The sequence below is a fragment of the Lissotriton vulgaris genome, chromosome 1_1 (assembly GCF_964263255.1).
Source record: "Lissotriton vulgaris chromosome 1_1, aLisVul1.2, whole genome shotgun sequence".
Taxonomy (NCBI): Eukaryota; Metazoa; Chordata; class Amphibia; order Caudata; family Salamandridae; genus Lissotriton; species Lissotriton vulgaris.
In genome coordinates this window covers 1,534,833,367-1,535,410,082 of record NC_141685.1, presented here as the reverse complement: position 1 = coordinate 1,535,410,082, position 576,716 = coordinate 1,534,833,367, and the positions used below count along the sequence as shown (strand labels likewise).

General features: G+C 44.1%; 1 long non-coding RNA gene across 2 annotated transcripts; it reads right to left on the bottom strand.

The window, feature by feature from the left end:
* Positions 1–196,856: 196,856 nt before the first annotated feature.
* Positions 196,857–444,910, bottom strand: LOC147750782 (uncharacterized). 2 transcript variants are annotated; one of them, XR_015299859.1, is made up of 4 exons: positions 444,582–444,910; positions 401,367–401,545; positions 356,739–356,792; positions 196,857–197,642 (listed from the first exon to the last, which is right to left on the bottom strand). It is a non-coding gene; the product is annotated as an uncharacterized LOC147750782 (long non-coding RNA). The 2 variants fall into 2 exon arrangements; XR_015299861.1 differs by lacking the exon at positions 196,857–197,642 and adding an exon at positions 282,708–282,756.
* Between the last annotated feature and the right edge of the window lie 131,806 nt (positions 444,911–576,716).

Sequence of the window (576,716 nt, the reverse complement as noted above, 5' to 3'; positions counted from 1 at the left end):
AACCACGCCGCTCGGAGGAGGGGGCGTGGTCAGTGGCAGCGAGGCAGTTAGGCAGGGCAGAGGGGCACACGCAGCAGCTGGTGGCCGTGCGGCGCGGGGGTGTCCCACAAGTGGGTCACACTCACCTGCGTCGCACGGTCGCCATATAAGGCCAAGTGCGCGGGTGGGCAGAGCAGCTGGGAGGCGGGAGCGGGGAGGGTACAGAAGGGAAAAAGGGGCGGGGCAGACGGCGGTGGCGGGAAGCGGGGAGGGAGTGCGGAGGTCGGCGAGGTAGGCGGGCAAACAGGAAGGAGAACACAGGTTATACAAAAAAAAAAAGATTACAACAAATTACAAATAACACAGGCACATATGGAGGCAAAACAAGATCAGAAGGCTAAAAAGAAAAAGCAAGCCGGCAGGCGCGCACGAACCACGCCGCTCGGAGGAGGGGGCGTGGTCAGCGGCAGCGAGGCAGTTAGGCAGGGCAGAGGGGCACACGCAGCAGCTGGTGGCCGTGCGGCGCGGGGGTGTCCCACAAGTGGGTCACACTCACCTGCGTCGCACGGTCGCCATATAAGGCCAAGTGCGCGGGTGGGCAGAGCAGCTGGGAGGCGGGAGCGGGGAGGGTACAGTAGGGAAAAAGGGGCGGGGCAAACGGCGGTGGCGGGAAGCGGGGAGGGAGTGCGGAGGTCGGCGAGGTAGGCGGGCAAACAGGAAGGAGAACACAGGTTATACAAAAAAAGATTACAACAAATTACCAATAACACAGGCACAAATGGAGGCAAAACAAGATCAGAAGGCTAAAAAGAAAAAGCAAGCCGGCAGGCGCGCACGAACCACGCCGCTCGGAGGAGGGGGCGTGGTCAGCGGCAGCGAGGCAGTTAGGCAGGGCAGAGGGGCACACGCAGCAGCTGGTGGCCGTGCGGCGCGGGGGTGTCCCACAAGTGGGTCATCATTTCACATATACTTTTTCTTTTACATACTTCTGCAAAGTTTTATAGCGCAAGGTAGACTAAGAGGGATCAGAGCACGTTCATTGAAGACTATTACCTGTGCATTACCTTCTCTCTCTCTCATGTACCCTCATTCTATCCCTCAGGCACATCCACGCTTTCTCAGAATCAATATATCTTTCTATACATCTATCCATCTATCTATTTATCTATCTATCTATCTATCTATCTATCTATCTATCTATCTATCTATCTATCTATCTATCTATCTATCTATCTATCTATCTATCTATCTATCTATCTATCTATCTATCTATCTATCTATCTATCTATCTATCTATCTATCTATCTATCTATCTATCTATCTATCTATCTATCTATCTATCTATCTACCTATCTATCTATCTATCTATCTATCTATCTATCTATCTATCTATCTATCTGTCCGTCCGTCCGTCTGTCTGTCTGTTTGTCTGTCTGTCTGTCTGTCTGTCTGTCGATCAATCTAGTTAGAAATTTTAGCACCCACTATACCAATCAGTCTATTATCTTATGTCACACCTCTCCTAAGCAAATCGACAGAGAGAAACTGGTGAAGTTCCTGACATGTGCAAGTCTTTACATCACTTCTGTAGATGTCATCCATATCAAAACATATATTGTTGTTATAGATGCTACCCATCCTATGGTCTCTGAGGTAAGCAGAAACAGCTTTATTGATATTCTTTCTAGCTTTCTCAATCTGTGGACAGAATTGGTTTGACCACTTCCATTTCTGTCTTTGCTGTGCATTAGAGTATAAACAGACAGTTTGAGGGAAAAGCAACATCAATTGTGCAAAGGTATCCTTCATTAGCATTTCCAGATCTACCCCAGTCAATGTGCCTAAGTCATTGCCATCACAGTGCACATTCATGAGGTCATTGGTTTGGGGATGTAAAAAGATTTTAGCAAACGGCATCAATTGGCGCCATTTTAATCCTCTCTGTGCAATCCATTTAATATCCACATTTTGCAAAGCTAGGTCTTTGTCAATACGTTTGTGTTCAGCATACCCTTTGCACCAGAAAACAAACATAGCTGTGTCCTACAATCCATACTGTTAGCATCTTCAAGGGATGTCTGGAAATAATGAAAAGATGTGTGTAGCTGATGTAGTCAGTTGGTAGAATGAGAGGTATCTAAAATGGTGGAGAAGGTGCTGTTTTTGAAAAAGCCAATAAGGTATTGGCTGTTCATGAACATTGTACACTCAAAAATAGTTTATTTCCTAAAGAAGTATGCTTCTGATTGGTTATTAAAAAAATTTTGAAATGTACAGTAGATAGGATAAGGTCATATTTTGCAAAACCGAACCACACCTGCTGTTTGAATTTGTAAGCTTGTGTGCTGAACTTGAAAATATGATGAACTTGTGATCTGCCAGTGCAGTTGAATGTTGCAGAAAGTGTTACTATGGAAACTCGGATTCAACAGAATGGGGGAAGGGTTGAAACTTTAAAGTAGATTTAAAAAGTGAAAAAGAAACTTGAAATTTAAGTGAAATGTTAGTAAATTACGGTTTTCTAAGTCATTTGTAAGTGTAGAACTAATGTGTTTTTTAAAAAGTATACCAGTATCATTAGGAATAGTTTTTTTGAACTCCAGTAAGGGTTCGCAGCTTCATCACAACTCTACACTGTGGCACAGCAGTGGAGTTGTGACTCCAGAAAATTACACAACTAGTTTGGGCACTTTTAGGAGACACTTAGGAAAGGTTATTGTCTCTAATAGAAACGTGTTTCACAATTTGAAATAATGTAGAAAGCAATGTGATTTGCTACTTACATTTATCTGTATGCAGAAAAAGAGGGAAAGTTTAGCATTACTGGTTTCACCTTGCTGAGAGTGCGGCATGACATTTATTGCGTGTAAAAAGAAAATCTTTATTGTATTCGTGATACTTGATATTCTGCAAAACTATTTCAGAGGTGAGTAAGAAATGTATATGGTGTGTTATGTATTATGATGCAGTGCTTCTCTTTTTGTAGTGTTATGTTTGAAATATGTTATCAAATATACAGATTTCTATTGTAGTTTGTTTTATTGTAATGAAATGATATTTGAAATAGTTTGTGCAGAGCAACATGTGTAGATTGGCAGATGGATTAGTGATTATGGTAGGTTGTTTGAGTGTGTGGAAAGGTGCAGATGTAGTAGGCTGCATAATTGAAAGTGCATTATGGTGTAGTGACTGAGGTATAATTGTACTTTCACTTGTATTTTCACATGTGTAGCTCGTTTTGGTCTAGGAAATGTACAGGTCAACTACGCCGCATAATTTTAGGTATCTCTTTAGAATGGAAAGTGCAGTCTGTCACGGTTAAGGGATTTTGCAGTCTAATGACTTAAGTATGTGTCTGCTTGCACATGTACTGTCACATGTGTTATACCTATAAAGATGGTAGAGGTGTAAAACACTGTATACATGTATTTGTATGCTTCTGTTGCATATTATGCCACTAGGAAAAGGTACAGACACATGTTGGCATGGTTTTAGGAGTATACAGAGCCTTTTAACAGACACTTTAAAAACTTGCTGCTTTGCATTTGGTAGGCACAGCACTCTCAGTAGTTGCTGAATAGTGTATAGGAATGGGCGGAAAATCCGTTCCGCTCGCGGATTTCGCAGATTTTCGGTAAATTTGCAATCCGCAAGATTCAGGAATTTCCCGCAAAATCCGCGAGCGGAACGGATTTGGTCAAAAACAGACTACTGACTTTTGTAAGTCTTTTAGAATGGCGCCGACAAGCTGCCAGAGCCATTCTAAAATAGTTACAAAAGTCAGCTTCAACAGGAAGCTCTAATAGATAAAGTAAAGCAGGTGCTGCTCAAATTCAGTTACATAATCATTAATCACCCCAAACTTGGGGTGATTAATGATTGTGTAACTTAATTTGACCTTCAACTGGAGCACCTGCTTTACTTTATCTATTAGTGCTTCCTGTTGAAGCTATTTCTAGCTACTTTAGAATGGCGCTGGCAGCTTGCCGGCGCCAATCTAAGTGGGGCTGAGGGCAGAAGGGCACAAAAGTGGGACAGAGGGCAGAAGGGGACACAAAATTAGTGGGGCAGAGGGCAGAAGGGCACAGAAACGAGTGGTACAGAGGGCAGATGGGCATAAAAAACGAGAGGGTGGCAGTGATTAAGCAGGCAAAAAAAAAACCTCGCGAAATTGCAAAGCGCCTCGCGAACACCCGTGAACACGCAAAAACAAAAATATCCGCAAATTCACGCGAATTCACGAATTTTGCGGATTGCGAATTTGCAAATCCGCAAAATCGTGAATTGCGAATTCGCAAAATTCACCCATGCTTAATAGTGTAGCTGCAGCACAAAAGTGAGGCTTAAGGCTTGTTGGTAGAAGGATTAGTGATTATGTTAGCTCATATTGGCCTATGGAAATGTACACTTCTAATACACAGCATAATTTTAGGTGTCTCTATGAAATGGAAAGTGCAGTCTGTCAAGGTTAGGGGACTTTATAGTCTTATAACTCAAGTATGTGTCTGCTTGCACATGCATTCTCACATGTCTTATAACCATAAAGATGGTAGAGGTATAAAACACTGGTTTACATGTATTTGTATGTTTCTTTTGCATATGATGCCACTAGGAAACAGTAGAGACACACGCATGCTTGCTTTTAGGAGTATAGTAAGACTTTTAACAGGCACTTTGAAAATCTTTCTGATTTGCATTTGGCTAGATCCAACACCCTCACTGATTGCTGACTAGTGAAGCTGTAGCACAAAAGTGAAATTTCAGACTTGTTGGTGGAAGGATTAGTGATTAGGTTAGCTTATATTGGTCTATTGAAATGTACACTTTAAATACACAGCAACATTTTAGGTATCTCTTTGAAATGGAAAGAGTAGTCTGTCAAGGTTAAGGGTCTTTTTAGTCTTATGACTCACGTATGTGTCTGCTTTCACATATATTCTCACATGTCTTATACCTATAAAGATGTTAGAGGTGTAAAACACTGGTATACATGTATTTGTATGTTTCTTTTACAAATGATGCTATTAGAAAAAGGTACAGACACATGCATGATTGCTTTCTGGAATATAGTGAGAATTACATCTCTATACTCAAGCACTAGGTGTGCACTGATGAAAATAGGCACATATCACTCTGAGACTCATTAATTCAGTTAGTCATTCTTATTCAGTTATGTAATCAAGAAGGCACTACCTATACACACTTCTAATCACTCATATATGAACTATATATTCTTATACTCAACCAGACACTACTATTCCACTCAAACATTCACTCAGGCAGTACCTATGCACTTATGTATTTACTCAGACACAACTGATGCACTCATGCAATGGTCCAAGGATTACCCTAACACTCATACGTTCTCTTAGGTATTTCCCATACACTCATACAATATTCCAGTTAAAACCTCTGCAGTGATAGAATCACACAGACAGTATCCATTCACTAATCCATTATCTCAAGCTCTACTCATGCAACAAACTATGCTTTAGTCTGGAACTCAAAGTTTCTCTCATGTATTTTCCATGACCTGATCCAATCTCCCAGACAGTATCCCTGCACTCAGTGAATCATCCAGGCACTACTCTGTCACTGAACTATTCCCCTAGGCAGTACCCATCCAGTCATCCATTCTGTCAGGCAGCACATATGCACTCATCCAAGGACCCTACTATTATTCCTATATTTATGCTTTTACTCATGGACTACCCATGCAGTCATACAGTTAAAGGAGAAACTGCCTATACATACCTTCAACAAATCAGGTATTACCTACACAATTTTGCAATCACCCAGGTACTACTTTTGGACTCAAAGATTTACTGCGGCAATATCTATGCACTCATCCATTTTCTCAGGTACTCTTGTTGCACTCATACAATGAACTACAGATTACATTGTGAGTCATCCTTGTACTCAAGTACTAGCTATGGAATGAACTAAGTAGACAGATATTACTCTTGCACTCATGAATTCACATTTGTACTACCAATGCACCTACCCACTTATCCAGTTAGCAACCTTGCATTCATGGAATCACCCACATACTACTCCTGTATTCATGAAATCACTGACATACTCCCCGTAAACTTATACAATAACTCAAGCTCAACTGTTGCACTAAACTATTCTCTTAGGTAGTACCTATGCAGTCATCCAATTACCCAGGCATTATTCTTACAGTGATGGTTTTACTCAGGCAATACCTATGCATTGATGTAATCATATAGACATTATTCTTGAAAGTCTTTCTACACTTCTCTTGTCTTTCTGCACCCCTGTTTCTCCACTTCTGTTGCCTTTTTCTACATTCCTGTTGCTTCTTTCTGCACTTCCCTTGACTCTTTTTGCATTCCTCTTGTCTCCTTCTGCACTTCTCTTGTCTCTTCCAGTAAGTCTGTTGCTTCTTTCTGCACTTCTCTATCTTCTTGTTGTACCCTCCTTACTTCTTTTTCAACTCCTCTTGCCTCGTCCTACACCCCTTTTACTCATTTCTGTACCTCACTTGCCTCTTTCTACACCTTTCTTCCTCTTTGTGCACTTCTTTTGCCTCTTTCTGCATATCTGTTGCTTCTTTCTTCATTTCTTACATTTTTCAGTAGCTGTGTTCTTTGAGTATTTCGTTTTTCTGTTTCTAAACCTTTCATTTTTTCTTGTCTCTATTTTTCTGTGTGACAACATTTTCTTCTGTATTTGCAGTTCTTTTGCTTATTTTTACACTTTTCTCTTTTTATGTGTTATTGTACTTTTGTGCTTAGTTGTTATTTTCAAAATTGAAATGTTATTAATTTTGAATGTTTAATTGATGTAACAAACTAATCAGACTAATATTTATTTTTTAGAAAAATATTTTGATTGGATTATAAATAGAAGATGACAAGAAAATATGAAATGAGAAGAGAACAAAGAAAACAAAAGTACTTAATGAAAACTAAAAAGAGTGGAGTAGAAAAACACCAAAATGTTGCTTAGGAGAAAGTGTCTTCTGGTAAGAGAACTAAACATTTCAAAGACATACGTGTGCGTATGTTTTGGACTAGAGCAATTCAAAATGTATTAAAATAGTGTAATACGTATAAAAAAAGATCAGCAGCATATAAGAAGAAGCAACTGATTGATAGTGTAGCAGATACTGCTTTTGATTTCAAATAAAAATTATTTATATTGGTATTGAAGAGAATGAAAACATTGAATAATCCATATATGAAGGAAAAAAGCAAAATAAAAAGACTGGTTTATAGAAGTAGCTTTTGCTAAACTTTTTCTTGCTAATGGAAGTACACTTCTAGTACTGAGCTTTTCTTTAATGAAGAAAGCTATTTTCAACAAAATACATTAGTTCATGCAGTTGATACCAGTGGTCGTTGTTATCATTTAAAAGATGGTTGTCCAATTGGAAAAGAAAATATGGTTCCTAGAAATGTGGAAGAAGTGATAGCTGAAGAAGTTCAAGGGAGACGTACGTAAGCTCCAGTGTGTACGTGGGATTGTAGTAGTATTTGATGTATTTAACAGGATTCTATTGATATGTTACGAGTTTGTTTACGAGAATATGCCCAAAAAAGTGTTAAACAGAAGATTACATTGTTGCAAGGACTATATCTCTGGCTTGTCTTTCTAGAAAAGTGTGTTGAAGTACTTTTCATCATTTAAGAATGTTAGCTGTCGGTCACTCAGAAATGCGAAAGTTAGAAAGGAGATGTACTGAGTAAAAAGTCCTGCAATATCTTTAAGTGAAATAAACACAGCTCTTTTGCATGCTTCAGTATGGGATGTAAAAAATAGTTTTTGATGATGTAGAGTTTTGTTTCTTTGGTTCACAGGAGGAGTGCAGAGAAAGTTACAACTTGATAAATGTAGGTGTTGAAGAACAGCTAGAAGATATTAGTACTAATAAGTTTGTAGGAGAAATTAGAAAGTTTTAAGATAGTTTCATCTGAAAAAACAAATTATGTTTGTATTTGTTGTTGATGTACTCACTATAGGAGTCAAACTAGGAATGTTGATGTATATTTAAAAAGAGAACAGGAAAACAATGATTAGTGGCAGCACTTTGGTGCTTATTTGTTGATGGAAGGTTGTTTGAGTTGGGTACTGATCAACGCATTTGTAAATATTGTTACAATAAGTTAAAAGAGAACAAAATGCCAGCTAGAGTTGTACATAACAACTTGAAATTGGTAGCTATACCTATGAAATTGTCGGATTTAAATGCATGTGAGTCCATTCTCATTCAATCAATGCACCCGTTTCAGGCCATAGTTCGTATGGAGCTTAAAACAGGTAAGCTTCCGCCAACAGATTTACAAAGAGGTCTGAAAGGAAGAGCTGTGTACTTACCTTTAGATTTTTGGAAAAATATTGAAACTGTTGCTATAGAGAGAGAAGAAAGTGAGCCTGTAGTTATTCGTGTTAATGGTGTATCAACAAAGAGTTGAACAATATGGCAAGAGTTAGTAGATGTAACCAAACTTCAAAAGGCTACATTATATCCTGTACAGAATAATATTTATTATAATACTGTAAATGTGGAAGAGTAGGGAATATGTTTAGAAGAATAAAACAAACATTAAAAGGGGACAAATAGAAAAAGTGGGCAAGTGCAGGAGTAAAGCAATTGACGAACATCACAGTATACATCCTCTAGATTCAAAACAAGTGATAGGAAACAGTATTGAAATATTTCAAATGAAGAAAGCAAAGGGAACTCCAATGAGTGAATGAGAAAAAAGTTTAGAAGCTCATTGTTTTCCAGAAGGAAGATGGTGGACTAGAGCCGCCACGTCTCAGGACCCCACTGGCTTCTCAGTTCCCATCTGATCTCGCCTGAACCGAAAGGGCAGATTACATGCCGAAATAGCCGAAATAGGAAAGCGAAGCTTACTTACAATCCGCCTATAGCAATTCTTTTGATGCCGTCTTGCTTTGCTCACGTACTCGGAAGATTGTAGATGCTCATTGGGAGCAGCAGAATTTGGCAGGCTGTGAGGAGAGCCTGATGGAGAACCACATACCCTGGTAGCAACTTTTCCTGGTCCTGGATCTATTAGCTAAGTCTGGACATGGCACCACCGAAAAACGCTGGGAAAGTGAATCGGGCTGCTCACCTCGCGGGGCTCCAATCCTCCGTGCAGCCTGAAGACAACGTAGAAAGAGGGGCTAAAACCGCATTTGCCAAGATTTGCAAGACGGCTGTGTGGCTTTTGGAGGCAGGTAAGGCAGCGGAGTTATTAGAGGAGGGTGAGCTCTGGGCTGCAACTGCGGACACTATTACTCTTACGGAGTTGCTTTGTAGCCCCCGCATGAAGAATGCAGCAGTGATTAATGGGAAGGTAGAATGCTGGTAAAGGCTATTGTAGGGAGAGAGGAATGGCCCTTGACAGAGCAAGAACTTTCATCAAGCCTGATGCAAAAGGGGGGGTCGGACATACGAAGTGGAGCAGAGCAGGATAACGATGGTGAACGATTGGTCTCTAGCCTGCCTAATAGTAACCACAACAGTAATAATGAAAGCAATTGTATCAACCCTCGAGACATAAATCAATCCTGTGAGGTTTTTAGCCCTGAAAACCACCAACCATGCTTGCCTAGCAATGCTATACAAATAGATCAAGCTGATCAAGGAGGTCCAAGTAGTGCTGCTGAGCGACCCCAGAAGACAGCCGATAAAGGACAGACAGACGCCAAGATGTCCCGTCCAGAGGGGGGCTCACAACAACAGAGAAACAGCAAGGGGGGCCTTATGATACTCAGAGCATATCAACATCTCACCGCAGGAAATCTAGCGATTTACAAGGGGGGGCCGTGCATGCCAGCATGGGTTCTTGACGAGGGATGGAAAATATTCCATTAAGGAAATAGGTACAGGCCAAGGGGGAAGTTAAAGCTATGATCTCACAGCTTTCTGCTACTAGTCTAACTAAGTCTTACAGCCTAGCAAGTATGAATACTGCTGAAAACAGGGCAGTTAGGGTGGATGCCGGGGAACAAGCTACCCTAGACCACACAGTGATAATATGTATGGAGGAGGCTAGCAATGCTCAGTCAATTTCAGGCATGGAGGAAATAGAGCCAAATGGAGATTTGAGCACAGGGAGGGAGCCTTCACTAGCCACAATACTACAAGCAGTGCAAGAACAACGTGGAGAGGCACAAGTACACCATGCACAGGTTGGGGCGGACTATCTAAACATTAAGGTGTCATTGGATGAAGTTACAAATATGGTTGCTAATGTTGCTAAAGATGTGATGGAGCTGCAAAGAAGAGTCGTGGAGGCGGAGGAGACGGTTACAGCAGTAGTGCAGACTGTTCAGTCGCATGAACAACAACTTAACACCATCGATGCTAGTGTTATTTTCCTCCTCTGCTGATATTTCATGAATACCATTGTTTTCATGACGAGCTCAGCTCGTCATGAGTGTATGGAGGTGTACCTCATGACGAGCTGAGCTCGTCATGAGCGTCGAAGGTGTTAAAACTTGCGCAGCTAAGATTGAGGACCTAAAAAACAGACAGAGATGTAATAACTTGAGGCTGTTTGGGGTACCAGAACGAAAGGAAGAGTCCAACCCCCGAGGCTTTGTCATTCATCTATTGCAGAAAGCCTTTCTGGATCTATCAGATTGGGACTGGGACTGCCAATTTCAGAGAGCACTTAGGCTCCCTCTTACCATACAAAGAGGTAACGCCCAATATCCTTGTCCTATTTTGTTTTTTTGGGGGATTTTTTTGTTGAGACAAGCACTGTCTTTTAAGGTGCGCCCTAATGCACCAGTGGCAGTGGACTCTCTATTTTTTAGGTCAGATCTAAGCCAGGCAACTATAGAAAGAAGGTGGAAGCTGAGGCAACTAATCATTCAGTTTAAAGCTGCTGGAGCCCAGGCGTTTCTTCAAGAACCTGTTAAACTGAAAGTAGTAAAAGATGGAAAGCCACTCTTTTTTGTGTCTGATGTAGTGGCTAAAATGGCTCTGACAAAGTGGCAGACTGTCAAACCACTTAACTGTTAACAGCGCTGAACACCAGGAGAATGTATTTGGTGCTTCGACTTCATAGCTTGGGTGGTTGGGGGTTGAATCATTGGATATCACTGCTGTTGAACTATTGGTGGTTCCTCCTTGTTTTTTTTTGGGGGGGTGGGGTGTAATAGGGCTATTAGCAAGGTGTGAACCTATAGATATTTTTTCTTGTATTGTTATGGTGAATCAGCTGGGGGCTGGGCTTGTGGCCGGTGAGACGCTGGCTGCCATTTTCAGCAGCAGCTATTATGGGGGGATGATTCCTTCTGTGGGAAACAGGGAGGATAACCTTGAGTAAGGCAGAGGTGGGTGTTGCAGGGGGGTGGGGTATTCAAAAAGAGGGGAAAAAGTAAAAAAGAAGAGGGGTTGGTATGTTCAAGGTAGTGGGAGAACAAATGAGATCACAATGTTTTTATTATGTTTTTGAAAGATAACATTAAACAGATATGGCATTAATTAGATGTTTAGCTTGGAATGTAGCCGGTTGAAATAGAAGGTCCAAAAGGCAACTAGTTCGAGATGAGATTAAGGCATATAAACCACATTTAGCACTTTTGACGGAAACGCACTTAGCCTATCAGGATCGGCTCTTTCGTGAACAGCTTGGGCTTCAGGTGATTGTATGCACTTCCCAAAATGTGGTGATTAGGGGGGCCGCTATCGTAGTGTCAAAAACACTTAAGTGTCAAGTTCCAAAAGTTCTAGCAGATCTGTCACGGTTTTGGTGCCTTGGACTCCATGTCCCAGAATGCCTGTATGTTTGTCCGTTCTTTGTGTCTGGCATGTTGTTCCCCCTCCCCTTCCTATAATTGCCTCACTTCCAGTGCACTCGGGCTTGCCACTTGGAGTGTTAGCCTTTTCCGAGTTCTCGAGTGTTAGAAATCGTGTGCCCGTGATTCAGGCTTGGAACTTGTATCCGCTGGTAGCAGAGAAAGTCGTTTGCTACTATTGCGGTGTCCCTGACTTTTGGATTATGATTGCAATGCGCCGGGAGGAGCCGCGCTGGGAGTCTGAGGAGACGCTTTCAGAGTAGCGCGGTGTGCCTAACCTTTGACCTGTTGTGCCGTGCTGGAGCAGGAAGAAACGCGCTGAGCAAGTCGCGCTGAGAGCGGAATGAAACGCTTTCAGATTTCCTTTTTGTTTTGTGAACCGTGAGCCGTGACCTTTCCTTGGATTAACAGTTCCCGGATTTTGTTTGTTTACCTTCTTGTGCTCATTCGAATCTTCAACCTTGCAGTAGGGTAGACCTCCGAGCTGTGGGTCAGCTCAGGATTGGAACTTTGAAAAACTCTAAGGAGGCAAGTGATTTGCTTTCAGGACGAACACTGGACCTATGAAGGTATTTCACTTCTCTGGAAGCACCAGTAGCTTATGAGTTAACAGCCCTCTGCTTTTTTGTGCTTTCCTGTTAGACTCTCACTCTTCAAGACTGTGAAGTGCTGCTGGTTCGTTTTTCATTTTTTTTAACTTTATTTTTGCTACACCTGTGTTGATATGGATGTTTGTGGCAGCTTCTATCAGTGAGTGTCATTTTAAGCTACATATATAGTGTATGTCGAGACCAGGAAGGGGGGGGGGTGTACTTACAGTGTTTCTTGTGTATTTCTGCAGGTACACAGATCATAGACCCGATGTGAGGGTTCCCACTGTCCTTCTGTGCTATAGATGATTTCTGGCTGCCAGTCCTTTATATTTTATTTCTCCATTTTTCCCCTTCCCTGGGCGGGGTTCTCTTGGTGGTGTGTTATCTTTATCACTCACTTGGAGTGCCTTCCCTAGGGAGGAGTGAATCTAGCATCTGTTTCGCTCCCGCCGTGTCTGGATCCACAGGTGGGTCAATCTGTTCCGAAGTGTGACAAGATAAAAGGGGAAGATGGGCTATTGCTCAAATAAAAATGAATTGTGTTAGATATGTCTTCTGTGTTTTATATGACCCAAATATTGATGATTCAATTACATTTGATAATATCTGTATAGAATTAGAGGGGTGGCAGGGGGAGATGGTATTAGTGGAAGATTTTAATTGTGTTATTTCCTATGGGGTAGACTCCACTAGTCAACCGCTGGTCCCAAGAATGACGAAGGTGAGAGATTCTATCTTGGAATTAGCAAGATTCTATTCTTTGCTGGATGCATGGCAGACTCTATATTTAAACAAGCTTGGCTATACGTTTTATTCAGTGCCACATCGCCAATATTTAAAAATCGATATAGCCTGGGTTTCAGACACTTTATTGGCATCAGCAGACATGGAGATTTGCCCCAAGATCACTTCTGATCATAACCCCATAGTTTATTCTTTTCAAGCTAAACCTGCTATCAAATCCACTCGATTATTTACGTTTCCTAGGCATTTGGTAACAAACACAGAATTTGGGATCTTTATTGGTAAATAAATCTCTGATTATCTCACAAACAATATGGGATCAAATTCGCTTTTGATGGTATGGGATCCTAAGAAAGAATATATTAGGGGAGCTATTTTACAGTTCATCTATCGACAGAATAGGGAACGTAACGGTCAAGTTAAAGATGCTTTTCAAAAGCTTGTTATTTGCGAATTACAGCACACTGATGCAATTCGCTACAAAAAGACAGATCAAGATAATTTGTATCGGCTACTCCTGGAGCAGAATGCTATTATTAGTAGTGTCTTAATGGAAAAAATAGCAGCCTGTTTCAGTAAACATAAGACACTGCAATATAAGTATGGGGATAGGATCAGGAAAGTCTTGGCTTATCAACGTAGGGATGAACGGCTTAAAACAAAGATCAAGGCTTTAAAAGGGGAGGGGGTACCTATTACATGTGTCTCGCGGAGATAGCTAATCAATTTTCCATTTTTTATGAGCAATTATATTCTCTGGAGACAGGGCTGGACACGACTGATATGCTGAGCTCCCTGCATCAGAGGAACTTACCGACTTTGACGGAGAAGGACTCACTTTATTTAGAACAGGAGACTACAGTAGAGGAGGTTTAAGGCGCAATAAAAGGGCTATCATTAGGGAAAGCGGCAGGTGATGATGCTCTCCCTGCGGAGATTTATAAGCATTTTGAAAACCTCCTTGCCCCAGTATTCCGGGATGTTATTGTTCAAATTGGTAGGATAGGACAGGTACCTGATTCATGGAACATCAGTAATATAATCTTTTTTCTAAAGAAAGATAAAGATCTGGAAGAAAGGGCTTCGAACTGTCCAATTTCTTTAATTCATGCGGATGCAAAAGAGTTTGCCAAGATATTGGCCACCCGGTTAGCTCTGATGATGGCCAGCTTGGTTTATCCCCAGCAGCATGGGTTCATTTCTGAGAGAGACACAACTGCCCATGTTAACACAGCAATACCTACCTTTGATGCTGCGCGGAAATTAAAAATTCAACTTAGCATGTTACTACTGGATGCAGAAAAAGCATTTGACCGGGTGGCCTGGGATAATTTTTGGGCAACACTTAAAGCATTTGGGATTAGGAAAAATTTCCAAAAACTGGTTGCAGCTATGTATAGGGATCCGAGGGCCAAGCTACTTTATTCTAATGTTTTAACTACTCCCTTTCCTATTCGACGCAGCACATGACAGGGCTAAACCCTCTCTCCTCTTTTATTTGCTCTTTACGTAGAGCCATTCTTTAGAGCACTCCTGGCTAATAATGCGATCTCTCGCTGAATATTCAGCACCGTTTTCTTAAGCTGGCGGCATATGCCGATGATATAGCCATTTTTACGGAGAAACCAAAGGTAGCTATAGAACATGTAGATAAAGAGGCAAAACAATTTGGGTGTTTCTCCAGATATAAGCTAAATTGAAATAAAACCCAAGTTTTGCTTAATTTGCAGCCGGCAGAGATAGTCAAAGGGGTGTGCGAGAGGGCTACATATTTGGGTGTACACATTTCTCCAAGAATTGCGCTAATACCCCTTTAAATTATAGAATAAAGTTGCTAAACAATTGAAGACGTGGCATAAACTTCCACTGAGTATTCTGGGTAGATGTAACGTCATAAAAATGAAGATACTTCCAACATTTCTTTATCTTTTTGGGTCTATCTCACTGCGCATTCCGAATGTTTTTTTTAGGAAATTGGACGGTATTTTCAGTAGGTTTATATGGGGGTATGGGAGGGAAAGAAGGGCCGTTGGATCAATGAAACTTCCATATAATCAGGGAGGGTTAGACCTTTCAGATTTTAAACTTTATTTTATTTCTGCTTTTGTTGGCGGTTTACGGAGCCTTTTGAATCCTGAGTTAACGGAGGCTTGGCAATGGTTGGTTCTGGCTATAAAGAGTCTATCCCCTTGATCTAAATTCACAATTTAGTACACTAGTAAACAATAATAAGTAGCAAAAGGTTTAGAAAACAGCTGTATTATTTATTCAATTAATTTTTTTTTACAATTCATAAAAAACACAATATAATACACATCAGAGAAAAATTATTTAAACGAATTAGACAATAAATGCAATAAAGTTAAACTGATATGAAATCGATTATGAACCGCATAATCAAAAAAACACAGACATAAACATGTAAGACATGAAAAATTTTTCAATACAGTTAGTACATCCAATTGCCAATGATGACACTTTCTTTTGTACAATGATTAAATTTGTGTTCCAACAGAAGTGCCCGGATCATGGATTGTACAGGAAAAGTGCGTTGACTCGTTTCAATGGATACGTTAAATTACACCATCTTTCTCAAGACTTAATCTTATTTTAAAACATATATGTAATTAGTATATCATAGTGATGATAAAACAGATACTACAAGATTTCTAATCGAAGGCCTATATACAGTATTAAAACAAGCATAATCATAATTAACACTCTATGTCAGATATACATTCTAACCTGTGTGTAGATATGCCAATGCACTATTGATATCCTTTAATGCACGAAAGAACTACATATTGCCCTGTAATTTCCTAATGAGGTTGATTCATATTTCATTTAATCGCCTCTTTACCCAAGCTACTATGCCAAATAATTCAACCAAATCGATTTGCATAATCCACAGTGTTGCTTAATAAGGACATTATATGCAGATGATATACAAACAGGACTACCAGTTCAATTTAACTAGGTTTCCACATGGCCATTAAACACACTTGTGATCTTGCCCTTGCTATCACTAGACTGTAGTTGAAAGTAGGCAGGTCTAAGTCTGTTCTATCAGTGGTTGTTTGCTTAAGGCTGCAGTTTTTTTCTGCCCATCCAAGATATCACACCTTGTGTTCTGTAAAAGTTATGTGATCGTATATTACTTTCTCCCCTGTCTCCCTGGGATAAATGTAAGCTATTTTTAGTCAAGCGACAAATAAAACCACGTACCTATGTGGATAAAGTGTGATGGAACATAAGTATTCTACTCGTATCTATGAAAAACGTTGTCCTCAACTAGCGGACTTTTTAAGCATAAATTGTGGGAAAGGGGTGTCCTCTATTATGGGACTTCGGAGAGTGGGTCCGTGCTTGTTGCGGATCTGCAAGGGAGGAAATAAGATGGCATCTCTCTATTACATTCTAACAGCATATCCCTTAAAGCACTGTTAGCGCGCCAAAAGGGTTATCACATAATTACCTGTGACAGAAATCTTGTCACATTGAAGTCTTTGTAAACTTAGGCTTCGGTGTAAGGGATCACGATAGATCACTCCAAACGGACAAGGTTACTGCAGATAAAAGGGAGACAGGCAGCAAAGATGCACTGTTTTGAAGAATTAGTCCTGTTATGGACGTCAAAGAACTTCAAATGTCCCAGAAGCAAATCCCTAAAGGTTACCTGCTAAAATCTTGTGTCCCGTCACTTCAGGGGTTCCGCGTTGAATTGCAACTCCAAGAGCCACTGGGAAGGTTTTTAACCTGTTTCTCCTCTGATATAATTGGCTGGCTCACAGAGAACATGCTCCACTCCCTGTGCTTGGTGGTAATGCTTAATGCAAATACCCGTGTTCTAAGGGAAATCCCATCTCATTGGTTAAAGGCCTAATGCGGAAGCGGCCGGGATATGTGTCCCTTCGGGTCCGCATCTGCTATGCTGTTATTGGTTGGTTTGCAGGAAAATCAAGCCAATCCATACGCGGACTATGTAACTTAGGTGGAAGTGCCCGTGTTGATCGGAAACACCACCCCCTTGGTTAGATTGCTAAAAGCAGAAGAGAAAGGGAAATGTTCTGGAGTATTGTTGCTACACGGCTAATGATAGCTAGAGCCTGGATCTCCCCTAAACCTTCTACGGAGATGGAATGGTGGCTAATTCTTAAGGAAACTGGGGAAAGAGAGAGGGTGCCGTCTAAAGTCAGGGGAGTTCAGGCTTTATGGAAATATGGATCTGTCTGGGGGGTTTTAGACTAGAAGAGTTTTTTTTAGGTATTTTGCCTTCAAGCAAAGAAACTGCATAATGTATTTATGGATTTACTTGTCAGAAAGGAAGCTCAGTAAGGCATTTTTTTTAGTATTGACTATATGGCTATGCATGTTATATTTATGTTATATATGTTATATAGGTGTATTGTTGCAAGGATACCGCTCACACACAGAACTGTGCACAGAGACCTAGGGCATCAGTGAATTTTGGTGTATCAGAAACTCACCTCAGTACCTAGAAAAACCCCAACCAGCTAGCATCAGTGTCACATTAGCTCTTTATCCTATAGCAAAGTAACCAATGATTAGACAACCTAGAACATGCAACTTAGTACGAACTCAGGAATGGTGGGAAGTAAGAACACTCTTTCATTATACTCTCATACCAGTCCACAACAGGAGTAAATTAGAGACACGGTAAGGTTAAAAGATGTATTTTAACAACGTGTTCTCATGTGCAGTATCTTACCCAACATAAGCAGACATATGATTAGAAATAATATGGTCAGCATGGTTACAATTCCATAAAATACAAAAGGAGAAATCATATTACAATGATGGTGAAAACAGGTCCTATAGCTCCTAGTTGAACACCCTCACAATATAGGAACTATGTGTTATAAACTAAAGAAGGTCTCTTAGGCTTGCTTGGGGGACCCCATTTCTTTTCCGCTCAGTAAGAGTGAATGACATCCGGATCATCCCTGGAAACTGAAAATCTTCCAAGTGTGTAAATCATGGCAAGTGTGTGATAATAAGGACGCCAGAATCGTAGTTGGCTCACAGCTGCCAAATTGTTGTGTCTAGAAAGCGTTACTCGAACATGTCAAAAAACAGCTAACATGTTTTGATAACCTTGACGGCTTCAGCACTCACTGTGCAGACTAAGTGCACGATGTAAGTCTAGAGATGTCAAAAACAAAACCTTTTCTCATGTGTAGACCTCCGTGAAGGCTAACTTACAAAAACAGCTATGCAGTGTCGTGTGCAAAAGCAGCAAAAAGTAAAATGGCGTTTAAACTTCTAACAAGACATGCTAACATTACATGCGCGCAAAGCAGGCCTTAGGCCATGCTACACCCTCCCTTGATCGGTGAAAGCACAATAAAGGGGGCAAGATTCATAGAAGACAGAGTTTAAGTTCGAATGAGACAGAGCTAAGTTCAGGAATTTTACCAAACTTGATAATTGGGAGTAACAATCCAAATGAAAAAGTAACCAAGTCAGTGAAAATAACAAGGGCGGCCATGGTGTGAAAAAAGACCTCAAAATTCAAGTAAAACATAAAGGCATCAGAGATTTTTGTTTTCATCAGATCAATAAGCGTCTATGAAGCAGAAAAAGTCAAACTTCAATCCAACAACGTATATGCACTGTACATTGCAACCGCCTCCAATAAGAAGTCGTTGTCATCATCCATGAACGTTTCAGCCATCCAATTAGGTAACGGAAATGAGCATATATGTTCTTCTACAACTGGAGCTTCTAGCACCATCAGAGGACAACTCAGGATTTCTTCAAGATAACTGGGTGCCAGAAAGTCATTGACCGCAGTCCATATGTTCCAATTGCCTAGAACCCCATGAGCCCCTGCGCAGGCCATAATCCGGAAACCAGAACATTCTATTTCATGAGCAACTAAGGGACTCATCAGTAGATTAAAATCCAGGTCAGGAGACACCGTGTTGAAGACACAAATCCAGGGTCTATTAAAATACACAATCCAGGCAATGGAAAACAGGCTGCATGCAGGTAAAGTATGAGAATCAGAAAGATAAACCATACGCCACACTCAGAGTTGCCAGAGGCAGCGATCCATAGTATTCTAGCATCCGGTTACGAAGCTGGAGCAGCCAGGACAGATTGTCGTGGGGCACAGACTGAGCATCCATTCTGAAGTAAACAAATTAACAGTAGCACTCCCGCTCCTAATGCAAGAATTAACAGGAAACCGCCGAAGACACTCGAAAAAATGCTGGGATCACAGCAAATATAGTTTGGAATGAGGCCAGAACTTACTACTTTAAAAAAGTGTGCCAGGCCTGTGGTTGACGAGGCATTAAAGATTGTGTGAATCAAAGCACCAAAATGCAGGGGCAGGTCTGTGTTTAATAAGGCATTCACCTCAGTACGAGTATTTGCAACGTGAAGGATGAATGTCTCACATGCAGATGTAAAGGGGCCTTCCTTCTGGGACAAAAGAGCTCTTATTCGACTCATCTTGTTGAACTCTGCTTTCAAGGTCGGAATAAAAGGCCAGATGGAAACATCGAGCCTCCCATGTGGAGGTGGAAACAGGACATTCTTACAGCAAACTACACGTTGGGAAACTGTAACAATATACGGAATACCGGCAAGCATACCACAGCAATCTTCATTATTTAATAACTAATAACTACAGTTTGCAAGCAATGTGAAAGTTGGAGTAAAGGCAGGGTTGGGGGTGCCTTTCAAAACACACACAAGATTTGGTGCTGTGACATTACAAGAACCGTGCAATTGCAGGTTTCTACAGACTAAAGAGTGATCTGGTGTGGACGTGCAATCTTCACCTTTTTAATAAACCTCTTTTCCCTCTCTCAAGGACCTATATGTGAACAGGAGATTCCACACTTCATGTGAAAAGGCGCTGCCTAAAGGTTCATATCTGCCTATGGCATAGTGTTTCATGCCTGACTCAAATTGAAACAGGGGGAGAGGTAGAGCTATTAACCCATGGATGAACCAAACTGCAGAATTTGACTCGGCAACTGAAAACGGTAACGGTTCTAGTTTTTCAATGTGCAGCAGTGAAAACGAGGCATCTTTCATTGACATGAACTGTTGTTTAACTGTCAAATTAAAAGGCAAAAATAACGATGTTGTGTTCATGTAATTCCAGGGCACTTTTCCAGATTTTAACGTTTGAAGAGTCCATGCAAACTGCATTATAGAACGCAATTGATTTTGTCCATGGTACAGAACTGCAACATCATCTTGTACAATATCAACAACAGATGAAACAATATTATCTAATGTATAAATGCGGGAAGAAAGGGTGTTAATGCTATTATCTACATCAGGAAGCACTTTTTCTAAATTGGCCTGATCAATAGCTCTAAGCGTAAAAGCAGCTTTAATCAGGGACAGTTTCCAAACTTCATTGTAGGCAGCTTATATCCATCTTTTTGATCTGCCCACTGCAGGACCTTCAACAAAATCATTCAAATCAACTGCGTCAGTCAGTTTGGACAAATGCAATTTAACTGACGCTGAGGTCAAGTGTCTGAGCCCATTCTGGCACAATTTGCCTACAGATTAGGTAGTGACTGAATGTTGACCCTGAAACCGGGGATCTTCTCTAACCTCTGTTTAGCCAGGGGTCAGACCCAGAAAACCGTGCTGGCAGGAATCTGCACTTCTTTGCCATAGCAACCAGCCTTCGGGATCAATGCTGGAAACATTAAAAGTGGAATTACTCAATAGGGCGTGTAAATCACTAAGGGAAGTACTGGTGTAATTATTCCAATGGGGTTATTCACCCAAATCAGGAACTAAAGGACCGCTTAACTTTTTAGAAGTAGTCAATCCAAAGCTGGAGGTTTTTTGAAATAGTAGCATTCAGAAACAACATATGGTTCGGGAAGAGACATGCAAGATGCAAAGCCTCAGTGCCTTGAACTTGCCAACTTTTAGAACCCCAAACAGATTTAAGATAAACAGTATCTTTCCACAGCTCATAGACCTCAACAGCCAACTGGTCAATAAAAGACTTTGAATACAGTAAATTTGTGTGGGCAAGTCTAACCTTGGAAGAGAACTTCTCAGTCATCCTAAAATAAAATGCATTCGGATTTGATTGATTAAAATCAGTAAAATAAGAAAACTTTTTCAAAAGATTTTTGGAGCTGACTTCAACAGGTGCAGGACAATGTTCCCACTGCGTGTAGTTAACCACATTTCGAAATGAATTTGTCTTATGTAGAAAGTGTTTGCCAAAATGCTGGTAGCAGTGCAAATCACCATAATTTGCAGATTCTAAATATAAATCTTCAGCATCGAAGGCAGGATAATATTTAAAATCAGAAAATAAAGCCTCTACGGCTTGGACATCCCAATCATCAGAGCAAATATTCTGTTTAACCACATCCCCCATAGAAACAAGGAGTACATTGGGAACATTAATAACCTCTGTGGGACCATGTATATGGAACTTTACCGCATCCCACACAATCCCATCTAAAACAGGCCAAGCAGTTATACTCACAAAAGTCTGGTCCCTCTTCATTTTGTGCGAAGAGGAGTGGGGGGCCAAAGTTCCATCAATCAGTCTAATTGAAGTTCTTTCTTGAACGTAGTGTCCATTAATAAAATTAAGAAAATACACCACAAATCTGATGGACATGAATAAAAATTTTTTAAAAAGCACCAGCCAAATATAAGTCCAAGGTGGAATCAAAAAATGTTTTTTAAATCAGGTAGCAAATATCGAAACTTTTGAAGGGGCCTTAGATGTTGTAGAGCCAGTGTCAAATGTAAAAGGGATTGATTAGCCACACGGGCCTCCAAGTCAGGTGTAGACAAGTCTGTGGGGTAAGTATATTTAGTATCATTAACAGGATCACCAGCAGCTGAATTCAATAAAGGATTCACAACTGTATTAATTTCAATGACAACATCAGTCCCGATGGCAGGATCCAGAACCAAAACAGATTGTCGCACCATTGCTGGACACGAAACGGCAGGAGTCATACTATGGAGAATCGGCTACTCTGTGTAGTTTGACATTGTAAATGGAGATGTACCTGTTCCCCTTTCGCCCGGGAAGAGGAGGTAACATGACTGTTCTTGTACCCTGCACAGGAACTGGAGCTCGATAGGAGGGACCGAATTCCATCTTGTTCTCGATCTTCTCTCGGACCAGTTCTCCAACTTGGAGTAGCCAGTTGACTACCTGAATCTGCAATGTAGTATCAGATGTGGAGGGCAAGTTTTTTCTTTTGCAAGACGATCTCTGGTCTTTTGTAGGTTCTGTAAAACATTAGAATGTTCATCTACCTCACAGCATGCTGCTGCCGCTGCCATGTCTAGACCATCAATGTCCGGGACAAACATTTTGATGCCAAAGAGCATTTCGTATGGGGTCTGCCCAACCAGAGACCTTCTAGGGAGATTATTTAGCAATGCTGAAAGCTACTGAGGTGGTTAAGTCAGTCTCGGCCAGAACCTAATACCTTAGCTGTCAAGAATTGCTTTAAGTCACGGTTCATCCGCTCCACAACACTATTACCCTCAGGTCGGTATGGAGATGAAAATTTGACCTGGATCCCCAATGAAGCCATGGCATCCTTATACGCCTTAGAGGCAAACGCTGGACCCTGGTCCGAATGGAAGGTACCACACGCAATATTTCCCACAAAGACACACAAATCCCTTACAACAGTTCTGGAATCAGCACTCCTTTGAGGCCACAACCACACAAAACGCGTGCAAGAGTCAACTGCTACTAAGATGTACTTATACGCAGTATCAGAGGAGAATGGATCGCAGTGATGTAAATAAACACATGCAAGTGGTTTATTGGATATGTAAAACCTAGTTTGGGGCGGGCGTGCAGCAGTAGAAGGTTTAATTTGCTGACATATGCCACATTGAAGGACATAATCAAGTGTCTGTTTGTACAAATCCCACCACCAATCATTGCTGGAGAAGAAAAACAGTAGCTTACACACCGGCATGCGATGAGGCCACCCCAGCATGTGCTGCAGTAATAATGAAATATTGTTAATGGCGGCTCCTAGCAGTACGCTGTTACATTCACCGCTATACTCCGTAGACTTTGAAGAAAGTCCAACACTAAATTCAGGCTGCACGGCAACACGCGGTTGTGACCACCGCTGTGCTCCGCTTGCCGAAATAAGCCTCCACTTTGAAATCACCCAGGACACGGCAATACGCGGAATTAAAGCTCCCGCTGTATTCCGCTCCACTCCTTTTTAGAAGCGATATCCCACAACCCTTGAGGTACTCACAGGCGCCAATGTAGGAACTGAAGAAAAGAATTCCAGCCAAACGGGAGTCTCTTGACGACATCCTCCTCTCAGCCGAGAGGAGCCAACACCACAGGAACAGTATTACTCGCAATTTCTGGTGTGTGTTCATTCATCATAAATCCTCAATGCGCTGACAAGCATTCTGGGTAATGTAGTACCAGAACGCTCAGTAGGCGCAAACTGGCCCGATCCTGACAGTAGGTCCCCCTTTCCTAGCACCTCCTAAGCCCCGGCTTCAGAGGGAAACGTCGGTGAAATGAACTAACAGCTGCAGGTGCGTGCACATTTTGAAAGAGTTCCCAGGAATCATCCTCCACATTGTACCCCTTACACGAGACCAGATACCACAGCCTCCCACTTTTCAATTTGGAATCCTTGATGCTACGGACCTCATACTCCATGCCCCCATCACAGACCACTGGAGGCGGAGATCTCCTGAGCCCCCCCCCCCCCCACAGCTGGCTTTTAAAAGGTTGCAGAAAAACACAGGGTGTATCCTTAAAGTACCAGGTAGTTTCAGCTTGTAAGTGACAGGGTTCAGCTTTCTCAGAATGGTATAAGGGCCAATAAATCTGGGATGAAATATGCTGCGTAGTTTGAAACGAATGTTCTTGGTAGACAACCACACTTTGTCGCCAACCTGATACTGAGGCCCTTCACGCCTGTGACGGTCCTCCCACATTTTGTGTGTCCTTTTGGCCTTAATCAAATGACTCTTGACCTTACGCTGTAAAGCATGAATTTTGGGTACTCTTGACAATGCCATAGGTTGGTTGACTACTTCAGGCGGAATGTTTATAGCGAGTATCCTAGCATCATACCCAAAATTGGCACGGATAGGAGACAAACCAACAGAACTATGCCACACATTGTTATATGCCAATTCAGCCATCCATAACATATCTACCCATGACTCCTGGGTTTCCTGTGCATAGCACCGAAGGTATTTTTCAAAGTTTGATTCAACCTTTCAGTCCGACTGTCAGTCTAGGGATGAAAGCTTGTTTACAGTGATTGCTCAATGTGCAAGGCCTTGCACCACATCTTCCAGAACCTGGCGATAAACTGGGGACCCCTGTCGGAAACAATGATTTCTGACATTCCATGTATTTGAATCACATTGGCCAACAATAGTTGAGCTGTTTGGCTGGCAGTGGGAAGATTCCCACAAGGAATAAAATGCCCCATCTTAGTGAAACTATCTATTACTACTAAGACAGATGAACAGCCCTCCTCCAAAGGTAAACCAGTGATGAAGTCCAAACTGATGCTTTGACGTGGACCTTGTGGTGTGGGAAAAGGTATAAGCTTACCCTTTTTGCCAATAGTTTCATTCTTGGCCCTTGCACATTCCTCCGATGTGGATACCCAAGCAATCCCATCAGTATTGATTTTTGGCCACCGGAAATATAACGTTTAACTAGCGGTTGTGTTTTTCTTATTCCAGGACGACCTGCTAATGGGGACACATTGCACCATAGAAAAGCCTTCCTTTGTAAGTGAATAGAAAGTAAGAGACAGCTTTTCTCCTCGAAATGGCAGCCCAATGTGCGGCCATTCCCCTCAGCTGCCCACGCCTCCCAAGTTTGAATAGTACGGATTTTCCTAATTTCATCAACAAAGTTTTCCACTCTGACCACACACAACACCTTTGCAGGTTTGATAAAAGTCTCTGGTTTGGAGACATGAGGAGGGATTTCATTAGATTCCAATCAAGACAAAGAATCTGCTTTACGGTTTTCTACTCCAGGTCTAAAGGTTACCACAAAATCATATTCCGCAAAAAATAACATCCATCTCATTTGCCATTGAGATAGATGTCGAGCAGATTTCATATATTGCAGGTTTCTGTGATCAGTATTCACTGTGATGGGATGGCATGCCCCCCACAAGTAATGTCTCCATTCTTCAAATGCTTTTTTGATTTCCAACAACTCCTTCTCATCTATGGTATAGTTCCTCTCTGCTGAATTCAGTTTTCTTGATAGATATGCCACAGGATGTATTTGACCTGTACCAGGATTTCTTTGGGACAAAATGGCCCCAATGGCTTCATCAAAAGCATCAGCCTCTACGATAAAAGGGTTTTCAGGGTGAGGGTGAGCCAACACAGGAGTTGCTGTGAATGCCCTTTTTAGGTATACAAAGGCTTCCTCCGCCTCTATGGTCCAATGAAAAGTACTCCATTTCCTAAGTAACCTGGTGATTGGGACAGCTACCTGGGAGAACTGGAGAATGAACAACCAGAATCGTAGTTGGCTCACAGCTGCCAAATTGTTGTGTCTAGGAAGCGTTACTCGAACATGTCGAAAAACAGCTAACATGTTTTGATAACCTTGACGGCTTCAGCACTCACTGTGCAGACTAAGGGCACGATGTTAGTCTAGAGGTTTCAAAAACAAAACATTTTCTCATGTGTAGACCTTCGTGAAGGCTAACGTACGAAAACAGCTATGCAGTTGTTAATGTGCAAAAGCAGCAAAAAGTAAAATGGCATTTAAATTTCTAACAAGCAATGCTAACATAACATGGGTGCAAAGCAGGCCTTAGGCCATACTACAGTATGCTATATGATTTAATCAATGAAACGATGTTCTCTCTCCTATATTATTATTTATATTTTCATTCTATTTTTCTTTTTATGTATTTTGCCTGAGTGTATGACTGTAAATATTGACTTACCTCTTCTTTTTTTGGCAATAAAAAATGTTCTAAAACAAATAGAAGCTCATTGTTTTCTACAGCTATTCTTCACTGGAGAAGGTGGACGATATGATGAACGATAAGTACAGATTCCAGCTTCAGAATACCGCTCGATATGATTGTACTCATAAGATCCAAGATTTCGACAGTGCATCCATATATATTTCATCTTCTGTTTGAAAGTGACTTGTCTGCACTTTTATATGCAGGGAGCCACATATTAAAAACAGGAGTTAATCTTACACATGTTTCTGCAAATGAATTCATGGACAAAGTTCAACAAAGAGATAATCATTTAGAAACTCAGTTAATTAATTTGATGACGTGTCAACGAGGTTCAAATGAGTATTGGTATCATTGTCATGGAGAACTTAAATGTATGTTAAGAAACTTAGTTATCCCTACATGGTCTGTAAATCTTAGCTGTACTGAATATACTTGGGACAAGTTACTTTATTTCTACAAGAAGCAAATTTGAATGGAAAAAATATCGAACTGAAGACAGCTGTAGACGTCTTTTCCTCGGAACCTGTGATCCTGCAGATCCTGCAGATATTTTAACCATAGGTTTCAAGCGATGATGTATTTTATCTGCAATAAAAAAATCCACATCTTGGAGAAGTTACTCATTTCTTTTGGAGAAAGGAGCGCCAAGCCAGATGTGCTCCTCATATACACATGCTATTATGGATCAAGAATACACCAACATTTGGAACTGATACTGATGAAAGTGTTTTGTCGTTTATCGAACAGTATGTTACCTGTGCCATTCCAAAAGGAGGAGAAAACAGCTTGAAACAATAAGTTTTACATTTTCAAAATCATCGATATGGAAAATATTGTTGATGAAAATACAAGTCAAAGGGAAACTTTTATATAAAATTTTGTTTTGGATTCCCCCGTCTAATAATTTTTAAAGGAAGAGTAAATAGTTTTATGTCAACAGTAAGGCATAAAATAACTCAAAAATCTCTGAAGAATGCACACAACTTAAAAAGAACCAAAGATTCAAAGTATATTAATGACTACAATCCAGTGATTTTGACAATGTGGAGTGCAAATATTGATATTCAATATGTTGTGGATAATTCAATTGCTGTTGCTCGCTATGTTACGTTATATATAACCAAATCAGAAAGGGCAGAGTTGAAAAATGTGGGAAGAAATTTCCCAGGAAAAGAGTTTTAGCAAGAAATTGTACAGCTTTAACTTGAAAATGCTTTTCCATCGAGCGATTGGATCCTATGAATGTTCGGATCAGTTGATCTCTGCCAGTTTATATTCAAAGTGGAATCATTTGGGTAAGTCTAGGTCTTGCTGCCACACAAAATATAGTATTGAAATCACTACAAGAAATTGAATACTTAGCATTGAATGAGCCAGAAAGTACAGATATGTTAAAACTAATGTGTTAGATACGTCCTATCCCAAAAGGAGTCCACATCTGGAAAACCTATGTCTCTATGAAATACTTCAACATTACAGCTTTAAAAGAAATGTGACAGAAAATATAAATGAAGAAAAATATGCAGTAATTGGATGTGATGGATGTTTGATAAAACAAGTCAAAGGAAATCTTATTAACCACCCAAAAATCAGTTGTGAAAGTCCAGATAAGAGGAAATTTTTACTATTTAGCACTTCTGCAACTGTTAAAACCTTGGTGTAGTGAAGCGGAATTACTTGGAGATTTTGACTGCTATGAAGATTCTTTTACTGCATGTAAAGATAACATTCAATGCACAATCGTCCCAACTTATTTATAAATGTTAAATGATGAGATTGAACAAGAAACTACTGTTGCAGCTGAAATAGCTAGAGACAGTTCTCAACACAGTCAAATTGCGGGTCCACTGAGTCAAGATCCACTAGGACAACCAATTATTGAAAATAGAGCAGCATTAGCCAATAATGAAGTAGAAACGGCAATGCAACAAGAACAAAAGGATATTATTCAGTTAAAAAAGTTAGAAGACCTAAACATTGAACATTAAGAAATATATCTACAAGTGACAGAACAGATACAACTTGGTTTGCTATACGCTTCACTTTTATTATTGCCAACTCAATGAGTAGTGATAATGTTAGTGTAAATATACTGAATAGGAACTGCTTGCTTGTTAAATGATGAGTAGACGTAGGGGCCATGGAATTGTGGGAACACTCGATTAATTTCTAACCAGAGCCACATCTGTTTTGGAACATGAAATAGAGAGCACACAAGAACGATTATCCCTGGAGCCGCTCCCCTTAACAAACTCCACCAGCAGGGTTGAGCTACCTCCCCTTACCTTAATACAACACTCACCACAAACTCAGAGGGAGGACGTAGAAGGTGAAGGAGAAGGAGGATACGGCCTAACCAAACGGCACTGGCAAGAAAGACCAGAAAGACCAGAACATCCACCAGGGGCGCTGGGGGAAAAAATACCAGTGGAAGCATCTCAGAAAAAACAGGGAAGAGAAAAAGAGGGGGAGGCCCACAGAACCAAAAACCTGCAAAGGCACCCAGGCAAGCTAAAGATAAAGATAAACTAAGAGGGAACCGCGATGAGGAGCAGACTGTCCGAAATATCCAGGAAGAAGAACTTATTCCAGTAGCTCCTATATTGACTGGCCCTTTGACAAATGAGGATATGTGGCATAGACTGGAGACTATAGTAGCCACGATGTTGAATCCTAATATAGCTACATTGAGAAGGATAGAAGGGAAGTTACTGGTCCTAGAATCACAGATGGAAACAATTAACAGCTACTAGGGACAATGGTGTTCATAGGGAAGGGGACAATGGGGAAGGAGTTAAGTGCAAGAAGAAGATCAGATCAAGAGACTCAACCTCAAAGCACCCCAAGTAGTATAGATGTGAGGGGGAGCGCCCACCTTCTAATTACAGTAATGCTCCACCCTGATCTTCAAAGCAGTACGCCAGCGCTGCCTCGAGTAAAACTAGCAATAGCCAAGCATGTCAGAAACAGGCAAGTGGTATGCGCATTGTAATAAACTACCCACTACCACCGCCCAACACAGCTACCACATCCTGAGGAGGAATGAACTCTGGCATAGAGATGGGACCAGACAATCAAATTGATCGCCAAAGAAATGAAATGGCGAATGTCGGTCAACCACAAAGTCAATCACAGACCCTACATCTCCTCCAATAGCTGCACCCCTGGTATTGGTTCTAGGAACACACCTTTGATGAATGAGGGTCAACCGAAATCTACAAGACAACTGATGCATGAAGCATTACACCTGTTGACAGAAGAACTGAGGGGGGAGTCGGGAATCTTGCAGGTGAGCTGATTATGGCCAGAAGGGCAGCATGGGTGGGCCCGGCAAAAAAGGAAATGGCAGGAGATTGTGGTGTTTTAACCCCTTGGGCGCGGCCGCGATTCTGCACCTGTGCGGCAGAATCGCGAGTGGGCGGGTTTATGACGGCCCCCAGCCGTCATCAGCACACGCCCACCGTAGTGCATGACGGCTGCGGGCTGCCATCAGCATCGAAGGTGTTAAATTTTAATAATTAATTCATAGTCAGATACATATGGGAACACCTGGGTAATTGCACCAAATTAAATTCGGATATTGTTGTGCTACTGCTAGGTTATTTTTATAAACCTTGCTATCTGCCACTCCAAAGGACCAATTTAATCCAAAGAGAGAATTGCCCGTGGAAGGCTGCAGGGGACCCCTCTAGGATGCAAAGTATAACTCTTGAAAATTGATTTACCCCATTAACTGACCTGGAAGCGTGCGATTGACCACACCGACCCCCACAAATCTCTCAAACTAACTCTGAAAGTCAGGGGCTCAGGATGTGTCCCATTGAAATAACTCAGTGTTTAACTGAGCCACAAAAGGGACCCATTAAAACATTCCTAACAATAGCCTCATGGAATGTGGCGGGCATTTCCCAAAAATTGAGCGAGGTGAATTGGCTGAAAATATGGCAAGACCATGATCTTGTATGCTTCCAGGAGACATGGTCCATTGATCCAATTTATTTAAATGGATATTGCTCTTATCAAACCTCAGCTAAATCCTCATCTTCAGGAAGGGCTAAGGGGGGTATTCTGACTTTAATCCCGAACAATTTTCTAGGGAAACAAATAAAATTTGAATCCTTGAGTGAAAACTCCCATATTCGTACACTGGAGATACACCAAGAAGGCAGATGGCTTTTCATCAATACTTACAATGAGACCAGCCCAAACAAACATGCTATTGTGGAAGAGGTTGATAAGGCTGTAGAACATGCCATAGACAATAGCAGAAATTGTGTTTTTAATCTTGTATGGGTGGGAGATTTTATCATATATCACTTCAAATACAATACAGCTCCTATTTTTGGTGCAGAGGATTTGGGGAGTGACATTTAAAATCATTTTGTGCACAATGAATATGGCAACTGTTTAAATCGGATGTTAACAGCGAGAAACATGGTATTGACAGGTGAGCTAGAACCATCATCAGGGAATATGGAAGGAACCTTTCAAAGAAATGATTTAGAGTCAACTATTGACTATTTGCTAGTAACTGCCCCATTAGCTTAAGAGCCACTAGGTGGGTAAATCAATTTACAATTTTTAGTGACCATGCCATCTTATCACTACAGATAAAGGTATCTACAGGGGAACCCTTAAAAACTCAAAATGTTGATACTCCAATAGTGGCAAGAAGGAATGGCATACAACTAAAATGGGCTCATGTCAATCAATCTAAACTGATTGCAAAAAATATATCCACTGCACTTATCAATATAGCAATTTGTCTAGATCCACAGACCGAAGCAGGAGAAATGGTAAAGGCCTTCTGTGATCTCCTAGAGCAGGCAAAACTGGCTCTTACACGTACTAAAGAAATTAATAGGAGACCCGAAAGGGGATGGTTTGAATCCCTTGCTCAGCAGCAAGGAGAGCGTTGATGCATGCTCTGAAAAGCAGACCCAGAAACCCAGATGAAATCAGGAGATTGGGGGCTATATATAAACTCAATAGAAGAAATAGAGAGAAGGCAATAAAAGAAGAAACATGGGAGGATCTTAAAAAGGCAGCAAAAATGGGTAATACCTGTGACTTCTGGAGGATAATAAATACACAGCACTTTAAAAACTCTGTAGATCCTACATTAGATAATAATGTAGATGAGGAAGAATGGGTTGCCCATTTTGAGAGCATCTTTGCCTCAACACCCCAACCCCCATTTGTTAACAGGGAACAAGGCCAAATGGCTCCCTTTTCCTTCTCACTCATGGAAGTAAGGAATGTTTGATGTCGTGCAGCTCAGGCAAGGCCCCTGTACCGAATGGTGTGCCTATAGATCTTTTTCATGGAACACCAGACCTATGGGCACCATTATTAACAAACGTGATGAATAGCATAATCCGAGTCGGTCCCCCTTAATCTTGGTCTGCAGGTGTTATAGTCCCTATTTATAAAAAAGGGGATAGGGCCGACCCAAAAAAATACAGCCAATCTCCCTTCTGGAAACAGCAGCAAAAGTTATGGGCCGGCTCCTCCTTTTTAAGTTAGAGGGACGGGCCAAGGAAAACAATAACCTAATCCAGGCCCAATATGGATTCCAGCAGGGATGGGGCACTGTAGATCAGTGCTTGAACTTGGCACTCATCAAAGAAAAATACACCAGTTTGAAGGAGGGGAAGATAAACATAGCTTTCATGGACCTGTCAGCAGCGTTCGACTGTGTGGTCCATGAAATGATGTGGACTATCATGAGCGAGTTGAGAGTCGATCAATCAATATTACATTGTATCAGACAGTTGTACTCTAATGCTACGGCCTTGGTACGTTACACTAAAAATGGAGGCTACACACGCTTATTCAAAATCGCCAGAGGAGTAAGGCAGGGATGCGTCCTAGCTCCATTTCTCTTTTCTATTTATACAAATGGAGTCGAAAAAGCCCTAACCAAGACTATAAAAGATGTCCCAATATTTAACTCGCAATTCCTACTTATCCTGGCATATGCAGATGGTGTGGTGTTCATTGCCAGGATGGGGTAGGGCCTTCAACATCTGATATCCACATATGCATCTTTCATGGACTCATTTGATCTGAGGGTAAACCGCACTACGTTCTTTGCAGTGATAGTGGGAGCTAGAAAAAGAGATAGAACACCATATCTCCATGTTGAGAAAGAGAGGATAGAGGTGGTGGACTCGTTCCCATATTTGGGGATCCTCATTGATAAGGACTTGTCATGGACAAGGTTAGTGGAAGGATGAAGAGGTGTAATGGAGAGAACCCTTGTGCTGTAAAAACATTTCCTATAAAACTGGGTGATATACCGCTATTTCAAATATGAAATATTTACCTGGCCAAAGTTGTGGTAGCAGTAACATATGGTGCTGGAGTGTGGGGCACTGTAGAAACGTGCACCCTCCAAACTATCGGAAATACGTTTTTCAAATCTCTAGTTGGTCTACCCGTCTCGACCTCTAATTATATCTTACACTTAGAACTGGGACTCCCCTACATCATAGATACAATACAATTGGCCCCTGCCTTTTTGTGGCACTCCATCTGGTGAAGGGACACAGTCCCGCTGACGCAAACAATAATAAATAATTATTTAAATATGGATAAATGTAGGAGGTCCAGATGGTTGTGCTATGTAGAGACACTCTTGAATAACATTGGCCGATCAAAACAGTTTAAGGACCCAACCGAATGCAGAAAGGTCTCAAAGGAAAAGATCAAAAATATGTTTCTGACGAGGGTGGAGTACGAGATAAAGGAACACCAAAGACAGAAGCATGCAGTGGTAAGCCTGAGAACAATCCCTCGAGTGACAGAGAGAGGACATTTCTTTTATGTGGCAGATGTCACAAATGCACAACAGATTCATATTGTTGAGGTTTCTGTTGAATATGATCCCACTTATGTTAGGTTATCCTGGTAAAATATATACCCATTCAGATTTAATCTTGTGCCGATGTGACAAACTGTCAAAACAAACTGATTTGCACTTGGTCTTATTTTTCAAACTATATAAGAAGGAAAGGAACGATCACCTAAAACCGCTACTTCAGAAAACATATTTTAAACAATGTCGGGTGGCCGTATATTTCCGAAAAAGTTTATCTGATCCCATGACTTGGTTTACGTTAGCCTCCTTCCTACGGGCCTGTATGAAAAAAGAAAAAAGACAGTGATAGCGGTAGCCACTGGATGAAAATTATTTTTATGAGATCTGACAGGGTAACGGTTGGTTTTATAGCTTGGAAAATTCTTGAGAGTTTTTCCCAATTTTTAATTTTTAACCATGGATAAAATGAATTATTGTATTTTAATGCCAAAAATGAAATTGAATATTGGAAATTGGTTTTTCTATTATGTACTTTTATGATCATTTTGTATTTGATCAAATAAAGAATTTGACTCTGACTATCAACTAGATTAGCAGCACACAACATTAAAAGGATTACTGTACATTGATTACTCATGCTACCCGCTGAACATGAAAATAAATTGAAATTTCACAAGCTATCTGGAGAAGCTTGCTATGAAGTCTCAAGAATACTGAAGAAAATGAAACTTCTAATTGTTGATGAGGTGAGCATGGTCTTAAACTTAATCCTTGCCTTTGTACACTTGAGAATGCAACAGATTTTTAAAACAGATTACGATGTTTTGTTTGGAGGAAAACATGTAATTGAATTCAGACATCTACTGCAACTTACTCCTGTAAAGGGGCAATTGGTTTTAAAACACTTGTGCATGAAGATACTAGAACATCTTTGCTCTTCGGGGAGGCCAAAATGTTATGGACCCCTGATTGGTGGCCGTCAGATCTAGGCCCGGTTCCCGAACACAAACAGGTGGTAAAGAACCTGGGGGTATGATTGGATCAGGAGCTATCCCTAAAGCAGCATGGAAACAACATAGTGGGATCTTGTTTTCATGTCATAGGTCTCCTCCGTAAAGTGTTCCCCCTACTCCCTGATTTCACGAGAAAAACCTTGATGCAGGCCCTGGTGCTTAGTTGTCTCGACTATTGCAACGGGCTGTTAGCAGCGGCCAACGACGGAGTATTAGGTAAACTACAAGTGGTACAGAACACCGCCGCTAGGCTGGTCCTAAATGCACCTCCTAGATCCCCCACAAAACCCCTCTTAGATAATCTGCACTGGCTCTCAGTTCGTCAAAGGGTAAAGTTTAAGACCTATTGCGTAATCCATAAGAGTTTACACGGACTAGGACGTTCATATTTGGCAGAAAAACTCATGCCATACAATCCCGTCCGTACCCTTAGGTCTAGCAATCAGCTCCTCCTCCGAGTGCCTACTGTAATAAAGACAAAACAGGGCGGTAAAGCCCTGTCAGTGGTTGGTCCTGTACTATGGAATAAACTTCCTCTTCTGCTTAGGCAGTATTCAGAACATCTGACTTTCAGGAAAAGGCTGAAAACTTTCCTGTTCCAGAATTAGCACACTACTGAATTCCAACCTTGGACTGATCGCTCCCCTCCATCTGCTACTGGTGTTTGTGCGCAGAGATACAAGCGCGGTTTAAACCCATAAATAAATAAATAAATGAGTATTGGAAATGTGAACATTTGGTTGCATTTTGAATATAAAGAACTTATTAATAATATGCAACAAGCAATTGATGAACATTATGGAAATATTCTTCAAGATATAAGTATTGGTGTCTTGACAAAAGATGGTACACACGTTTTAGAAAGTCGGCTACTGAGGAATGTGTTTACAACTGGAAACACAGCAGATGAAATAATATAAAATAAGCTTGGAGAAAAGAAGCCTATAGTTTGCCTAATGCCTACACTGCAAGAGTGTTCTACATTTAATCAAGAACTTTTAAAACTGGAAAAATAACAAATAGTGGAGATTGAAGCTATTGATAAAATTGAACATTTAGGAGTGACTATTCTTCTCACAGATAAACTACAGTTAAAATTGGATTCTTTGGAAAAGTCTGAATCTAAGACTGCAGGCTTAGAAAAAACATTACATGTATGTATAAACTGTTTGGTAATTTTACAGCAGCATTTGAATGAAGAAGAAGGTTTAGTAAATGGACCAATGGGAAAAGTTGTTGATTTTGTAAATTTTCAGAGCAGAGATGAAATAGAATATTTGAAGATACACTTTGATCAGAAGAAAGAGGTAAGACAGATTGGGCATTGTGTTGTACATTTTTTGTTTGTAAAAGACTTGTTTGATCGCAGAAAACAGTTTGCATTGTCTTTAGCATATGCAGTAACTATTGAAAAATCTCAAGGTTTAAGTATAGACAGTGCTTTTGTAATTATTGGAAGTACAGTGTTCAAAGAGGGAATGGCATGTGTTGCATTGTCTCGAGTAAGAACAATAATTGGTATGTATTTGATTGGTTTTGATGAGAAAAAGGTTAGTGGAGATGCAAATTGTGTAAGATAGTACATTCGTTTAAAAATGCTTTCTACTCCTCATTTAGGTGAATATCCCATATATAAAAAACGTGGAAATATGTCAAGCTTTCAATTGAGCTTCAAAAAAAGAAAACCATTAAAGAGAATCATGAAGGTGTAAATAAAATGGAAATGGAAACTGTTGATGAAATTGTAGGATACCAGTTGGATAACAGTTCAGGTATCAACTGCTATGCTAATGTGATATTTAGTGCTGCATTTATTCTAGAATAGCTTCACTGTGAAATTATGGGTAATCATGAAAAAAAATATTGTTTATTGCATCATGTATTTAAACAATTAGTAAGTGACATATTTAAAATCCATACTTATTCTGATGTTTGACATCTTTTGGATATATGTACTGTTTCTTTGACATTTACTCTTAATGTTCAACAAGATGCTCAAGAATGTCTAATGTTTATGCTTGGAGTATTAGAACATGAAGGAATACAGATTGAATACTTATTTGGAGAAAGTTACAGATGGGATCATAAATGTGAAGAGTGTTCATTTACTTTCAGCACTGCAATAGACGATTCATATTCTTGACGATACCAGACTGCATCAGTACCTTTTAACAAATTAGTGAAAGCAGCCAATCAGGATATGAAATGTTTGCATTGTAAATCAGAGTTGTTGTCAACATTACATAAATAAAGATCTGGAAAACATCTATTTTTAATGTTTCAATGTTGCAGAGCAAATGAAAGAAAAATGTGGACCAAAAATATTTAGGGGTAGCAAGTTAAATATCTATTTCAGGAAGAACTTGTATAGCAGTGGCTATTATTTTACATGATGGACCTACTACTGTGTATTTAAAGTGTAATAAAGGATGAACACATTGCAATGATGACTACATGGAATTTAAAGCGAGATTACCTTATGAATTACAAAATTAATATTTGTTATTTTTTAAGCCAAAATTTTGAATACATTATTCGGCCTATTGGGAAGATGCGAACACGAATTGACAAATTTATATTGAATTTTTAACAAGCTAAAATTTTGAATACATTATTTGGCCTATTGGGAAGATGTGAACAGAAAGTGGACAGGATTGAAACAATCAGTATTTGTAGTTAGTGTTTAAGTTATTATTTGTGCTAATTGATAGTGGATTTGAAAAATTGTGTTTAAAAATAGCAGTTTATATATTTGTTGTTTACATTGTACCAGATATAAATGAGAATATACAGTTTAGCAAATGTACTACAGAGTAATAAAAGACTTAGGGGGCGATTATGATCGCGGACGGACCTGCGTCCGTCCGCGATTACTGAGGAGGAGGGGACGTCCGCATGGGCTGCGGAGTCCCCTCCTGTGCGATTAGGATGTGACCGCCCCCCTGGCGGTCACATCCTCTATTTTTAACATTGCGGAAGGTGTGACTTCAAGCTGCACCCGCGGCAATGTTAAAAATGCAGTCATTGCATTTGCATGCAGAAAGAGGCAGGCACAGTGCGGAGCCTGACGCTTTCTGCAAACAAATGCAGGGGGGTACCATAGGTACCCCCCATTTGCACCCCCCACCCCCCCCTTCACCTAGGGGGCCCGCAACGGGCCCCCACAGTGAAGATCCGTATGCTTTTCCACGGCCGAAAACCCGCCGCGGAAAAGCATATTTGACAGCCCATCCTAATATGGCCGACGGTGTCTGAGAGACACCGTCACCATATTAGAGCTTTTCCGCCGCCGGTGTAAGCCAACTGCGGCGGAAAAGCTGCGGACAGAAACCAGGACCCACCAGCCATCCTAATGTGGCGGTGGGTCTTTGGTCAGTTCGCTGCGGTTTTTCCGCATCCTCTGGGCCAGCGGTGGCTTCCGCCGGCCCCGAGGATGCGGAAAAACCGCAATCCTAATCAGCCCCTTAATGTATAAGTTGTACATAATTTTAGAAACTGTAGAAAGGTAAACATATAGGTAAACATATAGGGAATAATGCTTTCTGGTAATAAGGTTTTTTTCACAACCTATTTGATTGTTTTTTTCCCTGCTGTTTTATGATGATACTATGTTGAAATCACTGTGTACGGTGAAGTAAAGTAGAACAGCAAAAAAGGGAAGCTGAAAATATTATGTAATTCTAAAAGTATTTTGTGCTCTTAAAAGTGTAATATTTTACATTCTGTAATACATTACATTATATGATTTTTTTTCTTCTTTACTGTAGGTAATGGTGAAGTTTGAAGTGTGTTTTACACAATACTATTGTAAAATAGTTCAACAGATTTATGTATCTAAATTACTATAAAAAGGTAAGAAACCATAACATAATATGCATGATAACATTCATTATGTTATTTATTTCTAATTAAAATTATGTTGAATCTTTACACTATTTAAAAACTTTCAGATATCATTAGGCAGGTACTATCCCTGCACTCATGCAATCAGCCAAGCACTACACATGCACTCATCCAATCATTCAGACTCTACTCCTGCACTCATGCAATCACCCAGGCACTTCTGTTGCACTCATTCATTCCCTCAAACACTATCTATGCACTCATCCGTACGCTCAGACACTATCCATGCACTGCCCCAATCATCTAGGCAGTACTTCTGTACACCTGCAATCAGGCAGAGACTACCCATGCACTCATGCTATCATTTGAACACTATGGTTGCACTCATCCATTCCATCAAACACTACCTATGAACTCATCCATGCACTCAGGGTCTATGCATGCAGTGGTGCATGTACCCAGGCACTACCCATGAAATCATGCAATCATTTCAACACTAAAGCTGCACACATCTATTCCCTCAAACACTACCCATGCACTCATCCATATATACAGGCACTATCCATGCACTGCTCCTATCACCCAGGCGGTACCCCTGCACTCATGCAATCAGCCAGGCACTATGCATGCACTCCTCCATTCACACAGGCAGTTCTATTGCACTCATCCATTCCCTCAAACAGTATCCATGCACTCATCAACACACTCAGGCTCTACCCAAGCAATGTTCTCTGCACCCTGGCACTATCCATGCACTCATGCAATCACTCAAGCACTACTGCTGCATTCCGGCATTCCCTCAAACACTACCAATGCACTCATCCACCCACTCAGACAGTACCCATGCACTGCTCTTATCATCTAGGCACTACCTCTGTACTCCTGCAATGAGGCAGACACTACCCATGCGCTCATGCTATAATTTAGACACTACTGTTGCACTCATTCTTACCTTTAAACACTACCCATGAACTCATCCAGGCACTCAGGCACTATCTATCACTTCTCCAATTTCCGGGACACTACCCCTACACTCATCCAATGAGCCAAGCACTATTCAATCAATCATACAATCACTTAAACATTCCCTCAAATACTACCTATGCACTCATCCATGCACTCAGGATATACCCATGCACTGATGCATGTACCCTAGCATTACCCATGCAGTCATGCAATCATTCATACACTACATATGTACTCATCTATTCCCTTAAACACTACCCATGAGCTCATCCATACACTCAGGTACTACATATGTACTGCTCCAATCACCCAGGCACTGCCCCTGCACTCATGTTATGTTATGTTATGTTAAATGTTTTGTAAGCGCAACAGCTGCCCCAGCAAAGAGGCATCCCGGCACTGCTAGATCCAAAAGTACTGAAACAACTAAAGGCTAGCCGACCATGGTTGCGAATCCCTATGCTGGAGGAAACAGAAAGGTTTTAATGGCTTTCCGGAAAGCAAGCAAATTCTCCATTCCGCAGATGCTGACCGGCAAGGAGTTCCAAAGCTTGGCTGCCAAAACCCAGAAGGAGCGGCCACCAATGCAGCATAATTTAGTCCGCGGTACAATCACCTGATGTTGTCCTAGTGAACGCAGACTACGCTGTGGAACATATGGGGTTAAAAGTGGGCATAGTAGGACTGGGTTACCGAATTTAAGGATAAACCGCCCGATTCATGAACCTAAATTGCGCTCGCAAGGGGCCGGATTCTGAGAATCCGGCCCTTTGCGAGAGCGATTTTTGCATTTGGGATTCAGCATCCCAAATGCAAAAATCGCTAATTGCGATGTCGCAAATGTGCGAGGAATTACATTTAAGGAATCTCTATTAGAGATTCCTTAAATGCAATTCAACATCCAATTTAAATTTGCGAATTCGCAATTTCTTGCCGCAATTTACAGCGAGGTCAGACCTCGCGGTAAATTGCGAAAACTCAGAAAAATGCATTTAAATGCATTTTTCTGAGTTGCATGTTACACACACACATGTCCTTTGGACATGTGTGTGTGCAACACCTGTGTGAAATTTCATTTGAGGGGTGCTACAGGGTGTCCTGTGGACACCCCTGGCACCCTTCAAATCGCAATCTTATTTGCGATTAGCTAATTGCTAATCGCAAATAAGGAATACTCCCCATTCATTCCTATGGGCCTTTTGGCCCATAGGAATGAATGGCAAGTTATTCCTTATTTGGGATTAGCAATTTGCTAATCGCAAATAAGGAATCAGTAGGAATCGTATTTTATTATGCGATTCCTACATGATTTCCGTTTTGCGAGTCCTTAATAGCGAATCGCTATGATTCGCTATTAGGGGCTCGCAAAACGGCCCGTTGATGAATCAGGCTGAAAGAGCTTTAAACTGGATTCTGGAGTTAATCGGAAGCCAGTGCAGCCTTCTGATCGTAGCTCTGGCTGAACACCTACGGGGAAGTCCTACCAAGGTTCTCGCTGCTGAGTTTTGGACTCGCTGGAGTCGCGCTATCTCAGCTTTATTTGTGCCCAAGAACAGCACACTGGCATTGTCGAAGCGTGATAGAATAGTGGCTTGGACAATAAGCTGACGCACTTTTGAGTAAAAAAACTTCAGAATAGGGTTAAGGCCTCTTAGCAGACCCACAGAAGTAGCTGCCACTCTCTTGGTGTGAGTCTGATAGCTAAGCGAGGAGTCCATCCAGACTCCCAGGTTCTTAACTAGAGATTTAGGCGCTGGCATAATGTCCAGAGAGGCCGGCCACCAGTGCTCATTCCAGAGGGTGATGTTCTTCCCTACAAGCAGAAATTCAGTTTTGCCTGCATTAAGCTGCAGACAATTGTCAGTCATCCATTAGACAAATGCTGCCATCCCGTCTCTGAACCTCATAGCCGAAGCAGATGGCCCTTCAGCTAAGGTGATAACCAGCTGGGTATTGTCAGCATATAATACCAGCATTAGGTCCCACTCTTTAGCCACTGCCGCATGCAGCTGTACATAAAGATTAAATAGAGACGGGCTGAGTGCAGAACCTTGAGGAACCCCCTTTCCAATGGAATGGGACTGGGAAAGGTATGGTGGTGCCGATACCCGGAATGATCTATCTTTCAGAAATGATCAAAACCATTCTAAAGTGAGTCCAGTAATCCCAACTGCCTCCAGACCATATAGAAGGATGTTGTGAGACACCGTGTCAAAGGCAGCGCTGAGATCTAACAAAATCAGCGCTGCACTCTGACCAGCATCAGAGTGCAGCCAGGCACTACACATGCACTCCTCCAATTACTCAGGCAGCTCTATTGCACTCTTCTATTCCCTCAAACACTACCCATGTACACATCCATGTACTCAGGCTCTACACAAACACTGTTCCATGCACAGGCCATTCACGAGTGCCACCACCACTTCGGTATCCTCATGTAGCTGATACCGAAGTGGTGGTGGCAACAAGGCTGTCACATTCCACTCCTCCATTTGCTCCTTCCAGATAAAATCAAACCTTTCGGCATCTTGCACTGAAGGACACCTTCCACTGTCCCCCGAAACCCTCCGCAACATACCCCTCGGACTTTGATGGTGAACCGCTCAAGTCGCATGGTCCATCCGACTGCAACACAAGTCACGTCCCGTGGCTGGGTGCCTGTGCCGGCCTCAGTGCAACCGGGGCCACTAACTCTGTGCTGGGTCATGTCCGGGACCCTTCTCCTGAGACATTGTATGGGCCCTGAAGTGTAGGCCTTGGGGTCATCAATGCCATTTCTGCATGGCCTTGCTTTGTACGCAGACTCCGGGCTCGAATTCTTCACACCACGGCTCGCACACCAAAGCGAGTCCAGACCGGCCCGGACGACGCATCACCACAGGAGGCACACGCTATCATCGCAAGGACCACCTCCAACTGCCATCTGCCTGAGTTGAAACGGTGGTCCCGACAGACTTAAGGAGTAGCTGAGACCTGTCGTAGATGCCATCATCGGCCTGATGCCCTGCTCTCCAGGTGCCATTGACTCAGTGCACCGCAGGCCATTGCCCGTTGCTGATTGTGTTTTGTGCTGTGGAGCGGTTGGGCAGGTATGTCACCTCAAACAGTGTGTGGGCACTGAGAGGTTGATGGGGAAGATGATTCAGGTCTAACACACCCCAAGACATTTTCTTCACATGAGTGCGCTCGTCTCTAGTGTCCAAACCCCAGTGCACTGCAACTAACGGACACAACTGTTTGCATGTCGGCTGTCCTTTGGACTTTCTCTGGCTCACTCCATGTTGCTCAGCAGTTGACTCTGTATTACATGTGTTTTCTATTTCTATTGCATTGATGTCCAATGTTCCAGTGGTTGCCAGCCCCAGACATTCCGTACAGAATGTCTTACACTCACCCCACACACAACCAGCACTGGCGTCACTGTACATGTGGCCCTGCCAATAAAGGGGCTGGGCGCATGTGCCTGTAGCCAGTCCAACATGATATCTGCGTGTGTCCCTGTGGTCTTCTGGTATGCATGTGGGCCCAGAGCCCTACGACATTACTTTCTGCTGTGTACATTGGATGTAGACATATTACCGCAGGCAGCGGTTTTGAGCTTGGACATGTAACTCTGTCGTCACCCACTCAAATCGTAATGGGAGTGTCCAGGGCCGTCATATGCATAGCCAACATGGGTGCGTGACTGCTATTTGAGCACCCCTGGGCGTGGTTATGTGCTGTGCATCAGCATCTGCATGTGTCTCTATGGCAGTGTGGGTCTCCTTAGTTGAGTGTGGATGGGCCCTGAAGGAAGATAGACCACTATGTATGTGTCCTTGTTTCCATTCCATGGGTCCGGCCCCACCCACACCTGTTGGGCCACCTCCTTTTGGCTTGCTGACACATGGCATTGGGGTGCCAGGTATGGGTGGGTGAAGTGTTGTAAGACAGATCTGCTTGCAGTGCTTCCTGCTGTGTGGTCTGTTCCAGACTCGGTATTCTCCTCTGAGTAGCTTGGCTGGCCAGGTCCTTTTGGGGGGTTGCGTGGGATATCCATGGGCTGCTGCAGGGCATCGGTGTCAACTGTGTGGTGGTCCTCTCCGGCATCAAAGATGTGTTGTGTTCTGTTTTCTACTGAAGGTGTTGTGTGCCCCTCTGCAATGTGAAGTGGAGGTGCTCACAGGCAGGTCGCTCCCCACGCTGCTGCAAGGCTCTTTCTGCATTGTTCTTGCCTACTCTTGTATTTTTCCCCTGTGCCTAACTTGCTTCCTTGCCCAGCCTCAATTCATTCCCCTGTGCTTGCTTTCTTTATTGACAAGACTTATTTTTTATTCCCCTGTACGTGTACCTGATTTCTTGCCCAGACTTGTTTTTATTCCCCTGTGCCTAACTTGCTTTCTTGCCCCGGCTTGTTTCTATTCCCCTCTGCACCTACCTGCTTTCTTGCCCAGAGTTATTTTTATTTCCCTGTGCATAACTTGCTTTCTTGCCCAGACTTGTGTTTATTCCTGTGCCTGTACTTGCTTTCTTGCCCAGACTTGTTTTTAATCCTCTGTGCCAGTACTTGTTTTCTTGCCTAAACTTGTTTTTTGTTCCTGTGGCCAGTTCTCCCATGGCCCGCCCTATTTTTCTGCCGCTGCGTCCCTGCAGCCCCGCCTCCCTGCAATCCCATTTGCCTCCCTGCTCCTGCCTCCCAGCTGCTCCTCCCTCCCACATCCCCTCATATGGAGACCATGCAGTGGCCGCGCAGCGGGCGTGCTGCTGGCGAGCCGAAGGCAAGCCTAAGGCAAGCCCATCTGCACCCGTCCATGACTAGACCGCGCAGAGCACCAGGACCCCTGGACCCCGCGAACGCCACGACACCCAACACCGCTACGATGCCAAAACCCTCCACGCACTCAACCCCAGATGATCACACACCTGCTTCCTGGCCACCCGAAGTGCACCCACAAAGCTTTCACCTGCCAGGAACTGCAGCTTCACAAGCATCCACCCCACCATGCTGTCGACCAGGAAGGAACCCAACCACCTCAGATGCATCCTTCTCAACACCCACTCTGCCCACAAACAGGTCATTGAACTCTGGGACCTACTCGACTCAACCTCCCCAGATGTCAGCTTCCTGATTGAGACCTGGCTGAACCCCGCTTCGGCACCCAACATAGCCATAGCCGTCCCAGAAGGCTACAAGATCACCCCCAGGGACCGCACCAACGGAGCAGGAGGAGGAATTGCCATCGTCCACAGGAACACTCTCAGAGACTCGACCAACACCGCACCCTCAGCACCGCCGAACACCTGCACTTCCAGATACACAATGACCCCAACACCACCCTCAGAGAAACCTTCATCCACAGACCCCTGGACCCTGTTCGCTGACCCACAGTTCAGCGACTCCATTGCCGACTTCGTCAGCACACACACCCTCATCTCCACAGACTACATCCTCCTTGGGGACCTGAACTTCCACCTCGAGAACAACAACAGCACCAACTCCACCATCCAACCTAGCCAACCTCGGTCTCAGACAACTTGTCACAACACCCACCCACTCCGCCGGTCACACGCTTAACCCCATCTTCTCCGCAAGCCCCCATGTCTCCTTCAACCACACCACCGAACTCCATTGGACCGACCATCGTTGCATCCACATCACCTTCAAGAAACCCACCACGCACCACCGCACCCAACAGATGCCTCGCCACTGCTGGAGCAAAGTCACTGAAGACCAGCTAACCACCACCCCCGCCCAGAGCCCTCCAGCTGACCCTACCGACCCGACACCGCCGCCCGCAACCTCAGACAGTGGATCAACGACTGCGCCAACACCCTTGCACCGATCAAGAAACCCTGCAACAGTCACACCAACAAGAAAGCCAGCTGTTTCACTGAAGACTTCCAAGCCTTCAAGCAAACCTGCCAAAATCGGGAGAAGATCTGGCTCCGTGAACGAACACCGGATAGCCACGTAGCCCACAAGAACGCCACCCGCAGACACCAGCACCTGATCAAATCTGCCAAAAGGGCCTCCTTCAAAGACCGCCTAGACAACAACATCACAACAGCAAAGAGGTCTTCAACATCGTGAAGGAACTCTCCAAGCCCAGCTCCAATACCAATGACATCCCACCCTCGCAAGACCTATGCAACAGGTTTGCCACCTTCTTCCACTACAAGATCGCAGACATCCACACTGCTTCAACGCCACAACCACCCGACAACAACTGAGACCTCCACCCCCACGACCACCATCCGTCCCAACCACCTGCTCTCCTGGACCAACACCAACGACAACGACACCATCAAGATCATGAACACCATCCACTCCGTATTTCCGTCAGACCCATGCCCACACCACATCTTCAACAAAGCCAGCACATCCATCGCACCCCATCTCCTGAAAGTCATAAACACCTCCTTCAAGACAGCAACCTTCTCGGAGAGCTAGTAGCACGCCAAGATCAACGCTTTACTCAAGAAGCCCAAGGCAGACCCCAAGTACCTCAAGAACTTCTGGCCCAACTCCCTGCTCCCGTTCCCGGCAAAGGTCATCGAGAAGATCATCAATGAACAACTGACCCGCTACCTCGAGGAGAACAACATCCTGGACCCTTCCCAGTCTGGGTTCCACAGCAACCACAGCACCAAGACTGCCCTCATCGCCACCACCAATGGCATCAAGTCCCTGCTGGACAATGGAGAAACTGCGGCCCTCATCCTCCTTTGACACGGTCTGCCACCACACACTACGAACACACCTCCACAACGCTGGGATCCAAGAAAAGGCTCTGGACTGGACCACCTCCTTCCTTTCTGGCAGAACACAGACCTTCCGCCTTCCTCCCTTCCCCTCCAAAGCCCCCAAGATCATCTGCGGTGTACGCCAGGGCTCATCCCTCAGCCCAACTCTGTTTAACATCTACATGACACTGCTCGCCCACGTCACCCGTCTGCACAACTTCAACATCATCTCCTACGCCGATGACATCCAGCTGATCCTCTCCCTCACCAAGGGCCCCCACACCGCTAAAACCAACCTTCAGGAAGGAATGAAGGCCGTCGCTGAATGGCTGAGGAACAGTCGACTAAAGCTGAATTTGAACAAGACGGAGGTCCTCATCCTCGGATCCACCCCTTCGGCCTGGGATGACTCCTGGTGGCCGACCGCACTGGTAACCACTCCAACACCCACCGACCATGCACGCAACCTAGGGTTCATCCTCAACTCCAACCTCTCCATGACTAAACAGGTCAACGCTGTCTCCTCCTCCTGCTTCAAAACCCTCTGCATGCCTCTTCGACATCCCTCACAGCAACCACATCACACCCCACCTGAGAGACCTGCACTGGTTCCCGGTCAACAAGAGAATAACCTTCAAGCTCCTCACCCACGCACACAAGGCACTCCACAACACCGGACCAACGTACCTCAACAGATGACTCATCTTATACACCCCCACCCACCAGCTCCTCTCCGCCGACCTCGCCCATGCCACAGTCCCCCGCTTCCTAAGAGCAACCTCCGGCATCAGATCATTCTCCCACCTCATCACCAAGACCTGGAACACCCTCCCTATCCACGTATGGCAGACCCAAGACCTGCTGAACTTCAGAAATCTCCTCAAGGCCTGGCTTTTAAAGCAGTAGCAGCATTCCCCACCCCAGCGCCTTGAGACCCTCATGGGTGAGTAGTGCGCTTTACAAATGATATGATTGATTGACTGATTGATTGTTGACTTTGTGTTGACATATATGTTGGTGCATTGTGCTGGTTTGCATGCAGGCTGTTAGGCACTGTACATTGTGACTGTTTGGAGGGTGCTGGTTTCTCCTGCGGGTAAGTGTGCATTTGGACTACATGACGGATGTGAGGTTGCACTTGTACATTTCCATTTCGCTGTTTCCGGCTCTGTCAGATGTGGTGGGCATGTTTCTGTGCATGTGTGGAGCAAGTTGTGTCCTCTGTTTTGCAGTTTCAGCTATGCGTGTTGCCACGTTGTGGTCAGTGTGGGTGTACTGTTTGTGCTATGTGTGTGCTGCAGTGTGCCAAGGGGATCTGGGACATGGTCCAGGGTATTTGTGGGTGTGCAGTGTGCTACAGCTCATTGTGCATGTATGCCATTTTGCCCATCTCCCCCCAACCCGTCAGTCCCTGTTCATTGCACTCCCTGTTGACGTTGTGTCAGGTCCTCTCAAGCTGTGTCCGTACTCCCTATTCCTTGCACCGTCTTCACACTGATGACTGTGGCCTGGGTTTCCTCCTGCTACTCCGGTGGCCCTGGACTGCCACCTCCTGTCACCATTGCTGCCTTCCTGTTGGCAGCGAGTTGGTGCCTGGTTTAGACAGTAACGTTATGCTATCGCCTATTGGCCTCCTGGATTGGCCTCCTCGGCATTCCGGCTGCAATCCAGGTGGTCTGCTATTGGGTCAGTTGCTGGTAGTGTTCTGTCACCTCTGTGATGCTGGTCTTGTTTTCCTGTGGTCTGCACCCCGTCTTCCTCTCCCTCTTCTCCTTGACCTTCCTCAATCCTGTTGTTCCTTGCTGGTAGTCTGTGGGGGTTGTGGGGTTCAAGTTGGCCTCTGCGCTGGATCAGGGTGCATCCATGTTGCTACATGCTTTGTCTTGCTTCTGGTGTATTTTTTCTGTGGTTTGTATGGTGCATTGTCCCATCAGACGCGTGGGATTTGTGGGTCTGTGGCTGATTTTCGCAACTTTTTGTACCGCGTTTGGCCTCATTGCATGGAATCTACCCCTAAGTATATTAATTAACAAGCAAACTAATACAAAATGATAGGATAAATTAAAAAACAAATATAACTAACAAATAATTTTCTCTGCATAACTTCTACAAACATCCTCATACCACAAAACCAACGAAATAAACGTAATCAACAGAAAATAGTATGTATTGTTTTTCTCAAATAAATATTTGTAGAAACTAAATAAAGAAAATAATAAAATTAAATGTAACACTTTAATAAAAATAAAATGTTTCTTTTAAACCAACAGTAAAAGAATGAAAGAAGTGAATAAACCATGACCACTGAGAAAATATTCATCAAGAAAATTAAAGCAAGAAACAATGTTTATTTTCAAATATATTAGTTATACAAACATGTTTACTGTTAAAAATCGTAATTTAATACACATATCAAGCCCATTGGAAATGTAGTAAATATTACTCCAATTCATGCTATGAGAGAACCACTACAGTGGAAATAAACGTAGTCAATGTCAGAAAACACAACCACCCCCAATGTGACTGAAATCGAGGTCAGAGATGCTCTAGAAACAGTCACAGAAGCAAGTACCAGCTCCCAACAGACCAGTACACAAATACTAAAAATATGTTAACAAGATTTCCTGAACATGCCACAGGACAACTATCATCCATCTCCACTTTAAAAAGATTAATTGCCAAAACTAAAAGAGCTAGAGCTCCAATACCCCCACCTCCAAAACTTGGCAGAAATAGAAATGTTACCAGAATACACCATCACCTACAAAGATGAAAAATTCCTTCTTCATGACAATAACAGTCATGAAAAATGAATGAATTATCATCTTTGCAACTAATGACAACTTACAAAAAAGTAAAAACTGAGAAACGTGGATGATGGATGGAATATTCAAAGTTTTCCCCAAACCTTTTTACCAACTAGACACTAACATCACCTTCAAATACGCACTACTCCCTAATAGGCAAAACACCACCTACAATGAGCTCCTTACAATACTAAAACAATACACCGACAACTACTTTCCACAGAACATAATCATTGACTTTGAACAAGCAATGATTCAGTCAATTTTAATAATATACCCACACACTCTAATACAATATTACTATTACCACTTCAACCAAACTATCTGGAGACACTTACACAAATCTACTCTAAGTTTAGATCACACCACCAATAGCAACTTTGCCTACCAAATTACAAAATGTAATTTCCCTGGCCTATGTACCAACACCTGAAGCAGCCAACCATTATAACATTCTTCTTGAAACTCTTTCTATCAAGCAAATGAAACTAAACAGACTCCCTACTAGACAATTTTGAAGACACTTGGGTGGGAAGGCTACGTAGGTCAGGGCACCGTGGACAACCAAAGATCCAAATTCCCTGTCATTTAAAATTTGAAAACGAACACAAAAATATATGACATAATATAAATATTAAAATAAAAAGGAAGCAAACCAATTTAACCAAATACATTTCCCAACCATAATAATAAAAAATAACAGTTATGTAGCAGTAGGTGATCCTCAAAAACGAAAAAATCCATAGAAGATTAATCGAAAGACAAATCCATTTAAAAAGAATGACCCAAAAAAATTAAAAACTACAACTGTAGAGAAAAGGGTCTAATGTAGCAATCCTCTCAATAACAAAACCCCCAAAAACCCGAAAATTAGCCTACAAAAACATGCAAAAATTGAACTGTTGAAAAAAGGCTCCAACAATGCAATCCTCTCAATAACAAAACCCCCACAAACCCGCAGAGTGTGCTCCAACAATTATGAAAAAGAAAAGCAAATGTAAAGTAACTTGTTTAAAAAAACAAAATACATTTTAATTTGAAAAAAAAAAATAAACGCGATGTTATCACCAATCATTCACAAAACGGAAAACCTGTAAAAAATAAAAGAACACCCTCCCACAATAATATTAACAAACCCAAATACATTAATATGAACATTAAATACAAGATAACAGAATTAAACAATACATAACTTCCCCTACATAACACCCTACTTCTATCCAACACTACGTTATACACATTAAACACTAAACTACCAAAACAACACCTAACTACACCAAGATCAACAAATAACGTAGTAACAAATCAAATTACACTACTGCTACCTCGCCCCACCATAAAACCAGCAGCGGCCCGTGGAGGGAGTTCCGGTGGGGCAGGCAGGCGGGGCGGGCGAGGGGCAGGATGGGGGGTGATAAACACCGGAATATGGATGATTGCAGGTAAGTAACCAATTAAATTAATAAAACGAATTTCGTTCCATGCCCTGCATCACAAAAGGCGATGCAAGCCACAGAGCAAAATTTGTTTTATTAATTAAATGGGTTACTTACTTGCAGTCATCCATATTCCGGTGTTTATCACCCCCCCCCACCCTGCTCCTCCACCGCCCCGCCTGCCTGCCCCACTGGAACTCCCTCCACGGGCCGCGGCTGCCTAAAACTACCTTAAAAATAAATTAAACTAAACTTGGAACAGAACTCCTAACTTGGATGTTCAAAATGACCTGAAAACAAAACAGATAGACAGAAGAGTGAGGAAATGGGACAGAAATGGCTGTGTAATAAAAATTCAAAAAGACTGACTCCCCATAGACAAGAATAGAGAAGAATTAAAAAATACAACACATTCAATGTTTATTTTTATTTATTGTAAAAAAATTGTAAAATATACATTTAATTTTGCAATAGTAGATGAAAAATGTATGTTAAAAATATATTACACTTTATAATAAATTATGAATAGCACTAACATTTGTGAATCATGTTTATAATATTGTGAAAAATAGTATAAGAAAACCAAATAAAACAATTTAATTGTAAACCCAAAAAAACATGTGTTTGAAAATGAAAAACTAACATGTCTCCCTTCTTATTTCAATGTACATATACACTCTAAAAAAAATACATAATAAACAATTAAAAAATTATTAATCCTAACTCCAAAACCAACTAAACTCAGGGAAAGTGCTGGATAATAAACTCCAAAAAATTACTATTCCAACTCCAAAACCATCTAAACTCAGAGAAAGTGTTGGATAATAAACCACCAACATTCTTTTATTCCAACTCCACAACCAACTAAACTTGGGAAAGTTCTGGATAATAAACCATAATAAATTACTATTCCAACTCCAAAACCAACTAAACTCAGGGAAAGTGCTGCATAATAAACCCTCAAAAATTATTATTGCAACTCCAAAACCAACACAACTCAGGGAAAGTGCTGGATAATAAACCCCCAAAAAATGACTATTACAACTCCAAAACTAACTAAACTCAGGGAAAATTCTAGAAAATAAACCATAATAAAATACTATTCCAACTCCAAAACCAACTAAACTAAGGGAAAGTGCTAGATAATAAATCATAACAAATTACTATTCCAATTCCGAAACCAACTAAACTCAGGGAAAGTGCTGGAAAAAAAAACATAATAAGTTACTATTCCATCTCCAAAATAATAATATTTAAATTACATTTTAAAATAATGAACAAATCTTTTTTTATTCGTTTAATTAAAAAAATCTAAAATACATCACACAATTTATATCAAATTAATAACACCCCAAAGAAATTGAGTTTTTTTATATTTTAAAAATGTAGATTGTTTTTTAGAAAATTATTTATATAATTAAAAAAAGAAATAATTGTTTTACCCAACATTTTTAAATTACTTCCCACCCTTATCCCCTATAAACCCCACATTCTGCTAGTAAATTTCTACATCAAATAAAAAAAATAACACATTTAAAATAAATATTTTTAAATTGCACCCCACCCTTATCCACTGTAACCACTATAAACCCAAAATCACACTCCCAAAATTTTGCAAAAATTTGAAAAGTATTTACATTTCACACAAAACAAATGTAATTACTCCCCACCCGTATCGCTTATAAACCCAACATCCCGCTCATATTTTAACATACAAAAATAAATAAAAAATATAACATCACTTATACCAAATTAATAAAAAAATACATTGAACAAAAACAAAAATACATCGATATTTACAACTATATGCCATAGATATTTAAAAAATCAATATTTCTACATTATACAAAAATCGATATTTTTAACAATGAAAACACTTACCTCAATATTTTATTCATGACTCAAAATTTATGCAATTCGATATTTCAGCGTCAATATTATGTCCCTGCACGAAGAATGGCATTGCATATGTTTGTGAGCTGCCACTGACCGTGTTTGATAGCCGAATAAAGATTTTGATGAAGATGATGATGATGATTCCTGATACTTATTGGACATATTTTTTTATGGAAAGTCATTGCATGTTTTCCTTTTATGCTCTATTCAAACACTTTAAGAGCATCGTTATCAGTTGCTCGTCATTTTGTGCTGGTATAATGAATTTTGGAAAACAGATCACAGCGTCAGGTATTTGTATACCTTATAATTCTGGGCGTGAAAAATCAAGAATCTTTAAGATGCCTAGAAGGCTTCTATCCCGCAACCCTGCAACCTCCTCCCGAGAGGTACCCATTTGAGCAAATCACAATGAGGCCCTTTATATTTTACAAGCAGACATTGCCGCCATACTTAACTGTATTTAGAATGCGCTCAATTTCCTGTTACGACTGTTGCAGCAATACTGTAAATACTACTAATATAAAACTTGTAGTTGTGGGTCAACTGCATGCCAAAAAAATTTATTTTGTTAAAATGGCAATGCAGTTTCAAAGGCTCCCAGGCTGAATTATTCTGGAAATTGGCTTAGCTCTTCTGATAAATGGATGATGCTAAATGAGAAATGTAAGGCAAATGATGCCTTAACATTTGGTACAGCTTGAGCATTTGCAATATTTAGTGTACTGTGAATAGGTTTAGCAATCAAAATCTACAGTTCCATCGTCTGTGTAATATGGCTCAGAGTAGGGTCTTGCAAAATGTAGATTAATGGGTAACCATTTGCAATTAAGTCTTCAGACCTCTTTTGATGTAGCCATGCTCTCTTCAATTGTAAGTGGCATAATGGAAAAAAGTATATGTAATAATGGCAGTATAAAAACTTTGCAATCAATGTTGCAATTACTGTTTTTTAATTGGCACAGGAACATATTTAAATATGTATTCTTCGTAAAAGGGTAGCGTTTACCCTGCTTTTGACATGTGGGAAGCATATGTTCCTTCTTGAACTTCCTCCCTTCGGGGAGGATCCTCATACTCTAACATACAAACAAAAACATTTGCATTTAAGTAATCTGAGCTTTAATGTGTTGGACATTTACATAATAGACACTTGAGAAAAGAAGAACAGAGTGATGTACAGGAGTGGATGTGGAAATGGAGAGAGTGAGTTCAGTGGAATGATTAAGTGATTCTAAACAGTATCACCTGGGGGATTTACACAGTGTGTTCTTAATAAGTTCCGGCAATGAGATTTAGGTCTGACCTGACCCTGGTTTAATGTTGAATAGGAACATTAGTTGGAGCTGTTCTTTGAAGAGCTGTTCTGAGGTTCTTCCTGATTTGCCAGAACAGTGTGAGCTTAGAGAGATGGGGTGCGCAGTGCTTATTAAAGCATATTGAGAATAAGTGATTTTAAGTGTTTATACCACATGTAATGCTCAAATATGATAGTGCCGTGACTTCTGGAATTAAATAGACTTCTGAAAAAATCCAGGTTCCCTTACAAGCCACCCCACCATCTCCCAATTAGTTCATCAAATCCTGTTATCCACGCAGTAAATTAATTTGCCCATTCGTTTCTTTCCTTTTTTTTTTACAAAGGGGAGTAATATTTCTGTGATATGGCCCCTTGTACCTTGCATTAGGTACTTATCTGACTTTCTGCTTGCAGTTCAGCATTGCAGGCAACTCGGTATCATTTTTGCTTCGCAAAAAAAGTAAACATTTCAGTGGCTAAGAATCTAAGTCAATCAGTTGAACAAAAGAGAAGTCTGATGGAAAAATATATTTTTTTATCAACATTTTGCTGGCAGCCTAATAAAGTTTTGAAGTAAGCTGTTTTGAAGCAGTGTGACAGAAAGGGAGAACCGTGAGATGGCAATCTGAGGAAATGAATTCTGTTGACGGTGGCAATATCAGCTGCACATCTGTTGGCTGATCCGTGTGAAATGAGCAACACAGCACAAAGCCAGAAACAAAAAATAAAGAGAAAAATAAAGCTGAAAAACAGGAATGTTCGTGCTTTACATGAAAAAAACTAAAATGTACATCCATCTTTTTTTAAATAAGATTTCATGATGGTGTTATTTAATTTAATTCACTAGATTAAATGCACAGCTTTTTAATGTAATCATCTAAATTACAGGCTAACTTTTTATGACGCAAATGTGTGATCAAATAAACTCTGCAGTTTAGGAATTGTGTTTCCGTCCATGCCAAAACTGTTTACCTTCAAACAAGGTAAATAAATCCAGAGTAATTACATTGGTTAAGAGTAAAATCTGTTATTTAAGGCACCTAGAAAGGGCAAAAACGGGAGAACCTACTGCTATATGAAGACAAGTTGCTATTATGATTAATATTATTAGGGGTATTATCAGACAACTACGATATTACTAACTTCATTATTATTATCTTATTGTAACTGCTTAAAAATAAAGGTGCATTTTGCCAAACTAATATGCAGCGATGCTTAATAGTATTCTGCGCAAATAAAGAATATGATAACCAGAGATGCTTACATCACATAAAACCATCAGAAAAGTATGCGCAGTAGCAGCCACTACTACTAGTTGTAAATGAGGGTGTGTTCAAGGCAACGGACCCCAAATTCAAAATATCTGTAATAAAAAGCTGTGTTAAGTAGAAAATCAAGGAAGGGCAATAAACGGGCAATGTAAATGAAACAACAAGCCTACAAAAAAAATAGGGTAGACTGGAGGAAGACCAGCCTTAAAGTCAGTCGCACTACTCAGAACCGCTATTTGTAGGGACTGTAATGAAACTGCACACAAGCAAACGGTTGCAGGGAATGAAAAAAGATAGACATATGAAGCCAAATAAAAACCAGACTCACCATAGTGACAACCCATTCACACATTATGTTCAAAATACTAATTAAATACACTAGACTTTCAAAAACGGAATCAGATAACAGAGTAACTGAAAAAAAATAACATTCACTGTGAATCACAACTAAAACATGTAGCATGACATATGAATGTAGAAAACATGGGGCACATTAACATACATAATAACTCTGCAAAACAGATTCACAGAAAACAGATATTTTAACTAAAGGCATGTGTAAAAATATTCACAATTACATATTAGTGCGGCTCATAAAGGACAGCTCTTCGATCCCTATCCCCCTCTACAGCTGCTACTCATCAACCCACCAACCAATCACATTCTTGGAAGCACCATATGTAGATATGCTATAGGCACATTAAGTTCCAAAATTGCAGGGATAGAGTATTTGTTGTGCTGCCCCTGAGGAACAACTACTTTCCGTGTCTGGGGGAGAGATGTTGGAGCGATTAAACAGTATTTAGGCATGGTTTCAGAATGGGAAAAAGGTTTAACTTTACCCAATCCCTGCTCCCTTGCATCCCATGCTAAGTTGTTAATTTCATATGTGGCCACTGGTTAATTTCTGAGGACTAGGTAAATTATTTCACAATAGCAGAAAAAGAATGGTTGTAGTTCAATCACTTAAGACCGTGGAAAAAGGGAATTTCCGTTCCACTGTTCAGCTTGGTTTAATATTTAGCCAGCAAACCAAAGTGCAGAGATTACAAACTGTGCCTGACTTCCTATGTACTTCATTCCACACACCCAAATAGTGCTTATATTAAAAACCATCCATCCATCTTTTTTTTTTCACAACTGATTTTATTGATTGATTAGGCAAAGCATAAACACAGTTCTCCAAAATCAGGAGGGTACTGCCAAGTAGCAAGACAAGTCTCAATATTCTTACAACCTAATCAATTGAAAGGAACAGCCCTCCCGTCCCCCCTCCACTACCCCCGCTACCCAACGTCCCAATTACCCACCCCTTATCCCACCCTAACCCGATGCACGTGATCACAATAAGCCTCAAAGTTTGAATATATTACAGCAATCGTCGAGTGCCTTCCTAGGCCTGAAGGTCCTCCATCGTGGGTAACCCATCATCTGGGTCTGCTGGAAGCTCTAGAGTCAAACCCCTGTAATCCGCCCACCGTTTCCAGATCTTATAATGTTTCCGGGGGCATCCTCTGGCCTCAAACACAGGTTGCTCCAACCCCATGAGGTAATCTAGGCCTGCCTTCCAGGCGCCCAGTCATCCATCCATCTTTAAGAAGGTAGGCACTTTGAATAATGTCAGGTAGCTCCATGTTGAGCAAAATATTAAATGCAACGAGCACACAAGCTTAACCCACACACTCAATAGTGGCATGATCAAACACTCCCGTCTTCCTTAAATAATATAGAAGCTGTCGCAACATGCCTAACAGCTCCACAGCTTTGAGACACAAACCCCCTTTGCTTACTGGCACCATGCCACAGCCTACTTGATGTGTGTTCTAGGCCTGGGCGGTGAACTTTGCTCCATTTGCGGAATTTGCTGAGTTTTCTGCACTCCACGGAGCTCGTGGAGTGCCGAAAATCCACTTCGCAATGTGCAGCAGAGTTTTTTCCCTCCTCGCGATCGCGAAAGGTAAATTCATGATCGCGAACACTAAGTTTGCGAGCGCGAGCTGTCGCTCGGGTAGAATTCCCATCTGAGCTGTAGGAAGGCCAGCACAAACTGCAGGATGTTTTTTGTAACTTCCGCGTAGAAAAACAAAGTGAACTACTCCCAGGCCTGGTGTGTGCATAAAAGAGGTCATTAGTTGTTGGTATATACAAATGGCGGTGGGAGGAAAATCCCCAGTGCGTGGAGTGTTGAGAGGATCCTAAGTTGGAGTATAACCTCCCATGTCAAGACATTGAACCACACAAAATACTCCAATAGACCAACATGTGGTCAGAGAAAAGAATACCTAACTAGGCAACCATCCTCATACATGATACTTCCTTCGTCAAAGTTAGGTATTCTTTTCTATGACCACATGTTGGTCTATTGGAGTATTTTGTGTGGTTCATTAGTTGTTCGTGACATTTAAATGGCTGGAGCTACAACACTATTAAGTCACATGGGAATCAGACATGACCTGCATAGCATGAAAAATTCAGCCATTTTGAAATGTCCAGCCTCTAATTTCAACACTACTTGGTGGTGATTGGTGGAAATAGTCAAAATAAAGCCAGTAGCCACACTCGATTGATCCACTGTACTTAGCCCGAGTCAAAATGTTAGTTTACATCATCCACATTAGGAATACAGCCTTCTTTGATACACATCTAATAGCAGGAGTATTGTATTGACATCACCCTAGTCACGGGAAGAGAACACACTACATTATAATGGTTACATGAAACATTTAACTATTGTATGAATATCAACAAGAGCAAAATAAGCCGCTATGCCTCTATTGCAGTTTTATTAGCACATCAGACATCTTAGGTGTCGGAAAACATTGGCCATTTTTAAAAGGTCAGCATGCCAATTTGAACAATACTTATTTATTTTGACTAGTCAAAAGAAAACCAAAATCCGCTGCACTAAGACCGAGTCCAAGATGTAGTTTCATATCATCCAAATTAGGAATACATCCTTCCGAGGTGCGTCTAAGTGGTAGACATGAAACAATAAAATACTGCAAGCCTATCATTAACAGCAAAGTAAGCCGTCATACCAATATTACAGTTTCATTGGTACATCAGACACCATAGGTGTCCATGCTATTAACACATCCACACTCACAGTCTAGGGAAGATACATCAGCTAAACATGCAACTAAATCCGGAAATACAGCCAATCAGTGTCACTTGACACAGAGCAGTACATAGACCTAACAGGAACTTTCCATAACACTGATGATTAAAAGCAGGTTAAATAGAATAGGACGTATTACAATTATCAACAGCACACTCTTGCTGTACATTGTGTGGCATATCACAGAGACATTCTGATGCAGTGAGCTCACTGTTGAAATCATATGGTTGGAACAAACTCAGATGACCTTTTTCCAATGATAGTTAAAGGATAAATTACAGGATACGTTGGGAAAGTTCCCAGAGCGTACTCATTTACTGGACGCCTGTTTCAAGTTCTCCTGTTTGGACATAGATTTAAGGAGAATGGAAAAACAGAAAAAACAGAGTTTCACTTCTACTCCTGTTCCTCACATTTTTAGGCATACTTGACAAACTACTGAGCATATTAATCCTTTGAACAGCTACAAACTTAGGGGTCTCCAAAGGGATCCAAAAGTGATCCGCTACTCAAAGTAACCTTATCAACAATACAAGGGTACGATGACAGTGACACTCACAGACCAGATCACAAGATGTGAAGAACCAATAACGTGAGTCACCCCTGGTTTAGGATTCCCATCAAAGGTCTTGTCATGATCAATGTTATCATTTGGTAATCCTTATCGGGTATTGTGTCTCTAGATCATTGAGACCGGCATACCCAGATAACCAGATTCGGGGTAGCGACCCACAATCACTCGGTACTACCACATGATGTTGATGTGATGGGAAGTGCAGTGTAAAAATATATGTAAGTGGTGGTCTAAAAAAGGATAGGGAGCTCAACCAAGGTAAATTTAATAATTGTTGGCCCCTTCCCTAATAAAAACAAGAACAGTATAGTATCATCATCGCAGTCCACACAAATAGCTGCGAGGTCTCCTAACTTATTGTCTCTACTGTGCAAGACTAAGAGCCTAATTATAATCTTGGTGGATGGGATCCTTTGTCACAAACATGTCAAATATTCTGTCTGCCATGTTACAAGTTTCATAGGATACAATGGACTTGTAATATGGCCGATGGGATATCCATCACATTTGTGACAGAGTAACCCAGTCCACCAAGATCGTAATCAGGTCCTTAGTAACCTGCTTGAAGACTGTATTGTTTGACTTTCCAGGCTGTGGGAACAACCCAGATTATGTCCTTTGTAAAGAAAAGAAAAGGGTGGAAGATTCAACTCTCTCTACATTTTTCAACTCCTTCAGTGGGTCAGGTGCATGCTTGTCCATATTTAGTTTAATTATTCGAGTCCATCCCAGCAAGCCCATCTCTGTTACAGCCTTGTTGGATTCTGGTGCCTCTGGAATGTATATGGAGTTGTATTGTGCCCAGAGATTCCAATTTCTGGTCAAGAAGAAGTTGTCTCCGAATCATATACAAACTATCAACAGAACTTCTCTTATGGTCTTTGAAGAAACATGAAGAGATGGTTGGCATCGATCTAATCATGTCTCTGAACTATGACATTGTGCTTCGTATACCCTGGTTGGAACAATGCAAGCCCTACATCAATTGGGAGACCAGGGGCCATCTCTTTTTCCTCCACACTGTTTTAGAGACAATTGTTATCTGGGGGAGAGTTAATGGGCTCCAGTAGTACAACAACTTTCTGAAGAAAAGTCTCACACCACTATAGCCTTAAAGTCACACCATACATTTGGTTTATCAAGAGATTCTTTCCATCTTTAAAAAGACTAGTTTTTTAGCACTCCCACCAAATTGGGATTTTGATTGTGCCACCTTGACAGTAGCTAAAATTCTTCATGGTAGAAAGTACTCTCTTTCACAGCACAAGAAGCATGTTCTATAGCAATATGTGGATGAAAGTCTTCATAAAGGTCTTATTGTCTGGTCAACATCCCTCACTGGAGCTCCTCTGTTCACTGTCCCAAAGAAGTCCAAAGAGCTGAGAACAAGTATAAATTACTGTTCATTGAATAGGGTCACCATTTAGGGCTGTTATCCTCTTACCATATGCTCTACATAGTGAAGGGCGATAACTGGAAGATGGCCTTTTGGGCACCCTTTGAGCACTATGAACATCGGGTCATCCTCTTTGCTCCAGCATTTTTCCATGGATTAATAATAGCACATTCTCTTAAGTTTAAACCAGTTTCTTGTGCTCTACCTGGAAAACATCCAGATTTTCTCTGTTTCCCTTACTAAACCTCAAATCCATGTTGTCCTTTCCTTCGACATCTTAAGGAAAACCATCTATCCTGTAAAGTAGAAAAGTGCAAATTTGAAACAACAGAAGTCGAGTACCTGAGGTACAGCCTTTCTAAGACAGGATTATCTATATATGCTATGAAGATCCCTGCATCTTGGTCTGGCCAACCCCTGAGTCCATCGAGAAGACCTAGAGTTTTTTAAGACTAACTAACATTTATAGATAGTTCATCAAGATCTTTGCCGGCATGAGTACCTACATATTAGCAACATTGAAAAAGGAGAACCTAACCAAAGATTATTCTTGGGTCCCCAACCCCCATGACGTCTTTGTCGATTTCAAAAAGCCTTTCACTCAAGGTGCTATACTCTGACATCCAGATCATTATATTTTGCTGCTGGATCAGTGCTACATCAGCTCCAGGAGGAGGACAACCTAGAGAATTATATTTGTTAGCTCTCCCACATCCTAAATTCATATAAATAATGGTATTGGGTTCTGGAATACACGCCCTCGGCCTTCAAACATGCTTGTATTGAGTAACCACATTTTGTAAGGGATCAGTCAAACATTTTGGGGTCGGACAGACTTTGAAAACCTCCAATTTCCACAGAAGATGCAATGTAGAAACAACAGAGCGGCTCACTGGACCTATTTCTTCTCTCTGTATGATTTCCATTTTACATCCTTTGCACACTGAACATTATTGCTGATGCCTCGTCTACAGGGGATTTCCCTTATTGAGAAAGTATCAAATGATAAAATACAAGAGTCAATACAAAAATGATATTTTATTTAAATTTTGAATTGCAAATTCATAGAGTTTAGCAATAGTAGATAGTACATTAGTCATACTGCCTTGATAACAATAAATGGTGAGATATAAACAAAAAACCTAAACAAACAGATCAAGCATTTACATTACATACAATCTCCAAAAGGTAGCCAGGCATGCAAGGCATGAACCCCTCACTGACTGGAGCCCACAGATTTCTCAATTTTCACATGTTGAGATTATGCTGGAAGATCGTACATTTAAATCCACAGGCAAGAATGATTTCCTACCAACTTGCCGTTGCATCTTTGTAACCATGCTCTAGCAATGTCTAATCTTGCAACTATCACTGCCTAAAAATAGATCCCAGACAGATTCTGAGGTATTATGCTTTAATAACCACAACATAAATGGCTTCGGATCAAAATGGGCATGATACTTTAGCATAATATTTAATTTATTTAAAAGGGTAGCCTAAAATGTTAAAAGGATTGGGAAAGTTGCAAAGATATGGGTAGTGTCTGCACTATGGGCCAGATGTAGGTAAGTTAATTTTACCGATTCATAAATACAGAATTATACCTATTCGGTATTTGTGAATCGGTAAATTAGAAGGGGGGAGATGTAGAAAGAATCGGTAATTGAATTACCGATTCTGTAAGAATCGGTATTTACCGAATCGGTAAATACCGATTCGGTAATGCCCATTGATTCCTATGGGCATTGAAGCCCATAGGAATCACTGGGCATTACCGAATCGGTATTTACCGATTCGGTAAATACCGAGTTTTGCAAGGGTGCAGGGGGTGTCACTTTGACACCCTCTAGCACCCCGATTTAAGGCATGTGTGACATGTGGCACACAGACATGCCCTAAGGGCATGTCCGTCTGTCACATGCCACATACCGATTCGGTAAATTTACCGATTCGGTAAATTTACCGAATCAGTAAAATAGGCCACCTACATTTAGAATAGACATTTACCGGTCGGTAACGGCTGAATCGGCCGTTACCGGTCGGTAAATGTCTACCTACATCTGGCCCCTAGTTCCCTACAACAGAATGCATTCAGAGGTTGCTCTAAAGCACATTCCAAAACAACCTGGACATTTTATAATACATTTCATATACAATTCTGAAAAAATGAGTTTTTAAGTGTAATACATTAGGTGTACTTTGACCAAGCTGGATACTAAATATATTATCATTGTAAGACACAGACAAGGCTAAAATCGTTGTCCATTTAGTCACCAACTGGTGAAAGTGTAGTTCATTAGAACAGCACCTAACAAGAATCGAATGCAAGGCACTGATATCATGACGTTTAGGCATGGAAAAGGAATCAAGACATTTATTATGAACTATTAAGATTTCATTACCAGCGAGTTGGGCAATGCAGTCTCTAATCTGGAAGTACCTGAAAAAGCTCTGCTGATGTGTGCCACACAGATTTTGTAATGACCTGAATGAAATGAAAGCCCCGTTGGAAAACAAGTGACTTTGCTGTTTTATACCTGGTGCTAGAACTCTACAGCCCACATGTAATTGCAGCAGCATGTTTGGGTTTGAACCGAGGCATGTGTACTTGTGAAGTCCAAGATATTACGATGTATATAAACAAATCTTGTGATAGACAAAAAGCATCTTAAACCTATGGGCATATCTACAAGCTTATTTGACTGACAGTGTTCTTGTCTTTTTCCAAAGCATGGGATGTTCAGCCGCACCCTATCACATTTGCAGGGCCTAATCGATACAATTTATTTCAAACGCATTAGAGGGCTGTTGTTAGCTTCTTCTGAAGAGGGACTCAACTCACAATCAAGAGCAGTATACAATTCCTGAATGTGGCTAAAATATCCACAGGATCTGCCCTGATCTGAGAGGCCGAAATGTGAATATTAGTGATTATATTCTTATACTTTCTATCTCTAATCTGAAATGACAACAGTAGACTAATGTCTTCACTTTTTTCAAAACATAAGGCCAGTTTAGTGCCCCATTGCTGGTAGGCTCTGTCCCAAATCTTTCTCTGTAATGCCATGCATGCAATAGTTAATTGCACGAATATTTTTTCTACTTTATGTAAGTGACCTTCATAGAAACATTTAGGATATTCTACCTACAGAATAAGGATATCAGCGCAGGACTCTCTAGCTAAGGTTTTTTCACTTTTATCATGCTGAATAGATTAGCTGTGAGTCTGACCATGTACTACAGCTTTCATCGCATCCCATACAGTTAATGATGAGACTGAATTTTGATTAGAGAGAAAGTATTCTTTCAGGCAGTCCATCATATAGTTTAAATACCATTTATTTGATGATAATGTTCAATCGAAGGTCAACATTGAAGGAGAAACAATAAGGGAACTTGCACTTATTTTAATATATACTAATCAAGCATTATAGTCTGAGATAACGAGGATTCAATTTGAGTTTGAGAGCAGCTACAATAATGCTGCTTGCTAAAAACAATATCAATCCATATGTGTGGCGGAACAAAATGTCTGGCTACGCTCAAACCCCAACATATCTGACATACATCAATAAGAGCATGAGAATGGCTATTCTCAAAGCATAGTGAAATGAGAATCAAGATTTTATTAAAGGCACGTAGGTTAACATTATGCACAACATCTTTTATTGCCACTCCTGGGGCACCTTCATAGACATTGCAATAGATAATACACTAGAACTGGAACACACAAGTCCATAAATAATCCTTCCACCCAACATTCATCCTCTTTTAATGCAGAAAACTGAAACTCGTATAAACTTCTTCTTGTCAACCACATCCTCTTGAAACACAGCATCCATTATTCTGTATATAATAACATTAAAATATCAACATCAAGACTTATACTTAACACTTCTAACCATTAAATAACAGCATTACAACATTAGGTGCAACCTGCAACCTTATCCCACACTCCTAACCATAGGGTTGCAGAGGGAGGGACACTGTTATCCTCTGTGTCCCTCATGAAATCTTGATTCCCATTTCAATATGCTTGGAGAATCGTCATTTCAATACAAGACCGGAGGCTACCATTATGCATGTTCAAAGCCTCTAAAAACAAAGTTTGAAACATGTCTAAGGGGTCTAAAATAATGTTAAGCAAAAGTGCCTGAATTAGACCAATCTGCTGATTTAAGAATTTCCTCAAAACAAGCACATGACCAGTAAATGTTACTTGCCATAGCACCACGCAATGAATGTGAATTATACGCTCTCACATGTATTCCACATTCAGACATAACATTCTTCATCCATCTAGAGATAGTAGCAGTGCTTACCATACAAAAGGGTTTAACATAAGAGATCAAAAGTTGGTTATCACCATCCCATCTGTTCTCCAAAACCCTGTTTTCATACTCTTGACTACAATCAGCTACACACAACTTCTTTTCTTCTGCATAAATAGGACACAAAACCGAAGTGGACATAGTATTTGTTCTCTTATAAATCTAAAAAAATAATCCATCTGGACCCTCTATCTTCTTATCTATCTCCAAAGCCTTCACATCTGACATCCTTTTACATGACACAAGGCATAACAAACACGCTAGCTTCTCACTACTTCTTTTAATATCCAACTATCTATTACCTGGCCATTGCAAAAACATAGACAACATAATATTTACATCTCATAAGATCCTATAACAAGCCTTAGGTGGTTTTTTAATTCTCATACTCTACAAAATTCTATACACCATCACATTTCTCCCCTTGGACTTGCCTTTTAATTGAGAATGTCCTGTAGAAATTGCTGACCTATAACAACTAATCGTCCTATACTCCAAACCTTCATGAAACTTCTCTGTTAAAAAATGTACCACCTCCACTACAGGAGCTTCCATGGAATCCAAACTCCTTGCGAGGCACCAACTAGCCCAAACACTCCAAATTCCTCTGTATCTTCTTTTGGTTCCTGGTGCCCATGAATTTTTGAATAATTCTGAAGCCTTTTCCGAAAGTCCTTTGACTCAGAAGGATCTCCTGACACTTTCCAGGTACGAAGATTCAAAACCCCACTGGATGCTCCTTTTCCTCCATGTCTCTGAGGAGACCTACCTAGGCAGGCATCAACAAGGGTTCTGCACAAGCTAGTTCCATTACAGATGGGAACCATGCCTGAGACACCCAAAACGGTATCAAATGACTCTTCTCCTGTCTCAACTTCAACAAAACCCTCTCTATCCTCGTTAAAGACGGAAATGCATAGACCTTCTTCCCTTGCCACTTCTGTTGAAATGCATCTATCGCAGTCGCCTTCGGATCTGCTCTCCAACTGTAGTACACCTCCGATTGAGTTGCTAACTGAATCGCAAAAAGATCCATCTCTAATGTACCCCAAACATGGTTTATTTTGCCAAAACAACTCACATCCAACTTTCAATCGCTGTACTCCTTCAAATTCCTTGAATTCCAATCTGCATTCACATTCAACTCCCCTGGTAAATATTCAGATTTCACTCCCACCTTGTGCTCCAAACACAAATTCCCAAAATCCTATGCTATTTCTACTAAATTCCTTGAGTTCGTTCCTCCCAACTTGTTTATATAAGAAACCGCAGATACATTGTCCATCCTGCCCTTTTATATTCTCTTTTATTTTATTTATTTTTTATATACTTTTTATTGAGCAGAGCAAAGGGGTCTAAAATACATAGTAATCACGATAATCAACAGGCGTTCTAACTAACATTTTCCAATCAATACATCTTATTTAATATTCAAATGGAACCAGAATGAATTAAATACCAATAAATAAACTGAAAAACTATGGCAACAGCAATCTGACTGTATCTTACATTATTTGTACGTAAACAGATCTTACTCATTTACATTCTAAAGTGCTGAAATATGATATCTACGAGAGATAATCGCATCAAAATTATCTGTGACCCGATACAATTAAGCAAAACCATCATAAAAACAAGAATAGTAAGACTCGTAGTCCACCTATATTTCGCCTGTATCCTTAATTTTGGACCACTGCTTAAAGCAGAGTCTTAAACATTCACAAATGTGCAAAAAATGATACCTGCAGAAATACTGCAGTGTAAATGTGCTGTTGTGCGTCTTTTCTTCCTTTTTTAAAATTCATTTCAAGTGGGTCAGAAAAAGTGCTATGTGCTATAATGCTCCCCTGTATTAAAGTGCAATATCTATAAATTTATATTCCCATCATAGTTTTGGAAATTTCAAAAAACTTCCAGCCAGCAGTACATTCTTCTAGGTGCACCTACCCTCCTAGCATATGCTTCTTCAAACTTCAAGGTGCATTTAATCTTGTTAAACCATTTAAAATAGGAAGGTACATCTTCAAACCTCCAGTTCTGAAGAATTAGATACTGAGCAACAAGAGAACAAATCCGCGTAAAGGTCTCTTATGATTTTGTCAAATCAGTCCTTGCTCTAGAAATGCCAAAAAGTGCTACCTCAGGCTTTGGGTCGAGCCTCTTCTGAATAGCTTGGCTTATAGCCGAGAATATCTCAACCCAGAATACCTCCAGTTATGGGCAAGTGAAGAATGTATGGAGCCAAGCCCCTTCCCCTTCTGCTTGACATCTAAAACATTTATTATCCACTTCCGGATGTCTTTTACTAAGTGTTTTGGGGGTTTAGTATGCCAATCGCTGAGATAGAAAAGCCATCCATTTAAAATTGGCTGTTCTTAATGCCTTACTTCCTAGCTGTGCTATGGACTGCCATTCCTGGTGAGAGAAAGAGCAGTTAGTTTCCTGTGTTACTTTTACCAAGAATTCTTCAACCAAGGGAGGTTTGTTATATTTTCTCAACTGTGAGTACAAGTTTCCAATCCCCCCCCTTAATTTGTCTCCATATAATGTGCTAACCTGCTTTGTTGGAGTACCGCTTTCTGACATATTATATCAATTGATAACGTTTACAGTCTGTAGATACTCCAAAGAACCAAGTTTATTGTGATCGCCGTATCTATTTTGGAGCACTTGCCAGGAAATTACTTTATTGTTGATAAGAAAGTGCCCCAATTCTTCCAGACCACAATCCTTCCATATTTTCAGCCAACTAGTGTATATTTAGAGACCTAGAGCTTTACATTTCATCAACTTTAAATAGAGGAATCCGGAAGAACCAGCTTGTTTAAAGAAGGATTGCAATCTGGAGGTAAAGTCTTGTACCGTCTTGTGTCTGGACTTCTTCGGCAATTTTGATGTTTTGAAAAATATCGGAATTTGCCAACCATATTTCTGCACCATTATAACAAAAAGAACATTATCTAATAGACCTTTTGTAAGATCCAGAATTTCTGCCTCATAATACTTTCAAATTTTCGGCAGTGCTAAAACACCCTGATTGATTTCTAGCTGTAGTATTGGTAGCTTGACCCTAGACGTCTTCTTACTCCCAACAAATTCTCGGAACATTGACTCCAGCTCTTTAAAATACCTAGCATTAATTTCAAAGGTACATTAGCAAAAAGGAACACTAATAGGGGAAGAATAGACTCTTTTTTTAGAGCTACACAACCTATTAGTGTTAGGGGTAAAAAAAAAACACTTATCGAGCAATATTTTGATTTTATTCCACATTGCTAAATAGTTTAAACTAAATAGCTGTTCATAATAGTTAGAAACATATATATCCAGGTATCGAATTGGTTCCGCTTTCAAAGCCTAGGATTTAAAATTGGAGGGGAGAAAATGACAGTCGACATTCAGTGTTAAAATCTTGGTTTTATTTAGTTTTTTTTAGATCCCCTATTAATTCAAATTGACTGAATTCAATCAATGTCTGATCCAAGTTTAGGCTCTCGGGCCTGAATATAGAAGAATATCATCTTCTAAGAGTTTAATTTTGCCATCCCTATTATTGGAGCTTTAATATCTGGGTTTTCATAAATTCCTATGACAGGGGGTTTGATAAAAAAGGTGAATAGTAAGGGGGAAATCGGGCAACCTTGTTTGGTCCCCCGATTGATTTTCACTGTCGCTATTTGCTTGGCATTTATTACCACCTGGACTTGCGCGCCCTCATAGATGTTCCTCAACATGTTCGTGACGTGGACAAAGATACCAAATTTGTCCAAACCAAAGAAAAGTGCGTCCTAGTTAATCAGGTCAAACACCTTTTAGGCGTCCACCATCATGATGAGCTTTGGAGTTTTATTATTCATAAAATAGTCAAGAGCCTGAATTAAAAATCCAGTGTTTGAGGATATAGACCTCCCCACTACAAACCCGGACTGATCACTTTGTATCAATTCCTGGGCTATGGGGTGAAGTGTGGGGCCCAGACTTCCATTAGAATCTTATAGTCAGTGTTGAGGAGACCAATCGGTGTATGAAAAAATTAACCTCTTTGTGGTTTTTACCCTTCTTCACAAAGCTGACCAATATAGATTATTTAAAAGTGGATGGGACACATCCTCCTGCATTAATATTATTAAATAATTTTACCAGGAAGGGAGTCCATTCCTCAGAAAATGTTTTGTAGAATTCAATCGGGAACCCGTCAATTCCACAGGCCTTTCCCCCAGCAATGGGTTTTAGCACATTTACGACTTCTGTTTCTGATGTATCAAGTTGGATTTGTTCCACTAGCAACTCTGACAAACTCGGAATATTTACAGTCTCAAAATATTCCTGAATTAAGTCAGATCTTGTCTCATATCTAGTGGCGTGTAGCTGAAAATAGTGTTCCATAAAGACTTTGGCTATACGGTCTCTATCAGTTATCGTATCCCTGGTCCTAGGGTCTAATATTTCAGATATCAATTCTGCTTCCTGTTTTGGTTTGGTTTCCCCAGCAGCCATTTGGCTGCCCTCATACACATGTTGTTGGTACGTTCTAGAGCTGTTTATTTCTTTGATTAAAAAGAATTCCCTCAATGCCTGTTTAGCCCTTTCAAGTTGGCTCCTTGCTTCCCAAGCCGCTTGAGACGGGATATTGCTCGAGCGAAGGACATTATCCATAGCCTGTCGAAGTTTGGCTATTTTTTCCCACCGTTGATTGGACTGGACGGCTGAGAAAGCAATCATCTGCCCATGTGGGGCTGCTTTAAACCCCCCCAGACTGAGAAAACGTCTGCTGTGTCTTCATTGATCATGAAATATTCTACAATCCATTCTTTTGTATCATTTACTCATTGGGTATCCTGAAGGAGGAGATGATCCATCTGCCACCTGGATCTTGTTCTTGTTCCCTCCTCAATACCCAACTCTAATTTGACAAGAGAGTGATCAGAAAATTAATTTGCCCCTACTTTAATACCTATATGTGTCAGAGATCGTGATATCAAAATAAATCAATACGGGAAGCTTTATGAAATTGATGAGAATAACATGTACATTTACAATTAGTCGGATCGGCCAAGCATCAGGGATCTAGCAAAAGATGCTCGTGTTTTAGAGCATCTAGGACTTTTTGGGTTTTAGGCTTTAGCTGCTTCTTATTCTTGTTAGAGGTGTCTTTCTTCAAATCTTGAATGAAGTTGAAATGACCACCCAGAATTATTTTCCCGGGTGTCCCCCTGAGTAACTCACTGATTTCCAATAGTGGTGAGGAATCATCGATAACTGTGCAGTAATAATTTTCAAAATTCAACGTTATACCATTTAGTTTGACCTTGACCCAGATCCACCTTCCAAAGGGGTCTCTCCGGACTTGACCAAATTCCCATGGGAGACCTCTACAAAAATAGATTGCAACCCCTCTATTGACCAGCCATGCTGATGCATAAAAAGCATGTTAAAATACTCTGGGGAGAAAAAGCTTTGGGGGGTTAGTTTTAAGATGAGTTTCTTGAAGAAATAACACCTGCGGCAAAAAAAAAGCTAACCACCCGATGAGTCCTCTATATTTTTGTTTGTTTAGTATTCCGTTTACATTAACTGAAATTATACAGCACTTATTTATTATTTCTGTAGAGTTTAAGGCTACAAAAAAAATTCCACAATCCTGTTTAGCTTTCGCCAATTACCCCTGTAACTGCTCTTTTCAATGCTATAACCTTCCCTAGACTACCCCCTCCTGAAATGTTGACACCCACACTAACAACATCTTTCCCCCCCTACTTTACTGCTAGGTGTTATGGACCTACATCCTGGGTGACCAGCTTCCCCCGGCAACAGTGAGCTTCACAAACACATTGTTGGGCACTTCAATTTACTTTGAAGAAGAGATCTCTTTGAGAAGGCCCTGGGCATCTTCTAAGTTTGAAAACATATGAAGCTTCCGCCTCACAAGAACACTTAATTTGAATTGTTGGGCTATTGACGCCTGTGCGCCTTGAGCTTTAAAGAGGAGGAGAAGTTTAACAAATTCTTTCTGCCTTCGTGCAGCTGACATTTCTTAGAATATACGGCAATTCAAAGATTCATTAACTGAGAATTGTCCTTGTTGTATGGCCTTCATCAAAATCCTTTCCTTGATATGGTAGTCAGCAAAATTTACCTGGATAGTGCGTGGATTGTTGGAGTTGGGCAACAGATGCGAGGGGACTCTATGGGTCCTTGTAATAGTTAGGTCTCCATTGTGCTCTAGCAGTACCCTTTGCTTGATGAAAGAGTCCACCCATGGCAGTACCTTGGAGCCATAATCAGGTTATTGAACCAGACTTGAAAAACCTTTACAGTGAGCAATTAACATTCGCGTTTAAAAGATCAAGAAACCTAAAGGAGATCCTCACTTCTAAAAAAGTAATCAAAACTCAACACAAGGGAATGCAGAAATGCCTCAACTGCATACACTGTAATAACGCAATACCTGGAAACATCTTTATGCATCCTTCGAAAGGTCACAAAATTGATCTTCAATACACTGGTTCTTGTGCCACTAAAAATGTGATTTACGCGATCAAATGCCCGTGCGGCAAAATATATGTCGGTCAGACAGAAAGGAAGACCAAAATAAGAATATCAGAACACAAAAGTAACATTCGCACTAAGAACATGAAATCAGCGGTGGCCACCCATTGGCTAGAATGCAATCACCAAATCTCACAGCTGAAATTTACCATACTGGAGATACTCCCACAACGATATGACACAGACCCTATCAAACAACGTTTACAGGCAGAATTTTACTGGATCAAAAAACTGAATTCCCTCCAACCAACAGGGATTAATGATAGAATTGAATACTCATGTTTTCTGTGACCTTACGCACAACACTTGGTACTACGAGAGACTCTCCGCTCCTCTAGCATATTATAACACAATACATGTGTTGAACTACAGATTGTTACTTTTTGCATGTTGGTTAATTCATTTATCCCAGCTATACACTTTCTTAACCGTATGTCATATACCTGATTACTTTAAGTATTTTGCTCATATACACATGATAATTTTTTGACTCACTATCATTTTTACGCATTTTCTTTTACTTTGCCCACACATTTGTCCTCTACCATTCACTTCACTGATTGGTCCATTTGACCCAAATCCCAGCCATATTTTCTTCTCCTATTCCGTCTTTAAATGTTTGTTTACTACCGGACGGCACACACGTGATCGACTGTCACCCAATCCTCGAGCGTGTTGTACTCTCCTTACGGTTCATTTCACCGTGCGGTAAAAATTTTGTACACTTGTATTCCAATCTTTACATTGTGTTATATACTGCACACAGATGAGATCACTTAGGGGCCCATTAGGATGATGGTGATTGGGACCGCCAGCCATAATGGCGGGGGTCCCGTGGGGGCTATTAGGATGTGCCCGCCACAGTGGCAGGCACATCCTGTAGTTGTAGCATTGTGGCGGGCGGTGCACTCTGCACCGCCCGCCACAATGCAAAAACATGCATTTTCACATTTGCATATGCAAAGCGGCAGGCACCGCGCGGTGCCTGCCGCTTTGTATATGCAAATGAAGGGGGGTACCATAGGTACCCCCCCATGCACCCCCTCCTCTGCCTTCAACATGGGGGCCCACAGGGGCCCCCAATGGCAATGACCGCCTGCCTTTCCGTGGCGGGATCGCCGCCGCGGAAAGGCACCTATAGCCACACATGCAAATATGGCTGGCGGTGTCTGATAGACACCGCCACCATATGAACCCTTTTCCGAACCCCGCCGCAAAGCGACCGGGGTGGAAAAGGGGCGGGCGGTGTTTGCCACCGCTGCGGTCCCCCCACCATAGTAATGTGGCGGGGGAAAAGTGTGGCGGGCGGGCATTTCTGTCGGGCGGATCGCCACCACCACCACCATGGCGGTGGCGATCCGCCCGACATCATAATGGTCGCCTTAGTTTGCCGTTTACGAACCCTTTTTGCTCATATTTTTTTCGCATTCCCTTGATCACGTGACCATCCCTTAGACCTATAACACGCCACCTGATTGGCTCATACTCAATGCGGCCAGTTCCTTGTTCGGAACACAGTGAGCATTGCGCGTTTCCTTCCCAGTAAGTCAGTTTCAGTTCCCCTGCACTCCGTTCTTTTCCGTTTCGCCATACGTATCCTTGCAATTTGAGCCACTTTGATCGGCTAAAGCACAGAATAGGAATGCCGTATGTGTACTCACCCCATGGCCAACTTTTGACATTCACTCATGTATGTTTTCCTTACATATACCTTTTGCTTGTTAACCTGTAGGCTCATTGTGTTATTTTTCTAAATGACAGCCTAGCATTATTTTGATATGGTTGATTAATGTACTCAGACTTTGAATGTAATGTAATCATTTCACTATGCACTAGTTATGTTTAATGCATAAGGTTCTCATGCTGAACGCTAAGGTCCTGTATGCTTTCATTTTTTAGGCCCCTGACGAAGGGTTACTTTGTTTAACCCGAAATCCAATGGGTGGGCATGAATGAAATGAATTTCTGCTAATTCGCTAAAGAAGATTTATTTGGAAATGAATAAATACACATGATGATCTCAAGAATGATGTGATTGTTTCATTTGAAAAGACAACTAAACATCACGAAACTTACGGAGAAATCAACTGGTTTCATGTAAAATAAGCGTGCCTTTCAGTGATACTCTTATCACAGTTTGTATCGAGTACCTTGGAGCCCTCACTCCCCTCGGGAACCCCTACTATTCGTAGGTTTGATCGTCGCGAGAGGTTTTCAAGTTCTTCAAGTTTGTTCTCTGATATATTTTTATCCTTGGTGGCTTTGACTCTCAGGAGCATGGAGCTCATTTGGTTCTCTACCTGGGAGATCCTTAATTCAGCTTCTTTAATTTTTATGGGGAGGCAGGCCACTGTGTTTTCGATTTTTCCGAGCGGCTGGTGGAGAGAGGCTATTTCATTTTCTTGAGACCGCTTAATTTCCCTTATCTCCTCAAGGATCAGATATTGCAAGGTCTTGATACCCATCTGTTTAGTGGGGGCTGAGTCCGACGAAGGATTCACAGAGGCTTTTACAGGTTCAGGAATCAGAAATTTCCTTCCCCCCCTCTGACACCCGGGGACTGACCTGGAGATCCCACATTATCGTAATTGGAAAAAAGAAGCAAGGTCTGTTGCTGTGCCAGAGCCCCTGCACGGGGTTTAATTGATTATATTGCCGGAATCTGAATAAGCTGAATATAAGGTAGTGGAATTGCCTCTGAAGAGGAAGGTGCTACCTGAGCATCACTACTTTGGCTATGATCTTGTACTGTTATGTTGGGTGGAAGAGCAGTCTGGGCTGGTAATATTACAGATGTACATGAAGATGGTCGCTGACTGTTGTGCATATATTCTGTCCCATCTGCCCCTTCCATTGTTAGCCATAATGGTTGGGATGTGAATTTGGGGGGGGCAACTGGGACATCTTTTTCTGAAGTAATGGGATGTCTTTCATGTTTTTAGCCTCATCTGTGCCTGTGCCTGTGCCTGTGCCTGCGTCTGCTGTAGGGTCCACAGCCTGATTTTTCACAGTAATATCAATAATACCAGGGTCCTCCATTTGGATTACAGGGACCCCAATTTTCAAAAGCAGCCCAACAATATCCGCGGTCTCAGCAGGCTCCTCTTCCAAACTTTCAGAACTGGTGCTGGGGCCAGGATGGTTAGCCTGATGAGCAGCTCTATCCGCTAAAGATAACGCTTTTGCCTGCACCAGGCGAGTCTTGGCTTTCAGCCCTGCTACATAATCAGCTTTGGCAGCAAGGTTAATCTGCTTGTGATGCTTCCCCATCTTTGTTTTTCCCCTTTTAATTCCACACAGCAGGGATTTCAAAATCCTACTAAAAGTTCAGCTTTTTTTTTTCATTTTCCACTCGCAAGCTGCAAACTGAAGGCTACTTGGTTATGTTCAGATATTAAAAAACGCTTAAAAAATGTGTTCTGCCCCTCAATTCATAGAGTCAGTCTTTGGGTTTTTAACTAACAAAAAAGGCCATGTCTCTTGGTGCAATTTTAACTCAAAATAAAGCGTCTTTCCCCAGCGAGCCAGCTCCCACTCCGACTAACTAACGCTGAGCACACATGGAAACACCGATCCTCCATTGCCAGGGGAGGAAACTATGATCACCTGTGGCTACCCGGAGGCGTAGTTCTCAAATCGCCCTATTATATTCTCCTTGAAACTCTGTAAGGCATATAACCCAGCCTTCAATTCCAGGCAATAGATGTGATTCGACCTCTCTTCCTTTGACCAAGCACCACCTGTTTCTAACTGTACCAAACATGCTCCCCAGCCAGTCATACATGCATCTGACTCTATCACATAGTCGGGGATTAATCCAAAAATCTATCTCCCATTCCATGCCTAAATGTTTTCTACCCACCAGCAAAGTCCCTTCCTTGCTTCTACTTCCCAAGCTATCTTGTCTCCATACCATAAACTATTCCTTAGAGCATTCCCTTTCATTCTCTGTAAACCACGATAATGTAGTGGACCTGAAAAGATAGCTTGGACTGAAGATGACAAGAGCCCTATAATCCTTGCAAATTCCCTTTAACTAAACTAAATCCTTCTTTAAACACTGACGAATTTCTTTCCTGATCATTCTTATCTTTTTGCCTGGCAGACTCAATTGACATAACTTTGTGTCTACCATAAAACCTAAAAACTCTATCATTTGTGATGGAACCAAACAATACTTCTCCCTGTTCATAATGAAACCTAATTCTTCCAACAAATTTACCACTTCCATCATAATTTTCCTCATCTCTATTTGATATTGCAACAAAACCAAAATATCGTTTGAATAAATAATCATCCTTATACCTCTGTCGAAATAAGCATCTACTACCCTCATCCCCTTTGTGAAACACCAAGGTGTTGAATATAGACCACATGGCAAACATTTGAATTGGTGAAGTCTTCCTTTCCATCTGAATTGTAAATATTTTTGACTTGCCTCTGCAATAGGAATTGTAAAGCATGCCTCCTTGAGATCCAACTTTACCATCCAATCTTTCTCCATTAACAAATCTCTCAGACAATGTATCCCTTCCATCTTGAAATGTCAATACACTAACAAGTTGTTCAGCCCTTTGAGATTCATCACTGCTCGCCATCCTTTGTCCTTCTTCTCTATCAAAAACAAATTGCTTACAAAACACATTTCCTGTTCTTCCACTTCCTTTATGCATTTTTTTCCACTAGTGATAATATCTCTTTGTCTACTATATCTTCCTGATCTACAGACATCTGTATCTCTCTTGGTTCCATATCCAAGGTAATACTCATAAAATCTATTACAAAACATTGAATTGCTTGCAGGACCCAAGGATCTCTTATAACCTTTTCCCATTACTCCTTGAACAACTTTAGACGTCCTCCTACTCCTTCTTGGGAAGAACCAAATGTAATCTCCACACCGTCCTTGTCCTCCACCACTGGGTAATCCTTGACCTTTCGAATATCTCCGTCCTCGTCCTGTCCTTCCTATGGATGAATAAAAACTTGCATTTTGTTAATAGCCTCTGCCTCTGTTCTGCCAACAATATTACAGCTTGTATTGTGAACCATATTGGGACCTCGGCATGCCACAGTCAGTAAAGGGTCCCCTTCTACTGGCTCTTTCAGAAAACTCCAAAAATCTTGCGCTATTACCCTGCACCTTATTCAAAGCAGTAAATGTCCCTTAACTAATCCATCTCCAAATCACCTTTAGAATCCCAATTTGGGATTTATCTTCATCAAGATTGCTTTCACCCTCTCTTGCAGTAATCCTGCATTTGCGAACAACTGCCCTTTGGCTCCAACCCCTCAAAGCTCTAAATATATTTGTTCCTCAGTTGCATAGGCATCATCGGCCACATCCAGAATTCTACCAAAAGGTCCCAAAACATCCAGCAACTTGTCTTGGCATTTTTAAGGGATCTTTCCAGACCCTTTCTTGAGTCCCTTCCAAGCCTGATCAGATAACTAATAAGGTCTGGATGCAAACTAGGAGAAGCGCAGACCATCTCCTCAATTGTAGGCCTCGAGCATTCCACTCTCATCAGCCTTCTCTTTTTTTTATCCAAAGGCTTTTTAAATACTTTTTTTATAAATTTCACAATGTGGTCCATTGGCCACACTTTTCCACTTCTAGGATGCTTAATTTTTACTGGACTAAACATATCACCTCCAAAAGGAACTTTTATACTTTCACTGGATGCCTCAATCTCCATATTTTCACACTCTTCATAACCATAATTTTCCTCCAAAATTTAAAATATACTCATCAAAATTTCCCCAATCCTTCCCGGACAAATTTGGCATTCCTTCTTCAAAATTCTCATCCTCCTGTGTGCTGCTAAGGACACCTTTCTTATTTGTGCCGCCATGGACACCTTTCTTTGCAGTTGAATTTTGACCAAACTTATCTTTATATGCCATTTCCACCTCTTCAATGTGTCTGGTTTTCTTTGATCTTTTTCTCCCAACATCTGAACTCATTCCTTCACCCACTGACAATGAATAACATTCTATCCCAGAATCCTTACCTCTCTTTTTCTTAATTTTCATAAATTCCTCCATAGATTCTTGTTCCTTTTTCTTCATTTCAAACTCAATAAACCTTTTTCACAATTTCTTCATGAATACTACTCCCTGTAACCTCTACATCTCTCTCCAGATTACTCTCCATTTTTATCACTTTCTATTTTTTCTACCAATCAACTAAATAAATAGCAAACTCCATTTTCCAAATTCCTTATAATTCCTGAAATAAAACGCCTTAATAAGCAAATTCTCAAATTAATCTCCTCCAATCCCCTCACAAGCACAAAAACAGCTGATTTTCTCTACATGCAAAACAGATTGCAAAACAATGGTTTAACCAATTCCTGCATTCGTGTACAGCCAGTATATTAAATGCCTATTTACCAAAACTAAAATAGAGACTATCTTAGGAGATCATGCACGAAGCAACATGCCTCTACGTGTCTCTCGCGAGTCTCTGCATTCAATCGTCACGCGTCAGTCATACTGATCAGGAAAGAATTTCAAGTCTGGAGACCGCGTGGGTGAGATTCTGCCCCAACGCGTGCTGAACCTCGCAATTTAGGTATAATGCGCCTTAGCTTCAACATCTTACAGGGCAAACGAACAAATTGGATCAGCTGCAATGCATGCAGATCCTCGTGCCTCAGTCAAGCAAAAAACGTCAAAGGCATCTTTTGAAAAAACGATTTCTTAACAATTACCATGCAAGATTAATTTAAATACTCTCAGCTACAAAATCTTCAGAATACGAACAGTCTTTCATCTAAAACATATATTTATCTTGAAATCCTTTTTTTTTTAACATTCAAAGACCAGATTCCTCAGACAAACAAAATTTCAACTATTAAAAAGAAAATTCAATAGAGCATGCTTCGTTAAATTTGAAGCTAGATCAGACATTACATTACATAACCTTCTCATAATCACATTATGCTTTCAACAAACTTTCACACTAAAAACGAGAAGAATATAACTTATCTGTTTCAGGAGCAGCAATTAAAAGAGGAAGAATTTTGGGTGGGAGGAATATTTATGGACTTCTGTGTTCCAGTTCTAGTGTTTTATCTATTTTGATGTCTTTGAAGGTGCTGCAGGAGTGGCAATAAAAGATGTTATGCATGTTATGCCTCGGGTCTTGTAATGAAATTAGTACCTGTCCAAATGTGATGCAAGTCTTCCTCATTCAAATCTCAGCTGTCAGTGAGCCTAAAGTAGGGCCAGAATGTGCAACAAGTGACAAGTTAACATCCCTGCAGACAAACATAGGGGCACACTATTGACTCAATTCCAAAAATAGAAACTTGAAGAGCAATGTTTGATCCTTGTTTTATACATAAAGCAGCAAAATGTCAATTGTACATTAAACTTCACTAAGCGCATGATAATCCACCTACTCAATTTATATGTTTTGACCTAATGTACCTAATATCCTGGCTACCACTATGAACAGTATTGCCACTATATAAATGTCAAGATCACAAAATTCTGTAGGAGAATGCCTTTAATCACAGACTTAGATACTTTCTTTTTTTCTACTGCCAGCATAACAACTGCAAAAAGGATTCCATTGAGACCACCAGAAAGTGACTCCTTACCCATGACATGAACCCTGACCCCCCCATTTCTCCCTCATCCCCACGCACCACCCCAGCACAAACACCTATCTTGGTTTTCTGCAGGAAATGCAGAACTTCTGTGCCCCACACATCATCACCCACAATGCCATTTTCAGATTTTGAATAGTCGCTTATCAGTAACCATACACAGAGGAATCCCCATCTTTCCCCACCAAAGCATTTCTAGAAAAACTACAGCAACAGGCTGGAGGAGGGATAGGAGTGGTCTTATAGCAGTCATAGAACATTTCAAAATGTGTTACCATTGGGCCAGAGAGCTCCAAGGAAATATATATCATCTTTAGTCCTGAGTACATAAGAAAAAAAGTGTTTGGCCCTGATAGAGGATTCTCAGTTCCCACAGCTGCCATCTACATATGACTGTGTCATGACAGAAATCATATCTAACAAAGAAATCCACCTGACAAGATTTAAATGACTGTAAGGGTGAACGAGCTGGTACAGCAATTGATGACAAATATAGTTGCCCACGTAAATCAAAATTGCCGGTTAGTACTTTGAGGCACTGCCCTTGGAAGGCTTATGAAAAGGACATAGATGTATGCTCTAACCTGCCAATCAATATCCTAATATTTTATTTGGAGTAAGGACTGACTAAATAAATGAACAGTGTATCTTCTGGCTTTATTGCCCTCCTTTTCCTCAGGAATGCCAAACATGCATAAGTTATAACAGCACTAGTGATTTGCCATGTCCTCCATCTTGTGGGAAAACCCTCTTCTCTGAGCCATATTTCATGATCCACTACATGAACCTGCAACTAATTGGAGCGATTCTCCAGGTCATTTAATCTCCCATGAAGGGTGTCAATATTTTTTTACATTTTGTGCAAGGCTACCTGTGTTTTAAAATGTGCTGCCTTCAGACACATGAAAGTGTTGTGATATTTTTCCCTATGTATTTGTAAAACCTCGACATTGCTGACAGAGAGGGAGTAGAATGTGCTGCAGCCAAATCTTCCCTGTCCTCAGGCTGCCCTTGATTAATTGGACCCCAAGAGTGGCTAAATCAAACAATCAGGATTCATAAAGCACGGCTAATTACCCAATAGGGTATCTGTGCACTTGCAGGCCCTGGAGGCATATTCCAATGGTCAGGACTAGAGGGACTAATCAAAAGAGGCAACAGTGGTACAGCAGTTGCACATCTCTATCTTTAAAGCAGTATAAGATAAGTAAAACGACAGCAGTGCTCTGGACGCTATAACACACCTGTTGCAACAATGTGTGTTTCTGGAATAGAGAAATTAGTTCTCAACCCAGGCATGAACAAAACTAGGAATAGCGGAGCACTCCTCACATCGACTCCTCACATGTATCAGATATTAGTTATGTTGGTCTAGGTTAATTGGTGCAATTATTTATATATTTCAAATGAAGTAAACATTTTCCATTAAGCCACATACACAATTAAGTCAATGCTTTTAATGTTGAGTTAAATGATATTTTTACTTGGTCCCAGTATTATTAAGAAGCAAACAATGTTGAAACTATGATTACAATGTGTTCAACAGTAACTACAGAAATGATGGTGGAGGGCCTTCATAGATGCTTTAAGCCAACAAGTGTTTCGTCCCTGATTGGGACTTTTTCAAGGCTGATCATTAATACATGGAAAGAAGAAAACATAATTAGGGAAACATTTTTGTTCAAGAATAATTTAAAAGGTTTCAAATTAGTGTATGCCCTTACATGGCACCACTTGGTGCACAGCTTATTTCACCACTTAACCTCCTAGTATTTTGTGGACATTAAAAAAGTAACAAAGACAAAGAGCCCATGCACTGAGTGAACCAACCGTCTCGTTGACAAGATTTACTGATGTGATAAAGGGAAAAAGAGAAATGATCCAAAAGAGTGAAAACAGTGACCATAACCGAAGTCAGAGTTAAGGAATCAATTGCGCCAAAGGAGACTGTAAAATTGTTGGAAGACAGGTCTACCAAAAGAAGCCAAACAGTGAATCAACTCACTAGATGCACTAGGTTGAGAAGTAAACAATGCTGGTCATAGATCTTAGTAATGAGAAAGAAGTGAGGTACATCTAATTTACCTATATCCAAAAGAAATATATGAAAAGTAGAGTTGTGTGCATAGAATTCAAAGTATTAATACAAGACAAATAGGATCATATAAGTGACTAAAAAAGATATATGAAATGATATTGACATTAGTTCAGGTAACCCCAAATATAGTCATAGTGGTCAGGGGTAATCTCAAATGACAGTAACTGACCACAGATGTAAACAATTCAGAGAGAAAGAAGCTGTTGAAGCCAATTAACGCATATATAAATGCTGTTCTTATCCAGTAAGGCATATATAACTGTATTTCGTTCCTTTCACGACAAACTGCACAAAAGCACCAGTACAAAGAAGTAACTGTCAAATTCAAAAAGTAGGACATGTATGCAAAAGAAGATAAAGCATTCAAATAGACATGCATGCTACTCTACCAGTAATCGTTGCAGTGAGGTAATCGATGAAAGGTCCATATAATGGCCCCACCAATATTTTCAGACAGTATAGTTTTAAAGAAAACAAAGTAGCTACACAAGGGACACTAAAGACCATTGCTACTCCATAAATAATGTGATTGTGTCAAATAATGGAACCATTGAATTTGATAGACCTGAGGTACTGAACTGCAGTACATTTATTATTAAGCTTTTGAAGTATGACACCCACTTGGGTGTTTGAGGGCTCAAACGTCCAATAAGAAAGATCCCCCCAATCACTAGATTTTGCAACAACACCAAAGTCTATCTCTCTTTTGATATGAACAGCTATCCTCTATTTGTATAGGAACCCTGTTTTACATAATCCAAGATAGCCATAAGAAACCTTTTGGCTTCCTGAAGCCTTTGCTTAGCCCTCATTCATCCATGGCAAATTATTTCTACCAATTTTATTGTGGACTCTAAAATGGCTCAGTGTTCTGGAGGCTGTTACCTGCCTGCAGGAAGGCAAATACATTTCTGACTGTTATATTCTGCTACATCCCCAACACCATGATCACAAACGTGGGTTCTTTGTACATTTATAGGTTCTGGCATTCAATTTGTGCTATCTTGGGAATCCATCAAGCTCTGTCCTCATGTTACCAGTTGAAATCTAATGGACAGACCGAGAGGGTCAAGCAGAGATGTGAATGGTATCTGAGGCGTTACTGCAATGCATCTCAAAACAGCTGGGCAGAATTCTTACCCTTAGTAGTGTTCTCATATAACAACTCTGTCCTCTCTGCTTCTAAGGTTTCCCCATTCTATAATATCCAAGGGTTCCATCCTTTCTATCTTTTCTGTTGTACACTCCTCTTGTACATGCTGCTGTCGATTTCCTGGAGAGATTTGACTCTGAGAGAAAAGCGATTTCCCAGAATTTACAAGAGTCTAAAACTGTTACAAAGGCTAAAACTGACAGATTAGCAAGACAGACCTCAAACATTAAGCCCAGAGAGAAAATCTCACTGTCTCTCAGGTTTGCCCACTCGAAGATTTCCAGCCTGGTTTTGTCCTCTATTTTATGGTCCCTTTGTAATACCCAAACAAATCAATCCTGCTACTGTTAGAATCAGTCTTCCTAATACTTGGAAGATTCACCGTACTTTTCATGTCTCAAGGTTGAAAGTTTTTTTTCTCGCATTTATCTTTTAAGTTTCTACTTCTTCAGTTGTGGTTCATGGGGAACCAAAATACAAAGTTAGCAAGATCTGTAATTCCTGAATTTTTGGAGGTTGGTGTGGTTTTCATTCACTGGGAAGAATATCCTGGTAGTGAGCATAGCTGACTCTTATTTCCATGCCCTCAAATTGGTTTGTCATATTTTTGGCCTTCCTGAGAACCATGGGGCCTCAGGAGGAAAGTTTACTGTTGCTATTGAAGTATCTCCACTAAATGCATGCCTGAGAACTACCTGACCGAGCATGGTACACTGTTCCAGGGGCTCAGACGATGCCACATTAGGCCAGAAGCTGCAGGTTGTGATTTTCACTCACCAGTTCCTTCCTTGCCTTATGCTACTGTGTTACCATCTACTGCTCCTTCTCGTCCAGCTCCAAAATGACAATGACCTGTCTAAGGGTTTGCAGCTGCCTGTGAAAGCTGCTCCACAGCTAGTTCACTTCACAGTTTTTCCTATTTTCTTTTACATCATGACTGTTTCTTCCTTGATTCCTTCTGGGTTTCCCAATCCCTTGTGTTTCTGGTCTTGTGATGTTTCATGTCATTTTATTTTCTTGTCCTTTTACTATATAAAGCCTTAATTCAGCCTGCCTGGAAGACAGAGGTTCACAGTACATTTCTAGGGTCTGGCATTCAATTTGTGCTATCCTGGGTAACCATCAAGCTCTGACCTCATGTTACCAGCCAAAATCTTATGGATAGACTGAGAGGGTCAAGCATAATCTTGATCAGTATCTGAGGTGTTACTGTAATGCCTCTCAAAACAACTGGGCAGAATTCTTACCCTCATCAGAGTTCTCATATTGTTACTCTGTTCACTTTGCTTCCAAGGATTCCCCATTCTATTATATCCAGGGATCCCATCCTTTCTGTCTATGCTGTTGTACACTCCTCATGTACTTGCTGCTGATTTCCAAGAGAGATTTGACTCTGAAAGAATAGCAATTTCTCAAAATTTAGAAGGTTCTAAAACTGCTACGAAGGACTAGAACCGACAGATTAAGAAGACTGGTCCCAAACTTTAAGCTGGGATAGACGATTTAGCTGTGAGCCAGGTTTTGCCTACTCGAATATTGCCAGTCTGGTTTGGTCCTCTATTTTTTGGTCTGTCTGTTTTTCTACACTCATTTCCTTTCTCTGTCTACTTGCTGATCCTGACTCCTCTCTCCTGAAGAATTCAACTACTAAATTCCAGGTTCCAGGGTTTCTACAATCATCTGAAGTCTTTATCCAGCAAGCAGGTTTTCTTAAGCATTTAGCTTGTTTCGCCTCAGCAGGCTGCAGTTTCTCGATGGCACCTGTCTACCACTAATTCCAGTGTGTGGTGACATTTTGGCTTCCGGAAACAGTCCCTGGCACACCAGACAGCATGAAACCAAGACTAGATTTTGGGTAAGCGGCTCTTCTGAAATCTGATAAAACTTTGATTTGACCTAGCTAATGTTCAATAGGGTTTTCCAATTCATATGACCAGGCGGCCATCTTGAAAATGGTAGCTATATAAACCACGCCCTTTCCACATGTCAGGCTTTCCGAATTCTTGAAAAGAGAAGATCTGTTATGGTAACTTTTCCTCTGAACTTTGATTTCCTCGACCATCCAATCCAGCCAATTTGAGACCCTGCAAAAGAAGAAAACAAACTGAAATGTTGTATATCAAATCAAAGTTAAATCAAAGACTAATTTAAGATGATTTTCAGGAAATTAAAAAAGCTCAAGAGTCAATCTGTGATGAAAAAAAGAATCGATCTGCTTCAGTGATTGATGAAGAGTGTTTGTCTGTTTTCAATCAAGGAACACGAACTGTGAGTTGATTCTCTTGATTAAAATAAATAATAGGAGCTTATGGTTAAAACTCAAAAAGCAAGAAACTTGCCCAAAGCAGAGATTGCTCTGTGAGCCTTTCCTTGCCAAAGAGAACTGTGTTAAAAGAGATCGAACGGAATTTTAACTGTAAGTCATCATGATTTAATGTTGGTTTGTCCATAAAGATTTTCTTTTGGGATGCTCAAAGTTAGTTAATCTGCAATTTACCTTTGGTTTTCTCATACAGAAACGATCACTGGTAATCAAAACCTATTTGGTACCAGAGCGAGAGAAGTACATATGAGAAAAGACTAGAGCATAGATTTACCAACATTTTGCCTTAGGGTTGTGTCACTCTTTGGTGCAGTCAGACATAAAATGTATGTCGGGATTTACTAAGCCATGCAAAGCACGATATGCGTAACTTTCTACGCCTTTGTAAAAAAAAAAAAGAAGGGAACGCAGTGCATACCTACCTTGCTTTGTGGAGGCCCCTATCCGAGACTGGCGTAATAAGAATAAAAATGTTTATATCTCCTTACTATTTGAACTTTGCATGTGTGCTGCATTCCAATGCACTTCTTGGTTGTGGTGTCTTCCCTCTCAAAGTGTGCGGTCGGCCGATGCATGCCTTTTGTCAGTTCCTAGGGTTTGCTGCACACAGATTACACACATTACATTTGTCACATCCAGTCCAACATTTGAAATTTGCACCTGTCACTTCTCTTTGTGCGACTGATAATCACAATTTGAGAATGGGTATACAGAATTTGAGACAATTAACTTGCAAATTGGTGAGTGTGGCAATTAGTACATATGGATTTACAAATATCAAGTTGTAGAAATATTTTTTTGTTCCAATTCTGTAATCTAAAATTCACAGTTTAGTACTTTTGGCTTATCATTTTCATTATGGGAAGAGAGAAGTACCATATTCACTAGTAAGATCATACTTGGTTGGCAGTCTGTTTAGCAATTGAGCAGAATTCAAGACACAAGTTGGTGAAGCAGGTGGGTGGCCACATAGGCGGGGAGCCAACTGAACCGATACTTGGTGAGTTTTTACAGGCTGCAAAACATACACCCTTTATGGCACAGCTCCCAGAAGAAAGTATTTTGGCTGTTGCGCAACCACCTTGCCTAAGAGAATTGTATGTGCGTACAGGTGCTGCCGATACTGAGCAGACCCATGAATCTCTGCAGGGCAGTGGGTGGGTGCGGGTCTCAGAGGCACTTTGCCATGTCCTGTGTCTGCTGCTTTCTGCGGTATTTGACTGCAACATGGCACAGCAGGTTACGACCTATTTTTCCTCTATGAACTATGGGTTCTGCCTGGAGTAGGATGGAATCACATGTTTGTGTGAAGAGTGTGTGTGCTGCCTTGATTCATTTGAGTCATTTTGCATGAATGCTGCCATTCTGGTGCTTCGTGCCAAGTCAACGCCAACTCCGTTGGCAATGTAACAAAAACCTAATTTCTATATTTCGTGGGCTTTCCATAAAAAATGCAATAGATTTTTTTTCTATTTATCCGCTCATCAATGCCTGGAAGCTTTTAGTGCCTTTGGAACAATTTTGCCAGTAGGATTCTAATCATAACTTTTCATAGCTGTAATTAATTGCTCTCAAAACATCCTTTCATAGTAACCATTTTTTCTGTTTGCGAAAAAGCTGTAATTCTATGCTGCTGCTATGTCTTTAGGTTTTTTTGGCCCAAAACTGCACGGTTACATCACTGCACAAGTAACGCAATGTCATTTTGCAAACTGGTTTTCTTTAAAAAGCAAGGCGCTTGTTCCAACATACCATTTATGATTTCTAATTTGCTATACGTTCGGGCTTTTTAACCTAAAAATAGCACACTGTTAAACATGCTATAAAAGGGGAGACTTCATAATCCTTTTTTGCATAAGGGCTATTCAGCATAGATGCATTTAAAAAAAATGAAAACTACACTAAACATTTGATGAAAGAAATGCATTCCATCTTTGTATCTCCGCGATGGCAGCAGATCAACCATCCAATCACTTTTGAGTATTGCTGGAGCCCTACTACCACTGTAGTACCTGGCTATACCAAGTCACAGGTCACTCTAACAATGGTACCGCCAGAAGCATGGTGCGGCATTGCATTTGATAAAGTCCAATGCAAACTACAGTGTCAAGTATGGTTCTAATAACTATACCCGGTCCCTTTCCAAGTCTGAGAGAACAGTTTGAATCGCTTATTTTCGTTTAGCGAGAAATCTCTTCATGGTTTGGCACAGTATCAATTATTAACGATTTGTAGATTCATGAAATGAAACCTATAAAGTGCGAAGTTTCCCCCCAAAAATCAACAAGTGAGAAATTGCTTATGTACTAGTTCAAAATGTTTAAATTGGCCACGAATAAATAGTTTGGTCAGGTGTACCAATTTGACTATATTTCATGTGCAGTGTGCAGCTTTGGGGATTTCAAAGAGTAAACATTGATTGTCCGGAATAGGGAGCAAATAATCCAAATGAGGTATATTTGCCAAGAGGAAAGAGTACCGCTCAGGTTTTGCAAAGATCAAACAGTACCTCAAATACCCTTTAAAAAAAAATACTTGGGATGCTGGATTTGAGAACAAATCTACTCAACTCACTGGGATCTGTCATAGACGACTTTGTTGCTGTATAAGAGATAATGGTTATGTGAGGTTTGATAAAACTTTCAAAATAGGAAGCTCGTATTGATTAGGGGTGACCCATATTGATTAGGGGTGAGCGAAATTGTCGATACTCCGATGTAAATTAACACATTTTACATTATTTTTGTCATGTGAAATTTACCAAAATTGCACTATTAGACCCACACGCGTAATTTCGAGGAATTTTTAGGGGTGGGTGATAAATTTTGCTCTACTAGTAGAGTTGGCGGAGTAGTTACAGCCACATTTTATCTCACACACAGCTTGCCAATGGTTAGTTGTCAAGTGCAAATGAGATTGGGTATCTCCAAGCACATTTTTTGGTCGCTTGCAGGGCGCCTGTTGCGATTTTCCCCATGTGGGTAGTCTACTTGAGAGGCAGCAAAATCAACTCAAAAAGCCGTGCTCTCAGGCACACCGGGTGGTGCTGTTCGCTCTGATTTTTCAGTGCAAAACAAACTCCCAGTGCTAAAAATCAGTACGAGCAGTGCAACATGTCTTATTCCGCCCTAGTAATTATGTTCAAAAAATCCTACTGCTGAAGCATGGTAATACCAACACAAGAGGGTGCAAACAGCTGGTGGTGGCTGCTGTTCATATTCTGTTGCATTAGATTTTATTTTATCAGTGCAAAATGCAACTGTGAGTCCACTTTATACACACTGGTGCATTTTGCAGGGAGAAACTAGTGCTAAAGGCCAGATTATATCATAACATATAATAACGTGTATTTGTAAAGCGCACGTTCACCCGGAGGTATCTTGGCGCTGGATAACAGATGTTTCCTGTTACCCAACTCAATGGTACTCATTTTATTGACCTCAGATGGATGAAAGGCTGAGTTGACCCGCCGGGATTCGAACCTGTGACCATGAGGTCGAACACAGGCCCCTGTAGTGGAAGCATTAGTCTACGGAGCCACCAGACCCGGATCAGTGGGAGTAAGACCGCTGACCATCGGCTACTGTTCTGCTCTCTCCCCAGCAGCTTCGCTCTACTGTCTACCGCCGCTGTGCCCTCCAACCCCTCCTGCGAGGAGTTCTAGGCCACTGTACACCTCATGCGTTGCCCGTTGCTGCCTCCTGCCTGTCCCCATCTCCCCGTGCCTGACTGTTCATTATTGGTAATTGCTCTGGTTTCTTTTGCCCTTGTACTGTTATTTTTCTTGTGCTCCTGTGTATTTTGCCCCTTGTACTGTTATTTTGCTCCTGTGCCCGTTTTCCTCATGCTTCCATCTTCCCACCGCTGCTGCTCCTGCAGCCCCTTCCCCTGTTTTCGCCCGCTCCGGCCTCCCTGCTGATCCTCCCTCCCCTACTTAATGGCAGCCACTGCGCAGTTGCCTGCAGCGGGCACGCAGCTGGCACGCTGAAGGCAAGCCTGTCTGTGCCCATCCGCGCAGCCGCGTAGCTAGGGGGGGGCGGGGGGGCGGTCCGCCCCAGGCGGCACCACTTTTGAGGCGGCTGAGGCTGCCGCTGCGCGGCCGCGGCCGCACGGGCGGGCCGGCACTGGAGGAGGGCCGGCCGACGAGGCCCGTGCATGTGAGCTGTGATAGGGCGGCGCGGTGCCCCGTGGCCGGTGGCGCAGGACTGCGCCTGATTTACACATAAAAATCAGATCTCATCATCAGGCACAGTCAGTAGCGCACGCACACACCATGATGCATTTAAATGTACAACACCTGTTGGTTAACTTTCACTTCCGATTATTTAGCAGCACAAAGTCATCAACAGGGCCCCCACCCCACCTCCCAGCCTCGCTCACAGAGGATCTGGGCCGTCAATCAGGTAGCGTATGCGCGGTGCGCACAGCCGCAACCAATGACGGCCCTGTACCATTTTGGGCCAGCCATCTCGCCGTCGCGCCAGTGTGACCTGTGACGCGTTGCGCCGCCCTGAGGCTGCGCGCTCACTGCCCCAGCCCCTCCCGTGACCTGTTGTGTCCAGGAGGAGTGCGCGTGGACTGTGGAGAGAGACGACGACGACCACTGACCACCACCATTCTTCTTGCCTGGCCTGGCCGGGGCCCTGCTGCCCTCAGCCCTGCCCTGTTCAGCTACAGTACTCTGTGTCACCCTGTGCTGTGGCCTGTGGGCTGTCACTGTGTGGCTGCGGGCGGGCGGCACTCTGCGCGACACGACACACACCAAAAATTGAGGTGAGACTAGAGAGAGAGAGTCGGTCGCAGCGGGGGACGGGGGGGGAGCGGGGAGTCGGGTCGAGTCCAGAGAATGCCTTTGAAGTATATTCCAGAAATACTTTTGTGACAAGTTGTGCCCATCAGCTTTTTAGAACAGCCAGGTTTGTAATTGTTTCTTGAAAACAGCTTCGGACAAGTGTAGGCAGTGATGGTTCCAGAGTTCTGGGGCCAGATATTCGAAGGAGCGTCCCCATTTGTCTGAGCTGCTCCACGCTCAAGGCGACGCCAGGTGAAGAATTCTTAGATCGACGTGTAGTAGTGGCGGCATAAGGATGAATCAAGTGCTGGATACATCCTTGGCTAGAGCCTGTTTTTTGTAGCTCGTGCTAACTCTTTTCTAACAGTGTGGTTTATTTTCTACCTGAAACCAGAAGGCAATATGGATTACATTACTGACTTCTTGTTTTCACGGGTGTTGAGATGGGGGCAGACATACCAGGGTGGTGGGGCTTGATTTTATAGCTGAGTTTCAAATCGCTATGTGTGACTGTGACATCTTCATAATTTCAGTGTAATTATGAGTGACATTTCAACTACTATGAGTGACACTGTCTTGCAAGCATAGCTGCCAAGGTTTCAGATTGCTATGTGTGACACTGTCATAATTTTAGAGCAATTATGAGTGACATTACGAGGACTAAGAGTGACACATTATTGCGAGCAAAATCAAGCAATGAGGACAAGGAAAACATTTAAATATCAGATATTATCCTCATTTGAACAACGAGAAACTCTATGATCATCTTAAAACTTAGGTAAAACACCAGAAATGGAAGGGCACTAAACAGACATAGACTGTGTGGCTACCGTATCAGAGGTCAGGCAGGCACAGCAGCTGTTAATAAGATGATATCATTGATCTGCTCATTCATGACCTGCGCTAGCCTAAAAAAGAGAAATTAATAGCATAGCAAGTGCAACTAGGTTGGTTATACCATCACTCATTCTCAGGCATTATTGGTTGCTAGTGCAATAAGATCAAAAAGAATGCTGGGAAGTGTCAGCGCACAACCCGGTGGTGTTTTGCTCTTAACAAGCGATCGTGCAAATAAATGAATAAATACAAATTGCACTATCACAAAGGTGTAAAGTGAAGTCCGAAAAAAAGTTACAAGTGTAACTTTCATGATCGAGATAACTGTTAGCAGCAATACTACGTGTCTCTCCTCGTAGACTCGGACATCTTTCAAGTGCTCACCGTCCTTTTTCCCCAACAGCCGCCCCCCCACCTTCCCCCCCCTGCCCAAGGGGCGGCACTCTGAGGGGTAGCCCCGGGCGCCACGAGCTCTAGCTACGCCCCTGCATCCGCGACCAAAATGTGACCCAATACGACCCGAAGTCAACCAGTGCCAGAGACCCTGCATCTCCGACCACCCACCACTACAGCACAACCACCCTCCATGCATTGAACCCAGGAAGACTCAGAGACTGTGAACCGGCCTCGCCAAACACACCCATTTCTCCTGCCTCCAGTGCCTCCAGATCTTCACCACCATCCCAGCCTCCAGCACAGCTGATGCCAACACCAGCGACACCCTCAGATGCATCCTCGTCAACATGTGCTCCATACACAAACATGCAGTGGAAATCTGGTACCTACTTGACTCTCTCTCGCAGAACATCGGCTTCCTCACGGAGACCTGGACCAACGCAGCCTCTGACCCGACAAAAAACACCGCCATCTTGGACGGAAACAAGATCCAGAGAAAATACCGCTCCAGCCGCCTGGGAGGCGGCCTCGCCATCGCTCACAAGAACACCCTCTGCCTCATCACCTCCAGCGAAACCTTCCCCACCACTGAATACCTGCACTTCCAGATATTGACCGTCCCCAACGCCACACTCTGCGGAACCCTCGTATACAGACCTTCCGGCCTACAGACCCCTTTCACCGCCACCATCACCGAGCTCATCACGCTCCACACCTTCACCTCAACAAACTACTTACTCGTCGGAGTCCTGAACTTCCACATCGACAACCCCAGCAACCCCGATACCACCACCCTGTGTGACAACCTTGCCAATATCAGACTCATACAACTTGTCTCCACTCCGACCCACAGGGCAGGACACACCCTTGACCCCATCTTCGCTGCAGGAAACAGCGTTCACTTCAGTCACACAACCCATCCCACATGGACTGACCACCACTGCGTACACTTCACCGCCGACAAACCCAAGGCCAGCCCCACGCCCAACATGGAAGAACTGGAGCAAGGTCACTGACGAGCAACTCAACTCCATCCTCACCCTAAAATAACCACAGTTCGGCCTCCGACGCCAACACCGCAGCCAGGAAACTCCACACCTGGATCTCCAACTGCTCAGACGAGCTGGCCCGCTACGCAAGCCCAAAAGACAGCGCCCCAGGAAAGCTGCCTGGTTCACTACCAGTCTCCAAGAAGCCATATGCACCTGCAGAAGAAATGGAGAAACACCAAGACACCCGAAAACTACACCACCTATATCGACACCATGACGGAACCACCAATTCGACCTTTATCCACAACAAAATGCTTGCGAACTCCACCAACCCCAAGCAACTATTCAGGGTAATTCAGGAATTCACCAACTCCTGCAGTGAAGCCACAGACATCTCCCCATCCCAAGTTCTCTGCGATGAGCTTGGAACCTACTTCCACCTCAAGATCATAAAACTCTACGACTAGCCGGCTCGCCCCCCCTGACACTCCAGCCAGCCCATCATCTCTACCTGGACACAGATCACGGCCGAAGACACCGCCTCGACCATGATAGGCATCCACTCAGGGGCCCCCAATGACCCCTACCCTCCACACATCTTCCACAGAACACCTCAGCCATCCCCCCCCAACTACAATGCACCATCAACACCACCTTCGAGACAGGCACCTTCCCAGATGACTGGAAATGCGCAGAAGTCAGGCCCCTGCTCAAGAAGCCGACAGCCAACACCACCGACCTCAAGAACTGCCGGCCCTTCTCAGTCATCCCTTTCGCAGCCAAAGTCACAGAGAGCGCAGTCAACAAGGAACTGACACGATTCATCGAAGACAATGCCATCCTCAACCTGACCCAATCTGAATTCCGAAGCAACCACAGCACCAAGACTGCCCTACTCGCCGCCACAGACAACATCCACACCCACCTGGACCAAGGCCACTCTGCAGCCCTTATCCTACTCAACCTGTCAGCAGCCTTTGACACCTTCTCCCACCACACACTCATAACCAGACTACATGAAGCGGGCATACAAGGGACAGCCCTAGCTTGGATCCCATCATTCCTCACCGGAAGAGGCCAGAGAATCAGACTACCATTTTTCCTCTCCGATCCCACGAATCACCTGCGGTGTCCCAGAGAGGTCATCACTGAGCCCGACCCTCTTCAACATCTACCTGATCCCCATCACCTCTATCGTCCTACAACACGGACTCAACATGGTATCCTAGGCGGACGACACCCATCTCATCCTCTCCCTAACCAAAGACCCCACCACCGCCAGACTCAACTTCCAGAAAGAAATGCAAGACGTTGCAGTCTGGATGACCAACAGCTGCCTGAAACTCAATGCCAAGAAGACAGAAGTCGTTGTCCTTGAAACCACTCATTCATCATGGGACAACACCCGCAGGCCAACCGTCCTTGGAAACCCACCCACCCCAGCGTACCATCCCAAAAACCTCAGCATCCTACTTGACTCATCCCTCACCATGAAAAGACAGGTCAACGCCATCACCTCCAGCTGCTTCAACACCCTCTGCATCCTCTGCAAGACTGTCAAATGGATCCACCCCGGATCAAGAAAGACAGTCACCCATGCACTCATCTCCAGCAGACTGGACTACGGAAACGCACACTATGGAAGCTTAAACAAGTCCCTACCCTACAAACAACAGACAATACAGAACACTGCTGCCAGACTCGCCCTTTGCATCCCCAGGCAAGTACACATCAGCCAACACCTATGAAGGCTCCATTGGCTCCCCGTGGAGAAAAGAGTCACCTTCAAAATCCTCACCCATGCCTACAAATGCCTACACAACACCGGACCCAAATACCTCAACAACAGAATCAACTTCCACAAACCCAAATGAAACCTCAGATCTTCCAACCCATCAGTGGCCAAACCCCGCCCTCGCATCCACAGAGCCAGAGTAGGTGGAAGATCCTCCTCCTACATAGCAGCCAAGACCTGGAACGAGCTTCAGGCAGACATCAGAAGCGCCCCCTCCCTGAACACCTTCAGGAAAACTCTCAAAATATGGCTGTTCGGCTGAGCAGAGCTGCTTCTCCCTCCTCCCTCAGAGACTTGAGACCCACACGGGTGAGTAGCACGCTTATATTCTCCTGATTGATTGATTGGCCAAATCTTGGTGAAACAACCCTAAGAACAGTTCTTGATGATATTGATAAATTGTCTATAAATAATATTTTTTATTACAAAGCTGACATTATCCTTTTCCTTTTTACTATGTTTGCTGCCCAACAAGAAAAACCTAACAGAAAAAAATAAAATTCAAATAAGTTGAAAACCATGGAAGTCAACTCACCAAAGTGCTGGGTAATGAAAGTAACATGAAATCCATCTCCACTCAACGGGTGCGCCCTCCCCCTCAACAGCCTCCTAGTTGCTGTGGAGGGGAAAAAGTGTTGCAGCTACTGGGGTAAAATGGATTCAAAGAGCGTAGTAGCTTACTTTCTTTTTCTATTGTCGCTTCTTGATCCCTTCAAGCCAGATGCAAAAACAGTACTGCTATACCCACGTATTTTTTGCACTTTAGCTTTTGAGTCAGAGAGGATCCATCACATCTCAAATTTTGTACTAGGTTATGTCAAAATTGTAAATACAAATAACGCCAAAAGTTTCACTAACTACAGTCTTCCCCTTTTAAACAAATGGGCCAGCCTTTTCCAAGCGATATGTGTGTATTCTTGACATCCAAAGAAGGCATTGTGCTGCTTTAGTAACAGAAAGATTTTTTACTGAGTCTCTTACCATACTCCTTTTTGTTGTATTGCACATTTCACACACGAATAACCTATTGCATTCTCTCATTAATGGGGAAGTATGGTTATTAGATGAGTGGAATACATTGTGTTGGTTGTTTTATTGAGGATTCGGTTCAGTATTGTTCATGCATTATTTATCAATAGAGATTAGAGAGTTTTTATATCCCTATAAACTGAAAGCCTAGCATTTAATAGGATTACACAGTCAGTTTTGTTCCTGTGATTGCTATGTTTAAAATTTCTGCTGGAATATATGAATAATACAGAGAGTTTTAGTATTATCATTCCGCTGCAGTATATTCTCCTCTTGCTATAAATAGTGCATGAGTATTTTATAATTTACCATGAACGATCAGAGGTCATGTCTGGCATTGTTCTGTGGTTTGCAGTAAGAAAGCAGTTCCAGGCGCTTTGATATTGTGTTTTATTTTCATTGATTTAGTCAAAACTCATCCTTTTAAAATATGTAAAGATGTATTTATCTAAGCACTCTTTAAAGTACACTAATATCAAACAAACCTATTCATTAGATCAAATATTATTTTACTAAACTAGTGGGAAACACTTTTTGTGATAACTAATGGCATTGAAGGCAAGCTGTGAGGTAATAAACCTGAAGGGGCATACATACAACACTTTTTGGAAGTCTCAAATTGGCTGAATCGCATAATCAGCCCGTTTGTGACCTCAAAAAAACATATTGTAATCTACAAATGCCAAATTGTGATTCAGGAACTTGAGGGGCGTGTTTAGGTCATGCCTTCCATCTACCGAATGACAGTAGTATGTTGTAATAAAGTGGGTTGTTGTTTGACTCACTTGTGAGACGTGGTCAAGCAGCAACAAAAGTCCTTGTCAGGGAAAGGCACAAGCAAACCCCAAATTAACTTTTGCTCCACCTCTTCGTAGCTTGGCACAAAGCAGTCATCTTTACCTTAGAGGCAGTATTTGTAAAACACTTCAAAGAGCAAAAGGGGTGAAACCGTAACACAAAAAGATTCCATGCCGGATTAGAAAAATAGATATTAGTTTAATAAATAAAACAAGACCAACACAACAAAAAACCAATTACTATACCCGTAGATATTGAATTGTTTTGTGAAAATAGCACCAAAAGATGGAAAGCGACATTTATGGATATGTGGTCACGCTGGACTGAGACAAATTTACAATTTCAGGCCTACCACATTGGGGCATGGGCTGGCTACATGGACCCAGGAAGAGGCGCTGCAAAAATGCCTTCAATACTGGCTTGCTGAGCGTTGCTTGGATCCAAGTCGAAGATACTTTGAGCAGCTGAAACAGTGCAACAGTTCCCAGATGAGGCATAGGCTATGGTGTGAGGGCCTATGTGAGCCTTGAGGATCCAGTCAACAGGACTTGTGATGTGTCGAGGATGCTGTGCACAGCTAGGGCAATGTGTCGATTCCGAAGAGCAGTGAGATGGTGATGCGGCATTCAGCATCATTGCTGAGGCTGTTGTCAGTGAGAGACACGAGGGCCTACACCAAGGAAGCGTCATACAGCGGCAGTTCCTAAAGGTTATACGAGCTGCAGTGGTGACGCGAGTCTTTGTGACATGTCCAATCCGCGCTAGTTCTGCTCGGGGTTGTGCCACATAGCAGTGGAGATCCTGTGGTTCTGCTGGGTCTTCAGAGGCTGGCCATGGTCCTTAAGCCCACTTCTGAGGGACTTTCGTGGCACCTCATTGCAGTGTAGACTAACACATGGCAGAGTTCAAGTGCAAGGTTGTTGGAAGCCTGTTATGTCCCTGAGACTTTGGATCAGGAGGCCACATAACTAGCCCTTGGAGTCACTGTGGGATTTAGGTACATGAAATGCAGGTCCATTCCTTCTCACCCAGCTAAGAGGGCAGCAGGTCAACACAACAAAGCTGGAGTCCAGCAGCATGTAGCACAGAAGAGTGGCAGCCCTTCAGCAGCACATCAGTCCTTCTTCCTGGCACAACATCCACACGTCCAGAAGTGTACTAAAGAGTTGGTGTCGCAAATCCAATATTTATACCCAGTTATGCCTTTAGAATGGCGGAGAAGTGTCTAAAGGTTTCCCTTTGAAGTCTCCAGGCATCCTTCCTTCCCTGCCCTGGCTTCAAACTAACTACAGGGGTTACGCATTGCTTTGTGCATAGGCAGGACACAACCTATTTAGGTATAGGTGGGAGCAGTTCCTTGCTCCCGTTCTCCCAGGGATGACCCATCCAGGCACACCTACTCTCTCTATTGTAAGTGGCTGTCTAAGAGGAATATACAAGGCTCAACTGTTGGGTACACACATTCATTTAACCAGAGTAAGGCTGCAGGCACTTAATGGCTAGGACAAGAAAATGCCAATTTTCTCAAAGCGCCATTTTCAGAATCGTAATTTAAAATGTGACTTCACTATGAGTAAGGATGCTCAATTGTGATTCCAGAAACAGCAAACATGAAATGGTTATCCCTTCCCATTTGGAAAATATACTTATAAAATGTAATACAGCAACTCCACCATTATTCTGTGGGAGAGATAGGTCTTGCAGTAGTGAAAAATGAATTGAAGAGCTTTTCACCACCAAGACATGTAAAACATCAAAGTAAAAATATATTGCACCCTGTCCTCTTGGCTTTACCGGCTTTACCCTGGGTGTGACTAATATGTGTTGGAAACAAAGGTTTGAGACTAGCGTTTATTTGCCAGGTCAAACTGGCAGCTTAAAACTGCACACACAGGCTCTGCAAAGGCAGGCCTGAGACAAGTTTAAAGGACTACTTAAGTGGTTGCATAATCACTGCTGCAGACCCACAAGTAGAAATTAATTTACAGGTCCTGGGTACACGTAGTCCCACTTTACTAGGGACTTATAAGCAAATTATATAAGCCAATTAGGGATAAGACAATATTACCATGTTTAGAGGAGAGATACCAAGTACTTGAGCAATGGTTAGCAGAGGTAAAGTGCACAGAGCCATAAGGCTAGCAAAAATAAGATCAGCAGAAACATTGAGGAAAAAAGCAAAAATTTGGGGTTGGAGACCACCCTACAGGTTTAACATATGGAACTTTTGTGACCAAATTACGGTCACAAAATAATAATTATGTGCCAACTACCAAAACGTAGTGCTAGCCAATTGCAAATGGGAAGGGGTCTCCAATTGCTCTCTTCTCCTTTGAGAATGTAAACAAAAATATTTTTTAGGAGCAAACCAACTCTTATGAAACTTAAAGGTTTCATTTTCTATTTTTCAAACACATTCTATTTTCCTTAAAAAAAAAAGCTTGCCTAATTTAAAAGCAAATACACACACGGTGGTCTGCTGACCCCAGCAGGACACATCTCTTTGATGGCTATCATTCCTAATGGGTCCAAAACTATGACCGTCCACATTAATATTCATGAGGTAGGTTGATTTGAGACTCACTCAGAATCGCTATCCAAAATAAATAAGTTTTCTTTAATTGGAAATTTAAATTTGCTAATGGGGATTTGGTAAGAATCACAATTTGGAAATTGCAATTCTTGTTTTTTGTACATATGGGTCGGAGTTCAGAGTATGCATACTGTTTGACTTGGCCCTTTTTGCAGGGTCATCCCTGAGCTTTGTGCCTTCCTCCTATATTTTTTCTGACCTGTTGTTGGCTATTCTATGACTCTGGGCACTTTACCAGTGCTGATCAGTGCTAACGTGCATATGCTCTCTCTATTGTAAATTAATGCATGTATTAATTGGCGATTTCATGATTGACTATTTGGTTTACTTGTCAGACCCTAGTACAGTGCACTGAATGTGCTCAGGGCGTGTAAATACAAATGCTGCTGGTGGGCTTGCAGCACTGGTTGTGCCACCCACAGATGCGGCCTGGTAAAATGTGTCTAAGGTCTGCCATTGCAGAGCCTGCGTGCAGTCTGGTACTGTCATGCTGCCACTTGCCAGTTCCTGAACATTCCCTTGTCTTCATATCAGACACCCCTATGGTAGGCCCAAGGGCAGGGTGCATTGTAAGTATAAGGTAGGACAAGCCCTGATGTGTGTGGCATGTCCTAATAGTGAATTGCAGCCATTTTTGTTTATCACTATTGCAAGGCTATCTGTTCCCCATAGGCCAGAATGGGCTGTTAGATTATTACATGTTTATAATCCTAACAGACTCAGAGAACATGGTAGAAATTGGAGTTTAGTATGCCTGGACTGGAATAATAAAATAGATCTTTTAGTGAGGTTTATTTTAATATTCTGTGTTTGCAATACCACTTTTGGAAAGTAGGTATTTGCTTGCCTAACTTTGTCCTGGTGCCGTCACTGAGCCGTTGCCTGCACCGCGACTTGGGGACACCGTGACGTGCAAGTCTCGCTACACCAACTCGTATTGGTCTGACCGAGTCCTGCGAATGCACCAGGGTTGGGCACCGCCTCGTGCGCTTTGCAATGCACCGCCCGACTCGCATCGCTGTCTGGACTGATTGACGCCTGCTCCCGAACTCCGGCTCTGTCGCCGCACCGCAAGCTGCAAGCCCCGCATCGAAGCACCGTCTCGCCCTGCAACGCACACCTTGGATCCACCGATTCTGTCAACGAGCCACTGCCTGCACCACATCGAGGGACAACACGTCCTGAAACGCTTTCTTTTTTGCACCGCGACGAACACCAGAACCAGCTCGCACATCCGTGCCAGCCGCCTCAAGTAAAAGGTACTGTGACTGAGTCTGTCAACTTTTGAGTGGTCCCGTACCGACGCGGTCCGCTGGATTTGTTAGACTCTGTGTTATTTCAATAACGCTGTAGCTGGACCGGGCTACTGACTCACATAGAACCTTTATTTAAGACTTTTTAACCCGAACTCTTGAAATCTAATAGTACTGTAGATTCTTTTTGTCGGTTATTGGTCTTGTGGTAACTCTATATAAAATATACTTATTATTGATATACAACCTTGTGTGGTGTCCATTTGTAATGTTGTCACTGGGTTACTCTGTGTGGTCACAAATGCTTAACTTACAACGCCTCTGTGATAAAGCCTTACTGCTTGTGCCAAGCTACCAAGGGGGTGAGCAGGGGTTATTTTAGGAGTGTAATCCCCTTATCCTGACTAGAGGAGAGGGTCCCTATTTGTAACAAGTACCTACCTGTGCCAACTAGAGACCCCCGAGTCTAACACATACATCATCACTTAAATTTGTGAGAGCATGTAAAATGAAATATGGACAAGTACCAATAACATATTTGTTTCCAGGGAGGAACTACGAGTGACCTTATAAAGGGTGACAAGGAGACTTGAACTGTTTAAGTTGTCACTCAAAGGCTAGAGGGGAGTGTGGTTTTGTTCCTATCAATTTATAAGACTTACACATTGTTTAGACAACTTAAACTAAGGGCTTGGTGTGAAGACTGATTCCAGACACCACCACCGGATATGTTGGCCTATAGACCAACTAGCTCACAGTACCACCATAAGCCCCCTCCTACATACCGGGGGGCGAATAGTTTCTGGCAACCAATAAACTCTGGCCCCTAAGGGATCGTGGAAACGGGTACAGAACTTTTTCTCATTCACTCCTGCTTACTTATTCTCAGAGAAATATACAGAGGGACATTTTGCAATAATATGCATTGAACCAATTTTATTCTTGCATAAAATATAAAAAGTGAAGACCGCATGCCTTTCCGTGGCATCTAAAGAAGCCCATGTTAATATGGATGACGGTGTCGGATAGACACCGCCACCAAATTGAACCTTTTCCACCCCGGTCGCCTTGCGATTCAGGCAGAAAAGCGGCGGACGATCTTTCCGTCTGCTGCGGTGCCCCCGCCATCCTAATATGGCGGGGTCATTTAGGTGAGGGTGGCGGGCAGATTGCCCCCGCCAGGCCAGCGGTGGCTACCGCCAGCCTGGCGGGGGCAATCCGCCTGCCATCTAATGACCCTCTAAGTGTCTAAAGTTTATTTAGGTGTACAACCAAGAATCCCCTCAAGGGATGATCCAACCCCATTAACTGATGGGATAGAGTGAAGGACCCCGTCTTGGTCGCAAACTGGACACCCCTCACAGGATGTCATACACCTGCTTGGTTATTTCTCAGCATGCAAGGACCCTCAGTGTCAGCTGAAGTACTTCCTCTACTAATCAATTGGGATGCTCATCTTTTATAATAGAAAGTAGCTATGCGATGTGCGCATAGATCAGTTCCATTATGGATATATAGATAGCCCTGTCTCCCCTTGGATGACTACCGTGATGACATGTGTATGTAGTGCTAAACAAGACCTTCTACATGAAGTTCAGGCTGTTGTGTAATATTGTGTGAAGCTACATGTAAAAACAAGTTTGTTCCAGAGAACCTAATCCGACATTGTTGTGCGTGCAAATGTGTGCAGAAGGTCACAGTTGGAAATGTTATTTTGTGAAGACAATGTAAGAAATAAGTGGCTTCGGTACATTGGCTATCTCTGGAATATAACAATCCCTCCTCATACTAAGAGTCAATATCTAAAAAGCCAGCAGAACATTTTAAAAATGTAAAAAACTATGCTTAAAAATGTCTTAAAGTGGGCTTCCCATTAGAAATATGTATTAAAATGTCACTATATTATTTGCGATCCCAAGCACTCAGAAATCCATGGTGCAGAGAAAAAGCAGTTTTGGTACATTTTAATAAAGAAAATGAGAGACCAAAATGTTCCCACAAGGAAAAGGCCATTTGTTTATGTGTTCCAAGTGGAACAATTATTTTGCCCACATCTGCAGACCTTCCCAGAGGCTCCCTCAAGCATGTTTATGGAGCAAAAATTATTCCGTGCAGTTCCCACAGCAGCCTCTGAGGGAGGTGTTGTATTCCATAAGTTGTCCGAAGATCCGACATTCACATCACTAAGAGCTGATGCATCCCAGGGCGGCTCCGGAAATGCATTCATCATCACTGGAATATGCTGGGGGAGCAATACACATGGGCCTTTAAGGGGTCCATCAGTACTAATGTCTGGTGTCGCAACCAATTCTGATCTGAGATATATATCCAGAATGCATTCATGGCTGCAAAGCAGGCAGAGGAAGACAGGTTTTATGTAGTCAAGCCTGACCGGCCTGAATGACAAGGACAGGTGCTCATTTCGTTCTTAAAGCCAAGATGTGTTGAAGCAGTGTATCATGCGCTCACGGGAACGCAGCACTAACTGTCCTGTCTCCATTTCAAGTTGAACTGAGACATCGATTATGGAGCAGATAGAATAAAATCAGTATTCCTGCCACAAGTAGCAGGACAAGTGAGAGCCCTCCAAAAAACGCTTCTCAACATGGAGTGTATGAAAGACGGTATAGCTCCAAATATCATCTGAAAAGTGCTAACCGAACCAGGGTGATACATTTAAAAAGCTGCACTATTCTTTTTGTATCAGACATGTTAAAGACACGATGGACCAGCTCCCCAAAATGAAATGGGAAGTTAGTATGAAGTAGTGTCTGTATCTCGGACAAGAACCTTGCGAACCTGGAGATCCTATGTCTCTTTGGCTGAAGTTAAGGCTACATCATTTTGCAAAAGCATGGCTTTCAGTTTGCTTAGGGAATCAAATTCTATGTTGGAAACATTTATTGAAGGCCATAGTGCTGTCTTCCTAACTGTGCAGGCAGGTGGAAACAAAATGAACTGTCATCTGGTAAGCGATGTCTGGTCCCATTAATCAGCAACCTTGATCATTCAGCATCAACTAGCTCTCATTCAAGAGCAGCCTGAATACAAGATGAATTACAGCAGCTGAGGAACCCTTCAGATAACAAGACAAGTTCACAGTTGAAGCATTGCTTGCCCCCTGGAGAGAAATGTCCTTGCAAACTAAGGAACAGCTTAAACCATCTTCACAGTCAGAGCCACTAAGAAAAATGTCTGTGTCCCATTTCTGCATCTAAACCTGAATAGTAATTCCCAATACTCATGCACATTTCCTTTCCCTAGTGCTTCATATCTGCGTATCTGTTGGTATTGAAGACCGTAGGAGAGTAGGATTTGCTCTTATGGTTACCCCCACTTTTTGCTGATGTTTCACTGTTTTTCGACATTAGTCTGGCTGGGGCCTTGCTATCAGGACCCCAGCCTAGCTGCTTCCTCTCTTAATTGATTCCAAGTATTTAAAAACACTCCAGTTTGGTTACTGAGGTCCCCTTATGAGTCCTTAGTATATGTTACCCTGGGTACCTAGGGCATAGGTACCCCAGAGGCCTACCAGGGGCTGCAGCATGTATTATGCTACCCCTGGGAAGCCTTCCGAAATGACACTAGAGGACTGCTACTGAAGCCTGGGTATGGTGGTGCATGCACCCCTTACTTGGATATAGATTACCTATATCTACCTTAAATCACTACACATATAAACCTATCAGTCACCCCTATGGCAGGCCTTATCAACCCTGAAGGCAGAGTGCTGGGTTTCGTGTGAGAGGGTGCCCATGCATAAGCAGGGCCCCTCTGCAGTCTTCAGAATCTATTCTCTGTGGCTGTTCTGTGATGCAGCCAGACCATATACTCTTTAGTGCATTAAAACCTTGTGGTAAATGCTAACTTTTGAATGGCTGCACGGAAACATGTTGTGCTTAGTGTCAAACACTTTGGAATCATACCCCCCGCCAGTCCTGGCGGTGGGGGTAGGATTCCACCCTTCTAGAAGGAGAGACATGTGCACACCGGTATACCCAGTACCAGTGAAAAGAGACCTGGCATCACAGAATAGATGCTGCAGCCACAGACACGAGTCTGGCCTCCTGCTGCTGGATGAAACTCCGGCAGGGGAGGCCTGGACAATAGGTTTCCTGTCACAGACACGTGTAACCACCACCCTGACAGGCTTTAGTGTATTGGGCTGGGTGGGTATACTCTGAGAGGGCTTTAAAGTCTGCACTGGGGACACATTTGGGTGTCGATTCCGATACTGGAAAATAAAAGTCCGTCCGATTCGTATTCGGAGCCCGCTCCGTACGAATTGTACAAGTCCGTACGATTAGCGTAGTACGATTCGTACTGAGCAAATACGTACGAATCTGTGCGATCCGTAGGAGAAGCTGGAGCAAATGCGTACAAACCGTACACCCACGGTTTTCCGTACGAATCGTAGAGATGCTGTACGACCCGACAAGTACGATCCGGACCGGGGTACGCGGACGCGATTCGTACGGACCATGTCAGGTAAGGCGATTCGTACGGAAAAGTGCACATTCACACCGTACGGTTCGTACCCCCGATGATCGCAGGGGTACGTACCATACCCCTGCGATCATGGGGTTACGCACCACACACCCCAGCGTACATGGGGTACGCACCGTACACCCACCGTACATGGGGTACGGTGTGTACCCCATGTACGCTGGGGTGTGCGGTACGTACCCCCATGATCGCAGGGGCACGCACCGTACCTCTGCGATCATCGGTGGTACACACCGTACCCGTGGGGTGCTGTTCCTAAGCATGGGCGAATTTTGCGAATCTGGCGTTCGCGAATTTGGCGAATTTGCGAACTCGCAATCCGCAAAATCCGCAAATTCTCGCGAATTTGCAGATTTTTTTTTTGTGTTCGCAAGGATTTCTGCCAGTTCGCAAGGATTTCTGACAGTTCGCGAGGATTTTGTAACAGTTCGCAATCGCAAACTTACATGTCGGCTCGCAACGGTCATGATTATGTTGTTTCTACGTCTGGTTCATCGTCATAGGTTCCCAGCACCCTTTGTTTCACCCCTGCCACCCTCTGTTTTACCCATGCCACCCTCTGGTACATCAATGCCTTATGCCACCCTCTGGTTCATCATCACTGTAGATTATGGGGGGAAAAAGCAAGCACACCTGCCTGCTTCAACTGACATGAATTAATTTGGGGTTGATTTATTAATGTGTCACTGTTTTAAAATTCCAGTCTGGCACCTGCATCCTTATCTGTAATTTGCTTTCTGTTGCAGTGCATTTTTTTTTTCCAGGACCTTTGTGGCCTACTTGTAGCTATTCTATGAGCCTGCTGTGAGGGTCAGAGCAGGGTCATACAATTGTTGCAACTAGCAACTGAACTCTGGAGGGGCCCTTGTCAGGAAGCACTAAGGGAACGGTTACTAATGATGAGTTTGAACTTTTGAACCTGCTTTCACTTTTGCAAAACTCGTTTTTCTGCAGAGCAGCATTACAGCAACTTTAATGCCCCACCAAGCTTATATGAGAAAGTTGATTTCTAATCCAAAAGTTATCCAAAGAAAATCAAAAGGCCTCAAATCTAAAAAAGTACAGGCAAATGTCAACCTGAGGAGTTATTCTGATGAAAATAATCATTTTCAGAAGGTCTATGCTGCTTGCTAGTAGATTTCTTGTGCGGAATTGCAATTTTTTGTAATTTCGCGAGTGCGAGATTGTTGCTGCCCGCCGCACCTACATGTTCGCAATTGCGAACTTACACCGCAAAGAAAAAAAATCCGCTGCGTGCGAATTTGCGGATTTTGCGGGAAATTCGCGAATCTCGCGGATTGCGAATTTACCGAAAATTCGCAAAATCCGCCAGCGTAACGGATTTCCGCCCATGCTTAGCTGTTCCGTACCTGTTTCGGGGCAAACTCTGCTTTTACGGCAGTTTCCAGCTCCCGTAGAAAAAGGGTCGTACGGAGCGTACCCAACACGGATCGTACTTGCCGGGTCGTAAAAAGCAGCTGCGAACCTTACAAATGTCGCGTACAGCGGGTTCCGAGGGCGATTCATACGGGAATTCTATTTGTACGGTCCCTGGTACAATTCGAACAGATAGCTGCATTGGGTGTGGATCGTACTATGTCGTTCGTACCGGGATGGTTACGGGTACGATTCGTACAGAAAAAAACGCTCCGTACGACGATTCGGAGCGCTTTTTCCAGGATCGGAATCGACCCCTTGGTTTCCCTGTCCATAACCCAGTTCAAACCAGTCGTAGGGGCTACCAGCCCCTGCTCTGGCACAAACCTGGACAAAGGAAATGGGTGTAGCTACCCCTCTTTTCAAACCCTCCCATAGGTGGGTCCCCAGAGTATATCCAACCCCTTCCTTGGGTATAAGAATGGAACCCCAACCTACAGGACTTTAAATTACACCTGGCCAAAACTCTGCTATAGATATCCTGGAACTATGACAATCTATACAACTGGATAATTGAAGAATCTCCCTTGGAGTAAAGGAGTTACTCCCCTGCTTGGCAGGCACCAAAGACGCATCTGACCGGTCTGCATCTCTGATGCTCCCGATGGACTCCAAAGTAATTGCAGCCCAGGAGGTGGATTTACAGACTTCTCCGAGGCCGACCTGAGTCCACAGCAAAGCTGAGACCCGCAGCCCTTGTGAGTACCGTGGAACCGGAACCCCTGGACATCGTACACATTTGCAAGTGTATTAGCTGCTCATGTTCCTTGAGGCTGTGCATTGGGTTACTTGTAGCCCAGACCCCGAGCACCATTTCCACTGAAGATTGTTGGCCTACACTCCACAAGGGTTCCGTGAGCTGGCCCTTTGTGTTTTTGCTTGAGGTACCTTTGCGATCCCTGGTCCGTTGGCTGATGCGTCCCTGAGAAGGCAACTTTGACTTGCCGTGAGTTTCCCTGGCTACTCCAGATGTGTCCGTACTCTCCACCACTTGTGAGTCCCCCGGACCTTGCTGGTCGGCACCAAAGCATTTCTTCTTTCTGCATGGGTTGCTGTTGCCAAGGCTTGTTGGGTCCGATCCGGTCACCAACACCGCAGCATTTGACATCCTTTAGGCAACAGCTCAAATCTAGCTCCTGGTTGTCATAGAGGCCTCCTGGTCCTCATGGCTGCAGAGTCAAGCTTCACCTCTTCAACCTGAAATTACCCGACATCGGTGGGCATGTGTCTATCGTGCCGCTGGTCAATGGCAAGTGACCCAGACTCTGTCCCCTCTGCTTTCAGGTTATTCTCATCTTTGATCCAGGCTTGGATCCACCCGGACACTTTCCACTTCGAGGGCAGCGGCGCTTTCCAGCAGATTGCCATTGAAATCAACGACGATTCCCGACACCAAAAGACACCTATGCACCCGGCTGCCCTGGGTGAGGTAACTCGAGTACACCAGGGATCCCGTGGGCGTTGGCCCTAGAACCCCTTAAGTCTAAAGGGGTTTGCTCAAAGTCCTCTCCTAAGTGTCCTTAATCTTTAAATTTCCAAACGTGACTTTCCCCATAGAAATTAACAGCGTCTCGCGGCTATGTTCTCACACTGCATGTGTTCCCAGTGGGTCCCCTGTGTCACTACCTTGGGTGGTTCCATGTGGTCCCAGTGATTCTACAGGCTCTAGGCCATGTGTATAGTCAAGTGGTATGGTTCTCATACCACTTTCTTCATATATGGTTTGGTACGCCCCTCAGGCTCAACAAATATTGTGCTAATATACTGTGATATATTAAGTGTAACATATGTGCTTTGACCTCTAGCCTCATAAAGAGACTAGTAGGGTGTGTTTAGAATAAATACATATTTTTATGTATATATACCTGGTGTGGTTCTACTTTCATTTGGCCATTCAAGAGATTATAGACTGGTAAAACAAGCTGCTCTACATTCCTTCAAGACTTAACCTGAAGGCTGCTCTCCATTGCTACCACTAGGATAACTTTCAAATAAGGTTGTCTTTAACCTATAACCTCTAAGGGGTTGTTTGGACTGTTGCAAGGTGCCCACTAGAACTAGTGGACAGCATATACTAGGCCAACTTCTCAAATTGGTGTGCAGCGGTGGGATTCAAGCTTGCCAATTTTTTTACCAGATAATCTCAAGTGAGTGACTAACTGAACACCACTAAAGGTACATGAGGTACATATAATACAAGCTTAAACTACAGTAAGTTCCACTAAACTTAGAGTTGTATGTCAAGGGCTTAGCACACCCTTTCTTTAACTCAAGAGAATTTAGTAGGCCACACTAGAGTAGGTACGTGCATACACCACACCACACTAGTGATGTCTTCAAGGCCCGAAACCAGTGGGTCCCTGCCAGATGTCTGTGTATAACTGGCATCCAAGTATGACAAGCTCCCATTCTTGGAATTGAGGGCATTATGTACTACTAGGAGATTGAAGACAGGCAAAAGTGAAAAAAACACAACACCTCATAGAGATACTACTGTTGGATGATCTCAGAAAGGCCTCAGGGCTTGGAGGGGTAGACAGAGTAGGTGGGGCAGCAGAGGAGGAAAGGCCCAGGGTTGGAAATGACCAGGTCTTGACCTCTGAAGCTGATCAGGAAGTTGACAATGACCTTAAACTAGAAAATGCAGCTCCTCCTGGAAAAGAGGAAGAAGGCCATGATGGCCCTCTCTTTGTTCCACGAGGGAGAGTTGGAGGTGTGCCTAGAAGATTCAGATCTCCTTCCAAGGAGTCTGGCCATTCTGACACATCTGTAAGGACCTCTTTCTCTTCTCACAGGAGAAAATCCTCCCAGGAGAAGAGAGAAAGGCTGCTGAGGTATGAGGAAGCTCAAGCTCAAGTTAGAATCAGAAGACAGCAGCTAGCCTTAGAAAGAGAGGCACTAAACCTTCCAAGAGATAGAAAGAAGATAGGGCTAGAGCTCAATGGTCACAGCTACATCCCTAGTGGTATTGAGAAATCTCATGACCATAGGAACTTAAGCAAGATTGTCCCTCCTTGTCAGAGCGGGGATGACATCCACATATGGATTACTGTACTGGAAAGGGTCTGTAAAGTTCAGAGGGTCCCTCAGGAGCAGTGGGCAGCAATCGTGTGGCTCTCCTTTGCAGACAAAGGTAGAGAAAAGTTTCTCACTGTTAGAGAAGAGGATGCTGATGATTATACAGTCCTGAAGAGTGCTCTGATTGAAGGGTTTGGCCTAACCACTGAATAACACAGGATAAAGTTCAGAGATACCCATAAAACTCAGACACAGGACTGGGTTGACTTTGTTGATTGTGCTACTAAGGCTCTGGAGGGCTGGTTACTTGGCAGTAAGGTGTGTGATTTCAAAGGATTGTAAAACCTAATTATGGGGGAGCAGATCCTTAATAATTGTCAAAATCAGCTATTGCATCAGTACCTGGGGGACTCTGATCTGACCTCTCCCCATGAATTGGGAAAGAAGGCAGACAAATGGGTCAGAACCATGGTGTAAAATCTGTAAACAGAAAACACATTGGACTAGTGAATGTAATAAGTCTAAAGACTTAACTCCAGCCACCAGTGCCCCTAAGGCAACTGTTCCCCCTAGTTCAGCTCCAATTGGTGGTACTCAGAATAAGGATGTAGTAGGGTTAACCCTGAGTTCTGAAATGGACTCTGGCCCAGTCAGAGTTTCAACTCAGGCTGTACTGATGTGTGATGGAGGCATGGATATGTCCTCCTTTGTGAGTCCGAGTAATCTGGCTAAATACAGACAGAAGCCTTTGATTAATGGAAAAGAGGCTTTGTCATTCAGGGACACAGGGGCAAGTGTCATAATGGTGACACAAGACCTTGTGGCTCCTGAAGAGATCATACATGGTGAAATGTACCAAGTGACCAATGCTAGCAATGCCAGGACTGGCCCTGCCCTGGTAGTTGTTAATTTCTCCTGGGGAGGGGTAACTGGCCTCAAGAAGGTTGTGGTAAGGGCAGACTAGCCCTGTTGAATGCTTGCTTGGCAATGATTTAGCGACTTGACCTTGGGCTGAAGTGGAGCTCAGGACCCAGGCAGAAATGTTAGGAACCCCTGCACATGTGTTTGCTGTGACTAGGTCACAGGCCAAAGTGTCAAAAACCTAAGAGGCCCTGGATTCTGGAAGAATGAACCAGGTGCATTCCAAGAAGAGGAGTAGTAGGGTTAAGGCAGTGCCTTCCTCTGACTCAGAATACAGATCAGTCTCTTGAGGGAGATGCTCTTAGCCATGAAGAAGGAACTGCCCAGGATGAGCCTGAGCCTGGTCAGGTTGAGTTCCTGGGGACAGGGGGCCTTCCAGGACAGATCTGAGCCTGGAGCAGATGAGTTGTCCCTCTCTCGAAACCCTCAGACAGCAGGCTGCTACCGAGGCTGCTGGGAATGCTAGTGGTACCCATAGGATCTATTGGGATGGTGGACTCCTATACTCAGAGAGTAGAGACCCGAACCCTGGTACATCCAGGAGGTTGGTTATACCTCTGAAGTTTAGGGGCTTCCTAATAATACTAGCCCATGATATTCCCTTAGCAGGTCACCTGGGCCAAAACAAGACTTGGGACAGGATTGGGTACACAGACAAAATATCGATTTTTAAATATCGATATACAAAAATATCGAAGTTTAAATATCGATGGGACAAAATATCGAAGGTAAGTAATATCGACAGTCTTAATATCGATATTGGTATGATATCAGTAATATCGAAGTTGTAAATATCGATGTCAATAATATCGAAATTAATAACTTCGATGTTACTAATATCTATTTTTAAATAAATTTAGTGTATATTATATTGTATTTATTATGTTTTATTATTTATTTTTAATGTAATTTAATTAAATATTGTCTTTTACTACTGTAGCGGGTTGTGGGTTTATAGGGGAATACGGTGGGAAGTAATTTAATTATGTTAAATTAATTTTTAATTAGTAGGAATTATTAATTAATTAATTGAGAAATAATTTGTAATTATTTTTAATTAATTGATTAATTGATAAATATGTTCTGTAGCGGGTTATGGGTTTATAGGGGAATAGGGTGGGAAGTAATTTAATAATAATTAATTAATTGATATATGTTTGTACATATTTTAATTAATAATTAATTGGTAATTAATTTCTATTAATTAGTTAAATAATTAATATAATTTTGTACATATTTATAATTATTAATTAGTTGGTAATTAATTAATAATAATTATTTAATTACATTAATTATAGTATTTTTTTATATATAATTTATTGTTATTAATAATTAATTAATTGGGGAAAATATTAATTATTAAATTAAATTAATTACAGCAAATGTGCTAATATATTTACTTTATTGTTATTGTTAATTAATATTTAATTGGTAATTAAATAATATTAATAAATTTTGGGTAAAGGAGTATTTTTAGGGTTCAGGGTCAGTTTTCAGTTTTTGGGTAAAGGGGTATTTTTAGGGTTCTGGGTCAGTTTTCAGTTTTTGGGTAAAGTGGTATTTTTAGGGTTCAGGGTCAGTTTTCAGTTCAGGGGTAAAGGGGTATTTTTAGGGTTCAGGGTCAGTTTTCAGTTTTTGGGTAAAGGGGTATTTTTAGGGTTCAGGGTCAGTTTTCAGTTTTTGGGTAAAGGGGTATTTTTAGGGTTCTGGGTCAGTTTTCAGTTTTGGGGTAAAGGGGTATTTTTAGGGTTCTGGGTCAGTTTTCAGTTCATGGGTAAAGGGGTATTTTTAGGGTTCAGGGTCAGTTTTCAGTTTTTGGGTAAAGGGGTATTTTTAGGGATAAGGGTCAGTTTTCAGTTTTTGGGTAAAGGGGTATTTTTAGGTTTCAGGGTCAGTTTTGGGTTTTTGGGGTACAGGGATATTTTTAGGGTTCAGGGTCAGTTTTGGGTTTTTGGGGTACAGGCGTACAGGGTAAAAACAAAAAAAATTACATTAAATCAAATAAATTACATGATAAAAATTAAAATTACATTAAATTATTAAGTGTTTTATTTATTTTAAATGTATATGTATTAGTTTTAATTTTGTTTTAATATTTTTATTTAATATTTGTAAAATTATATGTATTTTAAATTTATTTTTACATTATTATTAATACATTTAAAAAAACGATATTTTTGATTCCGATATTTTTGTACTACGATATTATTTTTTCGATATTTTTGTACTTACCTTAATGAAGATAGGATTCCGATATTTTTGCTGTCGATATTTTTGCTCCGATATTTTTGCATTTCGATATTCTGTCTGTCGATATTATGTCAGACATTCACAGGATTGTCCCTCAATTTCATTGGACCCATATGTCTGAAGCCATCAAGGAGTTTTGTCGCTCCTGAGTCACCTGTCAAGCCAGTGGTAAGGCAGGTGGTACAACAAAGGCCCTCCTGATACCACTACCTGTGGTGGGGGTTCCCTTTGAAAGAGTGGGGATTGACATAGTTGATCCCATGGATCCTCAGACAGCCTCTGGGCACAGATGTATCCTGGTGGTGGACCATGCCACTAAGTACCAAGAAGCTATTCCACTTAGGACGACCACAGCTCCTGTGGTGGCAAGGGCCCCCTCGGGAGTGTTCTCACTAGTGGGTTTTCCTAAGGAGATTGTATCAGACAGAGTTACTAACTTCATGTCTAGTTGCTTGACAGCCATGTGGATGGAGTGTGGAGTAAGGGTGAGCGGAAAATCCCTTCCGCTCGCAGATTTCGCGGATGTTCGGTAAATCCGCGAACCGCGAACTCCCGCGAATTTACTGAAAATCCGCGAGATCCGCGAGCGGCTGATTTGGGGGGCAAAAGTTCAACTTTTGCCCCCCGTTGAACTTTTAACTATTTTAGGATGGCGCCGGCATGCTGCCAGCGCCATCCTAAAATAGTTACTAAGTTAGCTTCAACAGGAAGCTCGAGCACCTGCTTTATTTTATCTATTAGTGCTTCCTGATGAAGCTAATTTAGTAACTATTTTAGGATGGCGCCGGCAAGCTGCCAGCGCCATCCTAAAACAGTTACTAAAATAGTTACAGGATGATGTCTTTGATGTGTGTTTTGTCGAGGCTGGGTAGGTGTGCGTTCTCCCCATATCTATCGTCGAAAATTAGCTATGATGCTTGATGGAGGCCTTTGCATAATTGACTTTCACGAGCTCCATCCCTGTGCAGTTCATGTGACCACGAGCTTCTCTGATCCGTGCCTGTCCTTTTATACACACAAGAGGCATGTAAACTCGCATATAAGCCCCGTCCGTTTGGCCCCTCCCCACACACTAGTGGTGTGTGCACCGTCTTCGCGCCCTTTACCCACTTGATGGACAGCTCACTCGAGGGACCCCGGCGCTCTTTGGTGTGATGGCAAAGTTAATCAGCCCCCCCAAAAATGTGTGTTTTGTCGAGGCTGGGTAGGTGTGCGCTCTCCCCATATCTATTGTCGAAAATGAGCTATGATGCTTGATGGAGGCCTTTGCATAATTGACTTTCACAAGCTCAATCACTGTGCAGTTCCTGTGACCACGAGCTTCTCTGACCCGTGCCTGACCTTTTATACACACAAGAGGCATGTGAACTCGCATATAAGCCCCGTCCGTTTGGCCCCTCCCCCCACACTAGTGGTGTGTGCACCATCTTCGCGCCCTTTACCCACTTGATGGACAGCTCACTCGAGGGACCCCGGCGCTCTTTGGTGTGATGGCAAAGTTAATCAGCCCCCCAAAAATGTGTGTTTTGTCGAGGCTGGGTAGGTGTGCGCTCTCCCCATATCTATCGTCGAAAATTAGCTATGATGCTTGATGGAGGCCTTTGCATAATTGACTTTCACGAGCTCAATCCCTGTGCAGTTCCTGTGACCACGAGCTTCTCTGATCCGTGCCTGTCCTTTTATACACACAAGAGGCATGTGAACTCGCATATAAGACCCGTCCGTTTGGCCCCTCCCCACACACTAGTGGTGTGTGCACCGTCTTCGCGCTCTTTACCCACTTGATGGACAGCTCACTCGAGGGACCCCGGCGCTCTTTGGTGTGATGGCAAAGTTAATCAGCCCCCCCAAAAATGAGGGTTTTGTCGAGGCTGGGCAGGTGTGCATTCTCCCCATATCTATTGTCGAAAAATAGCTATGATGCTTGATGGAGGCCATTGCATATTGACTTTCATGAGCTCAATGCCTGTGCAGTTCCTGTGACCACGAGCTTCTCTGATCCGTGCCTGTCCTTTTATGCACACAAGAGGCATGTGAACTCGCATATAAGCCTCACCCGTTTGGCCCTGCCCCTCACACTAGCGATGTGCACCGTTTTCCCACCCGGCCATCACCCACACAATCCGCAAAATCCGCGAATCCGCAAATTCGCGGATTTTGCGGATCGCAAATTCGCAAATTGCGAATTCGCAAAATTTGACCATGCCTAGTGTGGAGTGAATTACACATTCACTACACCCTATCACCAACAATGCCTTAAAGGGCATAATTAAAGGTCTACCAGAAAAGCTTAGGCGCAGATGGGACATCCTTTTCCCCTGCCTTTTGTTTGCATACAGGGAGGTTCCTCGGAAGGGGGTTGGTTAAAGCCCTTTTAAACTTCTGTTTGGGCATCCTGTAAGAGGTCCATTGTGACTGGTGAAGGAGGGATGGGAGTTACCTCTCAAACCCCTAAACAGGACATAGTGGACAATGTACTTGGTCTGCGCTTCAGGATGGTAGAGTACATGAAAAAGACAATCAAAAACGTTGAGGCTAGCCAGGAATTGCAAAAGGCCTGGAATGACCAAAAGGCTATGCTGACTGTTTACCAGCCAGGGCAGAAGGTGTGGGTGTTGGAGCCAGTGGCCCCAGCAGCCCCCCCAGGACAAGTGTCCTACAATTGTTGAACAGAAGTGAGAGGTTACGTATTTGGTAGACAGTGGAACTCCCAGAAGCCCCCATAGGGTGCTTCATGTCAACAGACTGAAACCATATCTTGACAGGGCAGACATGGGCTTGCTCATGACTACTGATGAGGGACAGGAGGAAGAGAGTGATCCAATCCCTGACCTGCTCTCACAGAACCCCGATGATGGATCAGTGAATGGTGTAGCCTTGGCAGGCAGCCTCACTGCCCAGCAGGAAGCTGATTGCAGACAAGTGCTCAATCAGTACAGACATGTTCTCTCTGACTCCACATCAGGTTACTTGGTGCACTCTTGAAGTAGACACAGGGGACGGTCTGCCTGTTAAAAATGAGATTTACAGGCAACCTGACCATGCCAGGGACTGTATTAGGACTGAAGTCCAGAAGATGTTGGATTTGGGAGTTATTGAACCCTCAGATAGTCCTTGGGCTAATCCAGTAGTCTTGGTGCCTAAACCTCACACCCAGGGCGGTAAGAGAGAGATGAGGTTTTGTATAGACTACTGGGATCTCAATGCAGTCACTAGGACTGACGCCCATCTGATACCACGCGCAGATGAGCTTATAGATACTTTGGCCTCAGCCAAGTTTCTGAGCACATTTGATCTGACAGCTGGCTACTGGCAGATCAGACTAGCTGATGATGCAAAGCCTAAGACAGCATTTTCTACCCCTAGTGGGCACTACCAATTTGTGGTGATGCCCTTTGGTTTGAAGAAAGCACCTGACACTTTTCAAAGGTTGGTGAATCAAGTCTTAACAGGCCTGGAATACTAAAGTGCAGCCGCGGTCGGTAGGGGAGTACCTGCCGGGCAGTGACGTGGGGAGGGGGAGAGGCATGGCGCGGCTGCTAAAGTATAGCATATCTAGATGATATTGCTGTCTTTAGCTCTACATGGGAGGATCACCTGGTCCACCTAAGAAATGTTTTGGAGGCCCTGCAGAAAGCAGGCCTAACTATCAAGGATACTAAGTGTCAACTCAGGGCTTTCTTGGGCCTAACTGTGTACTACAGAAGATTTGTTAAGGGGTATGGGTCCATTGTGACACCCCTGAATGACTTAACTTCCAAGAGAATTCCTAAGAAAGTTCAGTCGGCAATTAGCTGTCAAAAGGCATTTGATGACCTGGCCATGTGCACTGCTCCCATTCTGCAAAGTCCTAACTACTCCAAAGAATTCATTGTCCAAACAGATGCATCTGAGTGGGGGTAGGGGCTGTGTTATCACAATTGAATGATGAAGGTCAGGACAAGCCAGTAGCTTTTATAAGCAGAAGGCTGACTCCCAGAGAGAAACGTTGGTCAGCTATTGAGAGGGAGGCCTTTACTGTGGTTTGAGCTCTGAAGAAGAAGTTGAAGCCATACTTGTTTGGCTCTCACTTCACTGTTCAGACAGACCATAAGCTCCTCCTATGGCTAAAACAGTTGAAGGGTAAAAGCCCAAACTTTTGAGGTGCTCCATTTCCCTACAGGGGATGGACTATACAGTGTTACATAGACCTGGGAGTAACCTTGCCAATGCAGATGGACTCTCCAGATATTTCCACTTAGAACATGAAGACTCAACTGGTCAAGGTTAGTTTAATGTCCCTCCGTTTGGGAGGGGGTTGTGCAGGAGAGTAGGACCTGCTCTTATGGTTACCCCCACGTTTTGCTGATGTTTCACTGTTTTTCAATTGTAGTCTGGCTGGGGACCTGCTATCCAGGCTACTTCCTCTCTAAATTTATTCCAACTACTTTAGGTATACTCCAGTTTGGTTACTGGTGTCCCCTTACGAGTCCCTAGTATATGGTACTTTAGGTACCTAAGGCATTGGTACCTCAGAGGCCTACCAGGGGCTGCAGCATGTATTATGCCACCCCTGGGAAGCCTTCCAAAATGACACCACAGGCCTGCTACTGCAGCCTGGGTAAGGTGGTGCTCGCACCCCTTACTTAGATATAGGTCACCTATATATACCTCAAATCACTACAATCAGGCACCCCTATGTCAGGCCTTATCAATCCTGAAGGCAGGGTACTGGGTTTTGTGTGAGAGGGTGCCCATGCATGAGCAGGGTCCCTCTGCAGCCTTTGGAATCTATTCTCTGTGGCTGGTCTGTGATGCAGCCAGACCATATACTCTTAAGTGCATTATAACCTCGCAGTAAATGATAACTTTGGAATGGCTGCACAGAAACATGTTATGTTTGGTGTCAAACACTTTGGAATCATATCCTCATCAGTCCTGTCGGTGGGGGTATGATTTCACCCTTCTAGAGGGAGAGTCATGTACAGACCTGAATACCGGGTACCAGTTTGAAAGAGACATGGCATCACAAAATGGATGCTGCAGCCACAGACATGAGTCTGGCCTCCTGCTGCTGGACGAAACTCCGGCAGGGGAGGCCTGGACAATAGGTTTCCTGTCACAGGGAGGTATAACCACCTCCCAGACAGGGTCTAGGGTATTGGGGCTGGGTGGATGCACTCTGAGAGTGCTTTGAAGTCTGCACTGTGGGTACATTTGGTGTCCCTGTGCATTGCCAGTTCAAACCAGTTGCAGGGGCTACCAGCCCCTGCTCTGGCATGAAACTGGACAAAGGAAATGGTTGTTGTCATCCCTCTTTCCAAACCCTCCAATTGGTTTGTCCCAAGAGTATGTCCAACCCCTTCCTTGGGTATGAGAAAGGAACCCCTGACTACAGGAATTTAGATTACACCTGGACAAAACTTTGCTACAGATATCCTGGAACTGTGATGATCTACCCGACTAGATGACTGAATACTCCCCTGCTTGGCAGGCACCAAAGACGCATCTGACCGTTCTGCATCTCCGAAGCTCCCGACAGACTCCGAAGTAATTTCAGCCCAGGAGGTGGATTTCCAGATTTCTCTGAGGTCGACCTGAGTCCCCAGCAAAGCTGAGACCAGCAGTCCTCGTGAGTACCGTGGAACCGGATCCCCTCGACACCGTACACATTTGCACGTGCATTAGCTTCCATGAGACTGTTAATTGGGTTACTTATAACCAAGACCCCGAGCACCTTTTCCACCAATGATTGCTGGCCTACAGTCCTCGAGTGTTCCGTGAGCCGGCCCTTTGTGTTTTTGCTTGAGGTGCCTTCGCTATCTCTAATCCATTGGCTTGTGGCTCCCTGAGAAGGCAACTTTGACTTTCTGTGGCTTTCCCTGGTTGCTCCAGATCTGCCCTGACTCTCCAACACTTGATGAGTCCCCGGGTCAGCATTTCTTCTCTTTCTGTGTGGGTCACTGTTGCCAAGGCTTGTTCGGTCCAATCCGGTCACCAACACTGCAGCACTCAACACCCTTTGTGGGACAGCCCGAAAACATGTCCTGGTTGTCGTTGACAGCTCCCGGTCCTCGTGGCTGCAGAGTCAAGCTTCACCTCTTCAACCTGAAATCACTGGAGATCGGTGGGCATTCATCTATCGTGCCCCTGGTCACTGGCAAGTGACCCAGACTATGTCCCAGTCAGCAGACTGGACTACAGCAATGCTCTCTATGCAGGAACCGCAGCCAAACTCCAGAAATGACTACAACACATACAGAACACCTCTGCATGCCTCATCCTCGACGTCGGGAGCGATCTCGTACCGGTCGTGTCCGTCGACTTATTCCGATTTTCGACCGCGGCCACGTGCGCCACCTGCGGAGAAATAGAAGGCACGTTCGCTGTCCCAGCGCCCCTTTCTGCCTGAGCTGCTCGATACTCTGCCTAGCTTCTTCGGCTGGGTCTTCCACCGCCGCGGATCCCCCTGCTCCCTTCTTCAACCAAGGTAACACATCCGCCAACTGAATCGTTAGTTCGGGAGGCATTTGGTCGTCATCCAGGGGTGTGATAACCACAGGGATTGGCAATCCCCCATCTGGTGTGGGTACCGGGCTGGATGCTGGTGCTACTGGGACCTCCATCGGGACTGGGGCCTCGCTAGGACCCGCTTTCCCCTTCCTCTTTTTCCCCTTATCCCCCCCTGGGGTAATGTTTGGCAAAGCAGGCCCCACAATCCTCTTAGGTCGACCTGAGGGCCCTGCTTGGGCCTCCACTTGTTTCCGGAGGGCCGCTAAGCCGCAACCCAGCTGGTCTACTCTACCGAATTCCCTGTCCATCGCTGACACTTGGTTCACCAGTGTGCGCAGCATTCGTTCCATCTCGGAGCTCTTCCCACTCTTCTTACCAAGCATATCTGCGTTCTGTTTTATCTCTGCCTGTTTTCCAGTAGTGACTCGGACTCCAGCTACGCCTTGACGACTGAAAGAGAAAAACAAGGATTCCAAGTTCAAAAACTGCAGCTTGTTCCCTTGAGGGCTAACGAGCGACGAGTGGTGCAGCCTTCAGAGCGCAGAGGGAAGGTGGGGCAGCATCCCCATCCCGCCCAGAGGTGCACGGACTTCTGGGCGGGTGTTAGGACAACCCTTTTTGGCGGCGGGGCGTGCTCCAACCTCACCACTATGGGCATACCGGCCGGGACACGCCTCCCGCCCGCAAAGATTTCCCGGGGGATCGGGGCACCCAGCCATACGTTTGGGGGTGACCGAGAGGTCTCCCCTTTCTACACGCAGCTGTACAGAGCCCAAGGTGTTGGCCCCCGGCACACACTGGAGGAGTTTCTGGACTCTGTTGTGTTGCCCACGGTCTCGGAGGAACACAAGGGGGAACTTAATGCGCCTCTCTCCCTGGACGAGGTCGGGGAGGAGATTCAGTCCTTGGCATCTGGAAAGACCCCGTGGCCAGACGGCTTACCCGCGGAATATTATAAAGCAGAAATACTGACACCACTGCTACACAAGTTATACATCACAGCAATAGAAGATGGATCGCTGCCCCCCTCAATGAGAGAGGTGTTCCTGGTGTCTCTACCCAAACCGGACAGGGACCCCACAGTCCTGGGCTTATAAAGGGCTCTGGCGATGCTCAATGAGGAATACAAGGTCTTTGCTAAGGTGCTGGTGGAGAGGCTGGCACCCGTAGTCCCTCACCTGGTGTATGCTGACCAGAACGGGTTTGTCCCAGCGCTGTCTACATTGCTAAACCTCCAGGGGTACTTTAGAGTGGCAGCTGAGGCCATACGGGAGTGGCCTAGGGCTGGATGCCTGATTTTAGACCTGGAAAAGGCATTTGACTGCCTGGAATGGGGATATCTCTCGGTAGTGCTGCAGCGCTATGGATTGGAGGTGGACTTCCTCCAAATGATAGCCTTACTGTACAGAAATCCTATAGTCCGAGTGCGATTGGGCCCTTACATCTCGGAGGAGGTGGCGGTGGGCAGAGGCACCAGACAGAGGTGCCCTTTGTCCCCGCTGCTATTCGCACTGGCAATTGAGCCTCTGGCTGCAGCCATACGACAGTCACTAGGAGATGGTATCCCGCTGGGAGATGCTATACATCAGGTATCGCTTTATGCTTACGACCTGTTGGTATTTGTAAGGGATGTGAGATGCAACGGGAGACAGCTGCCCCAGCTGCTGCGCACGTTTGCTGGCATCTCGGGGCTCCGATTGAACGCATGTAAATCCTGGCTTTATGCCTTCCATGAAGAGACCGGGGACCGCGGGTATTACCTTGAGGGCACATGAATTCAATGGAAGGCGGACATCTTTAGGTATCTGGGGATACAGATATACCGCCGCCCAGCTGACTAACTCGATGGGAATCTTGGGAGGGCGGTTGTAGTGCTCAGATCCCAGATACGTTTTTGGAACACGCTCCCGCTAAAAACCACAGGCAGAGTGGCACTCGCTAAAATGGCCATGCTTCCCCGTCTCCTGTACTATTTTGTTAATTTACCACTATTTATTCCGGCCTCCTTCTTCACTATGCTAAATAGAATGCTGCGGGACTTCGTCTGGGGTACCTCTAGGCACAGGCTGGTGCTGGCTAAGCTCTTTCTGCCAATAGACCGCGGGGGCTTAGCCGCCCCTTGATTTGAGCACTACTACCTAGCCGCTCAGTTACAATGGGTTGCTCGCTGGTTGGTGGATAGAAGGAGGGAGGACACAGCCACGGTGCTGCCACCAAACTCACTAGAGCGTATAACTAAGCTTTTCCACACCATAGCAGTGACCCAGTGCCTAACACCGCTTCTTCTGGCCATGGCATACAAGTGACCGGAGAGCCTTATACCTCACATGCAGCACGACACATTATGCGCCTGCAATACTGTTGGAGGATTCACCTAGCGGCATTGGTGTACTCACATCCTCCATGCTCGCAGAGTGGCGAGAGGCTGATGTACACACGTTGGGGGACCTGTATAGAGAAGGGGAGCTTACAACATATGAGACACTAGTAGCAGAGGAGGGACTTCCACCTGGGGGCTTCTTAATGCACCACTCACTGATAGCGAAGCTGACCGCCCAATGGGGAGATGTAACGACGGAACCCAGACAGCACCTAACTATGCAATACCTCCATGTCATGGGGAGGAGCAGGCATTTGGTCCGCTGGTTTGCGCCTCATTAAGGGACCACACAGCGATTAGTCTAGATCCCCTTAGAGGCAAGTGGGAGATTGATCTAGGGCGGTCCTTAACAGACAAAGAATGGGAAAGGGTCCTTAAAAGTCTGGTGCGCATCCCCAGAAACATGCGATTTTGCCAGATACAACTTTTCATCATTCATAAGGCCCATTTTACACCTGAGTTGATCAATAAATACAACCGCTGTGATGATGCGCGCTGCCCCAGGTGTGCCAAATTAGGGGCGGGACTCCTGCACATGCTGTGGAGCTGCCCTGGGCTGGGCACTTACTGGCAAATGATTAGTGAGCTGCTGCGGAACTGCACAGGTCAAACCATACCCTTTGACTGGCCTGAGTATATCCTACACCACTTCAGCAGAGCCCCCAAACACAAGGTGACATTCCACTTCCTGGACCTGGGGATAGTGGTGGCCCAGCGATTCCTTACGAGAAGATGGAAGGCAACATGTGCTCGAGAGTGGATCTCCTCATTTCAGGCATGGGCCTGGGTGGAAGGGACTGCCATACGTAGGGAGGAGACGGTGGGGCTTTGAAAGGAACCCATTGCGGCACTTTGGGAGCAAATGCTTGACACATTACAACAGGCAGGCAGGGAGGGAGCAGCAGGCAGTAACACAGAGGTGGGAGGTGCACAAGAGGGCAGGTGCATACCATGGGCTGTTCTCCTGCCAGGGTAGTCTGGTGTGTTCACCTCCTGGTCCAAGAGGGCGCTTAGATACTCATATCACAGCAGCCATAGCCGAGGAGCGCGTGCAATAGGGTGGAGGGGGCAGGAGTTGGGGCCGGGGGAGGGGAAAGGAGGGGGGAGACAGTTAATGAATGAGAGCTGGTCCCTCCGAGGGGGAATCTTGTTGTGTCAGTTCATGTTTTATTCTTCTCTTTGTTTCAAATGTCACTCATCTGTTTGCAAGCTCAAGTTGGAGGATCCGCCCTGAATTGCACAGGTTATTGAGAAGCCAGTGCATGACCCCCCTGGACAATTTCGGAGTCTGACTCTGCATAAGGGTAGGAGCGCTACAATCCAAGCAACTCTGGGCATGCCTTAGCTATTGTAATGGGTGAATGCTGGTAATTTGATGTACTAATGTGATAACACATTTATGGCAGGCGTACTTTTGCCAACAAGCTTCTCCAATGATGTTTACAATGTAAAGTGCAACTTTCTTAAAATGCTATTAAAAACAGATTTGATAAAAAATAGGACCGCGAGCAAGCAAAAAATTACTGCTACACTACACTACGCTACGCGTGTTTGCACTGTCCTACCTGCAATTCGCGTAGTGCGAAGTAGCGCAAATTTCGCAAACTATGCGAGCCTAGCGTAGTACTTTGCTCAGGGTTAGTCATTTTGCCGTATTTTATTTGAATGTATTTATGATTCATAAAAACAGGCTTATTTGCACAATAATATGTAGCACTGAAAGCTTACTTGCACAAATTATTTATTGCCTCCAAAGCCACCCATTGTCTCGCAATTTGTGACAATATACAATTTGTTCGCAATTTTGAATCATTTTAATAAGGTTCAGTAACATTTGTGTATTTGCACATTTCCATTTCAACACTGCCTGCTTATTTGCCCAACTGTTTTGATATTCAGAATGTCTGGTAGTGCTATATTTATGAAAAGCATATGATTAGAAGTGATACTTCTTCTATGTCTATCAGTATCACTTACACATGGTATCACAACGACTGCTCCTAAAAATTACCCCAGGCCCTGGAGGGTGGGTCAGTGTTACGGGAAAGGAGCCCCCGTATTGCAATCAAAACACCACATCCCTTTTCTGAAGAGATGCACACCAACACCTGCTATAAGCTGTTTCAAACACTTTAATTCACGTGGAAAACTACACACAGGTAAAAGAACCCCCAACGCGTTTATCCTCTTCCAGAGGCTTGATCATGTTTACCTGTGATCAAGACTCGGGAAGAGGATAAATGCATTGGGTTTTCTTTCAGCTGTATATATATATATATTCACTGAAAAAGCCATAGGTTTCACACCAGTTATAGTTAGGTGGAAATTTTACTCCCATAAAACCATTGAAATTCCCACGTTATAGTTAGTTGGACTCACTATAACTTGCGCGTGCAATGCACTGCTGATGACGTCACATATTACATCACTCATGACATGGTCAGTGGCATCACTCACTGATGACATCTCAAATGACATCACTGATGACAACATCCTTTTGACAAAGTGGCAGACCTCCTATCAGCATAAAATAACCTTTGACACACACATTCAAAAATAGAAACTAACATTTTCTTAAAAAAGGAAAAACCAATACCAATTACAACAACTTATAAGGTAATTCCAACATCTACATACACATCCACTCATTCACCAACAGTTCTATATAGTCACTCATGCATGTACTTACTCATCATATGTACTCATACACCTATACATCCTGTTACACACTAATACTCATCCATATAGTTACTCACACACAAATTCACACATGCAAATAAACTATCAAAAAACCATTTACTTGATTATACTGCTATATACACACCACTACACATACGTCTACAGAAACGGAAACATATTTACTCTCTTAAACAATCAATTATAAAAACACATACTCACTAACCCACCCAGTGGAGAAGTGTGGCTCACTGGTTAGAGGAGGCAGACCTGGAAGCAGAGGTCAGCCCGGGACCAGGGTTCAATTCCCGGCTCGGCGGGGTCTTGAGTCCTAAAATGTCCATGGACTTGACAATTCTCGCTCCGGTGCCTACTCTATTCACGGGTTCACACTCTGCGACTCTGGGCAATAGCTTGCTTAATCCCCACAACGGCCCCTCGTGGCGGGATGCCTGGCTTTCACCTTGCGGATACTCTGCCGGGGTTATCTTACAGGTGAATACCAGGACGGGTTCCCTAAGCAAGCGCTTAGAGACCGGTTGGTGATTTGCGCTATATAAATTCCTGTACATTTACATTACATTTACACCCGTACACACAATCATCCACCCATCCAGTCTTGCACACATGCTGTCTTCAAAATACAAACAAATAGTGAGTCACTCATTCATGCATCTGTGCTCTAAGTAATATCCCCCATCGAACCATACAGACACTGATACTCAAAAAAACAACTAATAACCCATATACACACTCATGTAGCTACTCACCAACCCATGCAGCCACTTATACATAAAGTGAGACACATATACAGATATTTAAATATTTAAACATTACTCGCTAATATATGTATTCACTAAGATACATTTAATAAGTCAGTTAACCAATCAATTTTACACAAAAAAAATCCATTTAGACATTTATTTACCCATTTATTCTTCCATCAACCTTTAGATATACATATATAAAAAATATTTTTCAGAAAGATACACATTCACTGGATGATGTCATCAGTGATGTCATTTGAGATGTCATCAGTGATGTCATGAGTGATGTCACTGACCATGTCATGAGTCTCCCAAGATGGCCACCAGAGACAAAAGAGCCCAAATGTAGCCCAAATATCAGCCAGATGTAGCCCAACTATAGCCCAATGACAGAATGTCCCAGAGTGTTCTAAAGAACAACTAGAACGCTAACAGTCTTACTTATGACAAAAGTATGGCACACCTGATATATATATTCACTGAAAAAAACCATTGGTTTCACACCAGTTATAGTTAGGAATTAGCATTTAAAAAACCTATTAAATTTACTGAAAAAAACATAGGTTTCACACCAGTTATAGTTAGCTGGAAATTTTACTAACATAAAACCATTGAAATTCCCACGTTATAGTTAGTTGGACTCACTATAACTTGCGCGCCTGCAATGCACTGCAGATGACGTCACATATTACATCACTCATGACATGGTCAGTGGGCGCGTCGAGTAAGCGCGTCGGGTCAAGTGACCTGAAAATAACACTTTTAATTGGTGCAGAACAGTTTTGGTTTCATAATGATGAAATCCCTAGTCTTGTGACCTGAAAATAACACTTCTCATTGGTTCAGGACATTTTTTTTTCCAAATGATGAAAGACCCCACCTTTTTTCCTAAATAGAGGTTTATCTTTTTGTCCAGAAGCCCATTTCAACTATCCACAAACTAAAATTGACCTATATAAGTTTGTGAGGAAACTCAAATTGGCAAAAATTCATGCAAACAAAGTGGTATCTTACAACGCAACCGAGATGACGGAACAAGCAGTGGAAGAGGAATGTATAGCTACAATTGAACAACTGCCTGACCTAAGAGAAATTTTTGAAACAATGTACAACCCCGAGGGTGATATTGTAACGGACACACAAATGCTACAACAAATGAACATTCCAACAAATCAAAGTAAAAGCACTGGATTAAAGAAAAAATCTCGCTACTGCCCAGTCTTGTCACCAGGCAATAAAATTGATTTGTTCGCAGATGCCATGTCAGAAGAAATTGATAAATTGGTAAAAGTCAAAGACAACAAACGACAAAATTTATCGATGAAAGAAAGGAAGGCCATACAAAATCTGATGAACAATGCCAACATAACAATAAAGGCCGCCAACAAAGGGGAAATATTGTTATTCAAGACACGAGTGATTACATATTGGAGGCGGAACGACAGCTGAATGTATCTCAACATTATAGCAAATTGAAATCAAATCCAATAGTGAAAATGATGTCCGACTTAAATGAACAACTAACAACCTGGCGCACCAAAGGTTTAATAAATGAGGAAGAGATGAGATACATGACCACGGAATTTCCCATCACTCCGTGTGTCTACTTCCTGCCGAAGATTCACAAAACACTGATCAATCCACCAGGCAGACCCATCGTGTCCTCCTGTGACTCATTGTACGAAAAGGTCTCTAGGTATGTTGATACTTTCCTTGCCCCCATTGCCCAGAGTATGCCATCATATCTGAAGGACACCGGAGATTTTCTGAGAATTCTAATGGACATTTCATGGAACCCAGGCTATCTTCTAGTGACAATAGATGTTGTGTCTTTGGACACATCTATAAGACATGATGTAGGGTTAAAAGCATGTAAATATTTCTTACAACAACGAAGCATAAAAGAAATGGAACACACATCTATGCTTCTACAAATGATAAAACTATGTCTTACAAACAATGTGTTTCTTTTCAATAACAATCTGTACAGACAAGAATGTGGCACAGCCTGGGGATTTCATTTTCTCCCAATTATGCAAATATCACCATGGGATACTGGGAAAAAATGATAGCATGGAATAAAACTGACCAAGAAGAATTAGATCGTATAATTTTATGGGTCAGATATATCGACGACCTCTTTCTGATCTGGAATGGCACCAACGAACAGTTCCAGAAATTCTTTGTTACTCTCAATCAGAATGAGGAAGGTCTCCAATTCACATGCTCAACTAACAGCAAGGAGATAGACTTTTTAGACACCAAGGTCTATGTCTCAGATGGCAAATTGGAAACAACACTGTTTAGGAAGAAAACTGCAACTAACAGTGTACTCCATGGTAACAGTTTTCATCCAAAATCGCTACTTAAAAGCATCCCATATGGGGAATATGTACGATTGAAAAGAAACTGCTCAAAACCCGAAGATGCCGAAAATAAGATACTTGAAAGCAAAGCAAGATTCCAAGCAAGGGGATATAAGGACTATGTGCTAAAAGACTGCAAAAAGAAGGCAGACAAAATCAGCAGAGTAGAAACGTTGGTCGAAAAACAAAAACCCCCACAAGACAAAGATCCACCGAGATTCATAACGACATATAACAAAGAAACCGGGATCATAGCCAAAAAAATGAAGAAATATTGGCATCTGATAAGCAGTGATCCGGATGTGGGACCATTGGCTGGAAAACACCCCTCCATCACTTATAAGAAAAACACATCTCTTCAGAACCTATTAGTCAAAAGCTACTTCCAAACCAAAGAACAACCAAAATGGTGGACGGAACAAAATGTAGGCTTTAAGCCATGTACTACGTGCAAAGCATGCAAAATAGGAAAAAAAATGAAGACTGTGTTGGAACCGGATGGAAAATACGTGCCTATTAAACAGTACATCACCTGTACATCAAAAATTGTGGCGTATGTGATAGAGTGCAAATGTGGAATGCAATATATAGGATCTACCACATGCATGTTAAAGAAAACAATATTGGAACACATTTGAGCTGTAAAGAATCTGAACATGTTATATGCAACAGCAAAACATCTGAGCACTTGCCAAAATTGGGACTGGCGAGCTATGAATTTCTATGGCTTAAAGATGCTGACCAAATCAGAGAGAGGAGGTGACACAGTCCGTCTTCTTCGACAAATGGAATCACGCTTCATTGTCCGATTTCGCACCAAACAGCCCAGAGACATGAACTTTGGAGAAGATCTCCACATACATCTGGAGTAAACATGAACTCAGCTAATTAATAATATATGAACTTGGGTACTATACCCGATACTTGAAAAACGAACAATCATTAAAACTAATGCAATAAGATATGCCCTTGAGTGAACACAACTTGGGACGTTAAGTACTATACTTATAATTTGAACACACTAGTCCTTTGTCTGTCATTTATATAATTTGTAACAAATTTTGCTTTAAAAACTACGTATCCCACAATGCCACTTAAAGGCTCAAGTGGGGCAGTATTTAAGAGGAAAGCAAAAAAGGACTCACTGACCGTGAGAAAAGCCGTGAGGCTGAAACGCGTCGGTGGAGTGTTGGTGAAATAAAGAACTTCTAACTAGTACCCGGTTGTGCCGCCCTCTTTGTGTTCCAAAATATATATACATATATATATATATATATATATATATATATATATATATATATATATATATATATATATATATATATATATATATAAACGCTCCTGGCTCCAGGTGTCACCAATCGTGTCACTCTCGGGCGGGTGCTCTTTGTGGTGATGTACATTTGCGCCCTCACTCCTTATCTGCTCACCAGGAAAAGAGTATAGGCACTCATGGGGAGATTTTCAAGATCCATTTATTTAACAACAAAACAGATGCGTTTTCGTTGCCTTCGTCTGTGTTTACCGTCGACACTGCGAGGGGCCATTTTAACTGTGTTTCGTCATAGTTCAAAAGACATTGAAAGGAGACTTGCTGCCGACATTGAATGTTGCGCCATTTGTAAACATGTGCAATTTATTTTTAAAAGCCCCACTTTTACAGGCCCCACTTATCACATTAAAAAAAGCCAGATCACTATCGGGCCGGCTGGACTGCTGATGTAGTCACATATTACATCACTCATGACATGGTCAGTGACATCACTGATGACATCTCAAATGACATCACTGATGACTGATGTGCAGCAGGTTGGGTGCTCAGGGCCGGGCAGGCAGACACCTCTGGGCAGTGGGAGTGGATGGGGTGGGGCAGCCTGGGTGTGCAGGGTCGTGCACACACCTCTGGGTGGTGGGAGTGGATGGGGAGAAGCAGCCTGGGTGCGCAGGGGCAGGACAGCGATGAAGGAGTGTCTGCCATTACTGATTCTATACTATGTTTCAGATGGGTGAGCTTGAGGGCTGCAGTATTACCTGGCTTGTGGTTGGAGACACATCAGTGGTGGAAAGGTGAGCTGTGAGGGTTTTGTCTGCAGTGTCAGCACTCACTCTCCCTCTCTGTCTCTTCCTTTCTCTCTCTCTCACACTCTTTCTCTCTTTCTCTCTCTCTTCCTCTCTCACTCACTCTTTCCTTCTTTCTCTCTCTCTTCCTCTCTCTATCTCACTCTTTCTCTCTGTCTTCCTCTCTCTCTCTCTCTTTCTCTCTTTCTCTCTCTCTTCCTCTCTCTCTCAATCTTTCTCTCTTCCTCTCTCTCTCTCACTCTTTCTCTTTTCCTCTCTTTCTCGCTTTGTCCTTTGATGGGCGCATGATGCACAATCTTTTCTTGCTTTTTGTCTTTCAGGCTGTGAGTCATAGATTGTCAAGGGATGACACGCCATTGTGGTACATACTTTTTTTTGTTGTTTTTGTTTAAATAAAATGTTTTATATGTAAATCCATAGATGACTGTGATTCTCATTTGTCCAACCTCACATGCATCTTGATTGTTGTACTTGTGCGAAATCAGCTGATTTGTTACGTTCCAGTTTTCGGAAGGTTGCTGTCACATTTGTTTGTCTGGGGTCAGGGAGGATGACGGACAAGGGGGTGGTGACGGGGGTGTCGGGGCACTGTTAGTTGTCCGAGCTGCATGATCGTTGGCTCTATGGCATCTGTTGTCGTTCAGGTGTGGCTGTGGGCTGGGCTCCCTTTAATGTTGCAGGTTGTAGTCCGACATTACACCAGGTCAGAGCAAGTGTAAACTTACTGTTGCTAATGCACCTTATCGCCTGTTTTGTTTTCTCTTCGCCGATCTTGCTGGTCATTGAGAATGTTGCGAAGAGGTGTGTTCACTGCTTTTTGCATGGAATTGCCTACTCTGCATCTCATTAGCAATATTTGCGGGGGTCATCCGTGATGATGTTTTTCGAGGCTGCTATCGCTGGAACACTGGTGATATAGGCTGTTTGCACCAGCTTGTGAATGGGGGTTACATTTATCACCATTTTGGCTGCTATAAAGTGCTGTTAGCTTGGCGATGTGTCCTTGAGAATATGCCCCTCTGTGTTTTAAAGACCTGAGAAGTACGTGAGTGCCACTCTGAGAGCTGCGCACCAGGTGTGTTCACACTTGGGGGCCATGCTGAGAGCCGCGCACCATTCGTATTCACACTAGGGGGCCGTGCTGTGAACCGCGCCTCCTTTGTGTTCACACTAGGGGCTGCGCTAGGGTCGCGACTCCAAACTTAAGAAAAAAAAACTTTCACTTTTATTAATTTACATTTGCCTCTGGGACCCCATCCCCCGAGACATGCCCACATCTACATATTTTCTTTTTTTTTAAAGGGGAGTGGGGCTGCGTGGCCTCTCTCCCAGGCCACTTCTGGCCCCGCGGACCCCATTCCCGGAACCTTGCCTCTCTGTTGGGGACCGTGGGGGGAGCCCCAATGATCCCACCGTCCTGCTGGGTCCTCGCCTCCTGCAGGAGCCGGCATTGCTTTCGGACAATGGGAGCTGCAAACATGCAGCTTCCCTTGCCCAAAAGCAATTCTCCTTTTGTTTGTTGAAGCAAGAGGAGGTCCTCCCCATGACCCCCACCCCCCTCTACCACCAAGGCAGTGCAGAACAAGACAGCAAACTTTCCAAAAACAGCATGGCCCCTCAGCCACACAATAGCTGAATATTGGGACAGGTGTAAACACACTATATGTGAAGGAAGCAATTCACCCATGAATAACAATGCACACAATCCAAAGTGTATTAGTGATGTGCTGGACACATCTCACTATGCAGAACACACACCTCTCCATGTGCACAAATACTATTGGTGCTTGTAGTGTTGTGGTCAGTGGACCCAACCATGTTACGTCAAAAACTAGGGAAGTTCCCCTCTGTAAGCATAAGCGTAACCGGAGTGAGCTGGTCTGACGAACGCCACTTCAGCATAGGAGTGTGAATAAATAGGCCAGAGCTCTGGGCGTGGTTAACTTGAGGGAAGGCCAAAGCGTCTGCTAGGGTGGTGCCCCTCACCCTGCCATGAGGCCACCAGTGTGACCGCCAGCCTCCTCAGCCGATCGCTGGCTTCTGCCACACAGGCCCCCAGTGGCACAGCACCACAGACTTATGTCTGTTCAAACTACTGCCTTGGATATACACTGCAAACAGCAAGGCTCACAATTCAGATTGAGTTGCGATTGCAGGTGCAGTCCAGTAGGCAACAGACATTGCTCAAGTCAACAACATGTGGCTGTGGGCCCTTCTGACTGCTGCCTATGGCCTACACTGCGGTGAGTAGGGTTCACAATTCAGATCGACTTGTGATTCAAGATGATGCAGTCAAGTAGGCAACATACATTGTTTAAGTTAACAGGATGTGGGTGTGGGCCCTTCCTGACCGCTTCCTCTGGTCTACACTGCGGTGAGTAGGGCTCACAATTCAGATTGAGTCACGATTCAAGATGACACAGTCCAGTAGGAAACAGACATTGCTTAATTCAACACGACGTGGCTGTGTGCCCTTCCTGATCGCTGCCTCCGACCTACACTGTGGTGCAAAGGGGTCACAATTCAGAGCGATTGCAGATGACGCAGTCCAGTAGGAAACAGACATTGTTACCAGTACAGCTTGCCTGGACGACGCATTATCAGCACAGTAGATCCCACATGTGCAACTATGTCCTGAATCCTGAATGGCAGTGATCCCAAATCCGTGGCAGCGAGCATAGCACCAGACTCCCTTCGAGTCGAGACGTATTTCCATAGTGAAGAACGGCGACACGTGGTGACTAACCCTGTATAACGTAAGCCGCAACACATGGTGCCACTAACCCTGTTCAACACAAGCCAGCGACATGTGATGCCACTAACCCTGTTCAACTCAAGCCGCAACACGTGGTACCATTAGCCTTGTTCAAAAGAAGACAGTGACAGGCGATGCCTATTCAATACAAGCTGATCCCACATGCCGAACTGTGTCCTGAGTCCTGAATGGCAGTGGCCTCAAGTCTGTGCCATTGACCACTGTTGGGATTTAGAACGGGTTGCGCCCAGTCCTCTCTCTGTGCACATGCTGTCGATTTCACCCCTCCCATTTGACCCATGTGATCGTATTTAAGGACACGAAACTGGGCAGTCAGTGCTTGGTTTAGTTACCGGTCACGTTGTTTTCTCTGGTGACCGAGCTACGTGGAATTAACGGCTGTGTTCGAGTTGGCTTACTGGGAGATACTTTGCGTGCTGAGCGAGGCTTCGCTCAGTAAAGGATACCTCCTGTATCTGGATTGGGAGTACGAACTTGTTTGGGTAAATTACCTGATTTAGGCATTGGAGTTTGTACGTGGCTGCGTGCGGACATCTTTAAACGCCAGTGCACCTATCCAAGACAGAAGGGGTTTTTTATGTCGGAAGACTTTTTCCCCTTCTGTGTATAAAGAATCCCGGAAGCTATAATAGAGTGGAGTTAACTCTAGACGACTTCAATACTAAGGAAGAGGCACGACGTCTCCTGTCCGGCGATACTGACACCTTCAGCGGGTATGAGAAAGAGGGGTTGTTGTGGTTCCGAAACCCTGGATGTGCATAGAGAGAGTACAGGGGGGTGTGAATTCTCATGTGTATTCTTTCTGTTTATCTCTCCTCTGCAGGGTGTGTTTCTTTCTGTATCCCAAGAGAGCCGTATGAACTGGAGACGTACTGGGTCCTCTGAAGTCTTCCTCTTCCCCGGGACGGGTTCTTTTCTATCCTGCCCCATCTCCTGGCGCAGGCTGTAGGGTTCAGTGTCATACTTATTGGGCGCTGCAGTCTGTGTAGGGATAGAGGGCTGGGGATATCGTCGCTCCTGCAGCGTGGTTCCGAGTGGGAGACAATCTGCCAACCACATCACCAGACTCCCTTCGATCAGTGTGGCATATTTCCATATGCATGGCCAGCGACACGTGATACCACTAACCCTGTTCAACACAAGCTGATCCCACATGTGGAATTGTGTCCTGAGTCCTGAATTGCAGTGACCCCAACTTTGTGGCACTTACCACAGCACCAGACTCCCTTCGATTAATGAGGCGTATTTGCATATGGAAGGCCGGCGACATGTGGTGCCACTGAACCGGAACTGCACAGGCCGGTGGGGCCACCAACCTATGCATGTGGCTGTGGGCCCTTGCTTACTGCTTCCTACACTACGGTCAGCAGGGCTCCCAATTCTGATAGAGTCGCGATTGCAGATGACGCAATCCAGTAGACAAGAGACATTGCTCCAGTGTGCCCCGTCCCCATCAAGCATCATCACAGGCTCATACACTCTCAATGCTTCTAGTGCCACTAACTGTGCACCTCAACTCAACGCCACATGGCTATGGGCCCTTGCTGACCACTACCTCTGGCCTACACTGCGGTCATCAGGGCTCACAATTAAAATTAAGTCTTGATTGATTAATTGCAGAGTCCAGTAGTCAACTAACTTTCACAGTCCTAAACCCTACATAATATCCTTTTAGTATCCTTGCTTCAAGAACTTTTTTACATCAGTCATAGCTTTAGTACAATGACCAAATTAATCTTCAAGTACAAACAAACACTCAAAAGCAGTCTACACTGCGGGCAGGAGAGCTCGCAATTTGAATTTTAAATGCTAATTTCTAACAACATGATTGTACTCAGAAAATACAACACTTTGACAGTGTATTCTATACATATTTCATCTTTTCATGATTCGCCTACACTGCGGTCAGTAGGGCTCATAATTAAAATTAAGTCTTGATTCATTAATTACCACTAGGCAAGTAACTATCACAGGCCTAAAACCTATATAACATCCTTTTAGTATCCTTGCTTCAAGAACTTTTTATATCAAATATAGCTTTAGCACAATCACCAAATTCATCTTCAAGTGCAAATGAACACTCAATACCAGTCTACACTGCGGGCAGCAGTGCTTCCAATTCGAATTTTGGGCACGTTGTGCCACTAACCCTGTTCAACACAAGCCGCAACACATGGTGCCACTAACCCTGTTCAACACAAGCCGATCCCACATGTGGAATTGTGTCCTGAGTCCTGAATGGCAGTTACCCCAAGTCTGTGGCAGCGATCACAGCACCAGTCTCCCTTCGATCCGTGGGGCATATTTCCATATGCAAGGCCAGCGACACATGGTGCCACCAACCCTGTTCAACACAAAACGCGACATGTGGTGCCACTAACCCTGTTCAACACAATCCGATCCCATGTGGAACTGTGTCCTGAGTCCTGGAGGGCAGTGACCACAACTTAGTGGCAGCGACCACAGCACCAGACTCCCTTCGATTAGTGAGGCGTATTTCCATATGGAAGTCATCAATGTATTGCAGACGGAAATATAAGTCAAAGGATACATTTTACACAAAATGTCGATGTGGATTTCCATGTCCAGTAATTTCCAAAGGAAAAGGGAACAGTTTTATGTCAGCAGTGCGGCATACCATCCCTCGAAAATCACCCAAAAATACTTATAATTTAAAAAGAACAGAAGAATTGAAGTACATTAATGATTACAATCTGGTGATTTTGAAGGTGTGAATTGCAAATATGGATATATAATATGTTGCAGATAACTCAATTGCTGTTACTTGTTAAGTCAAGTCATATATTACCAACTCTGAGAAGACAGAATTGAAAGAAATGGGAGAGGAAGTTTTGCAGGAGAGGACACTTAGCAAAAAATTGTACAGTTTCAGCTTGAAGATGCTTTCACATTGAGAAATTGGATCCTACGAATGTTTGGATCGATTGGCATCTGCAAGTTTATATTTAAAGTTAAGAGGGATCATCTGGATAAGTCTTGGTCTTTCTGTAGCAGGCAATCGAGTTTTGAAATCTGCACAAGAAATTGAATACTTGGCACTGAATGAACCGGAAAGTACAGATATTCTGTAAACAAATATGTTGGATACGTACTATCCAAATAGAAGTCCATACCTGGAAAACATATGTCTATATGAAATACTGCAACATTATAGTTTTGACAAAAAATGTAAGAGAAAATATAAATGAAGGAAAATATGCTGTAATTGGATCTGAAGGATGTTTGGTGAAGCATGACAAAGGAAATCTGATTAATCACAGGAAATTAAGTTGTGATACTCCAGATGAAAGAGAGTTTTTTAATTCAGGTCTTCTGCAACTCTACAAACGTTGGCGGACTGAAATGGAATTACTTGGACTTTGTGACTGTTATGAGGATTCTTTCAAGCATTGAATGTACAAATTTTCCAAATTATCTCCAAATTTTGAAAGAAGAGATTAATCAAGAAAGAACTATTGCAGCTGAAATAACTAGAGATAGTTCTCAAGATAGTCGAAGTTCACATGAGTCATGACACATGACACACAATCTTATCTTGCTTTTTATCTAACAGGCTGTGAATCACGAATCAACATTCACTCCCCAACAGCACCAGAGCTGAATGTGTGAAAAATCTGCGATGATGTGTGGCCATCCTGACAATTAACACCCAATCTGAATTGTGAGTTCAGCTGGACTGCGTGTATGCAACGACTGAGGAGGTTGCTTCGGCCCATGGTGGATCCTCTAACATACATGCTGGTGGTGGAAGGTGAGCAGAGACTTCTTTCTGCAGCAGCGGGCAGTCACCTCTGAGTGGTGGGAGTAGATAGTGTGCAGCATTCTGTGCGCATAAGAGGGCATAGACACCTCCAAGCAGCGGGAATGGATGGGTTGCACCACCCATATTGCGCATTACAGAAAAAGTAGAATTAAGAGTGTGCAGTTGTATGCACTCTGCAATTACTAATTCTATACTATCTTTCAGATCACTAAACTTGAGGGCTGCACTATCTCCTGGGACGTGGTTGGGGACACACTGGTTGCACAAGATCTTCTCCAGTCTCAACATTCCCTCTCCATCTCTTCCTTTCTCTCTCTCACAATGTCTCTATTTCTCAGTCTCATTCTTTCTTTCTCTTCTCCGCTCTCTCACTCTTCATCTCTCTCTCTTCCTATCTCTCACACTGTTTCTCTCGTTATCTCTCTCTTCCTGTCTCTCACACTGTTTCTCTCATTGTCTTCCTGTCTGTATCACTGTTTCTCTCTTTGGCTGTCTTCCTCTCTCTCTCACTCTTTCACTCTTCCTCTCTCACTCTCTCTTTCTCTCTCTTCCTCTCTCTCATTCTTTCTCTCTCTCTTTATCTCTCTCACTCTTTCTCTCTTCCTCTCTCACTCTTTCTCTCTCTCTCTTCCTCTCTCTCTCTTTCTCTCTCTCGTCCTCTCTCTCACTCTTTCCCTCTCTCTTCCTCTCTCTCACTTTCTCTTTCTTCCTCTTTCACACTGATTCGATCTTTCTCTCTTCCTCATGTCTCATTCTTTCCCTCTCTTTCCCTGTCTTCCTCTCTCTCACACTGTTTCTCTCTTCCTTGTAGCTCACTCTTTCTCTCTCTCTCTCTTTCTCTCTCTGTCTTCCTCTCTCGCACACTGTTTCTCTTTCTCTCTTCCATGTATCTAACTCGTTCTCACTCTCACTTTATCTTTCAGATCACTAAACTTGAGGTCTGCAATATCTCCCGGCATGTGGTTGGAGACACACCAGTGGCACAAAGGTGAGCTACAAAGATTTTTCCAGTCTTAACACTCACTCTCCATCTGTTCCATTATCTCTCTCACACGTTTTCCTTTTCTCTGTTTCGTTCTTTCTTTCTCTCCTCCTCTCTCTCACTCTTTATCACACTCTCTTCCTCTCTCTCACACTGTTCCTCTCTTTATCTCTCTTTTCCTGTCTCTCAGACTGTTTCTCTCATTGTCTTCCTCTCTGTCTCACTCTTTCTTTCTTTGGCTGGCATCCTCTCTCTCACTCTTTCTCTCTTCCTCTCTCACTCTCTCTATCTCCTTCCCTCTCACTCTTTCCTCTATTCCTCTCTCTCACTCTTTCGCTCTTCCTCTCTCTCACTCTTCCTCTCTCTCACTCTTTCTCTCTCTCTTCCTCTTCCACTCTCTCACTCTTTCTCTCTTTCTTCCTCTCTCTCTCACCCTTTCTCTTCCTCTCTCTCACACTGATTCTCTGTCTCTCTTCCTCGTGTCTCATTCTTTCTCTCGTTCTCTCTCTTTCTCTCTCTTCCTCTCTCACACTGTTCCTCTCTTCCTTGTAGCACACTCTTTCTCTCTTCTTCTCCTCTACTCTTTCTCTCTCTGTGTTCCTCTCTCTCACACTGTTTCTCATCCTCTCTTCCTTGTATCTTACTCTTTGTCTCTCTCACTCTTTCTCTCTTCCTCTCCCTCTTTCTCACTCTTTCTCTCTCTCTCTATCTCTTTTTCTGGTCTCATGACGCACCATCTTATTTTTCTTTTTGTTTTGCAGGCTGTGATTCACAAATGGACCAGCGATGACACGCCACAGCTGTACATATTTTTATTTGTTGTTGTTTTGTTTAAATAAAATGCTTTATATGTAAGTCTATACGTGACTAAGATTCTTATTTGTCCAACTGCACCGGGACACTTCCGGGTCCAAGAAGGTTGTTGGGGGTATGCTGGTGATATGGGAAGAGGCTGTGTTACCTGCTAATGTGGGGAGATGCAGCTTGAAAGGGATATCTATCAGAGAAAGATCTCTGGTATGTTTTCAGAAATGCCTCGGACAGATGCCAGCTGACGGACTTAATCACAACATGGCTTTTCAATACTCATGTAGTGTGACTTATGAACAGTTCGCTCCCAGGCTCGCAGAGGGACAGCTGCGGCCCGGTGACTCGACTCGCAGAGGGAGAACTACGGGCTGTCCGCTCCCAAAGGAACAGCAGCATGGTAGCTCGCAGAGGTAGAGGCACAGCAGCGTAGTAGCTCGAAAAGGTAGAGCGCTGCTAGCCAACGCACTGGCTTCTAAAGGCATAGCTGAGAAGTGGTGATGTTGGGCAAAGGGAGCGTGAAGAGGGAATCTCGCAGAGAGAGACCTGTGGTATATTTCCAGTCTTGACTTCACAGATACAATTGCAGCCCCTAGAAGTCCTACCGGAACAGCTGCGAGCCCACGACTAGTTCGCAGAGGCAGACCCGTGGACCCAATAATGGTTTTGGGGGTATGCTGGTGATATGGGAACACTGTGCGTTACCTACTCAATGGGGGGATGCAGCTTGAAAGGGGTATCTCTCACAGACATAGCTCCGGTATGTTTTCAGAGTTGCCTCGAAATGATGCGAGCTGATGATTTAATCACAAAATGGCTTTTCAATGATCATATAGTGTGACTTATCAGCAGTTCACACCAAGTCTTGCAAAGGGACTCCTGCGCCCCACAGCAACGTACTAGCTTGCAAATGTAAAAAGGTACGAGCAGACGAACGGGCATCTAAAGCCATACCAGCAAGCTAGTGATATGAGGAGAGGCAGTCTGAAAGGCATATCTCACACAGATGCCAGTGTTACATCTCAAAGGTAAAACTGCAGACCCAATGGCTTCTACACAGAGACCTGTGGGCTAATGGAATAAATCACAAAATGGCTGCCAACACTTCCTGGTTTTAACAGTTCACAGCCAATGAGCCACACAGGAACATGGGTGGGAGCACACCGGTTCACCTCCCCACAAGGTTCACCCCTGGCATTATGGTAAATGCAGTTTCAGTTACTTGCTTGCTTCAAGAGTGTTTGAGTGTTTCGCCATAGTTGGCGCAGATAGTGCTGATCTCTAGACACATGTTTCTGGTTCTTTATCCGTCATTAGTAGAGATTACAGTCTTTCAAATTTGGGGTTTGTGGAGCAGGCCGCCAACATCTTTCTCAGGTCAGGTACCTCTCACAGGCATGTGGGTGCTTCATCCACGAGCTAACCAGCTCAATGACTCACGGGAGTACTATTAAACAGGAACAGGGGTGGGAGCACACCGCTTCACCTCTCAGCAAGGTTCACCCCTGGTATTATGGTAAATGCAGTTTCAGTTACTTGCTTGCTTCAAGAGTGCTTGAGTGTTTCGCCACAGTTGGCGCAGATAGTGCTCATTTCTAGACATGTGTTTCTGGTTCTTTAATCGCCATCAGTAGAGATTACAGTCTTTCAAATTTGGGATTTGTGGAGCAGGCCACCAACATCTTTCTCAGGTTAGGTACCTCTCACAGGCATGCGGGTCCTTGATCCACGAGCTAATCAGCTCAATGACTCATGGGAGTACTATTAAACAGGAACATTGGGTGGGAGCACACCGCTTCACCTCTCAGCAAGGTTCGCCCCTGGCATTATGGAAAATGCAGTTCAAGTTACTTGCTTGCTTCAAGAGTGTTTTAGTGTTTCGCCACAGTTGGAGCAGATAGTGCTGATTTCTAGACATGTGTTTCTGGTTCTTTAACCGCCATCAGTAGAGATTACATTCTTTCAAATTTGGGGTTTGTTGAGCAGGCCGACAACATCTTTCTCAGGTCAGGTACCTCTCACAGGCATGCGGGTGCTTCATCCACGAGCTAATCAGCTCAATGACTCACGGAGTACTATTAAACAGGAATAGGGGTGGGAGCACACCGCTTCACCTATAAGCAAGGTTCGCCCCTGGCATTATGGTAAATGCAGTTTCAGTTACTTGCTTACTCCAAGAGCGTTTGAGTGTTTCGCCACAGTTGGCGCAGATAGTGCTGATTTCTAGACACGTGTTTCTGATTCTTTAACCGTCATCAATAGAGATTACAGTCTTTCAAATTTGGGGTTTGCGGAGCAGGCCGCCAACATCTTTCTCAGAGCAGGTACCTCTCACAGGCATGCGGGTGCATCATACTCAAGCTTGTCAGCTCAATGACTTACGGGAGTATGATTAAACAGCCAATGAGCCACACGCTTGTGCTTGTAAGCCCTCAGCCAATCACATGTCAGAATTCTCAAATATCGAGATCTTTAAAGTTTGATATTTCTTAAAAACTACTGAACAGATTTCCACCATTTAAACAAAAGCATGGTTTCTGGACCATCACCTTTCTCCATGGCATTGCCGTAATTCCATTCAGCAGTTTCACCTGTAGTCTTCTGTAAACTTTCGTATCAAAACCGCATGGAGAAAACACATTTTGGGACCCCCTTTTTTCTCAGTCCCTCCTACACCATTCACCCCCAAACTTTCAATATAGGACCTAATCAAAAAAAGAGAAACGTTTGGGATACTTTCATAAAGATTTGTCAAACAACGCCAAAGTTATAAGCACATACAGGCCTCCAGGAGGAGGGCCGTGCAACCCAGCTCCCAACATGACTAAAGCCCCGGGCTGGGCGAACCCCAGTGGGCCACCGCAATCCCTACGAGCCCCCGCTATTTTTTTTTAAGAATTGTCCCCAGAACCTAGCTAACCCAAGGGTCTCATTAAATTAAAACATGCGACCCGCCAATGTTTAAAAAAAAAAAGAATACTTTTTTGGGCCTTGTGGGTCCTTCTAGGACCCCCTGAGCAGGCCTAGGGGGTCAGGGTGTTTCTACCCTGCCCCCTTCCCTTGTTTTATACCTTTGTTTCTCCATTTTCGGGTGACTCGCTTCTACCCAGCCACAAGATGGCTGCCAACACTACCTGGTTTGGACTACTGGCAGTCAATAACAATGAAGCTCGCGCACACGACTTAGGTTCCGCCCAGATATCGAATCTTTTATTTTTCAAATTTCTCAGCAACTACTGAACAGATTTACACCATTTAGAAAAAGGTCGCTTTCTGACCCACAAACTTCCTTTGTGCCAAATTTGGCATAATTCCGTTCATTAGTTTCAGCTGTAGCCTTGCACAAAGTTTTCCTCTGGGAAAATTATTTTTTGACTCACATTTTTAGAATTTCTCAAAAACTACTAAATGGATTTACAACATTTAAAAAAAAGTTTGCTTTCTGAACTAAGCTCTGACAAATTTGGGGTAATTCGGTTCAGCAGTTCGGGCTGTAGCTCGTCGCAAAATTTCATATGGAAATTATCATGGGGAATACCTGTTTTGTAACCCCCCTTTTTTCTCACCTCCACTGGACGAATCACCCCAAATTTTCAGGTTAGCAGCTGACCTGGATAGACTTTTTTTTTAAAGGAATTTTGCAAAGATTTGTCAAACGACACCAAAGTTATGTTATTAGCAAATTAAAAAATGCTTTTCCTATGGAAACTAGGTTTTAACTATAACTACCTACTGGAGACCTCCAGTAGGTATTATATATATATATATATATATATATATATATATATTACCTACTGGCTATCGCCAGTAGGTATATATAGTTAGGATTATTTGTCTATGGAACTTTTGAAAATTCTATGTCTAATAACTTTGGCGTTTGTGGACGGAATCGGCTGAAATTTTCAGGAAAATGGCACATTTTGTTTCTGAGCAGCCCTTGAAAATTTGGGGGGGTTTCCTCAAGGGGGGGCCGAGAAAAAAGGGGGGTCCCAAAACGCGTTTTTCCCATGTTAATTTCCATAGGGCGGTTGGACTCACTTTTAGCTCGAACGGCTGAATGGATTTGCACGAAACTTGGCAAAATTGTAGGGACTGTTAGCCCGATGTGCCTTTGCTAGGTCTCAATATATGTGCTCCAGTAGTTTTTGAGAAATTAACGTTCAAAACAAGATATATATCTGTAACAGCGCTCCGGGCTGCGCTCCGGTTCGCTTACTTTTCGCGAAACGGAACTTGGCGCGCAGAAAGCTGATTGGCTCCCCGGTGTCTGTCAACATTCTAAACAGTCCGGAGCGGCCGCCATCTTATCTCTCGGTAGGATCGAGAGAGAAGAAGAGGTGAAAAACGAAGGGGGAATTTAATGAAAGGGGGCAAGGTATACCCCTCTTGACCCCCTAGGAATGTTGTTGGGGTTATTAAAGGGTCCCGTGAGGAAAATAAAAAAAAATGATTTTTCACGGTAGAAGCGCTTCACGGGCCGCGAACTGGGCCGCAAACTGGTAGCGAAACGGGAATTCGCCATTTTGTGCTTCGTTTTAATTAAATTACTAGGTATAAGGGGGTGCGGGAGACGTATCCTAATCCCCTATGTTTCATGAGGGTGGCTGAGGAGGCTCATATATGTTGATACATCTCTTCCAGCGGCTGTGCGTGAGCTTTTTATTTTTTTTGCTGCGTGACGTCTGTTAACGTTCGATTCGATGGAAATCAGGAAGTGTTGACCGCCAATTTGTCACTGCGATAAAATATTTTGTTATAAATGAATCCTTATTGATAAACATTGTCTGCGCCATCTTGCCTTTTTTCCAATGCCACAATTTTGTCATGCACGGCAGCCATTTTAGATGCCAGGCTGGTCCCAGGCTATCACCTACCCCTGTGGATGTAGTTTATGGCCCCAGCTGTAGAGAATCCAGACATGCCAACCCTCCCGATTCAGGCGTGAGACTACTGATTTCAGTGCTAGTCTCCCGCCTCCCGATTTCTGCAAGCAAAAACCCGGGGGCATATTACCAACAACTAGCGATAATTTTTGTCTCTAACTTGTTTAGAGACAAAAATTATCGCCGCACATCGGCGATTTTTAACGCAGATAAACCTTGCTATTAGCAAGGTTTATCGCAAATGCGATAAAAAACGGCCGCAATGCATGAATATCGCTGAAAAGTCAGCGATATTCATGTATTATCGAGCAAATGCTCTTAGCCATGTTATCCACCTCCCATTGGATAACATGGCTAAGAACTGCTCAGGGCACTATCACTGACATGCAAAGCGGGGCCCACGATGGTCGCTATCTCCTTTTAGCTGTCACTAACTGGTGTTAGCGACAGCTTGGTAATAGGGAGATAATTTTATCTCCGCTTTCTTGGCTTTTAAAGCCAAAAAAGCGGAGATAAACCCCCTTGATAATATGCCCCATGATTCCTCGGGGGTTTCAGCTGACAGGGCTTGGTATTGTGTTACGTGGTAATTCTTCCAGGAAACGTCAGAGGGTCGATGCAGGGGTTCTAGAAGGGGTGATAAACCATTTAAGCCTCATAAACAAGCGTATGGTCTTTTAAAGATCTGTGAAGTACTCGGGGCGGCGGTGTGTGTGTGTCCTCTTTCAGGAGCGGGCGGGGGGGGGGGGAATGCCAGCAACTTCCAGGCTAGGCAGTGTTCAACACTTGCATCACCCTTTCTCTGCCTGCTATTGCGCTCCATGCTTCGGAAAGGTAAGAAAAAGAACGTGCATTTGAGTTTGAAATGTCCGATCCTGTAGCAGTACACTTGCAAAGCCCACACATGACAATAACCCGATTCAAGGCCCCATTCACCCGTTTTAAAAAAAATATATAGCACTCAAACAAAGTGGGATTATAAAACTTTATTAACTTTTAAATATAACAAACGGAACAAAAACTGTAAAAACATTTAAACATTTTTCACCAAAAAAAGCAACAATTGTCAGAAGCTGTCTTTTGTGCGAATAGTCCCAAGGCAGCACAACGTGCTGAGTTCTGGACGGCACCCAGGTGATGTCGCCTGGGTGCCGCACTGGTTTTGGTATCCTACAATGCTGCTCCAAAAATTGGCGTGGGGCGTCCCGGGTGGTGCGGGGGGAGGCCTCGTCAGTAGCGGTCTGTTGTGCGAATAGTCCCAAGGCAACAGAACGCGCTGAGATGTTGATGGCACCCAGGTGATGTCCAGTAAACTGCCGCACTGGTTTTGGTATCCTACAATGCTGCTCCGAAAATTGGCGTGGGGCGGCCCGGGGGGGGGGGGGGGGGGGCGTGGGGGAGGCGGCGTGAACGGGCCTCCCCAGGTGGCGGCCATCCAGCTGAGTTGCGCCCGCTCTTGCGGCTACAGCGTCTCGCTCACCATGTTGTTGAGTTGCTCCCACTCTTGCAGTGCAGCGATAGGCGGCTGCCATGTGACTCTTAAAATGGCGGACGGCTCTTCGGTTTTGGGCCTGGTCCACTAAAATGGCCCTGGGACACCTTGGAACTCGGACGCTTGCCTGCTAGGGCTTGGGCTCCATTCTCGAAAAGCGTCCCCTCAGCCGTGAAGATTCTACAAAAGTCTTGGGGGCCCTCGACTCCCGCAGGCTTCCGGTGGGGAGCGGCTGCCATGATTGCTCGCGGAATGACCACGACGGAGCCACGAGATGGTGGTGCTCTCATGCTGACGCCAGCTTCAGTCTGAAACATCCAGAAACAAGGTGGGGCTTTCATCGTTTGGGAAAAAAAAATGTTCTAAACCAATGAAAAGTGTTATTTTTAGGTCATATGACCAAGCCTTCCATCTTTAGGAAACCAAAAGTAAAATGAACCAATGAAAAGTTTTATAAACAAGTCACATGACCTGTTATGCGGCATAGGGCTACAAAAAGCGTAGAAAATCCGTTGGCACGGGAGGCGGCGTCAGTAGCGGACCGATGTGCGAATAGGCCGAAGGCAGCACAACGCGCTGAGATCCGGATGGCAACGAGGTAGTGTCCAGCAAATTGCCGCACTGGTGTGGCCATCCTACAATGCTGCGCCGAAAGTCGGCGTGGGGCGCCCCGTTGGCCTGTGAGGTCGCGTCAGTCAGTGGGGGCTGTGCGTCTCCCCCAAGATGGAGGCTCCTCGGCTGCAGTGCGGCGCCCCTTAGCGTTTCACTCGCCGTCAAACTGAGTTGCGTCCGCACTTGCGGCTACAGTAGGCCGAAGGCAGCACAACGCACCGATATCCGGATGGCACCGAGGTGGTGTCCAGCAAATTGCCGCACTGGTGTGGCCATCCTACAATGCTGCGCCAAAAGACGGCGTGTCCAGCTGAGTTGCGGTCACTCTTGCGGTACAGTGACTCGAACGCGCCGAGATCCGGATGGCACCGAGGTGGTGTCCAGCAAGTTGCCGCACTGGTGTGGCCATCCTACAATGCTGCGCCGAAAGTCGGCGTGGGGTGCCCCGTTGGCTTATGAGGTGATGTCAGTAGTGGACCGATGTGTGAATAGGTCGGAACCAGCACAAGGCGCCAAGATCCGAATGGCAAGTCCTGGATGTTGAGTGCCATAGTTGAGAGTTCTGAGCAGTGCTTGTAAGACTGTCTGAAGCTTATTTGCACCTGCTGCAGCTTCACTATTGCCCTGGTGTGGCCAAAGGTCGCACATGACATAGGCGGCCGGCTCCCGAGGTCCGGTGGAACTTTTTTCCTTTTCTTTTCTGCTTCTTGTCCTTCAATCCGTTTCATCTGAAAACACGACCAGGTCCCTGAATGTGTGCAGGGGGACGCTATTGAGTGAATGAAAATGGCGGCTTGACACAAAGCTGACTCACGCGTTGCTGTTGATGCTATACAGACAAAAATTGGTTTTCAGTTTGTACATTCTTCAGGATTTTTTTTCCATCCAAGGCTGATTGAGAGTTTGTAGAAAAATGGCTTCAGATTTTCCACATACTACTCTTCAACATTCTTCCTAAATGTAACAATGTGAAACTCACTAGGAGAACGGCTGTTTATGTTTCCTTTCAAAATGCTGCCAATAATATTTTCTGAATGGAAGACACCATCTTGTAGCATAAAGGGCCGAAACGGGTTCTGGTCTGGCCGATGGTTGGTGGAGACATTTTGACTATATCTTGGACCTGCCCGGCCTCGCCCAAAATGGCGCCGGTATAAATGGGACTCGTAACTCCTTGTTGTGTACTGGTTGAACAACCTTGATATCACGAGATATGAATGCAGTTTTGATGCTCATGGCGGGCGGGGACGAGAATTGATTGAATATTTCGACATCCCTATTGATATTAAGTTCTGATGTGTTATTGATTACTGTACTATTGAAAGTTCGAATTAACTTCACCCATGGTACTTGCACGCAAATGTATATCTAGATAACTTTTTTGTAAGTGGCGCTGTCGTATTTTAATTACAAAATGTACGTCCACCGATTCCGCAACTGTTAGACACCTTAGTTCTTGCAACCTAATGGCTCGTTCGTTACGTTCCTCCATAATGTAAATGTCTCCTCATCATATACGATTCCAGTTTGCTCCGTGGCCGGCCCACGTGGTTATAGGCCCGTATTTGTATACTGACATTTTCACAATAAAGGTTTTTAAAACAAAACATGGTAGTAGTATTTACATTGGTAAAGTTTTTACTTTTAGTCACTGTTTTCGAATCAGTAAAAGGCAAGTGAAATAAAGCAGTCCAATTACATGACGGATAAAAGGTATAATATATAGGAACGCAGTAAAGATAAATGGTCAAGGGCAGTTGTGTTTTTCATTTCTGCAACATAAAGTGATCGATAAGAATCTGATAATCAGGCGTATCGGCGACTAAGACAGCAGGCCGAGTCTCTTTTACTCAACGGCTCCGTCATGGAACGAAGAAACGCCCTTTTTCTCGAAAAAGGAATATATTTTACTTGCAGGACAGTTGTAAATTTTCCGGGAAAGTACATTAGCCTGGAATATTATAACATATGTTTAAAAAAAAATAATGTTCGAAAACAATAAAAAGCGTAATTTTTAGGTCATATGACCAAGCTTTCCATCATTAAAATAACAAAAGTAAAATGAACCAATGAAAAGTTTTATTAACAAGTCACATGACCTGTTATGCTTACGTTACGCGCTGCGCGCCGCGCCTCGGATCACTTCCGGGTGCGCTAACGCGGCGTGTCATATAACGCATTACGCGACAACGTAGGTCAAGAATATAGTCAAAATGTCTCCACCAACCAGTGTTCGGAACACAACCCCTTTCAGCAGTCCAAAAAGTTCTGTTAAATGACAACAGAGGGGACAGGCAACAAGAACCATCAGTCAAAGAGGGGAGGGCAAGTTCTTCTCTTCCGGGTCATGTTGGGGCGCTACCGGAACTGATCGAATTGGTAGTCTACAGTGTTTCTGGATGTTTCAGACTAAAGCTGGCGTCAGCATGAGAGCACTACCATCTCGTAGCTCCGTCGTGGCCATTCCACGAGCAGACATGGCAGCCGCTCCCCACCAGAAGCTTGCGGGAGTCGGGGGCCCCCAAGACTTTTGTAGAATCTTCACGGCTGAGGGGACGCTTTCGAGAATGGGACCCAAGCCCTATCAGGGAAGCGTCCGAGTTCAAAGGTGTCCCAGGGCCATTTTAGTGGACCAGGCCCAAAACCGAAGAGCCGGCCGCCATTTTGAGAGTCCTGTGGCAGCCGCCTATCGCTGCACCGCAAGAGCGGGAGCAACTCAACTACATGGTGAGCGAGACGCTGTAGTTGCAAGAGCGGGCGGTAAACAGCTGAATGGCGGAAGAGGCACAGTGTAGCAAAAGCGGGCGGAATGGCAACTGAAACAGTAAAGGGGCGCCCCACTACAGCGTGTCTTCAGGTCAAACGAATTGTGGGACAAGGTCCAGAATAGAAGAGTCATCAAAAGGCAAAAAGTTCCGCCGGACCCCGAGAGCCGGCCGCCTATGTCGGGGGCGATCTCAGGCTACACCGGTGCTATAAGTCTTGGGGAGGGGGTCGGAGCCAAGTGTCTTCTCCGAGTCCATGGCCATCACACCGCCCCTCGGGGGCCTCCGTCAAGCTGTTTAGGAAGGTTTCATATCACATTGTTTTCAAATGCAGTCAGGTCCACAAACGACACTCACTTACTTTGAGAATAGTGAAGCTGCAGTAGGTGGAAATAAGCTTCAGACAGTGTTACAAGCGCTGCTCAGAACTCTGAACTATGGCACCCAACATCCAGAACTTATGCCATTTGAGAATGGCAGTGACATTGAAGCAACTCAGGGACCAAAACCATTAACGTACTTTCACGTATGAAAATCTTACTTGGGGAGGGGGCAGGAGCGAAGCGCCCCCTCCCAGTCCGCGCCACCACACCGTATGTTGAAAATCTGAAGCCATCGTTCTACAAAGTCAACCAACCTTGGATTGAAAAATCTAGAAAAATGTACAAACTGAAAACCAGTTTTGGTCTGCATAGCATCAGTAGCAACGCTTGCTATCAGAGTGCATGAGTTTCATGCTCGATCGATTGAGCTAGCCGGATCGGGCAATAAAAAGTATAAAATAGTTATGTAAATAGTTATTTAATAAAATGTTTTACCCTGTTTCTTTGCTGGTGTGTTGTCTATATTTTTAATATTTGCATAGGGTTTGTCGTTATTTTGGGCGGGGTGGGTGACGGAGTCGAGCTGTCTTGCAGCTCTCATGGTGTGGAGCTCAGTTCATCTCACTATTTTCGTATTTCTCATGAAGGGTTGTTCCTAATATTTCTATTTTAGCGAGGTCAAAAAGAGATCCAATTAGTGGCCTACTGATTTTGCTCGATTACTTTTATTTTTTTACACGATTTTTCACTATCTGCAAAGACTAAACAGAGTATTGCGACTTTGTGCTTGTTTGTAAATAGAGAATGATCCAAAGAGAACCAATTCTAAAACAGTAAATGCTTGGATAACAATCAATCAAATGGAGAGACAAGCAGGTACGACGGATTACAACGGGGGTAAAGGTCTGCGTTAACTACCGTTCACTATCTGCAAAGAGAGAGTACTACTAAGAGAAAAGAGGGGAGGGGGGGTGCAGCGTTCAAAGCACATCAGCGTGCATAAATACGAAAATGTTTTTATCTATCACGTACTTGACATTTTAAAGCTTTTCATATTTGCTATTAAAAAACCATTGAAATTCACTGAAAAAACCATAGGTTATAGTCGATATATAGTTAGGAATTAGCATTTACAAAACCTTGAAAATTCAATGAAAAAACCATTGGTTTTAGGCCATATATAGTTAGGGATTTGCATTTACAAAACCTTATTTTATTCGCATAAAACCATTGAAATTCCATATATAGTTAGATGCGCTAACTATATATCGCGCACCCGCAATCCACTGCTGATGATGTCACATATTACATCATTCATGACATGGTCAGTGACATCACTGATGACATCACTGAACGCAATCGCTGACCCACTTCACCATTTTCCATATGACACACCCACCACTGGGAGGCTCAGATGAGACTGTGTATTATGTGAAGTGTAGTGTGGAGAGCACACAATCAAGTCCTGTATGGACCCTGCAAAGGGGCCCGTCCTCGATCCTGTATACGGCTGCTGTTTTGACTTTCGTGACCCCCAAGAATTACGGGGTTGTGCATACTCCGCGGCTGGACGGCCGCGTGTTAATTATCGCTCCAAAAGTTGTCCACCTTTCGGTAGCACACGACCAGCAGCTTGATTTATATTTAGGTAAGGACGGGGATCCGCTTGTAGATGCCGCTCCGTAATGGATCTGCCTGATGTGTTTCGAAGCTCCATATGCTTCTCTTCAGAGGCTTTAACGGAAGCGGTGTGCGCAATTACTGACCCACTTCACCATTCCGTGATGGACCCCCCAGCCCCGGGGACCACCACCCCCGGGGCTTTTAACTGTTGGAAGGGGGCCGAGCCGCCCCCCTCCTGGAGCCCTTGATGGGGTGGCGGTCCCCAGGGCCGGCTCCTGCAGTGTCCCAAGGTGCCTACCCCCGGGACACTGCTGTTTGCTATGGTAGGGGGGAGCCTCGCCTTACCATAGCAAACTGCTTTGGTTTTTGAAAGAGAGAACAGGAAACCTGCTCTCTCTTTCAAAAATCAAAGCGGATTGCTTTTTTGCATGGGGCGCATAATGTTAGCTGCTCTCCAAGCACAAAAGCAATGGTGGCTCCAGCAGGATGCGAAGAGCTGGCAGAGACCGTGGGGGCATGGGGATCCCCAAACGGCCCGCAATGAGGAGGGCCAGGCCCCTGGGGATAGGGTCCCTGGGGCCAGAAGTGGCCCGGGAGGGGGGCCATGTGGCCCCTTCCCCCAAAAATAAAAAAAAATGGCAGGCCCCGGGATGGGGTCCCTGGGGCAGAGTATGGCCTTGGAAGGGGGCCACGCGGCCCCCTTCCTGATTTATTGATTTTTTTAATTAAAAATTGGGGGCAGGACCTGGGGGATGGGGTCCCCAGGGCCAAAAAAAAGATAAAGAAGGGGGGCTACATAGCCCCCCTTCTTAAAAGAATATTTTTTTAAAAACGGGATTGGGAGGAGGCCACGCCACCTCCCTGGACCTCTCTGCAAATGCACCCCTAGCTCGTTTACCGAGGGGGAACTAATTCCCCTTGCATACTGGGGGTCCCTGGGGGCCAACTAGCCCACCAGGAGCCTCCAGTATGGGCCAGGGGGCTGCGTTGCAGAGGTGTAAAAAGGGGCGTGGCCTCAGAACACCTGTCTGCAACACCTCTCACCTGTTATCATGACAGACATCAGTGCTGCTGCATCTTTCAGCCCACTACTGATCCTGAAAACGAATTCTAACCATACTTACAGTAACTTGAATGTCCTTCCATAGGCTAACATTGACTGGTTTCATTTCTAAATTCTTTTAAGTGTGGGGTTTTGGAACTTTAAAAAAATTCCTCTAAAATCAGCCTAACTACGAATTCCGATTTACTCACCTGTTATCAGGAGAGACCTCAGTGCTGCATCTTCCAACCCACTATGATCCTGAAAAGTCATTCTAACCATACTTACAATAGCTTGAATGTCCTTCCATAGGCTAACATTGACTGGTTTCACTTGGAAATTCTTCTAAGTGTGGAGTTTTGGAACTTTAAAAAGTTCCTCTAAAATCAGCTGAACTACGAATTCTGATTTACTCACCTTTTATCAGGAGAGACCTCAGTGCTGCATCTTTTAGCCCACTACTGATCCTGAAAAGTAATTCTAACCATACTTACAGTAACTTGAATTTCCTTCCATAGGCTAACATTGACTGGTTTCACTTGGAAATTCTTCTAAGTGTGGAGTTTTGGAACTTTAAAAAGTTTCTCTAAAATCAGCTGAACTACGAATTCTGAGTTACTCACCTTTTATCAGGAGAGACCTCGGTGCTGTATTTTTCAGCCCACTACTGATCCTGAAAAGTAATTCTAACCATACTTACAGTAACTTGAATTTCCTTCCATAGGCTAACATTGACTGGTTTCACTTGGAAATTCTTCTAAGTGTGGAGTTTTGGAACTTTAAAAAATTCCTCTAAAATCAGTCGAACTATGAATTCGATTTACTCACCTGTTATCAGTAGAGAGCTCAATGCTGCATCTTTCAGCTCACTACTGATCCTGAAATGTAATTCTAACCATACTTAGTGTAACTTGAATGTCCTTCCATAGGCTAACATTGACTGGTTTCACTTGGAAATTCTTCTACGTGTGGAGTTTTGGAAGTTTAAAAAATTGCTCTAAAATCAGCCGAACTACGAATTCCGATTTACTCACCTGTTATCAGGAGAGGCCTCAGTGCTGCATCTTTCAGCTCAATACTGTTCCTGAAAAGTAATTTTAACCGTACTTACCAGTAACTTGAATTTCCTTCCATAGGATATCATTGACTGCTATACAAAATATATATAAATTAAAAAAATATCAAATAAAAAAATATATATTACAATTTTAATATTTTTAAAAACATTTTTTTTTCAATTTATTTTAAAAAATATGTAATATAATTTAAAAAATAAAATATCTAGAAATAAATACTTTAAAATAATGTAGTAAATCAGTATAAAAAATATAACAATTAATATATTTTAAAATTATGATTTACAAAACCTTTGAAATTCACTGAAAAAATTATAGGTTTCAGCCACGTTATAGTTAGGAATTAGCATTTAAAAAACTTTAGAAATTCACTGAAAAAACCATAGGTTTCAACCACGTTATAGTTAGGAATTAGCATTTAAAAAACCTTAGAAATTCACTGAAAATAACAGGTTTCAAGCATGTTATAGTTAGCTGGACATTTCACTCATACTAAACCATTGAATAGTTAGTTCAGCTAACTATAACTTGCGTGCCCGCAATGCCCTGCTGATGACGTCACATATTACATCACTCATGACATGGTCAGTGACATCACTCATGACATCACTGATGACATCTCAAATGACATCACTGATGACATCATCCTTGTGAAAGAGTGGCAGACCTCTTCTCAGTGTAATATAACCTTTGATACGCACATTCAAAAATAGAAACTAAAATTTTCAAAACAATGGAGATACCATAACCAGTTACAACAACCTATTTGGTAATTCCAAAATCTACATGCACAACCACTCATTCGCCAACAGTTCTATATAGTCACTCATACATGTTCTCACTCATCATATGCACTCATGCACCTATACATCCTGTTACACACCGATACGCATTCATAGAATTACTCACACACATACTCACACATGCAAATAAACTATCAAACATCCATTTACTTGCATATACAGCTATACACACACCACTACACTTACTTCTACAGAAACGTACACATACTTACTCTCTTAAACAATCACTTATAGAAACACATACTTATTTGTACAGGAACTCTTCCATTCTCTCACTCGCACTATACTCACTTATATGCATCAATACTCACATATACTAGTTTAAAACATGTGTACTTACTCATAAAAACAGTATTGAGACAGTCATTCACTCACTAACACACGCATACACACACTCATCCTCCCAGACAGTCCTGCACACATGCTGTCTTCAAAACACATACAAACAGTGAGTCACTCATTCATGCATCTATACGCTAAGTAATATCCCCCACCGAGCCATACAGACACTCATACTGATACTCAAAAAACAAACTAGTAACCCATATACACACTCATGTAGCTACTCACCAACCCATGCAGCCACTTATACACAAAGTGAGACACTGATACAGATATTTTAATATTTAAACATTACTCGTTAATACATGTATTCACTAAGATACACTTAATAAGTCAGTTATAGAATTAATTTTACAAAAAAACATCCATTTAGACACTTATTTACCCATTTATTCTTCTATTGACCTTTAGATATACATATATAAAAAATATTTATTTTTCAGGAAGACACACATTCACTGGATGATGTCATCAGTGATGTCATCAGTGATATCTTTTGAGATGTCATCAGTGATGTCATGAGTGATGTCACTGACCATGTCATGAGTGATGTAATATGTGACGTCATCAGCAGCACATTGCGGGCGCGTGAGTTATAATTAGTTGAACTAACTATAACGGGGGAATTTTAATGGTTTTGTATGAGTGAAATGTCCAGCTAACTATAACATGTGTGAAACCTATTTTTTTCTGTGATTTTTTAAGGTTTTTTAAATGCTAATTCCTAACTATAACTTGGCTGAAACCTATGGTTTTTACAGTGAATATATATATATATATATATATATATAGAGAGAGAGAGAGAGAGAGAGAGAGAGAGAAATGTATAAATGTATACATATATACACAAACACACACAGACACACATTTATTACAGTGCAAATGTCAAATTCACTATTACCACTATGTAGCATCATTTACATAAGGAAAAAACCTGCTGCTCAGATTAATTATTACATTGACATTGCACAGGGATACAATTCCGCTCAAGGCCTCAAAGGCTCATCAATGTGATTTTACATCACTGATTGAATGTAACCCCTTTTATTCCAGTTGTAGCTAAGTATCCTTTTTAAACAGATATACATGAAAAAAGCTGGATTCACAGATAGTAATGTTTGATTATTACCGCTGTCAAGAGGAGGGACTTCATACTCGCGAGCAGCATTGGAAACGCTACATGCTGAAAGCGACAAGGGAGAACATGGCACCTTATAAAAAAGTGAAAACCACAGACATTTGCAGCAATATAACTATTGGGGAATGTGGAGGGTCGTAGGGGCACCCCTTGACAAATCTCATTGTACACTTTTAAACATCCTGATACTTCATTCATAGCGCACAGCAGCTTCACTTGCACCTTAACTCTCGACGTTTCCCTATTTTCTCGGGATGGCACTCTAAGTAGACAACCGAGTTATGCCTTTTTCTGACAGGTGTCTGAACTACCTCAGGCGCAGATAACTTGTCACAGAGCTGAAAATCAGCCGCAGACTTCTCCTGCTATCATCCGCTGAAGCGCACTGGCACTAATGGCAGACTTTCCTGCACTTTCCACTTTCCTATCTCAGATCTGCAAGATGGGGAGGGTTAATTATTTTTCGCCAGTCCTGCTAAGGTAGTGTATTTTTATATCGTATTCTTTCAAGCTGCGTTCGCGGTGCTGATTTCGAAGCTGGCAGAGAAATGTGGGTTTGAGAAATATATGTACACCCTTCTCATCTTTCTCTTGGATTGAAATTGTCAACAATTTGAGGATGTCCGCGCTTCGCTGTTTGCAGCCTGGGTTTTCTTGGCAATGCCTAAATTGGTTGCTTGCAGCTGACATCCTATTAGAAGCCTGGCTGGACCACATCTGATTGCCTCTGCAGTGCTGACCTATTGCTGAAAAGAGCAGAGGAAAGGTCACCCTGATATTTTGGTTTCCAAGCTGTCTACTCAGCTTCACTGCACTTGAAGTTCCTTACAAAAATAAAACTATCATACAACTATTGTAGTCTAGGTCAGACAATCTGTAGAAAGTATGAGTTCACTACAGTGTGGATAATACATCGCCGTTTGGAAGATGTGATCATTGTTTGCTCCTGGTATATATCTTTTGTGAGCTTATCAATCTATGTATGCACAATCATAATTTATACTCATGACATGACTTTTCTAGTTCAGATCTTGCTGAAGTGCATTCTGGGAGTTGTAGACTCATTTTGGTTTAATCAGACTAATTGGAGTAAAAATCTTCATTCGTAAAAGTAAAATCTATAACTGTACAGATATTGCCTCAATGGTCTGTAGCATTAGGGTGATTTTTTGGTACCTCAAAATTATCAGAGACATTTCTATGCCAATACTACTTTGATCTGAATAGTACTCTGCATGACTGTTGTCGGTTTCTCTAACTATGTACATTGATGTTGTCCATTGTTAATTCTGAAGGGCTGAACTCAAGCCACATTTTAAGGATAACAATATCATAACAAATATTATGCTGTGAATTTAATTTGCATAGACAATGTTATCCTGAATACCTGCCATAGTTCCAACCCTCCTTGTCTTACTTTGGACACCACCGATGTTTGGCCTACTAGAATTCACATTTTGCTTAGTGACCTAGCTTTACTATATCACTCCATGACAGTTGGATATTTTACTTACAAAATCAGCGCATTTAGAGAGCATTTGGAATAACAAACCTGAAAAGAAGCCAATAGGTTTGGCTATTTTCTAAGTGAACGTATTTATTCACCGATTGTTAAGTTTGTGTGTGATTGATCAGTAAGCTTGAGAACAATTCAATGGTTGAATGAATAACTAAGGGGCATATTACCAAGCAATAGCGATAATTATCGCTATTGCTTGGTTAGAGACAAAAATTTACTGCTGAGCTGCGGCGATTTTTACCGCAAATAAACCTTGGTATTACCAAGGTTTATCGCAAATGCGATAAAAATCGCCACAATGCATAAATATCGCTGAAAAGTCAGCGATATTCATGCATTACCGAGCTAATGCTCTTAGCCATGTTATCCACCTCCCATTGGATAACATGGCTAAGAACTGCTCAGTTATGTTCTAAACAAAGTTGGAGAGCAAAGGGATTTTATTCACCTTGGTGGACGGAAGGGTACTCCCGATCCCCAGGTTAGGTAACTGTATAACAAAATAAGGAGTACCACCAAAGATGAGGCTAGAAGCCGATATCGGTGGGATGAGACTCTAATGTAGAAAAATAAGAAGTCCTTCTTTGTTTTTAAGGAACCCCTCACTCACCGACCTGGTCGGTGACATGCTTCATCATCGGGCCACCTTGACAGCTGAGTGCCGTCAAGGTGTGCTGCAACACCTGAGATACAGTGGAGCGGGTATGTGAGTGATGAATGTAAAGAAAAAAAGTCAGTGAGTTAAAAATTGTCCTGGTATGACTTATCCAAAGATTATTTATTCTAAGACTACAGGACAATGCTAAAAACAGTGTTTGTACCTAACACATATCATAGATACATTTGGTCCTAATTAAGCCTTCATTGTATCGACATACACTGTTTTTAGCATTGTCCAGTAGTCTTAGAATAAATAATCTTTGGATAAGTCATACCAGGACAATTTTTAACTCACTGACTTTTTTTCTTTACATTCATCACTCACATACCCGCTCCACTGTATCTCAGGTGTTGCAGCACACCTTGACGGCACTCGGCTGTCAAGGTGGCCCCGATGATGAAGCATGTCACCGACCAGGTCGGTGAGTGAGGGGTTCCTTAAAAACAAAGAAGGACTTCTTATTTTTCTACATTAGAGTCTCATCCCACCGATATCAGCTTCTAGCCTCATCTTTGGTGGTACTCCTTATTTTGTTATACAGTTAAGAACTGCTCAGGGCAGGTGTTAGCTTTTGGAGATATTCGCGCTTAGCGCGAATATCTCCAAAAGTTGGTAATAGGAGATAGCGATGTTAGCGACTGTTTTCAGTCGCTAACATCTTGGCACGCCCACTTTGCATGTCATTAGTGATAAATATCACTGACATGCAAAGTGGGGCCCAAGATGGTCGCTATCTCCTACTAGCTGTCGCTAACTGGTGTTAGCGACAGCTAGTTAATAGGGAGATAATTTTATCTCCGCTTTCTTGGCTTTTAAAGCCAAAAAAGCGGAGATAAACCCCCTTGATAATATGCCCCTAAGTGCCTAAAAGAGTGAGTGATCAAGTACATGGGTTTTTAATGTGTGAGTGCTGCGTTCTTTTGTTCTTTTAAGCTAGCAATGGCGTGTGGCCGCAGATTGACCATGCAGGATACTTTATGAGAACAAATAATAAAAGCATAAACGTCGACAAATAATGAGCAGATTTAGATTAATGGTCATTGGCAGTATAAGAAAACAAGCTTGGAAATCTAAGTTAGACAGATTTGCAGCAATTTAACATTGGTTTCTAGAAAGTGAAACACTCTCTCTTATCCTTTCTTTCTAAAGATAAAACAACAAGCAGACACTACATAATTAATTTTGCAATGGAAATAGTAGACTTTTAGAAAGTGCTGATCATTAATTACAAATGGTGCATGGTGAAAAAATAATAGGCAACCAAAAACACAGAAGTGTACAACAATACACAATAATGAATCAGCTTCAACCCTTTTTTAGTGTTTATTTTGTAAATCATATCTAACATATACACAAAAGAAATAGTGCAAAAAAAACCTAAACAATACGTTCATACCTGCTCACCCAGGCATGGTTATAACACTGAGTATACTTTTTGCTTAGCTGAAAAATTGCCCAGCAAGCAATGATGCCCAGACAATGGAGAAAGTAAATGAAGTGGGTAGCTGAATCAATTAATTGGATATTTAGGGAAGAGAGAGGGGCGTGGGGGCTAGAATGCCAGATTTCTTGTGTTAATCCTTATATGAGAGATAAGGCCACCAATTATACAGCAGTGGGCGTTAATATGAGTCTGTAAAAACTCATAGGCCTGCAGAAATGTTGAATACTTTCAGGAGCGAAGCACTTCATGCAAATTACAGATAATACACAATAATGAACCAATCGTATTCCTTTTTAGTGCTTACTGGGTAAATGATACCTTGAAAATATGTAAACCAAATGCAGTAAACTTCAAGCATTGGAAATAAATCTTCATCCAATCTTGTGTAGCAGTTTTGTGCTGAAAGTTAATCAGGAAAAGATGTCAGGTGACACAAGGCCCACAAGTAGCAGGATTGTTTTACTACTGTTACTAAAATGCAACCATAATTTTAGGATGCAGAAAAGTCTTAGGCCTAGATTTACTAATTTTTCAGCACAAATGCAAGAGGAAGTAATGAGGAGAAATGAAGATAGCTTGCTTCATTAATGTCTACCTCATACACATTGATCTGGAATGTAACTAATAATGTAATGAAAGTTTAGATCCGATCATGATCACTATGGTGTAAATTCTGATGTTATAAAAGCACTATACCACATTGACTTAATGTTGGTGTGACAGGTATAGGACGGTCTAGCGGAAGATTGACTTCGGAGACTTTTGGAAAGGGGCGACCACTCGGTCCCCCCGAACTTATGGCAGAGTACCTCGATCCCCCCGGGAAGCCATTTTGGGCGGGAGGCGCGTCTCGGCTGGTATGCCCGAAGCGGCGTAGCCAGGGCGCGCTCTTTCCCGCCCTGGAGTGGGCTGGCCTAGACACTGACGCAGCTGGCCATGCCCCCGGGGCAGGCAGGGGCGGGTTTACGCCCGCCCTGAAGACGGATAAAAAGGGACGCAAGACCGGAAGACATCCTCTTGTTCCTGTGCTCTGAAGCTGCACCTCCTCGCTGCACGTGAGCTCGAGACGGAACGAAGAGCCAATTTTGAGCGTTTTAATCTTTCTTTTTGTTTTCTAGATACTTGGTCGGAAAATGCCCAAAAAAGGCGCGAAGAGAATGACGACGGATCAGATGGTTCGGGTCCTCATGAAAGAGATGTCCGAACTGAGAAAACAGGTGGCGAAGCGAGATGGGGAGGGGGGATCGGGGCGTCCATCGGCTGGAGCAAACCCTGGAGGGAGAGCCAAGAGGCCTAGAAGGGGACCAGCCGGGGGAGACGTCCCTGTTCCCTGTACCCCGCTCGAGGCGCCAACCCCGGTACCGGTGGAGGGGAATCCGATTCCCGTCGTGGTCACCCCGACATCCACTGAGGATATGCCCCCCGAGCTGGCGGCACAGCTAGCAGCGTGATTGGGCGACAGTAGCGAGGGCGCCACGGCTGCCGAGGCACAAGCGCTGATGAAACAGTTGCACGAGAAGCGAGATGCAGCCAAGGTGCCCGCGCCGGCAGCAGTGATAGACAAGCCGCAGGCCCCGGTTGCGACCACAGAAGCAACGTCCGGTGCAGGTAAGCGGCCATTGCCGATCGCGAGGGACGAGTCAGCACCCTCTCGTAGAGAAAAGTTGGGGCAACATGTTCCTTTGGCAATAAAGGAAAAGATTTGGGCAGGGGAATATGTGAACATTTTCTCCTTGCTTGTCGACCATTATGAGGTGGAGCATGTTAAAGGTCAGAAGGATCTTATGCATCCGAGTGTTTGGCGCGCAAAAATGGCCGCCTTTAAAGTAAATGAGAATATTGGCAATTGGGGCAATGCTTGGGGGATTTTTACGTCAATCTTAGGGGAACGTAGGCCTGAATTGCTTTCTGAGTTACCAATCTATCAGTCACGAATTATGGGGTACTCGACGTCTCACCAGGGTAACCATTGGATCTGTTATGATTATCTCTTTAGGAAAGCGAAGGAGCATAACAAAAGTTTAACCTGGGACTGTTATGATTCTTTGACATGGGATAAAATGAAAGAGTCAGGGATGTTGAAAATGCCGTTGGTGGGGAGCAATGTTGGCGAGTCCTCCCGCCAATATGCGGGGACGCCCTTTCGGTCAGGTACGAGTAACGACGATTACTCGAGATCTGCCAGTAATGCAGGGAAAAAGGGTTTCTGCTTCAATTTCAACAAAGGTAAATGTACTAGGCCACAGGGATCGTGTAAATTCAAGCACGAATGTAGTGGTTGCGGTTCGTCCCATCCTGAGTCCTCGTGCAGAGCCAGAACGGGTGAGAATGGGGGTAGGGGAGGCGCCAAACAGGTCTAACATAGTCCGAGGGGCGCCTTTACCAACCCCGATTGATACCTTGGCGATGATTCCCTGGCTCAGTGAATACCCAGATCGTACTTCTGCTGGATTGCTGCGAAACGGTTTTTCATATGGTTTCCGCATTCCGGTGGGGGACTTTCAGGGTGTCGGGATATGCAAAAATCAACTTTCCGTCCTGCAGCATACGACTGTAGTACAGTAGAAGATCCGGAAAGAGGTTATCCGAGGTCGTGTCGCCGGCCCGTTTACTGCACCCCCGGTACAGTATTTTGTTTGTTCCCCTTTAGGGGTGGTCCCCAAGAAGGACCCGGGTGAGTTTCGCTTGATTCATAATTTGTCAGCTCCACGTGGTCTTTCTGTGAACGATGCAATAGACCCAGAAGTGTGTTCGGTGCGGTACGCATCCTTCGATGAGGCCGTAGCCATTTTGAATCGCCTGGGGCCCGGGGCGCTGATGGCGAAGTCAGATATCGAGTCAGCGTTCCGGTTGCTCCCGGTACACCCGGACGATCAGCGTCTCCTAGGATTTAATTTTCAGGGTTGTTTTTACATGGATAAGTGTATGCCGATGGGGTGCTCTATATCTTGTGCCTATTTCGAGAAATTCAGTAGTTTTCTGCAATGGGTCTTCACAAAGAAGACGGGTTTCCAACATGTAATGCATTACCTGGATGATTTTCTGTTCCTTGGGGCAGCCGGGGATCTTGAATGTGGCCGGGCCTTGGCCGAATTTTGTTTATTAATGAAACAGTTTGGTGTGCCTTGGCACCAGGTAAGACGGTGGGTCCTGCGACTCGCCTCGAGTTTCTGGGGATCGAGTTAGACTCCAGAGAAGGTTGTTTTCGTTTGCCAGCTGACAAAGTGTTAAAGTTCAGGGCAACCCTGCAAGATTGTCTAAATGGGTCAAAAATTACGCTGCATCAGTTACAGCAGTTGGTGGGACAGTTGAATTTTGCCCTGAGAGTTGTACCAATGGCCCGCCCCTTTTCTCGTTCAATTGCACAAGCTATGGTCGGCCTAAAGGAGGGCCACCACCGCACGAGACTATCGGCTGAGGTCCGCCAGGACGTGCGTATTTGGTTAGCATTTCTGGCGGACTTTAATGGTCGAGTCATATGGAACAAACCAGCTGTATCCTCTGAAGAGCTGGGGCTATGGACAGATTCCGCAGGTAGCATAGGTTTTGGTGCCATCTTCGGCACAAAATGGTCAGCACAAAGGTGGCCGACGTGGTGGCACGACAATGGTCTGACAAGTAATATTGCTTTCTTGGAACTTTTTCCCATTTTTGTGGCCTTGAGAACCTGGCCAGAAGGGTTCAAGGATCACTCTGTGATATTTTGGTCCGACAATATGACTGTGGTTGAGTGCATCAATAGTCAGGCAGCACGATGTAAGCTGATTTTAAGACTACTCAAAGAGATTGTTTTGTTGTGCATGCAACTGAATGTGCTGTTCAGAGCAAAACATGTCCCAGGGGTACAGAATCAGGCGGCTGATGCACTGTCTCGTTTTCATATGCAGGCTTTCTCGGGCTTCCTTCCCTCAGCGGACCCAGAGCCGGCACCCTTCCCCGAAGCTCTCTGGTCTCTCGGTGCCCCGAACTTCGTCACCTCGTGGGAGAGAGTCTAGCACCACGGACGAGGAAGGCATATGAAGGGGCGTTTAGGTCCTATTTAGCCTTCTTGGGGACTGATAGAGAGAAGCTTTGGGGCCATGAGGAATGGGTGGTGAATTTCCTGATGTCCTTACGTAGGGTTGGGAAATCTGTGGCTACGGCTCAGAGGCATCGTGCTGCTATTTCCTTTGTTGCCAGGGCTCATAGTATCCAGGACCCGACAGCGTCTTTCGTTGTACAGAAAGCGCTGCGTGGGTGGCAACGCCTTGAGGGTCGCAGAGTAGATGAGAGGCGCCCGATAGGTTTGGATAGGTTGGCCCAGTTGCTGGCTACACTCCCTGCCACATGTTCATCTCCGTTTGAGGCGGTGTTGTTCCGAGCCGCTTTTACGCTAGCATTTCACGGGGCGATGCGAGTAAGCGAACTGGTGGCAAGGAACAAACAGGATGTGGCGGGGGGTTTGTGCCAAGAACACGTTCAGATCAGAGGAGAGGCAATGACGGTCTCCTTTGTCAAGTCCAAGACCGATCAAGATGGGATGGGTGACTGCATAATCATACGCAGGATTCCCGGGTCCTCCATATGCCCGGTAAAGTGTTTAGAAGATTACCTAGCACGAAGGGTGGCAGTATGGGGGGGGACCTTGTTGAGACACGCGGACGCCACCCCACTGACGAGGTTTCAGTTTCAGCGGGTGCTTGCGATGTCAATTGCCGCTGCGGGCTTGAACCCGGGCGAGTTTGGGACCCATTCCTTTCGGATAGGGGCTGCTACAGAAGCTACAGCCAGGGGTCTTAATGTTGAACAAGTGAAACGAGTGGGGCGTTGGTCCTCCAATTGTTATAAGAGGTATGTGCGGTTACACATGTTGTAAAGCTGTAATGATGTACTCACGCCTCTTGTTTTTGTTTGGTTTTCAGTTGCGCAAGCCTACGAGGCGGGGCGGACTTTGCAGTCGACCCAACACCGGGCCAGCGGTCAGACATCACCGGCTGTGAAAAAGGAGGTGTGGGTCGTGGGCCACTCATACGTGAGGCGTGCCGCGGACGTATTCAAAGCAGGTGACATGATTCACGTAGCTGGGGAATACGGGTACAGGGTCTCCTTCTACGGAAGAGGCGGTCTCTGTATTGACCAGTTTCAAGCATATTTTGAAGATTTGTTAGGGCGGACGAGGTCACCGCCGTCTATAGTCATAGTGCATCTAGGGGGCAATGATTTGGTCACCACCGGTAGACGACTTCTCCTCGAGGCAATGCTTTCCACTGTAAGTTGGTTGGCGAGGAGAGTTCCGGGGTGCACAATTACGTGGTCCCATATGATCCCACAAAAGGTGTGGCGGGGGGCTATTTCTATTACTGCTTTGAATCACTCTGTTAGGAAGCTTAATAACAAAGTGGGTAGGTTGTTCCGTTCCGGGACATTGCATTCTATTTCGCATGGATGTATTAATGATGACAGTATGTATTCGGGGGATGGTGTGCATTTGTCCCGGGTGGGGAATGAGTTACTCATAGGAGACTTCTTAGCATGGTTAAAAACGTTGAAGCATGACCTTTAGGTAGGAGCTTTGTGGGGGGTCCGGATAGCCGGTCAACTATCCGGACCTGTGGCGGTAAGGTCATGATCGGTGAGCAGTAATTGGAAGATCCCTATGAGTGGGCGTCACCCAACACGGATGGGAGCGCTCGGGAGAGGTGGCCATTGGCCCCTCAACGGGGAGGCGGTCCTGTCTAAGGAGAGGCCGCCGGAAGGAAAGGAAAGGCGGTCAAGGCCCCTTCCTGTGTAGGAGGGGTTACAGCCCCCTCTTGGGGAATTTCCCGGGGCCAGTGACGTCTGCGACGGCAGATGTGGTAAGTTGTGTGGGGTTTGGGGGGAGGTCTACGCTACCTTCTAGATACTCACACGAGTCCTCGAACGACCTTTAAGTGGCGTCGAGTTTATTGGGGCCCCCGACAAGTCAAAGGGAAATTGGTAGTTGCACGTGGGGTACGCCTCAGTGCTGTCGCCCCTCCCAAGTGGGGGGGGTATTTCTGGTTAGGGATCTTGACACCGGTTACGACCTTGCCGTTGGCCCTTAAACGTTAGGATGTACAATTTCATTATTTCAAGAAAATGTTTTGCAGGTTGGTAGTTCGGCTAGGAGAACCTCTGTATTAGAGAATCTGTTAAGGTTAGCCAAACATCGCAATGTGGTTATGAAATTGTACATTAATATGAACTGTTTAACGTTTAATTTTTGTTTTAATAAATACGGCCGGGGAGGGTCACTCCCTCCCTCTTCCAAAAACTTCAAGAACTGTTTCCGGTTTCCCTCCTTTTGGGGATTGTGTTGAGAGGGGGTGGCGGGTATCTCAGCCATATGGAAAGGGGCGACCACTCGGTCCCCCCGAACTTATGGCAGAGTACCTCGATCCCCCCGGGAAGCCATTTTGGGCGGGAGGCGCGTCTCGGCTGGTATGCCCGAAGCGGCGTAGCCGGGGCGCGCTCTTTCCCGCCCTGGAGTGGGCTGGCCTAGACACTGACGCAGCTGGCCACGCCCCCGGGGCAGGCAGGGGCGGGTTTACGCCCGCCCTGAAGACGGATAAAAAGGGACGCAAGACCGGAAGACATCCTCTTGTTCCTGTGCTCTGAAGCTGCACCTCCTCGCTGCACGTGAGCTCGAGACGGAACGAAGAGCCAATTTTGACCCACCCACCAGCCCCTGAGGACAGCTAGTTGTTTTAAGATGTTCGATAATTCTAATTTTTCGTTTACAGGTGGTGGTATTATCATGTTGATATTGAGTGTGTAATAAAGTTGGCCGTTTCTATGTATGTTCTGTGATTAAAGATATTCTGTTTTTGTCCGTTGGTATTATCATGTTGATATTGAGTGTGTAATAAAGTTGGACGAATTTTTGTATGTTCTGTGATTAGAGATATTCTGTTTTTGTGTCCGTTATAAGCATGCTTATTCGGGTCATAGTGGCCAATGGATTGTTGGTTTAGGTAGCATTGTCGTATTTATTTGGTAGGCGGTAAGGTCATGATCGGTGAGCAGTAATTGGAAGATCCCTATGAGTGGGCGTCACCCAACACGGATGGGAGCGCTCGGGAGAGGTGGCCATTGGCCCCTCAACGGGGAGGCGGTCCTGTCTAAGGAGAGGCCGCCGGAAGGAAAGGAAAGGCGGTCAAGGCCCCTTCCTGTGTAGGAGGGGTTACAGCCCCCTCTTGGGGAATTTCCCGGGGCCAGTGACGTCTGCGACGGCAGATGTGGTAAGTTGTGTGGGGTTTGGGGGGAGGTCTACGCTACCTTCTAGATACTCACACGAGTCCTCGAACGACCTTTAAGTGGCGTCGAGTTTATTGGGGCCCCCGACAAGTCAAAGGGAAATTGGTAGTTGCACGTGGGGTACGCCTCAGTGCTGTCGCCCCTCCCAAGTGGGGGGGGTATTTCTGGTTAGGGATCTTGACACCGGTTACGACCTTGCCGTTGGCCCTTAAACGTTAGGATGTACAATTTCATTATTTCAAGAAAATGTTTTGCAGGTTGGTAGTTCGGCTAGGAGAACCTCTGTATTAGAGAATCTGTTAAGGTTAGCCAAACATCGCAATGTGGTTATGAAATTGTACATTAATATGAACTGTTTAACGTTTAATTTTTGTTTTAATAAATACGGCCGGGGAGGGTCACTCCCTCCCTCTTCCAAAAACTTCAAGAACTGTTTCCGGTTTCCCTCCTTTTGGGGATTGTGTTGAGAGGGGGTGGCGGGTATCTCAGCCATATGGGGTACTAATCAGATTCTCCTCATAGATCTAGATTTTATTGCACGTCTAATGGGAAATACGGATTCATTTGAAGAGACTCACCAAATGAATTTGTAATTTCTATGCAAATCACATATCAGAAGATAGCGCTGCATGGGCCTTATTTATGAAGGCCTTGCGCCACCGGTGCGTCACTTTTTCCCATGTTAAAAGTGACGCACCGGTGGCGCAAGGCCTTCATAAATAAGGCCCCATGAATATTGAGTAGACAGTCACAAGTTATAAAATTTTATTTAGATATGGGAAATCCGGGATTGGAATGAAATTTACATAACGGAAATTCTGCTCTATATTGCAATTGTAAGGGAATCAATATTTTCCACTTTATATTTAATTGAGTTATGGGACACAGGAGCTGTTACACAATCAATGGGGTTGCTTTTGAAGGTGTAACTAATATCTATTGGCCTTACATACCAATATTGCAGTACTAACACTAGCTCAATATGGTGTATAAGTATGGTCACTTCAGGACGGTAGGACTTATTTATTTTAGTTCGTTTTTTATGCTACTTGACTGAAAGTAAAAATGGCGCCGAAATAGGACGCCAGTCTCAATACTAACCTGACTTGCGGATACAAGGTTCAGCCTTATCCCATTGCTGGTAAGAAACTTTTGATTTTAGTTCCAAATTTACTCGCTCCAACTATTGTACAAGCTTACAATAAAGTTTATGTAATTGAATACGGATCCTACCAGTTATAACTGGGGGTGCTAGGTGGCTGAGGTAGGTACCGTAGGCCAAATAGGGACCCTTGCTTCCATGTCAGGGAAAGGATGGACACCTTCTCAGATAGCCCCCGCTCACCCTTCTCGGTAGATTGGCACGAGCAACCAGGCTTAAATTCAAGGCAAGTGTGTAAAGTATTTGCAACCACGCTCTTAGTAACCCAATGATGGCACCACTAATGGACTCCACACGAGTTTCATAATAAAAAGTAAATATTTATATAAAAAGACGTACGATGAGACCACACAATATAAATCCAACATGTGCTCATTTGTAATATTCATCCTGGCCAGTAATTAGGCCAGCCAGCCCTTGTGGGTTTGGACAATATTATTGAGCAGTTCTAGTTTATCCACTGCTGTCCTAATGCTATGCAGTTCCTAATGCAAGAATCAGGCACTCCGCAATGTAAAAATAATGCAGTTTGTTATGCAACAATCAAGCAGTTTGTAATGCCAATATAATACAATGCGTAATGCAACAATCAGGCAGTTTGTTATGCAAGCTAATGCAATGCGTAATGCAACAATCAGGTAGTTCGTTATGCAACAATAGTGCAATGCGTAATGCAACAATCAGGCAGTTCGTAATGCAGAAATAATGCAATGCGTAATGCAACAATCAGGCAGTTTGTAAGGCAGAAATAATGCAATGCGTAATACACTAATCAGGTAGGCCTTAATGCTGAAATAATGCAATGCGAAATGCAACAATCAGGTAGTTCATAATGCAGAAATATTGCAATGCGTAATTCACTCCAGCACAGATCACGGTGCTTTAGACGGTCTTTCTGCCACTTGTACTGACTCGCAGTCAGCTTCCGACAACAGATGCAACCAACATGGGCATGGTGTAAACCAGAGTGCAGCTCTGCACTCCAGCCCTGGTACTGCCACTCCTTGGCAAGTACGGGCCGCAATACGAGCTGAAACAGAGTCTCACGCTGCGAGAATGGGAGAGGCCGAGAGCATCTCTCTCTGAGCCCGCACCCCGCTAAGGCGGTGACACACATTATCTGGGGGGTGCGAACTCGCTCTCCTCTCCTCTTCCCGTGACTAGGGCCTCTGATGCAACTTTGTAGATTCCAGGCAGTGGGACTCGGGCCGTTCGCCGACGGGGTTGGTTCGAGGTCCCGCTCTGGTAATAGCGTGCTCGGGCCAGCAGGACAGCTCTTCTGGAGATGCCGGTCTGGGCCGCTGGTGATAATGAAGATCTCAGGCTGCAACAGAGCACACGCACACAGCGTCACTGAGACTCACTTAAGTTCCGGGTGCACACGATCACAGGGCAATCCTCACGAATGTCTCAGGCTGCAAGAAACACGTGCACACAGCATCGCTGAGACTCACTTGGACTCTGGGTGTGCACAATACCAGGGCAATCCTCACGAAGGTCTCAGGCTGCAAACAGCACACGCACACATCATCGCTGAGACTCAATTGGACTCTGGGTGTGCACGATACCAGGGCAATCCTCACGAAGGTCTCAGGCTGCACAAAGCACATGCACACAGCATCACTGAGACTCACTTGGACTCCCGGTGTGCACGATAACGGGGCAATCCTCACGAAGGTCTCAGGCTGTACAAAGCACATGCACACAGCATCACTGAGACTCACTTGGACTCCGGGTGCACACGATCACAGTACAATCCTCACGAAGGAGTCAGGCTGCAAAAAGCACACACACACACAGTGTAGCTGAGACTTTCTTGGACTCCAGGTGCCCACAATCACAGGGCAATTCTTACGAGGGACTCAGGCTGCAAAAAGCACACACACACAGCGTCACTGAGACACACCTGAAACTTTTCTGTTCCTGAGTTTCCACAACAGGGAGCCAGCTCTCCTTGGAATCTTGGGTAGAAATTACTTCAGGACAGAGCACACAGCAAAGTATTTTCAAGCGGGGGTACACAGCACACAAAAAGACCCTTTACCTCTTCTTGGTTAGAGCAGTAACCTGCAGGCCAGCCCCAGAACACACAGCAAGGGTCAATCCTTTCCTTCAGTCTCTTCAGCTGTTTCTTCCTTGGCAGAGGTTCATCTTGACCGCGAAGTGGTTCAATCCTTTACAGTCATGATCACTCCATTTCTCCATTCCATTCCAAAGTCCAGAGGTTTCAGCTCTCATAGTTATACCCCTCAAAGTCTTTGAAGTCTTTCTGTTCAGGGGGGCACTGAACTCTGTCCAAACCAGTTCTGGGTGTCTCCCTGCCAGTGACACCTTCTTCCTTTGATAGTGGAGGTCTGAATCCTTAATCACTCAGCAGGAGATGGAGCCATTGTTTTATGTCAGCAACCCAGGCCTCTTCACCTCCAGGAGCTACTCCCTCCCCCCTATACTCCAGATGCAGGTCAGCCTGTTGCTGTCTCACCTCCTTCCCTGGGTCAAGACATTCCCCAGAGCCTATCACATTTACATCCAGACAGTGAATCCTCAACCAGGCAGAGACACACAGAAATGTTAGAGCACATAAATCCAGCCACTTCTAAAAGAGTGGTTTCTAAACACACAATGCAAAAACTACCTTCACAAAAAGATGTGTTATTGAATTGTGAGTTCAGGCACACTTAACTTGATCTTTGCATCTTAAACCTATGGGAAGGTAGGTTGGAAACATATTATACAGCCTCCCAATTCTGTCCTATGGGCAAGATGGCCTATCCATAGAGAAAAACGAAATGGACCATATCTCACTGTCAGGACAAGGTACACACCTCTGTCCATGTCCTGCCTTTCACATACACTGCACCCTGCCCAGGGGGGTAGCTTGGACCTACCATAGAGGTGTCTGATGTGCATATTAGGGAAGGGTAAGGCCTGGCGAGTGGGTGCACTTGTCAGGACCACATGGCAGTTTAACAAACTGCGCACAGGCACTGCAGTGGCAGGCCTGAGTTCTCTCTTTAGGGCTACTTGTGTGGGTGGCACAATTAGTGCTGCAGGCCCACTAGTAGCATTTGCATTACCAGCCCTGGCACGCATAGTGCATAGTGCACATAACAATCACGGACAACCAATTACCATTACACTTTACACAGGGAGCACTTGCACTTTGAGACTGATCAGCAGTGTCAAAGTGCCCAAAGCATCTAAGTTGGTAACACCATGTCAGAAAAAAGGTCCAGGAGGAAAGCAAAAGGTTTAGGTAACTTCAGCCAAAAAGGGCCAAGTCCAACATTACTGTTCACCTTTCAGGACACTGTGAGGAACACAAATAATTGCTAATCGTGCAGTGATTTCTCTTTCATAACAAGAGTGTCAGTTTTCCCCTCATGACAGGGTAACATAATATAGCAGCACTTTAGATGGACCGGGATGGAATTACAACCGGCCACAAGGTACATGTTTGGTTTTAATATTAGAGGTCCTCATACTACAACATATGTCTATTTATATGATTAGTCAACTTTAATATTTTTTTCTAGATTTAAGTGACTTTGAAGAGAGTAATATGTACATACTATATTCTTAGACCTGGGATCTATCTCAGGACACTGGTTTGACCTATTGGGGATCTACTGATAAAACAGACCCCTACTACCGAGCATAATTTTGCGGTGATATTACATAAAATAAAATAAAATAAAATAATATAACATATAACATGACACGATTAGCAAAGGGTATTAATTACTCATGCCTAATCATCATTTGTATGTTGAAGGACAATATTTATTTAAAAAATATGGTTTAACTCATGGAAATGTATTTGATTCGAACAAACCCTATGAATGTGCATGGGTTTGCTCTGAACAGTCATCGATTGTGTATAATCCAACCATACATTAATCTGCCACAGACATCTCCATGTTAAGAGTTTATCAGCAACATTATGAGATGTAATAAATTACATATGTGGCCTTTATCTGTATTCTTGCCCTGATGAGGTCATGGGTGTATCCCATAGAGCGAAGAAACACGTGTTGGCTCTGAAGCTAAGAGTTAAAGACATTTTAACATAAGAAAACTGAAAATAGAAGGAATTATGTGATATTGAACTGTGTCAAAATGATATTAAATATTACATGAAATATTGTGAGTGCTTGGGATAGAAGATTCATAGCTCTCCTCATGCACCGTCCTAGGGTAGACACACCATTTATGTGTAAATACAGGTTTGCTGACCTTAGTAAATCTGGGTTTGCATCAAAATACATGGGTGGATGCACAGGAACTCTCATATTCCACTGATGTAACCCAAGGCAATAAGATGTGCTTCCTTGGGTTACTTTGTGCAGGAAATGTGATGCAAAACACGCAAATCAAGATACCCATCCCAACTAGCATTTTGCATTTGGCTGCACCAAAGAAGTGGCGCACCCACAATGAAATTGTTTGTCAGTCTGGGCTCTAGTCATAGCAGTAACACTTCATATTTGAAAATCAGAGATATTCCCAACCAGAACTCCACCAAGTAAGGGAGTTTTGTAGTGTTTGTTCAAATTATTGTGAGCCAACTGTACATCACTTGGCAAGTTGTAATTTCAGCCTTTTAATTCAGCAGTAGTGGTAGGCCACAGAGCACCACCTGGAACCAGCTTGTGGTACTGCGTCCCTGATAAAAGACTGATGCTAATACCATTGATTATGTTTTCTGAAAAAAAGAAAAATTGCCCATCATACTGTAACTAATAGTACAAAGAAAAATGCAGTAGTCTAATTATCTAGTAGAACATGGAGAGGTAGGAAAGGAGAGCTAGAATGGCAGAACTGTTGTGAAAGTATGAAATGACAGAAAAGGCTACTGGATAACCAGTGGTGTGTAACATTATGAGACTCTCAGAAGTCCAGAGATCTACAAGAATTATGATTGACGTTAACTCTGACACCGGACAGGCCACAATGTGACACCAAGAGGCTGCGAGGAAAGGAGAGTAGCCACAACCATTACCTTTGAGCCTTCTGGCCTGTATCGGTTTTTAGAGTGTGGCTCTCATTGAGAAGGAGGCAGAAGTTACCCAGGGTAAATATGGTTGCCGACAGTTGGTGGCCGCGGAGTGTGCACCACAGATGGCCCACAAAGGTGGGTCAGTTAGTCCTGGGTGCATCCTGCAGTATGCCTAGTTGGCCCCACTCGCCATTGGTGCTTCATGACTCCAATGTAGTAGCCAGTCCTGCCAGTCTTCACTTCACCGGTGGTCATGTCCTGCACGCTGCACCCTGATCCCTGCACCCCCACCTGCACCAGCACCTACACCCGCACCTGCTCCAGTATCAGCATCAGCATTGGCATAATAATCAGCCCCTGGAGGCAGGAGGTAGGCGGAAGAATTGAAGGGGGAATTAGAGGGGGATTATCTAGCTCATACACAGTTGCTGCAACTTAAAATAGAAAATATTCATAAGATAGCTATGGTGTGTTGTGCCTGCCTATCCTCCCGTAACCCTTATCTACCTAATAGCCTAACAGCCTAACCCAGGGCAAGGCAGCAGTTCGCCCAGCTGAGGAGGTCGTAGTGTCTGTGTAGGTGCTGCCGTAGGTGCAGCGGAATTTGTATTGCATGTGTACTACACTTTTGCACTGTTGCTCCGCTTGCAATGCCAGTACCATTTCCGCTGTTGCAGGTATAAGAGGGCCGTGAGCCTATATCAAGCCTGCATTTAGTGTGCATCTAGCCTGCACCTAGCCTGTATAAATTTGGGAGCGTTCCGCAAGAAGGGCGGAGGAGACTTGGTTGACTGAGAGTGGAGGAGTTTTCTGCTTGTATAAGAGAGAGGAGTGGGGATGACAGGTTCAAACGTGCCCCTGGGGGAACCCATGTCCCTGGTGGTGTGGAAGCAGCCAGTACTGGGTTGGCGCAGCTTGTACCTCCTGAAACTGATATCAATTGCTTGGCTGTGAAGGAAAGCATTGCAGTGTGAAGGGTGAGAGCACCAGTAGCACAAGCGATATTGATGAATCACTAAGAAGGGCAGCTTTTTGGTGAATTAATAAGATGCCCTCCAGGTGCTTGCATTCTGGTCACTTAATAGCACCCTCAGGGTAATCAATAGGGTTGCCAGCATATGCCCCAGGTCTTATACACATAAGGGAGCTAAAGAGAAATATTTGATCAGGTCGCCTTCCATTCGAAACAACCAACAAAAACAAATAGACCTGATCAACACGGGCAAAAAATTAATTTACCTACCTGAGTAGGAGTGGGAGTTAATTTTCTACCCCAACAAAAACCCTTCATATTTCTTAGGTATTGTCCCTACTCATGCTGGCCCTATCTTCTTGATAACTGCAAAGAACCAACCTTTAACAGTTACTGTGTTCTACATCAATACCCTCCACTTCAACAGGTATATATAGAACACACAATTGTGAAAAAAATAGTGAAATTTGTGAAAAGGCAAGATAGCACCTCACATGTGCAACACCACAGTAGCTTAATGGTTAATCATCACTAGTTGTGCCCACGCTTTTCATCATCAGTCGCTATCTCGCAAACCAAAAAAAGTACATTGGTGTCCAGAAAACCAGTGAAAAATTAATATGGGAATGCTGATAGACCCTGTGAAGTTAAAATTGAGATAAGCCACACAGTCACCAAACAGCCACTTTTATTCTCAACTCGTGCGCTTATTCAAATTTAAGACAAACTGCATGCTTACAGATCACTTATTGATGGGCCAAAATGTTTCATTGCCTGTATATTGTAATGACAATTTATTCAGAGCATGGTGTCTTAATCCACCTTTTTAGACCCTTCTTTTGTAAAACACAGTGACAGGTAGTAGCCAAGGCCCCTCGTTCCAGCTATCCACCTCTTCACACAGGAAATCTATTGTATTATGAGCCCTGATTCATTGGAAGGAGACTTGTGTTGTCCCGCATCTGCCACCAGACGAGCATTGTACCTGTCACTGTGTTCACAAAACAAGGGACCATCTTTTTTTTGGTTTGCGAGATAGCAACAGATGATGAAAAACGTGGGCACAACTGGTGATGATTATCTAGTAAGCTCCTGTGGTGTTGCGCACATGAGGTGCAATCTCGCTTTTTCACAAATTATGCTCACATTTTTGTGTTCTATATATACCTGTTGAAGTGGAGGGGATTTGTGTGGAACACAGTGACTGTTAAAGGTTGATTCTTTGTAATTATCAAGAAGATAAGGTCACTATGAGTAGGAACAATATCTAAGAAATATGAAGGCTTGTTGTTTGGGTAGAAAATGAACTCCCACTCCCACTCAGGAAATTAAATGAATAATTTGCCCATGTTGATCAGGTCAATTTGTTGTTGTCTGCCCCAGGTCTAGCAAGACTTACCTTTAACCACTCTAGTCCTCCCAAACTGAAAAGGACTATCAGGTGGAAGAAGTCCAAGCTCACCTCCCCTACCTGAAATCCCATCCCTTCATGTTGACATGTTCTCAAAGGGTTTGAGGAGCACTGCATTAAAAAATAAAGAACCCGGAATGGCCCTAGGTGTGGTTGATGTGGATGTGGTAGGCATATGTACTGTTATCTCCAAGCTGACAGTTTAACATCACATTAAGTTGGCCAATCTGAACACACTGGAATCAACCCTCCAAACCCAGCCCTCTGATGAATGTACTTTATTTACAGAAGTCGGAAAAACTGAAATTGAAATGTATATGGATATGGATGATAATAAGGTTAAACTTGAGACAAATGCTTATAGTGTTAAGCCGCTGTCTCAACCTGTGTACAATGAAACACACAACCTCGACTGTTATAACTAGCCCCTTGAAAGTTGTAGAGCCATCACCAGGCCCCTTACCTCTTAAAGTGACCCCATGAGTGTCCCAGATTGATAATTGCAGTTTTGACCATGCAGATTGGGATGATTATGCACAGCTGTACCTTGCCACATATATAGAAAAAAATCAATAAATGGATGCAAAATTTAAAAATCTGGGTCTGCCGGGTGGCAGTGGGACTGCCACTGGACTATCCTGTTAATTGCCCTTGTATGCCAGTCTTTTACAGTAGCACCCCCTCTAGTGGTTCACTTGTGTGATCATTGGGATTATCAAATTTGGATGCGACCTCAAATAAGGGAGTACAAGATGTCTGGCACACATTGAATGTGAATGATAGTGTTAATGAGTAGGGGGAAGGAGGGGCCAATTTGGACATATTGTATGCATTAGAGATGATTAGTTCATTAATTTTAACTGTACTTGAGAAATGCACAGCTGATTCTGATCATGTGCTGGATGTACTATCTCCGAATATAATGGGTGTGCAGCAACTCAATTCTGCCAGCCCTTAAATATGAAAGGCAGAAAAGTGTAAAGATTTGAAATCTTAGGCAAGCCAGACTAGCATAGGGGTGATAGAAATGGGGACCCAGGTGGGGAATTGGGAAGGTCTGGGGCTACTTCCTCTGTGCTGCCCAGGGATAGCCCCATGTTCAAGAATGTGTCTTGTATCAACGGGATCATGAGACGGGAGATCATCCGCTTCTTATTACAGAGGAAAATATAAATACATAGAACCTAAGAATCCTCAGCTGGTTTATCCTATTTTTACAAAGGGAACACTAGGATGTCATATGATACAGATTTATCAACTGACACTTCAGTTACTAAACAGCCCAGGATCGATTTACATGTTGTTTCCCCTGGGAAGGGTGCCCCTCTGGCAGAAAATAATGGCCTAAAAGTAAGTCTGGGCAGTGAACTCAGCTCCGCTAGCAAAGTTTGCAGAGTTTTCCACCCTGTGAATTACGCTGAACTTGCAGAGTTCTGAAAAACTCCGCTCCGCGTAGCAGAGACAGGTTTTTTCCTCGCTTATGTTCGTCAATGTCAAGTTGGCAAGCGTGAGCGAGGAAAATCCACCTCCCAGTGAGATTTATCCCCCTTCGCGATCGTCAACATCAAGTGGGCGAGCACAAGCATGAAAAATCAACCTCCCAGCGTGATTTTTCAAAGCAAGTGGTCAGATTTCTCATTACAAGTGGTCGCGTCTGCCCGCAACCGCTCATGCTGTTGCTCGAATAACAATCTACTTGAGCAGCAGAAAGGAAGCAGTGCCCATTTGCACTGTGCATGGTGCTATTCGCGATGATTGCACAGTGTGGATAAGCACTGTGTGGAAAACCACAGCAAACTGCATTTATCTAATGCACTCCACTGCCTGCAGAGCTCCGCGTAGGGCGGCAGAGTTATTTTGCACTTTGTGGAGTTCAACCCTGCAAACTTCTCACAGGCTTAGTCAAAGTATGTTGGGTCCCTGGTTTGTCAGAATCTTAGGTATCTGGAGGTAAATCCTCTCCCTCCCCCTATCATGATAGATGAACCTGTAAGGGGGGTTTATGACTAGAAGAATAGCACAAGGTGTGGAAGGTAACTGGACTTAATGAGGGAGAATGTGAACTACATGAGAGTACCATAAAACATGGATAGACCAGGTTTCAGAGCTCCATAAAATAAAGATAAACCGGGACTCAGAGATTATAGCAGTAAATTCAAACGGTGCTCCGTCAGAGGTAGGGCAGGTTGGAGATGATTTTCCTTCAAATCTTTCTGGTAGGGATATTCTCGCTGTACGGTTAGAAACCAATCTTGGGAGGTTTTACAAAGGAGTGCCTATCTTTACTTCTCCTATAGGACAAATCTGAAAGATATTAAAATCTCGGTCAGTAGTACTTCCAGGAATAGAGGGAATATTATATTGGGACCCATGTCCAAAGTATCACTGAACCCAGGGGGGAGGATGAGGTGCCCCAGTGCAGTTGGGCAGCTGGCTCACTGAATACTCCCAGAGAAAATAAAGACATCCCCATGTTTCGGAGGTAGCCCTCTTAAAAAAGTTTGTCCTGGAACATGGCTGGGTTAGGAAATCTCATCTCTATGCTAGACTCCTTAATGATACATGATCCAATGATAATCTGCCTACAAAAAACATGGAGCTGTGCAGATTTTAATTTTGAGAATTTCTTTGTTTTCTGTTGTGCAGCAAAATATTCAGCAAAAGGGCATGCAAGTGGTGGCTAAGCTATCTTACATAGTTGCAGGATAAATTGAAATCCGCAGCTTTTTTTCCATCCGTCTTATGTTTGTATGGGCATGAAACTTACACTGGTAATGGTAGACTTGGTCAGCACCAGTCCCTTTTATTGGTAAAGGTATATATTGCTCCTGGGAGAGCATCTGATTCTCTGGTTGAATCCATTTTTTCATTTGTCCATAAAATTTGTATTTCAGAAGAATGCAATATGATATTGGTGTAAGGAGATTTTAATGCAAAAATTTCAAGCTGTTCCTCCTTGCCCTTCTTTAACCAGGAGATGGACGATGTTTGGACTATTCCAGAGTTAATGTTGCCCGGCCATATTCGATTAGGTAAGCAAGGGATACATTTTTTTAATTGTTTGAGAAAGAATGATCTTGTTATCTTAAATGGGAGATTCTTAGAGGACTCCCCAGCCTCCCTTACTTTCCACGCTTCTCGAGGGCAGTTACTAGACTATATTATGGTATCTTACTCTCTCTTTGATGCTTTGCACAGTTTAAGGTATTAGGACAAACTTGAGTGACCAGAGTATTTTATCAGTGGATGTCAGTTTGGAACTCATGTCCTTGGAGCCCTGGAATCCCAGAGATGATAGTATTAAGTAAAACTAAACAAATGGGTGCAGTTTTTGGTCCAATAAAGTAACATATGCTTAGGGGGGCTGATTGAAAATGCGAGCTTCATCCTATACAGGAAAATCCCATCTCCTGGTTTGAGAAAAATCTGATCTCACTTAGATCATACCAAAATAAAAAAGCTGATAGGTGGCACTAAGCAACCTGTGGTTAGTTTGTGGGAGGTAAAAAAGTTAGATCGGTGGATAAATACCCTAGTAAGGGGCCAATTTAAACGGTCTTCTTTGGTTAGGCAAAGGGAAATCAGCAGACTGAAGCAGGTAAGAAAAAGAATGCAGGTGTCTGAATGTAGAGGGGTGGAATACTCCAACTGGATTAAACTAAGAGAGGTTGCACAGTCTAGGAACTTCTGTAAATATTCAGCTTTAATATTGTGAAAGTAGAATTAAGGCAAAAGCCAATTTAAAATTGGATGCAGAGTGGACCCAATACATCTTACAGTTATATGCTCCAAATATAATGACCGGGTACAAGTTAGAGGTACTCAAGGAGTTTCGAGTGGGGAGTGATCACAGCCCCTCTTCTGGTAAGGAAATAGATAGATTTATTTAAGGGGCATGGTGCTTAGGTGTGATGGACCCTGATGCTCTTCCAATAGCTGTAATCAAACAAGATAGGTTTGCATGGGCTCAATTCCTTTGTCCTGTATTTTCCTATTGCTATGCACATGGCATTATTCCATCCTTTTGGAGAGGAAGCATTGTGGTTCCATTATATGAAAAGGGTCCCAGAACGTCTCCTGCCAGCTTTAGGCAGATCACACTGCTGGATGTGACCGGAAAATTGTTTGCTAAAAGACTCCTTCTTCACCTTCAAGATTGGGATTTTGGAAATGCAGAACAAGCAGGGTTCCGTAAGCACAGTGGTACATTAAATAATATAACTGCCTTGCAAACCTTGATTGAAAAATACTCAATGAGTAAGGGAATGGCCCTGTACACTGCATTTATATATTTCTCTATGGCTTTTGACCTGGTTGTCCGGGGGATGCTGTGGAGAAAATTGGTCGTAACTGGGATTCCCATGCATCTGCTCAGATTGATTATAGCATTGCACTCCTCAACTTGGACTCAGGTTTTAGTGCGAGGTAAATAGGGCCTGTTGAGTAAAGTAGAGACTCCTAATGGGTTGAAGCAAAAGTGCTTGTTAACACCTCTTCTTTTCTCTCTTCATATTAATGATTTGCCAAGAACTGGTGGGGCTAAGGGGATTCCCCAAAAGTAGCAACAATGAAATTGAGTTGTCTGCTCTATGCCGATGACACCATCTTGATGGATTTAACTCTGATAGGACTTTAAAGGTGTATTAATGAGTTAGCTCGCTATGCGAATCATCCATTTCTAAAAATAAATACCTCAAAAAGTAAAATCATGATTTTTAGATATCGGGATGTAGAGTTGGGAAAAATCTGCATTGGTTCCTGGGAATAGACAAACTTGATGTGGTGAAGTTGTACCCCAACCTAGGAAGAATTTTTACAAGTTGGTGTTCTAGCAGTGATCACACTGATCAGTGTAGAAGTAAGGCAATATCTCAGGCATGTGCAACTGTCAGATTTTATAAATGTTGCAGGCGAAGACACTTCACAGATGTTTTATCAGTATGCAAAATTAAAATCCCGCCTGTACTGAATTACGCTTGTGATCTAGTAGACAAACAGCAATGGATTTACTTTGAAAAGGTAGAAGGATGCATTTAGCATCAGATTTGAAATTTGAACCGAACAGCCCATATAGCTGCAATTTGGCTCAAATTCGGGCTCCTTTCGACCTATGTAATGCCAGACTGAACAGCGCTGAAACCCTCTACAGGCAGCGCTAAGACAGGAAATATTTGCAAGCCGGAAGGGGAAAGCATTATCTTCAAGAAATACGTGAAAGCTTCAAACTTATTTGAAATTGGGCATAGTGGCTTAGGTTCTTTAGCAGAACAAGTTTTGAAAATGCTAATTAAAAAGACAATTTATGAAGTCTGTCGTAAAAAAGATACTGCCTTGTGCTCAGGGCATTCCAGCAATGATATAGTAGATCGGAGCAGTATTTATAAACAACCTCAACTGTATGTTGTATGGACTGTCCCCCAGAACTATCCTGTTGTTACGGATGAAAATTCTGCCACCATGAAACATAACAGGGGTGGGGTGTGGATTAGCCAGGCAGGACAGACTTTGTCATCTATGTGGATGCTGGGTACAGGATTTAAATCACGTTTTATTTGCTTGTTGCCTATTACAACCATTACAACACCATTTGCTGAGACCCCTATATATAAAATACAACATCACAACAGACAAGGAGGCCCGAAATGTTCTCTTGCCCCCCCCCCCCACCCGCCGAACAAGTGTGTTTTAATATCGATTTTTTAAAGCATTTTTTAAACATATTTTAGAGAATAATTAATGTAATGTAATTGCTGTGGTACTCTGAACAGGGTCCCTTGTAGAGAATATTCATTGCATAATATAATTAAAATAGAAGGTTCTTCGTATTACATACTTGATGTTGTTATAGTATCTAATGGTACAGTCGGAGCCACACCATCCTAGTTGGATGGTTTCCTAATGAAATTGGTATAGTACTTGTGCACATGACATCATGCATGCTTCTATGTAGACTGCATTGCATATTGAACTCAGCATCTTTTAGGCCATTCGTTGTATTTCTGCTCGGGGTCCCGTTTTAGCAAAATTCATTTTATATTTTAAAAAGAATTTGTTACAGGATGTTTGAAACTAGTACTATACTTATGCATTTGCACCTTTAGTTATCTTGTATGCTGCTATAAATTTTGTACATACAATGAAACCTGTAACTGTTAGGTCTCTGCATATACCTTGCATAGGGCTATCGCTGGGCAAAATCTATGTTATATTATATGTAGAATTTTAGGATATTTGTATAGTGTAGTTAAAGCTATTGGAGCATTTAACTGTACATCACAATTTGCACTGTCTTATTTAGCACTGTATTTTTTATAGAATGTTGAAATTGGCCTAACATTTGTGCATTTGCAGTTCTATTTCTAGTATGCTGCTTGTATTTTGTACTGTCCCACAACATTGAGGAAGTTAATGTTTTTCATATAATTCTGTATGATAACCTATGTGCCTTTTATTTGTATAATTTTATGCGGAACTCTTTGGAGCTCCAAATCATAATAATAAATTGAATTGTTTTGAATTGGAAAGGAAAATCTGAATAAAAAAATCGTTACTCAATCTATAGATACTACACAATAATAAACTAGTTCCATTCCATTTTTTGCTGAATGTAGGAATGATATCCTTAAAAATATAAAAGAGACAAGTTGTAAACAACCACACTTTAGCAACCCAATTGGCTAGGTATGCCAATAAAAAATATTGTTTTCTTCGGTAACCCACAGAACGTATTAAGCAGCTGAACACCATCTGGTAACAAAACTGTGATACCACCCTTGATGTACAGCAGCATTGATTCCAGGATAAAAAACATAAATGCCACCTTGTAATAGCATGAGGTTCTGCACCCTTGCAATTAAGCTCTGATGTGTGGCAGAATGCCACCTAGTAAGGACATGTAGTAGTGCATCTTTGTAAACAACTATGTTGCAGAACACCAAATAGTTTTAGCCTGTTATAATGAATGCTTGAAATTCAGCAATTGTGGCAGATGGCAAAACGCCACCTTGTGATATTGTTTCCCAGATTATTCAGTGATGAATATGTGATTCAGTATGCTTTTCCTAGGCAGAAGGAATTCTGAGCATGGTCTAGTCAAAGCTCAGAGTGAATGAAACAGTACAGGCATTGCTGAAGGCAATACTGAGTGTCAGTGAAAGGCAGGGGTTGATAATGACAGTACTATTGTTTTTTGGGCATACCATTCTGGTTCAACAATTGTACTGACTGTAAAGAGGTGTTTGGCAGAATGCAAAGAAGAGAGGGTCTGAACATGTGCGGCTTAATTTCTGGGCAAGACCTGACCAGAGGCTGACGTTCTGTGAAGCAATGCTGACATTCTTCATAGAAGGCAATGCTTCTGTGTGTTAATTTGCATCAGTCACGGTGCAATCATTTATTAAAAGCAAAAAGCTAAATCATCTCACCATTTTGTATGAGTTAAATTGTACATTTTGTTTGTAAGAAATCTTCTGTACATCTTTTCGAATGTGTTGATTATTTAATTTAATGTCACTTGTTCATTTACTTTTAAAAAAAATGTCTTTGTTGATTTTCTAGAAATATTTCATGCGAGCGGACTCCACGTGTAAATACAATGTAGATCAAGGTGTGAACACAATACAATTATCAATGCAAGTGCAGAATGATTGGGCCTATTGTACCTTTTTGGCGGAGCAATAATGCGGCGGTGCAAACTGCCTGCCACCACTCTGCCAGAGGTCGCGCCTCTCACCCGCCAAATTCCAACTTTTAGTAGTCTGGCAGGAGGGCGTCATGGTGGTCCTATAGCGATGCATCTTTTGAAGGCGGCAGTGCCATGAAAAAAGGGACAACAATGAGACTGCACTACAAGGCTCCTGCAGAGCAGGAATCTATGTGCATGCACACAGGGGGGCAAATGTTATGCACACCACATTCAAGTCATTTAGATGGCAGATATGGATGGCCCTGAAGGATATATTCCCCAACTACCCAGAAATAGACGGATTGTTGGCAGAAAGCATAAAGCCGGAGGGGGGGCGTGACAGAATTCTTAGATAGAATGAGGGAATGATGGGTATAAGAGACAGAATAACCCTGAATTGAAAAGGGTCCCCAGGTTGCATTCTTCTACAACATCCTCAAAAAGGGACTGCCTGCTGTAAAACAGACCAGACTAGACAGTGAAGTAGGACTGGATACCAAACCTTGGCGGAAAATACAGGTTAGCCAATGGAAGCCCTATTTTAGTTCCAAAACAAGGCAACCCTCTGGTGCTGCAAGCCAGAGTTTCTGTGCACTTGGGATGCCGAGAAGACCCACAGAAATCCGTAATCCATGTACAAATTTGGCACCAAGTCAATAGGGAAATTCCATCTGGGGCATTCAGCCATTTAAGGCTGTTACTAACAGTAAAAAAAGTCCCAGCCGCACATCTGAGACTCATTGTAAGCAGGACCTTCTGCTTCCTACTTTCTCCTAATGCTTCCTAAAAACATCAAAAGTCTGCCCATCGGATCATGCCCCTACAGAGCAGCGGGAGTAGCGTTTCACCAGTAGGAAGTCTCAGACCCCCACCGAGGGTGGCAGACCCAAAGAATCCTGGATCCGAGGAGAGATGGAGTGACGGGAGGTGGGAGGTAGAGGGGTTCCATTGATGACCATCGCAGCCCTCTGCACATGTTGCATGGGGATGCTTGCTACCACACCTGGCTTGTCAAAATAACATACACAGGACCTCATGAATATATTCCAATGAAGCAATAAGTCTGATTCCATTCAGTGCCACATTTGAATCAAAGAGGCCACAGGTCAGCATCTCAACCCCCACTGGTATGCCACATTACAACTAGCTCCACATGATACCCAAGGAAGGTGCCCAGTGACCAGCCGGAAGAAGCTCAAAACTTGCCCAAAAACAGAGGGGCAGATTTACAAGCCCCTTGCGCCTCATTTACGCCGCCGTTGCGTCACTTTTTTGATGCAGCAGCATGCAAATCCTGCTCCATGGTGCGGGGGGGACTTACAATGTGACGTATCTGGGAGATGCGTCACGTTGTAATGCCCTGCGCCACATGTAGGCGTTCCTGTGCAGGGGGGGGGCGTTCCGGCGCAGGAACGCCTCCTAAAAGTGGCTGAGTGAAATCTACAAGTTTTCACTCAGTCACTTTTAGGCCCATGCTGCGTCAAAACCCTGCCCCTACCTGAAGCAGGTGTAAGGCTTGACACAGCATTAACTAGATAGGGCCCCCAGAGCATTGCTGCAGCTACGCCGTGCTTGCAACGCAACTCCAGCAATGCGTCCCTTTTACGGCACAGATGCGTGACGCATCTGTGCCGTTTTTTGCCCCATGGAGCGCCACATTATAAATGTGGCGCATCCATGATGGCGAAGCTGTGGCGCACAATAACTGGCGCATCCCTGCTGATTTGCAGGGATGCGCCAGTTATTGTAAATATGCCCCAGAAGCTTTCTGAAACAGGGCATAGTCAAAACACATAACTACATTCAGGAAAACATCATTACATGCCACGTGCAGAGACCGGAGGACATTATTCACTTCACCTCACATTGCACACAACCCATGCAAGTCAAAAGGATACCCGCACTGATAAAATAATAAACACATACATATGTTTAGCAGAAGTAGCCCATAGAGAAAAAACTACTCTCCCCGCAGCAGCAAGGAGAGGGGGGACCAAATAATGCTACCCAAATTCTGATAATTCCCTAAAAACCATCACCACCTCTTTCAGTACCTCACTAGAAAGTTTTGCACACAGTGAAAAGAGATAAAGTGTACCTCTAAAAAGAGGAACTCAGGACCTTTCGAAAACTGTCTAAAGATGGTTTATTTTCCCCAAGCTAATCTATAGCGCACAGCTGTGATTCGGGAAGTGCACATTCGGCATAGAGGGTCTGAAAGGGTTGAATAGGCCATCATTATATAGCCAATCCACTGTGTGTATGCCACCTTGGATCCAGGTCTGCCATGTACCTGGGTATAGTGACTCATGGACCCCAACAGTTTTTGCGAGTCTCTCCAAATCATCAATTTTTCGCTCACTTGAGGTGGGCAGGTACTCATGTCTGGGGATGTATTCACATAGATAGCTTCTAATCCAGGCGTTCCTCTGGCAAGTGATCTTTATAGTGTCCCGTTCAGCCTGGTTCTCCCCATCTGCCAGGAAGTATGATAAATATAAAAGGTGGTGGTTTAAGTAATACATATACATGTCGGGTAGTCTAAGTCTTCCCGTCCTCGTGTCTGCTAATAGCTTCACAGGTTTCCGGAAGCGTTACCATCCAGCCCAGATGAAGGTTGTTATGCAGTTGTTCAGTGAGCACAGTATCCTTTTGGAAATTGAAAGTGGTAGCATGCCAAGTACACAGTTTAAGTGGAGGCTGTGATCATTTTCACCACATGTACCAGTCCGAAAAGGGTAAGATGCAGGGTCAGTCCTCTGAGAAAATTATTATCAGTCTTGGACAGCAGTTGCTGCAGGGTGTCCATGGTCACATTCTCAAGCCCTTTGTTCACCAGCTTCAGCAAATATTTTAGTTTGTCGGTCTTCCATATAACAGCAAAGGCCTCATCTAACCGCATAATCACTCAGTTCATAATTGGAAGGGCCTTGCTGTTCCCCGGTTCATTTTCTACCCAGACAAAGCTGAGAATGCATCTATGAATAGCATTAGAGCCAGGACAGAATTACTCCGGTCAGAGAATGTAAGGAGGATATTGTCCGCATCCAATAGGATCTTCGTTTCCCCTGCTCGTGTAGTTATTCCCTAGATTCTGCAATATTGTCTGATGACCACCACTAAGGGGTTCAAGGCTGAAAGAAATAGAAGTACAGAAGTAGGCAACCCTGTCGGGACCCCTTGTGTATTTGAAAGGTTTGGGATATACATTTTACACAGTCAATTTGTGTGGTAGGGTTTAGGTACATCCAACAATGTTTAACCTCGAAACCCTGACCCAATCCCTTTCTCTCCAGCACACAGAATGGATAGTCCCATTCAACATGATTGAATGCCTTCTCACTGTACAGTGAGAGCAGTATCTTCTTGTCTCTTTTGTCATGGATGTGGCAAAGTATGTGCACTAACATATGCATTTGGTTTTTGCAAGGAGAAGACTGGAAGACATCCCACTTGTGAGTAGTGTATCAGGCTAAGCAGGACTTTCTTAGGCTGGGTTGCTGGCACCTTAGCCAAGAGTTTCATTGGCTAATATTATTAGGGAGTAATGTTGGGCAGTAGCTGGTGATGTGATTGGGTCTTTGCTTTCAGAATGAGGCAAATAATGGCCTTGTTGTATTCAGGTGGGGCTCCATCTCATTCTTCTGCTTCTTCTTTAAAGACCCTGCACAGAATCTAAGTCATGATTTGTTTGCTCTTTTTGTAGAACTCTGTGGGTAACTGGGGCTAACGGGCACTGCAAATCCGCCCTGGCAATTACGTCAGACTAATCTCAGGGGGGGATGCTGGTGGGAAACACATCTGCTGCACTTTTGTTACAGGGTGCTGATCTTGCAACATTGCTACAAAACCGGACCCCAGTGACAAAAACTCCCCCCACCTGTCCAAAACCGACCCCCACCCTTCTTGCTCACCTGAAAACGCCTGGTGCCAGCTATGGCCAGTCCAGCCCTATGGGCAGCCATCATCCTTGAAGTCTTGTTACATGGCATTTTTTAAATAGCTGCAGCTATATCTTCGGCTGTTGTATCCTCATCTAACTGTTGCCTGCCAGCCGGTGACAAAGTTGGGAAGCTGACACTGTTCAAGGACTCCAGTTTGACCCTTAGGTTATCCAGTGCCTCAGCACTGTATAGGGACCTCAGATAGTGGTAAAGGTATCTGCTATCTGCACTGGGTGCATGATCAAGTGACTAGCCACATCATGAACCTCCAGTATGATAAGGTGAGGGTTGTGCTCTTGAAGCTGCGCCGCCAGTATTCATCTTTTCACCCTGTTCGTAATTTTATATTTTCAAGAGCGGTAGGGCATCATAAGCCTTGAGTGTGAAGAATTAATTCAGATCCATTTTTACTAGTAATAGGACTGGGAGATAGTCATTCTGCATAGTGTCATCAGAACGTGCATATTTTGTTTGCAGCATTGTTACGGATCAGACATTTCCCTCTGACCGTTTTCAGATACTTGCATCAGATTGCCCCTTACAGCAGCTTTTCCAGCAGCCCAAAGTGTGAGGTCAGAAGACACCATAACCTTGTTCTCTGCCAGGTAGCTGCATAAGTCATCAGAGGTTTTTACAATAGGATCGGTTGAGATGAGATGACAGCGGTTCTCTGCCGGGTTGGCATGCCCTAAGTCCATGTCTAATAGCATCGGATGTGATCTACTATTCCCCCTGCCAGTTGTCAGGCTCCACCTTCTTGTTCCTTCAGGATTGTGCTGCAGTACCTATAACTTCCCCCTCACGACGTCCCCAAGAGTCTGGAGAAAATACACAGACTGCTAGGATAGTCAGGCGAGGGAAGGAAAGGAAGGGGACGGCAGGGAGGGAGACCTGAAATGACAAGAGCATACACTTAGAACTCACACTCTAATAACTACTAGTATAACACCATCAGGAACACTATGCTTCGGAACCCTGTACTATCCTAATCCCTACCTGTAAAGAAAAATATTGAAGCTGCAAATCAGGGGTGAAGAATGAGGTGAGACCAGAGATTCATTAACTGAAACAGAAGAACATATATCAGGTGTTGGAACTATCATAACCTTAGTACAAAATCAGTCCTGTCAACGTACTCACAACATACCTATATATACATGAGTTCATGGCTTGTAGTTAGATAAATCCCTCTGTATCTCCCCCAGTTCGTCACTCCTGTGCTAGGAAAATAAAGATGTACATCCATTGATGATTTAGAAAGTAACACAGCAGGCATAGGTTAATCAATTCTTAACATAGCCAGCTGTAGGTGAATAATCCTAAAATGCATCGAATTAGGACACTCCAGACCGTATTCCAAAGTTATGCTGCATGCAGGAAATATGAATATGGCTGGATTCCCAACCGAACATTGATCTACTCACTCAGGATCAGCACGTGTCCCCTTCTATGTTCCCCGCAAAGAAACAGCAGGATGACTGTTTCAGCGAACGGGGAACCGCTATGCTCACGCTCTCTCAGCCGAGAGAGCACAGTTAGGAAAAGTATCTCACACGAGGCTGCTCTACCTCACGTAACCAACAGTACGTGAACCCAATCCGAAACGGGGTTCCCAGATCTCTGCACCAGATACACGGTTTCAATCTTACCGGCAATCCCGTAAATACTAACCGCAGCCTCAGAGTTCACAAACAATTATTGGCCCGCCGTCTTCTTGGGAGCCGTATTTACTTCCGGGAACTTGCGTGCTTCACGTCAAGCACGAGACGTTCATCCCGAGCATGCCGGGAACTGTAGTTCGTGACACTGCCGATGCCGATCAGTGACCCCTTCGTTCAGTTCATGACAGTACACCCCCCTTCACAAGGGGCGCTGACCACCAGCAGGCTTGCCCAGAAACCTACGGTGGAACCTTACAACCAAACCAGGATCATGCAATTCATTGGCAGGCTCCCATGAGTTCTCTTCCGGACCGTAGCCCTTCCAGGAAAGTAGGTACATCAAGCGCCCCCTCACCCACTTAGAGTCAAGAACCCCCGAACCTTGTATTCCTTGTCCTGTTGGACCCAGATGGGCAGTGGAGCCCTACGGACTGGACAGTGAGAGGGTTTCAAGAGGGATACGTGGAAAACTGGATGGATCCGAAAGTGAGCAGGCAAATGCAGCCGCACAGCCACCGGATTGATGTGTTTTACTACCCTGTAAGCCCTATAATTCTAGGGTTGAACACACTGTGTTTTTTAAACCTAATGTGTTTCGTGGACAACCACACCAAGTCACCCTTCTTGTACCCTGGACAAGGCCTGCGCCTTTTGTCTGCCTGTGTTTTGTATCTGGCTTTAGCTTGTACAAGATTCTTGCGTGTGGCAAGGAGCACCTTACGACACGCAACAACCTTTCCTTGACCTCTGGCTATTTGTTGCTGGTATTCGGGACAGGGGGTTAAACCTGGGATGATGCCCATAGGAACTAAAAAAAGGGGAGTGACGCGTGGAGGAGTGTTGAGTGCTATTATAGGTTATTTCCGCTACCCACAACCATTTCACCCACGAATCTGTATTCTCTTGCACATAACAACGCAAGAACTGCTTAAGAGTCTGGTTCAGCCTCTCCGTCTGACCGTCTGTTTGTGGGTGAAAGGCGGTGGAGAGAGATGACGTGATTTGTAGCTCCGAGCATCAGGTTTTCCAAAACCGTGCAGTAAACTGGGCCCCTCTATTAGACACTATCACCCTCGGAAGCCCGTACAATCTGACTATGTGAGTCAAAAGGAGGTGAGCTAACTGACCCACTGTGGGGACTTGGTTACAGGCGATGAAGTGACCCATTTTTGTAAGGTAATCGATGACTACGATAATGGCAGTCTTCCCTTGGTCTTTGGGGAGGCCAACTATGAAATCCACTGAGAATCTCTCCCAAGGGTTTTCTGGCGTGGGCATAGGTTGTAACAGTCCCTGCGGTTGTTGACGATCTGACTTCATTCGGGCACACTGGGAACACTCTTTCACCCATCAACAAAGATCCGGACAAATGGTAGTCCACCAGAACTGTCTTAATGCCTTTTCAAGAGTCTTTGTATACTCCGTGTGACCTGCACAATGGGACTCATGACACCAAGAAAACACTGTTATCCTCAAAGCTTTCGTAGGCACGAGCACTTGTGTTCCCTTCATAGGCACCCCTTGCTTCACTTTCCATTCCCGGTGATGTCTCAGCCAGGTTCTCCATACACATGATTGCGCTCCAGCTTTCACACCCAACAAAAAATACCCTGTTATAGTGACACACAAGACTTTGGAGGAATCGATGATAGCCCTAACAGGTTTGTTGGTATGCATCTCTGAGTTTTCTTGTCTGGTCAGTGTGTCTGCCTTCTTATTCTGAACACCAGGTTTGTATGTAATGATGAACCATAATTCCTCAAAAAATAACATCCACCATAACTGACGAGGAGTCAAATGACGAGCCGCACGCATAAATTGCAGATTTCGGTGGTCAGTATATACCGTCACTTGTTGTTTTGCACCTAGTAGCCAATGTCTACATTCCAGGAACGCTTCCCGAATCGCCAGCAGTTCCTTTTCAGCGATCGTATAGTTAATTTCTGCTGGAGTCAGTTTCCGCGACAAAAAGGCAATCGGATGCAGTTGTCCAGTGGTCTCTTTTCGTTGAGACAGCACAGCCCCGATCGCAACTTCAGATGCGTCGGCTTCCACTGTGAACGGAAGTTCAGGATTGGCATGCATGAGGACCGGGGCTGTAGAGAAGGTGGCTTTCATCTGATCGAAAGCGTTTTGTGCTGCCTTATCCCATATGGACGGTACATCTTTCCGTGTGAGTTTGGTCAAAGGTGTTACCATAGCTGAGAAACCTTGAATGAAACGCCTGTAAAAATTGGCAAATCCCAACAGGCTCTGAATATCCTTGATTTTGCACGGGCGAGGCCACTCCATCACAGCTTTGACCTTCTTTTCAGCCATGATTTGCCCAGACGGCGTGAGCATCACACCCAGGAATTCTACTGTGGTGACGTGAAATTCACACTTTGTGATCTTACAATACAGATGGTTAGTCATCAATGCTTGTAACACCCGACTCACGTATTCTATGTGTTCTTCTGTGGTATCCAAATAAACTAAAATGTTGTCAATGTATACCACGACATATCGGTCGAGAAATTCCCTCAATACTTCATTTAAGAAGTATTGGAATGCGGCCGGGGTATTACAGAGCCCGAAGGGCATCACCAGATATGCAAAAAGCCCATACCGCGTTTTAAACGCCGTTTTCCATTCGTCCCCTTGGCGTATGCGAACGAGGTGGTAGGCGCCCCTTAGATCCAGCTTGGTATATATTCGGGCGTTTCGCACCTGCTCCAGCAATACTGGGATTAGCGGCAGCGGGTACTGGGTTCTTCACAGTGATAGTGTTGAGAGCCCTGTAATCGATGCAACACCTTTTCTCCCCGTTAGTTTTTGGTATAAAAAACTATGCAGCCGGGGATCTGGAGGGTCGTATGAATCCCAACGCTAGATATTTATCCACATAGGTACGCAAGATTTCGTTCTCGGGTATTGTGAGAGCATAAATTCTTCTGTTCGGGACCACTGCCCCCGGAACAAGGTCTATTCGGCAGTCGTACTCCGTATGTGGTGGGAGCGTCTCAGCCTGGGTATTACTGAACACCGCTTCGTACTCCAGATAACAAGACAGTAATGACACGTCTTTTTCAGCCGCAGTGACTACGTGTTGGATGGAGGCCAAAGCCCTCAAGGGTTTGTCAAACAGTGAAACGCAATGTTCAATACAAAATGCGGATGTGAACTGTACCGTTCCAGAGGACCAATGTATGGAGGGTTTGTGTTTTTTCAACCAAGGGAGTCCCAAGATGATACCGTATTGTGGTGCATTGATGATGTTAAAGGACAGGTTTTCCCTATGGGATGTATTACAAATGAGTTCGTATTCTGGGGTATGGTATTTGATGGGTCCGGATTCCAATTCTTTACCATCCACTGCATACACTGTTTCAGGATGTTTCTTGGTTATAAGCCTCACTCCCAGCCGTTCGGCTTCTGCGCAGTCCATGAAGCACCCTGTTGTGCCGGAATCCACCATGGCAATGATATTTGTTTCTTTAGATGTGATAACCATAATCAAATCAAGAAACATATGGCTCTTCTCCTGCACCCCACCTGGCGTTATGAAAGGGATAATTGTTCGCTTGAAGGCACCCCTTCCTCCACCCTCAAACTTGGTAGTTTTCCGCCCCCTTGTCGGTTGTTCCTGCAGCGGCTTGTCCGGCTCTGAATCTTCCTGTCTTAGGTTTTATCGGACAATCACGAAGGTAGTGTCCCTTTTTTCCGCAGTAAAGACAGAGGCCCTGTTTTCTTCGATAATCCCTCTCACTCACAGTCAAGGAAGCCCTTACTGCTCCAATGTCCATAGGTTCAGGTACCACAGATGATTTCTCCCCTGATCCTCCGCGATCCAAAGGCACCACAGCACGATCTTTTGTTTTATGGTCTCCTTTCCGCTCCTTCATCCTATGGTCCAGACATATTGTAAGTTCGATGAGAGCCGAACACGTACGGGGTTGTGGATCGATGTGTGCCAACACATCCTTCAATTCATCATTCAAGCCTTGATAAAAACAGAGCGGATTGTTTGGCTTCTGGCCAGTCAGTCTCTGCCACTAATCGGCGGAAATTGTTGAGGTATGTTACTAGGTCCACGTTGCCCTGTTTCAAGGATAGTAGCTCTCGATCCGCAGTAAAAGTCTCAGGTCTCCGGTCGAAGGTTTTCTCGAATGCAGATCGGAACTCATCTCAATCATATAACAGAGGGTCATCACGTAGAACCACAGGGACTGCCCACTGTGCTGCCTCACCCCCTAAGTAGGAAATCAAAAAAGCCACCGAGCCTGATTGGTGGAGAATATTTTAGGCTTGCACATAAAGTGCAACATTACTTGGGTCATAAACACTTGCACCTTCTTATTATCCCCATAAAACCTTTCAGGGGGGGGCCAAAGGCATTTTCGTGGGCATTTCCACGACTACAGAGGGGGCTGGAGTAGTGCTACCTCCCGCATCAAAAGGGTTTGATTGGATCCTGTCCATTCTAGCCTGTAATTGGGCGGTTTCTGCTCTCGAAGCAGCAACCTCCCTGTTAGAGGCCGCTAATTCTGTTTGAACCAATGCCAAGGCAGCAATAACGTCGTCTAAGGTAGCCATAGTTTGGCTCAGCACAACCAAGAAGAGAAATGTATTCATGGGCCGATAATTCTGTTAGGCTCCACCTTCTTGTTCCTTCGGGATTGTGCTGAAGTGCCTATAACTTCCCCCTCACGACGTCCCCAAGAGTCTGGAGAAAATACACAGACTGCTAGGATAGTCAGGCGAGGGAAGGAAAGGAAGGGGACGGCAGGGAGGGAGACCTGAAATGACAAGAGCATACACTTAGGGCCCCATTAGGACGGCGGGCGGATTGCCCCCGCCTGGCTGGCGGTAGCTACCGCCAGCCTGGTGGGGGAAATCCGCCCGCCATCCTTCCCTGTATTCCCCCCCGCCATATTAGAATGGCGGGGGGGATCACGGCGGTGCAAAACACCGCCCGCCACTTTTCCGCCCCGGTCGCCTTGCGGCCGGGGCGGAAAACGAGTTACATGCAGGCGGTGTCTGTCAGACACCGCCCGCAGTATTACTATAGGCATTTCACAATGCCTTTCCGTGGCGGCAATGCCGCCACGGAAAGGCATGCGGTGTTCACTCTGGGGGCCCCCTGTGGGCCCCCAGAATGAAGTACAGGTGGGGGGTGCACATGGGGGGGTACCTATGGTACCCCCCTTCATTTGCATATACAAAGCGGCAGGCACCGCGCGGTGCCTGCCGCTTTGTATATGCAAATGCTGAAAAGCATTTCTAGCATTGTGGCGGGCGGTGCTGATCGCTCAGCCCGCCACAATGCTAGACCGCCCGTCATCCTAATAGGCCCCTTAGTACTCACGCTCTAATAATTACTAGTATAACACCATCAAGAACACTATGCTTCGGAACACTGTACTATCCTAATCCCTACCTGTAAAGAAAAATATTGAAGCTGTAAATTAGGGGTGAAGAATGAGGTGAGTCCAGAGATTCATTAACTGAAACAGGAGAACATATATCAGGTGTTGGAACTCTCATAACCTTAGTAAAAAATCAGTCCTGTCAACGTACTCACAACATACCTATATATACATGAGCTCATGGCTTGTAGTTAGATAAATCCCTCTGTATCTCCCCCAGTTCCTCACTCCTGTGCTAGGAAAATAAAGATGTACATCAATTGATGATTTAGAAAGTAATACAGCAGGCATAGGTTAATCAATTCTTAACATAGCCAGCTGTAGGTGAATAATCCTAAAATTCATCGAATTAGGACACTCCAGACCATATTCCAAAGTTATGCTGCATGCAGGAAATATGAGTATGGCTGGATTCCCAACCGAACGTTGATCTACTCACTCACATTCAGCACGTGTCCCCTTCTATGTTCCCCCCAAAGAAACAGCAGGATGACTGTTTCAGCCAACGGGGAACCGCTATGCTCACGCTCTCTCAGCCGAGAGAGCACAGTTAGGAAAAGTATCTCACAGGAGGCAGCTCTACCTCATGTAATCAACAGTACCTGAACCCAAGACTGCAGGCCTACAATTGTAGTCTTACAAGGCAGTTTTAAGCGGATCACTGAAAAAATATAGAATACAAAAATATAGACGAAAAAAATATCGAAGTAAAAATATAGAAAGACAAAATATCGAAATCCTATCTGCAAACAGGTAAGTAAAATAATATTGAATCAAAAATATTGAAAATATATATATACTTAGTAAAAATATCGAATTTATTAAAATAACTTAAAAACAATTTAAAATTAATGAAATAATAACTATATTTAATTAAAACATACTTAAAAATACTTACATATTATTAAATAAGTAATTTAAGTAAACAAAATAAAAATACAACTTGATTTTTTAACACATATATATATATTAACATAATATTAATTAAAAATATACAATATTTTTACTGTAGCATAGCAAGAGGTTAAAATTTACTATTACCACTCCAGCAACTGCAGCAGTAAGGTAAACATTGCATAGCGTTGGGTAATAATTAATATTCCCACTCCAGAGAGTGCAAGAGTTTGGAAAGCTTTGGATAGTGTAGGGGTAAAAATTACTATTCCCACTCCAGAGGGTGCAAAAGTAGCGAAAGCGTTGGATATGTTAGGGGTAAAAAAATATTGAATAAAAAATATTGAAAATATATATATACTTAGTAAAAATATCGAATTTATTAAAATAACTTACAAATAATTTAAAATTAATGAAATAATAACTATATTTAATTAAAAAATACTTAAAAATACTATTAAATAAGTAATTTAGGTTAAAAAAATAAAAATACAACTTGATTTTTTAACACATATATATATATATTAACATAATATTAATTCAAAATATACAATATTTTTACTGTAGCATAGCAAGAGGTTAAAATATACTATTACCACTCCAGCAACTGCAGCAGTAAGGTAAACATTGGCTAGCCTAGGGTAAAAATTACTGTTCCCACTCCAGAGGGTGCAACAGTAGGGAAAGTGTTGGATAGGGTAGGGGTAAAAATTACTATTCCCACTCCAGAGGGTGCAACAGTAGGGAAAGTGTTGAATAGCGTAGGGGTACAAATTACTATTCCCACTCCAGAGGGTACAACAGTAGGGAACGAGTTGGATAGCGTAGGGGTAAATATTACTATTCCCACTCCAGAGGGTGAAACAGTTGGGAAAGCGTTGGATAGCGTAGGGGTAAAAATTACTATTCCAGCTCCAGAGGGTGCAACGGTAGGGAAAGCGTTGGATAGCGTAGGGGTAAAAATGACTATTCCCACTCCAGAGGGTGCAAAAGTAGCGACAGCATTGGATATCTTAGGGGTAAAAATTACTATTCCCACTCCAGAGAGTGCGACAGTAGGGAAAGCGTTGGATAGCGTGGGGGTAAAAATACAAATTATTTACCAATTAACAATTAATTAAACATAGATTAAAAATCAATACCAATAAATAAATAAAAATGATTAGTTTAATAACAATTGAATTACTTCCCACCCTATTCCCCAATAAACACACAACCCACTACAGAAAAAAATAATATTAAAATTAACATATTTATCAATTAACCAATGATTAAAAGATAATTACCAATTAAAAATTAATTAATTACCAATTAAAAATAAATTAACAATTAATTCTAAAAGAATACCAATAAATAAATTAACACATTTAATTAATTACAAATAAATTACTTCCCACCCTATTCCCCTATAAACCCACAACCCGCTACGGAAAATAAATTAATGAAATTAACATAATTATCAATTAATCAATTAAGAAAAATTAATTAACAATTAAAAAATAATTACCAATTAATAATTAATTAATCACAAATTAATAATTAATTAACAATTAATTCAAAATAGCTAACAATACTTAAATTAACACATTTAATTAATTACAATTAAATTAATTCCTACCCTATTCCCCTATAAACCCACAACCCGCTACAGAATTAAATTACACAAAAATAAATAACATAAGGAAATATACATAATTTTTTCCAATATTATTACAAATTCGATATATCTTAATTAATATTTTAACTTTCTATTTTTAAAGATTGATTTTAAATTACTTACCTTCAAAAAGATATTTTTCACCACTATATTCTGTCCATTCGATATTTTGTCCATTCTATATTTTTACTTCGATATTTGTGCCATTCTATATTTTTGAGTCAATATTTTGTCTGTATACCGTTTTATACAACAAATTAAAAATGTTAAAATAAACCCTTTTAACAAGCCTAAATCTTACTTTTAAATATGAATAACTCACCAGTATGTAGATCTTATAAGCACAAAGGCAGGATTCAAGGTATTTAAAAACAGGACAAGTCAAAATTGAATCTTATACATTTCCTTACAGAACAAACATCCAAAAGCTATTTTAACTGTATCAAGGCAGGCTGTTACATAGGAAGGCATTAGAGTCCATCACTAAATTTAGTAATGCTAATATTGAATAGGAAAATGCTAGAAATGTAATTCAAAGACTCATTTTAATAGATAATTTTAAATTCTATGTTAAGGTAAAATTGAATGTTCGATAACTATTAAGGAAAAGTACTTTTAGAAAGTTATTTTTCCGGGTCTAAAACCTCTGGAATTTGAATGAGCTGCTGACAGCTAAATTTCCCTCTTGATGAGGTGTAACAAAGGCATTGAGGGTGGGGAAGTATTTATGTACCTCTTGTAAAATGACTATCTGGGCTGTGCCTAGGAAATGATTATTTTCAAAGAGTCTTACCCTGTTGCAGGCTAGCTAACACCTGAGCAGAGACCTTCTTTGTTTCCCCAGTCACAAAGACACTGAATCCAATAGCTGAGGAGCTATCCCTAGAGCTAGTTTGAAGAATACACAGAGGAGGGGTTTCTCATTTGAGTGGGCATACCTCTGAGGTGGGCACACAACCTCTACACAAAAAGAGAAAAGTGTAGGAATGTACCTCATTTGACATGTTTAGGCCACAATTTGTGCTTGCTGCCTGATGTGATTTCGAACTGTAAGTACACTGCGTTTCTGCTAATCAGGTTTCCTGGGCCAGATCTTTTTCCCAAAATGGTATCAAGATTAGCATAACTGCAGCCAACCCCGTAAGTCCCTAGTAAAGCGTGCCCCTGGAACTTAGAGCATGGGTACTGAAGAGGCGCCACTGGGGCAGCAGCACAAATTGTGCCACTTCAAAGACGCCTACCAAAACTATGCAAATTGCCACTGCAGGCTATGTGTCTTGGTTCAGACAAAACTAAAGAGTCAACATGGCACACTGAGTGCCACGCCCTCATACACTGCATAAGACATAGGCAAGTCACCCCCTACTACAGGCCTTGCAGCCCTAAGGCAGGGTACACTATATAACACTACATAGAACCCTTGGGTATGAAGTGAAAACAATGAGAAGAGAGAAAACATCCAAGATAAGCCTTCAGTGTCCCTAGGGGTATCCCTTTATTAGGATGAAATCCTGGAACCCACCATAGGTGGCATGCTTCATCATTAGATTCTCCATGTGATGGGAAAGCCTAGACCCGCCACGGGCTACAACCCACTCTCTGAGAGGGCGGAGCTCAGGGATGTTTTGTTCCTAGTTTTGCATGTACTAAATCTGACAATGATGTGTAGAAAACTAGGTTGGGTGAGATACCCAGCGCAAAAAAAAACAAGATAGTGAGAAAGTGAGATATATGACTACCGGGTACATAATATACATTTATTAGCTTGTCCTGGGCCAGGATTAAAACAAAAGCACTAGCAGGGTAAATATATACCTGTGAGTTAGGGACGAGAAAGAGAATGGTCTACATTTCTCAGACTATTGACCCTCTGTAGAGGGTCAATAGGCTGAAACAAATAGACATTGACCCTAAATGTAGGTAATTCATTGGCTACTACCTGTCTCCCATTTTAATGCCCCTCAATTTAGGATTTAGGTGCCATCCCTGGACCTTAAGCTCAGACTCGCATAGCACAAACTAGAAACGGACCACAAAGAGCTGCTGCCCAAGAATACAAGCCCTCCTGCAGAGAAGTTGGCGCCAAACCCTGTCTGCTACCTGAAGGACTCGACAATCATGGTGTGCTGCCTTTCCTCGCCACTGTGAGGACTCCAAGAACTCTTTAGCACCTCCAGGCGTTGAGATATTGCCAAGGAACCTCCCTTGGAACAGCGGCTCTTCTCCCCTGAAGCAGTCAGCACCGAACCACAGACTCCAGACTTATGGACTTGCTGCTCTCCAGTGACTCTGACACCACACCTGGACCAAAAGTGGTACACCCTTTCTGAAGGGTCAGATCTGTCCCCTCACTAAGTTTGGGGACACCAGGACCTACTGGAGACATGCAGAACCAATTCCCAGTGTAAAGGATCTCTTGCAACCTGCACCAACACGAAGAGTCCCCTCCAGACTCCAACTACCTAGGAAGCAAGTTCCCATAGAGGAATGTTGAGACCATGAGACCCATGTCATGACTGGCCTAGCTGTCCCAAAATCACCTCTCCAATTTTCCTGCGCCTGAATGTCAGGACATCTTGCCACACGCTGCCTGGCTAACCTATGTGCTCTACACTTAGCCAATGGTACTGAGTCCCTTGTGACATGCTCTGCCAACCTTCAAACTTACCTGTAAGACCCCTTGTGCAGTGTCTTTGCAAATGCCCCCCTCTCCTGTAGCATACCAGGTGCCAAAGACGTCAACACCGCGCTCCAACCGAATCCTGGGCGCTCCAGAGGATTCGCAGGTGGGCCTGGCCTTGCTAACTACCAAAATCCTAGAGGTGAACCTTGAAAGTCAACTGTACAATTTTACAATAATTTTAGGCTTTTTCTCCATTAATTTCAATGATGTGTACTTACACAATATTGTGATTGATTTTGCAAACTCTAAACATGTATAACTTTAAAATTACCTACTGTAGAACATGGTTCTTGGTCTGAAAAAATATATAACAATTTTCAAATTGGTCTCTGATTTATTCTTAAGTGTGAGTCTCATTTATTACCTCTATGAGTGCAACAAAGGCTTAGCACTACCCTCTGATAAGCCTAACTGCTCACCCACACTACCTCAAATAGGGTGTTAGCGTTACCTACTTTTCCCTCTATAAACCATTAAGGCACTCCTTGGACTCTCTTCTCAGTGTACTTTGTTTTAGTACACTATATAGATAGCCACCCTCCTACAAAAACTTCCTGGATTTGGTAAGAGAGGAAAACTGTGTCTTTGTTTGCAATTGGAAACACAGGAACTGCTGAAAAAGATGGTAGGGTATGAGAACCTTTTTCTTCTTTGTTAGGAAGAGGGTAGGAGCCACACCCATCTGCAAGCTCGTGCCTGGAATAAATGTGGCACTCCTGGGTACTCTCATCAGAATACTCTGGACCTGTGGAAGACAGTAGAAGGACTGCACCTGCTGTTGAGAGCTGTGAGGAGACCTTCAGGGCTGGAGCTGCTTCCACATGCACCCAGGACAAGGAAGTGAACTCTAAGGGCCAGATGGCTGACCTCCTCTTAAGACAAATGGCTACAAAAGGCTGCAAGAAGCCCCTTTTCTTGAACAGCCCAGCTAGCCAGTTCCAGCTGGACCTGCCCTGGACTCAGCTGGGGGTTTCTGCTGGAGTGAGTCTTTTACCAAAAGTCCTTGGCTGTATCAAAGGGTACTTCTACCCTCCTAAAAAACACTTAAACTCTTTTGGGTTCCAAAGACCACCGGAAAACCAGAACAAACCTGAAACATCAATTTGACGAATGTGCATTGTCTGCGGGCTGTTGATTCAAGTTGCTCCAACTAGATTTTTGGCAGCATAAATTTCTTTTCTGTGAGACATTGCAGAGAGGGTATATGGACTTGTGGTGCCCTGCTCAGCTACAATTTACACCCTTGCCCTGCTGGAGGAATCTGAGCTCCTAAAAGGTTACCAAGCAAAGACATCTTCAGCGGGCTAAGGCAACAAACGTTTCCAGCCGGCAAGGGACTTTCCTTGGGCACCAATTTAGAATTTATCCCACTCTGCGATTTCCCTATAAGAGTTCATGCTTTTACTCGACCTCGTCTGACAGCTACTAGGCCTAGTGCATCCCTTCTCAGCCACCTATCAGCAAATAGAAGGCAAACTTTTCAATCGGGTCAAACATGGTTCCAATATCCAAAACGCGCTTTGTGGGCAGCCTTAAAAAGTTAAATTGCCCCAGGTACCATTCAAGTTCAACCAGATGAGCATCGTTTTTGATGTGGTTTTCATTTCAAACTTTAAAAGTTCATATATCTATTTTAATAAATTGGAGTTAGATTTTTATTGCATTGTCTTTACAACCTGTTAACAATTTTGTTTTTTTAAAATGCTTTAAGCATATTCTTAAGTTAAGCCTGTCTGCTCTGTGCCATAGCTACAAGCGCGCAAACTCAGGTCTAAATTACTGTAACCTTTACAGGACCAAACAAGAATAGTGACATTATTACTTTTGGTGGACTGGTGCACAGTCCTTAATATAACTGCAGCATTTGCAATAACATTATTGATGAAAAAACTGTACATGGCTGTGGCTCGAGTTATAGTTACCTTAGGGCATGAGTTATAGTTACTAGATTTAACTTTAACTATAACGGGTGACTTTTAGTAGTTTTGTACATTTAAAACACTATGTTGTCACTGAAATTCTTATCTAACTATAACGTTACTTTAACCTTTGGTATATATATATATATACAGATATATATATATATTCACTCCACAAATCTTCAAAATATCGAAGAAGACAGGTCACCCAGAGCTCCAGTTCAAGAATTTATTTGGTAGATGAAATAATCTCCACAATGCGTTTCGCCAATACGGCTTGGTCACGCTCGTCTAGTGGTGCTGACAGCCATTTTTAAACACCTAACACCCTCATGCACATGTTACAACTCGAAAAAGTGGAAGACATCTTGTGATAGGTTTAAAATAAAGACATTCTGTTGAGTCATAGCCTGTTAACACTGTATTCTTCCTCAAATTATACTAGACAACATTTTACAAAATATTCAATTGATTTAGTCCTCATTACGACATAATTTATAATTTCACGATTAATGTCTTAAAATATATTAACTCATGTATGATCATTGCGGACACAATTATATTGCACAAACATATTGTTATTCTTTGTTTATACATTGATATAAAATCCAACATTATAATATTTACAAAGCATTCCGATTATTGAAAGCTTAGCTATGATTGGCTCCTGTAACATACTGCTGCGCTATTGGTCAAAATTCGCTGTTGCTTAGAAACCCAAAGAATTACAATAACACGCTGTTTGCGAGCATCAGTAAGGTAAAATATAAATTCCTATCGCCTGGCAGCACTCATTAAAATCAAGGAAACTTGTGCATAATAACGCAAAAAGTAAATCGTTCTAGTCAAAGACAGTTGCATGGCAACCAACCAAGTAATGGGTTTCTTTCACCAAAGTGACCATAATAGCAGTATAGCCCAAGTGGGCATTTTTATCCTTAAACCATAGCTGACATCCATCCCCAGTGGGCAATTGATAGTTAATAGAGAGCCAATAAACCAATAAATTAGCTTAGAAAAAACGACCTTAATGAGAAATCCTAGCCACAATGGGTGGTAGTTTCACAAAGCGCCCGTAAAGCCATAGATGATATCCCGCCCCAGTGGGCAATTGTATCAAACAAAAGGTCTATAACAATTGTGCCCATAGTTCCGCATTGTGATCCACATTCGTCCGCCTCCCCGTGATAGGTGAAATCTAAAAATAATGAAAAAAGAATGATGTTTAAAATCAAGTAGACCGCAGACAATATATACAATGTGTACTACCATAGACTGAATCATTCATGTAAATGTATATATAATTCTTCACTGATAATAAATCCTTTTGGTGTCAGACATTCAAAATCCACAATATACTTGGATTCTAGTTTTCTGAGGGACAGTTCTTGATTACCTCCTCTCACCCCCAGATCAACATTATTGATCACTACCAGCCGGAAAAGTTTCTCATTTTGCATGTGTTCCGCAAAAAAATGCCTTGCTATGGTATATTTTCTATTGTTGTTATGTATTGCACGTAGGTGTTCCAGCACCCTTTTCTTCACTTCGTGTTTCGTGCTGCCCACGTACCATTTGTTGCAAGGGCATATCAATACAAACACACTGTAAGGTGTGTTGCACGTAGGACGTTTATGTATTGTAAACTCTCTATTGGTATTTGGGACAATAAGCGTCTTACAATCCTGACTGTACTTGCAAGCTTTACATTTGCGGCAGCATTAGAAACCCACACCTCCCTGGTTTTTCAAAGCTACTGATGAGGTGACATAGTTATGGCTGAGCTCATCTCTAAGTGATCTCCCTTTGCGAAATGTAATTCAGATATTTTTTTAGATGAATATCCGTCTGTGGACGTGCAAATGTTTTTTAAAAATCTTTCGCACCTCATGTGCTTGTCCAGAAAAGGTGGTGATAAATCTGACTTTCTCTGGTTCCTTAGTCTCAATTCTAGGGTTCAGTAGTTCTTCTCTGTTTTTTTGATCAACCCGTGTTTTAGCTGTGTTGATCATATTCTGACTGTAACCCCTACTTTGAAATCTTTCACACATGACCTTTTATTCCTCATTATATGATTCCTGTGTGCTGCAATTGCATTTTGCGCGAAGTAGTTCACCGTACGGTATACTATACACCAGATTACGGGGATGACAGCTGGTGGCGTTAAGAATGCTGTTTCCCGCAGTCTTTTTTGCGAAATAATCTGGTGTTAAGCTGGTTATTAGTAACGTCCACTATCACATCTAGAAACTCAATCATTTGATTACTGATGTATTTTGTCAGTTTCAAATTCAGATGGTTGAGATTGAGTTTATCAATAAATAATTTCACAGACATCTCATCCCCACACCAAATGAAGAAATTTCATCTATGTATCGAAGCCACAGGGCAACGTTGTCAAATTCTGCCATTTCCCTGACGACCTGCTCCTCCCACCAGCCTATGAATAGATTTGCATAGCTGGGGGCGAAGCAGGTCCCCATGGCTGTGCCCTGTGACTGTCGATACAAGATGTCGTTAATGAAAAAAAAGTTTGAGACAAAAGTCGATCATAGATATGATCATTTCAGAATGTTGTAAGTAGGAAACAGATCGTGTTTTGAGAAAGGGTTTCACTGCCTCCAAGCCCTGCTCATGCTGGATGCTGGTATAAAGACTGCTTACATCTAATGTTACCAAGATGTAATGTTCGTCCCAATGTATTCCATTGACAACAGTGAGAAAATGTGTGGTATCTTTAATATACAATGGAAGAGCAATCACATAGGGTCTAAGGTAATGATCTATGTATTTGGAAGTATGTTCCAATAAAGATCCAATTGAGGATACAATAGGACGCCCAGGTGGTTCTATGGAGTCCTTATGTAGTTTAGGGAGTAAATATAAAATAGGTGTTCTGGGATGCGCACAATATAGATATTGAAACTCTTCAGACTCCAGTAATCCCTTGTCACTGCACTCCAACAACAGATCCCTAAAAGCTATGTTAGATCACAATAGCTCATCATAGTCAATTTTGCAATAACAGTTCTCATCATTGAGTTGTCGCAAACCCTCCTTCAGATATTTAGTCTTATCTAGTACCACAACTATCCCACCCTTGTCACTTTGTCTAATGACAATACTGGTGTCACATTTTAAGCTGTCAATAGCTGTAATTTGCTCAGTAGTTAAGTTTTTCTTAGTCCATGATAGCTTATGATTGCGCATTTTGGTTAGATCTTTCATAATCCCTCTTTCAAATACATCAATCGCATCACATTGGATCAATGGAAGGAAGACTGATTTTGGTTTGAAGTTGGTTCCTGGGTTGATTCCCACATCTGTCCCCCAAGTGTCGCACTCTGGAGTATTATTAACATTCTCAGGGTCAGAGTTAATAGCATGCAGTAATTCCACATCATGCGTATCAAGATTACTGATGGTCTTAGAAATACTAACAGTTTCCCCAGATTTAGGCTTTGTTGCGAACCACTTTTTCAATTTGCGTTTTCTTTAAAACAAAAATAAATCAATCCGTGTCTCAGCAAAGTTCATATTCATAGACGGACAGAATGAAAGTCCTAAAGCCAAAGTATCTCTCTTATCCTGGGTTAGTGTCCTCTGTGATAAATTGACAACTGTCATATTCATTTCTGATTTTTGCTCCGTGTCGCCATTCCCATTGGAGCTTTGTTTCCGCTGACACCTCCTCTTTTTGGCTTGTTTGTTGTGGTGATTCCGCCTCTGTTGCCTCGTCCTCGACCTCTTTGCGAGCCCCCATCCTGGAACATTTCTGTCCGATTTTTGCTGATCATTTGAAAGTGCAATTCAAAATTCGGATTTCTTGTTGGATCAATGACCACGTCTTGGTTCACCCCTGAATTGGAGGCATCCGAAACATTACCATCCGATATGTCACTTTCCGTTACATCTTGTCCAGTGCTTTATGTTTTGGTTTTGACCACAGCTAATCCGGTCTTCTTGTCGAACAAATGATCATATTTCTTCTGGAAGGTGAGGGTATGTCCGGATTGATAGTCCTTGTAATCCCTTATGAATTTGCGTTGTTTTTTCGCAGTGATCTCCTCTTCAAGTTTCTCCATTTTAATAGTCAATTTTTTGAGGTATTCTTCCAATGCTTCTTTGGAAATCAATTGACTGATTTCTGATGTTAATTGATCTACCTCCACAAGGAGTTTAGCCCTGTCCCTCAGGGCATATTTCACCAAAATGCGCATCATTGTGAATGAGCATGCTGCCGAGTTGTCAGTCCATTCTTGGAGCATGTCAGCATCCGGATCCTCATAGGTGGGAATGGTGAAAATACGGAGTCCCCTAGGCACTCTTTTTACCTCGATGTATCTCTGCAGGGACTCAGCTTCCCACCATTTCGATAGTTCTTTTTTGTACAGTCTTTCCAATGCGTTCAGTTTAGCTTGCAAATTCAATTCTGTCCCAATATTCGAGGTAGTATTTATAATTGTGTCCGCAATGATCATACATGAGTTTATATTTTTTAAGACAAAAACCTATTAGGCCATGTACATTGCCTATTTCGCGAGTCGCAATTTGTTTGCGACTCGCTAAATATGTTTTGCAACTTGCTATTTGGAAGCGGCATTTCCTTCCGAATAGCGAGTCTCAAAACCATGTACATATGTTTTGCGGTCGCAAAACATTCACAATTACCACCTACTTCAAGTAGATGGTAATACATTTGCAAATGGCAAGGGGTTCTCAGGGGACCCATTCCCCTTTGCAAATGCATGCAAAACTATTTTGTTAAGGGCAGGCAGTGGTCCCAGGGACCTCTGCCTGCCCTTAGAAAATGAAACGAAAATTTTTCATTTCCGCTTTCTTTAAATGCATGGTAAATAGGCTGCATTTTCTTTTTAAAACTGCTTTGTTTAAAAGCAGTCCCAGACATGGTGGCCTGCAGAGCCCAGCAGACCACCATACCTGGGAGGGCTGGCATTCCCAATGGACTCGCAAATTGCGAGAGGCTCATTATTAATAATAACCCTCGCAATTTGCGAACCCATTGGGATTCCCACACAGCGTTAAACACACTGTTGTACATTTCATTTAGCGACTCGCAATGTGCCACTTGCCATGTGTCGCCAATTGCGAGGCGCTAAATGAAATGGTCGTACATCTGGCCCCAAAATCCTTAGTACTTTAAGTATTTGTTTTGCATGCACACGTGTGTATTTTTTCGAATTACTGTTTTAATATTTGAAATTTAACTCATACAAATTGCTTGAGGGTCCCCGGATTCCAGTGGTGACTCAATGGAGGTCCTCAGGAGTCAAAAGTTTGGGAACCACTGATCTATGGCTTTACGGTCGCTTTGTGAAACTACCACCCATTATGGCTAGGATTTATCATTAAGGTCGTTTTTTCTAAGCTAATTTATTGGTTTATTGGCTCTCTATTAACTATCAATTGCCCACTGGGGCTGGATGTCAGCTATGGTTTAAGGATAAAAATGCCCATTTGGGCTATAATGCTATTATGGTTGCTTTGGTAAAAGAAACCCATTGCTTGGTTGGTTGCCATGCAACTGTCTATGACTAGAACGATTTACTTTTTGCGTTATTATGCGCAAGTTTCCTGGATTTGAACAAGTGCTGCCAGGCGAAAGGAATTTATATTTTACCTCACTGATGCTCGCAAACAGCGTGTTATTGTAATTCTTTGGGTTTCTAAGCAACAGCAAATTTTGACCAATAGCGCAGCAGTATGTTACAGGAGCCAATCATAGCTAAGCTTTCAATAATCGGAATGCTTTGTAAATAATATCATGTTGGATTTTATATCAATGTATAAACAAAGAATAACAATATGTTTGTGCAATATAATTGTGTTCGCAATCATCATACATGAGTTTATATATTTTAAGACATTAATCATGAAATTATAAATTATGTCGTAATAAGGGCTAAATCAATTGAATATTTTGTAAAATGTTGTCTAGTATAATTTGAGGACGAATACAGTGTTAACAGGCTATGACTCAACAGAATGTCTTGATTTTAAACCTATTACAAGATGTCTTCCACTTTTCCGTGTTGTAACATGTGCACAAGGGTGTTGGGTGTTTAAAAATGGCTGTCAGCAGCACTAGACGAGCGTGACCTAGCCGTATTGGCGAAACGCGTTGTGGAGATTATTTCATCTGCAAAATAAATTCTTGAACTGGAGCTCTGGGTGTCCTGTCTTCTTCGATATTTTGAAGATTTGCAGAGTGACTATACAAGCCTGCTGGTGGCTGTAACAGGACCGCCCGTGACAGCCTGACCCCTTCACCAGTAAAATAGTGGAGCGTTTATATATATATATATATATATATATATATATATATATATATATATATATATATATATATATATATATATATATATATATATATATATAAAAACGCTTCGGCCACGAATGAAGAATCTACAAAGAGACAAAGAAGAAACGCGAAGCAGATAGCAAGAAGAAAAAGACAAAAGGTCACAGCCAAAAAAGAAAAATCAGTGGTACAAAAAGAAAAGATAGCTGATTTAACCATCACTAATCTATCACAAACCACGTTATCTTTGGCAGAGGAACAATTTCTTGCACTCAGTCTGAACTTTTGTCCAGTCAGTTCAGTTAACTATGCTAGTACAAGGGCGGATATCTTCTGCTTTATACGGAAATTTAAATTTAAAAGTTCTTTACCATCAAATCAGGGGGAACCTGTGACAACCAACAAAGTAAGGGACAGGCAGTTAATCCATCATTTCTGGAAGTTCAATCTTCGGATGCCAAAACTTTATAAACTATGCACGAGCTAGCAATATCAGCAGTGGATCAAGGCACTACATTGGAAGAGGAGAGCATCAGTACACAATATCGATTGCGTGAAATTCAAATAAAGCAACAAGGAGCAGGCGAGAGCCCATTCAAACCAAAGAGCGTTTTTACTCCTAATATGCCAAAAGACGCGATTGACATTTTTCATTATGGAAGATTTGAAGAAATTTAATCATGCAGTGCAGAAACAACATAATAAGAAAAGGAAAGATCACAGAATGACTGAGTACACAAAATTGATGAAAAAACTTTCAGAAAATCTCCCAATATATTGATTATTACCTCCAAGAGCATGTAAAAAAACCTCCCCAGTTATGTAAGGGATATAGGAGATTTTCTGAATAAACTCAGAGGCATTAAATGGAATAGTGACTGGTGTCTAATTACATTAGACATCGAGTCGTTATATACGAGTATTGAAAATGAGGCAGGCCTGCAAGCAGTTAATTTATTTCCTTGGTACAAAGCATTGTGAATATTATGGACATAATAAGATGCTAGGAGATTTGATTGCGTGGTGTTTGACCAATAATTTCTTTTTATTCGGAAAATAAATTTGGAAGCAGGAAAGAGGTGTAGCCATGGGATCCTGCTTCTCCCCCAGTTATGCATGCTTGCATGTTGGCTGGTGGGGGAAGGTCCTTGACAATACTCCGAATAGACACAAAGTGAAGCACTGCTACGCTTTATAGATGATGTTTTTGCGATCTGGGAGGATGACCTGCCTAGCGGACATGAGTTTTTTAAGAAACTTGAATATTAACCCATGTAATCTCTACTTTACGTCCAATATCAGCTTATCATCTGTGGAATTTCTAGATTTCCAAATCTCAGTTGTAGATGATAACTTGGAAAGAACCTTGTTCAGGAAAAAAATCTGCTGGCAATAGCATTCTACATGCCAGCAGTAGCCATCCCCGATATCTTATAGACAATATTCCGGTGGGAGAACTGCTAAGATTAAAACGTATATGCAGCTCCACACAAGAATTTGAGAAATGTGCCAAAGAAATGATGGAAAGAATAAAGGATAGAGGTTATACTAAAGCAGTTCTCATTAAAGCTTGGAGAAAGACAAGTGAGAGAACACATGAATCATTGTTAGTTCCCAAGCCCACAAATGATTTAAATAATGTGGACAGTCCTAGACTGATAACCACTTTCAGTAAACAGGAAAGAAAAATTAGATCCATTGTGAAAAAGAATTGGCCCATTATGCTCACTGATGGAGTACTCGGAAATAGATTACCTGAGTCACCTACAATTACTTTTAGTAGATCTAGGTCTATGAGAAGAAGTCAGTTGGTAAGGATGAGTCCCGAAATAAAAACTGAGGGTACATGGTTAAAACGGAGAACAGGTTTCTTCAAATGTTCATCATGTCGGACATGTAAATTTGCAGTCAATATGACCCATTACACCACTCCCTTCCCTAACAAAAGTGTGGCTATCAAGGGCAGTTACGTATGCCGCACTGAGTATGCTGTATTTGTCCTCACGTGCACCTTTGGATTACGCTACATGGGTAGCACCAAGCTACAGGTGCACGTCAGAATATTGCAGCATCTCAGGGCCATAATAAATAACGATGCAGCGTATCCTGATGCCAGGCATTTCAGGGCAATACATAACAACGATTTGGGATGCCTTACGTATTATGTGATGGATGCTGTAGCACCTTTGAGATGGGGTGGGGATAGAGAAAAACTATTGAGAAACTTGAAACCTGTATGATTGTTGAGTTGGACAGTAAATATCCAAATGGATTGAATAAGACTGAAGATTTACATAATTTCTTATGATGAAATGTGTATTGATGAATTACTCCATGATCTAATGATAAATCCCTGATAACAGCACTTTTCTATGTCGAGATAATCGCTATAATTTGAATGAAATTGGATCCTCTTTAATCGCTACAATTGTAATACTTTTATCGGTAACTGGACATAATATCGACTACATAATATCGAATGGACAAAATATCGACGGAAAAATATCGACATTAACTAAATATCGACTATAGGAATATCGTTGGACAAAATATCGACTGTAAAAATGACCCAAAAATATCGAATACAAAAATATCGACTCAAAAATATCGACCAGACAAAATATCGAAATATAGTGAAAGTAAAAAATATCGAGAAAATGTTGGAAAAAAATGATTTTATAAAAAAAAATATATATAATATATAAATAAATAGTACTTAATGTTTAGGAGCGGGTTGTGGGTTTATAGGGGAATAGGGTGGGAAGTAATTTAATAATAATTAATTATTTATTATATGTTTGGTAATTGTTTTAATTAGATTTTAATTGGTAATTAATTAATATTAATTAGTTAATTGTTTAATTGAGTATTTTGCATATAATTTAATTGATTAATTGATTAATTAATTATTAATAAATAATTTTTTTATTAATTGATTTGTATATTATTTTAATTGATACATTGGTTATTAATTATTAATAATTAGTGATTTATTTAATTAAGAATTAGCATATTATTTACATTTATAAATTGCTAACACATTAATTATAATTAGTTAATGATCTAATTAATATATTGCATATCATTTAAAATAGTTATTTGGTAATTAATTTATAATAATGACTTAATTACATTAATTGGATACATTTAAATGTAATGTTTAAATTTATGTTGATGTTAATTAATTAATTGGAATTAAACAATATTAATTAATCAAAATTATTATTATAGCTAATGTGATAATATATTTTTGGGGGTTTTTGTCAAATATTTTTTTTTGTTAATTATATATTAATGTTTAATGTTGTGTTCATTATTATTTATAGTGTTCAGGCTCAGTTTAATAGTTTTTGTTATAGGTTAATTTTTTAGGGTTCAGGGCCATTTTTCTGTTTGTGAGTAAAGGTGTATTTAGTGGGATTTGGGAAATTTTTAAGTTTGTGGGTAAATGGGTTTTGAAAGCGTTAAGGGTCAGTTTTCAGTTTGTGCATTAAGGGGTGTTTTTTAATAATCAGTGTCAGTTTTAAGTTCAGGGGTAAAGGTGTATTTTTTGGGGTCTTGGTCAGTTTTTAGTTTGTGGGTAAAGGGGTATTTATAGTGTTTAAGATCACTTTTTAGGTGTTGGGTAAAGAGTTTTTTTGGTTGAGGGTCAGTTTTAAGTTTGTGGGTAAAGGGGTATTTGTAGGGTTTAGGGTCAGTTTTCAGTTTGTGGGTAAAGGAGTTTTTTTGAGTTTCAGGGTCAGTTTTCAGTTCTTGTGTAAAGGGCTATTTGTAGGGTTCAGGGTCAGTTTTCAGTTTGTGGGTAAAGGGGTATTTGTAGGGTTCAGGGTCAGTTTTCAGTTTGTGGGTAAAGGGGTATTTGTAGGGTTCAGGGTCAGTTTTCAGTTTGTGGGTAAAGGGGTATTTGTAGGGTTCAGGGTCAGTTTTCAGTTTGTGTGTAAAGGGGTATTTGTAGGGTTCAGGGTCAGTTTTCAGTTTGTGGGTAAAGGGGTATTTGTAGGGTTCAGGGTCAGTTTTCAGTTTGTGGGTGAAGGGGTATTTGTAGGGTTCAGGGTCAGTTTTCAGTTTGTGGGTAAAGGGGTATTTGTAGGGTTCAGGGTCAGTTTTCAGTTTGTGGGTAAAGGGGTATTTGTAGGGTTCAGGGTCAGTTTTCAGTTTGTGGGTAAAGGGGTATTTGTAGGGTTCAGGGTCAGTTTTCAGTTTGTGGGTAAGGGGTATTTGTAGGGTTCTGGGTCAGTTTTGGCCTTTAGGGTGAAGGGGTCTTTTTAGTGTTTTGGGACAGTTTTGGGTATTTTAGAGTGCTGATGTATAGTGTAACTTAAAACACTGATACATTAAATCTATTACACGAAAATAGAAAATATTATAACTTTACATTAGTACGTTTTATTTTGATCAAAACAATATATGTATAAGCATGTTTCCAGACAGTAGCTAGAGTGGAGTTTGAATTCTAATTATTAATTGGTTGGTGTCCAGCAACATCAGTAATATTACCTACACTGGAGTTGGATTAATAAATAAACATTGGTCAGTCTCCACCACATTTTATGGTATTACCTTGAGTGTAGTAGGAATAGTAAATAATTTTTTGCTAGTGTCCTGCAGCTTCTATGATATTAGATTGACTGGAGTAGTAATAATACATATAAAATTGGTCAGTGTGCAGCACTTTGTATACATTTGTTCATTACTGTATTTTTATATTAAAAATTAATGCAACATGGATGTTTTCAAATAACTTTATTAAACAATTTTTTTATTTTTTATTGTGTACTACAATACAATCACAAACAAATATAACATCACATTTTTTTGACTTTTAGTATTCACAGAATAACATCTTTACATTTATATACATGTTGTCAATGTAAAAAAAAATTTGTTTACAACATTCTTTCTGTAAATTTTACATATTCCCATCAGTCACTTACAATTTAAAGTATTTATATAGAAATACATAAAACAATGATTTGTTATACATTTCTTATATTAATATTTAATAATGTTAATATTAAAAATTAATATAATAAAATATATATAATAAATTTTTTATTTTAACAAGTAACATGACTATTATTACATTTGTTAGGATAAATTGAAATACAAAAAAAAAATTTTCTTGGTGTATATTTCTGAAAATGTTGTTTTTACATTAAACATATAAATCGATTTGGTTGTAAAGTTTATAATTGTATAGGGAAACAATATGTTTAATTATAATATCTGGTATTGACCAAATATTAGTAAAGCAATTATATACTTTTGTTATAGTTACAAATTATTATAAAACTTTTTGTAATAATTAATAAAAATAATTATTATTTTATTAATTATTATTATTATTAATTAATAAACATAAACATTCATTTATTATTAACAAAAATATATACATTCACAGATAAAATAGATACTTTTTTTCAGGCCATTCTTTATATAGTAAATGGTTCTAATTGTTATATTAATAACAATAAATAAGTTATATTATTTATCATTATTAATTATTACCATAAACATTTATAATGTTTCATTAAAATTATACACAAAATTATTCATATAAATATACACAATAACAAAATATTTACATCTTTTATTCAAAGTCTTACATAATTATTTAATATTATTAATATATAATAAATATTATATATTAATTTATATTAAATATATTTATTTTTCTTAAGTAAGGAAAATTGTCATGAGTATAGTGTATTAATTTGTTACATTATACATGTGTATGTATTATATATTTTACATATTACATTGTTTATTCTATTATCCTTTTACACAAATGGGTTAAGGGGACTACTTTTTTACCGCGTAAGGTTATTGCGCTCCATTCAGGACTGGAGAAGCTCGCGGTTGGGAGTTGCTTCGCGTGGAGAGAGGTAAGGTTATTTTTAACTACAAATTATAAGTAAGTGGTCATGTTTGAGGGTATAATCGAACTTTGTAGTGTTTTTTGGTGTATGTAATAATAGTTTAAGTAGCGTTTGGGTGAAAAGTCTCCGTTATAGATGTGTCGTGCTTTTTTTCCTTCAAGTCTTATTTTAAGTGTTCGGAAATGTCTTCTTACATGGTTAATGTTCATTGTTAGTATATTTACAAATGTGAAGGGGGTATTTGTGGGTGGGTTTCGTTATGTATGTTATTTTACAGGTTTCGGTTCCTCGCATGAAAACTACATGGAAGGAAGCGTGTTTTTTAACGGAGAAACAAATGTTTAAGTTATTATGCTTATATTTTGACATTTATCTCCTATTTTTCGTGTTTGCCAGGAGCGGTTTTAACACTTTTTAAACCTTTTTCGGGTTTTTTTGAGGGTTTCGATTCGGATTGATACATTGATATGCGTGACCGTTTTTTTAAAATTGTGTGTATATAACTTTAAATCCTAAAGTGTCCACACTACTGTTTTCGGGATTTCCTGGAGCGTTTTTTTACGTTTTACATTTTATTTTCGGGTTTTTGAGGGTTTCCCATATTGGAATAGTAAGATATTGGATTGGATTGTATGGATTGCTTTTTCCTTGATTGCGTCTCTCATGTCCAAAAATTGTAAGTATTTATTTTACAATTTTGATTGGGTGGGAAATGTCGATTTTTAATGTTATGTGTATGTGTTAAAAAATTATAAACATTGCATATTTGTTACGAATTTTTTTACATAAATTTCAAATGTTTGTCAAACAAATATGTTTTATTTATAATTCATTATATATGTTTATGATATGTAATTTTTACTATTATTGTAAGAAGACATTCGTATATTTAGTTTTCATTTTTATAGTAGACTTTTTGCTATTATTGCCAGGTATTCTAATCCTCTAGTTGTAGGGTATAGTGTGACTTGACTTTGAAGTAGTCGGAACATTTGTTTGGTTTGTTTAGTGAGTTTTGGACCTATTTGTGACAATGATTGTTCCATTCTTAGTTCCTGATAGCTTTGTTCTTTTTTCAAAGCTTCTAGAAGGTTATGGAATGTGGGTTTGCCTCTGTTTGTAGTTGCTTGGAAAGCATTATGCCACCCTTCTACACTGTTGTTGGTTTTAGCCACTTGGTTTAAAGTACTGAGATAGACATTCCACCAAGGGATTTGGAATTTGGGCTGGCGTCGATGTCCAGATCTGTGCAACCTTCCCACCCAAGTGTCTTCAAAATAGTCTAGCAATGGTGTTAGTTTATCCTCATTCCTCTTGTAATATGCGCTGTCAATTAATAAATTGTAATGTTCAGCAACATCTGTAACAGGGACGTAGGCCAGGGCTATTAACTTTTTAACTTGATAGGCAAAGGTGCTATCTGTAGAGTATAGTATACTTAAAGTAGATTTTTGGAGATGCCTCCATATACTCTGATTAAAATGATAATAGCAACCCTGGATTGCTGTGTGGGGAAATGTTCTCAAAATGCTATTAATCATAGCTAATTCGAAATCAATAATTATTTTTTCGGGAAAATAATTATTGATTTCCGTTTTGAGAACATTTAAAATTTCGGTGTAAGTTGTTTGCTGTTTGTTGGGTAGCAAACAGTAAATGAAAGGTATGTTAGAATGATGGTATAAACCGTGGATGGAATACAGTTGATAAAAAGGTTTTGGGCAGGGTTTAAATGTTCCATCCATCATCCATTGGGGACACTGTTGGATTTTTCGTAAATTACTTGCAGTTGCAAACATAATTATTCTGTTTGCACTGCTTTCATTATCAAAAAGAATAAATTTATCTTTATTGTGTGTGATGGCCATTTCGGGTGAAATAATAATTTCCTCAAAACAAGTTGGGTTGGGTTGGGTTGTGCTAGTGAGTCGTTTAGTGCGTGCAATTGTGCGTTTCAGGGAGTCAATAGAGGGTAGTTGACCTGAAGCATGGGCTGGGATTTTTACCAGTTCTTCTTTAAGGATTTGTGTGGTGGGTTTGTCACTTTGTGTATTAGCACTTTTAATACTTTCTAAAGCATCTCTAATTTCAATTTCTGTGACATTTGGGGGATGATTATGTTCTCTAGTAAATAGCACATTAGTTTCCTCAGTAGTGGCCCTCCCATAACATTTGTTGGAGTAATATTTGGTACACTTCCAAAAAACCTTTCTACCACTTTGTCTCTCCTGATTATACACATAACCCATGTAGCATAATAGTAATTTATTTTTCTGAGACATGACAAATTCTGCACCTTCAGTCATTTTGATTTACTTGTTCTAGGAAAGAGTAGAAAGAAACAAAATCAGAACTCATTTTTTTACTTTTGTGGTGCTAACATCATTATTGATGCATTTATACTTACAGTTAATCAAAGTAGTAGTCACAGAAGCAGAAATGTATTTTCAATGATGTTCTTGTATGTATGTCTTTATTTGCTGTTGGTATGAAAATATAGAAAAGCAACGTTAATGTTTACATATAACAAACGTATTTCCTACTCAAAAGCAGTTGTCATTTTTGCTTACTAGTGCATTTGATGTAAACATTACATATACTTACTTGTTTAAATAGTAGAATAGTAGTAATTGCAGGAGTACATCAAGTTAGTACAGGTATGATCTGTAGAGTAGATAGAAGAAATAAAAGCAAAATATTATAATTTTAATACTGAACCGTTTGGAAATGTAACAGATTTAAACGTATACTAACTTCTAAATATGTCGTTTTCTTTGTTGTAGGTAGAATAGCTGTATGATGTATTCAGAATATCTGTAGAGGAAATATAAAATAGATAACATGTTGTTAAGAACATAGTCTGTGTTTTTTTCGGCAGTTTTTGAGAAATGACAACTATACTTACATTTTTTACAAGGCTATTCTTGTATATTGGTATATTTTGTGTAGGATGTTTTCATATGATATGTAGAATAGATGTATGATGTTTTCTGAATATCTGTAGAGGCAATTCAAAATATATAACATGGTGTTAAGAATATAGTTAGCGTTTTTTGTGCCCACTTTTTGCCAAATTACAATTATACTTACATTTTTCAGAAGGGTATTCTTGTGTTTTGGTATAGTTGATGTTGGATCTTTCAAATGATCTATAGGGAAGATGTAAAAATCAAGATATGTTGTTTAGAAATGTGCATTAATGAAATTGGCAGTTTTATAACAAACACATCTATACTTACATGTGTAATTAGTGTAGTTTTATCGTTTTTGCTGTAGAAATAGCACAATTTCAGTATATCTGTAAATATAATGTTTTTTAAAATTAAATACTCTTGTAAATTAGTGTTTAAAAACAGCAGTTGGTGTATAACAGAGAATTATTATATACTTACTATCTGATTTTGCACGTGAAGAAATATGACCATGTAATAGGAATTGTGTTGGAGTAGTTTCTATCAGAAAAGTAGGAAGAGATGAAAATAAAATAAGTGTAAGACTTAGGAGATGTAAGGAAAATAGTGCACTTCTAATTTAGTTTTCTACAAAAATGCTGTGTTACTTACTTGATTAATTAGCTAGTGAGCTGGATCTTTAAAGATGTTTATTCTGCAACAAAATCTTCAGAGTGTTGGCATCTACTTTCCAGAGAGGTAGCAGCAACAAATGGTAGAATGCATGTATCCCTTTTATAGTATATGTGTTATGTGTGCTTTGATTTGATTGGTTGTAGGATGTAAGGAAGCATAGTATAGGCTAGTTTGATTTTTTTTTAGTTAATTGGAGTGTTTGTTGATGTGAGAATGGTGGTATGTGGTTATTCCCGCATTAAAGCAGGTTCGTGTTTAAATGAAATATATTTATATGTGAAAATAAGTAATGAAAATGTTAGTTAAATGCAAAGAATATGTTGAAAATGATAAAATGCATGTAATAGAATGTATAGCAAAAGTGGATTAATAGTAATTTTATGTAAGTAACAGGTATTATATGTGAAATGTATTTTTTATTGAGAAATGACTTTTATTGATGATAAAGGTGGTATTTTAGAAAGAAAAGTGTACAAACATGAACTCGATATTTTTTTTTTTAACGATATTTTGGTAGTCTATATTTTTGTAGTCGATATTTTTGTAGTGTTAGGGCTAATTTCATGTCCAACGATATATTTGTAGTCGATATTTATTTAAGCGATATTTATGTATTCGATATAGTTAGTACTCGATATTTTTTACTCAATATTTTTGTAGTTTGTGTAATAAGTATAGAAAGTCGATATTTTTGTCGTCGATAATTTTTCAACTATATTTTGGTAAGTCGATAATGTGCCCGTCGATAATATTTCAGTGATCCACTTTTATCATGGTGTGTAATATTGGTTGTGTTTATTTATATATGGAATAGCACTTTCTGCACATATTTGCACTTTTTGATTACAACAGCACTTTATTGGTAGGTTACTATCAAGCAGGACATAGTCAACATACCGCACAGGAGATTTAATGGCATTTTGACATGGCATCTTGTACTATTGTAAGAGTCATGGGTAATGAATACAAAGCAATAGATCTTTAAGCATTCATGCAGGAATAGAGTTCAAACCCTATTATGTGAAAGAGCAACTGGTTATAATTATGATGTGCATTAAGCTTTTACAGATACATGTTATATTATTTATGATCACTGGAAATTGCAAATGGGCAGGTAATTTTTTAATAATACTAGCCACTAGACTTTGCATTCTGTACCGTTTACAGACACATACATTTACTTAGGAAAGACAAAAAATGAGTTTTTCTAAGTAATGTGTACTGTACTAACATTTTATCGGTATATGAGTGGTGTTATTGGTGTTTTAGGGTATATTGTACATATTTATATATTTAAATATTTATATGGTATTTATATATTTATTATTATTATATAATTTGCACTCAGTGAATTACAGCGAATTTTGCACATAAGGTCATTCAAGCCGAGTACAAGATTTGCAATCAATGTCAACAATGTTAAATAATGTCAAAATGCAAGTATCAATATGATTGTCATCAATATTTATGTGGATAGTGTCTTGCTGCTATAAGCTGTATAGATTGAGACATAGCACATAGTATGTCTTTCATGTCTAGCCAATGGTGAACCATGCGACCAGTGCACTGGGGTTGGACACTAAGAATAATCTAAAATGGCGGAATTTTTTCAATTCTGTGTGTGAGCAAGGGAACGGCTGTGCTCAAAACACGTCGCTACACAGCGGAAAGACAAAAATAAATACCTTTCTGCCAAAGAACTTGGTGCCCCGTCTCCCTCATAAGTTGCCCTCGATGGAAGAGACACACAGGTAAATATATTTTTGCCAATTTTATTTGGAAGCAGCAGTTGAATTTGACAGGTACTGGTCATCCCTTCATTAAAACTGCCAGACGCGTTTCGGGTTGTACCCCTTCATCAATGGCTTTGTTGCAAAAAACAGACAGTCAACAGTGCACCTGATTTATACTCATGACTCCCGCCTCAATGGGCGTGGCCCGCAGAGCCTTCTGGATGTCGTGGTGCTGAAGGTTTTGCTCGAGTGAGCCTGCCGATGTTTTTCGCCTCTCATTAGTTCAATAAACTTCCCAAGTGGGTTGGTACACAGTCCTGTTGCAAAAGAGGCTGCTTTCTCGTGCTGTCCAGATGCAATGTTACCTTCCGCTATGTCAGTAACACATATCAGTGTCACCGCGGGACCGCAGGCTGCGGCGGGGCTCTTCCGCGGCCAGGCAAGCCGCAACATATCCACCAAACAAGTTGCCCTCGATGGAAGAGACATACAGGTAAATATATTTTCACCAATTTTATTTGGAAGCAGCAGTCGAATTTGACAGGTACTGGTCATCCCTTCATTAAAACTGCCAGACGCGTTTCGGGTTGTACCCCTTCATCAATGGCTTTGTTGCAAAAAACAGACAGTCAACAGTGCACCTGATTTATATTCATGACTCCCGCCTCAATGGGCATGGCCCGCAGAGCCTTCTGGATGTCGTGGTGCTGAAGGTTTTGCTCGAGTGAGCCTGCCGATGTTTTTCGCCTCTCATTAGTTCAATAAACTTCCCAAGTGGGTTGGTACACAGTCCTGTTGCAAAAGAGGCTGCTTTCTCGTGCTGTCCAGATGCGATGTTACCTCCCGCTATGTCAGTAACACATATCAGTGTCACCGCGGGACCGCAGGCTGCGGCAGGGCTCTTCCGCGGCCAGGCAAGCCGCAACATATCCACCAAACAAGTTGCCCTCGATGGAAGAGACACACAGGTAAATATATTTTCGCCAATTTTATTTGAAAGCAGCAGTCGAATTTGACAGGTACTGGTCATCCCTTCATTAAAACTGCCAGACGCGTTTCGGGTTGTACCCCTTCATCAATGGCTTTGTTGCAAAAAACAGACAGTCAAAAGTGCACCTGATTTATATTCATCACTCCCGCCTCAATGGGCGTGGCCCGCAGAGCCTTCTGGATGTCGTGGTGCTGAAGGTTTTGCTCGAGTGAGCCTGCCGATGTTTTTCGCCTCTCATTAGTTCAATAAACTTCCCAAGTGGGTTGGTACACAGTCCTGTTGCAAAAGAGGCTGCTTTCTCGTGCTGTCCAGATGCGATGTTACCTCCCGCTATGTCAGTAACACATATCAGTGTCACCGCGGGACCGCAGGCTGCGGCGGGGCTCTTCCGCAGCCAGGCAAGCCGCAACATATCCACCAAACAAGTTGCCCTCGATGGAAGAGACACACAGGTAAATATATTTTTGCCAATTTTATTTGGAAGCAGCAGTCGAATTTGACAGGTACTGGTCATCCCTTCATTAAAACTGCCAGACGCGTTTCGGGTTGTACCCCTTCATCAATGGCTTTGTTGCAAAAAACAGACAGTCAACAGTGCACCTGATTTATATTCATGACTCCCGCCTCAATGGGCGTGGCCCGCAGAGCCTTCTGGATGTCGTGGTGCTGAAGGTTTTGCTCGAGTGAGCCTGCCGATGTTTTTCGCCTCTCATTAGTTCAATAAACTTCCCAAGTAGGTTGGTACACAGTCCTGTTGCAAAAGAGGCTGCTTTCTCGTGCTGTCCAGATGCGATTTTACCTACCGCTATGTCAGTAACACATATCAGTGTCACTGCGGGACCGCAGGCTGCGGCGGGGCTCTTCCGCGGCCAGGCAAGCCGCAACATATCCACCAAACAAGTTGCCCTCGATGGAAGAGACACACAGGCAAATATATTTTCGCCAATTTTATTTGGAAGCAGCAGTCGAATTTGACAAGTACTGGTCATCCCTTCATTAAAACTCCCAGACGCGTTTCGGGTTGTACCCCTTCATCAATGGCTTTGTTGCAAAAAACAGACAGTCAACAGTGCACCTGATTTATATTCATGACTCCCGCCTCAATGGGCGTGGCCCCCAGAGCCTTCTGGATGTCGTGGTGCTGAAGGTTTTGCTCGAGTGAGCCTGCCGATGTTGTTCGCCTCTCATTAGTTCAATAAATTTCCCAAGTGGGTTGGTACACAGTCCTGTTGCAAAAGAGGCTGCTTTCTCTTGCTGTCCAGATGCGATGTTACCTCCCGCTATGTCAGTAACACATATCAGTGTCACCGCGGGACCGCAGGCTGCAGCGGGGCTCTTCCGCGGCCAGGCTAGCCGCAACATATCCACCAAACAAGTTGCCCTCGATGGAAGAGACACACAGGTAAATATATTTTCGCCAATTTTATTTGGAAGCAGCAGTCGAATTTGACAGGTACTGGTCATCCCTTCATTAAAACTGCCAGACGCATTTCGGGTTGTACCCCTTCATCAATGGCTTTATTGCAAAAAACAGACAGTCAACAGTGCACCTGATTTATATTCATGACTCCCGCCTCAATGGGCGTGGCCCGCAGAGCCTTCTGGATGTCGTGGTGCTGAAGGTTTTGCTCGAGTGAGCCTGCCGATGTTGTTCGCCTCTCATTAGTTCAATAAATTTCCCAAGTGGGTTGGTACACAGTCCTGTTGCAAAAGAGGCTGCTTTCTCGTGCTGTCCAGATGCGATGTTACCTCCCGCTATGTCAGTAACACATATCAGTGTCACCGCGGGACCGCAGGCTGCGGCAGGGCTCTTCCGCGGCCAGGCAAGCCGCAACATATCCACCAAACAAGTTGCCCTCGATGGAAGAGACACACAGGTAAATATATTTTCGCCAATTTTATTTGAAAGCAGCAGTCGAATTTGACAGGTACTGGTCATCCCTTCATTAAAACTGCCAGACGCGTTTCGGGTTGTACCCCTTCATCAATGGCTTTGTTGCAAAAAACAGACAGTCAAAAGTGCACCTGATTTATATTCATCACTCCCGCCTCAATGGGCGTGGCCCGCAGAGCCTTCTGGATGTCGTGGTGCTGAAGGTTTTGCTCGAGTGAGCCTGCCGATGTTTTTCGCCTCTCATTAGTTCAATAAACTTCCCAAGTGGGTTGGTACACAGTCCTGTTGCAAAAGAGGCTGCTTTCTCATGCTGTCCAGATGCGATGTTACCTCCCGCTATGTCAGTAACACATATCAGTGTCACCGCGGGACCGCAGGCTGCGGCGGGGCTCTTCCGCAGCCAGGCAAGCCGCAACATATCCACCAAACAAGTTGCCCTCGATGGAAGAGACACACAGGTAAATATATTTTTGCCAATTTTATTTGGAAGCAGCAGTCGAATTTGACAGGTACTGGTCATCCCTTCATTAAAACTGCCAGACGCGTTTCGGGTTGTACCCCTTCATCAATGGCTTTGTTGCAAAAAACAGACAGTCAACAGTGCACCTGATTTATATTCATGACTCCCGCCTCAATGGGCGTGGCCCGCAGAGCCTTCTGGATGTCGTGGTGCTGAAGGTTTTGCTCGAGTGAGCCTGCCGATGTTTTTCGCCTCTCATTAGTTCAATAAACTTCCCAAGTAGGTTGGTACACAGTCCTGTTGCAAAAGAGGCTGCTTTCTCGTGCTGTCCAGATGCGATTTTACCTACCGCTATGTCAGTAACACATATCAGTGTCACTGCGGGACCGCAGGCTGCGGCGGGGCTCTTCCGCGGCCAGGCAAGCCGCAACATATCCACCAAACAAGTTGCCCTCGATGGAAGAGACACACAGGCAAATATATTTTCGCCAATTTTATTTGGAAGCAGCAGTCGAATTTGACAAGTACTGGTCATCCCTTCATTAAAACTCCCAGACGCGTTTCGGGTTGTACCCCTTCATCAATGGCTTTGTTGCAAAAAACAGACAGTCAACAGTGCACCTGATTTATATTCATGACTCCCGCCTCAATGGGCGTGGCCCCCAGAGCCTTCTGGATGTCGTGGTGCTGAAGGTTTTGCTCGAGTCAGCCTGCCGATGTTGTTCGCCTCTCATTAGTTCAATAAATTTCCCAAGTGGGTTGGTACACAGTCCTGTTGCAAAAGAGGCTGCTTTCTCTTGCTGTCCAGATGCGATGTTACCTCCCGCTATGTCAGTAACACATATCAGTGTCACCGCGGGACCGCAGGCTGCAGCGGGGCTCTTCCGCGGCCAGGCTAGCCGCAACATATCCACCAAACAAGTTGCCCTCGATGGAAGAGACACACAGGTAAATATATTTTCGCCAATTTTATTTGGAAGCAGCAGTCGAATTTGACAGGTACTGGTCATCCCTTCATTAAAACTGCCAGACGCATTTCGGGTTGTACCCCTTCATCAATGGCTTTATTGCAAAAAACAGACAGTCAACAGTGCACCTGATTTATATTCATGACTCCCGCCTCAATGGGCGTGGCCCGCAGAGCCTTCTGGATGTCGTGGTGCTGAAGGTTTTGCTCGAGTGAGCCTGCCGATGTTTTTCACCTCTCATTAGTTCAATAAACTTCCCAAGTGGGTTGGTACACAGTCCTGTTGCAAAAGAGGCTGCTTTCTCGTGCTGTCCAGATGCGATGTTACCTCCCGCTATGTCAGTAACACATATCAGTGTCACCGCGGGACGGCAGGATGCGGCGGGGCTCTTCCGCGGCCAGGCAAGCCGCAACATATCCACCAAACAAGTTGCCCTCAATGGAAGAGACACACAGGTAAATATATTTTCGCCAATTTTATTTGGAAGCAGCAGTCGAATTTGACAGGTACTGGTCATCCCTTCATTAAAACTGCCAGACGCGTTTCGGGTTGTACCCCTTCATCAATGGCTTTGTTGCAAAAAACAGACAGTCAACAGTGCACCTGATTTATATTCATGACTCCCGCCTCAATGGGCGTGGCCCGCAGAGTCTTCTGGATGTCGTGGTGCTGAAGGTTTTGCTCGAGTGAGCCTGCCGATGTTTTTCGCCTCTCATTAGATCAATAAACTTCCCAAGTGGTTTGGTACACAGTCCTGTTGCAAAAGAGGCTGCTTTCTCGTGCTGTCCAGATGCGATGTTACCTCCCGCTATGTCAGTAACACATATCAGTGTCACCGCGGGACCGCAGGCTGCGGCGGGGCTCTTCCGCAGCCAGGCAAGCCGCAACATATCCACCAAACAAGTTGCCCTCGATGGAAGAGACACACAGGTAAATATATTTTCGCCAATTTTATTTGGAAGCAGCAGTCGAATTTGACAGGTACTGGTCATCCCTTCATTAAAACTCCATGACGCGTTTCGGGTTGTACCCCTTCATCAATGGCTTTGTTGCAAAAAACAGACAGTCAACAGTGCACCTGATTTATATTCATGACTCCCGCCTCAATGGGCGTGGCCCGCAGAGCCTTCTGGATGTCGTGGTGCTGAAGGTTTTGCTCGAGTGAGCCTGCCGATGTTTTTCGCCTCTTGCCTAATTGTTCAAAGGTGTCCTTTAAAAGCATTTCCAGACCTACCCCAGTCAAAGTGCCCAAATCATTTCCTCCACAGTGCACAATTAACAGGTCAGGTTTTGGCAAATGCATAAAGGTTTTCACCAATGGTATCAATTGGTGACATTTTAATCCTCTTTGGCCCAACCACTTAATTTCCACATCTTGTAAATTGAGGTTAGGTAAATTTCTGTTCTCAGCATACCTTTGAGCCCAGTAGATGTAACTATGTCCAACAATCCAGACATAAAACATGGTGAGAGAAGGTTGTGCTGCAGTCAGATGAAGTGTGGTAATGAAAGGGCAGTTGAAACAGTAGGAGTTTGTAAAGAAAAAAAACTGTGGAGTTTCAGTGCTAATGATTCATTAGGAGTGATTGGTGGATTTCCCTTTCTGAAAACAGAAAGTTAGGGTGCATGGATGTGTTCTTTGAAAGATGTAATTTGAATGGAAAAAACATTTAATGAAAGATTGCACTGGATACGCAGGTGCACTGAGAGTTCAGAGTTCAATTGAAACATTGTTGTGTGAACTTGCAAACATTAGAGGTCTTTCAGGAGGTGGTTGCTAAGCAAAAAAGGCAGAGAGGGCCGAGGGGGGAAGGGTTTTGATTTGAAAAAAATGAGGGAAGAGTTATGATTGGCTAATATGAGAGATATGTGTAATGAATATCAGCATTTCTGTGCTTTCTATAGCTGCAGCCTCTGGAGTGCATACTCTTTGTTCTGCTGAAGACAATTTGGTGTATTTCTGAGACTGTTTTGAAACTCAAAAAGTATTTGCTAAGGTGAGAAAAGATTTATTTAATTTAGATAGAGAATAGTATGATTTAAGGAGAAAATGATGAAGAGAGCTGTGTTTTTCAAATGATGCTTTGTCTCAAGTGATATACAAATAGATTTTGTTTCTTTGAGAAATTGTAATTGCATATTCTGTGTAGAAATCTTGCATGCAGTAACGCAAGTTATTGTTGTACATGGAGCCCATTCCATGGTCTCTCAAGTAAGCTGAAACAGATATGTTGTGTTTAAAAACGATTTTTGAAAACAATTACTTTTCTGGATATGTACTGCTAGAGCTTCATAGGTTGTTTGGGGCATATTTATAAGGCATTTGAGTGTCTATGATGTTATTTTTCACATTTAAATTGAAGAGCTTTCTCCATGGGGCAAGTTTCTTGTAAATATGCTCCCACCTGTGCTTGGCAAATTTAGATTTTGGTTATGGGAGTTACATAGCCATGTTAAAAATGACCCCAAAATGGTGCAAGGGCAATCAAAAAACGCTTTCATGTGTCTTAAGGACATTTTAAGTCAATGAGGAAACACAGGTGATGTAATTCTGAAATGAGGAAAAGAAACTCCACATTTTTCAATTACATCACTAGTGTTTCCTAAGTTTATGAATGACATTGTGCAGATGAAGTTTAGGTCTGACCACAGATTCAAAAGAGGTTTGCCCTTTGTTCAAGAGTGAAGTGGACATGACTTACTTCATTGGTAGGCCTTCACATGTATTATCTCCTTTGTATTCTTCAACAAGCGAAAATCTCATCTGCAACTGTGAGTAGGCCTCACCTCAAACAAACCTCTGGATAGGCCACACCTTATCGTCATCCTGAATCAATCATTTAAAATGTTAGGGAGAGATTTATGATAGGTGTATGCCTGTTTTGTACCACTGTGCGTCACTTTTGTGATGCAGTGGTGGTGCAAAAGATTTGCTATGTTAAATAATAAGTAGGGTGTAAAGTTTTTGATGACTGTTATTCATTTACTGTTTGGTAATAGTGGTTAATAACATTTTTTATTATATTTTACCACAGATTCAACTGCAGATCATTTGAAAATTTGAAAATGCCAACTAAGAATCGAATTAGAAAGGCTAGAAAACGTCAAAGACAGCAAGTTCAGCTATTACTGCAGCAGTCCTCTCCCAAAAAAACTTGTCAAATCACCAAGAAAGCTCCGGGTAAGACCACGAAATCATTCATAAGAAATATTTGTAGTAAAAAAAGTATTTCTACAGAAAATGTTTCAGTCCAGAAAAAGAGAAGCAATTTAAACGGAAAGGAAAGACCAATCAAAAATGTTACTGCTAGAGCAAGAGATAACTCTGTGCATGATAGTAGAAGGAAACAACAGTTTAGGGACATTCGAAAACGAATGTTCCGCAACAGGATAATAGTTAATTTATTAAAAAATATTAAGAAAGGCCAACAGAAAGTGGCATTTTATAAGAAAAAGAAAAATGTAGAGAAAATTATTGATCATGCTTTCGAAATTAAGCGAAAGTTATTTATTTTGGTAATCAATAGAATTAGGAAACTAAACAAGGTAATTTCTGATTTCAAATCAAATAGTACATGGAAGAGAGTAGTTAATCGAAGTAATTTTTGTTAAGTTTTTTCCGGAGAATGGATGCATAGTTCAAGTTGTGAGGCATTTTTTAATGAGGAGAGTTATTTTCAGGATAATGATTTGGTGTTTGCAGTTGACACCAGTGGTCGAGCATATGAAGTGAAGGATGGTTCTCCAGTTGAAAAAGAAAAACTTGTGACAACAGAGATAGAAGAGGTGTTAGGTAATGAGGTTTTTGAAAGACGTCCTAAAGGTCCTGTGTACATTTGGAAGTGTAGTTCTATTTGCAGTGTGCGACAGGATTCCATCAATTTGCTTTGTGATTTTGTACGGACATTTAATAAGAAAAGTTTGAAGCAGAAAATGAAGTTGTTGCAAGAATTAGATCCTTGCAGAGTGAGACAAGTGACAGGTTTGCGTGGTCATTCACTGGCTTGTCTTTCCAGGAGAGTATGCCAGAGTGTTTTTCATCATTTCAGGATGCTAGCAGTGCATCATAATAAAGTGAGGAAATTAGTCAGAATGTTGTATTATGCTAAGAGTCCAGCAATTATGCTTAAACAATTATGTGCTGCTCTTTTGCATGGTTCTGAAATAGATGTCAAGAATATTTGTGAAGAAATTGAGTTTTGTTACTTTGGAAGTAAAGATGAGAATGTTCAAATTGACCCAGAAGTAGAGGGTAATGTTGAAGATAATGTACAGGTTTCCAGTACAGATAATTTTCAGAAGGAAATTGCCACGTTTCAGGTGAAATCAAGTGAGAGGCCTAATTTCAGTTGTGTGTGTTGTTGACGCACTTATTATAAGAATCAGACTAAGTTAGTGGATTTATATGCAAAAAGTGAAAAGGAAAATAATAGTGAATGGAAGGATTTCGCAACATACTTGATGGTAGAAAATTGTTTTGCTTTGGGACCGGATCAACGTGTGTGTACTTATTGTTGTAACAAATTAAACCAAAACCAGATGCCTGCTAGGGCGGTTCATAATAATCTGGAATTGGTTGAGATTCCTTCTGAATTGAAGGATTTAAATACTTATGAATCTATTTTGATTCAAAGTATCCATCCCTTTCAGGCTATTGTAAGAATGGAGCCAAAGACAGGGAAGTTGCCTCCATCAGATTTACAGAGAGGATTAAAGGGAAGAGTTGTTTATTTGCCTCTAGATTTGAACAAAAACATTAACACAATTGGAGTAGAAAAAGTGGAAGAGGAACCTCTGGTTATCTTAGTTAATGGGGTTCCAACAAAGAATAAGAAAATATGGCAAGATTTAGTGGATGTTAGGAAAGTCAAAAAGGCAACATTGTATTTGAAAAAAAATAATAAGTACTATAAGAATGTATATATTGCAGAAGAGGAAGTAAGTGATGAAGAGGATAGCGATTTGTGTGCTGGCCAAATTGAGAAAGTAGAAGCCTCTAAAAGTGAAGAAATATATGAACATTATAGTGTTCATCCTTTGCATTCCAAGGAAGTCATTGGGAATGCTATTGAGTTGTTTCAAATGAAACAAGCCAAAGGGAGTCCCATTAGTGTTTGGGAGGAAAGTTTGGAAGCTCGGTGTTTCCCACAGCTATTTCCAACAGGTCAAGGAGGAAGATATGATGAGCGACCTCATCAAATTCCTGCTTCTGAATACCGGACTTTACGATTGTATGCAGAAGATCCTAGGTTTCGTCAATGCATTCCCTATTTGTTTCATCTCCTGTTTGAAAGCGATCTGTCTGGACTGTCATATGCAGTGAACCACATCTTGAAAAGTGGTATACAGATGCGAAACATCTCGCAAGTGACTTTATGCATAAAGTCAATGTCCAAGACAGTATTTTGGATTCTCACCTAATTAATCTCATGGCGTGTCAGCGTGGTACTAATGAGTACTGGTACCGTCGTCATGGTGATTTAAAATGTATGCTGAGGAACTTAGGAACTCCAACATGGTTCCTCACTCTGAGCTGTGCCGAGTATGGCTGGGAAGACTTACTTGAATTTCTACGAGAGGCAAATGGAAACATTGAAAACATCGAATTCAAGACACCCGGAGAACTGTGCTCATTGGATCCAGTGAATGTATGCAGGTACTTCAATCATAGATTTGAAGCTATGATGTCTTTCATCATGAATAAGAAGAATCCACCTCTTGGAGAGGTGTTGGATTTCTTCTGGAGAAAGGAGTACCAAGCAAGAGGTGCTCCTCATATACATATGCTGTTGTGGATCAAGGATGCACCTAAATTTGGAACAGATCCGGATGGCTTAGTGATGACTTTCATAGAACAGTATTCTACGTGTGCTGTTTCAAACGCAACGGAGAAGAAAAGCCTAAGAGAACAAGTTCTACGTTTCCAAAGCCATCATTGTGGAAAGTACTGTCGTCGTAAATTCAGAAACAAGGACAAGTTCTACACCAAATGTCGTTTCAACTTTCCACGACCGGTGATTTCTAAAGGAAGAGTGAACAGTTTGATGTCTTCTCTGCGACATAATGTGACGAGGAAATCACCCAAAAATACATACAGTTTGAAAAGGAACGAAGAGTCCAAGTACATCAACGACTACAACCCAGTGATTTTGTCCATGTGGAATGCTAACATGGATATACAGTTTGTGGCTGACAACTGTATGGCTGTGGCTCGGTATGTGACATCTTACATCACCAAAAAAGAAAAGACAGAATTGAAGGATATGTGGGAGGACATTTCCCATGAAAAGAGCCTCAGTAAGAAGTTGTACAGTTTCAGTCTGAAGATGTTGTCGCATCGAGAAATTGGAGCTTACGAATGTTCTGACCGGTTGTCTTCAGCAAGTCTTTATGCCAAATCCAGGAGTATCGTTTGGGCGAGTCTTGGTCTTGCTGCAACGCGTAATCGAGTTCTGAAACCTGTGCGGGAAATTGAGTATTTGGCGGAAAAGGAGCCAAACAGTACCGACATTTTGAAGACCAACATGTTGGATACATATTATCCAAATCGAAGCAGTCACCTTGAGAATGTTTGTTTGTATGAGGTTCTACAAAATTACATATTCAAGAGGAACATCAAAGAAGATATTGAGAAAGGAGTGTATGCTGTAATTGGAAGTGAGGGATGTCTGGTCAAGCAAAGAAAATGCCAATTGGTAAACCATCGAAAATTGAGTGGCGAATCTCCAGAAAAAAAGGAGTTTTTCTATTTAGCACTTTTGCAACTTTTCAAGCCTTGGTGTGCAGAAGAGGAACTGCTTGGAGATTTTCTCTGTTACGAAGACTCTTTCACTGCCGCCAAGGAGACCATAGAATGTCCTGCTTTTCCCAAATATCAAGAAATGTTGACTTTGGAAATTGAGCAGGAAGCAACGATTGCAGCCGAGATTGCCAGAGACAGTTCTCAGGACAGTCAGAGTTCTGTTTCATTGAGTCAGGATCCACTAGGAGGACCTATTATCGAAAATGAAGCTGCCACTTCTATGAATGAAGTGGAAAGAGCCATGGCACATGCTCAGGAGGATGCGGTTAACTTAGACGACTTGGAAAAACAACTCAACGTTGAGCAGAGGAAAATATATGACGAAGTTACCAAGCAAATTGATCATGGATTAAGTCATGAGAAGAAAGAGTGCTCATGTACGTCATTGAAGTCTGTCCGTCTGTACGTGAGTGGAGAAGCAGGAACTGGAAAAAGTTTCCTCATTAAAGCAATTTCTTGTTATTTGCAGGAAAGGACTGAGTCATCGCTGTCTTGTGTTGTCACTGCTCCAACTGGACTGGCAGCACATAACATTAAAGGTATTACTTTGCATCGTCTACTGATGCTGCCAGTGGAGCAGGACAACAAATTACAATACCAAAAGTTATCTGGAGATGCTTGTTGTGAATTTTCAAGAATCTTGAGGAAAATGAAACTTCTTATCATTGACGAAGTAAGCATGGTTTCCAATGTCATGCTTGCCTTTGTGCATTTGAGAATGCAAGAAGTTCTTAAAACTGAGTATGATGTGTTATTTGGTGGCAAACACATCATTGTTTTCGGAGATCTTCTGCAGCTGACACCAGTAAAAGGACAACCTGTGTTCAAAATACTCACGCATGAAGATACCAGGAAGTGCCTAGGAAGCATTGGCAACGTCAATATATGGTTAAACTTCAATTATGCTGAACTGCATGAAAATATGCGTCAGGCAAAGGATGAAGATTACAAGAATATTCTACAAGATATTAGAATTGGAAAAGTGACCGAGCATGGGAAAGAAGCTTTACATGCACGATTACTGTCAAATTTATATCCAGAACAAGACGTTGTGCCTGAGAATATTTTTCAGAAAATTACTGAGAAGAAATCCGGAATATGTTTGATGCCAACTCTTGCAGAATGTGCCATCTTCAACAACAAAAGCAAGAGATTGTGAAACTGGAAGCTATTGACAGAATAGAGCATATGGGATCAACAATTATTTTGTCTGAGAATTTGAAATCAAAATTGGATTCATTAGAGAAGACAATATCTAAAACAGCGGGTTTTGAAAAGACTTTGAATGTGTGTTTAAATTGCCGAATCATTTTGAGAAGGAATTTACATGTTGAGAGAGGTCTGGTAAATGGATCAATGGGTAATGTTGTTGATTTTGAGAAATACAGAAGTAGAGATGGAATTGAATTTTTAAAAATTAAATTTGATGGCATTGAGGAAGTACAGCTAATTGGTAATGTTGTTCGGCTAGGTTTTTGCTTGTTAAAGACTTATATGTTCGCCGTAAGCAGTTTCCTGTTTGCTTGGCATATGCGGTGACAATCCATAAATCGCAAGGTTTAAGTGTAGACACTGCTTTGGTGAATATTGGCAGTTCTGTGTTCAAGGAGGGTATGGCATATGTGGCATTGTCACGAGTTCGAACTTTATCTGGATTGTACTTGATTGACTGTGATGTCACAAACATTTGTGCGGATCTAGATTGTGTTAAGGAATACAATAGGTTAAGAAGAGAGTATGCAACACATTTGCCTCAATATCCTTTGTTTGAGAAACGTGTGGTAGGCCGGAAACGAAGAAATATCAGTAATAGTAGGGAGGTTGTAGGAAAAAGACCAAAAGTTGATGAACCGAAAATTGTAAGCAGAAAGAAAACAGATTCTGTTGAAGATGTTGTCGGTTTTCAATTTGAAAACAGTTCTGGTGTCAACTGCTATGCTAATGTAGTTGTTAATGTTGTCTTTTCACTAGATACTTTAAAAGAACAGATTGTGATCAATTCGGAACAAAGTTTATGCTGTTTGTTGAATTCTGTGTTAGAGAAATGTAGCACTGATAGAACAGAAGTAGAAAGTGTGTCTGAAGTTCGTTATCTGTTAGACGAATGTTCAGGTCAAACAGACTTCTCTGAAAATATTCAGCAGGATTGTCAGGAGTTTTTAATGTATATGCTTGATGTATTGCAAGATGAGGGTGTAGATGTAGATCACCTGTTTGGGCTTTCTTATCAATGGCAGCATGACTGCGAGAACTGTAGGGTATCAAGTACATCTAGTGTAGAGTCAGAAAGATTTATATATTTAACTTTGCCAGACAGTAAATCAGTGTCCTTTAATAAGCTAGTAAAAGCAGCTGATCACAACATGGAGTGTAGCCAAGGTAAATCTGAAATGATGTCAACATTATTTATACGAAGATATGGCCAGTATGTCATTTTAATGTTCCAACGATGTAGGCCTGATGGAACAAAATTGACAACTTTAATAAAAAAATTTGTTGCTTCGCAGTTGTCAATATCAGGAAGGACTTTTGTAACTGTAGCAATAATCTATCATGACGGTCCTTCAACAACATCAGGACATTACACAGCTTATTTAAAGTCTAGAAACGGCTGGTTATTCTGCAACGATTCTGTTATAACTTTCAAAAAAAAAATTACCGTATGACCTTAAAAATTCTTACCTGGTGTTTTTAAAACCAAAATTTTAGGGAAAGAATCTCGGGATGTGCTCTGAGGAATTTCAAGAGGTTCATGGAGTAGAGGGAATGTAAGTCTGCAATGCTGTCTAGATTATTGGTCCAAAATTTTGATTATAATGTCATTTTAAAAATGCAACTATATAAACCTGATGCAAGTAAGTCTGCTTCATAGTAAGCAGTATCAGTGTGATAGGAAAAGTAGAACATGAGTGAGCAAGAAGAGTAAGATATTAGTAGTCCAGGATTGTGAAAGTAATCTTAAACGTTTTCTTTCTGAAAGTTGCGAAAATAGAAAATGACGGGATTTGCTTACAAGAATTCCAAGAGTTGTAAATCGCTCTAACATGATTTGGCCATGTGGAAACATGTGGTAGAATGTGAAAAGTCTTTTATTGTATGTAACATATTTTTCAAAACGATGGAGGTTTTCTTTCAGAAAGTGGCGGGCTGAAAATATTAATAGCACAAAGGAGTGTAAGCTATTCATAGGACATCCTTCGACGTCATGGAAAGTAAGTTAATTTTAAGGAGTTTTGAATTCAGATTTCTTATGTTGTATGGGTTTTTTAAACACAATCATTTTGATTGTGTTTTTTTTCCCCCGCTGTTACATGATGAATACCTTCAAGTCACTGTTTTAGTGAAATTTGATACATTCTGAGAACAGCAAAAATAAACCATTTAACATGTATAATTAATTCTCTACTTTTTGTACTTATGATATACATTTACAAATGTGAGGTAGATATGGAGAAACTGAGGCTTCTGTAAGTGTCAAAGTTAATGCTTACAGTGCTGCACTTCTGGGTACTGTTTTTTTTTTTAAACCTGAATAGGCCTCACCTCAAACAAACCTCTGGAAAGGACACATCTTATTTGCATCCTGAAACAATCATTTAAAATGTTAGAGACAATTTTATGATGGCTTTACATCTCTTTTGCGCTGCCATTGCATCACTATTGTGAGACATCAGCAGTGCAAAAGATGCACCAATGTCCAAAATAGGCCTCACTTCATCAGCATCAAGATACTGTTTGTTTAAAATATATATCTTTAGGACTGTGTAGGGGACGTAGAGAAGCAGAGGCTTCTGTAAATGTCAAAGTTGTTGAAAAACGGTTTGTTCTTGAACCTTTTCCCTTGTCTTTTCTAATTTTTAAATACATGTTTTAATATTTTTGAAATGTTTGTTCTCTCTTTCACAGATTGAAAGTATGAAAAAAGAATTGAAAAAGTTAACAAGAATTACAAGGTAAATGTTTTCTACTCTTTTCGTTACATTTCAATCACATTCACCTACTATAGGGCTTCAGACTATAGAGCTTTAAACAAAGATTATTTAAATGTGCAAATTTGGAGCTGTGCCCGTGGGTTTTGGTTCAATACACAAGTGCATTGACCTAAAATGCGTGTGCACATTACCAAATCGCCGTCTGTTTCCTCAGGCGTACTCCTCCCACACCTTTGAAGTGAAGTTTAGCTTCACTATAAACGCCCCGGCTGCTTTACCTTCTCATTCTACTGTCCCCGCTCCATCCCCTCCCCTGTCTGCCGTATGCATTTCTCCTCCCCCCCCTCACAGTAACGTCACTCACACACGCAACGCCATTCACACATGCAACGCCATTCACACACGCAACGCCACTCACACACACAACGCCACTCACACACACAACGTCACTCACACACACTACGCCATTCACACACGCAATTCATCCACGCAATGCCACTAATCCACGCAATACCACTCATCCACGTAACACCAATAATCCACACAACGCTAATTATCCACGCAATGCCTCTCATCCACACAACACCACTCATCCATTTGCAAAACCAAAAGAACAAACTCTTCTATTGTGAAACCTATTGCATTTTCAATGCTTGATTCTTTCACTTCCTTATGTATTTTGTTTTCCACAATTATATCCTCTTCCTTCTTTTCTTAGGTAAATAAATCTAATAAACACCATTTCTGGTTTAGTCCCTATAGCTGTCTTTCTTTTAACATTACTCTCTGTTTTCTTCCCTTGTACTTACTCCTTTATTTTTTTTTTAAAAAATTGGGGTTAGCTCCCGGTTCGCGAACCGGCGAGCGAACCGGAAAGCGAACTAAAAAAAAAACAGCTTGCCAGAGTGTTACACTTTCTAGCAATTTTTGTAAAAAGGGGAGGTAGTTCTGAAAAGAACTTTTTTTTAATGTTTTTGTTGTTTTATATATTTTTTTCTTTTTGAACATTATTTGTTTTTTTTGTATTTTTTGAACACTTTTTAGTTTTTTTTGTTTTTTTTCAAAGGGAAAGAACAAAAAGAGGCATTGAAAAGGGCTCAACAGGAGCAACAAAAAAAAATTTAAACTTGGGGCGTTTAGAGCATCGGTGTTTCTCAAAAGCTAAATTAATTAATTTCACACTCATATTTGCGCATGAAATTAAAGTGCCACAATATAAGCAAGTAAGCTTCATATGGACAAACTTTTTTTGAATATTTGGCACTGTTTCGCTTGCCTCTGCAACTGTGAGAGAAATATCAGTAAATGTTCTGGCCACCGAAGTTGGGGGGTTCTCTTGTAGTTCACGCATCTCTGCCCGACTATAATTTAATGGATGCCACCTCTGCATATGTCGGTGCATCGTGTAGTTTCCATAACTGTACTTTTTATCAGTGCCCCTGGATAATTTATCTTGGCATATAAGGCACGTAGCATAGCGTGCATTAACTTTTTTCTCTCCTGGTGGAATGGAAAAAAATTGCCAGATAAAACTATTTTTGTGATGAGATACCCGGGGAAACTCTTTGACAAATTGTGGTGCCTCTTCTTCCTCTCCCTCTTCTGGATCCTCTTCCTCCTCTGGGTTTCCAAGAAACTGTGCAGGTGGTCCTCTCTTCCTATGAGGAGATGGTGGTGGTGGTGGTGGGGGTGCACCAGCTGAAGCTACTATTGAAGCTATTTTTTAAACAGAGCAAAATAGGTCTTCCTTTCTCAAAGTTGAAAGTCAGAGTGAGAAAAAAGGTGGGGGCTTTCATCATTTGGGAAAAAAAATAGTTCTAAACCAATGAAAAGTGTTATTTTTAGGTCACATGACCTAGTCTTACATCATTAGGAAACCAAAAGTGAAATGAACCAATGAAAACTTTTATAAACAAGTCACATGACCTGTTCCTCTCACGTTACGCGGTGCGCGCCGCGCCCCGGATCGCTTCCGGTTCGCGGTCCGGAGCACTTCCGGGAGCGCTAACGCGGCGCGTCATAAGACGCATTACGCGACAACGTGATATGTCGCGTTTCCGCGACGCGTCACGATGTTGATTTCTGATGCGGTAGTTGCGCAAACGGAACGTTTACTGGTTAGCGGACCTGGTCGCGGCATCAAATTGAGCTAACGGAAAGCTTCCCGGTTCGCGAACCAGGAGCGAACCCAAAAAATATTTTAAAAAAAATTAATCATAAACATATAAAATATAATTTGGGATATAAAGAAAAAGACATTTTACAGCTACAGATATTAGCTTTTAAAAAACCATTGAAATTCACTGAAAAAACCATAGGTTATAGACCATATATAGTTAGGAATTAGCATTTACAAAACCATATTTTACTCACACAAAACCATTGAAATTTCATATATAGTTAGTTGCCCTAACTATATATCGCGCACCCGCAATCCACTGCTGATGATGTCACATATTACATCATTCATGACATGGTCAGTGACATCACTGATGACATCACTGATGACATCTCAAATGACATCACTGATGACATCACTGATGACATCTCATTTGACATTACTGATCACATCACTGATGACATCATTCATGTGATAATACGATGAACCTCTTCAGACTCGAATATAACCTTAGATACACTCAGTGTAAACAGACACTCACAGACTGTCACTCATCCATGGAGTTATTCACACGCCTAGTCAATCATGCAAAGAATCAATCACACCTCCATTTCCTCAACTATACAGTTATACACACCTTACTTATTCAAACATATACTAACACATATTTACTCTCTTATACAATCCCTGATACAAGCTCACAATGATATATACATTATGCACAGTTATTTATATATGTCAACTCTCACATGTACTGTGTTTTACATATGTACTTACTTTGACATGTAGCACTGAGATATCCATTCACTCACCAATACACTCATGCACACAGTCAACCGCCCATACAGCTGTTTCCACATGCACTTTTGAACCCATACATCTAGTGAATCAACTGCTCACACATCTATGCACAGAGTCATACACCTCCCAACCACCCACACACACACTCAGTCTCCCATACAAATACTTGGGCAACCAATCAATAACCCATATAGTTACTCATATAGCTACTGATTAACACATGCAGCAGTTTACAGAACAACAGACATAATGATGCACAAATTAATACAGTTTAGTCACTAACCCATGCACTCAGTGAGACACATTTAATCACTCACTCATACAGTCAGTCATGCACCTACTAAATCCTTCATCCAGACACTTATACATCCACTCATTCTTCAATATGTAAGACATATTTTAACTTTACAGAAACATACAGTCACTGGATAATGTCATCAGTGATGTCATCAGTGATGTCACTGACCATGTCATGAATGATGTAATATGTGACATCATCAGCAGTGGATTGCGGGTGCGCGATATATAGTTAGGGCAACTAACTATATATGAAATTTCAATGGTTTTGTGTGAGTAAAATATGGTTTTGTAAATGCTAATTCCTAACTATATATGGTCTATAACCTATGGTTTTTTCAGTGAATATATATATATATATATATATATATATATATATATATATATATATATATATATATATATATATATATATATATAATGGGCAGTTGGTTGCTTGCAATATCGAGAAAGGACTCAGCACCTAAATGTAATTATTTTCATGGTAACTTTGGTGGCCATTTTTTCTGCCTAAAAATTGTTAACTTTTAAGAAGCAAGTATCCAAGTGGTTTCCGATTAGAATTCATTTTAGACGAACACTTAGAGCTTATGCTTCATAATAAATATGAAAAATCAATCAGTGTGAAAAGAACTGTGCATTCATCACTCTCAACTATTGCTAAAAGAAAATTAGTAGAATCAATATGGAAATTTGTTTTTGAGTTCATATATATGACCCACAAAATATGCTTTAAACGTATGACCTTATACGTTTATATCCAGAATTAGCTAAATAATCAATGTACCTACATTTATTGTTGATTGATTGCAATTGTTGCCTAAACATCTTCATTCATACATATCTCATTAAGAATCTAAACCCCATTTCACAAATTAAGGATACAGCCCTGTATAGGCCTATTTGATGTGGAATAGCATTCCACAATCTCTCCTTTCGTTACATACTGAGTTATATATAATAGGATGCAACATGTATCAAAATCACAGCAAATATGTCCCCAAATGATACCAAAAAATATAAAAAATGCTACCACCTGTTTGACCTATATATAGCACTTATACCATGTTGTTGTGTAGCTTACCGACTTTATTCAGATGCTTTGAGAATAGCCTGCTCTTACTGTATATGTATCCTTAATTCTTCTTCACTGTTGAGACCCATCAGTGCCCTAGTTATCAGGTCTACTATATACCTCAATTCCATCTATTATAATAATCTTACTCTGTCTCCACCCCAGTCTTTATGTGTTGGTTGAACGATACAGGAAAAACGTGGTTTGTCACTTCTGCTTTGGTGTTTTTCAGCAAAATGTCTGGCTAATGGATAGCTGTTGTTCTGATAAGTAATGGCCCTGGTATGCTCCAGGACCCATTTCTTAGCCTGATGTACAGCACCACCAATATATTTCTCACCACAGGGGAAAACTAGGCAATAGACCACAAAATCTGATTCGAGCAACTTAATTATTTTCTGCTTTTGTCTTTTGCCCGGCACTTCATAGTCTTTCACCTTAGTGCTATTTCTGCACACTTTACATTTGATGCAGGGATAGAACCGGTGATTTCTATCTTTCTCGTGGGTTTATCCACATAGTGACTGTGGACCAAGATGTCCTTCAAGGACACAAATTTCCCTATGTGTAATATCGGGCTTCTTTGGCGGAGCACGTCCTAATGTTACATCTGTTTGGAAAATACCCCAATGTTTCTGAATAACTCCACGAATCTGGTTAGACTCAGCGGAGCCTTACTTTATCATCTGCATTGTCTCCTTCACAATTCTTTTGTTTGGGAGTTTACAGATCTTATCTTTCGTTCTTATGGACTTTCTCACAGGCATTCTTCAATACTGTACTCGAACATCTTCTCTCGCTAAATCTTTTGTTAGCTTCCCTCTCTGCTGCTTTATAGGCAGTTGACAGAGTACAATTGTGCTTTACTCGCAAGAGTTCCCCAAATGGGATGCTGTTAATGAGACGTAGGTGTTGGCTCTGAGCGTGCAATATTTTGTTACAGGCTGTGGGTTTCCAAAACAACCTGACACATAATCTGCTGTTAGAGATGAACACTGTGAGATCTAAAAAAAGGGTACATCAGTTTTGCTCATTTGACTGGCAAATTTCAAATCCAAAATATTCTTGTTCAGAATTGAGATGTATTCTTCAGCCTCAGAACAGGTGCCTCGACACACAATAAAGAGATTATCAATATATCTTACTCAGAGAGTTATTTTCTCTACCCACTTCACATTGGGCTCAGCCCAGGCAACGTGCTTCTCTCACGAGCCTACAAAAAGATTTGAATAACTGAGGGCAAAGCACGTGCCCATGGCAGTCCCCTGTTTTGGCAAAAATAATTTTCCAGAGAAAAGAAAGATGTTGTTATCCAAGCAGAAGGGGGACAGTTGTAACAAGATCATGGTGTTACTGATACTTTAACAGCCTACTTTTGAGAAAATATTCTAAAGCTGGAAGTCATTTGTCATGTATTATACATGTAAATAAACTGATAATGTCCAACATGATGAGCAAAAAGTTGTCTTCCCATTGAAGGACCTGTATTAACCTAATGAAATCTGAGGTGTCCTGAATAAAGGAACTCAGGTCCTTCACCATGGGGAACAGGTAGAAGTCCACATAAATGGAAGCTTTTTTCTAAGAGACATAATTTTGATGATATTATGGCATACATTTGTGACAAATCCTGAATGCACACGGCTGACCACAACCTGAGCAGAGTATTGCAGCCACCATTTTATTTCATCATCACAGTCCCCTGGGCTCAAATGAAATGGGAGAAAGTGGCATAAGGGGTCAGATTTGATGAAACCTGATACCATTGGCTGCAATAAAAGGGTCTTTGAGAGACTCCTGATGTGGATAACATGTCAAGAAACAGTTTTTTTTCCCATGTGCGATGTTTGCAAATTTGCAGTGGCTGTCAGCAAAATAATCCTGTGTAACGCTGTGATGAATTTGCTAATGTCACATAAAACAATTATACATTTAAGGACCCACTCATGCACCCACATGCACTCCCCCTCAGAACTCATACATCCACTGACAGACCTATTCAGAGAGTCATGTACCCATTCACAGACCTACTGGTACACTCATGCCCCCAGTCACACATCCATTCTGACACTCACACACCCACTCAGAGACTCACTCAGACTCTTGCAACCCCTCGCACACCTAGCCGAACACTCATGTACCCACTCACAGAGCCACTTAGAGAGTCCTGTTCTTACACCCACTCAGACACTCAGTCACCCACCGATAAATCCATGCAGAGATTCATGCACTTTCACCCAGACCCCCTGACGGTACACACTGAGGCAGAGTGATGATGTCACTGAGACATTCAGGCACACTCTGATCCAACTATTCTCATACCTACTACCACACTCGTACATGCATAACACAGCCACGTCTTCACCTATACAGCCACTCATACACCATGTCACTCACCCATATAGTTACTGACACACCCAAGCATTCACTCAAACTTTACTCCTTTGCACTTTCCCTCCCTGATAGAGCCACTCACATACCCACTCATTCACCCATGCACCCACTCACATACCCAGTCAATCACCCATGCACTCACTCACCCATATAGCCACTCACACAACCACTCACCCATACCGCTACTCTTATAACATGTACCCACCCATACTCCACACATGCACCCACTCACTTACCGATACAACCACACACACATACACTCACTCACACCACTCATATCCTCACTCACACTACTCATGCACTCACTCACTCACTTCCTGATTCACTCACGCACCCATTAGGCCACTCACAGAGACCCACTCACTCACTCATACAGTCACTTACATGCCAATTCACCTACCCTACCACCATTGATACACCCACTCACTCACCTATGCAGCTCCTCAAACACCCACTCACTCACCCATATAGTTACTCACATACCCACTCACTAAATCATAGAGCCACTCACACATGCACCCAGCCATCCAAACACCACTCATGCACTCATTCAGTCACCCTTACAGCTACTGACAAACCTATTCACTTACTCATACTCTACTCGCACACCTTCCCATTCACTGATACAGTCATTTACATAACCTCTCATTCACTCATACATCTCCTCAAGTACTCACTCACTCACATATATAGTCACTTCCATACCCACTGACCCACCTATACAGCAACTGACATACCTACTCACTCACCCACTCAGCTATGCATACAACCACTCACTCAGCCATACAGTTACTCACAAATCCACTCACTCACCCATACAGTCACTCACACACACAATTACTCACCCATACACCACTCATATACTCACTCACCCATACAGCCACTGACACACCTACTCACTCACCCACACAGCTGCTCATACACCCACTCACTCACCCATACAGTTACTCATATTACCACCTACGTAGCCATACTGTACTCAGGCAACCTCTTACTCTCTAATAGAGCCACTCATATGCCCACTCATTCACCCATACAGCTCCTCACAGACTCACTCACTCACTCACTCACTCACTCACTCACTCACTCACTCACTCACTCACTCACTCACTCACTCAATCACTCACACATAGAGCCACTGACTCACTCACCCATACAGCCACTGACACACCCATTCACTCACCCACACAGCCACTCACACATCTACTTAATCACCTATACAGTTACCCACATCCCTACTCACTCACCCATACATCCACTTGCCCATCAGCTCACTCACCCATACATCCACTTGCCCATCAGCTCACTCACCCACAGAGCTACTCACACACCTACTCACTCACCCATACAGTTACACACCCACTCCCCCATGCTTCACTTACACAACCTCTCACTCACCGATAGACCCACTCACAAACCTTCTTGCTCACCCATACAGTTCCAAAAACACCCACTCACTCACACATGGAGCCACTCACACACCCACTACTCAGCCATACAGGCACAGACACACCCATTTGCTCACCCACACAGCTACTTACATACCTATTCACTCATCTATACAGTTGCTCACATACCCACACACTCACCCTTACGCCACTCATGCACTCACTCACTCATCCATGCAACCACTGATACCCCCCTTCAATCACCCATACTCTACTCAGGTACCCTCTCACTAACTGTTAGAGTCATTTACACACCTACTCCCTCACCCATACAACCCCTAATGCACCTACTCACCCACTCACACATAGTGCCACTCACATACCCACTCACTCTGTCAGGATCCTCCAAAAGCGCCTACCCTACCAATGAACTACATCTCCCAGAATCCTTAGAAGGGGCGTGGTTCTATATAGGTAGGGAGGACCATCCCCATTTTGTTCGTGATTTAGTAACCACAGTACTTTGGAGCCACCTCTGTGAGATACGGTGCTGGATTATTCGGGGAGTAAAAGTGAGAGTTTATAGAGAGTTTGTTGTTTCCCTTGCGTTATCGTTTGCCTGCGCAAGAGGAGAAAGCTTGGGATTTTGTTTACTCGAATTTTGATCGAGTAGCGCGTGGGACGCGCATCTGGAGTATTCCTATTTGGTTTCCTTGGAGTTTCAGAGGGTTGCCAGCAACGGAGACGAGAAAGGAGAACATTTCGCTAAGAGCGGACAACGGACAGAGACGCCAAAAAAGCGGCTTCGTAACTGTGAGTTAACGAGCGGCGTGTGTGAAAACAACGCGCAGCTCGAACAATTGAGCAGACTTTCCTAAAGGGACATTGGTGCACGGCGAATCGTGTTTTTGATTAAAAGTGAGAGCGGGGTGTAGTGGGAGTTCTCCTGCTCGCTGCCGTTACGAAGAGTAACACTAGTGTTTATTTGTGCAAGTGCCAAAGCGGAGGGCAGTGGGATAAGCCTACACCTTGCCGTGTTTGGAGCTGGTTATCCAAGGAGAGTGATATTATAATTAAGATCGGAAGTCAGTAGTAAGAAGCTGCAACTTACCGCTTTTACTTAAGGATTATAGTTTGAGGCATTCCTGAAGTAAGGAAGCAGCCTTAAAGAGACAGACTTTGGTTTTTGATTCATAATTTTGGAACTTGACACTTGTTTTTCTTTTGAGCACTGAAACACACAAGGCGGGGTAGGTGTATATAATACTAGAGGGCTTTAACCACATGATCTTATGAGTAACTGTGAGTAACGGATGTTATTTGTTTCATAGGGACAATCATTGCTGTTCTTCATATCAGAAAACACAGGGGAAGTTGGAGCGCATAGCTTCAGGAAAGGTGAAACTCTTTTTACCAGTCGTGAGAAGACATACAAGAGTAGGGATTTTCAGTGAGCATTTGTAACCGGTGTGCCTGTTGTTTTTTGTCTTTCAGCCATCCCTTCCCTGCAGTCCCCTTCCGTCCCCTCCTTGTTTTGTTTTCTTCTTTATTCCCTCGCTCTATCACTCGAACCCGCTGTGTTATATGTACTGGTGTGTTGGTGAGATAGGGAGGTGGAGTCATATGTGCTACAACCGGATCCTGCAGCGTGAGGTCTGACAGAATCACGAACCCACGAATTGCATTCTGCCTGGTCCGGTTGGGGTACATATGGCCACCTTGGATGACGTGTTGAGGGCTCTGGTTGTGGTCCAACAAGAATTGGCTGCGTCCAAGGCGGAGGCTGTGCTTCTTAAGGATAGGGTAGAACAGCTATCCAAGAACCCTTTTTCTACCGGCCCTTCACAGATTCAGGTTACAGTTCCTCCCCCTATTCCCTTAGCCACTCCTGAACGGTATGGGGGGGATCCACGCAAAACGCAAGCCTTTATGACTCAAATCTTACTTCATTTCTCCTGTAAACCCGCCTCCTTTCCTACTAATCATTCTAGGGTGGCATTTGCTATCTCCTATCTGGTGGGAGACGCCGCCAATTGGGCAGTACCTTTGGTGAAAAGAGATGATGCAATGTTGTCTAACTGGACTGCGTTCAGGGACGAGTTTGAGAAAGTCTTTGACCGGAGGGCCACCAACTTCAGCGCAGATAAGGAGCTATTATCTCTGCGTCAGGGTAGGAGTGACTTGATAACTTACCTAACTACGTTTAATAGGTTGATAGCTGAAACAGATTGGCCAGAGAGTAAGAGGATGTCTTTATTTTATCAGGGATTGAGGGAGGAATTGAAGAACGCTGTGGCCTACATAGATCCTCAACCCACCACTTGTGTAGATATGGTGAACTTGGTCCTGAGATTGGATGGTAGGCTGACTGAGCTGAGTGGGGATAGAAGAAAATGGGACAGGGGTTACAATAGTATAGTGAGTTCCCCTCCTAGAGCTCTAGAGGCATCGGCAGACGGGACAGAACCTATGGAAATAGGAGCTATTAGATCCCCTCTGTCCAATGAAGAGAAAGAAAGCAGAAGAGTACACGGTCTTTGTATGTACTGTGGCAAAAAAGGGCATTACGTGCGTGAATGCCCTTCTAAGCCCCAAAACCCCTCTAGTTGGAACAAGAATAAAAGAATAGCTATTTCCACTATGGGAAGGGAGACAGACAACTTGTTAGCACCTTCATCCCGAGATAATGTGATGCCTGATTGGAGACTCACTTCCCTATCTTCACCTGGTATAGGTGTGAATGAGTCTCACCTGGTTCTTAACATGTCCTTAGAGTATGAGCAAAAGAGTCATCAAGTTAGGGTTATGCTGGACACAGGAGCCACAGGTAATTTTATTGATAATGGGTTAGTGTCTCGCTTAGCGATACCTAGAGTACCTAGAGATATACCAGAGGAGGTTTTGGCAGTAGATGGACAGCCTATAAAATCAGGTTTAATAGTTGAGAAGACAGCTGAGGTAATGTTGTCAATAGATGTGTCAGAAGGGAGACATGAGGAAAAGATCACTTTGAATATCATAGAAGCTCCCCAATACGAGATCATATTGGGGATGCCGTGGTTTACGTACCACAACCCTTCCATAGACTGGAGAACTAGAACAGTACATTTTTTGTCTGGGTATTGTCAGGAACATCTGGTGTCCGATGCATCCTCACCTTTAGCGGTAGTGGCATGTCAGTTCAGGGTGGCCACATTGGCACAGAAAGAGGTGGTCGCCGTCCGCCCTGGGTTGAGTAGTCAGAAGACAGAAACATTAACCCGACAGATACTGCCAATCACGGAGGGAGGGGATGATAAACAGTCTCTCATTCCTACAGGGAAGGTTAATTGCATAAGGTGGGTAGAGAGGTCTAGTACAAATGCGTGGCATGGCCCCCCTGGAAGGTTCCCCTTCCTAGCTAAATAATAATAAAGGGATCTTATCATGCGCGGACTTAGCCCAATGGGCATCAAGGCGCCTAATTCCAAAAACAGCACATAACAGAGGAACTCTGCAGCTCAACCTGTATAGGCTCTAGAGAAGCACCATGTTTTTAGGGCCTTTTTGAACAGCGCCAGAGAGGATAGCGTCTTAATCTCTGTTGGCAGGATGTTCCAAAGCTGTGGAGCAGCAACGGAAAAGGCCCTAGCTCCCCATCTGGAGAGCTTAAAACGGGGGACGGCAAGTTGGAGTTGTCCAGAAGAGCGTAAACACCTTGGAGGGTGATAGCGGGTAAGCAGGGAGCTGATAGCGCCTTTAGGTCCATCCTCGAGAGCTCTGTAGGTCAGACACAGAATTTTAAAATAAATTCTGTGCTGGATGGGCAGCCAGTGAAGGTCTCTCCTCGCAGCAGTAGCAGAGGAAGACCTGGGAAGATCAAGGACAAAACGTGCGGCAGCGTTCTGCACTACTTGCAGTCGATGTATAAGGCCCTTGTTGGCTTCCTTGTTGGCTTCTCTGGTAGAGAGAGTTACAGTAATCCAACCTGGAACCAACAAGGGCAACTGCAATCTGCTTACGTGCTTGAGGAGACAAGTAGCTGCGAATTCTGTTGAGTGTCCTGATCACGCCCCAGCAGGTCGAGACAGTCCGATTCACCTGTAGAGACATCGAGAGTGATGTATCAAACACCACACCCAGATTTTTGGCGGATTGAACGGGAGTGGGGCAAGTACCAAGAGAGGGAGGCCACCACTCACTCGACCAGATGTCTTGGTCCTTCCCGAAGACCAACACCTCAGTCTTGTCGCCATTTAGCTTCAGGGAGTTGGTGACCATCCAATCTGCAACATGTTGCATACAGGACCTGAAGCTAGAGGCAGATGTTATGACAGAGCACTGGGTGAGTGATATCATAATCTGGGTGTCGTCGGCGTATGATACCACCTCCATCCCCAGCGATCTTACAAGCCTAGCAAGGGGGGCCACGTAGATGTTGAATAGGGTCGGACTTAATGCCGACCCCTGTGGCACCCCACATTGCAAAGACTTTGCTGGGGAGAGGTGGTTGCCGAGCATCACTCTCTGTTCCCTATCTAGGAGAAAGGAATTGAGGAGACTCAGGGCCGAACCAGTGACACCTGCCTCCCTAAGCCGAGATGTTAAAATGGCGGGAGACAGAGTGTCAAACGCGGCCGTGAGGTCCAGTAGCACCAGAACAGTTGTTTGTCCAACATCAACCTTGCGTCGGATGTTGTCGACTACGAAGGTGAGGGCAGATTCTGTGCTATGATGTTTTCGGAATCCATGCTGGGTAATGTCCAGGTACTCTGAAGCTTCGAGGAAGGAAGATAGGTGGCGATTCAGATGAGCTTCTAAAATTTTTGCAGGTGCAGGGAGCAGGGAAATGGGTCTAAAATTTTTCAGTAGACCAGGATCAAGTGAAGGCTTCTTGAGAAGCGGCTTCACAATTGCCTTCTTCCATACTAATGGAAAAGTGCCTTGGGCAATTGCCTTATTCATCACCTCAAGTAAAAGGGGAAGGAGGCTGTTCCTACACTCCTTTAGTTTTTTAAGAGGCAGTGGGTCAAGAGGGGAGGAGGATTTGATCTTGTCTAAGAGAAGATTTAACCCCTCCAGAGATATAAGCGGGAAATCGGACAGAGAGCTGGAAGGGGCTGTATCAAGTGACTCCAGGAGGCTAATGCCTAGGGGGTTGTTTTCAATCAGGGAGAGACGTTGTACTTCTAGGGAAGTATGAATATCAAAGATCTTTTTATGAAAAAAGTCTGCAATATCGTCACACAGACGCTGAGAGCTGACTACGGGGTCTGGAAGTTGGAGGGAGCATAATGAGTCCGCAATTTTAAAAAGCTCCCTGGAGGAAGTGAGTGAACTAGTAAGATTGGCGAAGTATTTCTGCTTCTCCAGTATCACTTTCTGCTTATACTCCCGTAGAGCAGACTTGTGAGCCTCCCTATCGATTGGATCCCAGGATTTCCTCCACCTCCTCTCACTGCTTCTGCAACCCTGTCTTAATAATCTAAGATGGTCCGAGAACCATGGAGCTGATGGTTTCCTCCGGGCTACATACCGCAGAGATGCGGGGGCAAGTTTTTCCACAGCATTCAAGATGGAATCATGCACAGCTTGTGCTGCCACATCCGCATCTTTTAAGGAAAGAGCCTCAGGTGTAGGGACAAAAGGAGCAAAAGTATCGTTGGTGAGATTTTTGAGATTTCTCCTAGAAACGAAAGAGGTAGTCCCCTTCTTAGTGGAATTGGAAGTGGAGAAAGCTAAATGAAGAGGAACCGCAAAATGATCAGTCCACACCAGCGGTAGGGGAGTGCCGCTGGAAAGCCTTGGGTCATTAGAGAATACCCCGTCAAGAATGTGACCCGCTGAGTGGGTAGCACTAGTGACAAGCTGGCTAAGATCGCAGGATCCAAGTGAATCAACCAGTGACTGAGTGTCCTTAGAGTGTAGCTCATCAAGATGGAAATTGAGGTCACCTAGAATGGTGATAGAGGGTTTTCCAAAATAGGGTTCAAGGATTCTCAGAATGTTCGAAACGAAATTAGCTCTGGAACCAGGTGGCCTATAAATCAATATACCTGTGAAAGAGACTGAAGGGGCACAAGTAATACAAAAGTATAATCCGGAATTGACGCCAACTCCTTGCCGGTTGGTAGTCCTTTTGATCTCCAGTTTCAGCCATCAGTTGAGGAAAAGGAATTAATACAGCAGATGGCTCACAACGGGGTGCAGGGGTGTTTGAACAAGGTCAAGGAGGAGTACATGCAAGGGGTGTGCTGTTCCGAGGTGCCTGCTCCCGGGAAGGTGCTGTCTTTTCGTCAGAGGTTTCCTGCTACGCCTGGCCCTAGAAGGCGCTAGGGACGGGGACATACTGTCAGGATCCTCCAAAAGCGCCTACCCTACCAATGAACTACATCTCCCAGAATCCTTAGAAGGGGCGTGGTTCTATATAGGTAGGGAGGACCATCCCCATTTTGTTCGTGATTTAGTAACCACAGTACTTTGGAGCCACCTCTGTGAGATACGGTGCTGGATTATTCGGGGAGTAAAAGTGAGAGTTTATAGAGAGTTTGTTGTTTCCCTTGCGTTATCGTTTGCCTGCGCAAGAGGAGAAAGCTTGGGATTTTGTTTACTCGAATTTTGATCGAGTAGCGCGTGGGACGCGCATCTGGAGTATTCCTATTTGGTTTCCTTGGAGTTTCAGAGGGTTGCCAGCAACGGAGACGAGAAAGGAGAACATTTCGCTAAGAGCGGACAACGGACAGAGACGCCAAAAAAGCGGCTTCGTAACTGTGAGTTAACGAGCGGCGTGTGTGAAAACAACGCGCAGCTCGAACAATTGAGCAGACTTTCCTAAAGGGACATTGGTGCACGGCGAATCGTGTTTTTGATTAAAAGTGAGAGCGGGGTGTAGTGGGAGTTCTCCTGCTCGCTGCCGTTACGAAGAGTAACACTAGTGTTTATTTGTGCAAGTGCCAAAGCGGAGGGCAGTGGGATAAGCCTACACCTTGCCGTGTTTGGAGCTGGTTATCCAAGGAGAGTGATATTATAATTAAGATCGGAAGTCAGTAGTAAGAAGCTGCAACTTACCGCTTTTACTTAAGGATTATAGTTTGAGGCATTCCTGAAGTAAGGAAGCAGCCTTAAAGAGACAGACTTTGGTTTTTGATTCATAATTTTGGAACTTGACACTTGTTTTTCTTTTGAGCACTGAAACACACAAGGCGGGGTAGGTGTATATAATACTAGAGGGCTTTAACCACATGATCTTATGAGTAACTGTGAGTAACGGATGTTATTTGTTTCATAGGGACAATCATTGCTGTTCTTCATATCAGAAAACACAGGGGAAGTTGGAGCGCATAGCTTCAGGAAAGGTGAAACTCTTTTTACCAGTCGTGAGAAGACATACAAGAGTAGGGATTTTCAGTGAGCATTTGTAACCGGTGTGCCTGTTGTTTTTTGTCTTTCAGCCATCCCTTCCCTGCAGTCCCCTTCCGTCCCCTCCTTGTTTTGTTTTCTTCTTTATTCCCTCGCTCTATCACTCGAACCCGCTGTGTTATATGTACTGGCGTGTTGGTGAGATAGGGAGGTGGAGTCATATGTGCTACAACCGGATCCTGCAGCGTGAGGTCTGACACACTCATCCATGCAGCTACTGATTTGTGTATGCAGCCGCTCATACAGTCACATACTCACTCATAGAGGCAGTCATGTATTAATTCACTCATCCACCAATATATCCTTTCGCACCTCACTCACTCATACAAGCACTCACACACTCACTCAATCACAGCTACTACCACTTATACACTCATTATCTCACTCATGCAGGGGGTCATACTGTGGTATTGGGCTCTCCAGACCTACATACTCCGTAAAACCCGCTACACCATGTAATAGATGTTGGCACGGAAACTAGAAAATGCAAAAGACAAGTTTATTAAGACCCCATGGGGTGGTGGTACATTCCTACAGCACCCTTCGGTAATGCAAGAAGTATCACACCGAACATCGGTGCGAGACCTCTTTTATACAGTTTTACAGTAATAAAAATGTAGGCGGAACACATTTACAGAGTTTAGGTACATATATGGTCATTTTTGGAACACAGCCAACTCATGGGAGGAGTTACAACACCACTGGTCAGTTTGGAGGGAGATTTCTTAGTGATGACTGTCCACTAGTGCAGAGGGTTTAACTGCACATGTGCGGGCTTGACCAATACTAAAAATAGCCTGTTGCTGGGCAAATTCGAGTGGTCAGTGGTACAGAGAAAGGACAAAAGGGTATGCTAGCCACGAGGCGACGCATTCATATAAAATGGCCGCCGGCGTGTTCAAAATGGCTTCCGACAACCATAGTCAAGTTAAGGGGAATTCGTGTAGCAAAGCTTAGCGCTAACCCGATCACCGTCAAATTACGACAGACGACCCTTTTAGCGTTTAGCTGAAGCTACCTCATAGTTGACATAATCAGGATATTCATCTTCAATATCAATGAACATAATTTGCGCTACTTCTCTATGAATCATTTGTTCATTCTTGACAATGGCTCGTTTGGATGGAATACAAGCAGAAAGGCACATGGAACATAACATAGGGCCACATTGAATACAGAGACATAGGAAGAATAAAATCCCAATTATTACACATAGGATTGTCAGCAACTTCTAACCCCACGTAGTAAGTAAAGTCCAAAACCACCCGAGAGTGTCCAAGTACCATTATCAGGATGTATCTCAGCAGCTATTTTGTGTAATTTAGATATTGCATCATATACAGAAGGTGAATTATCTGGCACGTATACACAACAACTACTTCCGATAATGCGACATGCACCTCCACGGTCAGCTAATACTACATCTAGAACCATGCGATTCTGGAGCATTACAATTCTGGTAATTTGAAGTTCCTCAGTCAAGTTTCCCAAGGCGAAAACTGTCTCATTAGCGACAGCTTCTACAACACGTGTCAGTCGTCTTATTTTTTGACTATTTAAGGCAGCCCCAACAAATGAAAAGAGGCCTAAATTAAAATCAACATACTGTTGCAGAGAAGTGTCAGTCTGATCAATGTCTTCGAGGGCTAATGTTCTCTTTACTCTATTCAATATAAAGTCGTGATATAACACAAAATCATTATGATACATAGGTGGGGCAATAAACACAGGAGGTAGTACAAAGGATATATAGCACATTCCTAACCATCCTATTGGGAGACGATGATAACCTTTATTTCCACAAATAAAGTACGTGTTTCGTGAGGCCACAAACGTAATACCATTTGGAGTGTCAAAGGTGAGAGTGGTGTTACATTCACTTCTTCCTACTGGGATTGTACCTTTATTACGAACACATAAGTCGGCTTTCGTATCAATAACAGTAATCACGTCCAGATTAGACATATTTACATTTCTTTGGTTACTATAAATTCGTGGCGAGGATACATTATCAGGGCGGTACTCTTCCCATTCAAACTTAGTTCCTTCAGCTTGTGGATAACCATCTCGATCATTAAAGCAGACCTTGTTAAGTCGGAAAAGTAGCCCACCTTTCATTGGCCATCGCAAAGTAAACAAAAGAGTATACCAAGCATTGCAGGAACCATTATGAGAAAACGGGAGTGGGATAAGTGGAGTGCCTCCTTTCTTTTGAAGTCCAGGCAACATCCCACATACCCAACAGTTCGAAGTGTTTGTCATGTTATGCGTATGATGCAGAATCTGGATGAAGCTGTTATTCAAATAAGTCTGTCTGTGTCGTTCTTCATGGTAAGGCAAAGTAAAATGAAAATGTTCCGACGGAATTGGGGTAGTTGGCAATAAATGTTCTCTTGCCGGCACCAGCAACTCTACCACCCAAGCTATAACTGCAATCACCACAATTGTTATAACAAAAAGTACTGCACCAAGAATTCTCCTATTTCGCATTGTAGTAGATGCCATAGTTCAATGTTCAAAATGTCTCAAAAAGCAACTAAAAAATAAAAATATGAGTGCTGAGCTCCGAGGTAGCCGTTGGTTTCTTCTCCGAGATTCAAGACAGGTGTCGCTACACTTGGCAGAACAGATCCCCCCCCTTGATATTCCTGGCTTCCGTTTCACAAACCTGGAGCGGTAACTCAACCAGTCTCGCACAAAACAACTGCTTTTCTTGGTCGTAGATTATATCTCTCTCTTCCAGAGACAGTGTGGTCCGGGAAGGCTCCCTCCGATTCAGTAGACGCAACAGCTGGGCTCTTCTCCTCGTCCAAGATGTCTCGATAATCAGACAGCACAGTTGGGTTCACCAGATCCGGAGAGACACGGCGGCAGTGAGTGGAATGCACCCAACGCTTCCTGCTGGTAACTTTCACAGCCGTTCGAGTTGCAAGTAGCACTTGCTCGGGTCCACGCCACCTCGGCTCTAAGCTGCTTGTTCTCTCAAAGGACCGGATCATAACATATTCACCAGGACGAAGATTGTGAGCCTCTGCAATGGAATTGTCAGGGAGCGCTTCTCGAACCTGTTGATGAATGGAAAGTAAATCATTTGTTAATCGTGCCAAATAATCGTTCATCATTATACAAGGCACATCATGTAACAATCGAGGCTTAGGAACTCCCCATATATTCATAGGCCTTCCAAACACCACTTCATAAGGTGAGAGGCCAGTTCGGGAATGGGGCACTGATCTGATAGATAGATAGCAATGTCAGAGGCAGAGCATCCGGCCATTTCAAAGACGTGGATGCCACGATCTTTGCTAGCTTTAATTTCAGAGTAGCATTATACCTTTCCACGAGACCTGCTGACTGCGGATGGAATACAGCATGAAATTTCTGCTGAATTCCCAATCCCTTCATTACGTATTCCACAATTTTCCCAACAAAATGAGGACCATTATCGCTCCACAAAAATTTACAAACACCGTAGCGTGGAAAGTACTCCTTGAGCAAAACCTTAGCTGTTGTCAGCGCTGTATTATCCTTCGTGGGGAAGGCCTCAATCCACTTACTGAAAGCACACACCACCACTAAGAAATACTTAAGGTTATTGCAACGCTCAAGCTGGATGTAATCCATTTGTAGTACCTCGAATGGTGCAGTAGGTGGAACAAACCCTCCTTTCGGAGTATGAGTCCCTTTAGCAGGATTGTGCTGTAAACATATCAAACAGGTCTGCACTACTCTTTTGGCCGTATTGGCAATCTCAGGATGCTTCCAAACTCGCGTTAGTAATTGAGTAATTGCAAGAGCTCCAACATGTGCCAATCCATGTGTCATTTAGACCATTGCTTGCAAGTAAGCTGCAGGCAGTTTCCATCTTTCCATATCTTTGCTTCTCCAACAACCCTCATCATCCAGCACTCCCTCTGCTGCCCAGGTTGCAAGTTCTGCTTCAGACGCTGATTTCTGAATGTCTAGTATCTCCTCTCTAGCATCATGCCATCGCTCAGCCTGTGATTTCACTACATACATTGGCGAGGCATTTCGTAACATAGCAGTTTCCCTCGCTATGCTATCTGCAAAAGCGTTTCCTTGTCCCACTTTGTCCGTTACTTTCTTATGTGCACTGCATTTGATTATCGCCACTTTCTTTGGGCAAAGTAACGCATTCAAGAGATCACGCACTAGTTCTCCGTGCATGATGTGCACTCCATGTGAAGTCAAAAACCCTCGCTCTCTCCAGAGTAGGCCAAAATCATGCACTACTCCAAAGGTGTACCGGCTATCAGTGTAGATGTTCACACACAAACCAGCACTTAATTCACATGCTCTTGTTAAGGCTATCAGTTCTGCTGCCTGGGCCGATTTCTGTGGTATTCGTGCTACTTCTACCACTGTCTTAAGTGTCATGATCGCATATGCTGGAGAAGTTGTACCATCTGGCAGCCTTAAATACGATCCATCAACCCACAGTTCACCATCCACACCTGGAAGTGGCGTATCCTGTAAGTCGACACGACCCTTTGTTTGTTCTTCAGTCAGGAAAACACAATCATGGTGTTCTTCCTCCTGGCCTCAGCAACTGGATACAACAATAAAGTAGCAGGGTTCAAAGTAGCACATCTCTTTAGTGTAATGTGTGGTGCCAACAGTGTGAGCTCATATCCTGTTAAACGTGCACTCGTGAGATACTGGGTCTTCGTTTGGTTTAACAGAGCATCTACCGCATGGGGAACTAACACCAGCAATTTATGTGACAAAACTATTCCCTCACACTGCCGTATAGCCACTGCTGTTGCTGCAACTGCTTGAAAGCACCCAGGTAATCCTCGTGCTACAGGGTCAAGTATTGCCGAAAAATATGCACAGGGCCTCTGCTTATCCCCATGTGTCTGCACTAAAACTGACAATGCACACCCATCTTTCTCGTGTAGGTACACCGTGAAAATCTTCGTGTAATCTGGTGTACCTAACACTGGTGCAGAACAAAGAGCTTGTCTCAATTGTTCAAAAGCATTCTGGCATTCATCTGTCCATTCAAGGGGCATTGGTGTAGTTTTGGACAATAACGCTAACAAGGGTTTTATAATGTTTGAAAATCCCATTATCCACTGCCTGCAAAAAGACGTTAAACCTATGAAAGCACGCACATCTCTCTGAGTACGGGGGACTGGTGTATCTAAAATTGCTTGAATTCGATCAGATGTTAATGCACGTCCCTCCTTGGACAAAAGATGACCGAGGTAGGTCACCTTTGGCCTACAATATTGTAGTTTCTTCCTAAATACCTTATGATTATTCTGAGCAAGAAAGGAGAGCAAAGCAAGAGCACTCTCCTCACACTGTGCATGCGTGTCTGCAGCAAGTAGAATATCATCGACATACTGGATAAGGGCAACTCCAGACTGCAAATCAAAAGAATCGAGCTGTCTTTTTAAAGCCTGGCTATAGATGCTAGGACTTTCTGTATAGCCTTGAGGAACTTGACAAAATCTATACGATTTATTATTTAATGTGAAGCCAAATAGATATCTGCTATCGGGATGGATGGGAATGGAAAAGAAGGCGTTTTTGAGGTCAATCACAGCAAACATAGTAGCAGTGGGCGGAATCAAAGTAAGTAAGGTGGTAATGTCAGACACCACAGGGTACTGGGGCACTACAATCTTATTAATTCCCTCAAATAAATAATAAATCGATAGACCTTATCATCAGTATCTTTCTTTAAGATCGGAAGAATCGGGCTGTTACAGACATTATAGGGAACTTCCTCCACTACTCCTGCAATAATCAAGTCGTGTACAATGTGAGTTAAGGCAATTTCACCTTCCCTAGAAATTTTATATTGCGGCACACGCGGCAAAGACACTCCCTCCTTAACAGTTATTCGAATAGGAGGAATAAGCATCTGTCCCACATCCGTGTCCGAAGTAGCCCATAACGTTTGTGGGAGAGAGGCTAGCGCTTCAATTTCTTGCATAGTGCACAGTCTCCCTACATTTGGATAATTGTCATTCAAGATAACCTGCACTCCTTCAGGAGCGCAGCGTATTTTTGCTCGGAAGTATTTAAGCAAATCTATGCCCATAATATTGTCTGGAGTATTCGGCGACAATAAAAATTGGCACGGACCAAAGAATCTGTCAATATAAACGTAAGGGGTTGTGACAAGGGGCTAAGAGAGGGTGTTCCATCGAACCCTATAGATGTAATCGTTTCGCCAGACAGGGGAGCCCTTGGAACCAAGTTTTTAGACAGAGCACTGCGAGTAGCTCCTGTATCAACCAGGAACTGATCAGTAGAACCCAAAACGCCCGCTGATACATATGGACCTCTTTGATCTACTGGTACTTCAACCGATTCCACACCCCATCCTACGCAATCCTATGCATGCACATAGTCCTGAGACTCCACATTCTCACCCTCCGATATCTGATACTGATTCTGTCGCTCAAAAGTATTATGATCATCCTGACCACGACCCCTCACCTCAAACCTGCCACGATCACTTGCTCCGCCCCTCGCTCCTGAATAACTATTCCGTGTTCTTCCACCTCCTCGACCACGCTGATTACGTTGTTCACGGAGCACCGGACAATCTGAGGCCCAATGTCCAAACTCTTTACAGTATGCACACTGATCCTCAGCAATGTCGGTACGACCAGAAGACGCACCATACGCTCCACGCCTACCTCTATTGTTCCCTCTCAGCTGCGTAGCACGAACCTGAGCTAACATCACTTTCGTCTTTAATTCCTTCGCTTTCTTATCAGTACTTTCTTTGGCTTCTAATTCCTGTCGCTCATAATACTGAGCCATAGTCAATAAGGACGCAGGGGTCGCCGTGGTCCAGGAACTTTCACTAGTCTTTAAACGCTTTGCAATCTCCTGCAGGAGATTAGCCACGTACTTGTCGACAAACAAATGCCTACCCGTATCATCTGTTAATAATTGCCCACTGTAATCAGGAAATGCTTCTTCAAAACGTGAGAAGAAGTCAGACACTGACTCATCCGCCTTCTGTTTGCAAGAAGCTAACATAGTCCAACCAATCTTTTTAGTGGGGACAAGCGTTTTTAATTTGTTTAAGATAGCCGTCGTAAGATCTAAGATTAATTGACACGGCTTACATGCAGGCTCCCTGTCTAAATCAGCTTGAGCTAAAGTTTTCCAATCCGCTCCCAAGATCGCTTGATCGTCGAACTTACGAATCGCTCTCCACATATCAGGGGGCAATATCAACCCAAAGAAAAGATCAATATCAACTAACGTCATAACACACGAAGAAATAGCTCCTTCCACTCCTTCATAAAAAGCTGCCGGATTCTTACGGGGATCAGGCAAAGCATTTTTCAGTGCCATAACATCTGCTCTATTCCAAGGTGTATAAACCCAATTATATACAAAATAATCCTTGGCATCCCCAGACAATTTATCGTCACTTGTACCTTGCCCTTTAGGAGGGACATACAAAGGTGCAGCTTCACGCATAGGCATAACATGAACCGTAGAACTCTTATCTGTTCCAAAGATAGAACACTCTTTGGATTTCTCCATCGACCCCGGCGCAGGCACATCTGATGCTTTTCTTGCTTCCCGTAATCTGGACGCCTCATCCCGTAGCTGGACCAACCGTTGGAAAAACTGATCCGCATCTGCAACAACAAATAAACCTTTACGCATATTCTCAATATTAACTGATATATCCTTAGGCTCTAGATCAGTTGAATTTTTCCTAAATCGTTCTAGAACTTCATCTCCAAACTGACTCAAAAAATACAACCGTTCTCGTTCGGACCACTTACTCATTTCGTCATTAATCTCTGACATAGTTATTTTTTTCAAATTAAGTTTTCGGGCAAAACTGCGAAATTCCGCAGCCTCACTGGCACTTAACCTAACATGACTACTCCCTCGATCATCTCCGTCCGAGTCCGAGTCTGGGGCCGTAGGCAGTATATACGGAGGCGGGCACCGATCTAATAATGAAAAATCATCAACTTCATTAGTAAGGACCGGATAAAGAGGACGTTGAATAGGGAATTGACCATTCGTTTGCAAATTACGTTCCTGTGCCTCCCTCTCCTTTTTCTCCTGCAACTCCATTTCCTCCAGCTGTAAAGCCTTATCCCGAGCAGCCTTCCACTGCTCTTTGACCGCCAAGGCTATTTCACGCTTCATTCGTTCACGCACCGCTTTTTCCCACATTCGTACACAATCAAACATATCTTGTCTAGACCTACGCTGAAACAAACATTGCTCCACATACCGAACCTTTCATAAATCAAACGACCCATGTAGTGGCCATTGCAATTCGGGATCAGTTTTCGTGTACTTGTGCCACAATTTACCGTATAGAATAGGGGGAAGGCCAAATTTTATATACATTTCTCGATTAGGAGTCCCATCTGGGGGAGCCGGCTGAGATTCATTTAATCGATAAGTGGTACCTTGTCCAAGACAGCACATTCCTCGGAGTGTGCTTAAAACAGGCATGTCAAAAATATCACGAAAACGCGATATCACAAAAATGGCACTTAATATACTCCACACAAATGTGCCGTTCAAACAATGACAAATTTAGAGAAATATCTCTACATGCCCGCCTATGTGAAGTGCACTGCACATATAATTCAAATCATAGAACCAAATGTTAGCCCACTCAAAACATATTCAAAGAGCCACAGTAAGCGTCCGTAGACTTATCTTACCAATCACAAGCTTACCAAATTCTCAAATATCCAGGTTCCAACTGCCAAGTTCTTTAATCGAATCAGCCAAACCGGCACTGTATGACAACTCAAACGAGCAGGATCTCAGTCGAGGACCGGCGCCCCCTAGAAGGTCAGATCAGAAGGAAAGGAAGAAAACACCGTGGGTGCCAAGACTCGGGTCACTCAGTGGCAGCGTACGCGTCCATGGCGAGTTTCCAATCCTTCGTCACGACCTCTCCTTCGGGCATCCGAGTCGCCGATGAGTCCCTTTGTGGTCGCCAATTTGTGGTATTGGGCTCTCCAGGCCTACATACTCCGTAAAACCCGCTACACCATGTAATAGATGTTGGCACCGAAACTAGAAAATGCAAAAGACAAGTTTATTAAGACCCCATGGGGTGGTGGTACATTCTTACAGCACCTTTCGGTAATGCAAGAAGTATCACACCGAACATCGGTGCAAGACCTCTTTTATACAGTTTTACAGTAATAAAAATGTAGGCGGAACACATTTACAGAGTTTAGGTACATATATGGTCATTTTTGGAACACAGCCAACTCATGGGAGGAGTTACAACACCACTGGTCAGTTTGGAGGGACATTCCTAAGTGATGACTGTCCACTAGTACAGAGGGTTTAACTGCGCATGTGCGGGCTTGACCAATACTAAAAATAGCCTGTTGCTGGGCAAATTCGAGTGGTCATGGTACAGAGAAAGGACAAAAGGGTATGCTAGCCACGAGGCGACGCATTCATATAAAATGGCCGCCGGCGTGTTCAAAATGGCTTCCGACAACCATAGTCAAGTTTAGGGGAATTCGTGTAGCAAAGCTTAACGCTAACCCGATCACCGTCAAATTACGACCATACACCCACCCAGTCATTCATTAACCCACTCATATACTCATTCATACAGTTACTCACATACTAATACAGGCACTCATCTATCCAGTTAACAATAATACAGGCACTCAACCAATCCAGGCACTCACTCATACAGCCTGTCACTCACCTATATAGACACTTACATATCCAATCAGTCACCCATGCAGCCACTAACACATTTAGTCACACACTTATACAACCACTTCTCTTTATACATACCGAGAGATACAGTTTATCTTTTTTTAACCATGAAAGACAGTTCTGATAAAAAAACGTTTTTTCCGTCTTTTTCTGGAACGGTGGTTTTGTTTTGATTTTCTAACATTCTGAATTTTTTGTCTTTTTTCCAAACAAAGGGGGTCATTAGGATGGCGGACGGACCTGCATCCGTCCGCCACCCCCGAGGAAGAGGCACCGTCCGCATGGGCAGCGGCGGTCCCTCCATGCAAATTAGGATGTGACCGCCACCCTGGCGGTCACATCCTGTTCCTTTAACCTTGCGGCGGGTGCAGCTTGAAGCAGCTCCCACCGCAAGGTTAAAAATGCATATTTAACATTTACATGCACAAAGCGGCAGGCACCACGCGGTGCCTGCCGCTTTGTGCATGTAAATGCTGGGGGGTACCATAGGTACCCGCCATGTGCACCCCCTACCCCCGACACCCTGGGGGCCCGCAACGGGCCCCCAAACACCAAAGACCATATGCTTTTCCACGGCGGAAAACCCGCCGTGGAAAAGCATGTTTCCGCATGAATCCTAATATGGCTGGCGGTGTCTGATAGATACCTCCACCATATTGGAGCTTTTCCGCTGCTGGACCACAGCGGAAATGCGGCGGATGGTCTTCACGTCTGCAGATGACCCGCGGGCCATCCTAATCTGGCGGGGGGTCTTTGCAATCACCGCAGCGGTGAATCCGCATCCTCCGGGCCGGCGGTGGCTTCCGCAGGCCCGGAGGATGCGGATTCACCGCAATCCTAATCGGCCCCAAAGTGACAACAAGGGGAAAAAATTGAATGACAGACAAATAAACAGTGGAAAAATGGGAGTAAATATAACTTTTTTTACTGGTATGTTGCCTTGCTGTCTAAAAAATGCTGTCTACAGACTGCTCAACAGCTGTTAGGATAGTTTTGCAGTCAACACAATAGGTCCCGATACACATTAACCGGGAGAAATTTCTGGTCATTGACTCTCTACTTCTACGGAAACTCTTTCTCTGGGAGAAGGTGGTGCAGCCCTGGAGGTGGAGGGTCCTTCTCCAGCTCTCATCTTCTGTGCCATCTTCAAATGTATCTTTTGTTAGGTGGTACAACATACTTGTTATGCCACAAGAATAATTTTTGGAGGTGCCCCTCGAAAGTGTCTTATTGCACAAAGCTGCATTTGAATAATTTTGCAACTGTTTTGGATTCCCCAGATGCCATTGTGAAGAAATCCCAGGCAATACTTTGGCTTTTAGAGGCTAGTCATTCTTAACCAGAGTCTTCCTGATGTTCCTCCTGCTCCTCTGGTCACTATGGCACCTCCTACTGCTCACTGTCTTCTGTTGTCATTTAGTGTGAAACAAATGCCCTAAGTAGACGTCTGCACTAGTAGTATATGACAGCTCAAAAGAATTATTCAGATATCAATTGGAAGATTCAAAAAGAGATAAATGTGCGGGAACTTCCTTTGAAGGTTAATGAAAACTGTCTCCTTCAGTTAGCCTCTTTGAAGCGTCAAACGGCCCGCAACGGTGGGCATGTGCATGGGACGGCCGGGGGCGTCCGATCTGCTCACGTGTCAAATACCACCGCAGCGGAAGTTGCTCCGTGGCGAAGCGGTTAAATATCTGTGTTACATAGTCACATGATCTTCAAGAATGATGAAGTCATCGCGAATACCAGCGCCATCACCAAGACGTGAAATACAATTTAAGAGTGCTTTACATTAAAATTGATTACAGAAAATAAGTTTAAACACTATCTTAGAAACAAGGTGTTGTCAAACATTAATTTGAATATGTGTATATTACACTTTAAAAAAAAACCTCAATATTCCTGACTTTTATTGAGACTAGAACATAAATGCTGATTTATGTAACAAATTTGTGATGAATTTGCGACAAATAACCTTTTATGTGCAAAAAAATGCTGTTAATATCTCAATGAAACAAATGGCAAGGAGAGACACAGAGAAATGCATAAATAGGTAGTCCCTTATGGGAAAGCATTCACTAATTTCCCAATAGAAACTACTGCAGTTGGGTAGGCATCTTTTTTGCAAAGCTGTAGACTCTGGTTCCATTATGGCCTTGATGCTTATTTCAGATACAATAAACCTCAATGAGAAGCACTTACAAATATAAACATAGCAGGTGTCCCAGGTGAAGATCCAAATGAGTAGGCCGGGGCAGTAAACTTCACTCTGTTTGCAGAGTTTGCAGAGTTTTCTGCACTCCGCACTCTGCGGAGCTTACGGAGTGCAAAAAACTCTGCTTTGCAAAGTGCAGTGGAGTTTTTTCCCCACTCGCAATCGCGAACAGTAACTTTGTAATCGTGAAAAGTAAGTTCGCGAGCGCGAGCTTCTGCTCGGATAGACTTTCTACCCGAGCTGCAGGAATACCAGCACAAACTGCAGTTTGCACTGCACTCCCCCACTCGCGGAACAGCGCAGAGTTTTTTGGTAACTTCGCAGAGTTCCGCATAGCAAAACTCTGCGAACTACACCAAGGCCTGAACATGAGTAAAATGGAAATGATCCTAACTTCTTGAGCTTGACGATGGCAAAGCAAGTACATTTTCACTAATAATCTACGCTGAAAAATGATCTGAAATCCTCATTAGAAGTTCACGCATTGTTAAACTGTAAGAGCACAATCTGACCTTGGTTGACTGTGATGAGTGGTTTCTTTATTGATGTTTCTTGTAAAAAGCAGAGTGCATGAATCTCCCTTTTAAATACCCTGAATATGAAAAGTCCAAAATCCATTTAACCACTCAAACACATGCACTAATAGACCCATGTAGCCACTCATGCACCCACTTACAAGCCCATAGCAGCACTCACCCATCTACCTTCATACATACACAGGCACTGATACAATCACTCACAAACCCACACAGCCAATCATACAAGCATCACAGACCCCTAGTGCCACTCACAGTCCCAGTGATAGACCCACAAAGGCACTCACACACCCACTTACAGACCCATACAGCCACTCACATGTTCCATGGTACCACTCACAAACCCACACACAAACCTACTTAGACATCCATTCACCCACTCGCACACTCACTGAGACACTTATGCAGCTTCTTCAGACCCAGAGAGACTCTCACATACCCATTGAGAAAGTCATAAACTCACACACCCACTGACACACTCATATACTAACTCACACACTCACTCTCAAAGGTTACAGGCTACAGTTAGGAAATACAATTTAAAAACCTTGGAAAATTACTTAAAAACCAGTGGTTACAGGGATGTTATTGTTAGGATATAGACTGTTTTTAAAACATAGACATACACTAGAAAAAACAAAGGTTACAGGGGTGTTAAACCTAGGAATGGAATTGACAAAAATACATTAGAAAGTCACTGAAAAAACCCAGAGATTGGAGGAATGTTCTAGTTAGGCTCAGATTTCACCTGGACAAAACCAGTGAAATACAGCAGTTATAGTTACCTGAGCTAACAATAACTTGTGTCCCAAGTGGTAAACAACCAAAATATAGAATCCAAAATACAGAATGGACAGAATATCAACTCCAAAATATAGATAGGACAGAATATCGAATTACCAAAATATAGTTAGTCAGGATATCAAATTTGGGGTAGGAAATATCGATTTCCATAATGTTGAATTTAAAATATCGATTTCCATAATATCGAGTTTTTTTAGTGTTATGTATGGTAGTATATCTGTTAGAATTATGTATTAATTTTGTAATGTATGTTTAATTTTTTTTCAAGTAATGAATGTTATGTAATTTGATTTTTGCCTAATTTAATTTCATAGCGGGTTGTGGGTTTATAGGGGAATAGGGTGGGAAGTAATTTAATTATAGTAAATTAAATATAAATTTTTATTTATATCTATTGATAATTGATTGATTGATAATTAATTAGTAATTGGTAATAACTTGTATAAATTGGTAATTAATTGTTATTAATTGATTAATTGATAGTTATGTTAATTGTATTATTTATTTGGAGTGGGTTGTGGGTTTATAGGGGAATAGGGTGGGAAGTTATTTAATTGTAATAAAGTTAATATTTATTTTTATTTTTATGTATTGATAATTAATTGATGAATAATTATTAATTGGTAATTAATTGTTATTAATTAGTAATTCATTTTTTCAATTGGTAATTGTTTTTATTTATTTTTTATTGGTATTGATAATTAATTTAATTTTAATATTAAATTATTACTTTCCCTACTGTTGAACTCTCTGGAGTGGGAATAATAATTTTTACCTCTACGCTATCCAATGTTTTCTCTACTGTTGTACTCACTGGAGTGGGAATAGTAATCTTTACCCCTACGCTATCCAACGCTTTCCCTACTGTTGCACTCTCTGGAGTGGGAATATTAGTTCTTACCCCCACCGCTATCCAATGCTTTCCCTACTGTTGCAGTCTTTGGAGTTGGAATAGTAATTTTTACCCTCCAGCTATCCAACGCTTTCCCTACTGTTGCACTCTCTGGAGTGGGAATAGTAATTTTTACCCCTATGCTATCCAACACTTTCCCTACTGTTGCACTCACTGGAGTGGGAATAGTAATTTTTACCCCTAGGCTATCCAACGCTTTCCCTACTATTGCACTCACTGGAGAGGGAATAGTAATTTTTACCTTTTATCTATACAACAAATTCTATACTTTTTTTACATTATTTTTATTATTTTTACATTTTAAGCTGTTTTACAAATATTTTAAGTATGTTTTATTTAATTATTTTTTATATTTCATTAATTTTATATTATTTTTTAATACATTTAAACAATTTGAAATTTTAGTTAACTATATTTTAACATTCTATATTTTGGTTTCGATATTTTAGAACTTACCTTTTTGTAGATAGGGATTCTATATTCTGTACTTTGATATTTTGGAGTCGATATTTTGGGTATTCTATATTATGTTCCTCGATATTAAGTCACTGAACCATCCCAAGGAATGCACTGCTTATGACCTCACATATTTCATCACTCATGACATGATTCCATCTCAAATGATATTCACAAAACCTCTCACACACCACTCATACCCCTATACATCCTCTCATACATCAACTCCCACACCGCCACCTGCATACCCATTCCTAGACCCATACAAGTACTCACACACTTCTCACTCATATAGCCTCTCAAACATCCACTCACTCTTACAGCCACTCACACAACCCATACAGCCACTCATGCGCCCACTCTCTCAAAAATACAATCACTCACACTTCCAATCATACAGACGTAACGATCAAAAACACCCACTCATACACCCAAACAGCCACTCACACACAGTCAGTCACCCATACTGCTACTCACACACTTACTCACACAAACATACAGTCAACCTTAGAGAGGAAAGAAGAGCCCTCTTAGTGGACAAATATTAAGGCAAAAATAAAAATGGTTCTAAATTTTCCAAATTCCCTAACTTTAAACAAGTGAATTTTACCAAAGTGCTCAATATAGGGTGAGAACTATAAACGTACTCCAGTTTTTTTGTTTACTGATTTTATTTATACTTGTACAAATAAATCAAACAGGTGTGACTTACAAACATGTAAGGATGCAACTTGATGTAAGTATACTTTTTTTTACAAATTTCCTTTTCATTGTGGTTTTGCAATGAAAGGGAAACAAATTGCTATCAACCCTTTACAGATACTTACAGTGAACTTTGAATCAGACTCTTGCTCATGATTCACCGACTCAAGGAATTTCTTGTCTAGTTCAGTTGCCTACTCCTGAGTCAGTAGCATTCCTCCCTGTTCTTGTTATCTCACACATTGGAATATTTTGGCCAGCTGCGGTTTCTTCACTTGGATGGTGGAGCGCACCCCTGCTGTGAGCCTCACAGGAAAAATAAAATGGCAATGAAAGGGATTTCTTTACCATTAAAATTTTCTGACATACACACTCATCGCACTGCAGCAGCCTGAGCCCAGAGACGGGGGGGGGGTGTCCTCTGCTGCTGATTGGCAGAGGAGGACAGGAGCAGTGGCTGATTGGATGCTCCAAAGTGTTCATGTAACTTTGGCTGGCTTTCTTGCGCAGGCCAAAGTGACATGCGCACCTTGAAGCAATCCACCTAGCTGTCTTAGACCGCTGGGTGGAGACCAACCACAGGCCTACCGGGCCTGAAGGCGCGTCCAGAAAACCTGCTCCTTCCAATCCTGGTGCTGATCTCATAGCATAGGAGCAGCACCAGTATTGGTAAAGGGAGTTGGCTGGGCCCATGCTGGAGTGGGGAAGAAGATCAGGAAGAGCGAGGAAGTGCAAGCCAGATAGGAGATGTTTTTCGTGTTTCCTTTCCTCCTGCCCTCTACTTCTATCCCTCTCCCTCCCCACTCCACGGTTTGCTCACCCCACCAGTCCCCATACCTGGCAGCTGCCACTGATTTTGGTTTTACCTTGTTTTGATTGGTTGAGTTGAGTTGTATCCTTCCAATGATGACAGCAGGGACACATTTCTTCAGCATATCCAGCATACCTCTTATGTCTAATTTTGCTACTAAAGCCCACCCCTTTCTCCCACACCTGTGTGTTGTTCCTCATTACTCCCTTACGCTCCTCACTCTTCCCCACTTTGCACCCACCCCTGTGTGTTGTTTTTCATTTCTACCTCCCACTCCTCCCTCTTTCCCACATTGTGTCCATGATCTTCATGCACCTATTTGCTCCGAGCCAGCCTTCGCTCTTTTATTCTCTCTTTCTCCTCCCTCTTTCCATCCACTGTGTCTGCTTAGAGAAGTTTTGTCCCAGCTTGTTGCTAAAGACCATCCCTAGTCCCTCCCCAGTAAGTTGTTGTTCTTTCTTCTCTTCCACTGCTCCCTCACCTCTCCCCTTTCCTCACTGTGTCTGAGCTCTACATGCTTAATTTAATGTTTTTTGTTCACTGTTATGTGTTGTAAATAGAATGGTAAGTGATGACAGGATACTTCTAGTTGAATACACGTAGATTTATTGTAGGACACAGCTGAGTACACAACCTCGCTAGCTGACCAGACCACCAACTGACAATAGTAGAATTCTCAGGTGGAAGTAAGAACATACATAGGCATAGTGGTAGACAGAGAATGAGAGAACACAAAGAAAAGGACTAAGACTACAGACAACCACATTACATGAAGAATCAATGTACAACACATCTCCCTCCTTTATAGAAAAGAAATGAAATAAAGCAAAAACAGAGATTACAACACCTACCCCATGTAGTACAAAAATGAGATACACAAATCTAATTAAGAACCACACAAGGTATCAGAAATATCACTAACACGAACGGAAAACAATAAGACTACAGACAACCACATTACATGAAGAATCAATGTACAACATTATGTTGTTTGATTTTACACATTTTACAGTGTATTGATGCACATGATTTTGTCGTTATGTTTAAATATGTTTTCCTGCCGATTTGGAAGTATATATCATTTATACCAGGATAATTATTATAATCCTGAAAAAAAGTTAGCTAATCTGGGGGCAGTTTAATCTGACTTGCTTTAGTGTGCTGGCCCAATGGGGCCAGGCCCTTCACTATTACTATATCGGTTGTATCATTGTTAGATAACATCACACGGGGTTATTGCACTTTTTTTACAATCACACACATTAACCTCAGTTTAATTCATTTTAGTGGAGTCAATAACCTGCCCATGCTATCCATCATGACAAATCATGCATAGCCGTAATTACAGTAATCCAGGTGCCTGGAAAGATATGCTTCAAGAGAGTTAGAATAGGGAGCATTCCTATGAATTTTTTCCCAGTGGTTCCTTGACACCTTAAATTCGGAGGCTTGCATATAGATATATTATTGGTATAAAAGATAGAGCAAGAACGAGGGATAGACGGAGTCCTACTACTTAAAGAAAGGAAAAAAGCACAGGAAAATATTCTAGCAATGTGATCCTTTTTGAAAATGAATACATATTTTATGAGGATGTGAAGAAAAAATACATTAATTATTTAAAGGAAACCAGAAATGGTAATCCAGATGGAATTTGTTTAGAGAAAACAGGAAATCCAATAAGAACGATCAACGTTTAAAAATCAGGAACAGAATGCCAACAATGTTACATATTTATATAGTTAGACAATGTAACTGAGCAAATATTCAAGGTCCATCGTTCACTCTTTACGATTTATCATAATGCCTGCATTGCACTGCTTGGAATTCTATAATATTAAAATATCAAACATTGTCATCTGGCAAAAATGGGCCTTCTGGTATGTATTTGTTTTTCTCTCACTTACAGATTCGAATGGAAGATAATCTTACCTGACATTGAAATAACAGTGCACCGAGCCAAACATACCTCCCTCTGTTCTTTTAGTTTTTTTGCGATGCCCAGGAGATATATGTGTTATTTTTTACTTGGGGAATAGGATTATTTCTAACAATATTTAATTGTGAACAGCATGCCTTCTTCGAAAACGGCGTACATGGTTTTTGTTGTGACACATTGTCATCAGTGAGGTTGTAAATGCGCTGAAGTAATATTTGGCCAAAGGAACGAGTTCTGCAAAGTTTTGCCTCGTTATTAACTGTCTATGCTCATTCATTCACGGAAAAAATACTTTGTTTCAATGGTAAACTGTCGAAAACGTAACTCAAGGATGATTGTGTGGTCACCGTCAAAGTGCAGTGGGGCACAGGTATCAAAGCAACAATAAAGTGTGTATATCCAGCTGGGTGTCCTCTAAAATTGTTATTATTTTTAATGTATAAATTATATTTACAGAGTAAACTGTTCACATCAAATGTAAAATGCACAAATCACAAGACTACAAAATATTTAACACAATAGTTAAACTACAGTATTGGTACATCGTCAGAACTTTCCATATAAGATTACCAAATTTAGTGAAGAACATTAACCACGCGCAGAGCAATTGTGAACACCTTCCAGTGACTGTTAAATCGTAGTGCCAGTCTAATCCATCGAACAAGATATAAGAAGGGACAAATAATACAGTATGAATACCGTATCAAGAATTCACAATGGCTTTAACCAAAGTATATGTTACTCACAGATGTTTGCAAATCTAAATGTTCATGAACATTGAATTAATGGGAGGAACAAGTGGAAAACCAACAGTATCATGGTAACCAGCAATGCAAGGGTGCAGTCCCCAAGAGTATTGCACATAATTGGAAAGGGGTGGGGGGTTTGAAGGCAGTGCTCAATTTGCGTCAGAGTTTTCCACTTTATTGTCAATACCGGGCACTTATTTTTTGTTAGAATATTTTTATTGGTTTGGTCTACAGGTTTCACAGCACAAATACGCAGATAAACAACAATTTCAATCACAGTTACCACTGACATGGAGCATAGAGCTGAGTTGGCAAGGCCTGAGAGCATAGTGTCTGATGGGTGAAGAAAGTAAGTTATCAATCTGATCAAGCAAGAGTCAGGCTACACTTATTAACAAACTGAAACCTGCTAGTTCTAAAGAACAATAAACACAAGGATCGAATGTCAAAACCGGCACTAATGACAGTCTTCCTCATGATGGCGCTGTCATTCGAATTTAGAGATGAACAAAACAGCTGTTTATCAATACAATACACAATAAAAAATAACTAATACCTACCACCGAGGCCGTTTTTATACCTTTGGGGTTCTGTAACTGTCACACTTTTAAGAGTGTGATGATTAGTAGTGTGTTGGTGGTGCTGTCATTGGCAGTCTGGCAGGGGTAACGGGTGGTGCAAGCTGAAGTGGCCTCTTGACTAGGGCTCTGGTGCGTATTGTTTGTACAAAGTAAGCACTGGTTGGAGGTATGGTGATCTCAGGACGGCCACCTGGCACACAAGAGCAACGGGATAGGAGTGTAGTGATTTTCCTTCTGGGCCCACTTTGATTCTCGCGTAGTTTTTTTTTTGCGTTTTAGGGTGTCTCTGCTCACTCTGCGTAGCCACATATAACACATTTGTTTTTGTGATAATACACTATACAATTTGTTTGTTATTCAGGTACTCTTATTGGGATTTTGTCAAGACATTTTGCACAAGGTTGCTGGGAATCCATAACAACATAGGGGCATATTTTCAAGGAATTAGTGCAGCTAAAGTGGCGATAAAGTCATCGCCCCATACACAAGCTGGTGTTAACAGCCCAAATTACCAGTTTACCTGCGATAACAGCAACAAAAAAAATATTGCCACAGATGACCCCAGCAGCTATCACTAATGATATGCAGAGTGGGCATTCCACTGCAAAAAGCCACAAAAATACCTCTCTGCAACATTCTCAACGACCAGCCAGAACGGCGATAAGATCACAAAACATGCGATAAGGCACGTTAGCAGCAGGAATTTAACACCTGCTCTGACCTGGTGTAAAGTCGGACGGCAGCCTGCACCACAAAAGGGAGCCCAGCCCAGAGCCACACATGAAGGGCAACAGATGCCATGTAGCCACTGAACATGTGAGCCAGACAGCCAAGATGGCCACAACACCCACCACCCCCAGGACCCCCCCTGGACACCCACCGCCTCCCTGGACCAACACTGAGGCAGAGCAGGCGAAGACAGCGACCGACAGAAAATGCACAAACCTCAAAGACCTAACACCAGAGAATGCCATTGGCCACTACAGGCTCAAAGGTACAACCATCCTCCGCATCCTGAACATCATGCCCGAAGGCTGACGGTGCCAACACAGCGGGCAACCAACATCCCACCTGCATCTGTTGGCCTCTGGTACCTCCCAGCCAACAACCGCCAGAGTCGGAGGAGCCTCACAGCCAGCTCAATCCAAGTCCCTCACAACGGTTGTGGATGACACCATCAGATTGGTACACCACTATCTATACTTCCTCCAGACTGTGCAGGAACAGCTGGAGACCAAGCAAGGCGACTACGCCATAGCTGTCTTCCCGCACATGTCATGGGTCAATTTTCTGCAAAAATTTCCTACTTGTGCCTCCTGGCAACACTGCACACAATAACCGCCACAGAAAACCCACTCATTCCATCAATGTGCAGGCAATAGTGGGCCACCGGGGAATCTTCACCAACATCAACGCCAACTTCCCAGGCAGTGTGCATGATCCCTACATCTTCCGACAGTCCATCATCAACCAGTGCTACCAGGATAGCACCTACGGAAATGCACTGCTCGTTGGCAAGTACCAAATGAACACACACCACACACCTGAACTCCACATTCATGCAACTCACAACTATGGGAATTCACATGTCACAAACTCACATGCAACATGCCAATCAACATGCCCACCCACCAGACACAACAGCACAACTTGCTATGGGAACCAGGGGCAGCCATGCACATAAGCCGTCAACGGCATGGCACCTCAGCCACACAATAGCGGAATGTGGGAAGAGGTGGGGACCAGGCATGTCCAAAGGAGGCCGAATAATGAGAATGTACACAATGTACACAATGCCAGGTGTGGTGTTGATGTGAGGGCTAGACTGCAGTATGCAGACCACACACATATCCACGTCGACATACACCACTGGGGTTTGGAGTGTAGTGGACAGTGGACGCACCCATGTTACCCCAGCCAGTGGGGAAGTTTGCAGAAATGTACCTTGTTACGTCCCCCCGTAAGCGTGAGCGGAGTGGGCTGGCCAGGCGTACATCAGGCCAGTGTAGGGGTCTGAATAAAAAGCACGTAGCTCTGGGCGTGGTTCTCTTCCGGAATGCTCAATGTCTCTGCCAGGGCAGCACCTTTCACCCCGCCACGAGGCTGACGCCATGAGTGGTGTTGCCTGTGATCCTGTGTGACTGCTGCAACCTGGGCCATTGGTCCCTGACCCAGTCATGCCCGCCCCTGCTCACCCAGGCCTCAATGCTCACCTGCTGACACCGGCGTGTGTCGAAGAGGGCCCACCACGTGCCAGTGGACGCTCCAAGCCCAAGGGCCGTGAACCTGACAGCCTCCTCGAACCATCACGACAGCCTCGACACAGGCCCGCAGTACTCCTTTCTCATTGACGTACTCACCGGTTGAAACAGCGGACAAGTAGGTCACAAAATTGGAACTGAGTCTTGATTACATAATGGCAGAGAACACTATTCATGGCTTAGTTTATATTGCTGTACTCCCTTCGGTGTGGTGCCAGCAAGTCTGTGTTTGGGACTCCAACTAAATGTGTTTGTGGGCCCACGCTGACAACTGCCCTCGAGCCACACTGTGCTCGAGTAGGTCACACATTTGGAACTGAGTCTTGATTTTTCAATGGCAGAGTACATAGCATTGCACGCACAGAGAGGTGTAAGAGGATGACGCGTGTCAGTCAGGAGGAAAAAAGGATCATCGTTACGGAGGTGATCGAACACTACCGACAACTGCCCTGGTGTCACTAACTCTCTGCATTGCGAGCTAACAACACCTGGCTGTGTGCCACTGCTGACCGCTGCCTCTGGCCTACACTGCGGTCGAGTAGGTCACACATTTGTGACTGAGTCTTGATTTAGCAATTTCTGAGTTCACATCATTGTACCGGCATCATCACAGACTGCATTCCATATCAGCCCCAGTGCCATTAAGTCTGTGCCCCAACATTCATGGACACTATCTGGTTGAACTTTGGTGGTGTCTGAGTCTATGGACTAGGGGGTAGTCTTCATCCTCAAGTTCCTGAAACCGAATTAGTGGTGGAAACAAGGCTGTAGCATTCCACTCCTCAATTTGCTGCTTCTGGTCAACTTCTGCCCTTTGCATCATGCCCTGGAGGACACCTTCCACTGTCCCCTGCAACCCTCCGCTACATTCACCTCGACATCAAGAGGACCCGCTCAGTCCATTTGGCCCTACCTCAATGCACCACAAGTCACCGTCCCATGGCTATGTGCCTGTGTCGGCCGCGGTGCATCTGGGGAAACTAACTCTGTGCAGCTTAAGTCAGGGACCCTGTCTTCTGAGATATTAGATGGCATCTGAGATGATGGCCTTTGGGTCATCAATGCCATGTGTCTGTGGCCCTGCGATATACCCTGCCTCTGGCCTACACTGCGGTCCACCAGGGCACACACATCAAATCGAGTGCTGACCGGCCCAGAGGTCATATTACTGCAGGAGGCACACACCACCACCGCCAGGACCACCTCCTACTGCCAACTGCTAGAGTTGTAACAGTTATACTGACAGATTAATGGAGTTGCTCACAACTGTTGTGGATGGCATCATCTGCCTGTTACCCTGCCCAGCACTCCAGATGCCGCTAACTCAGTGCACCGCAACCCATAGTCCATTCTGATTGAGTTTTGTGCTGTGGAGAGGTTATGCAGCAATGTCACCTCAGGCAGTGTGGGAGACTTGGGACGATGATGAGGAAGATGATGCAGTTGGAACACACCCCACTGCAGCTGCATCAGGTATACACAATCCTAGACAATTCATTCATGTGAACATGCTCAGCTCCAGTGCCCCAACCTCAGTGCACAGCAACTCACGGACACTTCTGTGTGCATATTGGGTGTCCTCTGTGCTTGCTCCGGCTACCACCATGATGCTTTGCAGTTGGTTATGTAATGCTGGTGTTTTCCATTTCCGTTTTAATAGTGATCACTGTTTAAGTTGTTGCCAGCACCAACCACTCCTTGAGGGCTGGCTTACACTTACCACACACATCCAGCACAGACGTCACTGTACATGTGACCCTGCCGGGTGCTTGTGCCTTTAGCCAGTTTCTCATACTATCTGCGTGTGTCTGTGTGGTCATAATGTATGCATGAGGGCCCGGGCCCTACAACATTACTATGTGCTGTGTACAGCTGATGCAACCATGTCACCGTAGGCAGCGGGTTAGAGCTCGTACATGTAGCTTTGTCGTCACCCACACACTCCATACGTTTAGTGGGTTGGGCTGTCATACAGAGGTCCAATGCAGGTGTGTGACTGAAAATAGCGGGCTCTGGGCGTGCTTTAGTACAGAAAATGTGCAAATGCATGTGTCTCTGTCGCAGTGTGGGTCTCCTTTGTGGGGTGTAGGTTGTCCATGAAGGGAATGAGGCACCCATGTATGTGATCTAGTTCATCTTCCATGAGTTTGGACCCCACCCACACCTTTTCGGCCACCTCCTTTAGGCATTCTGACACCTGGCATTGGGATGCTATGTGTGGGTCAGTGAAGTGTTGGGAGCCAGCAGTGCTTGCGGGTGCTTCCAGCTGTGTGGTCTGTTGCAGGGGCTGTGTCGATGGTGTGTTGGTCCTCTCCGACATCACTGATGAGTAGTCTGCTCTGCAGGAGGTGTTGTGTTTTGTGTGTCCCTCTGCAATTTGAAGGGGAAATGCATGTTGGCATTGTGTTGACATGTATGTTGGCACATTATTCTTGTTTACATGCAGACTGTATAACAATGTACAATGTGACTGTTTGGGAGGTGCTGGATTTATATGCGGGAAAGCGGACATTGGGACTACACGCCGGATGTGAGGTTGTACACGTACATTTCCATCTCACAGTTTCCAGCTCTGTCAGATGTAGTTGGCCTGTTTCTGTGATGTGCGTAGCTAGTTGTTTCCTCTGTTCTGCAGTGTCGGGGTTGCACATTGTACCACTTTGTCATCAATGTGGATGTGCTGTTACTGCTATGTGTGTGTACTGCAGTGTGCCACAGGGATCATGGGCATGATCCAGGGTAATTGTGGGTGTGCAGTGTGCTACACATCGTTGTGCATGTGTGTCATTGTGCCCATCACCCCCTGGCTCCCCAACCCTGGTCCTTACTCACCCTGTTGATGTTGTGTCAGGTCCTCTTGAGCTGTGTCCGGACTCCCGACTCTTTGCACCGTCTTCACACTGATGACTATGGCCTTCGTTTCCTCCAGCTCCTCCTGTGGCGCAGGACTCCCACCTCCTGTCACTGTTGCTGCCTTCCTGTTGGCAGCGGCTTTGTGCCTGGTTTAGATTTTCACATTATGATAGCGCCTCTTGGCCTCCTCCATTGACCTCCTCGACATTCCAACTGCATTCACAGTAGTCTAATTGTGGGTCAGTTGATGGTAGTGTTCTGCCACCTCCGTGACGCGGATCTGGTTTACTTGCGGACTGCACCCCGTCTTCCTCTCCCTCTTCTCCTTTGCCTTCCCCGACCCGCTGTTCTTGCTGGTGGTCTGTAGGGCTTGTGGGGTTCGCGTTGACCTCTGCACTCGGTCAGGGTGCCACCATGTTGCTACGCACTTTGAATTGTTTTTGGGGTGTTTGTTGGATGCTTTTATAGTGCATTTTTCCACCTGATGTGTGGAATTTGCCTGCCTGTCACTGATTTTAGCTGCTTTTTGTATTGCGATTGGCCTCATCGCAACTTTTTTTGCGTTCATGTTTTGCATTTTTGCGGCGTCACGTTGACTTTATCACGGACCTTTGACGCGTTGTCGGGGGCCTATCGCATGGTGCCTCCATATTGTGAATACTTAGTTAACACAGCATTATTTTCCCGCGATAGACTGCAATGTTGAAAGTTGCGTTAAGTAAATTTTGCGATGGTTATCACAAGTTATGGAGAATACTCCCCGTAGTGTACTGTTTTCTTTGCCTGCTCAGCAAAAGTTCCTAACATTTAGACTTAACACAGTCTCACAGTGCATCTTAAGCACAAAGATTTTATCTTGTAAACTGTACCCCATCCCCTTGGGGGCCAGAGAGGAGAATTTAAGCAGAGATGACTGTTATGGAATGACAGAAGTCTTCCATAATCTATGTTTACACTCATGATGTAGACTCCTAACTACATACACCAGGTATGAGGTCCTAGGGCAAGAGATCGCAAATATATACATATCCTTGTGTTCATATAGTCTGAGCAGCCCTAGACAGATGTATAAATTGCTAGGTTGAGATGTTAGTTCTCTATGTCGTGTTAGTAATGCTAATGACATTGTTTAGTTGCATCTGACTAATGATCATAGTACATTTGCTTCATAATAGACTGATTGTTTCAATTGTTTCAATAAATGTATTGTAAGCTTCCTTCATGTCTTAATTATGTTTGCTATGGGCATGTATGAGTGAGTAAGTTAGTAGCAAAAGGGGATGATCTGTTTTCACGTTTCACTTGGACTAATTATTCTGGAAAGGTTCAGAGGTCAGGTGAGGCACTGTGAACTAGCCAGGATTGGGCCGATAGGTACTGAAACCATGGAGGCGCAGTCTCTACTGTCTGAGTAACCAGCCAAATCTGTGCAACTAGGTGCTGCTAACTTTGGTCAGTCACTTATTTAACAGGTCTTCTGATTAGGACTTGTGTGTTCTCTTATTACCCTATACAATTATACCCAAGACATCTGTGGTGTTAGTGATTAATTCTCCACAGTATTTTTAGGAAGTACCTAGATTTTAATTGTCGGTTGTTCAAGCATGAACCTTTAAAAGGATATTTAGTGTTTCTACTTTGTCGCCTCTACGTGCATAGTAATGTTGGCACCACAGCTTACACCTATAGCGGATAATTGCAAACTTGCAGTCCATGACCATCTTGCTTTGTTTGGACTTGGCAATGTTGGTGGTAATGTAATCTTTGTTTTAGAAGCCCACAATGTCTATCGAGTGAAAGTCTTTTATTTTCGTGTCAAGGTTCAAGATGAGGATTCTAATACACAAAGATTTCATACATACATAATGCTGCACCCCTAAAGCAATACAGAGCATATCAGCAAATTGAAATACAACAATCTGTTTGGAAACATCCAAATTGGTTCTGAGGTGCCCAAATGCACATGCTGGTCCATGTCCGCACAAACCCCTTAGTAATTAGGAGGGCACTTGGCCCAAGTTTGCTGGCTATACACCCTACCCTAATATACAATATCTAGAAGCTAATGAGCTAGTACCTCTATACAATAATCTAATGTGGCTCAATAGATGCTTATTGCACTTGTTTTGACTCACCTTGTTAGCTACCCCAACTCGGCCAGCTTTAGCAGAACAACCACAATTGCCCACTGTACCACAAATAGTCCTGGAATTATTAATGCAAATATGGGTAAAATTCCTGCTAAATGTGATGAAATTCCATTTTGGACAGCTTAACAAATAAATCAGATTGAAGCTGTGTTTCCCCATACAGGACCACAAGATAAACATATGATATTAGCTTACCCTTTGGGATGGTTGCCGGAATTGGTGACTGTGCCACTTTGTGCACAGTATTTACTGCAATCTATACACTTAATCATGGTACTCTATTGATGGCAGTATTGCCGAATGTGTTGAAAAAAATGCAAAATGAACACGGGCAGCTTCTGCCCTGGGTTTGGGAATGAAATTAATGGGTACATTTCCTGTTGTCTCAGCAATGATTCTAGGGAAAATTAAGGGAGAAGCAGAATCTTTGACTATTTGCCAGTGGCTCACGCTGTTCGCACCAGTCGACCAGGAGCGTGAGCTGTTTATAATTATTGATGAGGTGTACATCTCTATATGTCACAATAATTTAGGAGACAGACCAAATAAACCACATCTTGGCAAACCTCATTCCGACAAGGACACTGCTGAATAAATCCCGGCGTTTGTTAAAAAATGATGGGACAAATGAAAACCTAAAGAAAGGCAGCTCCTAACCTGTCAATCAGCTCATCAACCCGGGGATGGAATGAGCATCAGTCTGTGTCACAGTGTTTAGCTCTTTGTGGGCAGATGTTGGCACCAGAACCACAAGATTTGACCAAGGGATACTGAAGGGTTCTATAACCCCCAATTCCAGCACCATAGAAATTTCACTCTTGATGCTGTCCCTCGCCTTATCCGACAACCGGCAAGACTTATTCTTCACAGGGAGACTGCACCCTATGTCCACATAATCGGTACCCAGGTGGGTAGTCCCAGAAGTAAGGGACAAAGGAGAGGAGCACTGCTTCAACAATTGCCAACAGCACTCCTGCTGCTCAGGAGTTAGATTGTGGGAAATGATAACTTCTACCAAATACCCATCCCTCTCCTTGGAGTCCAAGAGGTCAGGGAGAGGTTCACACTCTCCTTCCTCTTCTACATATGTCACCAACAGCAGAGTAATCTCAGACCTCTCAAAGTGGGTTGAGGCGATTGATGGTAAGCACCCTGTGGAGTTACCTTGGGGCCTTAAGGTCCACCAGATAGGTGGACTTTTCCTTCTTCTCAATCACACTCAGAGAGCTCAGTCGAACAGTCCTGAGAGCCCTCGGCTCAACAGTTTCATCACCCACGCATTCTGCCCAGGCTGTAATTTCACAGTGGTAGAATTTTGGTCATACCATACTTTCATCACAGCCTGACTGGCTTCCAAGTTGTCAGACACTTGCTTCCACAGCATAGCCATCTGGCTTCTGAAGGTAAGCATGTAGATCACTACATGCTGCAGAGTCTTCTTTGGAGCTTGCTTCTACCCCTCCTGCACCAGACTCAGAAGTCCTCTATCAGGGTGCCCACACATAGGATTGAAGGGGCTGCAGCCCACTCCTTTCTGTGGTACCTCCCTGTAGGCAAACAACAGATATTGCAAGCAAACGCCCCACTTATTCCTCAGGGCCTCAGGTAGGCCTCTTATCTTGCCTGTCAGTGTCTTGTTGAATCTCTTAACACACTCATTGGTTTATGGAAGATAAGAAGTGGAGAACCTGTAAGTTCCCAACACTCCTTCCACATTGACTGCATGTATGCAGCCATTAATTGGGTTCCCCTGTCAGACACAACTTATTTGGGGAAACTCATTTGGGTAAAAATCCCCTACATGCGCTTTGCCACTGCTGGGGCAGTCATGGTCCTTAAAGGGGTTTCTTCTGGGTACCTAGTTGCGTGCTCCACCAAAACCAGGATAAACCTGTTACCTGATGCAGTCTGGGGACCCTTCAGCCAAACAATGTCAATTTGCACTCATACAAAGGGTATGCCAATGACAGACCAGGGATTTAGGGGGGCTTTCAGTCCCTGCTCTGTCTTCCCTCTGGCCTGGCAGGATACACAAGTCTTGCAGAATACATCTGAGGATGTCCTGATTCTGGGCCAATAAAAATGTGAGACTACCCTTTCAAAAGTCTTGTCTTGGCCAAGGTGTCCTGCCAGTGGAATTTCTTGAGCCACTCCAGTAGGAAGACCCTGTAGTATTGGGAGATCCACCAGGGCCCTCACTGTCCCATACATAGCAGCATTAATCTCGATGTAAAGGAGGTTGACCTCCCAGTAATTGTAACAACTCCCAGAAATATCAACTGTTGCTTGGGCTTTAGTCTTTTTACTCATGTCCCCAAGGGTTGTACACTACCTTTGTTCCCTACCAAGCTTACTCCACCTTGGTGGGTCCCCCTTCTAAATGTCATTCATCAAATGTAGATAGGTCACCACTCCTCTGAGTGCCCTCATCAGTGGGCTCCGTGGAAGTCCCCACATGTGCCTCATCCACCTCACTGGTGAGATACCATGGGGCTGGTTTACCACACCCTCTGCCTACCCCCATTTTAGCAGCTGGCTGGACCATTGTTTAGCAGCAATGGACCTTATTGTTCCATAGATCCAGTCAGGTAACACTAAAATTCCCACATTAGTCTTGAGTGCCACTTCTTTCTAGATAGTGTGCTCAAGGTTATTACCAAACAAACAGTCCACAGGCATGGCAGAGCTCACAGCAACTTTCAGAAGACCTGTTGTTAGAAATGGGATCTCTGGTTGGCCAAGGCTTGCGCCAAAGTCAGTCAGAGACCACCACTCTAAGTCAGGGCAAGAGAGTTACACGCCAAAATAACCCCTGCTCACCCCCTTGGTAACGTGACGCGAGCAGCAAGGCTAATCTTGGAGGCTATGTAGGTTAAGTGTTTGCGCGCGCACCCAGCAACAACACCCAAGGCCCACCACAAAGGAAACTCCACACAAGGTTATATATAAAAATAGCCTTTGTATTATACCAAAACACATTAGATAAAAACACACACTTTACAATGTGCCAACAGGAACGGGCAGAATTTACAGGGAATATGTACAAGACAGGACCACCTGGACCACTGTCAGGAATAAGCACTTTTAGGACTAGAAATACTGTTAGAAATAGCACGTTGTGGATCATAGAATATTAATCACTGTAGCACAAAATAGCGACTGTAGCACACAACCAGTAATCACTGATACCAGGTAAGACCCACCTACGCAACCCTAACCACCTTAGGAGAATATTACGCAGGGAACCTGGGCTTTGCTAGAACACCTGTACCAGAAAGAACAACCACCTAAGTATCACCATACATTTAGGGGTATAGGCAAGAACACATAGCACATGACGCATCAAACCCATTCAGAGGTGCAGGGAAGGAAAACACATGATGCCTAAAAACATTCAGAGCTGTAAGAACAATTGCGCAGAAATCACATTAGTCACCACCTGTGACTGTCCCTAGGCCAACTGGCCTCGCAGGAGCTAGGACGCCCTGAGTCCCAAAGTCAGGGGGGCCTAAACGTTGCAGCTGCCCACTAAGTGCTGGGCAGCTGTAGAGATAATGATGGGGCCAACGTTGGAGCCTCGCAGGCTCTGAAGAAATGACTGCCCCTTTAAAGCCTCGCTGGACTCTAAACAATGCAATGCCCCCTAGAGCCTCCATGGCTCTGACAACAAATCTGGCACCTTGAGCCTCTCGGGGCTCGGTACAACTGTGAGGCCCCGGAGCCTCTCAGGGCTCGAACTACTAATGCCCCTTTAATTGGTGGAGTCCCTCTTGGGGGACTCGAACTTGCCAAGATGCCGCCTGAGCCTCTCGTGGCTCTAACGATGGAAATGCCCTGGGGAGCCTTGGGGCTCCTTATTACAAATGCCCCTGTTGTTGGAGCGGCCCTCTGTCAACCGGGGCCGCTCTGGGCGAAAAGGAAATTGCCCCCAGGATTGCTGGAACCTCGACCGGCTCTAAGCAAATGCACTGGTGCCTCTCTCAGCCACCTGAACAGATGGGGAGTCTTCCTCCCGGACCCCCCGGCTCTCACCGGCTGTCTTCCCTCGGTGACGGTGCTCGCCTCGGGGTTCGGCTGGGCGGGACTCCTTCTCAGGCTGCGGCGGCTTCTTTGGGCAGCGCGGGGCTCTGTCAGCACCGGAGCCTCGCCTGCACCTTCAAGCGGCCACTCCTCCTCACACTCAGGAGTGCGGGGTAGGCTCCCGCTGCTCCTTCTTCTTCTCTGGCACCGTCAGGCGGGACTGGGCAGTAGGCGGGGCTCTACCGGGCACGGGAGCCCCGCGGACCTCACCTGCTCAGTACCGGCTGCCTCTCTTCGACAAGCACTTCTCCCTGCCATTCCGGAGCGCGGGGTGGGCTCCCGTCCGCTTCCGGTTTTCAGGGGCGGGACTTCCGGGTCGCCGCAGCAAGAGTGGCGGCCTACAGGGCACTCCTCGGCGATCCGGGCAAAAACGAGGGGTAGGCTCCCTCTTCAGAGACGCTGGATATACCCCGCAAAATAAATAAATAACACGGTGTAAGCTCCGTTTAGAGGCACAACAGGCAGGGTGGGCACCTGTTCGTAATTAAAGATGTACAATAAGTGGGATGACACCCGTAATTGTCGCAGAACAGGGGACTCCTCAGAGAGGGGGGCTGCAGCACAGCGCTGCTCAGTCCATGCTTCTCCTGTCCTGGGGAATTTAAGGACAGCGCTTCCAGGCGCTGGATGAACAGAAGTCCAAGGCAAGTCCTCAGGAAGTGGGGGGGGCAAGGCTGGGCCCAGAGCCAGCTCACAGGGTCCTCCTAGGCAGGGAGGTAATCCCCTGTGGTGGTCCTCCTTGCGCCCAGCAGCAGCCCCCCTCAGGAAAAGGATCCAGGAAGAGAACAAATTGCAAGGGGAAACAGCCCCTTTTTAAACATTAAATCTCTTTGTCTCCAGGTGCAGGGTGGGAGAAAAACAAGTCGCAGTTGGTTTTGGAGTACTTTGTTTTCTTCAGCCACCCTTTCCATTCACTAGGCAGGCTAGGGTCATTAGACGCACCACAGGGGTCAGAGCCAGCATTGTGTGGGGAAAGCCCAGCCCTATTCAGGTCCTAGGTGCACCCCTCCCTCACATCAGCATGCTAATCTCTCCATTCACCACCGGGGCAGACCCATCCAGACTCCTAGAGCCAGGCTCACCAGCCAGCTCCAGCCAATCACGTGCCAGCACACTCACTGCACACGCACACCCATGTCTAGAAGTGGCACTTCCACACTAGACACATTCACACCGCACACATCATTGCGCAGCATTCAATCACACGAGTCAGCACATACCAAACTCGAGCCTGCACACCTCATGCATCAGGAACTACCAGGGACACAGACATTCCCCATGCATTCCTATGGGAGGGCAGGCCAACCTTACTCCACGCACTCAGAGTGCACACGCACTTTCCACTGGGACACAGTGGGGGTGTGCAGAAACGAAAAATCACTACCACCAATTCACATTCAAAAAGCAAAAGGTTTAGGGGTGAACCTGCCAGAAGGGCCAAGTCCAACACCTGTTAGCCACTCTGTACACTCAAAGGGAACAAGGGCAACTGGATAGTGACTCTCTCTATTGTCAGCCAGCACAACATGGTGGAATGCATTTGGAATCACCTGTTCTGGGGACACTAGCTGACTTCTTACCTTAGCCATTCTGGCACCTGTATCCCTCATTATCTCCACACCTTGCCCATTCATTGATGGTGACCCATTGCCTATACTTAGTATTATGTATTGTCACATGGGTCCTAGGAACCACCTTACTGTCAACCACGAACACTAGGGTAACCCCAATAAATTCTTCCCCCTTGACCTGCTGGTAGGTCGCTCCCCCATCACACAGCTCCTCCTGTGTGCCCTGACGCTGCCACTGCTGAAAGTTGAGGCCCTCCTCCACCCGCAGGCTACCACCTGCGCCTCATCCCCGGTGGCAAGTGGTGGGCTCTAGGTTTGTATCTTGTGCCCATTTTCCCTCTGTCTCCCCCTCACTGCCATTGTTTTTGCCACAGTTTTTTTCCTCTTTATCTTGTGCCCATTTTTGCCTTCCATCTCCCCCTCACTGCCATTGTTGTGCCTGCTCTTCTCTGTTTGATTTTTGCATCTTGTGCTCGTTTTTCCCCTTTGTCTCCCCCTCACTGCCACTGTTTTGCCCGTTTCTTTTCTGTTTGATTGTTGTATCTTGTGCCCATTTTTCTTCTCTGTCTCCCCCTCGCTGCCCCGTTCCTGCCGCTGCGTTCCCTGCATCCCCGCCCCCTCCCTGCCATTTGCTGCCCCTGCCTCCCGTGTCCCAGCTGCTCCTCCCTCCAACAGCCTCATATATGGTGGCCGCTGCACAGCCGCGTCACTGGCGCACCTAAGGCAAGAGCGTCTGCACCTGTCCACGCCTGGACCGCGCCCAGCACCAGAACCCCTGGTCCCCGCACCCACCAGGACAACCACCACCACAACGACACCAGCACACTCCACGCTCTCAACCCCAGAAAGATCCACACCTGCTTCAAGGCTACCCTGAAACGCACACACTGTCCCTTCACCTGCCAGAACTGCAGCTACACCAGCATCAGAGCCGATGAACAACCCTCCAAGAAAGACCCCAACCACCTCCAATTCTTCCTAATGAACACCTGCTCCGCACGCAAACATGCCGTCAGACTCTGGAACCTGCTCGACACAATATCCCCAGATGTTGTCTTCCTCACAGAGACCTGGATGAATGACTCCTCCGCAGCCGACATAGCCATAGCCATCCCTGCCGGCTACAAGATCACCCGCAGAGACTGCAGCAACAGAGTTGGAGGAAGAATCGCCATCGTCCACAAGAACAGCATCAGGGTCTCCACCAGCACCGACGACACTCTCAGCTCCACTGAACACCTGCATTTCCAGATCCACACGGACCCCAACTCCACCCTCAGAGGCACCCTCGTCTACAGGCCCCCCAGATCCCGACCCCAGTTCAGCGACTCCATGGCAGACTTCATCAGCACGCACGACCTGACCTCCACCGACGACATCCTCCTCAGAGACCTGAACTTTCACCTGGAGAACAACAACGACTGCATCTCAACATTCCTGATCGATAACTTTGCCAACCTCGGACTGAGACAACTCGTCACAACGCCCACCCACTCTACAGGCCACACGCTTGACCCCATCTTCTCCGCAAGCCCCCACATCGCCTTTGGCCACACCACTGATCTCCTTTGGACAGACCACGCTGCATCCACTTCTCCTTCCAGAAACTCACCATACACCACCATACCCAACAGATCCCCTGCCGTTGCTGGAGAAAAAATCACCGAAGACCAACTTCATGCAAACCTCGCTCTCAGCCCACCCACCGAACCCTCCAACCCCGACGACACTGCTGGCAACCTCAGATGCTGGCTTGATGACTGTGCCAATACCCTTGCCCCGCTGAAGGAAACCCCCCCAGAGATACCAACAAGAAGGCCAGCTGGTTCAACCCAGAACTCCTAGCCTCCAAACGAGCCTGCCGAAAGGTAGAGAAGAAATGGCACAGCGAACAGACCCCAGACAGCCACGCAGCCCACAAGTACACCACCGGCAAACAACACCACCCCATCAGGACGGCCAAGAGGACCTCCTTCAAGGATTGCCTCGATAACAATGCACACAATAGCAAGGAGCTATTTAACATTGTGAAGGAACTCTCCAACCCCAGCTCCAACACCAAACGACATCCTGCCGTCACAAGCCCTGTGTAACTTCCTCACCACTTTCTTCCACCACAAGATAGCTGACATCCACGACTGCTTCAACACCAAGACAGCCCCAACAGACAGCAACACAACAGTCTCTCCGACCACCATCAACCATGACCCCCTGCTAGCCTGGATCAGCGTGAGCATCGATGACACCATCAAGAGCATGAGCACAATCCACTCCGGCTCCCTATCAGACCCCTTTCCGCACCACATCTTCAACAAAGCCAGCAGCTCCATCGCACCCCAACTGCTGGACAACGGTGAGACGACAGCCCTCATCCTTCTGGACCTCTCTGCTGCCTTCAACACCGTCTGCCACCGCAGACTATGCACATGCCATAGGGATCCATGACAGAGCCCTGGAATCGTCTACCTCCTTCCTCTCCGGCAGAACCTAGAGAGTCCGCCTCCCTCCATTCTGATCCAAGGCCTCTGCGGCGTCCCCCAGGGCTCCTCCCTCAGCCCGACTCTGTTGAACATTTACATAGCCCCACTCACACACGTCGCCCGACAGCAAGACCTCAACATAATCTCCTATGCCGACGACCCTCAACTGTGCCTCTCCCTCACCAAGGACCACATCACCGCTAAAGCCAACCGCCACAAAGGAATGAAGGCCGTCGCCAACTGGATGAAGACCAGCTGACTGAAGCTGAACATGGACAAAATGGAAGTCCTCATCCTCGGCTCCAACCCCTCAGCCTGGGACGACTCCTGGTGGCCGATGGCACTGGGGGCAGCCCCCGACACCCACCGACCATGCACGTTCCATAGGAATCAGCCTCGACTTAACACTCTCCATGACCAAGCAAGTCAACTTTATCTCCTCCTGTTTCAACACCCTCCGAATGCTCCACAAAATCTACAGGTGGATCCTGACAGAAACAAGAAAAACAGTCACCAAGGCCCACATCAGTAGCAGACTCGCCTACTGAAACGCCCTCTACGCAGGAGCCCCGACCAAGCTCATCAAACAACTGCAACGCATCCAAAATGTCTCAGCACGACCTCTCAGCTCCCCTCCGCCGACCTCCCACTCGCCACCATCCCGCGCTTCAGAAGAATAAACACCGGGGGAGGTACTTCTCCCACCTCGCCGCCAAGACCTGGAACACCATCCCACTTAACCTATAACAGACCCAAGACCTGCTGACCTTCAGGAGGCTATTCAAGACCTGGCTATTTGATCAGTAGCCGCCCCCCAGCACCTTGAAACCCTCACAGGTATGTAGTGCGCTCTACAAATGTTGTTGATTGATTTATTGAACTGGAATGATCTCTTTCCCAGCATTACACTATCCAGACTGGATTTGTTACTCCATTGAGAGTTGGGGCTCTTTTTGTACACTTGGGACCCTCCTTGTAGTGTCCATACTCATAGCACTCATAGCACTTGATGGGCTTGAGCTGCTGACCTTTGTCAGGGAAGTTCTTTGTCTGGTGGCCAGATTTGGAATGAGAATCAGACCCTTTCCCTTGTGAATTGTTTTGGGAGCTTATAGAGAACCCTGTGTTTTTATATCCCCCTACTTCTTCTGGTGAGAACCCTGGCCATCCCTTTGAGAGTCCACCCAGATACCTTCTTGGACACTTTAGTGCTAACCCAGATGTCTGACTCCACATCAAGTTTCCTGGGGTCAGTTACATTGTTATCAAATAGGTGTTAATGCAGCTCTTGAAAACAAATATCAAGCATTTGCTCCTTCAAAATCAGGTTGCACAACCCTGAATAATCATCAAATTGCTGCCCCTCTCCCAGCCCTTTAATGATTTGTTGGCATTATCCAAGAAATCTAACCATGTTGTGATGAGATCTTGTGGGGACCCTTGAATCTGAGCCTATACCTCTCAGGGGTCAGTCCAAACTTGCTGACTAGGATGTCAAAGCAGCCCCTACTCAAGGTCTATGAGGCTAATTAAACACTTGTTTCATTGAAAAAAAATCATCACCATTAAGACCAGTATACCTTTTACCACCTCCCCACCATAGCTCACCCAACTACGTTCAGGAACTCTCACTCCCTGGGCCAGTTCCCTACTATCAGCAGAGAAGTTTTTTGAACCTTCTAATGAAGGTTAGATCTGGTTCACCAGTGGACGTTTGTCCCCCACACATCTTGAGGAAAGCCTTCCTTACATGCCTGGCCCTCCTCTCTCGTTATTGAACAACTCCCTCACTCAGGGGGTGATTCCTAAAGCATTTAAAGAAGCAGAAATAGTTCCCATCACGAAGAAAGGAGGGGCGTATCTCTAGCCTTTACCTCGTCCCATTTCTTGCTCCCCTTCTTAGCCAATGTCTTGGAAGCCCATGTTGCTAATTGCCTCTGCTCCTTCATTGAACAGTCTCATTTTCTTGCGCCTCATCAGGCAGGCATCTGACCTTTCCATTCCACAGAGGCAGTTATCTTGACTGTTCTAGACAAACTGAGGAAAGGGGCAGACAAGGGCACTACTCAGGCCCTGGTGCATCTCGATCTCTCTGCTGCATTCGACACGGTCGAGCATGAACTATTGGTGGACCATCTCCGGAACGCAAGGATACAGGGCCTGGCCCTTAAGTTGCTTACATATTTTCTAGGTGATCGCACTCAATCTGTACGCCTCGCTCAATTCTCTGCCTCTAAAGTCAAATTGAAATGTGGGTTGCCGCAGGGCTCTTCCCTGTCACAACAACTTTTCAATCTGTACCTATATCCTTCAATTCAATCTATAGGTGAAAGAGAGGTATGCACTTTCAACTATGCTGACGATCTTCAATTGATCTTTAACATTGATAAGTCTGACGCCTCCATTACTAACTTTCAAACTGCCATGCGACATTTAAGTAGCTGGATGAATAGTAACCACCTGAAATGAAACCCAGACAAAACTTAACTGCTATTAATTGAAGGGCCCTTAAGCCCCTGGAATTCATATTTTTGGCCAGCTGAATTAGGAAACCACCCCTACCAACAGGATGAACTAAAAGCCTTGGCATCATTATTGACTGCGATCTGTCTATGAAATCCCTGATTGGGACGGTGGTCTCTACCTCCTTCTTTCAGCTCCAGAAGATCCGGATGATCAGCAAATTTCTCACTCCTGAAGCTCTTGGCGAAGTTGTCCAAAGATTTGGTCTGGCACCACTTGCAAAGTAAATTCAATCAGGTCATATCTCTTAAAGTCCTTATTGAAGTGCAGAGTCTTGATCTCTATAGTGGTCTCCCTAAATACCTTATAAAGCGAATGCAGATCATTCAGAACGCGGCCGTGCGACTTCTGTTCCATCTTCCTCGAAGAACTAGTGCGCGTGCCCATCTTCGTGAGCTCCACTGGCTCCCTGTGGCGCATCGCATTATGTTTAAATCATTGGTTTTGGCCTTTCGGGCCCTGCACCATCAAGGCCCTCAATACTTGCACAAGAGGTTTTCCTTTTACACGCCTCATCGTGCTCTTCGATCGGCCAATCTTCGTCTGATGTCTATGCCTAAAATCAGATATGCGAGACTGGGCGGTCAGTCAATTTCAGTCCAAACAGCACGGGCCTGGAATGCCTTTCCGCTCTCTCTGCGATCAGCAACTACATTGGCAGGATTTAAGAAAGGGCTAAAAACCCATCTTTTTAATCTTAGTATTTAGTTCTCTGCTTCTTTCTTTTTGGACTGGGTCAGTTTAGTGCCTACATATCGCGCCCGGATACTCTGTAGTAGCAGAGCGCGTAATAAAATATTTTATAACATAACATATTTTATAACATATAACATACTTGTTCAATTGCTTTTATTTTCTTATGTTTATGTACCACAATCAGCCGACGCGTTTTGTTCTGTACAACAGAGCTTCTTCAGGGCTGTAATGTTAAAACATACATAGAAACAGAATGTAACACAAATATAAAAACAAATTCAAATATACATAAAAATAGACAACCATATATAAACACATAAAATGCATAAAAAAACACAAAATTGTGCTTTTTCCATTGGCTTTTTTGAGGGCCGTAACCTCACAACAATATGCACATATATTAATTTAGAAATACCACTGACCAAAGACTCTTATGACCTGTTATATCAATATCAATCTCAGAAAATTCCGACCATATATCCAAAATGTTGTTCTTTATCCCTGATTCTAAAGCAAAATCATGACACCAATTCCCAATCTATGATTTAAACATGGGGAAGAAACATACCGTTCTTATTTCATTCACCATGTGTCAGTAACTCGTTGATATAATATTATCCTGTGTATCCAAAAATCAGGCGGGTCCTGTAAGTAGTCTCAGTATAATGTACTAGGCGTAAATCTCACCCATTTAGTTCGGGCAACTGAAAGAAGAAAGTGAACGGAAGAGTCTCAATACATGTGTACACAAACCGATGTATATGCAAAATGGGGGGAGAGACAGGAGAACCCAGTCAAAAAACATCTGATAACTGGTCACAATCATCAACCGCCAGACTACTTGTATGAGCATGTGCAGCGAAGCAACCTCAACAACAAATACTTATAGGGAAGCCTATCTGGAGTATTTTATATTAGCCTACAAGCACTTTCTATTTATAAAAAAAGAGATGTTGGAGTCAGACAAAGTGAAAGAACACACAGGTGATTTTAGAAATAAAAATGACAACGACAAGTAAATCCGTCTTAAGTAGCCCAGTACTTATATAGTAAATAAACAAGTTACCATCATGAGCCATTATCAATTTTAACATGCGCATCCGACCACCCCATGAGGCACGTCGTGATGTGCGTGTATTGTCAATTGCATCATTCATGAACAGCTCTTAACTTACTAATAAGTTGCCATGTTGGCCTGATGTTATATCCCATGTATTACTAAATATTGGTTATATAAGCAGCACAAATAAGAAGGTATATCAGTGCATTTCATTAAGAATCTATTATAGATGCAACATGTGGGTTAATATATCACCCAGGCAAAATGCAAAAAAATATTCTTTTATAAAAGAAGAGATATTCTTGTCCAAATCCAACACTACATATAGCTAGAGGCACCTGACCCACCCACTTTTATCAGGGGGTCATATATTAATCTGCTAAGTGAGTGAATAGATAAATAAACCAAAGAGGTTTATTCATAAATATGGGGAGAGTCCAAAAAGGGCAAGGAAAGAAATTAATGTAAACATCGCAAAAAGTAGTACGCAAATTGTATAAAAATATATACACCTAATGGTTGTATTGAACCCAATACCCCATACATATTCGACAAAGAAAAAGGGTGGCTAATAAAACATGTAGATTCGACAACAGCCAAATAGCCAAAACAAAAGAGACATGCAGAAGGAATCTTCAATTGATTATCTTGGTCATGAGCGCTACAGTACATCAAAAATCACTGCACAGAGAAAAGGCATGAAAAGGGACCATAATAGATCTAAACACCGTTTAGAGGTAATAATGCATTTCATCATCAGTGTTATGCCCCATTTCTATACACCTCAAACGAGAAATCCACATTGCCTCCCTTTTACGGATATCTGGGTCTTCACGATTGTGAGTGAGCCCATTCGTTACAAGACTATGCCTATGTAATGACTGCCAATGTGAAGCTCCTGGAAACCCATTTCTTGCCGCTACAGCAACAACCAGCAAAATGAGATCTGCACTTCACCCTACAGCAACAACAGCCCAGGGTGACTGCTAACCCGAAGCTCCTCCACCGTGAAAAATACGCTTTGTGCCGGACATTGAGAAGGTACGTTTTTTAAAAGGGCTAACCTGGTCCCTGTATTTAGCCTACACCTGAACACGGTCAGCCTGAACTTGTGACTTTGTCCAGGTCTAGCATGATCAGATAATTGTGAGTGCAACTTTGTGGTTTTAGGCGCTATATCTACTTACAACTTTAAAATTGAATATCTCAGTTTCTACTAATTGGATTTATGTCATTCTGGTTTCATTTTGATTTATTAAAATGTACTCTATTCTTCTATGTTGGATTGAGATTTTTCTTGTGTTGTGTTTTCAAATTTTTACTGGTTGTGTGCTGCATACATACGTTACACTTTAAGTTACGAATGACTGTTTTGTGAAAGCTACCAGAGGTTTAAGTGCAGGTTTAGTTACCTTTGTGCTTCACCGTGACAAGGATTATGGTTGTTATCTGAGTGGGGCTTCCACCCCTCTCAAGCATTAACCCTATTTCTTACAGGGCTCTATTGTACCTCTGCTGAGGTAGATTGTTTGGACATCTGTAGGCTGTGAAGAGATGTGAAGAGAGAGCATACAGAGTATTACCGACAACAGAGACATGTGAAATTTCAGATAAGGGGTTCTATTCTAAAAGTAATATGTCCTACATACATATGAACAGTGTGTGTCAGGATAATGTTTATGTGCTGTGTTTTAGTGATTTAATGACCCTCCAGATGCTCATGTGGACTATGCAAGAGATGTTGATACTTACCAATAATCCGCATATCATCAACATACTCAGCTACCGAGTGACATGCAAGATGTGACTGCTTGAAGATATATCTGTTGTATGTGCTTCTAGAAAAGGCAGAGTACACATCAGAGAAACAGCCTTTGACATGACAGAAATCTTGAAAGTTGATGTAGTGCCAACATTGATTGTGGCATGACGATAAACGTGTGCACTCCTCTGTTGATGCAGCTCAGTACATCATGCAAGCATAGATAAGACGGCCATGTCATGGAGTGTAGCCAGTGTTTTAACATGGGCAGGGATAGCCTGGAGGAGGGCTGTACCTGAATCAAACTCTTGCTCCCCATGTGCAACCAGGGCAAGAACCACTTCCAGCGAGAAGTGGCATCTGGTAAAACTGCTTGCCTGGACACCCCAATTTTGTTGATCCTTTTCTAGTAAACTATCTGTCTCCTCCTCAAATAATTATTTCTGAAAATGAGAGTGAAAGCAACAAACACTTTCAACGACATTTTCAAGGTAGAAAAAATTATTTGGCATGGTAGTTCATTTCTTCGGTGGTGAGCCTAAATGTGATTGGCTGATGGTAATATGTATTGCTCCTCTAGATTGGTGGTGGGACTCATAAGAGTCACTCCTTGAATTACCAGGTATGTTGTAGGCATTGTAAGCCTTAATATAAAATTGAACGCAACTAGCTTTAAAAAAATGGAAGTGTATATATATATATATATATATATTACCTACTGGCTGTCGCCAGTAGGTATATATAGTTAGGATTTTTTCCCTATTGGATTTTTGAAAATTCTATGTCTAATAACTTTGGCGTTTGTGGACGGAATCGGCTGAAATTTTCAGGAAAATGGCACATATTGTGTCTGAGCAGCCCTTGAAAATTTGGGGGTGTTTCGTCAAGGGGGGGCCGAGAAAAAAGGGGGGTCCCAAAACGCGTTTTTAACATTGAGTTTTCCATAGGGCGGTTGGCCTCACTTTTAGCTCGAACGGCTGAATGGATTTGCACGAAACTTGGCAAAATTGTAGGGACTGTTAGCCCGATGTGCCTTTGCTAGGTCTCAATATATGTGCTCCAGTGGATTTTGAGAAATTAACGTTCAAAACAAGATATATATCTGTAACAGCGCTCCGGGCTGCGCTCCGGTCCGCTTACTTTTCGCGAAACGGAACTTTGCGATGCGAAGCTGATTGGCTTTCCGGTGTCTGTCAACATTCTAAACAGTCCGGAGCGGCCGCCATCTTATCTCTCGGTAGGATCGAGAGAGAAGAAGAGGTGAAAAACGAAGGGGGAATTTAATGAAAGGGGGCAAGGTATACCCCTCTTGACCCCCTAGGAATGATGTTGGGGTTATTAAAGGGTCCCGAGGAGAAAATAAAAAAAAATTGATTTTTCACGGTAGAAGCGCTTCCCGGGCCGCGAACAGGGCCGCAAATTGGTAGCGAAACGGGAATTCGCCATTTTGTGTTTCGTTTTAATTAAATTACTAGGTATAAGGGGGTGCGGGAGACGTATCCTGATCCCTTATGTTTTCTGAGGGTGGCTGAGGAGGCTCATATATGTTGATACATGTCTTCCAGCGGCTGTGCGTGAGCTTTTTTTTTTTTTTTGCTGCGTGACGTCTGTTAACGTTCGATTCGATGGAAATCAGGAAGTGTTGACCGCCAATTTGTCAGTGCGATAAAATATTTTGTTATAAATTAATCCTTATTGATAAACATTGTCTGCGCCATCTTGCCTTTTTTCCAATGCCACAATTTTGTCGTGCACGGCAGCCATTTTAGATGCCTTGACCAGACCCACTCTCTGCACGCCGTCGATTCTCAGCACGGCTCCCAACCCTCGCAAGCATCTCCCCCACGCACTGGTCACCCCGCTCTCTCTCTCATGCATGGGCCATAAACTTCCCCCCATCTGCGCTGCTCTTCCCTGAGAATCACACCCTGTGTCCGCCCGACACCTCCCTTTCACCCTATTCACTACCGCACCCTCTGACACTCCTCTTCCTCTGTGTCCGATTGTCCAGGCCAGTCCCAGGCTATCACCTAGCCCTGCGGATGTAGTTTATGGCCCCAGCTGTAGAGAATCCAGACATGCCAACCCTCCCGATTCAGGCGTGAGACTACCGATTTCAGTGCTAGTCTCCCGCCTCCCGATTCCTGCAAGCAAAAACCCGATTCCTCGGGGGTTTCAGCTGACAGGGCTTGGTATTGTGTTACGTGCTAATTCTTCCAGGAAACGTCAGAGGGCCGATGCAGGGGCTCTAGAAGGGGTGATAAACCATTTAAGCCTCATTAACAAGCGCATGGTCTTTTAAAGATCTGTGAAGTACTCGGGGCGGCGGTGTGTGTGTGCCCTCTTTCAGGAGCGGGCGGGGGGGGGGCACTGCCAGCAACTTGCCAGGCCAGGCAGTGTTCAACACTTGCATCACCCTTTCTCTGCCTGCTATTGCGCTCCATGCTTCGGAAAGGTAAGAAAAAGAACGTGCATTTGAGTTTGAAATGTCCGATCCTGTAGCAGTACACTTGCAAAGCCCACACATGACAATAACCCGATTCAAGGCCCCATTCACCCGATTTTTTAAAAATATATAGCACTCCAACAAAGTAGGATTATAAAACTTTATTAACTTATAAATATATCGAACGCAACAAAAACTGTAAATACATTTAAACATTTTTTGGCAAAAAGAAGCAACAATGGTCAGTAGCTGTCTTTTGTGCGAATAGTCCCAAGGCAGCACAACGTGCTGAGTTCTGGACGGCACCCAGGTGATGTTACCTGGGTGCCACACTGGTTTTTGGTTTCCTACAATGCAGCTCAGAAAAACAGCGTGGGGCGTCCCGGGTGGTGCGGGGGGAGGCTTCGTCAGTAGCGGTCTGTTGTGCGAATAGTCCCAAGGCAGCAGAACGCGCTGAGATGTGGATGGCAGCCAGGTGATGTCCAGTAACTTGCCGCACTGGTTTTGGTATCCTACAATGCTGCTCCGAAAAACGGCGTGGGGCGCCCCGGGGGGGGCGTGGGGGAGGCGGCGTGAACGGGCCTCCCCAGGTGGAGGCTCGTCTGCTGTACTGGGGCGCCCCTTTACCGTTTCAGTTGCCATTCCGCCCGCTTTTGCTACACTGTGCCTCATCCTCCATTCAGCTGTTTATCGCCCGCTCTTGCGGCTACAGCGTCTCGCTCACCATGTAGTTGAGTTGCGCCCACTCTTGCGGTGCAGCGATAGGCGGCTGCCATAGGACTCTTAAAATGGCGGACGGCTCTTCGGATTTGGGCCTGGTCCACTAAAATGGCGCTGGGACACCTTGGAACTCGGACGCTTGCCTGCTAGGGCTTGGGCTCCATTCTCGAAAGCGTCCCCTCAGCCGTGAAGATTCTACAAAAGTCTTGGGGGCCCTCGACTCCTGCAGGCTTCCGGTGGGGAGCGGCTGCCATGATTGCTCGCGGAATGACCGCGACGGAGCCACGAGATGGTGGTGCTCTCATGCTGACGCCAGCTTCAGTCTGAATCATCCAGAAACAAGGTGGGGCTTTCATCGTTTGGGAGAAAAAAAATGTTCTAAACCAATGAAAAGTGTTATTTTTAGGTCATATGACCAAGCCTTCCATCATTAGGAAACCAAAAGTAAAATGAACCAATGAAAAGTTTTATAAACAAGTCACATGACCTGTTATGCGGCATAGGGCTACAAAAAGCGTAGAAAATCCGTTGGCACGTGAGGCGGCGTCAGTAGCGGACCGATGTGCAAATAGGCCGAAGGCAGCACAACGCGCCGAGATCCGGATGGCACCGAGTTGGTGTCCAGCAAGTTGCTGCACTGGTGTGGATATCCTACAATGCTGCGCCGAAAGTCGGCGTGGGGCACCCCGTTGGCCTGTAAGGTCGCGTCAGTCAGTGGGGGCTGTGCGTCTCCCCCAAGATGGAAGCTCCTCGGCTGCAGTGGGGCGCCCCTTAGCGTTTCACTCGCCGTCCAACTGAGTTGCGTCCGCACTTGCGGCTACAGTAGGCCGAAGGCAGCACAACGCGCCGAGATCCGGATGGCACCGAGGTGGTGTCCAGCAAGTTGCCGCACTGGTGTGGCCATCCTACAATGCTGCGCCGAAAGACGGCGTGTCCAGCTGAGTTGCTGTCACTCTTGTGGTACAGTGACTCGAACGCGCCGAGATCCGGATGGCACCGAGGTGGTGTCCAGCAAATTGCCGCACTGGTGTGGCCATCCTACAATGCTGCGCCGAAAGACGGCGTGTCCAGCTGAGTTCCGGTCACTCTTGCGGTACAGTGACTCGAACGCGCCGAGATCCGGATGGCACCAAGGTGGTGTCCAGCAAGTTGCCGCACTGGTGTGGCCATCCTACAATGATGCGCCGAAAGTCGGCGTGGGGTGCCCCGTTGGCTTATGAGGTGATGTCAGTAGTGGACCGATGTGTGAATAGGTCGGAACCAGCACAAGGCGCCAAGATCCGGATGGCAAGTCCTGGATGTTGAGTGCCATAGTTGAGAGTTCTGAGCAGTGTTTGTAACACTGTCTGAAGCTTATTTGCACCTGCTGCAGCTTCATTATTCGGTCCACAGGCACGCCATTGACCTATGGAATCTACTAGACACCATCTCTACAGACGTCGCCTTCCTAACAGAAACATGGATGAACGCTTCCTCCGCCCCAGACATCACCATTGCCATCCCTGAAGAATATAAGATCACACGCAAGGACCGTACCGGCCACACAGGAGGAGGAATCGCTATCGTCCATAAAAAATCAATCCACATCTCAACCAGCTCTGACGTCAATCTCGCCAACTCTGAACACCTTCACTTCCAGATCCACATCGACCCCAAGACCACACTCAGAGGCACCCTCCTCTACAGACCACCAGGACCCCGCGCAAAATTCAGTGAAGACATCACGGACTTCATCACTCCACACGCGCTCCCCTCCAAAGATTACATCCAACTTTCACCTTGAAAAGAACAACGACCGCAACACCACCACCCTCTTGGACAACCTCGCCAACCTCGGACTTAAACAACTGGTCACTTCCCCCACCCACATCGCAGGTCACACACTCGACCCTATCTTCACCTCCAGCAATCATGTTGCCTTCAGCCACACTACGGATCTCCTCTGGACTGACCACAGCTGCGTTCACTTCACCTACAACAAGCCGAAACCCATCAACCACCCCCAACAAACTCTGCAAAAAAACTGGAACAAAATCACCATCGACCAGATCTCCTCATCGCTCCTTCTAAACACCCCAGCCCACTCTTCTAACCCAGACCAAGCCGCCACCAACTTCACCCTATGGTTATCCAACACCGCCGACATCCTAGCACCACTGAAAAAACGTCAACGCAAACCTGGCACCAAGAAGGCCTCATGGTTCAATGATGATCTTAAGAAGTCCAAGAAACTCTGCCGCTCCCTTGAAAAGGCCTGGAAAAAAGACCCAACCACTAGCACCAAGGACGCCTTCAAAAACGCTACCCGCACACACCACCAACTAATCCGAAAGGCCAAGAAAACAGCATTCAAGGATCGACTAGACAACAACTCCCACAACAGCAAGGAACTTTTCAACATCGTCAAGGAATTTACCAATCCCTCGGCCAACTCCAATGACATCACCCCCTCTCAAGCCCTCTGCGACTCCCTGGCTTTATTCTTCCACAACAAAATTGCAGACATCCACAACAGCTTCGACAACCAACCCGGAGACCAACCCACCCAACCATATGCTGAACATTCTCCCCCCTTGAACACCCTTAACGACTGGAACCCAATCTCCACTGAGGACACCATCCGCCTGATGAACTCCATCCACTCAGGATCCCCCACAGACCCATGTCCTCACCACATCTTCAACAAAGCAGACTCCGCCATAGCACCGCACCTCCGAGACGTCATCAACTGCTCCTTCAACTCCGCCACCTTCCCGGAAAGCTGGAAACACGCTGAACTCACCGCCCTTCTGAAAAAACCCACAGCGGACCCCACCGAACTCAAAAATTACCGCCCCATCTCGCTCCTTCCTTTCCCGGCCAAAGTCATCGAGAAAGCTGTCAACAACCAGCTCGCCGCCTTCCTCGAAGCCAACAAATCCCTCGACTCCTCACAGTCCGGCTTCCGAGCAAAACACAGCACTGAGACCGCCCTCATCATAGCAACAGACGACATTCGAACTCTACTGGACAATGGAGACACAGTCGCCCTCATCCTCCTCGACCTCTCTGCAGCCTTCGACACAGTCTGCCACAGCACCCTTTTACAACGCCTCAGAAACATCGGAATACAAGGAAAAGCACTTGAATGGATCACCTCGTTCCTCACCGGAAGAACCCAGAGAGTCCGCCTTCCACCATTCAAGTCCGAGGCCACTGAAGTCATCTGTGGCGTTCCACAAGGATCCTCACTCAGTCCCACCCTCTTCAACGTATACATGAGCCCCCTCGCGGCCATCGCCCGCCAACACAACCTCAACATCATCTCTTACGCGGATGACACGCAACTGATCCTTTCTCTCACCAATGACCCCAGCACCGCCAAAACTAACCTACACGAAGGAATGAAAGAAGTTGCCGAATGGATGAAACACAGAAGTCCTCATCTTAGGTACATCCCCCTCTGCATTGGACGACTCTTGGTGGCCGGAAGCCCTTGGAAAAGCACCCATCCCGACAGACCACGCACGGAACCTAGGCGTTATTCTGGATTCTTCACTTTCAATGAACAGACAAGTCAGCGCCGTCTCCTCATCCTGCTTCAACATTCTTCGCATGCTCAAAAAAACATTTCGCTGGATCCCCACCGAAACCAGAAAAACAGTCACCCATGCTCTGGTCACGAGCCGACTGGACTACGGAAACACCCTCTACGCAGGTACTACCGCTAAACTCCAGAAGAAACTCCAACGAATCCAAAACGCCTCAGCCAGGATCATATTAGACATCCCGCGTAACGAACACATCTCTGGTCACCTGAAAGACCTCCACTGGCTACCCGTCAATAAGAGGATCACTTTCCGACTGCTAACCCACGCACACAAATCACTCTACGACATCGGACCAGAATGCCTCAACTCACGACTGGCCTTCTACACCCCCTCCCGCCAACTACGTTCTTCCAGCCAAGCCCTCGCCACTGTACCTCGCATCAACAAGACCACCATGGGAGGCAGATCCTTCTCATACCTGGCAGCTAAAACATGGAACTCACTCCCCACTTACCTTCGCCTTACCCAGAACCACCTAGCATTCAGAAAGCAACTTAAAACGTGGATATTTGACAAGTAATCCTCCTCCCCTCCCTAAGCGCCTTGAGACCCTCTGGGTATGTAGTGCGCTATATAAATTCTTTGACTTGACTTGACTTGACTGGTGTGGCCAAAGATCGCCCATGACATAGGCGGCCGGCTCCCGAGGTCCGGCGGAACTTTTTTCCTTTTCTTTTCTGCATCTTGTCCCATAATCCGTTTGACCTGAAGACTTGACCAGGTCCCTGAATGTGTGCAGGGGGACGTTATTGATTGAATCAAAATGGCGGCTTCACACAAAGCTGACTCAAGCGTTGCTGTTGATGCTATACAGACAAAAATTGGTTTTCAGTTTGTACATTCTTCAGGATTTTTTTTTCCATCCAAGGCTGATTGAGAGTTTGTAGAACAATGGCTTCAGATTTTCAACATACTACTCTTCAACATTCTTCCTAAATGTAACAATGTGAGACTCACTAGGAGAACGGCTGTTTATCTTTCCTTTCAAAATGCTGCCAACAATATTTTCTGAATGGAAGACACCATCTTGTAGCATAAAGGGCCGAAAGGGGTTCTGGTCTGGCCGATGGTTGGTGGAGACATTTTGACTATATCTTGCACCTGCCCGGCCTCGCCCAAAATGGCGCCGGTATAAATGGGACTCGTACTCCTTGTTGTGTACTGGTTGAACAACCTTGATATCACGAGATATGAATGCAGTTTTGATACTCATGGCGGGTGGGGACGAGAATTGATTGAATATTTCGACATCCCTATTGATATTAAGTTCTGATGTGTTATTGATTACTGTACTATTGAAAGTTCGAATTAACGTCACCCATGGTACTTGCCCACAAATGTATATCTAGATAATTTTTTTGTAAGTGGCCCTGTCGTATTTTAATTACAAAATGTACGTCCACCGATTCCGCAACTGTTAGACACCTTAGTTCTTGCAACCTAATGGCCCGCTCGTTACGTTCCTCTACAGTGTCCGGCACACGTGGTTATAGGCCCGTATTTGTATACTGACATTTTGGAAATGGGCGACCATTCGGTCCCCCCGAACGTATGGTGGAGTACCACGATCCCCCCGGGAAGCCATCTTGGGCGGGAGGCGTGTCTCGGCTGGTATGCCCGAAGCGGCATAGCCGGGGCGCGCCTTTTTCCCGCCCTAGAGTGGGCTGGCCTAGACACCAGCGCGGCCGGCCACGCCCTCGGAGGCAGGCGGGGGCGGGTTTACGCCCACCCTGAAGACGGATAAAAGGAGCGGAAGCCAAGAAAGCATCCTCTTGTTCCTGTGCTCCGAAGCTGCACCTCCCCGCTGCATGTGAGCTCGAGACGGAACGAAGAGCCAATTTTGAGCGTTGTAATCTCTCTTTTTGTCTTACAGATATCCCGTCTAAGAATGCCCAGGAAGGTCGGAAAGCGGGTCGGTACCGAGGAGATGCTCCGCATACTCATGAAGGAGATAGCCGATCTGAAGAGAAAGGTTGAGGCTAAGGACGGGGAGGGAGGACCGAAACGGCCTTTACGAGGAACAATTCCCAGTGGAAAAAGCAAGAGGCCTAGAAGGGGTGCACTTGGGGGGGAGACCCCGGTTCCCGAAGCTCTACGAGAGGAGCCAACCCCGGTGCCGAAGGAGGGGAATCCAATCCCTGTGGTGGTCACCCCTGCGAACAGGGAGGATATGCCCCCCGAGTTAGCGGCACAATTGGCAGCGTGGTTGGGAAACGATAGCGAGGGCGCCACGGCTGACGACGCCCGGGCCGCCTTTAAGGTCGACGAGACCATTGGGACTTGGGGCAGAGCGTGGGGAATTTTTACTTCCATCATGGGGGAGCGCAGGCCTGAGTTATTGACTGAATTACCCATTTATCAGTCACGTATTATGGAGTATTCTGTGGCATATGGGGGCAATCAGTGGTTCTGCTATGATAATCTGTTTAGAAAAGCTAAAGAACACAACCCGTTGTTGTCTTGGGATTGTTACGACTCTGTGTCTTGGCAAAAAATGGAGAGTACAGGGATGTTGAAGGTGCCATTAGTAGGGAGTAACGGGGGGAATCCTCCCGCCAAAACTCTGGGACGCCCTTTCGGACGGGTGCAGGTAACGAGTTCCACTCGAAGCCGAGTGGCAACACAGGTAAGAGGGGGATCTGTTGGAATTTTAACAGAGGCAAATGTACCAGGCCCCAGGGGTCATGCAAATTCAGACATGAGTGTGGGGGGTGCGGGCAGCCATCCCATCCTGAGTCCATGTGCAGAGCCAAAACGGGTGATAACGGTGGTAAGTGAGGCGCCAAACAGGTCTAACATAGTCCGAGGGGCGCCTTTACCAACCCCGATTGATACCATGGCAATGATTCCTTGGCTCAGCGAATACCCAGATCATGCTTCCGCTGGGGTGTTACGGAACGGTTTTTCATATGGTTTCCGCATCCCAGTGGGGGATTTTCAGGGGGTAACGGACTGTAAGAATCAAATGCCGGTCTTACAGCACACGGCGGTGGTGCAGGTCAAGATTGGGAAAGAGGTGACTCGAGGTCGTGTTGCCGGTCCATTCGATTTGCCACCAGTTCCTAATTTTGTGTGTTCACCACTAGGGGTGGTCCCCAAGAAGGACCCGGTGAGTTTCGGCTGATACATAATTTGTCAGCCCCACGTGGTCTTTCCGTGAACGACGCGATAGACCCGGAAGTATGTTCGGTGCGGTACGCATCTTTCGATGAGGCCGTTGCCATGTTGAATCGCCTGGGGCCCGGGACGCTGATGGCCAAATCGGATATCGAGTCAGCGTTCCGGTTGCTCCCGGTACACCCAGACGATCATCGTCTCCTTGGTTTTCAGTTCCAGGGTCGCTATTACATGGATAGATGTATGCCAATGGGATGCTCGATTTCATGTGCCTATTTTGAGAAATTCAGTTGTTTTCTGCAGTGGGTATTCACGAGGAAGACAGGTTTTCAACATGTTATGCACTATCTCGATGACTTTCTGTTTCTGGGGGCAGCCGGGGATTCTGAGTGTGGACAGGCCTTACATGAATTCTGTGTCCTAATGAATCAATTCGGTGTGCCATTGGCGCCAGGTAAGACGGTGGGTCCCTTGACCTTGATCGAGTTTCTGGGGATCGAGCTCGACTCGGTGGAAGGTTGTTTTCGATTACCTAAGGAAAAAGTGTTGAAATTCAGGTTATCCCTTGAGACATGTATTCGTGCAACAAAAGTGAACCTGCATCAATTACAACAGGTGGTGGGTCAGTTGAATTTTGCCCTAAGAGTAATGCCGATGGCGCGCCCTTTTTCCCGCTCAATTGCACAGTCCATGGTCGGCTTGAAGGAAGGACATCATCGTACGAGACTCTCGGCAGAGGTTCGCCAGGACATGCGCATTTGGATTGCATTCCTGGTGGATTTCAATGGTCGAATTGTCTGGAATAAACCAGCAGTGTCTTCCGAGGAGTTGGGGCTATGGACGGACTCGGCGGGGAGTGTGGGTTTTGGCGCCATATTGGGTACACAATGGTCGGCTCAAAAATGGCCGTCATGGTGGCATGAGTGCGGGTTGACGAGTAACATTGCTTTTCTCGAACTGTTCCCTATTCTAGTGGCTTTGAAAACATGGCCAGAAGGGTTTAGGGATCACTCTGTGGTGTTCTGGTCTGATAACATGACCGTGGTTGAGTGTATCAATAGTCAGGCAGCACGTTGCAAATTGATTCTGAGACTGCTAAAAGAAATTGTGTTGTTGTGCATGCAGCTGAATGTACTGTTTAGGGCGCGACACGTGCCGGGGGTGATGAACCAAGCGGCTGATGCACTCTCTCGTTTCCGTACGCAGGCCTTCTGGGGTTTTCTGCCCACAGCGGACCCGGTGGCAGCACCCTTTCCCGAAGCTCTCTGGTCTCTCGGTGCCCCGAACTACAAGACCTCGTGGGAGAGAGTTTAGCACCCAGGACGAGGAAGGCATATGAAGGGGCGTTCCGTTCCTATTGGGCCTTTTTGGGTGCTGCCGGGAGGGAGCTTTGGGGTCTGGAAGAGTGTGTAGTGAGATTCCTGCTCTCTTTACGTCACGCAGGCAAGTCAGTAGCTACGGCTCAGAGGCATCGGGCCGCCATTTCCTTCATGGCAAGGGCTCATGGGATCCAGGACCCGACAGCGTCTTTCGTTGTGCAGAAAGCGCTACGTGGGTGGCAACGCCTTGAGGGTCGCAGAGTAGACGATAGGCACCCGATAGGTCTGGATAGGTTGGCCCTGTTATTATCCGTGCTACCGGTAACATGTTCATCCCAGTACGAAGCAGTGTTGTTCCGAGCCGCATTTGCATTAGCATTCCATGGGGCTATGCGGGTAAGCAAATTAGTGGCAAAGAACAAGCAGGATACGATGGGGGGACTGTGCCGGGAACACATTCAGGTCAGGGAGGAGACAATGACGGTCTCGTTTGTCAGGTCAAAATCCGATCAGGATGCAATCGGGGACTGCGTAATCATACAGAGGATTCCCGGGTCTGCTTGGTGCCCTGTTAGGTGCGTAGAGGAATTTTTAGCGCAGAGGGTGGCAGCATGGGGGGGGACCTTGTTAAGACACGCTGACGCCACCCCACTGACGAGGTTTCAGTTTCAGCGGGTGCTTGCGATGTCGATTTCTGCCGTGGGCTTGAACCCCGGCGACTTTGGGACCCATTCCTTTCGGATAGGGGCTGCTACGGAAGCTACAGCCAGGGGTCTGAATGTCGAACAAGTAAAACGTGTGGGGCGTTGGTCCTCAAACTGTTATAAGAGGTATGTGCGGTTGCACATGTTGTGAAGCTGTAATGATGTACTCACGCTTCTTGTTTTTGTTTGGTTTTCAGTTGCGCAAGCCTACGAGGCGGGGCGGACTGTGCAGTCGACCCGACACCAGCGGGCCAGTGGTCAGACATTACCGGCTGTGAAAAAGGAGGTGTGGGTCGTGGGCCACTCATACGTGAGGCGTGCCGCGGACGTATTCAAAGCAGGTGATATGAGTCACGTGGCTGGGGAATACGGGTACAGGGTGTCCTTCTACGGTAAGGGCGGGCTCTGTATTGACCAGTTTCAATTCTTTTTTGAGGGTTTGTTAGAGCGGACGAGGTCACCGCCGTCTATAATCATAGTCCATCTTGGGGGTAACGATCTTGTGGCCACTGGTAGACGACTTCTTCTTGAGGCGATGCTTTCCACGGTAAGTTGGTTGGCAAGAAGAGTTCCAGGGTCCACAATTGCATGGTCCCATATGATCCCACGGAAAGTGTGGCGGGGGGCTATTTCAGTTACTGCCTTGAATCATTCAGTAAGGAAGATAAATAACAAAGTGAGTAGATTGTTTCGTTCAAATACACTGCATTCTGTTTCGCATGGTTGTATCAAAGGGGACAATATGTATTTGGGGGACGGTGTTCATTTGTCCCGGGTGGGGAACGAGTTACTCATAGGAGACTTCTTAGCCTGGTTAAAGGGTTTGCAGCATGACCTTTAGGTAGGAGTGTTGTGGGGGGTCCGGATAGCCGGTCAACTATCCGGCCTGTGGCGGTAAGGTCATGATCGGTGAGCAGTAATTCGAAGATCCCTATGAGGGGGCGTCACCCATTACGGATGGGAGCGCGCGGGGGAGGTGGCCAATTGGCCCCTCAACGGGGAGGCGGTCCTGTCTAAGGAGAGGCCGCCGGAAGGAAAGGAAAGGTGGTCAAGGCCCCTTCCTGGATAGGAGGGGCTACGGCCCCTCCTGGGGAATTTCCCGGGGCCAGGACATCTGCGACGGCAGATGGGTAAGTGTGTGGGGTGCGGGAGGGGGTTTACGCTACCTTTTAGACACCTCACACGAGTCCTCGAACGACCGTTAAATGGCGTCGAGTTTATTGGGGCCCCCGTCAAGTACAAAGGGAAATTGGTAGATGCACTTGAGGTACGCCTCTGTGCGGTCGCTCCTCTCACAAGTGAGGGGGGTATGTCTGGTTTAGGGATCTGACACCGGTTACGACCTTGCCGTTGGCCCTTAACGTTAGGATGTACAATTTCAAGTCAAATGTTTTGTAGGATGTTAGTTCGGCTAGGAGAACCTCTGTATTAGAGATCTGTTAAGGTTAGCCAAACATCGTAATGTGGAAATGAAATTGTACATAATATGAAACTGTTATTTTAATGTTTTTAATTTTGTTTCATATTTTAATAAATATGGCCGGGAAGGGTGACTCCCTTCCCGCCTTCCAAAAGTTCAAGAACTGTTTCCGGTTTCCCAATTTTTGGGGATTGTGTTGAGAGGGGGTGGCGGGTATCTCAGCCATATGGAAAGGGGCGACCATTCGGTCCCCCCGAACGTATGGTGGAGTACCACGATCCCCCCGGGAAGCCATCTTGGGCGGGAGGCGTGTCTCGGCTGGTATGCCCGAAGCGGCGTAGCCGGGGCGCGCCTTTTTCCCGCCCTAGAGTGGGCTGGCCTAGACACCAGCGCGGCCGGCCACGCCCTCGGAGGCAGGCGGGGGCGGGTTTACGCCCACCCTGAAGACGGATAAAAGGAGCGGAAGCCAAGAAAGCATCCTCTTGTTCCTGTGCTCCGAAGCTGCACCTCCCCGCTGCATGTGAGCTCGAGACGGAACGAAGAGCCAATTTTGACCCACCCACCAGCCCCTGAGGACAGCTAGTTGTTTTCGAATAAAGTTTTGATCTGGTAACTCTGTTTCTTGCAGGTTGTGATGATCGTCGTGAAATTTCTGAATATGCAATAAAGAATGTTTATTTTCAGTATGTTTTGCAAATAAAGTAATGTTGCACTAATGTTGATCAGTATTCATGCTTGTAATACGTCATGTTCGTTTTTATTCTTAGTAAATTAGGTAGAATTGTCGTATTTATTTTGGTCGGGCGGTAAGGTCATGATCGGTGAGCAGTAATTCGAAGATCCCTATGAGGGGGCGTCACCCATTACGGATGGGAGCGCGCGGGGGAGGTGGCCAATTGGCCCCTCAACGGGGAGGCGGTCCTGTCTAAGGAGAGGCCGCCGGAAGGAAAGGAAGGGTGGTCAAGGCCCCTTCCTGGATAGGAGGGGCTACGGCCCCTCCTGGGGAATTTCCCGGGGCCAGGACATCTGCGACGGCAGATGGGTAAGTGTGTGGGGTGCGGGAGGGGGTTTACGCTACCTTTTAGACACCTCACACGAGTCCTCGAACGACCGTTAAATGGCGTCGAGTTTATTGGGGCCCCCGTCAAGTACAAAGGGAAATTGGTAGATGCACTTGAGGTACGCCTCTGTGCGGTCGCTCCTCTCACAAGTGAGGGGGGTATGTCTGGTTTAGGGATCTGACACCGGTTACGACCTTGCCGTTGGCCCTTAACGTTAGGATGTACAATTTCAAGTCAAATGTTTTGTAGGATGTTAGTTCGGCTAGGAGAACCTCTGTATTAGAGATCTGTTAAGGTTAGCCAAACATCGTAATGTGGAAATGAAATTGTACATAATATGAAACTGTTATTTTAATGTTTTTAATTTTGTTTCATATTTTAATAAATACGGCCGGGAAGGGTGACTCCCTTCCCGCCTTCCAAAAGTTCAAGAACTGTTTCCGGTTTCCCAATTCTTGGGGATTGTGTTGAGAGGGGGTGGCGGGTATCTCAGCCATATGACAATAAAGGTTTTTAAAACAAAACATGGTAGTAGTATTTACATTGGTAAAGTTTTTACTTTTAGTCACTGTTTTCGAATCAGTAAAAGGCAAGTGAAATAAAGCAGTCCAATTACATGACGGATAAAAGGTATAATACGTAGGAACGCAGTAAAGATAAATGGTCAAGGGCAGTTGTGTTTTCCACTCCTGCAACATAAAGTGATCGATAAGAATCTGATAATCAGGCGTATCAGCGACTAAGACAGCAGGCCGAGCCTCTTTTACTCAACGGCTCCGTCATGGGACAAAGAAACGCCCTTTTTCTCGAAAAAGGAATATATTTTACTTGCAGGACAGTTGTAAATTTTCCGGGAAAGTACATTAGCCTGGAACATTATAACATATATGTTTAAAAAAAATAATGTTCGAAACCAATAAAAAGCGTAATTTTTAGGTCATATGACCAAGCTTTTCATCATTAAAATAACAAAAGTAAAATGAACCAATGAAAAGTTTTATTAACAAGTCACATGACCTGTTATGCTTACGTTACGCGCTGCGCGCCGCGCCCCGGATCACTTCCGGGTGCGCTAACGCGGCGTGTCATATAACGCATTACGTGACAACGTAGGTCAAGAATATAGTCAAAATGTCTCCACCAACCAGCGTTCGGAACACAACCCCTTTCAGCAGTCCAAAAAGTTCTGTTAAATGACAATAGAGGGGACAGGCAACAAGAACCATCAGTCAAAGAGAGGAGGGCAAGTTCTTCTCTACCGGGTCATGTTGGGGCGCTACCGGAACTGATCGAATTGGTAGTCTACAGTGTTTCTGGATGTTTCAGACTGAAGCTGGCGTCAGCATGAGAGCACCACCATCTCGTAGCTCCGTCGTGGCCATTCCACAAGCAATCATGGCAGCCGCTCCCCACCAGAAGCCTGCAGGAGTCGGGGGCCCCCAAGACTTTTGTAGAATCTTCACGGCTGAGGGGACGCTTTCGAGAATGGGACTCAAGCCCTATCAGGGAAGCGTCCGAGTTCCAAGGTGTCCCAGGGCCATTTTAGTGGACCACGCTCAAATCTGAAGAGCCGGCCGCCATTTTGAGAGTCCTATGGCAGTCGCCTATCGTTGCATCGCAAGAGCGGGAGCAACTCAACTACATGGTGAGCGAGACGCTGTAGTCGCAAGAGCGGGCGGTAAACAGCTGAATGGCGGAAGAGGCACAGTGTAGCAAAAGCGGGCGGAATGGCAACTAAAACGGTAAAGGGGCGCCTCACTACAGCGTGTCTTCAGGTCAAACGGATTGTGGGACAAGGTCCAGAATAGAAGAGTCATCAAAAGGCAAAAAGTTCAGCCGGACCCCGGGAGACGGCCGCCTATGTCGGGGGCGATCTCAGGCTACACCAGTGCTATAAGACTTGGGGAGGGGGTCGGAGCCAAGCGTCTTCTCTGAGTCCGTGCCATCACACCGCCCCTCGGGGGCCTCCGTCAAGTGGTTTAGGGAGGTACCATATCACATTGTTTTCAAATGCAGTCAGGTCCACAAATGACCCTCACTTACTTTGAGAATAGTGAAGCTGCAGTAGGTGCAATTAAGCTTCAGACAGTGTTACAAGCGCTGCTCAGAACTCTGAACTATGACACCCAACATCCAGAACTTATGCCATTTGAGAATGGCAGTGACATCGAAGCAACTCAGGGACCAAAACCATTAACGTACTTTCACGTATGAAAATCTTACTTGGGGAGGGGGCAGGAGCCAAGCGCCCCCTCCCAGTCCGCGCCAACTCACCGTATGTTTAAAATCTGAAGCCATCGTTCTACAAACTCATCCAACCTTGGATGGAAAAATCTAGAAGAATGTACAAACTGAAAACCAGTTTTGGTCTGCATAGCATCAGCAGCAACGCTTGCTATCAGAGTGCATGAGTTTCATGCTCGATCAATTGAGCTAGCCGGATCGGGCAACAAAAAGTATAAAATAGTTATGTAAATAGTTATATAATAAAATGTTTTACCCTGTTACTTTGCTGGTGTGTTGTATATATTTATAATATTTGCATTTTATCGTTATTTTGGGCGGGGTGGGTGGCGGAGCCGAGCTGTCTTGCAGCCATCATGGTGTCGAGCTCAGTTCATCTCACTATTTTCGTATTTCTCATGAAGGGTTGTTCCTAATGTTTCTATTTTAGCAAGGTCAAAAAGAGATCCAATTAGTGGCCTACTGATTTTGCTTGATTCCTTTTGTTTTTTTAAACAATTTTTCACTATCTGCAAAAACTAAACAGAGTATTGCGACTCTGTGCTTGTTTGTAAATAGAGAATGAACCAAAGAGAACCAATTCCAAAACAATAAATGCTTGGATAACATCAAATGGAGAGGGAAGCAGGCACGACGGATTACAACGGGGGCAAAGGCCTGTGTTACCTACTCTTCACTATTTGCAAAGAGAGAATACTCCTAACAGAAAAGAGGAGGGGGGGGGGGCAGCGTTAAAAGCACATCAGCGTGCATAAATACGAAAATGTTTTTACCTACCACGTACTTGACATTTGACAGCTTTTGATATTTGCTATTAAAAAAACAATGAAATTCACTGAAAAAACCATTGGTTATAGACCATATATAGTTAGGAATTAGCATTTACAAAACCTTGAAAATTCACTGAAAAAACCATAGGTTATAGACCATATATAGTTAGGAATTTGCATTTACAAAACCTTATTTTACTCACATAAAACCATTGAAATTCCATATATAGTTAGTTGCACTAACTATATATCGCGCACCCGCAATCCACTGCTGATGATGTCACATATTACATCATTCATGACATGGTCAGTGACATCACTGATGACATCACTGATGACAACACCCAGTGACTGTATGTTTCTGTAAAGTTAAAATATGTCTTACATATTGAAGAATGAGTGGATGTATAAGTGTCTGGATGAAGGATTTAGTAGGTGCATGACTGACTGTATGAGTGAGTAATTAAATGTGTCTCACTGAGTGCATGGGTAAGTGACTAAACTGTCTTAATTTGTGCATCATTATGTCTGTTGTTCTGTAAACTGCTGCATGTGTTAATCAGTAGCTATATGAGTAACTATATGGGTTATTGATTGATTGACGAAGTATTTGTATGGGAGACTGAGTGTGTGTGTGGCTGGCTGGGAGATGTGTGACTGTGCAGATCAATGTGTTTTTGTATCAATGATTGTATAAGAGAGTAAGTATGTGTTAGTATATGTTTGAAAATGTAAGGTACTCTATGTTTAACTGTATTGATTAGAAAATGGAAGTGTGATTGATTCTTTACAGGACTGACTAGGCGTGTGAGTAACTCCATGGATGAGTGGCAGAGTGTGAGTGTCTATATTGGTGTATGAGTTCATATGATAGTGTTGTAAAGATGAGTGATTGTATGTATGAATGATTGTATGAATGAGTGAATCTGTGTGTAGACTTAGGAATCAGTGAGTGCGTATGTAGTAACAAGTATTGTTGTGTCAATGGTTTAAAAAATTATATTCTGTATTTTACACTGGATGTAACAGAGGTTATATTAAAGTGTGAGGAGATGCATTGTCTTGTCACATGAATGATATCATCAGTGATGTCATCAGTGATGTCATTTGAGATGTCATCAGTGATGTCATTTGAGATGTCATCAGTGATGTCATCAGTGATGTCATTTGAGATGTCATCAGTGATGTCATCAGTGATGTCACTGACCATGTCATGAATGATGTAATATGTGACATCATCAGCAGTGGATTGCGGGTGCGCGATATATAGTTAGTGCAACTAACTATATATGGAATTTCAATGGTTTTATGTGAGTAAAATAAGGTTTTGTAAATGCAAATTCCTAACTATATATGGTCTATAACCTATGGTTTTTTCAGTGAATATATATATATATATATATATACAATTGTACTTGCACGTGCAAGAAGACGCCCGCACTCCAAAAGATATTTTAAAGAAATATATTCGGCTGACGCATTTCGACCTGCTCTGCCTTTGTCAAAGCCGTTGTACCCGTAGTGAAAGCACCCTGTTTTCTGTAAACACAAGTCAGTGACATGGATAAACATGAAAAACAGACTTGTGGGAACTCAAAAAATGAAAGCTCCTTACACAAGGAAAAAAAGACTGGTTTTAGGTATGTTCATTACAAAAGTTTGATTTGCAACATACAAAATATAATTAAAGACAGCTGCTGCAGGAAAGAGCGTTGGGGCGGTGGAGCATGCTGAGAGGGGGGATTTCGAGAGACGACCACCAGGGAAAATTAAATAAATATTTGTGTTCGTCTCTCGAAAATCCCCCAGCGGCCCCCACCGCCCCATCACTTGTACCTGCAGCAGCCGTGGCTGATTACAGACATTGTGTCATTTTGACATTACATCATTTCATTCCTTTATTCATCGTGTTTGTACATTTGAAAAACATCACCCCTAAGATGGTGTCAGGTGGCATGACCCGATTGATAACACCACCAAGCCCATAGTTGTTCCCTAATCCAGTACATTCCAAAAGGTATTTTTCATTCCACGATATTGTCCCCAGAATTCACATTAAGAGAACACCCTTGAATAAAAGTGAAAAACTGAAATAGTAATGAATAAGAAAAAACTAAAATGTACTCTAAAAATACCATTCTCCAAGATACAGCTTGCCTTAAAAAATGTCATTATCCCAGGCCATTACACTGGTGTATTTCATATTTCACATCAGCAGAAATATCAAAACACACCTAGAATCCCATGGGAGACAATGGAGGGCTACCTTAAATGTACATAGAGCTTCTCATTCTGGTCGAGGCTGCAAGGATGTCTGCCGCTGAATCAAAACGATGTATTCCGATTCTAGTTTCCTCAGCGCTCGCCTCTGTCTCCCCCTCTTGCATACACCGGAATACTGTCAATGTCCAAAAACTTTATCTGGATGATATATTGGATGATATTGGATGTTAAAAAATACCTTGTAATAGTGTTACACACAATTACCTAAAAGTTTACGAAATTATTGGATCTTAAACAAAAGAAAATATTGCCTAATTTTCCAATATATTTCTATAGTTATTGGATGGCGCCATTGTTTTTTAAGGGAGAAGGGTGCAAGTGGGTGGCCATGTGTGGTGCTGGACTTTCTCCATGTCTTAGCTGGTGTACATGTATTACTGTTTTAGTTCCATTTTGGATGTATTAACTTTAGAAGTGCAGTTTGTGAAAGGCAATGGGCATACTCTTCGGTAAGTAAGTGTTTGTCCTTACATGAATCCTTCTTAAACCTTCCCTTACGCCTACTTAGCCATTCCTAAACCTCTCCCATTTTGAAGTGAGTATTCACCATCAACACCCGTGTTGTAATTTGGCAGCGATTAGGTTAGCATTAGCAGAAGCCATCCTGTATTTAGAGACTATCTTGTCTGTTTTGTGGAATCCATTTTGTATTTCTGTCAGCCATTTTGTTTGTCATGTGCTACCATGTGACCGCCATGTGCTCTGTCCTACCTTTCTGTTAACTGCTCTTGAAATCTGCCTAGTGACAAGGTATATTTAGCCTCTTCTGCTTCGCACATGCTCAGTTGAGCTTGCAGCTGTCCATGCAGCTGCTGTTAGTCTGTAACTGTCAGGATGTGTTCACCAGAATTAGCAACTGTTAGCTCCTCCCACTTGTTGACTGTGCATTTTCATATATGTACCCAAAACCAGCATTTTGTGCTTGTACCAACTTCTTTTGAGCCCCTGTGGGTATAAAAGGATCAAGCTCCTTCCATTCAGGGTACTACTTCATACATTACCGAAGGGTGTTGTGTGAATGTTGTTCCACCTCATGAGGTTTAATAAATCTTCTATTTTCTATTCCAGTTTCTGTGCCAACTTCTATTCTATGAGCTGAGGACTCTGTGCAATGAAGGGAGAGCCCCTAGCACTGGTAGGCCTTGCTGAGGCCCACTACTACACCCTGACCCTCCCACATTTACTACAAAAATGTATATGTACATGTGTGGAGAGCTCCGCAACTGGGGCAGAGACCTCTGCATAGAAAAGATAGGTGAAGTATGGGTGGATACTTACGCAAATAGTTTAGTGAATACAATTTTGTAGTATGTGACTAGTATTATTTTAGTAGTACTGTATGAACTACATTGCGCAGTTTGTGACTAGGCCCAATAGAGTTTAATTTAAGAATTCTTATAGAGAAGAGTACCATGACGGGCTGATACGAGTAGTGTATAGAGATAGGTTGCAGGGACTTATAACTGTACTGTGATTTTGATAGCATATTTCATAATTACATACCGTAGTCAAACATGTAAGTCCACAGGCCAGTTGTACTCCCACAATTACGCTAAAGCATGCCGGTTCTTAATATCTGAAACCATGCAGTGCCTTCGCTTTTATTCATGTCACTCCTGGATTGTCAGGGAATGCAATGGTTGGGAAACACAGGGGCATATTTTCAAGGGATTTATCTCTGCATTTTTGGCTTTAAAAGCCAAGAAAGCGGAGATAAAATTATCTCTCTATCAGCAACAGGGTGCTAACACGCAAATTCGCATGTTAGCACCCTTTTTCTCTACGCTTCCCCTTGCATCTCTAATGAGATGCAAAGGGGGCATTCCAGAGAAAAAGAATAGGAGAAATGTTGCTAAGCGACATTTCTCCTATTATCAAGGATTTTGCTAACCCTGTTAGTGATAAAAAAACCAGCGCTAACCGCGGTTAGCACTGCTTTTTTTACACCTGATATTTTCCTGACTTAGCCATGATATTCTATGGAAGGTGGATATCATGGCTAAGTTTGTGAGCCCCTATCATCAAGCTAACGCCAAACTTTGAGAGATTATCGTTGGTTTTCCAGCGATAATCTCTCAATTGGCAGTTAGCGTGAGGATTTTTATCACTTCTGAGATAAACCTTGCTAATAGCAAGTTATCTCTGTGATAATTTCCAGCGATGCTTAGCGTTAAAAAATTCGTTGCAAAGCATCATCAGCGAGAAATATCGCTTAACGTTGCTAATATGCCCCCTAGTTTTGTAAAAACATACGATAGGGGAGGCCACTTTGGTAGTATCCTGTTCAGGGCCACACTGATCTGCCTGAAGGTATTGCTTATAAATGCATTATGTTCTCATTGATACTTGGCCAAAGTCAGACACATGTCAATCCCTGTTTGGCATAGATAGCTTAAAAAAAACAAAATCAATAGTTTGCAAGCAAAAGCAAAACTGAATTATAGGTACGTTTATTTCATCATGATAAAGGGCCAATCTTGAGAAAAATACAAATAACGTTGACAAAGAAAAGCAGCATAAATGCTACACAACTGACAATAGATTCCTGGCTCGACATCAGCCTCCTATTTCAGGCTCTGCCTCCCTGCCTTTCCTTTGAGTTAGTCATCACTAAAAGGACCTAAAATGTTCTAAAAATGGATTGTGCCTTGCACCCAGACACTCCCCTCTCTGCTTCCCCAGATCTGTCAAATATATACTAGAAATCAAATGCAGTCATCTACTGTTCTTTAAAAAATAAGGATTGACACAAAACTCAACAAGCACTGGCAATGGGTCTGGCTTTACAAGAATTAGTATGGCAATGTAAAGCATTACAAGTAAATCGCATGGGAATGAATATGTATTTAATTGGAAGCAAAGCACCGTAGAATTATATTGATGTAGGTTAAAATGCCAGGAGCAAGTTGCACTGTTAAGCCAGACCTAAAATATATATGTGGGCTAATAATGACTGCCCTCTTCCCATCCGTGCACCTGCCAGAGGAAAACAACATAAATGATCCTGTTATCTAAGACGCTTTTATAGCATTACAGTCTCCTGTGTGTGCCCCTCAAAGTTCAATCTCAGGCTGTTGGATAAATAAATTATCACAGCAATGTGGAGAACAATCACTTTTTTGTGCAAGGACACAACTTCTGTCCAATCAAAGCATGTGTTTCTTACACGCAGCAAGTGGGCAGAGACAAAGCCCCTCCCTAGTAATGCTCACATAATTATGCCAGACTGCTGCACTGTCGAGACAGATCATGTAAAAGATGTCCTTCATGTGCTTTAACTCGAAAGGATCTCCGCGTTTACAATGGCGAGCCATAGTGAGAACAGGAAGTGTTCGAAAGCTGCACAAATTACACCGGGTCTCGTTCATCCTTTTGAATTGAAATCCAAACTGCCAAGGTTTTTCGAAAATTAAAAAGCACAATAGTCATTTTGTATGGATCATTACTTTCATAAAACGTTTGGAGGGAAAAAAATCAAAATGTACGGTTTTTTCTAAAATATTATGAACGAAAAGTAACGCAGTTTGCTCTGAAGTGTACATGTTATTGTAACATAGTATTTATGTTAAGTGAAAATGTACCTTTTTTGTTCCGATACCCTGATTTTGAAAATGAAATGCCGTTAGTGAAGAACTCTGCAACCTTGTGAAATTCGACTTTTTGTTATATGGAAAAGCATTTTGAAGATTTTTGTGACCCTTCTGGCAAAATAGACATGCGACCAACGCCACAGTGGGCTGATGACAAGGGAATAATCGAAGCAAGGGCACACTGGTTGCTCTTTGGCTGTGTGGCAATATTTGCGACTAAGTGCAATTACGTTTCTATCGATACCCTGCTCCATCACTCCTCTTTCATGAATGTCATTCTAGTACCCTGCAGCCAAACAGCATGGAACAAATTCACCTGCTAGAGACTAGTGTTCAAATGCTGTCTTTATAAAAATTACTTTCTTCTAAAACCTCACCAAAACCCAGAATAATTTTTCTAACTGTCATAGTAAATTAGACAACTGTAAATAATACAGGAATGTCCAATGGGGCAAGAAAAATAATGGATGCTGCCAAAGCAGCTGTATCTGCCTAAGCGCTGGGATGCTTCCGAGTGGCCATGCGCTATAGAAGAGCCTTATAATAATAATAATAATAATAATAATAATAATAATAATAATAATAATAATAATAATAATAATAATAATAATAATAATATCTCTCTGCTAAAGAACAGGGCATGCAATTTACAGAGTGTTGGGAGATCAATATAGAATCTAAAATAAACATATGATGAAAATAGAAAGTCGTGAATGCTATATGGGTACGTGGAAACCATCGTTTTCTTTCTGTCGTTTCATACAGCATTTTGTAGCAAATATAAAGTGCCATTTTTTTAAATCCTTTGAATGACATTTTTCGTCTTGAAAAAAATCATTATTGAATGCATGATATTTCACACAAGCAAACAGGCGAGGTAATTGAGTGAGCCCAGCAGACATTATCACATTTTAAATATTTGTTTAGCCCGTTTTCATTTTCAAGGGTCCCCACAAGCATTCTTTTATTGACAGCACGAGAAACCCATGGGACTGGGATTCTGCGGGTTTCATTATCTACAGCCTCACCTGTGTATCTCGCGGCTGGTGTTCTTTTCTTTCGGCTGGTACACCGCTTTCAACGCAGGCAGAATTTAGAGAAACAGATCCCAGCTCAACATTTCGAAATGGCACAGAGAGAAAAACAAATGGATGGAATTCAGCCCAGAGTAATTACCAGTGGGCAGATTAATTCAAGCTTTTCCGTCCATCAATTCTCGTTTTTCACTTTATTTTGATTGTTCAGTTATGCCAGGTTTCCCCTAAATCAACACTGCTGCCTGTTAAAGTACATGCCAATTTTAAAATATACCCTCCACCCGAGACAGCCTTCTTCTCCATTTCCTGAAATTTCTGAATCTTTATAGAGTGTACATTTTTTGTGTGTCGCAAGTGTTTACAATGAACAACAATTATTTTTATGTTCATTCGGAGCCTGAAGGTAGGAAGCGTTTAAATGTTTTAACAGGATATCAAGGCATACAGTCTTAAAAAATGCCGACTTGCACGTTTTCTGTTTTCATTGTTATCGTTTTGTATTTCATGAAACTGTAACTATTGTTTATTGTTTCTATTATTATGATTATTCGACTAATGTAGTTCATAAAAATCGGTTTAATGGCACATGTAATAATACCATGTTAATGTGTGCAACATTACAGAATGTAATATATGATTTCAGTGAGAAAATAAGGCTACCTTTAAACTATTACTTTTGTTGCCGGACTCACTTTCGCACAAAAAAGGTGTTCTCAGAAATTGTTGCAGAAATTTTGTTTTCTACGAACTGCTGCCTCAGATGTAGGTTGATGAAAAACTGCATCTCCAAGCTGACACCTGGCCACAAGCATCATCAACAGCACAGTTGCAGTTGCAGAAAAAGTGCAATTGACATTACACCAATTGATCTGCCTCAAGTAAACTCATCAGCCTGTGCAGAGTGGCTATCAATTCGCAGCTCTACTGGTTCTTTCAAAACTTCCATAATAATTTCCCCAATCTAAATTGCAATGTGCCTCAATAGAATAATGGCATAAGCCAGATATCCCCTGACTCCAGTCCAGGGAAGCGTAGGCTACACTTTACTATCTTTTTTTTTAACCTTTTCACAGTTTTTTTCGAAGTGTGTATCAATATGCATGTGTGTGTGTGTGTGTGTATTATTATAAATGTATATCTTACCTAGGTAGTTATAGTTAGGACCAATTATCCATAGGAAAAGCATTTTTTCATTTTCCTATATCTTTGGCGCCGTTTAACAAATCTTTGTGAATTCGTCAAAACTAATGGTCCGCTCTGGTCAACTCTTATCTTGGAAGTTTCGGGCTGATTCGACAAGCGGGCCAAGAAAAAAGGGGGGCCCAAAACGCATTTTTCCCATGTTAATTTCCATAGGAAAAATTGAAACAGGCTACAGCCCGAACTGCTGAATGGTATTACACAATATTTGGCGAAACCTTTTTTTTAAATAGTGTAAATCCATTCAGTAGTTCCTGAGAAATTTAAGAAAGAAAAATATTGATATCTGAGCCCTGAGGAGGGTTCTCAAACCCTCCCAGGTACGAACTTCACTCTGATTGGCTGTCAACACTCCAAACCAGGGAGTGTTGGCAGCCACCTTATGACTCGGTAACAGAGTCACAAGAAATCAGTAGAAAAAAGGTTGAAAAAGAAGAAAAGGGGGCAGGGTAGAAACACCCTGAACCCCTAGGACTGCTCAGGGGGTCCAACAGGGACAACCCAAGCCCAAAAAAAGCATATTTTTAAAAACAAAAAAATCGGCAGAATTCGCGCTGGGTGTGCGAATCCTGCTGAGAAAATAAAAAACAAAATGAAGTGTGGGCTCCGCGCTTCGTTCTCTGTAAGCCCCTGGGTGGGCCAGGTCCCAGGGGCAATGCCAAAATAAATAGCGGGGGCCTGCAGGTGCCCGCGGGGACCCTGCAGCCCCAGGGATCACCACCTCCTCAGGGCTTCTAAAAAAGTGTGTGGGAGGAGCACTAATAGGACTTAACGCCAACATACCAAACCACCATAGTGCATGCCCGTACAGAAAGAATGAGCAGCTCAACCAATAAATGCCAAATGTAACCTCACTGGCGCTAAACAGTACTGTTATTGCCTTCAACCTGTCTGTACAGTTCCTATAAAACTCTTCTAATAAAATCCTTTGAAAATAAAAAATAAAAGTTGCAAGGAAAACTGCTTTACTGTACTTTGCTTTTGCAGAGCCACGGTGGAGAAGTAAGAAACTCAGGGAGCCAATAATCAGGATCTAGGCAGTCTTCACTTGCATAATTAACACTTTGCGCACACCTCTTTTCACACTTTGAGAGATTCTGGGCCCTATGTTTGAATCTGGTCGGGGTCCTCTGTAGCCAGCTGTAGGGGATGCAGCAACTCGATGCTCAGGAGCTATGTTTGGACGGCTGCTAGCATTGTCTTAGTGAATGACACATGCTGCGGGGGGCATGGAGGCTGCAGTGGTGGCAGAGAGACACTGCCAGAGAGGAAGGGGAGAAAGAGTAAATAGGCAGAAGAAGGAGGGGGTGGACGAGTGGAAGAGGAAAGGATAAAGAGGGGGTGCAGAGATGAGAGAGACATGAGACGGTAAAAGTGAGTAAGAAAACAAAGAGACACATAATTCAGTCATGAGGGGAGGGAGGGCTAGAGAGACAGAGAGGAACAGCACAAATAAGAAAGGACAGGGGCTGATAAAGGAGAAATCATGGGGGGTAGAGTGAGTAAAGACAGCAAGAGATAAACAGTAGACGCAGGTACAGAAAAAGCACAGGGTTGGAGTAACCTATGAGTGAGGGGCGTGGGAAAGATACATAGAAAGGGTGAGTGATCATTGGACAGAGAGAGAAAAAGAAGGGGAGCCAGGAGAGATAGTGTACGTAAAAATTGGAGAGAAAAGAGACGTGTTGAAAATGTGGAAGTTGTGGCAGAGAGCTGCTTTCTCTTCAAATGCAAACTCAGAAGCCTTGCTGAAAAGACCCCATATCAGTAGGACGCACAGTGAGGGACACATACATCGGTGCACTCCCACTCCAGCCTTTCAGGCACCCTCTCCTCACACACTGCTCCTGGTACACAGAGCACCACAGGCGGCGCTCAACGTGCTGCCCCTCTAAGCATAACCGTGGAGGATTCCAGCACCTTGACTGCAACTTTCTTAGCACAAGGTAAGAGCATGCTACCTATTTAACCCCTGCCATTCAGGTTTCCGTTCTTTTTACAGACAACCTAATGTTCCTGTCCCTGCACAAATCTCTCCCCTGTAACGATTCCAGTGTTCCCATACCAATAACCTTTTACGAGGGGGACCCCTTGCAAGGTGAACTGTTTTTCCCTGTACATACACCAGTCTAAGTTATTTTCCTATACTTCCAGAGTGGGAGGTTGCTCAGCCCCCCATAGCTGGGCGATGTTTCTTTTTGCCAACATGAAACCCAATGTAGCCCACTGCGTCTGCGCTGAATTGAGATCTATGGGCTCCCATACGTTTAGGAGGCATCTCCTCGCCACCGGCATCAAAGCGACCCTCAATACCCTGTGTATCGTATCATGTATTTTGCGCCAGTATGCTGTGATATATTCACAATCCCAGATGATATGTAAGAATGTAACTGTTAGGCCACACTGTCGTCTGCACAGTCCAGATTTCGACAGACCCATATGTACCAGCCAGGGTCCCGTGACGTAGACCCTGTGCAATACCTCAAGTAGAACAAGTCTCAGCCGAGCTGGAATAGCAACCTCGTTTGGGGAATACACTGCCGACTGCCAGTCCTCATCGTCTGGTTCTATCCCATCTTGGACCCACCTAGCCCTCAACTCTTCCTCGGGATCAGCACTATGATTAATAAATGTCTTATATATTAGGGAGATCGTTTTTTCAGGGAGGTGGCCATCAAGAGTCCCGTCCTCAAGAGATGAGGCCTCCGGGGGATCTGAATCTCCAGACAATGCCGCCCGGAGTAAATGGCTGGTTTGTGCATAACGAAAATATTCAGAACTCGTCAATGCATATTCCGCCTGCATTTCCTCAAACGTTTTGATCTTCCCCTTACCCCAGATATCCCTGACGGTGGAAATCCCTATAAGGTCCCACTTATCGAACCCCTTTGTCTTCCAGAGCTGACCTAGTTTCTTCGAGTCGAAGAGCGGGGTGGCCATAGTCAATTTAGGGAGTTTGTGGCGTCATGCCAGATCTGAACTGCATGCTTGGTCGGTCCCGTCAAATCCAGTTTCGTCGGCCTCGAGTACATTGCCCTGTTGTACCTCGTCCCAGGGAGAAGCCACTTATCTATGGCATAGCCCGAGTCATGCGACCGGACCGTATGTGCCATGATTGACAGCGGCCAGCTTGGAAGCCCAATAGTACAGTTTCATATCTGGGAGAGCGATGCCCCTGTCATACCAAGAAAGTGTGAGCTTAGTCAAAGCAATACGGGGTCTACCCTCCCACAGTAGACTACGCTGCAGCCTTTCAACCTCATGAAAATAGCTAGCTGGCACCACATCAAGAGTCTTCTAAAGAGCATAAAGGAAACGGGGCAGCGCCATCATTTTGAAGAGGGCTGCCCGACCCAACAATGAAAGGGGGAGTCTTCTCCAGTGTGCGATATCACTCCTTAGTCTCTACAAAGGGGGAAGAAGGTTATGGACATACCTAGCCGCCGGGTCAAGAGAAATAAAAATTCCCAGATAGTTGAACCCTTCCGTATTGATTTGTATGGGGCGATGCCGAGGAGGGACCGGGGGGTCGCCACTCAGCACAAACAACAAGGATTTCCCCCAATTACTGGAAAGTCCTGAATGTCTCCTGAAAGAGGCCAGGACATCGCAAACAACAATAAGTGACTCCATTTTGGGGGTGGGGGGGGGGTGGGAGGAAGGAAGTGCCCCATAGAAAAACAAGTTTTGCAAAAGTGAAAGCACTCAGCAGGTGCAAAAGTTCAAACTCATCATTAGTAACCATTCCCTGTAGTGCTTCCTGAGGGGCCCCTCCAGAGTTCAGTTGCCTACTTGCAACTATTCTATGACCCTGCTCTGACCCTCACAGCAGGCTCATAGAATAGCTACAAGTAGGCCACAAAGGTCCAGGGAAAAAAAATTTCACTGCAACAGAAAGCAAATTACAGATAAGGAAGCAGGTGCCAGACAGGACGTTTAAATTCAGGGACACATTAATCAACCCCATATTAATTCATGTCAGTTGAAGCAGGGCAGGTGTGCTTGCTTTTTCCCCCCTATAATCTACAGTGATGAACCAGAAATTAATTCATGTCAGTTGAAGCAGGGCAGGTGTGCTTGCTTTTCCCCCCCATAATCTACAGTGATGAATCAGAGGGTGGCAGTGATGTACCAGAGGGTGGCATGGGTGAACCAGAGGGTGGCAGTGGTGAAACAGAGGGTGCTGTGAACCTGTGATGATGAACCAGACGTAGAAACAACAAAGTCGCGACCATTGTGAGCCGACAAGTAAGTTCGCAATTGCGAACTGATACAAAACCCTTTCGAACTGGCAAAAACCCTTGCGAACACAAACAAAATTCCGCAAATTCACGAGAGTTCGCGGATTTTGCGGATTGCAAATTCGCAAATATGCAAATTCGCGAACACCAGATTCGCCAAATTCGCCCATGCTTATCAATCAGTCCCATTGCTCCCATAAAATCAGGCAACCACTGCATAGTTGGCCCCATATCACGTGGGGGATGCCTGTCCATAGCTCCAGAGACGACTGCGTTAAAATCCCCCCCAGGAATAAAAGTCCTTCCGGGAGATCAAGCAAGAGCTTACCCAGGTCCGCAAAAGTCGTGCCCTGCATCCCCGGGGGAACATAGACCGAAAGGATGTTAATACTATGTCCTTCCCACTGTCCTGTTACCCCAATGTATCTACATCTGTCGTCCTCCCATGTGGAAGCAATTGCCAAGGGAAACGTCCTTCGAATCAATATGCCCACTCCCCTGGAGCCCGAGGTGAAGCCCGAATATGCCACTAGCTTATACCCCATCCTGTGTAGGGCTTTACATGTGTTCCCGACTAGATGCGTCTCCTGAAATAGGGCAATATTGGGTGCTTGTCTCTTAAGGTACTGAAGGACCACACTCCGTTTAATTTTGTCACCCAATCCATTCACATTCCAACTTAAAATCTTGATTTCCCTACCCCATCATCCTCAAAGAAAAGGCGACAATCCTCTGCACATTGCGTATCAATCAAGTACCATATGCTGATGCAACTAACAAACCACCCAACAGGTGAAACAAACAGCCCTCCCCAAAACGCCCCCACCCGCTGTCCTGCCCATTAGGCTTAAAACTGTCTATTGAAAACTGCAGAGTGCATGTCGCCCTAAACATCCAACAGAAAGAACAATAAAGTCTGCTCAGGGGGTTAAAGTACATGAGCCCCGGTCAACGCCCAATCCAAATAGTAAGTAGTCCAGAGAAACATCACTTGTGCAAGTCTACAATCCCTCACATCCCTCCATGCAAATCAAAAGTATATCTCCCTCCCCCCCAAAAACACACACACACCTCCACCACCACCTCCGCAACAAATCAAAGGTACAACTGGCTGCTTATTCAGGAAGGCTGAGTGTTCGCACTGCCGTCATCGCCTCTGTCCGCTGGGGCCGGAGATCCCTGGTACTCGAACCATTCCATGACCGCCTCTGGCTGGTCAAAAAACCATGCTCGGCCCTCCTGAGATGGGCCGGGAACAACATTGAGTACTTCATGCCTCTCTCCCTCAGATCTCGCTTCACTGACAAAAAAGATTTTCATTGCTTTTGTACTCTTTGCGTGAAATCTGGGAAAAAGGAGATAGTAGCATTCTCATACCTAAGAGGGGCACTGGCCCTCGATGCCTGGAGAATAGCGTCTCTGTCTCGATAGTTGAGGACTCGGGCCAACATAGGCCGCTGGGGAGCGCCCAGTCTGGGACGGCCGCCAGGGACCCTGTGTGCCCACTCGATGACAAAAAACTTACTAAGGCCCTTCGGCTGCAGATGCTTATGGATAAGATCCTCAACAAATAGGTCGGGGGCTGGACCCTCTGACTTTTCCGGCACACCTAAGATTTGTAGGTTATTACAGCAGAAGGCGACTTTCATAATCATCCAGTTTAAGGTTAAAGGCAACGCGGGAGTCACGCATCTTCTTAACCTCCAGTTGCAATTGGGAAACATCATCCACCACGCTGGAGGTTGTGAGCTCCACCTGCTTCACCATCTCATTAGGTTTTTCCATATCCACTCGAATCAAATTAATGTCAATGGCCATCAAATCCATCTTGTGTTCCAGAGAGGTTTTAACCCCCATGATAGTGTCCATGACATCTTTAAAGGAGGGCTCTGGTTCTTCCCCCGGCAGAGCACCTTTCACCGACTCCTCAGAGAGCCTGCTCTTGTGCAAGTCCTTAGCTATCGTGTACAGCGACCCAGTTCATTAGCTTGCACCGATTTCGAGCTCTTGGTCTCTGTGCCTTTTACTCGCTCCATTTTTTAAACCTCAGAGTTAGTAAGGGGTCAGCCACAAAAACAGTCAAATGGTACGCCCTACCCTCCACGAAGCACAGGCCACCAAATATCGCCATCACCAGGGTGATTGCCAAAGTCTGATTATAAAGGAGTCCCCCAGAAAGTTCACTTCAAGCGCGCACAACCGTAGGGTCAGCTGTCCAACCCAAACAGTTACTCCAAGGTGTCACCATCCATAATGCCCAAGAGGCTTCTGAGTGCCTTACTGTTGGGCCAGCAGTGGCCGTGACTGTCACGTACCCTTCTCCCCCACTTCTGGGGACTCCAAAGAACACTTCAGAAGGAGTTCTAAAGCCCTCAAAATGCAGCCTTCAGGCACCAACTACACCTACCTTTAGTCCATGAACGAGGAAAGAGGAGGGCGGGGGGGTCCCCATACAGCTGTTTTCATCAGACCGGACACAGAGTTATCGAAGGTCGGGAGCCCCTCCACACCGTTGTGTGTCTAAGTGCGAGCTTTTGCAAAAGTCTCTCTCTCCACCAGCCCTCTGTGCAGTGCACCACATGCACCAATCCGATGAACCGCTCAATTATTTGTAGGCCGCCAATGCCCACTGGGGTTAATAGGGGGAGAAGGAAAGCCAAAGTCTCCAAAAAAGAGGGGGCACTCGACTGCCTCCTCGGGCCCAGCAGCCGTCCTTTGCTGTGCCGGGAGCTGACATGACCAGGACCGCCGCAACCACACAACCGCAATAACTGAAGAAAGCCCCAGGGCCGGCTCCTGCAATGTCCCGGGGTGCAGTTCTGTTGCCTCTTTCTGCACCTCATTTGCTTCTTTCTGTACCCCTCTTGCCTCTTTGTGTACCCTTCTTCCCTCTTTCTGTACCTCTTTAGCCTTTTTCTGTATCCCTCTTACATCTTTATGCACCCTTTATTTCTCTTTTTGCACCTCTGTTACTTATTTCTGCCCTTCTCTTCCTTCTTTCTGCACCTCTCATGTTTCTGTCTGCACTTCACTTGTCTCTTTCAGAACCTCTGTTGCTTTTTTCTGAAGATCTCTTGTCTCCATCTGCACCTCACTTGCCTCTTTCAACATCTCTATTGGTTCTTTCTGCACTGCTCTTGCTTCTTTATGCACCTCACTTGACTCTTTTGCACTTCTCCTGCTTCTTTCTACACATCTGTGCTGCTTCTTTAAGCAATTCTCTTGCCTCTTTCTGCACTTTTCTTTCTCCTTCTGTAACCCTCCTGCTTCTTTCTGTATCTCTCCTGCCTCTTTGTACACCCCTCCTACCTATTTCTGCAGTGCTCTTATCTCTTTTTGCACCTCTGTCAGTTCTTTCTGTACTGCTCTTGCTTCTTTCTGCTCCTCACTTGCCTCTTTATGTACTTCTCTTTCTTCCTTCTATACCTGTGTTGCTTGTTTCAGCAATTCTCTTGCCTCTTTCTGCACTTCTCTTGCATCTTTCTGAACCTCTTTTGCCTTTTTCTGCACCTCTGTTGCTTCTTTCTGCACCCCCTGCCTCTTTCTGCACCCCTCTTCCCTCTTTGTGCAACTCTCTTGCCGGTTTCTACACCTTTCTCCCTCTTTCTGCACCACTCCTGCCTCTTTCTGTACCTCTGTTGCTTCTTTCTGCACTTCTCTTGCCTCTTTCAGCACCTCTGTTGCATTTTGCTGCAGATATCTTGCCCCTTTCCTTAACCCTCATTTATCTATCTGCACCTCTCTTGCCTCTTTCTGCACTCCTGTTCCCTCTCTCTGCAACTTGTTGCCTGTTTCTGCACTTCTCTTTGTCATTCTGCACCATCCATACCTCTTTTAGCACCTCTGTTAGTTCTTTCTGTACCCCTCTGGCCTCTTTCTGTACCCCTCTTACCTCTTGTGCACCCCTCCTATTTTATTCTGCCTACCTTGTGCCTCTTTTTGCACCTCAGTTGGTTCTTTCTGTACTACTCTTGCTTCTTTCTGCACCTCACTTATCTCTTTCTGCACTTCTCTTGCTTCATTCTACAACTCTGTTGCTTCTTTCAGCAATTTTCTTTCCTCTTCTTGCACTTCTCTTCCTTCTTTTTGCACCCTCCTGCCTCTTTCGGTACCTCTCTTGCCTTTTGGTACACCTCTCCTACCTCTTATTGCACCCCACTTGCCTCTTTATGCACCTCTGTTGGTTCTTTCGGCACTACTCTTGCTTTTTTCTTCACCTATCTTGCCTCTTTCTGCACTTTTATTGCTTCTTTCTAAACCTGTGTTGCTTCTTCCAGCAATTCTGTTAGATCTTTCTGCACTATTCTTGCTTGTTTATGCACCTCTCTTGCATCTTTCTACACCTCTGTTACCTCTGTCTGCACCCCTCTTCCTATTTGAGCAACTCTCTTGATTCTTTCTACACCTCTATTCCCTCTGTCTGCACCACTCTTGCGTCTGTCTGTACCTCTATTGCTTCTTTCTGCAATTCTATTGCCTCTTTCTGCACCCTTTGTGCCTCTTTCAGCACCTCTGTTGCTTTTTTCTGCAGATCACTTCCCCTTTCTGCACCCTTTTTTTCTCTTTCTGCACCTTTCTTGCCTCTATCTGCCTTCCTGTCCCCTCTTTCTGTACCTTTCTGCATGTTCCTTCACATCTCCTGCCTCTTTCTGTGTCTCTGTTACATCTTTCTGCACTTCTCTTGCTGAACTATTCACACCTCTTTCAGCACCTATGTTGGTTCTTTCTGCATCCCTCTGGCCTCTTTCAGTAACTCTCTTGCCTCTTTGTGCACCCCTTCTACCTTTTTCTGCATACCTCTTGCCTCTTTATGCACGTCAGTTGTTTCTTTCTGCACTGCTCTTGCTTCTTTCAGCACCTAATGTGTCTCTTTCTGTACTTCTCTTGCTTCTTTTGACAACTCTGTTGATTTGTTCAGCAATTCTCTTGCCTCTTCTGGCACTTCTCTTCCTTCGTGTTGCACCCCTATTGCCTCTTTCAGCACCTCTCTTGGTTCTTTCTGCACTTCTCTTGCTTCTTTTTAAACCTTTGTTGCTTATGTCATCAGTTCTCTTGCCTCTTTTAGCACTTCTATTCCTTATGTTTGCACCTCTCCTACCTCTTTCTGGATTCCTCTTGCTTCCTTTTGCACCTACGTTGGTTATTTCTGCACCTCACTTGCCTCTTTCTGCACTTCTCTTGCTTCTTTCTAAACCTCTCTTGAATCTTTTGGCACCTCTATTTTACTTTCTGCACTTCACTTGCTTCTTTCTGCAATGCTCTTGCCTCTTTCAGCACCTCTGTTGCTTCTTTCTGCACTTCTATTGCCTCTTTCAACACCTCTCTTTTTTCTGTACCTCACTTGCCTCTTTCAGCACCTCTGTTGCTTTTTTCTACAGATCTCTTACCTCTTTCTGTACCTCACTTGCCTCTTTCAATACCGCTGTTGGTTCTTTCTGCACTGCTCTTGCTTTTTTCTGCACCTCACTTGCCTCTTTCTGCACTTCTCTTGCTCTTTCTACACCTATGTTGCTTCTTTCAGCAATTATCTTACCTCTTTCTGCACTTTTCATCTATTTTGTACCCCTCCTGCCTTTTTCTGTACCTCTTTTGCCTCTTCGTGCACTTCTCCTATCTCTTTCGGCACCCCCCCGGATCCTTGTCAAGGCACTGGACGTTATTCGTCCTGTGATCCTGGAAGCTTTAAACACCTCCATTGTGTCCAGGTCGGTCCCACTCGCTTGGAAGTGTGCCATGGTGAGGGCGCTTCTCAAGAAACCCTCCCCGGACCAGAACAACCTGTCCAACTACCGCCCCATTTCGTTGCTTCCCTGGTTGAGTAAACTGCTGGAGAGGCACACCAACAATATCTTAACAGACTATCTGGAGTCCAACTGTCTGTTGCGTGCCTCCCAGACAGGTTTTCGCCCTCAACATGGCACAGAAACTGCCATGTTGGCGGTCACAGAGGAAGCAAGAACGACTTTGGATCGGGGAGGAAAGGTGGCCATTATCCTGTTAGACCTTAGTGCCGCGTTCGACACGGTGAACCATGCCACGCTAGTATACCGACTGGCGGGCATGGGCGTGTCGGGCGCAGCTCTGGACTGGCTCACCTCCTTTTTGAGTGAGCGCTTTTTCCGGGTCTTTGAGGGTGATACAGTCTCTCCTAAACATCCTCTCAGGTGTGGGGTCCCTCAGGGCTCCTCCCTGAGCCCGACCCTCTTTAACGCCTACATAGAACCTCTGGACAGGATAGTCCATCCCTTTGGTGTGCGTATAGTCACCTATGCGGATGATACGCAGCTGGTGGTCTCGTTAGACCACGCAGATGGATCATCCAACACCTTAGGCCCCTGTCTAGAGGCTGTTGCCAGTTGGATGCAAGCTTCCTGTCTCAAGCTTAACGGGGAGAAGACAGACATCATTCTCCTTGGAAATCCCTCCCCGTCTGCTCTTGCACCCGTCTGGCCACCATGTCTTGGCGCTCCTCCTGCGCCCAAGTCCCAGATAAAGAGCCTCGGGATCTGGCTTGACACTGCCCTCGATTTCTCTGTCCAGGCTACTAAGACTGCTGCCACTTGCTTCGGACTAATGAGGATGCTCCGGCGGGTGCTCCCTTTGCTCCCTTTCCAGGCGAGGAGGATCATGGTCCAGGCCCTCATTCTCTCTCGCCTGGATTACGGGAACGCTCTCTACCTGGGAGCACCGGCTTCGGTCCTTCAGAGGCTCCAGGTCACACAAAACAGTGCGGCCCGCCTATTGTTCAATCTGTCCCGTCGGCAGTCGGCGAGGAAGGCTCTGAAGGACCTTCATTGGCTCCCAATGGCTGCCAGAGTGCAGTTCAAAGCTCTGTGCATCATGCACAAATCCTTCCACCGTGTAGGCCCAGCGATTCTGCACCCTCTGGTTATGCCTTATGTTCCAACACGCCCCCTTCGGTCTGGTACCCTGCAGCTGGCCACCTCCTCTAAAATTAACAAAGCCCGTTGGGGTGGCCGCTCTTTTTCTCATTCGGCGACCAGACTCTGGAATGCCCTCCCCTTTGCCATCCGGGGTAAGAGCAACCTCCTCTCGTTCAGAAAGGCCCTAAAAACGCATTTGTTTGCTAAATCTCTCTGATCTGCCCCGAGCCTGCGCTAAAACCATTTTATCTTCAAGCGCTGCGAGGCCCCAGGGCGGTTATGCGCTATACAAATGCAATTTTTCATTTCATTTCATTTCATTACTTGCCTGTTGCAGCACCTCTGTTGCTTTTTTCTGCAGATCTCTTACCTCTTTCTGTATCTCACTTGCCTCTTTCAATACCCCTGTTGGTTCTTTCTGCACTGCTCTTGCTTTTTTCTGTACCTCACTTGCCTCTTTCTGCACTTATCTTACTTCTTTCTAAACCTCTGTTGTGTCTTTCTGTACCACTGTTGTCTCCTTCTGCACTTCACGTGCTTCTTTCTGCACCTCTCTTGCCTCTTTTGCCAGTTCTGTTAATTTTTCTGCACCCCTCCTGCCTCATTCTGCACCCCTCTTCCCTGTTTGTGCAACTCTCTTGCCTCTTTCGGCATCTCTCTTCCCTCTTTATTCACTACTCTTGCCTCTTTCTGTACCTCTGTTGCTTCTTTCTGCACTTCTATTGCCTCTTTCTGCACACTTCATGCCTCTTTCAGCAACTCTGTTGCTTCTTTCTGCACTCCTCTTCCTTCTTTCTGCACCTCTCGTGCCTCTTTCTGCCCCTCTGTTTCCTCTTTCTTTTGGTTCTTTATGCACTGCTCTTGCTTCTTTCTGCACCACACTTGCCTCTTTCTGCACTTCTCTTGCTTCTTTCTAAACCTCTGTTGCTTCTTCCGGCAATTCTCTTAGCTCTTTCTGCACTTATCCTGCTTGTTTCTGCACCTCTCTTGTGTCCTTCTGCACTTCTGTTGCTTCCTTCTGCACTTCATGTGCTTCTTTCGGCACCTCTTTTGCCTCTTTTTCCACCTCTGTTAATTATTTCTGCACCACTCCTGCCTCTTTCTGTATCCCTCTTCCCTGTTTGTTGAACTCTCGCGCCTCTTTCTGCACCTCTCTTCCCTCTTTCATCACCACTCTTGGCTCTTTCTGTACCTCTGTTGCTTCTTTCGGCACTTCTATTGCCTCTTTCTGTACCTTTTGTGCCTCTTTCAGCACCTCTGTTGCTTCTTTCTGCACTTCTCTTCCTTCTTTCTGCACCTCTCGTGACTCTTTATGCACCTGTTACTTCTTTCTGCACATTGTGTGCCTTCTTCTGCCCCTCTGTTGCCTCTTTTAGCACCTCTGTTGGTTCCTTCTGCACTGCTCTTCCTTCTTTCAGCATCCCTCCTGCTTCTTTCTGTAACACTCTTGCCTCTTTGTGTACCCCCCTATATTTTTCTGCCCCCTTGCTTCTTTTTGCACCTCTGTTGGTTCTTTTTGCACTGCTCTTACTTCTTGCACCTTGTAGGAAGGTGGATATCTGACTATGGTTGCCCCCAACTTTTTGCCTGGTGTTTTGCTGGTTTTTCGACTTAGTTGACCAGGGGCCCTGCTATTCAGGACCCCAGGCCCACTGCTCTCTCTGTAAAATTGATTCCATGTACTCTAGGTACATATCTAATTGGATACTGAGTCACCTTATCAGCCCCTGTACAGTGTACCTTAGGTACCCAGGGCATAGGTGCACCCAGGGCCTACCAGGGGCTGCAGCATGTATTGTGCCACCCCTGGCTGACCATCCAAATCTGACACAACTGGCTGATCAATCAGCTGGGGCAAACTGGTGTAATCACCCTTTGCTTTAGATATAGCATCCCTATATCTAACCCCAAAATGGACACATATACTCCTATCAGTCACTCCTATGGCAGGCCTTATCAATCCTGAAGGCAGAGTGCTTGGAATTATGTAAGATGGTGCTCTAGCATGAGCTGAGCCTGTCTGCAGCTTTCGGAACCAAGTCCTTTAGCTGTTTCCATGATAACGCTATACCATATACTCTTAAGTGCATTATAATCCTCGCGGTTATTGCCAACTTTGGTATAACATTTTCAAAACATGTCAAGTTAGGTGTCATACGAATTGGAATACTACCCCCTCGCCAATTATGGCGACGGGGGTAGCATTCCACCCTTCTAGAGGGACACAACATGTATGTAACTGTGAACCCCGGTTAAAGTTAACTCGAGCCTCAGCATCACAAAATGGATGCTGCCACCACAGACAGAAGTCTGACCTACTGCTGCTGGGAGTCCTTCCAGTGAGGGAGGCTTGGACAAAGGGTTTCCTGCCTTGGGAGGTGCCAGCACCACCTCAGACAGGATTTTGTGTATTAGGTAGGACAGGGCTGAAAGGAATGAGACATGCCTGGGGCACACAAGGTGTCTATGTGCATACACCGGTCTAAACCAGTTCCTGGGGCACTCCAGCCCCAGAGCTGGCGCAAGACCGGACAAAGGATAGGGGGTGTAACCACACCCTTCCTGGTCCCACCCAGAGGAGGGACCTAGTCGTAGTACAGCCCCCTTTAGCTGGATAAAGGTATGAGCTGGTCCCAGTCAAAATTAGATTATCCTGAACAACTTTACAAGAAGAAACTCTGGACTTCGACGTTCTGCTCCACAGAAGACTGAAGAAATCTCCCTTGTGGGCAAGGAGTGTCCACCCTGCACAAGCAGGCACCATCAGCGTCCAGCGGCTTCCCTTTGTCGTCTTCCTTCCCGGATCCAGACTTCAGAGCCCGAGGAGACCCGGATTCCTCAGACCTCTCTGACCTCTACCTACATCTGCAGCACAGCTGAGATCCGTGGGTGTGACAAGACACGTGGGACCCGCCATCTTGAAAGAAGCAGCACTTCGCTCCAGCACGACTTCAGAGGTATCCTCGTCCAAGTGCTTTGGGGACTGAGAAGCCTTGACCCCGAGCAGCTCCTGCACCGAAGACCAGCCCTCCAGCATCCACGAGATCTGCGTGGGGCCCTTCTGCCTGTTTGCTGCTCGACGCGTTGTCTTGTCACTTGCCGGCTGGCTGGTGACCTCCTAGTCGACGAAGTGAGAAATCTTCATTGCTGGTCTGGTTGCTCCAGATTGGCCCTTGCTCCCTTCCAAAAGAGGAGCACCCCGGACCCTCCTCGTCCACTCCAGACGCCGTTTCCACTCACCGCGTGGGTTGCCTTTGCCAAGGCCTGTTGACTCCGAATCCGAAGCCGACACCGCCGACAGCAAGAGCCTGCGTGGGACAGCTCGTGCCTCCATCCTGGTCCACGTGGCTGCAGAGACAAGCGTCCACCTTCACCTGATCGCGACGACGACATCTGGTTCCACTCCTGGTTCCACTCCAGTCACTGGCTAGTGACTTTGAACATTGTCCCCTCTGCTTTCAGGTTCTTCTCTTCACAGATCCACCCTTGGATCACACCGGACATCTTCCTCCTGACGGCCTGCAGCATCTTTTCCTCCTGGCTCCATAGACTTCAACGCCGGAACCCGACACGACTTGGCACCTATGCACCCGCAGCCTGTGGGTGAGGTAACACAAGCATTTTAGTGCTCAAGGGTAGCTTGACTCTCCTAGTGTCCAGTTCCACAGTCGTTTTGGTCCTATCTAGTCAGGGACGTTCGTACTCACCTTTTTCTTAAACTGTACTGTCCATAGACATTTGTACGCATCGCGCGTGTGAGTTCACACTCTGCACACGCATTCCATGGGCCTCCTATTACTTACCTCAAGTTAGTATAGCGCGGTCCCAGCGATCCTACAGCCTCTGGACAGCTCCATTCCTATTATCGACTTTCACATTCCACTTACTTAGTATATGGTTTGTCGTGCCCCTAGGGCACCATTTAATTTGTGCAACTTGAACGTATTTTTCCTAAGAGATTGTCATGTGCTTAGCCCTCTGACCTCATTAAGAGTTCAGAGGTGTATGTTAGTTAATAAATACTTGTTTATTTTCATAACAACCTGTGTGGTGTCCTTTCACTTGGTATTCAAGGGGTTATATGTGGTAAAACAGTTGGCTTCACATGCCAAAAGAGTTTAGCCTAAGACTGCTTTGTCCATGATATCACTAGGATAGCTGGTCTATAAGGTTGACTTACAACTAATCACCATAAGGGTTGTTTGGACTGATACAAGGTGATCACTAGGACTAGTGAGCATCATATATCAGGCCAACTTCTCACACACCTCACTTGCCTCTTCCTGCACCCCTGTTCCCTGTTTCTGTACGTTTCCAGCCTGTTGCTGCACCTCTCTTGCCTCTTCGGGCACCTCTGTTGCTTCGTTCTGCAAACCTCATGCCTCTTTCTACACCCCTCTTCCCTATTTGTGCAACTCTCTTGCCGCTTTCTACCCTTCTCTTCCTTCTTTCTGCAGCACTCTTACCTCTTTCTGTACGTCTGTTGCTTCTTTCAGAACCTCTGTTGTTTCTTTCTGCACTTCTCTTGCTTCTTTCTGCACCCTTTGTGCCTCATTTTGCACCTCTGTTTCTTATTTCTGCACTTCTCTTAATTCTTTCTGCACTGCTCCTGCCTTTTTCTGCACCTCTCGTGCTTCTTTATGCACCTCACTTGCCTCTTTCAGCACCTCTGTAGCTTTTGTCTGCAGAGCTCCTGCCTCTTTCTGCACCTCACATGCATCTTTCTGCACCCCTGTTGCTGTATTCTGCAGATCTCTTGCCCCTTTCTGTCCCCCTCTATTCTATTTCTGTACATCTCTTGCCTCTTTCTGCACCCCTGTTCCCTGTTTCTGCACTTTTCCTGCCTGTTTCTGCACATCTCTAGCCTCTTTCTGGACCTCTGTAACCTCTATCTGCACTTCTCTTGCTCTTTCGGAACCCTTTGCCGCTCTTTCAGCACGTCTGTTGGTTCTTTCTGCAATGATCTTGCTTTTTCTGCACCTCACTTGTCTCTTTCTGCTCTTCTATTGCTCCTGTCTAAACTTCTGCTGTTTCTATCAGCAATTCTCTTAGCTCTTTCTGCACTTCTCTTACTTCTTTCTGCACCCCTCTTGCATCTTTCTGTACCTCTTTTGCCTCCTTGCGCACCCCTACTACCCTTTTCTGCACCCCTCTTGCCTCTTTTTGCACCTCTGTTGGTTCTTTGTGCACTGCTCCTGCTGCTTTCTGTACCTCACTTGTCTCTTACTGCACTTCTCTAGCTTCTTTCTACTCCTCTGTTCCTTCTTTCAGAAGTCCTCTTGTCTCTTTCTGCACCTCTTCTTTTTTCACCCGTCCTGCCTCTTTCTGTACATCTCTTGGCTCTTTGTGCACCTCTCCTACCTCAGCTCTTGCCTCTTTCTGTACCTCCGTTGCTTCTTTCTGCACTTATATTGCCTCTTTCGGTACCTCGCTTGCTTGTTTCTGCACTTCACTTGCCTCTTTCAGCACCTCTGTTGCTTTTCCTGCAGATCTCTTAACTCTTTCTGCACCTCACTTGTGTCTTTAAGTACCCCTGTTCCCTGTTTCTATACCTTTCCTGTCTCTTTCTGCACATCTCTTGCATTTTCAGCACGGTTCAAGCCTCTTACAGCACTTATGTTGGTTCTTGCTGCACTGAACTTGCTTTTTTCTGCACTTCGCTTGTTTTTTTCTACACCTCTGCTTCTTTCAGAAATTCTCTTGCCTCTTTCTGCACTTCTCTTCCTTCTTATTGCAACCTTCATGCATCTTTCTGAACCTCTCTTGCCTCTTTGTACACCCCTACTACCTTTTTATGCACCCCTCTAGCCTCTTTTTGTACCTCTGTTGGTTATTTCTGCACTGCTCTTGCTTCTTACTGAACCTCACTTGTCTCTCTTTGCACTTCTTTTTTTTCTTTCCACTGCTCAATTGCTTCTTTCAGCAATTATCATAGCTATTTCTGTACTGCTCTTGCTTATTTCTGCATCTCTCTTGCGTATTTCTGTACATCTGTGGCCTCTCTCTGCACTTCACTTGCTTCTTTCTGCACCTCTCTTGCCTCTTTTGCTACCTCTGTTAATTCTTTCTGTACCCCTCCTGCCTCTACCTACACCTCTCTTTCCTCATTCTTCACCACTCTTGCTTCTTTCTGTATCTCTGTTTCTTTTTTCTGTACTTCTTTTGTCTATTTCTGCACCCTTCGCGCCTCTTGCAGCACCTCGGTTACTTCTTACTGCACTTCTCTTCCTTCTTTCTCTGCCCTTCATGACTCTTTAGACACCTTTTGCTTCTTTCTGAACTCCTATTCTTTCTTTCTGCACCTCTCATGCCTCCTTCTGCACCTCTGTTGCTTCTTTCAGCACATCTGTTGGTTCTTCGTGCACTGGTCTTCGTCTTTCAACATCCATCCTGCCTCTTTCTGTAACACTCTTGCCTATTTGTGTACCCCTCCTACCTTTTTCAGCACCCCTCTTGCCTCTTTTCGCACCTCTGTTGGTTCTTTCTTGGCCTGGGTGGTAAATTCCTTTCCGCTTGCGGAATTTAGGTAATTTTGCATTTCGCGGAGAACGTGAAATTGCCTAAAATTCTGCGTTCCATGACCCCCAAGCACGCAAACAGCAATTGCGAACAGGAAAAATGCATCGCGAACAAGTAATTCCGTGTGTTCGTGGAATTTCTGTGTGTTCGCTGAGATTTTATTTTGTTTCGCGGACATTTGCGTAACGCGATTATGCAAATTCTGTGCACCCCTAATTATTTCTGCACTGCTCTTGCTTCTTTCTGCACCTCACTTGTCTCTTTCTGTGCTTCTTTTGCTTCTTTCTACACCTCTGTTGTTTCTTTTAACAATTCTCTTGCCTCTTTTTGCACTTCCCTTCCTTCTTTTTGCCCCCACCTGCCTCTTTCTGTACCTCTCTTGCATCTTCGGGCACCTCTCCTGTCTCTTTCTGCACCCCTCTTGCCTCTTTTTTCTCCTCTGTTGGTTTTTCTGCACTGCACTTGCTTCTTTCTGCACCTCACTTGCCTCTTTTTGCACTTCCCTTGCTTCTTTTTAAACCTCTGTTGCTTCTTTCAACAATTTTCTTTGCTCTTTCTGCACTTATTTTGCTTGTTTCTGCACCTCTCTTGTGTCTTTCTGTCCCTCTGTTTCCTCCTTACGCACTTCCCTTGCTTCTTTCTGTACCTCTCTTGCTTCTTCCTACAACTCTCTTCCCTCTTTCATCACCACTCTCGCCTCTTTCTGTACCTCTGTTGCTTCTTTCTATACTTCTCTTCCTTCTTTCTGCACCCCATGACTCTTTACACACCTGTTGATTCTTTTTGCACTCCTCTTCCTTCTTTCTGCACCTCTCATGCCTCCTTCTGCACCTCTGTTGCCTCTTTCAGCCCCTCTGTTGATTCTTTTTGCACTGCTCTTCCTTCTTTCAGCAGCCCACCTGCTTTTTTCTGTAACACTCTTGCCTCTTTGTGTACCCCTTCTACCTTTTTCTATACCCCTCTTGCCTCTTTTTATACCTCTGTTGGTACGTTCTGCACTGCTCTTACTTCTTGCACCTCACTTGCCTCTACTCTAACCCATATTCCCTGTTTCTGTACCTTTCCTGCCAGTTTCTGCACCTCTCTTGCTTCGTTCTGTACCTCTGAGTTAGAGGTACTTTTAATGCCCCTCCCCAATTATATACTAGAGCTTTACAGGGGATGTCATGCCAATCACAGGGATACGCTAACACATTGTGTACCCTAGTGTATGTAGGTGTTATCACTGTATTCTAAGTGTCTTTCTGCATAGCACTGGTCCCAAGCCTGTTTAGTCAGATTCAGTTACCACCAGTACCAGTCAGTAAAAAGTTGGGGGCACAAGGGGACTTTGAAACAAGGCATCTTTCTGCACCTCTGTTGGTTCTGTCTGCATATCTCTTACTTCTTTTTGCACTTTTCTTCATCTTTCTGGACTTCTGTTGCCTCTTTCTGAATTTCTATTGCTTCTTTCTGTACCTATCTGCCTCTTTCTTCACATGTCCTACCTCTGTAGGCATAGTTAGAAATTATCATTTAAAAAACCTTTTTAATTTACTGAAAAAAACATAGGTTTCAGGGACATTATAGTCAGAAATAATCATTTAAAAAATCTTTTAACTTGACTAAAAAAACATAGGTTTCAGGGATGTTATAGTTAGAAGTTAGCCTTTAAAAAATTATAGAAATTCACTGAAAAAACATAGGTTTCAGGGTCGTTATAGTTAGTTGGACATTTCACTCGTAAAAAAACTGAGAAATTCAGCCATTATGGTTAGTTGAGCTAAATATAACTCATGCCCCCTTAATGCACTGCTGAAGATGTCACATATTACATCATTCATGATATGGTCAGTGACATCACTAATGACATCACTGATGACATCTCAAATGACGTCATTGATTACATCACTGATTACATCATCCAGTAACTGTGTGTTTCTGTAAAGTTAAAATATGTTTTACATATTGAAGAATGAGTGGATGTATAAGTGTCTGGATGAAGGATTTAGTAGGTGCGTGACTGACTGTATGAGTGAGTGATTAAATGCGTCTTACTAAATGCATGGGTTAGTGACTAAACTGTCTGAATGTGTGCATCAGTATGTCTGTTGTTGTGTAAGCTGCTGCATGTGTTGATCAGCAGCTATATGAGTGGCTATATGGGTTATTGATTGGTTGCCCAAGTATTTGAATGGGAGACTGAGTGTGTGTGTGGGTGGCTGGGAGGTGTGTGACTCTGTGCATAGATGTGTGAGCAGTTGATTCACTGTGCATGTGGAAACAGCTATATGGGCGGTTGACTGTGTGCCTGGGTGTGTTGGTAAGTGAATGGATATCTCAGTGCTACATGTCCAAGTAAGTACATATGTAAAACACAGTGCATGTGAGAGTTGGCATATATAAATCACTATAAATGAGAGCCAGTGAATGTGCGAGTGGCTGTATGGATCATTGTATACTTCTATCAGTGATTGTATAAGAGAGTAAGTATGTGTTAGTATATGTTTGAATAAGTAAGGTGTTGTGTGTATAACTGTATAGTTGAGGAAATGGAAGTGTGATTGATTCTATGCATGACTGACTAGGTGTGTGAGTAACTCCATGGATGAGTGGCAGTGTGTGAGTGTCTGTATAGGTGTATGAGTGCATATGCTAGTGTTGTATTGATGAGTGACTGTATGTATGAGTGATTCTATGGGTGAATGAGTGAATATGTGTGTAGACCTAGGAATCAGTGAGTGTGTATGTAGTAACTGGTATTGGTGTGTCAATGGTTTCAAGAATGGTAGTCTGTATTTAACACTGGATGTATGAAAAATTATTCTAGAGTGTGGGGAGGTGCATCGTATTATCACATGAATTATATCATCAGTGATGTGATCAGTGATGTCAAATGAGATGTCATCAGTGATGTCATCATTGATGTCACTGACCATGTCATGAATTAAGTAATATGTGACATCATCAGCAGTGGATTGCGGATGCGCGAAATATAGTTAGTACAACTAACTATATAGGAGCAATTTCAATGGTTTTTTAAATGCTAATTCCTAACTATATAAGACCTGAAACATATGGTTTTTTAAGTGAACTTGCAAGGTTTTTAAAATCCTAATTCCTAACTATATAAGGCCTGAAACCTATGGTTTTTTAGGTGAATTTGCAAGGTTTTTTAAATGCTAATTCCTAACCATATAAGGCTTGAAACCTATGGTTTTTTCAGTGAATTTGCAAGGTTTTTTAAATGCTACTTCCTAACTATATCAGGCGTGAAGCCTATATTTTTTTTCAATACATTTCAAAGGTTTTGTAAATGCTAATTCTATTAGCGGATAACGTTTATATATGTTATTATCCTTCTGGGACCACCTGAGCAGCCATCTTGTTTCTCAGGAGAAGTGAGGCACAAGAGAGCACAAAACAAGAGTGGAAAACGCGAAAAGGGGGCAGGGTTTAGACCCACTGACCCCCTAGCCCTTCCCCGGGGGGCCCAGAAGGACCGCCAAGTGCAAAAAAATGTTTTTTTTTAAATCGCGGGGTACGCGCACGCTTCGCGTACCGTACGCGTACGGTGCACGTACCCCGCGATTTTTTCGAATTTTTTAATTATTTTTTTTGCCCTTGGGGTTCCTTTTGGGACCTCCTGAGAAGGGCTAGAGGGTTGGGGGGTCTCTACCCTGCCCCCTTTTTGTGTTTTCCACTCTTGTTTTGGGCTCTCTTGTGCCTCAGTTCTCCTGAAAATCAAGATGGTGGCCAACACTTCCTGGTTTGGACAGTTTGTATTGTTGACAAATGACTGCCAGCCAATCAGAAACTCGCTTGCGCACGTAAGGGTACCCGCACGTATGCGTACGGTACTCGAACCGTAAGTGTACGGTGCGCGTACAGTGAGCACATATAGATATATAATTTGCTCAAATTCAATTTTCTCAACAACTACTGGAGGGATTTTTACCAAATATAGAAAAGGCATTACTGCATACCTGTCCCTACCATTTTGCCAAGTTTGGTGTAATTCCGTTCAGCCGTTCGGGCTGTAGTCGTGTCTAAATTTCCCATAGAAAATGTCATTTGAAAAGTTTCAAATTCAATTTTCTCAAGAACTACTCGAGGGATTTTCACCAAACATAGCAAAGGCACATCTGCAAACCAGGCCCTACCATCTTGCCAAGTTTGGTGTTTGGTGTAATTCCATTCAGCCGTTCGGGCTGTAGCCGTGTCTAAAGGTCCCCATGGAAATTAACATGGGGAAAACATGTTTTGGGACCCTCCTTTCGGCCCCCGCTCGATGAATCCTCCTGAAACTTTTAAGGAAGGAGCGGAGCGGAGCTGGCCAAAAGTCTGGAAAATTACACACAGATTCCTCAATCGGCGCCAAAGTTATTCCCAATAGAATGTTGAGTGCATATAGATATATAATTTGCTCAAATTCAATTTTCTCAGCAACTACTGGAGGGATTTTCACCAAATATAGAAAAGGTACTACTGAATACCTGTCCCTACCATTTTGCCAAGCTTGGTGTAATTCCGTTCAGCTGTTCGGGCTGTAGCCGTGTCTAAAGGTCCCATAGAAAATGCCATTTAAAAAATTTCAAATTCAATTTTCTCAAGAACCACTGGAGGGATTTTCACCAAACATAGCAAAGGAACATCTGCATACCAGGCTCTACCATTTTGCCAAGTTAGGTGTAATTCCATTCAGCCGTTCGGGCTGTAGCCGTGTCTAAAGGTCCCTATGGAAATTAACATGGGGAACACACGTTTTGGGACCCCTCTTTTTTCAGGGAAGGAGCGGATTCCTCAATTCCTCAACGCAGATTCCTCAATCAGCGTCAAAGTTATTCCCAATAGAATGTTGGGGATTTCCGATGGTAACTAGGTCCTAACTATATATACCTACTGGCGACCGCCAGTAGGTAATATATATATATATATATATATATATATATATATATATATATATATATATATATATATATATATATATATATATATATATATATATATATATATATATATTACCTACTGGCGGCTGCCAGTAGGTATATATAGTTAGGATTTTTTCTCTATGGGATTTTTGAAAATTCTATGTCTAATAACTTTGGCGTTTGTGGACGGAATTGGCTGAAATTTTCAGGAAAATGGAACATTTTGTTTCTGAGCAGCCCCCGACAATTTGGGGGGGTTTCATCAAGGGGGGGCCGAGAAAAAAGGGGGGTCCCAAAACGCGTTTTTCCCATGTTAATTTCCCTAGGGCGGTTGGCCTCACTTTTAGCTCGAACGGCTGAATGGATTTGCACCAAACTTGGCAAAATTGTAGGGACTGTTAGCCCGATGTGCCTTTGCTAGGTCTCAATATATGTGCTCCAGTGGATTTTGAGTAATTTAGGTTCAAAAAAAGATATATATCTGGGCAGAGCCTAACCTCACATCTGATCTGATTGGCTGTCAGCACTTCATCCAAGAAGTGTTGGCAGCCATCTTGGGACCAATATACATGATAGCACCTCATTAAAAAGCATTGTAGTTAATAGAGGGTTTTAGGACTTTAGTTACATTATAAATCATTTGTTGATGGTACCATACTCGTTTTAGGAATTGTGGTGGGTTCTAAGGTGATTTTACCATGTGAAAAAACCTTCTGCTGTGATATCATGAATATTGTTTGAAAGAAAACTAATATCTCATGATTTTCCCACAGTGGTTTGGAAGGGGATCTATAAGCTAAACTGAAAGCATATTTTCTGTAAATTCACATTATCTTTCTCAGTCATGTGAAAATGAAGTCTGACATTCTCAGTAAAACATGTACATCCAACAAGGACAGAGACTGTCAGTTGATTCCTTTGTGTTCTACTGTAGCCTCCTAGAGTGTTCTAAAGAACAACTAGAGCGCTAACAGTCCTACTTATTACAAAGGTATGGCACACCTGAAGCCATCTTGATTGGAATAAAGTGGTAACTCTTAAAACATTTAATTTAAAAAGAAACAACATGAGGGGGTATATTTTGCCATAGAAAGTATGATTAGTGCTGCAGAATGAAAAATTAGGGCACATTTTGAGTGACTTCTCAAATCCTTTTCTATTTCATTAAAACATTCTGACATGCAGTCTCCCAAAATGGCCACCAGAGACAAAAGAGCCCAAATGTAGCCCAAATATCACCCAGATGTAGCCCAAGTATAGCCCAATGACAGAATGTCCCAGAGTGTTCTAAAGAACAACTAGAGCGCTAACAGTCCTACTTATTACAAAGGTATGGCAAACCTGAAGCCATCTTGATTGGAATAAAGTGGTAACTCTTAAAACATTTAATTTAAAAAGAAACAACATGAGGGGGTATATTTTGCCATAGAAAGTATGATTAGTGCTGCAGAATGAAAAATTAGGGCACATTTTGAGTGACTTCTCAAATCCTTTTCTATTTCATTAAAACATTCTGACATGCAGTCTCCCAAAATGGCCACCAGAGACAAAAGAGCCCAAATGTAGCCCAAATATCACCCAGATGTAGCCCAAGTATAGCCCAATGACAGAATGTCCCAGAGTGTTCTAAAGAACAACTAGAGCGCTAACAGTCCTACTTATTACAAAGGTATAGCACACCAGGAGCCATCGTAATGGGAATAAAGTGGTAACTCTTAAAACATTTAATTTAAAAAGGAACAAAATGAGGGGGTATATTATGCAATAGAAGGTATTATTAGTGCTGCAGAAAGAAAAATAGGGCACATTTTGAGTGACTTTTCAAATCCTCTTCTATTTCATTAAAAAATTCGGACATGCAGTCTCCCAAAATGGCCACCAGAGACAAAAGAGCCCAAATATAGCCCAAATATCACCCAGATGTAGCCCAAGTATAGCCCAATGACAGAATGTCCCAGAGTGTTCTAAAGAACAACTAGAGCGCTAACAGTCCTACTTATTACAAAGGTATGGCACACCTGAAGCCATCTTGATTGGAATAAAGTGGTAACTCTTAAAACATTTAATTTAAAAAGGAACAAAATGAGGGGGTATATTTTGCCATATGAATTATGATTAGTGCTGCAGAAAGAAAAATTAGGGCACATTTTGAGTGACTTCTCAAACCCTCTTCAATTTCATTAAAAAATTGTGACATACAGTCTCCCAAGATGGCCACCAGAGACAAAAGAGCCTAAATGTAGCCCAAATATCACCCAGATGTACCCCAAGTATAGCCCAATGACAGAATGTCCCAGAGTGTTCTAAAGAACAACTAGAGCGCTAACAGTCTTACTTATGACAAAAGTATGGCACACCGGAAGCCATCTTGACTGGAATGAAGTGGTAAGTCTGAAAACACTCAATTTAAAAAGGAACAACATGAGGGGGTTAATTTTGCCATAGAAAGTATGATTAGTGCTTCAGAAAGAAAAATTAGGGATCATTTTGAGTGACTTCTCAAATCCTCTTCTATTTCATTAAAACAATTCTGACATGCAGACTGAAACATGCACTTTGAATACCAGCAGCAGACGTCCCTGGTGAGCAGTAGCTTTACTACAGTGATCTAATGTGCAACTAGAGTGCTAACATTCAGAATTTATGGCAAATGTGTGACACATCTGAATGCCTTCTTGATGGAACCAAAGTAAACAAGCATTGAAAATGCAATAGATCTCGCCCTCGTTTAAGTTAAAGCCATTCTGTTTGTAATGAGGTGGCTTTTTAGCTTTGCTTTTATTAGTGTTTTTTCAACTTTCATGTAAATAACATGCATCTGTATGCATATAAGTATATGTATGCATGCATTTATGTTTGTATTTATATAGATATACAGATGATATATGTTTATATATGTATGTATATATATATATTCACTGAAAAAACCATAGGCTATAGACCATATATAGTTAGGAATTAGCATTTACAAAACCTTGAAAATTCACTGAAAAAACCATAGGTTATAGACCATATATAGTTAGGAATTCGCATTTACAAAACCTTATTTTACTCACACAAAACCATTGAAATTCCATATATAGTTAGTTGCTCTAACTATATATCGCGCACCCGCAATCCACTGCTGATGATGTCACATATTACATCATTCATGACATGGTCAGTGACATCACTGATGACATCACTGATGACATCTCAAATGACATCACTGATGACATCACTGATGACAACATCCAGTGACTGTATGTTTCTGTAAAGTTAAAATATGTCTTACATATTGAAGAAAGAGTGGATGTATAAGTGTCTGGATGAAGGATTTAGTAGGTGCATGACTCACTGTATGAGTGAGTGATTAAATGTGTCTCACTGAGTGCATGGGTTAGTGACTAAACTGTCTTAATTTGTGCATCATTATGTCTGTTGTTCTGTAAACTGTTGCATGTGTTGATAAGTAGCTATATGAGTAACTATATGGGTTATTGATTGGTTGCCCAAGTATTTGTATGGGAGACTGAGTGTGTGTGTAAGTGGCTGGGAGGTGTATGACTCTGTGCATAGATGTGTGAGCAGTTGATTCACTAGATGTATGGTTTCAAAAGTGCATGTGGAAACAGCTGTATGGGTGGTTGACTGTGTGCATGAGTGTATTGGTGAGTGAATGGATATCTCAGTGCTACATGTCAAAGTAAGTACATATGTAAAACACAGTACATGTGAGAGTTGACATATATAAATAACTGTGCATAAGAGCCAGTGAATGTGTGAGTGGCTGTATGGATCATTGTGAACTTGTATCAGGGATTGTATAAGAGAGTAAATATGTGTTAGTATATGTTTGAATAAGTAAAGTTTGTATAACTGTATAGTTGAGGAAATGGAGGTGTGATTGATTCTTTGCATGACTGACTAGGTGTGTGAGTAACTCCATGGATGAGTGACAGTCTGTGAGTGTCTGTTTACACTGATTGTATCTAAGGTTATATTAGAGTCTGAAGAGGTTCATCGTATTATCACATGAATGATATCATCAGTGATGTGATCAGTAATGTCAAATGAGATGTCATCAGTGATGTCATCAGTGATGTCATTTGAGATGTCATCAGTGATGTCATTTGAGATGTCATCAGTGATGTCATCAGTGATGTCACTGACCATGTCATGAATGATGTAATATGTGACATCATCAGCAGTGGATTGCGGGTGCGCGATATATAGTTAGTGCAACTAACTATATATGGAATTTCAATGGTTTTGTGTGAGTAAAATAAGGTTTTGTAAATGCGAATTCCGAACTATATATGGTCTATAACCTATGGTTTTTTCAGTGAATATATATATATATATATATTCACACAAAAAAATAGGTTTCAGGGACATTATGGTAAGTTGAACATTTGACTCATATAAAACCAGAGAAATTCGCCTGTTATAGTTAGTTGAACTAACTATAGCTTGTGCGCCCACAATGCACTGCTAATGATGTCACATATTACATCACTCATGACACGATCAGTGACATCACTGAAGACATCACTGATGACATCTCAAATGACATCACTCATGACATCATCCAGTTAATGTGTGTTTCTATAAAATGTAAATATGTTTTATATATATATATATATATATATACCAAGGTGTATTGAAGAATGAATGCATTTACAAGTGCCTAAAGGAATTATTTTGTATGTGCGTGACTGAAAGTGTAAGTGAGTGATTGAACGTGTCTTACTGAATGCATGGGTTAGTGACTAAACTGTGTAAAAGTCTGTATTAGTCTCTCCATTGGTATATAAGCAATTGCATGGGTTGCTGAATAGGCACATGAGTGTGTATATAGGTTATTGATTTGTTGTCTGACTATCTGTATGCGTCCCTGACTGTCTGTGTGGGTGAGTGGATGTATGAGTCTATGCATAGATGTCTGAGTGGGTGATTCAGTGGTTTGAATGGATTAATAAGTGCATCTGGAAAGGGCTGTATTGGTGAGTTAGTGTGTCTATGGGTGTTTTGGTGAGTGAATAAATGTCTCAGTGATATATCTGTGACTAACTACATATGTCTTAAGCCACTGTATGTGAGTTTTCGGGTATATAAATGAGTACACGTGAGACTAAGTTATTTCAAAAGTAGGTGTATAAAAAAGTGTCTGCTTCTATCAGTGATTGTATAAGATAGTAATTATGTGTTAGTATCTTTATAAATAAGTGATGTGTTATCTTTAAAAATAACAAAGTTAGTGTGTATAACTGTATACATGAATAAATGGGTATGTGATTAATTCCTTGCATTACTAACTAGGCGTGTGAGTAGCTCTATGGATGAGTGGCTGCATGTGACTGCATATATAGATGTATGAGTGCATATTATAGTCCTCTATTGATGTGTAACTACATGTATAAGTGACTGAATGTGTGTGTAGACCTAGGATATAGTGAGTGCAATGTAGTATATGCCATTCTTCTGTGTATAGTTTCAAAAATAGAAGTCAGCATTTTAGAATCGGTGTATCAAAGTTTATATTAGAGCATCAGTATGTGCATCAGATTGCCAAGTGAATGATGTTATGAGTGATGTCATTTGAGATGTCATGAGTGATGTCACTGACAATGTCATGAGTGATGTATCATGTGACATCATCAGCAGTGCATTGCGGGCGCTCAAGGTAAAGTTAGCTCAACTAACTATAACAGGCAAATTTCTCTGGTTTTATATGAGTCAAATGTTCAACTAACTATAACGTCCCTGAAACCTATGGTTTTTTAGTGAATTTCTATGGTTTTTTAAATGCTAATTCCTAACCATACCGTCTGTGAAACCTATGTTTTTTCAGTGAATTTTGAAGGTTTTTTGAATGTTAATTTCATATTTTAATGATTATAAAACCTATATGTTTTCTATTATATTTTAAATTATTTTGGAACTCTATTATACTTCTTCTTTTTAACTTTAAAAATCATGTAATGCTTTATATATTCCCAAAAAAATTTATAATTTTTTGGGGAGGGAGAAAACTGCACTCCCATACCACACAAATCCTATCCGCCATATTGCTAAACTCATAAATGATGCGCATTTCGTGTCCGACGAGTTCGTGGCACCACGTCCCGCGTAACATCATATACGCATGAAGTCACCCCAGGTAATACCGCATTACAGCATGTACGTATGGGGTCGCGCCTGCTGCCCGTTGCGTATTCGACAAGTACACGTTGCCAGGCCCTGTGTTACATCCCAGACATATAGTATTGCGCCGGGTACGCCATTCCCTTTTTTTGTCTCAAAACTATACCTAAATAACTTTAAACAGTATATTAGAGCACGCGAAAATCTAAATAATTTCAAACATTATATATTTCTAACTGTAATAAACTTATATTATGATAAATATATTTTGTCAAAATTGCGTTGGGTGCGGCCTCCTTGCAGGCTCGGTGCACGATCGCCAAGTGACCTTTAAAAAAAACATTTTATTGGTTCATAACATTTGCCATTGTAACAGTTGTATGACCCCACCCATTTTACTCATTCTCTCTACAGTGTTTGATAAGAGATACCTCTTCTGCTTAGAAAGCTTTTTTGAAAAGTGTTTTCCTGTAAACACATATCTTATACTACTCTGTACATTAGCCTCCACGTGTGATTGCCATGCATCTCAAACGTTCCATCAAAAAATAAATATGTGTTACACGATGCCCCTGGTGTTGGTGTTTGTGCAAATTATTGTGCTGACTTTCGCCCTGTGTATTGGTGGCTCTAAGGAACATCACCAGCCACGGGCAGACTGCACATCCTAGATCACATACCATCTCATTAAAGACAGTTTCCACCCTCCCGACACATGCTATACTAATCTAAATTGCACACTCTGCGAGGTGAAAACTACAAAAGGAACACACATAAGTACACTTCCTGGCCAGGCATGAACTGAACGATTCCCAAGTCCCCGGAATAATTATTCACACCCCAGCCCACTTTGTGTACGTATAAATAGGACAACCACGATGTCACACGTCCCTCTTCTTCCACACTACCTCAAATGATATGCTGCATTCACCGCGCATATCACAATGTGCAATAAATAAAAGAAATGGATCCATGAGGTGTATAACATCCTGGCAATCAACACGGGCTCTAAGCTGTGAGCCCTACTGCCCATCATCTACGAAAGGGATCCATGAGGTGTACACTCTCCTGCAATCAACACTCCATCTGAATTGTGAGCACTGCTGTCCGTAGTGTTTGTTCACACAACAATGACAGCAGGTAAGCAGAGCGGCCTCAGTGCATTGGGCCTCCAATTGAGCGCGGTGCAGCGGGAGGGGTGGGGTGCTTCAGACTGGCTGCGCAGGTGCGAACAAACGATATTGCAGTGCATAATGATATGATCTCTGACCTCATTAAGTCTCATCTCTGTCTCATTTTAAAGACCTGCTGGACCGTACAGTAGGCCTGAGCGAGCGGGCAGCGCTGCCCTACAGACACCTCTTCAGCACGGTGCTGCGGGAGGGGTGGGATGCATCAGCTAGACTGCGCATGTGCAAATAAGCGCTATTGCCATGTGTCATGATATCATCTTTAGTTGTATGGCAATTTAGATTCGGAATGAATTTTCCGAATTCATGCCTTTATATAGGTACAATCCGCGTTGCCCTTATATAGGCATAGAAATCAAGCCCTTAATTAGGCATAGCCCATGCTACCCAAATACAGGCATGTCTACTTCCATCCGTTCATCAACGTCACAACGATTTCTTGGAAAACTAGACTCTTAAGCTTTAAGGGAGTTCTCCTAGCCTGGATATTGATTTCTCCAAGAAACTCGTTACTGCAGTTTGACATCTTACTTGCCTGACGCAGCTCACTACAGCAAGTGCCGAAGGAAGCCAACTTCCCAGCTGACGCACTGACAAGAAGCTGTCCTTCTCTGCCAAGAATCCAGCTCCAGTGTTTCTGACTCCCCTTGCGGGATGTTGGGAAATCGAGTTAGAGACAGAGATACGAACCTCCTTCATTCTAAGGTATGGAGCTGATTAGAACCTAGAGAAACCTTTAGCAGTTCTTGACAAAAACTTAACATATGCTAAAGACCATACTTACGTCCTCCCTCGTACTAGACCTAGGTTAGGTACATTGGGGTAGGTGTATTTTAGAAGCACCAGTTGAGTATTTTAGCCTGTGTTATTTATGTATGTATTTTTATATATGTCATTGCACTAGACAATGCTATTTCAGTATTATTTTATAATTCTATTCTCACTATATGCATTATACTTTGCATTCTGTATAACGATTGTAGCAGTTCACCTCTCTTACATGAGAAAGAAAACTGTTCAATAAACCCTTTATTGACAATGCCTGTCTCACTATTTCTCTGCAACTCTGTTATCTTTTAGTTTCGACGACTCTGAAGATACTTTCCAGTCCTAGGTAAAGAAAGTTGTCATGTTTATGCATTTGTCAGAAATGAATCCCTTCTTGTGTATTCGAGAAAGTTTCTAGTGACCTGTGAGAAAGCTGGCACTCACAATTAAGTTTATTATATTCAATAGAGACATACTGACCTCAGTCCTATGTCACATCTATAGGATATATTATTCCAATGTGCAGAGCCTATTGGGAATGTAAGAACTACACTACACTACACTTTGACCTCATTCAGTCACATCTCTGTCTCATTTTAAAGACCTGCTGTATCATAAGGTTTATTTACAACAAGGGGTGGTGAGGGACAGAGTCTCTGAATTAAGCAGAAAGCTCTCACCCAGTCAAGAGATCAGGGCTAGATCCAACACCGTTTTTTAGCTCACTGCACCATCCCAGTTTCAGAACCTGGCAGTATGCAAATTAGTCTGTTCCTGTCCCAGTGCATGATGGGAACAGGGCAAACCAAACTACAAAAGCCAATTCTTACACTGGGAAGGAAACAAGCTCCCGGGGACCGGTTTCTGGCATTACAGCCGTCTTCGGCCTGGTTTGCTTGAATCCTGATGGTGCAATGAGCAAGGGTCTCACATCTGAGAATACCCTTCCACGCTTAGGGTGGACAACAATATTTACAACAAGGGGTGGTGAGGGACAGAGTCTCTGAATTAAGCAGAAAGCTCTCACCCAGTCAAGAGATCAGGGCTAGATCCAACACCGTTTTTTAGCTCACTGCACCATCCCAGTTTCAGAACCTGGCGTTATGCAAATTAGTCTGTTCCTGTCCCAGTGCATGATGGGAACAGGGCAAACCAAACTACAAAAGCCAATTCTTACACTGGGAAGGAAACAAGCTCCCGGGGACCGGTTTCTGGCATTACAGCCGTCTTCGGCCCGGTTTGCTTGAATCCTGATGGTGCAATGAGCAAGGGTCTCACATCTGAGAATACCCTTCCACGCTTAGGGTGGACAAAAATATTTACAACAAGGGGTGGTGAGGGACAGAGTCTCTGAATTAAGCAGAAAGCTCTCACCCAGTCAAGAGATCAGGGCTAGATCCAACACCGTTTTTTAGCTCACTGCACCATCCCAGTTTCAGAACCTGGCTGTATGCAAATTAGTCTGTTCCTGTCCCAGTGCATGATGGGAACAGGGCAAACCAAACTACAAAAGCCAATTCTTACACTGGGAAAGAAACAAGCTCCCGGGGACCGGTTTCTGGCATTACAGCCGTCTTCGGCCCGGTTTGCTTGAATCCTGATGGTGCAATGAGCATGGGTCTCACATATGAGAATACCCTTCCACGCTTAGGGTGGACAAAAATATTCACAACAAGGGGTGGTGAGGGACAGAGTCTCTGAATTAAGCAGAAAGCTCTCACCCAGTCAAGAGATCAGGGCTAGATCCAACACCGTTTTTTAGCTCACTGCACCATCCCAGTTTCAGAACCTGGCTGTATGCAAATTAGTCTGTTCCTGTCCCAGTGCATGATGGGAACAGGGCAAACCAAACTACAAAAGCCAATTCTTACACTGGGAAGGAAACAAGCTCCCGGGGACCGGTTTCTGGCATTACAGCCGTCTTCGGCCCGGTTTGCTTGAATCCTGATGGTGCAATGAGCAAGGGTCTCACATCTGAGAATACCCTTCCACGCTTAGGGTGGACAAAAATATTTACAACAATGGGTGGTGAGGGACAGAGTCTCTGAATTAAGCAGAAAGCTCTCACCCAGTCAAGAGATCAGGGCTAGATCCAACACCGTTTTTTAGCTCACTGCACCATCCCAGTTTCAGAACCTGGCTGTATGCAAATTAGTCTGTTCCTGTCCCAGTGCATGATGGGAACAGGGCAAACCAAACTACAAAAGCCAATTCTTACACTGGGAAGGAAACAAGCTCCCGGGGACCGGTTTCTGGCATTACAGCCGTCTTCGGCCCGGTTTGCTTGAATCCTGATGGTGCAATGAGCAAGGGTCTCACATCTGAGAATACCCTTCCACGCTTAGGGTGGACAAAAATATTTACAACAAGGGGTGGTGAGGGACAGAGTCTCTGAATTAAGCAGAAAGCTCTCACCCAGTCAAGAGATCAGGGCTAGATCCAACACCGTTTTTTAGCTCACTGCACCATCCCAGTTTCAGAACCTGGCTGTATGCAAATTAGTCTGTTCCTGTCCCAGTGCATGATGGGAACAGGGCAAACCAAACTACAAAAGCCATATCATAAGGTTGGCCTGAGCCTACGGGCAGCGCTGCCCTCAGACACCTGCTGAGGGCGGTTCTGCGGCAGGGGTGGGGTGCATCACCCTGAGAGCGCACGTGCGAAAAAGTAATGTTGCAGTACATAATAATGTGATCTCTGACCTCATTCAGTCACATCGGTCTAATTTTAAGGACCTACTGGACCATACTGTAGGCCTGAGCCAGCGGTCAGCGTTGCCCTACAAACATGTGGCGTTGTCTTTTAGGACACTGTAGTGAGCTCCTTACTAAGTATACATGCACAGGCATAACATATTATTATTTAACCTTGTGTATTCTCCTGCACTCCAACTCCTCTTTGAGCCATAATTACCACTAACAGTTCGTAGATCGTACTTCAAAAACGAAGGATGCACTCAACTCCTGTTTTCTATCAAACTTGAAATAAATCTTCATTTACCTCCAGAAGTTTCCACTATTAAATTATTTCTCCCTTTTCAGTAATTCAATTGATTGCCACATGAAGGGCGGAGCGGCAGATGACCCCGCAATGATGCCCTGATATTCTCCATCAAATCAACACCCCATTGAAAAAGACAGGCTGGGTGACAGAGCGCGCTCCACCAACGAAGGTCCCATAATCAAGTATTGGTACCTCGAATGCACAGAGGAATACAAACACCCAAAAATTCCTGTACATAATACGGGCACCCTGAAGTGATTTGTTTTCGCTGGGTATTTAACGAATTAGGGCACCTTCCAGTAGTAAGCTAAGAGGTCCTGATGAGAACCCCACACTCAATTGGGGATCGAAACGCGTAGACCGTTTTTCTACACCATAAGATTCTTCAAAAATAATCACACATGTGATATAAATTTCCAAAATCAAACAAATTACTGTCTATGGTGACAATTATATGTATCATTGTATAATAAATTGTAAATAAAGTATGTTTGTTGGGTATGTGTGAGAGTGTGAGAATGGAATGTGTGATGTATGTAAGCAAAGGATGAAGTGTTTGATTACGAAATTGCATTTTGTATTGCTCCTTCTGTGTTAATTGTGAAAATTGGTGCAATTTAACCAACAAATATTGTAAAATTATATGAAAAATAAAAAAGTGATTCAGTCACACTGATTCCTAAGTCTTGTACTCACACTAAGTTTCATTCTTTTTGTGGATAATTCCAGCATGGTTAATTAGAGATAACAGTATTGGCACTTGTTTAGTTGTTTAGCCCTGATATTCTGACACCTTCCATTGTGGTATCAAGACACCATCCCTGACCAGAGATCTGGTCTACTGTACAAAAGTACCCCGGACTAGGAGCTTGCACCAAAGGTGTTGTGGGACACATAAATGGTGGCAGGTGAGCAGTGAAGCTTCGGTGTGCAAGACCTACAATTGAGCACAGTGTGAGGGAAGGGGTTGGGGTGCAGCACCCTTGGTGCACAGGTGTATGCAAGATATTTTCCTGTAGCTAATAATGTAGGCCTATATTATCAAAGATGGCGATAACATTATCACCACTTTAGCAACAGGAAACTGCCACTAAAGCGACGATATAAGGAGTTGATAATATGCCCTTGTGAATTCCCATAGAAGCCCAGGTTCACACCAGAACCTGGGCTTCTAAGGAAATTCACAAGGGCATATTATGAACCCCTTACTGCCGCTTTAGCAGCAGTTTCCTGCCGCTAAAGCGGCAATAATGTTATCACCCTTACTTCATAATATGGACCATAATCTCTGGGCTCATATATTTATTTTAAGGACTTGCTGAACCACACTCTTTCTCCCAGACCCCAGCATCCTAAATAAACAGGTGACGGAGGGTAAACACTAAGGGCCGGGTGCAATAGGCAGACGCTCTGTCTCCTCATCCCTCTCTTCTTTTGACTCTCCCTCCCCATCTCCCTTCCACCAACTCCCCCTCCCTTCCATTCTCAGTATGGTCATTTCATTCGAACTACCTTTCTTTACCTCTTCTACATAGCACACATACTTATGTTTCATTTTTGTCTTGCAGGTTTCCTACGCTGCTTCCACTGGAGTCCAACCCACGTTTTTTATCATACTGTTCTACCAAAGTTACGTTTATTTCTTTTTTAATAAAGGTTACTTTTTTCTAATAAATAACTGAGTGTATAGGTCTTCTTTTTCTGATAACACTTGTCTATTATTTTTTGTGAAAATCATCTGTTTATTGAAGATTTTAAGGACAACCTTATTTAATAATAGAGTGCACCTACCAAACATAATCTAACTGACTATTAGACGAATGAAGACTGGGTAATTGGACAACTGAAAGAGTTCTATGAGTGTATCACTTTATAAACCATAAGTGCTGCCCGTGAGATTACAGAACAAATAAGGCACTGCCTAGGACTACAGAGACTTCAGGGACTGCCGAGGGCCTCCCCGCATATTTAAAAAAAGACCCGGAGTGTGGCGATCCCCGGACTTCAGTTGTTCTCGAACCCCCTGAACAATTAGTATACAATACCCGGGAAGGTGGCGGTCCCCTAGGATGCGAAACATCTCTGTGCCCTTGCGTGCCTAATTTACATGTGACATTAAGATCCCCAGTCCTACAGAGACCCCGCAATATAATAATTGGATTGGCCACAGAACATTACTCACCAACCAGGGGCCTAATTTAAAAGAACAGGTGAGACCCAGCTTTTTTTTTCTTTTCTCTCCATTTTTAGCATCTGCATCCCCTCTATTATAGCGATACAAAGTTTTCCTCCTCTCGCTTCAAGTAGTCAAATAAGTATTTGCTATCACAGGGTGGAAGCCATGCACCACCCTCTAATAGCAAACACAAATGTCCAGCGAATGCACACCCCGGGACATTGTATTAGCTGCTCCTGAGAGGTCGCCCTCCCTACTACCAGGATGCATTTGTTAGTATAAACGCATACTAACTCTACTTACATATGTGTAGTACATCAACCAGAATGTAGTGAAGAAGCAGAGAAAGCGCAAAATCTAAAAATATATATCCTTCAGAAGTCGGATGACATAGTTCAATGAGCCGACGACCCTGGCATGAGTAGAAACGGCTATACGAAGAAAACGGGTCTTCAGCACAACGCAAGCAAGTTAAAAATATTGGTTAGTGGTGCCTTCTTTATGCCTTCTCCCACTTGCCGCCAAATTTATGTAGTGAAGAGGCAGACAGCTTTGGATCCAATAAGTAGGTTTATTACAAGAAAACAAAATACCTGAAACAACCACCAACAGGAGCAGACAGCAAAGCAACCGTCTAATCCAGCACTGTGTACAAACTCCGCAAGGTTCCCAGCATGACAGCCCTACTTTCTAACATTACATACTGAGGGCCATATTATCAAGGAACAGCTTTTAAATTATCGCCGCTTTAGCGGCAGGAAACTGCAGCTAAAACGGCGATAATGGGCTTGATAATATGCCGTAGGGAATTTTAATAGAAGCCCATGTTCTGGTGTCTACGGCATATTATCAAGCCCATTATTGCCCGCCGCTAAAGCGGCAATAATTTTAACACCGTTCCTTGATAATATGCCCCTTAGATTCTAGTGGAATTACATACTAACATTCTACTATGCCTTGCAATGGAATACTACACAGAGCACATTTAACTGCATGTGCAGGTTAAAAGTTCACAATTTTTTTAAGTTCGAACACTGCATTCCAAATGCAAGTAGCAGGTGTGGTTGAGTTGATCAAATGTTATCCTATAACATGTGCTCTACGTTCAAACTGCTTTTTCTTAACCAATCACAAAGATACTTTTCCACAAAACGAATGTGCACCCTACTTTTAAAAAACAACGCTTTTCATCTCCCAATCAGGTACCATTTTGTATGCAAAAAGAAACTAGTTCCCTATTTTTAAACATTTCTCTTATTCTACGAAGGATCTGCATGAGCTACAGACATCTTTCCATACCTTCCAGCCATACCTTCAAAATGCTATTGTGGATTGTAGGACATAGCTATGTTGTCTGGTGCAAGAGGTATGCAGAACAGAGACGTATTGACTTAGATCTAGGTTTACAAAATGTGGACATTAAATGGTTTGGACAGAGAGAATTGAAGTGGCACCAATTGTTGCCTTTGGTTAAAACCTGTTTGCATCTCCAACACTCTGACCTCATGATTGTGCACTGTGGTGGAAACGACCTTAGCACATTGACTGGGGTAGATTGGGAAATGCTTATGAAGGACACCTTTGGACAATTGATGTTACTTTTGCCTCAAACTGTCTTCGTACTTTCCAATATATGCCAAAGACAGAAGTGGAAATTGTCCAAACATTTTTGTCCTCAGATTGAAAAATCTCGGAAAAAAGTCAACAAAGCTGTCCCTGCATACCTCAGAGGCCACAAAATGGGGTCCATATACATAAATAACATACGTTTTGATATGGCGGATATATACAGAAGTGATGGAGTACACTTCACATAGCAGGGAAACCGAGTTTTGCTGAATAACTTGAAGCTGTGTATCCACACTTATATGTAGCTCCAACTAATGATCACAAAGGCTGTTTTTAGAGCCACCCTATAACTTACAACTCAGACCCTCTATTTTAGGGCCTTATAACCCCAACTCCTGAACCCTCGCCAAAATGTATTCTCCACACTGCTGTGGCGCAGCGACCAGACCATCTCACTTTGCGGCACAGAACTCTTGCTTTGATCCCCCGCTCTACTTACCCATAGGGGTGAGTAGTTGCGCTTTACAAATACTATATTTATTTACCTTCGCACTCCCTATACAACACCACCTAAGCACCATACACACGCTACAATGTTCTAAACAAAAGTTCATCCAAGTAGCCATAACCACATGCTGACACTACTTGCACAGATGGGGCAAAGCGGCCAGAGCACATGACTTCACAGCATATGACACACAGTTTAGGCTCACACTTTAATACCAACTCTGGCAGCACCTCAGCAGCATGAGACTCTAGACACTACCTCACATAATTTGGGTACCCCAGGACTTTCAGACCAGTACGGGTCAGTAGTTTGTCCTAGTAGTTATAAACACATCCGGACACTACTTGCACAACTGTAGTGCAGCGGCCATGGCACATGACTTCACAGCATACAATTTGGGCTCACGCTTTAATCCCTGAGTCCTGCACCAGCTCACCTTACCTGAGTCAGACTCTATGCAATACCTCACTGCATTTCCGTAGCCCACGAATTACACATCGGTAGGGGTAAATACCTCTATAGCACACCCTAAACACCCCACAGAGGTTAAAGTGCTCCTACCCTCTTATTTCCCCCTTTTTTCACCTTACTTCAACGGAATCACAAAATGGCAGCCAACACTTCCTAGTTGCAACCGCTTGAACCACTCGCAGCCAATCAGCAATAAGCTTGTGCCAATCAGATTTCAGAATTCCAAAATATTGATATCTGTAAATTTCATTACCCGCACAAACATAGCCATAGATGAAGAAATATCTAAACTTCAAACCCGGGTATCCCTAGAACTAGTAGCTGAACGAAGGCTGTCCCAAGTAATTGCACTCTCTAAAAAATCTTCCTTAGGCCATATAGCCTCTTCTGTTACTCCAGAGCGTCCTGTTCGCCCTATTAGTATCATTACTCAGGTCGATGTACACCAGCCCCCGATCCTTCCTACCTCCAGCCCGCCCTTGGAGCAATCACCTATTGTAGAAGGGACAAATTGCCCTGCTCCCTCTTATGCCCAGAGTTCTACCCTTAATCCACCTCCCCAAGCATTCCCAATTACTTCTTGCGTTAGCGGTATACAACCCAAAAGAAAACGCCACTCACGCTCAGCCTATTCTCGTAAGAAGGCAAAAGTTGCAGATTCACACCATCTGACACTGACTAACGCCCCGGCACGTAATGCTTTACCGGAGCGTTTCCCGAGTGTACAGCCACCATGCCAAAGCAAGGGAGAGGGTCTAGTTACACCCCCTACCATCACTCTAGAAGATGAGGGCCCGCAGTCACAGGACCTGGGTAGGAATGATAAGGAATTTATAGATCAAGTCTGGGAAACACTAAAAAAACTTCTCTCACCACTTGACTTAAGATTGTCAAGGATAGAAAACAATCTGCTCGAGATGGAGAAGAGCATTATTGCTCTGGCCACTCTCGGCCTGAGAAGTCTTGAAAATCAGGGCCTGCCCCCAACTGACCCACTACCGTCAGCTCCTGTCTTGCAAGCCGAACAGCACCCGCTTCCAGCTCCAGTTGCTGCAAGGCCTGTCCCTAAACCGAGGACGGTGGCCGTGGACCAAATTTCCACCACTGCTAAACCTCAGGCCTCCAAACCCCAGGTTCCTATACCGAACTCCAAGCTCCAAACAGCAAACTCAAATCTGGGAGTTCCTCCCAGACCTCATCCTGTTGAAACCCAGGGCCCTCGTCCTAAAGATAATTTTAGAGGGGGCTACATAGATCTTCCACCAGAGGCCAATGACTATGTGGTTGTGTTGACAGGCGTTCCTGTGATCGATATTGACCAATACGAAAACCACTGGTCATTGAAAAATAAGATTATGCATTGGCTCAACGTTAATAGGCCGATTCCCAATGGGAGAAGAAGTCGAGTATTGATGGTCCGCAGAACACCCTGGGTGGGTCCAACAAAGAAATCCAAGCCAGGGGACTGTGTAGTTGTGGCTTTCGAGGACCCACACACGGCACACCACATCTGTTCCTGGCCAACCAGTGAAGAATCCTCAGTCATACCAAGGCCGCTATCCTACTTTCACCCTCCACGGCAAGTCCACACTCAAGCTAACAACTGGTCATTGGTACAGCAGCACCCATGGAATATTCATCCTATGAGGCAAAAGAATACTCTCCTACATTGGAATGGCCCCTCAACCTACAACAGATTTGGTGGCCTAGAGGAGGTTGATTGACTCTCTATGTCCCCCGTCTGCCCACAACTGGGGAAAGCAACGACACTTCAGGATGTACACAACGTTGGAAATCTAACTCACGGCCATCTAATTAGCCACGGCGGGCTTCTGAACAGCTTGCCCCGTGACATGGGGCCGACCAAAACGATTACTCTAGACTGTAATAGAGTGGAAATGAGGACAGATCTACCCTGCTTGACCCCCCCTTCTCCTGTCCAAAGTGAACTAGTGGAGATTAACCCGCTTGGTAGAGTCGCAACCTCAGTATTCCTTCAGACTGAGATTCTCCCAAGACCATCTACACCGGCTGGGATAAACCCTCCCTTACCTATCCATTCACCCAAAAACTTTACATCTGGTGAACCTTTTCTGAAGATCCTAAGCTGGAATGTGGCTGGTCTTGCACGCAACCTTGATATCCCGGAATGGAATGACTTCCTGGCACCTTATGACATTTGTCTTCTACAGGAAACCTGGTGCCAGGAACCGAGACATAGAGTGGGTTTTTCGACCTTCTTTGTCCCGGCTGTCCACCACCAAGGATCTAAAGGACGCCCGTCCGGCGGTCTTCTTATATGGATCAGCATAGCATTAGGTCTTAGTGTATCCCAAAGGACCACTCAATCACCTGACCTTCAATGGATATCACTACACTACAAAGGGGGAAGGAAATTAGAACTATTCAATCTCTACCTAAGGGGCAACAGGAGCGGAGCATCATCCTTAAACCCAATAGGCTTAAGTAACAACTTGGCTGCCTGTGATGCTGATTCCCTTGTCCTCCTAGCAGGCGATTTTAATTGCTGTTTTGAGCCTTTAGCTAAAGAAGATATTCTGGATACCCATGATGAGGACAATAGGAGGGGTATCCCCATCTTGAACCTTGAACCGATTCCTAAATGGACGCAAAGAGCGATCGATATAAACGCTCTCTGTATGGAGCACAATTTGAGACCAACGAATGGTCGTTCCAAATCGGATCCCACGGGTGCCCATACATACAATAGGACGGGCCACTCATCCAGAATTGACTACATCATGCTCAACTATAACCTCTGGCCATATCATCACCACATGGAGGTCATAGAGACCTGTGATAGCGGCCACAACCCTCTTGCCCTAACTATCTTTGTTCCTTGGCAAACTGGGAATCAAGAAACTCCTGATCACACATGGAAAGCTACACACGAGATTCTTCCCTCAAACTGTGGCAGGCGTCTGAAATGGGCCAGAGTCTCAGCAGATGAGGCAAGGATGACACAAGCCGGAATCATTATATCAGAGGTAGAACCTCGCTTGACACCACAAATCCCACCAGCAAGATGGTCTTATCGTTATTTACAGAGACTATAACGGCACTAAGTGGGCTGTTTATCATTCCCAAATCCAGCTCCAGAACCGCTTCCAAAGGAGCTCCAAGAGCAAGAGAAAAGTGGTTTACTTCCAAATGTCGAACTGCAAAGGGTGATCTTATTGCTGCAGTGAAAAAAAAAGATCAAGCCAACATCAGGTCTGCAAGGAAACTTTATAGGAAATTCGTGACTGAGGCCAAGCAGGCACACGATTTCAATTTTTGGCGAGAACTAACGGAGGCGAGCACAAGGAAAGATGCAAAGGGGTTCTGGGACTTGCTAAGATCTAGAGAAAAGCCCATCGACCAACAATTGACTTGCAATATCCCTGGTGATGCCTGGTTTGCCCATTTTTCGCAACTGTATTCGGCTCCTACAGGGCCACCACAATCAGATCTGGTCCCACTGCCCAGCCCCACAAATTTCCCATCGATTGATGGCTCTTTCACTACCTTGGAAGTAGAGAAGGCAATTAGGTGTATTGTTCCTAACAAAGCGGCAGGTCCTGATGGGATCCCGGGTGATCTCATAAAGAATAATCCCCTATTCTGGAGCAGACTAATTGCTGCACTTCTTAATGAGGTTATGTCAGGGGGGTCTTTCCCTGACTCATGGAGGGGCGCCGAAGTTGTCCCCATTTTTAAGAAAGGATGCAGGGAAGACCCAGCTAATTACCGCCCCATCAGTCTGCTGGATTCGACGCAAAAGGTAGCGGGGAAAGTGGTATTGGGCAGGATACTGCACTGGGCGGATGAAAATCAGATTTTGTCTGATTTTCAAGCGGGTTTTAGAACGGGGACAGGCATCGTCGAGCAGACATTCCGTCTTTTAATGCTTTATTGGAAAGTAGTGGTGCTAGGAGGGGGCAGCTTATATCTAGTCTTTATAGACTTAAGAACAGCCTTTGACCTGGTCCCACGAGCATTACTGTGGAAGGTCCTCGATGGGTTAGGTCTACCTCCCTACCTGCTGGCCTTGCTCATAAAATTTCATGACAGTAATTTTGCCCAAATCAGATGGGGTGCCCAGGGAGAAAAAACACCGCGTATCCCAGTAGACAGGGGCGTCCGCCAGGGGTGTGTGCTTGCCCCCACTCTGTTCTCGCTCTCCGTCAACGGAGTGGTGGAGCACCTCCTCCAACATCCTGCAGATGCACCATCCCTGGCTGGAAGGAAAATCCCGACGCTCCTGTTTGCGGACGACACCCTTCTGATTTCGAAATCACCTGCGGATATACAGTCATTACTCTCCAGCTTCAAGGCCTTCTGTGACACCAAGGGACTGGCCATAAACATAGGTAAAACCAAATTTCTTGTCCTCAACCCCCCCAAGAAATCTGTTAAACCCCCCGCCTTAGACTCTGTCACATGAGAAAGAGTCAAAGAATTTGACTATCTGGGCATACGTCTTAGTGATAGTATGAGTTGGAAGGCACATCATCAAAGAGTGTTTCTAACCCATAAGAGGGTTGTTGGTGCTTTGCTCAAAGAAAAGCGTGCTTCCTCCACAAAACCTATTGGGGCACTTCTTGATATTTACAGAGGTAGGGTTGTGAGTGCAGCACTGTATGGCGCTGAACTTTGGGGCACTCAGAGAGTGGATACTTTGGCCCACTTAGAAAATAAATTTCATAAAGATCTGATGAGGTTACCCCATAGCACTCCCACAATCCCCCTTTTGCTCGACGCAGGTACTAGACCGATCTGTGAGCAAGCTAAACTACGCCCTCTTTTATTATGGTCCAGAATTTGGAATGTCCCCGAACTCCACAGCTATGCAGATGCCCTAAAAGATTTATTGGCCCTACCAGGTTGGCATAAGGTCACCTGGCTTTGGGAGGTCAAGAGGCTTCTGTACATGCTGGGTCTAGGAGCTGCGTGGGAAAATAAAACAGCACCTCCAAAACAAGTACTGAAGAAGGCCTATTGGTCAAGGGTGGACAATGAGAGAGTAGGCAAAACAAATCATCCCAAATCTGTTGCCAATTTCTTGATGGTTAAAGACATCCCCTATAGGGAACCGTATTTGGATCTGATCCGTAGTTCACACGACAGAGCACTGTATTTTAAATTTAGGGTCGGGGTATTACCTTTATGCCAGTTTACTTCTACCTGGAAACCACCCCTGCAAACTGTACCCTACTGTCCATTCTGTGAGCTAAAAGTTGAATCTGTTGCCCACTTGCTGTTTGAGTGTAGAGCCTATGTGGCCCCTAGACGGAGGTGGTTGAAGCCTCTCTGTGGGAGCCTGGGAACTCGCTCACATTTGGAAGCTATAAGAATACTGCTTTCAGATGCTAGACCCTTTTTTGCCATTTGTTTGGCAAAATTCCTAGGTTGGGCTTGGCGCATAAGAACTGCGAAACAACTAACGATCCAATAAAGTGTTCCCTTCTATTTTTATCTATTTAATGCTTTTCTCGTATAAACGATGAGATGTTTTTTAAAAATAATGAATTGTATGTTGCTTTGTTTTTGATTACTGCTAAAATTGTTTTTATGCTATGATGTACTGCTTTTATGATATGTTTCTATATCGAAATAAAGCTTATTACGATTACGATATCTGTAAATTTAGAAATTTCTCAAAAACTACTGAATGAATTTACACCAAATAGCGTGCTTTCTAGGCCAAGACCCTTCTCCCTGCCAAATTTGAGGTAATTCCGTTTACCCGTTCGACCTGTAGCCTTGTCTAAAGTTTCCTATAGAAATTAACATGGAGAAAACACGTTTTGGTAACCCCCCTTTTTCTCAGCCCCCCCTTGACGACTCACCCCCAAACTTTTAACATAGGAGCTGATCTCAACAAAGAATTTGTTTTGAGAATTTTACGAAGATTTATCAATTCGCGCCAAAGTAAAATATAGTAGGTAAAATATATATTTTTATATATATATATATATATATATATATATTTCACACAAAGAATTGCCCGCTGTAAGGAGGCCCACTCTGTCAACGATCTGCCATATCCGATGGAGCATGCAGCCTCGAAAACGCCTCTTTCCAATTGCTTTAGCCCTACGCGTTTCGGAACTGCTTCCTTGTTCACGGGCCATGCGCTGAATAAGGCAAATGAGCGACTTGTGAGTATTACTGCTTTTATTTCACCATTGAAGCCTTAATGGGCGTGGTTATCTTGCCCCAGTGAGCGCTGGTATATGCAGTCCAATTTGATAACCCACGCCCATTAAGGCTTCAATGGTGAAATAAAAGCAGTAATACTCACAAGTCGCTCATTTGCCTTATTCAGCGCATGGCCCGTGAACAAGGAAGCAGTTCCGAAACGCGTAGGGCTAAAGCATTTGGAAAGAGGCATTTTCGAGGCTGCATGCTCCATCGGATATGGCAGATCGTTGACAGAGTGGGCCTCCTTACAGCGGGCAATTCTTTGTGTGAAATATATATATATATATATATATATATATATATATATATATATATATATATATATATATATATATATATATATATATATATATATATATATATATATATATATACCAAGGTGTATTGAAGTAGGAGTGGGTTTTATGAGTATCTGAATAGATGATTTATTAGGTGAGTGACTGACTGCATAACTGAGTGATTAAATGTGTCTTACTGAATGCATGGGGTAGTAAGTAATCTGTGTAAAAGTCCAGATTGCCCTGGAAGTTGTCTGTGAGCATGTCGCACATGATGCAACAGTTGCATATATATGTAGCGAAAAAGTAAGAATTCTGACAGTATGACTTGGAGAACTGCGTTAGGTTACTCAAATGTTATCAACGCTGATAAATGTAAAAGAGAGGCTTGGGATATTCCTTTTTATTTTAGAAATGAAAAACAGGAAGAATAAGTTACAACTAGATCATAGTGTATGTATTCTGGTCACAAACATACCTAACTGACAGATGGTAGAATAACGAATTGCTGCTGGCAGGATGTCTGATGGATGGCACATAGTGTGAACCGTAGAAGCACTTGTATCGCTAAATATATTAGGAGAGAGACATACCCAGTTTTGAAATATCAATCCCAAATATTATGAGAGTATGATACCATTGATTGTATGCAATAAATATACATCCGTAGAGTTCTCTCTTGGTTAACAGCTACAGGTATAGATAGACATTGACATGAGGTGACAGATTGTCATTTACTGTTTAAAGGGTATGTCACCAACTACTTGTCTGCAGTTGGAACATGGTTGGATTGAGTGGATGATGAGAGACATAAATTTATATATTTACCAATAAAGTAGCACAATTGGAGATAGTATATTGTGACATAAGGATACAGGCAGCGTACCAACAAGGTCTACTTTTATACCTGTTTTTGAGTCAAGCTGATCACGTGGACCACATTCTGTTTGATAATTTTATTCTCACTATTTTTACAGTTATGCAAAGGGAGACGTGCTTGGACAAATCACAGAGACATTGAGGTGAACTTACCAGGCTCTTGCATCCATCTCTTGTCTGTGGGCAGGCCACATGTCGGCGCAGTCACTGGAGCAGCAGAGATTGTGATGGCAGTAGGCAAAAAAAACCGAAAGCACAAGATTTGCAAAGTAAACGATGACATAGTATGGGTAAACGTATTCAAGGCCTATTCATATGTAATATGTAAATAGTAGGTGCCTCAGCATATACAAACATTGGCAGTTTTTATTTATTACAATCAAGATGAACAACTCTTCAGATTATGGTTGTGATTGTGCAGTAAGGCATACCTGTCTAAGAAGTAGGGATTTCTTGAGACACAGCATCTGGCAGCCCCTGTAGCATTCTATAGCAAAGATAACAACACAGTATATCTCCTCCTCCTCCTTAGTAAAATACCTATTCCTCCTGAGTGGCTTATGCTGCATTCTGGAGCCTTGAGGTGGCAATTGACATCTGTAAGGTCAAGAAGTGTAAGGGAAAGAGGGTAGATCCCAGGGTGATAGCTGGACATTTTGTTTGCATGGTTAGTGTTATTCAGGTGTGTGTGGTTTTGCATAGATGAATGTTGTCTCCTAATGTCCTACCACTTGCAGATGTGCATAGTGAAAGCAGAGATATCCACTTCCGTTGTTCAGAATTTCACTTACAGGGATGCTTGGCTATTTCAGTTGTGCATGTCTCCTCCACATCAAGTACAAGATTGAAGACACGTAGAACAACAACTGTGTGGAATTTGCCATACAGATTAGGTGAACTGCATCCAGGTGAAAATGTCAATCTGTCAGGATTCATGGCTCAACTTCCATGGCTCAGCCAACATGTGGGTGGAATGCTTCAAATTCAGCGTACAATAGTACCTAAACTATACTTTGAATGAATACTTGGACACACATTTTCAGTGATGGTGGTGGCTATTTTGAAGGACTGAGTCCTCAAGTTCCACAGCATTATAGCTAGTGAATTGTGATACTATGTTTCAGAAGTCAGTACTGTAGGTCGGTAGGATCCTTCTGCATGGTTACCCCAACTTTTTTCCTGGTGCTAAGCTGTTTTTGACTAGTCTGACTGGGATCCTGCTATTCAGGACCCCAGTCTATCTGCTTTCTCCCTTAAATTGGTATTACAAGTACTTAGGTACATCCCAGATGGGATACTGGGGTACCCTTACAAGTCCCTAGTATATGGTACTATGGTACCCAGGGAATAGGTACCCCAGAGGTCAGACATGGGCTGAAGCATGCATTATTCCACCCAATGGGAGACCATGCAAAATGGAACTATAGGCCTGCCATTGCAGCCTGTGTAAGTTGGTGCTAGCACCACTTACTAAAGATATAGGTTACCTATATCTAGGGTCACTTTACTCAGAACCTAAAAGTCACCCCTATTGCCGGCCTTTGAAATCCTTGGCTCTTAGTGAGAGGGTGCCCCTGCATGAGCAAGACACCCATACAGCCTACTGAGCACATTCTCCTCGGTTGTCAGTTAAGTAGCTATATGCCATACAGAGGGGCACCGCATAATTACGCAATTAAATTTTTAAAATGGCTGCAACAAATCCTATCACGTTTGGCATCAAACATGTTGGAATCATACCTCCCACACTCTAATGGTGTGGGAGGTATGATTCCAAGCACTGGAAAGCTCTCAGTGCTCCAGGTACCAACCTTCTTGACCTGGACAGCTCAAAATGGTTGCTGCCTACCAGGAGACACGATTCTGCCCTCCTGCTGCTGAGACAAACTTGAGCAGAGGAAAGCAGAACAAAAGGCATCCTGTCACATTGAGGTGTGACCACCTCCCAGACAGGATTCAGTGTATTGGGGTAGGGCGGGTGGGCTTGCCAGTGCCACTCAATCTGCCTAAGGGGCACATTTTGTGTCTTCATGCATAGTCCAGCTCATACCAGTTCTGGGAGCCATTGGCTCCTGCTCTGGCACAAAACTGGACAAAGGACATGGGAGTACACTCCCCAATGTCCAGACCCTCCCCTGTGAGTGTCCCCTGAATCGTCCCAACCCTTTCCGTAGGCTACATAAGGGCTTAAATGTGGGTGGGTCCCTAGATTCATTGTTGCACAAGATTCAGATCAGACACCACTTCAACTTCTACCGTCTGGGCACTCTGGACTTCGCTGGACTTTGTTTGGCCCGACTTTGTCTCCCTTTCAGTCTGCTGCACTGTCTGTGCCTGTGAATCATACCGGAACCTCCCAAGGCACGTGAGCATCGAAGGCACTTGAAGGAATCTCCCTTGGAGTGAAGGAGTAACGCCCCTACATTTGCAGGCACCATAACTAAGTCAACCGGTGTGCTGATCCTGAGTGCCTCCAGACTCCAAAAGGTTCTGCAACACAGGTGGTAGTTTTCCACAGCTCCCGAGGCCTGCCCTGCCCTCTCGCCAAGTTTGAGGGCAGTATACCTCGTGGGGATTACAATAACCGAACCACTGTGCAACGCGTCAACTTGCAGTTGCTAAGGCTTGTTGGCTTCCTTCCAAGAAGAACTTTGGGCTCTAAGTAGCCCCCACCTGGAGCATCGCCAGTGACCAGAATCTTGGGCAACACCATATCATGTGCAGCGTGGCCTGGATATTTTGGTGAGCTGCTTGAGGTCCGCTTGCAACTCCAGTGCCTCTGGCCTATGGCTCTATTTGAGGGTCACCTTTGCTTCTCTTGGGCTCACTTGATTGCTCGGGCCTGCCCTGACACCCCGACGTTGCTTTTTCTTCAATTCCTGCATTGTTTGCATTTGCCTAGGCCTGTTGGTGCTCCCGCCTTACACCGACCCCTCAGCACTCAACATCTTTTGTGGGGCAGCTCGTGCACAGCTCCTGGTCCTCCTCAGCATCGCTTGATTCTCACAACTGCAGAATTAAGATCATTGTCATCCATCCTGCAACACCCGACATCAGAGGTCATTCATCTACCAAGTCACCTGGTCGCTCTTGAGTGACATAGACTCTGTCCCCTCTGCTTTCATGTACATCTCATCTGGAATCCACCTTCAGTTTCCACCTGACCCTTTCTCCTCTTTCCAGCTGCACTTCCCTGAAGTTCTCCAGTGGGTTCGACGGTGGTTTCTGACAACATGATTTCTCTAGTATATTTGCTGGTTCATGAATTAACATGAATTAATTAATGCAGAGAACCTTTCCATTTGCTTAATAGTGATCGACTTTGGAGCACTATATATTATTGAACTTCTAATACTGAACCAGCAACTATACTAGAGAAATCATTTCTACCGATTAACGAAGTGATCCATTTCCTGATTTTAAATTAAAAGAAAGGCCTTAAGTGGTAAAATCACGAGCAGTAAAATTTCTTTCTACTACTACTCTTGAAAAGAGCTCTCCGGTTTCTCAAAAATTTAGAGGCACAAATTAATAAAAAATTGTCCCAGCAAAATTGTTCCAGGCTTATTCCGTCATTATACCACAAGCCTTGAGGAAGTCACGGTGGTGACGAAACGCACGTTGGCTGTCTCTGTGCGGCACAATTAGGAAATTGGAAGTCTAATTAGGAGATCTTTGTTGTGTTATTGTTTAAACGGTTTCAATATATATTTCATGTATTTCTGAAAATAAATTACTGTTGAATAATGTGAATTTGTTCTGTACACTGAATCTCTGTGATATGATGTCTCTCTCATGATCCTAGGGTGCTTTCTGTGTTATAGAAATGTATCCAAAAAGTGTTTATGATATATTTAGAGTGCCGGGGTTTTGGTGTTTGTATATTTATATTGAGTTCCATATGGTATTTAGTAAAGTGATTTATTGCTCATATGACAATCCGGAGATATTTATGATTGTTATTTCAGTTGCAGAAATGGAATCAGAGGGCGAATATCTAAAAGCCCTAAGATAGTTACCTTGTCAAATGGAATGAAGGTTTAATTAATATATATATAGTTACATGTAATGCTTTGCTTCAGTTCCATGACAGCAGCTTCACCTCAAAGCAAAGAACTTTTGTTATGTACAAATGATCTTAAGGTATATACTTTCTGTTAAGGTTAGGTGCACTGCCTTCATGATAGAATATTTAATATCTCATTGTGTCTTTAGATATTCACTTTGACCTACAGACGTCAGTGCCAGCAGAGTGATGAATGAGAGTGGTGATCCATAATGCCTGTTTTCTCTGTCATCTTATGCTCAGCTTCTACCACTGGTTATTGTGTGTGGTTGATGGTAGAATTATTGAGGGACAGAAGGCTGCATTGTTCGCATCGGATTCAGAGTGCAAGGTTAGTTCTTTTTGGTACCACCCAGGTAAGAGTGAAGTTTAGATATGCAGAGATATCCTCATGTCGTTTCCCTATGTAAATAATGCATTGTGAATTTTGTTCAAAAGGCCTTTCAGCAATTAAGTCTTCCCTTAATCATGGAAACTTTTTGAATATTTAGCATAAATCTGAAACGTATTCATTTTACAAAAGCATTTATGTTTGCAATGAAAACATTATATGAATAATTCATACGAGGATCACAATAATTTCAGCAGCATTGCTCAAGGCCAGGCTCAGAATGATTTATCTTCTACCCAAAAAGTGGATCTATAACCTACCCTTTCATATCAGTGCATTTAGTCTAGGAGGCTTTAGGTCATACAGAACATGGTTGCTTTTGTGCTGAGAGCAGTTTGCAACTTTGAGCAAATGAATACAGTTGTGTGCAAAGCATGCTTGCTTTTTGAAGCAATAAAAATCAAATAACTGGCTTAGGGAAGTTGAAGGGATGAATAATTATTTTGTTCAATTATAAGTGTTCCAGTAAATGCTGCACAAAACTGTTAAAGAGTCTTCAGAGGTATTTTACCAAGTTTTCAACTGTATTGTGGTCAATGATTTAAATTCTACCTGAATTTGTCAGTTATTCTTGAGCTTGTCTCTTTGTGTAAGGCTCATGTACTGTTTACTTATTCAAGACAGGATGTGAGAGTCACTCATTTTCAGCTTGCAATTTTCTAACTGTTTTCAAATCTCTGTTCTGTAGACAGACTTGCATGATTTTGCAGTCCCTTTTTACCATAGAAAAGAGATGTATTTCTTGAAATAAATCTGCTTAAAATGACACTCTATTTGTGGTTGGTCGTCCATATTAACTTGTGTTTATAGGATTTTAACATCCAATTGCACAAATTCATATTCACTAAAATTACCTTACCTCTCCAAGGGTCTTATTTAAAGACAGGTTGAAAGGGCCCTCTACCAGAACTATAGTAAAGTACCCTGCACACTAACTTGCTCTCCCGCTCAATTTTGAGTTGGCAGAACCACCAGATTTCTGACTCCAGAGCTTACACTAATTTCACTGGATGAAGTTTTGAGCAAACGACCAGACGGGCATTGAGCCATCAGTTCATAGATGCCACAGCATCTGCATTTTGAGGGCAGACACTGCGACATATTAGTTTTTCTCTGCAATTCCTGAGAGAGTTTAGTGTCCTGACTAGAAAATAGGATTAAGTATTGAGACAAATACTCCCAGCTTTTCAACTACCGTGTTGGGAGTTTGTTTTTGAAAAAAAAAAAAAAAAAACACTTTGCTCTGCAAGCATATTGAACATGGCCTACACTCTAGTAAGTTGCAGCGCTTTAAGCAGGGCCACCAATGTGATAGTCTGTTTTGAAGGCACAGAGATCTGTAAATGTGGGAGACTGTATACAGCCAGCTCAGTGACGTACATCCCTCCAATGACTTGGCAAGGTGGATTACAGCCTGCAATGATTTAAATAAGGCTCAAAGGGGTACATACATCAAACTCAGAAATAGCGAATCTTAAATAGCGAATTCTAAAGAATCCCTATTTAGAAATTGCTATGTCCTATGCATGACCGTTTTAGCTTTCCGAATCGCTAAAAATCGCTATCACAAATAGCGATAACACAATTGTGATGCACAGACACCGAAATAGCTTTTTGTGATTCCTCTAATAGCGATATCCCAAATAACAAAATCACTCTTAGAGAAATCGCAAATAGTCCGTCGCTTTTGATGCAGGCTGATGACATCACAACCAGGAAGTCAGCCAGTTCATGCTTTGTTCAGTGCCTAGAGAGAGTGAGAGGAGGAGGCTGAGTGCAGGAACAGAGCAGGAAAAGCAACTTCTTGGCTTGCTGACCTGTCTAGCGCAAAAAAATTTTTTTATCATCAGCATCAGGAGAGACTGCATCAACCAGGAAACACAAGCTGAAGTTCAGTGAGAGAGAAATTGAAAACCTCATAGAGGAGGTTGTAAGGAGCCACGATAAGCTCTTTGGGAAACTGTCCCTCAAGGTACCGGAGACAGAAAAGTGGAAAATATGGCTCAGGATGTAGAACAAAGTAAATGAAGTGGGGGTCACTCACCGCACAATAGAGGGCCTGAAAAAAAGGTGGTACAACCTGTGCAGCCGTGCCAAGGAGAGGATTGCGGACAGGCTGAAGGAGGCTAAGAAGACTGGAGGGGGACCAACAACACTGCCTGGAAATACACCCATGGAGGACCTGGATGAGTCCACACTCTAGCCTGAAGCTGGATACATCCGTAGGGCCAGTACTTCACAAGGTAAGATGCATGCAAGTGTCCATTTCAAGAGACATATCATAATTTGTACATCACTTCAGTTCAGCTCTAGTGTATAGATACTAACTCCAGTCCACATTTTCCTGCAACACTCAAATGTATTATGGGACTTACAGGCAGGTTAGGCAATTTGCTAGGCAAACACAATATAAGGAAGTCATACATATGAACACTGTGTGACAGATAGTAATTTAATGAGAACCAAAGTATGCTTAATGTGAAATGCTATTACCCTTACAACAAATTAACAATGCACTGTTTAACATCACAGATGCAGAAGAAGGGGAATCTGAAGACAGTGAATGCGGGGACACACAGAAGACTCAGGCTGAGGCAGGTGTGGAAACACCTGTGTCCCCAAAAATCACAGCTCCTGCCCTCACTATACACAGACCCCGGTTCCACCACTGCAGGTCATGGAAGCTGAGGAGGCGTATGAACCAGCACCAGAGACAAGCCAGCCTCGAAGTTCCCCACACAATGACACCCTAGTCACAGGTTTGGCACAGCACCATCCAAAGGCGGGGACACAGGTCATGGGCACGCATCACGTCGCAGGAGGAACAGAGTCCAAATGTCTGGGGTGGGCTGGGGAGCCAGATGCTGAGGGTGCAGCGCCTGCTGGCAAAATATATGATGTCAATGTAGGCACATCCCAGAAAAATGGCAAGCAACATTGCAGTCATGAGTAATTGTATGAGATAACTCACAAACGCTGTTGTGGAAGGCAACAGGCAGACCAATATGGACATGCAGGAGCTGAGCAGGGTGATGCAGGAGGGCCAGGTGACACAGAGAGGAAGGCATTGCCAATTAAGGATGCGCTTAGAAGGACCAAAACTGCACTGTTGTTGCATCGGTCAGTGGCCATGCAGATATAGATGAGCCATTGTTGTGGGGATGTGGCCAGGGCACTGGTGCAGGTAACTAACACTATGGAACAAATCCAGGCTGCTACTGCTGGGGGCAGCAATGTGACGGGGATGAGGGGAGTTAGGAGGCGTCCAGCCTCAGTAGACTTTCAGTGCCAGTCCCCACTTGCAGGAGGCGCACCACTCAGAGCACAACACCCTCCGGAGCCTACTTGAGGGATGTAGATGATGCCGGCGAAAGGCGTTTGGGTGTGCATGGTAGGAAGATATAGACTGACTTGGGCAGAACAATTCAACTATGGTGAGGTAACCATTGACAATACAATACTAGTGACTGAGATCCAAGTCCAAAAATTAGGAATTGTTTTTTTTGGGTGTTTAATCACTGTGCTACTTTGCCCCTGCGATGTGTGCTTCAACACAACTACATGGTTTAATGCAAGTAAATACAGTACAGTTCAATCATGCTGTGTTGTGTCTCATCATTACTCACCTCAGAAATAATGTTGTGTTATTTCTGATTGTCTCCTTTGCCCTTCTGCTTAGTTTGCCCCATGTGCTTGTCGTAGTTGTGACCCTTGCTGGTTTTCCTCCTCAGGCTCAACGTCTGTCAGTTAAATGGGTATGCCTCTCCAGGTAACAATATTGTGGCACATGGCATATGCAGCCACAATCCTGCAGCAGGTCTAGGGTCAGTATTGCAATGCTCCACCAGTCTTGTGGAGGCAGAGAACCCGACTTTTCATCAGGCCAAAGGTGTGTTCACTGACATTTCATGTGGCAATGTGTGCTGCATTATACCTCTGCTTATTTGGGGTGGCTGGGTTGAGATATGGTGTCAATATGTAGTTTTGCACCGTGTATGCTCTGTCACCTACAGGGTAGTGAGCAAAGGGTTAGTGACAATTATGCATTGCCATTTGGCCATTGTGTGAGAGGAATCATTATATATGTTTACCAAGCAGAAGTCCTTTGCCAAAATCACCCCTGAACAGACAGGTGTGAATGCCACTGTGTTGAAATATATAGGAGTCATGTGTGCTTCCAGGGTATTGAGCAACACTGTCTGTGATGATGTAGTTAGCATTGCAGACTACTTGTATATTGAGTGAATGATAGGATTTAAGGTTCCTAAATATTTATTCATTCACTGCTGGGGACAAATGGCAACATGATTATAATCTATGCAACCGATTACATGTGGAAAGAGGGCTACCTGGTAGAAGTCCTGTTTGGTCTTATTCAATTCCTGTGGCGTTGTGGGGAAGATATGGTGGTTGTGGATCCTTTTAATTATGGCGTTCAGGAAAGATTTAAAGAAAAGTGAAAGGGACGCAAGTAGGTGCAGGCAACATAGGGCCTGTACATAGGTGGGGAAGGCATGGGTCCTACGAGTCTTGCGCTGCATTAGTGTTTTTTTAAACAAACTTTTATAAAGCGCAAATTTGACCCTAATTGGGTATCAAAGTGCTTTACATAGCACCAGTGGCATTACATGAGGAAATATTCACCCCTTTGTTAGGCACATGGAGATTAAGTGATTTGCCAAGAATCACAGGATGTTCAGCGAAGTTGCCAGAACTCAAAACCAGTTCCCCAGATTCGAGGACGACTGCCCTAGCCAACTCCTCTCCCTAAGGGGTTTCTATTCTGCAACTAGATCAAGGATCATGGCACCATTCAGTCTGTACTTGTCGTATACTTTATCATCTGTTTGTCCCAACAATGTGATGCGGACTCTGAAAATGCACTCCTGTATTCTCCTTCTTCGCTGGGCTGCTGCATAGAGTCTCATCCTCCTCGCCATCACGTAGAGTGCTGCCATTGTAAAAGATTTTGAGGCCTCCTGGGTCACTTTAAATAGGTTTGTAAGGATTAACACCTGTAGGGCTTCTTTACTCATGGTTATCACCTGATTGTGATCCTCTTTAAATTGCGCTTGCAAAATTGCGAATGTCTTGGAAATCGCTATTTGCGGTTTTTAATGCATGTGTTTGTGAGTCCTTAATTGTGAACCGCTATTTGGAAGTCGCAAATAGGGAACTTGTAAATAAGGATTCGCTGAATTGAGGTTCTCAAATTTAGCAATTCCTTATTTCTGCGAATTTCATGGTTTTTCGTGAATTTCGGTTCATGCATTGGTTGTAGCTAAATTGCGCTCACAAACATGCTTTTTTTGCGATTTACATTTTTTGCAAGTCTTGAATTTCACCATAATCACACTCAGAATGAAGGTTTCATTCATATCAAGTAAACCGAATAGATTATGCAGTTGTTGCCATCTCAGTCAGTAGTGAATATAAATACCCTGCTGACCAAGGAAATTGAAGACTGAAATCATAAAACTCAAAACATTACATCATCACACCTGAAAAAGTGACATAAAAAGCAGGTTCTACAAACCCACCCACAAAACACCAACACAGGACTGTAAGAAATTGGGTTTTTGTTTGGTGGGGATGATATCCCTACTCAGGCAACAACAACAATCCTTGTTGGGGAGAAAACACAATAGTCAGTCAATTATCCTGTGGCACAAAAGTATTCAGGCTTACCTTAGAGGCAAAGATCAAAGTATTAATGCAGCACACAAACAATATTAAAGCGAAAATAAAACACCAGAAAAATCCCAAACCAAGTTAGAAAATTGTAGTACATTTTTGTATATAAGATTAGACAAAAATGAGTTGGATCCATTTGGTAGAACCAGTGACATCCACTTTCAAAACTTTAGGTAGATATAGCACCTAGTATTCACAAAGTGCCACACACACACATCTAGTGGTACAAGAATGGGGGAAAGTCACAAGTAGAGGCCAACCGTGATGAGGCATGTCTTGGATACAGCAACCAGATTAGTTCTGCTGAAAAAGAGATCACTGATACATTATCGGCTCTTATATTATCAAACTACAAAAATATTGAGTCAACAATATTGTATACAAAAATATCGACACCCAATACACAAAACAGAAATAACGCAAACATTGATAAAAAAATATTGTTTAAAAAATCTCAATTACAAAAATATCGACAACAAAAATCAAGAAGACAAAAATATCAATATAAAAAATATCGACAGCACAAACATCGATAAAATAAATATAAACTATACAGAAAATAACATTTAAACATACAAATAAACTATTTTCAATAATATAACAAAATAACATATTCTAAACATTTTAAACACTAAAAAATTTACAAAATGAATAACATTAAATAAAACAAACACACTAAAGATCCAAAAACAAATAAATAAACAAGCAATACAACATACAAAAATCACAACTATCAAAAATAAACAAATATAACTATATATCATATATGAAAATATATCACATTTATCAACATACACATTTAAATAAGAATAATAAACAACATAAAAACAAGCATTAAAAATATATATATATATATTAAACAAATTAAAAGGTAACAGCTAAAAAAATAAAAAAAGCTTTCTCCACCAAATAATTTAGACTATACCAATACACACCACCAGAAAACTCTAACTAATTAAATAAACACTATAAAAACAATCAATTAATTAACACAAATTTGACCATATAATGGACAAACACAGAGGAAGAGCAAACCTTTAAGAGACAGATAGCGGAACAAAAATGAACTACACAAACATTTATTCTGAAAATCTCTCATTAAAGGGAAGAACAAACCGTTGCCACTAAATGAATGAAATTGACTTCAAATTTTTTTTAACTAAAAATAAACATGTTTTCCTTTGAATTTCAAAGATCAAATTTCACTGAAATTCTACCTAGAAAATTCAATACAAAGATTTACATCCACAATAACAATATAATAAACATTACAAAAAATATATAACAAAGTAAGTATATGACTTAAACAACAAAAATTAAAGGATTTAAAACTAATACATTTAATAAAAAAGCGAAACATACCTAATAAATACTTTTCTTTTAACAGATTCTACAGAAGTCAACAAAACAACAACATCCACATCAACGGAAGAAACTTCATCAACTAAAAATAGTATTTTTTTATAACAAAATAAGAGTCCACATAATTGAAATATTCAAATTAACTAAAATATAACGTTTTCTTTTATGTTTCACAGATTACACTTCACTAAGGGGGTCGTTACGATGGCAGAAGAACCGCCACCCCCGTGCCGGCGGAGGAGGTCCTTCTGCCATCACACATGAAATTCCCACCGCCGAATTAGGATGACGGTGAGAATCCCAATGTATCCGTTGCAGACGGAAAGTCCATCCGCCACTGTCCCTCAAGGTGGTCCTTTTCTGCCCACCCTGCAGAACAAGGACACAGGGCAGCATTGCGGTGGTACCTGCAAGGCACCTCTGTAGGGATTACAAAATCCAGTTCCACGATCAAACTTCCCATGACAAAAACTAAGATTCACAATAGTTATTGGAGATATAAACAGACATTTAAAAAAATTAGATGGTGTTGAAATTCGGTCAAAGACATGAAGCACATGTTATGATTGAAATATAATGCCATTTCGGATTGCAACAAGGACAAATGGCAGCATTGCTGCAGTACCTGCAAGGGACTGCTGTAGGGATTACGATATCCCTTTCCACAGGTCTTTTCGCAGCGGTCATCCCATCGCAAAAAGGCAGGCAGAGGGTTACATTTCCATACAACAGGTGGCAGGCAACGCGGCATGTAGTGCAGAGAAATGCAAGCACTTTTAACATTTTGTACAGTACTGCAGCCATCAGCACCGTCTGCAATTTTAAAAGCCCTGGATGTGCCCGCCAGTATGGTGGGCACATCCTAATATGTGTGGTGGGACTGCCGCACATCTGGCAGGTGGTCCCAGCACCGCAACAATGGCAGGTGGACTGATGTCCACCCGCCATCGTACTGAGCTCCTGAAACTCCACCTAATAACTCAAAAAAGATTACCTTTGAAAACAAGCACTAAATCAACATTAAACAAAAATATTAAACTTAGTAAGTATATAAATTAACCAACAAATAGAGCACACTAATAAAAACAATAAATTAAATAAAAAAGCAAAAGATATCTATCAAAAACTTTTCTCTTCACAGCTTCTACAAACGTCAACATACAATTACATCAACAAAAATAAACTTCATCCACTAAAAATAGTAAGTATATTTTTCTCTCAACTAGACAAAAATAAAAATGAAATAAACTAAATAATCAAATTAAATGTAACACTTTAATAAAAATAACCAACAGAAAAAAAGAAACTAGTTAATCAACCACGGCCATCAATAAAACATCTAATAAGAAAATTAAAGCAAGACGAATGTAAGTTTATTTTCAAATATAATAATTATACAAACACTATTCAAGACCTTTTAAATAATAAATATATCAATACATATATTCACAGATAGACAAAGAAAATGTCAGAAGGAGTCAAATTCATAACATCACATCACAAAAAGGAAAACTACTTCTATGCTACATGGGCAACACTTATACACAAGAACTGGAAACAAAACCCATTGGAAATACTACTCCAATTCTTGCTATGGGAGAGCCACAACAGTAGAAACAAATGTAGTTAATGTCAGGGAACACAACCATCCCACTCCCAATGTGATAGAAATCAAGGTCAAAGATGCTCTAGAAACAATCAAAGGAGCAAACACCAGCTCCCAACAAACCAGTACCCAAATACTAAAAAACATATTTACTAGGGTCCCTGAACATGTCACAAGACAACTACCATCCATCCCCCCTCTAAAAAGATTAATAGCCAGAACTAAAAGAGCTACTGCTCAAACACCACCCACCCCCCCAAACGTTTGCAGAAATAGAAATCTACCGGAATACAGTCTCCCCCCACAAAGGTGAAATGAAAAAAAAAAATCTTCATGACAATAACAGTCATGAAAAATGAAGTATCATCTTTGCCACCAATAACAACATACAAAAACCGAAAAACAGCGAAATGGGGATGATGGACGTCACATTAAAAGTTTGTCCCAAACCTTTTTACCAACTATTTACCAGCCACAACGAATATGAAAACGCTAACATCCCCTTCATATACTCTCTACTTCCCAATAAGCAAAATACCACTTACACAGAGCTCCTTACAATAATAAAACAACACACTAACAACTACTTTCCACTAAAAAATAATCATTGACTTTGAACAAGCAATGATTCATTCAATTTTGTAAATATACTCACACACTGCAGTTCAAGGTTACTATTATCACTTCAACCAAAGTATATGGAGACGCCTACAAAAATCTACTCCAAGTATAGATTACGCCACGAATGGCAACCTTGCCTATCAAATACAAAAATGAACAGCCCTGGCCCATGTGCCAACAACTGAAATAGCCAACCACTATAGCATACTTCTTGAAAGCCCTTTTTACCAAGCAAATGAAACAAAACTAACTCCCTTCCTAGACTACTTTGAATACACTTTGATGGGAAGAATACATAGGTCAGGGCACAGTAGACAGCCAAAGTTCCAAATCCCCTGGTGGAACGTCTATGATAGCACTTTAGCTCAAAAAGCTAAAACTAATAACAGGTTGGAAGAATAGCACAATGCCTAGGAAGAGGACAACCATCCTCACACAAACTAATAGAAGCCATAAGTGATAGCACTCTAGCTCAAAAAGCTAAAATGAATGTCACAGTGGAAGGATGACACAATGCCTATGAAGAGGACAACCAACCTTGCATAAACTAATAGAAGCCATAAAAAAGAATAGAGCTATCGAGAGCTAAAGCTACAGCAATCCCTAACTAAAATTGGCCCTAAATTCAGTAAACAAACAAAAGCAATGTATGATTACCTACAAGATAAAACTAGACTACTTCCAAACACCAAAGGGCTAGAATAGCTAGACATGATTGCTAAATCAATACAATATACAAAAAACACTCCTAAACATCATAAGCATTTTTAAATCACAAAATATTTAAAATATACTATTCTACTCTTTTTTAAATTAATAATTATAATGATGTAATTTTAAAATTGAAAATGTACATAGAAATATATGACATAGTATAATTGTTACATTAAAAAAGAAACAAAAAAAACAAATGTAACCAAAAACATATGCCATCCTTAATAATACAAAATAACTTACAGTTTTGCTGCAGCAGACGGTCCTCAAAAATGAACAAATCCATAGTAGATAAATCAAAAGATTAAGCCATTCGAAAAGGAAGCCCCTTAAAATGCAAAAATACTGTAGAAAACAAACGCCGACGCAATCGCCTCAATAAGGAAACCGTCAAAAACCCAAAAAATAGAGTAAAAAAGATCTCCAACAAACCCGAAAAATAAAAGGAAATGTATAAAATGCACTTTTTTCAAAGAAACAAAATACATTTTCCTTTTTAAAAAAAATAAATGTGTCATCAGCACCATCCCTTCACATAACGGAAAACCTGTAAAGAAAAAAAGAACCCCCTTCCACAATAAAATGTACAAACCCAGAAGCATTAATATCAACAATAAATACAACATAACATAAGTAAACAACACATAACAAACACCACATAATACTCTATTTCTACCCAATACTACGTCAAACATAAAACACTAAACTACCAAAAGACATAACTACACCAAAAATAAACAATTAATGTCCTAACAAATCTAACTACACTGCTACACCCTCGCCCCTACCCTAAAACTACCTTAAAAGTAAAATAAATCAGACTTACCTTAACCCACGAAACACAACTCCCAACGCGAGGTTCTGTCTTGCAAAATGACCTAAAAACGAAACAGATAGACAGAAAAGTGAGAAAAGGAAAAACATGGCTGCATAATAAAAAAAGAAGAAAAACTCACTCCCCATAGTCAAGAATGGGGAAATGTAATACACATTCCAAAAGAAATGTATATTTTTATTTATTGTAACATACATTAACTATTATATTTCAAAACTAAAAATATAATATTTTATATATATTAAAATGTATGCTTGTTTCATGTACTCACCTTCAAAATATAAAATTACAATAAAGCTATTGTAAATGTACAGCCAAAATAATAATGTTTTATAAAAAATGTATGATACAAAAATATATTTGTAAAAAAAATTGCTAACTATTTAATATATAAAATATAATTTTATCAGTAATAATATTTGATATACTGAACAATTTTGTTTTTACAAAATATACATTTGTAAAATGCATATATCATTTTAAAACAAAAATAAAAATTCAAAAAACATTTTTATTTAAAAAATGTAAATAAAAAGGTACTAAAATATTTACTTTTTCTCATAAAAATTATAAATAATAAAAAACTAAGGGGTCTATCTGGATAGCGGGTGGGTCGCCCCGCCAGGCTGGCGGTAGGCACCGCTGCCCCGGTGGGGGCCACGCATGAATGACCCCCGCCATATTAGGGTGGCTGGGGGGGGTCCGCAGTGGACCGGAAGACCGGGCGGAAAACGGGTCTAACATGGTGGTGGTGTCTGCAAGACACTGCCGTCCATATTAGCATGCAGGCGGAGATGTGCCTTTCCATGGTGGCATTTCCGCCATGGAAAGGCATGCGGTCTTTGCCTTTGACGGTCCGTAGTGGGCCCCCACGAAGTTGGGGGGCTAGGGGGTGCACATGGGGTTACTTATGGTACCCACTTGCATTGGCATGGACAAAGTGGCAGGCACCGTGCGGTGCCAGTCACCTTTTGCATGCCAATGCACAATGTGCATTCCCAGCATTGTAGCGGGTGGTGCTGTGAGAACCGCCCACCACAATGCTGGGAATAGGGGATACCACGGTCACAATGGAGGTGACATCCTAATTGCAGGTGCGGGACCACCGCACTCCTTGCGGAAGGTCCCTCATTCCATTACGGTGGCGGGCAAATCATAATAGACCCCTAAGTCTTTATAATTAAAGAACTACAAACATATTTACTTTACTATTACATGACTATACTTCAGAAAATGTAAAAATTTTCAAAACTGTTAAAATAAATGTGCATGGAAAAATATATTTTTCATTTTGCAATGTACATGAAAAATATATGTTGAAAATATATTATGCTCAATAATATATTCTGAATTATATCAAACTTTCTGAATCTTGTTTTTAATATTGTCTAAAATTGTATAACAAATCTAAACAAAAACAATGTAATTGCTTTTTAATTTGTTTTATTCCGCATACCACCAAGAGCGTCTGCAACTCTCAGGGGACTCTCCATCTATCTAACTGCCCAGCGGTTACTGCATTCGCCCATGTTCCTGACACCATACAGGACCTTCCCCAATATTGGTGCCTTGGCTTAATCATTGGGATAGATGATCACTGCCGAGGGTATCGTACCAAGATGAAAATCAGACCTTATCACGATAGAGCAGCTCGATTCTGTGCCCTGATTCAACCTCCATATCCTGCTAGCATCCCTGAGGCAATCGTCTGCTTTCGGGGGATAGGGTCTTTCCACTTCATACATATTTCCCGTCTAGCTATTAGTATCAAATAGAAAAGCAGTCTCTAGGATCGTCGCATGGGATTACTGGTTATCTCATCAACTCCAACTAGGAAAAGCATTGCATTCAATATAACACCACACCCATACTATCCTTCAGGGAGAGCAATATATCTCCATAATAAGCTCTTAGCTTGGGACATTGAAAAAAGATGGGGACGTCAACAGCCTCTAGGTGTCCACACCTTATATACTTGGGAGGAGGCTCGGGGGCAAACTTTGTAATTTTAAACTGTGTTCAATAGAGTTGATTAATGGTGAAGACGTGGTTCCTCTTCAGATTGGCGGGTCTAACAATGGAGTATAGGAGCCTCAAAGAGTTATCCCGAGTCAATTTAATGTCCTCTTCCTGAAATACTCCACTCCATGCTAGGTGGGGGGGGGCGATAACTTATTCAACTCAGCCTCCAGATGTTTTTCGTACCACCTTGGAACCTCCTTACTTTTAGGTATTATATCTTGAAGAAAGGTCTCTAACTCCCAGTTGCCCCCTAGCTCCTGTTTGGAGGCAGTGAGTCAAGAGGACAATTCAATAAATTTAAACTGGGAGAGATTATTTCCAGTTTTTGCCTTAAGGACTTCCCATGGAAGCAATCCCTCATTTATCCTAAAGTCTGCCCATGTATTAAGACCAGCTCTCTTAAGTGGGAAACTTAATATGGCCAAGATACCCGCCACCCCCTCTCAACACAATCCCCAAGAATTGGGAAACCGGAAACAGTTCTTGAATTTTTGGAAGGCGGGAAGGGAGTCACCCTTCCCGGCCGTATTTATTAAAATATGAAACAAAAGAAAACATTAAAATAACAGTTTCATATAATGTACAATTTCATTTCCACATTACGATGTTGGCTAACCTTAACAGATCTCTAATACAAAGGTTCTCCTAGCCGAACTAACAGCCTACAAAACATTTGACTTGAAATTGTACATCCTAACGTTAAGGGCCAACGGCAAGGTCGTAACCGGTGTCAGATCCCTAAACCAGAAATACCCCCCTCACTTGTGAGAGGGGCGACCGCACAGAGGCGTACCTCAAGTGCATTTACCAATTTCCCTTTGTACTTGACGGGGGCCCAAATAAACTCGACGCCATTTAACGGTCGTTCGAGGACTCGTGTGAGGTGTCTAAAAGGTAGCGTAAACCCCCTCCCGCACCCCACACAACTTACCCATCTGCCGTCGCAGATGTCCTGGCCCCGGGAAATTCCCCAGGAGGGGCCGTAGCCCCTCCTATCCAGGAAGGGGCCTTGACCACCTTTTCTTTCCTTCCGGCGGCCTCTCCTTAGACAGGACCGCCTCCCCATTGAGGGGCCAATTGGCCACCTCCCCCGCGCGCTCCCATCCGTAATGGGTGACGCCCCCTCATAGGGATCTTCCAATTACTGCTCACCGATCATGACCTTACCGCCACAGGCCGGATAGTTGACCGGCTATCCGGACCCCCCACAAAACACTCCTACCTAAAGGTCATGCTGTAAACTCCTTAACCATGCTATGAAGTCTCCTATGAGTAATTCGTTCCCCACCCGGGACAAATGAACACCGTCCCCCAAATACATACTGTCCCCTTTAATACAACCATGCGAAACAGAATGCAGTGTACTTGAACGAAACAATCTACTCATTTTATTATTAATTTTCCTTACTGAATGATTCAGCGCAGAAACAGAAATAGCCCCCCGCCACACTTTCCGTGGGATCATATGGGACCATGCAATCGTGCACCCTGGAACTCTTCTCGCCAACCAACTTACCGTGGAAAGCATCGCCTCAAGAAGAAGTCGTCTACCAGTGGTCACCAAATCATTGCCCCCAAGATGTACTATGATTACAGACGGCGGTGACCTTGTCCGCCCTAACAAACCCTCGAAAAATGTTTGAAACTGGTCAATACAGAGCCCGCCCTTTCCGTAGAAGGCCACACTGTACCCGTATTCCCCAGCCACGTGAATCATGTCACCTGCTTTGAATACGTCCGCGGCCCGCCTCACGTATGAGTGGCCCACGACCCACACCTCCTTTTTCACAGCCGGTAATGTCTGACCGCTGGCCCCCCGGTGTCGGGTCGACTGGACAGTCCGCCCCGCCTCGTAGGCTTGCGCAACTGAAAAACCAAACAAAAACAAGAAGCGTGAGTACATCGTTACAGCTTCACAACATGTGCAACCGTACATGCCTCTTATAACAGTTCGAGGACCAACGCCCCACACGTTTTATTTGATCAACATTCAGACCCCTGGCTGTAGCTTCCGTAGCAGCCCCTATCCAAAAGGAATGGGTCCCAAAATCGCCAGGGTTCAAGCCCGCGGCAGAAATCGACATCGCAAGCACCCGCTGAAACTGAAACCTCGTCAGTGGGGTGGCGTCAGCGTGTCTTAACAAGGTCCCCCCCCATGCTGCCACCCTCTGCGCTAAATATGCTTCTACGCACCCAACAGGGCACATGGCAGACCCGGGGATCCTCTGGATGATTACACAGTCCCCGATTGCATCCTGATCGGATTTGGACTTCACAAACGAGACCGTCATTGTCTCCTCCCTGACCTGAATGTGTTCCCGGCACAGTCCCCCCATCGTATCCTGCTTGTTCTTTGCCACTAATTCGCTTACCCGCATAGCCCCATGGAATGCTAATGCAAATGCGGCTCGGAACAACACTGCTTCGTACTGGGATGAACATGTTACCGGTAGCACGGATAATAACAGGGCCAACCTAACCAAACCTATCGGGTGCCTATCGTCTACTCTGCGACCCTCAAGGCGTTGCCACCCACGTAGCGCTTTCTGCACAACGAAAGACGCTGTCGGGTCCTGGATCCCATGAGCCCTTGCCATGAAGGAAATGGCGGCCCGATGCCTCTGGGCCGTAGCCACTGACTTGCCTGCGTGACGTAAAGAGAGCAGGAATCTTACTACAGACTCTTCCAGACCCCAAAGCCCCCCCCCGGCAGTACCCAAAAAGGCCCAATAGGAACGGAACGCCCCTTCATATGCCTTCCTCGTCCTGGGTGCTAAACTCTCTCCCACGAGGTCTTGTAGTTCGGGGCACCGAGAGACCAGGGAGCTTCGGGAAAGGGTGCCGCCACCGGGTCCGCTGTGGGCAGAAAACCCCAAAAGGCCTGTATACGGAAACGAGAGAGCGCATCAGCCGCTTGGTTCATCACCCCCGGCACGTGCCGCGCCCTAAACAGTACATTTAGTTGCATGCACAACAACACAATTTCCTTGAGTAGTCTCAGAATCAATTTGCAACGTGCTGCCTGACTATTGATACACTCAACCACGGTCATGTTATCAGACCAGAAAACCACAGAGTGACCCTTAAACCCTTCTGGCCATGTTTTCAAGGCCACCAGAATAGGGAACAGTTCGAGAAAAGCAATGTTACTCGTCAACCCGCACTCATGCCACCATGACGGCCATTTTTGAGCCGACCATTGTGTACCCAATATGGCGCCAAAACCCACACTCCCCGCCGAGTCTGTCCATAGTCCCAACTCCTCGGAAGACACTGCTGGTTTATTCCAGACAATTCGACCATTGAAATCCGCCAGGAATGCAATCCAAATGCGCATGTCCTGGCGAACCTCTGCCGAGAGTCTCGTACGATGATGTCCTTCCTTCAAGCCGACCATGGACTGTGCAATCGAGCGGGAAAAGGGGCGCGCCATCGGCATTACTCTTAGGGCAAAATTCAACTGACCCACCACCTGTTGCAATTGATGCAAGTTCACTTTCGTTGCACGAATACATGTCTCAAGGGATAACCTGAATTTTAACACCTTTTCTTTAGGTAAACGAAAACAACCTTCCACTGAGTCGAGCTCGATCCCCAGAAACTCGATCAAGGTCAACGGACCGACAGTCTTACCTGGCGCCAATGGCACACCAAATTGATTCATTAGGACACAAAATTCATGTAAGGCCTGTCCACACTCAGAATCCCCGGCTGCCCCCAGAAACAGAAAGTCATTGAGATAGTGCATAACATGTTGAAAACCTGTCTTCCTCGTGAGTACCCACTGCAGAAAACAACTGAATTTCTCGAAATAGGCACATGAAATCGAGCATCCCATTGGCATACATTTATCCATGTAATAGCGACCCTGAAACTGGAAACCAAGGAGACGCTGATCGTCTGGGTGTACCGGGAGCAACCGGAACGCTGACTCGATGTCCGATTTGGCCATCAGCGTCCCGGGCCCCAGGCGATTCAACATGGCGACGGCCTCATCGAAAGATGCGTACCGCACCGAACATACTTCCGGATCTATCGCATCATTTACGGAAAGACCATGTGGGGCTGACAAATTGTGTATCAGCCGAAACTCCCCCGGGTCCTTCTTGGGAACCACCCCTAGAGGAGAACACACAAAATTTGCAACTGGCGGAACATCGAATGGACCGGCGACACGACCTCGAGTCACCTCTTTCTTAATCTTTACCTGAACCACCGCCGTGTGCTGTAAGACCGACATTTGATTCTTACAGTCCGGTACCCCTTGAAAATCCCCCACTGGGATGCGGAAACCATATGAAAACCCGTTCCGCAACACCCCAGCGGAAGCATAATCTGGGTATTCGCTGAGCCAAGGAATCATTGCCATGGTATCAATCGGGGTCGGTAAAGGCGCCCCTCGGACTATATTAGACCTGTTTGGCGCCTCCCTTACCACCGTTATCACCCGTTTTGGCTCTGCACATGGACTCAGGATGGGATGGCTGCCCGCATCCCCCACACTCATGTCTGAATTTGCATGACCCCTGGGGCCTGGTACATTTGCCCCTGTTAAAATTCCAACATATCCCCCTTTTACCTGTGTTGCCACTCGGCTTCGTGTGGGACTCGTTACCTGAACCTGTCCGAAAGGGCGTCCCAGAGTTTTGGCGGGAGGATTCCCCCCCGTTACTCCCTACTAATGGCACCTTCAACATCCCTGTACTCTCCATTTTTTGCCAAGACACAGAGTCGTAACAGTCCCAGGACAACAACGGGTTGTGTTCCTTAGCTTTTCTAAACAGATTATCATAGCAGAACCACTGATTGCCCCCATATGCCACAGAATACTCCATAATACGTGACTGATAGATGGGTAACTCGGTCAACAACTCAGGTCTGCGTTCCCCCATGATGGAAGTAAAAATTCCCCACGCTCTGCCCCAAGTACCAATGGTCTCATCAACCTTAAAGGCGGCCATTTTAGCGCGCCAAACACTCGGATGCATGAGCTCCTTTTGACTCTTTACATGCTCGATCTCGTAATGGTCGGTAAGCAATGAAAACATGTTTACATATTTGTCCGCCCAAATCAACTCCTTGATTTCTAGTGGGACATGCTGGGCAATCTTCTCCTTTCGAGAAGGTGCAGAGTCCCCCCCCGCAATCGGCAATGGCCGCTTACCTGAAGTAGACCCCACGCTTGTCGCCGAACTTGGGCCTGCTGTACTTCCAACCGCTGGGACCTGCGGGGGAACAGGAGATGGAGCTTTCGCAGCCTCCCTCGATTCCCGCAGTTGTCTCATCACTGCCCGGGCGTCGTCAGCCGTGGCGCCCTCGCTATCGTTTCCCAACCACGCTGCCAATTGCGCCGCTAACTCGGGGGGCATTTCCTCCCTGTTCGCAGGGGTGACCACTACAGGGATTGGGTTCCCCTCCTTTGGCGCCGGGGTTGGCTCTTCTCGTGGTGCTTCGGGAACCGGGTTCTCCCCCCCAAGTGCTCCCCTTCTAGGCCTCTTGCTCTTTCCACCGGGAATTGTCCCCGGTAAAGGCCGTTTCGGTCCTCCCTCCCCGTCCTTGGCCTCAACCTTTCTCTTCAGATCGGCTATCTCCTTCATGAGCATTCGGAGCATCTCATCGGTACCGACCCGCTTTCCGACCTTCTTGGGCATTCTTAGACGGGATATCTGTAAGACAAAAAGAGGGATTACAACGCTCAAAATTGCTCTCCGTTCCGTCTCGAGCTCACGTGCAGCGGGGAGGTGCAGCTTCAGAGCACAGGAACAAGAGGATGCTTTGTTAGCTTCTGCTCCTTTTATCCGTCTTCAGGGTGGGCGTGAACCCGCCCCCGCCTGCCTCCAAGGGCGTGGCCGGCCGTGTTGGTGTCTAGGCCAGCCCACTCTAGGGCGGGAAAAAGGCGCGCCCCGGCTACGCCGCTTCGGGCATACCAGCCGAGACTCGCCTCCCGCCCAAGATGGCTTCCCGGGGGGATCGTGGTACTCGACCATACGTTCGGGGGGACCGATTGGTCGCCCCTTTCCATGTTTCTTTTAGGCAGATTAGAGTCCCTGGGGAATCCCAAACTGGGGCCAGATCTGAATAGTAGCCCAATCCCCACATTCTCCTCATCCTATACCACAAACTTAGGGCAGAACTTAATACTTACAGTCAGACCTTTGTAAAAAACCTGGGTGTGCCAAAGTTATAAAGGAATCCCTCCTGCCCCTCCCGCCATTTCTTCTAATAGCTTCCCAAAGTGTAAGGCTTTCCCAGAAGCACTCGAATATTTTTAAATTGGAACACTGCCCAATATAAGTTAAAGACAAGCAACGCCAACCCCACCTTATTAAGCCTATGTCTAGGTTTTTCCAGGCCAACCTAGCCCCATTATAGGCCCAAATAAAACTAGAAACCTTCCTTTGGATTTTGTTGATGTTAGATTTTGGGAACATAAGTGGAATAGTATTGAAGAGATATGTCAATATGGGGAGTATCACCATTGTTATCACGTTGTCGAGCCCAAAGATAGTTAACTGGAGATTTTTCAACCTACCAAGTTGACAGTCAATTTCTCTGGCTACCCTCTGGATATTGATCCGGAGAATTCTATTAACATCATCCACAATTATAATCCCTATATATATGAAATTTGAGCTACTCTCCCACCCCAATCTTTAACATTCCACCACATTACCTCAGTTTTATATGTATTCACTGATTATCCTGAGAGAGCCCCGTATTCAGCTACAAGGTGCTCTACTCTTGGAATAGTTAAGGCAGGGTCTTCCGTATAGATCAGAAGATCGTCCCCATAAAAACAACCTTACTACTATAGGGTGGAGAACTAAAAGGCACCACCCGAGCGTCTGATCCTAAAGGTTGGGCCAAAGGTTCTATATAGATATGAAAGAAAAGGGGAGATAGAGGGCAGCCCTGCCCTGTCGCTCTTCAACTGCTAATACTAGGTGTTAATGTATCATTAAGGAGGATCTTGGCAGAGGCACCATCATAGATCAACTGAAGTGTATCTAAGAAGCAGGAGCCGAATCCTATTGTTCTCAAAACCTCTCAGAGAAACCTCCAACACACTTGATTGAAAGCCTTGGCCGTATCCTTGGCAATTACTGCAAATGGAGCAGATCAATTGATAGCAAGGTCTATTGTGCCATTGAGTTGCTGAGTCTGCTCCTGTATTTGCCTCTTAGGGATGCAGCCTTTCTGGTCTGAGTGTATCAATTGTGGGGCCAACTTAGCGAGTCTCCCTGCTAAAATTTTCATTAAGATTGAGCAGGGAGATTGGTCTTTAAGAATCAGCTCTACTGGGATCTTCAGAGGGTTTCAAGATGAGACTGTAGGTGCCTCTTTCGAAGATTTCAGTCTATATATTGAGTTGAAGAGGGTTTCCAACACTGAAACCAATTCCTCACTCAATAAACTATAGACTTCTTTCAGGGGCATCTGTCCCTGAGGCTTTACCATTCCTACTGTTGGCCAAGCTTAGAAGGATCTCCTCCTTTTTAATCAGTGAATCTAATAACTCCTGACTCTCTTCAGTAAGACAACAGAGCTATATCTTGTTTATCCAGATTTGCAGACTATCTTCATTGGGACATATATTCTCTTTATATAAAGTAGAGAATAGAGCAACTAAGCAGGCTGTATCTTACTTTATCTGAAACATCCTCTATAGCATTCACGACCAGCTGCTTAATGTTATTCCTCGATCTATCAGTTCTTACTTTCCAGGCCAAAAATGCACCTACCCTTTCACCATATTTGAAGTTCTGCATACATCTCACTTTCCACTGCGCTCTGCACTTTTGATCAACCTTAACCCTATAATCTTGCCTTGTATCTTTTAAATGCCTCTGTGCCTGTTCCCTTGCAGCTATAGAGCCTAGACGGACCTGTCACAAATTGACCTCAAACAATCCAATATTATCCTCCAGTACCTTTAGACTAGCTCTCTCGGCTTTGGTTTTAATACATGCCAGATTTTGTAAAATCCCCCTTATATATGCCTTGAAAGCATCCCATACGACGTCTAGAGAGGTAGAGCCAATATTATCCTTAAAGTAGGCAGCACAAGCACGTTTTAGTGCTTCGTCCATCTCAGGATCAGAGAGGGTGGTCCTTTTTAGCATCCTTCTTAGCCTAGATCCTCTCCCATATCCTACTAAGGACATGCTGACTGCTGCATGATCTGAAATATGGACTGGGGCAATGCTTATAATCAATATCGTTTCTATAACAGCCCTGTCTGCAAAGAGGTAATCAAACCTAGAAAAATGGCCATACTTTTTTACTATAAAATGTAAACCCTTGAGTATCTCCCATTTTATACCTCCATGCATCTGTAAGCGCCAGATCATGGAGCATGTTCTTTAAAGTCTGACACACACAGGGGGAATGGTCATAGTTCTTTCTATCAGACCTTTCTTGCATTGGATCCAAAAGAACATTAAAATCGCCCCTATTATTATTGGAGAAAATACTTCCATCAAATTCCACTCTAGTTCTGATAAGTGTGAAGGGTCATCGATATTAGGCCTGTAAAAAGAGGCACAGTCTAAATTTTCCCTATGGCATCCCAGGGTTATAATGATTCACCTCCCCACTTTATCACTTTTAAAGGATTTATTGACACATCCTGCCCCAAGTCTTATAAAAATAGTAACCCCTTTACGGTGTAATGTTTGCTCTGAGACTGAAAAGCACTCTATCCAGGAGCATTTTAAGAATGAGGCACAACTTTCGTTAGTCTTCAAGTGAGTTTCCTGGAGAAAACATACATCCACTTTACTCTCCTCCAGATACTTTAATGCCAGCCTCTGCCTGAGTTTACACTTAAGCCTATTAATATTCTGAGATATAAATGTAAGCTCATTAACTTCCCTCATTATGAGATTTTAAAGAGGCACTACTGCTTGAGTTGGCACTGTAATCCACATAATGCATACATTCTGGTGGTATAGAGGACATTATTTTTTGATTTTTCCCCACTGCTCCACACCCCGTACCCATCCAGGATTCCACCCACCCCCTCTGCCCTAATACCCACCTCCCCATCCCTGGGTAACCCTCCCTAACCAAGTAGGCATGAGCATTGCGGTCTACACTCATCTGTAAAAATGAAATGCATAATAAATGGGGTCCACCTTCTTCCCTTTCTCCCTCTGGACTCCCTACTAATCCTAAGAGCCTGCTCCCTTCCTACCTTTATCAATCAGGGCATCGACTTCCTCAAGAGAAAGATAGTTACACTTTAGGTTATTCCACATTGCTCGGGTCGAATACCGGAAATTTTAACTGAGCTTTGGATCCAAGTTTGTTGAGTTCCTCTTCCCCAGCTCCCACTGTAACTGGGCGGTAGCATGGCAAACTTCAGATCCTATAGATAAAGAGTATGTTCAAGAGATATAAGGGCCTTCTTTTAGTGCCATATGCAAAATCTTCTCCTTAGCTGTGTAGGAAAGGAAGTTTATTAGTAGCTTCCTGGGTGTCTGCCTCCCAGGGTTCCCCCTGAAGGGGTCTTGATGGACTTGTTGGATTTCAGCAGTGAGATCTATACCCAATGTATTTTAAGCACTGTATCCTGCAGTAATGAGACCACAAAAGCCTTAATATCTGAGCCCTCTATGTACTCGGGTACATTGAGAAGCCTGAGATTGTTCCTTCGCGAGTGGTTTTCAAGGCGTTCCTGGTCTTCCTTCAGCTTCTTATTTTGCTTAGCGAAGTGGCTAACGTTTGCTGTGTTTGATTCAATGGCCTACTTCATTTTTGGAACTCCTTGCTCAAGGATATCAGTTCTGGCAGAGACTTCTTCAAGTTTCTGAGGTAAAGCAGCACAAGAATCCTGTATTGCAGCTTGGTTCTGCTCTGATATTGTAAATCCGCTCTTCATCTCCTCTTTAAGGGAATAGAAGAATAGAAGCCAGAGAGTCTTCAGGGACTACCGGGAATAGCTATCAGTAACCTGATCTAAGTTTGGAGTCACATCCTGCTCATCTTGCTTGTCTTCTTCCTGTGTGTCCAAGACCTTAAACCTATTGGATGTTGGGTTTACCCCTAACGAACAGCTACCATCAACTGACGTAATAGTACAGGCCCCCAATGGAGGTGAAGATTCGGAGGGCGATATACTGACCTCTGTGATTAAACCTTCCCCATGACTCTTTCTGGTAGAGTTAATTTCTTCAGCGAAAGTTGCATCTATTGCTGGGGCCGGAGAAGCAAGCACTTTATAATATAATTTCAATGAAGGGGTGACTCTAATTTTGGCCTGTAAAATCTTATTTCCCCTGCCTCTGGTCCTAGGGCTCTTGCCCATACCTGCCAGTCCAATTTTCTCTGTTTTTCCAGCTAACTTCTTTACTCTTTTAGACTGTCTGGCTGGTTGAACAGAGACAGCTACAGCGTTTACAGATGCCAATTTACCAGGCAAGATGTTCTCCGCTAACCCCTCTAAACCAAGTGCTGGAGTAATAGGGGCCCCCTAGTCCATAGAGTGTATCTACACACTCTTCCCATAGGAACGAGGTTCCTGGTTAGGGATTTTACACCTTTCTCCATACATGAGGGAACCTGCCTCCCAAATGAGCCTGATCAGATTAGGGAATCCTCAAGCCCCAAGAAAGAAGATTAGCTAAGGGTACATCTAAATTACTGTACTCCCTCCTAGCAAAGAACTTGCCTCTTCCTACCTCCTATGAAAGAGCCTGTTCATCGCCAATAGTTACAGCAGGGTGTTCCAGACAATTAAAGTTCCTCTTTGTCTTTAATGGCATCTTCAATGGCTTAGGATCCTTCAGCGCATCCCTGCTGATACTGGCTCTGAATCTGCTCACTCGGAAGAGGGACACAGCCTTGTGGCATTGGTGTAACTCCTGAGCCTCCCCCTCCCCCTCCCAGCAAAGCGGAGCACGCAGCAGGGGAGAGCCACCGCCCAATATCAGCACCATCTGAGTTCACTTCACAGCTCTTGGGGACATTGGCAAATGGCAACGGCAAAGTAAAAGATTAGAAGGCATACAAATGCACCCACTGAGCTGACCGTCAGGAATCCAAGGAAGGAATAACATTGGACAGGAAAACAATTTAACTGTGAACCAAAAAAAATACATGTATTTGCAAATAAAACCATTAACAATAAAATCAACATACGTTTCCTTTTTTATTTGAATATACATATAAACTCTTTAATAAAACAACATAATAAATCAAAATAATTACTATTCCAACTCCAAAACCAACTAAACCCAGGGAAAGTGCTGGATAACAAACCCCCAAAAATACTATTCCAGCTCCAAAACCAACTAAACTCAGGGAAAGTGTTGGATAATAAACCATAATAAATTACTAGTCCAACTCCAAAACCAACTAAACTCAGGGAAAGTGCTGACTAATACACCATCATAAATTACTATTCCAACTTCAAAACCAACTAAACTCAGGGAAAGTGCTGCATAATAAACACCCAAAAAATTCTGTTTCAACTTCAAACCCAACTAAACTCAGGGAACATACTGGATATTATAATACATCATAATAAATTACTATTCCAACTTCAAAAGCAACTAAACTCAGGGAAAGTGCTGGATAATAAACAACAAAAATTACTATTTCAACTCCAATACCAACTAAACTCAAGGAAAGTGCTCGAAAATAACCCCCCTGACTCAAAGTAAATAAAATAAAGGAAACAGCTACATATTAAAAAAATTACAAATATGTAAAAATATAAAATATTTCTAAACTATGAAAAAACTAGAAGAAAAAAATGTAACACACATTATTTAAAAAAAATCCCAATATCAAAATATGTACTTAAATATTTTTGTAATAAAAAAAATATTTATAAAATATTTTGCACAATTTAGATCAAAATGTTAGCACCCCAAAAAAATGCAACATTGTTGCAAATTTTACATTTACATTTTTTTCTATAGTATTTATATCTTTCATTGTGTTTTATTAAAATGTATTTTAAAACAACAGTCTTTAATCCCTCCCCACCATTATCCCCTATAAACCCAACAACCTCCTCCTAAATTTTTACATAATATTCAAAATATATAATATATATATATATATATATATATATATATATATATATATATATATATATATATATATATATATATATATATATATATATATATATATATATATATATATATATATATATATATATATTTAAATTACTCCCCACCTTTATTCCATAGAAATCCAACATCCCGCTCCTAACATTTTACAAAATTGAAAAAAATATTTAACATTCAAAAAAAATATTTTTTAATTACTCCCCACCGTTATCCCCTATAAACTCAACATCCCACTTCTAAAAATAAATTTAAATACAATAAAAACAAACGTTTTCACATAAAAAGTACATTGAAAAAAGATAATATAGATAGTACCAAATTTATTGAAAAAACATTAAACAAAAACAAAAAAATTCAAACAGTCCATATTATTTATAGCAATATATTTGCCATCGATATTCACAAAATTAATATTTCTAGATTACAAAACAATCAATATTTTAAACAATGAAAAAACTCACCTCGCTATTTTCAACCATCAGTATTCTTGATTCATGCACTTTGATATTTCAACGTCGATATTCTGTCTCTGCACCCTGAAAAAGTTGCTTTCTCAATGTTTGGCATGAAGAGCATTAAGGAGCACAGAGAGCATCACAAACAGTTGTCATTAGTTGAACGGTCAATATTGTATCTTCCATTTGGCTGTCAAGTGGGCTGTCATTGCTGTAGTGCTATCTCAAGATCTTGTTTTGTCAGTCTTCATTGGCAGTGTTTGTACCAGGAAGAGTTGGGTTCTCCTGAGCTTCACATTGGCGGCTGTCATGGGCAGCAGAGTCTTACCGTGAACAGACCCATTTGCAGTCCTGAAGAACTAAAAAATTCAGGGTTTCTTCTTTCCTTATAGAGGGGTGAACTCTAATGCCAGCCAAGGTACCAGAATCTAGGGAGGCACTTCTTGGAAATCAAGCACTCACTCCAGCAGAGGTCAGGTACAGGGTTCAAGGTCTATGATGCTTGCTATGTCTCCCACAGTAGGCCAGGACACTAGATCTTGGAGTTACTCTGATAGTTCTGGGTTCAAGGAGATAGTCCTCTCTCCTTCAAGCAGCAACGCAGATCTCAATATAGGCATAAATGGTATGGCCTTAATGCACTGTGTACCTTTCTGGATGGAAGAGGGCAATCAGTCAGTAGAGAGGAGTTTAGGTCAAAATCGTTTTCCTGGCCATGCGGAGTCTCGCAGGGCTCCTCAATAAGTCCCACTGTATTCAACTTTTATGTAGCCCCTCTCATGAGACTGTTTATATAGTTCCTTTGTTTCTCAATTCCTTATGAGGACAGTACAATTATCGTCCTCGTAACTAATAATACAGAAGAGGTGGCCCAGCATTTTAACAAATGCATGAGTGCCATTTTGCAATGGATGGGAAACCATTGCCTAAAATGAAATGCAGGAAAAACTGTAGTCTTTTTGGGTGGGATACCGCCTTCTAAAATCAATCCTAGTGGCAGGACAACCTGGGTCAAGTCCCCACCCCAGTGTCTAAATCCAAGAATCTTGAACAATCTTGGACACAAATCTGTCCTTCAGGGATCAGGCCAGCCACCTTACTTCCTCTTGTTTTTACACATTAAAAATTATGAGGAAAATTCTCTCATTTATACGCTTTAGTATGATCTAAATTGGATTATTGCAAAGCACTCATGGTTGGTGCCCAGCAGTGTATCCTAAGCAGGCTCCAGAGGAGCAGTTAGGGTTTTAAAAAATGTTTAAAAAATCATGAGTTAGGGACCAAAGCCAGAGATGGGCTTCACTGGCTTCCTGTAAAATAAGAGTAGCCTTCAAAACTCTGTGCATAGCTTACAAAGCAGTGCACTTCCAAGACCCCATACACCGGCGGAAAAAACTTTTATGGTACACCCTTAACAGGTCACTGCGGTCGAAAAACTCAGTGATGGTGTCCGTTGCTTGCATTGCAAAGTTTCCTGCGGAGGGAGAAGTTTTTCTTATGTTACAATGTTACATCTCAACTCTAGAATCAAATCCCAAACTCTCTAAGGAACTCCCCTAGCTTCCAGGCTTTCAGAATGCTTCTTAAAACTTCACTTTTTACACTCCGATTGTAGAGTCTTATGATCCTCTATTTTTTTGCAATTAGCGCCAAGACGCCCCTGGGCATACACTGTCCTTTACAAATTAAAAATCAAATCAAGGAGAAGAATGTTCATCTTATGAAAAAGGCTCGCCTGAACCAGCAGGAGAGGCCAGTGGTAGCAGCATGCAGCCCTCTGCAGAAGAAGAAAGACCTCAAGCAGCACGGTAGTCCTCTGGAGTACAAGGCAGTCCATCTAAAGTCTTTCCCAGGTCCAGGTGTGTACTGAAGAGGTATACCTGGTTATACCTGGTGCCAGCATTTGAAGTGGGGGATAGCATCTTGGCAACCCCCACATCTGGTTCTGGAAAGTTTTCCTGTCCACTGCCAATGCTTCCAGAATTCGAGGATGATAAAGACTGATGTCAGGTTCCTTGTGTGTGTCTGCTGGAGGCAGCACTTTTAAATGTTAACGGGGAACAAGAATAGCTAACCCCCACCCATCATGGCAGAAGAGCCCATTCTGCCAAAACCTTGTCCTCCTTTGCCTCACTGTCTGGTGGAAATACACGAAGGACAACTCCCAAGATATTCACGGTCATGAGGTCATGAATACAGGCAGCACAAACTAAATGTTTAAGACGGGAAAATGCCAAGTTTCCAAAATTGGCATTTTCAGAATTGTGACTTAAAATCCTACTTTACCAAGTAATTCAATTAATTTGTGTCCAAACTTGGCATACCTATCTGTTTGTAATCAAAAGTTGAGAAACCAAACGCTATAGTAGGGCTAGAGGGATGTTTAAAGACCAAGCCTAAGTAATATCCCCCACTAGGACTAAACTGTAAACAACAAACTTAAGGGTCTAAATCAGAATCCAATAGTGATTCTCTAATACTGTAACTATGCCAACTAGTGTGCGTAGGAACCAGAAATTATAGGTGGAGATAACAAACCATATCGCCAAAATGTGAGACACCGGTAACCGTGAGTCACCCCTAGTTGAGGATTCCCATCAAAGTCTTGTATGGATCAATATTCTCATCTGGTAATCCTTATCGGGTATTGTGTCTCTTGATCATTGAGACCACTTGCATACCCTGATAGCCGGTTCGGGGTAGCGACCCACAATCACTCGGATATACCACATGATGTTGACGTGATGGGAATGTGCAGTGCAAAATGATATATGTGGTGATTAAAAAGGGATAGGGAACTAACAAAAACCTATTTTAATGAACGTTAGCCCCTTCCTGTTTAAAAACAAGAACAGTTTAGCATAATCATCGCAGTACACACAAATAGTTGCGGAGAGACCAACATGTTTCAGCCTCAGAGGGAGGTTCCCCAGGCTTTCGTCAGGGTCTCTGTTCTCTAATAATGCTACTGCTTATGAGTGATGAATAAAGTGTGAAAAACTATTTGAAAAAACACACAAGTGAAGTATAACAGTAAAGGATATAATGTTCCTTCGTCTGTACGAACTCCTCTTCGGCACCTGGTGTCTTAGTACCAGTGTGTCCGGGGAGTAGACCTCACCTCTTCCTGGACCTGGCTCAGGATATGTGAGACCCCGCTCTGTCCGTCGTTGTCTCGAACTGTGACTGAGTCAGGGGGAGGCCCAGGTGCATTGATCTCAATGCCTCGCTAAGCTTCAGGTTTAAAGTTAATTTTATTTGCATTGTTAATTAAAACCATTGCAATACAAATTTCATAAAAACTCTTGAAACGTTTATTATAAAACACTTTAAAAAATCATAATAGGAGAAACTCAGCAATGCAGGATAAAAACACATAGTTGAGAGTGCCGGTCTCTCTGTAATAAGCTCTCATCCTGTTCATCCATATGCCGTCTCTGCCCCATATGCTCGACCTTGATCTCTCTCTAGCTGAATGGTATCGCTCTGGTTAGGCAGCCATGTTCCATAAGGTGCCATTTGGACCTGTTGTCCGTCTGCTACTCGACATGCGTCTTTGGTGATTTCCACCAGTTTTGGCATTCTCTGTTCGGCCACTCTCAAGAATTTCACAAATCTGCAGTTCAGTTGTGTGTTTGATGGATTCAGGTAGGCAAGCACTGCTTGCATTCTGGTGCCAATCCCTATTCGCTTAAACTGATCTTTGAAAAGCAATTAGCGTGCTTGTTGCAGTTCTTCGCATAGACAAATTACATGAAGAATGTCGCACTTGCTGGCGTTGCATAACCTGCAGGTCTAGTTGCCGTCTTTCCTCAGCCATGGTGGTAAGTGCCCTGTGCATGGCCAAATCTCTAGTCTGTACTTTAAAAAGTTCATTTTTATGGCTTTGGAATACCCCTGATTAAAATATATTTGTGGTGTTAATAATTTGTAGGAATTGAGAGTCATCCATGCATGCGATCTTTTTGCAAATGAAGCATTGCCCTCCAGTAAGGAGAGTAATTTGATGTTTTTCCAGACTATTTATTTTAAGTTGCAGTGCACAAGTTGTTTGTCCCAGAGCTCTGAGAGTTTGGTGACTTCCAAGGCTGACTGGAGGTATTTTCTTGCCTCTGAAGTGTCCCTGCTTTGTATGTCACTCCATAGGAGAGAATTTAGTGTGTTTATAGTCACACTTCTTAGGTTGTGGCAACAAATGATGCACGCTCCGTGCTTGGCTAGATATTGTATTTGGAAGTCAAACTCCAAACTTATTTGTGCTGGAGATGTGTAAGTTGGGAGTGAGAACATTGTTCTATAGGCCTTGACCTGTATGCTGTCCAGTTCCTTGGAGTTCCTTCCCCGCATTGCCTTGCTGCTGTATGTGTTCGAGGGAAGCAGTTTTGCCTGGATTACCATCAGGAATGGGATTAGTGTCGGACCCATCAGTCGGGTCGCCAGATTTTTCATTGTCAAGGCAGTCAATAGGCCTTTCCTTCTAATTTCCTGCCTCTGTTGTGAAAAAGATCCTTCCTTGTCAAATGTGACTCCCAGGTCTTTATACTCACTAGTTGGGTCAATTTTTATGCGGTCAAGAAACCAGCTCTTCTGTTGTTTTTTGTTGGTGTACATTGACATTGGGTGTGTCTTGCTGAGATTTATTTTTAAGTTATTTTCCTTGGGGTATTTCTGCATGCCAATAAGGAGTCATTGAAGGCCAATGTAAGTGTGGCTGAGAAACACTACATCATCTGCATATAAAAGATTACTCAAGGTTTTTCCTCCTATCCTTGGGGAATGGGAATTACAGTCGTCGAGCGTTTTTGAAAGGTCCGCCATGTAAAGATTGAAAAAGGTAAGAGCAATCATGCACCCTTGTTTCAGGCCTTTAGTGGTTGGTACTTTTGAGGACAAGTGGGGGCCGCTTCCTAATTTCCCCTGAACCCAGGTGTCCGTATGGAGGAACATCAGCATATTTAGGGTCGGCTGTGGTAAACCCAATTGCGCTAGTTTCCCCCAAAGTCTGCCTCTATCGATGTTATCAAATACAGCGCTAAAATCGATATAGCACAGATGTAAGGGAATCTTAGATGCTTTTGCTGCATCGATGATTAAAGACATGGCAAGAATGTTTGTTAATGTCCCAGTTGTATTTTCTGTATACAGTTTGGTTCAGCGGTATTATCGTGTTTGACTCGGCCCAAAGTGTAAGCTCCTCTAATGTAGTACCAGCAAAATATTTTGCCTTGTTGTCAATGAGGGCTACTAAACGATAAATGTTTGGATCAGCCTTGTCTCCCTTTTTATGGATTGGGACAATCATCGAGTGATTGATGTTGAATAGCATTCCTGGGGACGATGGTCGCTATCACCATTTTCGCCCCTTCTATACCCCAAGATGTAAGGAAACAGCGCAAAGGCTTGTTGTAAATCAACGGCGATTAGGTTAAGCATTAGCGGAAGACATGCTGTATTTGACCATTGTCGTAGCAATTGAACCGACTTAATTTTGTATTTGTGGCAGCCATTTTGTCTGCCACATGTTGCCATGTGCTCATCATGTGTTTTGTCCTACCTCCTTGTTAACTGCGCCTGAAATCTGTCCAGCAACAGGCTATATTTAGCATCCCCCACTTTTAGCATGCCCAGGCAAGCCCAGTAGGGTCTGCAGCCTTTACTATTTAGTTCCAGATAGGAATGTGTTTACTAGTTTCTGAAAACTGTTAACTCGGCCCACTCATCGATTGTGCCTTCCAATAAGGGATGAGTATCTAGCTTATCCTAGGAAGTCGAATGTCTTCAGCTAATGCTGAAATCAACGGCGATTAGGTTAAGCATTAGCGGAAGACATGCTGTATTTGACCATTGTCGTAGCAATTGAACCGACTCTATTTTGTATTTGTGGCAGCCATTTTGTCTGCCACATGTTGCCATATACGGCACACTGCAGCATCACGCCATCCCGATTAACACTGCTTGGTCTCAATATTATGCTATTGGGTTATGAGAGTGTACTAGCACTTCGCTGTTTGTTTATAAAAATGTGTCTTGACAATGATGGCAATACCATTATGTAGTAACAGTATTGTTTTTGTTTACTTAGGTAATATGTATGTAATTGGTGTTTTTCTGAATGCTAAGGTCCTGTATGTTTTTCATTTATTTGACAGGCCCCTGACGAAGGGTTAGTCCATTACCACAAAATGCATTGGGCATATCATAAACAACAGAATATTCATGACTAAAATGAATTCTTTGCAACTTAATTTAATTCCTTGCAATATGATTGAATATGATGAGAAAAATTGAACTAATAAAAGAATTTATTAAATCAACAAACTAAATATTTATGAATTTATGGAAATGGTGAATATCACAACCTGATTATGATGATTGAGTGAAGAAACGCTTCCGTTTCATGTCAAAGGAGCGCATGCTTTGTGATTTATCGATCACACATTGTACACAATTCATGAAAAGGCACTGACAGACACAGTGCATCAAGGATAGCGCTGAAAAGAACTTGTTTCAATGAACACTTAAAAGTCAGGAGGGCAAGAAGATAACATTGATTTGACATGTTGCCATGTGCTCATCATGTGCTTTGTCTTACCTCCTTGCTAACTGTGCCTGAAATCTGCCCAGCAACAGGCTATATTTAGCATCCCCCACTTTTAGTATGCCCAGGCATACCCAGTAGGGTTTGCAACTGTTACTAATTAGTTCCAGATAGGAATGTGTTTACTAGTTTCTGAAAACTGTTAACTCCGCCCACTCATCGATTGTGCCTTTCAATATGCCCTTATATGTATATAAAACTGCTCTTGTATTTTATACCCCCCTTCTTTTGAGCCCCCTCATTGTGTATAAAAGGGCCCATGTGCTTTAGTTTGGCGTGCTACTCTATACAATACTGAAGGGTGTTGTGTGGACTGTAGTACCACCTTTAAAGGTTTAATAAATAATGCTTTTGTATTTTCCAGTTTCTGTGCCAACTTCTTCCTATGGTCTGAGGACTCTGTGCAGAGAAGGGCGAACCCCTTGCACTGGTAGGCCTAGCTGAGGCTTGCTTACATCAGGCTCACAAAGGTATTATCCAGTATGGAGCTTGTTCTAGTCGAGTAAAAGGAATTCACTGAAGGAGAGCCTGCCGGAAATCTCCTGTTTAATGCCCGGAGATTTTGGTGTTCTAAGTCGTTAGGTAAGCGACTGTTGTGACATTTTTTCCTATAGACGATGACAATTTGCAGTGGAATATTAAGAGTTCTATTTAAATCCAGGATATCCTCCCCTTCTGCAGAGCTAATTAGGTCTTGATTTAGGTCCCCGGTCAAAAGGAAGAGTGGGTTTTCCATTTGGATGGCATACTCGGCCAGTTGGTTAGTAATTTTGGTTGAATCTTTCACCTTGTTTTTTGGATGTACGTACGAGGCGATTATGCATACCTCCTCATCTTTTCCATCAAGAGCAATTTTTATTTTGACTGCTAGTGTTGTATTTGAAGTTGAATCCATAATGGTTGCTGATTCTATTGTTGTGGTGGAGACATAGGTAGCCAATCCACCTGAATGGTGGCCAAACCTGCTAGTCCTTGAAGCTGGTATGGTAAAACATGTGTAGCCCTTGATGTGCTGTGCGTCCTTGAGCCAGGTTTCTTGGAGCGTTATTATGTTGAAAAGGGAGATGTAAGCCACGAAGTCTGGGTTGTCTATTTTTGTGGCATTTCCCCAAACATTTTGCCTGCTTACCTCCTCTTTCTGCTGATTCATTTTGTTGGCTTTATGCCTCTGAGCTCTTTACCACTGCTGACCAGTTCTAAAGGGCATTTGTTTCTCCCTTAAACATGGCAACATTGCTGTATACAGAAATTGCATATTTAGTTTGCTTGTAAGTTCCTTGTAAAGTGGTATACCATATACCCAGTGCCTGATACCTAAATGCTAATAGTGGGCATGCAGCACTGACTGTGCCACACACACAAGTAGCCTTTCAAACATTTCTCAGGCTGCCATTGTAGGGCCTGTGAGTAGGTTTTACTACCAATTTGAAACTGATCCCAGGATGCTTGTTTCCGATTCAGGGAAGACCTGGCTTGGCAGTTCAGGCTGGACTGTTCCCATGGTGAAGAGGGTCAAGACTGATTTGCATATACCTGGGTCTGAACTGAGGTGGCAAAGTGAAAGAAGAATGATGATGGATTCAAGCCAGATATGTGACGGGGTGATTGACTGAAAGTTTCAGCGCTCCGCCCATCATCTCCTTATGTTTGCTTTGTTCACCTTAAGTTGGCAGGGTGTGCCCTGACATGGATCCCTTGGTCACTTTGCCACTGGATTCAAACTAGCCTGGCTGATGAGGGGTAATACCCAGAAACCGGTCTCAGGATGCTTGTTTCTGGTTCAGGGAACACCTGGCTTGTTAGTTCAGGCTGGACTGTTCCCATAAGGTACAGGGTCAAGACTGATTTGCAAATAGCTGGGTCTGAACTGAGGTGGTGAAGTTAGCTAAACAACAATGATGGATTCAACCCAGATCTGTGACTGGGGGTGAGTGTCTGAAAAGTTGCAGTGCTCCGTCCATTATCTCCTTGTGTTTGCTTTATTCTCCCTAAGTTGGCAGGGTATGTGCAGGCATGGGTTCCCTTGCTCACTTTGCCACTGGCTTTAAGCTATCGTGGCTGATGGGGGTGTTACCCCGAAACTGGTCTGAGGATGCTTATTTCCGGTTCAGTGAAGATCTGGCTTGGCAGTTTGGGCAGAACTAGTCCCATGAGTCACAGGGTAAAGACTGATTTGCATGTAGCTGGGTCTGAACTGAGGTGGCAGAGTGAGCTAAAGAACAATGATAGATTTAACCCAGAATTGTGACTTGGGGTGAGTGTCTGCAAAGTTTCAGTGCACCGTCCATCATCTCCTTGTGTTTGCTTTGTTCGACCCTAAGTTGGCAGGGTATGCCCAGACGTGAGTCCCTTGCTCACTTTGGGGCAGATTCACCGAACTAACTTACGACAAAATCCTTAACTTACTAATTTTGGTATTCACAGAAGGCATTTAGTATTCTTAAGTTAGGATTGTGTCCTAAGTTAAGATTTTGTCTTAAATTATGATTTTGTGCTAAATTAGGATTTTGTCTTAAATTAGGATTTTGTCCTAAATTAGGATTTTGTCTTAAATTAGGAATTTGTCCTAAATTAGGATTTTATCTTAAGTTACGATTTTGTCCTAAATTAGGACGTTTAGGATTTTGTCGTAAGTTAGTTCTGTGAATCAGGCCCTTTGCCACTGGATTCAAGCTAGGCTGGCTGATGAGGGGTTTTACCCCGAAACCAGTTCCAAGATACTTGCCTTTGGTTCAGGGAAGACCTTGCTTTGCAGTTCGGGCTAGACTGATCCCATGAGGCACAGGGTCAAGACTGATTTGCATATAGCTGGGTCTGCACTGAGGTGGTGAAGTGAACCAAAGAACGATGATGAATTCAACTGAGATCCGTGACTGGGGGAGAGTGTCTGAAAAGTTGCAGCACTCTGTCCATCATCTCCTTGTGTTTGCTTTATTTGCCCAAAGTTGGCAGGGTATGCCTAGACGTGGGTCCCTTTCTCACTTAGCCACTGGATTGAAGTTAGCTTGGCTGATGAGGGGTGTTTCCCCAAAACTGGTCCGAGGATGCTTGTTTCTGGGTCATAGAAGACCTAGCTTGGCAGTTCGGGCTTGACTGTTCCCATGAGTCACAGGGTCAAGACTGATTTGCAAATAGCTGGGTCTGAACTGAGGTGGCGAAGTGAGTTAAAGAATGAAGATAGATTCAATCCAGTTCTGTGACTGGGTGTGAGTGTCTGAAAAGTGTCAGTGCTCTATCCATTATCTCCTTGTGTTTGCTTTTAAAACTAATTGGCAATCCCTAAACTCATCTTTTATTACACATAAGTCAATCAATCAAACGATCAGGGGTTTACAAAGTGCTTATACTCACTCAAACATTACAGAGGATGAGGAGGAGGGGTCAGAGACTGAGGAGGAAATGGAGCAAGCCCTGTCTAGAGGTCTTGTCATGCAGCCTACGGATGTGGAGGTAACATTGTCCTAGGACTGGAAGTCTGCAGCAGACCAGGCAGCAGTGTGTATTCAAGGAAACTGTCCCCAAAGGAGCTGGAGCTGGAGAACTAGAGGGAGAAGAGAAAGCTGAAATTAGAGCTTGCGGAATTGAACATGAAGAAGGAGCAGGCACTTGCCAAGCTAGAGAAGGACAGGCCCTTGCCAAAATGGAGAAAGTACAAGCTTTAGAGCAGAAGAGGCTACCCATGGAGGAGAGGAAGATATCCCATGAGCTAAGTTTCGGAGAGCTGAACATAAGAGCCCTACAAGTGAGGTCCAGCAACAGCAATGCCTAAGTAAGTGGTTTGCAGTCTATGAAGTGGCTCTAAGAGTGCACAAGAGGAATTCTGGGTGGTAGCCTATGGAGGTATGTACCCACAGTGAGGAGAGACACAGTCCTTATGCTAGAGGTAGTGTTATATTCCCAGTTAGGACCATGTAGCCAAGCTACTTGTTTTTTTGCACTGTCCTCACAATAACATTTCAGCTGAGACCTTTTGCACAGTTTTATGTAGCGCAAACTTGGCAGGACCAGGGCGGCTTGCGGTCTAGGGCCTGCCCCACTCAGCAAAGGTCTTTGCCTGCCTTCCTGTCATGCTGCTCTATGTGGTAAAGTGCATAGAGCAACTTTGGTGGGGCGTTGGTGGTTGAGATGTACAAAGGGACGAAAGTACTGAAGCAAGCCTTTGTCCTCTGCCACTTTTGTGATATTTGTAACCCAGTTTGTCATGTGATGTCATGTGGTTTAATACGCTGTGGAAACAAAGACGATTCGGTAATTTCCGCCACATGCGTGAGATATGGCATCTTCCCCGCATGCGTGAGATTTGGCTTGGGCTTTGCCACGTTGATTTACGCGACCGCGCCCAGCATTCGGTGCTCACTATTCGGCGTCTTTTTCAGAGGAGAGAAGCAGTCCTTGGAGCTCCGAATATCTGGATTTAGCAGCTTCCAGTAGTTGCGGTGCAGCAGTTGTGAGCTTTCCCTTTTGGAGCAGTTTCTTGGAAACATCGGCGTTGCAGCTATTGGAGAGCTTCCTGCTGGGTGCATTTTGAGAGACTTGGATTCAAAGACGCTGCAGCTGTCAGAGAGCTTCCTGCTGGGCGCATTTTTGAGAGACTTTGGATTTCAGTCATTCTCAAGTAGTAGAGTAGGTCGTACTCTACAGGTAGGAGTGAATATAAATATAAAGGTTGACAATTACTTCCTTATGAATAACTTTTTGCCCTGAATGATAATTAGCATTATTCTCGAGTGACTTTGATCTGTATGTATCTAAATGTGAAGTTCTCTATCACTTATGAAACCTATCTTTGAAGAGTATTGAAGTGCATGTCCTAAGGTTGATTGCAACACATGTACATATACAGTGATTTAAACTGTATAGAAGAAGGGTGATATTCTAAAAACGCTCATATGAAAGTCAGTCATTTAGAGTTTAAAGATCTGTTAAAGCTGGAGTCAAGGTATTGAACAGTTTCAGTATAAGTTACATGCATATTTGTGAGAGAATCTATCTCATTTATTGATTGACAAACAAAATCCAGTCTGTTTAGAATTGTATTTAAATTATGGTAATAACAGTTTTAAGAAAAGTAAAGCCATAGTAGTTTTTGCAAATAACGTTTCCTTTTCAGATCTCCTTCCCCGCTGTTCCCTCCCTAATTCCCTTTTCCCCTCGCTTGATCACTCCAATATTCTGTGTATTTACTACAATCAGAATTGGAGGTATCAAGAGGTGGACCCTTATTACATCGCGTCAGACCATGAGGAAGACTACGCTTGACAAAACTAGACCTGAGACATCTGGAATCAGAGCACTTTATATAGCACCAGTTTCGTTACAGAAGGACACATTTTTGTTATGCACAGGGAAATTAAGTGATTTTCCCAGAATCACAGGATGTTGGGCGTCGTTGTTGAGAAACGAACCAGGTACCCTAGCTTTGAAGTCGACCACTCTAGCCATAAGGCTACATCCTCTCCCCTACATATATGCATGCACAACAATGTTGGATTAGTTTCCCTGAAACTAAACTTGTTTACACATCTAGCTTCGCACAACATTATCACAAGGCTCCGAACATCACGTACAAGGTCTCTTTACGCACTGTGTACAAATGTCATCTCTATCTTCATCCACAGGGAGACAGGGCTCTGTACACATCCATAATATCACTAATCTATACGCACATCACAAGGATGATTTCTGTCATAAAAGTTGAGCATTCTGATAGATTAGCAGAGGAAGCACTTCAGCTGATACCAGAGGTCGTTTCATGCCGAGAATTCACCATGCAGCGGTCTGAAATCTCGTTAGAGGTGTCCAGTTTGTGACCAAGACGGGGTCCTTTATTCTCTCCCACTAGGTAATGAGGTTGGATCGTCCCATGGGGGATTCTTGGCTCTGCACCTACACACACTCTAGGTGCACTTAGGGTAGAGCTTGTATAGTAGGAGTATATTCGATTACTGCCTTGTTTTATATGCCTGCATATATTCATTGTTTTAGCACCATGGTAGAGCTATGTCTACTATTCACACTTTTGGTGCTTGTAGTCACTTTTATCTGCTTTTGTTCATTAATTATCACAACACATGTGTTCTATACAAGAATAACTTTGGTTCTGTACATATATTGAAAACGTCTCACTGTGTATTCTCTGTATACTTCTCTGAGAATAAGTGAGCAAAAGTAACTGAGCAAAAGGTTCTGCACTGTTTCCAGGATACTTGAGAGGTCAGGGATATCATGTTCAGTGGTTGACAGAAACAATTTGCTCCCTGGAGGATTAGAGAGGCTTGTTTCTACACATTCACACACTCTAGGTAGACTTAGAGTAGGGTTTGCAAAGTAGGAGTACGTTCGATTGCTGCCTTGTTTTATATGCCTGCATATATACATTATTTTAGCACCATGGTAGAACTATGACTACTATTCACACTTTTGGAGCTAGTAATCACCTTTATCTGCTTCTGTTTATTAATCATTACAGCACATTTATTCTAGACAAGAATAACATGTGTTCAATAAATATATTGAAAATGTCCCACTGTGTATTCTCTGTATACTTCTCTGAGAATAAGGGAGCACGAGTGACTGAGCAAAAGGTTCTGTAATGTTTCCAGGATCCCTGAGGGGTCAGGGTTGACATGTTCAGTATTTGCCAGAAACCATTCAATCCCTGGTAGATTAGGGGAGCTTCAAGTGACATTTTGAGCTAGCTGGTCTATAGGCCAACATATCCTGCAGGGGTGTCAAGAATCAGTCTTGGCACCATGCCCTTTGTTCATGTTGTCCAAAAAATAGGCATATCCTACGGATTAGTAGGAACTACACAACATGGCACCACCAACATTGGTTGGGCTCTTATTTTAACAGTCAATCTGAGTAGTTCAGTCATGCTTTCTCAGAGACTCCTACTCACATTTAAACCAGAGAAATCGCAGTGGGAAGGGAAATAAATCTGCCTCAACTGAGTAGGTATATCCTATGTACTGGCTGCAGTTTATTCAAGTTTGGAGGATTAGTTCCCCCATTGTGCATACCACATCTCTATAAATATTTTAACTAACTGCTTCTCTGATAATGACCGAACAAGCTGAGGACATTGAAGATTAGGAAAAGGCTTTACATATTACAGAACATTGCAATCAGGCAGTTAATATGAAACTATTACAACATGGCCTCCTGGCAACAGATGGAGATGTTACCTTCGAGGTTGAGGCACATGAAGCATTCAGAACAGAGGTATTCGCCTCATGGACTAAATTCCTGCCTGCAGATGCATGTACACTGTTGTTTTATACTTAGATTGAAGAAGAACCACCTGTGGATCATTTCCCATATGTGGACATATAAGTCCTGTTAACTTACCAAGAGCATATTTATTGGTTTAATGGCGCCCTACCACATACCACTGAAAGCATGAGTCTCTGGCCTCCCAGCAAAGAAGTAGCAACCTAGCCGGTCTTAGCTTCACACAACCACATCCAGACTTTGCTACTTTAAAAGCAGCAGGATTTCGTACAGCTTATAGAGATTTAGGAAAAATTTACAGAAATATTACACAATACATAGTAGGAACATTGGAAGACCAACCTGCTCAGGCTGCACAACCTCAATTGGCTACTACAGGTATTAGCCCACAAATGCTGAATGCCATTATATGAATGATTCCCAACATCCAGGAGCAAATCCTGTTCTGGATAGAAAAAAAACCAGCACAACTGGAAGCAGTTTTTCCCCAAACAGGCCGGCAGGAAAAACACAAAATACTAACAATTTGCTTGCCAATGGGGATGGCTACGCCAATATACATTTGTGTCACTTGGGGTACAATCTTTGCTGCCGTTTACACCAGAACTCGTAGTACCCATTCAATAGCAGTTATACCTGATGTACTAAAACAAAAAACAGAATGAGTACCAGGTAGAGTTTGTCGTATGTCTGCGGATGTCATAAGTACTTAGTTCTTCCCCATAATTAACACATTTGCATTGTTTCTAAAGTCCTTGAGGTATTTTACGACATGCATAAAAAGTTTGCATGATTGGTAAATAGCAATGCTTGTTAACTTCCAAGTAATTCTGGTAGTTTGCATGTACCAATGCTTGCTGTTCATGGTGGTTCGTGGTTGTTAATTTATGAATATTCATGAAGTTAGCACATGTATCAGGTACGCTAACTGAAGCAAGGCAGCACGTGGAAGTGAGAGCCTATAAAAGGCTCATCGGTAAACAGAAAGACGCTTCGCTTCAGAGTTGCGGCGTCTCTTCAAGTGTTCCAGGACTTGGCTCCCGGCTTCCCTTTAACTCTTCTGAACCTTCCCGTCCCTGTTCCCACTCCCGCTCCGCTTACCTGTTCCCTTGCCCTCACGAAGCTTAAGCTGCAGAGAGAGTTTGTCTTTGCTTAGCGGTCCGGTCCGGCGAGCCCTCCGCTCTTCGTCCTTCGCAGAAGCCTGACTTCCGGTTTTCTCATCGGAGCGTTTTGCAGATCGGACTCACCAAGAAGGCTCAGCTTTTCCGGTTTCCTGTTAACTGCAAAAAGTACAGTAAGACTTTAACGATACCAAAATAACAATCCTTGGCAAAAACAATTATCGGACCATGTTGTGCAGGATTGAAAGAAAGCACATTTAAAGAGGTTATTTACAGAATAGAAAGAACAATATTTTCTGAACAATTCTTATTGCTGAAAGGCATACTTCTGGAATAATAAGTAGCAGTGAAATTTAACTGTAAAACTGAATATCGCTTTTGTTTAAAGACATTCTAGAAAAGTCTGGACGCATTAGGTTTTTGGGAGCTGTCTTTTCTTGCATTTTTGTTTCCTTTTAATCACAGAATCCCAGTTCAAGGCAAGAATATATGTATGCAAGGTAGGAAGATATAGTTCTCTGCATGATTGTTTGAACCAAGTTCTACTAACAAGTTGAAAGGTTCTGTGCAAAGCTTCCATGTGTCTTTAAACTCATGATTCTTCTATTTATGTTTTAAGGTGAATTATTTTTGTACTGAGAATTCAAACATCCTTGCAACAACGAAGTATAGGAATGGGTTTTTCTTAACTTTGGTATGTATTCAGATTAATCAAGAGTATATGGTTTAGAGGTGAATGGTGGGACTGTTCCTAATTATTTTCAAATCTGCTTTGATTATTGTAAATATCTACAGCATTCAAGAAATACAACAGCATTGAGGGAAAACCCAGAATACTTCACGAGAAACAATGACAGTCATCTCAAGAAGAGATCCTGTGTTGGTTTGTTTGTTTGTTCCTCGCTCCACTTCCCCTTCCCTTTAGGGGCTAACTGGTTGCGTCAAGAGTACTATTCCTTGTCACGTTGGTTAGTTCTAGAAGGAATTGGGACTAGTCATCGTCAAGACGGAAATACCTGGAGCCTTGTGGTTGCACGCCTAACAGGGGATGAAATTGATTGGCAATTTTGCCCAGGTATCTGCCATTGTGTTAAGTAACATAAAAGGGGAGATAACAGCAGTAGCTATATAGCAACACCTAAGGGAATTCACTCCTGATCAGCAGGAGCGTGAATTGCCTAAGATTATCGAAGAAACACATGCTTCACTCAGTATAGAAAATCTGCGAGCCAGACCTGGGAAACCAATAGCTAAGAGCAATTCCGAAAAGAATAAAACAAGCACCTGATTCTTCAAAAAATAAATGGGATAATAAACAAAACAAAACACAGTCACAGGGTGGGTCGCCTCGACAGGAACACACACAGAGAAAATACAATTTGAGAAACTGTGTCAATACTAGAAAGGCTGACAGGTATCAGGACACTAATACACAGTCCTCTCATTCCTTTCAGGAATAATCTGAAAAATGTTCAGAGAGAGACGTACAGTCCCAGCACAGATCAGAAGAGCATATCAAGCCGAAAAGGGAGATACATTGCACTTTGGACTACATCATTAAATAGGAAGACAAACAAAAGACTTCTAATCCTCAATTTGAAAAGAAGGAAGCCAGGATTAAAATTAGAAATACTACTGAGGACTCTTCTTCCGAACGGGAAATGGGCACTGATGATTCTAGACAGCACAGAAGAAGTCACAATAGCTTGCTGTGGCCTGATGGATTATCTGGAGGCAGTAGCTCTGAATAAGCATATCATGTTGGAAACGCCTGATACAAGAGTCAGTGTCCCACATTGTTTATATGGAATAATGCTCCAAATGGAGGTGGGACATACCTAAGCAAGTAGAGGATCTCTTTTTGCATAACCTGACATATGGGTATGACATTCTTTTTACCCAAAAGGATTTGCCATCTGATTTCGTAGTGGAATTCCCAATGAGGGAGAAGTTATTTTACCTGCTTTCTCCGACCCCATACCAGAATCAGTTAAACATTCATATAAGCAGGAGTGGGCATTAGCAATAGCTCCTGCACTTTACTTCAATCATGTTGTGTAAGATGATGCGTCACCTTATCACAAAATCCCATTAAAATCGATTCCTCAGCCACATAAACAATACACAATAAAGCATGAAGCAAAGAAACAAGTCAGGTAGATCCTAGATCAACTCGAGTACTAAAGTGTGATAGAGAATTGCACCTCACCTATGAATAGTCCCTTGTTTCCCATAATTAAACCAGAAAATGTATATTGTCTAGTCTTAGATTATAGACATTTAAATGTATTCACATGTACATTTGCAGTACAAAATGCACTTAGTGCCACACTGATGAATAACTGAGCGTGGAAAAAATACAAAACATTTATTTTTCTGCCATAATATCGAGCCTGGGAGCAGACATTTGACAGAATTCTCAGCACTAGCTACACAACACCAATATTTTGATTACCTCAGGGGTATAAGAATGGCCACTAGCTACACAACACCAATATTTTGATTACCTCAGGGGTATAAGAATGGTCAGGGCTGCTTTCATCCAGATTAACATAGTTACCTCAAAATTTTGATGAGAAGGCATTCTCTTACATAGATGACATCCATCTGATGGATGATGAATTAATGGAACACTTGGCTAGAGTGAACCGCATAATTCTTGGGTTTACTCACCTGGGTTACAAATTCAATAAAGAAAATGTAAAATTGCCCACCTCAGTGTCCTATTTCTAGTGTACTAGTTGTCAAGTAAAGGGAAAAGCCTGGCAGCGCAGTTTTCAGAAAAATGTGCACTTCTCCAAATTCCAACAACTCTGAAAAGACTACAATCCATTTTAGGATTTTTGAATTTTGGCAGGACATACATTTTGGATTACTCAGAAAGGGCGACACCTTTCTACGACTTAATTAGACCTGATTTTTCAGCGCATCATTGGACAAAGTAACATACAGATATTCTGCGTTCCATACAAGCTGATCATAGCTACTAAACATTTACATACACGTGTTCACACAACTAACTGGGTGATCTGCGTAGCCGCTGGACCAACTGGGCACACACATATCACTTTCAATGAAGGTGATACAGTCCCTATTGCATACAAATCACATTTGTACATGATCGCTGAAATGCGTTTTGTACCTACTGGGAAGATACTCACAGCAGTAAAGACTGCTGTAGTGAAGGAGAGAGCACTATTTTAGGAGACACGCATAAATTAGGCAGTGGGGTTTTAGGTTTAAACCTATAATAACTGATAAAACCCCACTGAAAGAAAAATAGCCCTCACCGGTGAAAACATATAAACACTTTAAAAAAACCTGGACAACCACAAACTAAATGCCATTCAAAGAAAGAAAAAAGAGAGTGAAAGAGTAATTTTTTCCTTCCTGAAGAGGTCAATACAATGTAACTTTGTTATGTAAGCTAGCAGTAACATTATTCTGCTTGAGTTTTGTTCTTTAGGGATGCCACTAAAATATTGTTTCTTCTTCCTTTTACTTTTTCAGTTTTGAGGCATTTGGTCTAAAGATGCAGGATTTCATTTCATGTTTAGGTCTAGTTTAATTATTTTATAAACTATAGAGAATCAGGAAATATCAAACTCATATTTGATATTTTGGCTGCATTTGATTCTTTCACTGATAGGTAAAATGGCTGGTTTCATAAAAAACTTTCCTAATATTTGTCATCACATTTACCTACAGAGAATGGGTAAAAACCCTTAATACATCAGGCCATAGTTTCTTGTAGGTCAGTATTGATAGTAGGTGAATTGCCAACACCTCAGGCTTTAAAAATTCATTGCAAGGTATAGTGACAAGTATATATATCACCAAGCATCTGGGATAGTGGTGAAAACATGACACCAGGCTTTTGGAAAACATGGAACACAGTCTCACTTGTAATGCTCCGCAAAAAGGTTCTTTCCAAATTCAACAAAGATTGGAGTGATATTGTTTGAATTTGCAGTGATTCGGCTACGTATATAAAAAAGTTGTGTGATTACCTGTCAAAATTGATACCCGAGCTGAAGTGATTCCCTGTAGGATATCCTTGTCACTTGTTAGATGGTATGATGAAAGCATCTTTAGAATCTTCAGAGTTAATGAGGGATACTTTTGACTTTTTAGTCCATTCTGGTGCACTGTTTTCTTATGCACAGGAACTAAAATGCAAATATTTATAATTTTGTGCTTTATGTGGCATCAGAGAAAGAGTCATCCCAACTGTGTCCCTTAGCTGATGGTTCTCAGCCCAAGGGGCTATGAATGCTGAAAGGGCCTTTTCACAGAAGTTTAAATGAGAAGGAAAGAGCGAGCGCACATGGCCCAAAGACTCACTGAAGAAGTATTGTATGGTGTACTACAATAAGATTAATTTGCAAAAATCTATTTGGACCTCATATGCACTATAAGTACACTGTCTATATACCATGTTCTTTCAGTGCCAAAAGCAAGTAATAATAAAAGCAAAACGTTCCATAAACACCAGAAAAACACTTTTTCTGTTGTTTTTAGTGGCACGAAAATGTGTAACCACTGATAACAACTGTTTTTTAAGATATTGAAAACACTGAAAAAACCCCACCAGAATTTACTAAAAATAGAAACTGAAAACAGGAAAGCCTATGCATAATTGTCGTGACCCCATTACCAACCCTAGAGACTGTTACAAAAACAAGTATCCCAAATGCTAAAGCATTACATCCACAATGGATTCAATGAGCTAACTATTTCACTGAAACAGGTGTAATTTACAGATGTGACTCTCCATTACGAACACAAGCATTCTTGCAGTATAAACAAGAATATCCTCTACCTTTTTGGACTGTATCATTTATACTGATGGTTCTGGCAGGCCGGCTGTAGAAATTAAACAGCAATATTCTATGGCATGCAACATTGTAAAAGGGTGCATGCATGATGGAAAGTTCCGTCCTGAAGAAACACACACTCAGTCTCCCGGCAACTGTACAGCTGGCAGAGCTAAAAGCTCTGATACTGGCACTACAAAATATGGATTGTGGATTCTCCACACTAATTATGTGTGATTCATTTTACTGTGTCCAGTCATATATCGAATATTTACATTAATCGGGCCTGAATGGATTTAGGGATTCCAAAGGTTGCACAGTAAAGCACAAGATGTTTTAGGAACAAGTGGCAACGCTGAAAGAAGGGCTGCCACAGGCTCGTATCATTCATACATTGAGTCACCAATGTGATGGTGTTCACGTTGAATGGAATTCCATGGCGGATGAAGCCACCAAGGCCACAGCTCATGCTGCAATAACTTGCTCAAGTACGAGGATAGATGGAATAACTATGGTGACAGTTTAAGCCAAGTGCAATGGAACAGCCCTGCCAAAAGGCTTTCCACTCGAGTACTTCTACGAGTTAGACCCACACTACAATGCTATATGCTCAGATTCAAGGAATGGGGATAGAGTAATACCAAACACTGATCGCAGATTTGGACTGATACTAGCTGCAAAATAGGGACTGGGTTCTGCTAATGCAGGGATTACTGCTACAGTTTCATTACTGAAGCTCCACTATTGGTGGCTAGGTCTATCAAAACACACCAAGGACTTTGTCCTTAAATGCAACATCTGCCAGCAGGTTAACAGCTCCACCATATTACAAAGAACAATGGTCCCTATATGAAAATGATATACAGAGAAAAGATGACCATATACTTGATAAGTAGTATGTCTTCCGTCCGTCCGGACAGGATTTATTTTTCAATAGGTGCAAAAATAAAGTGTTTCTTAGAGAGAATGTCAAGCGGGCACAGCCGTGACCCTCAACATACAAGACATAACAACAAAGAAACAGTGTAAACAAAGCAAAGAAATTAGTCTGCGTACTTGTACCTCAGTAAAGCAGACATAAAATGTAGAAAAACCACTCCTTTGCAATTTTAAGTTTTACATAAATAATTCGCATCTGGGGTTTAAAAGTCGACGACATTTCGATTCCTATAAAGATGAAGGCATCATCATCAGGACAAGGGTTGACATTATTGTTGTCTTGAACATGAGTAATATTTAAAGCCTTTTCATTACATTTACTTTACATACATATTTAGATTGGGAAGAAAAGGCGGAAAAAAGAAACCAAAAAATAACATAAGTAACAGGCATGTATCAAAGATCCTTTTGTTGCGACTTGTGAAGTGCTTACCGGTGAAGCATTTGATCCGTGACACGTGAAGAAAAGTTTAAAAACATTTGTGAATAAAATTCTCGGCGCAGTGACTATGGAGAATTGAAAGAATCCATGCAACATTCTCTGCGGACTATAGGTGTGTAATATGGACGGCTGGCTTCAACCAATGAATGGTGTTCCTTAAGTACAGACAATTTCGACGTCGTGATAGTAAAAAATGTGACCACGGCTACATGCATGGCAGCACTCTACTGGAGTCGAGGAGGCAGAAGTGCACGGTTTTGGTGGATTGCGCACGGCGATAGTGAAAAGTGCATAATATCGCGCTTGCTGTAGTGATGACTATTTGGGAGAGTAAAAGGAGGGATGTGAGTTGCACATACTTCGTAACATAATATGGCTATCCGTAGGAGGTTCCATTCGGAGACTGCTAAATCGGGTTATCTGTGAATATAAGTGGGACGTTAAAACCATAGCGATGCGAGTACTGTGCATCTGCTAAGTGAGGTGAGGTAGCTTTTCGGTCGGGTGGTTCCAGCGGTATATTAATTTACCGGGATCATGACTCGGATGCTACAATGGCGCATGGAGCACAATGGCTACCTAAGAGGGGCAAAACAAAGGTTTTGTTACACGAAAGCATATCTTGGCATGACAGTGGCGATAGCGTGTAACAGGGGAGTACTTACTGCATAAGTGCGACAGCACAGCTGCGGGTATGGCGATCCGGTACTCAGTGATCCTGGTTTCCCGGGTTTTATCTGAAAGTGAGGTAAACAGCGTGGAGGGACTTTCTAGTATCGGTACAGTGAAAGGGAGTGTTTTCGGCGGCCATCTTAGAGTGCTGATTTATATTACAGTGAACATGCAGATTTAAAAACCAAGGCAGGAAAACAGCATATTTCAGAAATACAAAAACATGAGCGAGAATTTACAACAAGGACGTCCAGTCCTCAAGCCGATTTAACCCATTCCGAATGCTGTTGGTGCGCAGAATCCAGTGTAGTTCTTCTTTGTTTAGTAGCTGGGCCATGTCTGCTCCCCTGGGGGGCGGTTTGATAATTGTAATCACTGTCCATTGAATATCTTTTTCGCTTTGTCCATTGGCAGAAAAGTGTTCCACAAGGGGCGCATTTGCTGTTTTGCATTTGATCCTGCTCCGGTGTTGGCCAATTCGGAGTTTGATTTTTTGGCTGGTTTGTCCTATGTAAATAAGCCTACATGGACAAAAAATGGCATACACTAGATTTGTAGAGTTACAATTAGAGAAAGACTTCCGCTCAAATTTGATGTTACCATGTGTAAACGTTTTTCCTTCAATTGTAGTATCACAGCAAATACAACCTCCACATTTATTGTGACCTGTAAGTGGTGGGAGCACCCAAGCATCATTTATGGTAGTTTTCAGTGTTGGTGGTGGGAGTGCTGCCCTCACTAGGTGATCTTTGATATTTTTCGCACACTTAAAGGCAAACATAGGCTTGTCTACAGTTAATTGCCCCGCATTGAGTACTGGCCAATGCTTCAAAACACTTTTCCTTATAGCATTGGAGACTGGTGAGAATGTTGTGACACAGATGAGTCTTTCCTGTTCACTCTTTTGCTTGGGCTCTAGAAGGGTTTCTCTTGGACAGTACCAAGCCCTTTTGAGAGATTTGCACACCAGTTTGCGTGGGTAACCTCTGCTTCTAAGCTTTTTGCTAAGGGTCTTTGCCTCAGAGAAATAGTCATCCTTAAAATAACAGTTATGCCTAATGCGGAGGAACTGGGAGAAGGGTAAAGAATCGCGTAGTGCCCGGGGGTGATGGCTGGTATATTCGAGCAAGGTGTTCCGCTCTGTGGGCTTGCGATGTAATGTGGTAGTTAAGCGGCCTTCAGTATGTTTTATTTGTAAGTCAAGGAAGGGGATTGAATCTTTACTGGTGGATATGGTGTAGCGGAGACCTCCACTGTTATTGTTAAGTCAATGTTGGAATGCTAAAAGGTTTTCGGGGGACTCATTCCATAATAAAAAGATATCGTCAATATATCTTTTCCACAAGGAGATTCCATCGTGGAAAGGATTAGACGTGTGAAGGATGGTACTAGTCTCCAGATGGTCCATGTAAAGAATTGCCAGGTTGGGAGCAAAAATTACTCTCATGGAGGTTCCTTTGACTTGGCCGTAGAATTGTCCCTCAAACAGGAAAAAGTTTCTGGTGAGACAGATTTCGAGTAACTCAAGGATGAATAGCGAGGGTACATTGTGTGGGCGTGCTCTTGATTCGAGAACCTTCTCAATCACCCGGAGGGATTCAAATTGTGGGATATTGGTGTACAATGATTCCACATCCAGCGTGCACATAGTGCTGGATGTGGGGTCAAAGAGGTAATCCTCAATGAAGTTTATCATGGCCATGCTATCCCTGATGTAACAGATGGTTTCAGGGACGAATGGCTTGATAAAATAGTCTATGTAATGTAAGGCTCGAGGACCGTACCACAGCCCAAAAGTATCGGGCGGCCTGGTGGTGATTGAGGGTTTTTGTGAATCTTGGTCAAGCAATAGCTCACAGGAATCCGTGGGGATTTGGTATTAAGAAAGTCATATTCTTTTTTGAACAGGAATCCTGAATCAAGTGCCCTAGTGGTGACAGTTATAATAAGGTCTTGAATTTCACTGGTAGGGTTTCTGGGGAGTTTGCAATAGTGCTCTGTGTTGTTAATTTGCTGAAGCACTTCATTTTTGTAGGATTCAATGTCCTGAATAACTATCCCTCCCACTTTGTCTGCAGGTTTTATTATCAAGGATTGGTTATTTTTGAGGGATGAAATTGCATTTTTCTCATCAAGAGTGATGTTATATGGAATGAAGGACCTTTTGTTTTCAAGGTCTGATAGGTCCTTAAGTACCAATTTTTCGAATGTCGGGATCTCGGCTGGGATCATACCGGCTGCGGGTGAGAATTTAGAGGGAGGTCTAAATGGGGTATTCGAGTGTTTGGGAATGGATGGGTTGAGACTGAAGAAACTTTGTAAACGAACGTTTCTAAAGAATCTTAACAGTTCTGTTTGGGCTTCCTGAAAGTTGGGACATACTGGGGGCACGAAAGACAAACCTCTACTAAGGAGTGATATTTCGTTGCTAGATAGCATGTGATCTGTAAGGTTAAAGATAGGCAGGAGACCAGTTTCTGAGATGTTAGTAGTTGAATCGTTGGCAGTCTGGTTTGGTATATCTACCACCTGTAGTGTTGGCGGCGTGTGAATCGTTCTCCGGGAAGGTTCGGTGGTTTGGACCATGTTTTTCCTCTGCCCCTTGGTTGGCCCCGGCCCCCCTCTAAAAAATTCCTATTGGAGGGTCCCAGACTGTCACTCTGATCAGAGTGGCCAGATGAGTCGGCCGAACTGTCAGTGAATCCTACGTATTGTTGTCTCCTATTAAATCTGCCTCAGGGTCTCTGTTGCTGTGGACCGTTATAAGGGTGATTGGTATAATAGTCTTTGTTAAGGTATGAGGTTCTGTGACAATTATAAGTGGTGTTTTGACTCGTTCGAATATGGATGAGTTTGGTATCTATGAACCGCAAATGACGAGTTTAGTGGGTGTACGCGTTTTTCGCTATGCTGGCCTGAACCGTTCGTCTTATTTGTGGGTTTCTTCATCTGAACCCACGGGTTCCATTTTAGATACGGCATCCATTTTGTCTCTTGCCCTCAAGTAGCCAGCGAACGGACACTGTCCGCTTCGTGACCCTGGGATTCCCAAACTCTTGCGGAAGACACGTGTTCCTTTGAGGGTGTCTTTATGACGAGGGGGATGATACTGCAAAGGCAGATGGCCCCGCTCGAGGCTCATCTTGCCGTGCCGGTCTATTGTTTCAACCGTGCATTCATTAGGCACGACTCCTTTGATCCTGCAATCGTGTTTCCGATATCGCCCCCCTATACTCTTTTCAATCTGTTGTCTATCTTTGTCTTCCCTTGCACCTGTTTCTGACTCTTCCTTAAACTCGTTTACAGCCGGAATGGAATGTACTTAATGGTGGGATAATGTACTTTTACAGTTGGGAACCGGCGATGCTACTGTAATTATGTTCCGGGATCCTGAATACATGAAAGCAGCCCTTTTGAAGGTTTACTGTGGGAACTGAGTTGTAACCTTTTGTTCGCCATGTTGTGCTATGACGGAAATATGTATAAAAGGAGCGATCCACTGTTGCAATTTGAAGCAGTCTCTAAGAACCTACACATGTTGTACTTCTTGTGACTTCTGTGTTCCCTGCAGTAAATAAACCTCGATCTTTGACGCCGAAGAAAGTGTCCCGTGTCTCTGTCATTTGTACGCCGGAACAGGTAACCCACGAAGGTTTCAGGTGTTGTCCCCTGGCACCGCTGGGCCTTAAGAAAAGCCCAGTCCTTCAGGTAAGGATATGTTCTTTCTTGGTTATAGTTTTTGATATCCTTTTTAACCTTAGTTTGTTTGGTATTCAGTTCAAATTTATGAAACTCTTCTATAGTTTTGTTTATTTTTTCTAAGAGTTTACATGTTTCCGAGCTGGTGTTACTGTCTCTAATCTGTTTTTCTAGATCTGCTATTTCAGTACTTAATTTTTGAAGCTCTTCTGTCGCTATTTCGATTCCAAGCACCATCCAATGCCGTGAGTAGGTCGTACTGATGTAACTGAACCCCTTTAAATATTTTGGATTGGTAGTAAAGACCCCTGCTGCCATGCATGTAGCCGTGGTCACATTTTTCACTATTACGACGTCGAAATTGAGGACTGGACGTCCTTGTTGTAAATTCTCTCTCATGTTTTTGTATTTCTTAAATATGCTGTTTTCCTGCCTTGGTTTTTAAATCTGCACGTTCACTGTAATATAAATCAGCACTCTAGGATGGCCGCTGAAAACACTCCCTTTCACTGTACCGATACTAGAAAGTCCCTCCACGCTGTTTACCTCACTTTCAGATAAAACCCGGGAAACCAGGATCACTGAGTACCGGATCGCCATACCCGCAGCTGTGCTGTCGCACTTATGCAGTAAGTACGCCCCTGTTACACGCTATCGCCACTGTCATGCCAAGATATGCTTTCGTGTAACAAAACCTTCGTTTTGCCCCTCTTAGGTAGCCATTGTGCTCCTTGCGCCATTGTAGCATCCGAGTCATGATCCCGGTAAATTAATATACCGCTGGAACCACCCGACCGATCAGGTAAAAAGCTACCTCACCTCACTTAGCAGATGCACAGTACTCGCATCGCTATGGTTTTAACGTCCCACTTATATTCACAGATAACCCGATTTAGCAGTCTCCGAATGGAACCTCCTACGGATAGCCATATTATGTTACGAAGCATGTGCAACTCACATCCCTCCTTTTACTCTCCCAAATAGTCATCACTACAGCAAGCGCGATATTATGCACTTTTCACTGTCGCCGTGCGCAATCCACCAAAACCGTGCACTTCTGCCTCCTCGACTCCCGTAGAATGCTGCCATGCATGTAGCCGTTTTCACATTTCTCACTATCACGATGTCGAAATTGTCCGTACTTAAGGAACACCATGAATAGGTTGAAGCCAGCCGTCCATATTACACACCTATAGTCCGCAGAAAATGTTGCATGGATTCTTCCAATTCTCCATAGTCACTGCGCCGAGAATTTTATTCACAAATGTTTTTAAACTTTTCTTCACGTGTCACGGATCAAATGCTTCACCGGTAAGGACTTCACAAGTCGCAACAAAAGGATCTTTGATACATGCCTGTTACTTATGTTATTTTTTGGTTTCTTCTTTCCCCCTTTTCTTCCCAATGTAAATATGTATGTAAAGTAAATGTAATGAAAAGGCTTTAAATATTACTCATGTTCAAGACAACAATAATGTCAACCCTTGTCCTGATGATGATGCCTTCATCTTTATAGGAATCGAAACGTCGTCGACTTTTAAACCCCAGATGCGAATTATTTAAGTAAAACTTAAAATTGCAATGGAGTGGTTTTTCTACATTTTATGTCTGCTTTACTGAGGTACAAGTACGCAGACTAATTTCTTTGCCTTGTTTACACTGTTTCTTTGTTGTTATGTCTTGTATGTTGAGGGTCACGGCTGTGCCCGCTTGATATTCTCTCTAAGAAACACTTTATTTTTGCACCTATTGAAAAATAAATCCTGTCCAGACGGACGGAAGACATACTACTTATCAAGTATATGGTCATCTTTTCTCTGTATATCATTTTCATATAGGGACAATTGTTCTTTGTAATATGTAATGCCCAAGGTCCCTATACTATACCTTAAGGGTTCCCTTGTTTTGGTGAAACGTAAACAGCTCCACCATAGCACGTCCAGCCCAAACATCTATATTGATCTAAGACAATCCTTCGGCTTGTGTTGATTTGGACCACTGCTGCCCCTTACAATCAGATGGGGATTACAAGTATATTTTGGTGGCAGTGAATAATTGCTCCAGATTCCTGTGGGTTAGGCCACAGTGCTTAGCTGACGCTCAAACCTTTAAAAAGGATTCGCAAGTCTTCATCGGGACATACACAATTGGCACACTACATTCCAACCAGGGTCCGGTGTTTAGCTCAAGAGCTTACAAAGAAGCCATGGAAAGTTTAGGTGTAGCCTTGTGGTTTTCCTCCCTATACCATCCTGAGGGAAATCCGATCAATAGGAGGAAGAACCACAATTTACAGCAATCCTTAGCAGCTAAAGGGGCAGTGGGGCCAATCACCTATATCAGGTCCAGTGGGCACTTAACAACATGCCAAGAAAATCTCTAGGGGGTCTCACACCTTATGAACTCCTGTTGGTTGGTACCAGACCTCGAACGGGTCAGCACAGTGGCAGCTGAAACACCATTTGACATCAATGAACATTTGGCTGTTTTACAGGAACTCTGTGAATTCTGGGCCTTACAAAGCAATGTCCAAGTAAAAGACACCACCACTGGAGAAGTAAAGGTAGTTCCGGCAAGGCCAGCCTGGGTCACAAAGATTGGGGACCTAGTAAGATAAAAGTTAGTGGAACAAAATAATTTGGGCTATCATACAGAGTGCCTGTACCTGTTCTGGCTGTTGAAAGTACTGGAGATATACTTTTTCCACCCCTTGCCAGTCGCCGATACACAAATGGTTGTCTCAATTGATCTGAACAAACCACACTATGTGGCCGACTCTCAACAGTAGGCCACGTTGTCTCCTGGGTAGCAGCAGCACTCCTCTTGCTACTGGGCAGGAAGTTCAGGTGAAAGCTTCAATAACTAATGCAGGCTTCACCCTCCAAAGAGAAGCTGTAAACAATAATCAAATGATAATTCTCCCTGTTGAAACAACTACAACTGTAAAATCAACAAGTACAGAATCTCAGTTCAAAACTTTGATGACGTCTATGTGAACATGCCACAGATTGAGCCATCTACCAGTTCTACAAAACCAGCTGAGTTGCTGAGAATAGACCAGATGGCGTCTGGATACTGTGCATTATGGCAATTTCTCATCGGATCCAAGTGAACCTAACCACCAACACTGCCTCTCCCTTTCAAGCTACGAATGTATGCTTTATTTCATTGGCTGAAAAAGACTTGGGGGCATATTATCAAGACAGGCGATAAAATTATCGCTGTTTTAGCAGCAAAAAAAACTGCAGCTAAAACAGAGATATTGGGCTTGATAATTTGCTCTATGAAATACCAATTGAAGCCCATGCTAAATGTGAAGGACATTTAACATGGGCTTCAATTGGAGTTACATAGAGCACATTATCAAGCACATTATCGCCGTTTTAGCTGCAGTTTTCTGCCGCTAAAACAGCACTAATTTCATCGCCTGTCTTGATAATATGCCCCAACTTTGTTGTTCCCTGGATGCCTCTCCGGATTACAAGTGGATTACTTTTCCTAGTACTTTGTATTGGTTGAGTGACTGTCTTTTTCCTACTTTCAAATGGACACTTTCTTCCAGAATGCTCCGCATTACAACTAGTGAACTTGGTCCTTAAACCACATGCATCATCGTACCGTGAACTGAGGGACCTGTCCCTGGCGAGCATTACAGCACTTTCTGTTCCTGAAGGAATTGTTTAGGAGAGGGTATTGTATGATGTATATGGTCCTAATGAATTACTGAAAATTCCTTATTTGTTTAAGATTTTCTCAAGTGATATCATCATCTCCAGCATTTTCTCTGATGATTGGGACATTGATACTGTGCATATTTTGCTTGCAGATCTAGAACAATAAGCTGCACTTTCTAATGATGAATTGTATGATGGTGCATCTAACTAATGAGACATGATCTGCTACCAACATTATGGTCACCATTTTTTGCATAAAGCTAGTGTCCTACATGCTGTTTATAATTAAACACAATGGGAACACTGCCCACCACCAAAGGGTAGTTCATAGACATTTGCACAAAAGTTTGCTTATTTGTCCAGCTTCGATACATAAGAGCCAGCCTTGTATTATTGTAGGCTTGAGCGTACACCTGCAACAAAAAAAATCCTAACAAACACCAAGCTGATTTACTCTGCTTTGTTTATTTCCCAACCGTTTATACTGGGTTTTGACTTTTGGAAAGACACAGTAGAAACAAAATCCATATGGGGGACAAAAGATTGGCAGGCTCAGGGAACAGAGGCTTCATATAAAGCTTGCCTCACACCACATCAAAGGATTTTCCTGAAGAAAACAGATCAACAAACTTCATGTCTTTGTATAGCAAAAATGAAGGATTTGAGCACACCACATATTCCCACGTTCTCATGCTTTGAGAATTGGCACACTTCAGTGAGGACACACTAGATACCATGATACGTAATGATTTTTTCAATTCATCAGCCCCCAACTGGAAAGGGTGGTTGGTATTGCTTGCAGACACAAACAGGTGTCAGTCTAGATTCCTGGGTAACACCGAAGGGTGTAGGATCAATAGGCCTGATCAATGATATGTACAAATTGAACACTCGAGGGTGGTGATGTCATATAGTGTTGGAAAGTTGTGCCGAGGTTGGCTAAAAACCTCAACACTTCCCAGGAGAAGCAACACTTGTCCCTGCTTTCAAGTGACATGGCTGTCAGGTTTTTTATTAGGTGCCCTGAAGCCACGTGAAAAGCGATTTTTGTACAGAATTCACTATGAGCTGTGGAAAATTTCTCAACAGGAGGCTTCTGCGAGATTACACAAAATCGTTAGGGTTAATTTAGAAAAGGCTTTGGCTGACAACGGTATGACCACATTATCATTCAGAATTTATTTACTGGGCAACATAGTGTCTTTCGCAATTCACATAATACAACAAGACATGTCTATTTTACAACATAGACAGTCACAATTACGGTCAATCATGAGACTAATCTGGATGTTACAAATGTTAAATTCTGGCCATGTGCCGTGGCTCTACATAAACCGTACAAATCTTTTTTCGGCATTCGTGCTAACAGAAAGACAGATAATAATGGCATGTAGAGATGCAAACTATGCCATGTTACACATTGAAAAATTAGACCACTTACTTTTCACTGTGGCTGAGACACTATCCATTGACTGGATAATCCATTGTTACATCACCCTACCGGTCACGATGTTCCAATTCCAATACTATCTCCAATCCAAACAGATAGGTAGATATAAAGCGGTAGGGGAAGGCTATGTGCATAAGTATTGGGAATTACCGTTCAGGTTTAGATGCAGGAATGGGCACACAGAAGTTTTTCTCAGTGGTTCTGACTGTGAGAAAGACATTTCTGTGTATGAGGCATGCAATGCTTCGGTAGCACATTTATCATGTGATCTGAAAAGTTTTCCAGCTGCTGTGATTCATCCAGTTTTCAAGCTGCTCTCGAATGGAAGCTATTTGATTCTGAAAGATCAAGGTAGCTGCGGAATGGAACCGCGCATTGCTTACCTAGTGAAGGTTAATTCCATAGTGAATTGTTGTATACTATACTGTTTCCACCAGCCCGCACAGTTAGGGAGGCAGTGCTATGGCCTGCGATAAATGTTTCCAACATACAGTTTGATTCTCTGAGCAAACTAAAATCCATGCTTTTTCAAAACTATGTGGCCTTAACTACGGCTAAAGAGACGTTTGATCATTAGGTTGCAAGGTCCTCATCTTAAATAGAGACACCATGCCACACTAACTTCCCACTGCATTTTGGGAAGCTGGTTCACCGTATCTTTAATATGTCTGATATTAAGAGAAAACTGTTTTTTTATGTATTGGATCTGGTCTGGTTAGCACATTTCAGGTGGTTTTAAGAAGTTATACTATCTTTTATACATTCTGTGTTGGGAAGCGTTTTTATAGGGCTCCTGCTTGTCCTGTTTCTGGTACTGGGAATCCAAATTTTTATTTTTCTGCTCCGCAATGGACGTCCCAGTTCAACCTGAAATGTAGACAGCACTGCTGGAGCTGCTTTCCCATCAGCGCATGGTATACTGCTTCGGCATACCTCAGCATCAAGAACTGAATGAGCATTTGTTCTGATTATTCAGGCCTGTCTGGCTTGACTGCATACAACCTGTCTTCCGCTGTCAGCTTTGCAGCCACAAATGAATCTTGGATATATGTCTTGGATCATGTGGTTGCGCAACCGGACATAAAAGTACTGATGGACCCCTTACAGGCCCATGAATATTCTTGTCCCCAGTGTATTCTATTGTTGATATATGCATTCTTAGAGCTACCCTGGAATGCTTCAGCTCCTAGTGAAGTGAATAGCGGCTCTATGGATCACTTATGGGTAACAACAACTCCCTCAGGGGCTGCGGTGGGAATTGGATAGAATCATCTTTGCTACATTAACGTGCTTCGAGGTGCGCTTCTGAGATCGACGTCTGCAGTTGTGGGCAACAGTAATGTTGTGTCTACCACTCGGAACACATAAACATTGGCTTCTTCCATGTTGGAACAATTTGGCCTATTTTTTAAATAAAGTGAACCAAAACAGTTTTGCTTTCTTTTTCTTGGCACCATGGCTTTCTAAGTGCTTGGGATCTCAAATGGAATAATAACTTAAAGGCTTTTATATACATATTTTAAAGGGAAGCCCACTTTTAGATGCTTTTAAGAGTAGGCTTTAACGTTTTTAAAATTGTCTGCTAGCTTTTTAGATAGCTTTAAGATATCGACCCTTAGTGTGAGGAGTGGGTGTTATATTCCCAAGTTAGGCCTTGGTAGCGAAGCAGCTTATTTCCTACATTGTCCTCACAATAACGATTCAGCTGTCACCTTTTGCCCATATTTGTTTGCATGACAATGTTGAATTTGTTTCCCTGCAGCTAAACTTGTGTACACATCTAGCTTCGCACAACATCATCACAATGCCCCAAACATCATATACAAGAGCTCTTTGCGCATTATTTACAAATGTCATCTCTATTTTCATCCATGGGCGACAGGGCTATCTACATATCTATAACATCACTAATCTATGCGCACATCACACAGCTACTTTCGATTCTAAGATATGAGCATCCCAATAGATTAGCAGAGGAGGCCCTCCTGCTGACAGCAGAGGTCTTTGCATGCTGAGAATTCACCATGCAACGGTCCGAAATCTCGTGAGGGGTGTCTATTTCTTGACCAAGACCAGGTCCTTCATTCTCTCCCAACAGGTAATGGGGTTGGATCATCCCTTGATCGGGATTCTTGGCTCCGCACCTAGACACACTCTAGGTACACTTAGAGTAGGGCTTGTATAGTAGGAGTACGTTCAATTACTGCCTTGTTTTATATGCCTTCATATATACATTATTTGAGCACCATGGTAGAACTATATCTACTATTCACACTTTTGGTGCTTGTAATCCATTTTATCTGCTTCTGTCTATAAAGCACATGCATTCTATACAAGAATAATGTTGGTTCAGTTAATATATTGAAAACGTCCCACTGTGTATTTGTTGCGTGTTTATCTAGGTTCCTGATCGATACTGCGACCTTATGCCCCTATTCGGCTATAAATCCATTTATTCCCTATATTGGCATAACCGTTCAAGTGCGATTTTCAGAAAGTCATCTCTGGCCTCACACGAACAGAGCCACATTCCAGCATAGTTCTCTGCCACTTCCTTTGCAACCAATTAGTGCAATGACAGAGCAGAAGTCACTATCTGATATTCCTAGATTAACACTCCGAGTTCTTCAACAAGATAAAAACTCAACAAACCTGGAAATCCCCTCTTGCTGTGTTTTGATTAGTAATGGAACTCTAATGAGCAACTGATAGCTATCACTTCCTAGTGACATCTTTAATTGACGTCTTATGTCCAGCAAACTTGCGTCAAACCCGGCACCTGTCAGGTATAAATATTACCAACGTTGCCTTAAGCAATAAGCTGTCGTGCTGTTGTATGCTGTTGTGCATCCCATTGCTGCTGCATGCAGTACGCTGCTGCTGCTGTCCCTTGGTGGTGAAGCTACTGATACCATTATCGCTGCTAAAGCGCGAACGATGGTGCAGTACGCTTAGGAGCTGAACAGCCGTCCCTCTGCGAAGAGCCCAGCAGATTCCAGCTGCCGCGGACGCTGTCCCCCCTCCTCCTCCCGACGCGCTGAGAAGAGAGCCGCTGCCTTTCTCCTGCAGAGAAATCCAGCTCCAGCGTTTCCGGTCCGCCCTCGCGGATGACTGGGATATTGAGTGTCCCCTGAAGGAAATACCAGACTTCCATCATTCTATTCAGAGGTATGGTGTTGACTAAACCCTTAGACGAGAATTCTTGAAGCAAACCTTGGCAAAACCAACTTAACTTAAAGCTACTTACTTACTCCCCTTCCACGTGTTAGGCTTAGGTCAGGCACACTGGGGTAGGCTTAGTTAGAAGCACCAGTTGAGTATGTTAGCCTAATGTATATATGAATGTATATATGTTTTATTACTTTTAAACCATTGTATGGCTAAGAAACCATATCAATGCTTTTACAGTATTATTTCGCAATTCTTATCTTACTGTACGTACTTTTTATAATAACAAGTCTTGCAATTGTGGCAATACATTTCTCTTGTACGAGAAGAAAGACTGTTCAATAAATGTTAACCCTTTATTGACAAACGCCCGTCTCTCTATTCTCTACATCTTGTGAAAGTAAACTGCACTAAACTGACTGAGTGAAATACCTGTCTATTGTTTCACACGACCCTAGAGATTGACTCTTGATCTGAGGAGCAAAGTTGTCATGTTGCACGGTTGTTGGAAAGCTGAATCCCTTCTTGTCTGTGCCAGGGAAGCTGATCACTTCCTATGCAGAGAAGAAAGTTTCCAGTGACCTCTGAGCTAGTTGGTAACACACCCAATTAAGTTTAGCATAGTCAGTGGAGGCCTGGAATATCCGCAGTTCCACGTCAATACTACTGTTTATGTTATTCCAATGCGCAGGGCCTAGTGGGAAACTAGGAACTACACTACATGGCGCCCAACGTTTGGTAAGGCGATAAACTAACGCAAGACGTTAGAGTAACTCAGTCGTGCATATTTCACACAGACCCCTTTCTCCCATAAATACTCCCATCGACGTCTGGAGTGGGTGAAAGGTTAAAATCCGCCCGACCTTAGTAGGAAGAGATTCCTATGTAAAGCTCTGGTTTATTCAACGTTGAAGGATACAGTGTTCCAAAATATTGTGCACCTAATCTTTGTCTCCTTGGAGACCTACTCTGCAAACCTTGCATTTTAACAATGCCAGGAGAAAACGGAACCACTGGGGCCGCAGTAAATGCGACTCAGCAGGATTCCGACGATATGGTACCGGGTGCAATAATCATCCCGGTCCACTTAAGAAGATCTATAACATTAAAACTTATAGAGAACGGACTGACACCTCAAGGTGGTACAGTAATTTTCGTGATAGAGGCTCACGAGTATCGGCAGACAGAGGTATTCTATTCATGGATAAACTTTCCAGCGGTAAACGCTACAACAAAAGAGTTTCACTATTACAAAATAGAGAAACCTCCGGAAGAGTACGCTCCTTTCGAGGAGATTGAAATTCCACTTAAATTTCAAGAGCACCTGCTCTGGTTTAATGGTGCCCTAAAACATAATGATCACATAACTAGGCTCGGTCCACTAGGTAGACCAGGAGCCACGTGGCCGGTTCTAGCCAGCTACACACCACATCCTGACATTGTAAAAATGTCTAAGGAAGAGCTGTTAGTACAGCTAAAAACAATAATTAAAATACATAGGCAATTAGTCTAATATGTAATGCGGACTGCAACAGTCCAGCCAGCTGTTAATACACCACAGCTGACCCCTCATCAGGGGAATACTAATAAAATTACACCTCAGAACATACAGTCATGTCTTGGTAAAACACCCGTAAAACGGGAACAAATTCCTGTCTGGTTAGCACAGAAAATCACTCAAATAGAGGCAGTATTTCCTGATACTACCCCTATTGAGAAACACAGAATCTTGACCATCTGCCTTCCTATGGGAATCGCACCACACGTGGAGGACTGCGACACTTGGGGTACAGTCTTTGCTTCCATTTACACAAAAACACACGGTGTTCCGTCTATGGCGGTAATACCAGAAGTGCTAAAACAGATTCAAAATGAATACGGTCCAGAGCCCGCTTTAACTCTAGGTATGAAATTACTGAAAGACTTCAAGCAGGTCTCGGCTATATTATTAGCCAACATAAAAGGAGAAGCAGCATCTGTGGCGATCCGCCAGAAGTTGAAGGAAACAGATATAAAAGATCAGCCATTTGAGCTTGCAAAAATCATAGAAAAATGCTATGAAGAATTAGGTAGAGACAGCTTGGGTGGGAAACCAGTTAAGCCCCAACTGCTCGAACATCCTGAAAAATTATTTATTAAAAATAATTTAAACACTCCTAAAAAGAGCTGGGATGGAAATAAACAATCCACTCCCAAGGAAAAAGTTTTCCAGTCCAGAGGAAGGTCTCCTCGACGGAGGGAAAGAACTCCGACTCGAGAACGCCAGTCTCCCCAGAGGGAGCCCTCTGAGAAAAGATATAACCTTAGAAATAGGGATAATCTGAAAAAACCTGATAGATATCAAAGTATTGATACACGTCCCTCTCGATCTTTTCCACAGAATTCGGAAAGAAGAGGGCGGTCAGACCCAGGAGAGCACACCAAGTCCAAAGACAAGGAACCTGCTCAGAGTAAAAAATCTCAATTTCAGAAAAAGAAGGTAGCCAGTATTAGAGTAATCAACCATGCCGAGAATACTGAGGACACAGTTGAAAAACGGGGAGTGGGCATTGACAATGTTGGACAGTGCAGCAGAAATCAGTATAGCGCGCAAGATCTTGATGAGTCATCTGGAGACAGTGGACACGAATGAATACATTCAGGTTGAAACTGCCAACACCAGACTTAGCGAGCCCCATAAAATATACGAAATAACATTGCGTATTGAGGGTGATAAGACTAGGAAAATAAAGGGTCTATTTTGGGATAAGCTCTCAAAAGGCTATGATATTCTGTTAGATGAAAAAGATTGGCCCCCGGAGTTTGTCAGGGAGTGCCCTCGTGGCGAAGAAGTGATTATGCCTGCCTTCTCGAATCACATTCCGATTCACAAAAAATATACTTATGCAAGGAAATGGGCAGTGGCCCAGGCACCTGCATTATATAAAAATCATGTAGGATGGGATGAGGATTCACCTCCTCACAAAATCCAATTAAAAAGTGAACCAACTGCCCAACGGCAGTATCCCATAAAGCAAGAAGCTAAAAAAGAAGTCAGGGAGATCTTAGATCAACTTGAATACCAGGGGGTGATTGAAACATGCACCTCTCAAATGAACAATCCTTTGTTTCCTGTCTCCAAGCCAGACAATTCATATCGTTTAGTTTTGGACTACAGACACCTTAATACATGTTGCAAAACTTTTGCAGTACAAAACTTGCATAGTGCAGCCCTAATGAATAACATAGTTAGGAAAAAATACAAGACGACATTAGATATATCTAATGGTTTCTTTTGTCAAAACATTGCACCAGAAAGCAGATATTTGACCGCTTTCTCTGCATTTGGGTCGCAGAAAAAATTCTGTCGACTCCCACAGGGGTTCAAGAACAGCCCAGGACTATTCTCAGCTAGGGTAACAGAGTTACTACAAATCTATGATGATGAGCTTTATCTTACGTAGATGATATTTATCTCACAGACGACGACTTGGATACTCACTTGAAAAGAGTGAACACCATTATACTTGGGTTCGCAGCAGAGGGTTACAAATTCAACTTTAAAAAGTCCCGAATTGCCCATATGACAGTACTATTCTTAGGGTACGAATTATCAAGTGAAGGGAAAAGCCTAGCGGACAACTTCTTAGAGAAGTGCGCTGTACTCCAAGTTCCAAAAACGCTGAAGAATTTACAATCCATTCTAGGTTTTCTGAATTTCGGAAGAACTTACATCCTAAATTACGCAGAGAGGGTTAAACCTCTCTACGAACTAATTAAACATGATTTTAAACAAATCAATTGGACTCAAAAACACACAGAAATTTTGAGATCACTGCAAACAGACATGTTAGCAAAAACAAAATTAGATACACGTGACAACACAATCGATCTTGTAATCCGAGTCATCCCAGGAAGATGCGGATTCACGTACCTAACCTCTAATGAGGGAGAAAAGGTACCAATTTCAATTAAATCTCACTTGTACACACAAGCAGAAAAAGCGTTCAGTCACACAGAAAGAACTGTGAAAGCAGTGCAAATCGCATTAGCAAATGAACGAGAACTAGCACATGGCAAACGGATTAATATCCTTACAGCGGAATCCGCCTTCGAAGCGCTATTCAGCCCAGTAAACCTGCCTACAGTGTCACTGGATCCGAAATGGATACAGTGTATAGATTCTCTAGGAGCGGAAGACGTGAAATACTATTTCGCCCCACAATTCGAAGAACTGAATGATTAAGAATATGAAGAAGAATATCCTCTGCCAATCGAAATTCTACCTCCCCCACAGTACGCCTGTATAATCTATACAGACAGCTTTGTACAGCATTTCAACGTAGAGAGAAAATCCTACGATGCAGCATGTGCGATCATTAAAGGTCGTTGGCTGTGCGGTAAATTCAGACCGAAAGTAACAAAAACTGAATCTGTAAGAAACTGTTCGGTTCAGAGAACTGAAATCAGATCTTTAAAGATGGCGCTCGAAAATGCAGAACGTGAATTCCTGACACTTATCGTGTGCGATTCTCATTTTTGCGTCAACTCTTACAACAATAAGCTGCAGAGTTGGATTGAAAACGATTACAAAGATGACACAGGTGCCACAATAAAGCAAAAATTGCTCAGGAAACAGGTAGCTCTTTTACACAAAGAACTACAAAAGACTCACGTGATTCACGCACAGAGTCTTCAACGTGATGGCGTTCACGTTGCAGGGAATTCATTGGCTAATACAGCCACAGCGGAAGCAACTAAACCGGCTTCCGTAGCCACAAAAAAGCGTACAGATAAATACATAGACGGGGAAACCATGCTGGCAGTAAAAACAACCGTAAAAGGCGACTGTGCAGCACTACCCGTGAACTATCCACTCAATTATGTATACGTAATCGATGCAAACTCCGTTCCTTTTGCTCCAATCCCTGGAGTGGGGGACAGAGTAATTCCAAACACGAACAGGAGAATATTTTTAATAGCAGACGCACATATGGGTTTGGGTCCTAGGCACAGAGAGATCAAGGAATCACTGACTGAATTACAATCAGTATTCTGGTGGCCGGGAATGAGTGTAGAACACCAAATATATGCAAACAACTGTGAAAACTGCAATAGGGATCGCAGTAGTGAACAATGCTACCGGCTACCAGTCAGAAAGAGCGTAACGCTGCCTACACCCCATCCTGCGTCCTATTAACAGTTAAGGCTAAACACACTTAAAAAATGAGACCTCCAGCGCTCGGCTGACGCTAGAACGGTTATAAAAGATTTGCGAGTCTTTATCGGCACATACGCAATTACCACGTTCCATTCTGACGAGGGTCCTGCTTTTAGCTCTCGAGCTTATAAGGAGGCCATGGCTAACATGGGAATTGGGTTGCGGTATTCTTGTCCGTCATACCCCGGAAGGGAATAGTGTGATAGAAAGAAAAAACCGTGACATAAAGCAATCTATAACAGCGAAGGTATTAGGTTCAGGCGCTGGGTGGGTCAAACATTTAATAAGTGTCCAGACTAGTCTTAATAACATGCCAAGAAATTCTCTAAAAGGTTTCAGCCCATACGAACTATTGTTCGGAATTAGAATGCGTATTCAGGACCTCGATAGTCAGATGTCAGTGGTACAAGAAAAAACAACAGACTTTGATGTAAAGGATCGTTTGGCTGTTTTACAGGAACTGAATGAAACAAGAAAATCCTTAAGCAACATAAAGTTAAAGCAACAGCCAAATACCACTGACGAGGCACCACCAGCAACAGCCCCAGCAAGGCCTGTCTGGATTCCAAAGATTGGGGATCTAGTCAGAGAAAAGATCGCGGTTAAGAAGGAATTTGGGCCTTCTTACAGAAAAGCAGTACCTGTCTTGGCAGTCACCGGAACAAGATCAGTTGTGCTACCGCCCCTTGCTGGTAAAAAGGAGAACAGAGTCGTGTCCATCGACCTGGTAAAACCACAAGCATGTGGCCTATAATCAACAGTAGGCCCAGTGGACTCCCAAGAAACAACAGAATACCCAAACTTGCAACAATCCAAGAGGTTCAAACTGAAAGACTCATCACATTCGATCAGCCTGCAGTGCACAATGAAGGACTATGCAATAATGCCATGGAACTCGTGCCTCTTGAAACACAGATTGAAACAGTTCGTCAAGAAACATCACCAGTCTACACTAATGTGGCATCAGAAAATGCTACCGAAAGACAGATTGAAAGAACAATCCCATCAATTGACAGAACTGCCTCTGGTTATTTCATCAACTTCGACAACTTCTCTGAAGATCAAAACGACCCCGAAGTGATGCCAGAAACAAAAAAGACTTTTAAAGAAAAAGCAACAGAACTCTTTCATCAACTGAAGGAAATCTACCTTATTTCCCCTTGGCTAGAGTTCTGGTTCGGTCTAGGTGTATTTTTCCTCCTGCTTTGGCTCATCATGGTACTGTGCTTGGGAAAATTCATTGAGGGAAAATATATTACAATGGACACAGCAAGTCAGAACATCAACCTAGTCCTGAAACCACACAGATCATCCCACGTGAAGAAAAGAGAACTGTCAACAGTAAATGTCACAGCAATTCCAATACCTGGTGGGGTAGTATGGGAGAAAACAGACTATGAGATATATGGTCCGGTCGAAATCCTGAAGTATCCTCATCAACTGAAGGTTTCCTTAAGTGACTTTGTAAAACCTAGTACATTCTCTGATGATTGGGACTTTAACAGTGTTAATGACATGATGTCTGATTTAGTAATGTCAGCTAGATTCACAGATCATGATTATTTACAAGATTCATCTAGTTATGAGCAGTTATTCTGTTACACACACTATGGTGATCACTATTTGCATAAATCTGCACAGCCTAGAAATGTTTTTATGTATAATCAATGGGAACATTGTGCTGCACCACCTAAAAGCAGTTCTAAAGCATTTTTTGAGAAATTCAAATACTTCTCAGGGTTTAACACAAGTAATGCAGAAACGTTTTATTACAAACTGTTAGATAAAACAGGAATGAAAACAATGCTGACAAATTCTAAATTGATATATTCAGAAGCATGTTATGACAAAATGATGACATTTGGTTTTGATTATTGGAAAAATAACATTGAAACGAAAACAATTTGGGGTACAAAAGATTGGCAGGTGCAAGGCATTGAAGCACTATTTAGAACCTGCATGATACCAGAACAAATGTTGTTTTTAAATGACACAATACACCAAACATCTTGTCTTGGCCTAGCTAAGATCAAAGACCTTAAAACACCGTCTATACCAAAGCCAATACCAGAAAATGTAACTGCCGATATTGAGTTAGACGTGTCACAAATTTTATATTTTAACAGAACACATCCTGATTGGAAAAAGTGGTTAATCTGGCCTACTGACACAAACAGCTGTCAAGATAGATTCCTGAATAAAACACAGGGGTTGAAAATGACCAGATTAGACTCGAGATACTCCCAGAGACAACATCCAGGGATAATAACAACATACAGTGTAGGGAAACTCTGCCTTGAATGGCTGACAACATCCACACTGGCTGAAATTAAGCAACACTTGTCTTTACTAAAAGATGGTGCTGAGTTGCGCGATTTCATTCTTGGACCGCGCAAACAGCGTCAAAAGCGTTTCATAGCGACCAGTATCTATGCTGCGTACAACGAGGCTTGGAAAGTCAAACAAATTGAAACAGCTGAAAAAATACGAGAAATTGATCGTATTCATTTGGAAAAATCACTTTCTGTAGTAGACAATGGGTTAATGACTCTGTCTTCCAGAATATATTCATTGGACAATATTGTATCCTCTGCCTTTGATGTGATAGACAGAGATTTGCTAATGTTACAACATGGCCAATCTCAATTACGTTCTATTATAGAATTAGGCTGGACGCTGCAAAATCTTCGTTCAGGCTATGTGCTTTGGCGTTTAATCAACACAATGTCATTATTTTCCATTTTTAACCTTACTGATAAACAGATCAGTTTGGCACAGAAAGGAGCAGACTATACAATCCTGAGCATCGAAAAACTTGAGAGATTACCATTGACAATGTCAGAGAGTCCTGTCATTGAATGGATAATACACGGAATTATCACAATTCCGATAACAACTTTCCGATTTAAAAAGTGCCTTGAGTACATACCTGCTAGCCAGTATGAACAATTGGGTAAAGGATATGTAAAATCTGAATGGAAATTACCATACACACATTCTTGCTATAGTGACAGCGACAAAAATGTATTTCTTAGTGGTGACAACTGTAAACATTCACTAAGCGGTATACTTTTGTGTCAGGGTATTAATTTACACGGAGCATGTGATGGAAATTCTAACAACCTTTCATGCCACCAGCTAGTCACACCTGCAACTCAGATAGAGCCCTTCTTTATGCAACTTTCAAACGGGAGTTACATTCTTAGAACGGATCACAGATGTCGTGGCCTTGTGCCAGGGACAAGTTATCTAGTAAGCGTAACATCCATGGTCAAATGCTGTATGCAAGCATTGTTTCCGAGTGGGCCTGCAGACACAGTGACTCCCATCTGGCCTCGTCTGAATCTCTATTCTATACGAATTGATACTTTAAGCAAAATGAAATCTGTACTTTTACAGACAACAGTGCCTATAACGTCATCAAAAGAGACGTATGATCTTCTAGTCGCAAGGACAGCTACTGAAGTTCATGACCTTTTATCAACAAATTGCCCTGTGCATTTCATACAAATGCTTAGCCAACTCCTTAACATGTCTAGTGCCACAAGCATCCCAGGCATATTTAAGACAGTCTTTACGGGACTGCTAACACCTTTTCAGGCAATTTTGGGAATCGTTCCTAATTTTGTACACTCTGTTTTTGGCGGCATACCATTATTTTTGGGACTTGTAGCAGGGATTGTATTTTTGACCCTCCTGCTTCGTTATGGCAAGCCGAAACTCAGACATAGCTCCCATGGGAATGGAAGAGACAATCCTAGCAATGCGCTACCGGGACAGGATAACTAACGTCCTTGGATTGGCCAGGCTGAGAGATCTAAACATGACCTGGTTCCTTTCATTCAGACGTATATGGCAGAACTGTATCTTACCGGTACTTCGATGTATGCTATGCGGAGATGAGTGCGTGTTGGACATCTGTCTTTCACTTCCATCAGCAGTACCAATGGACGTCGATACTTTGCTCAGTCCAATAACGGCTCACGCATTGTGTTGTCCCCAGCGGCTACCAATCCTGATGACGGCATTCGTTGAGACTCCTGTGCTACGACTAGGTGGTAACAGTGGAGCAAGCGACAAAAGCAGCATCACCCAGGTACGACCTTCTGTGAGCATTGCTGATCCTGCCTATGATGACAGCAATCATTCTCACACCTGCCAAGTTACAGCACTATCGAATTTGGTTGAACTGTCACCTGATTTTGTAGACCAATTCTTTGAGAGCCTGTCTGATACGATGTTCTCACCCATACAGAAACAATAACTTTTGGAGAAGCTTTCCAACACACAGCGTTCCCATGAACTCTGAATTCGGCCTTCATTTTTGTTCAACAAAAACTGCAAAAAGCTTTGGAACTCTATTTCCCCGTTCAAGCATTAATTCTTTTGAATTGGACAATTTTTTTAATATTGACCTTTTTTTGGCACGAACAATTCTTTGTTAACGTAAAAACTATTCTTAGAGAACAGAAGCTTCACACTTCTATTTCTAAATACATCTAGAGACATAACAACCTTACATCAGCCACTAGCACATTTATTGCAATGCATTTATATATGTGATGATTTATCTCGCCCTTCTTCTGTCAGAGATACTTCATGTGTAATTCTTTTTGCATAATCGTTTATTGATTTCATATGCAATAATTTTTGAATGATTTCTATGCTTCAAAAAACGTACAGTACCTAAATTTCACGTATTACAAATACGCCTATTTCGAATGCATTTATGTCTTTTGGGGTGGGCAATGTTACAGATGCATCTAATTTCTCTAGTTTTAGTAATTTGATGGACATGAATACGTGGAGTGGGTGTTGCGTGTTTATCTAGGTTCCTGATCGATACTGCGACCTTATGCCCCTATTCGGCTATAAATCCATTTATTCCCTATATTGGCATAACCGTTCAAGTGCGATTTTCAGAAAGTCATCTCTGGCCTCACACGAACAGAGCCACATTCCAGCATAGTTCTCTGCCACTTCCTTTGCAACCAATTAGTGCAATGACAGAGCAAAAGTCACTATCTGATATTCCTAGATTAACACTCCGAGTTCTTCAACAAGATAAAAACTCAGCAAACCTGGAAATCCCCGCTTGCTGTGTTTTGATTAGTAATGGAACTCTAATGAGCAACTGATAGCTATCACTTCCTAGTGACATCTTTAATTGACGTCTTATGTCCAGCAAACTTGCGTCAAACCCGGCACCTGTCAGGTATAAATATTACCAACGTTGCCTTAAGCAATAAGCTGTTGTGCTGTTGTATGCTGTTGTGCATCCCATTGCTGCTGCATGCAGTACGCTGCTGCTGCTGTCCCTTGGTGGTGAAGCTACTGATACCATTATCGCTGCTAAAGCGCGAACGATGGTGCAGTACGCTTAGGAGCTGAACAGCCGTCCCTCTGCGAAGAGCCCAGCAGATTCCAGCTGCCGCGGACACTGTCCCCCCTCCTCCTCCCGACGCGCTGGGAAGAGAGCCGCTGCCTTTCTCCTGCAGAGAAATCCAGCTCCAGCGTTTCCGGTCTGCCCTCGCGGGTGACTGGGATATTGAGTGTTCCCTGAAGGAAATACCAGACTTCCATCATTCTATTCAGAGGTATGGTGTTGACTAAACCCTTAGACGAGAATTCTTGAAGCAAACCTTGGCAAAACCAACTTAACTTAAAGCTACTTACTTACTCCCCTTCCACGTGTTAGGCTTAGGTCAGGCACACTGGGGTAGGCTTAGTTAGAAGCACCAGTTGAGTATGTTAGCCTAATGTATATATGAATGTATATATGTTTTATTACTTTTAAACCATTGTATGGCTAAGAAACCATATCAATGCTTTTACAGTATTATTTCGCAATTCTTATCTTACTGTACGTACTTTTTATAATAACAAGTCTTGCAATTGTGGCAATACATTTCTCTTGTACGAGAAGAAAGACTGTTCAATAAATGTTAACCCTTTATTGACAAACGCCCGTCTCTCTATTCTCTACATCTCGTGAAAGTAAACTGCACTAAACTGACTGAGTGAAATACCTGTCTATTGTTTCACACGACCCTAGAGATTGACTCTTGATCTGAGGAGCAAAGTTGTCATGTTGCACGGTTGTTGGAAAGCTGAATCCCTTCTTGTCTGTGCCAGGGAAGCTGATCACTTCCTATGCAGAGAAGAAAGTTTCCAGTGACCTCTGAGCTAGTTGGTAACACACCCAATTAAGTTTAGCATAGTCAGTGGAGGCCTGGAATATCCGCAGTTCCACGTCGATACTACTGTTTATGTTATTCCAATGCGCAGGGCCTAGTGGGAAACTAGGAACTACACTACATATTCTCTGCTTACTTCTCTGAGAATAAGTGAGCACGAGTGACTGAGAAAAAGGTTATGTACTGTTTCCAGGATCCTTGAGGGGTCAGGGTTATCATGTTCAGTGGTTCCAAGAAACAATTTGCTCACTGGTAGGTTAGGTGGGGCTGGCAGTGGCACTGTGAGCTAGCTGGTCCATAGGCCAACATTTCTTAAGGGGGTGTCCAGAATCAGTCTTGGCACCATGCACCTAGTTTATATTGTCCCAAAAATGCACAGATCCTACGGATTAATAGAAACTACACAACAGTAGAGGACCAGACATGCTACACTGCTATGAAGGTCATCATAGTCAGCAAGTTTGGGTTCACCCCTGAAAAGAATAGGCAACAGTACAGGGCCAGCCACAATCTGGTGACACAGACATGGGTGGGTTTCTTAGATTATGCTAGTAAGGCACTGAAGGGTTTTGCTAGAGGCAGCAAGGTTGAAGATTAATCAGGGCTGAACAACTTATTTTTAAAATAGCACATACTTCATACTGCACCAGCACATGGTTGATAGCTAGCTTATTGACCCCAGGAAGCTTGCAGGAGGAGGCAGACATCTGGGTCACCAAGTCAGAAGTCCAAGCACAACAATTGCTCTGAGTGGTATAACTCCCTAGATGGTGGGTAGATCTTCCCACTTTCAGTAGAGGGGGCATATGTTAGATCTGGTATCCTTAGGGTAGTTTTCCCTGAAACAATTTGCCAGCTTACCTCCTCTTTTTCAGGATTCTTTTTGTTGGGCTATGGCTCTGAGCACTTCACCACTGCTGATCAGTGCTAATGTGCATGTGCTTCTCCCCTAAACATGGTAACATTGGTGCATACATAAATGCCATCTTTAGTTTTCTTGTAAATCTGTTGTAAAGAGGAATACCATTAACCCAAAACCTGTAACCTAGATGCTACTACTGGTCCTGCAGCACTGAATATACCACTCACACAAGTCAAACCTGTCTCATGCCTGCCATTGCAGGACCTGTGTTTGCATTTTACTGCCACTTCGACTTGATATTTAAGACTACTTGCCAAGCATTACACCCCCATGAATTGCACGTAACCCCTAAGGAAAGTTCTGGGAAGCCCATAGGGTAGGAGGTTGTGTAAATAAAAGGAATGATATATACTGGTAAGTTGTGCAGGTCCTAGTGGTGAAAAACATCCAAATTCATTTTTTACTACTGTGAGGGCTACTCCTCTCACCGGAAAACACTGGGAATTCCTTAATACAATTTTAAGCTGTAATTCCTGATCAGAAAGGAGTAGCTGCATCATGTTTTATATCTTTGTAATGGTAATAAAACATCCTCTTTAGTGGTAAAGTTGGATATAACTTTACTATTTTAGAAAAGCCACATGTAGAAAGTGTGCATTTCTCTGATCGACTGCTCTGTGTGCCAGCAGCCTGTCTCCAATACACATCTGGGGTGGGTGACAGCTACACTTTGTGCATTACCTCTACTCAGCAACAAACACAGGAAGGGTAGGTGTGACAGAGAATTCAGCTGCATTTATATTCAATGTGATATCTCTCCCTGGGAAGGAAGAGAGAGGGGAGTTGACACTTATTCCTGAATAGGCAGTGTCTTGTTTCCCACACAAAGGGCTGCTTACCCCTTACTGATAGTCAGGTGCCGGGGCTGGGAAGGAAAGGCCTGTGAGTACTTCAAAGACATTTCTTTGAAGTCAACCTCACATCAAAGGCACAGCTGGGTATAAGTACTGGGGCTCTGACCCTATCAAGACATTGCACTAATGGACCTATGAAGAACTCTGCCAGGAGTAAAGACGCTTGCCACTCTGTGTGACTGCTGCTCTGAAAGAACTGCTGTTCTGCTTTTCTGCTGTGCTCCCCTGCTGCCTGCTGATCCATCTTCAGCTGAGGACAAGAATTGGATTAATCTCACTTGAACCCAGAGTGACTCCAAAGGCTTGCTGGCTTGCCCCGTGTTGTCTCAGGGCCATCAAAAACATCCTTCAACCCTTCAACAGCACTTGGACTCTGCCATCTGTGAATCCTGCTCTGCCAAGTGGTGCTAATCCAGCCATGGACCCTTGAAAGGTGATTTCTGCTGTGCTGATCCATCAAAACTGATGCATCGATGACTTTACACCTATTGAAACAGATGCATCACCCTTCGACACTGACTCAGCTGCCGCAGCTGCTGCAGCTGCCGCTCAACTACATCACTTTCGATGCACTTGCACGACAATGACGGACAGCACGGCTCAACAACGCATTGCCTTCTTCGTAAAAGTGTTTGTTGACAAAGCCTTCATTGAATGCACAAATCATAATCAACAGATCCCCTGCATCCATGAGATCGACGAAATGCATTGCCGCCTCTGCTCCTCGCATCCAGTCTTGAACCTCAGTGCTTCCTGCCATTCAAGGTCCATTTTTAGTGGGGCCTGCGTGAGTCTTGTAGCCGGCCTGCCCTCCATCACAACTTGAACTTTGCAACTGCCCCAGTGTAGCATGGCCAGTTGTCCTCGGTTGGAGATTTATGAATCTAACTGGCAGATGCATCAAAGTTATGTTTTGTGAGTCCTTAATAGCGAATTTTAAGGAATTGCTATTAAAGACTCGCAAAACGGGATGCATGTAGGAATCGCAATGTTATTAGCGATTCCTACAGATTCCTTATTTGCGATTCGGTAATAGCTAATTGCTAATAAGGAATGGCTTCGGTAATAGCTAATCGCTAATAAGGAAAGGCCCATAGGAATGAATGGGAAAGCCATTCCCTATTAGCGATTAGCTATTACCGAATCGCTAATGTTCCGCTATTTCAAGGGTGCCAGGGTGTCCAAAGGACATCCTGTTGCACCCCTGAAATGGACCTGTGCCCAAATGTTACACACACACATGCCCTAAGGGCATGTGTGTGCGCAACATGTAACTTTGAAAAATGCACAAAAGTGCATTTTTCAAAGTTTTAGCAAATTACCACGAAGTTCACCTTCATGGTAATTTGCTCCCCTATTAGCGAAATCGCTATCTTTTTGGGTTTCATGCATTGCATTTAAGGAATCGCATTTTGGGATTCTTTAAATCCAAGAGCAATTTAAGGAATCGCTATTTAGAGATTCCTTAAATTGCGATTTCTGCATTTGGGATGATGCATCCCAAATGCAAAAATACCGGGAGCAAACGGCCAGATTCTGAGAATCTGCCCGTTTGTTCCCGGTATTTTCTTTGATGTATCTGCCTGTAAGTACTTTCATTTGATTTAATCTTTAAAATTCTTAACTCTTGTTCCACTTATTGGATTTTTGTAATTTCAGTTTTGTTTTACTTATAAACTTATTGTCTAAGTTTCTGACCCTGTTTGGTGTTTTCATTATATTACTGTGTGTGTGTGTTGCACAAACGCTTGACACATTGCGTCTTTCGATAAGCCTGACTGCTCCGTGCCAAGATACCAGAGGGTGAGCACAGATTATCTTTTAGTGTGTATTCATCTTACCCTGACTAGAGTGGTCCTTCCTGCTTAACAAGATGCCTACTCTGACAACCAAAACCCCTCATTTTCCTAACAGCATCTCTCTTCAAATGCCCATTTCTAAAACACTCATAATATTTGGGTTTGAACTTGCCTGATGACTTTTAGTCAGAGGGCCCATCCTTTGGTCAGGTTAGGATTGGCAACCCTTCCTCAGAGAACTATTTTGGGGGCCATGAGAGAACTCCATGTTTTATTTCCCACCTTTCTTCTGGTGGTGACCCCGCCACTCTCTTATTCATCCCCTAGATACCTTCTTCCGTACACTGGTGCTGACCCAAAGCTCCATTTCATGGGCAAGCTCCCAAGCGCCTGTGCATTCGGACAGACTGTGTTTCAACATCCTCAACGACTCTGCTGTCCCAGAAACCCAGTGCGTTTGCCCATCTAAATGTCCCATTCGTGTTTCGGCGATCCCACAATTCCCTTTACCTCCTTGCTCCTGTGACTGCCCCCCTACTCTACTCCGTAGTTCCAGCGCTCTTGTTATTTTGCCGATTGGATTTCTTGCGTGGCCCCGCCATTTTGTGACTTTGTAAACGGTGCCCGTTTCCTGAGTCATTAATCTAGGATAATTCGTCTGCTTCACTTTCTGCTGGACTACGCCCTTTGTCGCCTGACAATATCTTTACCCTGTCCGCACCCCCCCCTTTGGTCTCCCTCCTTTCCTTTTCAGTCACCTCACCTCGTGATGTTATTACTATTGATCCCCCTTTTCGAGTTTACATTTTGTCTTTTGGTCCCCTTGGAGCACCTCCATCCCTGCTGGTTCTACCTGGGCCGAGCCTCATTCCTCCCCTTTTTCCTTTCCCCCCACCTTATATACTCCTTTGGACATGTCTATATTTATTGCTATTTTATTGTAACTGATGTTGTTGTGCAACACTGTCTTTAACTTTGTAACTCGCCTATCCTTATGTAAAGCGCTCTGATACCTTCAGGTCTAGCCAGCACTTTAAAAAACTAATTAAATAAATGAATAAGGTGTAGTGAGATTGCTGTCAATTAGGCGTTGGCACAACTCTGTATAATTGCTATGTCAAGATCAAATAATACAGCCCATTAAAATCATTCACTTTACTGCCATTCACCCAACAACTGAGTGCCTTACTGGAATAACCAAGATACACACAGTTAACCCTTTCTTCCTCTTGTGCTATTTATGCTCAAACATTTAAAATGTGTGCCTCTAATTCTGCTGATTGATTTTATTTTGTTTTGGTGTCATTTTATTAATTGAATGAATGAATGAATGAATGAAAAAGGCGTTATTCGATAAAAACATATCTTATAGCAAATTACAATACAATTAAAATACATTTTTTGCAGTACCCTGTTAAAACATTGATACTTCAGTAAAAACAGGCGTTAAAATCCAGTTTAAAAACAGCCATTTAAATAGATAACAAAAGCCTTTTGCTTTGGATGGACCATGCCCAACTGAAAAATTTAGAAACACCACATAAAAACAGAGTCCGAATATCCGACTTCAGAATACGTAGGGCCACAATATGGTGCTGAGTGCCTAATTCTCGGTAAATGGGTTTCAACCAACAATGTCTTGGCACTTCTTATGCCGGGCATTCAAACATCAGATGGGCAACAGACTCAACTCGTATTGGGCAAACTGAGCAATAAGGTGAGGTCGTGGACGATGCCTTCCAACGCGCAGTCAATTCATTTACTGGAAGGGTGCCCACACTGAATTTAAAGTACAGCACCCGGTCATTTGTATTGGTAATAATGTCAAGGTATGGTTCATAGACGGGCACATCCTTAATCCTCAGAAACTCAGTAGTGGTTCTGCCTTGCTTCGAATTAGAATTGTTACTACTGGTTATCCAGTTCCAATATAATTTCTTAAGAGTGGCCTTCGGGGGAGCAGTTCTAGAATCCCAAGCGTCTTCGAGGCCCAACTCACATAGTAAGGATTTAACATCTTTTAACCACTTAATTTGTGACATCCATGCATTGACATTACCTCCAAAAGACCTTCCGTGTAAGAGGCCAATTCTGGGACACGCCACAGCCGTGCCCAGAGGAGCAAGGGGCGAATTTGGGCCTGATCTTTAATCCAGCGACACCTTATGTCTAAAAGCAATGGTAAGGAAGGAGTACTCATTGGGAGAGCCATAAGATCCTTCAAGAATTTGCTCTCGGATCTGGCTAACAATACCGTATTGCTTCTGCCCCAAAGTTCTGCCCCATACAGGGCCGCGCTCACCACTCTAGCTTTATAGATTTCAACAACCGGTGCGATAGATTTGGTTGTAGAAGAGCGCTGTACTTTAAGAAGGGACCCTACTATTCTCTTGTGGTTGATAAGCATTTTATGAATGTGCGCGTTCCACTGCATGGAATCAGTGAGGCGAATACCTAAATAGTCAAACTCCGAGACCCTCTATAGGGGGACAGAGTTTAATAATGGAGGGCGACCTAATCATTTGGGTGGGTTCAGAACCAGATACTTAGTTTTTCCTGTATTAATTATCTGGCCCCTTTGGGTGCAAAAGATATAAAAACTGTCCAGGAGAATAGAGTCGGGGCGAGCACACAACCCTGGAGGACACCCCTATTCCCTGGAATCCTGCTGGTTTTTTGCCCCTGGGTGTCCCACCCTACCTGGGCAAAATTGTCAGAATTTAACCTCACCAACAGGGACAAAATGTACAGAGGCATCCCCATTTAGGTCAGAACCCCCCACAACCCCTCCCGGGGTACTAGGTCAAAGGCAGTCTTCAAGTCTAAAAAGGCTAGATAGAGACTGCCCTTGCCCAGCACCACCACCTTCCAATAAAGAAGCATCAATCTGAAGGCCTGCTCAATGGTCCCTGTGCCTGATCTAAATCCGGCTTGATAGTCAGATAAGATGTTGTTTTCGTCTACCCACTGAAGCACCCTCCCCAAAACCACTTTCCCTGCGACCTTCTGCGAACAGTCAATGAGACTTATCGGGCGATAGTTCGCGGGGTCGTCCCGACAGCCCTTCTTGAAGATAGGGACGACCTCCGCCCCCTTCCATGAATCAGGGACTGGTGCACCATTGTTAACAGCATTAGGAATGTGATGTTATTATTCTCCCCCACTCAATCAGGTTAGCACGTAGCAGGTCGGCCGGGATCCCATCAGGCCGAGCTGCTTAAAGAGGCACCAAGGATCTTATAACATTCTCAACTTCCTTGAGTGTGAAAGGGTGCCCTATTGATTCCCCTAGTCGGGTGATTGGGATAATATGAGGCAAGCGCTGCACCTGGCTATCTTCCGTTGTAACTTTGTATAGGGAGGAAAAGTGGTTAAGCCAGCGTTGGCCCGGGATATTACACGTAATGAGGGTGTTATCTGGCCTATCCCTGGTCCTCCCTAGGTTCCAGAATGCTCTGGAATCTCTCCCTGCACTGGCCACCTTTAGGTCAGACCAAAACCGGTCATCTCATTCTTTCTTTGCCTCATTGATAGTCTGTTTGTAATCTTTCCTCGCTACCCTAGTCCTAGCCGGGGATTTGCTTTTAATAGCAGCTATTAGCACAGATTTCTTCCCCCTGCATTTTTTAGTAAACCTTTGGTCTCCCTCCTTTCCTTTTCAGTCACCTCACCTCGTGATGTTATTACTATTGATCCCCCTTTTCGAGTTTACATTTTGTCTTTTGGTCCCCTTGGAGCACCTCCATCCCTGCCGGTTCTACCTGGGCCGAGCCTCATTCCTCCCCTTTTTCCTTTCCCCCCACCTTATATACTCCTTTGGACATGTCTATATTTATTGCTATGTTATTGTAACTGATGTTGTTGTGCAACACTTTCTTTAACTTTGTAGCTCGCCTATCCTTATGTAAAGCGCTCTGATACCTTCAGGTCTAGCCAGCACTTTAAAAAACTAATTAAATAAATGAATAAGGTGTAGTGAGATTGCTGTCAATTAGGCGTTGGCACAACTCTGTAAAATTGCTATGTCAAGATCAAATAATACAGCCCATTAAAATCATTCACTTTACTGCCATTCACCCAACAACTGAGTGCCTTACTGGAATAACCAAGATACACACAGTTAACCCTTTCTTCCCCTTGTGCTATTTATGCTCAAACATTTAAAATGTGTGGCTCTAATTCTGCTGATTGATTTTATTTTGTTTTGGTGTCATTTTATTAATTGAATGAATGAATGAATGAATGAATAAGGCGGTATTCGATAAAAACATATCTTATAGCAAATTACAATACAATTAAAATACATTTTTTGCAGTACCCTGTTAAAACATTGATACTTCAGTAAAAACAGGCGTTAAAATCCAGTTTAAAACAAGCATTAGAAATGCAATAGGTCTCGCATTTTTTTGAGTTAGAGATATTGGTGTTGTAAATGGCAATGTCTTTGACACTTGTGTTATGGAGTGGATGTATATGGTTTGAGTGAAATTATGTGGGTGGGATTGGAATTGTTAGTTGTGTAATTGTGTGGCATGGAATTGCGTGGAGTGGATTTGTGTAGTGTAAATATGGGGTATGGTGTGCAGTGGAATTATGTGTATATTAAGTGATGTAGAGCACTGTGGTGTAGATAAAAGTTGTGTAGAGTATAGTGGCATAGAGTGGCGCTGCTTATTTTGCAGTGGAGTAGAGTGGTCTGGATTGTAAAAGAGTGGCTTAGAGTGGTGTAGTATGAAGTGTAGTGGCATATAGTAGAAGTAGAGTGAAGTGGTATAGAGTGGAGTGGTAAAGAGTAGAATGCAGTGCCATGGAGTGCAGTTTTGCAGAGTAGAATAGGTGTCCCCAGTACTTCAGTATTCACTGGCCTTTGTCCTTATATACAAACATGCAGAGACAACAGAGGGTAACGCATGTACACACTACTAACACTACTTCATGCACACACGACAGGAGCGCCTACATGCATACATGAAAGGAGATGCAGACATGCATATATGAGGGGATGTGTCCTAGGAATGCAAATGTCTGCCTTTTGGGTCTGGAACCTCCAGTTTGAATCCCAGCCTCAGTGCTAGACTCAAAATCATATGGTTGTTGGCAAATCACTTAATCTTCCTGTACCTAAAATGTGTTACAATGTATTTGTGTCATCCACACTTGATGTACATCATCTCCAGACCCTTCACATAATGGTATTTATAGAGTGCTCCGTTTCTTCACTGCTAGGTTTGTGCTATATAAGCACCTACACATGCATACATATGATTTAGGCTTCTACAACCACGCGTGGCAGAGGCTATAACATGCATAGAGCAATGAGGCTGGCTGCTACGTGGGTACATAACTGAAGAAGTAACATATATAGAAGGCTGATGCTTCTGATTGCAATCATGACTCCCAATGCTAAATGCATACATGAGTGAGGCTGTTACATGCATACCCAATGTACCGCAATTATATCTGGACCTACTATGTGCACACATGACTTACACTGCTATGTGCATATATGACTCAAGCTGCTATGTGTACTCCTAACTCAAGCTGCTTAAAGAACACATGACGGAGGCTGCTACATAGACAGAGGACTGGGTGAGGCCGAACAGAGGGTGCTACATTCATGCAGCATTGAGGCTGAATTATAAATCAATCATAATCAGTGGCATCTTGTACATCCCAGACTTGGCACCAAAACCTCTTCACACACTGAAGGTAGGTGTGAGCCTCGAGGCCAAAGAGCCGGGTCTGAAAGGGCTGGACTGGTCGGTGGGCTGGTCACAGGTAAGTGGGGGTTGGGCCTAGCCTATTGACTACTGCAAATAATGTAATAATACGGTCTGATGGTTGGTTTATCAGACCCAACTACTGAGTGTCTCAGGTCCATCCCTGCCTGTCTTGAGTGTGTTTGAATATGGGGTGTCCCGTAATTTGGGTCTTGTCTCAACTCACATGCAGATCAGTGCTGCCTGTAACAGGAAGTTCTTACAGCAGCTTTGAACGCAATAATAACTTAAAAAGTATTAATGTGGAGTTATTTGCAGTGTTTAAATTAGGAGAAATTCTGGAAATATCTGTATTACTAATGAGGAGAAAAGGGACGAAAGGGTTGTGAGAACTAAAAGAAGGTGGGGGTTGTGCAACATATTTAATACGTTATTGGGGCTTTGTAATGGGCAGCACTCACATCATCCATCAAGTAGCCATCTTATATACATTTCATACAGGTACGAAAACAGATTTGGTGCATTTTTTTATTACGGAATGAAGATAGCACGATTGGCACTGCTACACTTTACATAAATTTGTTTTGCACAAGGGCAAATTGAGAAAATGAATAGATTCGATGTTTTGTGTGTTCCTATTAAAAATAACAGAAAATGTATAGTTTATTCATTTTTAAAACATGAAAAAGGAAACTACGTTGATTATGAATTACATTAAAGCATAAACTCTTAAGGCCTCATAAATACTGTAAAATTAGTTTGCTTAATTTCTTTACTAGTGGATATTCACTAATGATATATTTTCCTTTGTTAAAACCAAACTATTTAACATAAAATCATTTGCAATCAAACTATGAAAATGTTTCGCAAACTATTTACCTCATTTTTGAAACGGTGAAAAACACATCTGTGCAATATGGAATAGAGTAAGCGCTAAGAATTTCTGTATTTCACCAAAAGACAGCTGTGCAAACGAGCACTTGCGCTGTTTGTTGTGCACCAGTGCCTAGTGAATGTCGAAAAGGCCCCAGGACGCTCACTGTGTTGGGAGAGCTGTGTTTAGGGCAACAGAGCTGGAACCTGCAGTGCTGGCTCATCACTTACCTGATTGTACGTTTCTGTTTCTGTTTCTTTTGTTTCTTGGGTCAGTCCTCCCCAGTTGTGGGTCATTGCCAATTTGCCAGGATGTTAAACAAGCCCTTGTCATTAGTCACCTTGACAATGCCAATGCTTATGGCCGCCAATGACCCCTCACTGTCCAGGCTTCAGCTGGTGCAAAGCGATGCTGCACGCTAGGTAAGTAACCGCCCGGCTCCTACTCTGAGAACCCGACATTGGCTTCGGTCAGGAATTGCCCTGTTTTTAAGGTCTGCTGCCTCAAGTCTTTGATGGGCAGAGCCCCCACGTGCATAGAGGATAAATTACGTCATTCCTGCTCTTCCAGAACTCTTCGGTCTAGCCATAAAGCGCGACTGACCGTTCCCCCCTCCGCTCTTCTAGAGTCGGAGGTAGATCTCACTCTTCACCGCCCCTCGGCTTGGAATCATCTTCCGTCCCATCTCTGCAGTTGTCCAGATTTTGTTTAGTTTAAAAAACTCTTGAAGGCCTGGTTATTTTAGTTGTGGTTGTGCTATGTTGTCTAAGCGCCCAGATACACCAGCCGATATGAGTCATTGCGCTATATCAAGTGAAAATAACAAAAAATATTATTTAATTTTCCAAGCAGTGAGTGACCCCCCCTGAGAAGGCTTTGCGAACCTGAAGGGGTCCCCGGACCCAAGGATAAGAACAAGGTCAGACTTTTATTGTGTTTCTATTTGCAGATATCAGGGTGTTGTACCGTGTATGTTGCGGGTATTAACGCACGGGCACTGTGTAAGGCTTCCGCCGGGGCTGTGCTGGCGAGGAATTTGCAGTCTGGTTCAAAGCAGACCGTTGTAGGGTTAATAGTTACCGTAACAAGCACTTTACAATTCATAACACCCTTTTATAGCGCTTTCTCACGCCAGACACAGACAACAGGTGCTAGCACTGTGCAAATCAACGAAACTGCTTTCAGCGACATTGGAATGATGAAACGTGTCCAGCCCCTCTGATAAACACGCGTGCCCTGCGAGTTCTGTGCAACAGGTGGTAACCCACTAAACTGTAAGGACAGGAAGTCCGAGTTCAGTTTGGCAGCTGCCACCTTTCAAATGTGGCTTTATTGCATGCTTCTGCTAATGCTTACTAACACCTCCGACCCTTTGCATCACGAAGGCTCGCCCAAAAAATGTCAAGTTGACCCGCTCTTCTGCTTCAAGGTCTTTTACTTGCACCTCAGATGCACAGCATATGATTGTACATTCTTAAGTCAACACTAGTTGTATTAAACCGGGCCTACAATGCATGCAGCACTAAAAGACATAATAGAGTCCTGACAAAAACAACACTGCAAAATGCTGTTCTGCCTTAGATTACATCAGTCTTTTAGTTAAGTGTCCATTGACCATCTTTAATTAGCTGGCCATTAACACCTTATCCCTCATTTCTAGATGGCTGAATTTTTTTAGCTGGTAAAACGTCCCAGGTGAAATACAGTTATTGAATGTTTACAGTAATACCACTGACAATTCCAAGCTAGTTTTCCAGGTTATAATAGAAGTACTGTGCTGTTTCATTCTAACTGACTGGTAAAACCGCACATTTTCCTTTTTATGACATGCTTTGCCCGCTGAAATTTCTTCCGGTTATACCGAAGGAATTTGGATGGGGTACCCTGCCCCCACACCAAATCCCCTCCCCCGGAATGTAAACACCCTGATTAAAAATGTGCCCTTTTGATGGTACCTTGCTGCATGCTGGGCCGCTATAGGAACATCCTTATATCTCACTCTCATTCCTGTCTCACCCTTGTTTCCATTGATGATGCCATATTGTCTCACAATCGTCTCTCTCATCCATATTGATCTGAATCCAAATCCCCTGGCACACAGAGAATGGGAAATTCAGAAAGGAATGAAAACTCTAGAGTTGGAATTAAAGGATACGTTTTGAGGCCAGGTGTTACAGGACTGAAGTTTTTGCTTTTTTCAACATATAGGACAGTGGGAAGGTCTTCTTTTGAAGAGATTACACATTTAAACAAGGTAAATCTAAGTTGGCACGTAAAGCACCACCCTTAGGCAAGAACGGAGGAAGCCAGAAGGCCACAAATACAGTCTCAGACCCACACGTTAAGCAAGTATTGACAACGTCAAACGTTCTGGCTTTTGCTTTGTAAAAATATTTTAATCAATGTCAACAAGAGACACAGATTAGACAGCACGTCACCACCGAGCAAGCTTCCCTGTACAAGCAGCAGAAATTAACAAGAACTAGCTAAAAAAAATGCTTGTTTGATTTAGTTGCTCGCCGTGAAATGGATCCAAAAAAAAACAAGCTCGCCTGGATTAACTAGCTGCTTGCGCACAGACCTAGAAACATTGAGAGTTCGGAGACGACCGAGGCCAACAAACACAATTAGGCAAAAGACAATCATTAAATACCAAAACACACTAAATGACACCACTGAGAATTCCACAAGGGTTGAAAAGCAAACAGGAACATGTTATTTAAAAAAAAAGTAAGGAAGGAGGGATTTATGATAAATGCTATACTGACCGTGGGTGTTTTTGTCTCCTTTGCTGGAAGTCTGTGGTAGGATCCAGGGTGGATTTGGGGTAAAGAGGTTGTCGTTGGCCTGCTTCTTTCCAAAGAGCCGGGTCAGGGTGCCTGATTTGGAGTGTGTCTTCTTCATGGCGTCGGGTGCTGGGACGGACCTGGGGTGCTCCGGGCCTGCTGCTCTAGCAGGGCATGCTGCGGTATGGGGCGCATGGCGGCAGTGGCTCTATACTGACGGGTGCAGGTGAAACGCGTTGGGCTGGCCCACCGGGGGGAGGAGAGCAGGGAACACCCAGCAAGACAAACTCGCACAGGTAGGACGGACGTGCCTCTCTCTCTCCCTCCCAGGGATCTACCCTGCCCTTCCCGAGGACGAAACTGCCCTCCTCCCGGTTAGAGCTGTCAAGAGGAGCTGTTGTCCTGTCTGCTGCCAGAGATTGGACTTTGGAAGGGTGACGCACCAGGGAACACCTCCGTGAAAATATTTCACAGGGTCCGATGCACTGCCCTTACTCCTGCGGTGATGTGTGGTCCCTCAAGTGCACCTTTATGGTCAGCCTGTGATGTGCTGCTGTAGATTAGCACGTGTGCCTCGTGCTGGTTCACTAGTGCTGCAGCCGTGTGCCAGTACATCAGTGCAGGGCTGAGCAGAGCAAACAAGCGCCATTACTCATCAAATCTAAAAACACACAGCTACTGGCTTCCGGGCAGTTTGTTGCAGAGTTTAAACACACACAGGTATCTGTTGACTCTAAAAACCCGTCCTTCCGAGGCGGAAGGCGCGCAGCAGGCAGTGAAGTCTGCTGTCCCCGAGAGCAGCGATGAAACTCCCAAGCAGCAGACAGGTGACGCGCTGACTCCTGTCGGTTCACTTCGCTCGTCTTACCTTTCCTTGTGCAAAACTAATTTATGTAAATTGTAGCAGTGCCAATCGTGCTATCTTCATTCCGTAATAAAAAAAGCACAGTCATGCATTCACACGAATGTACGGCTACAGACCATGACCCGATGGTGCCCTAAATGACGTGCATATTTTTGTTTTTAACTGTTCGAAGACGACAGACGGCATTTGGAACGGTAAATAAAACAAAAAATAATTTAAACATGTGTGAAAGTGTTTTTATAAAAACCTGCATGGTGTATAGCAGCTGTTGGGCGAACAACTAAGCCTCCGCCGGCGAACTGCTGCATGCCCACCAGCGCGAGACACGCAAAAACGATCCCGTTCCCCAGGTTCAGGCATGAGTAGTGCACGAGGTGAAAGCGCACGAGACGCCGTCGCCGTGAGCGTGTACGCAAGCTGAGGAGGATCGCCGGAGAAGACATGGAGCCTGATGCCGATGCTGAGACTGTCCTGCTGCTGAGGGAGAGGGACACACGGAAAGAACACGGTCAGAGGAGGGGGTGGGGGGGAGGGAATGTGTGTGTGCACGTGTCGGTGTGTGCGGTGTGGGGCTTGGTTGTAGGGGGAGGGGGGGTGTCTGTGCGCTCTTGTGTTTTGCGTGGGTGATTGAGAGGCTGACTTGCTGTGCGTGTCCACATAGCCGAATCTGCTCGTGCCCGGTCCTGTCTCCATTCCGAGCTAACTCAGTGACAATAGGTCGAGAGAGCTCGACCTAAACAGCCATTTAAATAGATAACAAAAGCCTTTTGCTGTGGATGGACCATGCCCAACTGAAAAATTTAGAAACACCACATAAAAACAGAGTCCGAATATCCGACTTCAGAATACGTAGGGCCACAATATGGTGCTGAGTGCCTAATTCTCGGTAAATGGGTTTCAACCAACAATGTCTTGGCACTTCGTATGCCGGGCATTCAAACATCAGATGGGCAACAGACTCAACTTGTATTGGGCAAACTGGGCAATAAGGTGAGGTCGTGGACGATGCCTTCCAACGCGCAGTCAATTCATTTACTGGAAGGGTGCCCACTCTGAATTTAAAGTACAGCACCCGGTCATTTGTATTGGTAATAATGTCAAGGTATGGTTTATAGACGGGCACATCCTTAATACTCAGAAACTCAGTAGTGGTTCTGCCTTGCTTCGAATTAGAATTGTTACTACTGGTTATCCAGTTCCAATATAATTTCTTAAGAGTGGCCTTCGGGGGAGCAGTTCTAGAATCCCAAGCGTCTCCGAGGCCCAACTCGCATAGTAAGGATTTAACATCTTTTAACCACTTAATTTGTGACATCCATGCATTGACATTACCTCCAAAAGACCTTCCGTGTAAGAGGCCAATTCTGGGACACGCCACAGCCGTGCCCAGAGGAGCAAGGGGCGAATTTGGGCCTGATCTTTAATCCAGCGACACCTTATGTCTAAAAGCAATGGTAAGGAAGGAGTACTCATTGGGAGAGCCATAAGATCCTTCAAGAATTTGCTCTCGGATCTGGCTAACAATACCGTATTGCTTCTGCCCCAAAGTTCTGCCCCATACAGGGCCGCGCTCACCACTCTAGCTTTATAGATTTCAACAACCGGTGCGATAGGTTTGGTTGTAGAAGAGCGCTGCTCTTTAAGAAGGGACCCTACTATTCTCTTGTGGTTGATAAGCATTTTATGAATGTGCGCGTTCCACTGCATGGAATCAGTGAGGCGAATACCTAAATAGTCAAACTCCGAGACCCTCTCTAGGGGGACAGAGTTTAATAATGGAGGGCGACCTAATCGTTTGGGTGGGTTCAGAACCAGATACTTAGTTTTTCCTGTATTAATTATCAGGCCCCTTTGGGTACAAAAGTTATAAAAACTGTCCAGGAGAATAGAGTGGGGGCGAGCACACAACCCTGGAGGACACCCCTATTCCCTGGAATCCTGCTGGTTTTTTGCCCCTGGGTGTCCCACCCTACCTGGGCAAAATTGTCAGAATTTAACCTCACCAACAGGGACAAAATGTACAGAGGCATCCCCATTTTGGTCAGAACCCCCCACAACCCCTCCCGGGGTACTAGGTCAAAGGCAGTCTTCAAGTCTAAAAAGGCTAGATAGAGACTGCCCTTGCCCAGCACCACCACCTTCCAATAAAGAAGCATCAATCTGAAGGTCTGGTCAATGGTCCCTGTGCCTGATCTAAATCCGGCTTGATAGTCAGATAAGATGTTGTTTTCGTCTACCCACTGAAGCACCCTCCCCAAAACCACTTTCCCTGCGACCTTCTGCGAACAGTCAATGAGACTTATCGGGCGATAGTTCACGGGGTCGTCCCGACAGCCCTTCTTGAAGATAGGGACGACCTCCGCCCCCTTCCATGAATCAGGGACTGGTGCACCATTGTTAACAGCATTAGGAATGTGATGTTATTATTCTCCCCCACTCAATCGGGCTAGCACGTAGCAGGTCGGTTGGGATCCCATCAGGCCGAGCTGCTTAAAGAGGCACCAAGGATCTTATAACATTCTCAACTTCCTTGAGTGTGAAAGGGTGCCCTATTGATTCCCCTAGTCGGGTGATTGGGATAATATGAGGCAAGCGCTGCACCTGGCTATCTTCCGTTGTAACTTTGTATAGGGAGGAAAAGTGGTTAAGCCAGCGTTGGCCCGGGATATTACACGTAATGAGGGTGTTATCTGGCCTATCCCTGGTCCTCCCTAGGTTCCAGAATGCTCTGGAATCTCTCCCTGCACTGGCCACCTTTAGGTCAGACCAAAACCGGTCATCCCATTTTTTCTTTGCCTCATTGATAGTTTGTTTGTAATCTTTCCTCGCTACCCTAGTCCTAGCCGGGGATTTGCTTTTAATAGCAGCTATTAGCACAGATTTCTTCCCCCTGCATTTTTTAGTAAACCAGCCTGGAGTATTCTTACTTCTCCGGCTCTCCACCACAGTAGGATCCCTATTTGGGACTACAAACAAATTTCCCAATTCCTTGACAGTCTCACAGAAAAAAGCTGTCACTTCATTTGTTGTCAGGGAGGGAGATTCCATCCTGGCCTGTGCCGTCCCCAGCCGTGCCCCCAGAGTTTCTCCTCATCTAGTTCGACCCTACACCATTTTAGCCATCTCCCACAATTGGAGGGATGAACTTCCCTAGCATTGGATGTTTTAATGGGCAAGGTCAAGCCAGACGCCCCTGGCCACAGATGGTATAAGGCCAGGGATAACTGATTAGGGTCACTGTCTGCTGAGGGCAATACTTCCATGTCGTCCATGAATGTCCAAAGCTTAAGATCAAGAAGGATATAGTCTATCCTAGAGGTGCAATTCACCATGTTAAAAGTGTGGGCTCCCTTTATGTCCGAGGTAGTTCTACCATTTGCAGCCCTCAGCCCAAATTCGAGTGACAAAGAATTCAACTGAATGGCCTGTTGGGACCACTTCCTTATCGGGTCAATTGTTAAGGAGGGAATACCTCTTCTAGAGTCCTCAGCGGCAATGTCCAGAATGACGTCCGAGTCAAGGGGTTCATAGGTGCAGTTAAAGTCCCCCTAAACCAGAACATATGTACTAGTAGGACGCTGTCCGAGTAAGCCCTCGAGGTTTGCGACCATGGGGGACAAGGATCCCCCTTAGTACCCCTGGCATACATGCTAAAGATGTCTAAAGTTAGCCCTCTCTGTGGCCCTCCGACAGTGATTTTTAATATGTCATTGGAATTTGTTGCGCTCTGCACAATTTGGCACCCCAGCGATATATCCACCCATATAAGAAGCCCACCTGAAGGGCGACCTTTCCCAGAGACTGAGGAAACTGCAGGTAAGTGGTACGTACTGTAACCAACCTTGTGACAAGTCTCCCTGCTCCAAGTCTTTTGGAAAATAAAAATAGAGTGGGCCTCCACCAGGGTATTCCAGTCAGGTAAAGCCAAATTCTGTGAAATACCTGCAATGTTCCAGCTGAGAATTCTAAGAACTGGATCCGTCACAGCTGGTTCCACAACGGGCGTGTCCACCAGGGTAATAGCTCGATGTGGAGACACTTCCAGAATTCCCTCACCTGCGTCCCCACCTTTGTCATTTTGAATTAAGCAAGAGGCGTAAGGTGTCTTCAGCCCAAAACTAGGGGGTGGGGAGTTAAGCCCACTACAGGAGTTGGGCGGGGGACCAAAGAGTGAACTGACCTCACCCGACTGGCTGAGCTTGGGTTTTGCTGATAGGCTCGAGAATGTACCCGTGTCATGATTATGGGCACCACGTCAATAGCTACAGCCCCTCCCAAAGCTTCCAAAGCCTAGGCTGGAAGGATGATCCCGATAGGAAACATAGCTATTGGAAAAAAAGGTATTCTGTTCTCTGCCCCGGGGCTGGCAGGGGACATTCTGTTGTCCAACAGCACTGGTGTAGAAGTAACTAAGATCGACTGCACCCAAACCTGACCAACCACCCTCAATCTGCCAGATGAACTGTGCAACCCTGACATCTTTAAAATTCACAACGATACAGTCCCCTTGGCAGTCCTTATACCTATTGACCACCCACCCCACCCTTCTAACATGTAAAATCTGACAATCCAGCTCGCTTGGTAACCGTCTGTTCTCCCTCAGCAAGTGCATGGTTTTGTTTTTGAGCTCCTTATACGTTTCCGATTGGTCTCCCTTCAACCGCAGAACTCCAATTAGCACCGGATGCATAAGGCCTACAAGCTGGCGGGAGATCAATCCTGGGGAGTCTTGGGGCAACATAAGATTCTAAGAGGGGACGTTGGGAGTTCGCCGCAGGACTCCGGTTATTACTACCCTCGGTGACCCGTTTGGGAATGTTATCTGCCTTGGTGTCCTCTTGTGAGTAGTTTTCTTCGTTACACTATGGGGGGGGGGCTAGCTGGATGTTGCCTATTCACATTGGACGACTTAGGGCTAACTGCCTGAGTGCTGGTGAGAGGTCCGGCTAAAACTGCCCCTGACATCCCTGTGTTAGCTGGCAGAGTAACATCGGTGGTCGCTAACTGCCGCACTGTGGCTAGGTCCTGGCCCGAATCTGAGTTTCTAAATCTGTGTTTGTACTGCCTGAGAATTCTTAGCGTGTAATTTAATTAGGGATTTTAGTGAAAAGAAGTTATCCAAAGTAGCCTGCTCGAATCTATCCAGCCTCTCAGCCACAGACTTCACCCTTTCCAACACTGGGAGAATCAAGGATTTTACCAATTTCTCAATTTGAGCTACAAGTGGGCTCATGGGTGGAAAGCCTAAGGCAGGAGTAGGCGCAAGGGTACCAATCTGTTCCTGTGTTGTGCAGGTATGCTCGAGTAGAATCGGCTTCATGACCTGGGCACTTTCTGCAGTTAGGTTTGGTGTCAGTGTCAATAATTTCTTTCTCCCCTCCCTCCCGGAGTTCCCTGTGTCCCCCCTTAGATTTAAGCTTTTTTTTTTTCACAACCAATTTTATTGAGCAAATGAGCAATAAAAATGTGGCACCCCCAAGACCGGAGATCACCACAACAATATCGGTACAATAAATCACATAGGTAGCAAATGTCCAAGCAGGTCTTAAGAATAGGCTCAGTATGAAAACCACCCAACCCACCCTACCCCCCAACCCCGACCCCCCCCAACACCCAAACTCCCCCCCTCCACCCTCCAACCACACGTGTACTCAAAGCAATAGAATAAAAGGTGTAGGTGCAGTGCGACTAGAGCGTCGCAGACTCGGGCCAACAACGTCTGTGCCATCAAATGTCCTCTTCTCGCTCCGCTGGGGGATCCAATGATAGACCCCGGTAGTCGGCCCATCGCTTCCAAATTTTGTAGTGTTTGCGCGGGCAGCCCCTCGCCTCAAAGATCGGCCTTTCCAGGCCCATGAAGTAGTCTAGCCCAGCTTTCCATAGATTTAAGCTTTTTGGTCAAATGAATTCACCCTCCTTTTTTACAGCTTGTGACTCTCTTCCTTTTAACGGGAGGAAGTCTCAAGCCCGCTCCTATCGCTGACGGCTGATTACATGGGTGGCCCTTGGATGAATTCGAAGAGCCCAACTGCACGATGGTTTCAGGGGGGGGCCACTGGTATTTCGAGAGGAGTGGGAGAGGTTGGTCTGATGGGCACTAACCCGTTAAGCCTATCCAAACTTGCCCTAATGGCACCCACATTGTTTTGGATTTGATTCGGCGATACCCCGTCTACCTGCACTATCACGTTAGGAGGGGAAACTGCTAGAGCTTAAGGCCCTTATGAGGAACGCTTGTGGTTAGGAAGGTTAAGTGAGAGAGGACATTCTGTGATAGCAATTTCCTTTTCTAGCACAGAGAAAGCTCGGGTAATGAACTGATCCATTGTTCCACTCACACAGCCACCACCCGCCCTCCCAAGTTTCCCTGACCTGGTTGCCATTGGCATGGGAATATAGCTGTGGGGATGGGCCAACACACAAAAAAAACCATACAGATTAAGGAATAAGTTAGGTACAAATGAAACCTGGAATTGGTGACAAAAGGTTAGGGGGGTGGCCCAGCCCGGCCTCCTTCGGCCAGTGACGGCCTTGGACGGTCTGCCCTTGTCACAGGCTTCTCCCTGGATGTTCCAGCGTGCTCCCGCGCAGCGGAACACCGATTCCTAGATGTCGAGCCCTCGGTGACCTGAGGGCGGGCTGGCAAGAGAGGCGGGACCAGGTGGTGTTGGTCGTAGCAGGGACTCCTGGGATAGTGAGTCCCTGCTCACTCCTATTGCAGCCCACACAATGTCAGGTGATGCCCCTCAGTCCACGTCCCCTGGGCAGTCCAGATGAGATGATGCTCCAGCTGGCTCAAAAAAACACAGCGGCACCCACGGAGCGGGTGCGGAAAGGTGTGGGTCTTTAAACCGGTATTTAGAGTTCTCCGGCGTTGCTCCAAACCCGGCAAACTAAAAAATAGAGTCCCACTGATAGGGGTAAGCAGGCTGCTTTAATCCGCTCGGTGACCTGAGGGCGGGTCTGGCAAGAGAGGCGGGACCAGGTGGTGTCGGTCGTAGCAGGGACTCCTGGGATAGTGAGTCCCTGCTCACTCCTATCGCAGCACACACAATGTCAGGTGATGCCCCTCAGTCCACGTCACCTGGACAGTCCAGATGAGATGATGCTCCCACTGGCTCAACAAAACGCAGCGGCACCCGCGGAGCGGGTGCAGCAAGGTGTGGGCCTTTAAACCGGTATTCAGAGTTCTCCGGCGTTGCTCCAAACCCGGCAAACTAGAAAATAGTGTCCAGCTGATAGGGGTAAGCAGGCTGCTTTAATCAGCTCGGTGACCTGAGGGCAGGGCTGGCAAGAGAGGCGGGACCAGGTGGTATTGGTCGTAGCAGGGACTCCTGGGATAGTGAGCCCCTGCTCACTCCTATCGCAGCCCACACGATGTCAGGTGATGACCCTCAGTCCACGTCCCCTGGGCAGTCCAGATGAGATGATGCTCCCACTGGCTCAACAAAATGCAGTGGCACCCGCGGAGCGGGTGCGGCAAAGTGTGGGTCTTTAAACCAGTATTCAGAGTTCTCCGGCGTTGCTCCAAACCAGGCAAACTGTTCCAGCCACGCTCCTCCCTTGGGAAGGTGGCGGGGCAGCTCGTGGTTCCGTTGGCCTCCTGGCTTCATAGCTATGCTCTCGGGACCCGACCTCCGATCCTCCTCGTCGGTTTCGTCCTCGGCAACCTGGTTTCTCGTTCTGCTTCTCCACTCCCAGCCTTCCTCCTCATGGGCAACGCTGTCTATTAGTTAAGATTTTCTAAATTGGTTTGAGACTTTTCTTGTGTTGTGTTTTTACTTTTATTTCTGTTTGTGTGTTCTAAATTAAGCCTGACCACTTCTGTGCCAAGCTACCAGAGGGTTAAGCAAAGGTTAAGTTAGTGACTTTTGTTGTGCATCCTTACAAGGTTTGTTGGTGTTGCTAACATCCCCCTCATTCAATACACCAATTTATTACACTGATTATGTGCCTCTCAACCAAATTTGGTAAACCGTTTCAAAACATATTTAGAGAAATGTTATTGTCATATTTAAAGAATATATGATAAAGACCATAATGACATGTCACTATTTAAACCAAAATTACAATATTTAAGGCTCCAGATAACACCTTTATGTCCTGGCTAGATTACTGTAGTGTAGTTAAGACTAGCCTGAAAGTTAGTCCAGTCATGCACTGTTCACGTGGTGTTTTCTCACACCTTCTATAGTATTCAAACTGAATCAATGAATATTTCAATCACTTCTCATTCATTTAATTTTTCATGAGTACATCAAGGTTCATGTTTTAAATCACATGTTTAAATCAATCCCAATTTGTTTTTTTGAACACAGTTTAAACATGAAATCAATTATCATAATACTTTTTCAATAGTTTCAATCAACATTAACACATAACACATCTTAATCGCGTGCCCGATGCATTTCGGTACCCAATCGGTACCTTCCTCAGGTGCACTCTAAAAAGAAAAAAGAAAAACATTGTAATTGTTGTGTGTGCCCATGGATGCTGGTGATGTTTCTTAATGAAATGTGTAGAATCAGACATCTAAATGAGACCTGACGCTAATTTACTACACACATTTAAATGAGCAATAGCTATTTATATATATTTTGGTAGTTCCCTACCAATACGTTCATGAAAATGCCACCGATATGTGCTCTAGACAAAAATAGACAAAAAGTGTCTAATATGTATATAACGCCACTTTGTGTTGCAGTACGAACTAATCATTTAAAGTTAAGATATCTGTCTTAAGATATCAAATGTCATACCTGTGTAAGATGATTGTGAACTCTCGACCTAGAGAACAGTAGAAAACCATGAAAACCATGTTAACTCATAACACTTTGCTAAATGAACATTACACTACCTGATCGTATGGTGACAATTCATACCTGTTGTTTGTTTTATTCGCGAGTCTTGTCGTAATTTGACAATGGCCAGGTTAGCGCTTAGCTTTACTACACGTTATCTCCCTTAACTGGGCCATATTAGTCCAATTATTTTTGACAGTGTCGTTTTCCCTGACGAAGGGCATATTACTGCATGCCCGAAATGCATTGGATGCATCATGATGACAATGTCTGAAGTTTAAAAGTCGATAATAATCATGCAAACCACAAAAGAGATTGATATTTAATTGCTTATATCTCATGACAAAGAAATAAACCATTTAATGAATGAATTGAACTTCAGAGTGGAAGTCTTCTTACAAATGGAGACAACTTCATGAGTGCCTGTGAAGGGATGGTTCTAGAGCATCTCTAGACCCACTTCTTGAGCTAGTATACTGAGCGTCGTTGGACTCTCGACGTTACCTTCTGGTGCACCTACTAATTTGACGAAACAAGAGTAAAAACAATTAAACAAGGCAGTGCATTTATCCCATTCTAATCCATATTAGGAAACGCCATTTTGTATGTTACGGCGGCCATTTCAGGGAATGAGCGGCCTCGTGGTCAGCATGCCCTTTAGTCCTTTGTCCGTGCCGCTGACCATCCGAGTTTGCCCAGCAACAGGCTATTTTTAGTTTCGGTCAAGCCTGTACATGCGCAGTCCCAACTGACCAGTCACCCCTCAGGAATGTTCCGCCAAACTGACCAGTGGAGTTGTAACCCCTCCCATGAGTTGGCTGTGCTCCAAAAATGACCATATATGTACATAAAGCTCTGTAACCTTGTACCGCCTACCTTTTATTACCTGTAAAAATGTATAAAAGAAGGATTTGCACCAACGTTCGGTGTGATACTTCTTGCATTGCCGAAGGGTGCTGTAGGAATGTACCACCACCCCATGGGGTCTTAATAAACTTGTCTTTTGTACTTTTCAGTTTCCGTGCCAACAGATCTTTGGTGTAAGTGGGTATTTCTGCGGAGCATGTAGGCCTTGGGAACCCGATACCACACATTGGCGACCACGAAGGGACTCATCGGCGACTCGGATGCCCGAAGGAGAGGTCGTGACGAAGGATTGGAAACTCGCCATGGACGCGTACGCTGCCACCGAGTGACCTGAGTCTTGGCACCCACGGTGTTTTCTTCCTTTCCTTCTGATCTGACCTTCCAGGTGGCGCCGGTCTCCGACTGAGTTCTTGATCGTCTGCGTTGCTGGATAGTGCCATTTGGCTGATTCGATTAAAGACCTTGGCAGTTGGAATCTGGACTTTTGAGATTTGGGTAAGATTTGTGATCGGTAAGGTAGTCTACGGACGCTTACTGAAGTTCTATGACTCTGACTATGATTTGAGTTAGCTAACAATTTTGACTTTGTGAACTTTGAATCTATATGTGTAGTGCACTTCACATAGGCAGGCATGTAGAGATGTTTCTCTAATTTCGTTTGTATTCTGAGCGGCACATTTGTGTGAAGTACTGTAAGTGCCATTTTTATGGTATCACGCTTTCGTGGTACTTTTTGAACATGCCTGTTTTAAGCACGCTCCGAGGGATGTGCTGTCTTGGAAATGGTACCACAATTAGGTTAGCGGAATCACAGCCGGCTCCCCCAGAAGGAACTCCAAACCGTGAGATGTATGTGAAATTCGGCCTTCCCCCTATACTGTACAGTAAATTATGGCATAAATACACTAGAACTGATCCCGAGTTGCAATGGCCACTACATGGGTCGTTTGATTTACGAAAGGTTCAGTTTGTGGAGCAATGTTTGTTTCAGCGCAGGTCTAGACAGAGTATGTTTGATTGTGTACGAATGTGGGAGAAAGCGGTGCGTGAACGTATGAAGCGTGAAGTTGCCTTGGCGGACAAAGAGCAGCGCAAGGCTGCTCGAGATAAAGCTTTACAGCTTGAGGAAAAGGAGGCGCAGGAAAAGAAAGAGAGGGAGGAACGGGAACGTAATTTGCAAACGACCGGTCAATTTCCCATTCGACGACCGCTTTATCCTGTCCTTAATAATGAAATTGATGATTTTTCGTTATTAGATCGATCACCGCCTCTGTACGTTCTTTCTACGGCTCCAACTGAAGATTCTGATGATGAAGGACAAGATACGTCGGGAAAAGGGGATAAGTCCAGTGTCAGGTTATCTGCGGATAGATCCGCGGACTTGCGTAGTTGGGCCCGTAAATTGAATTTAAATCATGTAACTGTGTCTGACGTTGTTGCCGAGAGGGGTAAATGGACAGAACGAGAACTGATGTGTTTTTTGAATACTCTTGCTGATGAAGTTGTTACTAAATTTCGTAAATATTCAGAGACTTTAGAACCTAAGGCTGTGTCGCTTCATCGTGAGAATCTGGATAAAGGTCTATTTGTTCTTGCAGATGTCGATACATTTTTCAAACAACTGATCACGCTACGGGATGAGACGTCCAGGTTGCGGGAAGAAAAGAAAAAGGAGTCCGTGCCGGGGCCAACAGAGCAGACTAAGGAGTGTTCTCTCCGGGGTTCAGATAAGAATTCTAAAGTGCATGTTATGCCTATGCGTGAAGCTGCACCTTTGTATGTTCCACCAAAAGGGGACGGTACAGACGAGGATAAAACATCGAAGGATGCGAAGGGGTATTTTATATATAATTGGGTGTATACGCCCTGGAATAGAGCAGATGTTATGGCGTTAAAAAATTCCTTACCCGATCTTCGTAAAAATCCAGCCGCATTCTATGAAGGGGTGGAGGGGGCCATTTCCTCCTGTGTTATGACTCTTGTTGATATAGATCTTTTTTTGGGGTTAATTCTTCCGCCTGATATGTGGAGATCGATTCGTAAAAATAATGATGAAACAATGCTTGGGGGAACTTGGAAAGAAATAAACCAGGCTGATTTAGACAGGGAACCTGCATGTAAACCATGTGATTTGATTCTAGACCTCCCAGCGGCTATCTTAACTAAACTAAAAACGCTTGTTCCCTTTTAAAAAGATCGATTAGACCATGCTAGCTTCGTGCAAACAAAAGTTAGATGAAACGGTATCAGATTTCTTTACACGTTTCGAAGAGGCGTTTCACGATTACAGTGGTCAAATGTTAACCGATGATACGGGTAGGCATTTGTTTGTAGATAAGTATGTGGCTAATCTCCTACCGGAGATTGCAAAACGATTAAAGACGAGTGTGGGCGAATTTTGCGGATCTCGCGTTCGCGAATTTTGCGGATTTGCGAACTCGCAATCCGCAAAATCCGCGAATTCCCGCGAATTTGCGGATTTTTTTTTTTTGTGTTCGCAATTGTTTCTGCCAGTTCGCGAGGATTTGGTACTAGTTCGCAATTGCGAACTTACTTGTCGGCTCGCAACGGTCGCGACTATGTTGTTTCTACGTCTGGTTCATCATCACAGCCTCCCAGCACCCTCTGTTTTACCACTGGCACCCTCTCTTTGACCCATGCCACCCTCTGTTACATCAATGCCACCCTCTGGTTCATCATCACTGTAGAAGATGGGGGGGAAAAGCAAGCCCACCTGCCCTGCTTGAACTGACATGAATTAATTTGGGGTTAGTTTATTAACAACACCTGCCCTGCCCCAACTGACAATAATGAATTAGGGGCTAATTAATGTGTCACTGAAAGAATTTAAAGTTCCAGCCTGGCACCTGCTTGTCTGCTCCTTTAGCTGTAAATCAGGACCTTTGTGGCATACAGTTAAGGTCAGAGCAGGGTCACACAATAGTTGCAAGCAGGCAACCGAATTCTGGAGGGCCCCCTCAGGAAGCACTACAGAGAATCGTTACAAATCATGAGGTTGACCTTTGGCACCTGCTCATTGCTTTTGCTTTTGCTGAAATTGTTTTTCGGTTTTTTTCGCGCTATTCGCGGGGCGCGGCGTCGTGCGAAACCGACCGCGGAAGCCGCCAATTCGTGCGAATGAGCATTTTATTTTTTTGCGGCTTGTTGTTTCGCGAGTTTTTTTGCAGTATTCGCGAGCCGCTTGCAGCGCAACACGCGAATTTACCCCAAGGTCGAGTACGGGCGCGGCCATTTTGTTTGCGTGACGTATTTCCGTTTCCGCCCGCTATGTATAATCTCGCGCAGTAAGCGCATTGCGAGTAGAGGTTCACACGAGATCGCGCGGGAAATCTAGAGGTTCGCACGAGATCGCGAGGAAAATCTCGCACGAACTTACATTCGCGCTCGTGAACGGGCGCCGGCCATCTTGTTTTTCATTCATTTCCTGTGTCTGGGCATGGTGTTTAATCCTCTTGGTATCTTTGCCATCCTTTGCTTGTTTTCAGTTTTTTTTTTACGATTTTGCTTCTTATCTATCCCTCTCTTTTCCTAGCTGTATATTTTTGTCTTTTCTGCTATTTTTCTTTACTTTTAAACTACTTTTTTAAACTCTTTTCTTTTCTTCTTCCCTATCCTATTCTTTCTTAATTTTCTACTTCTTCCTACCTTACCTGCCCAGACCATGGTCAAGCCAGGCGCCGTGAAGCTGCCCAGGCACTTGAGGGCCGCAGCGGCGGCGGGGAGTAGTGCTGGACCCAGTGCCAGGACAGCATGCGGGAGATTGAGGGGGGAGCAGGTGACGCGACGGGAGATATTCAGCCCGGAGGAAGTGGGCGCGCTGGTCTACTTCGTCCAGCGCCGCCTGCCCAGGACCATCGCGGGAGGCGGCAGGATCGCGGCCGGCGGCTACAACATGCGGGAGCGCCGGAAGCGGTGGGAGAAGGTGTGCTGGGCCATATCCCACCTCTACGGGGTCCAGCGCACCTACAGCCAGGTCACCCATCGCTGGACGGATCTCCTGGACCGAGAGCGCGACCTGCTGGACCAGCTCGGCTTGGAGATCCCCGGGCTTGGTGAGTAGTAGTAGCCATTTAATCACACACTACTATGATGTTTTCTCCTGCTCTGTGTTGTTGTATTGCAAATATTTGTTTTTTACATGGAGCAAGCCAATAATGCCGCTGATGACGATTACATTGTAGTTAAATTATATTTCAAAATCTTCTGTGCATTTCAGGTGCACTGCTCTCCTTCTCAGTGGCGTTGCTACTATGCTTATTTGTTTTCTATTTCGTGGTCTCATTGGCCTGAGTAACTATTATGTATGAGTGTACTTTACAGAACTGCGTAATGCTAGACACTAGGGGGCAGATTACATTTACAAGCCCCTTGCGCCACGTTTACGTTGCCTTGCGTGACGCAACAGCGGCGTAAACGTGCCGCATCCCTGCGAGTCATTTACAGCATGACGCATCTAGGGAGATGCGTCACGTTATAAAGCCATGGGCCTGCACCACAATGGGTGCGTTCCTAGTACGCAGGGTGGGCGGTCCAGCGGCTGTGCGCCTCGCAAAATTGCCTGCGTGAAATGTACAAGATTTAACGCAGGCACTTCTGCGACGCTGCTACGTCAATTCAATTCCTTATGTCTGCTCGAAGCAGGCGAAAGGACTGACACAGCATGTTAAGTATTGGGTGGCCCTGAGCATTACTGGAGTTGCATTGCGTTGGCGACGTGACTCCAGCGATGCGCCGCTCTTACGTGACGAGATGCGTCACGCAAGTGCCTACCCTTGCGCCAGGGCGCGCCGCATTGTAAATGAGGCACATCTGCCGTGTCGCAAGGGTAGTTTTGCGTGACGCATTTGATCTGGCGCATCTCTGGAGATGCGCCAGAACGCGTAAGTAAGTATGCCCCTAAGGGGCAGAATTGCAATTACCGTTGCATCCCTGCACCACCACCAAACATGGTGCGCCGTATTTGCAATGCGGCGCACCATGGGCCCAAAACGTCACCGAAGCTTTACTGCTGGAGTTGCGTCGCAACGATGGCGCAGCTCCATCAATGCTCTGGGGTACCCTATCTCCCCAATGCTGGGTCAAGCCGTACGTCTGCTTCAAGCAGGTGCAGGGTTTGTGTGACGCATCATTGTCCTAAAGGTGACTGATTGATATTTTGTAGATTTCCCTCAGCCACTATTAGGATGTGTTCCAGCGCAGGGATGCCCTCCCTTGCGCCGGAACGCCCCCTGATGGCGCAGGGCTTTATAACGGGATGCATCTCCCAAATGCGTCACGTTGTTATAATATTATACGCCGCACCATGGCGCCCTTTTTTGTTTAGCTGCTGCGTCACAAAAGTCACGCAAGAACAGCGCAAAAGAGCCGCAAGGGCTTAAATCTGCCCCTTCCTTTGTACCCCTGACAATAAGAAAAATAGTGGCGGTGGATTGATAGTTTGACTATTTAAATGACTGGTAATGTAGCAGGCAACTGTTAGTGTTGTCACTGATCTGACTGAAATCACAATGGAGTTTGTCTGTCACTTTGCGTCTTGCCTGCGGACTGCTGCCTGACAGTCCTAGGTGAACGTTTCAGTACTTTGTTTAGTGAGTTACGTGACTTTCGAAGTCACAGGTCCGCAAATAAATGAAAAGTAACCATAATCAATATAATTTCGCGGAAATATTTTGTTATTGTTCTTTTGAAATGTTTGATTTGGTTGACATTGACAAGCAACAATCATCCATGTTTTCTGTTCTTTCTTTCATGTTGTACGTCAGCTCCCCCCAGGGGCGAGAGGAGGACACAGGAGCAGCAGGCGGCGGATGCTGTTCAACAGGGCCAGGATCGGGCAGGCGAGGGCTCCTCTGCTGGCCCCAGTAAGTTTTCATTTTAGACTAGTACCTATTTTTCCTAGCGTTCCTCATTTGACTTTTTTCAAAATTGTCTTTGCTCTTCTTGTAGACTGTATCTAAATTCTTATCCTGCCTCTACTATGACTCCCTGTGGTATTACTAGATTATTCTTATTAGTCTGTCTGTGCAGCTAACTAAGATTGCACGGTTGGCGAAACTCCCATGATTCTAGTCAGCAATAGCTCTATCAACTTAGTGCAGTCCTCTGGGATTGTCCATAATGTCTTTTGAAGTGTTCTATCTGGACTCATGCTTGCAAAAATTGCAAAACCTTTCGCTCAGTCACTCTAGTCTGGACCAAAAAACACAGATTGTATTTAAGTTTAAAAGCTTTATTAAAAGTAAACACATTTATTAAAATGAAGTCATAATAAAACTAAACGTTTAACTGATAATGGAAAAGTGGTTAGTGCTGACGATTAATTGAAGACATTTCTTGTGGTCGAGCGAGCTCTCACCTGGTTTCAACTTGATCTTGTTGTTAGAAGTCCATCTTCTGTCTGTGTGGAGAAAAATGGTGCGTGTTAAAAAAACAGCCTTCATCAGTTGTGCCAAAAAGTGCAGCAAGACAACCTTCCCTGGAAAAAGGGACATTTTTTTTAACTTTCACGTGGACAGTCACAAATTACATTGTTTTCACATGTCTTCATTCCTAGACCAAAGACTAGTGACTAGTGAGTGCTTTATTCTAACATTCTTAAATGTACTTTGTAGGTGGAACATCTGGTGGCGGGGCCAGTGTGGAGGTGGTGGTGCTCGACACGGAGGCGGAGGGCGATTCTTCAGGGGAGGAGGCGGCGGCAGCGGCTGTGAGAGTTGAGACGGTGGTGGTGGCGGCCAGAGGTAAGCTCTTATATATTCCTTACTTATTGAGATTGAAGACTAGCTGGGAAGGCAAGAATATGAGATGCATGGCTGGGTGAATGATGAAGCAATGATGGGTGGAAGGACAACAGCCTGGGTGGGTGACACAGAAACTGTATGTGTCCATATACCTGGATCATGCTACTATCTGACTCTTAGATAGAATATGTGTATCTAGAGCAGGGGTACTCCTAGTACGGCCCGCGGGCCGGTGGTGGCCCGGCAAGCCTTCCTTGGCGGTGCGCAGACCTTGCATACAATCACTGCTCCCCCGGCCCCCACAGAGCAGAGGCTTTTTTGTATTTCACCTGTTAGCGCCCCTGCATCTCCACTCTGACAATCACTGCTCCCCCGGCCCCCACAGAGCAGAGTGGAGATGCAAGGCCACAAAGAGGTGAAATAGAACAAAGCCTCTGCTCTGTGGGGCCGGGCAAGCAGTGATTGTCAGGGTGGAGAAGCAGGGGCGCTACAACAAACAAAGCCTCAATAATATGTTAATGGTCTTTTAAAGACCTGTTAAGTACTTTGGTGTTGTTGTCTGTGTGTGCGCGTTGAGGAAGCGGTCTCAACCCGGGCTGAAGGCTGACACAGATAGACACTCACACAGTGAGATGACAGAGGGGGAGGGAGAGGGAGGGCAGGAGGGAGAGAGAGATGGAGGGAGGGCAGGAGGGAGAGCAGGAGGGAGAGAGATGTATGTAAATGCTGGGTCTGGTGGCTCAGTGGATGAGGGCATCTGCTGCAGGGACCTGTGTGCAACCTCATGGTCACAAGTTATCGTTTTGCTTTAGCCCCGCCCCCTCTGACTCCGCCCCCACCAGTGCGGCCCTCGGCCCCAAACTACACTGTAAATGTAGCCCCTGAGAGAAAGTTTGTGAGTACCCATGATCTAGAGAGAGTAGACGGTCAGTGGATGAACTAAGTGTAACTTTGAAGAGCATGTAACACTGCACCCGCACGTCCGTTCCAGTGTAGGAAAGGCAAGGAAAAGAACTTTTAATTTTGTCCAAATACTACCATAAATAGTAGCAGTAGTTTGTATTGCAAGCACTGCATAGATCCGGTTATTATGGTGGCCACTCCCTACCTCTCTTAATAAGTTTAGTAGTACTCAGTCATTCATGTGTGGATGTATCACTGGTCACTCAATAAAAAGCAAAGCACCTAAAGTCATCCCATATATAAGCAAAAACATCCCATGTGAAGTGATAGATAATCAGATCATTTATCTTCTTCAATTTTCCATTTCTAGTACTCATTTCCACTGTAGGGTGAAAGTTACATTAATTAAGCAGTAGCCCTTGAGTTGTAACAGAGTATTCTCAGTGCCACCCGTAATAGAAAAGTAAGAGCTTCACCACCTGCATGTACTGGACGGGTACAGTAACGCAACGGCAACGCAAGTCTAGGTCACTCCTCATGGCGTGCGTCTCTTTTTCTCGGGTGCAAGTTTACTGCGCTGGCATTATGCCGGCTTGCAGAAAATAACGTACCAATTTTCCAAAACAAGAGATAAGAAGAAGAATAAGACTGGTGTACTTTCATAGTCGACTCCAATGGAAGTCCACAGTGCTCGTAGAATTTGTTCCTTAAACTCTCACTAATGTTAGAGCACGGATGAAGAAGTGTGAGGTTAGATAGATACTGGCCTCAATAGTTATGTAATGCGCTTGCAAGTTGCTAGTTGTAGTGCAACACAAATTTCTGCTGAATGATTGAGTTAATCTTAAAGAGCATTGGTTACAGACTATGTCTTTCTTTCTTCATATAGGTTCTCCTTCCAAACGAACAAGGAGGAAGGAGCTGGCTAGAGCGGCCCGGCAACGGAGGATCGAGGCCACTGTTGCGGAATATCGGCGGCTGGTGGCCCTGGAGGACGAGGAAAGTGTGCAGTCGACAACAACAACAACGTCGTCTGCATCGGCCTCCGTGGCCCCACGGGCTGCCACCCAGCACAGTGGTCCACCCAGACTGAGCCGGGCTGCCAAAGGCAAACGCCACCGCCGAGCAGCAAGGCCAACAGCTGCCTCTCACAGGCATTGCACCTGCAAGGCAGTGAAGGCACGCCTGCGCCGCACTACCCTGATGGTGTCCCGCCTTCAGCAGGAGCTCGCCTTGCTCCGCGAGGAGCATGATGCCCTGGCCCAAAAAGTTAACAGCATCCACCCATAGTGTCCCTTGCCCCTTTTTTAGAGACTTTTGGGGGGTGGGAATTGGGAGTTGGGTTTTTGTGGGACTTTTGAAGGACAATCGTTGGGGTTAGGGAGGGTCTTGCGGGAGATTATTTTGTTAGGGATATAAATATACTTTTTCAAACTTTATCTGAGCATACCTGTTTTTTACTGCTTGCCTGGTGGGTGGGGGTTTAACGTTGACTGTTTTCCTGAAAGTTTAGTTCCATTTTCTTCCTTTAAGTGTAAATGCCCAAATGTTTTCAACACTAAGTGCCTCTCACAGACTAAGTGAAGTGAATCCAAGAGTCCTAGGACTTTAGTAGTACTACCTTCAGTCTCTCGTCTCTCGTACTAATACTCCATTATACCCCCAAACCACCAAACGCTTATCTTACCTGTAATTTGTGTTTGAAAGTAGGGCTAGACCCAGGGCTGGCTCCACGGGAAACACCGAATAAGGTTGGCAATCTTGGTCGGATAAAATTTCCTCATAGCGGTGGTACTAGTGGTGTGACACAGTGGCAGTTGCATGCCTATGAAAAAAAAGAAAATGAAATCTGGTTTGTCCTCCTGAGCAATTCAACGGTACAACTGAGAATATAGCAGGTGACAGAAGTACAGTAGAGCAGTGCCACATTGTAGCCTAACAAATGGTAAAGTATAACTACTAATTCGGTTGAAGTTCTTTCACATTAGCAATGGTTCTTTGTCAAGCAGAGTAAGAATATATCCTCGGATTTCTTCACCTGCCTGTTGCTATCACCTTATCCTCCCCAGCAAGTGTGTGGATTTATTGCTGTCATAATAATTTAGTCACACATCAATCAAAACCACACAGCCCGGGGGAAGAGGGTTAGGGTTTGAAAAATGGATGGGTACGGGGGTTTTTGGGAAAGGTTTTGGGAGACAAGAAAAAATAGCACAGCATAGACAAACTATTGTGAACATAAACAAATCTTTGGGTACAAACCTATCCATCAATCTTTGAAAGTTCATGCACTACTGCATGCATGTCAGTGAAAAGTAAGTAGTACATTCGACAACTGTGGAAAGAAAGAATGCGACAGTACAGGGCCTGTGTGGAATTATTGATAACGATATTCAACATAAGGTCTCTGTAGCCAGATACCCGAGAGCCTTGCTGGTCACTATAAATCCATTCACAACAACACTCAATGGGGTTGGTCTGGAAGGTGTCAGGTTTACTCCCCGTGATCCAGTCGATGCAAATATGGTTCCACCTCCAAATGTCACCAACACCCAGAAGTGTAAACACAGGGTGTTCGAGCCATTAGGCGGGGGAGAAAAATAACAAACTAAAATAAAAAATGTGGGATGGGTAAAGGTAGGGTCAGCAGGGAAAGGATACCTGTAACAGAAGACAAGACAGGCATCAGTGAAGTGCTGTCCTAATGTGGTATTCGTGTACGTATTGTATGTGTGGCGCGTGTGTGTGTGTGGCGCGTGTATGGTATGCTAGTGTAGAGCGTGCATGGAGTGTGAGTGTGGAGTGCGTGGTAGAGCATTTGTAGAATGCAGGTGGGAGGCAGTTGCTGGAGGGAGAGGCGGAGGAGGTCCGGTGTTCATGTTGCTGTATTACCTGATACTATCTAATAAAGAAGAAGACTGACAAGCAACCCTGTCTGCGCGTATCCACTTACAATATATGGCGACGAGCGGGATTCAGCGACAGCAACATTGAGCACAAAATTTTTTTACTATTTTAACTTTATTGTTCATTCAACTGTGGCTCAACTACCTTCAAAACGATACGATTCAACTAAACCAAGCGGCGATCTCCTCGACGAATTGGTATGCTTTTCTTTTAAAAAAAAAAAGGAATTGTTTTTACCTTCAAATACACTATTTCTTATAGTGCATCTTTCAAGTTGTTCTCTGAACCGGCAGCAGCTCGCGCGGGTTGTTTCCAGGCAAGCAACGCTACAACGTCAGTACTACGTCGAGTGTCACCACGTAGTATCGTCAACACGCTCACGCTGATTGCTACGTACAGCGGCCATTTCTGTTGCTTTCGTTGCATAGCAACGCGTTTACGGAGCAACACACCAAGTACGAGATGCGCTAAGGAAATAACGCGCTTTGGGAAACAAGCAAATTAACAGTATTGTGAGTGTTAATTTTAACGCCGGTTGTTTTTTTTTCTCTGCAAATTACCAGTTTTAACACCGTGTAACCGGCGAACTGTTAAGCAACACAACCAGAGGTTAAGTACCATTCTAATTTTGAACTTTGGCGAACTATTTGCGCAAGCATTAGCAGTTGAGTGAGCAACACAATTAGAAGAAGTCAAATATTAATATTCCATTTTGAACTTTGGTGAACTTTTTGCGCAAGTACTTACAAAAGAAGTTTTTTTGTATGGTTATAACGTATACTTCATTGAAATGTCTTCAATTCATCCACCACCATTTTTTCTAGCAGAATCTGGTGAACCTCCCATTGCATGGGACTTATGGTTAGACATGTTTGAAGCTTATGTAGAAGTTTTAGCTGAAGAGGAGTCTTCACAAGAAAGGAAAGTGTCATTACTTAAACATAGATTAGGTGCTGTAGGATTAAGAGAATTTAAAAATCTTCCTAAAATTGAGAATGCTGGTGATATGGGGGTTTACCAATGTGCTGTCAAACAAATGCAAGAGAGATTTGGGAGGAAAATTAATGTAGTGATGGAAAGGTTCAAGTTTTATTCAAGGGCTCAGAAAAGTGATGAATCCATTGACCAATATGTATCAGCTCTAAGAGGGTTGGCTGTCACATGTGAATTTGAGAGCATGACATATGACCAAGTGTTGCGTGATCAGATTCTCATGAAGACAAAATCAAAGAAAATTCAAGAGAAACTATGGTCATCTGGAAGCACTTCTTTAAAGAATGCTATTGAGGTAGCTAGGGGTGTAGAAATTTCTGATCAGTGCATTCGTGAGGTCAGGAATGAAAAGAATGACTCTGAGTCTAATTCCATTAATGCTGTAAATAAGGGTGACATGTCTAAATTCAAGAGTGATAATAAGGTAACAAATGTTTCTTCCTATCCTAGTAAGAAAGGAAATGAAAAAAGTTTTGAAAGAAATAATGACCCGAAAAAATTTGCATGCTTTAGGTGTGGGTCTTCTACTCATTTAGCCAATTACAAATGGTGTCCTGCTCTTGATAAAATTTGTACCAACTGTAAAAAGAAAGGACATTTTACCAGAGTATGTCGGAATTTCAAGGCTAAAGTTAACTACTTACAAGATATTGAACAGGATGACATTAATTGCGTCCAAGATGAGAATCAAGATGATGTTTTCCATGTTGTGGGTGACATATGCAGCATTCACGATGAAATTGTTAAAGGGGCATGCAGAGTTAAAAAGTTACCATCTTGTTTCGTTAATATTGATGGGCTAGAAGTAAAGGTCATGGTGGATTCTTGTGCCTGGTATACTATTATGGGTATGGATTCATTTAAATCCTTATGGCCCAGCAGGCCATTATTAGGTCCTGATATACATCCTGGAGGTTACACTGGACACAGAATACCGTTAGAAGGGTTTATAGTAGCCAAAATAAGTTTTGGAGGTAATTCTTGTCAGGGAAAAATTTACGTGGCCAATAAGGGTGCAACAATTTTGGGATGGCCACACATTTACGATTTGGGTATGAAAATTGACCCTAGACGAGAATTCCCAGTTTATTCTATTCAAGATGAGTATATTGAAAAAGATGATTACTCGAGCCTTCCAGAAAAATTTTCTGATGTATTCTCAAGTGGAATTGGTAAAATGGTAGGATTTAAGCACAGAATAATTCTAAGGGATGGCGTATGTCCTGTTCGGCAAAAACTTAGAAACGTTCCGATCAGTTACAGAGAAAAATTGGGCGAGATACTAAAAAAACTGTGTAGTGATGGTATTATTGAACCGGTTGAAAGCTCTGATTGGGTTTCACCAGTAGTTATTTCGCTTAAATCCAATGGCGATTTGCGCCTGTGTGTAGACCTAAGATGTCTAAACGAGGCTATTTGGGTCGACACATTCCCTCTTCCAAACTTGCAAGAATTGACATCATCTGTGGGTGGTTCTTCTTGGTTTTCCAAGATAGACCTAACTAGTGCGTACCATCAAATCGTGTTAGAGGATGATTCCAAACATTGCACTGCCTTTATTACCACAGAAGGGATGTTTAGGTATAAGCGCATGCCTTTTGGGCTCGCTAGTGCATCTGCAGTATTCCAAAGGGAAATGTGTAGAGTTTTACAGGGGATCGATAATGCAAAAGTGTTTCAAGATGATATCTTAATATTTGGGAAAAACAAAGAATGTCATGACAAAGGCTTGTTTGCAGTTTTGGAAGCATTAAGAAGGAGTGGACTGACTATCAAGAATGAGAAATGTGTGTTTGGGAAACCTGAGGTGGAATACTTAGGTCATGTCATATCTAAGGATGGCATTCGACCCAAGATTAGCCATGTTGATGCCATTTTAGCCGTCCCAGAACCTACAAGCAAAGAACAATTAATGTCATTCCTGGGACTGACAGAATTTTATTCACGATTTATTGAGAACTATGCTTCAAAAGTTGAATCGCTAAGATCCTTACTAAAGAGAGGTGTTACATTTTCATGGGGTGATCAACAGAGAATGTGTTTTGAGGAAGTGAAGAAGGAAATAGTTTCCACACCTTGTTTGAAACCTTTTTTACCAATGGCAGAATGTGTTCTATCTGTGGATGCGTCTGGGTATGGCATTGGTGCTGTGTTTTCCCAACGGTCTAAGTCTGAAAAATGGGTAGTAGCGTATGCTTCACGTACCCTAACCAAAGCAGAACGGAACTACTCCGTTATAGAAAAGGAATTGTTAGCTGCTTCATGGGCAGCTGAAAGGTTTCGAATGTATATATGGGGAAGGAAGTTCAAAATCTGTACTGACCACAAACCATTAGTGAACATTTTGAGGCCTGAGGGCGGGAAGAATTTAACACCAAGATTGGCTCGGTTGGCTTCAAAGCTGCAAATGTTTAGTTTCGACATTGAATATATTCCTGGCAAGGACAATGTTGTGGCTGATGGTTTGTCTAGACTACCCAATGCAGGTATGTCGGATTTGAACACCAACACTGATTGCGAAGTGGCGTTTACCGCTAAGGACGTATTCCTTATTGACGCAGAGAATACTGTTAGTGGTGTTTCTGAAGCATCTTGGGTGAGTGAGATGGAGAAGGATGTGGTCCTGAAAGAAGTTAAACAGTTTATAGTTAAAGGATGGCCTAGAGAGTCACAATTACGCGGTGAATTTATTGCCTTTTCCAAGATTAAGGATGAGTTGTGTATTGTTAATGATCTCATCTTAAGGGGTGACAGAATTGTGCCTCCAGTTGGGTTAAGGAAGGACATTGCTGAGAGAAGCCATTTGGGACATGGGGGCATGTCTAGTTCAAAGAGAAGGGTAAAGGAGTGGTTTTGGTGGCCAGGTGTGGACTCTATGGTGGACAAACTAGTTAGGGATTGCAAAATTTGTAATAACAGTGATAAAGTAGCTAAACCTCTGAGTGTACCATTGACCATGGTGGAGCTTCCTGAGTATCCATGGCAGAAGGTAGCTATCGACTTTATGGGACCATTTTCTGCCTTGTCCTCTGCAGACTGTTATGCCATCGTATTGGTGGATTACTATTCGAAATGGCCCGAGGTAAGAATGGTGAGCGGGATGACAACGGATGTTGTCATTGAGTTTTTAGAGGATGTGTTTTCGAGAGAGGGTGTACCTGAAATGTTGGTCTCCGACAATGGGCCCCAATTTGTTTCACGGAAAATGGATGAGTTCTTATTGGCAATGGGCATTAAGCATATTAGGTCATCCCTGTACCACCCAGAGGGTAATGGCCAAGTTGAGCGCTTCAACAGGGTGGTCAAGGAAGTGATTGAATTGGCATTAAGTGCAGGGTTACCCTGGAGGAAAGCCTTGCAAGAGAGGTTGACTGCCTATCGTGTAACTCCTCACTCAGCTACTGGGAAGACCCCTTTTGAAATTCTAAGAGGCAGAAAGCCATTTGCGGGATTAGTTCCCTGGTGGTTGAGAAAGAGGAATAATAAGATGCAATGTGACTCTAAGAATGTTGATGAAGAAGTCAGACCTGAAGTTGAAAAGTATCAAAACCGCAATCAGCTGTGTCATGGGAACAGATGTAACTGGCCTCTAGTTAAGGTAGGTCAGATGGTTAGGGTAAAGAACCCTAGGAAGGTATTGAAGGGTGAAAGTGTCTGGTCCAAACCTTTAAAGGTGGTTAAGGTTTTTAGTGGTGCTGTTGAGTTGGAGGATGGCAAAAGGTGGAACTTTCGTCAATTGAGTTTTTGTAATGAGAGGAGGGGTGTGGTTGGTGTACATTCCGATGATGGGTCTTGTAGTGGTTATTGGTGTACATTCCGATGATGGGTCTTGTAGTGGTTATTTGTTAGGTGATGATTTTGGTTTGGCTAAGGACTTGAGGCTGACCGGTAATGCAGGTTCGTGTGAACCTAGGGATGTTGTTGACGCTCGTGATGTTGGTCCTTCTAGTGCTAGGAATGTTATAGATGCTGAGGGTGTTGTACCATTTCGCTCTGATGTCGACATTACTGGTGAATGTCTCCGCCGGGGCGATAGGGTAAGGAAGATGCCAGCTAGGTTTTTGGATTTCAAGTTAGGGTGAACTTAAAGGCGGTTCCTTAGCTTTTCAAGGAGGAGGGTGTGTGGTATTCGTGTACGTATTGTATGTGTGGCGCGTGTGTGTGTGTGGCGCGTGTATGGTATGCTAGTGTAGAGCGTGCATGGAGTGTGAGTGTGGAGTGCGTGGTAGAGCATTTGTAGAATGCAGGTGGGAGGCAGTTGCTGGAGGGAGAGGCGGAGGAGGTCCGGTGTTCATGTTGCTGTATTACCTGATACTATCTAATAAAGAAGAAGACTGACAAGCAACCCTGTCTGCGCGTATCTACTTACAATACCTAACATACAAGGGTACTCTCATATAGTCTCACTAAATAACCAAGGAAGTAGACAAGTACCTGAGCACCAAGAAAACATGACCTTGGATAGGAAATACTATAGCCCTTCTGCCACAATCTGTGAGGAAGGCCTAAGAAACACATAAACATATAGTTAACGAACACACTCCTGTCGCACCAAACACACTCGCGTTATACTAAGACATCAAACCCACTACTCACAACATACCACAAACATGGTAGAGGACTCAATGTACAAAGGGGGTTCCAAATAGTCAAAGCAAAGATGTATGGTCCAACAAAAAGGAAGAGGGAAACAGTAGTGTGTAGGAAGCAAGAACTACAACACTGCGCTCTCTAAGTAATGACCCAGTAGAGAATCTTTGGTGAAGGTCAAACAGAAAAACGTAGTTGCGACCACCACTGAATTCTGCCAACAACACACCCCACGGTGCACTACACAAAGAGAACTGGGGTAGCCTGTAGTTACCTCACTACATGCCCAGGTATGGAGGTCCTTTGAAATACACAGTTATACAACGGAGACGCGTAGTTGTCCTTACTACCGCGCTCCGTTTTAATAGTACAAAAACGATCCCCGATGTGAACGCTAACACGTGGTATAGACCGCCACTGTGCTCCGCCACACACAATTCAACCAAACAGGAATTCATCAAAGGTAGAATTCTGTTAGAAAACAGTCACAGAACCTCCCTTAACAATCCGTTCAGGCAGTAATCAGCTGACCGCACAGGCGGCCGAAGAGTTTAGAGCGGCTTTACCTGAAGACGCGTGAAGTCCGTCTACCGCCAAGGACAGAACACGGAAGCGCTCCCCACTGAGCCTCAGGGGGGGGGGGAAGGTGATAGTCCACAGGAGACACGATAGAAAAGCATGCAGAGCGTCCGCTCTCATGCCGGTGCAGAACAGAAACCAGAATAACGCGCAACAGGAAGCGCGTCTGTTCCCCAGATAAACTTCCTGCAAGTCTCCCGCCTACTCATGGGAAATGTAGTTTCATAGTACGGTAGGCGCTTAGGGGCTGCGTAACCTGACAGAAGGTATAGTAGATAGAAAAGGAGAAATTGCTTTTTTTCTAGGTGTCCCCTCACTCACCAGGGTTGCCCCTTGGTGACATGCTTCATCATTGGGGCCATCCCAGTCCTCTACAGCCTGGGGCGTGCTGCGACTTGCGAATTACGTAGGAGCACTTACAAATGACTATGTGTGGTGCAGATGTGATAGTGGAGTGGACTAAGTGATGTGTTAAGGGATCAATTTAGAAGCCTAGAGAGAGCCAAGAAATGCAGTCACAGTCAGAGAAAAAGGCAAGGGATACTGTATCTATGTGGTTGTAGTGGTCCTGTTGGAAGTGGTAAGTAAGTTGCCTGCAGAAAAAAAATCCTCCTATTAGCGGCACTCCTCCATTGCAGCCGACGCTTCGTCCATCGATGTTGGTCACCAGAAGACACCCTGTAAAAAAAAGCACAGCATAGACAAACAATTGAACATAAACAATTCTTTGGGTACAAACCTATCCATCAATCTTTGAAAGTGCATGCACTACTGCATGCATGTCAGTGAAAAGTAAGTAGTACATTCGACAACTGTGGAAGAAAGAATGCAACAGTAAAGGGCCTATGTGTAAATTATTGATAACGATATTCAACATAAGGTCTCTGTAGCCAGATACCCGAGAGCCTTGCTGGTCACTATAAATCCATTCATAACAACACTCAGTGGGGTTGGTCTGGAAGGTATAGTAGATAGAAAAGGAGAAATTGCTTTTTTTCTAGGTGTCCCCTCACTCACCAGGGTTGCCCCTTGGTGACATGCTTCATCATTGGGGCCATCCCAGTCCTCTACGGCCTGGGGCGTGCTGCGACTTGCGAATTACGTAGGGGCACTTACAAATGACTATGTGTGGTGCAGATGTGATACTGGAGTGGACTAAGTGATGTGTTAAGGGATCAATGTAGAAGCCGAGAGAGAGCCAAGAAATGCAGTCACAGTCAGAGAAAAAGGCAAGGGATACTGTATCTATGTGGTTGTAGTGGTCCTGTTGGAAGTGGTAAGTAAGTTGCCTGCAGAAAATAAATCCTCCTATTAGCGGCACTCCTCCATTGCAGCCGACGCTTCGTCCATCGATGTTGGTCACCAGAAGACACCCTGTCCACTGCCTGCCTGATGCTGAATTGTGGCTCGCTACTGTGAAGCCTGACTCCATCCTTTTTTCCCCATTGCAGAGACTGAAACCCGGCCTGTAATTATTCAACGAAAAACAGGAAGTGATATAATATTACAACACCACTGATAAATAAATATAAGGTATGTAGGCTGTGGAGTGCAAAAAGTCACAATTTGATTTTCCTAGTCGACAGTACAATATTTTTGAAAGTGCGTACTCTGAGTCACCTTTTGAAGGATAAATAAGTATGGGCAAATTAATGTAGCGGATCTTGCCCCTCAAGCTAGGTGTACTGTAAACTGTGTTTTAGAACAAAATTAGATCTTCCTAGCAGTGCTCCCACCCAGACCCTTACTAAAGCCAGTCGCAAAAATGTAGAAGACCCCCAATCAAATCTCAAAAAACGAGGCCTAGCAGAAAACTGGTGACAAAACTTACTTTGAAAGTAAAAGTAGGCCGAAGTACCCCCTTCCTAATTACCCATTACCCACCGTGGATTGCATTCAAACCACTTGCAAGCAACCAAGCAAAAGTAGCCATAGCCAGCATCGCTCCAAGACTCGAAATCCCCCCCACTCAAACACATGCAATAGAAATACTGCTAACCCTAACGAACCCTAAGTTAAGAATAGTGGCAAAGGCTTTCTTTAACTATGCCAAATCCCCCCTTTCCCACCATGGATTTTCTTCAAATGACTTGCAACCAAAATTACACATTCTCACGAGTGCTCTAAGACCCCAGAACTCAGTTGGAAAAATCTAGAACACCCCGAAACACATGCAATCCTGCTGCTAGGGCTAACCCTAACGAACCCTAAGTTACAAAAAGTGCCAAAACTAAAGGCTTTTCCGCGCGGATTTTGTCCCAACCACTTCTACCCGGTATTAGACCTTCCCAGGAATGCCCCAAGACCCGGCAACCCACCCGCCAAGAAGCATAACACCCCCAAACAGGCCAAAAGCAAAATCTCATACTTGCAATATTTCTGGGCCTTCGGTCCAAAAGCGCTGCGTAGCTAGGCCATAAGTCGGGGTTGGCACGACGGATTTCCTGAAAAGCAAATGCAATCAAGATTAGAGTGTCCCAGCAATGCTCCCAGACCACGAAACTCACCCACAAAGAGACGGAACCCCCCCTAAGAGCACCTCAAAGGCAAGCAAGTCATCAAAAACACAAAAAAAATTCCGCCTGGGATTTGGTCCAAAACACTTTTATCCGGTATTAGAGCTTCCCAGCAATGGCCCCAGAGCCGTCAACCCAGGAGAAAACGAGTAGAAGACCCCCAAACAGCCAAAGAGCAAAAGTACAAAAATGGGGACTTAGTCAATTTTTCACAAATTTCCCAAATCACTCCGCGCGCGCTCTGCAGCTGGGCCCTAAGTCCCCTCTGCCACCATGGATTTGCTTCAAACCTCTTGCAAAGTAAAGTATATATAGCCAGCAGTGCTCCCAGACCACGAAACTCACCCACAAACACCAGGAAGCCCCCCAAACAGGCCCCCGAAAACGCTACATAGAGCAAAATGTCAGAAATAGCCACAAAAAAAAATCGGCCTGGATTTTGTCCCAACCACTTCTACCCGGTATTAGACCTTCCCAGGAATGCCCCAAGACCCGGCAACCCACCCGCCAAGAAGCATAACACCCCCAAACAGGCCAAAAGCAAAATCTCATACTTGCAATATTTCTGGGCCTTCGGTCCAAACGCGCTGCGCAGCTAGGCCATAAGTCGGGGTTGGCACGACGGATTTCCTGAAAAGCAAATGCAATCAAGATTAGAGTGTCCCAGCAATGCTCCCAGACCACGAAACTCACCCACAAAGAGACGGAACCCCCCCTAAGAGCACCTCAAAGGCAAGCAAGTCATCAAAAACACAAAAAAAATTCCGCCTGGGATTTGGTCCAAAACACTTTTATCCGGTATTAGAGCTTCCCAGCAATGGCCCCAGAGCCGTCAACCCAGGAGAAAACGAGTAGAAGACCCCCAAACAGCCAAAGAGCAAAAGTACAAAAATGGGGACTTAGTCAATTTTTCACAAATTTCCCAAATCACTCCGCGCGCGCTCTGCAGCTAGGCCCTAAGTCCCCTCTGCCACCATGGATTTTCTTCAAACCTCTTGCAAAGTAAAGTATATATAGCCAGCAGTGCTCCCAGACCACGAAACTCACCCACAAACACCAGGAAGCCCCCCAAACAGGCCCCCGAAAACGCTACATAGAGCAAAATGTCAGAAATAGCCAAAACAAATCGGCCTGGATTTTGTCCCAACCACTTCTACCCGGTATTAGACCTTCCCAGGAATGCCCCAAGACCCGTCAACCCACCCGCCAAGAAGCATAACACCCCCAAACAGGCCAAAAGCAAAATCTCATACTTGCAATATTTCTGGGCCTTCGGTCCAAACGCGCTGCGTAGCTAGGCCATAAGTCGGGGTTGGCACGACGGATTTCCTGAAAAGCAAATGCAATCAAGATTAGAGTGTCCCAGCAGTGCTCCCAGACCACGAAACTCACCCACAAACACCAGGAAGCCCCCCAAACAGGACCCCCGAAAACGCTACATAGAGCAAAATGTCAGAAATAGCCAAAAACAAAATCGGCCTGGATTTTGTCCCAACCACTTCTACCCGGTATTAGACCTTCCCAGGAATGCCCCAAGACCCGTCAACCCACTCGCCAAGAAGCATAACACCCCCAAACAGGCCAAAAGCAAAATCTCATACTTGCAATATTTCTGGGCCTTCGGTCCAAACGCGCTGCGTAGCTAGGCCATAAGTCGGGGTTGGCACGACGGATTTCCTGAAAAGCAAATGCAATCAAGATTAGAGTGTCCCAGCAGTGCTCCCAGACCACGAAACTCACCCACAAACACCAGGAAGCCCCCCAAACAGGACCCCCGAAAACGCTACATAGAGCAAAATGTCAGAAATAGCCAAAAAAAAAATCGGCCTGGATTTTGTCCCAACCACTTCTACCCGGTATTAGACCTTCCCAGGAATGCCCCAAGACCCGTCAACCCACCCGCCAAGAAGCATAACACCCCCAAACAGGCCAAAAGCAAAATCTCATACTTGCAATATTTCTGGGCCTTCGGTCCAAACGCGCTGCGTAGCTAGGCCATAAGTCGGGGTTGGCACGACGGATTTCCTGAAAAGCAAATGCAATCAAGATTAGAGTGTCCCAGCAATGCTCCCAGACCACGAAACTCACCCACAAACAGACGGAACCCCCCCTAAGAGCACCTCAAAGGCAAGCAAGTCATCAAAAACACAAAAAAATTTCCGCCTCAGATTTGGTCCAAACCACTTTTAGTGCTTCCCAGCAATGGCCCCAGACCCGTCAACTCACCTGCAAAGAGGTAGAACAACATCCCCACAAGTGCTGAGTCTTTCTTCATTGGGCGTAAACCAGCCCTCTGCTTTGATGGAAATAGGAGTCTGGAGGAGGAGGATAGAGGAGCATGTTCTTCTGAACTTGTGAACCTGAGGAATGCAGACTGCGGCACCTTCAAATAAATTAGCAAACAAGTGAAGACAGTTCTGCTGATGGGCTTGTTTTTGTGATTATCTGATTAAAGTTTGAATTATATTAACTGTGCACAACAAAGAAAGACAGACACACAGGAATAAAAGTGAATAAGGATGAAAAAGAAAGTTATTGATTCGTTGTCTCATTTTCAGGGCTCGAAGTCGGTATCACGGTCCAGGAATAAGAATAAGGCTTCGTCATCATACTCTGCGAATTCAGGCAGGGTGAGGTCAGTGTCACCTGACAGAGTAGAAATTCCCTCATCTATGTTGCTGGCCACCTCCTCTTCATCCGGCACGCTCTCTCGTACTCTGAAATCTGGTGGTATGAGGTGCTGATTCATCTTGATCATTGTTAACCTCTCCACATTTTTGGGCGAGAGGCGGCTCCGTTTGGGAGTTACAATCCCACCAGCCGCACTGAAAACCCGTTCAGAAGACACACTTGCGAGTGGGCAAGACAAGTAGTTTAAAGCCAGGTTGGTGAGCTGTGGCCACAATTCTTTTTTCCCATGCCAATACGCCAATGGGTCAGAATTAACATAGACCTCTGTTGAGTCATTCAGATAGTCCTTCACCATCGACTCAAGGTCCTCATCCAAGGTTCCTCCACTTTGCTTAGCTCTTGCTGTGCCTCTGACCTTTTGAGAACCAAACCCACGCAGAGCTAGCCAATCCTCTTCAGCCTCCAATGTTTCTGTTGTCTTTCGTGCAGATGATCCGGTTGCCGGTGTCTTTAACGGCTGAGAGGTCACTTGTGCCACAGCCACAGGTGCAGAAGTGGATTGTTTTGACTGGGGATGGCCTGCTGATGTACTGCCATTTCCTTCAATTTCCAGCCGTTCTGTTTCAAACTTCTTGGCTGACAAGGCTAGCCAACGTTTGTACTTTGGAACATGTTCATCATCAAAAGGAAAGAATGCTTAGCCTGCCAGCGCCTTTTTGTAGCGTGGATCCAGAACAGTAGCACAAATGTAATGCTGTTCTGAGTGGATCTTTTTAAGACGTTCATCACCTTGTAGGAGCTCTAATAATTGCTCAGCCAGAAGCAAAGAGTCTTGCTTTTTGTCATCTTTTCCGAACACAGAACACACCTCCTTCAGTTGGTCCTCCAGCATGTACAACAATGGGATAGCTTTTCCCAAATTAGAGTCCTCCTTGCTGACTGCACGCGTGAAGAACTCAAAAGGACGAAGCATGCGTGTCAGGCTTTCAACTATGTTCCATTGCGGCCCACCCATCCTCAGCTCCTCTATACCCTCTTTCAAGAAATATTGATCGAGTTCCGTATACTGCTCATACAGACGCTCAAGCATGTAGAAGGTTGAGTTCCAACGTGTTACCACCTCCTGGATGAGTGCTTTCACTGGCATTTGACGTTGATATAGCAGGCTCCTCAGCTGCTTCCGGGCCTTAAAAGAATGCCTGAAATGCTTGCAAATTTTTCGGCAGGTCTCCAATACACTGTACGCTGCACTGCCTTTATTACCCAAGAATTTTTGGACAACCAGGTTTATACAGTGCGCCAAACACGGCACTCTGAAATAGTAACCGCCCCTCATGGCCTTAACTATATTGGCGCCATTGTCCGTGGAAACATAACCAACCTTGCGTTTTAGTGGGGACAGACAGTTAAGGACCTTTGTGTTAAAGACATCCAAAATGTTTTCTGCTGTGTGACGTTTCTCCAAACCAAACATGGCTAGTGTTGCATGTTTCCGAGCACCTTTAAAAACAATGTTAGTGTCAACACCTGAGTTTAGCTTTGCTTTAGCCCCTGAAAAAGAGACCCAGTGTGCAGTGATGCACATGTAATCAGCGCCTGCGCCACTGGTCCACATGTCTGTTGTCAGATGTATAGTGTGAACAGCACTCTTCTGCAAAGCTGCCCCAATCACCTTCAGAACATCTTCATGTAGTGCTGGAACCGCAACTCGGGCAAAATAGAACCGGCTAGGAACCTTCCATTTAGGGCAGAGCGCTGTCACTAATTCTAGAAAACCAACCCCTTCTACAAAAGAAAAAGGGAGAAGGTCCAGAGCTAGCATTTTAGCCAGCCTAGTGTTATACAGACGGGTCATTGGGTGGTTGCGTTCATATTGCGCTTCTGTAAACAACATCTTTTTAATGTTGCCCTGGACCAAGGATTTACAGGATGATGATGATCTCTTCGACCCAGTTACGCTCGCTGATGAACTTTTCCGCATTGATGTCTCACTCTCTCCCACACTCTTAGTGTGGCTCCCATGGGGTGTGCTGCTGACAGGGGAACTGGGTGTAAGTGAAGTGTTTGAATCGTCTTCTACCTCCTCGTCATCACCAGATGAAAAAACAACGTTTTCATTGCGTGCAATTGCGGCTTCCTTGATCGTGTGTAGGTGCGCAAACCATTGGACATCGTGCGTTCTTCTAAGATGACCTCTCTGGCCTCCGGTACCATAGTTGGAACCCAACTTACCACGACTAACTCGAAGCTTACAAATGCTACAAATGGCTACGTTTTCATTTTTTGGGCAAACACTAAAGAAGTCCCAAACTGGAGACTTGAAATGTCTTCGGGGGCCGGAGGAGGCGTCGATACTGGTGGTGGTGGTCCTGCTGCTAATGCCAGATGAAGTGGAGGATGTGGATTGCCGAACTTCAGTACGTTTTGCACTTTCACCACCACGAATTGAGGTCGAGGACGAGGTGGGTACCTTCTTGCGAGGAAGAAATATGGAAGCGGTAGGTTTTGGTGTACTACTTAACTCCAAATCTAATGATTCCATTTCCATTGCCTCCTCGCCGACATCATCATCACGCTCAGCAGCTTCTCGGGATAGGGTCAAAATGTCTCTTTGCTGCATGCCCGGTGGGGCTGCAGTGACCTTTGTGATGACTGGCTCGTCGTCATCGTGAGAGGCTTCATCACCAGCAGTATCTGTCACTTCTTGTTGAGCCTCATCACACTCCATAGGTTTGAGTTTTTGGACGACCTTCCTTTTACGCTTAGGTACCGGTGTCAGATCATGGTGTGCCTCACTGTCAGACCGCAGTTGTGGTTCCCAAGACAGATCACTTGCATCAGAACGAGGTGGGCTTGAAGAAGATGTAGACACCCCCCTTCATCTTTTCCTTGCTAGGGATGTGGAAGACAATGAATGATCATCAGGAGGAGTGGCTTCCAATGATACCTCGGCTTCATTGTCGATTTCCAAATGTGCCCCTACTTCGGGAGGAACAACTATTGTGGGCACTTGTGAACCTCCATGCACCTTTGCTTGCGCATCTCCTTTTGCTGCCTCTCCTTCCACATGTACTTGGGCGTGTACTTGCACATGGTGTTGTTCTTGCGGCTGTGGTTGTTCAACACTTGTCAGATGAGTTACAACAACCTGTGTTGATTCAGGGACATTGCTGCTACTTTCTTGCGATGAGCCAACATCACTGGTCGATGGTGATTGGAGAAGTACACTGACTGCCTCTGAAGCACTCAAGGGCTTTGACTTAAGTTGGCGTGGTGGTGGAGGCACTGAACCCAATGGAGCAGGGGTGCTGCTCCCAGCTTGGTCCCCAGCAGATCCTGCTGCTGCAGGCGTACTTTTTTTTTTGCTCCCAAAAAAAGTGGCGGGTGGCACACCAGCCTCCTTGGTAACTTGCTTCTTCTGCTCCTTACTAGCAACTTTCTTGCTAGAGGAGCTACGGAGAACTTTCTTTGGGGGCGGGGCCATCTTCTTCAGAGCAGGTCAGACAGCAGGCCGCAGTTGCACGAATTGTAGAGTTGTCTGAGGCCAGACGTGACGTCGCGTGACGTTATGCTGCACACACACACCGCTGCAGGACTTCTTCCTGGCACTGGTGGTTCTCTTGAGTCTTGTGCACCTAAAAAAAATGGAAGACAGAGGAACATCAGTTCAGTTATAGAGCACAATAAAATCGAAAAACACTGCAAAATCAACACAACCCCAATCCATCCATGCCCTCCATAATGTTTAAATTCAAGACAACCCACAGAAAGACTAGGCCCATGCAAGACTCACTACCCCTGGGCATAAATAAAGGTTGAAAAGTAGGCAAAATGGTTGGAGGCCTAACAACAAAGCCTGCATTTAAAATGGCCACTTGCCTGCCAGCACATGGCCAGTGCCTGTAGCTGCACTCAAAATGGCCACCAGCCACATGGCATGTCCCTCCCCATGAACACACCCAAAAATCGAAAAACACTGCAAAATCAGCACAATCCCATTCCATCCATGGCCTCCATGATGTTTAATTCAAGACAACCCACAGAAAGACTAGGCCCATGCAAGACTCACTACCCCTGGGCATAAATAAAGGTTGAAAAGTAGGCAAAATGGTTGGAGGCCTAACAACAAAGCCTGCATTCAAAATGGCCACTTGCCAGCACATGGCCAGTGCCTGTAGCTGCACTCAAAATGGCCACCAGCCACATGGCATGTCCCTCCCCATGAACACCCCCAAAAATCGAAAAACACTGCAAAATCAGCACAATCCCATTCCATCCATGGCCTCCATGATGTTTAAATTCAAGACAGCCCACAGAAAGACTAGGCCCATGCTAGACTCAAATACCCCTGGTGAAAAGGCCACAAGTACAGGCCCAAAAAACGAAAATCACTGAAAAATCTGCACAATCCCATTCCATCCATGGCCTCCATGATGTTTAAATTCAAGACAACCCACAGAAAGACTAGGCCCATGCAAGACTCACTACCCCTGGGCATAAATAAAGGTTGAAAAGTAGGCAAAATGGTTGGAGGCCTAACAACAAAGCCTGCATTCAAAATGGCCACTTGCCTGCCAGCACATGGCCAGTGCCTGTAGCTGCACTCAAAATGGCCACCAGCCACATGGCATGTCCCTCTCCCTCCCCATGAACACCCCCAAAAATCGAAAAACACTGAAAAATCTGCACAATCCCATTCCATCCATGGCCTCCATGATGTTTAAATTCAAGACAACCCACAGAAAGACTAGGCCCATGCAAGACTCACTACCCCTGGGCATAAATAAAGGTTGAAAAGTAGGCAAAATGGTTGGAGGCCTAACAACAAAGCCTGCATTCAAAATGGCCACTTGCCTGCCAGCACATGGCCAGTGCCTGTAGCTGCACTCAAAATGGCCACCAGCCACATGGCATGTCCCTTCCCATGAACACCCCCAAAAATCGAAAAACACTGCAAAATCAGCACAATCCCATTCCATCCATGGCCTCCATGATGTTTAAATTCAAGACAGCCCACAGAAAGACTAGGCCCATGCTAGACTCTAATACCCCTGGTGAAAAGGCCACAAGTACAGGCCCAAAAAACGAAAATCGCTGAAAAATCTGCACAATCCCATTCCATCCATGGCCTCCATGATGTTTAAATTCAAGACAACCCACAGAAAGACTAGGCCCATGCAAGACTCACTACCCCTGGTCATAAATAAAGGTTGAAAAGTAGGCAAAATGGTTGGAGGCCTAACAACAAAGCCTGCATTCAAAATGGCCACTTGCCTGCCAGCACATGGCCAGTGCCTGTACCTGCACTCAAAATGGCCACCAGCCACATGGCATGTCCCTCCCCATGAACACCCCCAAAAATCAAAAAACACTGCAAAATCAGCACAATCCCATTCAATCCATGGCCTCCATGATGTTTAAATTCAAGACAACCCACAGAAATACTAGGCCCATGCAAGACTCACTACCCCTGGGCATAAATAAAGGTTGAAAAGTAGGCAAAATGGTTGGAGGCCTAACAACAAAGCCTGCATTCAAAATGGCCACTTGCCTGCCAGCACACGGCCAGTGCCTGTAGCTGCACTCAAAATGGCCACCAGCCACATGGCATGTCCCTCCCCATGAACACCCCCAAAAATCGAAAAACACTGCAAAATCAGCACAATCCCATTCCATCCATGGCCTCCATGATGTTTAAATTCAAGACAGCCCACAGAAAGACTAGGCCCATGCTAGACTCAAATACCCCTGGTGAAAAGGCCACAAGTACAGGCCCAAAAAACGAAAATCACTGAAAAATCTGCACAATCCCATTCCATCCATGGCCTCCATGATGTTTAAATTCAAGACAACCCACAGAAAGACTAGGCCCATGTAAGACTCACTACCCCTGGGCATAAATAAAGGTTGAAAAGTAGGCAAAATGGTTGGAGGCCTAACAACAAAGCCTGCATTCAAAATGGCCACTTGCCTGCCAGCACATGGCCAGTGCCTGTAGCTGCACTCAAAATGGCCACCAGCCACATGGCATGTCCCTCCCCATGAACACCCCCAAAAATCGAAAAACACTGCAAAATCAGCACAATCCCATTCCATCCATGCCCTCCATGATGTTTAAATTCAAGACAGCCCACAGAAAGACTAGGCCCATGCACCACTCACTACCCCTGGTCAAGGCCCCAACAACAGGTCAAAAATCGAAAAACACAGAAAAATCAGCACAATCCCATTCCATCTATGCCCTCCATGATGTTTAAGTTCAAGACAGCCCACAGAAAGACTAGGCCCATGCACCACTCACTACCCCTGGTCAAGGCCCCAACAACAGGTCAAAAATCGAAAAACACAGAAAAATCAGCACAATCCCAATTCATCTATGGCCTCCATGATGTTTAAGTTCAAGACAACCCAGAGAAAGAATCAGTCCACCCACCACTGAGTACCCCTGGGCAAAAGGCCCCAAAACAGCCCAAAAATCGAAAAGTCCAAAATTTTAGTTGCAGCAACTGTAATGCCCCAAACAAACTTACTTGTAAAATTTCTAATCCAACAGTGATCCAAAGAAAGTCAAAAAGGCCTCAAATCCAAAGATCCAGCAGCATCCACAAAAAGTAATCCTTCCAGCTCCACATCCAAATGAAAAGTGACCAGGAGATGGACAAAGCACTGGGAGGAGCCTGCTGAACAGGAACAGGAAGTTGAAGACTATGGGGCACTTCCTTCCTCCCACCCCCCTGCCCCCCTCCCCAAAATGGACTCCTCGCTAAAAAAGTGCAGGCAAATGTCAAACTAAGGAGTTATTCACATAAAAATCATCATTTCTAGAAGGTTTATGCTGCTTGCTGGTGGATTTCTTGTGCAGAATTGCAAATTTATATTTTCGCTCGCCGCATCTCAAATCTCGCAATTGCGAAGTACCGCGAGACGTGATCTCGCCGTACTCGCGTTGACAAACTATCGCTGGCAAGCCGCGATGACGTAATCGCGCTCGCCAATTCCCGCGGGATCACACAGCAAGATCCAAAATGGCGCAGCACTCGCAAACTATCGAAAAAAACAACTTGGCAAACGATGATAAACGCCGCACGCCGCAAAAATTGTATCACCAACGCCGCGCGCCGCCAAAAAAATCCGCTGCGTGCGAATTTGCGGATTTTGCGGGAAATCCGCAAATCTCGCGGATTGCGGATTTCCCGAAAATCCGCAAAATCCGCGAGCGTAACGGATTTTCCGCCCATGCTTAGCCCTGGGCCACGGCGACCCCTGCGTCTTTGTTAACTATGGCTCAGTATTATGAGCGGCAGGAATTAGAGGCTAAAGAAACTGTTGATAAGAAAGCGAAGGAATTGAAAACGAAGGTGATGTTGGCACAGGTTCGTGGAACGCAATCTAGAGGGAATGATAGAGGTAGACGAGGAGGGAGTAATGCGTCGTATGGTCGTACGGATATAGCAGAGGACCAATGAGCCTATTGTAAGGAGTTTGGGCATTGGGCAGAAGATTGTCCGGTACTTCGTGAGCAACGTAGTCAGCGTGGTCGAGGAAGTGGAAGGTCGAGGAATAGATATTCGGGGGCGAGAGGTGGCGGAAGTGATCGTGGTAGGTTTGAAGAGAGGGGCCGTGGCCAGGATGAACGTAATACCTTTGATAGACGAAATCAATATCAGATATCGGAGGGTGAGAATGTGGAGCACCAGGATTATGTGCATGCATAGGACTGCGTAGGATGGGGTACGGAATCAGTTGAAGTGCCGGTAGATCAGAGAGGTCCATATGTATCAGCGGGCATTTTGGGTTCTACTGATCAATTTTTAGTCGACACAGGAGCTACTCGTAGCGCTTTGTCCAAAAACTTGGTTCCAAGGGGCTCCCCTGTCCGGCGAAACGATAACATGTATAGGGTTTGATGGCACACCCTCTCCTAGCCCATTATCAAAACCTCTTGCACTTTGTGTTGATACATTTTTCAGTTTTGGTCCATTTTTGTTGTCACCTCATACCCCAGATAACATTCTGGGCATTGATTTGCTCAAATATTTTCGAGCAACGATACGCTGCGCTCCCGAGGGAGTGCGAGTTATTTTGAACGACAATTATCCAGATTCAGACAGATTTTGTACTATACAAGAAATTGAAGCATTGGCCTCTCTCCCACACACGTTATGGGTGACCTCAGACACGGATGTGGGACAGATGCTTATTCCACCTATTCGAATCACTGTGAAGGAGGGAGTACTTCTGCCACGTGTACCACAGTATAAGATTTCCAGGGAAGGTGAAATTGCCCTGACTCACATTGTTCAGGATTTGATCATTGCAGGAGAAGTGGAGGAGGTTCCTTACAATGTTTGCAACAGCCCTATTCTTCCGATTCTTAAGAAAGACACAGACGACAAGGTCTATCGGTTTATTATTGATTTGAGAGAAATTAACAAAATTGTCATTCCCCAATATCCGGTGGTGTCCGACATCACGACATTGCTTACATTGGTCCCCCCAACAGCGACGACATTTAGTGTCATTGACCTCAAAAACGCGTTCTTTTCCATCCCCATCCATCCTGATAGCAGATATTTATTTGGCTTTACGTTAAATAATAAATCGTATAGATTTTGTCGTGTTCCTCAAGGTTACACTGAGAGTCCTAGCATCTACAGCCAGGCTTTAAAAAGACAGCTTGATTCTTTTGAATTGCAATCTGGAGTAGCCCTTATACAGTATGTTGACGACCTCCTGTTGGCTGCAGACACCTATGCACAATGTGAGGAGAGTACACTCGCTTTGCCTTCCTTCTTGGCTCAGAATAACCACAAAGTTTCTAAGAAAAAGCTTCAATACTGTAGACCCAAGGTGACCTACCTCGGTCATCTTTTGTCTAAGGAGGGGCGTGCATTAACATCAGATCGAATTCAGGCGATTTTAGACACACCAGTTCCCCGTACTCAGAGAGATGTACGTGCCTTCATAGGACTAACGTCCTTTTGTAGACAGTGGATAATGAGGTTTTCGCACATAATAAAACCTTTGTTAGCGTTACTGTCCAAAGCTACACCAATGCCCCTTGAATGGACAGATGAATGTAAAATGCTTTTGAACAATTGAGACAGGCCCTTTGTTCTGGCCCCGTGTTAGGTACACCAGATTACACGAAGATTTTCACATTGTACGTACACGAGAAAGATGGGTGCGCGTTATCAGTGTTAGTGCAAGCACACAGGGACAAACAGAGGCCATGCGCGTATTTCTCAGCCATCCTTGATCCTGTAGCACGAGGGTTACCTGGGTGTTTTCGAGCAGTTGCAGCGACAGCAGTGGCTATACGACAGAGTGAGGGAATAGTGTTATCGCACAAATTGTTGGTGCTAGTCCCCCATGCAGTAGATGCCCTGTTAAATCAAACAAAGACCCAATATCTCACTAGTGCACGATTAACAGGATATGAGCTTACACTTTTGGCGCCACATATCACACTGAAAAGATGCGCTACCCTGAACCCTGCCACTTTATTGCCTTATCCGGTTGAGGAAGGTCAGGAAGAAAAACATCATGATTGTGTTTTCCTGACCGAGGAACAAACAAAGGGTCGTGTCGACTTACAGGATATGCCACTTCCAGATGTGGACGGGGAACTGTTGGTTGATGGGTCGTGTTTGAGGCTGCCAGATGGCACGACTTCCGCAGCATATGCGATCACGACACTTAAGACAGTGGTAGAAACAGCACGAATACCACAGAAATCGGCTCAAGCAGCAGAGCTGATAGCCTTAACAAGAGCCTGCGAGTTGAGTGCTGGCCTATGTGTGAACATCTACACAGACAGCCGGTACGCTTTTGGAGTAGCGCATGACTTCGGCCTACTCTGGAGAGAACGTGGGTTTTTGACTTCCCATGGAGTACATATCATGCACAGAGAACTAGTGCGTGATCTCCTAAACGCGTTGCTTTGTCCAAAGTAAGTAGCGATAATTAAATGCAGTGCACATAAAAAGATCACTGATAAAGTGGGACAAGGGAATGCCTTTGCAGACAGTATAGCAAGACAAACAGCTATGTCTCGAAATGATTCCCCCATGTATGTAGCAAAGTCACAAGCCGAGCGATGGCATGATACTAGAGAGGAGATGCTAGACATCCCAAAATCAGCGACTGAAGCAGAACTTGCAGTGTGGGCAGCAGAAGGGGTGCTGGATGACGAGGGTTGTTGGAGGAGCAAGGACATGGAGAGATGGAAATTGCTTGCAGCTTACTTGCAGGCGATGGTCCAGATGACACACGGATTAGCGCATGTGGGAGCTCTTGCAATCACTCGATTGTTAACGCGAGTTTGGGAACATCCCGAGATTGCCAATACTGCTAAGAGAGTAGTGCAGACCTGCTTGATATGTTTACAGCACAATCCTGCAAAAGGGACCCATACTCCGAAAGGAGGGTTCGTTCCACCTTCTGCACCATTCGAGGTACTCCAAATGGATTACATCCAGCTTGAGCGCTGCAATAACCTTAAGTATGTCTTAGTGGTGGTGTGTGCTTTTAGCAAATGGGTTGAGGCCTTCCCCACGAAAGATAATACAGCTTTGACAACAGCTAAGGTTTTGCTCAAGGAGTACTTCCCTCGATTTGGAGTTTGCAAATTTTTGTGGAGCGATAATGGGCCTCATTTCATTGGGAAAATAGTGGAATATGTGCTAAAGGGACTGGGGATTCAGCAGAAGTTTCATGCTGTGTTCCATCCTCAGTCAGCAGGTCTTGTTGAGCGGTACAATGCCACGTTGAAGCTGAAACTGGCTAAGATTGTGGCGTCCACGTGATTGAAGTGGCCGGATGCCTTACCGCTAGCATTGCTCTCTCTTAGATCAGTGCCCCACTCTCGAACTGGCCTCACACCGTATGAAGTGGTGTTTGGAAGGCCTATGAATATATGGGGAGTTCCTAAGCCGCGATTGTTACATGATGTGCCTTGTATAATGATGAACGATTATTTGTCACGATTAACAAATGATTTGCTTTCTATTCATCAACAGGTTCGAGAAGCGCTCCCTGACAACTCCATTGGAGAGGCCCATAGTCTCCGTCCTGGAGACTATGTGATGGTGAAGTCGTTTGAGAGGGCGAACAGCTTGGAACCGAGGTGGCGTGGCCCCGAGCAAGTCCTCCTGGCAACTCGAACGGCTGTACAAGTGACCAACAGAAAGCGGTGGGTGCATTCAACTCACTGCCGCCGCGTCTCTCCGGACCTGGTGACTCCTACTGTGCTGTTCGACTACAAAGAGATTTTGGATAATGAAAAGAGCCCAGCTGTGACGTCGGCCGAATCTGAGGGAGCCTTCCCGGACCACACTGTTTCTGGACGACAACGCTACGATTTGCGGCCAAGATAGGAGGAAGATTTTCTTTTTGTGCCAGACTGGTTGGTTACCGCTCTGGGGTTTGTGAAACGGAAGCCGGGAATCTCAAGGGGGGGGATCAGTTCTGCCAAGAGTAGCGACACCTGTCTTGACCCCGGAGAAGAAAACAACGGCTACCTCGGAGCTCAGCACCATTGTTTTTAATTTTTGTAGTTGAACATTTGAGACATTGTGAACTCTTGAACTATGGCGTCTTCTGCATCACGAGACAAGAGAATTCTTGGTGCCATTTTGTTCGTACTGACAATCGTGGTGATAGCAGTAATAGCCTGGGTAGTAGAACTTGTGGTGCCTGTACGAGAACATTTGCTGCCGACTACCCCGGCTCCATCTGAACATTTTCACTTCACCTTGCCCTACCATGAAGAACGGCACCGACAGACTTACCTGAACAATAGCTTCATTCAGATCTTGCATCATACTCATAGTATGACGAACACTTCTAATTGCTGGGTGTGTGGGATGTTGCCTGGTCATCAGAAGAAAGGGGGCACCCCGCTCATCCCATTCCCATTTTCCCATAATGGTTCCTGTAACGCCTGGTATACTCTCCTATTCACTTTACGATGGCCAACGAAAGGGGGGGTGCTTTTCCATCTGAATAAAATATGTTACCATGACAGGGATGGTTATCCACGAGCTGAAGGTACTCGATTTGAATGGGAAGAGTATCGCCCGATAATATGTCTGCACCCCGAATTTACAGCAATCAAAGGAATATTAATATGTCTAGCTCACATGTTATAAATGTTATAAATACTAAGGCTGATCTGTGCATACGTAATAAAGGTACAATCCCGGTTGGAAAAAGTGAATGTAACACCACACTTACATTTGACAGTCCGAATGGCATCTCGTTTGTGGCATCCCGTAATACCTACTTTATTTGCGGTACTAAAGGTTATCATCAGCTCCCTTTAGGGTGGTTAGGCACATGCTATGTATCTTTTGTATTGCCTCCTGTATTCATTACCCCACCAATGTATCACAATGACTACGTGCTTTATCACGATTTTGTGCTAAATCGAGTTAAACGAACTGTGGTTCTGGATGACATTGACCAGACCGATACTGCCTTACAACAATATGTAGACTTTAATTTGGGACTGTTTTCCTTTGTGGGGGCTGCTTTGAACAGTCGGAAAATACGACGACTGACTCGTGTTGTCGAGGCTGTAGCCAATGACACTGCTATTGCATTGGGGAACATAACGGAAGAACTTCAGATTTCTAGAATTGTTACGCTCCAGAATCGCATGGTTCTAGATGTGGTTCTAGCTGACCGAGGGGGGGCATGTAGAATCATCGGAAGTAGCTGCTGCGTGTACATGCCTGATAATTCGCCTTCTGTTTATGATGCAAACTCAAAGCTCCACAAAATCGCAGCTGAAATACACCCGGACAATGGTACTTGGACTCTTTCGGGGTGGTTCTGGTCGATGCTTACCGCTTGGGGCTGGAAACTGCTGACGATTTTATGTATCATTGTTGGGATACTTTTCTTTGTATGTTTATGTATACAATGTGGCCCTGCCTTATGTTTTATGTGCTTATTAGCTTGCATTCCATCCAGACGAGCTCTTGCTCAAAATGACATAACGCTTCATAAAGAAGTTGCTCAAATAATGTTAATTGATATTGAAGATGAGTATCCTGACTACGTCCACTATGAGGTAGCTTCAGCTGAACGCTAATAGGGTCGTCTGTCGTAATTTGACAATGGCCAGGTTAGCGCTTAGCTTTACTACACGTTATCTCCCTTAACTTGGCCATATTAGGAAACGCCATTTTGTATGTTACGGTGGCCATTTTAGGGAATGAGCGGCCTCGTGGTCAGCATGCCCTTTAGTCCTTTGTCCGTGCCGCTGACCATCCGAGTTTGCCCAGCAACAGGCTATTTTTAGTTTCGGTCAAGCCTGTACATGTGCAGTCCCAACTGACCAGTCACCCCTCAGGAATGTTCCGCCAAACTGACCAGTGGAGTTGTAACCCCTCCCATGAGTTGGCTGTGCTCCAAAAATGACCATATATGTACATAAAGCTCTGTAACCTTGTACCGCCTACCTTTTATTACCTGTAAAAATGTATAAAAGAAGGATTTGCACCAACATTCGGTGTGATACTTCTTGCATTGCCAAAGGGTGCTGTAGGAATGTACCACCACCCCATGGGGTCTTAATAAACTTGTCTTTTGTACTTTTCAGTTTCCGTGCCAACAGTTCTTTGGTGTAAGTGGGTATTTCTGCGGAGCATGTAGGCCTTGGGAACCCGATACCACAGTCTAAAAAATTAAAATGCAAAAGCCCCATGTAAGATTTCTGATACGATGCTAACAGTATGCTAAAAAGCGGTGAAATACGAACGGATCTGATCCATACCTTAATGCGCTATCTTCACGTTCTACTCCTGATCGCCAAACTCATTGAAAAACAACCATTTTCCACCATTGCTGGGGATTGCGGTTATACGTCACCTCCACTCCTAACACTGAAAACGGACTAATCTCAGGACGCGTCAATACCAAATGTCATCGCGGTCGCCATCTTGAGATGATATAATGCTAATAATAAATCACGTTGCTTAGTTGCAGAATCGGCAGCGTTTCTAAAAGTGTGAATATATTTTGTGCGGTAAATATCGAAAATTTGTTCTGCGCTTAGTAATGCTTCCAAACCTTAATATTAAACGGATCCACTCTCTTAGTCAATGTGTGATGCCTATTAATGATAGGCTGTCGGCCCGATGAGTCGGCCATGACTAGTTTGGTGTTAGTACTTGTAAATTGACAAGAACAACGAATGTGAATGAAACCGCGGTCTGGCTAATGGAATACTGAAGCTGAATGATATTCAAACTACCTAATGTCGACATATAGTTGTATGGTGCTGTTTGGTGTTTTTCTATATGTTATGGAGTCAGTGGTATGTACAATCATACGATAAAGTGTTATGTGTTATTTTACATTTCACAGCTTATTATACACATGATATAATGAAGTTCTCAAAAAGACAAAATGATAAACACTGTTATGCAACAATGCTGCTCTAGAACACTTCATTAATAGAACTCATATAAATCGCTGCCTGTGGTTCATCCTAATGGACCTATTTACAGATAACATGATAAGTCATATCTGTCATTGAGCCCTATGGGGGAAATTGTTTTCAAACTTTTGATCCAATATAACTCTCGTTGAAGTAATTTCTGTTGAGTATCAACTACTTGTTTAGGTATAACTTTCTCTATTATAATGAAACGTAACTGGGAAATTGAGTGTTTTAAATCCTGCCAATGTACTGCTAATGGCGACGCCAACGACTGGTTCCTGGTTTTACTTTTATGTTCTGTGATTCTAATTTTCAATTTACGTTCCGTTTTCCCCACGTACATCTTGCCACATGGACATTTGATGCCGTAGATCACGTTCTGTGTGTTGCAATCGCTCGTGTGTCTTAATTTTACTGGTTTGCCAGTTGTGGGATGATTAAACGTATTGCCAGTGATAACACTATTGCAATGGATGCAATTTTGACATCGGACTGTGCCTTTATGTATAGTCTCATCGCTGAAAATGTTGGGCCTTTTCAATAGTTCCTTCAAATTCTTGCCTCTTGTATATGCATGTAATGGGTCCTCCTGGAATAGACATTTGAAATCAGGTTCAGTGGATAGTAGTTCCCGTGTCTGGTTGATTATTCTTTTGATTGCCTTGGACTGTGTTGTGTATTTGGACACAAACACCATCTTGTTACTAGTAGTCCTGACTTTGGTTTGTAATATATCCTGTCTGTTGATACTCAAAACTCTGTCCTTACTTTGATTCAACACCTTTGGTGGGTATCCTCTGTCATTGTATTTGAGCAGATGCTCCTCAATCTTAGTCAGACAAGTTTGTGGTTCCGAACAATTCCGCTTTATGCGTATCAGTTGTGAGAATGGTAGATTTCTGATTAAACTTCTCGGGTGAAAGCTTGTGTAGGCCAATGCATTATTCCGATCCGTTGGTTTTGAGAACAGTTCGGTTTGGAAACCCATCTGGGTTTTGATAATCCTTACATCCAACAAATCCATTATTCGATTATCAATTTTATGTGTAAATTGTATTCTTGGATTCACAGTGTTTAGATCATTTATCATTTGTTCCAACTTTTCCATGGATGCCTGCCAAATCAGATATATATTGTCGATAAATCGACAATACATCCTGATTTTGGTCCATCGGTCTGTAGTCATCAAGTTCTCAGCTTCAAATTGGGCCATAAAAATATTCGCATATGCGGGTGCTCTTCACGCACATTCCCATTATTTTTAGATTACTGTAGTGACACAAGTCAATTAAACATTTTTTGCCATGTTGGAAACTGACTGTAAACGCTTCTTCAGTCAGTGTACCCTGTAAGGGCTGAGGCTAGTTGTTTACCATATAAAAGTGTGGCATAAATAATATGAAGGAAACTAAGATGCCTCACTGTAAAACCATTCACAAAGGTGATGTCCACTTTGTAGGCAATGTTATATTCTTCACTTAGATCTACATTTAAATACAGTTCTATTTTTATACGTTGTTATGAGTATTTTTTGAGGCACTTTTAAGAGCAAGAAAACTGAAGTGGTGTAAACACTGACTATGTAGCAGGAATGTGTTAACTGGGCGAGTGCAGGAACTGATTGAAATTCAAAGGACTAGCAATATAGCTTCCTTTTTAAAGTATAAATCTCTAAAAGGGTTCCCGAAGTCAGATAACAGTGCCTAATTAGTAAAACAGTAAGTGCCATGTCCTTCTTAAGGAGTCTACTGCAGCTTGCACTACCCATTGCCCCTGCCAGTGCTTCCAACGATAGTATCAACATAGCTACTAACCATCACACTCCTACAAGTGTGACATTTAACACCATTACAGGACCCGCAAAGCATTAAGAATGGCTTGGGTAGCAGGTATTAGTCATTTCTAATGTATTTTAAATTAATAAACAACTGTTGTGCTTGTCAGACAAACAGTACCATGGTGGCAGACTGCCATATGTCCCGGAGTGGAAAATTAAGTGCAGGTGCCGTGCACCGGAAAGCACTGGCTCAAATTAAGCACTGCAGATACCTATTTACCTCTCTTTCAAATAAAAGACAGTGCGGAAAGCGAACATCAACCATTATCTTTTACTGTATCAGGAAGTTTTTGCAAATCCAGAGAAAGCAATGGCGATGTCTTCTCTAACACAATGTTATAACCTAAAACTCCTTTGCTGGAAAAAGGAAAATATTGAGGACATCACAGCATATACACCAGCCTATTGGAATATCGGAACACTGAGCATAAAGGCCTGGGAGTTTTTATCCATGCCACAAGCAATACATTTTCTAAGCACGCCCATGGCCATAAAGCAGGAAGCCCAAAAGGGGCAGCCTGGTTCACCAACAATCTGAGGAAACAAAAACAACAAATAAATAAGTAATTTAGACAACTATGATCTCGGGGACCAGAGCACCACCAGGAAATCCTGCTTTTAATTGCAAATGCAAGAAAGGAGCATACAAGGGACATAAAATTGGCCAAAAAGAGTACTACAAACATATTTGGGCAAAACCTCTCCATGCATGTAAACTAAGGGACAACAAGCTCTTTTGGATCATATCAATCAGCTAATTAATGGCAGGAATCGACATCACAACTCAGATGTAATGGAGGCCACTTGAAGAGCCCATATCAAACGCTTATATAACGAAACTCCATCTTCAATTGCCCCAAATAGCGGAACATCAGCAGGGAAGGGGAACTGCGGTGGAGGAAAAGTCAATGACATCCCCATCCATGAATCACCTGAAGTCTTTGAGTCGTTTTCAGAAAAATAAGTACTAAAAATCATAAACAATTTTAAATCTGAGGGAGCCCCAGGTCCCAATGCACTACCAAATTCCCTGTTTCGGCATGACCCCTCATTTTGGTCTTGTTTCCTGACTCCTCTTTTTACCAAAGCTATAACATGCTTTCTGATTCCAGAGTCCTGAAGAGGAATTATCCTTAACACAATCTACAAGTCGGGTTCCTGCTAGGATACTTCCAACTATAGATTGATTGCACTAATGTATGTGGAGGCGAAAAATACGCATTTAATCTCTTGCTCAAGTTAGAGGCCTGGGTTAGCCGACAAAACATAATACCCTACATGCAAACTGGATTTTCAGGCAGGAATGGGCAGCCTCACTAACATCTCTGCGGTTGCACTCCTAGTCAATCAAGTCTTTGCAAAACTTAGGCCTTAGTATGCCTACTTTATCGACCTAAATGTGGCCTTCGAAAAAGTTTCAAGAGCTAATTTATGGGCAAAAATACAAGACTGGGGGTCCCGTCCAGACTCCTGGAGGCCATTATCAATCTTCATTCATACACATGAGTCCAAATCAAGAAAGAAGATGGGTCCAGTTTAACAGGCTAAAACAGGGCTGTGTTGTAGCTCCCTGTCTATTTAAAATTTACACCTCCGACCTTGATACGCTCCTTACATTGGAGAACCGTGCCTTATGGGCCGGGCGGCGCAGCGCATGCCTAAATCCCCGAGTTCACCTGCCTTGCAACTAACAGAGACACGAGACACTCCGTTGAGCGTGGAAGCCAGGTTTATTAGCTGCAGCTAAGCACAGTTGTCCCAGAAGTTACACACAGGGTGGATTCTAAGGAGACTGCCACTTCAATGCACGGTCTTTTATAGGAAACACATTTACAATATCCCACTCTTTGCAAATACAAAACGAACCACGCCACGCCACCCGCAACCACCACCAGCTGATCCGTACCACCAAGAAGACAGCATTAAAAGAACGACTGAACAACAACACCCACAACAGCAAGGAACTTTTCAGCATCGTCAAAGAGCTCTCCAACCCCAGCACCAGAAACAACGACATCACTCCCTAGCAAGACCTCTGCGACTCGCCTCGTTATTCCACAGCAAGATCGCCGACATACACAACAGCTTCGGCACACAGACCACGCACCCAACCTCCGAACCAACGCCCCCCACCACCACTCTCTGCGCCTGGACCCCGGTCAGCACCGAAGACACCACCCGCACGATGAACACCATCCACTCCGGATCACCAACCGGCCCCTGCCCCCACCACGTCTTCAACAAGGCCGACTCCATCATCGCACCCCAACTCCGGGACATCATCACCACCTCCTTCAACACTGCCACCTTCTCGTAGAGCTGGAAGCACGCCGAGCTCAGCACCCTCCTGAAGAAACCAGCAGCGGACCCCACCGACCTCAAAAACGTCCGCCCCATCTCGCTCCTCCCTTTCCCGCCAAAGTCATCGAGAAGACCATCAACAGACAGCTTGCCGCCTTCCTTGAGACGAATGGATCCCTCGACCACTCACAGTCCGGTTTCCGAGCCAACCACAGCACCGAGAGCGCTCTCATCGCAGCCACTGACGACATCAGATCCCTGCTCGACTACGGAGAAACAGCGGCCCTCATCCTCCTGGACCTCTCCGCAGCATTCGACACTGTCTGTCACCGCACCCTAGTGCAGCGCCTCAGCAACATCGGAATCCAAGACAGGGCACTTGAGTGGATCATCTCGTTCCTCACCGGAAGAACCCCGAGAGACCGCTTCCCCCATTCAGATCCAAGGCCACCGAAGTCATCTGCGGCATACCACAAGGATCATCACTCAGCCCAACCCTCTTCAACGTCTACATGAGCCCCCTGGCAGCCATCGCACGCCAACACAGCCTCAACATCATCTCCTACACCGACGACACCCAGCTGATTCTCTCCCTCACCAACGACCCCACCACCACCAGAACCAGCCTACACGAATGGATGAAAGATGTCGCCGAGTGGATGAAGAACAGCCGCTTGAAATTGAACTCAGACAAGATGGAAATCCTCATCCTGGGATCATCGCCCTCCGCCTAGGACGACTCCTGGTGGCCCCCTGCCCTGGGCACCACTCCCAAGCCAACGGACCACGCACGTAACCTGGCCTTCATCCTGGACTCCTCCCTCTCAATGACCAGACAAGTCAACGCCGTCTCATCATCGTGCTTCAACACCCTGCGCATGCTGCGAAAGATCTTCCGGTGGATCCCCACCAAAACCAGGAAGTCAGTCACCCAGGCACTCGTCACCAGCCGACTGGACTAGGGAAACACCCTCTATGCCAGAACCACAGCCAAACTTCAGAAAAGACTCCAACGCATCCAGAACGCCTCCGCACAAATCATCCTGGACATCCCCCGACACAGCCACATCTCCGGCCACCTGAGAGACCTACACTGGCTCCCCGTCAGCAAGAGGATCACGTTCAGACCCCTCACCCACACACACAAGGCCCTCCATGACCGGGGCCCCAAGTACCTCAACAACCGCCTGACCTTCTACACTCCCACCCGCCAGCTACGATCAACCAGCCTTGCCCTCGCCGCCGTTCAATGCATCTGCAGAGCCACCACAGGAGGAAGATCCTTCTCCTACCTGGCAGCCAAGACATGGAACTCCCTCCCCATCCACCTCCAGTTAACCCAGGACCATCTCTCCTTCAATGAAGCAACTCAAGACCTGGCTTTTTCGAGCAATAAGTACCCCTCTCCCCCAGCGCCATGAGACCCCTTCAGGTGAGTAGCGCGCTTTACAAATGTCATGATTGATTGATTGACTGAATGAGAAAAGTTGAAAAACAAGCTATCAGGTGTCTCAAATACGCCTCTTTCTCAGACCCCATGTGCTACTCCTCCCGACAAATTAATCAGTGATGGTGTCCACAATCCCCTCTTGCAGGTGGCAGGACGTATTTGTGTGTCTCAAAGGATGGTTGTGTAATAGCGAAGGCCAGTTGGATAAGATAGTATAAGGAAAGAACAGGAGAGGGCAAATAGTTGGCCGAGACAGGGATCAATCGAACCAGACATGGATTAACAAACTCGGCCAGACCCTGACATCAGGTTTCATGAACAAGGACAATGGAGTTACTTTTTAACTGAAAGGACACGTAGCAGCTGGAAAAGCAAAAGCACATCGTTCGCCGTGCTGCCTGAGTGAGGGCAACACAAAATGGCGACAAGACACGAAATGGCGGCTAGATACGGGACGAAATCTGAAATCGTAGAACCTCAGACCCTCCGTTTGCCATTACTCAGGCAATACACCAGTGACTCAAGTCAATCTAAGTCGATGTCAATGGCCATGAGGTCATCAAGCTGTTGCTGTAGCACCATTCTAATATTCTCTGTTTTTGGTGACGCAGGCTTCGGGACACACATAGTGGCACAAAGACCACATATTGAAGGTCCACAATGCACATAAAGACATCTTGAGAAAATGATAGCCAAGATCATTCCAAAGAAAGTTAGTATCTTCCATCCCCATGTGGACAGTAGTCCCCAAAACCATCCCATCAGAGAACAATCTCCAGTGTCCTGATGTATAGGCTCGGAGATGGTATGTAACTTGAAGATAGCTTGGTATACTGTAGGGGCATTATCAGGAATGTAAGCACAGCAACTAGACCCAATCAATTTACAGACTCCACCACGATCTGCAAGGATAATATCTAAAACTATCTGATTTTGTAACGTCATAAGACGATCCGCCTGAAGTTCGGCTGTCACATTACTCAAGGCTCCAGAAGTTTCATTTATGGTAGCCTCAACAACACGAGCTAAGTGTCTGATGTCTCTGCTATTGGCCATTGGGCCCCAGAAAGGAAGCAACCCTTTAAGGAAGTCAGCTGCCTTCTGTCCTTCTGAGTCTTTCTGATCAAAAACTCCCCTGCCATGTCTTCTCTTGAAATGACCTGAAGGAGCAGTATACGTTGGGGGAAGAAGAAAAGCCACATAACAGGTTCCTGAGAAATAAGTAGGAAGCCATGTATAGGCTCTATCGTGACAGATAAAATATGTGCCTTGTGATGGCATTAGCGGTGAGGGAATCTGAGGTGTATAGACATAAGTATGAGAGCAGATACTCTTCTCCTGCTGATTCTTAACATTCTGGCCAGTAATTTGTAAACAGAAATTACCTCGATGGGGTACAGTATAAATTGGCGGAGAGCTCCTTCGTTTAGCCTTTTCTGTGAGGCTAGTAACATATCGGGTTATATTCCATCCATCTTAGGCTCTTTTCTCATCTAAGGGAATCTTACTAATCTGAGCAATCTTAGCCATAGTCACTATTCCCTTAATCAAAGTACTGTGACTAAAGTCTGCTCCACCACCATATGGACTACCAGGAGGATATCGTAGCTGGTGTTGATAAAGGTTAGAGAACATAGCCAAATAAGACCAGGCGGAACCTTCATAGGAGAATGGAAAAACTAAATACGGCATGCCTCTCTCTGTATTATGAGGCATGAGCCCAAAAACCCAACAATCAGTAGTATTCATCACTAGTTAGTGTTGATGCAATAAGTGAAAAAAAGAATTATTGAAGTATTCAGTTCTCCTAATGTGTTCGTGTTCTGAAAGTGTATGAAACCGATGTGGGGAGGCAGTAGTAGGAAAAGATAAAAAGACAGATGTAGGGACAGGTGATGGCTGTATAATATAAGCAACCCAACTTCCACACGCTAATAAAGTACATAAACATATCAGAATACATAGGGTTATTACACATGGACTAACCATTAGTTTCTTGAATCTATCTTTCATATTTACAGTCTGATCATTAGTTTCCACTTTAGTATCCATTACTCTAAAGCGTTGCTCACGATAATCTTCCTAGATCACTTAGCTGTGGTTGTTAGCCATCCTATGACACTGCAAGTCCTGCAGACCCAATGTCACTACTCAGGTCACAGCTTAAGACTCCTACCGTGACCCTGCAACTTGATGGATAGTGGAAGAAAACACATTAAAATGTCTTTCAAAACAAAAAGGTGTAATCAGAAAAATCGTAAAAAGGAAAAGTTCAATTGTCTTTGGTCATTCTTGATCGTAAATTATATCGAGTCTTATTAGGGATCGTCTGGTCCTTAAACAAGGCTTCTTGATCCACCGTGTTCAAACGCAGATGTGTTGGGACAGCCTCCTTCTTCTCAGAGTTCGTGTGGTCCAGGCGTGCACTACTAATCTGTACAAATCTAGGCACTTTTTAACTTTTGTTATCACCTATGCCCTCATGAATCCACTGGTCAAAAGGCAAAGGCAAAGATACCCTCTTACAGTGCACGCTATGGCCCCAGTTCTTTTTCCCAACAACCTTCACTGCCGTCCGTGTCGTCAACAGCACTTGACGCGGTGGGCCCCAACGAGGTTCCAAATTCTTTTTTCGCTGAAAGTTTTTCACGCAGACCCAGTCGCCAGGTTGGATGGAATGACCTGGGTCTGCGGAGGCCTCTGGCAAAGCGTTTTGAACCTTTTGATGAAGAACACGTAATTTAGTGGTGAGGTCATGCAAGTAGTCAATCAGCATTGGGTATGGAATATCAGAATACTTTTTAGGTTGAGGGACTCCCCAGACATTTGCTGGGCGCCCAAAAATGACCTCATACGGACTCAGACCTAAACGAGAATGCACAGTAGTTCTCGTAGACAGAAGTGCTAATGGTAGGGCATCAGGCCAGGCGAGACCTGTGCTCACCCGAATCTTTGCTAATTTGAGCTTGAGAGTACCATTATAGCACTCTACCAATCCTGCTGACTGAGGGTAGTTTGCCGCATGGAATTTCTGATTAATACCAAGGCCTGCTCATTCTTTCTGCATAATTTGGCCTACGAATTCACTCCCATTGTCAGACCAGACAATGCGCGGCAAACCAAACTTCGGGAAAAACTCCTTCAAAAGGACTTTGGCAGTAGACAAAGCAGTATTGTCATTTAGGGGGGAGGCCTCTATCCGTCTGGAAAAAACCACCACCAGAACATACTTGAGGTTATTACAACGATCCATATGAATGTAAGCGATTTGCAATACCTCGAAAGGATACGTAGGGGCAGCAAAATGACCTGCTGGAGTTGGGGTTCCCTTTCCTTGATTATGCATTAAACAAACAATGCAATGCTTCACCACGTTTTCTGCACATTTAGGAATTCCTTAATTCTGCCATACAGGAGCCAAGATTTTACAGATGCCCTTTGCACTAATATGGGCTGGACCATGCGCCATAGTAACTACAGGTAGTACATAGGCGTCTGGTAACAGCCATCGTTGATGCTCTGACAATTCCGTCCAACACCCAGTCGCGTCCAACATTCCCGTTCTCTCTCTCCACTTACTCAGCTCTTTCTCAGTAGCCTCTTCTTGAATTGTTCTCACACTTTTTATTGTGTCCTCACACATTCCTCCTTCTCTAACCCATCTTGCAGGGCCCGCAACATACATACGACTTGTAACATCTCTCGCTGTCTCTTTTGCTACTTCATCAGCAAAAGCATTCCCACGACCCACATCATCAGTAATCTTTTTGTGAGCGCTACACTTGATTAGTGCTATTTGTGTAGGCAAAGCAAGTGAGTCAAGAAGATCAGTCACCAACTGGCCATGCTGTATTTAAGTCCCATGGGAAGTAAAGAATCCTCTTTCCTTCCACAAGTGAACGAAACTATGAGCCACACCAAAAGCATATTGGCTATCAGTGTAGATGTTCACTCTCCTTCCTTTTGCCAAGACACATGCTCTTGTCAAAGCAATTAATTCAGCTGCTTGGGCTGAATTCTGTGCAATACGCGCTGTCTCTACTACCGTATGCAAAGTAGCAACAGCATAAGCTGCAGTTGTCTCACCATTTGGAAGCTTAAAACAAGATCCATCTACCCATAGGATCCCGTCCGGATCCACAAGTGGTGTATCTTTTAGATCTATTCTGCCTTTCGTTTCCTCCTCTGTTCGGAGAAAACAATCATGCGGTTTTAGAATGCCTTTCTCATCCGGTATGGGCAACAATGTTGCTGGGTTCAGAGTATTGCACTGCTTGATATGTATATGGCTAGCCAAAAGCGTTAGCTCATATCCAGACAAGCGAGCACTCGTGAGGTGTTGTGTTTTAGTCCTATTCAAAAGAGTATCTACTGTATGTGTTACCATAACAACAAGGGTGTTGTCCAATACCGATCCATCAGACTGACAAATAGAAATTGCTGCCGCTGTTGTAGCTCTGAGACAACTAGGCAATGCCTTGGCTACTGGATCCAACGTAGCTGAAAAATAGGCACATGGCCGTTGTTTGTCTCCAAATTGTTGCGTTAAAACTGACAACGCACAACCTTCTCTTTCATGCACATAGAGTGTAAAAGGCTTACTGTAATCCAGAGTACCTAGCACAGGTGCAGAACACAAAGCATCACGTAAATCAGAAAAACTCTTTTGGCCTTCATTGGTCCAAGGGAGAGTTTGCGGCGTATCTTTCAACGTAAGCGCCAGCAAAGGTTTAGCTAACAAAGAAAAATTCGGAATTCATTGCCTACAATATGAGGTAATGCCCAGAAAGGCACGTACCTCTCTCTGTGTGGTTGGCTCAGACATTTGTGCGATCGCTTGAATTCGTTCTGGGGTCAATCGTCTTCCCTCCTTCGACAAGAGATGCCCTAAGTAGGTAACCTCTTGGTGGCAATATTGCAATTTAGAAAGGGACACTTTATGATGCAGGTCAGACAAATGACGCAACAAAGAAACCGTCACATCTTTACAAACATCCTCCAAATCAGCAGCAATCAGCAAATCGTCAACGTATTGGATCAAAGTAGCACCTGGAGGCAAAAGAAATGCATCAAGCTGAGATTTCAAAGCCTGACTGTAAATGGAGGGACTCTCACAATAACCTTGAGGAGCACGCTTGAACCGAAAACTTCGGCCTCCGAGAGAGAAGCCAAAAATATCTCTACTTTCCTCAGCAATAGGAATACTAAAGAAAGCATTCTTCAGATCAATAACAGAAAACCATGCCGCCGAGGCGGGTATCATAGTAAGCAAAGCAGTGATATCTGGAACAACAGGAAACTGGGGGACCGAAATCTTGTTGACCTCCCAAAGATCAATCCCAAAGCGATACACAGGTGGTTGAGAAGGATCGCTGTGTTTGTTTAAGAATGAGGAGAACAGGACTGTTACAAACATTGCCTCTCGTTTCTTCACCACACCCTTCTGGACCAGATCATAGATAATAGCCATCAAAGCTTGTTCACCATCATTAGAAATCTTGTACTGTGGAATACATGGCGACTTAACATCAGGCTTAATGGTAACCACATAAGGAGGGATCTGCAACAAACTAAAATCGTTCGGACCTGTAGCACAAAGTGTAGCAGGAAGAGATTGCAACTCAGGCGGAAAACTATCCTTCGATAGATATATAGGAGAAACAATTTTCTCACCCAAAGTAAGACGCACACCAGAGGGGGAACAATACAATGTTGCTTGAAGACATTTCAACAGATCCAAACCCAACAAATTCTCTCCACAGCCGGTCGTTAAAATAAGTGGAGCTTCGAGATCCTAAGGACCAATCGAAAGAGGCAAAGGACAAGAAACTGGGTTAGCAACTGGGTGCCAGAAAATCCTACAGAAACGTTTGTTAAGCCAGACAAAGGTGCCCCAGGGGGTTTTGAATGGATTATAGAACTTCTCATTGCACCAGTATCCAAAAGAATTGGCTCTGCAACACCCAAAGCAACTACCTCAACATAAGGCCCATTCTGATCCACTGGAACTGTTACGACTCCCTTACTTTGTCCATGGATGTCCTAACTAGTGTGAAAATCCTGAACTTCACCTTAACACTATAATCATCATTGTAATATTGCGCAGATTGAGTATTCTGCTGATCAAAATAATTTGAAGAATTCTGAGGGGGAAAGGGATGCTGCCCCTGAGGCAACGCACCTCGCCCTCTACCCCTAGGTGGTGATTGAAAACCACCACGGCCTTGCAGCCCTTGAAATCCACCATTACGCTGCAATAAAAGCGGAAAGCTATTCTTAAAATGGCCTTCCTCTTTACAATAGGTGCACTGATTAGGACCAAGGAAAGGTCGCAGAACAAAAGGCTCGGGTTTCTGTAGCAACCTCTGAGACTGAATAGGTTGCTGGAACTGACGCTGGCCAGAACGAGGGGGATAAGCCTGCTGAAGAAGAACTTTCGTTTTTAAATCCTTAGTCTTCTTCTCAGCCTTATCTTTTTCTTCTTTGTTCCTATTCTCATAATATTAGCAGTAGCTAATATTTGGGCACATGAAGAAACAGCCCAAGAACTTTCAGAATCTTTCAACTTATGGGACAATTCAGGAAGCAGATTAAAGACAAATGTATCAACAAATAATCGCTGTCCACCTTCAGTACTCAAATCCTGACCACATGATCAACAAATGTCTCCTCAAACCGAGTACAGAAATCAGAAAACTCTCATCTTTCTTCTGCTTACACGCAGCTAACTTATCCCAGTTAACGCGTAAGACAGGCATCATCGTCTTCATTGAAGTTATTATTCTACCAGGCAACTGTGTAATCAAATCATCTGGTTTAGCACCACCCACTTGTGCTGCATCTGCGGTAACTATATCAGCCCAAGTACCACCCAAAGCCTGGTCATGATCCTCTCTATGAATCCGAGCCCACAATGCTTGTGGAACTACATTCCCCATCAGCATATCAACATCAGCCAAATTCATAATACATGCATCAACAGTCTGGGACAGCTCTTTATAATAACCAGCAGGATTTTTATGAGGGTTCGGCAAAGACTGCTTAAGTGCTAAAACTTCAGCTCGTTTCCAAGGGACATGTACCCATATACGCATAAAATGAGCAGGGACACCTGGAACATTACCTGCTTGCGGAACTGCTTCCCTCCATACTGGAGGAACTTTTCTCATAGGATAATTCTTCGTTTTCTGTCTAACTACAGGATAAGGTTCGGGAATAGTCTGGGAAGAATATAAGGACCTGAAAGTAACAAGTGTCTGTATAGCACCCTCAACGTCAGGACCCACAATAAGTCCTTTATCAAACCTGTCCTGTATATCCAATAGACCCTGAGGAGTTAGATCCAACTCCATATTCTCCTATCCTTTAATAAGTATGTCACACACAACATTAAAAAATATCTCTGCGTAGGCGCATTACACTGGGGAAAGGTACTCAATATATCGGGTACACTATACAGCGAACCATTCATCATCCATTTATGAGCAAGGGAGTCAAATACCACTCGTTCCTCAGAATCTGGAATTTGGCTACGGGATTGCCTTCTAGAAAAAGCAGGAGTCCTATTAAACAGGCCAAAGAGGGGGGAGAAAAGACCATAGACAGTATCAACTAACCTATTACGAATCGGAGAAGAAGTAGGAAGTAAAACTGGAGACGCAGTATTAAGCAAAGGAAGAGAAAGACTACCCATTGCAAGAGACACAAAAGGCAAAGGAGACTGAGATACAGAAGTTTGTGGCAAAGGAGGTGCAGGCAGTAATACTGGAAGAGGCAATTGTGCGGGAGCCGGAGCTCCTGGCTGAACAACAGGTTGCTGCACAGGGGGAAATAATACAGATGCATTAGCACCTGGTGCATAAGGCGGAGGTAATTTTAACAGATGAGACATTAAGGGATCTTGATCAAGATCTTTCCGTTGTGGAGGTAACACTGGATAGCACCTATCGATTGCCATCCGATGCTGTCTATCCGAAACCTCAATCGCACAATCCGCTGGGCAGCCTGTATAACCGTCATATCTTTCATTTTCCTATCTCTTTTTGCTTGTTTAATTTCTCTCTGTTTGGCTTCCTTACGCCAAAGGCAGAAAGAGTCAAACATTGCCGGACGGGCTTTTCTTTTAAACAGAATTGCTTCCAAATTATCTAATATGTTAGGCTCAAATCTACCATTTTGTGGCCACCGCAAAACACCATCTTTCTTCGTGTATCGGATCCATGTGTCACTATAAGCAATGGGACCAACACCATGCTTAGAATAGAGCTCATAAGTGGGAGTTCCAACTGAGGAATCGGACATGAATCCTCAAGCCGGAAATCCCTAGTACAACAAAAACAACAAAATTTCCTAAATCCACTCAGACCAGGCATCTTAAGCACACTGATCCGTTTACTAACTTCAAGGAGTGAAAGCAAAGAACACAGTACAAAAGTACTCACCCCTCGCCTTCGACTATTGCAACAGACGAATATCAAAAATCAAAAACAAAACAAAGAAGTGGGCGCTACCCACGAATACTTAACTAAATGGTCTTCTCATGCCAACGGAGGTCTGTCTAACGTCTCGCGATACCAATCATCACCAGAGGGTCCAGGCAGGGTGGTAGTCAGGGCAGCAGTCATCAGCAGCCGTCGGAAAGGAGTAGCCGCGCTGTAAAAGACCTTCGGTCCACTTTGACATACAGGGGTCGCTTGACGTGGCTCACGAATCCTCCGGAATTTTCTTGCGGGGCTTCTCAAGACCCTCGGGCTGAACCGCTACCACTGAAACCGCCCCACGTAGGACCGGGCCTTATGGGCCGGGCGGCGCAGGGCACGCCTAAATCCCCGAGTTCACCCACCTTGCAACTAACAGAGACATGAGACACTCCATCGGATAAGATAGTATAAGGAAAGAATAGGAGAGGGCAAATAGTCGGCCGAGACAGGGATCAATCGAACAAGACATGGATCAACAAACTCGGCCAGACCCTGACATCAGGTTTCATGAACAAGGACAATGGAGTTACTTTTAAACTGAAAGGACACGTAGCAGCTGGAAAAGCAAAAGCACATCGTTCGCCTTGCTGCCGGAATGAGGGCAACACAAAATGGCAACAGGACACAAAATGGCTGCTAGATACGGGACGAAATCTGAAATCGTAGAACCTCAACATTAATCCAAGCCGACCCTCCCAAATTGGGCAAAATACCGACACAGTGTCTCCAATATGCAGATAACATCGTCTTGCTAGCACAAACTTCAGTAGGCCTGCAGAAACTGGTTACAGAATTGGGAGCCTACACTACCCTGAACCAACTTACGATTATCCATCAAAAAACAAAAGTTATGTGTTTTTCCAAATACAATAAAACATAGAAAAGACATACTCTTTCCTGGAAATTGGGTGAACAACCACTGACCAGGGTAGTGTGCTATAAATACCTAGGCTTTCAGCTAGATTGCAAGCTTAACTTTAACCCTTTAAGTTTGCCCATCGGCCAAGGGCCGTCGCAAAGACTACCTTGGTTGTGCTGCACACTTGTGTTGCCCGACACGGCCCCGCCCACATAATGGAACGCCCCGACCTGTAGTGAAATTTTTGCCGCGGTAAGCGGGTTAAGCTACTTTTGGACCAAGGGCGTATGAAAGTCAAACAATTGTAATTCGCTTTCAAAATCCTAAGAAAAAAACTCATAGGCTGTTCCACCGGTCACCTGCTAAAAGTGATTGCGGCAAAATTCCTACCTTCCATCTCATATGGCTGGTAATTCTGAACATTAAAGATGCCACAGATTTAACCCAGATCTCTTGACTTGTGGTGAATGTTTTGATCTGTTCTGCATTCCGTCCATCAATTGTGTGTCTTTTACAGTCTTAAACACAGCACAATCCACATTCTTTAAGAGATTGTTTTCAATACTGTTACATACCTCACAGGCACAAATCCACCTAGAATATGGATTACAAAATCAGATCATGGCAAGACAAGGCATGTTAGTAAAGTATTATTGGAGGATGAGAGAAGCAAAAGACAACACCCTAGCCCACCATGGTTGGGTCAAGATTGAAAACCAAGTGAGACTAGTCAATTCAACCACAACAGTCGTGAAGAATCCCTGTCGGCACTACAGCTAGAGGAGGTTTGGCTCAGCCCTGCAATGTACTGCGGAATCAAAAGCGTGGTGAATCAAGTGGATCTCTTTATTAACAGACAAAACGACCTTTGCATAACAAATCACGCCTGGGCTGTGACACAGGCCAAACAGAGGCTGAATGCGCCATAGTATCTGATGGAACATGTCTACCACCAGAAAAAATATTACCTGACGTTGCTATGAATGGGATTGTTCCCCTCAAAGGATCTGACCCCAAAATGGAAACAAACATGGCCATCCAAGGAATGCCGCCTCTGTGGTCTTGCCCATTTTCATTGGAACCTGAAAAACTATCCTTCGGGAGGCTCTAAGGAAGGAACAAATAAGAACATGTAGAACAGCAGTCATTAGGTGTCTAGGAGGGTCATCTGTTCCCCTGTCCTGTAGAACCATACAACTTTGGAAAATCGCAGCAAAATAACTGGGAAAAAGTGACTCTAGCCAAGTAGCCAACTAATTGGCACATTTTCTTTAAATGTACTGTGATAATTGCCATTACTTTAATTTAATGAGCTGCCCCCTATTCGTAGTTACAACCTTAAGGCCTTTTTACGTTTTTAAAATGCACACTTAACGTATTGTGTTTCATGATGGTTGTTCATCCTTTTATGATTTTTAACCAATCAAATAAAAGTATATTTGACTAGTCACCTCTCCAGCCCTTTCAAATATTCACATGTGTCCATTGCAGGAGGAATTCCTGGTTTTGGAACAGGGAGGGGCGATTGCCTCATTTCTATATTGGTTTACCTGAAAGATGACACCAGATGCCAGCAAAAAGAAGGGTAGGAACAGCTTCAAAAGGGAACTCTGGGAAGGTTAAACTCATAAAAATTGGTGGAAGGAATGCTTGAAATAAGTCTAACCTCTGGAAACACAGTAGCATTCTAACCCATTTTCTTTGTCTACCATGCCACCTCAGATAAGACCCAACTATAAGCAAATCAGCCTTGGTCCTGCTCCGATAGGAACAGTCCAGTCTGAACTCCAAAGCCATATCCTCTCTGAACTAGAACATAAGCAACCAATGACCATGTTAAGCCAAAAGTTTCCGTAGCACAGTGAGCTTAGGATCTACATCTGGGCATACTTTTAGCCACTTTGGGTTTTACATCAAACACACAAAAGGTGATAGATGGAATGCTTGCAATTAGCCTAACCACTCACAATTGCATGTGGAAACATTCCAAACCATCCGTTGTGTTTCCATTGTGCCACCCCAGATTAGTATCAGCCACATATCGAAGGGGACTGTCGTAGCATTTACTGTAAAGAATGAGAGGAAGTGTTGAAGAAGTGTTTGAATTTCTGCAGGAAAGTTGCCAGGTTTGGGCAGTATGGAAGTGCACACTGATATTCATATCACTTATGTTGTCTAGAAAGGGTATGCAGACAAAATATCAAGTTTAAAATATCGAAATGCACAAATCGAGTCAGAAACATCATGGTTCAGAATATCAACAGCAAGAAGATCGTAGTCAAGAATATCAACTTAAGGTGAGTAATATCAATTTTCAAAATATTGAAGTGTTTAATATTGTTTGCAACAATATAGTTGTTAAAAATATTGAATTTTTAAATTGTGTTATCTAGTCAAGTCAAAGATAGCTTTATTCGATTTTCAATAAAAAATCATAAAAGCACATATAAAATACAGTAACTACATCAGTTAATTATTAAATCCAGTTTGAAAAGTTCAATTTAGTTCATGGTTAATCTGCATCTAATAACGTTTTATAAAAACTTGGCTACTAAGTAAAATACCATCTCGTCTTCTAGAATTTGGAGTTTCAGTAACGCTGGTCTACATTGCCTGAGACCCCATCTTTTCAGCAGAACACCCAGATATTTTTTCTGGATATTGGAAAAAATTTACAGAACAAAATGCAATGTAGAGTAGACTGCTGGGATACATCGTCACATGGACAAAGAATAATGTCCCTTGACCAGCTAATCACTTCGGGAAAAGTAATTAATCTAAAAAAGCTTCCAACTCTGAAACGTGTGAGGAGCATCCTAGTATAGCTACTCTGTGTATTAGATAGGTATGGTTAAGTGCCCTCCCCTTGTAGCATTAGGTGGTTCTCCTGTGGTGAAGTTTTCTTGCTTTCTACTCGCCAGCGCCTATTTTCCAAGAAGAAGAAGCATTTCTCTTTCAACTTTCAACTTTGTTATGTATATTATTATGGGGTCCATTCCGATTCGGGAAAGAAAACTGTCCGACAATTCGTATTCGTAGCCGTTTCCGTACGATTCGGACAAATCCGTCCGAATCTCGTAGTACGATCCGTTGTCAAAAAATACTTCGGAATGTTTGGGAACCGTATGAAAAACAAGCGAAGATCCGTACGATACGGACTCAGAAAGTGAACCGTACAATTCGTAAACATGCTGTATGACCCGACAAGTACGATCCAGACCGGGGACCGAGAACGCCAAATGTACGGGAAAACGTTGTCGCATATGAACTGCGATTTGTACAGAAAACATCGCATATGAGCGAGCCACACAATCAAATACGAAACGAACCCCCCCTGAACAAAGCGCACGCATACCCCGTAAAAATGTCGCGAATGACCGAGCTACACAATCAAATACGAAATTAACCCTCCCCGAACGAAGCGCACGCAAACCCCTATAAACAACACAAGGAGGGTGCAAACGACTCGCACAACACCACAAAACATGTCTCCTGTGTACAAACCATTGGAAATGAATGTCCTGGCCCCTCATAACACACCCACCAAAAATTCAAACTGAGCCCCACCCACAAATGGACCAATAAAAAGGGCCCAAACACACAAACCATCATCATTTGCAACATGCCCATTGAGCTACAGAGACTGACAACACACCAACAACTGCACACATCCACCTTCACACATACCCCCCAATCACATTCAAACCCACAACCCCCTTCACATTCAGACCCACACACCCACATTCATACACACCGTCACCCCCAATCACATTCACCCCACACCATGTCCGCACAGAAGAATCCAAAGTTCACAAAGGAGGAGATGGTGATCCTTGTAGATCAAGTTATCAGAGTTGAGCCACAGCTGTTTGGCGCATTGGTCAGACAGACCAGCATAGCAGAGAAAACACGTATGTGGGAGAGGATCGTCAATAGGGTCAATGCTATTGCACCCATCAGGTGCACCAGGAGGGATTGCCAGGCCAGGTGGTACAATCTGCGAAGGATGGTGAAGTGGAAGATGGATGAGGACTACGCCAATAGCCAGTTCACTGGAGGTGGTGGTCCATGCAGACCAGTACAGTACCATCCCTGGGAGGAGAAGGTCATGGCCCTGCTACCCCCGGTGGGAGTACAAGGAGTCGTGGAGCCTGGTGAGTATACAAACAACTCATGTAACATGGGGGTAATGGCATCAACACTCCAAGTACAAAAAATGCCCACAACAACCCCCAATTGCCCGTCGCCCACAACTACAGGCAAAAAAACGTGAATGCCACTAACATGTGTATGCCCCATTGACAAACCAAGGCCATGCTATGTCCCATGCTAAGGAAACACAGACCCAAGAATGGACGTCTGGTATGCTGGGAGGGTGGGTGTCACAAAATGCATCGTGGGATCCCAAATCAGACTCAATTACATGGGCGTCCTCAGGAGGGGGCAAGGGTGGCTCTTGGCTCCCCCTGGATTACCAGTGTGTCTGGTGTGGGCCCAGTCAGGGCCGCCTTAGTGAAATGAAATGAAATGAAATGAAATGATTCGGAAATGGTGCTATTGTGCTATTATTCCAGGTGGCAGCACCCTCCATTGTGTGGGAAGGGTGCAAGGGGCTTGTCGAGAATTGTGCAAGGCAGAGGGGAGGAGGGTGCACGGGGGAGGGCCAGAAGGGTGCAAGGTAGAGGGGAGGAGGGTGCAAGGCAGAGGGCCAGAAGCTGCAAGGGGGAGGGCAAGAAGGGTGCAAGGGGGAGGGCCAGAAGGGTGCAAGGCAGTAGGGAGGAGGGTGTAAGGGAGAGGGTGAGAATGGTGCAAGGCAGAGGATGAGAAGGGTGCAAGGGGGAGGGGAGGAGGATGCAAGGGGAAGGGCCAGAGTGCTGCAAGGGGGAGGGTGAGAAGGGTGCAAGGGGGAGGGACAGAAGGGAGCAAGGCAGAGGGGAGGAGGGTGCAAGGGAGAGGGTGAGAAGGGTGCAAGGCAGAGGGTGAGAAGGATGCAAGGGGGAGAGGAAGAGGGAGCAAGGGGGAGGGCCAGAAGGCTGCAAGGCAGTGGGGAGGAGGGTGCAAGGGAGAGGGTGAGAAGGGTGCAAGGCAGAGGGTGAAAAGTGTGCAAGTGGAGGGGTAGGAGGGTGCAAGGGGTATGGTGATGAAGCCAAAAATGTGGCCACCCCTATCAACATTTATGTGTACGCCCATGGTCAATTGCACTCATCCCATATGGCCAAGGTACACACCCATGCACCATGCTCAATGCACAGGGATCTGGGAAAGTACTGACAAGAGAGCTGACATTGGGCCCTGGTGTAGGCAGCACAAGGCCCTCCTGTGACCAGGTCAAACACAAACACCAGGATAATAAGGTAAGATATCTTGGACAGGAACTCACAACCACTGTCATGGCATCATGCTTCATGGGTGGACAGCCACACCACGAGGGATGCCCAGTTCCAAATCAGACTCAAACTACCAGCACAGCCTGTCACACCCACCCCTTACATAAACATACCCTCGCGGGACAGGCAATGGAGTGCCCCACTGTCACAATTGTCATGTAACACAACAAAACAAATACAGATCTAATGAAGCATCCAAGCAAAAAATGCACGGTGCAGATTCACAAGTCCCTTGCGCTTCTTGCACGACACCGTTGCTTCACCTTTGTGACGCAACGGATGCATAAAAGTTGCACCATGGTGCCTGGGTATTGACAAGGTGATGCATCTGGGAGATGTGCCACGTTCTAAAGCCCTGCGCCAGAAGTAGGTGTTCTGGCCCGGGTGATGGGGGAGGCGGTGGGTGGCCGTCACGGCGCAGCAACACCTTTCAAAAGTGGCTGAGTGAAATCTCAAAGATTTCACTCAGTCACTTTAATGCACATGCTGCCTCAAAACCATGTGCATGCTGGAAGCATGCGTAAGGATTGACGCAGCATTGTACAGATAGGGACACACATAGCATTGCTGGAGCTGCGTTGCACCGGCGACACAACTCCAGCAATGTGCCACTGATACGGCACAAATGCGTGATGCAGCTGTGCCGTTTTTCCACCATGGTGATCCGCAGTGTAAATGTGTTGCATCCATGCTGGCATAGCTGTGGTGCACAATGACTGGCAAATCCCTGCTGACATGCATGGCTGTGCCAGTCATTGTAAATAGTCACTCACATGTCAATGACTCCTTAGCACAGATCAATCTGACCCCTCAACATACCCATCCACAAGTGAACATTGAGAACAATCCAAAGCATAGACAACTACCAGATGGAACAGTGCCAACGACAATGTATATGAAAATTGGATGTTGCATTAAATGGCATTAACATTGTCTGTCTCACACACCCACAGGGCAACGTGCTGAATCTATCCCAACGAAGGGGGAGATGATTCACAATCCCAGGATAGGCAGGACCCTGATCCCACCAACAGCAACGCCTCTCACCACTCCATGGATGACCCCGACCAACCTGGCACCTCTGGAGCCCAAAACCGTGCAGCAGCTGGATCAGGGACATCTGCGCCAACCACCACACCCATTCCTGCCACATCCCAGCAGACATCTCGGAGCCCTGCCCACACTCCACAACTGAGCCAGTCTGACAATAAGGGACAAGGTTCGCCGGGCACCCAGAAGGTGGCAGACAACACCACCACTGTCATCCCTCAGGGGTCCCGTCGTCCCAATGTGCCCACAGCAGCAGGCCAGGCTCGTGTGGGCAGGGGTGGTGGGAGTGGCACCAGGCGGAGGCGAGAAACTGACCAGCCAGCTGCAGGGCCCGGTATGTCTGAACTACGAAACATCATGGAGGCATACCGGCGGGACACCAGGGAGTTCAGCCAGGTAGTGGGGGCCCTCACAGAAATCAAAAAACTGCAGGCTGAGCAACACATGAGTCTACAACAACACCTAGGACGTATGAAGGCAAGACTGGATGAGCTCTTGGTGGTCCAGAGGAACATAAGCCATTCACTCCATCAAATCGCTGACAACATGCAGCACCCTCCCTGTGTCACCAGGTAAGAAACATCGAGGCGAAGACCGCCAACAGGCACAGGGAGGGAGGAGGAGGAGGAATCGTCCGATAGAGCCTCCCTTGCATCGTCAAGGCCTGCATATGAGGGTCCCCCAAGGAAGGTGGGTCATCCACGGAAAAGACAGTGAGAGGCATTGGGCCATGCGTATCTCCCAGGTCACCTGGTCTGGCATCTTGCCTCTGCGTGCAATAGCTTCACCTTATTGACAGTCCTACTCTCCCACATGGGCTTGCTGGTTGCAGTCTGAACAATGATGCCAAGCACTGTGGTCTGGACTCTGTTGACTCAAACTGCAAGGCATCACATCTCCCTCAGTGAACTTTGGATTCCCAGCATTTTTGTACAGCACCTAGCACTTACTCACGTTTCCCGCTCAAGATTGATAAATAAGCAAAACAAACACAATAGAATTTGATGTTGCAGTCTTTTTACATGAGTCAACAACATACGTGTGAGGATATGTCAAGGTATGCTAGAGTGTTGAACAAACTCAAGCCATTCATACACTGAGATCTGAGTCCAGTTGAGGACACACATAGGTCACAATGTATCATTTAATACATACATGGAGGACAATAGTCACCTGTGATGGTTTCAATCTGCTGAGGGTGGGGGCTTGCCATACTGCTCTGACAGACAGTTTTGGAAGAGTTTCATGAAGGTGCAGAGGTCATTGGTCATGTGGTGGGGCTCAGGGAGGGAGTACCAGGTCTGTTTGGTGATGTGGGAGAACTATCTCCCGCATGCAGTTGTACTGTGGATGTGATGAATGGTGCCCAGGGCAAGGGTGGCTGGACGGAGTTGGGGCAACAGGGTGTTGGATGGGAGACGTCCATGTTTCTCTTTGGTGCTGGGGTTGTGGAGTGCCTACTGAGTGTGGCTGAAGAGTATGAAGGTGCTCCTGCAGTTGACAGTGAGACTATTGTAGGTATCTTAGGTAGACGGTCATGTGGCTGTGGCTGGGGAAGTTGAGGATGAGGTGTGCTCATGCACCCTGGAAGTGCACAAGTCCTCCTGGAGTCTGGCCCTTGTTCCTGCGTAGTTGAGCCGGCTGGTGTCTTGGACCTGGGTGACTGTCTGTCTTGACTAGCACCTCTGGACCTGTCTGAAGATCATTTCCAGCATGCGGAGGGACTTGCAGCATGAGGTAGTGATGGTGTTGACTTGCATGGTCATTGTGAGCGAGGAGTGTACGATGAGCACCTGCTTGCATGCATGGCCACTGTGTGCTTGTGCGCTGCCCAGGCCGGTGTGACACAAGGAGTTGTCCCAGTCATAAGGGGACATTCCTCAGATGATGAGCTCAGTCTTGTCCAAGTCCAGCCTCATGTGGCTGATGTTCATCCATTTGTCAACGCACCTCATGCCTTCTTGAAGGTTGGATCTAGGAGTGTCTGGGTCTTTGGTGAGGGTGAGGAAAAGCTGGGTGTCAATGGCATAGGACATGATGATGAGGTCGTGTGCGCATGTGATGGTGGAGAGGGGGGTCATGGAGACATTGTAGATTGTCACGCTGAGAGATGAAGCCTGGGGCATGTGCCCGATGACCTGAGTGTACTACGTGATAAAAGGGGATGCAGACTCCCTGGGCCTTGCTGGGGAGGTACTTGGCGATTTCAAATAGAACATGAGAACAGGACAACCTGACCAAGGTTAAGCACAACCAAAACAGAAATATTTTTCAAATTTATAATAGTGGTGCTGCACACTCCAAGTGCCTGTTGTCCTAAGGCACAAAATCGAACACTGAACAATAAACGAAAGGTAGGAGGCGCACTCAAAAGGATCAAGGAGGCAATGTTATTATTCAAAAAAGTTCTCTTCTTTATTTCGGTAATTATACCAGGTAAAACAGCCAACGCGTTTCGTTACAGTGCGTAACTTCGTCAGGGCATAGATTCAAAATTTCAAAACTGGCCCAAAGGGGCTCAGTGTATGGCAGATCAATCACGTCAGATTTTCAGATCCCAATGTGTTGAACACAATTAGCGATGAGAATTGCTTAGAAAATCCTAGTCCAATGAGGGATAATAATGATGTGGCATCAGTATCTGTTTCGTGAGCATTGTATATCTATACGGCTGTTCTCCTATCGTTAGGCTTCAAATAGCGGGTAATGTTAGAGGATTCCAAGGTTATAAATAGCACCCTCTGATTATCAGTTGCATCCAGAATATTGTCACAGCATTAGCGTCCCTGCATGATAACGGAGAACTTTTTTGAATAATAACATTGCCTCCTTGATCCTTTTGAGTGTGCCTCCTACCTTTCGTTTATTACTTGGCGATTTCATCCTGGGTCTTCCTGTGGATCCCAGTGTTGGAGATGTGTGATCTGATAGTGTGGTAGCACATGGTGTTGAATGCAGTTGAGCAGTCGATGGGGTGAGGGTGGTGGTGTCACCATTGTTGAGCAGGGTCCAATATGTTGGTGGTGGTGGCAAAGAGGGCTGTTGCAGTGGGGTGATTACTGTGGAAGATGGTCTGGGGCGGGTTGCCTGGAGATGTTTGCTTGGAGGGAGATGGTCAGTTGCTCCTTTACTGTCTTCTTTTGACATTTGTCGGGTAGGCAAGCAGGGTGATGTTCCAGGACATCCTGCGGTACTGGCATCCATTGTCAAAGAAGGGCTTGGGTCTCTGCATGCCTCCAGCTCCCATGGAAAGTGGCATACTCAAAGGAGACATTCATGACGTGCAGGATGTGGGCTTCAAGGATGGTGTATGCTGTTATTGAGATATTGTGTGGGAAGGCTCCTGATGGAGAGCTGGAGTGGATGGTGTACATGATCCTGGTGGGGGGTATGTCCTGTGGAAAATATCGCTGTCTGCCTCTGTGTGGCGAGGCTTTCGTGTACGTCCAGGAGCTTGGAGTGGTAGTAAGTTGCAAGGGATCCCCTTGGCCTTGCAAGGGTGGGATGTCTATTGGATTTACAGCTGGGGTTAGTTTACTCACAATGTCGATGAGGTCATTCATGTTGTGTGTGTTGGTGCCTAGACCATACCTGAAGGTTGTCCTCTTGTCCATGCTGATGATATGGTGATGTCTGTGTGTTGTGGATATCAGGGCTGAAAGGTAACTGATGGTTGTTTGTTTTACAAGGTTTGCACATGAGTCTGGCTAGACCTGTATGAGTCTAGTATGTCTGGCTGCTCCCTGGTGGCTTAATTGTTGTTGTGCTTCACAGGAAAGTCCTCCAATGTGGCAAGAGTGTTGGATCAGTCGCTGATCTAGTGTGTGTGGTTGCAGGGTGTGGCGGTGGCGTTGGTTTGAGTATCCTGTGTGAGGGTGCCATACAGCTCATTTGTGTGGACTCAGGTCAAGCTGTTTTTGGTGATCTGTAGCGGAGTGTGGTGTAGTGTGTTGTTTTTTGGACAACTGGATGCAAATGTTGATGTATCAATGCAGGATGGTGGTGTGGTTGTCCTCCAGCCTGGAGCTACAGTCCCCCTGAACCATGTAGTCTATGTAGGTGAAGGCCTGTGTGCTGATGTAGTTGTCTAATGTCTGAGGACCAATCAGTAAAGCCATTTCCCAGCTCTGTGGTCTCAGATCTAGCACCATTTTCATAGGAAGTGTTAGACCTGTCAGCCTTAGGGTGGTCTCCCCTAGAGTTTTGCCCTTTTTGCCTCCCATTTTGACCTTACATTCTGTTGGACTTAGGACTCTGGGCGCCTCACCACTGCTAAACAGTGCTGAGGTGCGGGTGCTCTCCCCTAAAAACCTTGTGAGGCTGGCATACCTGCCACAAGCCACTGCTACTGCAGTAAGGCTAATCCTCCATAGGCTAATATGGGGAACCTCTCCTTATGGGATAACTTCTGACAGGGACCTAATAAGTCTGTCATGTTTGGTCTTGTTGGACTCGGGGCGGGGAACCCTTTCCAATGATATATAGGGTTTGGGCATTACTACGCTAGGGATCCCACTTTTATAAAGTGGACCTTTTCCTGCCTACACTTAGATTAGGCTCTGCAGACTCCCCCCTCCCCTCTGCATACTGATAGCCTGCCTGGGTTGGGAGGTGGGAGTGGTGATTCACACCTTCTTCCCTGGGATGAGCTGTGATGGGCTGCCCACTGTAGCCTTTACGGCCTGTCTCTCGTCACTGTGACAGCTAGGTCAGGGAAGGCAGGGAACATACCAGAACTCCCTGGACTCTTCCAGAAACCCCTGCCCCCAGACCCTTCCAGAGACTTCTACCACTTTCTAGCCCTTAGACTGAAAGATATATAAGGGAGGGTCCTGGCCTCACTTCGTTGTTACACCCTGGACTAAGAAGAAACTCTGCTGGAGTACAGACTGCTGCGCTGGGAGGATTGCCACTCTGCTGGAGCTGACTGTTCCTAGGAACTGCTGCCCTGTGGTGCTTGAGCTGCCCTACTGCCTGCTGATCTGGCCCTGCTAAGAGGAGACTGAAGAAACATCCCAGGAGTGTCTCCACAACATCCAGAAGGACTCCCTCTGCGCTTCTGAACAACCTCTGCACCCTGAACCCTGTCTCTGCAGCCCTGGGTGTGGGAGACAACTTCTTACACCCCTAAATCACGGCAGCTGTTGGAGGACTCTGACTGCGGTGCATAGCGCTGTGGAGGAACTGAAGCGCTATGCCCCTGCAATCACCACTGCCGCCCCGGATCTGCCTGCACGTGTAGCGCTGGGAAGGAACTGAAACACTGAGACCCTGATAACCCCGGTGCCATCAGGAACCCCTAAGGCACGGTAAAGCGCTGAGGCAGTGATCGCGCTGTGGTTCTATCATCGCCGCAGCCATCGGGGCTCCTGAGCAAGCTGTGGAGTGGGAGCGTTGTGGCAGGGAAAGAGTTGTGCTCTGGTATTCACCGCTGCTGCCCGGGACCTAAATGTGCCGTGATGTGCTGAGGCCGTGAAGGGCTAAGTGCCCGGGATCGCCGCCGCCACCCAGAAGGAAAGAGAAGCCCATTGAGGATTCCCCTCCTGACGTCAGGGACCCGCCGCGCTGTGATTGGGTGTCCGCGCGGGGGTTGCCCCAGCAACAGGAGCGTCCCCCTGAGAGCCGCGCTGGGACTGAAGGAGACGCGCTGGGAGCGGGCGGGGCCGCCTCGCTCTCTACACACGCCGCGTGGATCAAGTGCCCCGGAGTCAGAGGAGCTTCGCGCCCGTGCCTACAATCCCCGCCGCAGGTAACCCTTTACACATCCGGTTGCTGCGAGGGAGCGGGTTGTGGGCCGGGTAGGATCGCTAATGTGCCTCGGGTGAGGGGCTTGCTCTTTTGAAGTGTGGGAATTGCCTGAACTAATAGCGGACGGCCGGGACAGTGCACTTTGGCGGGAGGGGAAACTGGAAGCCTCCTTGTTTTGAGCCCAAAACCGATCCAGTGCAAACTGCCATCAGGGCTTAACCACCGTCCCGTGGGGTGCTGGTATACGCTGACTACAAAGTGCCTCATGCTCATAGCGCCTCGGAGCCGTGCCCAATCCACTACTGCCTCAGGAACTGTTTACTCATATACCCTAAAGGAACAGAGTCTGGCTAGCTCTGCCTTAAGTGATTGTGAAACTGTTTCGTCCTAATGCGTGCTAATTAAAAGTCAGTCCTAACTCTGAACTGTGTATCAAAGGTACCAAAGGCTACTTGACTGACGCCTATTGATTCCAGATGGTGAATCCTTATTCTTTGAGAGCCTTGCACAGTTTCTAAATAAGGATAACTTTACTGGCTTTATATGCACCTGGATTCCCCTGATTATTGAACGTGTCAATGGTGGATCTTGCATACTTCTTAGATAAAGATCTTTATATTTTTATATAAAAATTGGTGTAGTGTCTCTTTCTTTTGTGCGTGTTTTACTGGGAACTGTTGGTGTGTTGCACAAATACTTTACACATTGCCTCCGAAGTTACGCCTTTGCTGCTCTGCGCCAAGCTACCAGGTCAGAAGCGGTGGTCCCTACTTGGACTAGGGTGCATACCCCTGCCAACTAGAGACCCCAGTTCTAACAGGAAGCCTCTCTGCTCGAATTGTGCAGATGTGTATATCTGGTTCCCCTACTGACCCCTTGCCCGCCAAGCAATACAACATTCTTGCTAAGTTTCACAATCACCATTTAAATGCCATCTGGAACCCTTCCCTCAGATAGTAATCTAATCCAGTTGCATGGAAACACACATTCCTCCGGCCCATCTTAAGGAAAGACAATGCAGATCCTGAATCTCCTTGCAATCATAGACCTAACTCTCTTTTACCAGCTCCAGCCATGATTTCAGTGAATTTATTCTGGCAGCAACTAATGGCCTCCTTCACGACTCACAATCCAGCTTCCATCCTGACTATAGTACAGAGTTTGCCCTCATTGAAATGTCAGACGCGATAGACAGGGCAGTCGATGGAGGTTCCAAGGCGGTGTTGGTGCTGTCAGACTTGTCTACAGCATTTGACACCGTCAACCATCACATTCTTCTGAACCGCCTTAAGACCATAGGCGTGGGGGGCTCAGTGCTGAACTGGATATCGACCTTACTATCCTACCGCACACAGCATGTCCAGACCTATCCATTCATCTCCCCAGTCTAACCACTGAAGTGGGGCGTGCCGCAGCGCTCTGCTCTGAGCCCTCTGACTTTCAATATTTACTTAACCCCGCTGACTGAATCGATTGCCATGTCTGAAGTCTAAATCATATCATATGCTAATGATCTTCTGCTTCTATTCACCTTAAATGTTGTGTGTGTGTGTGTGTCAAATTTTGAGCCACTTAAAAATTGTCTGCACATTTTTGCGGCCTGGATGGACCACAATTTCTTGAAAATTAATCCAGATGACAGCTCGGTCCGATTTTATTAACCAACCTTCTCCACTCCCTTCCAATCTGTGGTGGCCAGAGGAACTGGCCATTGCTCCGCCACACAAGGACTTGGTGAGGAATCTGGGAGTTAGATGGGACAATCAGCTATCCCTTGCCACACAGGTACAAGAGGCGTGTGCCGCTTGTTTTGGCAAGATATAAATCATCAAGAGATTTATTAACTATCTGCACAATGTAACCTGGAAAACGGTGGATCTCGCACTGATCACCTCTGATTTCGACTACGCGAAAGGCTCATACGTGGGTCTCACATTAGGCTTTCTCCGTATACTGCAGATGGTCCAAAACGCTGCTGCCCGCCTGGTATGTGGAGTCACACTTTGGCAACATATCTCCCCGTATCTTAGACTACTCCATTAGCTGGTCATTGCTACACGAATAGATTTCAATGCGCTGACACTCGCCTTCAGGGCAGGACAAGGCCATGGTCCGGTCTACCTTAGGAGGACCCTCTGCCTATATTGTCAATCACGATCAGCACGTTCCAATGACAAGCACTTACTCATTGGTCCTTGGTTTGCCAAACCTAGATTAGGAGATTAAACCTTTCAGGTAGGAAGCACCCAATGTTGGACTAAGCTACATCTTCTACTGCGTAAGATTCTGTCACAATGTGAGTCTTGCAAAGCCCTTAGCACCTGGCTATTTAGCCTGCTTGATTAGTTGCTCCTCCGTATGCTGCTTCATTTTCTGCACACTACCACGCTGGGACACCACGTTGGGTTATATGTGCACTCAATAAATGACTATGAATGTAATTGTCAATAGCTTTGCAGAATTGTGGGTGTAGGCCTAGAGATTTGTAGATGATAGACTGAGGGTGGCCAGGGGGTTTGTGTGAAACCTGAAGTGCAGATGTTAGCCAAGGCTGAGTGTGTCCTTGGTGTTATATATGACTCTGATTGTGTACTTCAGAAAGAATTGCAATTCATCCTCCTGGATTGTTGGTGCGATCCCTGCGGGTGATCTAGTATCCGTCTGTGATGGCAATGTTGAAGTAGTGTGCTGAGGATGCGTTCAACCAGGTTACTGTAATTAAGGCGATGTGCGGGGTTGTTGTGATGAGGAGATAACAGAGTTCAATGGCGTGCTGCTGGATGTAGCTGGTGTGCATTAGGAGGCACATTACCTGGTTGTAGAGACATGGTCTGTTATGAGGGGCAGCGCAGTGTTGGCAGTAGGAGTTGCACACACAGCCAGCAAAGCTGTCATGGGTGCGCTTAGGGGTTGCCTGATATCAGGTGGATGATTGTCTGGTGTTCACTGTTTGGAGGGAGGCTGGAGCATGAGTCTGTTGTGTTACCTGCATCATATAAGGACCATAGGGTCTTGCACTGTGCACTTTGCAAGCGCTGACGTTCCTGCCTTTGGAACGGAGGTGGTGCAACAGTGCCACTGACAAGCTGCTGCCTGCATTAAGAATGGGTGGAGTGAGGAGAATCTGTGAGGCGTGTGTGTTGCAGAATCAGGGCACTCGGTGGTGCGGGCTGCAGGGGAGGCAGCGGCAGGAATGAGTGAACACATGACGGCGGAAGGGTGCGACACCATGCAAAAATTAGCACACAAAGACAAGGTGGTCTGAAAGGCACAATGTAACAGGTCTATGGAAAGGAAGGAGTATCTGGTTACTCATGGATCACTGAAAGAAAATGGAAGAACAGTCACCAAATATGACGGGCACCGGATCAGTCACCAAAAGGCCAAGCTGCGCCCAGGACACACAGCGTCAGCAGGTGTTGCCTGCCCGTTGTGGGTAGCAAGCTGCAACAATACATGCACAACCATGTACCTCATGCACAATATGGATCATTATCCATGATAAACTGCATGCATGTTGCCACAGTTCACATTCTCCCATATGCACAATCTGTGTTAATTATGCCATAGATGACGCATGCAAACTGGCAAGAGATCTGCGGTAACAGTAGGGAGGCACATTGTACTGTAAGGAACACTTTTCCTACACAAATGGATCAAGTTTGTGTTGAGGCCATGCTGCTTTAGCCAATGTCCATGGCCAGTTCCATTGCTCTGAAGAAAATAACAGTCATGCAATGAGTTTACCTGTAATGCTGGTGAAACAATCTGCACACGACTGCCTGGGACTGTCGGATCCTTGAATCCTCGGAAACGTGCGAGGCTCAAAGTGGTCCATCTCCCGATAGCCCCTTGGTCTGAGTAGAAAGGACAGACTCAAAAGGGTGATCAGCGAGGGAAGGAAAGGAAAGGAACAGCAGGGAGGGATATCTGAAACAAAGGTAAACAAGCATAAGGATTCAACACTTCTTGTCACTGAATCACAGAATACCTCAGGACCTATACTGTAACAGTTACACATGTAAAGGAAAACAACAGCCACTGTATCCTAGTTGGGATCACAGTAATAAAAATGATACTAGATCTGAGGATTGAACACGGACACATAAAAGGTAGCAGAGTTTGGCAGGTAAATGAAGGGGGTATAACGCTCTGCAGGCTACTTCTATGCAATTAGAGCCATGTGGTTATCATTGAAATCACAGTGTATGAATAATGCTCCAATAAACAGACATTCCAATGCGCTGCAGTGCTACTCACAAAAAGTCACTTATACGTAGTTACCCCTGGGAATCAGTGAGGGTCAGGAAGGGAAATTACACATCACCCGCAAGAGCATTAAAAAGCTCATCCAAAGAGGGAGGGAATCAGGTAAACACAAGTAAGCCCCGCAAGAGCCAGTCATTGGCTCGTCCAACTGGTCTTTGAAATGCCTAACATAACAAGCTGCTGGGCAGGAACTCAACAGAGAGTAATGAGGAGCAATGGCACAAAAAGCACCCCTACCGTGACCAGAATATGCAGCACGCCACTATAGAATCCTAGGATTAACGTCACCCGACTGGTGCCACGGAAGCGTTGACATTTGCTACTGCACAATGTTGTGACGTCATCAGTGCAACATTCCTGGCATCATGGGAATAGAAAGTTAACATCAACTTACCATGAAGGCTTGCAAAGTAGTGTTCTCCACCGGCCCTGAGGAAGCGACGTGACAGTGACATGACATACTGGGGCAATGCATCCATACGAACAGACTCTCATGACATTGGACAGAACATGTGGGACATACGCTGGCCCACACCTTCACAACATGATTGATTGTAAATCAAACTGTACTGGCACACAAGATTAAGTGGATGAGCCAAACACATCCTGCATGCACACAGTTAGGCTGCAATTCTTCATAGAGCCTGTGGTTGTGATGTCCCACACAATGTGGTATCCGCTATCCACAATGTGTCAGGTTCAAGGTTTACACACATTGATGCCTTCACCAGAGTCAAAACCCCACAACAGATAACTGTCAAGAAGGGTGACTGTCCTGTCATGGGAGTGGTGCAACATGTAATTTGAACCATGGTGATGAGACATGTATGGATGGTTTTACAACATGCACCAAAACAGTTCCCACATATTCCCAAATCATACCAACCCCAAACAGCCTGTTTGGGTCTCTTACCCGAACTGACATTTACACATGCCCGTGCATGGAACGCTGATTCGGCCTATGTTGCAGTCATCATGAGGAATGGCAGGAGGACTAAGAGGACACAAACAGACAACAGTCACAGCAACCTGGGAATGACAGATACACAAGGGCTCACCGTTAAAATTCCTTGCTAAAGACATGGGCATGTACAAAACAGGAACAATGTAGTACACATGTAAATTTGAAACTAAGTCATTGAGCATTTCTATGTGGCATGAAATCAGCACTTGCATGACACATCACAACAGACATCAAAGTTAATTTGAATACAGTCAGCTGGACACACACATTGCAACACATGCCACTCAATGCTTCAAGCTTGCACATTCATTTCCAGTGACTCACAATTATGAGAAGTTGCGTATGAGCTGACTCCGGATATCATCCTCCTCCTCCTCCTCATCACTTGCATCATGACCAAGCCCATCATCCTCAACGGGTGGATGTTCCTGCTCCTCAGGATCCAGGAGGAGTGGCACTGCCTTATCAACTGCCATGTTGTGCAGAAGCAGCACACGATGAAGATATTACACACCTTGGCTGGGGCATATGGGAGGGATACACCAGTCTTATTGAGGCACCAGAATTGGCTCTTCAGGAGGCCAAACGTCCGCTCAATAACTCGCCTGGTCTGCGCGTGTGCATTATTGTACCGCTGCTCTGCAGCTGTCCTTGGGTTGCATAGAGGTGTCATTAGCCATGGCATGTTGGGATATACCGAGTCACCTACAAAGATTCATCTTGAAATTAAGTGGGTCAGGAGATGCCGTCAGAGCAAAAGATACTGAAACACACAGGACAAACAGAGTTTACCCACCAACAAGACATGCTCGATCGCTGCGCAGCTGCAGCATCATACCTGGCACCCAGCTATGCCTCATGATGAAGCCATTGTGTGCCGATCCTGGAAAACGTGCACAAACATGGGAAATTAGCATGTTAGCAAGACACAACACTAGGGCATTTATTGAATGATAATCTTTCCTGTTGCGGTAAGCCTGCTCCTGACCCTGTGGTGGCACCAAAGCCACATGTGTCCCATCAATTGACCTAATCACATGTGGCATCCCTCCCAGGGCATAGAATTCACCCTTGACATCTGTCAACTCTTCAGGAGTAGGAAATTTGATGAACTCATCAATGCGCTCCAACAGGGCTGCTAAAACATCACGCAGGACACGGCTGAATATTGTTTGGGACATCCCACCAACATCAGCTATGGTTAATTGAAAAGTACCTGTAGCAAAAAAATGGAGGGCTGCCATCACCTTTAGCTTGGGGGTCAGCGCAGTAGGATACCAGTGTTGCGGTTGGAGATGTGGTTCCAGCCTGTTTGTCAAGTCCTGAATCAACTGTCAAGTGAATCTGTAAGGTCGGATGCAGGCACGTTCCCTCATGGTAGCCAAGTCTGGAAATGGCCTTGGTAGAGGCGGTGCCCTGCAGGACATATTTTGGAAGAATGGAGAATAACTGTTAGCCAACATCGATGTCAATGTACATAGCACATGCAAAACTGCTACTAGACATCAGGTCACTATTGAGTCTGGCGTGTGCAATACATCCAGGACACATATGCCAGCTTGCTGGCACTCCTATGAAAACCGAGACACACCTGTGGATTGACAAATAAACATAACATGCCCTCAAATGAGCTGCTGGGCTGGTCTGAATGAACATCCTGAGATATCACTGTAGCGACACACATCACCAAACATGCAGTGGAAGGTTGTCTTCCCATCCAGACAGCTGACTGCAAGGCACACGCACAGGTCACATGGAATGTCAAATGTACATATCAAAAACTTTGCGATTAAGGTGTGCATGAGACAACAAAACAACACAACCATTGTCACAATGCAGACATGTATGCCTGGGGATACATGATGTATGATGTCATCTGACCCAAAAGCCGTGGGAATGCACATGTGGCATGGTGTGCGTAGATGTGAAACCATTCCCATCTCGACACAGACCCGTGTTAAATGCATCAACAGCAGATGCAGTCTATGGAACACAAACAGCAAGCTCAATGTTTAACATGACACACACATGACATTGCCACATAGGGTCATGCTGAGGGTGAAATGTCAAGTGACAGAGTGCCCTGGTCCCTGGCATCATGAGAAAGTTCCCCGTAGTGATGACTGTGCCATCCCAGTGTGGTTGTGCTTGACAACAGGTGCCTAATAATACATATGGGACAAGTGTAAAGGTGATGTGTACCACATAGTGCCCGATCACACATGACAAGTGTCAACAGGTCATCACACATCGATTGTTCAACAAGATCAATTGCCCTGTGCTATATTGCTGCCTGCCACACCTAGGGCCTGCTCATGTAAGTATGCAATGAAAAGAACTTGATAGACATCCTTGTTTGAACCATACCCCAACATCCCTGCCATGTGTGCGCCTCGTATCACTATTGTTATGGTGTCATACTTGAGCCTGTGAAACCCACTGTACCCCTGCATTGACATCTGCGTGTGAAACGCACTGTACTCCTGCATTCTGTGCGTGTGTGCGCATTGTCTCACTATTGCAATCGTGCCATATGTGAGCGAACCATACCCCTACATTCCGTTTGTGTGTGCGCATCGTCTCACTATTGTAATGGTGCCATACGCTACCGAACCGTACCCCTACATTGTGTGTGTGCGTATCGTCTCACTATTGCAATCGTGTCATACGCGAGCAAACCATAGCCCCTACATTCCGTGCGTGTGTGTGCATCGTCTCACTATTGTAATGGTGCCATACGCGACCGAACTGTATCCCTACATTGCGTGTGTGCGCATTGTCTCACTATTGCAATTGTGGCATACGCGACTGAACCGTACCCCTACATTCCGTGCGTGTGTGCGCATTGTCTCACTATTGCAATTGTGCCTTACGCGAGCGAACCGTACCCCTACATTCCGTGTGCGCATCATATCACTATTCTAACGGTGGCATACGCGAGCGCTTGAAACGCACCGTACAAGTGTGTGGATCTCTATAAAACTAAGGGGACAACTAGGGGACGAGTAGTAGGCCCTGAATTTGAGTGTGTGCTACAGGGGCCCTGCAAAAGTCAGTTGGGCAAAAATATACAATGTTACAAATTGATTATGGAGCTGAAGCTCAAATTTTGAAAGAAGCAAATGCTGTCTGAGCCCTATGTTTAAAGGGATTGGAGGAAATGTAAGATGCAAACGAATCTCACCTATGTCTCTCTGTACTCCTCAAACTGAGAGCCCCTCAGCAGCACTGATTTAAGGCTGCATGAAGCCCTGAGAGAGCACTTGCCTGCACAACATTGGAGTGGACCACACTGCTGCTGTCTCTGCATCCTCTGGCACATCATGATGGCTCGTACTGTGGATAGGGCCCCAGCCTTCAGTGAAGAGGGAAACCAGGCCATGCTGGATGCCCTTCTACCACAGTACAGCAAGCTGTATGGGAGACCAGAGGAGCAGGTGAGTGCTGACTGCACTACCTTTGATGTGCACCTGTTGTGTGAGTGTCACAACAGGCATTGTGTATTGGTGTGGCAGACATGCAATGAGGTTGTGAGTGAGCCCCGGGGGTGTACATGGTGGTATCCCTCATGCAGAGCATGATATAGTTCATGTGTGTTAACTCCTCACTTGCATTGTGCTTACTGTGACATTCACTGTATAGTGAATGACACATTCAGCCATGCCAGACCTTGGTGGCTTTATTATCAATTGTCCTGATGTTGAACAGTGATCCCCCAGGAGTGACAGGTGACAGTACTCACAGATGTTTATGACTTGAGGGGACCTGTGGTGAGATTGTCCAAATGATGTGTTTACCCTCATGGACATTGAAGTATTTGAATGTTCCTTGTCATCTGGGTGAGTGTGTATGTGATGTGTTGCACCACTGCTGCATGGCGTATGCAGAAGCGCTAGCCATCTGATGGGAAAGGTAAGCAGTGTTGTGTGCCTGCCTGTCCAGGGAAGACATGGCTTGGCAGTTCAGGCTAGACTGTTCCCATGAGGCACAAGGTCAGGCTGATTTGCATATGGCCATGTCGGAACTGGGGTGGCAGAGTGGGCTAAAGAATGGTGATGGATTAAACCCAGATCTTTTGACTGGGTGTGAGTGTTTGATTGATCCAGATGCTCCATCCATCACCACCCCCTTTTGTATCGCTGACTAGCAAAGATAGCACGACACCTGTGACACACCATTGTCAAGTGTCACATGTGCTAAGTGAGGGTTGTATCTGCTGTTGTCAGTTACAGGTGAGTGATATGTGCCAGGGTGTGTATGTCTGGTCTGCTGAGGGTTCTTAAGTGGAGTGGGATATGTGACTGCTTGGCACGTGATGTCCCAAACCCTGCAGTTGCATGTGTTGCCCCGTGTGTGCCATGATCTGTGAGTCTGTTGCACCCGTTACGCCATCAGTTGCCTTTCAATGCCATGTAGTGCATTGTGGCTTGCCCACAGGCCTAATTCACATGGACAATGATGCAAGTCCTGTCACCATTCTATGCCCTGTTCACATTATCAAAGGTGTGCAAGTGTGTGTGTCTGGGACATGGAGCAGGTGTAGTGATGTTGTTTCAATTTGTCTTCCTGACAGGTAACTGCCTACAAGAAGGGGGAAATATGGCTTTAGATTGTCAGGGCCGTCAGGTCTGCGGGGGGCCATCGCCGGAGGCTGCGCAACATCCAGAAGAGGTGGCAAGACATCCGGTGCTGGACCCGGCGTATTGCCTGTGTCCAGCTGAACATGGAGCCCCCACGCCGGCATGGTGGAAGCCGTCACCTCACCCCCCACATGCTCCAGGTCCTTGCAGTCATCTTTCAAGACCTCGATAGGTGCAGGAGAGACAGCAGCAAGGAGGGGGTAGGTACATGACTGTTTGTTGTGTTGTGTGCCACCTGTTTTTGAAGTGCTCTGAAGCCTGGCTACACTCCCACAGTTGGGGTGTCTGGTCAGACAGGTTATATGTGCAGTGTCTTTTTGATTGCCCATAGTCACCTGGTGCTCATTTTCATCCCTTCCCCTCCTTAACATGTGTCCCCTGGTCTGTGTGTAATCACATTTGCACATGCTCATCTAGGGTGCAAGAAAATAATACTGCACATTGAGTTCCGCATCCTGTGGGAGGGTGGTCTGTGACATGGGTTGGGAACTTGCCGGTGCCATGACCTGTGCACTGTGTTTGTGCTTCATATTTGTTTGCACTGATGAAGACTCTCAACATAGGAGTGTGAGGCTTCAAATGCACACCCTTGCATCATGCATGACCCATTTTGTGTCCTCAGACATGATGTACATCAGTGTGAGACATGCATAGTGCCATGACGATTACTCATGGTACAATCAGCTCATTCCAGACCCACGAATCAGTGTGCCCACTAAGGTCCTCTCATACACCCTAGCCTCCTAATCATGTGTGTCATCCAACACTGTGCCCATTCTATGTGGGTTCAGCATGGGTCTGCCTCTGTGGTAATGTTCCCAGGCATAGTTTGTATATTTACTGTGTCTGCTGCATGTGTCCACTGGACATGGATACTCACTCACACTGGGCAGTGCCTGTGTGCCTATTCACAACAATCTGTTGTTGGTTGTTTGTGAGTACTATGTATTCCCAATCCCACAAGGTGAGCTTGGGTTACTTTTGGAATTGTTGGTGCACAGTTTTAGTTACCCTGATTCTGAGGTCACACTTCTTGAGCTGTATCAGTCACATTGACTGAGGTATGGGGGTGTTGTGCAAGAGAGGTGTACATGGGCCTGCCTGATTTAGCCTTGCCAGGTCTGACCTGTGGGTGTGAATTGGCTGATCAATGTTTCACCATGCACTGTAACTGTGATGTTGGCCAGTGATTTAATTTGGGGCTTGGCAGCCAATGTCATTTGGTTCCAGACATGATTGTGCCTCATACATTTTTGATACATGTATGTATTTCAGATGCAAAGCTGTTTTGTCTTAGTGTGCACACTTCTGTGTTGACATTTTACCTGGGGATAACAGTGTGTCCACAATGCAGCAATGATTTTGTTCTTCACTATTTCTGGGCTATTAGTTGTAGCTTTGTCCCGAGTTGGGACATGTGTGCCACTTCACATGACAGCCAGTAGGTCTTATGTGCAAGCAACTGTGTCATCAGGGAATGGATGCCCATGTGAGGAGTGTCATATTTGTGGAGAAGTGTGGCTCAATGGTTGGAGCGGCAGACCCTTATGCAGAGGTTTGGCCCGGGACCAGGGTGCAATTCCCCGCCTCGGCGGGTCTTGGGCTTAAAAATTCCACGGACCTGATAATTCTCGCCTCGGTGCCTATTCCAATCATGGAGTCCCAATCTGCAACTCTGGGCAATAGCTTGCTTAATCTCCACAACGGCCCCCACAACGCTAAGGATGCCTGGCCTCCACCTTGGGGGTGCCCAGGAATGGATACCTCACAGGGAAAGCCAGGATGGGTTCCACAGCGGTATTCGTACAAGCACCTTGAGACCCTTGCGGGTGAGTAGTGCGCTATACAAGTATCAATTTACATTTTTCAAGTAGTGTCACATAAATGATTGTACCTTGGAGCTCACAAGACTTGTTAAAAGTTGTTCATGTTTTGAATGTGTTAATATGATGAATTGTGCAAAGGACACTTATGTGCCTGCATGATAGTTGTCTCACAAGGTAGTGCACACAAAACAACATTTCAAATTTTTTGAAATAAGCAGGCAGCTTTTCAAAAAGGCCAGTTTTAGTGATTAATGTTGTGCCTTGATCTCCATATACATGTCCCCACAGTGATCTTGAGGTCTTGAAACTCCTTTGTTGTCAATTGTACAAACCAATGAGTGTAAAGACATCAAGACCTCCTTTGGACCATGTATATGGCAAATCTACAACAGTATTTGTTTCTAACAGTGTATTATCTTAAAGGGTGCCAGCTGTTTCAAAGATTGTGTAAATCTTTTTTGTGTACATTTCATTGTGAGACATCTGTCATGCAGGCACATACGTGTTTTCTTCACAAGATGGGGAATTACCACATTCAATACATGCCGATTGTGTAAAGTGTGGTGAGTCCCAAGAAGCAAACATTTATTCACATAGATTTTTTCAACAATGTACTTACAGGGCTCTGAGTGTTGTATCATGTTGGGGAGTGAGGTGGGTTAGTTTTCCCTGAGAGGCACCACTACTGTTAATTTTTTTGAGTATTTTAGGTGGCATCACTTCATTGTAATGATATGGTCTCCTGTAAATAAAGAGTAGCCTCTCTGTGTAATTCTTATTCAAGTTGTGGCCTCTTGTGTTCTTTGGATACTTGTGTCCAAGTAGCATTGTGTCTATACCAACTGGGCAGTACAAGACCCAAATATGTGCAGGGCTATCTGGCTGTTACTCATTATTCATGCCATGATTTGCAGTGTGACCTTCTGATTTTGCGCTCATGTGTCAGATGTGTACAGGTGACTGATGCATTTCTATTTCTTCTACTTGCCCACAGCATCATCAACAGAGACAGAAGGAGACACATGCATGGACCATGAGGAGGGACCCAGCCACAGTGCCACCATCGCTGAGGAGTTGGAGGGAGCCAGTGGCACGGAGGGTGAGGGGAGTCGGCCTGCAGACCTTTGGAAGGCGACACTTCCTACCACGCTGATGGGTCCGCTTCTGACTCCCTGGAGGAGGGGGAATATGCTGCAACACCTGACAGCAGCACCGTGTCTGTCCCTGCCTCCTCCAGACCCATCTCCACTCTCCCAGTTGCTCCGGGCCCTTCTGTCCATGCAGCCCCTCATGTCTCCTTCCGCCCAGGCACCGCCGCCCCTGCCCCTGTCTCCCCTGCTCCCCTCAGTGCGGCGTCTGTGGACCTACTCTGCCAGATTCAGGTTGGTCAGGCATCAATGCTGAAAGTCCTCCATGGCCAGACTCACATACTAACCCAGTTGTTGTCATTCATGGAGGGCATGTCAGCTACGATGTCTGACCAACATTGGATTCTCACGTCCATGGACTCCTTACTGACGGCAGCAGTTACCCTCCTGCAGCGGTCCGTCCCCCCCCTTCTTCGGACCCATCCACACTCCCCTCTCCCATACCTGTCCAAAGCACACACAGGAAGGCACAATCATGCACACTTACGGACACATGCAGCCACCCCCACAAAAGTTGAAGCGCACACCTCCTGGCATGCAAACTCAGAGGGCTGCAGGCACACCCACTGGGTCTGGGGACAGACCCCAGAAATGCAGCCAAAGTCCCAGTCCGCAACCCGCACAGCCCTCTACCTCCACTCCCATAGTGTCCTCGGGTGCGAGGGTGGTCTTGAAGAACTGGCAGCAGTGTGCAGCGCTGAATATCTTTCTACCTTTGGCGCTGCACAAGCCACTGGGGATGATACGTCCCACCCTGCACCCACCACACCTACCCGTCCCACTACTGTCCCTGCAGTGCCTGGTCTTGACCCGATGCTACCCCCCAAGGGTCAACAGACCATTAGTTCATTCCTGTGCAAGCAAGTTTGGGGTAGACGACCTCCCCAACGTCCCCCAAAAGGACGTTGGGGAGGTCGTCTGGACTGGCAATTGGCCGTATTAGTGCAGGGACTAAATTTTCCACTTGTTTTCATTTGAAGCTCAATAAAGCCTTTTATTTTGCATTCTAAACTGTTAGGAGGGGCGATCCCAGGGGAGGACAGAATCTGTACCTGACCACCCTGTCAACCACCTCTCCTAGGAATACAGCCGAGCACTGGCGGGAGACCCTTCTGCAGAAGAGTCTTGTATCTAGGATCGTACGCGCTGAGCTAGTACCACTTGACAAAGAGACACCACACCGTAGGTTCTGAAGAACGTATTCTTTATCTAGCAAGATATCAGGATCTTTATGATCTGCAGGGTTCGTATTTACAAGTAGAGCAATGGCTCATAAAGTCTCGGTAAGGGTAGGGGTAGCGGGACAGTCTTAAGGATCAGGGTCAATGCAGGTGCGTATCCGGCGCACAGCTCTCAATCCTCGAGCAGGGGGATACGATACGATCTTGGGTCCAGCCGGACCAGAACAGTCTCCGAGCCGCGACCAAGTCAGCAGGCCTCAAACAAGGATGTCGGAAGTCTTACGATCTTTTGGGGAGCTGCGATCCCAGCCCTCATGGAGGCCGGAGGGGCTATCGAAACCCATCTCTCAAGGGGAGGCTGGAGGTGTGATAGAAACTGCTCCTCCCCCCCTCGCTCACTGGGAGCTCTCTACCCCCCAGCCGGGCATGGCGCGTCTAGGGCCAAAGTCGTGCTGGGGCTGGGGCTGGGGCGGCCATCTTAGGTGCAGGGGAATGGTCCCCGGAGGCCTTCGGGCCGATAGGGTTTGGGTCCGTTCGGGACCGGGAAGATGGGGGGTGAGGACGGGGAAGTCCAGTGGGGTCATGGAGGGAGTGGGCCGGGTAGGCCGTGATAATCAGGGGCCTGGTGTGGTGCACGGGTCAGGGTTGGGTCGCTACGGGTCAGGGAGGACCACGCTACAAGGCCGGGTGTAACATAAATGATTGCATTAAAGGTACTTTATGTTGGGGATGAGGGCCCTGGTGTTATTGTCATAGTAATGTTTTGGGGTTCTGAAAGATATTATTTTGTTGATGGTCATGAGGTGGACCATGGTATCTGTGTGCCATCACAATGTCTCTGCAATTAATCATTAGTTGTGTCTGTTCAGTTTGTCTACAGGCATTGTCCCAAAAAGTGTTCCTTCCTCTGTGACACCTGAGATCTTCAATGCAGACAGTTGCACAATTGTTCTGCTGACAAGTGTGCCCATTTCATATTTTGGTGACGATTCCCTTCAGCAACGGCCATGTCTGCTCACAGATGTCTACAGCTCATTGGTCAGTGCCATCCATGCTACTCACTGTACTTGTGTTTTGAGTATGTACAAATGCCTTCATGGACACATTCACCCTTTTTTGCACTATGCATGTGTGTTATCACAGCCTACCCCTATGTTGGAAATTGTTCTGCAGGGTATTTGGGCACATGACTCACAATTGTGTGCATTGTATCTAAGGGGTTTCAACCCTATTCCTTCCATGATAGACTACATCTTGGTGGTCTGTCCACCACCTGGACATTCATATCAGCCCAGGGATGTACGTGACAGCGTGTGTTGCCTTTGTTTGGTGGGCTGTTACATCACTATACACTATTGTGTCATGATGCTCGGGTGTGTATTTAGCCAGCAAACTCCATGGGTGGGTATGCATGTGGAATTTGACATCCCACCCACATGTGGTGTGTCACACAGTGTGTGACAGTAATCCACTCTCCATGGAGTGGGACACTGCTGTAGGTGATGTGTTGTCATGGCACTGTCTTGAAAGTCACAAGTTAGGGATGTGCACATACCCCCATGTAGTTGTGGTATGCTGATGATGATGTACCCCACTATATCTGAGCACTGCTGGGAGTCCTCTGCACCCACCCCTCATATGTCTGGACACTGCTGTTAGTGCTGTGCATCCACCCCTCATATGTCTGGACACTGCTGGGATTCATATCCATCCACCCCATACTGTTGGCTATGCTGGGAGTCCTCTGCACCAACTCCTCATATGTCTGGACACTGCTGTTAGTCCTCTGCACCCACCCCCATACTGTTGGCCTATGCTAGGAGTCCTCTGCACCCACCCCTCATATGTCTGGACACTGCTGGGATTCATATCCACCCACCCCACACTGTTGGCCTATGATGGGAGTCCTCTGCACCTACCCCCTCATATCCTTGGAAACTGCTGGGAGTCCTCTGCACCCACCCATACTGTTGGCCTATGTTGGGAGTCCTCTGCGCCCACCCCTCATATGTCTGGACACTGCTGGGATTCATGTCCACCCATCCTAACACTGTTGGCCTATGCAGGGAAGCCTCTGCACCTACCCCTTATATCTTTGGAAACTGCTGGGTGTCCTCTGCACCCACCCCCATACTGTTGGCCTATGCTGGGAGTCCTCTGCACCTACCCCTCATATGTCTGGACAGTGCTGGGATTCATATCCACCCACCCCCATACTGTTGGCCTATGCTGGAAGTCCTGTGCACCCATCCTTCATATGTCTGGACACTGCTGGGATTCCTATCCACCCACCTCCAAACTGTTGGCCTATGCTGGGAGTCCTCTGCACCCACCCCTCATATGTCTGGACACTGCTGGGAGTCCTTTGCACCCACCCCTCATATATCTGGACACAGCTGGGAGTCCTCTGCACCCACCCCCATACTGTTGGCCTATGCTGGGAGTCCTCTGCACCAACCCCTCACATGTTTGGACACTGCTGGGAGTCCTCTGCTCCTACCCATCATATGTCAGGACACTGCTGGGAGTCCTCTGCACCCAACCCCATACTGTTGGCCTATGTTGGGAGTCCTGTGCAAACACCCCTCATATGTCTGGACACTGCTGGGATTCATATCCACCCACCCCCATACTGTTGGCCTATGGTGGGAGTCCTCTGCACCCAACACTCATATGTCTGGACACTGCTGGGAGTCCTCTGCACCCATCCCTCATATGTCTGGACACTGGTGGGAGCCCTCTGCACCCACCCCCATACTGTTGGCCTATGCTGGGAGTCCTCTGCACCCACCCCTCATTTGTCTGGACACTTCTGGGAGTCCTCTGCAACCACCCCTCATATGTCTGGACACTGCTGGGAGTCCTCTGCAACCACCCCTCATACGTCTGGACACTTCTGGGAGTCCTCTGCAACCACCCCTCATATGTCTGGACGACCGCAACACCAGCACCCTGCTCGACAACCTCGCCAACCTGGGACTCAAGCAACTGGTGTCCACCCCCACCCACCTCGCCGGACACACACTCGACGCAGTCTTCTCTTCCAGCACAGACATCAACTTCAGCCATGCCACTGAGCTTCAATGGACGGACCACAGCTGCGGCCACTTCACCTTCAAGAGAACGACGACCCACCACCACCAGAAACAGACCGCCCGCAGAAGCTGGAACAAGATCACAGCAGACCAGCTCGCCACCTCCCTGAGCCAGCACCCTCCTGCCAGCTCAGCGAACCCCAGCCAGGCCGCCGACAACCTCACGAAGTGGATCAGCATCTGCGCGGACGAACTCGCCCCACTGAGGACCCCGCCTAGCAGACCCGGCAGCAAGAAGGCCCCTTGGTTCACCGACGAACTCAAGAGCTCCAAGAAGAACTGCCGAGCCCTCGAGAAAGTCTGGAGAAGGGAACCGACACCGGACAACAGGACCTCCTTCAAACTTGCCACCCGGAAACACCACCAGCTGATCCGCGCCGCCAAGAAAACAGCTTTCAAGGACCGATTGGACAACAACGCACACAACTGCAAGGAACTCTTCAACATCGTGAAAGAGCTTTCCAACCCCAGCGCAGGAAACAACGACATCATCCCATCGCAAGACCTCTGCAACTCCCTCGCTTCATACTTCCACAACAAGATCGCGGACATACACAACAGCTTCAACAACCAACCAACGCACACCATGACCGAACAACCACCCCCCCCCACCACCACCCTCCACGCCTGGACCCCGATCAGCACCATAGACACCATCCGCACGATGAACTCCATCCACTCCGGATCACCGACCGACCCCTGCCCTCACCACGTCTTCAACAAGGCCGACGCTGTCATCGCACCCCACCTGCGAGACATCATCAACACATCCTTCGACACCGCCACCTTCCCCGAGAGCTGGAAGCACGCCGAACTCAGCGCTCTACTCAAGAAACCCACAGCGGACCCCACCGAACTCAAGAATTACCGCCCCATCTCGCTCCTCCCGTTTCCAGCCAAAGTCATCGAGAAGACCGTCAACAAGCAGATGGCCGCCTTCCTCGAGACGAACGGATCCCTCGACCCCTCACAGTCCGGCTTCCGAGCCAACCACAGCACCGAGATCGCCCTCATCGCCGCCACCGATGACATCCGAGCCCTGATGGACAATGGAGAAACAGCGGCCCTCATCCTCCTAGACCTCTCCGCGGCATTCAACACGGTCTGCCACCGCACCCTAGTACGGCGCCTCAGCAACATCGGCATCCAGGACAAGGCGCTGGAATGGATCACCTCCTTCCTCGACGGAAGAACACAGAGAGTCCGCCTACCACCTTACAAGTCAGAGGCCTCCGAAGTCATCTGCGGCGTCCCCCAAGGATCATCTCTGAGCCCCACCCTCTTCAACGTCTACATGAGCCCCCTCGCGGCCATCGTACGCAAACACAACCTCAGCATAATCTCCTACGCCGACGACACCCAGCTGATCCTCTCCCTGACCAACGACCCCGCCGCCGCCAGAGCCAACCTGCACGAAGGGATGAAAGAGGTAGCCGAGTGGATGACGACCAGCCGCCTGAAACTGAACTCGGACAAGACGGAGGTCCTCATCCTGGGCTCCTCACCCTCCGCCTGGGACGACTCCTGGTGGCCTCCCGCCCTGGGCACCGCACCCAAACCGACAGACCATGCACGAAACCTGGGCGTCATCCTGGACTCCTCCCTCTCCATGACCAGGCAAGTCAACAACGTCTCCTCGGCGTGCTTCAACATCCTACGCATGCTACGGAAGATCTTCTGGTGGATCCCCACCGAGACCAGAAAGACCGTCACCCAGGCCCTCGTCACCAGCCGGCTGGACTACGGCAACGCCCTCTACGCCGGCACCACCGCCAAGCTCCAGAAGAGACTCCAGCGGATCCAGAACGCCTCAGCCAGACTCATCCTCGACATCCCACGAACCAGCCACATCTCCGGACATCTGAGAGACCTTCACTGGCTCCCCGTCAACAAAAGAATCACCTTCCGCCTCCTCACCCACGCACACAAAGCCCTACACGACCAAGGCCCGAGCTACCTCAACAGCCGAGTCAACTTCTACGCTCCCAAACGCCACCTCCGATCAGCCAACCACGCCCTCGCCGCCGTCCCCCGCATCCGAAGAGCGACGACAGGAGGAAGGTCCTTCTCCTACCTGGCCGCCAAGACCTGGAACTCCCTCCCGACCGACCTGCGTCTGACCCAAGACCACCTCTCCTTCAGGAAGAAGCTGAAGACCTGGCTGTTCGAGCAGTAGCGGCAACCCCCCCCCCCCAGCGCCTTGAGACCCTACGGGTATGTAGCGCGCTTTATAAGTGTCACTGATTGATTGATTGACTGCTGGGAGTCCTCTGCAACCACCCCTCATATGTCTGGACACTGCTGGGAGTCCTCTGCACCAGCCCTCATACTGTTGGCCTATGCTGGGAGTCCTGTGCACCCACTCCTCATATGTATGATCACTGCTGGGATTCATATCCACCCATCCCCATACTGTTGGCCTATGCTGGGAATCCTGTGCACCCACCCCTCATATCTCTTTAACATCTTTATGACACCTTTGGCGGCACTGGTGGAGTCTTTTGGGGCCCGGATCGTGTCCTACGTGGATGACACGCAACTGCTTTTTGCGTGTGGGAAGGATCAGGCCTTCGATGGAGAGAACATCCGGGGCTGTTTGGAGCTGGTCTTTAGCTGGTTTCAGCAGAACGGCCTTAAGGCCAACTCCAGCAAATTGGAGCTGCTGTTCTTCGGCTGCTCCCTTGACCCTGACTGGCGGGCGTGGTGGCCCATGGATATGTGTCCCCCTGCCCAGGCATCGCTAGTGGCTAAAAATTTGGGAGTAAAGTTGGACCATAGCCTGACGTTGATTCCACATATTCAGGGTCTGACGGGCACCTGCTATGGGATACTCAAGATGCTCCGGAAGTTCCTACCCTTGCTCACAGAAGAGCATAGGAAGATCACTGTGCAAGCCTTAGTGGGCTCAAGATTGGATTATGCGAACGTCCTTTTTATAGGTCTCCCGGACTATCTTGTTCAGCGGCTGCAGGTTGTGCAGAACTCCGCAGCCCGCGCGATTTTCGGCCTTCATAGGCGAGCGAGAGCCTCCGGACTGGTGCCGTCGCTCCACTGGCTGCCCATCCGAAAGCAGGTTATGTTCAAGGTTTTGACCTTGGCATATAAAGCGCTATTCGGCGCGGGAGCAAAGTATCTACAACGCAGGATGGCCTTCTACTGTCCGACTAGATCACTGCAGTCAGAGTCTTTGTTTCTGGCCATGGTGCCTCGAATTAGGAAGGCACGCACGGGGGGTCGTTCCTTTAGCCTGAGGGCCCCTCAGTTGTGGAATACCCTGCCTTTGGCGCTACGATCTTATCCGAATTTGCTCCTGTTCAGGAAAGGCCTGAAGACGTGGCTTTTTATTCTTTAGGATTCCTATTTTTTCTTTTTCTTTATTTTGCTTGTTGTCTGTGTTGGTGTTATGTTCTTTTATTCTGAGCCGCCTCGATAAAGCGCCAGGACACTCCTCGGAGTAGCCGTGCGCTATAGAAATAAATGTATAACATAACATAACATATGTCTGGGCAATGCTGGAATTCATATCCGCCCACCCCCATACAGTTGGCCTATGCTGGTAGTCCTCTGCACCCACCCATACTGTTGGCCTATGTTGGGAGTCCTCTGCGCCCACCCCTCATGTGTCTGGACACTGCTGGGATTCATATCCACCCACCCCCACACTGTTGGCATAAGCAGGGAGTCCTCTGCACCTACCCCTTATATCTTTGGAAACTGCTGGGTGTACTCTGCACCCACCCCCATACTGTTGGCCTATGCTGGGAGTTCTCTGCACCTACCCCCCTTATGTCTGGACAGTGCTGGGATTCATAGTCACCCACCCCCATACTGTTGGCCTAGGCTGGAAGCCCTGTGCACCCACCCCTCATATGTCTGGACAATGCTGGGATTCATATCCACCCACCCCCATACTGTTGGCCTATGCTGGGAGTCCTCTGCACCCACCCCTCATATGTCTGGACACTGCTGGGAGTCCTTTGCACCCACCCCTCATATGTCTGGACACAGATGGGAGTCCCCTGCACCCACCCCCATACTGTTGGCCTATGCTGGGAGTCCTCTGCACCAACCCCTCACATGTATGGACATTGCTGGGAGTCCTCTGCTCCTACCCCTCATATGTCTGGACACTGCTTGGAGTCATCTGCAACAAACCCCCATACTGTTGGCCTATGCTGGGAGTCCTGTGCACACACCCCTCATATGTCTGGACACTGCTGGGATTCATATCCACCCGCCCCCATACTGTTGGCCTATGGTAGGATTCCTCTGCACCCACCCCTCATATGTCTGGACACTGCTGGGAGTCCTCTGCATCCATCCCTCACATGTCTGGACACTGCTGGGAGTCCTCTGCACCCACCCCATACTGTTGGCCTATGCTGGGAGTCCTCTGCACCCACCCCTCATATGTCTGGACACTTCTGGGAGTCCTCTGCAACCACCCCTCATATGTCTGGACCCTGCTGGGTGTCCTCTGCAACCACCCTTCATAAGTCTGGACACTTCTGGGAGTCCTCTGCAACCACCCCTCATATGTCTGGACACTGCTGGGAGACCTCTGCAACCACCCCTCATATGTCTGGACACTGCTGGGAGTCCTCTGCACCAGCCCTCATACTGTTGGCCTATGCTGGGAGGCCTGTGCACCCACCCCTCATATGTCTTGTCACTGCTGGGATTCATATCCACCCATCTCCATACTGTTGGCCTATGCTGGGAATCCTGTGCACCCACCCCTCATATGTCCGGACACTGCTGGGAATCATATCCACCTGCCCCCATACTGTTGGCCTATGCTGGGAGTCCTCTGCACCCACCCTCTAATGTCTGGACAATGCTGGGATTCATATCCACCCACCCCCATACAGTTGGCCTATGCTGGGAGTCCTCTGCACCCACCCCTCATATGTCTGGACACTGCTGGGAGTCCTCTGCACCCACCTGCATACTGTTGGCCTATGCTGGGAGTCCTCTGCACCCACCCCACACATGTCTGGACACTGCTGGGAGTCCTCTGCACCCACCCCCATACTGTTGGCCTATGCTGTGAGTCCTGTGCATCCACCCCTCATATGTCTGGACACTGCTGGGATTCATTTCAACCCACCCCCATACTGTTGGCCTGTGCTGGGAGTACTCTGCACCCAATCCTCATATGTCTTGACACTGCTGGTAGTCCTCTGCAGCCACCCCATATATGTCTGGGCACTGCTGGGAGTCCTCTGCACCCACCCCCATACTGTTTGCCTTTGCTGGAAATCCTCTGCACCCACCCCTCATATGTCTGAACACTGCTGGGATTCATATCCACCCACCCCCATACTGTTGGCCTATGCTGGGAGTCCTCTGCACCAACCCCTCATATTTCTGGACACTGCTGGGAGTCCTCTGCACCTACCCCTCATATGTCTGGACACTGCAGGGAGTCCTCTGCTCCCACCCCCATACTGTTGGCCTATGCTGTGAGTCCTGTGCAAACACCTCTCATATGTCTGGACACTGCTGGGATTCATATCCACCCACCCCCATACTGTTGGCCTATGGTGGAAGTCCTCTGCACCCACCCCTCATATGTCTGGACACTGCTGGGAGTCCTCTGCACCCATCCCTCATATGTCTGGACACTGCTGGGAGTCCTCTGCACCCACCCCCATACTGTTGGCCTATGCTGGGAGTCCTGTGCAAACACCTCTCATATGTCTGGACACTGCTGGGATTCATATCCACCTACCCCCATACTGTTGGCCTATGCTGGGAGACCTCTGCACCCACCCCTCATATGTCTGGGCACTGCTGGGAGTCCTCTGCACCAACCACCATACTGTTGACCTATCCTGGGAGTCCTGTGAACCCACCCCTCATATGTCTGGTCACTGATGGGATTCATATCCACCCATCCCCATACTATTGGCATATGCTGGGAATCCTGTGCACCCACCCCTCATATGTCTGGACACTGCTGGGATTCATATCCACCCACCCCCATACTGTTGGCATATGCTGGGTGTCCTCTGCACCCACCCCTCCTATGTCTGGGCAATGCTGGGAGTCCTCTGCACCCTCCCTCAAATGTCTAGACACTGCTGGGAGTCCTCTGCACCCCCCATACTGTTGGCCTATGCTGGGAGTCCTCTGCACCCACCCCTCATAGGTCTGGACACTGCTGGGAGTCCTCTGCATCCACCCCTCAGATATCACACACCTTACCCCAACATTAATGGTGTGTGTGCGGCTCATATCACTATTGCACTGGTGCCATATGCGAGCGTGTGACGCACCGTACAACAACATTAATGGCGTGTGTGCTGCTCTTATCACTATTGCATTGGTGCCATAAGCGAGAGTGTGTCACACCATACAACAACGTTAATGACGTGTGTGCAGCTCTTATCACTATTGCACTGGTGCCATACCCGAGTGTGTGACGCACCGTACCCCAAGATTCAGGACGTGTGTGCGGCTCCTATCACTATTGCACTGGTGCCATACACGAGCTTGTGACGCACCATAACCCAAGATTCATGACGTGTGCGGCTCGTATCACAATTGCAATGGTGGTATAGGTGAGCGTGTTAGACTCACCGTACAAGTACACTTCCGTTGTTGCGGTACATAGTACTAACCGACTGCGCCGTTGTCGGTTTCTGTGCACCAGGTCGTAGGCGTACAGGAAAGGGATGACACGGACGATGAGGTTCATAGCGTGTATGTCGCGTACGGGGGTGCGGTTCGGGCCGGACTCGGCTTTTACAGACGTTTTCAGCTGCCGTAGAAAATGGTCGTACGGAGTGTCGTCGACACGAATCGTACTTGCTGGGCCGGGAAATGCTGCTTGTTTACGTACAGACGTATCGTACTGCGTGACCCGGAGACAATTTGTATGTATTTTTTTGTCGTACGGTGCTTGGTACGATTCGTACAGAGATCTGCTTTCGGTTGGGATTGCACTTGATCATACGTACGGCGACGTTGAAGGTGTACGATTTGCACGGGAAATACGCTCCGTACAACTATTCGCAGGGGATTTTACTGAATCGGAATCAGCCCCTATATGTTTTAAATGTATGTGATGTATGTTTTTTTGTATAAGACTTATTTGTATTTTTAATATATGTGTTAACTTTTTAGTGGTAAATATTTTTTTTATTCAAATTTTGTGGTTTTAGTTCCATAGTGGGCTGTGGGTTTATAGGAGAGTAGGGTGGGAAGTAGTTTAATTGTATTGAATTAATTGATTATTTTTTTATTCATTAATGTTTGTTTAATTGAGCTGTTATAGTGTTAAATGGGTAAAGTAATTAATTATTAATTAATTCATAATTTGTTGGTATTTAATAATAATTATTTAATTAAAAATGGTAATTGTGTAATTAATTTTAGGTGTGTGTTTTGGTGTTTATAGGTGTAAAGGGTGTTACGTAGGTTATATATTTTTTATTGATAAATATTTGTTAATTGATATTATTTAAAAATGTATTATGGTAATTGATTAATAATGTGTTGTTAATTAATAATAATTATGTAATTTGTAATTAAATATGGTAAATGTATAACTAATTTTAGGTGTGTTTTGTGGTGTTTATAGGGGTAATGGATGGGAAGTAATTTGTGCTTCATCTATTAATATATAGGGGCCGATTCCGATGTCGGACGGACTCAGGTCCATCCGCCATCGGACAGGAGCAGTGACCCACGGAGCTACTGTCGTGGGTTACGGCCCTGCTAATACGATGCGACCAAACAGGGTATTCGGCCATTCGGCAGCCGGACAGACCGGCACGAAAAGGCAGTGAAAAACTGCCATCGTACTTCCTCGGTCGTAAAGAGGCGACCGTGGGAGTACTGGAGGATTTCGGGATGGAAGACGGGCTCTCCGAGCCCATCGTAGACCATCCAGAAATCCGAGTCGGATTCCATTCCAACCAAGCCCATCGGAATGGCTCGGTCAGAATGGAATCCGCGAACGCGGTTTGGAGCCCTTCCGACCCGAATCGGAATCGGCTCGTTAGTTGTTAATTAATGTTAATTATTTGATATTTATTTGGGGTAATTCTTAATTTTTGTGTGTGTTGTTTTTACTTTTAACAGGTAAAGGATGGGTATTAAATAGATTTTATTTACTTTATATTTAGTTGTTAATAGTAATAGTTTTAAATTTAAAAATATGTTCAAATTGTATTTTATTATTTTATTGTTTAATTTAGGTGTGTGTTGGGGACATCATAGTGTTAAAGTATGGTTAGTTAAGTAATGTTTATTAGTTTGTTTTTAATATCATTTTTTAAATTCATTATTATGTTTATTATGGAAGTAAATGTCATTTAAAATGTATTTTAAAATGTTGAAGTTGTTATTGGTGGGGTGTTATAGGGTAGGAAATAAAATAAACACATTTAAGTTTTAACGAATGTTTTTGTTTGTAAATATTGTCTAGTGTATTTTTTTATGTATTAAAAATGTCTTTTTTATAATATGTGTAGGTCTATTCAACATGCGCGACAAAATGCTTATCTCTGCGCAGTCGTTTTAGTAGGACATGTATGTTTATTTGATTAACTTCCCATTTTGTCTTCATTGAGTGCATGGAGTCAATTGTATATACCTTGTATGCTCTTTAGACTGTGAATCACATCCATACTTGACCCCTATGACCTCTTTTTACGTTTTGGAACCCACCTTGAGTGCACCGAGGATGAGTTTTCACTAGCTCCCCCCACAAGTTAGGGAAGCTTTGGAACAACCTTTTCATCGTCACCGTAGCCATAGCATTTCTATAAGCTATATCTACTGGCATGGCCTTCAAAGAGTGTTATTGAAATGTCTTTCATGCTTGTCATTAATGCATTTTTCATTTATAGGGACGCCGTTGAACATCAGCCCACCACGACCAATGGACTAATTTATCAGTTGTCTGTATCCTTTTCGCACCAACCAAAGTTGGAACAGTGTCAAGTTTTCACACACTTTTCTTATCATTTGGTCCTGATGAAAGTCATGGCACCTCTGTGGAGGGAACTCAGGCTGAAACATGTTAACCCTACGACCACACTGAACCATGCAAGGTTAAATTTTCCAGGCATGGTTTGCACACTAATTTTAGCCCTGATCCCCGGATGTTCCATTAAAATTGAGCTTTAACATACCAGGGAGCTAGTTTTAACTTCACAGTCACTATCTCTACACACTCCCTCCACACCGGGCTCATCTGAAGGTTTTAGTATTCCTCTTGTCAACTACAATGAAAACATCCATGAGCTCCTCCCTCACAGTGAGGGGGTTTTAGCACACACTGCGACCAGGTGTGCGGGGTGAGGAGGTTCCCGATGATGAAGCATGCCACCCACAGGTGGGTGAGGGAATTCATCCTATAAAAGGGAACCCCCCACACTCTGTTTCCTTTTGTTTTTGACCTAGGTTGGCATGGTTTGTGCTGCTGTATAAAATAAACCTTTTTCCAGGTCTGAACCTTCAAAATAAATTACATATATGGCACCCCTAATTTTGACCCTAAAGGCTCATAGGGCAAGGTGCACTGCATTGTAGATGTATGAGATGTGTGTTTATGTTTTGCATGTTCAGGTAGTGAATTACTCCTAAAATTGTTTTTTGATGCTGTAAGGCTTATCTCTCCCAATAACTAACACTGGGTTAGCTTATTACATTTAATAGATGATAACCTTGGATAGGTAAGCAGATATATTTATACTCTTTATACTCAAATGTATTGTAATTTAAAATCCTCTTTAATGATAAAGTAGGATTTTAAGTTGCAATTCTGAAAATGCAGTTTTAGAATGCACTGCCTAAGATATAGGTGAGTCACCCCCACTGCAGGCCTTCAGCTCTAAGGCAGGATGCACAAATCCTATGTGTGGTCATATCAGCATGAGCAGATATGCCCCTACAATGTCCAGTCTGGAATGTTGTAAGTGAACAGGAAAGCCATAAAAGTACATGGGCTGGATACTAGTCAACACAAGTTTCCCAGCTCCATGACGGCTTCACTGATTTCTAAAATGTTTAGTACCAAACATCTTGTCCTACTAAATCCTCACTGATGCCAGTGATGGATTTATTAATTAATTCACAGATTAGACTTTTTGAAAGAGTGCCCTGAAAACCTGCCACGCACTGGTGGGGTTCTTGACAGGGTTTTTCTCAGCCTGCCACCACCAGACTTGATTCTGACATCATTGGATAAAAGGCAGCACTCTCAAAGAACAAAAACAACACCTGCTCTGGGCGAGGGTTTTACACTTCCTACAGGACAGGATGGCGTTTTCTGGTGGGAAGATTCAAACAAAATGCCGCCATTGAAATACAACCCAGTAACTCCAAGATAGTTGGGGAGGCTAAGCCCCCTTTCCCATTCCACTGTTGGCGGGAGGAAAGGCGGGAAAATGTGTTAGATTAGGAGGAGAGGCCCCCCTTAGACTACACCACCCTTAGGGCGGGGCAGTCAAGGTGAACCATCTTGAGAGGGTGAGAAAACATCAATCAGGGCTAGGGTAGTACCTCTTCCCACAAGAAGTGATCACTAGAGGGTGAAGACCCCTAATGCTAAACAGCCCAGTGGCTACTAGCAGTCTCCCCTTGTAATGCCGCTAAATTCAGTATTTAGGTGGCTCCCTGAAACCTGAACAACAGATTTACTGGACCAAAGAAGACAGTGATGAAGACCTACTACCTGAGAAAAGAAGCCCCTCTGCATATTAAAAAGACACCAAACCCTGCCAGCTGCTCCAAGGACTCAACCATTGCTGCCGCCTGGGTCGGCCTGAACCTGCAAGGACTCCATGAACCCCAGAGCACCTAAAGTCTTTAAGAAATTGCCAAGAAGCTCCTTTGGAGAAAATGTATCATGCCCCTGCACACCGCAGGCACTGACACCGTGAAGCCCGGTTTGTTAATTTGCTGCTCCCCGACGACCTAGACACAGCACCAAAGAAGGAAGAGGTATAACAGCTCTGGAGGGTCAGATCTGCCTCTCCAAGTTTGGAAGCACCTGGGCAACCTGGATCCATGGTGTACCAATACCCAGATCCCTAGAAAGTGGAAACCAAGAGCAAAGGTCCACTCCTCTCCCCCAAAGCACCAGAAGCAAACACCCATCGAGGGACAGCAAGGCACCTAAGATCCGTTTCCTGAGTGGTCCAGCTGTTCCAAGATGGCCTCCCCAAGTTGCCTGCTCCTGACCGCAAGAACCCTAAAGACATAAGATGCCTCCTTCTAAGGAGTTCCACTGGACTTACCTGTAAGCCAACCTGCGCAGTGCATTTTCAAGTTGCCCCCTTTGTCTTTGTGCAACAGTTTCCAAATCCTTCAGCACTCACTCTGCTCCCACCCGATCCCGGATGCTCCCAAACTACTCCTGCTCGAACTTTGCACCTGGTTCGAACATTGAACTAAAATGAGAAGGTTAACTTCGTGAAAGCATTGCCTGATTTTATATTAATTTTTCCTCTGTTTTCCAAATGTTTCCTATGGTGTGAAATTGCACACAAAGGATATCTTTTCCGAACTTTTAGAAATCGTAGAGAAAGTAGTAACCTTAAAAGCTGTGTTCTATGTCTTAAAAATTACATTAAATTCCACTTTATTTTTATAAATTGGTCTCAGATTTATTCTTCAGTGTGTCTCATTTATAGCCTCTGTGAAGTACAACGAATACTTAGCACTCTCATAAGCCTAACTGCTCGCCCACACTACCACGAAAAGAGTGATAGAATGATCTGCTTATCTGTTGTGGATTCACTGGACTCTCTGCACAGTATACTTAATTTTAGTACACTATTTAGAGAGTAGTTTCCTACATGCCTCCCCCAGTCTGGTCCCTTGACTGGCATCAGCTGAACCTCTCCTGTAAATAATGGTGAAATCCTGTAGGTTTGGTCTGTTTGCGACCATGACATGCCCATTTGCACCAAGAATCTGCCACCTGCAATGACCACCAATATAAAGCTCAAGTGAACCTCTCTTCACTCTACTGCGACTGCCAGCAATGACTAGCAACCTGAGTTCTGCACTTTGTGCAGAAGCAATGACAGCCCGCAGTGACCACCAATGCAAAACTCCAGGAACGACTGTCAGCAAAACCCAACTGCCTCTTCGTGCTACAGTAATGACAACCTGTTCCATCCAACCTGTTCCATCCAGCCTGCTACAGCGATGGCCATCTATGAAGTTCCCCCCTGCTTCTCGTGGCCTCCCCCATAATGAATGCAACTCTTCTCACCAGACTTTGGGAAAGTAACTTTTTCAGTAGGACTAACCTGGTCCCCGTATCCACCACATACTGTATTGCAGTTGACCTGAACTTGTGACTTTCTCCCAGTCTAGCACAACAAAATGACTGTGAGTTTTGCTTTGTACTTTCAGGGGCTGTAGCTACTTAAACCTTTGAAATTGCACATCTCCGGTTCTACTCATTTGAGTTTAGTTGTTCTGGTATCATTTTATTTATAGAAATTTACCATATTCTTCTAAATTAGCTTGGGATTTTTCAGGATTTGTGTTTTGACTTTATTAATGTTTGTGTACAGCATAAATACTTTACAGTTTGCTTCTAAATTAAGCCTGATATGATTTGTGCCAGCATACCCGAGTGTCTAGCACAGGTTGATTTAGTGACTTTTGTGGTTTACTCTGACAAGGATTGGGGTTGTTGCCTGGGTGGGGCTTCCACCCTCCTCAGACAATAACCCAGTTTCTTACAGTATATTAATCTTTGCTCCCTATCATCTCACATTTTCAGGTGGCTTAATTTCCAAGAAAATTCAATTAAGGACTGGCTATTTGGGTCTCTGTTAGACCTGGCTCCTTGGCGTGGGTCTCCTGTCCATATTCGCTGTTGCCTCAAGTATTTTTCCTGGTGTTAGGTGCTTTGGGCACTGTGCCACTGCTGTCCAGTGCCACAGTGCAAGTGTCCCTATTGTAAATTGATGAATGGAATAGTCGTTCCATGATTGGCTGGTTTGGTTTACATGTCAGACCCTAGTACAGTGCACCAGGAATGCCCAGGGCTTGTAAACCAAATTATGCTAGTGGGCTTGCAGCACTGGTTGTGCCACTCACAGAAGCAGCCTGTAACAGTGTGTCTAAGGCTTGCCATTGCAGAGCCTCTATGCAGTCTGATACTACCATGTTGACTGGGCACGTGCACCCACTTGCCAGTCCCTAAACCTTCCCTTTTCTTCATGTCAGACACCCCTATGGTAGACCCAAGGGCAGGGTGCATTGCAAGTATAAGGCAAGACAAGCCCTGATGTGTGTGGCATGTCCTAATAGTGAATTACAGACATTTTTGTGTTTCACTTTTGTAAGGCTACCTATTCCCGATAGGCCAGAATGGGCAGTTTGATTATTACATCTTATAATCCTAACGGACTCAGGGAACATGGTAGGAATTCGAGTTTAGTATGCTGTTGGACTTGGCCCTTCTGGCAGGTTCACCCCTGAACCTTTTTGCATTTTAAGGTTACATCATTGTAGTGATTACTGGTCTTTGCGCACTTTAGCACTGTGGTGCAGTGTAAAGTACTTGAGCTTTCTGAGTGCGTGTGTGAGAATGGCCTGCCCTCCCATAGGAATGCATAGGGAATGTGTGTCTCCATGGTAAATCCTGATGCGTGGGGAGTGCAAGCTCGAGTTTGGTATGTGCGAACTTGTGAGATTGAATGCTGCGCGATAATGTGTGCGGCGTTCATGTGTCTAGTGTGGAAGTGCCACTTCTAGAAGTTGGCCTGTCTGTGCAGTGAAAGTGCTGGCTTGTGATTGGCTGGGGCTGGATGGTGTGCCAGGCTCCTGGAGTCAGGATGGGTCTGCTCCGGAAGTGAATGGGAGATCTGCATGTTGATGGCTGGGGAGGAGTGCACCTGGGACCTGAATAGGGCTGCACTTTCCCCTCACAATGCTGGCTCCACCCCCTGTGGTGTGTCTGATGTCCCTGACACATCCTGTGAATAGGCAGAGGGGCTGAGAAAAACAAAGTGCTCAGGAACCAGTTGTATCTGGTTCGCCCCTTGCCTGCTCCCTGGAGACAAAGGGATTTTCTGTATAAAAGAGGGGCTGTGACCCCATGAAAATGTTCTTGTTTTTCCTGACTAGAATCTACCGGGGGTGTGCTGCTGCTGGGGCCCAGGGGAAGGCTTGCCTCCCTGGGCCCTGCCCAGCCCCTGGATGCCCTGGGTGCTGGATGACTGGGGGACTCTGCTACATTTTGGATTCCTGACAGAGGGGGCCTTGCTGATGGTGGGGCCCAGGAGTGATCGCCATGGGGGCTGTCTTCTTGCTGGAGTGCCCGGTGTGCTGGCCTCTGGGACCTACATGCCTCCCGACCTCCAGGACCTTTTTCCTTGCTGTAGCCTTTGCCCCAGGACTTGATGCCGTCTGTGGGCGTCCTGGGAGCGCTGGGCTCCTTTCCCCTGTGGCCCTGTGAAAGGAAATACCAAGCGTAGGGATTCCTCCTGTGGCCTTGTGCCTCGCAGGTTCCCACCTTGCGTTATGCCTGTTTATTTAAAGTGGCAGGTGCCCACCCTGCATGAAATCCGATTGCCCGTACTTCTGATATTTTCACTATGGGTGCCCACCCCGTTATTGGTGTCCTTAACGGGTGCCCACCCCGTTTCTGCTTTTAGTTTTCACCTCGAGGGTGCCTACCCCTCGCTATTTGCCCCTGAAATCACCGGCACAGCCGCGGGCGAAACCGGAAGTCAGGCGGCATCGCGCCTGGCTGTAGGCGGGACTTCCGGGTTGCTGAAGGAAGTCCCACCGCCACCGTGCAGGGATTGGCCGGTGCCCGTCCGCAGGAAAAGAGAGCTGTCCCGGAGACAAGAAGGCTCCACACCCTAAGTCCCTGACCCGAGATGGGTGACAGGGTGAAGACTGAGCGAAGCGGGCGCCTTTGGAAGGCGGGGCTCCCATGAGGAGAGAGAGCCCCGCCACACGCTATCGCTACCTGGGAATGAGAGAGCGCCTCCCCCAGCAACCCGGTGAGTCAAGGTTGGACCGGGTGGCATGGGGGCATTGCGGTTACTGCTCCTTGTAGGAGCTGAGGGAGTCTTGAGGCACCGGTACGGGCACTGCACCAGAGCAGCCCCATATGGCAGCGGGCCGCTCCAACGATTAGATGGGCCCGTGTTCTTGCCCCTGAGGGCCCTCGTCTTTGGGAGAGCCTGGTAGAGCTCCCCGAGAGGCCCAGTTATTTTAGAGCCTAGATGGCTCCCACCCAAAATGCGCCCTATTCGTTTAGGGCCTCATGGGCTCCCCTGAAGTGGCGCAGTGTATTCCAGAGGACGCATGTATTGTTTTAGAGCCTAGAGGGCTCCATCCCATGCCCATAGTTGTTTCAGAGCCTCCCTTGCGAAATTCTGTCCTAAGGGCTAGTGAGAGCCCTGTCGCAGTTTTGTCTCCAGCTGCCCAGCAAGTAGTGGGCAGCTGCACCGTTTAGGTTTTTCCTCCCTAGGGAGATGTACTTTGACTTAGGAGTGAGTCACACTCCTTCATCCCTACCTTGGCCTTCCCCAGCTGCGCAGCACTTAGTGCCAGCTGCAGCGTTTAGGCCCTGTTCTGCCCCTGTCCCCAGCTGCCCAGCAAGTAGTGGGCAGCTGCTACGTTTAGATTTTGGCGCAGTGGCGCAACCTGGACTTTGATGTGAATATGTGCTACATGTGATTTCTGCACTAAAGTGATTTATGTGCTGTTATGATATATGCGCTAATGCTTGGGTGTTAGGAAATGTACTGTGTGTAGTATGTTTTGCGCACCCTGTGTTCTGACACCGCTGAATGTGTTTTTATACGTCATGCGTCTTCCCTACACCGCTGAATGTGTTTTTATGCGTCATGTGTTTTACTGACACCGCTGAATGCGTTTTTATGCGTCATGTGTTTTCCCTACACCACTGAATGTGTTTTTATGCGTCATGTGTCCTACTGGCACCGCTGAATGTGTTTTTATACATCGTGTGTTTTTATTGACACCGCTGAATGTGTTTTTATGCGTCATGTGTTTTCCCTACACCGCTGAATGCGTTCTTATGCATCATGTGTTTTACCTACACCGCTGAATGTGTTTTATGCATCATGTGTCTTTTTTATACACCGCTGAATGTGTCTTCATGCATCATGTGTAAAGCTTCTGGCCTATACCCCTGAATGTATTTTTATGCTTAGGTGGTTGTTTTTCCTAGTTTAGTGATACTAGTGAGTTTATGGTTCCCTGCGTGATATTTTCCCAAGGTGGGTAGGGTTTCATAGGGGGTACTTACCTTTCATCAGTGGTTACTGGTTGTGTGCTACATTTGTTATTTGGTGCTACAGCTATTATATGTGCTAAGTGTTACTTCTACAAAGTGCTAGTTCTACCAAGTGCTTATTCATGACAGTGGTCCATGTGGCCATGTCCTTTGTATATAATCCCTTGTAAATAAGCCTGTGACAGTTGTCACAATGTACATCCTGTGATTATGATTTTGATGTGTTCTGATAATACAAAGGCTATTTTTAAATAACCTTGTGTGGAGTTCCTTTTGTGGGGGGCCTGGAATGTTGTTGCTGGTGGGTGCGTGGGCAAATGCTTTACACATCACCTCTGACATAGGCCTGACTGCTCTTGCCAAGCTACCAAGAGGGTAAGCAGGGGTTGTCTTGGCGGGCGACTTCCTTGCCCTGAATTAGAATGGTGGTTTCTGCCTGGCTTTTGCGCAAACCTTAGACAACCAGAAATCCCACTTCTAACATTGGTGACAGCGGTGGGATATGGACTTGTGTTTGCACAGTACCACAGCGACAACTGGTCTCACAAAACTCTGCATTTTTAGATAGTCACATGAAAGGGGATTATTGTTTTTAAGTTGTTCTAAATGTCATTTCTTGGGAAATGTGTTTCTTGTGCACTGTGAGGTAGGTGTCACTAGCTCGGGAGGGTAGATCAGCCCCTAAGTGCAGTGTGAGTTTTCGGGATTCCCCAGGGAGGGTGGGATCCAGTGGTGGCAGCATAAGTGTGTCCAGTGCATGTGTTCCCCGTCCGGTTGCCGGAGTAATGGTACCTGTGTCACGTGTGGTCAGGTTGAGAAATCAGGGGTGGTAGAAACTGCCATACCGGTCTGGGGGATTTGGGGGGGTGTGGATGAATGGTGTGTTGCACTGGACAAGTGGTGTGAGTTCTCTGGGATGGGGAGCTTGCTGAATCCTTGTTGTGTACTCTTGTTTTTGCTCAGACACCTAGGTTCCTTGTGTTAAACTTTTCTCGAGAATGTCCGCCAAAATGGAGCCTGCTTTTGATTTCTGTGGTCTGTTTAGATACAGTATGTTAGAGTTGGTAAGGTTCTGGAAAGAGGGAGACATAGAGGTGGAGTGATTCCAAAAGGAGTGGCTGAGGTGTTTTCCAGGCCAGCGTGGTGGAAGAGGTTCAGAGTAGCCCAGCCAGGTCCCGGTGCAGGGGCCCACGTTCTGTCTTTGAGGAAAAGGAATGGGTGGGACTGTGTGTCTCCAGGTGCCCCAAACCCAGTCGCAGGGCCTGGATTGTTTCTTAAGGGAACATTCGGTCGGGGGCCTAAGAAGAAGCGTGTTGCAGCCGCTGCCGTGCATCTCTGAACAAGGATGTCGCCGCTGTAGCTGACGCATTGCACAGCATCACAATAAATATCTCACAACATCGAACAAGCGTGTCGCTGTCACAGCCGCTGCCATTGCATCTCTGAACAAGGTTGTCACGGCTGTAGCTGACGCATTGCACCGCAGAAGTGCCTCATATCCACGGAGAAGCGTGGCACCGTCGGAGCCACTGTCGTCGCATCTCTGAACAAGGGTGTCGCCGCTGCAGCTGTCGCATCGAGTGGAAGCTTCTTTCATTAGGAGAGAAGAGTGTCGCCGCCAAAGCTGCTGTCATCTCATCTCTGAACAAGGGTGTCACCGCTCCAGCTGATGCATCAAGTCAATCAATCAATCAATCAATCAAAGCATTTATATAGCGCACTACTCACCCGGAGGGTCTCAAGGCGCTAGGGGAGGGAGGTCCGCTACTGCTCGAACAGCCAGGTCTTGAGTTGCTTCCTGAAGGCGAGGTGGTCCTGGGTCAGGCGGAGGTGGGTCTGGAGGGAGTTCCATGTCTTGGCGGCGAGGTAGGAGAAGGACCATCCCCCTGTGGTGGCTCTTCGGATGCGGGGGGCGGCGGCGAGGGCGTGGCCGGTCGATCGAAGCTGGCGTTTGGAAGCGTAGAAGTTGAGGCGGCTGTTGAGGTATCCTGGACCTTGGTTGTGTAGGGCTTTGTGTGCGTGGGTGAGGAGTGGGAAGGTGATTCTCTTGTTGACTGGGAGCCAGTGCAGGTCTCTCAGGTGTCCGGAGATGTGGCTGCAACGGGGGATGTCCAGGATGAGTCGTGCTGAGGCGTTCTGGATCCGCTGGAGTCTCTTCTGGAGTTTGGCGGTGGTTCCGGCGTAGAGGGAGTTGCCGTAGTCCAGACGGCTGGTGACGAGGGCCTGGGTGACCGTCTTCCTGGTCTCGGTGGGGATCCACCGGAAGATCTTACGTAGCATGCGCAGGATGTTGAAGCACGACGAGGAGACGGCGTTGACTTGTCTGGTCATGGAGAGGGAGGAGTCCAGGATGAAGCCCAGGTTTCGTGCGTGGTCTATTGGTTTGGGTGCTCTGCCTAGGGCGGGGGGCCACCAGGAGTCGTCCCAGGCGGAGGGTGAGGATCCCAGGATAAGGACTTCCGTCTTGTCCGAGTTCAGTTTCAGGCGGCTGTTCTTCATCCATTCGGCTACCTCTTTCATCCCTTCGTGTAGGTTGGCTCTGGCGGTGGCGGGGTCTTTGGTGAGGGAGAGGATCAGCTGGGTGTCGTTGGCGTAGGAGATGATGTTGAGGTTGTGCTGGCGTGCGATGTCTGCGAGGAGGCTCATGTAGACGTTGAAGAGGGTTGGACTTAGCGAGGAGCCTTGAGGAACGCCGCAGATGACTTCGGTGGCTTCAGATCTGAACGGAGGGAGGTGAACTCTCTGTGTCCTTCCAGCGAGGAAGGAGATGATCCACTCGAGTGCCTTCTCCTGGACTCCGACGTTGCTGAGGCGCTGTACTAGGGTACGGTGGCAGACAGTGTCGAAGGCCGCGGAGAGGTCTAGGAGGATGAGGGCCGCTGTTTCTCCGTTGTCGAGCAGAGCTCGGATGTCATCGGTGGCTGCGATCAGGGCGGTCTTGGTGCTGTGGTTGGCCCGGAAGCCAGACTGCGAGGGGTCGAGGGCTCCGTTCCTCTCGAGGAAGGTGGCCAGCTGCTTGTTGACGGTCTTCTCGATGACTTTTGCAGGAAACAGGAGCAGCGAGATGGGGCGGTAGTTCTTGAGGTCGGTGGGGTCGGCTGATGGCTTCTTGAGTAGGGCGCTGAGTTAGGCGTGCTTCCAGCTCTCCAGGAAGGTAGCGTGTCGAAGGAGGTGTTGATGATGTCCCGCAGGTGGGGTGCGATGACAGCGTCGGCCTTGTTGAAGACATGGTGAGGGCAGGGGTCGGTCGGAGATCCGGAGTGGATGGAGTTCATCGTACGGACGGTGTCTTCGGTGCTGATCGGAGTCCAGGCGCGGAGGGTGGTGGTGGGGAGCGGAGGTTCGGTCGTGGCGTGCATCGGTTGAGTGCTGAAGCTGTTTTGTATGTCCGTGATCTTGTTGTGGAAGTAGGAGGCGAGGGAGTTGCAGAGGTCTTGCGAAGGGGTGATGTCGTTGCTTCCGGCGTTGGAGAGCTCTTTGACGATGTTGAAGAGTTCCTTGCTGTTGTGTGCGATGTTGTCCAGTCGTTCCTTGAATGCGGTTTTCTTGGTGGCGTGGATGAGTTGGTGGTGCTTTCGGGTGGCGAGCTTGAGGGCAGCCATCTTGTCCGGAGTTGGGTCTCTGCGCCAGGTTCTCTCGAGGGCTCGGCAGTTCTTCTTGGAGCTCTTGAGTTCGTCGGTGAACCATGGGGCTTTCTTGCTGCCGGGTCTGCTAGGCGGGGTCCTCAGGGGGGCGAGGTCGTCTGCGCAGTAGCTGATCCACTTGGTGAGGTTGGTGGCCACCTGGCTTGGGTTTGTTGTGCTGGTAGGAGGGTTCATGCTCAGGGAGGTCGCGAGCTGGTCGGCTGTGATCTTGTTCCAGCTCCTGCGTGCAACCTGTTGCTGGTGGTGGTGGATCGTGGTCCTTCCGAAGCTGAAGTGGACGTAGCTGTGGTCCATCCAATGGAGTCCGGTGGCATGGCTGAAGGCGATGTCCTTGCTGGATGAGAACACGGGGTCGAGTGTGTGTCTGGCGTAGTGGGTGGGGGTGGTGACCAGCTGCTTGAGTCCCAGGTTTGCGAGGTTGTCACCACACTTGGATTTAATGCTGTTTTTATAACTATTTATTGTGTATATCTATAATGTGTAATTTGTTTATTATGTACTGCTTTTATGATTTTTTACTTGGTGAAAATCGAATAAAGTACTTGAATTGAGGTTGTCCAGCAGGGTGGTGGTGTTGCGGTCGTTGTTGTTCTCCAGGTGGAAGTTGAGGTCCCCGAGGAGGATGTAGTCAGCGGAGCAGAGGGCATGCGGGTTGATGAAGTCGGTGATGTCTTCGCTGAATTGTGTGCGTGGTCCCGGGGGTCTGTAGATGAGGGTGCCTCTGAGGGTGGTCTTGGGGTTGATGTGGACCTGGAAGTGCAGGTGCTCGGCGGGTGCGAGGGTGTCGTCGGTGTTGGTCGTGATGCGGATGGTGTTCCTGTGGATGATGGCGATGCCTCCTCCGGTGTGGTTGATGCGGTCCCTTCGGATGATCTCGTATCCGTCTGGGATGGCGATGGCGATGTCGGGCGCTGAAGAGGCGTTCATCCAGGTTTCTGTGAAGAAGGCGACGTCTGGGGCTGTGGTGTCGAGCAGGTTCCAGATCTCGATGGCGTGCCTCTGGACGGAGCGGGTGTTGAGCAGGATGCATTTCAGGTAGCTGCTGCTGTTGCTCGTCTTGGTCTTGGTCGGTGCTGGTGTAGTGCAGGTCCGGATGCAGGTGAACTTGCAGGAGGTGCAGCAGAAGGGTCCGTGGGTGCGTCTCGGGGTGGCTCGGTAGCAGCCCGGGAATCGGCCGGCGTTGAGTGCGTTGAGGGTGGCTGCATCGTACGTCCGGCGGGTGGGCTGGGGTCTGCGGGGGCCTGGGGTCCTGGCACTGGGCGCGGTACAGGCGCGGACAGGCGCAGACGGGCTTACCTTTGACGCACCTTCGGCGCACAATCGGTGCGCCCGCTGCGCGTCAACGCTGCGCATTCGCGCGGTCGCCATATATGCAAATGTTCACCTTAATCAGCTGACTTCGAAAGCCAACAAGGTAACACATTTGCTAAGACAACTAAGCCAGAATCTGACCAGCCCTTCTGCCAGCCCAATTCTGATAGCCCTAAGAGCAAAGCTTCTTCCTGCAATCTCCTACGGACATCTGGCATTTCCTGGGAAGCTGGACGCACTTCTCAACTCTGCCCAGATGTAATGGCCAGATTTTCTGCTTAGATGGGATCCGCCCCTAGGGGCCCCTCTAACCCAGCCAAAACGTAACCACCTCCCTCCTCAGGACCATCTATCCAGGCACCTGGGTACCTACCTGAGGATGGGGAACTCGCAATATACAAGCTCATATTATCAGAAACACCACTAAATCTATAGGGATACTAAGAATACTTACTGATTACTAAGGACATCCATGCCCTACACCACACTCATACCTTATAGTCTCGCGACCACATGGGTCCAGACTAATCTACCCTGAGGCAGTTCTGATTATCTACCATTACACACCAGTGTCCTCCCTGGTGTTCTCATTACACACATGGGTCTGCAGCCCCAGTGCTCTCATTTATATCTGGTCTACAATCCGGCAGACCTACACACCTCTCTACCTTAGGTGCTCTCATTTACACACGGCCCGCAATCCGGCAGGCCTCCGCACCGTCTCCTTCCGGTGCTCTCACTTAACACAAGCCACAATCCTGTGGGTATACACACTGACCGCAATCAGTGCTCTCACTAACGCCACTTACCAATGATAACCACTTTCCTATGAACACCTTCAGTTTTCTGTCTCTTCACTAAGGGTCTGCTACTACAATAATATTATGGGATAGCCGAATTACTTAGTGTCAACAATTCCCTAGCTCAAGGGCTCCCTGTTCTTCCTATTTATTCAGACTTACCGGATCAGAGGCAGCATCTGTTCTGGCTGTAACATCTGACTAGGAGAAAAAGGTTACCTATGCTTTGGAACAGAAGACGCTGTTTACAGGATTATGGGATGGTGTACTAACTTTATCCCTTAGTTGCAGGTCTCCTATCTCCCTAATTATTCACTATTACTTACCTGATCAGGGGTAGCATCTGTTCAAACAGTAATACCTGACTAGGAAAGGGGATTACCCTCACTGTATGGGGACAAAGATATACACACTATGTGATTGAGTTATTCCTTGATTTAAGCGCTCCTACTCCCTTCTGTTAGAAGACAGGCTAGCTTTATCATAAAAAACTCATACACACTAATTCACTAATTAATGGGGAAGTTTATTGTAACAATAATAAAGTACACATACACAAAACTATGGGGTCTCTATAACTAGCAGTAACTTTAACACACCGCTGAAAGAAAAGGATTAGACATACAATTTAACTGCGGGGTAACAGGAACTTTTAACACACCGCTGAAAGAGAAAAGATTAGACATACAATAGCCTAGGGAATAAGAACAAGATTAAGGTGTAAGTGTAAAGGGGACTAGTTCAGACTACCTCACCTATTAGAAGGAAGATTTCTCTCTGCCTCTGGTGGGATTAGGGCTCTCTCTGTCTCTCGCTCCTTCACCACATCACCACGCCTCTGGTTCAATTGCTCCAGCTGACAGCCTTCTTTGATGCTCTCTGCACTGCTCTCTCTCCTCATCTTCAGCAATCGTCTGCCTTCTTTCTCCATTCCAGAACTGCACTCTATTCTGCAGCTCCAGCAGACATCCTGTTCTCTCTCTCCAAGCTGAACTGAGCTCCAAGCTGAACTGAGCTCCAAGCTGAACTGCACACAAGCTGGAATGAACACTCCTCCTCTCCTGTAGCTCGTTAATATGGATTCCTCTCCCCTCATGGAAATTTCCAACAGAGGGCTGCCTCCTACCGAATTCCTGTGCCAGCTCCCAGGCTTCCACGCAACCGCAGTGGCCAGCTGCTTGTTCCGTCTGGGCCCAAGAGAAAAACACATTTCTCGGATAAGAAGCAGTCCTAACCGGTCTTCCTCTAGCACACAAACAGCCTTAACTATAAACTTTACCTTTACTCTTGCAAGCCTCTCAGCTTCATCAACATGGAGTCTGTCTAGTTTTGGGCCTATACGCCTGAGAAGGATGAAATACCCCTTAGCTCTGTCAGAGTACCTACATAAACCATACCAATGTGTAATATAAAGTCAGGACCACAGGATCCAACCTCTACTATAAGCAAGAATGTCAAAGCCAATAGGCAATAGACAGATTAGAGTCAAGAATAAGGGATCTATCATCATATTAAGCAGCTATCCTCTTCTAGATCTGGAAAAAGGGCTTAAAAGGGCCAACATAAGCTAGGAATATATATCCTAGATGTGAGCAAGATTAAAGTCTATACTACTGCTAAAATAGAGCCAAAAACCATGTCAAGACACCAAGTTAAGGCTTACAAGTCGGTGTTACATATACCTAGGTCTGCAAGAAGAACCAGGCTGAGACTGGAGCTTGGCCTAGCAAGGCCTGACGTGATCGGCCAGGGGGACCTTATCAAGTTGTACCTGAGGATATTAAAGGCCCCGGCTAACTCCCTAAAACACCACTTGAGATACATCTTTGAAGACCCAGCATCGACATGGCACACTAGGCTGGGAATTGCAACTAAAGCTCTTAAGATAGTGGAAGAAAATCTTGTGAGGCTGGACATCCCGCTGAACGTTTGGAAGAGAGCCATTAACAAACAAGTGAACAAAATCTCCTTTGAACTTGACTATAAATCCCTTCGTCGTAGCCCCAATTTGGAACCCCTAAACAACTCTTACACTGTGGGCAAAGCACAATCATATCTAAGCGAGGCCATCACAACACAGGCCCGAAGCAAAATTCTATCCATGAGGCTGATCACGCTCGAGATAGCAGATTTCAACCCCGCTTGGGCCCAAAGTGGGGACTCCATATCCTGCAGGCTATGTACGTACAAAAGGGAATCCTGGCTGCACCTTTTCTGTTGCTGTCCTTATTCCAAGAATGAACGCCGGCGACTGTTGCGCCCGATTTGCCTCAATCGGAGCATAACAACATGCTCGGAAGCATCAGCCCTGTGTTTGTCCACCACCAACACTATGCTCCTAGCGAGATTAGCGAAATTCGTTCACCAAATTAGTTTAGCACTAAAAAACGATAATGAGATTATTTCATCATTCAGGAGGCTCACCCCAAAAGCAACTGATCAGAGTTGAAGTGCAATCGTCACGCAGTTTCATTGACAATGCCACTTGCATGCCCCCATATGGAAGAAAGTAAGGACTTGTCCCAACGCATACAATCCTGGGAAACGCCAATCAATGGGACTAAGACTGTGGGAGCTGTATCCTTCTTTCTCATTTTGTTTTTTTTATACCATTCTTTTAATTACCACAGGGTACACTTTTTTTTTTTTAAACAAGCAAAGAAGTCTTTTTCTTTTTTTTTTAGAATTACTGTTCTCTGTACCTTCTCTTTTTACTGTAAAGATTTTAATTAATTGTACAGTTAATAAAAACCTGAAACCATATATGTCGAAGTGCAGGGAGGGTGGAGCAGCTGGGAGGCGGGGAGGAAGGGGGCGTGTCCACACTCCCGGCGGCGGGAAGCGGGAGGCGGGGAGCGTGGCGGGTGGGCGCAGGGGACAGCAGCGCTGGGGGGGACAAATAGAGCACAACACTATACAACAAAACAGAGCAAAGACCAACGAAGCAGGACAAAAATGAGGCAGACACAAGCAAACAGCGCAAAGTAGTCACGAAGCACCACCAGGCAGAGGCGCGGCACACGAGCAGCGGGAAGGCCCAGCGAGGCCGAGAGCAGGGCAGGCGGGAGCACACGCAACAGCTGGTGGCCGTGCGGCGCGGGGTGTCCTAGAATAGGTCACACTCACCTGTGCCGCACGGTCGCCATATATGGCCAAGTGCAGGGAGGGCGGAGCAGCTGGGAGGCGTGAGCGGGGAGGAAGGGGGCGTGTCCACACTCCCGGCGGCGGGAAGCGGGAGGCGGGGAGCGGGGCGGGTGGGCGCAGGGGACAGCAGCGCTGGGGGGGACAAATAGAGCACAACACTATACAACAAAACAGAGCAAAGACCAACGAAGCAGGACAAAAATGAGGCAGACACAAGCAAACAGCGCAAAGTAGTCACGAAGCACCACCAGGCAGAGGCGCGGCACACGAGCAGCGGGAAGGCCCAGCGAGGCCGAGAGCAGGGCAGGCGGGAGCACACGCAACAGCTGGTGGCCGTGCGGCGCGGGGGTGTCCTAGTCCTAGAAGTCGAGACATCTCGCAACTTCGGAGGAGCGTGTCACATCAAGAAGAAGACGCCATCTTTGTTTCTTTGCACCCGATCTTCAATGCATCACGGTCCTTGCATGCCAGTAACTACCGCATCATCTTTCCTGCAACACTTTTCATTGCCCTGTGTGTCGCAACTTAAGGTACATTGACTCAAAGTGTCGCATTTTAAGATCTAAAGAGAACTAAGCCAATTCTACCATTTTAAGTACAGTATTGTGGAGTTTTGTTGTTTGTGGATTTAAAAAAAAATCTATATAAAGAATACTTATTTTTAATATACAATTGGTGTGGTGTCCATCTGTAGTGTTGTCACTGGGTTACTGTATGTGTTTACAAATGCTTTACATACTGCCTCTGAAATAAGCCTGTCTTCTCGTGCCAAGCTACCAAGGGGGCGAGCAGGGATTATTTTAGGAGTGTGCCCCTTACCCTGACTAGACGCAAGGGTTCCTATTTGTCACAGGTACCTACCTATTCCAACTAGAGACCCCCAAATCTATCAGTCTCCATCCCATTAACTCTTACTGCTGATAGCTGAGCTCCTGACACATAGTTGCACTGCCTCAAACATACCCTACACACAGTGACCTAGGGATGTTGTACTAAGTCATTATTTCTTTATATGGTGAAGGCTAGGGACACAGTAATGTTTAGAAGCAAAGATTTCAGACCATTTGACTACATGTCCAATCTTCTGGATGCTGCTGGGCCTGGTTTTCCATGTATGACTAACCTGGCCCCTGTATCCAGCCTGTGCTGAATTGAGGTTGGCCAGAACTTAGGACTTTCCCCAGTCCTGCAACACACACACAAGTGGCACTGTGTGCTTTTAGGCACTATATCTATCTAAAACATTGAAATTGCATATCTCCAGTTCTAATGATCTTATTTTTCTCATTCTAGTATTTTATTTAATACAATGTATCATATCTTTCTAATTTTGATTTGGACTTTTTTTGTGTTTTCTTCTTTATTACTGTTTCTGTGCTGCATAAATTCTTTACACTTTGCCTCTAAGTTAAGCCTGTCTAGTTTGAGCCAACCTACCAGAAGGTTTAGTACAGGTTAATTTAGTGCCTTTTGTGGTTCACCCTGATAAGTGTGTTTGTTGCCTGAGTGGAGCTTCCACCCACCTCAGCCAACAACCCAATCTCTTAAAGTATTTGACTCTTTGCTCTCAAACTTCTCATATCTTCCAATTGCTTAATTTCCAACACAATAAAATTAAGAGGTCTACCCGTCAGAATTAAACTGACTATTTGGATCTCCAGCCTAATAACTCTTACTGGTGACAGCTGTGCCCCTGACACCTTTTTTCAGTACCCCAAATATACCCTACACAGGGTAGTCTAGGGAGATTGTACTAAGCCATTATTTGTTACTAAGGTGAAGGCTGGGAACACAGTAATATTTAGAAGCAAAAATTCATAACCGTTTGGCAGCATATCCTGCCTGATGTCCTGGTTGCTGCTGAACTTGTTTCCCACGTGTGACTCTGCCTAATATTTCTGACAGGACAAATAATCCTGTGTTGTTCCCCATTGTCCCACCTGTTTGCAGTTTAGTCTTGGACTGCATGTTATTAAGTAATATGTTGATGGGGTTAGGGAGTTTTCTGCCAATACGCCCTTGTTTAATAAATTAGATTCCCTTAAAGGTAGGATATTTTTCTCCCTAGCAAGAACACATTTAGGGAGTAAATCATGCTGCAGAGGTGTCCAACTTTCTTATGGCTGACCAACATGCTGTCCTGTGGCTGCCAGGCTGTTTGCTTCAACTGTGCGGTTATCCAGTACTGTTTGCCATGCTCACCAATGATTTCTCTATTATTTCCTGCGATAGAAAAGGAGAGCAAGAAGGCCCTCTGTAATCCATATGTGAAGGGTCTTTGAACCTACTTGCAAAGTAACCACCATCCCTTTGACAGGTGGTGCTAAAATCATTGAGGCAGTAATGCAGATTTCCCTCTCCATCATGGTGGGCAGTAAAAAAGGGCAGGTTGGACTTTTTTTCTCTCCTTCTGCTTTTGTCCTCCTGGAAATCCAGAGATGTATTGTTAGATGATCTGAATATTCAGCACAGGAGACCAGCATTGTTTTTCCCATAACAAGTTGCCTCTTGGCATGAATATACATACAGCACTCTGAGATATGCTCAAAACGTGTATGGGATGCAAGGAATGTCCAGAGTACAGGGTGAGAATTTCTACTTTTGTTTGATCCAAATTTAGAAAAAAACTCGAAATCCAGCTATGGATAGGCATTTGTTTGCCAATCTCACCCGTGAAGGAAATCTTTGATAGAATTGGCTATAATCTATGTACTGATACTGGGCTAATTTATGACCGGCAAGTACTGCTCCGTGTAGAAATTAAATAGTTTTGGAGCCAGTATCAATCCCTGGGATATGAAAAAATAAAGAGTAACCATTTGAATTGAGCGTCACTGGTGTCCTATAGTCTTATCTTCTACACAAGGGCATCATAGTTCATTCAATCATTCAAAAGAGCTATTCACAATTTACAACCTTGACTCCCCAAAAGCTGTGCAGTCTGGACTGTTGCTTCTTTAGAGCACTGTATTTTCTTTTACTAAATCATGACCGTGATATATATAATTGTTCCTCCCTAACCACCCGTTGTTATAAATGATACAACTGTGCTTGAGTACAAACTCTTTATCCATAGCACTATCAAGGTGTATGAACAAGAAATAATTTATGTTCCATCTTCCTTCAAAATTGCACCAGCAACCACTAACATCTTCAAAACACGACTCATTCACCTATTCTATCCCTATATTCCCCTCATCATGAGCAATCCAAACACACCTTGCTAACTTCAGATTATGCCAATCCCAAATGTAAATGTGTTATTGTTATACCACTCTTGAAAAGTAAATGTGGAAAGAGAAATCTGTCCCACTATTCCCGCATCTTGGGCTTCCCTGCATCACAAATGCATTGAAAACAGTGGTGACCAAACAATCATAAATGCACTTTGAGATCAACAATAGAGGTGATCTAAGTCTCACTGAAGGACAGTAAGAGTGATACAAAAATGAATATTGAGCTACTAGTTATCTATGATTAGGGCCTGACCTTTGCTGTGATTTTCTATTATTTATTGGATGGCTTTTAATATCATTATCCACATGACACTGCTGAAATTCCTCTCAAACCACACTATTGTCAGTGAGACCACACTATTCTGGTTCACATAGTTCTTGAAGAACCACACCAGGCAAACCATGGTTGCCCCCCGATTTTCTGAATTTAGTAACATCGACTAGAATATGCCCAGGATCAACTCCTTCACCAGTCCTCTTCAACATTTACAATATTCTCTTGACCTGCATCTTCAAATCTTGAAAACAAATCACATAAGCACTGTGAGCAGATTATATACACACACTCACACACACAAAGAGAATCCATTTGTCTGAGAAAAGTCCATGGGCCCTTCCCCAGGACCAATAATATGAGTTGCCAAAATAGACATTAAACTCTAAAGCACCTAAACTACTTGTACCAGTTCATCCTTAACCAATGATGCTATGAACGCATATTGCTCCCTCTCAAGACAGGTCATCATGGTTAATTTTTAAATATAAAAATACAGTTTAAGATACTGTGATAGATCCAAACTCAATGGGTCTGATTCACAAAAGTAATCTGAGACAAAAAAATCCTATCTTTATGACTTTCGGTATTCACAAAGGACATTTAGTAGTAGTAAAGGTAGTATTTTGTCCAGTTAAACTTAAGTTTTGGTCTTCAGTTAAACTTTAGTCCAAAACTTAAGTTTAACTGAGATCCTAACTTTACTATTCCTAAAAGGACATACAAAGTTGTGATCTTAAGTTTAACTAAAGACCAAAACTTAAGTTTAACTGAGACAAAATCCTAGCTTTACTATTCCTAAATGCCCTTTGTGAGTACCAAAAGTCGTAAAGTTAAGAAATCCTAAAAGTTGTAAAGTTAGGAAATCCTAACTTTACTACTCCTAAATGCCTTTTGTAAATACCAAGTCGTAAAGTTAAGAATTTGTCTCAGATTCCTTTTGTGAATCGGGTCCGATGTGTGGTGATTTCCACAGGTTATCTTAACATGATGTTCTTGCCATACCAATCAATCATCCTGTATTTGTATAGCGCATCACTGTCACCCTTTGGGGTATCTGGGTGCTGAGATGCAGCATCTCTGTCGATGAGCCAGGTCTTGAGTCGCTTTTTGAAGTCTGATAGAGATGTTGCTCTTAAGAGGTGAAAGGGCAGGTCGCTCTACTTCTTGGTGGCAATATAGGAGAAGGAGCGGCCCCTGCTGCAGCTGCAATGGAGTCAGGGGTGTGTGTGAGACGGAGCGCTTCTGTCTTCCGGGCAGGTGAAAGTTCAGTCGATAGTTGATGAAGCAAGGTCCTTGGTTGTGTAGAGCCTTACATGCATGTGTGAAATCTTAAACTGGCATCTCTTCAGGATGGGTGGCCAGCCGAGGTCTTTGAGGTGAGGGGTGATGTGGGTCCATTCGGGAAGGTCCAGGATGAGTCTGGCTACGGTGTTCTATATAAGCTGGAGTCTCTTGAGGAGTTTGGTGGAAATTCCTTTGTAGAGTATTGCCATAGTCAAGACAGATGGTGATGAGGGCCTGCGTCACAGTCTTTCTGTTGTTAATTGGGATCCATCTGAAGAATCTGCGGAGCATGCACAGGGAGAGGAAGCATGAGGAGGCAACTGCGTTTACTTGTCATTTCATGGTTAGTTGGCTGTTGAGGATGATGCTGAAATTCCTTGCAAAGGTCTGTCAGTGTGGGTGTTGTCTGAATTCTGCTGATCACCAGCTATGGTCCCAGGCAGAGGTGTTTTTACTAAAAATCAGTACTTCTGTTTTGTCGGAGTTGAGTTTGAGGCAGCTGTCTCTCATCCATCTCTCATGCAGTTGGTTTTGGCATTGGAGGGGTCCTCAGTGAGAGAGAGGATGAGTTTGGTGTCATCAATGAAGGAGATTTTGTTGAATCTGTGGGATCTGACAACATCTAAGAGAGGGGTCATATAGATGTTGAACAGGTTAGGGCGGAGGGATGATCCTTGGGGCACGCCACATATGCTGTGCTTGGGAGCAAAGGTGAAGGGACTTAGACGGGTGCTCTGTGTGCATCTTGGAAGGAAGGAGGTGATCCTCTTAAAGGCATGTTGCTGTATGCCGATTTTGTGGAGTCTGTTAATGAGGATGTGGTGGGAGATGGTGTCGAACACCTCAAAGAGGTCAAGGAGGATCAAGGCCACAGTTTCTCCATGGTCGAGAAGGATTCTGATGTCTTCTGTGGCGGCGATCAGTGTGGTCTCAGTGCTGTGGTTGGCCCGGAATCCTGATTGTGAGGCCTTGTGTAGGTGGTTTCGTTCCTGGTAATTGATGAGCTGTTGGTTGATGGCTTTCTCCAGTACTTTGGCTGGGTATGGGAAAAGGGAGATCGGCCCGTAATTTATTAGGCTACTGAGCATGGCATGGGGTTTTGTTAGGAGAGGGTCTGACGTCTGCTAGTTTCCATACATCTGGGAAGATTTCTGTAGAGATGGAAGCATTAAGAATGCTGATGAGTTCTGTGCAGATTATGTTGACTCTGAGGTTGAAAAAATGGTGGAGACAGGGGTGGGTCTGTGCCCCAGAGTGGATGGATGACATTATGGCTATGGTGGTCTGAGTGTCAAACAGAGACCAGGTTGTTATCATCAGGCTGGTGTTTGTTGTTTGGTTGAGATTGTCAAGGCTGAGAGTGATGGGTTGGGGATCAAAGTTGTAGATTCTGGCAATCTTGCTATGGAAGTAGTCTGAAAGGGTGTCCCATAGTTGTTAGAATGCGTAGATTGTGTTCTCTGTAGCTGCCAGATTGAAGAATTCCTTGATGATTTTGAAGAGTTACTTTGTGTGGCTCGCTGCTGTGTCAATGCAGTTAGTGATCGCGGTCAGTAACAATTTTGCTCGATGATTTGGAGTTCTAGGGTGTACCAGATGGCTTGTCTTGAGACTTTATTGGTTTTTGCCAGCTTCAGCAGAGCGACTTTGTTCGCCCAATTGTTGATCCAGGCACAGAAGTTCTGGGTGGCCTGGTCGAGATCTGCTGGCATTTCGGGTGGTGTGTCTAAGTCCATTGGGTCTCAGTTGTCTTGCCCTAGCTAAGGTGGGTGGTGCTGTGGTGCTTGTTGATGGTGTGTTGGGCATCAAAGGTGGTAAATTGGATGATGGCATGGTTGGTCTAGGTTAGCTCAGTGACATGGGTGAATTTTGCTGGCGGTAAACATGCGTCAAGTGTGTGTCTGACTTTGTGCGTGCGTTCAGTGACTAATTGGGTGAGGCTAATTTTGTTGGGGTTCTCCAGGAGGGAGGTGGAGTTGGCATCCTTAGTGTCGTCAATGTGAAAATAGAGATTACTGAGCAGGACGTAGAGGAGGGAATTGATGCCGAGGGGGGCAATGAGGTTGGGGATGGTGTTGCAGAAGGGTGGTTGGCATTCCAGGGGTTTGTATCCAAGGGTGCCTCATTGTGTTCTTGACATCAATTTGTTGTCAGAAATTGAGGTGTTCGATGGGAGGTGTTGGGTTGTCATTTGTGGTGGTGCATCTGATGGTTTCCTTAAAGATTATGGTGATTTCCCCACTGTGCTTAGTGATGCTGTCTCTCGGTATCATTTCTAGACATCGTATTGGCATTTGCGATGTCATAGTTTGAGGTGGAGTAGAGCCACTTCTTAGTCATGAAGGCCACGTCTGGGACGAGGGTGGTGATGGTGTCCCAGATTTCCATGGTGTGCCTGCTGGGCGATGGGGCATTGAGAAGGATGCACTGGAGTGGTTAAGGGATGTTATTGGTCTTCTGAGTGGTAGCGGCCCTGGGTCCTGCATGGATAGGTGGTCCTGTGCAGCAGGAGAAGCAGCAGTGGTGTCAGGTGAAAGGCTGTTTGGTAGAACGTGGCAAGGACGCGAAGCAGTGGATGTTGTGCCATCTGGGGTTCAGGGTCAGGAGCTCGTAGGTGGTGTGAAGGCAGATGATTGGAGGGCCAGGGTTCCTGGTGCTGGGCAAGGTCCAGGCACGGATGGGCACAGATAGTCTTGCCTTTGGCACACTAGCGGCATGCCTGCTGCTTGCGGCCATGCAGCGGCCGCCATAAATAGTCCTGGGATGGGCTGTTGGTGAGGTGAGATGTTTGGGGCTGGAGCAGCATTGGAGAGGGACGAAATGGCAGGAGTGAGAGGGGGAACACCAGCAAGGCAAAACTCAATGAGCTCAATCAGTAAAACACTATGTAGTACCAGTAACCAAACTAAAACTAAATTAGACCAAACCAAAGTCAATAGTTAGAAATTAAAGCAGTGGGTAAATTAGAAAACCTGTCTGTGCATTTAAGACTGAAATTTCACCAAGATCTACTCAGCTTTTGTTAAGAATTTACTACTATAAAAATACTTTTACTTACAATGCCATGCACTTTAAAGAAACTAGATGACTAAGACTTGATCGGACCAGACTGTTCTAATCATGCCGCCGGCAACAGGGGCCGATCACTTGCACAATATGTAAAGATACTAAGGGGTCCTGTCCCCTGCTCTACCAGTGGGATTCATCATTCTTATCACACAATTGTATCCAAACCAAAAATTTGGCTTTAACAAGTTTCTAAATTGCCTGCTGGTAAAAAACTCAGCTGTCGCGAGGAGGAAAAAGATTTCCTTTTATTGATTAACCTTCACACATCCAACTGGTGTCATGCTTCATCATCGGGTCCACGCAGACTCCTAAAAGTCTGGGTGGGCTCGACCATCTTTCAGGGAGCTCCTAGGAGATATTGGCCAGGGGGTTAAAGATTAAAAATCCTATTGCTTCCCCAGGTATCACTTTATTCGCGGGGATGCACTGGATATTAAAAAATAGAAAAACGGGTCTTTTCGGAGTTTAATGGTCCCAGGACCCAAAAGGTTAGCCAACATGTTTCAGACCATGGAGTGAAATGGCATTTTAAGACTGGATTTGAATATTTATGTTTAGCCTTCGGTTTCTCTTCCTCCTGTTTTTCCCCTGTTTTTTTCTCTTTTTTCTACTAATAGGTGGAATTTTTCAAATACAAAAGGTAGGAGGATAATTATTCTCCGCATTATGAAAAAGATTTTTGGAGTAAAAATATCAAAAATGTTGGTATTTCTTAAGGGAACAGCTATCTGTACCTTCAATAAAACTGAAATATAGGTCAAATTTTAGAAGAACCAGGGAGGGAGCATTCATTTTTGAGCCCTGACGAAAGCCCCTGACCATTTTTTAGCAATTTATACTGGGGTGAAACATGTTGTAAATGTATTAACTAAATTTGAGGTTTCCAGGGGATCCTGGATAGGAAAATGTTGGGGATCCAGCCAAGCTGCACCTCCCTGACAACCGCATAAACATGACAACTTTGTTTCCCCAAGATAAAACTGATCTTCAGAGTTTTGAAACCAATAGATAGATATTTTACTCAGTCTTTCGTGCGTGCTTCCTTTCACCAGAGGTGCAGAGAAATAGAGAGACAGGCGTTTTCAATAAAAGTATTTATTGGACAGTCTTCTTTCTCATGCAGAAGGAATTAACTGCCACAATCGTAAGACTTGTTGCAAAGTATAATGCGTACAGTAAGAAGAGTAGGATAAAATAATACTGTCAAAAGCATTGTATGGGTCCTAGACCATAGATAAAAACATACATAAATCACAATGGCTAACAAATACTCAACGGGTGCTTCTAAAATACACCTACCCCTATATACCTAACCTAAGTCTAGTACGAGGGAAGAAGTAAGTGAGGTGTGGAATACATTTTGTATTCTTTTTGCCAAGAACCTATCCAAGATTTCTCTTAGGGTCTAATCAGCTCCGTACCTTGGTTTTAGAATGAAGGAGCTCAGTCTCAGGACTCGATTTCCAAACAACCCCCAAGAGTAGCTTGAAAACACTGGAGCTGGATTTCTCGGCAAGAGAAAAGACAGCGTCTCTCTCAGTGCGTCTACTGGAGGGTCGGCTTCCTTCGGCACTTGCTGTAGCAGGATGCGTCGGGCAAGTAGATAGTGGAACTTCTCCAAACCACCGTGTGTTTGCTAAGGCAAGTGTGGGGATATTTATACCTTGAAGGTGCCGAGATTGACGTAAAGGTGGACATAATAACTTCATCAAAGAGTCTCAGTTCTTTGAAAAGTCCATGAGTACTTGGACAAATCAATATTCAAACAAGGGGAAGTCGCTAGCTGCTGAAGCCGAGTTTTCCAAGAAATCATTGTGGCTTTTCTGAACTAGTGGAAATAGCCATGCCATATTTGGACTGCATGAGCTATGTCTAAATATGGTTATGATTTCTATGCCTATATATGGAAATGGTGATTTATACCTATATAAGGGCATGAATCGGGAAAATTACACTAGGGTCCTAAATGCTACACAACACCCACTCCACTTTATTATGTTCGACATTACTAAATCTAAGCATTAAAACATATCTAAAGCATGTATTCACAATCCCACCCAAAAAATAAAGGTTGCACACGAAAATGAGCTTTACTACGGAGCGCATTTGAAAAGCAATGATTTCATTTCAATCATGTAGCATGTTGTTAGTATTGCTAACTGAATGAATTATAAAAATTACATATATGAAATGGCTCTAAATACAGAAAAAAGGTTGAGACCATCCCATAGCAGAATATATAAACAGTTTTGGTTTCTTGATAAGGTCAATATTTTTTCTAGGAAGTGTTCAAAGAATTCTTGTTCTCTAAGAATAGTTCTACTTTAAGCAGATTACTTTGTGCCAAAGTTCATTTTTGGAAAAAAGTCAAATCAAATCACAGAAAAATAGAGTTCCAAGGTTAGAAGTTTTTGTTTTGAAAAAGCGAACGTCGAATTTCAGAGTTGAAAGAACGCTGTGTGCTAACTTCAAAAGTTATTCTCGGTGTCGGGAGAAAACATTAAATTGTCTAGGCTGGCAAAGAAATCGTCTACCACAGTAGATGAAAGTTGAACCACTTCATTAAGTAGATCAATTGTACACAGATGAAAAGCATCGCGGTTAGTGACAGTCGCATCAGCAATGTTCGCAGTAGATGGTACCTGTGTGCCTATTGGTCCACGTATCTCACCCTCAGCTGAAATTGCCGGTGAGACCTCAAAGAACACCGTCATCAGGATTGGTAGCTGTTCGGGGCAAAACAATGCATGAGCTGTTACCGAACCCAGTAATGCATCAACATCCGTTGGCATAGCTGATGGAAGTGTTAGACAGATATCCAACACACATTCCTCTCCACAAAGCAGGCATTGTAGAACAGCAGGGAAGATGCAATCTTGCCAGATTGGTCTGAATGACAGAAACCACATGGTATTCAGATCTCTTAAACGAGCCAAGCCAAGAATCTGTGTTATGCGTTCACGATAGTGCATTGCCAGAAGAGTGTTCTCCATGGTAATCTTGGTATCACTGGTGACTGAACTTGCCATAACGGAGCAGGAGGAATAAAAATAGTATCCCTGCTACGAGTCCCAAAAGCGAGAGGCAGGCCGCCGAACACAGAGGGCACGAAGTTAGGAAAAATGCCCAGGACTGCTTCAAAGGGTGCTAACAGTCCTGAAAAAATCGTCTTAAATGCATGTACAATACCACTGCTATCAGACATGTTTAAGATACGACCTGACATTTGTGCAAAATGTATGGGGCAGTTTTTTGATAACCAGGCATGTACCTCCGCAGAGGACTTTGCAACTTGCAGATCATACGTCTCTCTGGACGAGGTCAGTGGCATAGTTTTTTGTAAAAGAATGGCTTTCATTCTGCTTAAAGTATCAATTAGTATAGAAGAGATGTTCAGTGAAGGCCATAGTGGCGACTCCCCGTCTATCTTAGTTTTCGGAAACAATACTTGAGTACAACAAGTGACCCTGGATGACACACTAATGAGATAGGCTATTCCTGGCATCATTCCACAACAGCTGTGATCATTCAGCATTATGTAGCTTCCATTGGAAATCTGCCTAAAAATTGGATCTATCACGGCTGCCGGGGAACCCTGCTGGTGGCATGATAGGTTGTTTGAAGAACCATCACAGGCTTCATGTAAATTAATGCCTTGACAAAGAAGTGTACCGCTCAATGTTGTTTTTCAGGTTTTACCACTAAGAAATAACTCCTTTTTCCCACTCCAACATTTGTGTGTGTATGGTAAGTCCCAGGTTGACTTTATGTATTCTTTACCCAACCTTTCATAAAGGTCTCCTGGTATGCGTTTTAAGCAATACTGAAACTGGAATATCGTCACTGGTATCATGATGGTACCATGTATTATCCATTCAACCGCTGGTTTCTCAGAAATGGTTAATGGTAATCTTTCCTGTTTTTCTATGCTTAGCACCGTATAGTCTGTTCCCCTCTGTTCCAAAGAGATGTATTTATCTGTAAGGTTATATACAGTAAACAATGACGTAGTGTTGATTAGACACCAAGGCACATAGCCTGAACGAAGGTTTTGTAATGTCCAGCCTAGCAGCATTATACAACACAATTGAGACTGGCCATGTTGTAACATTAGCAAGTCCTGATCCATTATGTCTATGTCAGAGGATGCAGTGCTGTCCAAAGAATAAATTCTGGATGACAGAGTAGTTAACCCATTGTCAACTACAGAGAGAGCTTTATCTAAATTAATACAATCAATCTGCCGTATTCGTTCTGTAGTTTTAATTTGTGTGACTTTCCATGCTTCATTATAAGCAGCATATATACCGGCGTATACAAAACATTTATGACGTTGTTTGCGAGGTCCAAGTAAGAATTCTCTCAAATCAATGCTATCTTTAAGTAAAGTTAAGTGTTGTTTTATATCTAGGAGTGCGGATGTTTGTAACCACTCAAGGCACAGTTTTCCTTCACTGTAAATTGGTATTATCCCTGGATGTTGTCTCTGGACATATCTCGGATCTGGCCTAGTTATTTTAAATCCTTGTGCCTTGTTCAGGAATCTATCTTGACAGTTATTCGTGGCTGTGGGCCAGATTAACCATTTTTTCCATTCAGGATTACTTCTGTTTTGTTGTAAAATATCATTTACATCTACCTCCTCATCTGTAGTTATATTAATATCAGGTGTGGGTTTTGGTTTAGACGGTTTGTTTAAATCTTTTATCTTAGCCAGACAAGACAAGATGTTTGTTGAACAGTTTCATTTAAGAACATTATTTGTTCTGAGATTATGCAGGCTCTGAATAATGCTTCTAAACCTTGTACCTGCCAGTCTTTTATGCCCCAGACAGTTTTTGATTCAATGTTGTCTTTCAAAAAGTTAAAGCCTAATGTGGACAATTGAGCATAAAAGGCCGCAGAATAAATTTGCTTGGTATTAGTCAACATACTTTTCATGCCTGTCTTATTAACATTTTTAAAATAAAAGGTTTCTGGATTTGTGACATTAAAACCTGTAAAGTATGGACATTTTTCATAGAATGTATTCGAGCTCCCTTTTGGTGGTGTTGGACAATGCTCCCATTGATTGTAAGTTAAAACATTTCTGGGGTTTGCAGATTTGTGCAAATAATGATGACCAAAATGATTAAAACAATAAATTTCTTCATAATTTGATGAACCATCTAAGTATTCATGTTTTGCAAATGTTGCTGACATTTCTAAGTCTTCCATCATGTTATTAAAGTTTCAAAGTCCCAATCATCAGAAAATGTACTCGGTGACACAAAATTACTCAAGGACACCTTAAATTGGTGTGGAATCTTCAGCAGCTCGACAAGGCCATAAAGTTCATAATCAGTTCTATCCCAAGCTATACCACAAGGTAGAGGAACGGCTATGATGTTTACTGATGACAGGTCTCTTTGCTCAGGATGAGATGTTTTGTGTGGCTTCAGGAGCAAGTTGATATTCTTACTTGCTGTGTCCATTTTACTATATATTCCATCAATTAGCTGTCCCAAACTTAAAACAAGAATAAGTCATAGTAGGAAAAAAAGTATACCCAACACAATCCAAAGTTCAACCCATGGTGAAACCAGATATGTATTTGCAAGCTGGTGAAAAGTTTTTTTTACTTGTGCCCGAACGTTTTGTTTGTTGGCGTTGTTTCAGGCTCACTGAGATCCTCAGAAAAGGTATCGAAGTTGATGAAATAGCCAGTAGCAGTTCTGTCAATGGTTGGTATTGCATCCGGATTATTTGAAAATCATTGGAGCTGCTTGTTCCCTTGACATGTTAGTATAGTCAGATGCTACATCATGGTAGACTGGAGTTTCTTGACAAACTGTTATTTGGGTTTCAAGAGGCACACATTCCATGGCTTTGTTGAATAGTCCTTCTTTTCTCACTGCAGATTCTTCAAAGGTGATGAGTCTTTCAGTTTGAACCTCGTGGATAGTAGCAAGATTTGGTCATCTGCTACATCTTTGGAGTCTACTGGGCCTACTACTTATTATCGGCCACATGGTGTGGTTTTACCAGGTCAATTGATATGAACCGGTTCTCCTTTCTTCCAGCAAGGGGAGGCTGTAACACTGTTCTTGATCTGTGGATTGCTAAGACAGGTACTGGTTTTCTGTAAGAAGGCCCAAATTCCTTCTTATCCGCTATTTTCTCTCTGATCAGATCCCCAATCTTTGGAATCCAGACAGGTCTTGCTGGGATAGGTGTTTTTCTTCCTTGGCCATTGGCTTTTGTATTGTGTTGCTTAAACTTCTTCTTGTTTCGTTTAAATCCTGTAAAACAGCCAAAGCGTCTTTGATATCAAATGGTTTTGGTTCTACCACTGAAGTATGACGATCAAGGTCTTCGACCATCATTCTAGTACCAGAAATGATTTCATATGGAGTGATTCCACCCAGAGAATTTCTTGGCAGGGTATTAAGACTATGTTGGACATCTATTAGATGTTTGACCACCCGTCACCCAAACCTAATACCCTGGCTGTTATAGATTGCTTTATGTCACTGTTTTTTCTGTCCACAACCGAATTTCCCTCAGGATGGAATGGACTTGAGTACCGAAATGCAACTCCCAGGCTGGCCATGGCCTCCTTGTAAGCCCGAGAGCTAAAAGCAGGACCCTGGTCTGAATGTTGCGTGCCGATTGTGTATGTGCTGGTAAAGACTTGCACATCTTTTATAACAGTTCGGGAGTCAGCCGAGCGCTGAGGCCACATCCAAATGAATCTTGCCCTAATACTTGTGGGACCGCTTTTGTCCATAGGGACGTCTGAGCGGGGATAGTCAAATGCTATATAACACAGGAATCTGGTGGCGCTCCAAGCTGTGATCTCTGTAACAAGCATCGCAATTAATCCCAAATTCATAGATGTGGGCGCTCATCCCTGGCCACCAGTACATCTCTTGTAATTACAGTAGACATTTAGAGATCCCTTGATGTATCAGACCCTCTCCCATATGTGCTTCTTGAATCAAATCACCTCTCTGATTCCTGTTTGGGCTTACTCTATCACCCACTCCAGTGATTCAAGCAAAAGGAACGGAGTTGGCATCAATTATGTATGAATATTCGAGTGGATAGTTTAGAGGTAACGCTGCTACGTTGCCTTTGCTTGTGGAATTGACAGCTAGCATTGTTTCGCCATCTATGTCCGTTTTTGAACGAGTGATTGCAGCTGCGGAAGCCGTTTGCACAGCTGCCTTCGCGGCTTCATCAGCCAATAAATTCCCTTCAACGTGAGCGCCATCATGCTGATGACTCAGTGTATGGATCACGTGAGTCTTTTGTAGTTCTTTCTGTAAAAGAACTACTTGTTCCCAAAGCATTTTATACTTGATTGTGCCACCTTTTGCGTCTTTGAAACCGTTTTGAACCCAGTTCTGCAAACATTCATTGTAAGACTGGACGCAGTAATACGAATCGCACACTATGAGTGTGAGGAATTTTCGATCGGAATTTACAAGTGCCATCTTTAAAGCCTGTAGTTCAGCTCGCTGAACTGTACAGTCTCCGAGAGATTGAGTTTTTGTGACCATAGGTCTGAATTTACCATCGCCCCAGCGACCATTAACAACCTCGCACGCAGCACTATAAGCTTGTTTTCCCCCAATTCGGGTTGTGCTGATCTGTCTGTATAAATTATAAATCCCTAATGTTCTAGAGGCAGAATTTCAGTGAGCAAAGGACATTCTTGTTCTTATTGGAGAAATTCTTGTGTCTTCAATTACGGGTCAAAAACATATTCAATGTCTGTCGCAGCAAGAGAATTAACCCATTGTATCCATCTCGGATGTAGAGCTTTCGCATTTGGAATGCTTGCCTTTGTCACTGCCTCCAAGGCAGGTACAGGAGTAATGACTTTTATGTGTTTACCTTGTGCGAGGCCTCTCTCTCTTGCTACTGCAGTTTGAACCGCTGTCAGAATTCTTTCAGTTGAAGTGAATTTCATTTCAGCTTGTGTGTACAAGTGTGATTTGTAAGCGATT